General features: G+C 33.5%; 2 long non-coding RNA genes across 2 annotated transcripts; one reads left to right on the top strand and one right to left on the bottom strand.

Annotated features, from left to right (window-relative positions):
* The first annotated feature begins 107348 nt into the window (after positions 1-107348).
* Positions 107349-363894, top strand: LOC141491965 (uncharacterized). The gene is made up of 4 exons (XR_012469814.1): positions 107349-107504; positions 259308-259362; positions 348929-349046; positions 363775-363894. It is a non-coding gene; the product is annotated as an uncharacterized LOC141491965 (long non-coding RNA).
* Positions 363895-558467: 194573 nt separating this feature from the next.
* Positions 558468-567765, bottom strand: LOC141491964 (uncharacterized). The gene is made up of 3 exons (XR_012469813.1): positions 567534-567765; positions 561881-562066; positions 558468-558573 (listed from the first exon to the last, which is right to left on the bottom strand). It is a non-coding gene; the product is annotated as an uncharacterized LOC141491964 (long non-coding RNA).
* Between the last annotated feature and the right edge of the window lie 8951 nt (positions 567766-576716).

Here is a 576716-nt window from a genome sequence, read left to right as displayed (position 1 = left end):
AGGCTAATGTATTTCTTTTCCATTCAGTATCTTTACTCACTTTATTTGACTGGTAGTTGGTTGGATTTGCTTGTGGGTGAGCATTTCCCTGAGCTATCAAAGAACCCAGAATAAGACATTCCTCAACAATAGCTCTAGCTATTCACATGACCCTGGAAAACTAACTTATCCATTCTTCATTTATAAAGTGTTATACTAAGAGAATTGTGAGAATCAAGCGAACCACATAGATTATACCTTTTGACTCAATTCTCAATCAATCTTAATTTCCTTTTCAGTCCAATTTTGGTCATCTAGCAATATTTTATTCAATTATGGGACTTCTGAGAAAACTTTATTGTATTATTTAAACCTAGTCCTATGTAACTAGGAAGCTGGACCTGTTGTTTCTAGAGACCCTTAAACTAAAGACATAGGTTATGATTACCAAAAGTTCAGATCTGAAGACTGAGGTAAGGCTTTTTCTCTTAATCATTCTTTTCAAGGAACCTGTATGTCTTATCTGAAAATTGACCCCTTACTGGTCAAATAGTTACTATTTCCTTGGTCTTTTGAATATGGTCAATTGGAGGACACCTTTTTTCCGATTTCAGTAAATTGATTGTTCTTCTCCTCCCAATTTAGAAACCCCTTACTCTTTCCTCCAATTAAAATCAGATTACCTAATCTTGATCCTGGTTAACCTTTTGTGAATTTTTTTTAATGCATAAAATCTATCTCCTCTTGTATTTGGGATTTGGTGCCAAGCTGAGGAGGCATATCCTCTACATGTTTTGCAATTGGCATACATTGTTTAATAAATTGATATGCTCAGAAACTTGAACCTTTGTTTTCTTATTTATTTATATTTCCTCAGATTTCACCTGCCATAGTAATTGATGATCTCTGAATTATCTTCCAGCTCTAAATCTATAATCCTTTGTATAGTCTGAGTCAAATTCCTGTCAGCATTGATCCTTCCATTTATTGGGACATTCTGTATGGCATAAATCCTTGGACTAGGTGACATGTCAGCCTGCCTGGACAGATGTAGACATGTTGGAGAAATTCCTGGGAAAAAAGTAATACCTAATGAGATTTTTTGTGAAGTCATAGCCCAAGGCCTATTGAAGGAAGTAATGGAGGTTATGTTCTTCAAGTGGAGCTTCTGTGCTTCACACTCTGTTTCCCTATATTTCAGTAGTTAATACCAGTTACAATACTGCTCAAAGTTTCATGACAATGGATAAATCTGATTACATTTTTTCATTTCTCCTCCTAAACAATGAAGCTTTTTATCCTCTTTACCATTCCTACTTAGCTTCTATGATTACAACAATCATTCTACTTTTTTAAGGAATACTTAGCCTGCCTACTAAGTGTGAGTGTTCCCAAAGGCTAATTCTAACTCAGTCTTTTTTCCTTTTGTTTCCCATGCTGGGTTCATTATATAGGTCCTATGCCAAAGGAACTTAAACTCTTTTGTGTCATTGACTGATTTAACAGTCTGCTAAAGCCTACTGATTTGCACATTCTCAAAATAATATTTGCTACTGACATTCCTAATAAAAGGAAATGTCAAGTTTCATTTAGAACTTAAGAGTTCACTAGTGTGGATGAAGAGGGCAATAGAAGTGGCCATTAAGTGCATTTATCCAGAGGGAATGACAACTAAAAAATAATGTTGTCTCCTTCTAGATATTTAGTTTTTAGTAAGAGTTGACAAGCATTAAAGGAAGCTTTTTTAATATGTTGAAATTTCAATGTCCTTTTCCTTAGTACAAGTCTTTAAGCTAAGTGTCATTATCATAGAAATCTTTATTATCTTTCATTAACTCTCAAAGCCAAAAGTTGACCAAGATGACCATCATGACCATACAAGCATCTTCCCAGTACTAGAGATATTTCTGAGGGCTTTCTATTAATGAATGGATTATGTCGAGCTGAATTATGACTATTTAGGAAGACTGTCTTTATAGCTGGTACAATGAAAAGAGGTACCATGTCACTGGATAGAGAGACTAATTCAGTCATGTTTCACTTGCTGGTTTATGTGCTATCTCTGATGGATGTTAGTGGAATATGAACAATTCACAGAACCTCCTCTCCTACCATCAGTTCTACAAATATAAACTGAACAATTAGTCTATATTGCCAGACAAGAGAAATGCAGTTGCCAAATGCAGAAAGACACATGCAATTCCCTAGATAAGTGATATCACTGGTCTGTCTGGTACCTACCCATCCCAACTTCCTTCACAATGAAAATAATATTTATGTTTGACATCAAAGGGTCTAGATTCAAATTTCGTAATTGCTAATTACTAGCTCTGTGATTTCAAAGAATTTACTTCACCTTTATGGGTTCAGTCTAGTAAATTGAAGAAATTGAACTAAATTATCAGTAAGGATCCCTTCTAACTATAAATATTTAAACTTTATAACAGTTCACTTTGGAGAAAAGAGACAAGGAGAGCAAAAAATAATCATAGGATCTTGCAATTTCACAGTTGGAAGGGGACCTTCTCTCAGCCCTCTTGCCTTACCTCAAAAGAATTATTTCAAAAAAATTTTAAAAGTGGTTACATAGCTTTTGCTTAACATGTACTGAGGAAGAACACACTAGTCCTCCCAAGGAATTCTATTCCATTTATGTACAATTCTAATTGTTAGACTTTTTCTCCATAGGTCAAGGCTATATTTACATCTACAGTTTTCATAATTTTTGATTGTTCTTCTTTCTACAGCTAAACAAATCAAGTTGAATCTTTCCATTAAGTAGCTCACCAAATAATTAAAGAATACTATAATACTATAATACTAAAGAAAGTAAAGCTATATATAATAATATGAAAAAATACTCCAAATAATTATTGAATAGAGAAATGAAAATTAAAACAACTCTGAGATGTCACCTCTCAGATTATCTAAGATGAGAAAAAGGGGAAATGATCAATGTTGGAGAGGTTTTGGAAGGATTGGGACATTAATGCATTGCTGGTAGAGTTGTGAAGTGATCCAACCATTCTGGAGAGCAATATGGAACTATACTCAAAAAGCAATACAACTGTTCATATCCTTTGACCCAGCAATTCCAACTCTAGGCCTATAGTCATAAGAAATCATAAAAAATGGGAAAAGTCCCACATGTTCCAAAATATTCATAGCAACTTTTTGTAGTGGCAAAGAACTGGAAATTGAGGGAATGCCCATCAATTGGGGAATGGCTAAATAAGTTATGGTACATGAATACTGTGGAATATTATTGTTCTATAAGAAACCATAAATGGTTCAACTTTAGAGAAGCATGGAAAGAATTATAGAATCTGATGCTGAGTTAAGGGAGGTGAACTAAGAGAACAATGTGTACATCAACAACAACATTGTAAGATAATTAGTCCTGATGGATGTAACTGCTCTCAGCAGTTCAGAGAGTTAGGGCAACCCTATTAGACTGGCTATGGACAATGCTATCCACCTCCAGAATAAGAAAAAGAAAACAAGGTCAAAGAAAATAAAAATTCCTTCAGAATCTGAGGAACATTATATTCACTTTAAAAAAATCTCATATTTCTTTCCCTTAATCCTAATTCCTCATACCAAAAATGGCAAACCTGTAAACATGTTTAACACAAATGTCTAAGTACAATATTAACCTGACTGTTCTCTGCTGAGGGGATTGGGATGGGAAGGGAGGATGGAAGGAAATTTTGTAACATAGAAATATGCATAGACACATAGATGAATGTTTAAAAAAATTCATAACATGCATTTGGAAAAGTAAAACACCAATAAAATAAGAGAAAAGAAAACATAATGAAAGACAAAACATCATCAGATATGATATTAGGAAGAATGTGGAATTTATTTATTTTTTGTGAGGAATATATATCACTGAAGAGGTATAGACTAGGAAATAGAGGATGTATAGTCTAAGAACAGCCTTCATGAAGGAAGTAACATTGAAGGTAGTTTTTTAAGCAAATTAGGTTTCATGTTAGAAGAAAGGAATTCCAGGCTGAATATTTTATGAGCAAAACCATAGGGGTAGGCAAATGTAGGGTATCTTCAAGGAATAAGAGTAGGCCAATTTGACTTGAGTTAAGTGTATATGTAGTGATAGAAAGATTGGAATGATAGATTGAGGGAGTCACTACATTTTTCAGCATGTTATACAAGGTTAATGAAGATTAAAAAAACAGGAATGACATCAGAGTTATTTTTAGGATGATTAATATGAAGACTATACATGCTGATTCAGATGGTGAGGAAGACAGGTGGCAAACATCAGTTAAGAAGTAATAGCAAATAGGTTAGGCAAGAGGTAAAGAGGGCTTAAACTGTGCTCTTGTCTTTGGGAATGGAAAGAAAGAGATAGACAGAAGAGCTACTCTGCTGCCAGAATCAGCAGAATTTTAGTAATTTGTTTGACATATGAAGTAAGGGAGGAGGAGTAAAAAATGACTGCAATTTTTAGCCTGAGTGACTAAACAAATGATGGTGCTATTAAGGGAATGACCAGGAAGAGATTATTGGGGGGGGGCAAGGGAGGAAAGAAGGATAGGGTAATGAGTTTATTCCAAAGTTATCTGGGATATGTTGATGATAATATAGGTATTTTACCTGAGAGTTCTGTGACCCCTTTTTTTGAGGTTCTGTTAAATGAACTTAAATATATTGGCTTCCATTGTAATCCTATGGATTTTATTTTATGGATTTAAACACATTATGAGAAGGGAGTCATGGGTTCTCTAAAACCAAAGGGGAACTAAAGCACACACACACACACACACACACACACACACACACACACAGAGAGAGAGAGAGAGAGAGAGAGAGAGAGAGAGAGAGAGAGAATGACTAAGAATCTCTGTATTAAAGATGATGGCAGCAGATGTTGCTGGAAAAGCACAGAAAGAAATTGAAAATATGAGACAATTTGGGACTATAGTCATTAAATTATAGTTTGATAGAAAGGACCACCCCTGACTCATAAGGGTAGATTGCAGTGACCTTCCTCTTTTCATTATCTACAAATTCACAATCCTAGAAAATTCCCATTATCTGATTTATCCACTCTTATTCCAGGGTCTTTGAACTAGAAAATAAAAGAATAGGAAAAGTCACAATCACCTAGTACACGTTCTCAACTTTTAGGCAAACTCTTGGTTCTGTATTCCTTTTCTTTCTCATATCTCTTTAGCCACAATGATTGTTGAAATCATTTCTTTCTTTCCTCTTGTTAATCAAGTTTCCTCTTACATTGAGAATATTGAAGTCATTGGTAAAGAATACTCTTTATCAGCATCTTCTGTATTTAGCCTTCATTTAGTTCATAGGGTCCTTAGAAATCTTTTTCTGTATCACGAATCCATTTGGCAATATGGTAACAACTCTGGGTCCCTTCTCGAAAGAATGATCTTAAATGAAAAAAATCACAAAGGATACATTTTATATTGAAATATAGTTATCAGAGTTTTTTATTTGTAAAAAATCATGTAACATGGTTAAGAATCCTATACTACTTAAATAATAAAATTATATCCCTACCACTTCCCTAAGCCATTTTATTTGAACCATTGTCCTTATTCCCTCTTTTCTGTTCTGACTTTTCTCTACCATTTATTAAAGGTTCCTCATTCTCTCTCTCTAACCTGTCATATCCAATCAGTTAACTAGTCTTGTTAATGTTAATTCTACAATATCTCTTGAATCCAGTCCTTTCTTATCATGTAGCCACCACTATGGTTCAGACAATCATTACCTTTTCTATAAAGGATTGCTTATCAGCTTCTTAACTCAAGTCTTATCCTTCTCTCAACTTGCTTGTTTGTTGTTTTTCTACAGTACAAAAATGGCATTGTTAAAACATGGGAATAACCATAATGCTTACTTGTTCAATAAATAACCTTTTCCCTACTCTAGGAAAATGTAAAATATTTGTAAGACAATGATGTTAAATGTTTAACAAGTGACTCTGGGGGGTAAGTTATTTATGATATACTTACAAGTGTAATCAACATTGTTAACATTTTATCTGGCACTTTCTTAAAACTAGACAAGCAAGAAGATAATAAATAGGACCCTAATATGTAGCTTTTCCCCCCTGAAGTGTAAATTCTTGCCCTGAAAATATGACAATCCACAATCAAGAGTCAGTATATGAACTGACTTCAGGACACTATTGCTTATTTGGTGTCTAAAGTCCTTAATAATCTGGCTTTAGCCTACTTTTCTGAATATGTTAATAGGACTCCTTAATGTACTTTCTAGGATTGTACTGCTGCTATTCACATTGTAGTTCCACCTCTCACTGCTAGTAGTCCCTTGTCAGAAAGACCTGAATTTCAATTTGACCTCATATATACTACCAGCTGTCAGACCCCAGCACTAGGTCTGCTGCCTCTGTTTCCTCAATTGTAAAATGGGAATTAAAATAGCACCTACCTCCCATAATTATTGATGATGAGATATTATATGTAATGCACTTAGGAAGGTTCCTGGCAAATAGAAGGCAATTAATGAAAGCTTATTCCTTCCTATCTCCTTCATTTCTGTCTCCTAGAGTCCTTCAAAGCTCAGTTCAAACATTTCTTCCTATAGAAAGCATTTCTTTTTCTCTTCCTTCCACTTTTCATTTACATTTCATACATTTTACATTTACTGTGGAATATAAACTCTATGTGGGCAGGAGATATATGTATATACATATATATATATATATATATATATATATATATATATATATATATATTTAATCCAGGTTCCCAGCATAGAATAGGTACTAACAAATGCTTATTAATTGATTGATTTCTTTAAAACTTTATACCTCTTTTTGCCCCCTAATGTCACTGGTCACAGTATCTACTAGGTCTTTGAGAAATTTGTGCTCTCTCTCTAAATGGGCTTCCTTTTAGTAATGAAAAATATGTTTACTTTGATCCAATCCTAACTTATTTTTGGTCACTTCCTTGTCTGAAGTTTCATTTGTAAGCCAACAGGAACAGTAGGGTGAGTGAGAAGAACTTACCAAACCAGTCAGAGGCAACTTTATTTGTTTTAATAAATTCCCCCTAAATGAGACTGCTAGATGGAAATAGAAAATTGGGACTCCAGCAATAAGAACTGAGTTCAAATCCATTCTCAGCCACTTACTAGCTATGTGACTGGACAAGTCACTTAACCCTGTTTGCCTCAGTTTCCTTATCTGTAAAATAAAGATAATAATAATAACACTTACCTCCCAGGGTTGTTGTGATTTTGAAATGAGAAAAAATTATAAAGCCTGTTAAAAAAAACAGTGCTTGTTCCATAGCAAGTTATATATAAATGTTAGCTATTTATTTAAATGGATAAAGAGGATAAAGAATATCAATTAAGAATTTGACATGTATTAGGGAAAAGGAATTTTTCAACCTTCAAGTGAAATATTGAACCTATTTGTAATCTAGTCTTTTAATCACATTTCTATAGATTGCTCTTGAGCAAGGACAGATGACCTTACCATACAAACCCAAAGCCTGGTACTGTTGAAAACCCTTTAAGTTTATACTAGTCAATAAGTTGTTTTTGTGAACTTCAGTTACATTACTAATACTTGGCTGTTCTTTGAAGGTAAACAGCAATTTTCACCCCTTTCTCTGATGATTCTGCTCATAGAAACACAATTTGTTTTACAACCAAATTACTGTATTTTTCCAAGAGTTATAAAGTCTCAAAATAAATATTTCATTAAGCTGTGTGCATATCCTGACATATTCTTTGATCTCTTGATTTTCTCACTTTTATTTGGATGTAATTTCAGTAATTTTAGCACAAACAAACCTATTTAGCTTTGGTTCTTATCAAAGTCAGTGCCTTTCTTTTCAAACCCCTCGAATCAGCATTCCTGCCTCAGTGATTACAGATGCCCTCTGATAGGAAATGCTGTGACTGCTATTCCTGTGTGGGCATCTGATTTCCTGTGCCACTTATTTTTAAGCGCTGAATCAGAGGAAATAGCTGCCCTGAAACACACAGTTCAAATTTCATCCCAATTCTTTCCCCCTCCCTTAAGGCCATTTTATTAATCATAGAGGAAGAAGTCTTACTACTACTACTATATGAAAGGCAGGGCTAAATAAAATATAAGCTCAGAAAGTAGACACCAAGGACCTAAGGAACTGAATTTTCCTTATGTGTGGTCATTTTTGTGATTTCCCCTTATCTTTGAAGGAGCAAACTTTCATTCTCTTAGTGCTTGCTTTTGCATCTCAGTTCACTAGAGGAGGTGTGGAAAGACCTAGCTTTGGATTATTCTCATAAAATGAAGAAATATTGAAAAAACAGTCCCCTTAAGACCTCTGTTTCTCTGCCTCAGTATTACCTGAGTTATACAGAGGGTAATAGAAGGTTATTTACCCAAGTAAACTGAAGTAGAGATTTGATAAATCGATGTAATTATTTGGTTAATTCAAGCATAAAATTCAACATACTTCTGCCTCAATTATCAGTATTTTTCTGGGTAGAGTGGTTTATTGAAATAATGACTTTCATAATTCACCTTTTATTTTACCCACATGCACTGTTACTTTGCAATGATTACTCTTTAGGATAGTGCAATTTTAACCTATAGTTCGATACTGAAAATTTCCTACTTATCAATTAATTAACAACTCAATGAATTACAGGTGGAATACTTACTACTTAGCAGTTTGTTGTTTGTTTGTCCTTCATTATTGATGAGGACCATGACATCAGAAAGGTCATGGCAACTTACAAACGGATTGGATTTAAGTGAGGCAGAATTGTGCAAAGTCACCAGTCTCACTCTCTCCTCTAGATTCATCTGGGTCTGGGGGAAAGCTCTATAGCTCAGAATGACTAGAGATGATCCCAGAAGAAGTGGAAGATGTTGGGCTTTTTAAGTTTAGTTCTTTTCTCAGTTTGATTGAGGCTAAGTAAGAAATGAGACAAAGAATGACCTCTTACCTAGTCAAAATCAATCCAGGAGGGGAAGACCCTTAGGGTTTCTGGCTAAAGTGTAGCTTAGGCCTATTGTTGGCCAATCAATAAGGGTCAAAATGGGTTTAAGGATCATACCATCCTTATGCAAGAAATCTAGAAATCCTTCCTGATTTCATGGTTCTCTTTGAGAATGAAGGATAAATAATAATTTGTGAGTAGTAGAAGCTGCTCCACTTTGAACCCAATTGGTCAGCACTAGTTGGGTTACACAACTTCTTCCATCCTTCCTTTCTCCCTTTCTTCTTTCCTTCCTTCCTAGTTTTTTTGTTAAGTTCTAGCAGAAGACCAGGGAATATCATTTTAAAGTCAAATATAAGTTATTTGTCTCTTCTGACCTCAAGGGGCTCACAGTTTAGAAGGAGACACAAGTGTAGCATTTGTGAAATACCAAAAATGTCACTTATGATTTCTCTCGCTATCAGTAGGGAAGTAGAAAGGCAAAGTCATTATCAGATTAAAAAATACACTCATCAATTTAATTCAATGTTTATTATAAAATGTGACTACCAGGAATATTGAATGAGGTTAGGTAAAATAGTGTTTTGAAGACATGAATATGATTTACAGTTAAAGAATAGTAAAAACAAAATAGGAATAGTTGGGAATAAGGTCAAACTAGTTGTGATCTATGAAACATGAAGTCTTATGTATGTTTTCCCCTTCTAAAGCACTACTCAAAATGCAAGTGTGTCTGTAACCTTAGAGATTAAAAAAAACCTCTTTTTTTGATTGTTTGTTGTGGTTGCTTTTATTCAAGTGATGAAAATAGAACAAAGCAGTCTGTGTTCAAACAGCAGTTATTCAGTAGTCTTTACAGATATTGTCTGAATCTAATTGGATTTTAATGAAATGATATTTCCTCTGTGATAAGTACATAAAAATTATGTTTTTAATTAACATCACAAGGTATAAGCTATAGATACCAATACTCCACTGAAATAATATTACTTTAATGTCTGCTTCATTACAAAAAGGACAGAAGTAATAACAACATAGCAAGAAACATGTGTAAACTAAGTGGACAATGACTAAGGACCAAACCTTTTCATTCTAGGATTATAAGTCACATTCATATCCCTTCTTTTCCTGTTGCTCTAAGGCTTCTTTGCTTAGCTCAGTTTACTTGTGAAAGTTGCCTGTATTATATTATTATAAGGTTGGGCTGTATATTATGAGAGTTCTTTTCAAATGGAGAATTATAGTTCTAGTCTCAAAGAGAGGAGTTTAAATTGTGTATTTGATGCTGGCATCTTGGGCAAGAGACTTAACTTGGGCAAGTGATTTAACTTCATTTTTACAGAGAATCTGCAATGATATCTTGATGTTATTCATAAAGATAGTCAATGAATCAATAATCATGTATGAAGTGACTGCTTTGAGTCAGAGGTTGTGCTAAGCATATGGGATACAGGGAATTGCCAGAGAATCCAAGCTCTCAAGGAACTCATCATGTAATGTGGAAAATACCACATAAAATACTATGACCAGATAAACCATGTACATGATCAGTTGGAAATAATCAACAAAAAGATGTCAATAGCATTAAGGGAAGACTAGTGAGAAACTTTCTGTAGAATGTGAGATTTTACCTGGAACTTGAAGGAAGCCATGCAAGTCAGACAGCAGAAATGAGAAGGGAAAATGTTCCTCCCTGACTTGGAAGACAAAGTGTTTTGTACTGGTAATAACAAGGAGAGCAATGTTACTCGATCTTGGTGTACATAGTGAGGGATGTAGTGAGTGGTGTGTAAAGTGTAAGAAGATTTGAGAGGTTGGCCAGTAGATATTGTTCAGGTTGTGAAGGACTTTGAATGTCAAACAGAGGATTTTACAGTTTATCTTAGAGATGATAACTCCTGGGATTTATTGAATAATGGAGTAATATTGGCAGACCTGTACTTTAGGAAGACCAACTCGGGAACATCTCTTTGACAACAGAGTGGAGAATAAACTAGAGAAAGGAGAAATTTGCAGGAAGGAACCAATTAGTTAGTAGAACTATAGTACAAAAATGTGCAACATTGTACAAAAAGAATACAATTTGAGGTGACCAGGGACTGCACCAGGGTGATAATGTCAGAAGAGACAAGGACAATTTGTGAGAAATAGAGAGCTAAAAATTGATAGATCTTAGCAAGAGATTAAATATGGAAAGTAGGAGTGAAAAGTTGAAGCTGATACCTAGTTTGTGAACCTCAGTGATCAGGGGATTATGGCACCCTACACAGTAATAGGGAAGTAAGGAAAAGCAGAAGGTTTGAAGTATAAAATAATGAATTCAGTTTTGTGCATGTTGAATTTAAAATATCTATAGACTGGCCAGTTGAAGATGTCTGATAGACCATAGGAAATACAAGACTGGTAATCAGCAAAGGACTGTATGTTAGATTTGAAAATCATCAGCATAGAGATGAAAATTGAATGCATAGGAGCTGAAGTTTGTACTTCCTTCTCAAAGAAGACCACGACATCAGGGAGATGATGCCATGACAAGTACATGAATTAGATTTGAGTGAAGGGTGCTGTGCTAAGTACCCAGCCCCACTTTCTTCTCTAGAGTCCGCTGGGTCGATTGGCCAGATATGAATCAAGATGACTAGATATGGTCCTGGATGTGAAGCAATCAGGGTTAATTGACTTGCCCAAGACACACAATTTGCATCAGGTATCTGAAGCTGGACTCAAAATTACTCCAAGATCAGTGCTCTAACCACTGGACCACCTAGCTACCCCTAGCTGTTGATAAGTGAAATAGTTTAGAAGGAGAAGATATGAGGGCCAGCATTGACCATCTTATTACTAAGGTATAGGGACAGCTGATTCGCTGGATAGTTTTAGAAAATGGATATCCTTAACAAAGAAGAGAGACATTATAGAAAGTGAAGAATAAAAACCAAAAATGGATGAAAGGATGATTATTCTAATTGTAATTTCTTTGTTACTTCATTGATGAAATGAAAAACTTTTGTAGGGGCAGGAAGAGAAAGAAAGCAAAACTTTATAAAAACATATGCATTTTATTAGATTAATATGTGTTCTATTTCTATTGTGTCATATTTTAAATGATTTATGTAATATACTGAACATTATCTTTTAGTTTTGTTTCCCTTTTTAAATGATTAATTATTTCCATCTTGTTTTTGTCCTATTTTCCTCACAACATCTGTTGAATTATGTTTAAATATACATTTATTTTATCTGTTATAAATTTGTAATCAATAGATTAATTATAATACAGATTTCTAAGACCATTAGGTATAGAAAGTAGAAAATATTCTAAATATTTTTAAAAACACTTTCTCTTTCATAGGCACAAAAATTTTGTCTTTGCTTTACTCATTCCTGCTGGATCACAATTGCATCACAGAGAGGACTGGCAATCAGATTTTCATCAAATGCCTATATGTAGAATCTCTTGAATGTGGTAGGCATAGGAAAATATTATCTTTAGAAGCAAATGGAAAATCTTGATTCAATTAGGTTGGCCATCACCTTTTTTATTAGTTATAGTTCAAAAAAGATCATCTGTTTGAAGGTAAATCTATTAAATACTTATTATGTTATAGGAATTGTTTAAGTTCTTGAGATAAAAATAAATATTAAAACAGTCCCTGCCCTCAGGGAGCCTACTTTTCCAATCATGTAAAGTTAGTTTTCAACATTCATCCTTTTGCTAGTTTGCTAGTTTAGAGTATATGCCCAACAAGATCAAAGATTGGGACAGTTATTTGTATATTTTCTTGCATGATTCCAAATTGATATTCAGAATGATTTGTCAAATTCAAAGACCAACCGACAGTTATTAGTGTATGCATTTCATGACAATTTTCTCCCTACACTTGTCTCAAACCTTTAATGTCTAAGGAACCTAGATTCTTGTTACTTCAAATAAAACATTCTAAATAATGGGTTTTATAGTGTCACATAAACAGTGAAAAATTGCAGCTATAACATGAATTGATTACTTCAGAATCTACTAATATGTCAAGTATTGCAAAACTATGATCATATAAATCCATTTTGATATTAACTATATGAAATTGCAAGCCAAGATGTTCTTTCATATTTAGTAAAATCTAAGGTCGATCCTTCAGGTAAGATGGCATCTTTGATCAGGAGGTTCCAGACAAGAAGCCTGTATAAAATAGTGAAAATAATGGAAATGTTCGCTCTATTAAAAACTGATCTTCCCCTTTCATTTAAATGTAATGAGCATTTCTTGAACTATTAGGATGCTAAACTTTTGCCTTCAAAGAGTTTATATACTACTGAAGGAAGGGCTAATGATCTCTATACATAGAAAAAAGTTTCACTTTGAAAAATATTTTCTTATAATTTGAAATCTTCTTTTTCTTTTTTTAAATTTATTTAAGGCAATGGGGTTAAGTGACTTGCCCAAGGTCACACAGCTAGGTAATTAAGTCTCTGAGGCTGGATTTGAATTCCTGACTCCAGGGCTAATACCCTAATCACCAAGACACCTAGCTGCCCCTATAATTTGAATTCTTAAGAAATCCATAACAAGTTTCATTTCTACCTTGTATAAACACATCCTATATAATAATCAGTCACTAAAATACTTTGATTTCTATTTGAATAGTTTTGTGTTACCGTTAATTCCTCTATTGGATAATGACTTTGGAAACTGTTCTCTGGAATTTTTCTCAACTCACATCACTGGATTTCTGAAAAATAAAGATTTAGGAGGACATTATGGAAGTGGGAATAGAGATTCCTAGTATTGTTTGTTTTTTTTTAAACAAGATATTATAATATTGACTATGGTTAATTTAAGGCATTTTGATCAAATGAAGCTAATGCAAAAGGAAAGTAGTAATATATGTTCTCCTGTGTAAAAGTGGAGAACATGAGAAATTCCTCTAAACCAGTCTAATTGAGAGGAAGGATATGGCAGATATATACTATGTACCTTCAGAGAATATTTTGCTTAGAAGGCACTCAGAAATTGTCTGATACAAAAAAGAAAAAAAGAAAATGATGCTCACAAGTATGTCCATAAAAAATACTTGTTGTGTAGGGCAAGTGAAGTTTAAGAGGTGATGTATGCAGGGAAAACTTGGATTTTACTATATATATATATATATATATATATATATATATATATATATATATAAACATAATTTTAAAAATTTGATACTCAAATTGAGATATTTTTAGAGATATCTTTATTGAATTGGGAAAGTTTATCTCTTTAAGAATTCATCAAATTCCAGATAGCCACAAAAGTTTTTTGATATTTATTGTCTAAAAAAAGGAAATTCAACAGAAAAATCAGGTCTTAAAAATCAGTTTGAAACAAGGTTTTTTTTTTTAGTCAGTATAAGTAGATAGGCATTTATAAGGAAGCTAGAATAAGATAACTGCTTAAAGACTCTGAGCCAATCTGGCCAATGCTTTCACAAATTAAATTAAATAGCTGGAAGCCTCACTTTAATAACCCCTTAAGAGTCAAAAAGACAGAAGCCTAATTTTTATATAGCTGTTTTCTCCAATAAAATTTTAATCTATTATGAATACTCATTTCTTTCTTGACAACAATTTTTAGCAAGCAATTCCAACCAGCAATAGATACTCACAGTGTTTCCAAATAGAAATGGAGTTATAAAAAATGAAAAATAGCCATGGTCAATAAAGCTTTTCTAAAGCCCTGAAATATTATAAGTAAACCTATTCCCCAAAGTGCTCATAAACTATGGTGAATACACATAATTAGAACTGTGTGGTGAAATACCCAGCTTGTCTTCCTACTGTTGGGGAACTAGCACAAAAATACCTTTGCATAAGCAGATAGTCTAATTGGAAGATTGGGAAGATTGGCAAATTTAGTTCCAAATCAGGAAAACAAAACAAAAGAATGACTCTTTGGAGGTTAGGCAATGGGGGAAGTACATGTTGAAAGAAGCCATTTTTGGACAGATATTAGAGATACAGCCACCAACCTTTGCCAGAGAACAAGTTCAAAGAAAAATGATGAATGCAACAGCTGGACTTGAATAAAAGCACTAGTTTTATGCAAATGGAAATTTATATATAATCAATATCATTGTTCAAAGTTTGTGGGAAATATGAAGAGAAAGATATGTGAAGAATTACTATAATGGAATTGAATTTAAAGTATGACAATAAATTTAGATCTATTAGTTGGGTCCTGGATTATTTGATGACATCAAATCTCTTAAGAACTCATCTAAATATATCTTATAAGCATGTATGTAAACATGCATTTATATGTTGTAGTCATATGCACACACATGACACCAGAATGATATGCACATGTGTGCATGTGACTGCACACACACATGTGTTCATGTGTGTGCCATTACATATATACACATATGGCAAGTGCTATAGATAGATAACTCACTGGATCCAGATCTTGAAGCGCATTTACCAATCCCTGCTACAAAACCCAACTGATTCCAGGGCATCAGATCTTATAGCCCTTACAAGAATCTGAGTATAGTCCTGTCATCAGACTGCATGTGTCATTCAATGGAGTGATCTAAGTAAAGTCAGAGGGCACCAGCCTTAAATGGGATTGCAAGAAGATAGCTCCCAATTCTGTGGAGAGAGTACTCATCCTCTTAATGGTACTATATAACTATAAATCATGAAGCTCTTCATCAAAGGGGCAGGTGACTCAAAAAGCAATAAGAAGACCCATGTTAGGAGTAATTATAGTGTATCATACGATCAGTAATGTTCTGCAGGAGTGATGTGGTATCAAAGATCTTACCAAGAACATTTATTGACTAGACATGAAAATAGATTATTCATTATAGTAATATGAGAAATACAACAGAGAAATGGCCCAATTGATACCTATGAAATATTAAAGAATTAAAGATAACCTCTATGAACAATGCATTGTGTAAAACAGCTAAAAGGACATAGTGAATAGTGAAAAACACAGACAGGAATACACAAAATAAGGTGTGGAGTAGTCATGATAGTTACCAGTGGAGAAAGTCCTCATACTGGTATAATTATGGATTCCTCAAACTTTCTAAATATTAAAAATTTCCCTAGAAAGATACCCTATGTACAAGTTCCATCATATCTATGTAATCCTATTCTCACCATTTAGTTCTCCTGCACCCATTAGGCTTCCCAAATCCTGCTAACAAACGTTCTATTTTCATGTCCTATACCTCTGTCCCTACTGATCTCTGTAGTAATTACTCACATTTCTAAAAGTACATACTTCCTTAAAAAGCATTTGTGAGTTAGTTAGTGAAGGTTGTAAATATCATTTTTGAGATGAAGAAACAATAAAAAAAGAGTTAGATAACATGTCCATGATTATACAACCAAAAGATTCTTGAGTCAGGAGTTAGCTCCATTTCCTAACTCTTGGTGCAGCCATCTTTACAACAGGACATTATTATTTTGGCTAATATTTACCATTGGATGTAATACATAACTATCTTTTTGACTAATAATATGATATTTAAGTGGAAAAGACAGTGGATTTGAAGACGGAGGACCTGGATTTGAATCCTGACTTTGCTGAGTTTCAATATCCTAGGGATTTGAACTAGTTGAACTCTAAGATCCTTTCTAACTCTAAAGATATAATAGTTACTTCAATTCTTATGGTATTTCTAGAATCATAAATGAATGGGGGAAGAGTGTCAAGGATGTAGGCAGTGTAAAGGTATTTAGTGGGAAAAATATTTGAATAATATAGAAAAAGTTAAGCATGGTTGGAGCCTGTCTGAAATAGTGGATGATAGTGGTCTGGATGACAAAGCAGGTGGTAAGAAAATGCCCTGGAAGACAGCCAGGTGACAGAGTGAATAGGCCAAGAACTCTTGAGTCAGAAGGATCTGAGTAAGGAAATGCAGCCTCAGACATAAATTTTGTGATGCTGAGTAAGTCACTTTAACTCTTATTGCCTCAAAAAGAAAAAAAAGAAGGAAAGAAAATGACCAATGAGTGAGGAGTTAGGTAGAGGATTTAAGTACAAATATGAGATGATATTTCCCCAATACCTTTCATCTTCTATCATTGGTCTGGAGTTCTCTAACCTACAGTAGTCACAGGAGACCCAAAATATCATTTCCATCTTCCTCATCAATTGGTTCAAGGAGTTCAGCCACATCAATGTTTTCTTTTTCTTTTTTTAATGATTTTATTTATTTTGAGTTTTACAATCCCCCCCATTCTTGCTTCCCTCCCCCTACTCCCCACATTGTTTCCATGGTATACATTGATCTAAGTTAAATGTGATGAAAGAGAAATCTTATCCTTAAGGAAGAAAAATAAAGCATAAGAAATATCAAAATTACATAATAAGATAACAGGGTTTTTCCCCTAAATTAAAGGTAATAGTCTTTGGTCTTTGTTTAAGCTCCACAATACTTTCTCTGGATACAGATGGTATTCGCCATTGCAGAGAGCCCAACAATGTCCCTGATTGTGCCACTGATGGAATGAGCGAGTCCATCAAGGTTGATCATTGCCCCCATGTTGCTGTTAGGGTGTACAGTGTTTTTGTGCTTCTGCTCATCTCACTCAGCATCAGTTCATGCAAATCCTTCCATGTTTCTCTGAATTCCCATCCCTCCTGGTTTTTATTAGAACAATAGTGTTCCATGACATACACATACCAGTTTGTTAAGCCATTCCCCAATGGGAGGACATTAACTTAATTTCCAATTCTTTGCCACCACAAACAGGGCTGTTATGAATATTTTTGTACAAGTGATGTTTTTACCCTTTTTCATAATCTCTTCTGGTTATAGACCCAGTAGTGGTATTTCTGGATCAAAGGGTATGCACATTTTTGTTGCCCTTTGGGTGTAATTTCAACTTGCTCTCCAGAAAGGCTGGATGAGTCCACAGCTCCAACAATAATGTATTAGTGTCCTAGATTTCCCACATTCCTTCCAACATAGATCATTGTCCTTTCTGGTCATATTGGCCAGTCTGAGGGGTATGAGGTGGTATGCTTTAATTTGCACTTCTCTGATGAATAATGAGCATCAATGCTTTTGTAAGCTTATAGATCTATATCTGCCCTTTTCCTAAATATACCAGACTAATAGAAAAAGGAAAAACTATAGAGATAGTGCATCTAGATTTCAGCAAGTAATATATCATTCTTTATAATATTCATGCAAATCTTATAGAGAAATATAAACTGGATGATGATGTAGTTGAATGTGTAGCTGAACAATTATGCTCAAAGATTGTTTAATGGATCAGCCTCAAACTGACTAGGAGTCTTCTGTGATGCCAAAGTACTGTATTTTCATTCCTCTACTAGCCAGTGTTTCTATCAGTGACTTGGAAGAAGAGAAAAGGCATGCTTATCAGCTTTGTGGAAGACATAAAATTGGGAGTGATAGTTAATCTGATGAAAGAAGGAAGCAAGATATAAAATTATCACAAATCGAAGGAATAATGGGCCAAAACACAACACAACTAAAATATATAACTCAATATAACACTAGGCCTATGATTTCTTAAATGTATTCACCTTCTGCTAGAATAGCTGCAAACTCATAATTTTGTGAAACTATTGTTCATACCTTCCAATAAATCTACCACAGGGATTCATACAAATTGCCAAAAACTTTTGGCATGTAACATTATTAATACAGCAGTGTTAAAGAACTCATTTCTCAATATTTGTCGGGACTTCCTCCTTTTCTTGACAATAGGATGGTCACTACCTAGGCACTACCTAGGAATTCTGAATATCTAGAGATCTTTCAGATGAAAAATAGTTTGCCCAAGTCAGAAGAAAAGACAAGACATTCTTGCTATCTTTCCCAAATTTATGATTTTATTTTATTTTATTTTTTGAAATCATGGAAGTAACTTTATAATTTGCACTGACCTGGAGCAATCAAATCTACAAATATGTCCAGATCCACCAGGGATCCACTCACTTTTTTTTATCTTATATTTTTTATCAAAAATATAAACAATGGGGATTAAAAAATGATTCTCCAGATATCTAGCTTAAGAAATCATATAGCACTTCAAAGTTTGGAAAAAATCTTTACATATATTATATCTTTTGAGCTTCACAAAAACTCTTAATTAGGTGCTGTTTTATTTCCATTTTACAGATGAGGAAACTGAGACTGAAGATTAACTAATTCTATTTCCTGAATCTGACAATTTTTTACTGGATACCTTATATGGTTACAATGCTCTCCCTCCTCATCTCCACCTCTTGGCTTCCCTGACTTTCTGCAATTTCAGATTAGAATTCTACGTGAGTGGCACAGAGCCACTCACATACTTGTGAGTATCTGAGGTAGGATTTTAATTAAAGTATTTCTGACTCAAAGTCCTGCACTTTATTTTCTATGTCACCTAGTTGTCTCTGTGCATCTACAAGATGGTAATAAACTAGCAGATGTCAATTCATGGAAAAAGACATAAGAGAATCTGTTGTTGTTCAGTTGTTTTCAGTAGTATTTAACTCTTTATGATCATATTTGCTAGAGATATTGGAGTGGTTGCCATTCATTCCTTCTTAAGCTCATTTTACAGATGAGAAAACTGAGGTAAATGGAATTAATTGGCTTACCTAAAGTTGCACAGTGTCAAATCTAAAGCCAGATTTGAATTTAGGAAGATGAATCTTCTTGACTTCAGACCTGACATGATATCTACTGTGTCACCTATTTACCTTAAGGATGTGTAACCCATTTCCTATAATGGGTATAGTTGACCCCAAAATCAAAATGATTCAATAGAGAAGCAAATTAAATATGACTACCTAATAGAAATACCATAATCAATTCCAGGAATCACAATTTAAGAAAGACAATCAATTTAATAATCATTTATTATGTCTCATTTAGAACTTAAGTGATGACAAAGTTGCTTTGCAAAGGAATGAGCCTGACCTGACCCAATGATTATTTTTTTTTTCAGATGTTATAACAGCAAAAGATGTTGAGTGGATGGATGAATGTGGGGTTTCCATTAGAAATCCTTTAGGGTCCATTTTTTCCTTTAAGAGTCTTTGATCCTATAAATAGAGACATCAATGTTTAAAGTAACAAGTTCAGTTTTGCATGGATATCAGTCTCATATGATCACTATGAAGTATAATATTTAAAAATCATTGATAATTTCAGTTACCCTTTAAAATGCTCTGCCATTTGTTTCCATTAGATTCTTAATGTCTAGAGATCTTTAAGATGAAAAAAATCTGTTAGAAGATAAGACAAGACAGTCTTTCTATTTTTCCCAAATCCATGATTTTATTTTCTTTATTTCAAAATCATGGAAGTAATTTTATAATTTACAATGAACTGGAGCAATCAAAACTACAAAGCAAGTCTAGATCCACCTACCCGCTCACTTTTTTTTTAAATCCAAGATTTTTTAAATTGAAAATATTAACAATGGGAAGAAAAAATTGATCCTCCAGGTATCCAGATTTGTGTGTGTATGTGTTTTTTAGTGTTTATGGTACTTTTGGCCTACAGATAATATAGGAGGGTTCCTCATCCTTCATGGAAGTATTAGAAAGACTATTGTATCCTTTTGTTATTGTTCATGATATTTCTGGTTCCAGTGTGGAGTTAATGTCACAGTGATTTAAGTAAAACTCTCTGGGTCTCAGTTTCCTCAATTTTGAAATGAGGGATTTGGATTAAGTGATTTCTAAGGTCCCCTCCAGCTCAAGACCTAGCTTTCTATGATCCTCTCCATTTCAGAATTCTGTAGTGCAGAACAGAAGCTGAAATCAAATACAATAAGTTTTTCAGGTGGCTCTGTCTGGCATTATACATGAGACTTAGGAGAGTAAATGAATTACTGTTTGAACTTGTTATAAATGTTATTTGGAAACTTCATTTCTGTCTCCACATTGCTCATATGCATTCCCTTTCCATTCATGCACTCACTATCCTGGTTCAATTTCTAATTGCTCCCCTTGCCTTAAATGTCTGCCCAGTCTAACCCAGTCCCCACAAAATTGCCAATGTGATTTTTTCTAAAGTTTAGGTCTGCCAAGGGTACTTTTCTTCTTAATAAATTCTAGTAGTTCAGGCCACATAAATATTTTCTTATTTGATGTTCAAAATTCTTCACCACCTGGAGGCTGTCTACAGGTCTAGTCTTTTTACACATGACTCCTTTACAAACAATCCATTTATGCCTTACTTGCAACTTCATCTTTTGTCTTCTTTACCTTTATATTGTGATCCTCTATGCCAGGAACATCCTCCCTCCAAGTCTGAGTGTCCCAGGTTTCTTACAACACTCAGTTCAAAGGTGGTGGTTACTTATACCTTGCTCTCTAGGATTGTCTTACATCTGCTTAATATGTATCCATATTTAACACTGTTAGAATGTAAGGTCTTTGGACTCCCAGCTATTACATAGTGCCTATTATATAAAAGAAGTTGTATTGGTTTGTTAATCATTGATTAGAAATTTCATCATCCAATGGACCAATCTGCTGATGAGTTGCTGCAAACTCAACTAAGCAAATTTTGGGACAATGGATAAAAAGTCCATCTCTGGGCAAAATATTCAAACCACTTACAACTTGGTCTACCTGTCAGAATTTTTGCTTTAACATCAATTTGTTTTTTTTTGTTTTTTTTTAAAAGGTCTGTAAAGACACCTCCAAGTCAGATGGATGCTGTCAGTGGGCCTTACCTCCTTTGTATTGTAACATATTATCTAAGATTGTTTGAATTCTATATTTGTTCCAAGAGGAAGAGAAAAGACAAATATTGAAAGTGAATATCCATCTCAAAGTGAAAATAAAGTAAATAATTTTTTAAAAAGTACCTGGATTAAATAAATGGTATCTTTCTATTAGGAGTAACTATGAAAATGGAATAGGAAGGGGAAATCATGCCCTTTTTTTGAGAAAGTCGCTCAGGGCAGAAGAAGAGAAGTTAGGTTAGCATTCCTGGAGACATGGAGATACAAGTGCAGTCCCAGTCCTAGTTCTTGTGTTTACCAGCTGTCCTGTTACTGCACGGGGAGAATTGTTCATCACTTGTATCACACACATATTACTTGTATTTCATGGAAAGAACTAACCCTACGCAAGTGTAGGTCTAGGAAAATTCTCAGACTCAGACTCAGGTCAAGGACTGACTTGATTCAATTTCCTCTAATAGTCAGGCAGACAAGTGAATGAATGTGTCATCTCTCCTTTTAGGAATGGCAATACTGTGAATGAAGAGGTAACTTCAAATAATGATTGTGGCAAGAATGTTGACGATGAACTCTTAAGTTTGATCTCTCCAGGATTTTATGGACTGAACTATAAAATTCAGAGGAATAAACAACAGTTTTAAAAGAATTCTTTCATTTTATTTTCCTTCCATGTAAAAGTTGATCATGAAAGGAAAAAACTGGAGCTGCAGGGTAGAAAGTGGAATGAAGGTGAGGGGAGAGTGAGGGAGGAGAGAGAAATAGAAAACAACAAAGAGATAGAAACAGAGAAAGGGGGAGAGAGAGACAGAGAGAGAGACAGAGAGAAACAGAAACACAGAGACACAGAGAAAGAGACAGAGATAGAGAGACAGAGAGACAGAGACAGAGAGAGAGAGAGAGAGAGACAAATAATTCAGTCATAGAGATAGAGATAAAGAAGTAATGAGACAAACAAAAAGAGATAGGATGACACAAAGAGAAGCAATGAGAGAGATCAGAGAAACTGATCTAGAATAAGATAGTGAGGATAGAGAGAAAATTGGGGAAGCAAGTAAGAGAAAGAGGGATAGAGGAAAAAGACAAGTTAGGAAAGGAGAATGAAGAAAAATGCAAGATAGAGGGAAAAGGGAGGGATGAAGAATACAGATTAGAGAAAGGGGGAGATACAAAGTTAGAGAAGAGTGATAGAGAGAAGGGATTATGATGAGAATGACTTTGTACAATTTCATTTCTGAAAAGAAATCTTCCTAATTGACTGCAAAACCCTAAAAACAAAGTATTTAGGTTATTCCTGTAGGGAGAACAAAATGATTTGTAAAGTCTGCTAAGAATTCTGTAACTATAAAAGACCAGTTGAAATTCGTTGACTGATGGTGTCAGTTTTGGAGAAGAAATGCCTGATAGGTTAGAGGTCAATCTTTGCTCCTGGTAGGGTTAAAGGTAGCTGTTATCCAAACAGGTTTCAGAATGAAGCTATTCTCACTCCCCGAAGAACAGGATTTATATAGATACTTTTTTTATTAGCTTATTTATCCATATCTGAAATTTCTTTTAATGACAGAAAAACCTCAGAAGGTTTAAGAGCTATTTGCCTGGCTTCCAGGGCTTACTTTTTAGGCATAATAAGTCATTCGTTGGGAGAGAATGCAAAATGAGGAAAATCATTAAAGGACTGAAATGACATTGACAGGGAATGCTGTGAGGCTAGTAATCCAAACATTTCTTGTACTCAAGGATGTTTTAATAAACTGTAAAGGAGAGTCTGAAACATTCCCTAGAATGAAGGAAAATAAAAACCCAGCAGTTTAGTTTTCTCCACAAATGGGGAATTTGGCTGTCCAGCTTTCTGTGTGTACAATGATGTGTCACACAAAGGTCTTGCATTTTGCATATGAGAATACATGCATGCAGGCCTGGTTTCGTGTTATTTGACATTTAAATATCCAATTACTTGTGCAGACATACAGCCCAGCTGTAAATGGAAATAATGGCTCCATTTTCCAGAGTTCCTTTGTTTTCTGTGTCTGTGTGTGTCTATGGCAAATGTCCCAGGATCCTGGCCTTTCCTAAGAAAGCTTCACATTTATATTTAAAATATTAGGCAGTAATGGGTTTTGGCTTTCTTATAGTTGCAGTGAATTTTGGTGACATTTACGCTGAATCAGATGTCCAAGTCATATTTTATTAAAGTGAGTGTAATATACAAGGAAAGGTTTCAGGCAAAATATTATTCAACGGTGCAAGCATGTAATTCCCTATGTGTTGGCCATCATTGTTTCTCCTTCATGTGACTCTACATGTGAATTGATAGCAGTTGTGATGACTCTGCTCCTAATCCCCCACTGTTAATGTCCCAGATTGTATTGTGTACATGACCAACTGTGAGCTCTTATACCCTATTTGTTTTTTACTCTTTCATAGAAGTCAAAAGATCACAGAATCCAAGAGTTTTATATCCCAGCAGCCAGACTAGAGATGTTGCTAAGCCTTCCATCAGCCCTATATGTTAGTCAGTCCTCAAACAAAAGCCATCTTCCTTTTTTCTTACTGTGAAGGAACATGGAACTGGATATGGTTTATATATGCCTGGAGTAGTATTCTAACACTTGCATCAGGTTGATTCAACAAGTATTCAAGGAGCTGAGGTTGATTACATGGGAATATAATACCTGTCACTAGGTGTCAGAGTTTGTAGCTCTCTGCCGTGAACTGCCACAAGTATAGGGATAGACAGTTTTCATTCACAGCTGTCTATGTGTTTAAATCTGCTAATAAACAATTGTCAAGATTCTTTTTCTGTTCTTCCTAGAAAAAGTACATCCTTATTTATTCCTATTATTCCTATTTAACTTAAGACAAGGATGGATAATTATTTTTTTCTGACAAGAAAAGCTGGATCTATGAGGAAAAAATAACCTTTGAGTATCAATCAGGATGTTAAAAAATAACATTAAAAAAAAGGGCAGAAAATTTTCAAGAGAAAAGAGGCATGGAGAAAGACCTAAAGGGGAAGGAAAGAAAAGAGGAAAATGGAAATGAAATAAATGCATTGAAAGAAACACAGTGGTTAAAATAAAGGTATTGGATCCTGGTTCTGTTTGTTGTTTGTTTGTTTTCAGAAATGGGGCCTTGAGTAAGAGGGACAGTCAGGAAAATTTATAGCCAGAGCCAATAAAAGTGAAATTCTTAGACCAGTTCAAGACAGATCAGAGCAAAAGCATTTTCCAAGAATATTTTCATTAATCAAGAATGAAAGTGGGAGGTTTGAAGACATTCAGATTCCTTTGTAATTCCAAACCATGAATGATGACAATTATCAGTGCATCCATTGGTGACCTGTCAGATAGCTTCCAGAAAACCAAAGTCTTTGAGGTTAGGGAAAATATGGTTATAGAACTGATTAGTTGGTAGCAGGTTGCTTTGCCCTACTGTCAAAAGTTTGTCATCAAATATTACTATATTGATAATTAGAACATCATGAAACAGATTAGTTTCACTCTACTCTCAAAAGATTATCACCATAAAATTACTATACTGATGATTAGAACATCAAGAAACAGGTTATCTTTACCATGCTGTCATAAGTTTGTCACCAAAAAATACCATACTAGCACTCTACTCGGTATAACTTTAATGCTAAGAGTGCCTCAACATTAGCAAAAGACCTACATCTAAAAGGTCAAGGTCTCCCATTGTATTTAGACCAATGCCAGAAATCCTGATTCCTATGCTATCAGTTAAGATCATCCTCAAAGAGGCAGTGGGAAGCATATCTTTGCAGAATATTCTCTTCATTTTAATCAGCATAATGTGCATGTCAGGTCATCATTCACTTGATGTCATGATTTTCTTTGATTATGAAGGACAGCAATCAATCAGAAGTGGTCAAAAATGGCAATGGGATGAGGAAAGAGAGTGAAAGGGAAATGAGAAATGAAGAGAAATAGCATAGAGGAAAACTATGAGGATAAAAAGGCAGAAAGAGAGACAATCAGACAGAGAGAAACAGAGAGAAAAGTAAGGTGATAAAGAATAAAGAAAGGAGGAAGTTTTATAATAGTGTTGTAACTATAGGATTTGGGGGCAGAAAAAGAGCTTACTATCTAGTCTAATCTCTTTTATGAATGAGTGAACTGAGGTCAGAAAGGGTAAGTAAATTTTTGTGAAATCAAATAGATGGTTAAAGGAAAAAGTAGAACTAATACGCTGGTGTCCTAACTCTGAATATCTAATGTACTTTATTTCAGTGTCTTTTTTCAGGCTATTGTCAGCAATGTCCACCTGTTGAAATCTTTTTTTTTCTGTTTTTCTGATCTAGTTCAGATGGTTCTTTTTTCATGAAACTTCACTATTCTCTCCTGGTACAAGCATTGTTTCCTTTCCTCTGTCTCATCCATTTCTGTTTGGCTTCTCTGTGGACTTAATTGTATTCTCTCTCTCTCTCTCTCTCTCTCTCTCTCTCTCTCTCTCGTTATATATATATATGGGGATATATATATATATATATATATGGGGATATATATATATATATATATATCCCCATATATGTGTGCATGTACACATATATTTATGTGTGTGGTATCAGTACCTTACCCAGTGAAATAACATAATAAATGTTGCTTATTTTAATATATGGTTTATTATCACATTTATTTATTCACTCTGTGAACTACTAAGGAAGAAGAGATTGATTAATAGGGGAACCATTAGTAGTGGGAAATAAAAAAAAATAGTGGGGAATTTCTAGTAGTCATCTTGCTGGTTGATAATTTACAAATTGAATTATGAAAGGAGCAATCAAGATGATTCACACAGTGGCAGTTGTCTCCTTATATACTGTTTGTGTTTATAATGAACTGCATTGAAGAAAAAGGAAGAAAAGAGAAATAGAAGTATAAGAGAGAGACAAAAAAGATAGAAAAGTTAACAGAATAAAAAAATAAAGAACATGTGATCATAAATGTGGATTTGGAAAGGACCTTAGACATCATCTAGTCCAACTCCTCCATTTTACAGATGAAGAAATGAGATTTGGAAAACTTAGATGACTTTTCCATCATCATAAAGTGAGTTTTTGACAGAATCATGATAGTGAAATGTGTCAATATGAGAAAAACTGCTGATATTATACTGTTCTGTCTAGATTTGAAAGGGTCCTTAGAGTCAATTTATCACAACTTTCTCATTTTATAAAGAAACTTAATCCTAAAGTGACTAAGTCATTTGCCTGGATTAATAAGTATCATGGACAGAATTTGAACCTAGGTCCAAATTTTACTAAAAGAGTCACTGCTCTTTTTCTTCTACAGTGATGCTTCACATCAAATCACAAATTGGGTACCCCAACCCCCAACCCAATGTGAAATCTCTCACATAATTTTCCATATGAACTGTCCTTGTTATACATATTTTGTATGCCTTATTATTACGTATCTTATTTTGTACTTAAGTTGAATTTTTTAACCCAAGTGTACTTTTCACATATATTTTTATTAAATATAGTCATATTTGTTTTGGCCAATAATACTAGTCCATTAGAAGCTCTTTTTTGCTTCTGTCATCCAATGTGCTAGCTATATTCCCTACCTTCATGTCATCTGCACACATGAAAAGATTTTTTTATGTCTTCAACCAAAATATTGGTGAAAATGTCTAATAGGACAAGACCAAAGACAGATGCCTGGGGCATTCCCCTGAAGACATTATTACATTTTGACCACTTAATAAATAACTACTCTGAGGGAGAGGGAGGATGATAACAGATAAAGATGAAATGTTTTTGAAAAAATTAAAATAGTACAGTTTGACATGGAAGAGAAATAATTAACTGATTAAAAAAACACCTTTACCTAAAATTTATCCAAAAAAAGACTGATATGCAGATATACATTAGGAGTTGATGCAAATAGATAAAGACAGAATTCATCCTCCAATTGATAAATGTTCAAAGGATATAAATAGGTAGATTTTCAAATCTTATACCCATCAAATTGGTAAATTTGGGAAAAAGGGGGGGGGAACTGTTTTTTTTGAAAGGGCTGTGGGTCCCTGGGACTGGGCTAATGCACTATTGGTAGAACTATGAATTGATCCAAATCTTGAAAACTGATTGGAATTATATGCCCCCAATCTTTTTTTACTATGTATTCTCCTTGAACTAGTGATAGACTACTAAGCAAATAATCCAAAGAATTCAAAGTCATAGGAAAGGAATACATAGGTACAAAAATATTTATGGCATCACTTTCTGCTGTAGCTTATAAATGAAAATAAAATCATGCCACTAGAGAAGCAAAGTGAATTAAGAGCACTCAAGCAACAATATACAAAATAACTTCAATAGAGTAAAGGAAAATAATTTTGAAAAACTTAATAGCCCTGATCAGTGCAAACAATCATGCCTCCAGAATATTTATAATGTTGATCTCAAGCTTGGAAATTGGAGGGACCTATTACAATATGCATTTGCAGATATGGCCAATATGTGCATCTGTTTTAATTGGATATACTCATCTGTTATAAGGAAGAGCTTTTATTTAGGAAATGTATGCATATAAATTGGGGGGGGGAATATGCAATTAGTGATGGAAATAATAAGAGTATTTAATATAGCACCTTAATATTTACTTTTTATTATTTAATTTTCCAATTAAAATTAAAGATAAATTTCAACATTCATTTTTGTAAAGTCTTCTCCCTGCCAATCTTTCTTCCTTACAATCTAAGATAGCAAGTAATCTGATTGAGGTTTAAAGATGTATAACACATGTGTTATACAAATTTCCATATTAGTCATACTGTGAAAGAAAAATCAGAACAAAAAGAGGAAAACCATGAGAAGGAAAAAGCAAAAAAACAAATTTAAAAATGTGAAAGTAATATGATTTGATCTGAATGCAGATTCCATAGTTCTTTCTCTGGATGTGGGTAGTATTTTACATCACAGGTCTTTAAGAATTGTCTTTGATCACAATTTTGCTGAGAAGAGCTGTCTATCATAGTTGATTCTTACATAGCTGATCATTACAGTATTGATTTTAATATGTTACAGTATTCTCCTGGTTCTGTTCACTTCACTTAGCATCATTTCATATAAGTTCTTCCAGGCTTTTTTGAAGTTTGCTCCTTCACAATATTTTATAGAACAACAGTACTACATCACATTCAGATGCCACAATTTTTTCAGTTATTTCTCAATTGACAGGCCTCACCTTAATTTCCAATTTTTTGCAGGTATGGAAAATTTTGCCAGATTTGACTGCCACACATCTATCATCAATGCATTAGTGTCCCAGGTTTACCACATACCCTCAAAAATTGATCATTTCCCTTTCCTGTCATATTAGCCAATCAATGGATCAGTTATTTTAATATATATATTTCTGTAATTAATAGTGAAAGAGCATTTTTATTCAACTAATGGGAGCTTTAATTTTTTCATTTGAAACTTTGCCTATTTATATCCCTTGCTCTTTCATTAACTGGGGAATGCCTTATATTCTTATATAGTTAACTCAGTTCTTCATATATTTTAGAAATTAGTTCTTTATCAGAAACAATGGCAATAAAAATCTATTCCCAGCTTTCTGCTTTCCTTTAAATCTTGGTCATATTAGCTTTATTTATGCATTACCTTTAAAATTTGATGGAGTCAAAATTATTCATTTTGCATTTCATAATGTTCTCTATCTCTTCTTTGGTCATATATTCTCCTTCTCTCCACAGGTCTAATCAGAAAATGATTCCTTGCTCTTTTAATTGACTTATGGTATTGGTCCTTATTTCTAAATTACGTACCCATAATGATCTTATCTTTGTATAGGATGTGAGATGTTGGTCCGTGTCTAGTTTCTTCCATACTATTTTCTAGTTTTCCCAGCAGTTTTTGTCAAATAGTGATTTCTTGTCCAAAAAGATAGCCTTTTTGTCTATCCAACAATAGACTAATATAGTTACTTACTATTGTGTCTTGTGAAGCTAAATTATTCCACTGATTATGCCAATCTTAACCATTACCAAATAGTTATAACAACAGCTGTTTTATAAAATACTTTTGGATGTAGTGCAGTTAGGCCACCTTCTTTTGTACCTTTTTTAAAATCATTAATTTCCTTATATTCTTGATCTTTTGTCCTTCAATAAAATTTTTGCTATTATTTTTACAGTTTTTTTTAGGTTTTTGCAAGGCAAACAGGGTTAAGTGGCTTGCCCACACAGCTAGGTAATTATTGTCTTTGGTCGGATTTGAACTCCGGCACTCCTGACTCCAGGGCTGGTGTTCTATCCACTGCACCACCTAGCTGCCCCCTATTTTTCCAGTTCTTAAAAATAATTTTGGGTAGTTTGTTGTGTCACTGAATAAGAAGATTAATTTAGGAAAATTATTATTTTTATTAGTATTTATTATATTAGCTCAACCTACTTTAGAGAAACTGATATTTTCCCAGTTGTTTATATCTGACTTTATTTGCACAAAAAGTGTTTTGTGGTTGTGTTCATAAAGTTCCTATTTTTGTCTTGGCAGGTAGACTTCCAAATATTTTATGTTGTTTTAATGGAATTTTCCTTTTTATCTCCTGGTGTTGAAGTCTGTTGGTAATATTATAGAAATTTTTAATAATTTGTATGGATTTATTTTTATATCTTTAGCTTTGCTAAAGTTGTTAATTGCTTCAAGAAGCTTCTTAGTAGATGCTCTAGGATTCTCGATGTATATCAACATCTCATCTGCAAAGAGCATTAATTTTGTTTCCTCATAGACTATTCTAATTTCTTTACTTCCTTCTCTTTTGATAAAGCTAAAATTTCTAGTAAAATATTGAATAATGATGGTGGTGATGAACATCCTTATTTCACCCTTGATATTATTGGGAGGGCATCTAGCTTGTCTCTATTACATATGATATTTGATGATGATTTTAGTTAGATACTGCTTATAATTTTTAGGAAAAAAAACATTTATTTCTTTGCTTTTTTAAATAAAAATTGGTGCTGCATTTTGTCAAAAATTTTTTAAAGTATTTATTGAGATAATCATATTTTCTTAATATGATTGATAGTACTGATAGTTTTGCTGATACTGAAGCAGCTCTGCATTCCTGGTATAAATCCCAGTTGACTTTAGTGTATTTTCCTGATGATAACTTGCTGTAATCTCTTTACTAGTTAGTTATTTTACTTAAAATTTTTGCATCAATATTCATAAGGGAAAATGAGTTATACTTATATTTCTCTGTTTGAGGTCTTTGTGGTTTAGATATTAGCATCATATTAGTGTTGTAAGTGACTCCAGGGCTGGTGCTCTCTCCACTGGAATACCTAGCTACCTCCTTATATAGTATTATAAAAGGAATTTGGCAGGAGTCTTTCTTTGCCTATTTTTCCAAATAATTTATAATGTTCGAATTAATTGCTCTTTAAATTTTGTTAGAATTCACTTGTGAATCCATTTTGCCCTAGAGATTTTATCTTAGGTGACGTTAAATTTCTTTTTCTGAAATTGGATCATTGAAGCATTTTTACCCTCTTCCGATAATTTGGGCAATTTGTATATTTGTAAATATTCATCTACTTCACATAAATTGTCAGATTTATTGGTAAATAGCTGGGCAAAATAACACTGAATTATTATTTTAATTTCCTCCTCATTTTTTCTTTTTTCTGTATTTTTTTTTGTTTTGTTTTATTTTATTTTTTTAATTATCATTTTGTACATTTTTTTACATTAACAAAATATTCTTGTTTAAGAGTAAACAAAATACTGCTCCCCCCCCCCCCAAGAATATAGACTTGCTTGGGTGATAAACTAAAGGGGGAGAGAAAAAAAATTAAAATTTAAAAAATAATAGTAATAATTGTAGGTATGGCCAGGTGGCTCAATGGACGAAGCACCAGCCCTGGAGCCATGAGCACCCGAGCGCACATCCAGCCCCGTAGACCCAACAATCACCCAGCTGTATGACATGCAAGCCACCTGATCCCCACTGCCCTGCAAAAACCAAAAAGAATAAAACAAAAGACCCAAAATAAAATAAAATAGTAATCATAGTAGGGGTGGCTGGGTGGCAGACATAGCATTGGCCCTTGAACCAGGAGCAGCTGGGTCCAAATCCAGCCTCAGACACCCAAAGATCACCCTGCTATGTGGCCCCAGGCAGGCCACCCAGCCCCATTTGCCCTGCACCCTCCCCCAAAGAATAATAATAAAAAATGTGCTTCAGTCTTTGTTCCAACACCAACAACTCTGTCATGGGTGGATCACATTCTTTATGGTAAGTCCATCACAAAAGTTGCTTCTATATTTTTCCAACGTTGCCATTGCTGATCGCAACTCCTTCCTTTCTTATTTCTCCACTACCATGTACTATATTTTCTCTCTCCATTCACTCTGACTATGCTGTAGAGTTGCTGAGTGGCACAGCAGACAGATCTCTGGTCCTGGGGCCAAGAAGCCCTGAGCACCCATACCACCCCTTAGGCCCAGCATCCACCTGGCCCTATGGTCCTGGACAGGCCTTCCAATCCCAGCCCCTTGCAAGAAGTAGAAAAGAAAATGTGTTATATCTGACCACTCTTCCCCCATGGTCCATCCTCTCCTCCTTTATTCACATCCCCACCACTTCCTCCTGCTCCACCCTCCTTCTTACTTCAGATGTCTATACCCCATTGAGTATATATGCTGTTTCCTCTCCTAGCCACCTCTGATTAGATCAAAGATTCCCTCATTCCCCCTTGCCTCCCCCTTCCATATCATTGCAATAGCTCATTGTAATAAAGAAAAAACTTATATGAAATATCTTGGCCTATTTCCCCCTCTCCTTTTTCTTTCTCCCATTACATTTCCTTTTTTTCTACTGACTCCATTTTTACACCATATTTTATCTTCGAATTCAGCTTTCTCCTGTGCTTCAACTATAAAAGCTCCCTATACTTGCTCTATTAACTGAGAAGGTTCATATGAGTATTATCAGTGTCATTTTTCTATGCAGGAATACATGCAGTTCATCATCTTTAAGTCCCTCATATTTTCCCCTTCTCCTCCAATCTCCGTGCTTCACCTGAGTCCTGTATCTGAAGATCAAATCTTCTGTTCAGCTCTGGCCATTCCAAAAGGAACATTTGAAATTCCCCCTGGTTCACTGAAAGTCCATCTTTTTCCCTGGAAGAGGACATTCAGCCTTGCTGGGTAGTACATTCTTGGCTGCATTCTAAGCTCTTTTGCCTTCTGGTATATTATAGTCCAAGCCCTACGAGCTTCCAATGTAGTTGCTGCTAAGTCCTGTGTGATCCTGACTGCAGCTCCATGATTTGAACTGTGTCCTTCTGGCTGCTTGTAATATTTTCTCTTTGACTTGGGAGTTCTGGAACTTGGCTATAATATTCCTAGGGGTTGGCTTTTTTGGATCTCTTTCTCAGGGATCTGGATTCTCTCCATTTCTATTTTGTCCTCTGCTTCTAGGATATCAGGGCTATTTTCCTGTAGTAATTCTTTGAAAATGATGTCAGTGCTCTTTTCCTGATCATGACTTTCAGGTATTCCAATAATTTTTAAATTATCTTTCCTAAGTCTGTTTTCCATATCAGTTGTTTTTTCAATGAGATATTTCACATTTTCTTCTAATTTTTCATTTTTTTTTGTTTTGAAGTATTGATTCCTGATTTCTGGCAAATTCGTCAATCTCCCTGAATTCTATTCTTTGTCTGAAGGATTTGTTCTCCTCAGAGTTTTCTTGTCTCTTTTTCCATCTGGCCAGTTTTGCTTTTTAAAGCATTCTTCTCCTCAATAACTTTTTGAACTGTTTTATCCATTTGACCTAAGCTGTTTTTTAGCATGCTATTTTCTTCAGCATTTTTTTGTATTTCCTTGACTAAGCTGCTGACTTCATTTTCATGTTTTTCCTGTATCTCTCTCCTTTCTTTTCCCAGTTTTTCTTCCAACTCCCTCATTTGATTTTCAAAGTCTTTTCTGAGCTCTGTCATAGACTCATCCCAATTTCTGTTTTTCTTGGAGTCTTTAGATGCAGGAGCTTGTGCTTCCTCATCTTCAGACTGAGTATTTTGGTCCTTCTTGGGCTCATTTGCAAAATATTTCTCAATAGTCTTCTTTTTGTTTCTCTGCTTGCTCATTTTCCCAGCCTGGGCCTGGTTTGGGGTGTTTCCTGACCTTTTAGGACACTCCCACAAAGGTCTCAGTGTGTGAGGCTCTGTCCTCCCTCCTAGTCTGTGAATGACCATAAGCACCCCTCTCTGCCACAGGGCTGAGGTGGGGGGGGCCTGCTGTTCTATTGGTGGGGGCCTAGACTGCTATCAGGATCTGAATGTGGTCAGAGCCCCAGAGTCCTGTTCCGGGGCAGAGGACGGAGCTCGCAGTTTCTCTTCACTCCCCTCCCTCAGATCAATGGGCTCATGCTCTAGGGGCTCCTGCTTACCAGCTCTGCCTGCTTCTGTTTCTTGGTCTGGGCTGCAGAAAGACCAAGCTGCTCCCTGTGTGCCCTGAGGGCTGGGCTCCATGTGCTCTCTCCGGCAGAGGTCCCCCTCTGTTCCTTTGTGCCTGGTGCGCCTCGGGGTGCAGCTCTGGAGACTCCCCCGCTGCTGTGAGCCACCGCTCCCAGTGCCCTGGGGCTGCTGCCTCCAGGAGGCTGAAGTTCTTTGGCTCTGGCGGGCCACCCTTCCAGCGGGCCGCCTTTCCTATCTTGGGGAGCAGAGGCTTTCTGCTCTTTTACAGATTACCTTGAATAGGAGAACTGCATCACTGGGTCCCTTTGTGGGTTCTGTCTCTCGAAAGTTTAGTTAGAGTCCTTAGTTTCAAGTTTTATCAGAGAGTGCCTAAGACTCCATCCTTTCTTGTCACCATCTTGGCTCCGCCCCTAATTTCTTCTTCTTTGATGGCTAATACACCCTTTCTATTTTTGCTACTGGTAATTCAATTTTCTTTTTTTAAATCAAATTAACCAAAGATTTATCTATTTTACTGTTTTTTTATTAAACCAATTTTTAGTTTTATTTATTAGTTCAATAACTTTCTTTTAGTTTTATTAATCTCTCCTTTGATTTTCAGGACTTTTAATTTAGTATTTAATTGAAATTTTTATTTTTTCCCCTTTCAATTTTAGTGCATCTCAAGAGACTTGTATTTGAATATCAAAATTTCTGTTTAGTTCTGAACTTTTTTATCAGGTGAGTTTGAAAGTCCTCCATTTCATTGAAAATGCATTTTTTTCTCCTGAAAATGAATTTTGCAGGTTAATTGACTACTGGTTATAAGGCAAGCTCCTTTGCTCTCCAGAATATCATACTCCAAGCTCTCATTAATGTATATTAGAACAATTATCTATGATAATTTTGTGCAAGATATTATCCAGGCTGTTTTTCTGATCATGGCTTTCAAGCAGAGTAGACTAATAATTTTTAAATTATCTCTCTTGAATCTATTTTCCAAGTTGGTTGCTTTTCCTAAGAGATACTTTGTATTTTTAGCTATTTTTTCTAGCGTTTTGGCTTTTGCTTCATAGAATCTTGATGTCTCCTAGAGTCCTTAGTTTCCAATTGTCCAATTCTAATTTTTAGGGAATTATTTTCTTCAGTTAGCTTTTATGTTTCCTTTTACAATTGGGCAAGACTTTTTCAAAAGTTACATTCTTTTTACAATTAATCAATTTTATTTTTTGACGAGATATATTCCTTTTCCAGTTGATCATTTTTTACTTTTAAAGAATTAGTTCTCCTTTTCCATTTGGTCAAAATTCTCCAGTATGACTATCATTTCTTTCTTTCTTTTTTCTTCTTCTCTTCATTGTTTTTTTTTTTTTCCTTTTTGAGCTAAGCAAAGAGTTCTTTTTGGATTTGAGACCAATTCATAAATCTCTTTGAGGTTTCAAGTATAAATATTTTGTCCCTTTTCTCTTTTCTTTTCTCTTCTGAGCAGGCATTTTTATCATCCTTCTCAAAAGATTATCTAGCTATCATTAGCACTCTTCTTGTTTTGTTTTGTTTTTATTCATTTTGATAGTTGAGCTCTGCTCTTGGGACATAGGGAATAGACCCAAACTTTCTCCACTGGGGCTGGAGATCTGGTCCCTCATTTACTGTTTGCCTATGGCATTATCAGGGGTGTTTCAGGTGCTAGAGACTTGCTCCCTGCCTAAGGGTTACCTGACACAGTATTTGTTTCATTGTCCACTTGCATCCCTGGACTCAACTTGCCTTCTGAGCTGGAGATGGGATTTTTGCTGCTGGTCCACTATATCACTGGCTTGCTGAGCCATGACGTGAGCTACACTGTGGTTAAGAGCCTCCCACCACCTTATCAGCTCTCCCACTTATTATGTTGGTCCATACTCTCCTTTTACCCATTTGAAACTAGGACTTGTTCTGAAGTTCCTCCATGATAACTTGAGTTGTGAGTTTGCTTCACAGTGTTGTTTTGTGAGTTCTGTAACTTTTGGGTCTGTTTAGAGGCTTCATTAAAAGTTGTTTCAGGGAAAAATTCTGGGAGTTTCCTAGAAATCATCTTGACATTTGTTCTTTTTCCTAGTACTTTTTAGTTGTATGCATGTCCAATTCATTGATCTCCTCTTTCTCTATTTTATCCATGTTTGCATTTAGAGATGAAATTTTCCCTAAGAACTGCTTTGACTGTATCTCTTAAGTTTTAGTATGTTGTCTCTTGGATGAAATTATTGATTCTTTGTATGATTTGTTGTTGACCCACTCATACTTTAGGATTCTGTTATTTCAATTAATTTTTAGTTCATCTTTCCATGGTCTTGTATTACATGTTATTTTATTGCATCATGATCTGAGAAATATACATTTAATATTTCTTCCTTTTTTGCATTTAATTGTGAGGTTTTTATCCCCTAATAATATATGGTCAGCTTTTGAGTAAGTGCCACGTACCCCTGAGAAAAAGGCATATATATATATATATATATATATATATATATATATGCCTTTAAATTCAATCCAATTTTCTTCATGAGTAAATCACATCTAATTTTTGTTTTTGCAAGGCAAATGGGGTTAAGTGGCTTGCCCAAGTCCACACAGCTAGGTCATTATTAAGTGTCTGAGGCCAGATTTGTACTCAGGTACTCCTGACTCCAGGGCCGGTATTCTATCCACTGCGCCACCTAGCTGCCCGCACATCTAATTTTTTAAAGATACTGTTCTCCTTCACTTTTGTCTTTTTATTTGTGGCTAGATTTATCTAATTCTGAGGGAGATTAAGATACTTTTCTTAATAGAGTGTGATTTTGAATTTTTACCATCTATTTCTTTCTGTTCCTCAATTAACTTTTCTTCTATGAATTCAGATACTATACAGCTTGGTGCATATTATTTACTACTGATATTACTTCATTTTCTATGGTGACTGTAAGAAAGATGTAGTTTCCTTGCTTATGTCTTTTAATTATTTTTAATTTTAAATTAAATTTAATTGATTTTGCTCTTTCTGAGAGCAGGATTGCTACACTTACTTCTTCTTTTTAAATTTTAGCTGAGTCATATTATATTATGTTCCAGTTTTTTAACTTTACCCTGTGCATATCTCTCTGCTTCAGGTATATTTATTTTAAACAACGTATTACAGTTTTCTGATTTTTGATAAGTTCTGCTATCTGCTCTACCTTTTTCTGGAAGAGTTCATCCCACTTCCATTCACAGCTTCATATGATTACTAACTCTGTATTTCCCTTCATCCTATTTTTCCCATTTATACTTTCTCCTCTTATTTCACCCTTTCCTTCTTCAGTATTTTGCTTTTGACTAACAACTCCCTTAATCAACCCTCCCCTCTATTGATCCCCCCTTTACTTTTCCCCTTTTTCTCTAAAATCTATCAAAATTTTCTCTAAAATCTACCTTCCCCTTTCTTTCCTCTTTCCCCTCCTACTTTCCTGTAGGATAAGATAAATTTCTAAACCCAATTGGGAATGTATGTTAATCCTTCTTTGAGTTAATTTTTTGAGAGTAATATTCAATTAATGTTTATACCTTCCCTTCTTTCCCTATATTATAATAGGTCCATTGTTCCTCTTCATCTAATGTGCCTCTTCTGCTTCCTTCTCTTAGTATAATCCTATTTTACGATCTTAATTGTTTTTTTCACAATCAATTTATATCCCCACCCTCTTTCTAAGAATATACCTTTCAACTGTCCTAATTGAAATATAATTCTCAAGAGTTACAAGTGTTATCTTCCTATGAAGGAATGTAAGAAGTTTATTCTTATTGACTAATATTTTTTTTCTTTCCATTTGCTTTTTTATGCATTTCTTGGAATCTTGTATTTGATGTTTGAGTTTTTTGTTCAGTTCTGGTCTTTTTATTGAAATTCTCCTATTTTTTGAAAGTCCATCTTTTCCCCTAAAAGAATATGCTGAATTTTACAGAGAAGTTGATTCTTAGTTGTTATCCAAGTTCCTCTACTTTCCAATACATAATATTCCAGACCCTTGATCCTTTAATGTTGCAGCTGCTAAATCCTGCATAATCCTGACTGTGGTTCCTTGATATTTCAATTATTTCTTTTTGACTGCTTGCAATATTTTCTCCTTTAACTGATGATTTTTAAATTTCACTAAAATAATTTTTGGAGTTTTTATTTGGGGAATCTCTTTCAGGAGGTTATTTGGTGGATTCTTTCAAGTTCTATTTTACTCTCTTATTCTGCGATATTAGGACAGTTTTCCTTGACAATTCCCTAAAAGATATTGCCCAGGTTCTTTTCTTTTGACCATGGCTTTCAAGTGGTCCAGTAATTTGTAAATTATCTCTTTTGGATCTATTTTACAGATTGGCCATTTTTCCTAAGACATACTTTGCATTTTCTTCTATTTTTCTAATCTTTTAATTTTGTTTAATGGATTCTTGTATTATAGAGTCATTAGTTTCCACTTGATCTCTAATTTTTAAAGATTTATTTTCTTCAGTTTACTTGTTTAATCTGCTTTACCTTTTGCTCAAATCTACTTTTAAAGGTATTGTTTTATTCAGTAAATTTCTGTGATTCCAATTTTTCTTAATTCTAATTGTATAACTCTCATATCTTTTCCTAACTTCTCTTATTTGTTTTTTAAAAATTTTTTGACCTCTTACAAGAGGACATTTTGTATTTGACACCAATTCATATTTTTTTTTGAGACTGAGATGACTTTCTGATAATCCCTATCACCATGTAAGATTTCTGTGATTTTTTTAAACCAATTTTAAGAGTTGAACTCTACTTCTGGGGCAAAGGTCCCAAGCCTTTTGTGCTGGAGGATCAGGGTCTGTTCACTTCTTTTCAGCAATGGAACCTCACTTACTGGTGACTTTGCTCTTATGTTAGGGTAGTCCAACCCAGTACTCTCTATTGCACTGGCATTCCAGGGCTTGCAGTATGCCTTCTGTGCTGGGGCCGGGGTCCTCATTGCTGACCTGTTGTACCACTGGACTGCTTGGACCCAGGGGCTTTTGTTTCTTATCTGCTTTGTGGCTAAGAGGCTCCCACTGGCTTCCCCATTACCAGCTTGTGCTCCCCTTTTACCCAAGTGAGTCATATCTTTCCTAAAGTCCAACTAAGATAACTTGAGCTGAAAAGTTGTTTGACTCTATTTTTTTTGTGGGTTTTGTCCCTTCAGAGTCTCTTTAGAGACTTTATTTGAAATTGTTTGAGAGAAAATCTGGGAAACCTCTGGGAGTTTCCTAGCTTCTCTCCATCATCTTGGTTCTGCAACTTTAATATTTTCAAAGAATATAAATCTGTTAACTTCTTGGTATTCAGAATAATGCTGTGGGTAGGATGCTTTTATTATTTTCATTTCAGAGAGAATTAAGGAACTGAGTAGGAGAAAGATTAATTAATTTTCACAAGGGCACTCTGCTAGCAGATGCTTGAAGATCTGAACACAGATTTCCCTGAAACTAAGTCCAACAATCTATTTATGGTACCATCTAAGATTATATACAATAAAAGAAGAAAAAAAAAAGAATCTCAGTGAACTATTTAATAATTCACAGAAAGGCTCAGAATGAATTTCAAAAGGGGCTATATATATATATTTGTTTGTTTTTAAGGCAATGAAGTTATGTGACTTGCCCAAGATCACACAGCTAGGCAATTATTAAGTGTCTGAGACCAGATTTGAACTCAGGTTCTACTGACACCAGGGCTGTTGCTCTATCTACTGCACCACCTAGTGGCCCCTAATTCAATATATATTTTAAAAAGAAGTTGTACATAATAGGATTCCCAGTTTCATATAACATCTTTTTCTCTTCTTTGTTTAGGAAAATGTTCATGTTTGTTAAGTTGATAATTAAAAAAAAAGAAAAAGATCTAGCCCTCAATATTCTGCCTAGTCCAGGATGAGAATTTGAGAGATTCTGTTAAATGTATTGCTAGAGGAAATGTGATATAGTAGGTCCAGTGCATACACTGGAATCATGGGATATAGGTTCAAGATAGGGCTTTGTTATTTATTACTTCTTTAACCCAGGTCGAATCAAAACCTATTTATTTTTCTCCACCACAAAATTAGGGAGTTGTTTTAGATGACCTTCTACCTCTAAATTTATGAACTTAAGCATCCTTGAATATATTTCTCTAGCAATTTAGAAGCAATGTTTTCCCCCTTTGAGAAATAGCTTTTGTACTTTAATTTTTAAAACTTCAAGTTTATTTGGCAATTAAATTTCCTCATGAAATTCTAAATATTTTTTGGGTAGGTAAAAGACTACCTTAACCTTTATAAATTTGTGTTAGAAACTTCAAGGTGGTTTGAATGTATTAACATTAGGGGAAAGAGGTGTTGGTTTGGGATAGAGGGTGGGGAGTTAAGAAAACTTTGATATTTAAAATTTGATATTTAAATTTTTTTCAATGTGTATTATGTATACTTTCCAAGAAAAGATTAATATTTAACTACATCACAAAATCTGAAGATTATTTTCAACAATCAAAATTTGTTTCATTAGTTTGATAGTTTACTTTCTCTAGCCTAGGCTGAGTATAATAAGGAAAGCAATTCATCCTTAAAAGATATTTAAAGGATTAAAAAAGTGTCTTGTATTATTAAATACTTACCCCCTTCCTTTATTTTGGATAAATATCTATGAGCTATGTTATGCACTGACTTTTTTACTATCCAGCCTTTAGTCATGTGTATGCTTAGTCCTTGAACCAGCATGGGGTGGTAAAAAATCCCTATGTTAATGGAATGAAGTGGAACACATAAAAATAAAATCTAACAGTGGGGTAGGAATAAAAGTATGCCATCTATGGGAAAATGTGTTTGCTTAGAAGCTCAGTTGTGAATTAGTGTATCTTGGTCTTCTCAATGAAAGCAGCAACTTATAATCATGAGAGGTCTTCATAGGCAGTGAGTAAAAACCTCATACAGAGAACTAATGCATCTTGTGGCTATAAAAAGATGTAAAGAACTGTTAATGGCTCAGACTCACCAGGTGCTTTTAGGGAATTGATTTCAGCATGTTTTCAAGATCTTTTTCAAGGAAAATCAGAGCAGTATCTTCATTACGTAATTACAGCATCCAGTGATGCTGAAATATTTCTGAAGTTGCCATCTCTCTGCTTTAAGCTATTTAAAGTAATTCAGGTATTACACATTAGAAGGGATGTACTCTGGAAGTTGTATGATTTTAAGTTGGAAATGGTTTTAAAGACCACCTAGTCCATTCTCCTGAGTTTAAATAAGAGGGAAAAAAAGTTCCATGGAAATTTCCAAATGTCTATTAGTAGTCTCTCATTAGAGAATCATGGGATCCTAGCCCTAAAGCTAGACAGAAGTGCCCTCAAAGATCATCTTGTATAGCTCTCATTTGTTTCAGGAAACCAATATTAGGGAAAATTAAGAGATTTCTCCGAGGTCACAGAGGTAGCAAATATCCAGGTCCTCTGACTCCATTTCTAATACTTTTTCATCCCACCATATCCTTTTTGTGTTTGCCTGCTTGATATTTTGTGTAGTCAGTGACTTGCTCATAGATATGATCAGTCTGACCTAAATTTTCTTTTTTTGTCTTCCATAACTCAGATAAAGTTTTTTAATATTAAAATATTCATGTGGGAAAATAAAGCTTAAACTTATTAGAAGGAATAAAAGAGGGTAAAACTACCATAACCTCCCTAAGCTTTAAAAGGGGTAAATTTACTTCACTGACTATAATAGTTTGTTAATTTTGATTAACATTGCTGGAGCATCAGAGTTCTTCAGATTGTCATCTGACCTCAGTCTATGTTTCTTGCTAATATGTATCCTTGTATCTGTCTCCTTGGCATTTACTCTTTCTTTCCCCAAATACACTTTATTCTTAACTTTATTTGTTTTGTATTTTAGGTTAATATTCTAGTAAGTAATCCTCTACTAAAATAATGGATGGAAGAAGTGGTCCTGCAATTCTCATTCAGATCAAAGTATGTATATAGAAAGAAATTTGAATGTATTTTGAAAGCATATAATAAAGTAATACACCATGTAATATAGTAATATATGGATAATAGATGATACCTTTGGTTAAGTTGGACCATATCCCAGTATTAGGACAGATGAACAAATAGAAACCCTGCTAAATTAGAAGAAGCCTATAGGCCTCAAGAAAGATACCCTGCCACATTAGGTATGACCTACAGACCCAAGAGGAGACACTACTAAACTGACAGAAACCTACTTGGCTCAAATGGCAACTAGACCAAGACATGTGACCTGGAGAGTACAATAATGAAGCAAGCCTAATCTGACACCATGAGAGATATATCATTACTGGGACTGTTTCATTCAGAAGAGTATAACAGTATGTTCTGGGGCCCTAGCCTACTCTAGATACCTATATCCAGTCATTCAGCAACCAGTACTTCCTAAAGTAAACCCAATAAAATGTGCAAGCATTGCAATCTTGTATTTAGTAGCTGGCCAAGTTCTGCCTGACCAGAATCTGAAGGAACTAGGGTTGAATTTGCACTTCATCCCACCATCCCTCCTTGAGTCCCTTCTTGTAGCTTTTGAGCCAGACTTCTGGGCCTGTAATAGAGAGTGGCAGGTACAGTCATCATGGGAAAGCATGGTGATAAGCATCTACTGATAAAAAGTAAGGGCTGTGAACTCCATGTCCCTCTGGACTGGGATCTGCTGATGGTTGACAGCACATTAGTATACTATTAGAATGATGGCAAGTAACCTTCTGTTCATGTTACAATACAATATATTTTATAGAGATTTCTATGTTTGTGCATGTATATGTATATATACACATATATGAACAAAATTTATAAATATAAATGTATGTCTTCCTTTTTTTTCCCTTCCTTCTTTCCACCCTTTTTCTTTTCTTCTTCTTCTTTCTTCTTTTCTTTTTGGGTATTCTGTATAAAAGCCTGTTAAGATTTCCTGGGTTTCCAGGTCCCAGATCACTCTGACTCTCTTTGATTGGCCAACAATGAGTCTCAGTCTAAAGCCATTTGGCCATTTTTTGTGACCTCATTGCTTTAGAGTGAAATCAAACACCAATTGTTTCTGTTTTGTCCAGAAACTCTGAGGGTCTTCCCCTACCCCACTGCTTTTTTTTTAAGACTATTTAAAATGGACTTCTGGTTTAGAGCCAAGATGGAGTCAGGAAGTTAACATGTTCCTGGGACTTTCCCCTATGAAAGACAAATGAAGTCTCTGCTCAAGCATTCACATTAGAGATCCCACCAAGAAACAGGGAAGAGTCAAAGAAGTTTTCAACTGTAGACACTGTGGAGGATCTTCAGTGAAGGTCTGTCTCTTTGGGGGAGAAAAGGGGAAGTAAAGTCCTGGAAGCAGGAGAGCAAAAAAGCCAGCAGAAGGTTTTTAGCCACAGTGCAATCCAGGTCCAGACATTTAACAATAGCAGAGGTCCCAGCAACTGAGATAGCAAGCCAACAGGGAGGACTCCAGCCCCAAATAAAGTCTTAACCCTGAAAACACCAGGGTAAAGGACAGGACTGAGTCTAGTACAAACCACTGTTAAGTCAGAACCTGAACATAAAGGAGGATAAAAACTCTGAAAAGGCAAGGCCTAGACTGCATAGGCAACATCTTGGCCAACAACAAGCAAGGGATCAGACCACAACAAATAAAATCTTGGATCTATACTCCCTGCACCCTAGGAGCAGAACAAAAACAACAAAGATGAATGAAAAAGCTAAAAGATTGTCAATAAAAAAACTACTTTAAAGACAAAGATGACAACAATGCCATGTCTAAAGAAAAAAGCAGTGAAAAATCACTCATGGGAAGATATCAAAATCAATCTATAAATTGGATTCAAATACAAAAGCTCATCAAAGAGTTTAATTTAAAAACCAAAGAAGAGAGAAAGAAGAAAAATGGAGAAAAGAAATGAAAATCATGCAGGACAATTATGAAAAGTTTACCAAAGGAATCAACTCCATTAAAAGTAAAAAAAAAAAAAAAAAAAAAACCTCAAGTGGCAAAGGAAACAAAGAGGCTAGTTGAAGAAAATAAAACCCTAAAAATTAGAATTGAACAAATAGAAACCAATGAATCTACAAAATGGCAAGATTGCATCAAACAAAATAAAAAGGCTGAAAAAAATTGAAGAAAAATCCTTCTGGGGAAAATACATGGCCTGGAAAATAGATCCAGGAGAGACAATTAACGAATCATTGGATTAACAAAAAGCCTGGACCAATAAAAGAACCTGGAAAACACCATGTAGAAAATTATAAGGGAAAATTGCCCCAATCTACTAGAACAAGATGACAAAATAACTATTGAAAGAGTGGACAGAACCACTCCAGAAAGAAAGCCCAGGATAAAAGCTCCAAGGCCTGTAATAGTCAAATTTCAGAACCCTCAAATAAAGGAGAGAATATTGCAAGCAGCAAAAAGAAAACAATTCCAATATAAAAGAAAGAGTATCAGACTCACACAGGACCTATTAGCCTCAACACTGAAGGATCAGAAGAACTGTAATATTATATTTCAGAGAGCAAAAGACCTGGGATTATAACCAAGAATGTACTACCATGAAAAATTCAGCCTATAATGATAGGGAAAAAAGATGGATGTTCAACAAAATAAAGGACTTCCAGAATTTCCTAATACAAAGACTAGAACTGAATAGAAAATTCAATTGCCAAATACAAAATGCAAATAAAAAAGGAGGGGGGGAGGGAATGAAAAGGGGAAGGAAAAAACAAAACAAAAGTTGGTCCACTATCAAATTGTATACCTAAAAGGGAAGATATAGGACTTCTAATTATTTAGAACTTTACTGCTCTAAGGATCATTACAGGGTAGAATATAATTGAAGAGAATGAACCTAAAGGATATGGATATAATTGGATCTTATCTCTCCATTGTAGAGGTCCAAGATCACATCACTATGTTTGAGACAAAAAGCCCTGAAGAAATGCAGGCATGATTAGGTGTTTTATTATCTTTTGACTCACTTTAAACACACAGTGCTTAGCACCTTGTCTGATGAGGGCATCATAAACTTTCAGAACCAGAGTCATCATCTCTGTAACTTCCAATCCTTTGTGAAGTTCTCAGATAAGACCTCCAGAGTCTTCCAGGATTTAGAGATCTTTAAGATTCTTACAGTTAATTATATCAGGGTTGGACTTAACAGTTACTTCCCTTAAAAAGCACTTGAATACACTGGGTGGGGAGGGGGGGAGTAATTGGGAAAAAGAATAGGCCTTGCTTCACTTAACAAGGTGTTAAGTATACTGGGTGGGGAGGGAAGGAGATAAAGTGTGAAAGAAAATTGGCCTGGGGCGAGAGGCACAAATAGTTCAAGAAATGATATGGTTTTGGATGATACTTTGCTTTGTGAGGAGGATTATGTATACTTGCTTAAAAGATACTTCAGAAGGCATTAAGGTAAAAAATGATTATAATTATAATTTGATGTAATTTGCTTCAATATTGCTTATCAAGCAATCAAGCAAGCAATCTGTGATATATTGACAATAATAGCTTATTAAGCAATCAAATGATCAAACTGATTGATGATACCTGATTAATAATACTAGAGTGATAAATAAAACCAAGGGAAGAGGCACAAAGATCTTTAATTTTAGAGGGGGAAAAAAGTAAGAAAGTTAATGCTCAGTGAATTCTATTCAATAGATTTAGCCCAGTGAGGAAATAAGATAAATTCCCACTTGGGTTTAAACATCTAATTTAGTCTGGGGGGGGGGGGCTGGGAAAGGGAAAGATAAGGGAAGAAGGGACAGATAAAAGGGAAGGGAAGGGATAAGTGAAAATAAACTGAAACTTTAATTTTTTTAAAAAGAAAACTCAAAGGGGAAAGGTAGTAAAATTTTGGTGAGGAGGAATAAGACAAAGTGAAAGAGATAAATATAATTAGAGAAAGATAGCACAGAGGGAAATGCAGAACTAGTAATCTTAACTGTAAATGTGAATGGGATGAAATGTACCATAAAATGGAAGCAGATTGCAATATGGATTAAAAACCAGAATCCTACAATATGTTTTTACAGGAAACACATTTGAAGCAGACAAATACACACAGATAAAGGTAAAAGGTTGCAGCAAATTACATTGTGCCTCAGCTGAAGTAAAATTCTGAGATAGCAATCTTGAGCTCAAACAAAATAAAAGGAAAAATCAATCTCACTAAAAGGGATAAGGAAGGAAACTACATCTTCTTAAAAGGCACCTTAGGAGGCATTCAATATCATTGGTAATGAGGCTCTATCATTAATAAACATGTATGCACCTAGTAGTATAGCATCCAGATTCCTATAGGAAAAGCTGAGTGAATTACAAGAAGACAGACAACAAAACTTTAATAATGGGAGACCTCAATCTCTCTCTTGCAGAACTAGATAAATCTAAATCAAAATAAACAAAAAGGAAGTAAAGAAGGTGAATGAAATCATAGAAAACATAGATATGATAGATTTCTGGGGAAAACTTAATCAGGATATAAAAGGATATACCTTTTTCTCAGCAATATATGGCACCTTCACCAAAACTGATCTTTATAATAAAGTGCAGAAAGGTAGAAATAATAAACAGACACTCTTTGAACCATGATGCAATAAAAAATCACATGGAATAAAAGTCAGGGAAAGATAAACCAAGAACTAATTGAAAATTAAATAGCTTTATCTTAAATAGTGGGTGGATCAAACAGAAAATAATAGAAACAATCAATAATTATATCAAAGAACATGATAATAATGAGACATATTACCAAAATTTATGGGAAGCAGCCAAGGCAATTTTTTGGGGAAGCTTTATATCTCTAAATGCAAATATGAATAAAATAAAGAGGGAATCAATGAATTTGGCATGCAAATTAAAATGTTAGAAAAAGAACAAATTAAATACCCCCGATTAAATATCAAATTAGAAGCTCTGAAAATGAAGAAAGAGGCTAACAAAACTGAAAGCAAGAAAACCTTAGATCTCATAAATAAAACTAAGAGTTGGTTTTATGAAAAAGTCAATAAAATAGACAAACCTTTGGTTAATATGATTTAAAAAAAAGAAAGAAGATTTCCAAATCACCAGTATCAAAAATGAAAAGTGAGAACTAACCACCAAGGAGGAGGAAATTAAAGAGATAATTCAGAGTTACTTTGCAGAGCTGTATGCCAATAAATTGGATAATTTAAATGAAATGGATGAATATTTACAAAAATATAAATGCCCAGATTAACGTTAGAGGAAATAAATTACAGAAGTAACCCAATTTCAGAAAAAGAATTTGAAGAAACCATCAATAAACTCCCTAAACAAAAGGTCTCCAGTTCCAGATGGAATTACAAGTGAATTCTACCAAACATTTAGGGAACAATTAATTCCTATTCTACAAAAATGAGAGAGGAAAGAGTTCTGCCAAACTCCTTTTATGACAGCAACATGAGGCTAATACCTAAACCAGGAAGAACAAAAACAAAGAAAATTATAGACCGATCTCCCTAATGAATATTGATGCAAAAATCTTAAATAAAATTTTAGCAATGAGTCTACAGCAAGTTATTACCAAGATAATACAATCATGATCAGTTTGGATTCATGCCAGGCAGGCAGGGATGGTTCAACATTAGGAAAATACTCAACATAATTAAAAATAACAATAGCAAAACCAACAGAAATCATATGATTATCTTAATAGATACTGAAAAAGCCTTTGATAAAATATTAACTATTCCTTTTAAAAACACTAGAAAGTTTAGGAATAAATGGACTTTTCCTTAAAATAATAAATAGTATCTATATAAGGCACAACAAATATTATATTTAATGGCAATAAACTCAGACCATTTCTAATAAAACCAGGGGTGAAATAAGGATACCTATTATCACTATTACTATTCAATATAGTATTAGAAATGCTAGCAGTAGCAAGAAAAGAAAAAGAAATGGAAAGAATCAGAAGTTGCAACGAGGAAGCAAAACTTTTGCTCTTTGCAGATGATATGATGGTATACCTAGAGAACCCAAGAAAATCATCTTAAAAGCTCCCTTGAAACAATGAACAAATTCAACAAAGTAGCAGGATATAAAATAAACCCTCATAAATCATCAATATTTCTATATATGTACAACAAAGCCCAAGAGCAAGAAATAGAAAGAGAATTTCCATTTAAAATAAATGCAGACAACATTAAATACCTGGGAGTCTATCTCCCAAGACAAATTCAGAAACTGTGGGAACACAATTATAAAACACTCCTTACCCAAATAAATTCAGATGTAAATAATTGGAAATATGTCAAATGCTCCTGGCTAGGTCAAGGTAATAGAATGAAAATGCCAATTCTACCAAAATTAAATTACTTATTCAGTGCCATACCAATCAGTACCAAATAACTACTTAACCAAACTAGAAAAAAACAGTATTAAAATTCATCTGGAGCAACAAAAGGGCAAGAATGGAACTGATGAAAGGAAATGTAATGGAAGGTGGCCTAGCTCTACCAGATCTAAAACTATTCTATAAAGCAGCAGTCATCAAAACTGCGCAGTACTGGTTAAGGAATAGAGTAATTGACCTGTGGATTAGGATAGGTTAAAAAGAAACTGTAGTAAATGATTACAGTAATCACTATTTGACAAACCCAAAGACATCAACCTCCCTATTTGATAAAAATTGTTAGGAAAAACAGAAAAATAGTATGGCAAAAACTAGGCATAGATTCACATCTCACACCCTATAGCAAAATAAAGTCAAAATGGGTACAGGATTTAGATAGAAAGACTGATCCCATAGATATATTAATATACTAAAAAATAATCTATCTGTCTGATATATGGAAAATATATAAATTTGTGACTAAGCAAGAATTAGAGCAGATTATAAACTGCAAAATAAATGATTTTGACCATATTAGGTTAAAAAGTTTTTTCACTAATAAAAATCAATGCTACCAAATATAAAGGAAAGCAGAAAGCTGGGAAACCATCTTCACAACCAGGAGTGCTTATAAGGGTATCATTTCTAAAATATATAGAGAATTACAACAAATTTATAAGATCACAAGTCATTCTCCAATTGATAAATAGTCAAAGAATATGAACAGTTTTCAAATGAAGAAATTAAAGCTTTATATAATCAAGAGAAAAACTGATCCAAATAATTATTGATCAGAAAAATGCAAATTAAAACAGCAATGAGGTATCATCTCACACCTTTCAGATTAGTCAAGATGAGAAAAAGGGAAGATCATCATCGTTGGAGAGGTTGTGGGAGGATTGGGACATTGATGCATTGCTGGTGGAGTTGTGAATGGATCCAACCTTTCTGGAGAGCAATATGGTACTATACCCAAAGAGCAATGACACTATTCATATCCTTTGACCCAGCAATTCCAATTCTAGGACTAGGACTATATCTAGAACAAATTGAATAAACAGAAAAAGTTTTACATGGTCCAAAATATTCACAGCAGCCTTTTTTTGCAATGGAAAAGAATTGGAAATTGAGGGGATGTCCATAAATTGGGAAATGGCTAAGCAAGTTTTGGTACATGAATACTGTGGAATACTATTGTTCTATAAGAAACCATAAATGGTCAGACTCTAGAGAAGCATGGAATGACTATAGGATCTGATGCTGAGAAAAGGGAGTAGAACCAAAATAACAATGTACACATCAACAACAAATTTGTGAGATGAACCAACTTGATAGAAACAGCTCCTCTCAGCAGTTAAGAGAGCCAGGACAACTATATTATATCAGCTATGGACTATGTTATCCCAATGCATAGGAAGAAAAACACAACAACAACACACATACATATACACACACACAAACACACACACAAGCAACTCTTCAGAATCTGATGAACACTTTATAAAACTTTTCTCTCGGGGTGGCTAGGTGGCACAGTGGATAGAGCACCAGCCCTGAAGTCAGGAGTACCTGAGTCCAAATTCGGCTTCAGCCATTTAATAATTACCTAGCTGTGTGGTCTTAGGCAAGCCACTTAACCCCATTTGCCTTGAAAAAAAAATTTCTCTCTTGTATTTCTTTTCCTCAATCCTAATTCCTCATATCAAAAATAGCTATTACCAATCTGTAAACATGTTTATCAATATACACAATACTAACCTATCTGTTTCCCACTGAGGGGAGGAGAGTGAGAAGGGAGGGTGGAAGGAAATTTTTTAACTTAAAAGTATGCAAGTCCATTTAGCTGAAAATTAATTAATTAATTAATTTAAAAAACAATTAAAAATTCAGCAAAATAAGATACAAAATAAACCCACATAAATCATCAGCATTTCTATATTTGAACAACAAAGCTCAAGAGCAAGAGATAGAAAGAGAAATTCCTTTTAAAATAACTAGACATAAAGTACTTGGGAATCTACCTCCCAAGACAAACCCAGAAAAATGTATGAACACAATTATAAAACATTTCTCACCCAAATAAAGTCAAATATAAATAATTGAACAAAAGAAAAGAAAGTAATAGGCAGTCACTCAAGTTTACTGAATAGTGTTGGAGAAGATGTGAGAAAATTAAGACACTAATGCATTATTGGTGAAGTTGTGAACTGATGCAATATTTTATGAGAGGAATTCGGAAATATGCCCAAAAGACAGTAAAATTGTGCATGCCTTTGTTCCAGGTCTATAAAGAGGTCACAAAAAAGGGATCAGTACACACATTTGTACAAAAATATTGATAATAGCTCTTTTTTTGTGGTGAAAAAAACATTAAAAATCGAGAGGATATCCATCATTTGGGAGATGACTGAACAAATTGTGGTATAGGCATGTAATGGAGGATTATTGTTCTCTAAGTAATCATAAATGGATGGATTTCAGAAAAGTCTGAAAAGATTTGTATGAACTGATGCTTTTTGAAGTGAGTAGAACCAGAACATCATGCACAATAATAGCAATATTGTAAGATGATCAACTATGAAAGATAACTTTTCTTAGCAACACAGTGATCAAAGAGAATTTTTTTTCTGCAAGTCAATAGGATTAAGTGACTTGCTCACAGTTAGCAAATATCAAGTGTCTGAACCTGAATTTGAACCCAGCTCTTCCTGACTCAAGAGCTCATGTTCTATTCACTGTACCAATGACCTGTCCCTAAATTAATTCTTAAAGATTAAAGGGAAATAAAGCTGGCACAACCTTTAATCCAGTAATACCACTCCCAGATTTTTTTCTCAAACATAAAAAAGGGGAAAGGACATAAATGCACATAAATATTTTTAGCAGACTTTTTTGTGATGGCAACAATATTGGAAACTGAGATGGATTGTTTGGAATGGAATGGACTAATGGAATACTGTTGTCCAACAAGAAATTATGAGCCAAGTAGATTATAGAAAATCCAGGAAAGGATGAACTGATGAAAAGTAAAATGAACAGAACCAAGAGAATATTATGCACAATAACAGTAATATTGTGCAATGAAAAATGTTGTGATTTAGCTATTCCCAGCAATACTTTAATCTAAGGAAGCAACAGGATAAATATGGTGTATTTTTTCCATGATTGCATATACATACATATATATATATATATATATATATATATATATATATATATATATATATTTATATCAAATGACTACTATTTTAGCAAGGGGATGAGGATGGAGAGGGTAAGAAAAAATTTGGAACTCAAGTTTTTCTAAAAGTAGAATGTTAAATATTGTCTTTATATGTAATTTGAAAAAGTAAAATATTATGAAAAATAATTGATGTATGATATAGAATCCAAAGGAGATACTGAAAGCAATGTAGTCTTCATGACTCCGGTCTTTTTTAATTACATGATCCTGTGGGGTTTCTTTGACAACTTCCCCTTAAAAATGGTTTTGGTGCAAAAGATTGAAATAAAACTGTAAGCAGGAATTACAAGAAAATTTAAACCTATAGTAGGAACTATGTATATTTATATAATATATAATATATATTCAGTTGGTTTTTTGTAAGGTTTTTGCAAGGCAATGGAGTTCAGTGACTTGCTCAGGGTCACACATTTAGGTAATTATTAAGTATCTGAGGCTAAATTTGAACTCATGTCCTCCTGACTGTAGGATCAGTGCTCTATCCACTGAACCACCTAGCTTCCCCAGACTTATACAGTTTAAAAAGGTGCTTCATTTTAGGAAGAAGACATTCTTCCTATCTTATTTTAGCCTCTCTTTACCTAGATAAAGAAATGATTCAGTTTTGATTATAGAGATGTAAGCCTACCCTTCACTGGTGGTATGACAAAATATTAGACAGTGTTTTCCATGTGGTCTGGGGAAACCTTTTCTTATTATTAATTGTATTTGCTACCCTATTTTATTAAATACCTCTTATTTTAAAGATGCTATTAGGCTAATTAATAAAAAAGAAACACATCACTGAAGTCTTAGGAATTATATTTCTTAGTGTTGACCCATGGAATGCCTTCAATCTGGAATGGTTTTCTTATCAAGGCCATGTGTAAGAAGAGGTGCAACATAGACTTTATTACTACTACAGATTTCCTTGCCCCAACTGGCTTTGATTCATGAGCATAATACCTATGAAATATCAGTCAGTGCTTTGGATGACTAGTAGCAGAGCCCACAGGTGATCCTATTTCTGGTTTTAAACCCTAGTCAAGGGGAAATAGCAAAACCGTCTTCATTTTTTTTTTTAATTTATGCTTTCTAGAACATGAATTTCCTAACATATATATCTGAGATTAAAAGAGATGGACAGACCAGAATATGACTAGGTAAAGTGAATACTTTAAGTAAGGGAAGGAATTTTCAGTTCAGAGCAAAACTTTGTAGCAAATTAAGGTATTGCTATCAGATTATAAAAATGCTCCAATGAATCTTATTCTTAAACCCGATTAAGTAGAAAGTATACAATGTTTGAATTTGAATACTGAATTTGTCATATTGAAATGAATAATAGAGAACATTTCAATGAGTTTTTTCTTTTTAAATTTATTTTTTATTCTCATTTTGTACAAATGTTTTTTTACATTAATAAAATATACTTGTTTACAAGTAAACAAAATACCCCTCCTCCCCCATGAATATAGATAGACTTCCTTGGGCAAAAAAAGCAAAGAGGAGAGCAAAAAATTAAAATTAAAAAAATAATACTAATAATTGTAGGTATGGCCAGGTGGCGCAATGGATGAAGCACCAGCCCTGGAGCCATGAGCACCCAAGCCCATATCCAGCCTTGTAAACCCAACAATCACCCAGCCCTGTGACACGCAAGTCACCCGATCCCCACTGCCCTGCAAAAACCAAAAAAAAAGGAAAAAAAGAGAAAAAAAGACCCCAAATAAAATATAATAAAATAGTAATAATAGTAGGGGTCATTTCAATGAGTTATAAGGAATTAGTTATAGAAGGTCTTGTAGGATACTTTGAAAGAGTTTTTTATTAAAAAACAGAAAAAAGTTTAGGCAGTGAATTTATCAGTTCTTAAATTCTTAAAGTTCATTTCATAGATTATTTAAGTCAAATTAAGTTAGACACATAATTATCACTCACAAAATAATATTTAACCTTCATGTACAAGATGTTATTAATCTTAATTATATTAATTAAATTTTTAATTATTAATTTGTTTTGTTTTTATTAATTTTATATGATTTTATATTTTTATATAATTAATAATTTATATTTATATAACTAATTTTAATTTAATTTAAATGTAAATAGTAATTTAATTAATTAATTAAATTGGCAAGATATGCCTTGTCCTCAAGAGGCTTGCAGTTTAAAAGAAGGCAACATACATACACACACACACACACACACACACACACACACACACACACACACACATATATATCTTTTTTCTGATTTTTGCATAAATCCCCACATTTGCTTTTGCAATTTTAAAAATACTGTTGAAGTAGGAAGTCCTCTATTCTAAGTCTGTTTCCCCCTTCTCTACCTATTCCCATAGGTATATTCAGTTTTCTGGATCTAGTACCAAGGTATCAAGTTGGTCTGATCTCCTTTGTGGTGCCCTGTCTTTCTTTCAGTGGTTCCATTCCTTGTTTCTTTTCATACCAGCTAGAACAATCATTTTGCTTTAGGTACCAAATTTTTGTCATTGGTTCTGTCTTTCATTCAGGTTCAGATCTCTAGTTAGCATCATGTTGATCCATGGTGGGGCAGGGTGAGAGATAATGGAAGACATGTTTGATTCTGTTGGTGAGGGTACTCCCTTCACAGATGATCAATATATTTTTGCATTCATTATTTTAGAGAAGAGAATCATAACTTGGGGTCTGTGAATTTTTTTAATGTTTTGAAAATTATATTTAAGTATAATTGGTTTTCTTTGTAACCCTATGCATTTTATTTTATTCATAGTGGAGTTCTTAGGGTTTACAAGACTGAAAAGATCTATGAAACAAAAATGGTTAAGAACCATTATATATGCTAATAAATATGTGCAAATGGTTATAGCAACACTCTTTGAGTGGTGTGGCAAAGAACTCTTAATGAAATGGATTTCACTGAATGAGGAAATGCTGAACAAACTGTGGCACCTGAATGAATGTAATGTATATATATATATATATAATCATAAGATTACAGACTACAAGGAATTCATAGAAACATGGGAATATTTTTATGAACTAATACAAAGTGAAATAATGAGAATCAGGGAAAAATGTACTCAATAACAAGTATCATGTAAACAAAATCAATCAACTCCTAAGTTGCCCATGATCACTTGTGCTAGGATAGATATGCTTCCTGTTTGTAACTTCTTTCCTTTAGTATAATACCTTATGAGATTTTGAAAGAGTGAAAGAATTGCTAGAATGTCTAATAGGCAAATCTGGTAAGGATTTTCAGTCCTACAAAGAACTGGAAATTGAGGGGATGTCCATCAATTGGGGATTGGCTTAACAAATTATGGTATATAATATGATGGAGTACTATTGTTCTGTAAGAAATCATGAGCCTGGGGACCACTAGGTGGCACAGTTGACAGAGCATGGAGTCAAGAGTACCTAATTTCAAATGTGTCTTCAGACACTTAGTAATTGTCTAGCTGTGTGACCTTGAGCAAGTCATTTAACCCCATTACCTTAAATAAATAAAAAATTTTTTAAAAGAAATCATGAACCTACAGGACTTCAGAAAATCCTGGAAACACTTGTGTGATCTGATGCTGAGTGAAATGAGCAGAACCAGAAGATTGTATACATTAACAGCAACATTGTGCTATGATCAACTGTGATGGACTCAGTTCCTCTCAACAGTTCAGTGATCAAGCACAAAAGATTTGCTATGGAAAAGGCTATCCATAAATGGAGGAAAAAGTTATGGAATCTGAATGCAGAGCAAAGCATATTATATTCACTTTTTGAAACTTCTTTTGTTTTTTTGTTTTTTTCATGTTTTTTCCCTCTTTCTTCTGATTAATCTTCCATAACATGAGTAATATGGAAATATGTTAAACACAATGAACATGTACAACAATATCAGATTGTTCACTGTCATGGGGATGGGGGAGGGGAAGGAAGGGAGGTAGAAAAATTGGAACTCAAAACCTTGCAAAAGTAGAATATTGAAAACTGTCTTTACATGCATTTGGAAAAAAATAAAATAAAATAAAATAGCAGAAAATAAAGATTTCCAAATCTGATCAATAACCAATCTAATTCAGTCAAGAAATGAGTGTCTCTTCCATTGGCCAGATAGCATTTGAGTGTTAACCACATGGAACAAATGTTTTTAGCAATTTAAGTTTCAGTGACTGGGATGGCAGCAGACAAAGGGGCACTGTTTCAAGGAAAGTATACTTTGGTTCTAATTGTGGAATATTTCTTTTTAAAAAACTTATTAATGTTAACTTTTTATTGATGTAAATGAGAAGAAATCAACTAGTTCAATGATAATTGAGCTGGTCCAATCTAGGGAGATCCCTGATGACCCGATGGAGGTCTATCCTTATATTAAGAAACAGAAAAATGAGGCAGATTTTGTCTGTTAGCTTTTTATTAAGTCAAATTGAATCAATAAGGATTTATTTAGTGCTTGTTTTGTTCCAGGCAATATGCTAAGTATTGGAACTGCAGAGAAAGGCAAGTTCCTTTAAGGAACTCACATTCTAATGCGGATGGAAACATGCAAACAGTGTTATACAAGGATGATATATACTGGGTTAAGTGGAGGTGATTTCATAAGGAAGACACTAGCATTGTGGGGAATAAGGAAAAGCCTCATAGACTTTGAGAAAATGAATAAATTGGAAAAATAAGTAGGGACCAGAATGTGAAAAGATTTCAGTGTCAAACAGAAGATTTTAAATTTGATCCTGGAGATAATAGAGAAGCATTTGGTTTATTGAGTAAGAATAGGTATGGTCAGACCTGCACTTTAAGGAGACCATTTTTACAGATAGGCTGGAACTGGGAAATATTTGAGACAGATTGACCAGAAAGCTATTGGTTTCCAGTTTAAAGGGATTTACCTATACTAGGGTGTCAGCTATGTCAGAGAAGTGAAAGAGGTATCTGTGAATGATATTGCAAATTTTGATATTATAAAGCTTTATTTTGTTTCAGATATCTTAGTAGAGTGCAAGTGAGCACTTGAGAATTACACCTGGGTTGTGAACCTGGCTCATTGGAAGAATGGTGGTGTATTCCATAGTAGCAGATTAGAAAATGGGAAAGATTACTGGGGGGGAAATATGGAGTTCTATTTTGGATATGTGAACTTCTTGATGAATGTCCTCAATTTTTTCAGTGAAATATGAAAAAAGGTTTACAGAAATCAAGCCAACATGATGCCATGGTAAGTTTGAGGAGGAATCAAAAGTCATTTTAGTGGGTGGGATAATGAATTGATTAGGAAGGGATAAATGAATTTTTTTTTTTGCTATAGTCAGGGCTCAGTTGAGATTATATAGCAAAATTTTTAGTGGATTCAGTCAGCACAGTTTTCTGATTTTCTCTAATTTCATTAGCAGCATATGGATTCCTTTTCATGCAAATAGTGAGAAGAATTCAAGTGAGGCATTAAGAGGCATGGTTAATGGGTTAAGGAATCATTAAGGGAATGACTGTATCTGTATGTAGCGGACAAGGAGTAGCAATGAGTTAATTACATAGCATTTACACTGTCCTGAATTCTGCAGATAAAAATAGAAAATTAGAGACAATGAGATCTCAAACTTGCATTCTCATGGAAGAGACAACAAACATGAGACTTCACCTGTAAGTTAAATGGAAAGATAGTTGTAATGGCAAAGTTGATGACTAATATTTTTTCCACTGGAAAAAAAAATCAATACTCTTTCTGACACTAAACCATTTGCTAATGCTAAGGACTTTGGCATCAAGAACTTCTCTTTCTGGGTCTTCACTAGCTGTGAGAGATTATGATGATGAAACCTAGTTCTAGTTCAAAAAAAATAACCCTTTTGCTCCTTTAATATTGAATAACTACTTAGTCAGAAGTGTTGGGTAGAATATCTGCATTCTGGCTGCTGTATCAAAAATTTAGTTACTGCTCTAGCTCTGACTTCCTTGGAATAAATGTCAGAGTGTTTGGAATGGGGGTATTTGTATCTGATTAAGCATGCATCATATTGTGTTCTCTGATGCTGTGAATGGAGGAAAATTTCATCCTTATACAACTTGATGCAGGCATTGTTTCTCAGTGTTTTCCCCTTTTAACCTTTTTTTACAGAGTAGTAGTTGAGACTGCCACCATCAAAAGTGTAACCTCAATATAAAGAATCTCCTCTTATTTCAGCAACATTTTTCTCACAAATGAGGATCTGTGAATGTGCTTGGAATGGTGTCTTCTTGGTGTACCTTTGGAACCTGTGTTTTCTTTAACAATCCTCATTTGTCTTGGGTTAGGGATGTTATGGGGCTATGTAGTTTGATGAGCCAGTTAATGGAACAGCGATAAAATGAAGAGTGCCAATTGGAAAAGTCTTTAACTTCTTGGTGTTCCAGATAGCTCTCTTAGTCCATACATTTCAGAACAGTTGTTAAACTGCACTGGTAAAGGAAATTTCCTGTCTGAGAGTTCCCAAAATCAGTAAAGTCATGTGTCTGGACTATTTTTTAAAGTGTGCCATTATTTAATATTTGGGGTGCTCCATACATGTGTTCATTTACTATTTCATTTTTTCTGTTGCTCCATCTGCTGTTTCTCAATCTCTTGATCCCTTTTCAATCTAGATTAACCTGTTCATTTCTAAATGCCAGCAGCTCATATCATATTCCAGGAAGTAGGGACTGAAGTTCTAAGGGAACCAAAACAAACAGTATGTTATCCTATTATGGAATATTAGAGGAAGATAGATAAGAGCTGGGCAACTTTTCAGTCACATGTGTTCTGCTCAGTTAAGCTATCTCTATTTTTTGAACTCAGGTCCTCCTGACTCCAGGGTCAGTGCTCTATCCACTGTGCCACCTAGCTGCCCCTTATCTCTGATTTTTAATTATAAATTTAAGATATTGTACTTCAAAAATGTTAGCTATTTGGCATCTTTATTCTGAATTAATTTGAATATTATCTCAGATCATTATCATTCTTGCCTTTAAATATGTGATTTTTAAAGGCTTGTTAAATTCTTAAGTGTAAAATTATTACTTGTAGGACCAAAAGTTTTTCCTCAGATCACATCTCTGATTTTATTTTGAAAACTAGGGGGGTATGGAATTCAGGACATAGGATTTTAATCAACACGAATATTTTAGAGATAATTATAATTATAGTGCTTTATATATAATTTATATAGTTTTGTTAAAGTTTACAGAGTACTTCACATAGACTATTTCATTTCATCTCATAATAAGCCTGTGAGGTATTATTTGTTATATTAATTATATCAGGTATTAATTATATCAGTTTTTATAGTGGAAGAAATGAAAACTCACAGATATTAAGTGACTTGATGGTGGTCATGAAGTTCAGTAAATATCACGAGTTGGGTTTGGAACTCAAATCTCTCAGACTTCAATTCTAGAACTAACACCACATCAAGCTGCTTCTTGAATGCGAGAAATCAGTCAGGAAGATCTCATTAAATAGTCTCTTTTCCTGATATCTGACCAATATAAATATGGTTGGTTACATCCCTGCAATCTGCTGAAGGTAATGAAATCTACTGAAGAAAAATATGGTAAACATTTAGAAGTTTCACTGTAATTGATGGTTAAAAATAATAAATATGTTCTACAAAATATAAGAATGATGTACAGTCAATCAATACTATTCAATTTCACAAAAAAGGAACCTAACATGGCATATGAGATACTATGCTATGAACCATGAGTTATACAAAGATGAATAAGGCATGCCTACAACTTCTATCCAATATATACTCTTAGAAATGATATAACAACAAAAATGATTCATAGCAGCTAGCACAACACATCTTTTGCTTGATTATTACACCAGTTACCACATATATTTATATGCTATTTATATATTTAAGCTTGGCCTGCTAATCTCAGGTCAAATTCTGTTAAGTGTGGCAGGCATAATTTCAAATGGTAGGTGAAGGTGATCTTGAAGATACTGAATGACCTTGTTGATAAAATGTATCACTATGCAAATTCTTTTTAACATAACTGTGAAATTTTTGAGACTGCATGACCTTTATTGGGTACAAGCCTGCCAGCTCATATTTGGCATATGGGACATCTTTCTTGGCCACTATTACTCTCTACTTAAAAAAGGAGTTCAGTTAAGATAATTCAGTTGTGTTTTTTTTTGTCATCAATATCTTTGGAGGCTACTGCTGCTACTACAGATGGAATGGGGTGGGAAAGTCATTCTCATCTTATTTGATGGAGTTTGGATAGAAAAGTTTCTTTTCAGCTATATTGTTTTCTATTAACTGGTTTTTGGACCTTTTTTGTAATGGAATTAAATTATTGGGATGAAAACACATCTTCTATACACTCAACTTTAGGACAACTCCAGAGGCAAACAGGGTGAAGAAGATGAAACACAGATGATTATTCTCACCTGTGATTTTGATTTCTTCATTTAAGACTATGTTTTTAAAACTTCACTTTGGACAGTTGAAGATTTTATTTTCTTTTTTGGTGGATCAATTTTATGTTTTGGTAATTGTTGATAAGAATTCTATGATAAAGATCCAGTTCCAATTGAGTTAATTTGGTGAATTTGCAAGAATATTTTGGGATCTATATTTCTAGGATGAAATTTTGTCTTCTTTTTAATGAATGACAGAAAACTTCTGATATCTATCTCTCTGATAAATAGATCAGATTTTGCTAGACATTTGGTATATGATACATTTTGCAGTGATGTGGTGCCTGGTATCTATTATATCTATTATTTCCTTGTATAATGTGCAAATATTGTACAATAACCCATAATTGTTGACTCCTGAAAAATGACCTGCTTTATTTTTTATTTTTTTGATTGATATTAATTTTATTTTTCCAATTACATGTTTTGAAATTTTTATGTTATACATGTACATTTGTACTTAACATGTATAGAATTAGTCATTTGTGTATGAAGAAATAGGACAACCCTGGGAGACCTCTTATGGACAACACCATCCACATCCAGATAGAAAAAAAAACACAACGTTTTTTATTTTGTTTTTCATCTGAATATGGATGATGTTGTCCATAACAGGTCTCCTAGGGTTATTCTAGCCTTCTGAACTGCTGAGAGGACTGCATCCATCATATTAATGTAAAATGTTCTCTTGATTCTTCTCCCTTCTTTTAGCATCAGTTTATGTAATTCTTTCCATGTTTCTCTATAGTCTGAGTTTTCATGATTTCTTATAGAACCTTACTCCTCCATAACATTCATATACTATAATTTGTTCAGTCACTCCCCAATTGATAGGCAGCCCCTCCATTTCCAATTCTTTGCCACTTCAAAAGAGCTGTTACAAATATTTTTGAACATGTGGGACTTTTCCCATTTTTTTTATTTCATCTAAATATATACTTGGTATTTGTATTGTTGGGTCATTTCACTAATCAGCAATGATTTAGAGCATTTTTCATATGATTAAATATAACTTTAATTTCTTCATTTGAAAACTGCCTGTTCATATCCTTTAATCATTTATCAACTGGGGAATGACTTGTAACCTTATAAATTTGATTCAATTCTCTCTCTCTCTCCATATAACATATATATATATATATATATATATATGTATGTATATTAGAATTGAGATCTTTATCAGAACCCCTTATGTGAAAAATGTTTTCCAGCTTTCTGTTTTCAGTATAATCTTGGCAGCATTGGTTTTATTAGTGTAAAAACTTTTTAATTCAATATAATCAAAATCATCCTTTTTGCATTTTATAATGTATTCTATTTTTTGTTTGATCATAAAATTCTCTCCTTTCCATTGATCCAACAGAGTATTTTTTGATCTTTTATTTGATCTACAGTATCGTCCTTTATGTCTAAATCCTGTACCTATTTTGAGTTTGTTTTGGCATAGGGTGTGAAATGTGGGTCTATGTCTTGTTTTTGCAATATTATTTTCCAGTTTTGTCAACAGTTTTTGTCAAATAATGAGTTCTCTACTTTCTTTGGGCTTGTCAAACAATAGTCAATTACTATATGTCAAACTATAGGCACTTACCAGTGTTACTTCTGTGCCTATCTTAATCCAATACTCTATTTCTTAACCAGAACCAGACACTTTTGATGACTGCCTCTTTAGACTATAGTTTTTGATCTGATAAAGCTAAGCCACATCACTTTACATTGTTTTTTAATCAGGTCCCTTGATATTCTTGATCTTTTGCTGCTCCAGATGAATTTTGCTACTGTTTTTAGTAACTCAATAAAATAGTTATTTGATTGATATGGCACTGAATAATTAATTTAATTTGGGTATAATTATAATTTTTATTATATTCACTCAGCCTAACTGAGAAATAGCCATTTATCCAGTTGTTTAGATCTGGCTGAATTTGTGTGAAAAGAGTTTTGTAATTGTGTTCATACAGTTTCTGGGTTTGTGTTGGGATGTAGATTCTTGAGTATTTTATGTTGTCTGCAGTTACTTTGCCCTGGAGCTTTATTGTTGATGCTGATGATTTATGTGGGTTTATTTTATATCCTCCTACTTTGCTTAATTTGTTAATTGATTCAAGGAAGATTTAGATTATTTTCTAGGGATCTGTAAGTACAGCATCATATCATCTGCATACCATCTGCAAAGATCTGAAGTTTTGCTTCCTCATTGCCAAATTTTATTCCTTCAGTTTCTTTTTCTTCTCCTATTGCTACAGCTAAAATGTAGAAATTTTTGAATAGTAGTGGTTATGACAGATACTACTAATTATTTTAAGTAAAACTTCATTTATTACTACTCTCTAGTGTTTTTAATTATAATGTGTGTTAAATTTTGTCAAAGACTTTTTCAGTACCTATTAAGATAATTATAGGATTTCTGTTGGTTTTCTTACTGATATGTTCAATTATGTTGAATGTTATCCTAATACTGAACTATTTCTACCTAGAGTGGTATAAATCTTATGTGATCTGATATATTATTCTAGCAATAACTTTTTGTAATCTCCTAAAATTTCATTTTAAGATTTTTGCACCGATGTTTATTAGGGATTTTGGTCTATAGTTTTCTTGGTCTGTTTGAACTCTTCCCTCGTATAGTATCAGCACATTATTGGTGTCATAAAAGGAATTTAATCAAATTCCTTTTTCTATTTTAAGATAGCTTATGTAGAACTGTAATTAATTGTTTTTTAAATGTTTATTAGCATTCACTTGTAAAAAAAAGAATTCACTTGTAAATCCAGCTAGATTTAGAGGTTTTTTCTTGGGTAGTTTATTGTTTCTACTGTTTCTTTTTTATGAAATGAGGATATTTAAGTATTTTATTTTGTCTTCTGTTAATCTGGGTAGTTTGTATTTTTGTAAATATCCATCCATTTCACTTTGGTTGTCAAATTTATTGGCATGCAGTTGGGCAAAATAACTCTGAATTTTCTCTTTAATTTCCTGCTCATTGGTAGTGAGTCCATCCTTTTCATTTTTTGATACCAGTACTTTGATATTCTTCTTCTTTTAACCAAAGATTTATCTATTTTATTGGGGTTTTGTTCATAAAACCAAAACTTAGTATCATTTATTAGTTCAATGATTTTCTTGCTTTCAATTTTATTAATCTCTACTTTGATTTTCAGAATTTCTAATTTGGTATTTAATTGGGGATGTTTAATTTGTTCTTTTTTCTAGGTTTTTAAGAGCTTTTTTTAACCCAATTCAGTCATTGCCTCTTCCTCTATTTTTGTTATGATGCCTCATTGTTATCATTTTCTTGAATTAAATGGTTGGTCATTTCTATGATTTGTTGGTTGATCCATTCATTCTTTTTTTTTGAGTTTTATTGAAGATTTTATTTTACAAGTTTTCCCCAATCTTACTTCCCTCTTCCCACCACAGAAAGCAATCTGTCAGTCTTTATTTTGTTTCCAAGTTGTACATTGATCCAAATTGAGTGTAATGAGAGAGATCACATCCTCAAGGAAGAAACAAAAAGTATAAGAGATAAAAAGATCAGACAATAAGATATCTGTTTTTTTCTAAATTAAAGGGAATAATCCATGAACTTTGTTCAAACTCCACAGCTCTTTGTCTGGATACAGATGATATTCTCCATTGCAGACAGGCAAAAATTGTCCCTGGTTGTTGAACTGATGGAACGAGCAAGTCTGTCAAGGTTGAACATCACCCCCATGTTGCTGTTAATAGGTACAGTGGTTTTCTGGTTCTGCTCATCTCACTCAGCATCAATTCATGCAAATCCCTCCAGGCTTCCCTGAATTCCCATCCCCCCTGATTTCTAATAGAACAATAGTGTTCCAAGACATACATATACCAAAGTTTGCTAAGCCATTCCCCAATTGAAGGACATTTACTTGATTTCCAATTCTTTGCCAGCACAAACAGGGCTGCTATGAATACTTTTGTACAAGTGATGTTTTTACTCTTTTTCATAATCTCTTCAGGGTATAGACCTAGTAGTGGTATTGCTGGATCAAAGGGCATGCTCATTTTTGTTGCCCTTTGGGTATAGTTCCAAATTTCTCTCCAGAGAGGTTGGATGAGTTCACAGCTCTACCAACAGTGTAATAGTGTCCCAGATTTCCCACAACCCTTCCAACAATGATCATTATCCTTTCTGGTCATATTGGCCAGTCTGAGAGGTGTGAGGTGGTACCTCAGAGAAGCTTTAATTTGCATTTCTCTAATAATTAATGGTTTAGAGCAATTTTTCATATGGCTATGGATCACTTTGATCTCCTTATCTGTAAATTGCCTTTGCATATCATTTGACCATTTTTGAATTGGGGATTTTTTTTCAATATGACTCAGTTCTCTGTATATTTTAGTAATGAGTCTTTTGTCAGGAATCATTAGTTGAAAAGATTGTTTCCCAATTTATTACATTTCTTTTGATCTTGGTTACAGTGGTTTTATCTGTGCAAAAGCTTTTTAATTTAATGTAATTGAAATCATCTAGTTTGCTTTTGGTGATGTTCTCCATCTCTTCCTTAGTCATAAACTGCTCCCCTTTCCATAGATCTGACAGGTAAACTAGTCCTTGATCTTCTAATTTGCTTGTAGTATTTTTTATGAATAAATCCTGTAATCATTTGGATCTTATCTTGGTAAAGGGTGTGAGGTATTGGTATAATCTAAGTTTCTTCCATACTAACTTCCAATTTTCCCAGCAGTTTTTATCAGAGAGAGTTTTTATCCCAATAGTTGGACTCATTGGGTTTATCAAACAGCAGATTACTATAATCATTTCCTACTGTTGCTCCTAGTCTATTCCACTGGTGCACCCTCTATTTCTTAGTCAACACTAAACAATTTTGATGACTGATGCTTTATAATATAATTTTAGATCAGGTAGGGCTAAGCCCTGTTCTTTTGCACTTTTTTTCCATTAAATTCCTGGAAATTCTTGACTTTTTATTTCTCCATATGAATTTACTTACAACTTTTTCTAACTCATTAAAGTAATTTTTTGGAATTTTGATTGGTATAGCACTGAACAGGTAGTTTAGTTTTGGTAGAATTATCATTTTTATTATATTAGCTCTACTTATCCATGAGCAGTTGATATTTGCCAAGTTATTCAAATCTGACTTAATTTATATGATAAGTGTTTTATAATTGTTTTCAAAAAGTTTCTGAGTCTATCTTGACAAATTAATTTGCAGGTATTTTATATTGTCTGAGGTTACTTTGAATGGGATTTCTCTTTCTAACTCTTCGTGCTGTATCTTGCTAGACATATATAGAAAAGTTGTGGATTTATGAGGGTTTGTTTTATAACCTGAAACTTTGCTAAAATTGCTGATTTTTTTCAGTAGTTTTTGGGATGATTTCTTGGGATTTTCTAGGTAGACCATCATGTCATCTGCAAAGAGTGAGAGTTTTGTCTCTTCCTTCCCATTTCTAATTCCTTCAATTTCTTTTTCTTCTCTAATTGCTGAAGTTAACATTTCTAATACGATATTGAATAGTAGTGGTGATAATGGGCACCCTTGTTTCACCCCTGATCTTATTGGGAATGCCTCTAGCCTCTCCCCATTGAATGTAATGCTTGTTGATAGTTTCAGATAGATACTGATAATTATTCTAAGGAACAGTCCATTTATTCCTACACTCTAGTGTTTTTAGTAGGAATGGGTGCTGTATTTTGTCAAAAGAAGCTTTTTCAGCATCTATTGATATGATCATATAATTTCTGATAGGTTTGTTGTTGTTATGATTGATTATACTACCAGTTTTCCTAATGTTGAACCAACCCTGCATTCCTGGGATAAATCCTATTTGATCATAATGTATTATCCTAGTGATAACTTGTTGCAATCATTTTGCTAAGATTTTATTTAAGATTTTTGCATCTATATTCATTAGGGAGATAGGTCTATAATTTTCTTCTTCTGTTTTAACTCTTCCTGGTTTAGGTATCAGCACCATATTGGTTTCATAGAAAGAGTAAGGCAGAGCTCCATCTTTCCCTATTTTTCTAAAGAGTTTATATAGAATTGGAACCATTTGTTCCTTAAATGTTTGATAGAATTCACTTGTGAATCCATCAGGCCCTGGAGATTTTTTCTTAGGGAGTTCAATGATGACTTGTTGAATTTCTTTTTCTGAGATAGAGTCATTTAAGTATTTAATCTCCTCTTCATTTAACCTGGGCAACTTATATTTTTGTAAATATCCATCCAATTCACTTAGATTATCAAATTTATTGGCATAGAGTTGGGCAAAATAATTTTGAATTATTACTTTAATTTCCTCCTCATTGGTGGTGAGTTCACCTTTTTCATTTATTATACTAGCAATTTGGTATTCTTCTTGCTTTTTTTTAATCAAATTGACCAGAGGTTTATCAATTTTATTGGTTTTTTCATAAAGCCAACTTTTGGTTTTATTTATTAATTCAGTAGTTTTTGCTTTTGGCTTTATTAATTTCACCTTAAATTTTTAGAATTTCTAATTTGGTATTTAATTGGGGATGTTTAATTTGTTCCTTTTATACTTTTTTAAGAACTTTTTTTAACCCAATTCATTGATTGCCTCTTCCTTTATTTTATTTATATAAATAAAATTTATACAAAATTTTCCTAAAAATTACTTTGAGTGTATTCCCCAAATTTTGTTATGATGCATCATTTTTATCATTTTCTTGAATTAAATGGTTGGTAATTTCTATGATTTGTTGGTTGATCCATTCATTCTTTAAAACTGGTACTTAGTTTTCAATTAATTTTAGGTTTGCCTGATCTGAAAAGCGTGCATTTATCATTTCTGCCTTTCTGCATTTGATTATAAAGTTTTTATGCCCTAGTACATGGTTAATTTAAGATAGGTGGCTTTGTACTGATAGAAAAAAAGACTATTCTTTTCTATCCCCTTTCAGTTTTTTCCAGAGACCTAGCACATCTGAATTTTCTAAGATTTTCCACCTTCTTAACTTGCTTCTTATTTATTTTGTGGTTAGATTTATCTTGTTCTGAGAAAGGGAGTTCAAGTCCTCCATTATCATAGTGCTACTGTCTAAGTCTCTTTGTAATTCATTCAGCTTTTTCCTCTAAGAATTTGAATGCTATACCACTTGGTGCTTATATGCTTTATAATGATATAACTTCATTGCCCATGGTTAGTTTTATGAAGATATAGTTTGCTGTCATATCCCTTTTATTGAGATTTATTTTCACTTTTACTTTGTCTGAAATCAATATTGCTACCCCTGATTGTTTTACTTCTGCTGAAGCATAATAAATGTATTTTGCTCCAGTCTTACCTTAGCTGTGTATATCTCTCTGTTTCAAATTCTTGTAAGCAACATTTTGTAGGATTCTGATTTTTGATTTATTTTGCAATCTGCTTCTCTTTTATGGGAGAGTTCTCATTCACATTTGCAATTAAGGTTTTTAATTCTATACTTCCCTCCATGCTATCTTTCCCAGTTTATACTTTTCTCTTTTCTTTCCTCTTATTCCTCCTTACCAATGTTTTTCTCCCTTTCCTCTTTATCTTTTCTTTTAAATTTTAACTTTAACTTTACTTTTAGTTTTACCTTCATCTTCCCTTTTGTCAGTCCCTTCTTCCCCCTTTTTCCCCTGCTCCCCCTCCAAATCTCTGTATGATAGGAGAGATTTTTTAACCCCAATTGGGAATGTATGCTATTCCTTTCTGGGCCAAATCTATTGAGTAGATTTATTCATACTTCTTTCTCTCTACCATAATAGGAGTTTGATTCCTTGCCTGGTGTTATTTATCCACTAATGTCTAATCTCCTATTATAGTCCTTTTTATTTATTTTAAGTAAGTTAAATATTTTAAATAACTCTGTCTTGTTCTTATAACACCTTTGTCAAAATGTGCTACTTTTGCAGCTTTCTTATCTAAGGTATCTTTCTCATCTAAGGTAAAGTAAGGTCACTTCTGATTTAATTATGTATAGAGCCTCTAAATACTGTAAGTATGGGGACACCCTGATGGCCTATCTTAAGAACTTGAGTTGATTGTAAGGTATGGGAGATATTGGCACAGGACCACCCAGCATAGGGTACCCTTATCAGAGCTCCATGAGCAAGAAAGAGTTAGAGTACTCAAAGGAAATGTGAGATTTATAAGTATAGAGCAAACATCTCATGTGTTCACCTGGACTATTTGTGTCAACATGTAGTAGAGCTCATATTGGTCTGATCAGTCACAGTTGAACACACTATATATCGTCTAAAATGTAGTGATGTCATTTTATTCTTCTTCAATAATGAAAAACAAGAACCAATCATATCCATATTGTCTTAGTACAATCCAATCACTTAACCATCCTTAGAGAAATACAATTCTCAAAAGTTAAGAATTATCTTCCCTTTTAAGGATGAATACAATCTAATGTTGCTCACTATCAATTTTTTTCCCTTTCCATTTATTTTTTCATGCATCTCTTGAGTCTTGTATTTGAATATTGAATTTTCTGTTCAGTTTTGGTCTTTTTTATTAGAAAATATTTGAAGTCCTATATTTAATTGGAAATTCATCCTTTCCCCTGTCAAACTTATGGTTTTAATCCAAGGTCTTTTTCTCTCTGAAACATCATATTCCAGGCCTCTAATCTTTTAATGTTGATACTGATGAGTCCTGTGTAATTCTGATACTGCTTCCTTTGCATTTAAATTACTTCTTTTTGACTTATTAAAGTATTTTCTCCTTTATTTGAGAATTCTGAAATTTGGTCTTTGGAAGTTTTATCTAGAGGTCTCCTTCTGGAGGTATTTTGTGTATTCTTTCAAAGATTATTTCATCTTTTTGATGCAGTATATTAGGACAGTTTTTCATGATAATTTCTTTTTTTAATTTTTAAATTTTTATTAAAGATATTATTTGAGTTTTACAATTTTCCCTCAATCTTGCTTCCCTCCCTCCACCCCCACCCCACAGATAGCACTCTGTCAGTCTTTACTTTGGTTCCATGTTGTACCTTGATCCAAATTGGGTGTGATGAGAGAGAAATCATATCCTTAAAGAGAACAGAATTCTCAGAGGTAACCAGATCAAACAATAAGACAACTGGGTTTTTTTCTGAATTAAAGGGAATAGTCCTTGTACTTTGTTCAAACTCCACAGCTCCTTATCTGGATACAGATGGTACTCTCCTTTGCAGACAGCCAAAAATTGTTCCCAATTGTTGCGCTGATGGAATGAGCAAGTCCTTCAAGGTTGAACATCACTCCCATGTTGCTGTTAGGGTGTACAGTGTTTTTCTGGTTCTGCTCATCTCACTCATCATGAGTTCATGCAAATCCATCCAGGTTTCCCTGAAATCCCGTCCCTCCTGGTTTCTAATAGAACAATAGTGTTCTATAACATACATATACCACAGTTTGCTAAGCCATTCCCCAATTGAAGGAAATTTACTGGATTTCCAATTCTTTGCCACCACAAACAGAACTCCTATAAATATTTTTGTACAAGTAATGTTTTTACCCTTTTCCCTCATCTCTTCAGGGTATAGACCCAGTAGTGGTATTGCTGGGTCAAAGGGTATGCACGTTTTTGTTGCCCTTTGGGCATAGGTCCAAAGAGCTCTCCAGAAGGGTTGGATGAGTTCACAGCTCCACCAACAGTGTCATAGTGTCCCAGATTTCCCACATCCCTTCCAACAATGATCATTATCCTTCCTGGTCATACTGGCCAATCTGAGAGGTGTGAGGTGGTACCTCAGCAAAGCTTTAATTTGCATTTCTCTAATAATTAATGATTTAGAGCAACTTTTCATATGGCTATGGATTGCTTTGATCTCCTCATCTGTAAATTGCCTTTGCATATCCTTTGACCATTTGTCAATTGGGGAATGGCTTTTTGTTTTAAAAATATGACTCAGTTCTCTGTATATTTTAGAAATGAGTCCTTTGTCAGAGTCAATAGTTGTAAAGATTGTTTCCCAATTTACTACTTTTCTTTTGATCTTGATTACATGGGTTTTACCTGTGCAAAAGCTTTTTAATTTAATGTAATCAAAATGATCTAATTGGTTTTTAGTGATGTTCTCTAACTCTTCCTTAGTCATAAACTGTTCCCCTTTCCATAGATCTGACAGGTAGACTAGTCCTTGATCTTCTAATTTGCTTATAGTATTGTTTTTTTATGTCTATGTCCTGTAACCATTTGGATCTTAATCTTGGTAAAGGGTGTGAGGTGTTGGTCTAATCTAAGTTTCTTCCATACTAAGTTCCAATAATCCCAGCAGTTTTTATCAAAGAGGGAGTTTTTTTCCTGGTGGCCTGACTCTTTGGGTTTATCAAACAGCAGATTACTATAATCTTCTCCTGCTTTTACACCTAGTCTATTCCAATGGTCCACTACTCTATTTCTTAGCCAATACCAAACAGTTTTGATGACTAATGCTTTATAATATAATTTTAGATCGGGTAGTGCTAAGCCACCTTCGTTTGCATTTTTTTCAATAACTCCTGGCAATTCTTGACTTTTTATTTCTCCATATGAATTTTCTTACAATTTTTTCTAACTCATTGAAGTAATTTTTTGGAATTTTGATTGGTAGGGCACTAAACAGATAGTTTAGTTTTGGTAGAATTGTCATTTTTATTATATTAGCTGTCCCTATCCATGAGTTGTTGATATTTGTCCAGTTATTTAAATCTGATTTAATTTGTGTGAGAAGTGTTTTATAATTGTTTTCAAAAAGATTCTGAGTCTGTCTTGGCAAAAAGACTCCTGAGTATTTCACACTATCTGAGGTTACTTTCAATGGGATTTCTCTTTCTAGCTCTTCCTGCTGTTTCTTGCTACACATATATAGGAAAGTTGAGGATTTATGGGGGATTATTTTATAACCTGCAACTTTGCTAAAATTGCTAATTGTTTCCAGTAGTTTTTTAGATGATTTCTTGGGATTCTCTAGGTAGACCATGATGTCATCTGCAAAGAGTGAGAGTTTCGTCTCTTCCTTCCCAATTCTAATTCCTTCAATTTCTTTTTCTTCTCTAATTGCTGATGCTAACATTTCTAATACAATATTGAATAGTAGTGGTGATAATGGGCACCCTTGTTTCACCCCTGATCTTATTGGGAATGCCTCTAGCCTCTCCCCATTGAGTATAATGCTTGTTGATGGTTTCAGATAGATACTGCTAATTATTTTAAGGAACAGTCCATTTATTCCTACACTCTAGTGTTTTTAGTAGGAATGGGTGCTGTATTTTGTCAAAAGAAGCTTTTTCAGCACCTATTGATATGATCATATAATTTCTGATAGGATTGTTATTGATATAATTGAGTATACTAACAGTTTTCCTAATATTGAACCAACCCTGCATTCCTGGAATAAATCCTACTTGATCATAATGTATTATCCTAGTGATGACTTGTTGTAGTCATTTTGCTAAGATTTTATTTAGGATTTTTGCACCTATATTCATCAGGGAAATAGGTCTATAATTTTCTTTCTCTGTTTTAACTCTTCCAGGTTTAGGTAATAGTACCATATTGGTTTCATAGAAAGAGTTAGGCAGAGTTCCATTTTTCCCTATTTTTCCAAAGAGTTTATATAGGATTCCAAACAATTGTTCCTTAAATGTTTGGTAGAATTCACTTGTGAATCCATCAGGCCCTGGAGATTTTTTTTTTAGGGAGTTCAATAATGGCTTGTTGAATTTCTTTTTCTGACATAGGTTGTTTAGGTATTTAATCTCTTCTTCATTTATCCTGGGCAACTTATATTTTTGGAAATATTCATCCATTTCACTTAGATTATCAAATTTATTGGCATAAAGTTGGGCAAAATAATTTCGAAGTATTACTTTAATTTCCTCCTCATTGGTGGTGAGTTCACTTTTTTCATTTATAATACTAGCAATTTGGTTTTCTTCTTTCTTTTTTTAATCAAATTGACCAGAGGTTTATCAATTTTATTGGTTTATTCATAATAAAACTTGTGCTTTTATTTATTAATTCAATAGTTTTTTTGCTTTCAATGTTATTAATTTCTCCTTTAATTTTTAAAATTTCTAAATTGGTATTTGATTGGGGATTTTTGATTTGTTCTTTCTCTAATTTTTTTAGCTGCATGTTTAGTTCATTGATTTCCTCTTTCTCCAATTTATTCATATAAGCATTTAGAGCTATAATATATCCCCTGAGAGTTACTTTGAATGAATCCCATAATTTTGTTATGTTGTTTCATTATTATCATTATCTAGGATAAAATGGTTAATTCTTTCCATAATTTGTTTTTTAGTTAACTCATTTTTTAAGATGAGGTTATTCAGTTTCCAATTAGCTCTGGATCTATATCTCCTTGGTCCAGTATTGCATATGACTTTTATTGCCTTGTGATCTGAGAAAGATTTATTCACTATTTCTGCCTTTCTGCAATTGATTATTAGGTTTTTATGTCCTAGTACATGGTCAATTTTTGTATAAGTTCCATGTACTGCAGAGAAAAAGGTATATTCATTTCTATACCCATTCAGTTTCCTCCATAAGTCTACCATATCTAATTTTTCTAACAATCTATTTACCTCCCTAATTTCTTTCTTGTTTGTTTTATGATTTGATTTATCTAGATCTGATAGCGGGAGGTTGAGGTCTCCTACTAGTAGAATTTTGCTGTCTATGTCTTCCTGTAATTCTTTCAGCTTCTCCTCTAAGAATTTGGGTGCTGTCCCACTGGGTGCATATATATTCAATATTGAAATTACTTTATTGTCTATGGTACCTCTTAGGAGGATAAAGTTTCCTTCCTTATCTCTTTTAATGCTATTTTTGCTGCTGCTTTGTCTGAGATAAGGATTGCTACCCCTGCTTTTTTTACTTCAGCTGAAGCAAAATATATTTTGCTCCAACCTTTTACCTTTACTCTATATGTATCTCTCTGCTTCACATGAGTTTCTTGTAAGCAACATTTTGTAGGATTCTGGTTTTTAATCCACTCTGCTATTTGCTTACATTTTAAGGGAGACTTCATCCCATTCACATTCAAGGTTAGGATTACTAATTATTATTACTAATTATTTATTGCCCTCTGTGCTATCTTCCATCTGTTTGTATTTTTCCCCCTTTCCCCCCTTTTATCCATATTCCCCAGTATTTTGTTTTTGAATACCACCCCCACCTCACCCTCTTCAGTGTGTTTGCCCTCCTATATCACACCCTCCCCTTTCTTTCCCCTTTCCCTGTTCCCTTCCCTTCCTTTTGTTATTTCCCCTTATTTCCTCCACTCCCCTTCCCTTTCTCTGTCTCCCCTCCCCTTTCCCCCTTTTAATTCTTGAAAGGTTAAATATTTTATAAGTTAACTGAGTATGTGTAGGTTGACTTTAAGCCAAGTCTGACGAGAAGATTCAGGTGTTTCTCCTCTACTCCCTTCTTCCCCTCTATTACCATAGGTTTTTTGTAGCTCTTCGTGTAATGAGATTTGTCCCATTCAATCCCCTCCCTCCTCCTGTCTCTTTCCTGTCCCTCCTTTTAGGGAGGTAGCGTATTTTTTTAGATCATTCTATCTAAGTCATAGAAAATTCTGAGTGTCTGTCCCTTCTAGCTTAGTGTATTCTGTTGAATAGGGTCAAAATTCCTGAGAGTTATTAGAGTCTTTCTCCCCAGTGGAGTTAAAGCCAGTTACATCCCATTAGATATCAGTCTCATGGATAGGTCATGGATGTCCATCATTTCTGGCTAGGTATATTGAATTCTTTTGCCTTCAATCAATGGTGGGCTTTACCCTGGCCTGATGTGATTCCTCAGCTGAGCTGGTTCTTTTGCTCACACACCTGGGCCTGAGGCAGAAGTAATTTGAATTTGTTTGGGAGGAGGCCTCAGTGCAATGGAGGCATGGGCTCAGAGTTTCCAGGAGCCCAGGGATGGGGTCCACAGCTCTCCTGCACCTGACCTCTCCCAGCAGCCCCTTCCCCAAGCTCCAGGGGGACAGCACCAACAACAGCGCCTCTGCTTCCCCGTGGACCCAAGCCCCCTTCGTCCAGTCCCACCGCTGATCCAGCAGGTCCGGCTCTCAGGCCCTCAGACTCCCGGTTCCGATTCAGGTGTTGATCTGGCTGATCCCGGGCTGATCTTCCCTCGGAGCTCAGACTCACCTGCCGGTATTCAGCCAAGGCTGCTGCGGGAGACAAATCCTGAGGTAGATTTTCCTCTCCTGGATTTTCTTTCTGGGTTTCCTGGTTTGGATTTCTTTTAAGAGGTTTGTTTCATGTGATAGATGGGGAAGAGATCAGGAGACTTTAGAAGTGTGCCTCTCTTCTCTCCGCCATCTTGGCCGGAAGTTGATAATTCTTTTTTTTAAGAAAGATTTTTTTTAATTTATTTTGAGTTTTATAATTTTCCCCTATTTTTGCTTCCCTCCCCCTGCCCATCACAGAAGGTAGTCTGCTAGTTTTTACATTGTATCCATGTGATTAGAGAGAAATCATATCATATCCTTAAGGAAGAAGAATAAAGTATAAGAGACAGCAAAATTAAATAAGATAACAATATTTATTTCCTAAATTGAAGGTAATAGTCTTTGGTCTTTGTTCAAACTCCACAATTCTTTCTCTAGATATAGATGATCTTTTCCATCACAGATAGTCCAAAATTGTCCCTCATTGTTGCACTGATGTAATGAACAAATCCATCAAGGCTGATCATCACTCCCATGTTGCTGTTAGGGTATGCAATGTTTTTCTGGTTCTGCTCATCTCACTCAGCATCAGTTCAAGCAAATGCTTCCAGGCTTCTCTGAATTCCCATCCCTCCTGGTTTCTAACAGAACAGTAGTATTCTATGATATACATACACCACAATTTTTTAAGCCATTCCCCAATGAAAGGACATTCATTTAATTTCCAATTCTTTGCTACCACAAACAGGGCTGTTATGAATATTTTTGTACAAGTGATGTTTTTACCTTTTTCATAATCTCTTCAGGGTACAGGCCCAGTAGTGGTATTGCTGGATCAAAGGGTATGCACATTTTTGTTGCCCTTTGATATAATTCCAGATTGCTCTCCAGAAAGGTTGGATGAGTTCACAGCTCTACCAACAATGTATTAGTGTCCCAGATTTCCCACATCCCTTCTAACATTAATCATTTTCCTTTCTGGTCATATTGGCCAAACTGATAGGTGTGAGGTGGTACCTCAGAGATGCTTTAATTTGGATTTCTCTAATAAGTAGTGATTTAGAGCAGTTTTTCTTATGACAAAGGATCTCTTTGATTTCCTCATCTGTAAATTGCCTTTGTATATCCCTCAACCATTTGGCAATTGGGGAATGGCTTGTTGTTTTGAAAATTTGACTCATTCTCTGTATATTTTAAAAATGAGTCCTTTGTCAGAAATACTAGTTGGGGGGGGGGGACGGCTAGGTGGCATAGTAGATAAGCACCGGCCTTGGAGTCAGGAGTACCTGGGTTCAAATCCGGTCTCAGACACTTAATAATTACCTAGCTGTGTGGCCCTGGGCAAGCCACTTTACCCCATTTGCCTTGTAAAAACCTTAAAAAAATGAAATACTAGTTGGAAAAATTGTTTCCCAATTTGCTGCATTTCTTTTGATCTTGGTTACAGTGGTTTTGTCTATGCAAAAGCTTTAATCAAGATTATCTAGTTTATTTTTAAGATATTCTTTCTATAACTTGTTGCTTGATTCACTCATTCTTTAAAAAGATGTTATTTAATTTCTAGTTACTTCTGGGTCTATATCTCCCTGGCCCAATATTATATATGATTTTTATTGCATTATGATCTGAGAAAGATATATGTACTATTTCTGCCTTTCTGCAATTGATCATTAGGTTTTTATTCCCTAGTACGTGGTCAATTTTTGTGTAAGTGCCATGTACTACAGAAAAAAAGCATATGTCCATTGAATTTCTTCCATAAGTCTATCATATCTGGGTTTTCTAACAATCTATTTACATCCTTAACTGCCTTCTTGTTTATTTTATGGTTAGAGTTATCTAAATCTGAGAGTGGGAGGTTGAGGTCTCCCACTGGTAGAGCTTTACTGTCTATGTCTTCCTGTAGCTCTTTCAACTTCTCTATGAATCTAGATGCTATACCAGTGGGTGCATACATATTTAGTATTGAAATCACTTTATTGCCTATGGTAACTTTTAGGAGGATATAGTTTCTGTCCTTATCTCTTTTAATGAGATCTATTTTTGGAGCTGCTTTGCTGCCCCTGCTTTTTTCACTTCAGCAGAAATAAAATATATTTTGCTCCAACCTTTTACCTTTACTTATTATGTATCTCTCTACTTCAAATGAGTTTCTTGTAAATAGCATATTGTAGAATTCTATTTTTAATCAACTCTGCTATTCGCTTATGTTTTAAGGGAGAGTTCATTCCATTTATATTCAAAGTTACAATTACTAACTCTTTATTGCCTTCTGTGCTATCTTCCCCCAGTTTGTTTTTTTCACCTTTATCTATATTCCCCAGTGTTTTGTTTCTGAATACTACCACCTTCAGTGTGTTCATCCTCCTATATCAATCACCCTCCCCTTCCTTTAACCTTTCCCTTTTCCCCTTCTTCCTTCTTTTTTTTCTGTTAGTTCCCCCTTTTCTCCCCCCCGCCACATCCCCATCCCCCTTTCCCCTTTTAATACTTGAAAGATAAGTTTCTTAACTTAACTGAGTGTGTGTAAGTTAACTTGAAGCCAAGTCTGGTGAGATGAAGATTCAGGTGGTTCTAACCTCCTACCTTCTTCCTCTCTATTTCAATGGGTCTTTTGTACCTCTTAATGTAATGAGATTTACCCTATTCAATTTCCTTCATCCTCCTGTCTCCTTGCTGTACCACTTTTTAAGGAGGTATTGTTTTTAAATCATTCTGAGTCACATAAAAGTTATGAATGTCCATCACTTCTAGCTAAGCATATTCTCTCTAATAGAGTTACAGTTCTCATGAGTTATAAGAATTTTTCTCCCAAATGGGAACATAGCCAGTTTCATCTAATTGTATAGCAGTTTTTTTTACCCCTTTTAAAACCTTTTCATGGGTTTTTTGAGTCTCCTGTTTGATGACCAATTTTTCTATTTAGCTCTGCACTTTCCAACAGGAAATGTTGGAAGTCTCCCATTTCATTAAATGTCCAGCTTTTCCTCTGTAAGAGAAGGCTAAACTTTGCCGGACAGTGCATTCTTGACTGCATTCCAAGCTCCCATGCTCTTTGGAATATCTCATTCCAGGCTCCTCAGCTACTATCCCTGAACTGGCTCTCATGTCTACATTCCCAGTTGACCCATGGTCCCCTGAGACAGACCTTGTTGGTAGGTATTCTCCTAGCTTCTCTTTCTGGGTTTTGTTGATTTAATTTCTGTTAAGAGGTTTCTTTCAAATTATTTTTGAAAAGGAACCAGGAGCACTTAGCACAGTGCCTGTCTTCTATCTGCCATCCTAGCTGGAAGACCACAATAATTTCCTGAAAGTTATTTTCCAAGTATAATGTTCCTGGAGTACAAGGAGTCAAATCCCAAGCATGTGCTGGTGCTGGGGTCTGATCCCTGACTTATCACTTGCCAAGATGTTGTCTCTGCAGTCCAGGTATTGCCTATGTAGACATTTGTTTCTTCCTCTATGTCCAGCTCTGCCTAGTGGTTTATTCCCAATGCAATCCTGTCTGTTTTCCCAGTGTTCCCGGGGTTCAGACTTTGACTGGTAGGGGAACCTCCCTGCTGATGTGCTATCTACCTACCAGGTACTGCTGTCTAGCTGACCTGGTTCCCATTGTGGCTAGAAATCTCTGGTGGTTTCCCACTCTGCAGACAAACTGGGCTTTACTTCCCTTCCCCCTTCTCCTGCCCCCAAATGACAGACCTTCACTGAAGATCCTCCACAATGTCTATAATTGAATATGTGCTTCAATCTTTTTTTTATTTTTTGCATGGGGTCTGTAGCTTTAATGTCTGTGTAGAGGTTTTATTTAATGTTTTTTATGGAAAAGTTCTGGGAGCATGCTAACTTCATGCTGCCATCTTGATTCTGCCCCAGAGGTCCTCTGCTTTATTATTTCTACCCATAGTGATCTAACAGCAAACTGCCACCTTAAATTGTTCCTTTTATATTAACAAATATACATGACAGTTATTTTTAACTTTTATTTTTTTATAAAATATTACATTTACTTCTTTGGAGTACCTTTTCATTCCTCTCTTTTACCTTATCCATTTTATAGGTTCAATCTTGAAGTAAAACATATTTAGAGAACCCATTCAAAAAATAGACTTTGCTATTGCTACATGAAGTAATACCTACTTGTCCCAACAGTCCTTCCATAAGCTTTTAATCTGATTTTATGAACTCTGAGAATGTCAATCAATTACCTTCCACTTTTTAAATCAATATCTTAATTATCTGATACAGTTTTAGGGTAATGATCACATGTTCTGCTAATATAATATAGTTTTTTGTTAGAATATTTTCGTAGTTTTTTATAGCCCATTTTACAGTTCCAAAGTGTATGTAAAAAGTCATATTAGGGATCACTACTTGACCTGAGATTTGACTGGTACATGCAACTCCCAGTTGAGAAAACTCTCTTAATCAATACAAGTTGAAATGTTTTCTGCAACTTATGCTCTTAGTTGTTGTTTCAAGGACTGATGACTTAAGGGGCTCATCCAGGATCACATGTCCAACATGCATTAGAATCTTTTGAAGCTGGTTCTTTTTCTCCTATATCATCATCATGATGCTTTCATAGAATAGTTCATTGTTGAAACAGGGTCTCAACTTTTATTAAAGCAAGCTAGTTTCTAGCCACTGTGTATTGTGTATAGTGTGTGTAAGTTGCTTCTTCATAGTATTATACACTAGTCATAGTATTATGGTCTGTCTTGCTAAAGGAGAAACAAGGTATTCATAAATTTTATCTTCATTCATTTCTGTTCACACTAATACATAATCATCTTGTCAGCATCTTAAATCTAATTTATAAAAAATGCTAAGAATTCTTGATTAATTATAACAACTTTAAGTATATGTAAACCATAATGAGTTAGGCAATTATCATTTTTTTATTGAAGGGTTACCCCAATGTCTTATCATACTGTGCAAAGATAATTCAACATTATCTAAGGCCATGCTATTATAAATATTGTCAATAGAAACTTTAAAATATTGTTACTATGATTCACTGTCATTCTCTCTTTTTTGTAAGTATTCAATAAAAGTCTTTAAATGAATTAGATTTGCCATTAACAGTTATAGTTTGTGACAAATTTTTAAATTCTTTTTAAATATCAGTCATAAAATATTTCCTTCCTACCAGATTTTTTACATACATTTAAATGGTATTATACATGATGAATTCATGCAAAACATATTTCCATATTAGCCATATTATAAATTAATAAAAGAAGAAAAATAAAGTGAAAAATGTTTCAGTATGTTCTTAGAGATCATCAGTTTTCGCCTCAGAGATAGCATTTTTTATAATAATCCCTTTAAATTATTATGGATCATTAATTGATCAAAGTAACTCAGTCTTTCTCAATTGATTATAGTTAAATTATTGCTGTTATTTAATATAATGTTCTCTATTCTTCTTCTTACTTCACAACTTCTATCAGTTCCTATAACTCTTTCCAGGCTTTTCTGAAGCCATCCCCTTTGTCATTTCTTACAGCATTCTCCATCACAATTATATCCCATAACTAGTCTAGTCACTCCCAATTGAAGGACATTGCCTTAATTTCCAATTCCTTGCCATCACAGAAAGAGTTTTTGTTCATATAGTTCCTTTTTATTGATTCTTTTGTTCTCCAGAATGGTTGTCCCAGTTCACAGTTCCACTAACACTGATTTTGTGTGCCTATTTTTCCACATCCTCTCCAAAATTTGTCATTTTCCTGTTCTGTCATTTTAATCAGTTTGATATGTGTGAGGTGATACCCTGAGTTGTACTAATTTCCTATTTCTTTAATTATCAGTTGCTTAGAATATTTTTATATGACTTTACTTTATAAATACATTTTTTGGGGGGAAGAAAACCAGTCTTGTTAAATTAGGAAAAGATAACTTCTAAGTTGGTAACAAAGTGATTAGAACAATTCTAGAATACTATCTACTAAACCTTATAGGAAAGATACTCTAAGACTGATATAGGTACTATATGCAATGACGAAATCACCTTTGCTTAATGTAGTGGTATTATTATGACCATCATGTGAAAGTTTTACAATGATATCAATACTCTCATTGTTTCTAACCACTTCCCCATTCACAAGTACACAATGGTATAATTTTCCTCTGTCTTTCCGAAACTTATAATAGACTCTAGGGATAGGATAGAAGCATGCTTATCAAGTCTCAGACAATCTATTTCTCCTTTTATGTCATAATTTACATACCTCCCCAAGAATTTGTTCTAATGCCCATTCCTTGAAAGCTTTTTTTACAATTTTTTTTATTGTGCACAGTGATAGCCTTTAAACAGAAGTATTGAAAATGGAATTAAAATTTGGCTTAAAAATCTCTTCTTGCTTGAGAATGAGGATTTCACAATCCCTTTGTGTACTTTTAGGTATAAAACTCTGGAGTGCTTTCAACCTTTAATAGGCCAGACAAGTGAAAAGTAACTGATTGTCCCTAAACTCCAAGCCTGGGATCTAGGGAAAAGGCCTTGCCAGCCAGTCTTACTCTGGATTATAGAGTTGGCCTTCTTCCCTGCTTTCTGAAAAAAAATGTACAGTGGGAGTTGGCCTCTTGACCATTTCTGTAATACTCAAAAGACAGATATATCTGTGAGGGTTAGTACTCTAATAACATGTAGTTTTGCTACTTGCCAGACTTGAGGGCGGGAGGAATTCAATTATAGACCAGTAAAGCTCTAAAGAAAAACCATGTAGTGAGAAAACATATTATTCCAAGGCAGAACAAAATTCTTAGAAGAAATGCTTCTGATTTCATTAAGTAGAAATAGAAAGGAATCTTGAGATTCAAGGACAAATTACAGCAGTGATTCTTGATTAGAGGGTGCATGGTAAAGAAAGTACAATAGAGGTTGGGAGAAAGCCAACCAGGAAATGAATGAGTATGGAATTGAGGAACAGGGTGGGGGAAGGGGAAATCAGTAATATTGTTTATCTCATCTATTAGATTGAAATATAGTCACTGAATTAGTTGATTTTTGACAAATGCAATCATAGTTTACAGGTTCATTTCAGCTTATATTTTATTCTCCTGGGGTTTTATGAGCTGAGGATTCTAGATTCTTCATAAATTCACACCACCAAATAAAAGGGAGAATTCTCTTGGTCAATCTGTGTTTGGGTTTTAACTTCCTGAAAGTCAGGGATTATGTTTGTTTAATTGTCCTTTATAGTAACCTACATAGCATCCTCCATTATTGATATTTAAGAAAGGCTTTGATGATGAGAAAAGTGAAATAATTTACTCTGAAAATTTAATTACATGCTGGGCTACAAGGGAACATATTACACACTTAAGACCTTAAGTTTCTACCAAAATGAGAGGAAGAAAGTGGTTGTAGAGAAGTTTTAATATCCCAGTATAAACTGGGAAAGTGGGAATAAAAAGCATATTATAAAGAATCAAAAATGGGGATTATATGATGCCCAAAATCATACTTTATAAAATTACTTTATCTGCAATATGAACAAAGAATAAATTTTCTTTTATGAAGGGGCTGAGTTTCTAGGAAAATAAGTGGAGCTCTTAAGCATTTCTAAACCTTCTCCTAAATAGGAGAAAAGGAATAAAAAATCATTGATTTGAGAAAGTGGATGAGCTCCAGTTAAATTTCAGATGGCTCAATAATGTCGACATTCCAATTGTTTTTTTCTGAGCTCTGAAATGAACATTCATTGAGGTCAATGGAGTGGGTGGGTATGTAACTGATATTTTTACACCTCTGCTGTTTCTGATATTCTGCTAGAAACTATCAGAGTTAATTAAGGGGAAAGGCATATCAGTCTTCATGAGGAAGGCAGTAGCATCAAAATACTGGTATCCCTCATTATAAGTAAACCCAATTTAAAATTTTACACTACTGTAAAACTCAGACTTATGGAATAATTTTGTTATATTCTTGCATTTATAGGCTTTTATAAAAATTTCTGGGGTACATTGTTGCTGCTATTATTTCTGTTCCTGTTCAAAATGAAGATATATAATCACTGATAAGTCATTTGGACTTTCTGAGTCTCAGAGTACTCACTTGCAAGATATCAGTTATACTGATAAGTAACTACCTCTCAGGACTATTGTACAGATCAAATGGACTAAAATATTTAAGTGTTTTGTCAACCTTAGAAACCATATATTTTTGTTGCTCAGTTATTTAAGTTATGTCCAATTCTTTGTGATTCCATTTGGGGTTTTCTTGGCAAAAATACTGGAGAGGTTTACCATTTCCTTCTTTTTTAAAAAAAAAATTCTTTTTTTAAGCACTTTGATGAGCTTTTGTATTTGAGTCCAATTTATAGATGTTTTGATACTTACCCTGTGAGTTATTTTTCATGGCTTGCTTCTTCAGATGGGGCATTGCTGTTGTCTTTGTCTGTAAAGTAGTTTTATATAGTGAGTACTCTTTTAGCTCTTTTGCTCATCTTTGTTGTTTTAACTCTGCTCCTGGGGTATAGGGAGTATAGATTCAATATTTTATTTTTGCCAGGGCTGGGGTCTGATCCCTGGGTTGTCACTGACCAAGATGTTGCCTCTGCAAACCTTGCAGAAGTTTATTTCCTCCTTTATGTACAGGTTCTGACTTAGCAGTGGTTTGTTCCTGACCCAGTCCTGTCTTTTACCCCAAGGTTCTCAGGGTTCTGACTTTGTTTGGACTTGAAGTCTTCCCATAGGCTTGCTATCTAGCTGCTGGGACCTCTGCCATTGTTAAGTTGTCAGAACTCCAGATCTGACAATTGTCATGGGCTTCAGTATAGCCCTAGAAAGATAGGTAGGAGCTAATCTAACTGGTGTATAAGCAAACAGAAAAACCAATAAACCAGGGTTTCACAATATGCTTCAGCATAGCCCTAGGCAAAAAGATAAGTGCCAGTGATCACACTGCCACATGCTTCATTGCGTCCCTGAGAAAATGCAAAAATACACCACTAGCCTCAGCACATGCCAGTTATCATCACTAGATTTCTAGTGCTCTATGGACTCTAGCAGTGCCTAGTATACCCACCATACCACTTCAGAATAGTACTAGACATAAGGGATCCCCCGTAAGATTTCTAGACAACACCAACATGAAGCAAACATCCAAGGTCTGGCACAAGAAGACTGAAACAGTGCCCCTTTCACTCTAGAAGAAAAACCCAAATTTAAAAGAAAGAAAAAGATCAAAAAAATATATAATCAAAGAGAAGTAGAAGTAGAAGAAGTAGAAGTAGAAGAAGAAGAAGAAGAAGAAGGAGGAGGAGGAGGAGGAGGAGGAGGAGGAGGAGGAGGAGGAGGAAGAGGAGGAGGAGAAGAAGAAGTAGAAGAAGAATTTGATCATAGACTTTTATTTTGGTGAAGGGAAGATCAAGATACAAACTTAGAACAGGGCAACAATGTCAAAACACCCATGGGTGAAACCCAAGAAAATTGGGAAGTGATCTCAAACAGAAAACCTTATGTAAAAGTTCAAAAAGGAGTTTAAAAATAATATGAGGGGTAGAAGAAAAAAATTGGAAAAGAAATGAGTGACACAAAAGAATTGTGGAAAAAAGAGTCAAAGCTTGGAAAAAGAAAACAACTGCTTAAGAAGTAGAACTAGACAAATGATATACAAAAAACAAATCCAATTAAGAAAATTCTGGGGGCAGCTAGGTGGCACAGTGGTAGAGTACCAGCTCTGGAGTCAGGAGTACCTGAGTTCAAATCCGGCCTCAGACACTTAATAATTACCTAAGGAAAACTGTCCTGATGTACTGTAACTAGAGGGGAAAAATAGTCATTGAAAGAATTTACCAATCACCCTAAGAAAGCGATCCCATACTAATACATTGTTGGTGGTGCTGTGAACTCATCCAACCTTTCTGGACAGCAGTTTGGAATTATGCCCCAAAGGCAACAAAAATGTGCATACCCTTAGATCCAACAATACCACTACTGGGTCTATACCCTGAAGAGATTATGAAACAGGGTAAAACCATCACCTGCACAAATATGTTCATAGCAGCTCTGTTTGTGGTGCCAAAGAAATGGAAACTGAGGGAATAGTTTAAAAAACTGTGGCATATGTATGTGATGGAACACTATTGGTCTATTAGAAACCAGGAGGGATGGGAATTCAGGGAAGCCTGGAAGGATTTTCATGAACTGATGCTGAGCGAGATGAGCAGAACCAGAAGAACGTTGTACACCCTCACAGCAACATGGGAGTGATGATCAACTTTAATTAACTTGCTCATACCAACAGGGTGACAATCAGGCACAATCTTGTGATATCTGTGATAGAGAATGCCATCTGTATCCTGTGAAAGAATTGTGGAGTTTGAACAAAGACCAAAGATAATTTTTTAAAAATTTTATCTTAATATGTAATTCTTCCATATCACATACTATATGTTTCTTCCTTATGGATATGTTTTCTCTCTCATCGCATTCAACTTAGTATTTATCACAATCCCTACTATGGGAATGAAGTAAAGCCTAACAAACTGCCTTCTGTGGGGGGGGGTAGAGCAACACTGGGGGGAAAATTGTAAAACTCAAAATAAATAAAACCTTTCTAAAATTTAAAAATAAACCCAATGAATTAGGGGGACATATTGGACAAAGAAAAATTTTTATAGTTATTAATCTATACCCTTTGTACTGACCCATGGTGGGATTCAAATAAATTAACAACCAGTTTACTAAACTTAACATAAAATTAGGTATCCTTTCTTCCAAACCAGTAAAGACTGACTAAATCCCACCACTGGTGTTGACCATGTATCTTCCCTTCCAATCTGAGAGGGGGTGGGGGGAGGGCCCACATAGATCCTTACACCCCTTCCCTAAATTCATTTTCTCCTGTCTCCAACAAGACCTAAATTTAAATCCTACTTCTGACATTTAGCTTGGTGACCATGGAAAAGTTACTTAACCTTCATTAACCTCAGTTTCCCCATCTGAAAAAATGGGAATAATAATAGCTCTCACTTCACATTGTTTGTGAGGACCAAAGGAGATAACAAATAAAAAAAATTTTGCAATCCTTAAAGTTAAAAAAAAGAAAGAGATCCCAAAATAAAACTTCAGGAACATTGTAGTCAAATTTCAGAACCATCAAGCCAAGAAAAAAATATACTGCACGTGGACAGAAAGAACAAATCAAATATCTCGGTGCCATAGTCAGGATTACACAGGACATAGAAGCTGCAACATTAAAAGGATTTCAGGTCATGGCATATGATATTCCAGGTCCAGATCAAAAATCACTTAAGATGTGAAATGAAGCATAATTCATCAAGGGGAAAAAATGACCATTCAATGAAATAGAAAGATTTCAAATTTTCTTAAGGAGAAAATTATAATTAAATCAAAATTTGATCTTTAACATTAAGACTCAAAAGAAGCACAAGTAGATAAAAAAGCAAAAGAAAAGAAGATAGTGAATAGAATTAAAATATTTACAACCCTGTATGGAAAGATAATACTTGTAATTTTTAAAAATTGTATAGCTAGAATGAATATATTATATCATAAAATATATACACACATCTATATTTGAAAGGGAGAAAGGGAGGAAGGAAGGGGAAGAAAGAAAGAGAGAGAATGAGAGGCAGAAAGAGAGAGAGAATATGTATAAGGTAATTTGAGAAAGTGACAAAAATAATTAAAGGATGAGAAAAAAGAGTACACTGGATGAGGAAGGAAAGAAATGATAGAATGGGGATAAATTATATCACATGGAGAGGCTCAAAAGATCTATTGCAGCAGAGGAAATTGATGGGAGAATGGATGGCAGACATCACTTGACCCTTATTCTCATCAGTATTGATTCAAAGAGGGAATAATGTATATAATCACTTATATAAAGACATCTACCTTACTAAACAAGGAAGTAGAAGGGGAGGAGATAAAGGAAAGGTGGGGGCTGGGGGGATTGACAGAGGGGAGGTCAGATAGGTTGAGTGGTACAAAGAAGCAAAATATTGGTGAGGAGGAAAAGGATGAAAGGAGAGAGAAGACAGCCAAGAAGAAGAAAAGGGGAGAGACACTAAAAAGAAAAGCAGAATATTAGAAAGATGAAAAAGGATCAATATTTTGAGAAAATTGAAAGTAACACAAAGAAATATAATTTTTTCTCAGCAGCACATGATATTTACACCAATATTGACTATGTATAAGAGCATATAAACTTCAAAATCAAATGTAAAAAGGAAAAAATATTAAATATATTCTTTTAGTATGATTATGCAGTACAAATTATATACAGTAGTAGTGTACATTAAAAATTATGGGAAACTAAATAATCTTAAAGAAAAAGTGGATGAAAAGGCAGAGTCAAGATGGAGAACAGCTAGGAACTTCCTTGATCTCACCGTAGCTTCCCTCAGAAACCATATTAATCAAGCCTCTAAACAAAATCTGGAGTGACAGAAGTCACAAAAAAGACAGAGTAGACCATTTTTCAGTTTAAGATATCTTGGAAAATTTTCAGGAAAGGTCTAGTCCAGTTGAGTATAGGAGGAGTGTGACCTAGCAAAGGCAAGGCTGGGGAAGGCAGAAGCAATGTATCAGCCACAGCTCAAGTCCCTGAGTCCTATTTCATCTGGCCAGCAGGAAAACTAAGAGGCCTTCAGACCCAGAGTAGAAGATAAATTGCAAGCCCCAGAACCCCAGTGCAGACATAGTGCTCCTAAAACCACTATTATTTGAGGCCTCATTTCAGAGAAAGTTGGTAAACAGGCCTCTGACCTCCAGCATTGAAACAATGCTTTCTGTGGTTCAAGAGTAGACTTAAACTATAAAATCTAAAAATCTATAACCAGTCTAAATATGAATATGAAACAGAAGAAAACACTAATTATAGAAAGTTCCTATGACGAGAAGCAAAATCAAAACACCATTTTAGAAGAGAATTTGGGGAAAAGGACTATATGTAAAATCCCAGAGGGGAATGTGAATTTATAAGTTCTCTTGGAAGACATCAAAAAAAGGGTTTTAAAAATCAAGTGAAAAAATTGGAAAAAGAAATGATTAGGTCTACAAGGGAGTCAACATTTTGGAAAAAAATACAAAAATTGATTGAACAAAATCTTCAAAACTATGATTGGACAAATGGACTAAAGAAAACTCTTTAAAAACAGAATTGAGCTAAAGGGAAAAGAAAATAACTCCTTCAAAATACATTTGGGTAAATGGAAATGTAAAACACTTAAAAATAAAATTGATCAAATGGAAAAAAGAAAACAACTTTATTAACAATAGAATTGGCCAAATGGAAAAGGAGAGGCAAAAGCTAACCAAAGAAAATAATTTCTTGAAAGTTAGAATTGAGCAAGTAGAAGCTAATGTCTTTATGAGACATCAAAAATCAAACACCTATACCAAAATAAGGTCAAAAGGTACAGGATTTAGACATAATTGATAAATTAATAAATCAAGAAATTATCTATTAGATCTATAGAAAGAGAATAAATTTATGAAAAAAACAAGAATTAGAGTACATTATAAACTACAAAATGAATGTTTTTGACTATATTAAATTAAAAAACTTTTGCACTAATAAAATCAATGCTGCCAAAATTAGAAGGAAAGCAGAAAGTTGGGAAACAATCCTCACATCTAGGACTTCTGATAAAGGTCTCATTTCTAAAATATATAGAGAATTGCATCAAATTTATGTCATCCCCAATTGATAAATGGTCAAAGGATATGAACAGACAGTTTTCAAATGAGCTATCACCTCACACCTTTCAGACAGAAAAGGGGAAATGATCAATGTTAGAGAGGTTGTGAGAAGATTGGAACATTGATCATTGTTGATGGAGTTGTGAACAGATCCAACCATTCTGGAGAGCAATAAAAATGTTCATTTCCTTTGACTCAGTAATTCCAGTTTTAAGCCTATATTCAGAAGAAATCATAAAAAATGTGAAAAGTCCTACATGTTCCAAAATATTCATAGTATCCCTTTTTTGTAGTGTCAAAGAATAAGAAATTGAGGGGATTCCCATTAATGAGGAAATGGTTAAACAAGTTATGGTACATGAATACTATGGAATATTATTGCTCTATAAGAAACCATAAATAATCAGACTCTAGAGAAGCATGGAATGAATTATAGGATCTGATACTGAGCAAAGGGAGCAGAACCAAGAGAACAATGTACACATTAACAACATTATGAGTGGATCAACTTTGATAATAGCAGCTCCTCTCAGCAGTTCAGAGAGCTAGGACAACTGTTTTAGACCAACTATGACAATATGACTATATCCCCATGCAGAGGAAGAAAAGCATAACAAAACAAAACAAAACAAAAAAGTCCAACCCTTCAGAATCTGATGAACACTTCATAAAAAATGATCTCTTATGCATTGCTTTCCCTTAATCCTAATTCTTCATACCAAAGATGAATAATTTGTAAACATGTTTATCAAAAATATCTATGTATAATGTTAACTTCACTGTTCACCACTGAGGGCAAGGGGGTAGGAAGGGAGGATGGAAGGAAATTTTGTAATTTAAAAATATACTTGTGCATATGGATGAAAAAAAGATGCCACTAAAAAAAGAGAATCAAGCAAAATTTAAAAAATTAAAAAAAATAGAAGAAAGCATAAAATACCCCATTGTAAAAGCATCTATAAAATAGATCCAGTAGAGATAATTTAAGAAATATTGGACATCCTGAAAGCCATGATCCAAAAAAAAAAAAAAAAAAGAGTCTGGGCAACATCTTTCAAGAAATCAAGGGAAACTACCAATCAAAAGAATATACCAATCACTTCTTGAAAGTATTCCTGAAAGGATCCCACAATGAAAATGTCAAAGAATATTTTACCCAAATTCCAGAATTATCAGTTCAAGTTAAAAATACTGCAGGCAGCCAGAAAAAATCAAATACCAAGGAACCAGAATCAGGATTGCAAAGGACTTAGGAGATTCAACATTAAAGGATCGTAGGGCTTGGAAAATGATATCTGCAGGGCAAAGGAGCTTGGATTGCAACCAAGAATCAACTACCCTACCAAACTCAGCATATACTATCAGGGGAATAGATAGAATTTAATGAAGCAGGGAAATGTCAAACTCTCCTGATGAAAAGGCCAGAGCTGAACAGAAAATTTGATCTTCAAATACAAGACTCAAAAGTTGCATAATAGGAAAATAAAAAAAAATGTTATGCAATAAGATCAAAATGTTTATATTCCTAAATGCCAAGATGATACTTATAAATCTTGAGCACCATATCTCTATTAGAAGGAGAATGTTTAGACAGAGGGTGTAGGCATAAGTTTATTTTGATATGGTGATATATAAAACTAATTAAGGTATAAGAAAAAAGGGATTGTATTGGGAGAAGAGGAAAGGGAGAGGCAGAATAGGGGAAATCACATTACATGGGGTAGAGGGAAAGAAGGGAGTAGGTAAGAATTGTTTGAATCTCACTCTAATTGGTTTGGCTCACACACTGAATGGGACTTAGAAATCCATCTTACCCTATAGAGAATTAGCACAATAAAATGTGCTGATTGAAGGGAGAGCAGAAGAGAAGGTAAAAAAAAGTAGGAAGGGAAAGGAGATGGGAAAGTGATGAGGGATGCTTGAAGGGGAACAGATTGAGGGAAATGGTGGTCAGAAGCAAAATACTGGTGAGAAGGGATAGAGTGAAAGGAGAGAGAAAAGTATAAATGGGGAAAATAATATGGAAAGTAATGAAGAGTGAGCATCCTAATCATAAAAGTGAATGCAATAAAGTTTCCTATAAAATGGAAATGGATAGCAGAATGGATTAAAATCCAGAATCCTTCAATATGTTGTTTACAAGAAACATATTTGAAGTAGAGAGGAACACATAGAATAATAACAAAAGGCTAGAGCCGACTATATTATGCTTCAACTGAAGTTTTTAAAAAAAAGGAAAAAAGGGGGAGGTAACAATCCTGATATCAGATGAATCAAAAAGAAAAATAAATCTAACTAAAAAAGTAAGGAAGGAAACTTTATCTTCCTACATGGTACCATAGACAATGAAGTAATATCAAAAACATATATGCACCAAGTGGTATAGCATCCAAATTCTTAGAGAAATTAAATTAGCTACAAGAAGACATGGACAATAAAACCATTTTAAGGGGGGATCTCAATCCAACAAGTTCAATCCAACCACAAAATAAATAAGAAAGAAGGTATGGAGGTAAATTGAATATAAGAAAAGTTAGATATGATAAACCTCTGGAGGAAATAGACTAGAATATATCTTTTTTATTCATTTGTTCAGCAGTACATGGCACCTACACAAAAACAGATCATGTATTCATGCATAAAATGTCAAATGTCAAATGCTTTTCAGTGTCAAATGCTTTTCACATCAAGATGCAACAAAAATTATATGCTTTGAACAGTGATACAAAGATACACTAAAAATTAACTGAAAACTAAATAACCTAACTTTAAGAATGAGAGGATCAAACAATAAATTATAGAAAGGATCAGAAATTTCATCCAAGATAATGAAAATAAAGAGACAACATGCCAAAACTTGTTGATGCAGTTAAACAGTCATTAGAGGAAATTTTTTTTTTAGATTTTTGCAAGGCAAATGGGGTTAAGTGGCTTGCCCAAGGCCACAAAGCTACATAATTATTAAGTGTCTGAGCCCGGTTTTGAACTCAGGTACTCTTGACTCCAGGACCAGTGTTCTATCCACTGCACCACTTAGCTGCCCCTAGAAGAAATTGTATATCTCTAAATGCTAAGATTAATAAAACAGAGAAAGAGGGGATCAATTCAGTGGGCATGCTAGAAAAAGAACAAATTAAAAATTCCCATTTAAATACCAAATTTGAAATTCTGAAAAATCAAAGAACTTAATAAATTTAACATAAAGGAAAGTTGTTGAACTTTTAAATAAAACTAAGTTGATTTTATGAAAAAATACAGATAAATACTTGGTTAATTTATAAAAGATAGATCAAAACCAAATTACTATTATGAAAAATGAAAAGGGCAAATTCACCACCAAAGAGGAAGAAATAAAAGAAATAATTTGAAGCTATTTTTCCCACAATCTAATTGATATGAATGAATTGCCCAGATTACCAGAAGGGGAAATAAAATACTTAAATAATCCCATTTCACAAAAAAGAAATACAGACTATCTATGAACTCCCTAAGAAAAAAATGTCCAGAGCCAGTTGAATTAACAAATTATTTTTTTCAGTTAAAGAACAATTAATTAAAATCCTATTTAAAATAATTGGAAAAAATAGGTGAAGAAATTTTGTCAGATTCCTTGTATGACACTAATATGGTACTGATACGTAAACTAGGAAGAGCCATTACAGTGAAAGAAGAGTATAGATCAATTTCCCTAATGAATATTTATTCAAAAGTTTTAATAAAATATTAGCAAAGAGTTGACATTATTTTATTGATAGGATAATGTATCACAATCAGGTTTTATAGCAATAATACAGGAATGGTTCAATATTAAGAAAACAATCAGTATAATTGACAGTATGAATAAGAAAACTAGCAGAAATCATATAATTATTTCAAATACAGCACCCATTCCTATTAAAAACACTAGAGATCATAGGAATAAATGGTACTTTTCTTAAAATGATAAGCAGGATCTATCTAAAAACCACCAACCAACATTATATGTGAATATATTCCCTGGAAACATTTACAGTAAGATCAGTAGTGAAATATGAATGCCTATTATCACAACTATTATTCAATATTGTATTAGAAATGCTAGGTTTAGCAATAAGAGAAGAAAAACAAATTGAAGGGAATAGAACAGACAATGAGGAAGCAAAATTAAATCTTTGCAGATGATATGATGATATACTTAGAGAACCCTAGAATATCAATTAAGAGACTACTTGAAACAATGAACAACTTTGGCAAAATTTCAGAATATAAAATACTTCCATTTAAATCATCAGCATTTCTACATAATACCAACAAAACACATAAGTAAGAGATAGAGAAAATATATTTAAAGTAACTGAAGACATCATAAAATATTTGGAATTCTACCTGCCAAGACAAACTCCAAAATTATATGAAAACAGTTATAAAATACTTTTCCCACAAATGGTCATCTGTAAACAACTGGTAAAATGACAATTGCTAATGGGTAGGGGGGAGTCAATATAATAAAAATGACAATTTTACCTAAAATAAATCACTTATTCAGGGCCATTGCAAAGTACTAAAAATTATTTCATAGAGCTAGAAAAACATTAATAAAATGTCAAAAATATCAAGGGAATTAATGCTAAAAATATCAAGGAATATGGCCTAGATGTATCAGATCTAAAATTATATTATTAACCTGTTTTCAAAATTACCTGATACTGCCCAACATGTAGACTGGTAAGTCACACAGTAGTCAATGGTCATAATAATCTAGAAAAACCAGACAACTTTGGGTATAAGAATTCACTATTTGACAAAACCTGTTAAAAACTGGAATATGTACCATAGATAAATTAATTGACCAAAAAAATACTCATCTATCTAATCTATGGAAAAGGGATATATTTATGACCAAACAAGAATTAGAGCACATTATAAACTGCAAAATAAATGATTTTGACTCCATTAAATTAAAAATTTTTGCACTAATAAAAGCAATGCTGCCAAAATTAGATGGAAAGCAGAAAGCTGGGAAACAACTTTAATAACTAGGAGTTCTGATAAAGGTCTCCTTTCTAAAATATATAGAAAATTGCATCAAATTTATAAGATCACAAGTCATTCCCCAGTTGAAACTGGTCAAAGAATATGAACAGATAGCTTTCAAATGAAGAAATTAAAACTATATATAATCATATGAAAAAAATGCTACAAATCACTATTGAATAGAGAAATGTAAATTAAAACAACAATGAGGTATCAACTTACACCTATTAGATTAGTCAAAATGCGAAAAAGTGAAGATGTTCAATGTTGGAGATGTTGTCGGAGGATTGTGACATGATGCATTGCTGGTGGAATTGTGAACAGATACAACCTTTCTGGAAAGCAATATGGAACTATGCCCAAGCAGCAATAAAACTGTTCATTTCATTTGACCTAGCAATTCCAATTTTAAATCTATATCCAGAAGAAATTGTAAAAAAATGGAAAAAGTTCTATATGTTCCAAAATAATCATAGCAACATTTTTTGCAGTGGCAAATAATTGGAAATTGAGGGGATCAATCAGGGAATAGTTAAAAAGTTATAGTACATGAATACTATGGAATAATATCATTCTATAAGAAACTATGAATGGTCAGACTCTAGAGAAGCATGGAATGACTTACAGGATCTGATGCTGAAGGAAGGGAGTGAAACCAAGAGAACAATGTACACATCAATAACAACATTATGAGATGAACATCCTTGAAGGAAGCAGCTCCTCTGTATAGTCTAGAGAGCTAGGACAACTGTATTTGACTGACTATAGACTATATTATCCCCATTCAGAGGAAGAAAAACATAACATAACAGACAGAAGAAAACCCTTCCTAATATGATGAACACTTTATAAAAATTAATTCTTATATATCTCTTTCCCTTAATTCTAATTGCTCATGCCAAAAATTATTAATTTGTAAGCATGTTTAACAAAATATGTATGTAAAATGCTAACCTTACTGTTCACTGCTGAGGGGAGGGGAGTGAAGGTGGAGGGAATATTTGTAACTTGGAAATATGTGTATGTATATGGCTGAAAATCAATTAAGTAATTAATTAAAAACAGAAAAGTGGAATACAGTATGACATAAATTAGGTATAGGTCAACATCTCACAATATAAATGAGTGCATGAATTAGACATAAAGGGAGATATCAACAGCCAACTAAAAGAGCGTGGAATAATATGTCCCATTTATGGAGAAGGGATGAATTCATGAGCAGAGAGAATCACAAAATATAAAATAGATAATTTTAATCATATTAAAATAAATGCTCTAATAAAATCTATACAAACCAGATTAGGAGGAATGCAGAAATCTGGGAAATAATATTTATAGTGAGTATCTATGTTAAAGGAATCATATCTTAAACATATAGAGAAATAAGTTAAATTTATGAGAATACAAACCATTTCCCCATTGAGAAATAGTCAAAGATGTGACAGGCATTTTTCAGATAAAGAAATTAAAGTTATATATAATCATTTGAAAAAGTATCCCTAATCATTATTGATTAGAGAAATGTAAATCAAAACAACTATGTGGTACCATACCTTTCATATTTGGTAAAAGGCAAAAAAGAAAAATGATCAAGGTAAGAGCAGATGCAGGAAAATTGGGACATGAATACAATATTATTGGAGTTGTGAACTGATCAAACCATTCTGGAGAGTATATCCAAAGGGATATAAAACTTTGCCTACTCTTTGATCCAGAAATACCATACTAGGTCCATATCCCAAAGAGATCTTATAAAAGGAGAAAGCACCAATATGTGCAAAAAGATTCATAATAGCCCTTTCTCTAGTGGCAAAAAAATGGAAATTGAAGGAATAGCCATCAATTAGAGAATGACTAAATAAGCTGTAGTTTATGAAAATGAGGAGATACTATTGTGAAATAATATTGCACAATAGTATCCCCTTATATTGTGCAATAATATTGATGAATAGGCAGATTTCATAATAATCTGGAAAGACTTGTATGAACTGATACAAAATAAAATGAGTAGAACTAGGAAAACATTGTACACAGGATCAACAGCATTATGCAATGATCAACTATGAATAACTCAGCTATTCTTAGAAACATAATGCTCTAAGAAAAGTCCAAAGTCTCAAGCAGGAAAATACTATCCACACACAGTTAAAGAACTGAGGGATTCATTGTCAATTGAAGCATATTTTTTTACTTTATTCTTTTTTGCATATTTTTCTTTTTAACTCTTCCTTACTATCTGTGACTATTGTGGAAATATATTTTACATGAGAGTACATATTTAACCTATATCAAATTAATTACTACTTTTCAGGGAAGAGAGAGAGAGAGAGAGAGAGAGAGAGAGAGAGAGAGAGAGACAAAAATTTGGAACAATACAAACTATCGTATAAATAAATGCTAAAAGTTGACATGTAATTGGGAAAAATGAAATATTATTAAAGAATTTACACATTTTTTAAAGAACTTGAATGGTAAAATACCTTTTGCTAGGATCATACTTTCACCAGGAGATAAACATCATTATCCTTTACCTTTTACCAGTAAATAAGAATTATAATTCTTCACAATAAATATCACTAATAATTACTTGATACTAATAATAATGAAGATGATAATTATGATAATTTTATATGAGATACTTTGAGGTTTACCAAAGAATAACAAAGGGCTTGATATTTTAAAGAATTTGTAAGCCAAATAGATTTCAGTTAAACACCTCCATGAAATAAGTACAGTATAATATAGTATAGTATACCACTAAACCATGGTTGGATTTCTAATAAGGAAACAGAGACTTGAGAAGTTCAGTGGAGGCTTTGTTCTGCAGACAGAACCTCTGTCCTCATGGTAGAGTCAAGATGGCAGAGGGAAGGCAGGGATTCCCCTTCTGTCCCCAGTACCACTCATATACTTTTAAATAATGTCTCCAACCAAATTCTAGAGGGGCAGAACTCACAAAAATTGAGTGAAACAATGTTCCAGCCCAAGACAACTTGGAAGATCCATGGGAAGGATCTTGTTGTACCCAAGTTAGAAAGGACCTACAGTGCAGCCTGATTCTCACTGGAGAGCTTCCTGCACTAACAGATCAAGAACCATTGTCACATTTCCAGGGTAGAGAGAAGTGTTTGTGGACACACACAGACCAGAGCACAGGCCATAAGAGTAGTAATCTCTCATAAAACCTTGAAAGAATTGAAAACTTGCAGACCCTGGCGGTAACTCTGAAAACAGCTATAAGACCCCCTTAAAAGTATATCTTCCACCCTGGAAGCAGAGCCCCACCTTAATAAAGAGTTAAAATCAAGTCATGAGGAAACAACAGAAAAAAAAATAGCCAACCATAGATGATTACTATGCTTACCTGGAAGATCAAAATGCTCAGTTGGAAGAAGATAGCAAAGTCAAAGATTCTGCATCTAAAATCTCCAAGAAAAATTTGAATTTTTCTCAGGCCATGGAAAAGCTCAAAAAAGATTTTGAAAATCAAATATGGGAGATAGAGGAAAACTTGTAAAAGAAATGAGAGCAATGAAGGAAAATCATGAAAACTAAGTCAGCAGTTTGGTGAAGGAGATACAAAAAAAAAGTACCAAAGAAAATAACATCTTAAAAACCAGATTGGGACTAATGGAAAAAGTGGTTCATAAAGCCAATGAGGAGAAGAGTGCCTTAAAAAAGAAGAATTGGCCAAATGGAAAAGAAGATATGAAAGCTCATTGAAGAAAATAATTCCTTAATACAGAAAATGGAGGAAAGGGAAGCTGATGGCTTTGTGAGAAATCAAGAAGCAATTAAACAAACCAAAAGAATGAAAAACTAGAAGTAAATAAGAAATATCTCACTGTAAAAACAACTGACCTCAGTAACAGGTCCAGAAGAGTTAATTTAAAAATTATTGGACTACCTGAAAGCTATGACCAAAAAAAGAACCTAGACATCATTTTTCAAGAAATTACTAAGGCGCCAAGATGGCAGAGAGAAGACAAGCACAGTTCTAAAGTCTCCTGATCTTTCCCCACCTATCACATGAAACAAATCTCTTAAAAGAAATCCAACCCACAAAACCCAGAAAGCCAGGAGAAAGAACAACTACCTCAGGATTTGTCTCCTGCAGCAGCATTGCGAAATTCAGACTGGTGAGTCTGGGCTCAGAGGGAGGATTAGCCTCTGATCAACCAGATTAACAGCTGAATTGGAGCCAGGAGTCTGAGGGCCAGAGAGCCTGACCTGCTGAATCAGCAGTGGGGCTAGACGGCAGGGGCTTGAGTCAACTAGGGAGCAGAGGTGCCAGTGTTGGTGCTGTCCCCCTGGGAGCTTGCGGACAGGGCTGGGGGCAGAGTTCCCCAACAGGAGAGTTGGAAACACCATCCCTGGGCCCCTCTGGTCTGAGGAACTCAAGACTCCCATTACAGCTCAGACTTCTTTCCAGAGTAAACAAATGCAAACTACTTCTGCCTCAGGCTCAGGTGTGTGAGTAGAAAAATCAGCCCAGCTGAGGAATGACCTCAGGATAGGGTAAAGCCCACCATTGATTGAAGGCAAAAGAATTCAATAGCTCCAACCACCCCCTTCAAGCAAAGAGAGAAGCCCTTAGCCAAGGTCACAGACACTCCAGAGAAAGCAACCAACACCTCTTATTGGCCAGCCAGAGAAACTACACTCAGGGAGTAAAGTGGTTAGCAATCCCAAGCCCTGGTGAACCAGCTCTCCCCCCCCTGCATCTCAAGGTCTTAGCAAAACGAAGAAGGGTCAGTGGAAAGGTGGATCCATAGAAAAATTCTTGGAGGGGAAAGACCCTAACTCAGAAAGACCTGGAACCTCTGAGGAGAATACAATCTGGTCTTCAGCACAGAAAGACTACCTCGAAGAAATAAGGAGTTTAAAAATCAACTGGAAAATTTGGGGGAGACAATTAATACCTTGCAAGAAGAAAAGAAATACCTTAGAAAGTACAATTGGACAAATACAAAAGGAGAATAAATCTCTCAGATCCTCAATTGGACAATTACAAAATGAGAATAAATCTCTCACATCATCAATTGGACAAATATAAAATAAGAATAATGCTCTCAGATCCTCAATTGGGCAAATGCAAAAAGAAAATAATTCTCTCAAATCTTCAATTGGTCAAAGGGAAAGTTCTTTCAAAAGTAGAACTGACCAATTGGAAAAGGAGTTGCAAAAGGTTAATGAAGAAAACTCCTCCCCCGAAAAAAGAATGGAGTCTACAAAATCTAATGACTCCATGAGACAGCAAGAGTCAGTTAAACAATATCAAAAAATAGAAGAAAATGGAAAATACCTCATCAACAAAACCACTGACCTCGAGAATAGATTGAGGAGGGGCAACCTGAAAATATAGGACTGCCTGAAAACATTGAAGAGAAAAAAAGCCTGGACTTAATACTACAGTATCTAGTTATGGAAAACTGCCCTGATATCATGGAATTGTAGGGCAAAGTAGTTATTGAAAGAGTAGATTGATCCCCACCATAAAAAGATCCCAAAATGAAAACACCAAGGAATGTTGTGGCCAAATTCCAGAACTATCAAATAAAGGAGAAAATCCTGCAAGCAGCCAGAAATAAATAATTTAAATATCAAGGAGCCACAGTAAGGATCACGCAGGACCTGGCTGCATCAACTTTAAGGGATCGAAGGGCCTGGAATGAGATATTTCAAAGAGCAAGGGATCTAGGAGTGCAGCCAAGAATCTACTTTCCCACAAAGCTGAGCCTTCTCTTCCAGGGAAAAAGATGGACATTTAACGAAATGGAAGAATTCCAAAAATTTCTGATGAAAAGATCAGAGCTAAACAGAAAATTTGGACATTAAACAGGAGGTTCAAGAGACACATGAAAAGGTAAAAAAAAACCAAAAAACAAAAAACAAGGTGGGGGTGGTAAAAGGAAAAAAAATGCTATCCAGTAATTTGAAACTGGCTATATCCCAGCATGGGGAGAAAGATTTTTGTAAATCTTGAGAATTGTAACTCTAACAGAGAGAATATACCTAGCCAGAAATGAAGGACATTCCTGACCTAACCATGAGACTGCTATCTAAAGAGATGTAACTGGCTTTAATGCCACCTAGGAGAAAGACTCTAATAACTCTCAGGGATTTTGACTCTATTCAATAGAATATACTGAACTAGAAGGGACAAACACTCAGAATTTTCTATGACTTAGAATGATCTAAAAAACACTACCTTCTTAAAAAGGGGGACAGGAAAGAGATGGGAGGATGGAGGGGATTGAATGGGCTAAATCTCATTACACTAAGAGGTACAACAAACCTATGGTAATAGAGGGAAAGAAGGGAGCAGATGAGAAACACCTGAATCTTCTCATCAGACTTGCCTTAAAGTCAACCTATAAATACTCAGTTAACTTATAAAACATCTAACCTTTCAAGTATTAAAAGGGGAAATGGGGAGGGGGGGTGGAGAAAGGGAAGGGGAGTGGGGGGGGAAGGGGAAATAACAAAAGGAAGGGAAGGGAAAAGGGAGAAAGGGAAAGGGGAAAGAAAGGGGCAAGTGTGATATTGGAGGGCAAACACACTGAAGGGGGTGATATTCAGAAACAAAATCCTTGGGAATATGGATAAGGGGGGGGGGAAGGGGAAAATACAAACACAGGGAAGATAGCACAGAGGGCAATAAAGAATTAATAATCATAACTTTGAATGTGAATGGCATGAACTCTTCCTTAAAACATAAGCAAATAGCAGAGTGGATTAAAAACCAGGATCCTAAAATATGCTGCTTACAAGAAACTCATCTGAAGCAGAGAGATACATATAGAGCAAAGGTAAAAGGTTGGAGCAAAATATATTTTGCTTCAGCTGAAGTAAAATAAAAGCAGGGGTAGCAATCCTCATGTCAGACAAAGCAGCAGCAAAAATAGCGTTAAAAGAGATAAGGAAGGAAACTTTATGCTCCTAAAAGGTACCATAGACAATAACGTCATTTCAATACTGAATATATATGCACCCAGTGGGACAGCGCTCAGATTCTTAGAGGAGAAGCTGAAAGAACTACAGAAAGACATTGACAGCAAAACTCTACTAGTGGGAGACCTCAACATCCCACTATCATATCTAGATAAATGGAATCATAAAATAAACAATAAAGAAGTTAAGGAAGTAAACAGATTGTTAGAAAAATTAGATATGGTGGACTTGTGGAGGAAATTGAATGGGAATAGAAAGGAATATACCTTTTTTCTGTGCAGTACATGGAACTTATACAAAAATTGACCATGTGCTAGGACATTATATTATAAAGCATCAGTCATCAAAACTGTTTGGTATCAGCTAAGAAATAGATTGGTGGACCAGTGGAATAGACTAGGTGTAAAAGCAGGAGATGATTATAGTAATCCGCTGTTTGATAAACCCAAAGAATCCAGCCATTGGGATAAAAACTCCCTCTTTGATAAAAATCTGCTGGGATAATTGGAAGTTAGTATGGAAGAAACTTAGATTAGACCAACACCTCACAAGCTTTACCAAGATAAGATCTGAATGGTTACAGGACTTAGACATAAAAAAAACAATACTATAAGCAAATTAGAAGATCAAGGACTAGTTTACCTGTCAGATCTATGGAAAGGGGAGCAGTTTATGACTAAGAAAGATTTAGAGAACATCACCAAAAACCAATTAGATGATTACATTAAATTAAAAAGCTTTTGCACAGGTAAAACCACTGTAACTAAGATCAAAAGAAATGTAGTAAATTGGGAAACAATCTTTAAAACTACTGATTCTGACAAAGGACTCATTTCTAAAATATACAGAGAACTGAGTCATATTTTTAAAACAAAAAAGTCATTCCCCAATTGACAAATGGTCAAAGGATATGCAAAGGCAATTTACAGATGAGGAGATCAAAGCAATTCATAGCCATATGAAAAAAATACTCTAAATCATTAATTATTAGAGAAATGCAAATTAAAGCTTCTCTGAGGTACCAACTCATACCTCTCAGATTGGCCAATATGACCAGAAAGGATGATCATTGTTGGCAGGGTTTTGGGAAATCTGGGACACTATTACACTGTTCGTGGAGCTGTGAACTCATCCAACCCTTCTGGAGAGCTATTTGGTACTTTGCCCAAAGGGCAACAAAAATGTGCATACCCTTTGATCCAGCAATACCACTACTGGGTCTATATCCTGAAGAGATGAAGAAAAAGGGTAAAAACATTACTTATACAAAAATATTTATAGCAGCCCTGTTTGTGGTGGCAAAGAATTGGAAATCAAGTAAATGTCCTTCAATTGGGGAATGGCTTAGCAAACTGTGGTATATGTATGTCATGGAACACTACTGTTCTATTAGAAACCAGGAGGGATGGGATTTCAGGGAGGCCTGGAGGGATTTGCATGAATGGATGCTGAGTGAGATGAGCAGAACCAGAAAAACACTATATACACTAACAGCAACATGGGAGTGATGTTAGACCTTGAAGAACTTGCTCATTCCATCAGTGCAACAATTGGGAGCAATTTTGGGCTGTCTGCAAAGGAGAGTGCCATCTGTATCCAGATAAGGAGCTGTGGAGTTTGAACAAAGTTCAAGGACTATCCCATGCAATTTATCTCTAAGGATATGATTTCTCTCTCATCACACCCAATTTGGATCAAGGTACAACATGGAAACAAAGTAAAGACTGACAGATTGCTTTCTGTGGGGGAGTGGCGGGGAGGGAAGTTAGATTGGGGGGAAAATTGTAAAGCTCAAATAATATCTTTAATAAAAATTAATTTAAAAAAAGAAATTACTGAGGAAAACTACCCTGATATCCTAGACGTAAAGGGTATAGAAATTGAAAGAATCCACTGATCACTTCCTGAAAGAGATTGAAAAATGTAAACTGTCAGGAATATTATAGCCAAATTTCAGATCTCCCAGAAAATACTGTAAGCATCCAGAAAGAAACAGCTCAAATATTGTGGAGCCACAGTCAGGATAACAGAAGATCTAGCAGCTTCTACATTAAGAAATTGTTGGACTTGAAATATGATATTCTGGAAGGCAAAAGATTGGATTAGAACCAAGAATCAGCTACCCAGTAAAACTGAACATACTCTTTCTGGAGAAAATATGGATATTCAATGAAATAAGGAACTTGCAAACTTTCCTGATGAAAAGCCCAGAGCTGAACAGAAAAGTTGACCTTCATATACAGGATTCCAGTGAAGCATGAAAAAGGTAAATAGGAAAGGCAAATAATAGGAGAAGTCATGATGTTGAATTGTTTGTAGTCGTGCATGGGAAGCTAACACTGATAACTCTTATGGACTTTCTCTTTTATTAGGGAAGTTAAAAGGAGTATATGTAGACAAAGAACAGGTGGGAGTTGAATTTGAAAATATAACAAAAGATGGAGTCAATGGGCAAAAGAGGAATGTATTAGGAATAAAGGAAATGTGAGAAAGGAGTAAGTTATTTTATAAAAAAAAAAGAGGCAAGAAAAAGTTTTTCAATGGCTTGGAAGAGAGGGAAGGTGAAGGGGACTGAGTGAGTCTTACTCTCATTGTCATTGTCTCAGAGAGAGTGTAATATGCATATTCAGTTGGGTATAGAAATCCAACTTACCCTAGAGGAAAGTAGGAGAGGAAAAGGATGGAAGAAAGGAACTGGAGAGGGGGGGTTAGGTAAAAGAAGTGGGAAGATTGTTAGAGGGGGTAGTCAAATGGAAAAATACTCTTGAAGAGGGTTAGGGAGAAAGGAGAGAGAAATATAATAAATGGGGAAATAAGATGGAGCAGAATAGAGTTAGTAATAGTAACTTGGAAAACAATTGAAAAAAATTCTCTGATGAAGACTTTATTTCTCAAAATAAAAAAAAACTAAATCAGATTTATTAAAAATAAGTCATTTCCCAGTTAAGTGATCAAGAGATATGAATAGTTTTCAAATGAGAATATCAATGTAATCCATTTAAATCATTTTTTTAAAATGTTCTAACCCAAAATTGATAGGAGAAATGTGCTCTGGAACAATTCTGAGATACTACCTTATACATATTGGATTGACTAACAGAACAGAAGGAGAAAATGACAAATATTGGAAGAGATGTAGAGAAACTGAGACAATTCTGTAGTGCAATTTGGAAATATGCCCAAAGGACTATTAAGCCATGCCTACCTTTTGTCCTAGTGGTGCCATTAACTAGGTCTGTATTCTAGAAGAGATTAAATAAAAGAAGAAAAGAATCTATATGTATAGTGATATTTACAGTGGTTCTTCTCTGGTAGTGGGGAAATGGAAAAAGAGGGTGGGAAATGGCTGAACAAATTGTGATATATGATTGTGATGAAATGCTATTCTTTCATAAGAAATGGGTGAACAGGGTGCTCTTGATTAAAATCTTAGATGAATTGATGCAACAGAAAATGTATTGTATACAGAGTAACAGCAATATTGCATGATCAGCTGTGAATGACCTACTTTTCTCAACAATGCTGTGAGCCAAGAGAACTCTGAAGAACTTTAAGATCAAGAGTGCAATCAATAACAAAGATTGAAGTACATTTTTTTCACTTTATTTTTCTTGAGTTCTCTCTTTTTTGGGGGAAGGGTATATTTACTTTAACAACAGGACTGTTTTGGTAATATTTTTTATGATTACACATTTTTAACTTATGTCAAATACTGTATCAATGAGGGAGAGTGACGTGGAAAGGAGGAAGAGAATTTGAAACTCAAGATTTTGGAAGTAAATGTTGAAACTTTTTTTGCTTATAATTGGCGGGGGGAGTATATAACATCTGTTCTCTGTCTTCAAAATCCAGATAAAGTAGGCTGATTAGATTTTAAAAAAAGAACTTTTATCCTCAGTAGAATCCTGAAGAAGAGACTTTTGTGATCATTAGGTCTCTTAGAATGCCTATGATTTGGATATACCAAGAAGAGTTGTTCCCTGACCATTATTGCCATAATCATCAGTTCATTTACACTGAGATTTTTTATTTACTGTAGACAGATTCCGATGTGATTAATTTTTTAAACTATCAGTGATAGATAAAGACTTCCTCTCCTTCACTTTTTTATTTTTTAGTATTTATGTCACTTGTCTCTTTTTTACTAGGTTAGAGTAGTAACGTTTTAGGCTAAAAACTGTAAGGGGGAAACCAAAATCACACCAAGACTGAATTGAACAGACAACATCTTGCATTAAAAATTTTTTTCTACATACTTTCCAGGGGAATTCAATGAACCACCTAGGTTGTAGCTTGCTTTAAATTGTCTTTAATCCCAGTGCCAAGGTCAGCAAAGTTGCCTCACCCTAGGTTTCAAGGAGTTAGCAATTATAATTTCTTCCTGTATGAGATACTCCAACAAAAGAAAGGGAGGTCAATATTCTTCCTTTCCTTCTTACTAAAATAAAATGTGTTTGTGCCTCTAAACTACTGCATGGAGAGATTGAAAAATGTGCTATTTTGTGCAAAATGAAATCAGAAAACCTGTGTGGCAGTACTTCCACTGTAATTCAGAACTCAGCACCATTATTCATAGCTGGCCGAGTGATTTTATAAACTTCATTTAATGCAATATTTTGCAACCCCTGTATTTTCCAGAACTGAAGAAGTGTACTTAGATCACTTTGGCTGGCAGGCAACTACATTAGTTATCTTTAAGTCAATGTATTGATTTTTGAATTGCTTGTTTATAAGAGTGCAAAGGAATTATCTACAGACTACTAATTCAAGTTCATATCTTTATATGTCTCTCCCTGGTGGTCAGCAGTAATACTGAGATATGCCATTAGAAAAGTCTTTTCTACAACAGTTGAAGACCACTGATTGCCCCTGACATTTAAAACTTCCAATTAACCACTCTTTTCCAAAACTATCAAGGGGAACTGTTGCTTTTGGAAAAGATGAAATCTTTTCCAGGTGAACTTTTTAAAGTTCTGTATGACCTGCAACATATTTTATTTCTTGTTCAAGATATTTGATTTCTTACTGATGTAGTAGTGGGAAAGAATTGCTTATAAGGAGTGTGTTTTTTGACTAGCCAATATCTTGGACATTCAATTCTATTTTGCAATAAACATTTATTAAACACCTATTCTGGATCTTCTCTTCCCTTCCCTTCTATTACCTTCTCCTTTCCATATTCTCTCTTTCCTCTCCTTTTTCCCTTAGTCTCTTTTCTTTCTTCCCCTTTCTGTTTTTTTTAGGGTTTTTTTAGGTTTTTTTTTTTGCAAAATAAATGAGGTTAAGTGGCTTGCCAAAGGCCACACAGCTAGGTAATTATTAAGTGTCTGAGACCGGATTTGAACCCAGGTACTCCTGACTCCAGGGCCGGTGCTTTATCCACTGCGCCACCTAGCCACCCCTCTTCCCCTTTATTCTTATCATTCTTTATTCTCTTGCCTTTTCTTTCTTTTTTCCTCTATTTTTTCTTCCCTGTCTTTTCTTTCTTTTTTCCTTCCTTTCCTTTTGCCGCAGTCTTACTGTCCCCTAAAGTCCTGCAAAATTCTGTAGAACTTTCAAAAGTTGACTTGGAAAATGTTTCCTCTTTCCAAAAGCAAGAACTCCCCTTAATGAATTTGGAAAGGACCTGTGGGTAGTTTTAAGTGTCAGAGGCAATTTGTGACTTTTAATTGTTGTGGAAGACTTTTGTTCTGATATATCTCAGTTTCCCTTCCCTTCCCTGCTCTTCTTCTCCCTTCCCTTCTCTTCCCTTCCCCTACCTTTCCTTTCCTTTCCTTTCCTTCCCTTCCTCTCCCTCCTCTCTTCCCTTACCTTCCTCTTCTCACTCCCCTTCCCTCCCCTCCCTTCCCCTGCTCCTCCCCTCCTCTTCACTTGCCCTTCCCCTTCCCCTCCACTCCTTTTCTCCTCCTCCCCTTCCCTTCCCTTCCCCTTCCTCCCCTGCCCTTCCTTTCCCCTTACTCCCTTTCCCTTCCCTCCCTTTCCCCTCCCTCTCCTTCCCTTCCCTGCCCTTTTCTTTCTTTCTCCTCCCATCCCCTCCCCTTCCTTCCCCTCCTTTCCCCTCCTTTCCCCTCTCCTTCCCTCCCCTTCCTTTCTTTATAATCAGTAGATTATATAGAAAGCAAACCCTCTCATTTCATGTAACATTCAAGATCTTACAGCCATTTTCATCTGTTCTATTTTAGTATATGGTTTTTAAATCATTCCTGCAGCATATACATTTCAAATAAAAATCTGAATTTGGTACCTCATTTACATAGTCTATCTGTAGTTTCTCCATATTATATGTGGTTTGGGATAATTCTGGCCAAGGCTTTCTTCCCATCGTCTGCCACCATAATCGAGCATTTGCTGCACTAAAACAAAGCTCAAGCCAAAAAAGAAACTTTCTCTGCTTCTTCAGTTGTGGCTTGAAACTGAAGTCTCCATCATATTATCATATAAATTCATCATTTATGATCACATAAAGATATGTCCTGACAATGTTAGTACTTCTGGAAAATAGGCTCAGTTCCCTTATGCTGCTTTACTTTTGCTTTTGGCAAAAAAAGACTGAAAAGTTGTGTTCACCATTGTGTGCTTAACCTAGTTTATTATGGGTCAAGTTGGCACCATTTGGGAATATGGCTTGGATGCATGAAGGACCCTATAAGGGAAACCATTATTTCCAAATTTCAGACCTGAATGGTTCATTAAAATACTGTACTAAGTGACACAACTGAGTTCAGATTGCTTTTACTTAACTATTAGCTGCCCAAATTCCCCAATAAACACCTTGATGCTCGTCCCATAGCTGTACAATTAGCTGCATTTGTTAAACCCCCCCCACAATACTTCTCACTATGCAGAGAAGAATTCAAAGATTTTAATTTGCTAATCACCTCATTTTGATGGGGTGGGGGATGCTAATCATCTGCAGACATATGTAATGACCCTTGGACAAAACCCGGGAAAACTGAATCAAAGCTTTGACAAGGGAAGGAGAGCGGAAACCCAAGCCCTAATTGTGTCCGTGTGAAGTGCACTTTCCCCTTTTGAATCTTTTGTACTAGAATTTCATAATACTTCATAATGTAACTTTTATGGATGGTCCCCCAAAATAACTTTTCCCCCATCTTTCTCAACAAATGATCAGGCCAGATCTGTAAAATATTTCGAAGGAGATCGACATTATGGTGCAAATGTAGCAAACAAAAGGGTTAGGGAGAGCTTTTGCCAGTTAAATTTGGCTAACCTGAAGAAAGCCTATTATCAACACAGCTATGCTTCAGTGAACTCCCTTCTACTTTTGTTGTCATGTTTCCTTTTTATGGTTAAGTGAACCTCAAAACAATGACAAAGAAATATGCACTGACTCACATATTCCAAGAAATAGACTGTACTCTCATCAAATAGAAATAACGGTACTTTAATTCTTGGATTTTTCTACATTTTCTTTGTGTAAAGCTCCTATTTGTTTTTCTGAATCTGTTACAGTTCGTGCAGTTCTGCCAAGGAGGAAAGCTTTGCAGGACATTTCATCTTTAGCACTTGAAATATTAAGATCTACAGAGCATGGAAAAGGTAAGCTTGCCTCCTTGCAATATTCTGAGTGAATTTTTTTTTTTGCTTATACTGATTTAAGTTGTCTTAGCTAAAGAAGGTTTGCTTCTCATCTATACCATTTCACAGAAACTGTTCTTGTTGTTACTCTTTATGTCTGAATAGCAAGAGGGGAAGAAAAGAAAAAAAAATTTTGCTGCTCTAGCAATTTAAAAAAAAAGCAAAACAGTGGTGCTTCACTTAAATTAAAAAAAAAAAGACAATCTAATTGTTGGAGTGGTAACTTGCTTGGCTGGTTCCCAGAAAGAAATAATTAACTGAGAGAAATGTTGAAGATTTCACAAGATTTTCTCAGTTTCTGAGTGTAACTCCCCAGATCTTGTAGTAGGAATGCTTGGAGATGCAACTCTGTTACGTAATTCAAGAAGAAAAAAAAATTGCAAGTATATTCTGAGCACAAGAGAGAGCTGTCAAATGTATATGAATATTTACTAACTCTTCTGAGTTGTATTTACTCATGCTTAAAACAGCCTTTATCACTGGAAATATTTTTAGATCACCTCATCTCATCATGTCCCTGCAAGATGCATATTCTTTAAGAGAACTTGAACAAGTTTAAAAAGAGATTGACAAAGAGAGCCCAAAGAGGATGCCTGATGCTCAGGGTGGCCCCCACTAACTATCCTGATCACACATTGTGTCCTTGACTATGCAGATGGAATTCTTTCCTTGGGAGAATCTGGTGGCATGATGAATATTTTAACCCTTCTTTTCCAAATATGTTTTGTCTGGTTTTATTCTTCCAAATCCAAATAAAATGTTTCCTTTGCAACTAAAGGCAGAAATCTTACTTTCTCTGAGGCAGTTTTTGAAAGCTGTTGGTCAATATTTCAGAGCAATACAATGCTTCCTAGCTGAGCTTTACTTTTTCCCCACATTGCCCCTTAATGTTTTTCATTTTGGGTTTTCTCAATAAAAATCTATGAACAGAGGCCATGAAATTAGTGAATTCCCATGAATTTACAACTTACCATAGAAAATTCAGCATTCCATTGACTTTTCCACCTTTCCTTTCTTTATCTTCTCACAAATAAGATCTAGGAGCTATTGAGTTTGAAGACAACAATTCTACAGAGTTTTATATTTAAATACATAGTGATAGAGATCACAAATGAAAAGTGTTTCATAATCTATATCAAGAATGAGCACAGATGCATATCTATAGTTTATAGAAACATAGGACAACTTATGCAGGATAACTTGGCAATATAGCTTTTCAATAAAGGATACACATTATAAAAATGGGTAATACTTTGTGAACTGTTCAAAGAGTTCAGTTTCCAATAGTAAATCTCTGTCTACAGTTAGAACCTGGAAGAATGAATATCTGACTTCAACATTCAAAGTAACCATATAAATGGAGTAATGATAGATTCAGGTGATGACAGCAGATCCTCCTTTCCTTCTCTGATTCCTCTAAAGCAAAGGGAGGAGCACATTGAGGAAATTTGAAGTCCTGATGTTTTCATAATTCCCAGTTATGGGAATAGACAGTTTAAAAATGGCAACTTTATCAGACTAATACTGAAAGGAATAAAAAAATTGTATATGCTATTGAAATAGTAATTGTGTAGCTATTGTTAGATAATCATAGAATTATGAAAATCTGTTGTCTTCATTTAGTCATTGTCATGATTGCTCTTTTTTTTTGTCCAAGTTCAATAGATTCCTGGTCCTTAAATTGGGACAGAAGACAATTGAAGAAAGGTCATATTAAATTAGGAACAAGTGCTTATATCTAATTTTCTTTCCTTGACATTATATCACAATATAAATACATATTTTAGTCATGGGATATGGAACACAGAGCCTATAGAGGTATGGCTTTACTCATGAAAATTTAAATGCTGCTTAACTTAAATCTAAATTCTTTTTCTTGTTATTGGAATGAAGGAATGACTGAGTGTGGAGGAAGCATTCTACCCATTGTCTTTGATGAAGATGTTCACTCATTTATTCTGTAACTTGAAATTCTTTCATAATCTCTACTCTTCAGCCACCAAATTTAAAATATAGCAACAAAGGTAACAATATTTGGTAAAACTGTAAATGGTGATATCTTCACATTGCAGTAAAATGACCCATCATTAGTTTCTTCTTTATTTTTAGGGAAATAAATGTTTTATAATTTGTTTTTCTTTTCCATAATCTATCCAGTAAGGACTGTGTCTCTTCAATAGAAAAAAAAACCCAAAATGTGTGTGGTCAGGACTACTATGTGTATACCAGTAGGGTAAAGAGTGAAAGGGGACAAATAGATGTGTGTGTGTGTGTGTGTGTGTGTGTGTGTGTGTGTGTATGTGTGTGGGTGTGTGAAAGGATAATGTTGGGTAGGATGAAATAGGGTAACACAAAGGTAGACTCATTTCAAATTTAAAATGGCTTTAATGAGGATAAGTTCAAATGAGAGAAAATGGAAATTGTTCTTAGAATGTGGTAGAGTACTGTGAGGTCCCATTGTATAAGTAGTGAAGGATGCCCTTTAAGACTTCCCATAAATACATCCCATTTCTTGGCCTAGCCCACTGTGGTCTTTCTTGCAGCTTAATATCAAGCCACTAATCAATTTCAAAAAAAAGATATTTAGAAAGTGTTCAGACTTTGAAGGTTTTCATACTAAAATACTTTGGTTAATTTGACAAAACAGAATTTTTTTACCAGTGTTCCTTGCTTCAAACAAAAATGTGTTGCATAATCTGCATTTTTGCTCTTCTTAATGTTCATGCAAAAATAACAGAAGACAATTGACATTGTTTTATTTGGATAAGTCTCCCTTTATTCTCAGTATTTTGTTTTTCATTGAGAAGATGGCTGTTGGTAGTATCTCTTTGGGTTCTAAGGTTTCTTCCACAAGTTTCTTAATGTTTGAAGAATGGTAAAACATATGGTAAATGATTCAAATCACTCCTTAAATTGGTTAAAATGAACTCTTTTTAAAAACGCAAGCATTATATTTGAGGTTAGAATAAAACTAAATTTAATACAAGTTGATTTTCTAATTTTATTTTATGCAATTTTATAACTTTCCATAGAAGGTGTTAAACTTCCTACATTTGTTAACAGGATCTACATCAATTTCTCCCACTTTTTAAAGTCAAAGACATTTTAAACAATAAAGTATTTCATTTAATGTTATTTATACATCTATTTTATTAAAAATATGCTCACAAGCACAATACATAGTCTTTAATAATATATCTATTTATAACACAACTAGCAGACACCAGCTATATGTATACAAGTGGAAAAGTTAATAGTGCAATTAGGAATTTAACTTTTACAACTTAAAACTTCTATGTTGTTTGTGATGTTAATATTTCAATACTATCACAAGTTTAGATTTCTTATTATTCACTTGGATTCTTGAATATTAATTTGTTTTGGATATTTTCCTTAAAAAGCAATTAAACAAGGAGTTTGCTTGTACATGACCACATGATTTGCATCTGTACTTTCAGCAGGGTAGATAGGATACATTATTTTCTGTTTTAAACTACTGTGTGCTATTTGGTATTATATTGATAAAATATACTGAAAAGAAATTTTTGGTTTATAGGTTTTGAAGCAATTGATAATTATAAAAAAGTCTATGTGTACTATATTGTGTTCTTAATAGAGGTATCTTTATGGATGTATTGTTTAGGCATAATTATTCATGATCTTTTCACCTTTTAGTAGACTCCAAATCATTTGTGTGTGTATAAATCTATCACTGGACTTAAATGAAAGATGAATTTCAGTGTAATTATGAAAAGTTGCAGACTTTGAGAAGAATTTTAAGGAATATTATTAAAGAAAAAAGTTATTTTTATGGAAGGTTTTTGTTCTGTTATTAACTCTAGTCATTAGACGAATACCCTGAGTCAAATCTTGAATACATTTGAACATATATTTCCTCAAAATTAGTATGTGGTGAAGTTGATAATGTGTGACTGATTTTAGACCTGGAGAAACACATTTGAACTTAACTACTTCTTTAATACTGAATATCAAAGAGATTTTTAAAAAAAATCATATATATATATATATATATATATATATATATATATATATCCAATCTGTTTCATAGGCCTGCTTTTCTATTTTTTAATTCAAAATAAATTCTATTTTTGTCACATGTAAACATCAGGGTAGAAAAATTATAGAGTAGGGGAGAGAAAGACAAACATACAGAAAGTTAGAAAGAGACAGGCAGACAGACAGATAGACACATACATGGAAAGAAAGAAATAGACCTAAGACAGACAGACAAACAATGACAGAGACAGAGAGAAGAAGAAAGAGACAAGGATACTGAGATGGCAGTGATAACAAAAAAATGAACCAGAGGTATAAATTCAACATGTTTTTTAAATTGTTAATCAACTTTACTTGAAAAGAAGTCTGATTTTCAAACCTTAATTTCATGCTTGTTATTGTCTCTTGGGATACTTGGAGAAAGTATTGATTAAAAAGCAGAAAAGTTTTTTTTAAACAGATACTCTGATTCCATTCCACTCTTTCATTTCCATTTTAACATAAATTCATCTTTATTAATCAAAATAAAAATAGTTATGGACAAATTTTTTTCTGAAATTAGATAAAATTTCAATGGTTATTGGATAAGACATTACTAGCAAGATTAGCATAAGATTTAAAAATAGCAACATGAAAATGAAGACAAAATCAAATTTTATTGGTTTTAACATAGAAAAGGAATAATAACTATTTCCATTTATCATTACTTAGATTGAAAAATCAAAAAATTATTAGCTTGCTAATCATCTTCTAATGCCATAGGGAGATAAGATTACCTCATTTTAATTTAATGTAATAGAGTATTAAAATACCAGTGAGTATTGAAACAAGAAATGCCATTGTTTAAATTATATTGTGTGAAAGGCACATAAAGTTTGCCAAACTGGTGGATGAACAATATATCCAGCCCCCAACTCCTTAATCTGTGCCTAGCAATCACAGTGTAGATAGGTTGGGGGTATGTTAAAGGAGGAAAGTTCTGCTTCTCCTTCAAAGGTTGTGTATAGATATAGCATCTTAGTTTTCCTCAGGTAGCCATTATGGATTCAGCATCCCAAGTTTGGCTAAACCTTCATGAAGTTGATCTAATTTCGAACTCTATTTTCTTTTCAAGTAGTCAAAAATAAAGACATTTAGAAATATTGACTCTTTTTCTGTGAAGAGATATAGATATAAGATTTTTGAAATAAAAGCATTTGGATTTGGAAAATATGTCATTGACTAAGGTAGGAAAAACTTAACAGAATAACAAAACTCATTTCACTATGACTTTTGTTCATAAATTAGTATGTGAGTTTATTGATCATGAAACAAAAAAACTTATATTTTACAGTCAAAAGTTCCTATCTGTGTGCTACTTCTTTTTTCCATCAAAGCCAAAAGGATATTTTGCTTTGAGAGTGGGAGGTCAGAATGAGGAAAGGGAACATTATTCATCCTTTTACCTAGAATATATGAAGTCATTCACTTTGACATTTCAAAGGGTTTAATGTTATAATATCACCAACTGGGCTGCTGGAGGTTTTTCTTTTTAGTAAAATTAGGAAGAAAATGAATAAGGGTAATAAGGGTCTGAGATGTGGAAAAATATACAGCAAATAAAGTAATTTCCTTCTAAGTCTGTGATATTGCCACTTACCTTAGCAGCCTTGATTCTCCTTCATAATGGAAGTTGCTTAGGGCTTAGAGTACTAGAAAATATAAAATACCTATGGGACATATTCCAGTACTGTACATTAAATTTGAGGATTTTACATGTGATAAAGTATGTCAGTGTTGCTTACAGGGAATTCCAGTGATACCTCAGCTTTCTTGGACTTATTATAAATCCTTTGTTGGAATTATTGCGGCTGGTTCAATAATTCAGATTAGCCCTCATGTTTATTAATGCACTACATCTGTGCAAACAACATGTCAAGCAGAGAGTTTATTGTAATTGCCTGAGCAAACAGAACCTGAAAGAAGCAATTTCCAGTTACAATGCGCTATGACAAGTAATGAGGTAATTGGCATTCTGTCCTGATTACTTCCACCTTCTTTTTCATCAGGTCTATATTGTGTGTGATAGATAGTTTTATAAGAAATGAAGGTGTTTGATAATATGGTTCGCTGCTGCTTAAGGTTAGTGATTAAAGACAATCATCATTTTCTCTCTAAGATCTTATTAGCTTTAACATTATTTATTCATATGTGTAAGAATGTGCCCAGGACCTATCTCTTCAGTGCAATACATGCAGCTAAAATGTAAACTCAACTGCTAACTGAGTGAATGCAAAGCATGTTCTGGATTTCCAAGGATGACAGAACACAGCAACTTTTTTTTCCAAATGAAATCTATGCCATAACAGTGTGGATGAGAATAATAGCTTCAAACCTGCATCTGTAGAAAGCATTCACCTGCTTTGGAATAGGAGGAGCAGCATGATATTTAAGGAGAAATGGTAATTTGATGCTGAGTCCTCCTTTTTAGGATTTTAGCACTTTCCATAAACATTACCCTTTTGGGTGCAGAGGAGTGAGCATCATGTCTATTCCTATCCCCAAATAGATTGATTTTGGAAGTTTGGGAGTTGTGGAATTATGGGAATGGAAAAAAGGAGGGGAGGTAGTGAGGAGTCATTGTAAGGGAAGAGGAAGCTATCTTATTCTCACTTAAGGAAAATTGCTTGAATTTTCTAACTTTAACATATCAGATCTTAGAAATGGCATTGGAGGGAAGTGTAGAAAAATCGCTGTACTGAGAATCTGAAGAACTGGATATATATCATGGTGATGCCACTGATCAACTATGTAGTCCTGGGCAAATCAATAAAGAAAAAAAAAACATCTTTGGGCCTCATTCCCTTGTATGTAAAATGAAATGGTTACACTAGATAAATTCTAATATCTCTTTCAACTCTAAAGCAATTTGAGAAAACCTGAAACAAAGAAATAATTAAGAAGTTTGTTGAAATGAATCATTTGAGAATGAACGATGAGTTCATGGTCCTTACCTTGATAAATGCAAAGCATGAAGTGATGTAATAAAAATAAATATGGGGATGGGAAAATCTTTCTTCAACTTCTCTTGTTCCTGCTCCATTATAATTCTCCTCATTTAGTTGAAACATGGATAAGTGCCAATCTCTTCACTAAGACATTATCTTCAGAGCAGGTTAACTTTATATACAGGCAAGTAATATAGTTGAGAATGAAGAAAAACAACTGGCCAGGATTGGGTTTTCTCAAAGGGACACAAACAATGGACTTATGAAACTAAGAAGCAAGGAGAAAATTAGCAACCACACTTTAATCAATTTGGGAATTTGGTGAAATTCTAGATTTAGAGATATGGAAAAGTTTTCATGTGCAGTCAAATGAGATGCCTGATATTTTCTTACCACCATCTTTTGCAGGAAGATTGGGATCTGCGATTTTTACCATGACAAGTACTCCTCTTGAGCATTCTTTCCCATTTAAAGAGGTGCTGGTGAAGTTCAAACTTGAATAAATCACCTTCACCTAACTGATTTCAGAAGGACTCCAAAGTTTTCCCATATTTTTCTCTAGTACTTGAAAATCCACAATTAAATCCCCATTCTTTTATTCCAAGACTCATTACTATTCAGATGTAAATCTTTCTTACACTTGACATTTAAGCTAGTGGTCATTTATACTTTGGTGTGAATATCTAGTCCACAAGAAGTTCTGTTATTGGGAGGAGAGAAGCAATGGCATACTTAGAAAATGCAAATGAAATACAAAGAACTGAATACTTAAGAAGGGCATCCATGGAGGGGGGGAAAGAAATGCAGAAATGGCAAGTCTGGAAGACTGAAGAAAAATTTTGCTTAATTCAGAAATTTCTCGATGGCTAGCTCTGCTATTAGGGCACATAATATAAGTTAGATCTATTGTTATGAGAGAAAATTGAGAGATAGAGACAGAGAGAATAAGAGTTGATCAACTTCATCCCATTAAAATTCCATGTTTACAGCTGAAGGGTAAATAAGTAATAATTAACTAATTTTTCGTCCAGTTGGTTGAGGTTGTATCTTTCTACTCAAACTGTGAGAATGACTGAATGCATTGCTTCAAGAAACTGGAAACATTGACATCAAGATGTGCAATCAAGATGAGGGGAAAAATGAATAACTTTTAACTGCATAAATGTAGGAATTCCAATTGGCGGTGGGGGGGTGCAGGAATACATTGAATTTTTCTTTGATGCAGTTCAGGATATAACAACATTATGACATGCATTCTAAAGAAGCTAATGTGATCTTCAATTCAATTTAGACTCTGGATTCAGATACACAATTCAAGTTCCCAGTTTTGAGGATCAGTGGGAATACCTTGGGCTATATTTATAGATATATAGTACCAATAGATAATTTTTTAAACATTTTGTGCTTTCAACCTCACTGTTGAATTCAGAGACCTACTGACCTGAAATATAGTTCATTCATCAGTCTGTGACTGTAAATGCTTGCATACTACTCTGTAGCGTTCTGACCACATGTTCAGGTTTAGGGGAAATGTCATTTTCTTACATTATAAGAGGGACATTTAGCAAAGTAATGCATGTCCACAGAAGGTCAGTTAGCATAGCATGAAAATCATGTCATAGAAGGAATAATTAAGGAAACTAGGGATGTATAGTCAAGAGGAAAAAAGGTTGTTTAAGAACATGGTAACTTCACATTTTTGAAGGGCTATGATTTTATCCTAACACCACTCTTCTTGAGAATTAATACCCATTCATAGGATATAGGTGTGTGTGTGTGTGTGTGTGTGTGTGTGTGTGTGTGTGTGTGTGTGTGTGTATATATATATATGTGTGTGTATAAATACATCTATTTGTAATATATTTATTCTATATAAATCTATGTAAAGTAGATGGTTGGAAGGTTCAGGGAAGATAAGCATTATAAGGAAGAAAAATTAATAATTAGAACTAACTAATAATGCAAAAGATTGATGCTTTGTGAGATACTGTCTTACTCATTGTTTGATCTACTGAGGCAGAAACTTGCTTTAATCGGTATTCTAGCATTGAGTGGGAGGTTAGACTTTAAACTCTTGACATTCTAAAATTCCATGAAAATAGTTCAAAATGAGTATTCACTCTTCCCAAGATGGTTCTGAAATGTCTAATTACATAGCTTTTATGGTGACGAAGAAAATGCATAAGTACAGTTTGATCTAACTAAATTAGACAGAATGCAAAGGTCAGTTTTTTAATTGAAAAAAAAACTCTGAATGTAAGAAGTCCTTTTTCAGGAAATTTCCAGGAATAACAATATTACAGGAATAACCAAACAATGCTTCAATCAAAAGCAGTAGCAAATTACTATTAAGTAAAGTGAGGTGGACAAGGAGAACACAGAAGGAAAAGCAGGAATCTAGGATGAAGCATTTTGACATGTTATAAATTAAGAAAGACAGAAGGAAAAAAAACTATTTGGTAAAATTGCAAGGAATCACCAAACAGTAGGGCAAGAAAATGCCAAAACATAAGTTTTTAAAAGTTTGACCTTGTAATTTTCTTCTTCTAACAAAAGCCTGAGGCAGAACATACAGGAAAGAGCAATGATGGTTGAAGTGAGTGGCAGAAACATAGGAAGAAAGGATGTCTTGGTTAGCAATTGGTGAAACTGGCTTGATTTACCATTGCAGCTAAGCTGGAATCTGAGGACAGGAAGGCTGAAAGCCAAGATTCAGAGATAAAAATATAAAGAAGGTAGGATATCACCCAACCAAACTCTACAAGGAACAACATGAAATCTAGTTCACAGGGGTTGATATTGACCAGGATAAAGGTGGTGAACAGATGAATGGACTTCAGTTTTAACTCAGTAGGACTCCAGCTGAAGCAGTAAGGCTGAAAGCACACACACAAAGGTTGATTGTACTATAAGGAATGAACAGGGGGGTTCAAAGTTTTACAAACTTTGAATTCATGAAGGTTGAATTAATTTCAGTCAAAAAGTTATTTCATTTAAGAAAAGATATGGCAACTCATACCTAAGCATATGTATATTAAGCATATCTGTACAACTGCATATAGCATAAAAATAATACATAATAAAAGTGTGGTTTTCTTAAACTATCAGTATATATGTTTATATGTCAGTATACATGTCACACATGAAAATGTCAATTTCTAAGACAGAAATAAATAATTAGAAATATATGATTTAGGGTTGTGCTATATTTAGTCCTGTTTAAGCTTGTAAGCTGTCATGAATGCAAAAAGCTAGGTTAAAGTTTTAAACAATATTCTTTAATTTCCTGGGTTAAATTTTATAATATATACATATATGTGTATATGTGTGGTTTATGTATTTGTTCTCTATATATAACATATTAAATGTTATGCATCTCTCTCTCTTCATATATATATATATATATATATATATATATATATATATATATATATACATATAGTAGTTAGGTGGCAGTGTATGTGTATGGAGTGATGGTCCTGGACACCAAAGACTTGAGTTGTAATTTGATCTCAGGTATTTATTGACTTTATCACCCTGAAAAATCTATTTAAACCTGTTTGCTTTAGTTTTCCCATCTGTAAAATGAGCTGGAAACAGAAATGAGAAAACACTAGAATATCTCTGCCTCTCCCCCAAAACATCCAAATTGAGATCATGAAGAGTCATGCATGACTGAATTGACTGAACAACACACATATTATATACACATCTATGTATATACACATGCATGTATACATGTATAGATTTTTAGATGCATACAGTCCCTGACATATAAATTGTACTTAATAGATGCTTGTTGACTGATTGATTGACCAAAGGCTTAAACATATGCTTAAAATTGCAATTATAAAATTAGCCTTTTCAATAGAAGAATGATTTATTTATTTTTAATACCCAGAGCTATCAGTTTAATCAATCAATCAACAAGCATTTGTTATGCTTAACCTATGTCCCATGTACTTTGCTATGTAGTGGAGAGCTAAATATTTTTAAATAAAGAGCTCACATTTTAACATTGGAGAAAACAAGTACGTATTTAAGAATATTTAAGGACAAATAGAATAAATATAAATAAACATAAAGTAGTTAAATATGAGGAAATTGGGGAAGAAGACACTGGCAGTTAGTAGTATAAGGAAATATTTTTAACTTGAGGTCCATGAACTTGATTTTTAAAATCTTTTCATAACTTTTTCATTTTTTCATGATTCTATTTTACGCATTTAAAATATTCTTATGAGAAGTCTAAAAGCCTGGCCAGAAAATCAAAGGGGATTCAGGATGGGGAAAGAGGGAGAGTTAGTAACTCCTTATGTAAAAGGTAGTGTCTTGAAAGTAGAAATGGGTTTTATGAAGAAGAAACAAGGAATGTACTCCAGGGACTGAAGATGGTCAGGATAAACACAGAGACCAAGGATATGTAGCACCACATGTGAAGAACAGATCTAAGGCCAGGATGGCTAAACCCTAAAGTGTGGGGAGGGAGATTCAGAGATCAAGGAATACTTTAATGGAAAGAATTGGAATCAGGTTGTCAAGGGCTTAGAAATAGTGTAATTTACATTTTATCCTAGGTTTACAATTTGCCTAATTGTTCTGCCTTACCAAGGGCATTAATCAACGATAGCATGGTATATAGCAATTGTGAATATGCATATACATTTAAGTACAAAACAGGAGAATGAAATAATCAAGCAGATTTAGTTTAATACCAAGGCACATGTTAGCTTATTTTATAGAAGACCAAGATAAGTCATTAACACTGTATAGATAGATAGATACATGAGGCCAGAACAATTAACTTAAAAAAATGAAAACCTCATCAATGAATTAGATATTTTCTTCTTATTATTGCCAATTAATTTTATAGATTTTTCTTCTGTTGAATAAACTGATTCATCTGGTTGCTTTGGTAAATAGTCTTAATCTTAGTCTATGGGTGTTTTCTTGCTTTAGAATTCAACAGAAACTATGAGTGAAAGAAAGGGTCAAGTATGATCTTAGGTCTAAGGAAAAAAGGAAAATATATTTTCAGGATACATTAATCAGAAATTTTGCTTCTAATAGCTGACAAAGGTATTATTAATAGATGAATAAAAGTTATATCAAAAGTGACAAACTGAAAGATACCAATGAAAATATAGTGGACAGTGGTGGGGGGATACTGTGGTGTAATGTAGCGATTTTATATTCTTTGATCTCCTTAGTCCTTTGTATTGAGTTTTCACAGTTGTAGGGGACAATGAGTTCTACAAAAATTTCTGTAGTCACAAATATATCTATCTATCTATCTATCTATCTATCTATCTATCTATCTATCTATCTATAGTAATATGGAAAGATACTTTGTCCCTTTCCTTTTTTTGAGATCCCAAACTAATCTATTATGTTGATCAAAATGTGATCTCTTTAAAGTGAGTCAGCTTGTCCTTGTTGCTGCCCAGACAAGGAGCTATGCCCTAAAGGATTTAATCCTCCACCCCTGGCACTTCCCTATTCATGACTGATGGTTGTCTCAGTTACCTACTGTCTAGGCCTATGTATGCTTCAATAAACTCTATCATTGTTTCTTCAAAAATTATGATAAATTATCTGACCCCTTCCTGGTCAACTGCTCATTCATCTCTACCCCAATTTATTTTTTCCATTTATAAAATGTTGGAGCTGAACCACAGATCATTCTAAAGTCCTTTTGTGGTCTAAATTTTAAGAACTTGATATTAAAACCCACATCTTATGACATAAAATTCAGTTTTTTCCACTGTCAATCGCTCCCATGGAATTGAGCTTACCTTTTCTTAAAACAGATGTTGATGGCTTATAGAGGAACTTAACAGAAGTCAGTCATTATTCCAAGTTTTGCTGTAGAGAATGTAGCTTTCAATCAAAAATGAGATTTAGAACCTTAAGCATGCCACGCTTCTACTAGTCTATTCAATTATTATAAGCTCCTTAACCATCCATGCCTCACCTGAGACTTCTACATTCAGTAAATTTTGTGGAATTATTGAAAGTACATGTATCATACATTTTCTCCATCAATTACAACTCAGAGATTAACATTCTATAAATTTAATATACTATATTAACATTTTGTAAAGTGAATGTATGATGAGGATATTGCTTTGGTACAGAGACTGTATCATCTTTCTCAATACTTAAATTTTGAGGTTTTCTTTTCTTAGATGGGAAATTATAGAATTTCCTTGTATGAGGACTTATTTAAGATATAATTCTTTCAACAACATCCAAACCAAGTTTAACACATATGAGAATCATGATGCCCTAGGTAATTATCCTTCATTGGTACATGTCACAGAAATTAATGTAACAATAACATATTATAATATCAATTATATATGTTTGTATAGAGAGAGAAACAAGAGACAGGAGCAGCAGGAAGAGAAACAGAGTCAGAGTTAGAGATAAAGAAAAAAAGAGGAACAGAGAGAAATACAATCCATATTCACATATAAGCATACATATATAATATAACTATGTATATCTGTATTGATATTTATTATCTTTATCAAAGAGGGAGATATGCACACACAGACTTTACACAATTTCGTGTAAGTCTTTCTATGCCTTTCTATGGTCATTGAGCTCATTTTTTCTTATAGTATAGTAAGGGCTCCATCATAATCATACACCACAATTCATTCAATCATTCTCCAATAGATGGGGATCCCTGAAATTTTCAGTTCTTTGTCACCACAAAGAGAGCTGCTAAAATATCATGTTCACATTCAAAATTATAATTACTATTTGTGAATTCTCCTCCATCTTATTTTTTACTAACTATTGAAAAAAATCTTTCAAATAAGCTAATTTGAATAAATTCCACCTTTTCATAAAGTCAGTTCATACCAAAACATCCTCTGGCTATAGAAATATTTAATATGTTTCTCAAAAATTTAATAATGCTATTATTAATAAAGACTATGTGTTTTGAGAAGAAAAAAGGGACCACCATGAAAAAGTATAACTTTCAAAATCTATCAGAAGTACTTACTTAAGTGATCCTTAAGGGTTTTTGTTCAATTTCATTGTAATGATTAAGTAGAAATTTCTCTGTGAAGAAATCTTTACTGTACTTCTTCATTGTAATCTTGATGACAAGATAATACAAGCAGTACAACCCAACTTATACTACCAACATAAAAAATGGAAAGTGTCTTTCAAGATTTCTACAGTAAACTTATTTTGGGTTGGTGACCATATTAAGACCGTGATACTTTATTCCTTGACAGACTGAGTGAAAGAAATCCAATCCTAATAAAGAAAAGCCAGATAGAAGTAGCAACTGAATCAGACTAAGAATTTCAGAGAACTGCGGAGGTTTTATAATTTTATGGACATCGGGGAACCACGAGAATTATGAGGAAAAGTACAGATCCTTCCCCTCCTCAAAAAATAAAATCCCTAGGAAAAAAAAATCTCCCAATCATATATATGATTACTTCTTTTCTTTCTCTATAAAATAATCTAGATATTTATAGGGGGCATCCTAGATCAACTTCCATTTGACAAGCAGGTGAAGAATATAATATCCCATAGTGCATATTTTTGTCACATTCTTGTTTATAGCGTGCTGAATATAAAACATCTAGTAAAGCAAAACACCTCCTTATATGTTCTGACAATGTGTATTTCATGCACATGACAAGATTAAGCCCAATTATGTTAAAGAACTTGCACCAGGTGACACTGGGTGATACAATCTACAGAGGATAACCTCCCAGAACCTCAGGTTGTCCAACACTTTTGATGCATGAATACCTGAATGAACTACCATTGTCATCTCTTCCTATAAATATTTTCATTTTCCTGTCCAAAACAAATTATATGACATCTGGTATTTGTCTTTTCCCAAAATCAGGCAAGGATTATTTATTTTGCATATATTTTATATTTATTAATATTGCATTATGCATTTTTCTTCTGATAGAATATAAACTCCTAGAGGTAAGAGCCTGTTTCATTTTTGTCTGTTACTAAAAGAATGTCTGGCACATAGTAGGCACTTACAATTATTTCTGATTTATTGATTGAAGTTTTAACTTTTCATCTCTTCCACAAAAGGCACTATTGATTTCTGACATGTTTATTTCCTGGGAAAACTGTTCTTTAGTATTGGACACAGAAAAATGAAGACATTTTTCCAGAGCATCTAATAGTCATTGACTTTTGATTCAGTATTAGTACATAAAACACTGTTGTTTTACATTGTTGCCTTACCTTACACCTCTGAAGTTGTATTTTGCTTCAAAAATGACAAATTACACTGAGTACCTATTGATTAGTATTACAAAAGAAGTCTATCTATTATTTCAATCAATTAATCAACAAGCATTTACTAAATTTCCAAGTTAAAATCCAGTCTCAGCTATTTACTAACTGTATGACACTGGGCAAGACATTAAACTTTTGTTTCCCTGGTTTTCTCATCTGTAAACTGTGGATTAAAATCGCACTTACCTCCCAGATTTGCTGTGGAATAGATCTCAGGTATATTTTACTGTTCAATTAAATTTATTCTGGGGAAGAACTTCTCTTCCATGATTTATTGTACCAAATACTCTTATCCATTCTTTGTCCATTCAAAGAGAAATGGTTTCCTTTCTCACTATCCCTGGAAGCAATTCCAAACATTAGTCATACCAGTGTTTTGTTTTTTTTGTTTGTTTGTTTTAGGAGCAGGCTGGATGATACTTCAGTTAGTATTAGAAGGGATTTTTATTCAGTTATTAATTGAACTGAAATATCTTTCAATTCAGAAAATTTTGTGATTCTTTGATCCAAACTGAGGCAAAATGTGAAGGCCTCATTATCCTGGAAGATTGAACAGAATTTCTAGAAGAGAAGGAATGGATGAATGAATGAAATCTTACTAAGTTCAGAGAATACATGAAAGAATTCAGAGAAACCTAAAATTTCAGGTGTGCTTTGGAAATGGTAAAAAAAATTATCTGTAATGCAGCATTGAATATGCCAATAGCAACAGGAGTAGCAGAAATAGACTAAAAATAATTGTTAGAGCCAAGTTATGAAGAGGTTTGAATACCATACTGGAAAAAACTTGAGCATTCCACCATTCCATCATTAATTCCATTGTGTAGAGTTAGACTTTTTCATTGAAAACACCCATGATGGCACATTCTTTGGCAATACTTCGAGGAAGATACTTCTAAGAGTTTGTTGCATTTCATATGCTATCTTCATAAGATTAAACTAGGAAGACTAGGAACTGCATTGGATAGTTAATATTTAAAAGCATATGAAAACATTGAATCCTAGAGTGGTATTCTTATCTTCTCATTCCCATGAATTTTATTTGTATTTTAGTGACATGTCTCCTTTGCAAACTAATTCCAGGGATGTAATTTACAGACTCTACTCTTTTAAATTTCAACCCCTGAACAACTTCATTATAAGTAATAAAAGGAGGAATTGCTTATTTTAAAGCTTTTTCAAGCTTTTTTAAAGCTTTAAAACATTGGTGTAAAGGTAATGGAAATCAAATAATAAACCTAAATATTCATTTTAATGAATGTGAATCTTAGGTAAAGGAAAAATACCTAGGAATATGCTTTTGTAGTTGTATTGTTTCTGTCTCCTTCTTGGTTGAAAAATCATTGAATTTAAACTTTCAGACTCAGGCAATCCAAACGTTATTCCATCTTCAGATGCCAAAAATATATTTTATCATCATTGTCATCACCTTTATTATTTTTCTTCTTTGTAATCTTCTTCATCATCTTCTTCCTCTTTTTTCATCACCTTTATCTTCTTTGTCTTTTTCTTCTCTGTATTTTATCAATGTTTTAAAGCCAAGCAATCTGAAGTATCTAAAGATACTGTAGTGCAATTAAATAACTGAATTTTTGTGCTGAATTTAAAATCACAGGATGTACACTTGAATGGTAATTCTGCATTTAGTCCTTGTGTAACTTGGATGTGTCATTTAACCTCTATGACTTTCAGTTTTCTCATCTGTAAAATGGACTAGATGATCTTTAAAGTCTTTCCCAATGCTAGATCTTCCTCTGTTCTTATGATTTAAAATAGAAGGGAATTTAAAATAAAATATGGTATGGGAAACAGTACAAAAAGAAGAGCAGTAAGTAGATGCAATTCTGCTGAAAATATAAAAAGTGGAATTATGTTAGTTATTATTAGAAAATGTCCACTCATTTACATAAGTACTATTGAGAAAAATGAAATAGACTAGGAAAAAATCTCATCAATGAAAAGGGAAGAAAATTCTCAGACATTTATTTTCCTTCTCATATTAATGTACAGCTTGATGAGTGAGAGACGAAGGGAACAAATAGTCGTAGCAAAACCTTAGGAAGATGACCTGCAGATCTGTAAAGCCATATATGAACAAATTCTGAAGGAATCATGCATTCCTAATTTGTTAAAATTATCTTTTCAAGATACGGGGTCAAGAAATGGGGAATATGTGCCAGGACTTTTTGCCATTTCTAATAAAGAATTTCAAAAATTAGTGATTTTATTAAAGTAAATTTGAATAATGCTATTCTCAGATAGTATATGGTTTCAAATGATGGGTCATAACAATAGAATTAACAATATTTATATTTAAAATAGGTCTTATTTTTAGTATTTCCTCAATTTTACAACACATAATGTATACCAAATCCTTTAGCAATCATTGCCCTTTCTTCAAAATTTCCTACCACATGACTCTATTAAAATTAGGATGTGATCATCATAAGGCCTTATTGAGCACCCACCAGGTGCATGGTACTCTACTAAAGCAGAATTTATAACTATTTATAATGTAATATTGCATATAATATATTTTTAAAGTCCAAAGATAACTTGCTGCTTGCCTCTGTTGTCAGTGATAGAAGTTCATGACATTTGATTTCAGTCTTTTGTGAGGCAATGTTATTCTGATTTAATAGCAACCATCTGCTCCTCTTATTTTCATTGCTCCTTTTACAGTTTCCAAATTCCACCATTCCCCTCCAGGGAAATTTTCCCAAGCATTGATTCTTCTCATGTATGGACTTAAGGAGTGATCTTATGTCTCCTTATGGTTTTGCTTATTGATTACAATTTTTAGGTGACTTGTTGACATGCACGCAGTTGCCTTTCTATTTCTGATATTATATGGTGTTTGGGGGATACTCAGCTATCTTAACAAGTAAATAGAATTCTTTACTTTGGGAAGGTGACAACCCTTTTTCACTGCAGTGGCCCAGGAGTTACTCCCTGCCCCCCCTGAAAAAAAATAATGTAACTTGTAAGTAGCTACTCTAATGTTTTGTAATCTTGGTCAATAACTTTTAAATAAAGGAAAGAACTGACCTCTTGTCAGAAAATCTGCCTGTTTGAAATCAAACACACATTTGGATATCAATTTTGCATTATGAATTTTTATAAAAACATTAACTAACTCTTGACATGTTTCTTTGAAGTAATTTGAAAAGTTTCATAGGAGCTTTGAATACATGTAGCCTTGATTTCATTGATTTTATTCCTATTTTATACAGCTTCCTGACAAGAAGACTTAAAAATCTCATTTTATACAAATGACTTACTTAATATAATAAAAATTATAAGATTATAAATTTAAAGGAGTCATAGAGGGTATCCAGTCTTTATTACTTTACCACCTTAGTTTCACAGATGAGGAAACTGAGGCCAAAGGCTCCACAATAGTAAATCGTAGCGTAAGGATTTAAAGAAGGACCCTCTAGCTCAAAATCTGTCACACTTGCTATTATATCTCTTTGCCTTTAAGGACCTCAGATTTTGTTGATTTGAAAGCTCCTATCATTAATAATCCAAACTCTGCTATGACTTACTGTAAGAAACAATCATTTAATGACCTCAGAATATGTGATCCTAAAACCAACTTTTGGATGAGCCTCTTTGATGAGGCATTGGAAATATAGGTCCAGTGGTTTTCAAACATCTGATATACTGCATCAGCACATACACAATGCCTTTTAAGATTATTAGACATGCCTGAAACTAGTGCTTGAGAGATTGACAAAAGATGTGTTGCAATAGAAATTACTGTAATCCTCACTTACTGCTTTGGTAGAGTGTGAAATAATGACACATACCTATCTTTCATAAATTTATTTTCTTGTAAAGTCTTAACATTTAGATCAGAGGTATCAGACATACATGTCCCTGCCTTACATTATTCTGGAGTTCCTGGAAAAGGTTAAAATGTAAATGAGAAATATTTATTAAATAAAAAATATAGCACACAGCATAGATAATGTTAATCTGCAGTTTTAAAATCAATATCCTACCTAAAGTGATCTTTTTTTCTATTTGAAAGGATGTTCTTGATAATACTTCTAGACTCTCTCTCTCTCTCTCTCTCTCTCTCACATATATACACACACCCACACACATATAAATAAATATACACATGTATATAGAGGAACATCTAATATGTGTGTATTTATGAATCTATACATATACACAAATATACCACACACATATATGTATATATATTTATAGATCATATACAGATCCATATACACATAAACATGTATCACAGATATGTGTATATATATATATATATATATATATATATACATATGTGTGTGTTATATATGGATATAGATGTGGGTGTAGGTATATATGTGTGTAGGTATGTGTGTGTCTATTCTTAAAGTCAAGTAGCAAGGTGGTGCAGTGGATAGAGTACCACACTTGGAATCAGGAAGACCTGAGTTCAAATTTGATCTCAATTTCTTCTTAGTTATATGACCTTGGGCAAGTCACTTAATCTATCAACCTCAGTTTTCTCATCAGTAAAATGATCTGGAAAAGGAAATGACAAAACCACTCCATATGTTTATCGAAAAAGCTCCAAAAGGAAACTCAAATAATGACAGAATACTGAAAACACCTAAACAACAACAATATTCTTAAAGTCAATTAATTAAATATTCCAATTTTTAGCTTAGAATTCAGTCAATAAATTCAATATCCTTTTAGGTGCTTTGTTATTCCTTTACATTATCAAAAATGTTTAGCTATGTTTTGGTGATCATCATGTAGTTTGTAGAGCTTTAATCCACAATTCAGTGATGTAATCCTTCAAAACTATATTGCTACAAAGACTATATGACAAATACTTTTCCCCTCACAAATTGGAACCTTTTGTTGTTGTTATTCATTGTGTTTGTACAAAGTTTTCTCTGTACAATTCTTGAAATATTTTATCCTATTATTCAACCTCTCAGAAACTCTTTGGCTTAACCAAAAATAAATAGTAGATTCAACCATTATTTTTAAACTTGTTGCATTAAAGTAGGTGTATAGGCGTACATATATAAAATTTACATGTTATACACATATATGTATTCTGGAATAGTTTTATAATAACAACATAACTTTTAGGGAAGTAGGCTGTATGGTGTTCCTTAATACTTAAATTTTCAATTTAAGAATTCTATCAATGAAGTATATTTATGTAGAAATTAAAGGTAAAGCTACCTATGAAAAAAAATTTAAAATTCCAAGTAAAATAGCTTGAAATATGGAAATAACAAATACATTTTATGTGTCTGCCATGGATAAAGTATTCTGCTAATAGGTATTAAAAATCATTGCCCTCAAAGAAAGCTATGAGGAGAATTATTTTATTAATTGCCCATGCCTTTGTGGGAATAAATGAAATTAAAGGGGGGAGAAGTAAATGAATGGACAGAGCTGTGATATAATAGAGAACCAATTTTGGGTCAAAATACCTAGATTATTATTGTTTTTGATATTATTATTTCTACTACTACAATTTCCTATCTCTATTGTTTTCAAAAGTTCCATTTTCATTCATCTAGAAGTTATATATGTGTCTCTTATTTTGAGTTCCAATCTTACTTTTGTTGGTTATATGATCTTAAGCAAATCACTTAATCTCTCTAGATGTCACAAAATTTCAGAATGATTGTACTAGAGAAGATCATAGGGAACTAATCTAGAGTCCTCATATTCAATGTGACTCTAAAATGAAAAACTAGTTGAGTTGAACCCTTATATTTTTAATTTGCAATTTTATTACAATAAATTGGTCAAAACTCAGATTTTTAATTGTTTACAACTTAATATAATTTTAATATTTATATAACACTATAATTTGCAAATGATCTTTTTTCAATTGGTCTGAGGTAGATGTTACAATTGTTACTTGGATGCTTCAATAGATTTGGGATTTTACTGCTAAAAGTACTCCCTCCCCCACTCCTGATCTCGGTCCATTTTTTTTCCTTCTTGGCCTGTGGGATTTTTTGCCATTTTTTTCTAGTAACCTCCAACAGAATGTCTGTGTTACTCACTGAAGATCTCCTGGGTCTTTTGCCGTTTCATAGATATCAGCATACCTAGTCATGTTGTTCTCCTCATGTCCCTTCCTCCAGTTACATTAATAAGATGACTTGTAGTCAGAAGATCTCACTTAGAATTTTAACCTTAGCCCATGCTATCTCTCTGGTCTTTGGCAATTTCTTAGCCTCCTCTGACCTTTAGTTCTCTCATAAAATGAGGTTGGGTTATGTGACTACTAACATCCTTTGCAGTCCTAATCCTATTATTTTATGGTCCTATAACATTTTACCAGTCATATATATATATATATATATATATATATATATATATATATACATATATATATATTTGATGATACAGATAATACCATTTTATGTCTCTGAATTGCTATTCAAGTCATTTGTATTTTTTTGGTTTTTGAAGATGGCAGTGATCTATGATCCACAGGCTCTCTACATCACCGTGTTGTTAAAAAGATGGTCTATAGGTAGGGAAGAGCTTGGTATCTTTGAAACTGTTGAATAATTTTCCAAATGCCATACAGACAAGAGGCATCATGGTATAGAAGATAAGGAAAGAGAAAGTAATCTTTTATTTAGTGTCTAATGTCAGTCACAGTCCTAAACACTATACAATCTGATCCACAAAACAACCAGAGGAGATAGGTATTATTATTATTGTCTCCATTTTACAGTTAAGGAAATTTAGGAAGTGAGACCCTAAGCTTCCTGCTAAGGTTAAACAATTAGTAAGGAAATAAAGTAGATTTTAAACTCAGGTCATTCTGACTCCAGGCCCCAGTACTATCCACTGAGTCACATAACTGCCTTCAGGAGTCAGGAAGACATACTTTCAAGCTCCACCTCTGACCAAATTGACTGTGTAACCATGACTGGACAAGTGAATTCATTTCTCAGTTCTCCAGAAAACTAAGTCTATATTTTGGACTGATAGGTGGTGGAGTAGATAGAATTTGGAGTCAGGAAGACTCATCTTCCTAAGTTCAAATCAGCCTCAGATATTTACTACCTGTGTGACCCTGGGAAAATTTGCTTGCCTCAGGATCCTCATCTAAAAAATGAACTGGAGAAGGAAATGGCAAACTACTCCACTACTTTTGACAAGAAAACTCCAACTAGAGTTATAACTGAACAGCAACAAGTAGGGGCAGCAAGACAATGCAATGAATACAGCACTGGTCCTGGTGAGTTCAAATCATTCCATAGATGCTTACTAGCTGTGTGACCTTGGGAAAGACACTTAACCACAACTGCCTCCTCCTCCAAAAAAAATAGGCTATATATTGTACTTTAGGTATTGATGCATATTAGTATAGGATATTTCTTTAATGCAATTTCTCCATATCCATGAAAAAGAAATTCCAAAGACTCTTCCGATTTTCTATTCAAATGGTGAAATTAAGCTTCCAAGGTGGTAATTGAGTTAAAAATTGTAGCAGTTAGTAAGAATCACATTTGAACTTTTTTTCCTATCTTCAAATCTGGAATTACTTTGAATTATTCCTCTTTGTCATTCTCTATTTCTTTTTTTAAATTTCTTTAGTATTTCATTTTTAAACAGCTGCATGTAAAACCATTTTTTAACATTTGTTTTTAAATCTTTGAGCTCCAAATCCCATTTCCTCTTTCTCCCCACCTCCCCATTGAGAGGTCAAGCAATTCAATATAGGTTATACATGTATAGTCATGCAAAACCTTTATATTTTAGTTATGCTGAGAAAGAAATCAGAGACAAAAAAGTAACTCAAGAGAAATAAAGTGAGAAAAGTTTCAATCTATATTTAGATGCCCACTTTTTTTTTCTTTGATGATGGATATAATTTTCATCATAAGTCCTTCATCCTTCAGAATTTTTTTGCATCGTCTTATTGCTAAGGATAGATGTTATTCACAGTTAATCATCTTGTTATTTCACCCATTACATTTCACTTTGCATTTAAGTCTTTCCAGGTTTTTCTGAGAGCATACTGTTAATCATTTCTTATGGCATAATACTATTCTATTATGATCATGTACCATCAGTCACATTTCTATTCCCAATTCTTCCTCTACCTCTCTTACTTGATTTTCAAAATTCTTTTTGAGCTCTTCCATAACCTGAGATCAATTCCTATTTTTCTTGGAGTTTTTGATGAGGAACTTTGACTTTGTTATTTTCTTCTGAGTATGTCTTTTGATCTTCCTTGTCACCATAGTAACTTTTTATGGTCAGAATTTTTTCCTACTGTTTGCTTATTTTTCTGAGTCTATTACTTGGCTTTTAACTCTTTGTTAAGATAGGTCCCTGCTTTCAGGTCACACTGTCCCAAGCTTTGGGAGTTTTGTGCAACTGTTTTCAGAGATACTTTTAGGGATCTATAAGTTTTCAGTTTTGCCAGGGTAGTAGGATCTAAGAAGAAGTGTTGACTACTCTCCTGGCCTGTGCTTTGATCTATGAGTGACTGCAAGAACTTTTCTCTGCCCTCTGTTATGGTGGCAAGCTCTGGTGTGCTAATGCTTCTCTTTATCCTAGGACTGACACCTACACCTGCAACCCAGATCCAAATATGGGGTTGCATATAGAGTTCATATCTTGTATCTAGCAAAGAAACCCCCTATAATCTCCTTTTGACTAGCTGTTCTACTCCCTTATCATTAGTGGGCAGAGAATTCCAAAAGCAACAACTACTGATCTAGTCTTTGCTCTTGGTTTCCTGGGCCAAGATCTGTGCTAGTGAGGCCTGTGTTGGACTGTACCCCCCCCCCCTCTATTTCTCTGATGCATTCAGCCTTTCTTGTCATTGTCTTGCACTGGAAAATTTTTTCCAGTTTTTCTGGGTTCTGCTACTCTAGAAATTGTTTAGAGTTTTATTTTAAAGAGATTTTGAAGGGTCTGAGGGATAACTAAGGCAAATCCTTGCCTTAACTAAGCCCCCTTGGGTCTACCTCTGACAATCCCTACTCCTACTACTCATCCCAACAATAACAATAATAATAATAGAATATGGTGATTTCAAATTCTCAATATACGTTCACACAATTATCACTGGGTCCTTACATCTCATTGGAAGAGAGATAGTACAAAAGTATTAGGTGATGCAGTAGATGGAAGTATCTGACTTGGAGTCAGAAGACCTGTGTTTAAATCCTTCATCAGATATTTACTAACTATGCTGTCTTGGAAGGATAAAAATAGTAACTAACTTTTAGGGTTATTGTGCAGACTGAATAGGATAGTATTTACAAGATGCTTCCCAAAACTTTGAGGCTGCTCTTGTTATTATTGTTTTTGTTGTTTTCCTCATCAGACAGATGAAGAAACCGATATTTAGAACTTAAGCGATTTGCCAGGAACCCCCCCAACAGTATTAGAATTATATTAGCACCCAAATCCATGTGAATCCAATCTAGCATTCCATCTACTTTGTTACACTGCCTACCCTTAGAATTTTGCCTCTTGAGATGATGAATTTTATTATTTCATTGTCAAAACATAGTAGATTCTAGCTGAATAGATAAAAAATTTATAAAAAGTAAACCCATAAGATTAACGTAAATCATTTGAACCTTTCAATAATCTCAAGAGTTTAGTTTTAATTCCTCAGCTGCTAGATTTTTCCCTTATCTAGTTATTTCTAAAAAAATTCTTGAGATACGATGACAAGCTTCTCAAATTAATATAATTTACTAATTCTTTTATTCCACCAGCATCATGTTAAATGATTTCTCCTTTCTTCTTGTGTTTACTCCTTCAGTCATCACACAGGCAAAATTTAACTAAGAAGTTCCTTTCATCTTTCCCTTAAATCGACCTTTCTATTCCCCTAGACATTTCAATTGCTCTATATTGAGCATACTACTTACTTATTAATATACTTTTTTTCTTGGATGCACACATTCATTGCCAAGCTTTGTGCTAAAACTCCCCTCTATTCAAAAAAATAACCCCCCAAAATAAAATTTTCTTAAAATGCTTTACTTTCTTTCTATCACTAAAGGAATTAAGTGAAGCAACACATATCAAGTCTATAATAATAGACTTAATTACTACTTTTTGTTGACCATGATTCTCAGAGCTTCATTTTCTACGCTTATTCTGCCTAACCATTACCTTTTTTCCCCACATAATTTGTCTCCATGTACTTATATTTTCAGTGATTAAATATTGGTTATGCATATAACCACACACAATATATGTGTGCATATATATATATATATATATATATATATTTCAGATTTTTTCTTCTTGTTTATTTTTATCCTTGGCCCTTTTCAGTAAGGATAGTACGTCTAGTTAAAATTTTCAGAATGATGATGTTCCTACTTATTTGAATTATTTCTTGAATAAAACAATGACATACCAACTTCAATGACATAAGTCCTCAATTTTAGGCCTGATGTAGATATCTTTTCTGTTACAGTATATTTTAAAAAGTTCATTTCAGTGATATGATTGTTTTCCATCTTTTTTAGACTAAAGACCACTAGAGTCTGCTTTCACAAGAACAATTTGATGATCCATCTATTTTTCTCAATAACATTTTTTATTTCACTATTGATGTTAGACAAGTATTATAATTTTAATATATTTTTCTATATTGAAGGTGGCTACATTATCTCTTAAGCTTGAATTAAGGCCATATTCCTATCATATTTATAAAAATAATTACAGTTCAATTGGTATAGTCACTTTGAGATATCCTCACTGCTCCCAGCTTTCTTTTTTAATCTATTAAATTCAAGCACTTTGTTTTCTGAACCCTACCCTGCTTTTTCTCCCTCACTTCCACCCCAAGTAACCTTTCCCTGTAGCAAATTTCCTGTTTTTCTTTTCTTTTTTCCCCCTCTGTGCTTTTACCCTTTCAGACTGAGAGACTCCTGGAAATGAACTGATGGAATGGAAGTATTTGACCATCAGAGAATTTGCCAGATGCTAGCCAAGATTAATCACATAGTTTTGAAACAGTTTCCTAGAAAAAAGTTCCCTGTCTCCCTTCCCTCTTGTTTTAACTCCCAGACAGTTCTTTTCTATATTTCTCAATTATATTCTTTGAACAGAGGAGAAAAACAAACAAGAAATTAAAATTTGTTATAGAGGTACTTAGAATAAAAAAGAAGATTTTCATTTGTGTACAAATATTTTTAATTGTACCATAATATCAACAAACCACTTTTGCCAAATAATAATAATAATAGGATATATCCCTTTATCTTCTCAAATTGTGCTTTCCTGGGTATTCTCTTAGGGAAAATAAATAGGCCCCATGGTAAAAAAAAAAAGTCCCTGAACATGGGGTCAACCTAAGTTTTTATCAGCTCTGAGCAGCATAGTTCACTACTGATGTGAAATTAGACAAATCATTTAACTTCCCTGAGCTACATTTTCCTTTCCTATGAAATGATAATAATAGCACCTGTACTACCTGCTTCAAGATTGTCTCCTGGAAAATGTTTTTAACCTTAAAGTGATTATAGAAATGGGAATTAGTCAAAGAACTGTAAACAAATGCTTATCACTTGTGGAATGACTAAGCAAATCATAGTGTTATGGAATAAACAAATACACTTTTTTTGTTCATGATCAATATGGAAATTTGCTGTGTTTAACTATACATATTTGTTACAATTTTTTTCCTTCTTTTTGTTCCTTGTGGGTAGCTAAGGTGGGAAAGAAAGAGAATAAATGCTGATAATTTTAAAAAGTGTCTAGTGGAAGATATTTTTATTGATAAAAATTGATAAAAGTTTTGATAAAATTTAACATATATATGTGATGATTATGATTTTAAGGCTAGTCTCATAGAACTTTCCACTATAATATTGATAGTGGCATGGATAAATATCAATTAATAAATAAGGCTGAATACAAAAGTATAATCCAATTCATATTGAGAAACCTAGAAATAGCATTTTAAATATATAAAGATATTAAAACATTTTGCATATATAATATAAAAATAAATTGTGTAAAGATGAACATATGTTTTAACTGATGAGAAGCATATTCTTAAAATAAAAGTAGTAAAAATAATATATTAATAAAATAAGTATCACCCACTGAAATAATTACAGAAGCATTAGAATATTGTAACATTAGTAAATTGTTAGTCATGAAAGGAATTCTGCATTCACTTTATCTACAAACACTTATGAGGTGCTTACCATGTATCCGGAACTATGCTAGATGTTAATAATTTAAGTACATAAATGAAAGTCCACTGCACCATAAAGTTTATCTTCTATATGACTGAATAATCCATGAAAAGCAGACCTGTCAAATTCTCATAGTACGAGTTCTATAACAATTAGAATTCTGAGGTATTATCTATACAAGTTCCCATAAGAGAAAACGATTGTGTGCTATAGATCATGTTTAAATCCTATACATATATTTCCAAATAGACAGGTTTTCATATACTTAAAATCTGGAAGACATTACCATAATTAATTAAAATCAATCATTTATTAAAAAATTGGATGATGTTACAATAAAAATAAATCCAGAAAATTCAAGAATGTATGGAAGATGATAATAAAGTGCAATAACATTTGAAATAAATTAAGATTGCCTGAAAATTAGCATTTTAACATTTTTATTATTATTTTTCATAGAATTTTATATTCTATTGTAATATATTTTAATTTCTCTCTGTGTCTTTCTGTCACTCTGTCTCTCTGTCTTCAGTCTTTCCCTTTCCCCTTCCTTTCTCTCTTACTCTCTGCTGGAATTTATTTTTAAATATACTTTAGTGAGTTGGAGCTACCGCTTTTTATCTTTGTTACTATGTGATTCTCCTCCTTCCTACAGCCACAACCTCAGGCACTTCCTACTCAGGAATAACATTGGGCAAGCATATCAAAAACCTTTTAAAATTACTGCCAGACTTCAGTGACTTTCTTATAGCATATGGAGCACTGATGTCTTGAAAATACTATGGAAAACTACTTGATGCTTGCTCTTTCAGGAAAGACAAGCTGAATGAAGTATTCTGGTTCATATTTGCAACATATACAATTTTTTAATGGTTTTTAAAAAGCAACCAAATAAAAAGGTACTAAATTCACTTCCAAGTTATGCAGGACAATAATAAATTTTCCCTGAATATTTTCCCTCATTTGTAACAATTAATGGAAACAAAACTCATCATCAAACTTTGTCCTGGATTTGGGATGTGTGATTCTGTTCATCTTAAAATCTCTGAGTAGAATTCAAATATTTTCTTAAATATTTTACCAAATCTTGGGGAGAATTATGATTTGAGGGTGTATTCCACATTGAAATATGTAACTATTTTCATACTTAGAACATGAAATTTGAGGAAATTTTTTTTCTAACAGAAGGAAACAACTAATTTTGAAATTTCAATTGAAAATAATAGGATTTAATAAGCATGTATGCTAGGGACCTACAACTTATTTATTAACTAATGCTATTACATGTAGAATTTGCATAATTAGTGATGTTCTTATTATGTAACTTATTGCAAAAAAATTGTGGCATGAACAATTTCCTAGGATTATATTTTAGCCTTCTACAATTTTTCTGGGACATCAAAACATTTCACTCTTAGATGATATGAGTGTACCCAGTAACTCTGGGTCAAATGTTTAGTGCAGATAATTAATATAATTTAAAGTGTTTTGCAAATTCTAATTCATTATGTAAATGTCAGTGCCTTATATAAAAAATCTACTCCATTTTTGTTACTCATTATATAATAGAATCAGAGATTTAGAATGAGAAGACTGTTTGGAGGTTATCTATGCAAACACTTCATTTTCAGGTAAAGGAACCAAAGTTACACAATTCAAGTGACCCAAGGCCATGGAAGTGAAAGAGCCAGCATTCAGACCCTAGTATTCTGACTCCAAATCCAGGATTCTTTCTACAACATCACTCCAATGATCATTCATCCTGAAATTTATAAAAGCAAGATATGTGAATTCACTGAGAAATGTCTGATTTAACATTATTAATTATGTCTTCTATGAAGGTAAGAATGATAACTTTGGATGCCGAAGAAAGATTGTATTTGCTATAGTAGATCATGAAAGCAAGTAGACCAAGTGAAATAGTGGTGTAGCAAGTATGGAAAGAGTAGTATTGAGATAATATTAGAAAGGTAAGTGGAGCTATTTTGTAGGTGACTCATAGCTTGTCCTTGAGGCAGCAAACAATTCATCATGTCTAGTTCCTTCTGATTCTTTTTCTAAGGTCCATTTATGATCTTTAGATGTAAGATAATAGTGTACTCTATATAATTCTCTCACTCTTTATTCCTAGTCTGTATTTTCCATTATGCTTCTTGCCATGCTCAACTATGACTGAAAAGTTCTTGGGAGTGTTTCTGGGTAAGTAACAATAAATGTATTAATATGGCTAGCTGATAATAAAGAAATTGATGATTTTTCTTAGTAGACAAAATCAAAACCATGGAGATCATTTGAAAGGTCAAATAACTTTGGGAAAGGCATTACCCCTGGCAAGTAAATATCAATCCAGTTTGGTGAATAATTAATGAAGGAGCTGGTAATATTAATGATCAGGTGAATTAAAAGTCTTTATCTCCCCCTGCTAGGAACATTGATTTGATCATGAAACTCAACTGACTCCAGCAATTGGAAATTGGAATCCATCTCACTCCAAAGCACTTTAGTTGGTTTTCTCCTTCTTAAAGTTGAGTTATCCTAAACTCTAATGAGAGAGTACAAAGGCATAGATATGCTTTAGGGCTAGAATTCACCTAGATTGGATTCTGTTTACAATTTAAACAAAAATGAGGTCTTCTTGTTGAGTGAGGTGCTGCCCAAGATAATGGAGGTTGTTCTCAGAGGACTCCAGCAATCTCATTGATCATTTAGAGTTTGATTGGCTTACCATGCCTGGTCCCTGAATCAGGAAATAGAAAAAGTCTTAATTCTAATTTAATAATTTGTCATTGATAAAATAGATTATCACATTTTTTCAGTATTTTTGCATTGAAATCACTAAAGAGCAAAGTATAGGTTGATTATAAAGTTCTTCATGTAATTATGGTAACTCTTCATACTCTGCAAAAAAAAAGATGTATAAAATTATTCTTATGCTGATCTATTTTGCATGATACTCCACATAAATGCTCCATATTTTATCATAAGCTCTCCAAATATACAATAATCAAATGCTCCCCTATAAAATGTTGTTTTGTTTTAATTTAACTAGCCTTTGAAAGCATGATAAAGTCAACTTCACCAAATCATATATTTGCTTCTCCAAGGAGAATTTATGAGCCATTTTTTTCATTTATCAACAACTTCCTTCTAGTATATTGGAATTTTAAATAACAGGATTATCATGATTCAGCGACTTCAATATGTTGTTCACCTACTAATCATTGGACAAGGTTCTAGTATTCAGACCACCAAGAATCAAATTAAGTTTTATAGATAATCTAAAACCAATAACAATATATCCCACACTTAACTCTTCTAAACTTTTTATTACTCTTCTTTCCATATTTGCTAAAGCAGTCAAAATGGCTGGTAGCTATTCCTCATAAACAGAGTTCCATCTATCAGTTCTACTTTTGTTCAGGTAATTTTCTATCTGGAATACCAGCCCCATTCACCTCCATATCTTGAAATGCTTAGCTTACTACAAGACTCCTCTTTAGTGATAGGTCCTAAATGAGGCATTTTTCTATCTTCCATTAAGACTTTCTCCCCGTCTAAATTATTTTTCATTATTTTCTACATATTCCATAATTACTTAGGATCTAATTTAACTTACTACATTGTATATACCCAGATAAGTTCAATGATTATTTTTGTCTTAATAAGTCTAGTGCCCAGCACAATGCCTGGTATATAACAAATGTTTTAAAACTATTGCTGATTGCTTCATAACTATAACATTGATAGAGCTCCATGACAACAAGGACTATTTCTTTTTTGTCTTTGTATACCTTTCATCTACTACATTGCCTTATACATAACAAGAGCTCAATTAGCTATTGGGTAACTTGAAATACATTAATTGGAGCATTAGGAATAACCATAATAAACTCTTCAATCAACTCAAATAGAATTGCTCAGGCAAAATTTCTCCTCTGAGTTTCAAATCTATGTACTTGAACTCTTTTACTTCAAATATAACTTTAAGAACTTTATTTGGTTCTAAACATGAATGAAACATAGATAGTGATTTGAGAATTTGCAAATATAGGAATTTCTTTAACTGAACAGTTTATATTCATTGAAGAGACTAGAGAGCGAGTATTGAAATCCACTTCAAGGACTGAGTCTTAGCCATTTTTCTACTATTACTTAGAAGATGTGAGCCTTTGAAAAAACTGAGAAAATGATCAATTATTAATATCATTTTATTTTGAAATTCTGAGCATTGATTATTTGTACATTAACAGATGCAGACTCTCCCCAGCTGATACTTTTCCCAGAAATTTTGGTAATATAAGCTTTAGCTGTCAGATTTGGGACTATTTTAAGAAGCTACAAAAATATCTCAGGAGTGCCTTATTCTTTTGTTTATATATAGTTCTGCTACACCAAAAAAAGCTCACAATTATTTTTAAATTTTCACTTACATTAGGTCTTAAAAATAAAATTGAAGAAAAGAAGAAAATAAAAAATAGTATAGGAAATATTTATCTAAAGACATTTAAAAAAGCATGTATTAAGTAACTAGTACAAGTCAGCCAATATACTAGGGATAGGAATACAATAAAATATAGGAAAATTGCCTCAGTCTTCATGGAGCTTATATTCTAATGGTAAGATATTTATTTTCTCTTTTGAATACATGGGCATAGATATGTAGTTGTGTTTCATGCTTAATCATATAGAAAGTCCACCAAATGTCTACAAAAATGATTCCATAATCTCTATGATGTGCTTACTCTTGCCTCATTTATCTTTGGAAATTTATATTTATGCTTTATGTAATGTGGCATAAAGGAAAGAATTTTGTATTTGAAATCAGATAACCAGAGCCTAAGATTAGAAGTTATTTCATATATTATTTATACTTTGAACTTTCATTTCTTCATATACATATACATATATACATATATATATATATATATATATATATATACAGGTATTTTATTTAGACTTATGCTTTAACCTTGTCTAAAGGACACTGACAAGCTATGTGATGCTGGGCAAGCTACTTAATCTCTGTTTGCCTCAGTTTCCTCAACAGTAAAATAATACCTATCTTTCAAAACCGTGATGAAGATCAAATATAGTTGTAAAACTTTTCTAACAGTGCCTAATCTATAGTAGGTACACCCTAAATACATAGTCCCTTCCCTTCCTTTTCTTTAGCACAGAGATGACCTTGTGACCTGACTACTCAATCAATTCCATTGGTTTCCAATTGCCCTTAGGTTAAAATATAAACTGTGCTCTGATTTTAAATGTTCTATTGTATTTTTAAATCGGACAAGATAAATGTAGTATTTTCATAGGAATTCCAAATATCAAATAACACCCCAGAAAGTGATATTTAATTCTTTTTATGGATGTACTCAGTTTCATCAAGAAGCAATGTTCTTGCATATTTGGACAGAAAAACAGCACTTTATTTGTAAATAATGTTTTATTTAAATAGTCTTGGATTAAATCAAAAACTTTGACCCCACTAGTAATTAAACTGCAGTACATTCTATCAGGCTCATTCTCAACATGCAGATAGAGAACAACACCTTATGAATAAAAGTACATACAAGCTGCAGCACTTTAATTCCATTAGAGAGAATACCTGCAAATCTTTTAATCCCCCCATCTATGTGTTTTGGGTATTTTTTAGTGGCCTGAAGTGTTAGGATACTCTTATCGCCATTTGGAAACTAGACTTAGTCACAACTAAAGTAAGCTACCCGGATCTTCCCTGAGTAACCTGACTTAACTAGTATGTGAAAGAAGACTGAGAAGCACTTTAAACAACTGGCCACAAGAAGGCATGGAAAAGGAAAGGGCACACATAAGTCCAAATATGCTATACTGACTCTACAAAGGCCAACAGGTTGTGAGACTCCAGATTCACTATTAAGTGCTGTTTTATTGAATTTAAAACAGCTGATAGAAATGGCTAAGTATGCATGTCTGAGATCTCATGAAGCTCTGAACCCACTTATACCCTTGCCAGCTAAAATTTGGAAGATGATATTATAGGCCCTTCAAAGCATAGTCAAATGAAGATATGTTTTTCTTCATGTAATAAGTCATTTTTATTTTTCATCATCAGGCAAATAAAACCTGAGTATATAAAATTAGAGGAGGGAAAATACAAAAGACTTTCAAAATGGCATAGGCAAATGATACTTAACTTGTGTACCACAGAATCCTTAGAGGACCACAGAGGAATTACAAGAAGTCTGATACGCTATATCAGGATTAGCATACTGATACTTAATTCTTAACAATATACACTTAAAATAAGGTGTGCTTTAACCAATATAGATGCATTTCTTTTATTTTTGGTTTTTTTTGGGGGGGTAGATCTCTATTTAGGCAATTCAGGTGTGGAATTCACTTCTGTTTATAGAGATTCATAACTTTTATCTAACTTTTATAGTACTAAAAAGTGTCTATGACTGTGAGATTGTGACTTGTCATGATCACTATCATGATCTGTATATATTAGAGGCAGATGTGGAACTTCTCCTTTCTGACTCCAAGGTAAATCCTCTATCTTCTACACCTATGCTGTTTCTCATGCTGCTAGGATTAACAAAACAAAAATTCATTTATAATTGCTTCAAAATTCCTAGTAGTTTTTTACAATTATGTATTTTTTCAATTAATAATGCTTACTATGTGCCAGAGACTATTTTAAATGCTGGGGACTCTTGGAAATATTTTTTACAATAAAGAGAGACTTCTCACTTTTAGAAGGCTGGGGACTAGTGAATGGTCTATAGAGGAGGCTCTTAACATGTCCAAACAGGTTTAAGTGACTTACCCAGAGTCACACAACAACTGTTTGAGATCAGATTTGAATTCAGAAAGATAAATCTTTCTGACTCCAGGCCCAGCATTCTATCCACTACAACACTTAGCTCCTGAAAATAGTAATGTTATTTGTTAAACAATATAAATTAAATGGTAATTTATAAATGAATCACTAGAACTGATGACTTCCACCATGTCTTCTACTATGTTTCAACTTCATTTTATGGACATTGTGTAAGAGCTGTGTCATGGTGGAATATCCACTATAGTGGATTAGGCACCTAGAGTTCTACTTAATGTTCTTAACCCTCCCACTATTTGACCTTTGACAAATCACTTAATTTCCATAGTCATCAGTTGTCTCAATTGCAAAATGAAACAGTTAAAGTAGTTGACCTAGAAGGTATTTACATACAATCTTTCTACTTAGTTCTTTGATGATGAATTCTTGGAGTTAGATGAAAGTGGTTCAAAATTTCTTATTAATGACTTTTAAAGGAAATCAAGTCATATAAAATTATATTATATAACATAAGGAAAATATAAATATTATAACCAAAATTAATGCAGCACTTTGTTCTTTAATATATATTTTTCTTTACAACACTTCAATGAGGTGAGAATCACAGATATTATCCTGCCCATTCTATTGTTGAGTAAAACAAGACTCAGAGAAGTTAAATGATTTGTCCAATATCATATAGCTAGTATCATAACCAGTACTAAACCCCAAGTTCTCTGAGACTAGTACTCATTTAGTAATCCATGTTTGCATATTTGCAATTATGTATGGGGGAGGAGAGAGTGGAAAATGAATTGTTTGGATAGACAAGGAGAACATTTCCTAAATTGGTAGAGCAAATATTATTATTGCTACTCTACTTTTGGAAATGAGAAATGAAGCCTCACAGATTTTGTTATTGCTCAAATGACTAGATAGGAAGGAGGAAAACAAGGATTTATTAAGCACTTACAATTTGTCAGGAACTATTCTGAATTTTATTTAATATTTTCTTATTTAAGTCTCACAAAAATCCTGGAAGTTAAGTTCTCTTAAAGCATCCTATTTTAGAATTGAGAAAATTAACACAACCAAAAATTATCTGAGGTCATATTTCAACTCAGTTCTTCCTAACTCCAAGTTAAGCACTCTATCTACAGTCTAACTAATTGTACCCCTATATAGGGAAAGAAACTCAAACTTTGTCTTTTTTTATGGTACTAATTTTTCTACTGTACCATATGTGAGCATCCAGTTGATCAAAGTGCTATATTTGACTCTAAATGTAATAAACAACACATATGACTTCTATAAGCTTCCTCTAGATTGACTTGCATGGAAGAAAATATGTGCAATTGAATAAGATTTAAACAGTTCTGTCTTCTTTTGTTTTGTAGAATTTCAGTGTATGAAATTACCAGTAGATAAATTATCATCAGTAGTTTTAGGGGAGGGGAGCTTTGATAACCACTGTCTTAAATCTGTATACATAACATTTTTATCTTATTCCAAATAAAATTGGTTCTTCCAGTAATTAAGTCTAAAAGCAAAGCTAATGGTCCTCAATTACCTTATAGTTATAAATTAAGAAATGTCAGACTTCAAAGAATTAAAGTTTCATCTTATCCTGAGGGTAAAAGAGAATTCTGTATTAGGCATATGTAGGTTGTGACATAATATATCACCAATAACATATTACACAGAAGTGGCATCATCAAGATGTATGCCCTGAAAAAGATGGAGGTTCATCATATAGTAAAAGTAAGTGATAATCTGTGGGAATTCCTTGGCATTTATACCATGTCATGAGATCTATGGGAAAACCCTTTACACATTGAATAGGTGACCTCTGGAGAATTTACAAGAAAACACGGCCAAGAATCTGAGGATAAGATTCATAGATTTATAGCTGGAAAAGACTTTGAAGGCCACCTAGTTCAGTTTCCTGATTCAAAAGAAAAGGAACTTGAAGGACTAGAAAGGATAAAATGTCTTAGTCAAAGTCATATAAGTAGCAAAGATAAGAGATGAAATTTGGAAAAAGGTCTTTTGATTTCTAAAATGTGAATCTGTACTCCTAGAGGGTAAGGAGATTACAGATCCATCAAGTGTTGAACAAGAAATGTGTCTAAATATTTGTCATATTATGTAAAAAGTGGGAAGGGTGTGGCACAGTAAAGAAACATTATTTTGTTCCCTCACCTGGAAGATGAGAACCTTAAGTAGTGCTGATATATCATGATTTTGCAATAAAATTTTATGAATTAAATTTTATCATTCTTATTGAATGAAACAGAAATTCAGCTTAAACCAAAAAGGAAATCTCACACTTTAGCTGTTACTATCTCTTCTTTTCTGTCCTTTCCCTGAAAATCCCATTGGGTAGACCATCATGTGTTTCAATCATGTAAATGTCCTAGAAAACATTTAAAAGTGAGTCAGTTTTAGATATGAAATAATACTCTTGTAAAATTGATAATTTTTCACTAAAATTTCTATTTAGATTTTTTTATATATTGTACTATCTTAAAGCTCCTTGAATTATGGTGTGAAAGGGATTTATAGCAAATTTTAGTCAGGTGAATTCCAAATTTCTTCCAATTAATTTAGGAAGACTTCATAGGGAAGATAAGATTTTAGGTACTACTTTGAAAAGTAGGTGACTACCATATTCAAGTAGAAAGAAACAAATAGAAAAACAAAAAAAACAAAGAAAGAAGAAAAGATGAATAGCTGGTAGATAGATGGATAGATAGATCTAAATTGAGATGTATGGAGTATTCAAGGAGGACTAGCATCTCTTGTGTAGGGCATTGTTGAGCTCTTTTCAAAGCTGCTCATCCACCTTTGGTATCTACCTGGCACTCAGCTCTCATCTGTTACTCCAAGAAGCTGTAGAATTTAAAGCAACCACAGTCCTAGTAAATCAGTTCCACATCTGAGCTAAGACAGGTTGAGGGTAAGTTATTGACCTCAAAGCTGCCAGTGACTTAGGGGATGTCTACTCCATGCCTATATAGACTTCTCCAGGTGGAATGGACAGATGAAAATAATTTGTTTCAATGGTCATGAAGGCAACTTAAACAGATGCTGTGGAGAGCTTAGAGCTTAGTCAAATATTAAAGTTGCCAAGGTCATCCACTGCATTCTGAGTCATAATCAGTTATCCCAAATTTTGTCTTGACACTGAACTTCCATTACTCTGGAAGAGAGAGGGAGCCTGACTACTTAGTGCCATTCTGAAACACTTAAATTCAGTTCCCACCTGAGAGAAGACATTGGTCATATTCAGAAATGAAGGACAAACAACAATTTAATTGCACATACTTCTCATATATAAATATATATATGCATATATATACATGCCATATATATATACATATATATGAACTCATGGTTCTTCTAGAAGGAAAAAATTAAAATGAAAGAAAATCCTACCTTAGATAGCCTGGTAGAAGAGGAACTTGTATGTATGGAAAATACTATAATCCAATGAGTAGGAACTAATATGGGAAATATTTCAAATCTCATTTGTATTAGTAAAAATTCAACCTTAGCTCTCTGTAGTCAAATAAAGAGTTATGAAAAAAAACAAGTTGTTTATTTTAAGTAGGAAGATTATATAGGGAAAATCTGATCTCAGACTATTTGCAAATTAATAATTCAGGAAGCATGACTTGGCTTTTGAAGAGGCTCTATCTATGTGGAATAGCATTTGAGTATCTCTCAGGAAAACTCAATAGAGCAAGAAAGCTGGCTGCATACTGCCTACCTTTTACTCTAGGCTGACTGATGAAGGTGTAAGTTCCATATATAAAACAACCAAAATAAAGTCACCATAGAATCAAAGAGGAGACAGGTCTGGAAAACCAGTGATCAAATTTAGACTCAGACACAAGAGCTTTGTAACACTGGGGAAGTTGTTAAATGTATGCATGCCACCGTATCCCAAATTATAAAATGGGGATAATGGCAATATCTAACCCACAAGATTGTTATGGACATCAAACAAGATACTATGTGTAACATGATTAGTGCTGTGCCTGTCAGATATAAGGTGATATATAAATATCATATTCCCTTTATTCTTTGCACAAAAGTACTAAAGAACGTTTGTATACAGCAAAGAAATAAATTTTGTGGAGAGTGGAATTTAAGCTGCTATGTTGGAAAATTCTGAACTTTGATCTGATTATAAAAATAATCATTTAGGGGGCTCTACTAACCTTCTATCTATCAGAAAAATGAATCTAAAGTAAGCCAGGCCCAAATAAGTAACAGACAATTGAAAAGCAGAAACAAAATGAAAATTGTCTTAGATTTAAAATTCTCATTCTCTGATGGCTTCAATTTGTTCTCAATTGCCTAGTGTTTTCTATTAATAGGGAAATGTATATTCTTTCAAAATCAATTTGAAAGGAGTATAGCTCTGATCTATTCTCTGAATTGCCCTTTTCACTAAAAGAGACTTGAGTAGGGGCGGCTAGGTCGTGTAGTGGATAAAGCACCGACTTGGAGTCAGGAGTACCTGGGTTCAAATCCGGTCTCAGACACTTAATAATTAACTAGCTGTGTGGCCTTGGGCAAGCCACTTAACCCCATTTGCCTTGCCAAAAACCTTAAAAAAAAAAAAAGAGAGAGAGAGACTTGAGTACTATTTTGGCCAAACTGGTAGTATAAAGGAAGGTGGGGAGAGGAGACCCTAATTATGGCCTAAGCCACTTTTCATGTCCAAATGATTCCTTCTTTGGGTCTTGACTGAATGTTTTAGTTATGCCATCAGATACAAGAACCTTAGGTTCTGTTCTGGCTTGTTTTTTTTTTTTTTTAGGTAACATGCACAAGATGTGATTAAATTTATTCATTCTGAATATATAACAACATTCTTCTTTATCAAAAGACTTTCAAATTGATCAATTAAATTAATCAATTTAGTCTAAAACCTGGAACTGAAGCAAAAGAAAAATGTTTTCACCTGGGTAGGGAATCTATCAGATTATAGCATTTGACACTTACTTTAAGGCAGGGTGGGGTAAGTTGATTGATTGAATTAAAGGGCCCACATGCTTTAATATAAAGATTTTCTTTTTTTTAATAATTGCCATTGTCATAAAGAGACAAATGCTTTGAAATTTGAATGGGTAGAAAAAACTTAGGCATATAAAATTATTTTCCATCTATCTAACAGATGATGAAACAAGCTCTATTTTTATTTTAACAGTTTTTAAATATATTCTTAGGTACAATAAGGAAGCATTTTACCGAGGGGATTTCTTTTGTTTTTCTATACAGATGCCATTTTGACAAAAAAAAAAAAAAGACAAAATTTATAGGGGATGTGTATGTGTATGTGTATGAATTTTTATTTTAACATAACACTAAATTATTAAGATTGTAACATCTTTTCAGTGTCACAGTGGATAGAGTGCCATATCTGAATCAGAAAAATTTATCTTCCTGAGTTCAAATCTGACCTCCATAACTTATTACCTATGTGGCCCCAGATAAGTGACTTAAATTTGTTTTCTTCTATTCCTCGTCTATAGAATGAATTGGGGTAGAAAATGGAAAACCACTTCAGAATATTTGTTTAAAAAAAACTCCAAATGAAGTCACAAGGAGTCAGACATGACAGGAATGATTCAGCAGTCATAAAACCCTTTCACAAATACAAGACAAACACAGTTGATGCTCATAAATGGATACAAATGGAGCCCTAGGAAATTAGAGAACTAGTGTTGGAGCTAAATGGCAAAATTCATTTAGCTCAACTCCTTCATTTTAGAGGGGGAGGAAACTGAGCCTCAAAGCAAATACACCTTACATAAAATCTTATAGGTAGCTACTGGCACAGGTAGAATTTGAACCCTGGTTCTTGGATTCTGGAGAAAGAACTGGAGAAAAGGGACAGAAATAGATGACTCCATCTGAAGTCAGAAAATCCATTCTTTAACTTTGCCTCTGTCAATTATCCCCCATGTGATCTGATACAAGGAAGAAAAGCAAATAACATTTATTAAGCACAACATGTCAGGGACTAAATCCTTCCTAAAGTCACTTTCTGAAAAATGAGAGAAAATGGGCTTCAGGGAAAGTGGGCTTAAAGATCAATTTATGTGGGTTTGTTTTGTGAAGAACTCACCAATCTCAAAGGTTGCACAAATAGCTATAAGTTTCAACAAAAGTTCTCATGTGACTCCAAAAAAAAATTCACAGGTTAAGTCCATTGGAGAAGCAGTTATATGGTCAATTTCTTTTTTTTTTTGTTTTGTTTTTTGTTTTTGCAAGGCAAACGGGATTAAATGGCTTGCCCAAAGCCACACAGACCAGATTTGAACCCAGGTACTCCTGACTCCAGGACCAGTGCTTTATCCACTATGCCACCTAGCCGCCCTAGATGGTCAATTTCTTAAAGGACATAGTAATTTCTAAGGAGATGATAGTGTCTAAGAAGATAATGAAATTAAGCAAAAGAGCTGGTTGAGACTAGCAAAGGGGATGATTATTTTACAGAGATAGTTACAAACTGGGAAATGAGGTGTATAATAAAGATTTTAAAAAGGAAAAAGAAAAGGAGCAAAAATCAACATAGATCCAGTTGCAAGGAGATGGGGCCATATTTGTCCAATAGCATGAGCCAGAATATATCTTAGAGAGAGTTAAGAAGCTAGAGCAGCAGGTGACAGGCTGAGTCAGCAGGAAAAAAGAAGACCTGCCCTGGCCTGAGTGGAACCTTGCTCAAATACATTTTCGTGGTAGGTGGAACCACATGATGCTGAGCAGAGGCTTAGCACCTGGCTCCAGGCATTCTCCAATGCCCATGCCACCAAGGTGATCCCCAAGGAGTAGCTAAAACAGCAATCACTGTGCATGAGAGAGCATTCTATATACTTCCCATACTGCTAAATTATCTACTTATTTATATTACATATACCCTCAAACATACACATATTCCCATCTAAGCACACACATTCAAGGACATTTACATAAACTCTCAAGGAGACAGAAAAACAGAGTCCAAAGTAAAAGATATAATCAGTTCATCAGTCATTTGATGAAGTATAGTATAGTGGAGAGAATAGTTAGGAAAATTCTGACTTCTGGAATTTACTATTGTGACCCTGGACAAGTTTTCCTACTCAAGTGAGTCTCATGTCTAGCATCTTTTAAATTAGTCATTTTAGGCTCAAAATAATATTAATAACCTAATGGTATTGATATCATTTTAGGGTCTAGATAAAAGAAAGTGTGATATGATGTACTGAAAAATATAAAACTAGTTAAGAAAGGGGAAAATCCAGGGAAGATGTAGGATTAGAGCTATGTCTGTGTGTGTGTGTGTGTGTGTGTGTGTGTGTGTGTGTGTGTGTGTGTTTTGAGGAATATGGGGGTCTTTAGTTCCTTAGGAATGAGAAGGGAGAATTGTTAGTTTACATTGCAAAGACTGGGGTCTGCCTATATTGGTGCCTATGGGCAAGTATGTGAGTTAAGACAAAAGACTTGGCCTCAATCTGAAGAAAATTTGGGATTGTGTTGGATTTGACCCACCTAGTTCCTAATTAACCTAAAGTAACCTTTTCTTGCTCCTTAGTATAATGAGCAGGGCAGGGAAAAGGTATGAGGACTAAAGTATCAATTAGATTTGTGACTACAATCTATGATTGACACAAAAAGGATAGGAACAAAGCCTTTCAAAGTATATATAACACCTAGCAGTTCCAGATTTCAGGGCCCCTCTCCCCTTGAGAGAGGTGTGCCATTTATTAAGATGTCTTAATAAAAACTCATTTTAATCACTCTGGACTAAGTATTCAGGAGTTCTTTAAAACATATAAAGGGAGAGGAGGAACAATTAAGAACAGCATCAAAGAAGGGCCTGTGGCTTGATGGTGGAGAAAAATGATACATTGGTCAAAGGAAGAAGACAATGAGAATCAAATTAAAAAGTCCGTGCACTTAAGGAAATAGAAAAGAAATCTAAGGTTTAAAGAAGAAAAATTAGGGGCAGCTGGGTGGTGCAATGGATAAGAGCACTGGTCCTGGAGTCAGGAGGACCTGAGTTCACATTTGACCTCAGACACTTAATAATCACCTAGCTGTGTGACCTTGGGTAAGTCACTTAACTCCATTGCCCTACAAAAAAATGAAAAATTAGAGTTGGAAAAACTGTATTTCACAAATAAGAGTTAACTAAGCACTAAGAAATTATGATTCTGTAAAATGTTTTATGTAGACACCCTCTAGCTTTCGTTAAAGTATTTGAAAATAAAATGAAAGATTAAAATATCAGAAGAAAAAAGTTTATAACTTTGTGAAAAGACCAAATATTTAAAGGTTAAACCAGTCCTTTCTAGCTCTACCTTTTAATAATTCCACTTTGTCTTACATCCTAATTTTTGATATCAGTACATATAGATTTTTCAGTGAGTTGTCCTTGCTTTTAATAGTTGCATCAACGTTGTACTCATATTATTTTCTATTGGAAAAAAACAGTGATTCAAATTAAATTACACTTAGTTTAAGAACTTAATTTAATTTTATATGGTAAGTATAAAGTTTTAGTCAATTCTCTATATATGTTGGCATCAATGAATCTGTTTATTCACTTTTTTTATAATGTCCTTTCTCTGAAGAGATCAAGGCACTATACAAATAACTTTAAGATGTTTTGAATAGCTTCCATTTTAGAAATAACTTCATAGAGTATAAACAGATTTTGGATAATAACAAAGATGAACCTTTTCTCAAACTCCAGTTGAATTAGATCTCTTTTGAAGTTAGGAAATGTTAATCTAGTTTTTTTTCCTCCACCCTTTTTCTTACATTTCTCTGCATGGTTTTACTTTCAGTCAGAAATAAATGGATTGAAATAGCATTGGAAAATAGTATTCTCAGAAGATCTACATCAAATTTCTAAGATACAAGCAAGAGAGGAAGCATGGGATGAGGAGGAAGTGGGAAATCTCCCCTTGTTCCATGCCTAGTTAACTTTGACCAAGGAATTCAACTTTTGATTCTCTAGTATCTAAGGAAAAAAATAAAAATAAAAAGACATTTAAGAAGAATATACTATCTGATAGCTACAAGTTTGTATTATGTGCTCTAGACTGTATATTTTTGCTTGGTTAGTAAATAATGCTTAACACAAAAAGAAACCAAAACAAAAATTTTTATTTTTCAGATATTGTCATTAGTTTCTACTTTGCTTGTTTAATTATTTTATTAAGCAGAATAGACTTTTCTTTGATATTGCCAGGAATACATGATCATTTTGGTCTAGGGAATGCATGAATAAGAAAATAAATTACTTCCTTTTTCAGGGAAGGTATAACCAAAAAGGTTGAGAAAGAAGCCTGTTTTGCTCTATGTTTACCATGTACCAAGTTTTGTTGTTTCCCAGCAAGGAAAGTACATCAGAGGCAGGGGGAAAAGCACTGACCAAGAAAAGGTAGTTACAGATTATTTTCATTCAACCTTTTACAATTTTATTTTGATTATTGTTTTGATACAATTCTGATTCTGAAAACACATAGGTGTTCTTTTTAAAATTTATTGTTAATTTTGCCAATTACATGTAAAGATACTTTTCACAATTCAAATTTTAAAAGATTTTCTCCATCCCATCCTTTCCTTACCCTTCCTAGGATAGCAAATAATTTGACATAGGTTATCATGCACAATCATGTTAAACTTATTTCCATAGTAGTCATGCCGTGAAAGAAGGATCAGAACAAAAGGGGAAAACCATGAGAAAGAAAAAACAAAACAAAAAGAAAAACAAATATAAAAAGTGAAAATTGTATGTTTTGATCTATATTCAGTCTCCAAAGTTCTTTCTCTGAATGTGGTTGGCGTTTTCTATCACAAGTCCTTTACAATTGTCTTTGATTATTGTATCAGACAATGAAGTCCATCATAGTTGATTATCACACATTGTTGCTATTAATGTACACTGGGTTCTGTTAGATCTGCTCACTTTACTCAGTATCAGTCCCTATGAGTCTTTTCAGTCTTTTCTGAAGTCCTCCATTCATGATTACTTAGAGAACAATAGAATCCCATCACATTCATATCACACCTTGTTCAATCATTCCCCAACTGATGGGTATCCCCTCAATTTCCAATTCTTTGCTACTACAGAAAGAGCTGCTGTAAATATTTTTGTATAGAGATGTACTTTTCCTTTTTTTTTGAGTTCTCTTTGGGATACAGGCCTAGTAATGGTATTGCTTGGATTAAAGGGTATACATAATTTTATTGCCCTTTGGGTGTGGTTCTCCAGAATGATGGAATCACTTCCAAATTGTTCTCCAGAATGATTGAATCAGTTGACAACTCCACCACCAATGCATTAGTATGCCAGTTTTCCCACACTGATCATTTTTTTTTGTCATATTGGTCAATCTGATAGGTGTGAGATGATACTTCAGAACTGTTTTAATTTACATTTCTTTAATTAATAATGATTTAGAGCATTTTTTCATATGACTACAGATAGTTTTAGTTTCTTCAACTGAAATCTCCATGATCTTATCCTTTGATTATTAATCAACTGGAGAATGACTTGTATTCTTATAAATTTGTCTGTTATTATATATTTTTTAAAAATGAGTCTTTTTATTAGAAAGATTAGCTGTAAGAATGTTTCTTAACTTTCTAATTTCTTATAATCTTTGTTGAATTAGCTTTATTTGTGCAGAATTATCCATTTTTCATTTTATAATATTCTCTAATTCTTGTTTGGTCATAAACTGCTTTCTTTTCCATAGAATTGGCAGATATGCAATTTCTAATTTTCCCAATTAGCTTATGGTATCACCTTTTATGTCTAAGTCCTGTACTCACTTTGACCTTATCTTGGTATAAGATGTGAGATATTGGCCTATACCTATTTTCTCCCAAATTATTTTCTAGTTTTTCCAGGAATTTTTGTTATATAGTGCATTCTTTGTTGTTGTTTTTAGATTTTTGCAAGGCAAATGGGGTTAAGTGGCTTTCCCAAGGCCACCAGATTTGAACCCAGGTACTCCTGACTCCAAAGCCGGTGCTTTATCCACTACTCCACCTAGCAGCCCCTAAATAGTGCATTCTTAACCCAAAAGTTGGAGTCTTTGAGTTTATCAAACAGTAGATTATTATAATCATTTATTACTGTTTTTTTTTTGTACTTAGTCTATTCTACTTGTCCACCACTCTATTCCTTACACTACCAAAAAAGTACTGCATCATGATATAATTTTGATCTGGTGGGACTAGGTCACCTTCCTTTGCATTTTTTTCATTAATTCCCTTGATACATGACCTTTTTTCTCCATCTAAATTTTACTATTTTTTCTATGTCTATAAAATTTTTCTGGTACTTTGATTGATATTGCAAGTGAATAAGTAATTTAATTCAGGTAGAATTTTCATTTTTATTATATTAGCTTGATCAACCTATGAGCAAATGTCATTTTACTAATAATTTAGATCTGATTTTATTTGTGTGAAGAATGCTTTATAATTCTTTCCTTATAGTTTCTTGGTTTGTCTTGGAAGGTAGACACCCAAGTATTTTATGTTTCTACATTTACTTTAAATGGAATTTCTCCATCTGTCTCTTGATGCTAGTCTGTGTTGGTAATATATGGAAATGCTACAGATTTATATCCTGCAACTTTACTAGCAATGTTAAATTTTTCAAGTCTTTTTTTGGTTTATTCTCTAGAATTCTCTAAGTATCATTATATCATCTGCAAAGAGGGACTTTTGTTTTCTTATTGATTATTCTAATTCTTTCAATTTCTTTTTCTTCTCTTATTGTTGCAGCTAACAGTTCTAGTTCAATATTGAATAATAGTGTTGATAATGGGCATGCCAGTTTCACCTCTAAGCTCATGGGAATGCTTCTAGCTTACCCTTATTACATATAATGCTTGGTGATGGTTTTAGATATGGTTCATCATTTTAAAGAAAACTTCATTTATTTCTTTGCTCTCTAGTGTTTTTAATAGGAATGGGTCCTGTATTTTGCCAAAAGCTTTTTCAGTTTCTATTGATATAATCATATGATTTTTGTTGGGCAGCTAGGTGATGTAGTGGATAGACCACTAGTCTTGGAGTCAGGAGGATAGGATTTCAAATGCAGGCTCAGATATTTGCCACTTAGTAGCTGTGTGACCCTGGGCAAATCATTTAATCCTGATTGTCCCAAATCCAGGGCTATCTCTAGTCATGCTGATTCATATTTGGCCACTGGATCCAGATTACTTTGAAGGAAGAAATGAGCACAGCACACCCTCACTCAAATCCAGTTCATGGGTCTGTCATGGCATCACCTCCCTAATGTCATGATATTCTTCAAAAATGAAGGACAAACATCATCATCATCATGATTTCTGTCTTGTTATTGATATGGTCATTTATGCTGCTAGTTTTCCTAATGTTGAACCAATGCTACCTAATAATAGTGTAATATGCTAGTGATAACTTACTGTTGTAAATATTTTATTAAAAACTTTGGTATCCATATTCATTAGGGATATTGTTCTATAATTTTTTTTCTCTATTCTGACTCTTCCTGATTTAAGTATAAGCACCATATTTGTGTGATAGAAAGAACTTGGCAAACCTCCTTCATTTATTTTTTAAATAATTTATATAAAATTAGAATTGTTTTTTAAAATATTTACTAGATTTCAATTTTAAACTCATCTGGCCCTGGAGATTTTTTTCTTAAAACTTCATTGATCAATTTCTTTTTCTGAAATAGGGGTATTTAAGTATTTTATTTCCTCTTTTGTTAATCTGGTTAATTTATATTTTTATAAATATATAACCATTTCACTTTCCTTTTTTGCTATAACAATCCTATATTTCATACAAAATGAATTTTGATGACCACTAATCTACAATTACTTATTTCTCAGAATACCATGTCTTAATTCACATTGTAATTTGGTTCACCTACAATATTTGCAACAAATTTAAAGAGAAAAACAATCAAGAAGAGAATAGAACTGACCATCGAACATTTTATATAACAACCTACTAATTCCCCATAAGAATAATTAAGGCTAATATTTTATGAATAATTGGAAACTCTCTGAAAATATTTAAGGTTGGTTAGGAAAAATTAGCCTCATGAAGGCACATTGGTATCTGCATACTAGATTAACTGACATGCATGTTCACTTTTCAGAAATCATTTTTGTAGCAGTTCTCTACTGTTGTGCTTTTTTTAACCAGATATTTTAATATTCTCATAACCCTTTCTTTACTCTTAGATTCTCAACAGTTGACTAGTAACTATCATAAGAAAACCTGGGCATATGAATTCACCTGCATAGAAGTAACCATTTTATTCTTCTGCTGTCACCATGGTTATAACCATATTGAAATATTTGGTGATGCCTGGGTCCCAACTAGTTGGCTCCAGTCACTATTTATGTTTTTATGTGTTTTGTGCTTCTCTCTGAGGACTACTTAGTACTAGTATTGTTATATCCTTTCTCTCTCTTCATACACACACACACACACACACACACACACATACAGGCATATATAAATATATGTATGTATGCACACACACACACACACATACACACATATTTGTTAAAGAGAAGAAAACGAATTTATACCATTATATTTTTAAGTACCTAAGGCAAAAAGTTAAGAAAAAAACTGAGAATTTCTCCTTAGAAAAATGCAGAATTTTTCAGATATGTTACTTGAATTATATATGTATCATACTGTAGATGTTGTCTTATCATTTCCTCTTTATACAGATATTTAATTAAGTAATTATTAAACATTTCATTTCATGATCTATTGAGATCTTTATTCCAGATATTTTCTTTGAGTGATGAAAAAGAGATTTTTTTTTCATATGAAAGGAAAACTGAGAAAGCACAATGCAACTTCAGAATCCTGGGGATTGTTACCTGGAAAGTCAGGTTGCCATAGTGAATAAAATAACTTCTCCATGGTAAAAATCATTATTTTAAATCTAAAGATAAAGTAGAGTTTCAAATAATTAGGCTAAAACACCTGAATTTTCCTTATCCTGAAGTATCCATAGTTGTAAATATAATTGAAGTATCACATGCAATTCCTCTATTGTAGATTTTAAACTATTTTCAATTATTTTTTATTTTATCAAGATTTTTCATGGTTCTAGTACCATAAATGTAAGATTCAAGATGCTCTGCTACAATAAATCTAATTTATTGGTTAAAATTAAAAGGAAAATGCAGTCTTAAGTTTACTAAAAATGTGATTTAATATCATAATTGTTACAGTATAATTGAATGACTCCACTAAAATATTTTTATTTATTTTTTATTAATTTATTTATATTTTTTTTATTCTAATTTTGTACAAATGGTTTTTTTACATTAATAAAATATTCTTGTTTACAAGTAAACAAAATACCCCTCCTCCTCCCCCATGAATATAGATAGACTTGTTTGGGTGAAAAAAGTAAAGGGGAGAGGAAAAGAATTAAAATAAAAAAATAATAATAGTAATAATTGTAGGTATGGCCAGGTGGCGCAATGGACGAAGCAACAGCCCTGGAGCCACGAGCACCTGAGTCCACATCCAGCCTCGTAAACCCAACAATCACCCAGCTGTGTGACATGCAAGCCACCAGATCCCCACTGCCCTGCAAAAAACCAAAAAAAAAAAAAAAAAAGAAAGAAAAAAAAGACCCAAAATAAAATAAAATAGTAATAATATTAGGGGTGGCTGGGTGGCAGACAGAGCATTGGCCCTTGAGCCAGGAGCAGCTGGGTCCAAATCCAGCCCCAGACACCCAAAGATCACTCTGCTATGTGGCCCCAGGCAGGCCATCCAGCCCTACTTGCCCTGCACCCTCCCCCAAATAATCATAACAAAAAATGTGCTTGAGTCTTTGTTCCAACACCAACAACTCTGTCATGGGTGGATCTCATCCTTTATGATAAGTCCATCACAAAAGTTATTTCCATATTTTTCCACTGTTGCCATTGCTGATCTCAACTCCCTCCTTTCTTATTTCTCCATTACCATGTACTCTATTTTCTCTCTCCTTTCACTATGACTCTGCTGTAGGGTCACTGAGTGGCACAGCAGACAGATCCCTGGTCCCGGGGCCAAGAAGCCCTGAGCCCCCATACCACTCCTTAGGCCCAGAATCCACCTGGCCCTGTGGTCCTAGGCAGGCCTTCCATTCCCAGCCCCTTGCAAGAAGTAAGAAAGGAAATGTGTTATATCTGGACACTCTCCCCCCATGGTCCATCCTCTCCTCCTTTATTCACATCCCCACCCCTTCCCCCTGCTCCCCCCTCCTTCTTACTCCAGATGTCTATACCCCATTGAGTATATTTGCTGTTTCCTCTCCTAGCCATCTCTGATGAGAGCAAAGGTGCCCTCATTCCCCCTTGCCTCCCCCCTTCCATATCATTGCAATAGCTCATTGTAATAAAAAAAATCTTATGTGAAATATCTTGGACTATTCCCCCTCTCCTTTTTCTTGCTCCCATTCCATTTCCCTTTTTTTTCTATTGACTCCATTTTTACACCATATTTTATCTTCGAATTCAGCTTTCTCCTGTGCTTCAACTATAAAAGCTCTCTCTCTACCTGCTCTATTAACTGAGAAGGTTCATATGAGTATTATCAGTGTCATTTTTCTATGCAGGAATACATGCAGTTCATCCTCATTAAGTCCCTCATATTTCCCCCCTCTCCTCCAATCTCCATACTTCACCTGAGTCCTGTATCTGAAGATCAAACCTTCTGTTCAGCTCTGGCCATTCCAAAAGGAACCTTTGAAACTCCCCTGGTTCATTGAAAGTCCATCTTTTTCCCGGGAAGAGGACATTCAGCCTTGCTGGGTAGTTCATTCTTGGCTGCATTCTAAACTCTCTTGCCTTCCGGTATATTGTATTCCAAGCCCTATGAGCTTCCAATGTAGCTGCTGCTAAGTCCTGTGTGATCCTGACTGCAGCTCCACGATATTTGAATTGTGTCCTTCTGGCTGCTTGTAATATTTTCTCTTTGACTTGGGAGTTCTGGAACTTGGCTATAATATTCCTAGGGGTTGTTTTTTTGGGATCTCTTTCTCTGGGGGATCGGTGGATTCTCTCCATTTCTATTTTGCCTTCTGCTTCTAGATTATCAGGGCAATTTTCCTATAGTAATTCTCTGAAAATGATGTCAAGGCTCTTTTCCTGATCATGACTTTCAGGTATTCCAATAATTTTAAAATTATCTTTCCTAAGTCTGTTTTCCATATCAGTTGTTTTTTCAATGAGATATTTCACATTTTCTTCTAATTTTTCATTTTTTTGGTTTTGAAGTATTGTTTCCTGATTTCTGTTAAATTCATCAATCTCCCTGAATTCTATTCTTTGTCTGAAGGATTTGTTCTCCTCAGAGTTTTCTTATCTCTTTTTCCATCTGGCCAATTTTGCTTTTTAAAGCATTCTTCTCCTCAATAACTTTTTGAACTGTTCTATCAATTTGATTTGACCTAAGCTGGTTTTTAGCATGCTATTTTCTTCAGCATTTTTTTGGATTTCCTTGACTAAGCTGCTGACTTCATTTTCATGTTTTTCCTGCATCTCTCTCCTTTCTTTTCCCAGTTTTTCTTCCAACTCCCTCATTTGATTTTCAAAGTCTTTTTTGAGCTCTATCATAGCCTGAGCCCAATTTCTGTTTTTCCTGGAGTCTTTAGATGCAGGAGCTTGTGCTTCCTCATCTTCAGACTGAGTATTTTGGTCCTTCTTGGGCTCGTTTGCCAAAATATTTCTCAATAGTCTCCTTTTTTGTTTCTCTGCTTGCTCATTTTCCCAGCCTGGGCCTGGTTTGGGGTGCTTCTTTAGCTTTTGGGACACTCCCACAAGGGTCTCAGTGTGTGAGGTTCTGTCCTCCCTCCTGGTCTGTGACTGACCATAAGCGCCCCCCTCTGCCAAGGGGCTGATGTGAGGGGGGGGGGGCTGCTGTTCTATGGGGAGGCCTAGACTGTGGTCAAGATCTGAATGTGATCAGAGCCCCAGTCCTGTTTCAGGGGTAGAGGACAGAGCTAGGCAGTCTCTCTCTCTCTTCACTCCCCTCCCTCAGCTCAATGGGCTCATGCCCTGGGGACTCCTTTTTACTGGCTCCACCTGCTTCTGTTTCCTGGATCAGGGCTGGGGAAAGAAGATGCAGCTTGCTGTGTGCCCTGAGGGCTGGGCTCCATGTGCTCCCTCTGGCAGAGGTCCCCTGCTGTTCCCCCACTTTGTGCCTGGTGTTCCTCGGGGTGCAGCTCAGGAGACTCCCCCGCTGCTGTGAGCTGAGACCCCCAGCGCCCTGGGGCTGCCTCCCGGAGGCTGAGGTTCTTTGGCTCTGGCGGGCCACCCCTCTGGCGGGCTGCCTCTCCAACCCGGGGAGCAGAGCTTTTCTGCTCTTTTCCAGGTTACCTTGAGTAGGAGAACTGCCTCACTGGGTCCCTTTGTGGGTTCTGTCTCTCGAAAGTTTAGTTAGAGTCCTTAGCTGATGAATTTTATCAGAGAGCTCCTAAGACTGGATCCCTTCTTGTCGCCATCTTGGCTCCGCCCCCCTAAAACATTTTTATTGATAGTTGTTTCAGTTGTGTGCAATTCTTCATGATCCCATTTGAAATTTTCTTTAGAAAAATACAGGAACCCTTCAGAATTGTTGAACACTGTATGGAAATGATCTCTTATGTACCTTTTCCCCTTAATCTTAATTCCTCATACCAAAAGTTATTAATCTGTAAACATTTTATCAAAATATGTATGTACAATGCTAACTTGACTATTCACCACTGAGGGGAGGGGGGTTGGAAGGGAGGGTAGAAGGAAATTTTGTAACTTAAAAATAGACATGTGCATGTGGATGAAAATAAATAAAACATTTAAAAGAAAAAGAATGGAATGTGCCATTTCCTTCTTCAGCAATTTTACAGATAAGGAAATTTGTCAAGCAGGGTTAAATGCCTTTCCCAAGGTCACTCAGTTAGTGCCTGAATTCAAATTTGAATTAAAGAAGATGATTTCAGATCTGGTACTCTTTCCTCTGTGTCATATAGATGACCCCCCACTAAACATCATCTGACCCTCTTGTTTCTTTCTAAGATGTGTGATTTATGTTATGTTTGTCACTTGAATGAGCCTTAAGAAGATATAAGTTCAAAATGTATTCAAAATGAACACTCTCAGACTAAAATAGTACTAATTTTAACTTCACTGTGATTTATCAAATGATACAGGAATCATTAGAGAATGGGCTCTTCTTTACTGTCTCTGTCCCACCCAGTGAACTCATTCCAGGCTATTTTTAATGTGGGGTAAGAATATTTTTTTTTTTGGCCAGAGGAACACTAACTGCCATTATTTTTACCTTCAAGAGGAGAAGAAAATTTGAGGCAGGTTGATTGATCGATTAGAAAGCTATTTCAAGGGATGGATGGATTATGGGGTTCTGAACTAGGGTGGTGATTGAGTGGAGAAGAGATTGACTGATAAGAGTGATATGAATTTCTCTGATTAAGTCATATGCAACTCTCTATTAAAATCAATTGTATATGAGCTGTAACATGTTATAGTTGAAAAATTTTCAAACCAAGAAAATTATATTATACTCTGCTTATATAATAAATCTATACCTTAATCTGTAAGGATATCTTCTTTTATATTTACATTTGTTTACATTAATACACAAATCATATATAATCTTAGCTATTATATATATATATATGCTTATAAATGTGTATATATACACTTATATGTGTGATTACACATACACACAAATAATATTGGTTTTTTTCATGGACCTATGATTTCATCTGTATAGATAGCAACCTAACGAGCAAGGGCAGAGAATGTCTGGCCCACTAAGGATTTGTCCTGACACTGCCCGGGCAGCCACAAGTGGTATTCAAACTTCAATAAATCTAGCAGCTTTTCAGGAAGAATTAAACTTTTGACCAAATATAACTGGTGAATGATATTATAAATATCCAAATGACACTTGGAAGAACAAAGGTTCCCCATCTCTGCTGTAGAGTATTATAGACAAGTTTCCCTATAAGGAACTTCTTCTACCAATAGAAATCAGAGGTTTCCTTTCAACTTATAGACGGAGTAGCTTGGGGAACTAGTAGGCTAAGTGATTTATCACTTAGTAAATATCAGGAGACAGGATTCAGAACCAAGTCTTTCTGACTCTCAGGTCAACTCTCTATACTCTCTATCCTGATGTTTGATGTGTGCATGCTTATGCATAGGTATATGCTTGATAGTTGATAAAGGGAACTCAGGGTTAAATGAGAAGAGGAAAGCAGGCTGAATTGTTTTGGGAAATTGTTAAGTTCTTGTAATAACCCCAACATCTTCCTGAAATTAAGAGGCTTTATTTTAGTACTAGTATCCTCCTTATATTGTTGAATACCCACAAGTTGTATAATAGTAGAGTGATCAAAGAATTGATAATGAGGACCAAAACAGGATGAAAAGGTTCAGGGTGTGTTTGAACAAGTTTCAGCATATTGAAATCATGGTAAAAGGAGGAATTAAAAATAACAAAGATATGTGCAGAAATAATGTGTTGATCATGGAGTGAGAGTAAAGAATCAATGACACATAGCTCACGTATTCAACTAATATTCTTGAAATGTCAAGAAAAATTGAGGAATACCCTTACACACACACACACACACACACACACACACACACACACACACACACACATAACTTACTGATATCAGTTACATTTAATTATATACATGCATATTTGTGTAAGTGTGGTTATATCTATATATTTATAGTAGGAGAGACTTTTGATTTCAATGGTTTAAGAAATGATGATGAGGAAAATTCCTCCACTAATGTCCAGAAATTTGGTTCCACCAAGAAGATATCTACATCTAAATAATATACTGCATAGAAATATAAAGAATGACTCACCATATATCTATATCTAGCTATCTATATATCTGTTTCTCATTATCTATCCTTTTATTTACCCCAATCTCTTTTAATTTTACCTATATGAACCAATGATCAGACCACCATCTACCCATCTCCAATCTTAGTAAAATACAAAGGAAAGATTTGTGGACAAATCATAATGCCTGGGGAGGATAAATCTTAGAAATAAGGCATAAATCTTAAATTTAACTCTCCTCAACCTTCTATCCATAATTTGAAAAAATATTTGCTCCATTGGTGATAATTCCATGACAAAGAGTTGAAAACTAGTAAAATAGTGAGTTTGTGCATCATATCTTACTCAGAGAATTGAACTAGAATGATAAAAATTGGGGCATAGGAAATATTCTCTTTGAGCTTTGCCTTCTTTTTTGTTTGTCTGTTATAAATGTTCAGTTAATAATCTGTTGCTTTATAAAGTAAGTAAATCATGGGGAATTAGTTTTTTATTCTTTACTGTTATTTTACAGAACTATTGGTGTGTTGCATCACAAAGTTTACACCAGATCTAATGAGTAAATATTGAGTAGGTACTAGGTCATGTTACTATTACAAGACAGGGATAACTAGATTTCTCCTTCATACTTTACCTCCTTCCTTGAGTAACAATAAAACATAGAACCAGTTACGTACCAGATATCCACTGTATGACTTGGCTGAGGGGATTCTAAGAGTCTGAATAGAAAGAAATGGAGATCAGTCTCATATTAGACTTGCTCATTCATTAAGGGAATGCAGTTCCAAGACCTCACCAAAACCTGCTTTTGTCAGGAAGGATTAATAGCTAAGATATTCTGAATACTTAATCAAAACATCTCATGAGCAAAACTACTAGTTTTTTACATTGCAAGAAATGAGCACTACCTCTTCCAGTACTATAATGACATACTCTAATTTGTAAATAAATGTTTGCAAATTCATCTTAGTGGTGAATGTCCACTGATTAAGGAATGACAAAGCAAATTATGATACATGATCACAATCAAATATTACTGTGAAATAAAAAGTAATCAATATGATGAATTCAGAGAAGCCTAGAGACACTAACATGAAGTGAAATAACATAAAGAAAGCAGATCATACAAACTTGATACATAAAAACTACAATAAAGTAAGCATATATAATGTAGAATATTACAAATGATATATTGCACTCAACCCATGAAATATTTTTCATCTGTATATATATTATATATCTCTATACACGCATATAGTTAAATATGGTCAATATAACATTTATGTTTATATATGATATAATGCATACCTATATTGTTAATAATTTATATTCATATATTAATATATACTAAACAATATAACTTAATATATTTACATTATCGTAGCTAATTTGTATCAGGTATTCAAGGATCTTTTTTTATCTTTATTCTGTTTCAATTCATGTCAAACCTTCCAAGGCTTCTGTGAATTCATCATTTTGATTGCTTCTGATTTCAATTGTGTTCATGTATGATTACATATGTTTATGCATCTATATATACATACACATCTCACAAAGCTCTTCTCTGGGCCCATTGTGATCATTACACACTTTCATTTATTTACATTAACATTGTTGTAGGTTTTTGGTACTGTGCTTTCCATGATTTGTGTTCTTCATTTTATGTCAGTTCATTTCAGTCTTCCTAGATTTTTCTGAATTTGTCCAAAAATCATATTATTTATTTATCCATATAACCATTTAATTTATATATGTATATATATATATATATATATTTGCATATACATATGTTCATATATAGTTGATTTGTTTACTTTTGCTGAACTGTTTTCCCTCACTTTTTAAATATTTGCTGGGAAGAATAGTTCACTGATAGGAGAGGCTATATTTGGAAATGATTATGGGATAAAAGCAAAATGGATAATGGATAAATAAAAATAAGATTCCTTTTTGAAAAGAAAATTGATAGTAATTATTTAAGTTCTTTTGTGCATGAAATGTTAGCACTAGAAGGGCTCTTAGTTACTTGGTCTAATGCTTTTATTTTAAAGGTGAAAAATTATGACCTAAGGAATTAAAACCTAAACCTTGACCTTTGGGAAAGTATTAACTTTTCAGTCAATATAAATTGGGGGCTTGTTCTTGAAAGTTTCTATGGTCACTTCAAGTTCTAAAACTGTAATCCTATGAAGTCATTCCCATTCTACTCTGCTTTTTGCTACACAATGCTATATCTCATAGCACAGCAATTTGATGCTAATTTCTCTAAATTTGCAGAAGGCACATACTTCTTGAAGATCAGTTACTCATCTTGTTAAGCTTAATTACTCATGGGCTTTGGGCAATATGGTAAAAGTGCAAAAGACCAATAAGAGCAAATGAGTCAAACCCCCTGCCAGCTGTCTGTTTTCTCACTTTGTAGGTAAACAGATCACCCAATTTGCCATTCTACATCATATGCATGCATACAGACAGATATATATGCATGCACATGTATATACATATACATATCTACATATACATAGCCTACATTTATATTACATATGTGAATTTTATATATATATATATATATATATATATATATATATATATATATATATATATATATATCAAGAGAAAGAAAGAGCATACATTTCTATTGAAACCAGGAAATGTGAGTCCAGGTGTTTGATGTTAGGATAGTAACTTAATCTTTTGGTGACCAACTCTTTAATAATATAAATTACAGGGATTTCTTTGATGAAAGATGCATATGCTAATAAAAATCACTAGTATAGTCCTGACAAAGTAAAACTTTGCATAGTGTTTTAAGGTTCATAAAGAACTTTGTATACATTCTCTCATTTTAGGCTTTTAACAGCCTTATGAAAAACAAATAAACTCTGACTAATATTAATGTTATCCCCATTTTACATATGAAGAAACTAAATCTCTGAGAGGTAAAGGGACTTCTGAAGGTTGTCCCAATCATGAACACTCAACATTCATATTTTTCATTTGCCATATTGCATTCCTCACACTCTTGACAGGATAATATTCAATTCAACAATTCAATTAATGAAATTTCTATTAAAATATATTATATATGCCAGGTAGAGTGTTATATGCTGGAGAAACAACAATGAAAGTTAGAAATAAGGAAATAATTCTTCTCTTCTTAAGGAGTATTGCGTTCTACTTAAAAGATAAAAGATGAAAGCAAAAGGTAAAATCATATATGTGGAATTCCACAAAAAAAGTTGCTAAATTATCCATTGCTTTGATTCTGCTATATCATTGCTATGCCGATAAAAATGAAGGAGAAGAGAGAGGAAAAAATCTTCCATATACATAAATATTTATAGCAGTAATTTTTTAGTGGCCAAAAAATAATAATCCTAGAATGTGAAGGAATGCCAATCTAAAGAGGAACACCTGGATAAATTACAGCATATGAATATGATAGCATGTTGAAATGTTGTAAGAAGTGAATGATTTAGAAGAGACATGGAAATATTGATATAAATTGATACAGAGAAAAGTGAGTAGAACCAGAAAAAAATTCATATTGTAGTGCACATATTATAAAAATGAGCATTTTTGAAGACTTTTATAAATTTATCAAGAGTAACATATAAGCAGCATCAGGAGAACAATTTATGCAATTACATTTTATAGACCAACAACTCTGAAAGCTATATAAAAATAATGAACATATTAATCATTGATCATGACTACCAGTTGTGATTAGTAAGCATGATAGCTCCTTCCTGGAATTTAGGTGTAGAATGAAGCAACACGGCATATTGCAAAAAAAGTAATTATTTCAGTAACTTTGCCAAGAAAACCTTAAATGAGGTCATGTTACTTAAATGATTGCATAACAGCAAACAATAACTTTTTCTTCAATGAATATTCATACTCTTTTTTTTTACATTTGGCCAATTCAAATGCTTAAAGTTCTCTTCAATGACTTTTTGTGCTTCTTAACATTTTGTCAGTTCTAGGGATTTTTTGTGCTTTTTAACTCATTTTTTATTTTTTTTCATAATTTTCTTCATCAACTTCATTTATTATTGAAATTTTTACTCTTCTTCTTTTTATTGATTTTAAAAACCTCTTCTGAGTTTTTCCAAGGATTCCTTTGGGACTTTCATTCAATTTATATTTTTGAAACTTTGTATCTAATTGTTTTGACTTCATTGTCTTTTGAGATTTTGTCTTGGTTTTCCCTGTCATCATAGTAGCATTTATTGTCATTTATTGTTTCTTTGCTCATTTTTCAGCCTATTTCTTGATTTCTAATTTTATGTTAAATTTGAGCTCTGGTCCTAGAGTGGAGGGGGCATTGTCCTAGCTTTCAGTTTTCATGCTGCTTTTTCTGTGTTCATTCTAGAGGTCTGAAAGTTTTTAGTGTTTCCAAGGAGGTGCAATCCAGGGAGAGGTAAAGTCACTGCTCTCCTGGCCTGTGTTCTGGTCTAAGAGGAAACCATAATCTTTTCCATCCTGGAACTGTGGTAAGGTGCCCTCTTCCCCTAAGACTACAACTGCTCCCACTACTTATTACTCTGGAAATGTAGCAAAAATCTCTGATAACCTATTACCAAAATTAAGTGTTCTTTTCTTCCTTGGAACTGTGACCAAGGTCCCTAAGTCCCTACAATTATATGTGCTAATACTTTGGCTTTATGACCCACAGCTGTGTATTGGTGATGCAATAGGGTCTTCTACCTCTGGCCAGCAAAATATTCTCTTTTATCTCCTTCTGATCAGTTGTTCGATCTCCTTGGCCTCTGTGAAATGAGAACTCTTGAAACTGCTGTTCCTATAATATATGACTTCACTCTTCTGCATTTCAGGAATGATGACCACACCAGTGAGGCTAGCCTTTCTTGATGACTTCCTAGTTGACTTCTCTGTAAAATTATTTCACCCTGACTTTTTGTTGGCTCTACTGCTCCAGAATTCAATATGAGGAATTATTTTAAAGTTGTTTGGGAGAGTTTAGGCAAATTCCTGTCTTTATTCTGTCATCTTGACTCTATTCTCTAGAGATCAAGTCTTAGAGGACTATTGTAATAGACCATAGAAAAAGTAAAAATAAACAATAAAACTAGGATTAGATGATGGCTGAGGAAAGAAAGAGGTATGATTTTGTCCCCTGAATGGCAATTTGAATGCTTAAAGTAATGACAGTATAAGCACTATGTCATCAGGGATAATATTGAGGACTGCAGGGGAGGAGAAAGTAGAAATATTATAACTGAAATAATTATTCCCATGAGGGGTTGGTTATGTTTCCAGAAAACTCTAGTATAGGTTCTAGAATTTTATTTGAAAGAAAGTATTCTAAATTCTAAATCCAGACATGAAAGAATAAATATTGGATTCCAATTTTTAAGCAATTTTTGAGAAATTCAGGTAGCTAGAAAGAAGGGAGGTTGCTGGAGATACTAAGTCAAACACTAAAGAAGAAAAAACCCACATGACCTATACATTATATGCCCTAGTTTGTTTTAACAGTTGTTAAGTCTTCAATAGCTAGCCTTAAGATTCAGGTTTTGAGAGGCATGTAATAAAAAGAATAGAGAATTAGGATTCAGAAAATCTGGTTGCTTAGTACCTTTCATTTTCTTATAGGTTCACAACTGTTAACACAAACAAAGGCAAATCATTTACTCTTTTTGGGACAAACTTTCCTAATTCGTGAAATAATAGTCTTAGACTTAATCATCTCTAAGGTCCTTTTGAACTCTAAAATTCTATAACTCTAGTGAGATGAGGATTACTACCCCTGACTATTGTACAGTGAAACATGTTATTTTACTTCTGCCTGTTACCTTTACCCTATGTGTACCTCTCTACTTTAAATGTATTTCTTGTAAATAACAAATGTAGGTTTCTGGTTTTTAATCTATTCTGCTATCAGCTTGTTTTATAGGAGAGATCATCTCATTCACATTTACAGTTAAGACTTCTAATTCTGAACTTCCCTCCATGCTAATTTTCCTAGTTTATACTCTTTTCTTTCCTCTTATTCCTACTCATTAATGTTTTGCTCCCTTTCTTCTTTGACTGTCCTTAAAATTTTTACTTTTATTCTACTCTTATTTTTACTTTCATCTTCCCTTTTGCTGTTCCCTCCTTCCCCTTTCTTTCCCATTCTCTACATCCCCCACTTCCCTGTATGGTAGGAGAGATTTTTAAACATTTGGGAATATATGCTGCTCACTCTCTGGGCCAAATTTATTGAGAGTAGGATTTACTCAGTGTTCACATCTTCTCTTTCCCACTACTACAACAGGCTTTTGTGGCTTTTCACCTGGTGCTGTTTATGCACTAATGCTTAGCCATCTCTTGTATGGTCTTTCTTTTTATGTCTTTATTATTTTAACCCTGCTTTGTACCTACAACTCCTTTATCAAAATATACTCCTTTTATCTGTCCTGATAGAAATACCATTCTCAGAGTTTGATTGATTGATAAGCAATATTGCCTCATATTCACTAAGTACACTCCTCTCTTCTATGCCATTAGAAATAGACTTCTCAAGAGTCATAAATCACATCAAATTATAATTGATTTATACCACCTCCTCTTTTCAAGTACCCTCCATGGACACAGAACCCTTGTGAGTCAAAGCATTACACAAAAACAAATCATTTTATGAACCATTTATACCTCCTCCCCCCTCATGCACACTCCCTCCACTTATAGCTAAAGTATCAAGCAAAGCAAAATTCCTTCATAATCTTTTCATGTCCAGTACTTCCAAATATACTCTTTCCTTCCATCTCTAGAATACTCTAACCATAGCACCCAACCCTCCCTTGTCATTAACTCTTGATGTAGTTACGGCTTCCAATCAATGTAGATTTAGAGATCCTGCTAAGATACCTATGAGAAAGTCCACATTTTCTGCTACATCTCAGTAACACTACCTTGGTAGATAAAATTAAAAGGTTGAGTAATCCTCAGACCTCAAATTCAAAGCATTTGTAACCTTCCCCTCTTTGTATCAAGAAATGAGAATAAGTTGTTCCAAAAGTAATGAATGCACTTGAAGTAGGTGCTGTGGAATGTAGAGAGCTTGTTTGAAAATGCCAACAGCTCTTATTGCATCCCAGTCATTCACAAATTCTGACTTGTTTTGCCATCCAGTGGCAAAATTAGAAGAGTGATGCTGACTACAGCTCTGCCTCACTTAAATCTAATTCATTTGAGAGTGGATACCACTCAGTGATATCACTAGTCCCTTAAAAAAGAAAGACAAGCAAAAATTGACATGCTGATGATTTGTGTTGACTTACTTTATATCCAGCAACTTTGATAAAATTATTAATTTGTTTAAATCTTTTTTTTTAATTTAAATATCTAGGGTTCTCTAAAGTAAAATATCATGTCACATAAAAAAGTGATAGTCTTGTTTCCTCATATTTATTGATATTATTTCTTCAATTTCTTTTTCTTCTTTTATTGTTATGGCTAATATTTTTGCTAAAATATTGAATGATAATGGTGATAATGGACATCTTTATCCTGATCTTATTGAGAAGGCTTCTAGTTTATCCCCATTAGAAATAAAACTTGCTGATAGTGTTAGATGATTATTTTAAGGAAAGCTCCATTTATTCTTATTTTTATAGTATTTAAATAGAAATAAATGTATTTTATAAGAAAAACATTTTTCTACCTTTTGAGAAAATCATGTTTGTTTATTATTGATATGATCAATTATGTTGATAGTTTATATAATATTGTACAATCCCTGCATTTCTGCTGTAAAGACCACTTGATCATAATGGATGATACTTGTGATATACTGCTATAATTTTCTTGATAGTATTTTATTTAAATTTTTGCATCAATATTCATTAGAGAGTTTAGATATTTCTCTCCTAGTTTTTGTTGTCCTTGGTTTATAGATTAAAGACATATTTGCAATAAATAAGGAATTTAGTAGGACTCTTTAATTTTTAAAGTGATTCATAATGTATATATATATATATATATATATATTTCATTAAATATTAGTAAATTGACCTGGTAAATTCATCTAGTCCTGGGGATTCTTTTATTTAGGTAACTTATTAATGGTTTGTTCAATTGTTTTTTCTAGATACAGTTATTCAAATATTCTATTTCTTCTTAAATTAATCTGAAGAATTTATATTTTTATAAATATCGAATCCATTTTGTCATTTTACTGGCATATAATTGAGCAAAATAACTACTAATATTTGCTTTAATTTCATCTTCATTGGTGAAGCATTTGTCCTTTTAATTTTTATACTAATAATTTGATTTTTATCATTCTTTTCTAATCAAACTCATTGAATTCATTATAAAATTAAATCATAGTCTTATGTATTCAATTTTTTAACCTTAGTTTTTTTTTCTATTTACAGGATTTTCAATTTGATGTTTAATTGAGGATTTTGTATTTGTCCGTATTCTTTTTTTTTTAGTTGTCTGGGTAATTGGTCTGCTATTTTTCTCTTTTATTGCTGAATGTCTGTTCAACTTTGCATGCCACAAAATTTCTAATGCTGGCTTATTGTTTTCATTGTCTTTAATGCAATTGATTGTTTCTATGATTTGTTCATTTATTCTTTTTAAAAATATTTTACTTGATTTTTTCCCAACAACATGCAGCAATAGCTTTCACCAATCATTTTCTTGGCAAGGTTTTGAGTTTTACATTTTTCTCCCTCTCTCCCTTCCACCCCTCCTGCCCCTAACAAAAAGACTCTAGTTATGTAATTATGCTAAACATAGATTCATATTAATCTTGTTGTAAAAGAAGGATCAAATCCAAAGAGAAGGGGAAAAATGTAGAGAGAAAAAAATGACATAATGCATAAGACAACTTTTAAAAATTAAAGATAATAAATTTTTGTCTGCAATTAAACTCCACATTCCCTCTCTGTATATTAATTGTATTTTCCATCACATCTTTTAGAATTCTATTTGATTATTCTACTGCCAAAATGAACATGACCATCATAGTTGATCTTCCATCAATGTTGTTGCTAGTGAGCATAATGATTTTCTAGTTCTGCTCATTTCACTCAACATCAGTTCATGTATGTCCTTCCAGGTTTTTCTGAAATTCCTCATTGTTTTTTATAGAACAATAGTGTTCCATCACATTCATATATCACAATTTGTCCAGCCATACCCCAATTAATGTACATTCCCCAAATTTCAATTCTTTGCTACCACAGAAAGATTTCCCATGACTATTTTTGTATTTGTGAAAATTTTTACCCTTTTTTGTGATCTTTTTGGGATATAAATCTAGTAGAAGTATTGATGAATCAAAGGGTATCCACATTTTTGTTGCCCTTTGAACATAATTACAAATGGCTTTACAGAAAGAATGGATCAGTCCACAACTCTACCAACAATGCAGTTTTCCCATATCCCCTCCAACATTGATCATTTTTCTTTTTGGTCATATTGACCAATATGATAAATGTGAAATGGTACCTCAGAGTTGTTTTTAATTAGCATTTCCCTAATCAGTAATGATTTAGAACAATTTTTCATATGTCTATAGATAATTTTAATTTCTTCTCCTGAGAATTGACTTTCCATATCTTTTGACCATTTATCAATTATGGAATGGCAGAGTTTTCTTATAAATTTTACTCAGTACTCTATATATAGTTTAGAAAGGATTACTTATCAGAAACACTAGCTGTAAAAAAATCATTTCCCTATATAATGCATTTAATCATGTTTGTATTGGTTTTGTTTGTGCAAAAGCCTTTCAATTTGATGTAATCCGAATTATCCATTTTTCTCTTTTATAATGTTCTCTATCTCTTCTTTGACCATAAACAGCTCCCTTTTTCATAGATCTGACAGAAGAATTATTCCTTGTTCTCCCACCTTTCTTATGCATCACCTTTTATGGCTAAATCCTGTAGCCATTTCAAGCTTATCTTGGTATCAGGGTGTGTGATCTTGGTCTATGCCTAGTTTCTGCCATACTGTCTTCCAGTTTTCCCAAAAGGTTTTATTGAAGAATGAATTCTTATCTCAGATACTGGAATCTTTGGGTTTATCATATGCAGTTAACAATGTAATTTACTACTGTTTCTTTTGTACCTAGTCTATTCCATTGATCCACCACTCTATTTCTTAGCCAGTACCAAACAGTTTTGATGACTGATGCTTTATAATACAATTTTAGATCAGGTATGACTAGGCCTTCCTTTACATTTTTTTTTCATTAATTTTCTTGGGATTCTTGACATTTTGTTCTTCCATATAAATGTATTTACTATTTTTTCTATCTCAGAAAAGTTATTTTTGGAAGTTTGATTGGTATGCTACTGAAAAAGTAATTTAATTTAGATAGAATTGTCATTTTAATATATTAGCTAGACCCGTTCATAAGAAATTGTCATTTGACTAGTTATTTAGAATGGATTTTATTTGTGTGAATATGTTTTATAGTTGTTTTCATACAGTTTCTATTTTTTCCTTGGAAGGTAGACTCCCAAGTATTTTATGTTGTCCATCATTACTCTGAATTGAAATTTTATTTCTATTTATAGCTTCTTTGTCTTGCTAGTAATGTAATATATGTATATATATATATATATATATATATATAGAGAGAGAGAGAGAGAGAGAGAGAGAGACGTGTTTATATTATTTGAGATGATTTGCTAGAGGTTTCTAAGTATACTATCATATCATCAGAAAAGATGAGAGGTTTGTTTCTCTGATACCTATTCTAATTCTTTAATTTTTTTCTTCTCTTATTGCTAAGGCTAATATTTCTAATGCAATATCGAATAATAGAGGTGATAACAGACATCCTTATTTCACCTTCAATCTTATTGGAAAATGCTTTTGGCTTCTGCCCATTATATTTAATGCTTGTTGATTATTTGAGATATATACTGCTAATTGTTTCAAGGAACACTTCATTTTTTTCCATATGACTATAGATAGCTTTAATTTCTTCATCTGATAACTGCCTATTTATATCCTTTGCCATTTCATCAATTGAAGAATGATGTATATTTTTATAAATTTTACTAATTTCTCTAGATATTTTAGTAATCAATCTTTTATCTCAGAAGTGCTAGTTGAAAAATTTGATTCCCAATTATCTGCTTCCCTCCTAGTCTTAGTTACATTGTTATTGTTTGTACAAAACCTTTTTAATTTAATGTAATGAAAATTATTCATTTTGAACTCTAAATCATTTTTTGTCTCTTCTTGGTCACAAATTCTTCCCCTTATCTAACAGATAAACTCTTTCTTGCTCTCCTAATTTGCTTATGATATCACCCTTTATGGCTAAATCATGTATCCATTTCAAACTTAGAGTATTAAAGGTTGGTCCATACCTATTTTCTTCTTTGCTACTTTCCAGTTTGCCAGTAGTTTTCGTTGAATAGTGAGTTCTTAGCTCAGAAGCTGTAATCTTTGGTTTTATCAAACAGTACATTATTATAGTCATTTATAACTGCTTCTTTTGTAGCTAAGCTATTCCAATGACCTATCACTCTGTTTCTTAGGCACTATTAAGTAGCATGATGATTCCATGTTTGTAATATAGTTTTCCATCTGTTATAGCTAGACCTAATTGCTTTGCATTTGTCCATTAATTCCCTTGATATTCTCAAACTTTCTTCCCGACAAAATTTATTACTTTTTCTAGCTCTATAAAATAATTTTTGATAATTTGATTTTTATGGCATCAAATGAGTAGAATAATCATAGTAGAATTGCCATTTTATCATATTAATTCAGGCTATCGATAAACAACTGACATTTTTCAAATTGTTGAGAGCTGATTTATTTTTGTGAAAAATGTTTTGTAATTAGGTTCATATAATTCCTGAATTTGCATTAGCAGCTAGATTCTCAAATATTTTATATTATCTACAGTTATTCTGAATGAATTTTTTTCTTTTTTTTCTTTTGCTCTTGCACCCTGCCAGCAATTAATAGAAATGTTAATGATTAAAATGAGTTTATTTTATGTCCTACAACTTTGCTAAAGTTAATTACTTCACATAAGTGGGTGTTTATTTAATATGATTCTTTAAATATATCAGTATGTCATCTGTAAAAAGTGATAATTTGTTTCCTCATTTACTATTCTATTTCCTTCCATATCTTTTTTTCTCTTACTACTACAGCAATATTTCTAGTACAATATTGAATAGCAGTAGTGATAAAATGCATTTCTTGTTTTACCCCTGATCTTATTTGTAATGCTTCTAGTTTATTCCCACTACACATAGTGCTTAAAAATAGTTTTAGTTTGAAATCAGCTTGTCATTTGAGGAAAACCCCATTTATTACTATGCTCTCTAGTGGTTTTTTAAAATAGGAATGGTTACTCTATCTTGTCAAAAGAAAATTTAAGCTTGTATTGAGATAATCACATGATTTTTTTTAATTGATTTGTTCAATTATGCTGATAGTGTTCTTAATATTGAGTCATCCCTATCTTCCTGGTTTAAATCCCACATGGTCAAAGTATATTATCCAAGTGATAGAGTGCTGTAATCTCTTTGATAATATTTTATCTAATTTTTTGTAATATTCATTAGGGAAATTGGTCTATGGTTTTCTTTCTCTTTTTGGCTACTCTCTCTTTAGATGTCAGCACCATATTTTTGTCATAAAAGGATTTTGGTAGGACTCCTCTACTTATTTTTCTAAATAGTTTATATAGTATTGGAATTAATTACTCTTTAAATGTTTGGTAGAATTCATTTGTAAATCTATCTGACACTGGATATTTGTTATTGGAAATACATTGATGGCTTGCTTAATTTCTTTTTCTGAAATGGGGTTGTATAAGAATTTTATTTTCTATTCTGTCATTATGGGAAATTTATATTTTTTGTAAATATTCATATATTTCACTTACTTTGACAGATTTATTGGCATCCAATTGGGCAAAATAACTCTGACATGTTATTGTAATTTCCTAAACATTGGTGGTAAATTCATTTTTTTTATATTTGATACTGGTATTTAGGATTTTTTTTATCAAATTGATCAAAGTTGCATCTATTTTATTGTTTTTTTCATAAAACCAATTCAGTTTTATTTACAACAGTTTTCTTATCTTCAATTTTATTCATCTTTCCTTTAATTTTCAGAACTTTTAGACTTAGTTTTAGTATTTAATTGGGGATTTTAATTTTTTCTAACTTCTTATTGGTATACTCAATTCATTAATCTCTTCTTTATCTATTTTATTCAGGTATGCATTTAGTGGTATAAAATTTCCCTGAAGAATTGCTTCAGATATGTTTCTTGTAGAAAACATTGTAGGATACTGAATTATCCCCATTTTATGGGAGAGTTCATTCCAATCTCATTCACAATTATAATTACTAACTGTATTTCCCTATTATCTCCTTGTTACACTTTTCTCTCTTCTATTACCCTATGTCTTTTTAACCAAGATTTTGTTTCTGACTACCAGCTCCTTAAATCTGTCCTCATTTCCATCAGTCTCTAATTTTTTTCCTCTTTTTCCTCGAACTTATGTTTTCTCTTCTGTCCATCCTTTGTATCAACTCTTCCTTCCCTTTTCCTTTCCCCTTTACCTTCCTGGTTCACTCTTGAATATGATGCATTTTGATCCCAACTGTTATTACCTCTTTGAATCAAATCTGATGAAAATAATATTCAAGCCATGCTGACCACCTCCTTTCTTTTTTCTCTGTTATACTAGGTTTTTTCCCCTCTTCATATGATGAAATTTACCCCATTTTGCCTTTCCCTTTACTCTTCTCCAAATTCAATCCTTTCATGATGCATATTTTAATGTATCATCACTTCAGAATCAAACTTATTCCCACAACCTCTCTCTATGTATACTTCTTCTAACTGCCCTAACAGAGTTATAATTCTCAAAACTTAAAATATCATCTTCCCATGTAAGGATATAAATAGTTTAATTGTACTGAATAACATGTTTTTTTCTTGCATGTTTCTCTTTTTTATGTATCTCTTGGTACTCATATTTGAAGACTGAATTTTCTGTTCAGTTCTAGTACTTTCATCCTAGAAGTTTTAATGCCACCTTGTTCAGTGAACATCTATCTTTCCCCCTGGAAGATTATGCTCAATTTTGCTGAGTAGTTGATTCTTGGTTGTAATCCAAGCTCCTTTACCTTTCTGAGCATCATATTCTAGGCCTTCCTGAATGGGACTCCTTGGTATTTGAATTTTTTCTCTCTTACTTCTAGCAATATTTTCTTCTTGACCTGATTATTCTGAAATTTAGCTACAATAGTCCTTGGACTCTTCATTCTGAAGGCTTTTTCAGAATGTGAGCTGTAGATCAAGGACTATTTTACCCTCTCATTCTAGGATATCAGTTTCACTTTTAATTTCTTAAAAAATAATAATTTTCCCAAGGTCTTTTTTTGAACATGGCTTTCAGTTAATCCATTTATTCTTTTATGTCACTCTCTTATATCTATTTTCCAGGTTAATTATTTATGTAATGTTTTCACATTGTCTTCTAGTTGTTCATTTTTAAAAATTTTCTTTGACTGATTCTTCATGTCTTACCCAATTCTGACTTTAAGTATTTATTTTCTTTCAATAATGTTTGTATCTCCCTTCTATTTCATCAATTCTTTCTTTTTTGTTTTGTTTTTACTAGGCAATGAGGTTCAGTGACTTGCCCAAGGTCCAACAGCTAGGTAATTATTAAGTGTCTGAGGTGGAATTTGAACTCAGGTCCCCACAACTTCAGGGCTGGTACTTTATCCACTGTGCCACCTAGCTGCCCACCCACCACTTCTTTTTTTAAAGGAGTTATTTTCTTTTCTTTATTTGTCTTACTAGACTTCAAATCCTTTTAAAACTCTTTCAAGAGGACTATTTGGGCTTGAGACCAATTCATTTCACCTTTCTTTGATGGCATTTTGACATTTTCTTCTTCTGAGTTCATGTTTTGATCTTTCCTGTTACCCCATAGCTTTCTATCATTAAGGTTATTATTGTGTTTTTTTTTTAAAGTTGACCTTTTTCCTGGAACACAGTGTGCACTGTTCCAGCATTCTTGTGCTGTGGATCAAGGGTCTCATCATTGGCTTTCTATGATGTTAGGGCCTCAGGTACTAAGCTCTGGGGTTGTCTGACCTAGATGTGTCTGCTGGGCTAAGGTTCTGAGGCTTGCAATTTATCTTCTGCACTGAGGTTAGAGGTCTCAAATCTGGCCTCTTGTGTTGCTGGTCTGCTGAGCTGGGCTTGAGGGCCCATTGATCTGTGCTAGGGTTAGTAAACTTCTGCTAATTTGCCCTCACCCTGTCTGCACTTTGCTGCACTTCCCCTTTACTCAATTGAAACAGCCCTTTCCTAAAGTCCTTCCAAGATATCTTAAGCTGGAAAAATATTCTCTATTTTCTGTGTGTTCTGTCAGTTCAGAATCTATTCAGAAGTTTAATTGAATGTTATTTTAGAGAGAAACCAGAAAGATTCATCAATTTTGTTTTCAAGATTTTACTTTCTCAGTTTTGCTTGCATCTTTTACCAAACTGTTAATCACCTTTTCATGATGTTCATTTTTTTCATCTCTTTACATAAATTTTACTCTATGATTGTAATTTAATTTTAAACTATATTTTAAAGCTCTTCAATTATTTCTTGTTGGATTTTGTTTATAGCTTCTTTGACTTCATTATCTTCTTCTGAGTTTGAGTCTTCATCTTCTCTGTCAGAATAGTAGGGACTTCATTGAATACTGATCTTCAGGGTCCCTGTTCCCTTGCAATTGCAATTGATATTGTTCCTTAGGGTGTTGGATTTAAATCTTCTCAAGGTCTTTGATTCCTTGTGACCAAAACTGATACTGTTCCACAGTGTTCTCACTCCCTCTTAACAGAAAGGTGGTTTAAATAATCGAGTTTCCAATCAATATTTGGTCTTGGGTCCAGTACTAGCACAATCCCCCATAATCTCTTTCTGACCAGTTCTTAGGTTCCCTAAAAAAAGGTTCTCTGAAAGAGTTACAGTTGTTTCTGTCCCTAGTACTTAGTCCCACCACCTCTGTTGCATCCATGTAAGCTCCAGGTCAACTTCAATCCCTGTGTCACAGGATCTCTTTTTCCAAAATCCTAAATTGGTTTAGTCAGGAAGAATTTTAGTCTATGTACTTTCCACATCTGTTTCCAGGGGTAGAAGTAATAACAATAGCAGCAGTGACAACAATAACAACTTTATATGGTACTTAAAGATTTTTCAGTGTCTTAAAAATATTCCATCTTATTCTCATCACAATGCTGGAAATTGGAAGCTATTATTTTCCCCGTTTTATAGATAATGAACCTAAAGCAAGCACAGGTTTAATGACTTGCCAAGGGTCACATAGTTAGTATCTGAGCATGCATTTAGACACAAATCTTCCTGACTCCATCTTCAATCATATATTAAAAATCTTGACAGAACATTTACAATCTGAGTTTTGGTCTGCAATTTGATCTAGATCTAATCTTTTAAAAAAAATATTGTATTTATTTGCTTTTCCAACTACATGCAGCAATAGTTCTTACTGATCATTTTGGGGGGACAAGGTGTTGAATTTTACATTTTTCACTATCTTTCCCTTCCCTCCCTACTCCCCCTGACAGAAAGCAATCTTATATAGCCTCTACATTAATAACCTTGATAAGCAGAGATCCATATTGATTAAATTGTGAGAGAAGAATTGGATCTAAATGGAAGAAGGAAAACATTAGAGAGAAAAAAATAATGAATAATATATGACAACTTTAAAAACCTGAAGATAATAAGCTTTGGTTTTCATTTAAACTGCACAGTTCCTTCTCTGGATAGGGATGGTATTTTCCATCACAAATATTTTAGAATTGTCTTTGATTATTGTGCTGCTAAAATGAACAAGTCCATCAAAGTTGATCATCACCCCATGTTGTTAGTGTATATAATGTTCTTCTGGTTCTGCTCATTTCATGCCATAACAATTCATGCAAGTTTTTTCTAGGCTTTTTTGAAATCCTGTCTTTCATGATTTCTTATAGAACAATAGAGTTCCATCACATACATATACCACAATTTGTTCAACCATTTCCGAATTGATGGGCATCCTTTTATTTTTCCAATTCTTTGACATTTCAAATAGAACTGCTATGAATATTTTTGTACATGTAAGATTTTTACACTTTGTCATTATGTCTTTAGGATACACCCATTATTGGTATTGCTGGATGAAAGGGTATACACATTTTTATTGCCCTTTGGACATGGTTCCCAATTGCTCTCAGGAAAGGTTGTATCAATTCACAACTCCACCAACTATGCATTAGTGTACTAATTTTCCAACATCCCCGTCAATGTTGATTATTTTCAATTTGTTATATTGGCCAGTCTAAGAGGAATGAAATTTTAATGTTTTAATTTGTATTACTCTAAACAATAATGAATATAGCAATTTTTCTTTTTTCTTTTTTATATGAATATTATTTGTTTACCAGTTATATATAATGATAGTTTCTACCTATCATTTTTGTAAGGTTGGGAATTTTATAATTTTCCCCCTACTTTCTCTTCATCCCCCTTCCCCCCCCAAAAGACAATCTGATAATCTTTACATTGCTTCCATGCCATGCATTAATCAAAACTGAATGTGTTGAGAGAAAAAAAAACATATCCTTGAGGAAGAAATAAAATGTTAGAGCAAACTTATGTAGTACATAACATAAGACAACATTCTTTTTGAAATTGAAGGTAACAATCTTTGGTCTTTAGGACTCCATAGTTCTTGCTCTGGATACAGATGGTGTTCTCCAATACAAATACTCTAAAATTGTCCCCGATTGTTACACTGATGGAATGAGTCATTCTATTAAAGTTGATCATTACCCCCATGTTGCTGTTAGGGTATACAATGTTCATCTGGCTCTGCTCATCTCACTGAGCAAATCTTTCCAGGCTTCTCTGAAATCCCATCCCTCCTGATTTCTATTAGAACAATATTGCTCCATAACACATATATACCATAATTTCTTTAGCCATTCCTCAATTGTTGGGCATCCCCTCAATTTTCAATTCTTTGTTACCACAAACAGGGCTGCTATGAATACTTTTGTACAAGTGATGTTTTTACCCTTTGTCATGATCTCTTCAGGATATAGCCTCAGTAATGGTATTGCTGGATCAAAGGCTATGCACATTTTAATTGCCTTTTGGACATAATTCCAAATTGTAGAACAATTTTTCATATTACTATAGATAATTTTGACTTCTTTGTCTGAGAATTGCCTTTCTATATCCTTTGACCTTTTATCACTTGATGAATGAATTGTTTTTTATAAATTTGACTCAGTTCTCGCTATAGTTTAGAACTATATGTTTAGATAGATACATGCAAAGTGCTCTATATATTATTTTATATATTTAATTGTCAGAAACACTAGCTGTAAAAATTGTTTCCCAACTTACAACATTCCTTTTAATCTTGGTCGCAGTTTTGTTTGTGCAAAAGTTTTTTAATTTAATGTAATAAAAATTATCCAGTTTTGTAAAATAATATTCTCCATCTCTTCCTTGGTCATAAACTACTCCCCTTTCCATAGATCTGACAGGTAAACTATTCCTTTTTCTCTTGATTGTCTTATCTCATCAACTTTTATATCTAAATCCTACACATTTATTTTTTATTGATATTTTATTTTTCCAAATATATGTCATGAAAGTTTATCAACATTCATCCATATCCATATGTACATTTTTAAGTTACAAAATTTCCTTCCACCCTCCCATCCCACCCCTCCCCTCAGTGACACACAGTCAGCTTAATATTGTACATGCATATTTATGTTAAACATGCTTATAGATTAGTCATTTTCAGCATGAGCAATTAGAATTAAGGGAAAAATACATAGGAGATATTTTTTTTTAAACAGTGAATGTAGAGTTCATCAGATTTTGAACGGTTTTTTGGTTTTGTTTTGTTTTTCTTCCTCTGGATGGGTATAGCATTGTCCATAGTGAGGCTAAAAGCCCTCTGGTTCCAGGATATCAGAGCAATTCTTCTTACCTATATCCAGAAAAATGAAATACAGGCACTGTTATTGATTAAGGTTTTCAGGTATTCCTATGATTTTTAAATCATGTTTTCTGGATCTATTTTCCTTGTCAGTTCTATTACCAATGATATATTTTACATTTTTCTATTATTTTTTAATAGTGTTTATTAGATTATTGGTGTTTCATGAAGTCATTAGCTTCCAATAATCCAAAACACCTGGAGCTGTTTTTGTCTTTGTATTGGAGAACACAGACTCTTCACATGAATGATAGAGGCTCTTCTAGAAAGACCAGAAGCTTTCTATTGGGAACTTCTAGACCAGGCACCATGGCAAAATGGATATCCTGGGCACCCACATTGGAATTCTCCCAGTCTGCTCTCCACACCACAAAAGCTTCTCTCCCACCTCCCCAATTTTTAAGTTAGTCCCCTGCCTGCCACCTATAGGCTGGGAATCTGCTCTCTGGCCTGAGCATGCCCACACTCCTCCATGAAAGACTTGGCTCTAATATATTCCCCTCCCTTCTTTTTTTTAATTTTTATTAAAGATATTTGAGTTTTGCAGTTTTCCCCCAATCTTGCTTCCCTACCCCCACCCCTACCCCACAGATAGCACTCTGTCAGTCTTTACTTTGTTTCCATGTTGTACCTCCATCCAAATTGGGTGTGATGAGAGAGAAATCATATCCTTAAAGAGAACAGAATTCTCAGAGGTAACCAAATAAAACCATAAGACATCTGGTGTTTTTTTTTTTTCCGAATTAAAGGGAATAGTCCTTGTACTTTGTTCAAACTCTACAGCTCCTTATCTGGATACAGATGGTACTCTCCTTTGCAGACAGCCAAAAATTGTTCCCAATTGTTGCGCTGATAGAATGAGCAAGTCCTTCAAGGATGAACATCACTCCCATGTTGCTGTTAGGGTGTACAGTGTTTTTCTGGTTCTGCTCATCTCACTCAGCATCAGTTCATGCTAATCCCTCCAGGTTTCCCTGAAATCCCATCCCTCCTGGTTTCTAATAGAACAATAGTGTTCCATGACTTACATATACCACAGTTTGCTAAACCATTCCCCAATTGAAGGACATTTACTGGATTTCCAATTCTTTGCCACCACAAACAGGGCTGCTATAAATATTTTTGTAAAAGTAATGTTTTTACCCTTTTCCCTCATCTCTTCAGGGTATAGACCCAGTAGTGGTATTGCTGGGTCAAAGGGTATGCACACTTTTTTTGCCCTTTGGGCAAAGTTCCAAATAGCTCTCCAGAAGGGTTGGATGAGTTCACAGCTCCACTAACAGTGTAATAGTGTCCCAGATTTCCCACATCCCTTCCAACAATGATCATTATCCTTCCTGGTCATACTGGCCAATCTGAGAGGTGTGAGGTGGTACCTCAGCAAAGCTTTAATTTGCATTTCTCTAATAATTAATGATTTAGAGCATTTTTTCATATGGCTATGGATTGCTTTGATCTCCTCATCTGTAAATTGCCTTTGCATATCCTTTGACCATTTGTCAATTGGGGAATGGCTTTTTGTTCTAAAAATATGACTCAGTTCTCTGTATATTTTAGAAATGAGTCGTTCGTCAAAATCATTAGTTGTAAAGATTGTTTCCCAATTGACTACTTTTCTTTTGATCTTGATTACATTGGTTTTATCTGTGCAAAACCTTTTAATTTAATGTAATAGAAATCATCTAATTGGTTTTTAGTGATGTTCTCCAACTCTTCCTTAGTCATAAACTGTTCCCCTTTCCATAGATCTGACAGGTAGACTAGTCCTTGATCTTCTAATTTGCTTATAATATTGTTTTTTGCTTATATCTATGTCCTGTAACCATTTGGATCTTATCTTGGTAAAGGGTGTGAGGTGGTCTAATCTAAGTTTCTTCCATACTAACTTCCAATTATCCCAGCAGTTTTTATCGAAGAGGGAGTTTTTATCCTGGTGGCCTGACACTTTGGGTTTATCAAACAACAGATTACTATAATCCTCTCCTGCTTTTACACCTAATCTATTCCACTGGACTACCACTCTATTTCTTAGCCAATACCAAACAGTTTTGATGACTGATGCTTTATAATATAATTTTAGATCGGGTAGTGCTAAGCCACCTTCGTTTGCTCTTTTTTTCATTAAGCTCCTGGCAATTCTTGACTTTTTATTTCTCCATATGAATTTACTTATAATTTTTTCTAGCTTATTAAAGGAACTTTTTGGAATTTTGATTGGTAGGGCACTAAGCAGATAGTTTAGTTTTGGTAGAATTGTCATTTTTATTATATTAGCTCTACCTATCCATGAGCAGTTGATTTTTGCCCAGTTATTTAAATCTGACTTAATTTGTCTGAGAAGTGTTTTATAATTGTTTTCGAAAAGATTCTGAGTCTGTCTTGGCAAATAGACTCCCAAGTATTTTACACTGTCTGAGGTTGCTTTGAATGGAATTTTTCTTTCTAGCTCTTCCTGCTGTTTCTTGCTAGTCATATATAGGAAAGTTGAGGAATTATGGGGGTTTATTTTATAACCTGCAACTTTGCTAAAATTGCTAATTGTTTCCAGTAGTTTTTTGGATGGTTTCTTGGGATTCTCTAGGTAGAGCATCATGTCATCTGAGAATAGTGAGAGTTTTGTGTCTTCCTTCCCAATTCTAATTCCTTTAATTTCTTTTTCTTCTCTAATTGCTGATGCTAACATTTCTAATACAATATTGAATAGTAGTGTTGATAAAGGGCACCCTTGTTTAACCCCTGATCTTATTAGGAATTCCTCTATCCTCTTCCCATTGAGCATAATGCTTGTTGATGGTTTCAGATAGATACTGCTAAATATTTTAAGGAACAGTCCATTTATTCCTACACTCTCTAGTGTTTTTAATAGGAATGGATGCTGTATTTTGTCAAAAGCTTTTTCAGCATCTATTGATATGATCATATGGTTTCTGATAGGTTTGTTATTATAAAATTGAGTATACTAACAGTTTCCCTAATATTGAACCAACCCTGCATTCCTGGAATAAATCCTACTTGATCATAATATATTATCCTAGTGATGACTTGATGTAGTCGTTTTGCTAAGATTTTATTTAGGATTTTTGCATCTATATTCATCAGGGAAGTAGGTCTATAATTTTCTTTCTCTGTTTTAACTCTCCCTGGTTTAGGTAACAGTACCATATTGGTTTCACAGAAAGAGTTAGGCAGAGTTCCATCCTTCCCTATTTTTCCAAAGAGTTTATATAGGACTGGAACCAATTGTTCGTTAAATGTTCGGTAGAATTCACTTGTGAATCCATCAGGCCCTGGAGATTTTTTTTTTTAGGGAGTTCACTAATGGCTTGTTGAATTTCTTTTTCTGAGATAGGGTTGTTCAGATATTTAATCTCTTCTTCATTTAACGTGGGCAACTTATATTTTTGTAAATATTCATCCATTTCACTTAGATTATCAAATTTATTGGCATAAATTTGGGCAAAATAATTTCGAATTATTGCTTTAATTTCCTCCTCATTGGTGGTGAGTTCACCTTTTTCATTTATAATACTAGCAATTTGGTTTTCTTCTTTCTTTTTTTTAATCAAATTGTCCAGAGGTTTATCAATTTTATTGTTTTTTTTCATAATACCAACTTTTGGTTTTATTTATTAATTCAATAGTTTTTTTTTGTTTTCAATTTTATTAATTTCTCCTTTAATTTTTAAAATTTCTAATTTGGTATTTGATTGGGGATTTTTGATTTGTTCTTTCTCTAATTTTTTTAGTTGCATGTTTAGTTCATTAATTTCCTCTTTCTCCAATTTATTCATATAAGCATTTAGATCTATAATATATCCCCTGAGAATTGCTTTGAATGAATCCCATAGGTTTTGATATGTTGTTTCATCATTATCATTATCTAGGATAAAATGGTTAATTCTTTCTATAATTTGTTTTTTGGTCCACTCATTTGTTAAGATGAGGTTATTCAGTTTCCAATTAGCTCTGGATCTATATCTCCTTGGCCCAGTATTGCATATGACTTTTATTGCATTGTGATCTGAGAAAGATGTATTCTCTATTTCTGCCTTCCTGCAGTTGATCATTAGGTTTTTATGTCCTAGTACATGGTCAATTTTTGTATAAGTTCCATGTACTGCAGAGAAAAAGGTATATTCCTTTCTATCCCCATTCAGTTTCTTCCATAAGTCTACCATATCTAATTTTTCTAACAATCTATTTACCTCCCTAATTTCTTTCTTGTTTCTTTTATGATTTGGTTTATCTAGATCTGATAGCAGGAGGCTGAGGTCTCCTACTAGTACGAGACCTATGTCTATGTCTTCCTGTAATTCTTTCAGCTTCTCCTCTAAGAATTTGGGTGCTGTCCCACTGGGTGCATATATATTCAATATTGAAATTACTTTATTGTCTATGGTACCTTTTAGGAGGATAAAGTTTCCTTCCTTATCTCTTTTAACGCTATCTATTTTTGCTGCTGCTTTGTCTGAGATAAGGATTGCTACCCCTGCTTTTTTTTAGTTCAGCTGAAGCAAAATATATTTTGCTCCAACCTTTTACCTTTACTCTATATGTATCCCTCTGATTCAAATGAGTTTCTTGTAAGCAGCATATTGTAGGATTCTGGTTTTTAATCTACTCTGCTATTTGCTTACATTTTAAGGGAGAGTTCATCCCATTCACATTCAAGGTTATGATTACTAATTCTTTATTGCCCTCTGTGCTATCTTCCATCTGTTTGTATTTTCCCCCTTTTCCCCCCTTTTATCCATATTCCCCAGTATTTTGTTTTTGAATACCACCCCCTTCAGTGCATTTGCCCTCCTATATCACACCCTCCCCTTTCTTTCCCCTTTCCCTGTTCCCTTCCCTTCCTTTTGTTATTTCCCCTTATTTCCTCCACTCCCCTTCCCGTTCTCTGTCCTCCCTCCTCTTTTCTCCCTTTTACTTCTTGAAAGGTTAGATGTTTTATAAGTTAACTGACTATGTGTAGGTTTACTTTAAGCCAAGTCTGATGAGAAGAAGATTCAGGTGTTTCTCCTTTACTCCCTTCTTCCCCTCTATTACCATAGATTTTTTGTAGCTCTTAGTGTAATGAGATTTGTCCCATTCAATCCCCTCCCTCCTCCCATCTCTTTCCTGTCCCCCTTTTTAGGGAGGTAGTGTATTTTTTTTAGATCATTCTATCTAAGTCATAGAAAATTCTGATTGTCTGTCCCTTCTAGTTCACTATATTCTGCTGAATAGAGTCAAAATCCCTGAGAGTTATTAGAGTCTCCCAAGTGGGGTTAAAGCCAGTTACATCCCATTAGATATCAGTCTAATGGATAGGTCATGGATGTCCCTCATTTCTGGCTAGGTATATTCTCTCTGTTAGAGTTACATTTCTCAGGATTTATGAGAGTCTCTCCCCCACCCCCCATGCTGGGATACAGCCAGTTTCAACTTACTGGATTGCATTTTTTTCCTTTTACTGCCCCCTCCTTTTTTTTAATTTAATTTTTTTATTACCTTTTCATGTGTCTCTTGAACCTCCTCTTTGATATCCAAATTTTCTGTTTAGCTCTGGTCTTTTCATCAGAAATTTTTGGAATTCTTCCATTTCGTTAAATGTCCATCTTTTTCCCTGGAAGAGAAGGCTCAGCTTTGCAGGAAGGTAGATTCTTGGCTGCATTCCCAGCTCCCGTGCTCTTTGAAATATCTCGTTCCAGGCTCTTCGATCCCTTAAAGTTGCTGCAGTGAGGTCCTGCGTGATCCTTACTGTGGCTCCTTGATATTTAATTTGTTTCTTTCTGGCTGCTTGCAGGATTTTCTCTTTTATCTGATAGTTCTGGAGTTTAGCCACAACATTCCTTGGCGTTTTATTTTAGGATCTTTTTCTGGTGGGGATTGATGTATTCTTTCAATAGCTACTTTGCCCTCCGATTCAATGATGTCAGGGCAGTTTTCCATCACTAGATCCTGTAATATTAAGTCCAGGCTTTTTTTCTCTTCAATATTTTCAGGAAGTCCTATAATTTTCAGGTTGCCCCTCCTCGATCTATTCTCAAGGTCAGTGATCTTGTTGATGAGGTATTTCAGATTTGCTTCTATTTTTTCTATTTTTTGATTTTGCTTACCTGACTCTTGCTGTCTCGTGGAGTCATTAGTTTCTGTAGGCTCCATTATTTTTTGGGGGGAGGAGTTTTCTTCATTAACATTTTCCAATTGGTCTATTCTACTTTTGAAAGGGCTTTCCATTTGACCAATTGAGGTTTTGAGAGAATTAATTTCTTTTTGCATTTGCTCATTTGAGGATCTGAGAGAATTATTCTCATTTTGTAATTGTCCAATTGATTATCTGAGAGATTTATTGTCCTTTTGTGTTTGTCCAATTCTACTTTCTAAGGTTTTGTTTTCTTGTTGCAAGGTATTAATTGTCTCCCCCAAATTTTCCAGTTGATTTTTAAACTCCTTCCTTATTTCTTCAAGGAAGTCTTTCTGTGCTGGAGACCAGATTGTATTCTCCTCAGAGGTTCCAGGTCTCTCTGGGTTGGGGTCTTTCCCTTCCAGGAATTTTTCTATGGATCCATCTTTCTGCTGACCCTTCTTCATTATGCTAAGACCTTGAGTTGGGTGGGGCTGGTTCACCTGGGCTTGGGATCTCTAAAGGCTTTACTGAGTGCAGTTTCTCTGGCTGGCCAGTAGGAGGTGCTGGTTGCCCTCTCTGGGGTATCTGTGACCTTGGTTACGAGGCCTTCTCCCTTTGCCTGAGGGAGGGAATTGGAGCTATTGAATTCTTTTGCCTTCAATCAATGGTGGGCTTTACCCTGGCCTGAGGTGATTCCTGAGCTGGGCAGGTTCTTTTGCTCACACACCTGGGCCTGAGGCAGAAGTATTTTGCATTTGTTTGGGAGGAGGCCTCAGTGCAATGGAGACTGAGATGTGGGCTCAGAGTTTCTCAGACCTGAGGAGCCCAGGGATGGTGTCCACAGCTCTCCTGCACCAGACCTCTCCCTGCAGCCCCTTCCCCAAGCTCCAGGGGGACAGCACCAACACCAGTGCCTCTGCTTCCCCGCAGACCCAAGCCCCCTTCGTCCAGCCCCACCACTGATCCAGCAGGTCCGGCTCTTGAGCCCTCAGACTCCCGGTTCTGATTCAAGTGTTGATCTGGCTGATCCCGGGCTGATCTTCCCTTGGAGCTCAGACTCACCTGCTCGTATTCAGCCAAGGCTGCTGCGGGAGACAAATCCTGAGGTAGATTTTCCTCTCCAGGCTTTTCTTTCTGGGTTTCCTGGTTCAGAATTCTTTTAAGAGGTTTGTTTCATGTGATAGATGGGGAAGAGATCAGGAGACTTTAGAACTGTGCCTGTCTTCTCTCCGCCATCTTGGCCGGAAGTCCCCCATTCCCCTCCATTCTTTTGTGGGTTCTATGGCTTCAAAATCAGTTAAGTGGCTTGATTGTTGTTGGTTCTGGGGAAAATCCTGGAGAACTTCATACAGTACCTAGCTTTTCTCTACCATCTTGGCCAGAAATACAATCTAGGTCTAATCTGATAATGACCAAGCATTCCTCATTGGATGAAATGTATCAAGTCTTAGTTTCTTGTACCAATTTTTGTATTCACCAAATTTTTTTTAATATTAAATACAATGTCTTCTTGATAAATTCACATTTAACTTCATCATTCCTGTGATGTTTTGGTGTGACTACTAAATGTTTATCTTTTATTTGGGCAGTGCATATTCAAAAGTTCCCCATCCCTTTTCTGTGATATATTAATGATGAGTGCTAGATTGGCGTGGCCTGACTTTAAGTTCTTTATGCTTAAGTACCTTGAAAATTAACACATTAGCTTAGTAACATGAGGTTAAATTCTGGACCCTTTAGCAAAAATTTCAGAAAGAGTCCCATTAACCTTTGATAATGCAAATGTGGTATGTATAAAGAGAGTGAAAAGGAGTCTGAAAAAATTATTCGGCATTGGGAACCTCAAGAGCTCTGGTCCCTCAGGATCCCAGCTGTACTTGTCAATCACCTTCATCACTTAGTCTCCAGATGCAGTTACAGAGAAGCCAGTTGTCACAAATGATTTACAAAGCCAACTTTAGTAGAGTTTCACTTCTCCTTTTCTCTCTTCTTTTTCTTTTTCCTGACCATTCTTCTTTTATGCACACACCTTAATTTGGCCTTTCAAATATTATTTCTAAGTGTATATATAAGACTATAGGCATATGAACACATTATATTTGTTAATTTTTAAATTAACTAGGGGAAAGGCATTCTTGTGGTCTAGATTATATGACAGAATAGATATGAAGGAAAATTTATCTAAGATATTGTACCAGGAGAGAGAAAGGAGGAAAAGAAATGGTGTGTTGTCTCAAGCAGAAATCAAAACCCAGGCTATCAAGCAGACTGAGGGACCATCCAGTTCAAAACAGTTATGCCTTTCACTGGACTGTAGGAGTAAGAGAATTTAGGAAATATCAAATGGATATTTCATGGGATCAACTAAGGAAAAAATAATAGGAATATGGCATTATAAATTTAGATGTAGGAAAGATGGCATAGTATTTCAGAAAGTCAAAAGTCCTGATTTTCAAACAAGAAAAGTGTGTAGAGCCTGTAAACCATAGACCAAGGTTGATTTTAAATCCCAGAAAATTCTAAAGTAGATCATTGAAGAGATTATAAACATTTAGGACAAAGGTGATTACATCAAGGCAAAATGGCTTTAGCAAGAATTTGGCAATGTGAAAGTAAATAGAATGATAGAATGCAGTGGATTTAGTTTATCTAGATTTGATCAAGCATTTAATAAAATTGCTCTTGCTCTTTCTGTGGAGATATTGGATAAATGTGGAGTAATGAAACCATTAGATTGATTCAGGTAGATTTAGAACTGAATGAATTATCAGAATCAAAGAATAGTTGTTAATTTTCTGTGTGGCAGGATTCCTCTATGAGAGAACCACAGAGAATTATCCTTGCCCTGTGCTATTCTTCATTTTTGTTAATGACTTCAATAATAACCTAGATGACATAGTCAATGAATTTCAGGTGTTACAAAGCTGGGAGAAAGAGCTAAAAGAAAGAATGACCCAGTTAAACTCTAAAAGGATCAAAATAGGTTAAAGAACCAGGTTTACTCTAAAAAAGTGAAACAATAAAAATAAATGCATTCTTACATTTAGTTTCAAAAATCACCCTTAAAATTATAGTAAATATCATGAATAATTAGACAGAAGTTCTAAAATTATCTAGGTGTTTTGGTGGGTGGCAAGTTAAATATGAGTGAACAATATGGGATAACAGCTAAGAAAGGTAATAAACAATTTGGGCAACCCATTTTGGACCAATGGGCATAAATTCCAGGACTAAAAAGTCATAAATGTTCTCCAGTCTAGCCTAATCATACCACTACACCTAGATTATTCCAATGTTCAATTCTGAACACTAGAGTGTATAAAAGACAGTTTATACAGAGGAAAGCATACAGGAGTGATGAAGAGCTTTGAGTCCTAGTCATAGGAGAATCAATTGAATCAAGGCATCTTTAGTGGAGCAGAACAAAGATGGTGGAGCGAAGCCAGAAAGTTCCCTAAGTTTTCCCAAGTTTCCCCTCAAAAATAACATTAATCAGGCCTCTAAATGAATTCTGGAGGGACAGAACCCACAAAAGAACTGTTTAAAGAATTTTTCATCAATATTTATCTCTCTACGGTAGAGGGGGCGTATGACTGACTCAGCAGGCAGTATAGCCCAGAGTAGGAATCTAGGATCAGAAATATGAGGAGGCCACCCAGAGGTAATCAGTCCTAACAAAGAACTGACACAAAGGTCACTGGATTGAGCTCAGCAGGCCAATGGCACAGCAGGCTAGCTAGGAGGTCTCCGACATAGGTACCCCAAACCCCTGTTCAACTGTGTGACTGGGCTGTATCACCCAGTCCAGTAAACAAGCGTCTAGTATTCTCATTGCAGAAGATTTGCCATTAGACTGCCCTAATTCAATTAGCAAAATGCTAATATTCTCAATGCGATTCCCAGCCCAGAAAGGAAGGCCCTAGCAGTCTCAAAATGTAAGGTTCCAAACCCAAGGAGCATTCTTGATGTGAAAGGAACTAGGAAGTCCCCAGTCCAATAAGCAAGATGTTAATGATGTCAATGCAGAAGGTCTGTGAGCAAGCCCCCTCACCAACAAAAGAAGCTTGGGACAGTGCCCCTGTGGCCAGGAGCAAAACTAAAAATGAATAGGAAAAGTCAGAGAAAAGTTATGAGTATAGAAACTTATTATGGAGATAAGGAAGAATTAGAAGAGTATCTCAAAGGAGAACAGCAGAAAAAGTGCTACATAAGAAGTCCCAACATGAATTGGTTTCCAGTCAAAAAAGGCTTCATGGGGGCGGCTAGGTGGCGCAGTGGATAAAGCACCAGCCCTGGAGTCAGGAGTACCTGGGTTCAAATCTGGTCTCAGACACTTAATAATTACCTAGCTGTGTGGCCTTGGGCAGGCCACTTAACCCCATTTGCCTTGCAAAAACCTAAAAAAAAAAATAAGGCTTCATGGAAGAGCTCAAAAAGGATTTTAAAACTCAAGTAGAAAAAACAGGTAAAAAAATATAGAAAAATTCCATATCTTTGTGAAAGGAAGCACAAAGAGTGACTGAAGAAAACAAATCCTTTAAAAATTCAGTTGAGCAAATAGTCAAAGAAAAGAACTTATTAAAAGTAGGATAGGATAAATGGAAAAATAAAATAATTCCTTTAAAAAATACAGTTGGGCAATGAAAAAATAAAATAGTTCATTTGAAATAAAATTTCATCATTTGGAAAGGAAGATACAAAAGCTAACTGAAGAAAATAATTCCTTGAAAAATAGACTTGGGCAAATAGAAGTTGAGATATCAAGAATATTTTAGTTTTTAAAAAATGAAAAATATGAAGAGGAAAATGCAAAATATTCTACTGGAAAAACAACTGACTAGGAAACTAGAACCAAGATGAATATTTTAAGAATTATTTGGCTGCCTGAAAACCATAATCAAAATAATAGCCTGAAAAATATATTTCAATAAATCAATAAGGAAAACTTCCCTGATATTCTAGAACCAGAGATTAAAATGGCATTGGAAGAATTCTCTAATCACCTCCTGAAAGGGATATACAAATGAAAAGGTCACCAAATGAAAATTGCAACTGAATTCAAGAATTAGCAGGTCAAGGAGAAAATATTCCAGTAGTCAGAAAAAAAAAACTAATACTTAAGGACCAGAGTCCTTAGGACTTGGCAGCATCATCATTAAAGCATCAAGGGACCTGAATATGATATTCAAGAGGACAAAGGAGCTTAGATTGCAACCAAGAATCAAATACCCAGCAGTATTGAGCATATTCTTCTAGGAGAAAAGATGGACATTCAAGGAAATAGGTGACTTACAAATTTTCCTGATGAAAAGACCGAAGCTGAACAAAAAATTCAATCTTCAAACATGAGATTCAAGAGCTACATAAAAAGATATAGAGGGGGAAAAGAAAAGAATGTAACACAATAAGATTAAACTAGTTACATTCCTACATGGGAGGATGATTCTTGAGAAATATATCTCTATTAGAGGGAGTATACTTAGAAAGTTTGGGCATAAATTGATTTTGATGGGGCATTTTAAACAAATTAAGACATTAGAGAAAAGAGACTGTCCTAGGACAGGGGGAATGGGGGGTCAAAATGAGGTAAATTACATTACATGAAAAGGCACAATGTAACTATCCTAGTAGAGAGGAAAAGGGAGGAGATAAGAACTGCTTGAATCTTACTTGCATTGAATTTGACTCAAAAGGGGAATAACATACACAGTTAGAATTAGAAATGTATCTTGTTCTACAGAGAATTAGGAGGGGAAAGGGGGAGGAAGAAAAGGAAATAAGATAAAAGGGAGGGAAGAGAGGAGTAGACAAGTAAAAGGGCAAGGGGAATAAAGGAGGGGGCTGATAGAAGGAAGAACAGATTGAGGGAGATGACAGAAAGGAGAAAAACACTAGTTTAGAGGAATAGCATGAAAGAAGAGAGAAAAATACAAATGGAGGAAAGAAGGGATGGAAGGTAATAGTGAGTTAGTATTCATAACTGTTAATGTGAATGGGATGAACTCTATATAATAGAAGTGGAGAGCAGTTATTTATAAAGATAAAAGACTTGTACAGAATATATTATGCTTCAACTGAAATGAAAAAGGAGGGGAAGCAATCTTTATCTCAGATAAAACAAAAACAAAAGTAGATCTCATTAAAAGGGAGAAAGGGAGGAAATTCCATCTTCCTAAAAGGTACCATAGACAATGAAGTAATCTCAATACTAAATATCTATTAAATATACATATCAAATGCTATAACATCCAAATTCTTAGAGGAAAAGTTAAATGAGCTACAAGAAGATAGCAAAACTATACTAGTAGGGAACCTTAACTTCCCATAGTCATAATTGGATGTCTAATCTGAAAGCAATCAAGAAGGAAGTTAGGGAGGTGAACAGAATTTTAGAAAAGCTATCTGTGTTAGACCTCTGAAGAAAACTGAATGGGATAGAATAGAATATATCTTTCTTTAGTGATACATGACACTTAAAAAATGACTAAATTTTAGGGCATAAAAACTTCACAATCAAATAAAAGAAGCAGAAATATTAAATGCATCCTTTTCACATCATAATACAATAAAAATCAAACGTAATAAAGGTCCATGGAAAAATAAGGGGGTGGCTAGTTGACACAGTGGATAGAGCACTAGCCCTGGAGTCGGGAGGACCTAAGTTCAAATCTGGCCTCAGACACTTAATAATAACTTAGCTGTATGGCTTTGGGAAGCCACTTAACCCCATTGCTTTACAAAAAAAAAAGCCTTAAGAAGAAAAGAAAAGAGAATTAGAAAAAAATTAATTGAAAAACTAAATAAACTAATGTTAAAGAACGGGTGAATCAAACAACAAATCATAGAAATAATTAATAATTCCTTCCAAGAGAATGACAATAATGTCAATACAACATGCTGAAACTTTTAGGATACAACCAAGGAAGTTATGAGGCAAATTTTATATCACTAAATGTTTTCATGAATAAAAATAGAGAAAGATCAGTGAATTAGGCATGTAACTAAAAAAGTTATGGGGAAAAAACATTAAAAATGCTAAGTTAAATGACAAATTTGAAACTCTAAATATCGAAGGAGACATTAATAAAATTGAAATTAATTTAATAATTGATCTAATAACTAAAATAGTCAATTTTATGGGAAAAACAATAAGATAAATAAATATTTGGTTAATCTGTTTTTTAAAAAAAGAAAGAAGAAAACCAAATTACCAATACCAAAACTAAAAAAGGATGAATCTATTACCAATAATAATTCTGAGCTATACAAAACAATAATTCTGAACTATATTGCCCAACTGTAGTGCCAATAAATCTGACATTATGAGTGAAATGGTTGAATATATACAAAAATATAAATTGCCCAGATTAACAGAAGACGAAAAAATACTTAAATAACCCTGTGACAGCAAAAAAGAAATTGAACAAACCATCTTCGAATTTCCTAGGAAAAAAATCTTCAGGATTAAAAGATTTTACAGGTGAATTCTTCCAAACATTTAAAGAACAATTGATTCTAAATAAATGATTTGATAATTATAGGTGATGAAGGAGTTCTGCCCAATTCCTTTTATGACACCAATATCAGTGCTGATATTACATCAGGAAGAATCAAACCACAGAGAGAGGAAATTATAGACCAAACTCCCTAATGAATATTAAAGGAAATATCGTAAATAAAATATAAGCAAACAAATTATAGCAAGTTGTGACCAAGATAATACACTACAACAGGTAGTACTAGGAACATAAGATTGGTTGAATTTTAGGAAAACTAAAAGCATAAATGACCATATATGATAGAAAAGTTATTGGCAAAATTCAGCATATATTCCTATTAAAAACAATAGAAACTATATGAAATTAATTTAAAATACCTTTCATACAAATAAAAAAATGAGTTCCCAATAATTAGAAAAATGACAGCTGCTCATGGGTAAGCTAAGCTAATATAATAAAAATGACAATTTTATCAGAATCAATTTACTATACAGTGTCATACCAATCAAAATACCAAAAATTATTTTACAGAGCTCATTCATTTGGAGAAATACCAAAAATATTGAAGGAATTAATGAAAAATGGTGGCCTAACCAGCCATACCAAATCTAAAATTATATTATTAAACAACAGACATCAAAATTGTTTGATATTGGCTAAGAAATGAGTGGGAGACCAGTGGAAGAGATTAGTACAAATGATACAGTAGTAGATGACTGTAGTGATCTGCTGTTTGATAAACCAAAAGAATTCAACTTCTGGAATAAGAACTCACTTTTTACAAAAAGTGATGGGAAAATTAGAAAATATTATGGCAAAAACTAGGCATAGACTAACAGGTCAAAATGGGTAAAGGATTTAGATATAAAAGCTATAAACTATAGACGACATATTTCATCTGTTAGATTTATGGAAAGGGCAGCAGTTGATGACCAAACAACAGATTGAGAACATTATAAAATGCAAAATGAATAATTTACATTAAATTACATTAAAGTAAAATGTTTTGCACAAGTAAAAACCAATGCAACCAAAATTAAAATGATTGCAATGAATTGGGAAACAATTTGTATAGCAAAAAAACCTCATTTTGGAACAATATAGATTTTTGAAATTCAAATCAATGTGTTTTAGACTTCCTCTTTTTTAGAAAGATTTTATTTATTTTGAGTTTTACAATTATTCCCCTATTCTTGTTTCCCTCCTCCCACCCCCCACAGAAGGCAATATGTTAGTCTTTACATTGTTTCCATGGTATACATTTATCTCAGTTGAATGTGATGGGAGAGAAATCATATCCTTTAGGAAGAAAAATATAGTATGAGAGATAGCAAAATTACATAATAAGATAATGTTTTTTTGTTCAAACTCTACATTTCTTTCTCTGGATGCAGATGGTATTATCTATTGCAGATTGCCCAAAATTGTCCCTGGTTGTTGCACTGATGGAATGAGCAAGTCCATCAAGGTTGATCATCGCCCCCATGTTGGTGTTAGGGTGTACAATGTTTTTCTGGTTCTGCTCATCTCCTTCAGAGTCAGTTCATGCAAATCCTTCCAGGCTTCCTTGAATTCCAATCCCTCCTGGTTTCTAATAGAACAGTAGTCTTCCATGACATACATTTACCACAGTTTCTTAAGCCATTCCCCAATTGAAGGTTATTCACTTAATTTCCAATTCTTTGGCACCATAAACAGGACTGCTATAAATATTTTTGTACAAGTGATGTTTTTACCTTTTTTTTCATAATCTCTTCAGGGTGTAGACCCAGTAGTGGTATTGCTGGATCAAAAGTATACACATTTTTGTTGCCCTTTGAGCATAATTCCAAATTGCTCTCCAGAAAGGTTGAATGAGTTCACAGCTACACCAACAATGTATTAGTTAGTCTTGCTCTATTTGACTCTATAATGTGAAAAAAATAGGTAGAAGAAAAATTAAAAAAACATTCAAATATAGTGGTTCCTCCATTCATTCTGAAACTCTTGACAAGTGATTAAACTGATGAGTAGGGAAGATTTTTTCTGTGAGAAATAATGTAATTAGAAATAATTCCTGAAAGTTCATCAGAACTTTCACATTTTATTAGTCTAATATTAAGTAATGAGATTTTTTTATAATGCAGGAACTTAAAACAAAATATATATATCCATAAAAAAAAGCAATTACATAAAAATAAAATAAAATTTAACCATTTTATTTACTGAGTGGAGTTTCTGGCTAATGATTTTTGTTTGTATTTCACTCTGGAAGAGAATCACAAATTCAGGGAGGGGATGCTATAACATGCAATTGAATTGGATTTAATGAGTGGGTGCTTTACAAAGTCACCAGTCTCACTTTCCCTTCCACAGATATCTGGATTCAGATGCCAGATATGGATAAGGACAACTGAAGATGACCTTGGATGTAGTTGGAGATCTTGGCTTCCTCAAGCAAGGTCAATCCTAGATGACATTTGTTTGAGCCAAAGCACATTCAGTGATTAAGGCTAGGTAAAAGAGAGATTAGACAAAGAGGCCAAGAGTGCTCATATTTATTTAGTTCAAAAAGAAAATTAAACTTGGAGGGCAAGAATGCTCAGAGCTGGGGTGGCTAGGTGGTGTAGTGGATAGAGCACTGGCCTTGGAGTCAGGAGTACCTGGGTTCAAATCCAGTCTCAGACACTTAATAATTACCTAGTTGTGTGGCCTTGGGCGAGCCACTTAACCCCATTTGCCTTGCAAAAACCTAAAAAAAAAGAATGCTCAGGGCTTCTCAGTGATTAAGGCAGGTAAGTAAAAAATGAAGCAATGAATTGCCTCTTTCTCTTGGTCAAATTAAAAAAATATCAATCTAGGAGGGGAGTCCCTCAGGGTTTCTGACCTAAACAGAAACAAATATTATTTATATTCACTCTGAATCAATCAAGACCCAAACAATGAGAAAGCAACTTAGCTTGGAGATCTCATCTTAACTTGTAGTTCTGCACTCTTCATGAGATAGTGTGAGACTGACTTTTGACCTCTCCTCCATTGGGAGAAATAGGTACCCAGTAGAGAGCAAGTGACAAATGATGAAGTACCTCTGCTGGGGTAACATCATGACTCGTACTGTTGCCAGATGATTAATGTTGTCAAATTTAAGATTGAGAGTCCTTGAATGGTGAAAGAATTCACAGATTTCCTGGGATTTAAAACCGCTAAGGATTTATTATAGAAGAACCTTTTCTCCTCCAGAGAAGCAACCAGCATTTTGAAGACAGAAGTGAATAATAAAAGACTAAGTGAGGCTTGTTTTGGGAGACAGAGTCAGACAGAGAGGAGAGATAGAGAAAGAGAGAGACAGACAGGCAGGGAGAGCTGGCTGGGCCAAAGAATCTGTGTTCAATGTCCAAGAGGGGAATTTAGGCCAGGTTTTTATAGTCTTGCTCAGTCTCTGAGTACTGAAAGGTCTAGAGACTGAGATCAAACAGGAAATCCCTACCCCATTATGTGATTGAAACCCTGTAAAAGGTTGAAAGCTGGGGGTTTGGGAGAGAGGAAATAGTATAAATTTTACATTAAATAATGGAACAGTAACATGAGCAGATAATATTTTTTTCACAAAATTTGTTTCTAATTACAAATCTCCTATATTCATAATTCTCTGCATCAATACAAGTTCTAGCAAATGTGACTAGTCTTAAGCAACTGGATGAAACACTGGATGAAAATGCAGGTATCATATAGTGGACATTCCTAGCATTTATAAGTCATATTAAATAGCTCCTGAAGCTATTTGGGGAGGATAGTAATGCTTCAGCCAGTCACCTTAGTTGTTATAACACATACAGATGCTTTCCATTAATGCTACTATATATTTCTCATTTTTTCTTGAAGCTGCTTCAGTGAAATTCTGTAATTGTTAGGTCCAGACCATGATAAAAGTTCCTAATTTCATACCTTGTTGATAATAGATGCCCCTTTTTTCTGTTAAAAAAAAAGTTTTGCCTTTTTATTCTAGACAATTATGGTAAAGAATGTTATTCATCCCTGGAGAGAAAGCTGCTGGTATCTCAATACAGATTGTAATATACTTTGTTTTTAACTTTATGTTTCTTGGAAAATCTTTTTCTTCAGGTGGGGGTGTGTTTTCATTCACAAAATAATAATTATGGAAATATTTTGCATGATTACATATTGTAAGCCTACATCAAATTACTTGCTTTTTCAATGAGGGGTACTGGGGTAGAAAGAAGGGAGAGAACTTGGAACTCAAAGCTTTAAAAATGAATGTTACATTAGTTTTTTATGTAACCAGGGAAAATGAAATAAATTAAAGGATAAATAAATGCATAGAAAAAAAGAAGAAAAATTCTATATGTGACCTTTGACAAGTTTTTGTTGGGTAATACAAACAAGAAGAGTTAAGTGGTTGTTCTAGAGAAAATTTCACTCTTACATGCATTCTTCCAATAAGTTGTCTTCTTGAAAAATTCCCAGTTGGATAATAGAAATAGGTTTGTCCGTGGACTCTTTTGTCAGCAATACTAAGATAGTCATAAAACTTAAAAAAAAAGAAAGTTAAAGTTGAACATCACCATCATGGAGCAAGTATTGGCCTCATGGAAAATCCAAAATACTAATGAAAGGGAAATTTCTTGTGAATAATGAAGTTATTTCAGAATTGTCTGTCCTTAGATGACATTATTACTTCTAATAAATAAACTTTTCAAAGAGATCCATTGTCACCTATAACCATTGTGGAAATTCAAATAGGAAAATAAAGTCAATTTTCTCAGATAATGGTATTGAATTAGTATTTCATTTATTTAAAACCTTAGTACCTGTATTGCTGATATAAAGTGTAGATAAACAATGATCCAAAACCAAAAAATGAATAGAAGGAAGAGAGTAAAATATATTGCATAAAGTTCTGTGTTTTCACTCATAATTTCTCTCTCTCTCTCTCTTTCTCTCTCTCTCTCACACACACACACACACACACACAATAACAACAAACCCACATCTTTTTTAAACTGATATTTTCTGTTATATAATATTTTATAAATAATGGGATATCAGAAGAATAAAAAAATGCAGGTGACATAAATGGAAAGTTTAGAGAGGATATGCACTTAATGCCATTTTTTGTGTAGATGCCATGTGCCATTGAGGAAAAGATGTATTCCTTTCTATCCCCATTCAATTTTCTTTAGAGGTTTAACATATCTAACATTTCTCAAATTCTATTTACTTCCTTATTCTTTCTTGTTCATTTTCTGGTTAGATTTATCTAATTCTGAAAGAGGGTGATTAAACTCCTTGACTAGTATAATTTTGCTATCTATTGACTTCATGTAATTCATTTACTTCCTCCTATATGGAATTGGACACTATACCACTTGGTGTAAATATGTTTAGCATGTATATTGCTTTGTAGTTTCCTTCCTTATCCTTCTTAATGTGATCTATTTTTGTTTCTGCTTTCTTAGAGTTAAAAATTGCTACCCCTTCTTTTTTAAGTTGAAGGATAATATATTCTATTTCAGTTTTTTACTGTTACTCTCTGTGTATCTCTCTGCTTTTTTCTTGTAAATAGCATATAGTAAGCTTATTATTTTTAATCCACTCTACTATCTGAGTTTATCATAGCTGATCATCATACAAAATTGTTGTTAATGTATACAATGTGCTTTTGGTTCTGTTCACTTCACTCAGCATTAGTTCATTCAAATCTTTTATGGGAGAGATTATAAAATTACATTCAGTTATATTCTTAATTTTGTATTACCTATCCTATTCTTCTTCCCATTTCTCTTTTCCCCTGCCTATCCTTCCTCAGCAGTGTTTTCCTTCTGAATACCAGATCCTTCAGTCTCCCCTCTCTTCTATCACACCCTTTTCTTTCCCCTTTAGCCTCCCTTTTACCCTTCCTTCTATCAGTCCCTTCTTCCTTTGTCTCTTCCTTCCCCCACTAATTCCCTGTAGGGTAAGATAAATTTCTGACACAAACTGATTATATTTATTATTTCCTCTTCGAGTCAAATCTGATGAAAGTAAGACTCAAATAATTCTTACCCCCTTCCCTCTTTCCCTCTTCTACAACAATTCCTTTGTAACTCTTCATGTAATGTAATTTACCCCATTCTGTCCCCACTTCCTTCTATCCCATGACAGTCCCTTCTCTTTAATGACTTCACTTTTTTATGTCATATCATCAAAATCAACTTACGAATATAACTTGTATTTATGTATATTCCTGCTAATGGAGATCCAGCTCTCAAAAGTTATAAATGTCATCCCATGTAGGGATTTAACCAATTTAATCTTATTGTGTAACATTCTTTTTCTATTCTCTTGTTTACCTTTTACTGAGTCTCATGCTTGAAGATAAATTTTCTGAGCAGCTTCAGCCTTTTCATCAGGAAAATTGGAAGTCATCTATTTCCTTGTATGTTCATCTTTTTCCCTCACAGAGTATGCTCAATTTTGCTGAGTAGTTGATTCTTTTGGCTCCATTCAACTGAAACAAAGTCCCCTCTTTTTCCCTCTTGAATATCATATTCCAGGTCCCTGGATCCTTTAACATTTATACTTACAAGTCCTGTGTAATCCAATTGTTTCTTCCTGTCTGCCTGTAGTATTTTTCCTTGACCTAATAATTCTTGAAATTCACTGCAGTATTCCTTGACCTTTACATCTGGGCATACCTTTCAGAAGGTGAATGGTGAATTATTTCAATGACTCTTTTACTCTCTGGTACTAGGATATCAGGACAGTTTTCCTTGTTGATTTCTTGAAAGATGTTGTCCAGGCTCTTTTTTTATTATGGCTTTCAAATATTCCAATAATTCTTAAATTATCTCTGTTGGATCTATTTTCCCAGTCAGTTGTTTTTCCAATGAAGTATTTTATATTTTCTCCTTTTTTCATTTAAAAAAATTTATTTGGTTGATTCATGAGATCGCAACTTCTATTTACACAAGTCTATTTTTCAAGGAATTATTTTCTTCAGTTAGCTTTTGTAACTCCTTTTCCTATAGTCAATTCTTCTCTTAAATTGGTTAATTGAATTGGTCAATTCTTATTTATTTTGATTTCCAATTTTCCCAATTGTATTTTTTTTAGGGTTTTTGCAAGGTAAATGGGGTTAAGTGCCTTGCCCAAGGCCACACAGCTAAGTAATTATTAAGTGTCTGAGGTTGGATTTGAACTCAGGTACTCCTGACTCCAGGGCAGGTGCTCTATCCACTGCCCCACCTAGCCGCCCCTCCCAATTGTATTTTTGAAGGAATTTTTTTTTGGTTTTCCCAATCCTGTTTTTAAAGAGTGATTTTCTTTGACCATTTGTTCTTAAAGTATTTATCAAACATTGAAGGCAAAAACTACACAATTTGTTTTGTTTATAGTTGTAGTTTTTGTTGTTTTTGTATTTTGACCTTATTAGGAAATATTTAATACAGTTTTAGATTATCTTAAATCATATCAGTCTTCAGGAATTAATGAATAAATGTATTTCTAAACTACTTACTATCCACAAAGCACCATGCTAAGGACTAGATTAACAAACAGAAAAGAATATTTCCTTATCTCAAGGAGCTTCCATTCAGATGAGGAAGTTTCAGCTGCAAAACCAAATAGAAAGGTACTTTTTCTTAAGGTTTTTGCAAGGCAAATGGGGTTAAGTGGCTTGTCCAAGACCACACAGCTAGGTAACTCCCTTGAATTATAACTCTTTCAATCCAGACACTTAGCTAGTTTCAAATTCAAACATGAGTGTTATCACCTAGACCAGGACTGTCCAACCTTACTTTTAAATTTTTTTTATTCAAACAATTGACAATATATTTTGATTGGCCATTTCAGTGAGAGCTCTGTGGTAGTTCAGCTTCATTTACTAAATAATTTAGTAAACACACAGGCAGCTGCATAAAATTGCCCTGTGGGCAGCATTTTGTACAGTGCTGATCTAAACCATAGCTCTCTAAACAATCCACAAGGATAGGATGAAAAACTTTGTCAAGCATCAGGTTTAAATCCATATATAATATGTCCATCATTCAACTGACTTATTTGTCCAGTAAACCTATCATAAAATAAAATTAAGTGAGTCTGGCATGACCTGACGAACAGAGGTTGTGAGTTTTTCTTTCTGAATGCTCAAAAACAATCTCTTTAATAATACATTATAAAATTCTCAGGAATTGATGTCAACCTTTTTAGACTGTAGTTTGAAGAACCCACATTTCCTCTATTTTTTGAAAATTGGAAATTTGCTGTTTTCCAATTCTATAATACTTCTCCCATTTTGCTCTTTCCTTCTTAAAAGTAATCAAGAGCAATGATCTAACATTGTTCTAAAATACTCTTTCCTGTCCCATATATTAGACCATATTAGGTATTTATTTTTCCTTTCTTTAAACAAAATCAATGTATTTCTCCTACTACTCCCTGATAAACAAAACTTTCAACATATAGCTTTATAACCCCAAAAGACAAATTTTTACATTGACCAAGTCTAAAAATGCATGTTTTTTTTCTACACCTTAATTTCATCTCTTATCTGTCAGGAGGTGAGTGGTATATTTTATATTCATTCTTTATTTTTAGTCATGGCATTCATCAGAGTCCTATAGTCTTTCAATCATTTTTTTGCTATATAGTTTTGTTATCACTGTATTAATTGTTCTGGTTTTGCTCAATTCAAGTTGTATCAATTTTATGAGTGACGAAATGGACAAAATAGAAAAAAAATTGTCTATTTTATAATTCCTTATAGTACAGTGATATTTCATTACATTCATAGATCATAATTTGTTTAGCTTTTGTAAACTTTAAAATCATAACATAAATAAGAAATAGTAATTTTTAGAAAAAGGGAATTTTAAATCTGAAATTCTTTAGTAAGCAACTAATCAAATTATCTCTTTGTAACATAGACAAAATTGTGCTTTCTTAAAGTCTAAAACAGTGGAGTAAAGCACATATCTTCCACTACTATGTCTGTGATAAATTATTCCTTCGGCCTGATATGCTATCCCTTCCTTTCTTTAATCTCTTTTTTTTTGTTTCTCAGTTGACTGACTCATGTCACAACATCTTCCCTAATCTTCCTATTTTTTAGTTTTCTCTCCTTCAGTTTCTCAATTTCCCTTTTTACTATATGTATATACATTTTCTATGTGTCCTCCCTCAAACTCCTTCACAGTCAGCTCCCTGAAAGGGAAGGAACTGTTTCATTTGTTTGTTTACAATCTTTAGACCCCAACACAGTGCCTTGTCCATAGCAGTCCCTTAAAAATGCTTGTTGAATTGAATTGGACAAAGTTCAGGAATTTTTTTTTGTAAGAAAAACTGCCAGGTGACATAGCATGGATTTGCAAAAAGTGTAATTAAGGGATTTGTACTAAGTAAATTGGGTTCCTATACCACTCTTCTATTCTCATTGCATCTACTTGGAAAATAATAAAAAAAAAATAACACTCATATAACACTTTAATACTTAGAAAGTTCTTTGCACATGCTTTCAGTTGGTCCTTCTCAAAATTCTATGAGATAAGTACTGTAGATATTATTCATCCCATATTACAGGTAAGGAAACTAAATTTCATGGTTAAGCAAACTTACTAGCAATCACCCCAATAATAATTGCCTTTAGGATTCAAATTCAGATCTTTCCTAATGCCAAAGCCAGTGTACCCAATGATTTTAATTAGTTTAGTAAGGCTTCAGTTTCATCATTTGCAAAATAAGATGCTTAGACTAGTTGATGTCTGAGGCTTTCCCAAGCTCTAAAAGACTGTAATTCTGTTGAATACATTTGGCCACAGTAATTCATGGAATCAATGTAATAATGTATCTAGGATTGCAATTTGAATAGAAAAGAAAGTTGCCATACTAAGGAAATAATGTATCATTTTCAGTATTGAAAAAAGATAAACTATATCCTTCTATGAGGCATTTGGTAGCATTAAGACACATTATATGAACATAGAATAATTTCACTTGCTTTTTCTTAGATTTGGCAACTTGGAAAAGGAAAAGGATTCCTAAGGTTCCTGACTTATTGCCTCAATAATGGATATTCTAAAATTGTATTTGTTTTTGAAATAGATGACTATGATTCAGCCAATTCATTTCAATACTGTTATAGTTTCTGACTTTTAAATATTTAAATTTTCTTTGTTTGATAGACAAAACTTTAAAATTTAAAGAGTTACCCATGTTCAGAAGTCATTGGGAACTCAATAATGCTTTTAAAAATTAAAATAAATATTAGATTTTAAAGTGAAATTCAAAGACATTCTGAGTCCAATTCAATTATATTTATGGTAATCCTTAATCCATGATGATTCCCATAAAATCTACATGGGAAAAGGGAAATTTATTTGACTTACTGGCTACTTGGAAAGTAAAAAGCAAAAAAGAAGATAAACTCACTTCATTCCCCTTAATTGTTTTGAAATTTTTTTGTAATGTCAGAGAATATGAAAGTCAATACAACAATCTTCATACTCACCAAACTTTTTATAATGCTAAGATAAATGTTTTAGCTATATCAAGAAAGTTTTATGATGACAAAAATTATTTTTTGGCTTAAATATTAAATAAATAACATAAATGACCTAGAAATAGGGATTCCTATTAAAAATGTATTTTGCCCTTGGTCAATCCACATCTGAAGTATTATGTTCTACTTTGTGCCCAAAATATTAAGAAGGACATAAATAATAAGAAGAAACTACAAATAAAAGGTTAAGGATGTAAAGGAGAGTTATAGTCCAAAAAATTTTGAGTGAAGGGAACATTTAACCTTGAGAAGAGAAGACTTAAGAAATGTATAATAGCAGATCTTTAGATAGTTGAAAGGATGCAGGATTGGACTTTTTCTGTTTGGCATGGGAGGACAGAACTATGTTGAAACAATGAAAATTAAAGTGAAATAGATTTAACTTCAGTACAAGTAAAATATTTCTATTATTTTGAGCTTTTTGTAAAAGAAATTGACTTTTTGTAAAAGAAATTTCTTTAAGGAAGAATGTGAACTCTTTGTCACTAGAAATCTTTAAGTCATAGTTGAATGGACTGTTCTTAAAGATATTGTAAAGAGAATTTTTACTTTAGTGATGAGTTGGATGAGTTGACCTCTTATGTTTCTTTGGCTTTGAGCTTTCTTAACTTGTGGCCTTTTATTTAAATTTTGTCTATAATGGTTCCTTTTCTTTGTGCAATTTTATTTATATGTAAAAGTACATCAGAATGGGGAACAGTATTCTTGAAACTGATAAGATAGTACTTAATTTCCTCATCAAGGCATAGCTATGCTGTAAATTCTTCCAATGAAATGTGGTGTGCATGCTTGGACTCATAGAAGCATGTGTATTATTTATATCAAAACAGTCAAGAATTAAATTCAAAAAAATTCTCTGTGGGGAGAAGAAAATATTTGCATTTCCTTAATTTAAACCAGGTTCTATGTCTTAGTGGGTATTTTTTTCATCAGGAAAATGATATGTGATCAACTATTTGAAGTTAGAGAATGTTAGAGAAATGTAGGTGCCCTAAAAACCACATTATGATGATGAAAACAAAAACAGACTTTGTACTCATGTAACACTTTTCCATTAAAGCTTGGAAGCTTCAAAAAGGGGGAAAAAAAGCTAAAATCCACTGACTTCTAAGTCCTTTAGAATATTAAGCACCTATGTAATCCAGAAATATAAAGAGATCTTTATTTGGTTTGATTATCTTCCAAGGTTCTTCAGAATAATAACAAATTTTTATGATACCTTATAAAATATTTATTATACATTATTTTATTTCAATTGTATGGTAGAAATTATTCTTCTTTTTCAATGAAAGAAGAAACTAGAACTCAAAAATGTCAACTGATTTATGCAAGGCTGCACAAATACATCATGGTAGAGGTCAGACTCATTGCGAAGAACTTTAATTGATGTCCAATGCCAGTTCATTTTGCCATCCTGCTCCATCTATGCCATACTGCTATAGAAAGCACAGATTCTCATCAGGTAGAAAGGGGAATATCTTATATATTTTTATCTGTTTTCCCCCTTTACTTAAGATTTCTACTTTTTAGGATAACAGTAAATTTCTTGCACTTTACTTTACATTTGCTTGCCATTTGCAATCACCTTCAAAAATGCTTGGTAAATATCCCTATGGTTTTCTGTGAAATGATCCTTGAAAAGGAAACAGGTTCCTGAATAAGATGTTACTCAATGCTAACATGAGAATGGAATTAGCACAGATTAGGGTACCTGAGACTTACTGGATACCTTTAGTAATATATGGAAAGAATTAAAACATTTTAACACTGGGAAAACCTTAGTAAGGACCTTCTTAAGCCTTCCATCTAATTTTACAAATGAGGCAGATATTTCTGGAACAGATACTTAATCTAAAACTAAAAAAAAATTCTGATAATCATCTTCTTTGAGTTTATTCTTATGTTTATAACTCTAGTCTTTTCCATTCTCTTGAGTCCTATCTTTCATTTCTAGTTGTCTACTAGATGTTCCTACCTGGTGTCAATATCAATATATCCCAAACTAAAATTTTCACTAAAATTACTTTATTTTCCTAGATACCCCAATGTTTGCTGTTCTTGTAATTGATATTCTGGTAACACTGCCACTGCAGTCATGGAAACTCAAAATCCCATTTTTTTTTCTTTTTGAAACATTCATTTCCAGTCATTTCAAAGCACTTCATTTGAATTCAGTTCTTTAAATGGAAGAAAGGAACAAAGAAACAGAGAAAGAAAGAAGAGAGAGAAAAACAGAGAAAGAAAGGGAGAAAGAAACAGAAAGAAAAAACATAGAGAAAGAAATAAGAAAGAAAAGAGAGAAAGAAAGAAAAAGAAAGAAAGGATGGAAAAAAGAAAGAAGAAAGAAATTGAGAAAAGGAAAAAAGAAGGAAGAAATTCTGATTATAACAAATCATGTACATTTTTTTCCTTATCTAATTAATTTTATTTTCTCAAGCTTCTTAGACCTCATCTAATCCCAGGGGGAGCTACGTTATCACATCTATCTTATTTTAGTCCCAACTAAGATCAGATCTGGCCCCTGTACAAAACATTCTCAATGCAGATACCAGTAGCACATCAGATTTTCAAGCTACCTGCCTATGGAAATTTGAAGAATTGAAACTTGATCTTATTATAAAAAAATGCTTTATTTTCATTCTGTATGGCAAACTGCTTGAAAAGCACTGTGAAATGCCTCTGTTTTTAATAGGAATCAATGCCAAATGTTATGATGTTAAATAAAATTAGTGACATGAAAATATGACTATTGCCAAAGTTAACTTATTTTAAATCAATATGTGAAGATTTTCCCTTGATATAGGTATGAATGAAGACATTTTCATTTTTTAAAATTTAAAACTAAAACTATGAGACTCACTTTAGAATAATGAAGGAATCAAGCTAGATAAGGTTAGAAATATATATGTGTATGTATGTATATAAATGAATATTTATGTAAGCTGAAATTAAAAACACCTTATACATAATGAAGGATAGAACACAAACATATAGGTTCCTCATTCCCCATGGTACTCCAAAGTATTACAATGAAGTAAAGTATTGAAAGATGCATAAATCAAAGCTTAGTCTTTCTTCACAATCGTGTGCCCTAACTTCTTTAGCCATTCCCCACTGATGGGCATCTGATAAGCTCAATGATTTTAGGAAAAAGCACGTGGAAATACTTGCATGAAATAATAAAGAGTGAAACAAGAGCAAAATCAAGAGAATATCATGTAGAATAACAACAATATTGCTTTAAGAATGACTTTGAAAGAATGTTATTGATCTATTATAAATAGCCAAATTAACTTTAAATAACATATGGATGGCAGCTAGGTGGTGCAATGGATAGAGCACTAGCCCTGGAATCAGGAAGACCTGAGTTCAAATGTGACCTCAGATACTTAATAATTACCTAACTGTATAACCTTGGGCAAGCCACTTAACCTCATTGCCTTACCAAAAAAAAGGGATGTATGAAGAAATACACTATCTGTATCCAGAGTTAGAACTGATAAATAGATATATAGAATAATGTTGCATATGTAACATTATGTTAATATATGGGAACATGATGGGATTTCAGCAATATATGTTACACACACACACACACACACACACACACACACACACATATCTATTTGTGTCTAATGGCACCCATCTCTAGAGTAGAGGAAAGGGGAGGGAAGAAAAAAAACAAAAAAAGGAAATTTACTTTATAATTTTGTTGCTTTTAAAAAAAAGTAGCACTTAGTACATAGCAGATTTGCAGTTTCATATATAGTCATCTTTTATTATATTATTATGAAATGCTTATTTTATTTCATAAATTAAAAATAAAACAAATCTTTAAAAATGTAATCTTTCTTAGAAGAATATGAAATCAATTTTGTAAGGACTATTTCTTTGCTCATTGTATTGAACTTTGAATTTCTCTTCACCTTAAATTTATTGTTTTCAAAATTTTAACCTTATAATGATATCTCATAATTTTTAGGGAAGTATATATTCTTGGAATTGTACTAACCTTTTAAAATGATAATATCTTAAGGGGTCAAGATAATTCCTTCATTTATCACAATTCTATCCATTTTATATCTTAAAATGAAAATTCTGAAGTTTTAAAATGTTTTCTATTACATATATTTATATATACCATATGTGCATATGCATATACATTTATGGATATAAATATATGAGAGAGACAGAGAACCTGTAAGTCAAGAAGGCCTGGGTTCAAGTTTTGTCTTTGATGCATAGTGATGGTTTAAACATGGAGAAGTCATTTCTCAGTGTCCAGAAGACAAATCTCTAAAATGAAAAGTTGTAGAAATCTTGAGAATCTATATTCGTGGGGGACTTACTTCAGTTAGAATTCCCATAGTAATGAAAACACTGATTTAGAAACCTCATTCCCACTCCAATGTATACATAAACATATATTCTCTCTCTATATATAATGGATGTTTAAAGGTGGGGAAAAGTAAAGTGATAACTGTGACATAATGAATAAAAAACAAGTCTTGAAGCCAGGAAGATCTGGGTTCAAGTCCCATGTATGAATGGCCAATCTGTATTCTAATAGAGAGTACCTGAGAGAGTCCCTAAGTCATAGATACAACATCTCAGTCCCTATCTGTTGTGAAAAGAAACAATGGTGGGGGGAGAGGTAGGAAGGGAGAGACACAGAGACAGTGATTAATCAATCAATACATATTTATTAAGAATCCATTATGTGACAGTAACTGTCCTAAGCATGGGAGATAAACAAAAAAGACACAAAAAACAGAAACCCAGAGGGCAAGAGATATAGAAAGTGAGAGAGACAGAAAAAAAGGAATAAAGATACAGAGCAAAAAGACAGAGAGAGGAGAGGAGAGTGAGAGAGAGAGAGAGAGAGAGAGAGAGAATGAGAGAGGCAGACAGACATGGAGACATAAACATAGTCAGAAAGACAAAGAGCAGGGCGGGGGGGGGGGGGGGGGGGGGGGGAGAGAGACAGGCAGAGCCAGAGAGGTACAAAGAAAAGAAGAGAGAATGAGACTCCAGTGACTCTATACAGGATATTTGAACATTGCTTTTGTTGTTTTCTTATCATTTAATTGATTGAGACAGTAGATGAGAGTTGTCATTAAGCAGAGTTGCAGGCAATTCAATGATACAACCTGACTTTGTGGAGCTCTGATTCTCCTAGGGAAAGAAAGAATGGTGAACCAATTCTGGGGAAGCACTTAGAGCATGATGGGATTTCAGCAATTCTGTGCTTTCCATGTTCTTGCTAGATAGAATTTTAAATGGCAAGTTCAAAAAAAAGTCTCTTTTCCTCGTTGTGCATAGTCCTGTTGCACTAGTCAGTTCCTTTTAATAAATCAGATACAAGTTGTGACATGTTGTTAATTCGATCACTAATAACCTGCTCAAATTGCAAATCTGTGTCAGCAGGTTGGTGTTGATTAAGTTGTAGCCACCACTAGCATATTGTTTTAAATGACTGATAAATTTTATTTGCTTCTGTGATAGACTGCCTCATCTCTTTCTTTCTGGGAGCTTAGAAATAACACAAATGGTCCAGTGCAGCTCCATCATAGGCCTCCTTTCTGTGCTGCAAAGAGAGCTGGTAACCACTAGAGGGGAGGAGACTGCCGGCTTTTTTGAAAGCTTCACCATAGAGACTGAAGGTTCGTGGAGTTGTTGCCAGGCTAAAGGTTGGCCAAGGAAAGGGTTTAAATTGTATTATAAAGGTTAGTAAGGGGAAAGGAATACAGAGAGGATAGGAAAGCCTTTTAAAAATATATATATATATATTCCAGTTATTATATATAAACTGGAACCTAATGGGAAAGCAGATGTGTAGCAAGAGGGCTATATACAGGCTAACCTACTATCATAGGCATTAGCAAGATTATCTCTGAAAGCAGTATTAACCCTTAGGAAAACAAATCATTTTCTACTCAAGATTGAAGCAAATGAATGTACATGTTAAGTAGGGAGCAGCAGGGGAGAATGGTGGTTTGGTTTTTTCTAAGGGAAGGGAAACTGAGTCTCTTCCTTTTAAGAAATATTCAAACACCTACTCTGCTCTCTCTCCTTTCTTTTGTCCTTCTTGCCTTCCCTTTCCCCTACCCCAGGTCCCATCTTCCTGTGAGAAGTTAGAAGATAGGGACTGAAAAGAGAACACAACACACTTTGAGATAATAACTGAGATGATGGGAAAAAAAATAATTCCTTTTGCCCATTTACTTTCAAAACCTTTTTATACTGGGACATTCATAACATAAACTAAAATAGCATATTCAAGAGTCATAGTGGGCCAAATCCATGATTCATTTATAGTCCTTACAGGCCTCTCCCTTTTTTCCTGCTTGACCTTTTTCTTCTTCTTTTTCTTCCTCTTCTTTTTTTTTAAGAAAAAATCTTAGTATTGTTAAAGTGCTATAATGTAGAACTGTAGCTTGTTACATTTACTCTCCTGAGTGTAATTGCACTAAGATCATTCAGTTTCCATTTGGAAAGCCAGTGGCAATTACTGGAATACAATGTATCATGCATTTGCTCACTGGATATAAAACGTATATACTAATTCGCAATAAAATGTAACAGCTGTCAGTGCATTTTCTGCTCTGTTACTTCAATAAATTGGAACTCTGACTAGAAAATGGGAATATTGCATTTTTACACACTCTGTAATGTGTTTGCTTTTTGCAAATACAATTTATTTTTTTCATGACAAAAATTGTGGTTTGTTATTACTGCTAGTGGATAAATATTCTTATATCAGAATGAATTACATATGGTATCTGTAAAGAAGTAGTCATATTTTCTGCTTTTTATTGTAGGCTGTCTCCAGTAAACAAAATACACTTAACCTACTTCTGTCACATTTTGAGTGTTTTTCCCTATTGTAATGGTTGTGTATATGTGTATCTGTGTACAAGGGAGTGGGCTGGAGAAGGGAAGAAAATTTATTTTTACTATTTCTTCTCAGGTGTCTAGGTAGATGATTAACATTTTTTATCAAAACATCATGATTTCTGTAGTAGCTTAATTTTGTTTAAAAATTCAACATTTGAGTAAATTTCCTAGACAGGTTTCTTTAGATTGCAAAGTAGAGGCTCTGAGTTTTATTTAAAATAAAATGCCTGAACATTTGTGTAATTTTGTTACTTGAGGTCAGACTTTTCACAGATAATTAGCCTTTTACACACTGTGAAATCAACCTGCATTGGTTATTTGGCTAGACTCTTTGCTTCTGTTCTTTATTTCCCAGAAGGTTAACGTGCTGAAAATCTAGCTGCAAGCTCATAGTGCCGTCTCTTTGTGTTGCTAATTATCCCGTTGCATAATTATTAATATCAGGAGCAGGAAGAGGAAACAAGCACACCAAATAGTCGTGAATGCTAGTGTTCTGGCAGGAAGCTAGTCCTGCATTAATAAAATGTGCCTGTGCCAATATCACAGAAGATAGGAGCGTTCCTTGTTAAGGATCATTTATTAACTGAGATCATCTTTTAGTTCGCCTTGGGGTAATGACTAATGTCAATGGCAAATTTCACAGTTGTCTAGAGAAATGAATTAAATTTGTAATAAAAAGCCCTTCGGCTTGTTGTACATGTTCATTTATTGGAGTAGTTGAACTAGGAGAACTGTAAGGCAACCAAGAACATCGGCTTAATTTTCCTTACATATAATAGTGACCTTTAGCTCCATATTGAAAAAGTTACCTATTATAGACTGGTAAATTAAATGAGAGTTCCTCTAATGCAAAATAAACTAGGTGACTGAGCTAAGTTAAATGGCCCTTGAGCCTAAGAGTTTTTAGTAGAAAGGCAATTCTTTAAGTATACATACACATATACATAAGTATATGTATATGTTTATATCTATATCTATCTATCTATCTATCTATCTATATATATATATACATTCTCGCCATTCTATTTAAGTCATTGTATGATAAACGACTTAACATATACAGAGCAGAGTAAGATAATTCCAAGTGACATGTCATAAGTAATTCTGCCTATGGACCAGAGGTTACTGTGCCTGCTAGTTTTGTACCATGACGCTGAGTTTTTGAGAGTGCTGTGTCCTCTACTAGTTCTAAATATATATAGTATGTTATTTCATTGGCATGTTCTCACTGTACTTATTTATAGAAGGTTTTGTGCAGCTTCACGTAGTTGTGGTACAACATATTTCCCATGGGGAAGAACAATTACACCATTGTCTCTCTCCCAATTTCTCCCTCTCTCCCTTTTTTGCTTTTAAGAAAGACCATATCAGATCCCATTGCTAAGAGTCAACTGGACTTAAGAAAGTGATTTTATTTTTTAAAATAAGCTTAATGACTGTGCTTGATCTGCAAATTTGTTATTTAATCTAGCACATGAGAGACTCAGTTTGTCATTTGTGATGTATAGAGCAGTATGTTTGAACCAAATTATACTAATCAAGGCTCCAGCACAAGCTAATGAAGGGAAGTGAAAAAACGGACATTATTTTCTACCCATGAAGACAACTCCAATGTTTATGCTTATGTACATTGAAATATAACATTTCCTGGGAGAGGTAAAATTTAGCTTACTGCTTTTAAAGCTTGAAAATGATACTGATATTTTACTTTTAATTCATATACTTATTAAATACTTAAAACACGCTTATTTTCCAGTTTTTAAAAAAGATTGTTGCCACAATTTAAAATAGGGCATTCTGTCTAGACATGTGCTCATTTACTGTAAATTATGGGTTTCTTCTCTTTCTTTGACCTAGTATCCTGCATGTAGTCTCCTCACAAGTGAAACAGCATCAGTGGGTGGGAACTGTCCAAAAAATAATGACTCCTTTATCTTCTTGTATGTATACTAGGTTATAGTTGATACTTATTCATGATACAGAAGAATCTCAGTATTTATTATTATTATTATTATTATTATTTGCTTTTAATGCAAATGCTCACAGCATTTCTAATAAGGACAGGAAAAGAGTTTTCAGTCCCCTTTTAACCACTCTCTCACCTCAGCCCTTTTCAGCATGTAACCTTATTCTCTGTGGGATTACTTGGATGAAAACCAATTAGGGAACTGCTCACACAATATAAATGCATACAGATTACTACAGATTGAATACTGTTCATGCCAACTAATCACAGACTATATAATGCCCTAAATAGTATAAATATTAAAGAGCAGGGAGGAAATGGACACATATTGTTGAGAAAAGAGTCTGAGTGCCAAATCAAAACTAATAAAATATGTAAATAAAAATATGGATTTATTCCCACCCCCACCTCCTACTCCCCTACTGCTTTCTCCCCCCTCCCCTTCTTTGTGTTGATATGCCCACAGGCATCCTGAATTGTGTTCTGCTTTACTAATCCTACCACAATAGTCCACATGGGTTTCTGAAAGTCCCCTATGCCCTTCATTCTTATGACTGTCAATTTTTGTCCATTAAACTAACCTCCTTCCCTTCCCAGTCCAGAAGGCTTTATTCTCTTTTGGGGAATGGACAGCTTACTCAAAGGCCAGTGCTGCTCAATAGATAACAGAATGAGAAAAATCAGGTATTTAGTAATCAAGCTTTTCATCATGCTTAGTTAGTACAAATGTAGTATAGATCAAGGAGTGATAGAATTAACAAGTAAAAGACTTAAGGAGTCAGAACCTTTGGGGTATGGTAAGGAAGGTTAACAGGACTAGGAATTATGACCAAAGTTAATGATTAATGATGCAACTCTGACAATGAGGGTAGAATAGATCAATACAGTCTTTCTTGAGGGAAATAGTGAAATGTGGATCTCAGAGAGTCCCCACCTTTATTCAAGTATTATTGTTTTGGGTTCTCTCTATCTCCTTTTAAAATGGACCTTAATTCCACTCCCACTCTTGGCACAAATAGAACTTCTCCTTTGGGGAGATTTAGCTCAGAATGAGCACATGACTCTTCCAGCAATTAGAGAATGTAGATCATTCCTATTCAACACTAGGTAAATCTTATTTCTTGAACAATAAAACAAAGTACAATGAGAGAAATATCTGAGGAATGACTTCCCAGGTTTCTGGCAGAGGTGATGAATAAGTAACTTTAACCTTTTCCCTTTCTTTCCATTATAAAAGGGGTGAACTTGTTTCATTTTATTCTTCTCACTTTTTTTTCCCTCCAAGCCCAATAACAGCTTGTAACTGCTGCTTTGGCCATCTTTCTGAGTACATGTGGTACAAAAACAAATTCCAAATTGTGAATTACTTGTCTGAGTAAATAAAATAAAAAAGAAAAGAAAACGGGGGTAACCAGAAGTGATGACAATGTTATTTCTGTTTATGTAAGTTCTTATTAGTTTTAGTACTTGAATTCATTACTGTATATAGAATTATAGAGGCTGCTCCTGGTCTACAACCAACTAACATTGAGAGATACTTCTAAGGATTTATGCATAATATATCATATAATCTTCATAGGAGCCCATTTTACTGATTAAAAAAATGAAGTTAAGAAGAAATGAGGTGACTTGTTTTGGCAAACAAGATAGTAGGTATCAGAGACAGGATTCAGACCTAGTTCATTTTGATTTGGTTCCAGTAGCCTTTTCATGATATAATGCTTCTTCATGTAAGTGGTCCATGAAAACAAATGACTATTCTTGACATGCCTTATCATTGCAACATATGTCTCTTTTTATTCCATCCTTTACCCTGTTATCCTCACTGAAACTTGGAAGTCATATCATGGGAGCTATTTCAAAGTCCTTAGAGATTTGCAAAAACCTAGGGGTAGAAGCAGGTGAAGGAAAAAAAGACAAAAAAAAAAGAATGACTTAGATGTTGTTGTTATTGTTCTTCAGTTCTTTTACTTATGTCTGACTCTTTAAGATCCCAATTCAGGTTGTCTTAGCAAAGATACTAGAGAGATTTGCCATTTCCTTCTCTGGATCATTTGACAAAGTGAGGCAAACAGCTAAATTAAATCATACAACTAGTAAGTTTCTGATAGCATATTTGAAACCAGGAAGTAGTCTTCCTAACTTCAGGCCTAGAAGTCTATCCAAAGCATCATCTAAATGACCAAAGAGTCATCCAAAGAGGTGACCAAATTTGTAGGCAAAGATATTTGACAAAATAATTGTCTTTCCACCCAGTAATGTTTCTCACCACCCTCTTCAACTAAAGATTCATGTAAAAATAATAAGTATGAAGCTTCTTTTAAAACTATAAATTAACTCTGAGTTACCCCAATTCACAGAAATCCATGTCTTCTTGAGATTCTAAGTTATCAATTGTGCCAATTATTCTATTTCCCTTATCTCCTTCACACACATATCAGCTAGTAATTCTGAAGAAAACTATCAGATTAAATTCATCTATACTAATGGGGAATGCAGAGGGGAATGCAGGAGGATGATTTGAAAGATAAATTTCATTTATTTCTAAATTCTGGTAACAGTATAAGAAAGACAATCCTTTTTGTGAATGTACCTAGGACTCAGTAGATCTAATGGCTTTAAATGTCAGAAACCATTATGTGTGAAATAAGCATTGTTGACTAGTCTGGCAACCTAACCATCAGCATTATTTGTTATATAAGGGAAACTATTTTCCAAATTCTATATAACATACTTAAAACACTTATAGTACAATTCATTCTTAAACAGAGATAATACCTAGACTAGGATTCAGAGTGTACATATTCCACAAGGGAGTATAAATGTTATTCTCACAAGTATAGGGATCATCAGAATTTAAACAGTAAAACTCAAAGGAGTTGTAATTTTGTCAATTGGGGAAATGCTCAGTATGAAAACACTTTACCCCATTTCATATCATGACCCAAATATGACTTAGTATTTGAAGTCATGTAGAAATAAAGTGAGTTGCTCTGTGTTACACAGTTTAAATAGTGGAGCCAAATATATGTATGTACTTCTCTTCTTTTGCTATGCCACTTGTTTTCTTGTTAACCTGTGAAAGAATTCCCAAGTGGACTAGATATATCACATTCTTTTATACTCACATTATGATGAGCAGTAGAAAAATGGTGGAAACAGCAAAGAATCCAGGCATTTTTCAAACATGATTGGAGTTAACATACACTTGAAAGACCAAATAATGTTTTGACAGAGTTGATTTTTTTAAAGTTGTTAGATGATTAATTTACACAAGGAAACCTGACATGATTAAAAACTAAACTATTAAAAAATTCTAGTTTTTGCATAAAGAAGATATACCCCTGTCTTGCATTATTGGGGAGAGGATGAATTTTATGCTAGAAAGGACATATTGTCTCCATTTAGCACAGCTGTCACTAGCAGATCGGTGATGATCATTCATTGGATTTGGTGATAATATGGGAATACATGCTTCAGATTTCCTAATATCAAAGCTAATAGCAATAATTCACATTTATGAAGCATTTCCTTCTATTAATATTCTATTCAGATAGCTAATGGTGGCTTGGAGATGACTCTGTATTCTTGAAGGCTGTGCCAGGGAAGCATAATCTCTGGCAGGTCCTACCAAACTAGAAAGGCTTTGAGTGTAGGTCTAATGACAGAGGAATACCAGTTTGACTGAATTCAGGGAGATTAACAATAAGAATGACTGCGGAATGAGGAATTACACACAGATACAAATACATACACATGCACAGACACTTTCAAAGGCTTTTTTGTTTGTTTTTAGAGTGATGACTATATTAGTACAGGGAGTCTCAACATTGATGAGATCACTTATCATTGAAGTATATATAGCACCTTCCAGAAACCTCTTCTCTTGCTCTATGATGGAGACAACTCCAGTATTGTTATCCTCAGAAAATTCAAGAGGCCATGAGAGAGGGGAAGGCTCTGGTGAAGGTGTCCATGGTCATAAAGTCAGTGAGCAGCACTGACACTGGTATTTTGACTCCAAATGCAGTGTTCTTTCCACTACACCATAAGTTCAGCAACAAGATTGGCAATTAGGTGAGCTTTATAAACTTCAGTAATTCAAAATAAGTCAATAAATTGAAAATTAGGAGAAATGATGATTATTGCATAACAAGACCACAAAGAGTACTTCTCATGTCTCCTCTACACAAACAGAATTTTATTATTAGAAGCACATGCTCATTTCAGTCTGACCAGTTGAATTATTTCATTATTAATGCTGTTAAAAATTCAGTGATTTGGATTTTGACAATGACTCTTGGCCTTCTTACAATGAAATTGCTGAAAAAAGAAAAAAACCTAAAAGACAAGAAGTACCAGAAGGCAAGAGAGACAAAGGGTCCAAATAATCTTTTTTATCAATACAAAATTGATTTTTATCTACTAGTTCATTTAAAACTTTGTTCAAAACCAAATTCTTCTGTTGTCTTGCTACTCATAATTTCAATAGAATTGAAATTATGAAGTTTCATTAAGCTTTTGATTATTTGAATTATTCCCCGTTTAATGTAAGTGTTCTGGAATTACACATATTTCTTAATTCATCTTCCCTATAAATTTAAATGGGGCTATAATTATTTGACATTTTAAGAAAAACAAACTCTTTTTTAGTGCATAAAAATAGTATCAGAGACATTTGTTTGAGGTGCATTAGACATGTATGTTCTGAAAAACTTTTTTTATGAATACAATAATAAAAGATGAATAGATACAATATGGCAGAGATAAAATTATTCTAATATAAAATATCCTAGTCTTCTTTTGTTGGATATGGAGGAGGGCTAAAACATAACAAAGTCTTCCATTTAAAATGTATGTATGAGTTTGGTGGCAATATTTAACACCTGGTTTTCCTTTCAGAATTGAGGCAAAAGGCATATGCCAGTGACAGTTTTTATAAATGCTTTAAAAAAAGATTGGAGACTTTATTTCCACAAGCCATAGCATACTACATATAATTTACTGGTGTTCTCTCAGGAATCATCAGAAGTGTTTTGAGAATTAATGCAAAGCACCACGCTTTTGCCTAACATTTCAGAAGGCATCTTTCAAAGAAGGTACAAAATGTCTGTGAACCTCATGTAATTGCAGTGCATGACAAAATCAAACCAACCACTTGAATCAGTCTTACTCATGATCTAGTTCTGGATTTATATGAAAACAAGCTTCTTTTTTCTTTTAAATTAGGTTAGCCCAAAAGCCATCATATCATTTTTTTTGCAAATGCTTGATAAGCATAAAAATACTTACAGATGATGCATGCTATTTGACTATAAATTCATTCCCACCTCACCAAAAAAAAGAGGCTTTGCAGAAAGTTTAATCTCACTATATCTACAAAGAATTTAGGAGAGAACTGAGGTATTTAAAGAATATTAACAGGATTGACCAATCTTCAATCAATCAAAAGAAATTATTAAGAACCTACTATGTGCCAAGGAGGCTAGAAGTTATGGTGAATAGAATGCTGAACATGAAGTTAGACAAACTCATCTTCCTGAGTACAACTCAAGCTTCAAAGACTTATCAGCTGTGTGAATCTGGACAAGTCATTTAATCCTGTTTGCTTCAGTTTCTTCATCTACAAAATGGACTGGAAAAGGAAAATGGCAAACCACTCTAGTATTTTTGCCAACAAAACTTCAAATAGGGTCATAAAGAGTCAGACATAATTGAAAAATTGGAATGTGCCCAGGCCTGTGCTAAGAGGCTGGGAAACAAAAAGGGGCTAAACACAATCCCTGCCTTCAAATAGTTAGCAAGGACTAATCTAATAGGACTCACAATCTAATCAGGAATATAATTTTTCAGTCAAGTCTGTCTTTTACTGACCCTTTGTAGGGTTTTCTTGGCAAAAGATTCTAGAGTGATTTGCCATTTTCTTCTCCAGCTTATTTTACAGATGAGGAAAATAAGGCAAATTGTGTTAAGTGACTTGTTCACAGGTAGTCAAATATCTGAGACCATATTTCAATTCATTAAGAGATATCTGCCTGACTCCAGGGCACTCTATTCTCTGTGTCACCTAATTGCTCCCAATCAGTGATTATTTGTGAGTTTATCATCATCAGACAGAAAAATTTTTCTTTAATATGTCATGAAAACAGTATGAAAACAAAAAGAGAGGGGGAGACATTGAGTCCACTTCAATTTTCAACTCAATTCATGTGCCAGAAAATTTACTAGGCTCTGGTAATACAAACATAAAAATGAAATAGCTGCTTTCAGTATGTCTACATTCTAATCTCTAAGTCAAATATGACATAACTATCAATAAGTGTTGATATTTATTATATTACCAAAATAGTAACTTTTTAAATTAAGGTCATACAAATTATCCTAAATACACCAAACTTTCTTTGAGCATTTGCTCTATCTCCTGACTGAGCACATTCATTGGCTGTCCCTTCATGCCTAGATCTTTACCTCTGTATTCCCTAAACTTTGCCAAGTTTCAGTTTAAACATCAAGTTTTCCAAGAAATGTTTTTCACTCTTTAATCTTAGTCCATTTCCTCTGAGTCTAGTTCCATTATATGCTAACATAGCATATATATATATATATATATATATATATATATATATATATATATATATATATATAGTTGTTTCGTGTTGCCACCTTCATTTGTCTGTGAGATTTTTGAGAATAAGAATTAGGTTTTGGGGGGGTTCTTTTGCCTTTAATTGTATCTCTAACTCTTAAGCCCAATGCCTTGCACATAGAAGGGGTATAATCAATGCCACTTGACCAAATACTAAAATAAATTTTATCTTTAGAAGATTTAGAAGATTTCACCTTTTATTACAATCTGATGAAATAATCCTTATGTCATAAACTAGACTGAGCAGCACAATGAAAAATATGTGACACTTGCCTTATGAGTTCAAAATCTATAGTCAGCAGAATGACAAACCAGATTACTATTGGTAAAGTAGGAGAACACCTTCATGGTAATGAGAACATTGCTTTGGAAATAGGCATTAAGGGCATATGACACCACTGAGCCAATTGATTTCATTTCCTTCATCATTTTCTGATTATGTAGGACAGATTTTACCAAAGACATGAAATAAGATTTTAAGAAGGATAAATTCAGGAAGGAAAGGATAGAGTGCCTTCTGGTGTGAACAGTGTAAGGTTCACAAGTTTTTGAGGGATGGATAGAAAAACACAGCAATACAGAAAATGACATAAATATATGAAGAAAATAATTCCTTTTGTTTGAAGGAATATAATAGTAGAAAATGGAATGAAAGCACTGTAATCAAGGGAAGCATTATATCTCTGCTTCGAGGGATTTTCAGTTTTTATTCTCTATGATCAGTGAAGTCAACTGAGGAGTATGATATATGTTTGTGTGCTTATATATCCATATATCCTTTCAGGTCATTTCTTAAACTATGTGTGTATATGATATCTGGCCATATTGAGAGGTTAAATGCCTATCTCTGGGGTCAGAATATACTAATACTGGTAGAATATCTATTCTCTTTGGATTTTTCCTGTGGTTGAAGCATATGTCATGATCATGCAGGCCAGAGGCTGTGTAACTTACTGTTGGTGGTTATTGTGAAATATTATTCAGGTAGATAATTTATTTCTGTTTCTGGATGACCGTTTTTGTCCAGTTATACATCATCAAAAGCATATAGTTCCTCATGTTATATCATGCAAGTTTTGGTAAATAGAGGATCCTAGTCATTAAAGGCTTATATTCAAAGAAAACATAAAATAAAATATGTGGGTGTATTCACCTAATAGACTTTTTTTAAAAAAAAATCAGGAACAGGAAAGTTATTTTGTCTATTGTTCCCTGTTAAATCTTCTGCCTCCTTTTCTTTTTGCGAGAGAAGGGGGGAAGTGTAATAAAAACAGAAAATCATGAATTATGTTTTGTCTCATATATTAAAAGTAATAATAGTTTAAATTTTTCTAGTACTTTAAAACTTGCAAAGCATCTTTCCTTACAATAGCTCTATTTGTCAGGGAATACAAGTATTATTACGCTTATTTCATTGATAAGAAACCTGAAGCTCAAAGAAATCTCCTCAGAGTAAACCAAGTGTCAGCTCCAATGTTTGATTCCATAATTTTCAGTAAACCATGCTGCCCTACACATGACGGCTACCCCATCACCATCACTAAAATCCTGTGGTCTGCCTGTTATGATCTCAGTCTGTTTAAATCATCATAGAGTTTCTCTACCATACTTGTAGAGCATTGAGTTACCCCTTCTATGAAGAGGCATCTTTGCAATAGAAAACAAATAACCAATTGAAATCATAAAAGAAACACAATTTCTCTGAAGTGAAGGGAAAGAAATGGCCAAACTTGGCAGGGGGGAGGAGGCATATTTATACCAAAAAAAAAAAAAAAGCCTGAAACACCACCACTCTTAAGGAGTATACACTCTATCATTTTATCAGGAGATATAACATGGATGTATACATGTATGTGTGTATTTATATTATAAGGTTGTAAGGAAAGGAAGACAATAGCAATTGGAGGAATCAGGATGGTTAGAGGTTGTATTCTTTCAGGGTATCTTTATATTTGTCATAACATGTAAGCATAATATTGACAAATATGTAATTCTATACATAGTGGGCACTTACATATCTGTTGCTCCATTGTCAAAATGAATAAAATAGTATTAGCTATGAGGAATTCATATATGGATGTTCATTCACCTTTGCCTACTACATGTTCACACTTTTTCTTTTCCTAAAGCAAAAAATAATAAACTTCAAAGTAAAATAGGGTGTTATTGGGTTTAATCATACTTATCCCTACTAAACATAATGTTTCAATGAAAGGAAAATATCTAGTTCTATAATGTGCCCATTCTTTATCTAGTAAAAATGATATTCAAGTTATTTTTAGATCAGCAAACTCCTCCCTCATTCCACCCCACAGAAAAAGATATTCATGAATACTACAGATGAGATCATTTCATCTATCAATTTAGATAAAAAAGTTATCTATGCTTTTTCATCTCAAAGGAATACTCTATAGCTCTCCAATATGTGCTCCATACAAGGTCCAGTTAATACCCTGAGAAGGTTTTCCTCCAGTGCTATTTTTTAAAATTTCAAAGCCACCACTGTAAAATTTGGGCTATGCATTTATAGCTTTATTCTTGTTTACATTCCTGACTCTTGTTGTCATACATTGTATGATGTTGTCTTCATAATGACTTTTTTCAAGCATCTGTCTTCTTTGGTAAAGCACATACCAGGCAAGAATCTTCCTCTAGTGCTTTAGCTATAATCTACATTTTTGTTTTATTCTTTTGAAATTTCAGAGATCTATGATTAGTAGAAGAATATTGGTATTGAAAAGGTAGTGATACCCTTTTGCCAGAACAATTTGCTTAGTGTTATGTTGTTTCCCAAAAGCAACAAAAGTTAAAAACAAAATCATCATCAGCACACACACACACACACACACACACACACACACACACACACACACACAGACACACACGGACAAAACAAAAAGATGGAAGTTGTTATGCTGACTTTGATTGTTGTATTTCAGTGAAATTATTTAAGACAATCTATTAGATAGGTTCTGGGAGAGTTGATTGTCCCTAGCAGATAAACAGTTAAAAAATCCAAGTTCCTTCAGAGAAAAGCTTTTACTTACCTCAGGTTAGAATTTGGATGATACTACATTATTTATCCTTTAAATCTTAAAGTCATTCAGCACCAGCATCCAAAAGATTAAATCTCTCTATTTTTTCCTTTACTCATAATTTGGTATGATAGGGCTTATTTTCTCCCTTATCCTCTATTTGATAAGTAGCAATACAAAAGCATCTACAAAAGGAATTTTTTTTTATTAGCTATATGGGGACTTGACTCATGCTGTGGTTCATCTCTGCTGTTTTTAGTTAGTCATTTCTACCCTGTCTGACTCTTCATTATCTCTTTCAAATTTTGTTGGCAAAGACACTGAAGTGGCTTTCCATTTCCTTCTCTAGCTCATTTTATAGTTAAGGAAACTGAGGCAAACATGGCTAATCCTTTGCCTTGGCTAGATTTGAACACTTCTAAATTATACCAATTTCTTCTGATTTATTTTTATGAAACAAGATGAATTAACTTCAATAATATGCTTATGTTAACACTTTAAAGTTTGTAAAATGCTTTACAATCTTTATTTTTCATTCTCACAACTACAAGAGATAAAAAGATTATAGATGTCTCATATGTGCAGACAAGGAAACAGATTTATTGAGTTTAAGTGATTTGGACATAATAAAAACAACTATTAAGCATTTAAGTCAGAGTTCGAATCTCTGTAATCCTGTCTTCAGATTGCTTCTCTATAGTATCAAACAATTAATCAATCATCTATTTCTAAGTGTTTGTTTTCAGAATCAAATATAATGTTTATATACCATAATACAGTTATAATCTTTGTTACTTATGTAGTATGAACTTGAAGGGAAGTGCTGAAAGTTATTTTGTGTATTTTATTTTATATATTTATATATATATATATATCTGGCTAAGAAAATTTGAATAAAAAAAGAATTTGATTTTCTTAGCATATCTTTTGCTTGAGAATTCTGAATAATTTCAGTTGTTTAGACATATATCTGGCATAATTGAAAAGTTTCTTCTGTGGAAAGTGCAGAGTTTGAACATATTTACATGACATCATCAAAATTATGAAAATTCAGATTTCATCTCACCTAGATATACCATATTCTCTCCTCATAGGTTATTATAGGTCTCATTTTTACTTCCCACTTGACCAAAGTATTAGGTAAAGAAAAGAAAAAATGAACCACATAACCCATTCTGTTTAGCCCTTAATTTACCATTTCCAGAATCATTTATAAGTTTACAAGTAGCATACCATAGTCTGACAGGATTCCAAATAAGAACTAATAATTCATTAGCTCAAGATGTTTTTCCAATTCCTCCACCCCTAGGTGGTATAGCTTGTGCAATGAATAAATTAAACATTTTTCACTTTATTTTGGCATAAATCATTAATTTTCCAGTACCAATGGGTTAGAGACTATTTATAAGATTATTTTGAGATAAAAAAACAAAACTTGTAATCAATTAAGAGAAAGGATCCAGTTTCATTTTGATATTATACAAACAAATTTTCTTTTGGGAGATTTATTATCAATAGAGTAGATTAAACTATGCTACTTATATATTTGTTGAGGATGGTAAAGTAAGATCTATGAAATCAAATTATTATATTGTTTTAGATTTTTTCTTTTTCTTGCAATTATATATTTTACCTTTTACATAACATATTCAAAAAGGGTTTTCTGGGGGTTGTTATAATGATTCCAACAAATGGACTAAAGCTTACAAGCAACAATTTCTTCAGAAAGAAAAGTTATGCATGTATAAAATGTATCTTATTTTATAACAGGCCATTTCATATATTCCCAAGGAGACTGCCATTAGTGAAGAATATATTTCAGTGTCAAATCACTAAGTAAATGTTATAAAAGAAGGAAATTAAAACACTAGTCAAAGATGTGTATTTATGAATTATATTTTATAGCAAAATTACATTCTAATAAACTACAATAAATGCCATTTTTCCCTCTAAAACAGAGGTTTTAATAAAATGAAGATCATAGCCTTATCTATAGCCCTTTTCATGCCCCAGGCATTATGTGACATTTTTAAATCTGTACAGTGAACACTAGCAAGGCATTGATTGGGTATGCCATTAGATAAGTATTTTGCATAAAAGACCAGAAATTTACTTTCCCTTTAGTTTTATGAAACACAAATCTTTATTAGATAAGACAGAAGGGAATATCCCAAAGCATAGAATTTACCCAATAATAAAGGATGGAAAAAATCAAAATTGGCCACAGTTATTTTAGTGTTAAATTGAAAATGAATTCTTCCTAAGTATCAGGAAAATTTTCAAAGTCAATAATGTCCAGTTACCAAATGCTAAGCTCCCTACTTGAGTAATGATTTTGATCTTTAGTTCTTATCTCATTTTGCAGCCTCTACCCTGGAATTTTTAGATTCAATTGTAATGAGAGATATTGGACATGGAACTGATTATTAGGAAATAGAAACTAGCACATTACTTAAATAGAAGGAGTTGCTTTGGTACCTTATGTATTTATGGTAGAGAAAGACTATGAGGCTTAACTCAGAGAAATACATGGGGAACAATAAATCCAATAACATTTGATGTTTATCATCTAATTAATATTAAACATGTTTCTTTCTTTAGAATCAGAGAAGTTAGGAGATACCATTGAGTTCATATAGATCAATTCATAATTTTTATTTAATTTCATATGATTTGTAATGACTGAACAGATATTTTTTCCATCCTACAACTAATAAAAAAAAAATTAAAACAAAACAAAACAATGACCGGGGGCATCTATCTGGCACAGTGTATAGAGCACTTACCCTGGAGTTAGAACCTGAGTTCAAATCTCACCTCTTACACTTACTAATTACCTAGTTGTGGTGACCTTGGACAAGTCACTTAACCCTATTGCCTTGTAAAAAAAACAAAAAAGCAAGCAAAATTATTAAAACAAATAATTTAGTTGTTTAAAAAATCCCATTTTATTCATGTCCTCAAATGTACGACTCATTCTATTCATTCATTTTACAAATGAGAAAACTGAGGTATAATTTAACAATAGGTTTTGGTCACAGACATCATGATGCTAAATTCAGGTTCTTTCTATTACAACACACTGGAATATGTAATTTTGCTCTTGACTTGATTATTATGAGTTATTTATTTTTGTATGAATTCTTTTCCTCATGCGCCTCTTGAATGTGTAAGTACTTTTTCTTTTTTCTTTGCAATAATATTGTCAATTAATGTCAGTGCCTCTATATTACCTTGAGCTTTAGGGGTGGAAAATTACTTAGTAAATAAAATGCATTTGTTTTTATGCATTCAATAAGAAATAAGTATAATGATTTCATTTTGTGACAATTTTCTTTTCATTATTCAGTTATATTAATTGTGTGGCATTTCTAATATTCCTTAAAATGTTTTAAAGGTTTGGCTTTCTGAAAAAGTTGGAGTTTTTAAGTGCTATACTGTTATTAATCTTACATAGGAAGTAATCTGGAAATCCCCTTTGGGTCTTGTGGAAACATGCTATGTGGAATCCAAGTGGGAGAAGAACATCTTGAAATAAGAATGAAAGTCACATGATATAGAAATAGAATGGCAGCTTGTCTGAAGTCTGGAGCATTCAAATCAGTGGTCTCATGTTTCGAGTTGTATCCTAAATGGAGTCTTCAATTCTGTAGTGTATGGAGGAATGTGTTATTCCTCTACAAGACTGTTTTTCTTTCAGAGAAAAGGTTCTTATACACAGCTAATAAATATTTATGTGATTGCAATAAATAATACATCATACTGTATACTAAGACAGTCTTGCAAACAAATACAAATAATTTACCATTCTGCCTTTTTTTCCCCGATAGAAAGCATTTATTTGAAATAAGTGATAAGACCAAGTATATTTCTGTCTCTGAAACCTTCAAGCCAATGAACTTGCTTAAATGGGAGGGGAGGGAACTTAAAAAATAGTATTATTTTTTTTTCATCATGAGGGCGAAGTCAGGAGAAAAATTTTTGAGTCCCAAGGTAGTTGAAAGAAACCATCTTGTTATGTTTCAAGACAGGATATTTTTATCTGACAGACTTTAGACTGACTATAACCTTTCTTCCCCTTGATCCTCAAGTTAAGGTATATGACTTTGACTTGAGGAAGGATAGATTTGAGAAATGAATGGTGCATTTTCTGGATTGTCCCTTTAAATTTTTTTTTCATTTAGTATGAGTTGATTTGCTATGCTGGATGGAGTTCAGAAAATTGATGGTGAAACTAGTGCTGTACATCAAATAAACATTTATTAACAACATATAAGTCTAAGCTCAAGAAGTCTTACTTGATAAAAAAAAAACCATGATTATGGGGATTGGCAAGAATAATTTCCCCTGCTAATTCACAATTCAGTACAGAGAAAGCCTCTCTCTCTCCATCACACTTAATAGTAATTTTACTTCTACTATATCTCTTTCACTTAATAGGAAAAACCATTTTGGTGAGCTACCTGGAGGATCTGGATAGGGAGTTGCTCAGTATTAGGTGCCTTTTAATCATCTTTGTCATGGATATTGTTCTCTATAAAAATGCTACTGGGGCAAGAGTCTTCAATAGAGATGAAGGAGCTATTTGTATGCAGTATATGTCAAACAAAAGGCAGACCAGATGTGGCATAAAATACATTTAAGTCCTATCACAGCAGCACTAGTTACATTATGCATATGTATCTCTGTGCTTGAGGGGATTTTCTCACACAGTCTTAATATGGTGTGTTCAGTGAGCTCTAGAAGTAAAAAAATAAAATAAAATAAAAGTGTATTCTGCTTAAAAGGTCTTGGTTTTTCATCTTTGAAGTTGCTGATTGATGACCATTTGTGTCATACAATCAGGAAACTTTCTGAAAGAATCACACAATTTGTGATTTGAAAGGAACCATCAAGTCTAAACAAAACCCACAAGGTGTTTCTGTTGGAGCAGTCAACAATACTTTGCTTAAAGAGTGCCAAGGAGTGAGGTCTTGTCACTTCTCAAGGAAGCCTATTCTACTTTTGGACAGTTCTAATTGTCAAAGAATAGTTCCTGACATAAAGTTTAAATGCTTTTCTGTTCAGCATCTACCTATTGCTTTTAGTCTTGCCCTTTGGCTTTATTACAAACAAATCTAATTGATATTTCACCTGATAGCCTTTCAAATAATTGGAGACAGTTGTTCAAAGCTACTCCCCTAAAATCATCTTTTCTACAGTCTAATAATTCCTTCATCTTGTCCTTATGTGATTATGGACCCAAAGTCTTTCATTATCCTAGTTTTCATCCTCCAAAGACTTGACCACATTTGAATACATTATAACAAATGATGTCTGCTGAGGACAAAAGTGTAATGGAACTATCATCTCCTTATTTCTAGAAGCCATACCTCTTTTAATGTAATCTAAGAAAACATAAAGGTGTTTTTTGGAAAATGAGGAGGAGGGGTGGATACCACAAAACATGGATCACTAATATAGAGCCTAAAGTATGCTAACACCATCAAGGTTTTTTTTTTTTATTACCATTATTTGTTTAAGGCAATGAGATTAAACAACTTGCCCAAGGTCATCCAGCTAGGCAATTGTTAAGTGTTTGCGGCCAAATTTGAACTCAGATCCTCCTGACTCCAGGGCTGGTGTTCTATCCACTGTGCCACCTAACTGCTGCAAGTTTTGTTTTTTTAACAACTGCTCTCCTAACTATGATTCTTCCATCTTGAATTCACATATTTGATTTTAGTTATTTAAATGTATGCCTTTGAATTTATGCTTATTAAATTTCGTATTATTAGATTCAACACAATGCTTCAATTTGGCAAGATTTTGGGGGAGCCCAATTCTGTCACTCAGTGTGTCTCTGATGCTATTTATGCCTTCATCCAAATTATTGATAAAAATGTTAAACAATACAGATCCCTGTGGTTCCCCAAGATCTCTTGCCATATTAACTTTGAACCATTAACAATTTCTCCTTGAATCAATCAATTCAGCCATTTTTGAATCCAGCTATTGATACTTTCATGCAAAGCATACCTCTCCATCTTATTCATAAGAATAATGTTGTTGTTGTTGTTGTTCAGTCATTTCAGTTCTGTCCAACTCTTCTTGACCCATTTTTTTTATTGTTTTTGTTTGTTTTTTTGTCAAAGAGAATGGCAGAGTTTGTTGTTGCCTTCCATAGCTCATTGGGGCAAACAAAGTGATTTGCCCAGCATCACATTGCAGGTGTCTGGGGCCAGCATTGAACTCATGAAGAAGTGTCTTTCTGATTCCAGGACCAATGCTCTATCAATTGCCAGTTACTTTAGTAAAAAAAAAATCTTAACTGAAGTTGAAATAAATTTATTCCACTACATTCTCTTCACTTTCTAATAATAATCCAGTCTAAAAAAGAAATAGTTTACTATGACTGGTTCTTTATGTAGCCAATCTGGTTCTTTGTAATACTCACTATATTGACTAGGCATTTGTCAATCATGTTTTTAAGGATTCATTCTAGAATTTTTCCTTAAAATTGAAGTAAAGCTCAATGGTCTAGACTTTATCTACTCTTTTCTCCTCTGAGATACTACTCTCTTGTTTGATAACTCCCTTCACCTCACTTAAGCCTCAATTCACTTTCTTTTATTCCTTAGCAATTGCCATCCCACTCTGGGGAAGGTGACTTTTACCAAACCACCATGACAGAGACAGTAAGGTGACAGAGTAAAAAGAACTGAGCTTTGAGCCAGGAACATGAGTTCAAATCTTGTTTTAGACACTTATTTATTTTGTTACCCTGGGCAAGTTCTTTAAATTCTCAGTCTCAGCTTTTCTATCTTTAAGATAAAGAGAATGATAATGCCTATATCTCAGGGTTGATTTGAAAATCAAGAGAGACTGCCCATTTAAATCCCTTCAAAATCCCTAAAACACTATAAAAATAATAGCATTTGCTCCTGCCTCAATTCCCTCTTCATCCTCCTCAAATTGCCTCCTCTCATCTTTCAGTTTTTTTTAATATGCTCTCTTAATTGTTAGAATGTAAGATTCTTTCTTCTTTAAGGTTTTTGCAAGGCAAATGGGGTTAAGTGGCTTGCCCAAGGCCACACAACTAGGTAATTATTAAGTGTCTGAGGTCGGATTTGAACTCAGGTACTCCTGACTCCAAAGCCGGTGCTCTATCCACTGCACCACCTAGCTGCCCTAGAATGTAAGAATCTTAAGTGTAGGACTGTCTTTTTTTTTAAATTTGTATTTGTATCCTTAGAGTAAGAACTTAATATTCTCTGTTCCCCACCCCCATTCCCACCTTTTTTGAAATGAGACACTTCCCTTTCTGTGATCTTATAGTAATTCTCTCATTTTCCCTGACCATTTAGATACCACCGATAGTGAGTCAGCAATCATATCACGTTTTTAATAAAATAAAAAAAAACTTGAGTTCATCTAGGTCAGGTGGCTTGAATTCATCTAGGACAGCTAAAACCTATCTTGTTCTCTTCATTTAGCTTGTTATCAATTTTACCATTTTCATTACATTTTATTTCCAGTGCATATTTCCTTTTCTTTGGCAGAATGAATCACTTCTATCTTCTTTTTGTTGCTAGTTATTATCATACCACAGATCACAAGCAAAGATCTGGACCCTTCTTTGATCTTTCTTTTTTCTCCTATTTATAACTTAAACATTTTTTTTTTGTCCTTAGTTTCCCTATAGAGACTCACAAGTTGGTTACTCGAATGTGGTAAAAGCTGACCTTAAGAAGATTTAACTTCAAGTCATACTTCTGCCAATTGGGACTTTGAGGAAATCACTAAGTCCTCAGGGACATTAGAAAACTCTCTAAGGCTCTTAGTTACAGAGTAGGTAGTGACCTGTAATAGTAAAGGCAGATTTTTTTCACAAGAATTCCCTGTTTTACTGAAATCACAGGTATGCCCCAAAAGATGAACTTTAGGTGAGATCTACCTTGATATAAAGCAAATAATCAAATAATCAATTAGAGATAAATGTCAATGGATTGTCAGCATAAATCCATAAAACCTGAAAAAGGTAATAGAAATGTCATTTTTCTGTTTTGTTTGATTTCCTTTGATTTTGTTTTGTATGGGCTAAATGAAGAAGAAAGAAAGTTTGAAGCATAGGAGAAAAGAAAGAAGAACTAGTGGTGAAAGGCTTTTCAGGAAAAGGAATAAGAGTGAGTAAAGACATGTACATGGGAAACCATGGTTTTTATTATAATTGAAGACCAAGATGCATCAGAAGATGAATTCAGAAAAGTAACAAATTGTGAAAGAGATGCATTTCCATGCAAAAGAGTTTGGACCTATGCTTATAAGCACAGAAGAAACATTGAAAGATTTTGAACATGGAAGTATTCAAGAAATACTAATATAAAACTAATAAAAATATAAAAAATTTCACCCCCAATATTCTTTTCTACCTATTCTTTGTTTAGCCTTAGAATTATAAGCAAATCACTGAACTACCCCAATGTCCTCATCTGTAAAATTAGAAATTCCTCTCAGTTCTAAATTTAGAATACTTTGAACTGGTTCTTGATCAAGTCTTTAGTAACTGGTTGTCATTATTGCCCTAGTACCCTGCCTTCCATCATTCCCCCCACTCACTCCCAATTCTAAATAAGTGATTCAAAAATGAATAGCCAATGAGCCACATTAGGGGAATATAATAGATATTTGGTATCTCTCTTTCCTCATTGTTTAAGATGCTGAACCAAAGGCAGACACTCACAATATAAGACCAGGGTTGACTGAAATCAACACACTACAAGGACAGAGTTTATTGACTTCTGGAAAACCTCTCCACTGTGACCATTCCAAGAGAATGTTATAAAATAACTCTCAGGAAGAATTAATATAGGAGCACGCCCTGTAATATGTTATAAGTAATAATGGACTGATGTTCTAAATATTTGATTCACACTATGCAGGGTAAATATATACATACATATATATTCTGCCCCCTATTTGCATTACTGCATTCCAACTTCATGGTAACTTTTTGCTAAGAGGTTTAAATTAAATGGTTAAATTAAGCTTTAGTTAAATTTAGTTAAAAAGTTTAACAATCTAATATGAAAGGCAGGTGTGGGAAATAGGACAAGAGGAATGGAGATGATTTAGAAGGGTATTGTAAAAGTTCAAGTGAGAGCTCACATAGTCTTGATTGGGGTGGAAAAGAGCAAGAGAGGGGAACTTCAGTGTTAGTGACTGACTCTATGAAATAATAAATAGAAGAAAAAGAAAAATAAATTGATGAGTTTTCAAATCCAAGGTAGGGAGAATTATAGAGTAATTTAAAAGTAGGAAAGCAAGTCTGAAGCACAAGTAGATCTGGAGAAGGGTAATAGAAATGTCATTTCTCTCCCCACAGGGAGAGGCAATGGATTTGGTTTAAGACAAACTAAGTTCACAATATTAACAGGCACTCCAGATTTTTGTGAGTTATTTTGTCAAGCAATTCCTGTATAATAGAGTTTGAGAAGCATATTTAAAATCAATTATATATGTATATTATATATAAATATTATATACATGCACACATATGCACATACAGAAACACCAGAATTGAATGAAATGTCCCAGGGAGACAGTATAGAAAAGAAAAAAAAAGAGCCAAGAAGAAATGCTTGGAGAATGCCAGAAATTATAGAAAGAAAAAAATCTAGAGAATTATCATACCCTAAACTGCCTACTATGATAGGGTATGCTGTTTAACATAGGTATTGAGGAAAACAGGAAATGAACATAAAAACAGATACAAGAAGAATGTATTTCAGTATACCTTATCTGAAAGTAGAAGCCTAAAAGGCAAAGTCTGCATATACTTTGCATATTTTTTATAGGACATAGCATATTTTAGGTACCTGATCAAACCTTCAGTTAATCAAAATTAAATTATTTGATTGCTCAACAAAATCATTGACTCAGAATATTGAAATCCACTTTATACTGAAAGAGCAATGAACCTAAAATAGCAACTAATACAGGAAATTCCCAGGGCTTATAATGTCATTTGGGAATAAGGGAGGAAGAATTGAGTAAACATTAGTTAATAGTATATAGAGTTGCTTTTTATTGATGGACAAATTTAGAACTTTAGAATTTGAAGAAACCTTAAATGTCATGGTATTCAATAGTCTATTCAATTCAGAAATCCCTCTATATCATCCATAATAGATATTTATTCATTATCTGCTTTAACACACATAATAATAATAAGCTCATGTTTTTATAAGCTTACCAATGCCTTGCTGGACAGCTGTCATTGCAAAATATTCTTCCTTGTGTTAAAAGCTAAACCTGTCTTCTCAGCATCCCCAACATTCACTGATTCTAGTTCCAACCATACAATCAACTCACATATAGCAAAGCAAAGCAACATGCTCATATCTATGGGAGTCTATGGAAAGATGGCTTCAATATTCTACCCTGTCTTCTCTACTTCTCTTAAATAGGTCACATGTGACATATTTTTTCATATGACTAAATATTCTTGTGGATTTCCTTTCAGTAGCTTTTGGTTTGTCCATGCCTCTCTTAATTTCCTTTTTCTGAACATTATAATATAATCAATGTAGCTGTGACATCATTAGTTGTTTTTTTTTAAACCAGGGAACAGGTCTTTCCTTATATTGAGTTTATTCATCTGAATTATTTTCATATCATCATGGCTTATGAAAAATTATTGATCCTAAACATTTTATCTGTTAAATTTCATTTTGCCAACAAAAGCTGTATTTTGAATCCTCCTTCAAAATATTTACTATGTTGCTAAGCTTTGTTGTATTTAATATTTGTTTTTGATGTCTCCATTCATTCTTTCACTGGAGTTGGATTTTATCAATGCAATCAACATTGTACTTCCTCTAGCATTGTAACTCACACTCTTTTCATGCCTCTTCACCTGGTGAAATTTATTTTCTCATGCTTTTCCTTTCCTACTGTTGTTCTTTTGCTCTTCATTCTCTAAGAAGATCATGATATCAGGGAGGTGATGATAAGCTAGTGAATTGGATTTGAGTGAGGGGATGCTGTGCTAATTCACCAGACTCACTTTCTCCTCCAGAGCCATCTGGATCCAGTGACCAGATATGAATCAGGCTGACTGGAGATGGCCTCCTAGGCTATTAGGTTAAGTGACTTGCCTAAGGTCACACACCTAGTAAGTATCTGAGGCCAGATTTGAAATCAGGTCCTCCTTAGTCCAGGACTGGGTGCTTTATCCACTGCATACTACCTAGCTGTCCCTTCTATGGAAGAGATTTTTATAAAGGTCTTTTGATATTCCAGAATTACAAATGGAGCACTTAAATAGTACATCCTCCATTTAAACTTACTTTCAGAACATTATTGATCTTTTCTTACCATTTTTTGACATATTCTATGCCACTTATTGCATATAAGTCATCCTTGGGAATAGATTGCAACAAACTAAGAGAATAATTTACATAGTAACAACAATATTATGAAAAATCAACTCTGAAATATTTAATAACTGATCTACACAATGATTGATACAATAAGTCCAGTTTCAAAGGACTTATAAAGAAAGTTGCTATTTACCTCCTTATAGAGAATGGATGGATTTAGTGCGCAAATTAAGGCATGATTTCTTCTTTCCTCCCCTCCTCCTTTTTGGCCATAACTGATGTTAGAATATGTTGTCTATGCCTATACATATTTTTGGGTTTTCTTTTTCTTTCCTATTCAGTGAATGGGAGATATAGAGGAGAAAGGAAGTGGAGGGGATTTTGACCTGAAAATAAAATTGAATTTGAATTCTTTAAAAAAGTCTATATACTATCAATTATTGAGGTCTATCATATGTCACCAATGTTGGGTCACACACAATTTGGTTCTTTAGATACTTTTAGGATTTAGGATTTAAAAAAGTAAAGTTTTTAACATTGATCCACTAATTAAAACTTGAGTTATTATTTTTAGCACACTGTGAGAATTTTTACAAAATTGATTTGTGATAATGAATTAATGCCATGAATTTGTATTTCTTCATCTTTTCTAAAAGAATTGTTGGCAATAGTATCATACTAATTATCAAACAAATTTGTTTGCTTGTTTATTCCCTTGGACTTGAACTAGTTTTTTATTCATGGTCTTATGATATTTATGTGAGATTTTGTCAATTGTCATTTTGAAATCAAGATATACTGTCTCTTTCCCTCCCTTGATCTGGTATCCTATCAGAAGCCTATCAGAAATGCAAATAAGGTTAGTTTGGCATGACTCATAATGTCATTTGGGAAGAAGAAGGCAAAGGGAGTGGGGCCAACATTAGTTTCAGCATGTGAATAAACTGCTTTCATTTCAGTTAATATACTAGACTGAGGCTATATTAAGATTTTCCTGTAGCTTTTCTATCCCCATGGATTTAACTTGATTAAGAAGAAAATTTAGATAGCTTAGAGACTAAAATTTTGAGCCAAGATCTTGGGGATAAAGACATAAAATAATGAACTATATTTCTGCAGAGTAACAATAAGGTGGAGTTCAAAACCAAGATAATTAGAATGAGCAGCTACACTTTTTTCTGTTGCCTAATTGTTGCCATCATGGTATACTTGTTTCTGAGATGAAACTCTGCTGTATTTCCATAGTATGCCCACATGGCTGAAGCTCACATATGATGACATGAAGGAGCAGATCTATAAGTTGGCCAGTAAGGGCCTGCTGCCCTCTCAGATCATTGTGATCTTGAGGAATTCTCATAGCTTGGCACAAGTAGGATTTGTAACTGACCACAAAATTTTGAAAATTCTGAAATCAAAGGGACTTGCCCTTGATCTTCTTGAAGATCTTTATCATTTGATCAAGAAAACCATGGTTGTTCAAAAGCATTTTGAGTGAAACAGAAAAAAATAAGGTTTCTAAACTCCATCTGACTCTGAACAAGAATGAAATTCACAGACTGGCTCAGTACTAACAGACCAAGAGAGTGTTCTCACCCAAATAGAAATATGAATCATTCCAAGTCTCTACTCTGGGTACATAAATTTTGGTTTATATACTAAAATAATAAAATCACATCTAAATGGGGAAAAAAAGAGAATGAAATGAGCAACTAGATGTCACAGTTGATAAAGTGCCAAATATGGAGTCAGTAAGACACAACCTTCATATATGCAAATTCAGCCTCACATACTTGCTAGCTGTGTGAAGCTGGTCAAGTCACTTAACCTTGTTTGCCTTTGTTTAACTCATGTGTTAAATAAAGTTAAATAAACTACTTCAGTATCTGTACTCCCCAAATGGGGTAACAAAGAGTCGAGCATGATTGAACGGCATAACAAGAAAGAGAAAGGAAGTAAATAAGCAATTTAGATAGTTTTCAGCTCTATATTTGTTTTTAAGTGAAGAAGATGAAAATAAAATAACTGATCATTGATGAAGATGGAAATTGGATGAGATGGGATCATGAAGTCAGAAACACAGGATCATAGATTTAGAGCTGGAGGGGATCTTGGAGGATGAGTCAAACCCTCACTTTTGACAGAAGAAACTGTGCTTTTTTAGCATAGAGAAATTAAATGACTTGTTTAGGATCACATAGTAAATAAGGATCTAAGATAACATTTAAACCTAGTGTTTCTTGACTTCATGTTCAGTGACCTATTCACTAGACCATACTATATTATCAAAACGTGCCCATATTTGAAATTATATCTTCTTACATCAAATAAAGGGATTTTATCATTATTCCATGGAAAGGATGTGCTGTTTTGTAAAGTAATACAGAGAAGGGGATGCTCATCAGCCCTAATTCTTCAAAGATTCCTAATTGATTCATGTTCTTGTCCTTATAAATAGTCAGGAAGCATTATTCTCATGAATACAAAAGATTTGGAATGATTATATCCTGTCATTTACAAATATAGATTTCTAAGATTTCTCTGCATGGGTCTTGATTGTCATGTTATTCCTTATGAATTCTCAGGTTGACTTTAATTTTTCCCACTATAAAACTTTAAGATCTATATATCATTATGGACTTAATACATTTCTTTTATCTGTTTTGTCTTATTTTTCTATACAAATGTCAACTGTGATGTTTAACTGGTTAAGTTATAGTGGCTCTCATTCTTCTCTGTCCCCTCCCCCACATTTTTCCTGATGATTTTCTACTAAGAAGACTCTCTTGGAAAGTTTTATAAAGTTTTTAAAGTGGCATATCATGTCCACTTTCAAGGTGAGAAAACTGTAATACAGAAAGTCTCTCTATTTGCTGAAGATTAAATGGTAAGTAGATAATACAGTTGGTAGAAGAATGTGTAGTATGGATGTTCCTAGCTCTTTTTAGTTCCCTTAAACAGTCTACCTTTGTAATTGATAATCAAATGAGATGTATTGGATGCAAACTCTGCAAAGACATAATTTTATTTATTTAGATTATACCATATACATAATGAATGCAATTATCTACTGTCAGAAAATATAGACAATACTGAATAGACTTTCACAAATATTTTGGAGAGTTAATGCAGATTTATCTATTTAACAATGATGACTAGTCATTTTGCACATTGTTTTACACAGTGGAATTAGAGTATGGTGAATTCCCATAACCAATTAGCAAAAAGCAACTGTGGTTTTCCCTTTAGTATGGCTCATTGAGGGGAAAATATCAGGAGAAAGGATGTTGTTTTAGTAGAAACAGGACTACAGGTGACAGGCCAATGAAATACCTACTTTTGAGTTGCAAAAATCGGGAAATTTTGTCATGTTTTTGCTTAAGTATGATAACTAATATTTCTGAGAAATCTTTCCATTGCAGTTTACTATTCTTTATGGATGTGTTTTGCAATCCCTCACCTAGAAAGTGTGTATATGTTATTGTTTGATTGGAATCTTTCTAAAACTTGAGGCCTGGAAATTGAAGGCAGAAAATGAGAATGGAGTGGGGGAAGAAAGAAACATTGAATTTGGGATCCTGACAATTGACAATATAATCTTTGGCATGCTTCAATAATCAGCTAATTTATCTTTTCAAAAATGTGATAGGAATATAATTTTTTAATTAGGAGTGAATACAAAAAGGATTCTTTTTCAGATTTTTTATTGATCAGTGATATGATATTGACCAAGGTAATACTGAACCTTAGTAATTGGATCTAAAAAATAAAAGGTAGATTCTTTGGTACTTCTTTTATTTGCTGCTACTGTTTGATAAAGTATCCATCTGATTTTTAAGTAACAATCTTAGCTGTTGCTTATGGGTAACAGTAGAATGAAGGAGATCCAAAGAATTTTACCTATAAAAGTTTCCTATATAAAATTGTGGGTTACTACATTAATTCACAATAGGTACCCTCCATTTTCTGCTTCTAAAAAAAACCCAAAATTTTTAAAAATTCCCAAAAGGCTACTATAATTCATAAGAGAAATCTTATGTCTAGTAGACTGTGGACTTTTAACCTTAATCACATGATTTTATTTTTAAGAACTAAAAGACAGTCAAAAAAATTTTTTAAATCTTTTCTTCTGCTGCTTCTGTTGCTGCTGCTGCTGCTGATTCTACTACCGCAACTACTACTATTTCTTTCTTCTCATATCCCCTTTAGATTTCATTAGAAGTGTTAAAGATCAGAAACAAAGATATAAGATATTGATATTTAACATATTTATAGGATGTCTCAGTTGGATATCTTTATATATTTATAAATAATCATCATTTTCAGGTGTCATAAATGAATCAAAGAAGTTTATCACTAATTTAACTTACCCAGTTTGCTTATTGGGTGAAGAGCACCTGGAATGGTTATGTTATATTAGTCATACAGTCATTTCCTGAATCCCAAGATTCTTGTCTCTTTTTTATATAGTAGTAAGCATTTCCCTGATCAATTAAGTAATTCAGAAACTACCCAGTTTAAGCTTTATTTGCCTAACCTGCCTGGGGTCAAAAGGTTGGGGGGAGGAGAGTTTATTTATCATTAAACAGAAATCAATCCACAGGACCACATAATGATCCAATGAAGTATCAAACACTGCAACATGATCAATCATGAACAATCATTAACACTTGACAATGGAATTGACCACTATCTAGCAGGACACTTTGGTTATGGAAACATGAAAATAAGTAGGTAAGAAAAATTCAATCAATCAATCAAAAATCATTTATTAAATATTTATCAGATACCAGACACCATAAAAGGTCCTAGGGACACAATTCTATGAGTTTCTATTCTAGTGAAGAAAATAGAAAATTATATAAGAATATAAATACAATAAATATAAAGAAGTAGTTTGGATAGGATGGCCCACCAATCTGGAAGAATTAAGAAATTCTTCGAGTACAAGGTATTGCTTGAAAGAATAGAGGGACTCTCTAAGGCAGATCAGGGTATAAATGTAAAGAGATGGGACATGGAGTGTCAAACTTCAACCAAAGGTGTTTCTGATTCAGCTAATCATAAAAAATATTTTCTGTGTGACATCATTATTCTCTAGTAGCCAAAAAATCCAATAACTAAAAGCCTTATTATTCTGTGTAATTGACTAATGAATTATGTAATATAGCATCAAGTTTAAAACCTTGGTTGATTGATTGCTTCAATGATTCAGTAAACAGGACATTCTTGCCTGATTAAGGTATCTAGACAAAGAACATGTTTTTTTATATATATTAAAATTAAATTATGTTCTTTTATTGATTGATTCTTGTAAATACCTCCATTGAGGTATCTCAGCCTTTTTCGATTATATTAATTGAAGTAAGTGTGTGTGTGTGTGTGTGTGTGTGTGTGTGTGTGTGTGTGTGTGTGTGTGTGTGGTGAAACAGTTGCTTCTGGTTCTTGCAAATGAAACCTTTTCCTTAAATTTCTTCTTCCACTTTGATTAATTTTTTATATCCTAATAGCACTTTCCTTTGTATCATAGTTATTTATATACTTGTACCAGTCTCTTCTTTTTATAATGTAAGTTCCTTGAAGCCCTACTTTTGAATCAGTAAGACTAAGCAGAAGCTTGAATTTAAATATCTATCTAGATCAATATATAAACATTACACAAATACATGAATATCTGTAGTAAATGATATATAAATATATATGCATATGTGCATATCTAGACATGTTGGTTTCTTTCTATTTTTCCAGTGACAAAGAAGTCTCTGTATGTAATTCCCTTTAGCAATACAAATCAACAACTCTTATGCAACTGTTAGTCATAAAGAGTTGTTTGAGGCACTGAAATATTAGGTTGACTAGCCTATAATTTCAAACTTAGTGTGCACAAGAGACAACAATTGAACTCATCTCAGATTTGGAGTTTAGCTCCCCATTTACTACACCATAGTACTTAAAATAAATATTTGTTTAAAAGAATTGAATTCAAGTGTACTTGTGAAAATTATAAATAGGTAGATACATGAAGTTTCCTTCATAAAGTAAATATTAGTCTTGAAAATTTAAAGAAAAAAGCTTAGAAACAGAATACATATGTTAATTGCATAACATAGATTTTAGTCACCTTTAACAGTTTCCTGTGCTACCATTTTCAATAAATGTTACAAATAAAAAAGTGCAAAGGATTTTGGTGGATTGTTATTTAATAAGTTCTAGAGAAGACATTAAATCAGTGTTTTGTACTTTATTCACTACTATGAGAATGAATGATTACTTTGTCATTTTTTTTGTCATGGACTCTTTAGGCAGGAAGCCTATGGATTCTTTCTCAGAATAATATTTTAAATACAATAAATAAAATATCTAGAATTACCTAGGAAAGCCAATTACATTGAAACATTTTTCTCTCTCTCAAAGTTCCTTTGTTAGACTCTATTGCAATATGGAAACAGGAGGTGTCTATCCAAAATGTGGCATTATATTTTTGGTTTTGTTTCAGTTTTTTAATACTAAGAGGAGATGAGAGTTCAGAAACAGAACTCTAGCACTCTCCTATGATTGGGAAGATGAAATTGCAAGAAAACATTCTTAACTCAGGAAAATTAAAGAGATACATTTAAAATTCTTGGCATCCATGCATTTCCAGAGAACCACAAAATGTCAACGCTGGCTACTAGCCTAGCAAAATTTATATAAATATATATATATATATATGTATATATATATATATATATACATATATATATATATTTATATTTGTCTAGCTATATAAAATATTTTTGGTAGTTTGACTGATATGACAATTGGATAGCATTTCGTGATCTGTATCAGTAAAGCAAATCACACATAGGAATTTATCACTAGAATAAATATCCAAAATATCAAGATATTTATATATTATATAATATGCATTTGTCTAATGCTTAGGTAGAATTGTGATTTTTTTTATAATATTACCTTGGTCTAGCAAGGAGCAATTGATATTTTTGTAGCTGTTTATTGTAATTTCATTTGTATGAAAAATGTTTTTTGAATTGTGTTTCTAGAGTTCCTGGGTTTTTTCTTGGCAGGTAGACTCCCAAATATTTTATATATCTATGGTTATTTTGAATAGAATTTCTCATTCTATATCTTGCTTCTAGGCTTTGTTGGTCATATATAGAAATACTAATGATTTATGTAGATTTATTTTTTAACCTGTAGTGGTTATTACTTTTTCTTCTCTTATTGCTACAACTAACATTTTTAGGACAATATTGAATAATAATGGTGATAATGGGCATCCTTGTTTCAAACCTGATCTTACTGGGAATGCTTCTAGCTTCTTCCCATTAAAGATAATGCTTGCTGATGGTTTTAAATAGAAACTACCTATCATTTTAAAGAAAGTTTCATTTATTCCTATGTTCTTGTGTTTTTAGTAGGATTTTAATAGTGTAGTTTATCAAAAGTTTTTCTGTATCAATTGAGATAACCATATCTAATATCTAATATATCAAGACCCAAGAGAAGTCTAAAAAATGGGAAAAGGCAGTAGAAAACATATCTGTTTATATTCCTATATGAGAAGATGATACTTACAATTCTTAAAAATTAAACTATTTAATAATATAATTAGAAGGAATATATATATATGTATATATATATATATATATATATATATATATATATATATGGTAGTAATATAGCAGTGAGGATTCCAACCTCAGCTCAGAAGTTCAAGCCCAAGTAATGTTGGGGCCACAGGAAGGACTGGATTAGCTAGAACCTGAAAGTTCATAAGTAAACATTAAGTCAGGGACCAGTCCCCTGACCTAGAAACTACCTATCATTTTAAAGAAAGTTTCATTTATTCTAGAATATTTTAAAAATATACAAATTATATGAGAATAAAGTGAATTTGAGGGAATGTTATAAAATAATTTAGGGTTGAGCAACAAGAATACAATGAGTGCAAAAAGAAGAGAGAAGTAGAATGAAGTAAATTATTTCACATGATGATGATGCACTAAAAACACCTATAAAATGGAGGAAAGTATGGGAGGGTTGGCAATGAGTATCATTTGAATCTTACTTTCATCAATATTGGCTCAAAGAGGAAATAATATGCACAAGCAGTTGAAATTAGTAATCTATCTTACCCGGGAAGAAAGTAGGTGGAGTGAAGATTAAATAAAAGGAGGAGATTGACAGAAAGAAGGGCAGACTGAGTGATGTGATAGAAGTAAAATACTTTTGATGAGGGAAAAAGAGAAGGAGAGAAAGGATAGCCAGGAGAAAAAAACAGGATAGAGAGAAATACAGTAGTAATCCTAACTGTGAATTGAATGAACATGCATAAAATAAAGGCAGACAGTAGAGTGGATCAAAAAGCAGAATCTTACAAAATGTTTACAAGCAACACAGTTGAAGTAGAGAGACATACAGAGTAAAGGAAAGGAGCTAGAGCAGTATCTATTAGACTTTAACAACAATGACAAAAAAATCAGAGTTAGCAATTTCAAACATCACAAAAGCAGGAATAGACTCAATTAAAGGAGAAAAGGAAAGAAATACCTTGTGAAAAGGTGCCATAGATATTGATGTAATATCAGTACTTAACATATGCATCAAGTAGTATAGCATTTGAATTATTTTTGGGATGGGAGGTTGATTTTCTTTGGTTACTTTTTGTATTTCCTTTTTCAACTGGTTAATTTTACTTTTGGTGGAGTTGATTCTTTTTTTTTTATTTGACCAATTTTACTATTAATTGTCTTTTTTTCAATTTTTGATAATTCTCCTGCATGACTCTCACTCTTCTCCATTTTTCTTCTTCCTCTTTTCTTTGGTTTTTAAAATTTTTAAATTCTTTCTGTACTCTTCAAGTTGTTTTACTGTATTAATACCAATTCAAAAACCTCCTTGAGGCTTAAGATGTGGACATTTTGTTACTGTTCTCCTCTTCTGAGATGTCATCTTTATTGCCTTTTTCAGAATAATAACATTTTTATGATAAGCACTTGCTTGGGTATTTTTTTTCTCATTTTGATAGTTGGTTTCTGCTCCTGGAGCAAAAGGACACAGGACCAAGATTTTTTGCTGGTGTCAGGGAACTGGCCCCTGGCTTAATGCTTGCTTATGACCTTTCAGATTCTAGAAGTTAGCCTAACCCAGTTCTTCCTGTGACCCCATCATTACTTGAGCTTGAGAACTTCTGAGCTGGCCTAACCCAGTGCTTCCTATGGCCCCAACATTAGTTGGGCTTGAACTTCTGAGCTGAGATTGGAACTGTCACTGCTAGCCTGCCTCAGCTTGTTGAACCCAGACCTGAGCTGCACTGAGTCTAAGAGTGCTTTCCAGCTCTCTAGCTTATGCTGGATTATATTCCTTTTCTCCCCATGAGACAGACCTTTACTTATCTTGAGTTGAGAACTTGTTTCACATCTTGAGTTGAGAACGTGTTTCACTCTGAGTTTTTGAGTGTTAGGTCAGTTTAGGGTCTGTTTAGAGACTTCATTTAAAATTGTTTTGGAAAAAATGCATTTAAATTCTTAAAGAAGTTTAGTGAGTTATAGGTTTATAGGTAAAAAAAAACATAGAGAACAGTATGAAATGTAAAATAGATAATTTTTATTATATTTATCAGAGAATCTTTGCACAAACAAACCAACACAACCAAGATTAGAAGAAAAGCAGAAAGCTAGAAAAATGTTTTTGATTAAGGCATCATTTCTCAAACATGTACTGAAATGAGTCAAATTTAAAATGATACAAATCATTCCCTAAATGAAAAATGGTCAAGGACTATGAAAAGGCAGTTTTTAGATGAAGAAATCAATTTTTTTATAAATATAGGAAAAAAAGTGGTCCAAATCACTTTTGATTAGAAAAATATGATTTAAAACAATTCTGAAGTAGCACCTGACACCTACCGTTTTGGCCAATTTGATGGAAAAAAAAGAAAAATTATAAGCATTGAGGAGGATGTGGGAAAAATAGGATGCTAATTCACTGTGGTGAAGTTGTGAACTAAGCCAACCATTCTAAGGAGCAATTTGGGACTATGGTCAAAGGGCAACCAAATTGAGCATATTCTTGATCCACCAATATAGGTCTGTAACACAAAGAAATCATAAAAGGGGATTCTGGGGGTGCAGGGCTGAGTTAGCAACAGAAGAAGAGCCTCTCCTCCGTGTCTCCAAAATATTTCAAAAATCTTAAAATTATGACTCTAAATTTTCAAGAGACAGAACCCACAGAAAGATCCAGTGAGGCAATTCTCCAGCCCAAAGTAACCTGGAAAATAGTGTAAAAACTCTGTTCCAGTGGGTTAGAAGGGTGTTGCCACCAGAGTGAAGAAACTTCAGCCTCCCAGCAACAGTACCAGGGTGCCTGGGAGCCATGGCTTCTGGGAGCAGAAGCAGTTTCCTAACCTGCACCCCAGGGAGCACCAAGATTAGCAGGGACATCTCTGCTAGAGAGAGTGTGAAGCCCAGGCCCACAACGCAGTTCTGTAACTCAGCATGATCGTAGCACTCAAGCACTCAGCACAGCCACTGCACTCATTTATGGCCACAGCAGCCCAGATCCAGTAAACAGAAGCAGGCCCATGGAGCCAGCAAGCAGGAACCTCTAGGCAGCTCCACCCTGAGTGCTCAGAGCACTGAAGGAAAGGGATTGGAGAAAGGCTTCCAAAGTCTGTCTTCTGTCCCTGGAAAAGGCTCAGAGGCTCTGACCACATTCATATCCTGATGGCAGTCTAGGGCCCCCATAGAAAAGCTCCCCCCCACCTCAGTCCCATAGTACAGCAGTGTGTTTGTGGTCATTCACAGACCAGGAGAGCAATCAGAAGCTCACACACTGAGGTCCTTGTGGGGGTAAGCCAATAAAACTCCAAAGCTCAGGAAACACCCCAAAACCAGGCACAGGCTGGGGAAATGAATAAATAGGAAAAAAAGGAACCTGATCATTGACAAATACTTTGTCTATGATCCCAAGGTGGACCAAAATAATCAATCTGAAGATGAGGAAGTACAAGCTTCTGCATCTAAAGACTTCAAAAATAAATAGAAGTTGGACTCGGGCTACGACAGAGTTCAAAAAAAGATTTTGAAAATCAATTAAGGGAGATAGAAGAAAAATTGGGAAAAGAAATGAGAGAGATGTAGGAAAAACATGAAAATAATATCAGCAGCTAAGTTAAGGAAATCCAAAAAAATGCTGAAAAAAATAACTTGTTTAAAACCAGCTTAGGTCAAATGGATAAACAGTCCAAAAGTTATTGAGGAGGAGAGTGCTTTAAAAAGCAGAATTAGCCAGATGGAAAAAGAGATAAGAAAGCTCTTTGAGGAAAACAAATCTATCAGATATAGAATGGAGATAAAGGAAAGTGATGACTTTATGAGAAATCAGGACACAATACTTCAACACCAAAAAAAATGAAAAATTAGAAGAAAATGTAAAACATCTCACTGAAAAAACAACTTATCTGGAAAACAGATTTAGGGAAGATAATTTAAAAGTTATTGGGATACCTGAAAGTCATGATCTGGAAAAAAAGTCTTAATCTCATTTTTAAAGAATTCCTACAGGAAAATTGCCCTGATATTCTAGCAGCAGAGGGCAAAATAGAAGTTGAGAGAATCTACCAATCTCCCCTGGAAAAGGATCCAAAAAAAAGCCCCCCAAACTCAGGAATATTATAATCAAGCTCCAGAACTCCCAGATCAAAGAGAAATATTACAAGCAGCTAGAAGGACACAATTCAAATATTGTAGTCAGGGTAACACAGGACTTAGAAGCAACTACATTAAGGGCTCTTAGGACTTGGAATATAATATTCCACAAGGCAAAGGACCTTGGAATGTGACCTAGAATTAACTCACCAGCAAAACTGAACATCCTCTACCAGAAGAAAAGATGGACTTTTAAAGAAACATGGGAATTTCAAATGTTCCTGGTGAAATGAGCAGAGCTGAACAAAAAGTTTGACCTTCAAAGGACTCAGGCGAAGCATAGAGAGCAGAGGAGAAGGGTAAATTATGAGAGACTTAATGATGATGAACTGAATGTATTCCTGCATAGAAAAATGATACTGATAATACTCATATGAGCTTTCTCATTTAATAGAGCAGGTAGAAGGAGATTTTATAGATAAAGCACGGGAGAGAGCTGAATTGGAAGATATAAGTTATTATAAAAATCGAGCCAGTGGCTAAAAGGGAAATATACTGGGAGTAAGCCAAAGGAGTGATAGAATAGGCTAAGATATATCAAACAAATGATATTTTTTGCAACAATATGGAAGGGGGAAGGTGAGGCGGAATGAGGGAACCTTCACTCTTATCAGAAGTGACTCAGAGAGGAAACAGTATACACCCTCAATAGGGTATAGACATCTAGAATACAAAGGAGAGAAGGGGGACAGGGGTAAGGGGGTGATTTGGGTGATAGAGGTGAGGGTGCATCATAGGAGAGAATAGTCAGATATAACACATTTTCTCTTTTACTTTTTGCAAGGTGCTAGGATTTGATGGCCTGTCCAGGACCATGGTGCCTGGTGGTTGCTGGTTCTCTGAGGTTATATGTGGGCTTGGGTGCCTCATGGTCCCAGGGCCAGTGCTCTATCTGCTGTGTAACTCAGCTACCCTACAACACATTTTAGAAAAGGAATAGAGCGAAAGGAGAGAGAAAATGTAATTGATGGTAGTGGGAAGGAATGGATGAAGGGAATTACTATCAGCAACAGCAACTGTGGAAAAATATGGAAGTAACTTCTGTGATGGACTTATGATAAAGAATGTGATCCACCTGAGACAGAGCTGGTGGTATCAGTACACAGACTGAAACACATTTTTTTTCTCTTTCTTTTACTTTATTTCTCATGAGGTTCTACATTTTTGTGGGGGAGGGGGTATTATGTTAACTCTTAAACAAGAATATTTTAGTAGTGTACAAATAAAGTTATATTAATTTAAAAAAAAGAAACCAGGAGGGATGGTAATTCAGGGAAGCATGGAAGGATTTGCATGAACTGATGCTGAGTGAGATGAGCAGAACCAGAAAACATTGTATACCCTAATAGCAACATGGGGGTGATCATCATCCTTCATGGACTTGCTCATTACATCAACGCAACAATCAGGGACAATTTTGGGCTAACTGTAATGGAGAATACCATCTGTATCCGGAGAAAGAATTGTGGAGTTTGAACAAAAACCAAAGACTGTTACCTTCAATTTAGAAAACAAGTTATCTTATTATGTAATTTTGCTATCTCTTATACTTTATTTTTCTTTCTTAAGGATATGATTTCTCTCTCATCACATTCAGCTTAGATCAATGCATGCTATGGAAAAAATGTGAAGATCAACAGACTGTCTTCTGTGGGGGGTCGGGGGAGGGAAGCAAGAATAGGCTTAAATTTGTAAAATTAAAAATAAATAAAATATTTCATTAAAAAAATAGATCAAAAAAGAGGGGAAATTGCCTATACGTGCAAAAATATTTGTAGGAGCCCTTTATATTATGGAAAAATATTATAAATTGAGGACATATCCATCAGTTGGGGAAATGGTTATACTAATATATAAATATATTATTATATATAAATAATTATTGTAATTATTTTATAGAATTATAATTATTATATAACACTATTGTATAGAAATAATATTATTTGGAAATAATATTGTCTATAATAAGAAATTATGAATAAGTAGGCTTCAGAAAAAAACCTGGAAAGACTTGTATAAACTGATATGAGCAGGATCAGGAACACAATGTGCATAATATCAGCAACATTGTGTGGTGGTCGACTATAAATGCTTCCAGTCTTAGAAACGCAATGAAGCAAGGACTCATAAAGAAAAATGATATTCATGTTCAGATAAAAAAGTGATGCCTCTAAATGCACCTCAAAGCATATTATTCTCATTTACTTTAATTTTTGTTTTTTTCTTTTGATCCATTTCCTTTTTCACAACTGTGTCTACTATGAAAATGTTTAACATGTGAACACATATATAGCCTGTACCAAATTGCCTACTAGTTTTGCAAGAGGGAGTAGGTGGAGGGAAAGAGAAAAATTTAGAACTCAAAATCTTTTAAAAACAGAATGTTAAAATAATTTTGATATGTAATTGAGAAAAATAAAATACTATTAAAAATAAAAAACTTGCTTGCTGTCCTATTAGATCCATCACATGTATCTTGGATATTGGGATGTTAATGATTACAGGAAAATGATCTTTCTTTTTCTTTATAACTCCAGGCTTTAGAACTATGTTTGAGTCATGGTAAATGTTTAATAAATATTTATTGATTAATCAATCATTTGATTACTGAAATTGGGAATATTGCTTGAACAACTCAAGCTATCTTTTTAGTATCTGTGTACTTTCCCTTAACTGCTAAGCACCTGGTAATTCCCAGCAAAAATGAAAAATTCCCTTCTCTCTCCTTCCTTCCCTTCTTTCATCTTCCTTTGCCTTTCTCTGCTTCCTTGCCTTCCTTTACGTCATCATTGTTTCTCCACAAATTCTTCGCTTCCCCAATTCCATAGATAACTTCAACATAAGAAATGTTTTTTACTGGTAACCTCCAGTACTTTTAGAAATTCTGAAATTCTGCTTGTGTTCATGTTTAGAAACCTTTCATCTTCACTTGCATTTTCTTCTCAACTCATTTTAAATGAATTTGTTTTCTTTTGAAAAAACAAAATAGATGATACATAAATAGAAAGATTCCTATATTTATATACCTATATTTGTGTGTATATACATATATTTTATATACCTATATTTGAGTGTATATGTACACAAATGTATATATATATATATATATATAGAGAGAGAGAGAGAGAGAGACAGAGACAGACAGAGAGAGAGAGAGAGAGAGAAAGCAAATGATATACATATATATATATATATATATATATATATATATATATATATATATATATATATATATATATATACACACATATATATTTAGGTAAGTGGGTAAGTGTTACTTAGGTAGTGGACTAGTTATAGGTCAAAATCAATATGTCTCCAAATCCTTTGTGGTAACAATGGCTAGATAAAATGCTTTGAAATGAATTTTAAAAGCAAATACTATAATTAGCTTTTATATTGCAGTTTTTTTAAGACAATGATTTTCATTTCATATGGAAATGTTGGTTCCTTCAGAGTAATTTCGCATTCTTTTTGGTTTAAAGCAACTTTCTCTTTGATTACTGAAACATGTTCTCTCTAACATGCAATACCAAATCAACATAGTTTTCTTTTCTTTTTCTCCCCCTTTTCTGAGAACAGTCAGCAGAAAATGTGTTCCAAAATTCAATGAGAATAAGGACATTGATCCCCAGTTGGAGCTTTATGCCACCTTCTCCTTGTCACTCTCAGCTGTAATTTAAGATATCAGTTCTAAATTATTTAACAGTTTATAAGTATAAATAATTCACCAGTCAACAAATAAAGTGACAGCCCATTAATCAGCCTTAGAACATGTGTATAGGTGTCATGATGTAGTCTGTGCTGTGGCTGAGTCCTGCTGAGGTCGACATGCTAGTAGCCACAGATCTTTTGCCTTTCCCTTCATCAGATGTGAATCATCTTACTTGTGGATGGAATTAATTTGGACCCTAGCAAAAACAATTAAAATTCTGTATAGAGGAGGAAACAAATTTTCTTAAGTGTGCCCATTCTGTATAGGGTCCTGCACATGATGAAATTCAGGCCAAATATATTGGAAGGGTAGTTATCAAGGAGAAAATAACTACAAATAAGTATTTTATGAAGGAATTTTCATTTCTTATGAATAGAAAATTATGATTGATATATAATTTTATAATTTATATTTAAGACTATGTTTATACATTTTTATTTTTTAATTTCCCACTTAAATTGCTACTATACATAATGAATATCTTGAGAAATTCTTTTACTAAATAAGAATGATTATAATTATTCTTACATAATGCTGAAAATAGTTTTCTTCATCTCATTAACTCATGCCTTTCCTGGGCATTCCTTCAATAAAATAATTTTCTAACATTCTTTGTGGAATCTTAACAAAACATCTAGACTTTATCTTCTAATCATCTTCGTTACATAAACTAAAATTTCATTGGTAGTGAGAAGGTCCAGAACACATGTAGTGGATTTGTTTTCATAATTTTTCTTTTCCTTTATTTTTAGAAAAAAGACTCTGGTGAGTTGAAGACAACTATAATCCTTCCCTTTTTGTTCTTTGTTTTCAATAATAGGTTTATTTTGCTCTCGTGAAAATGGTATAAGGGTTTTTGAGGGGTGCTGGTTTCAATGTATTTTAATTTGTGAAATGATGGTGATTGCTATAATTCTATAATATATACACCATTATTCAAAAATATGGGCTATGAAATGAAACTATTGATTTATGAAAATATTTTATGTCAAACATATCTGATAAAGATCTGATATCCAAGATTTACAAGTAATTAATTTGAATATTTAAGACTGAATAGATAATAGTCAAAGATATGAATAAATAGTTAAAAATAAGGGCAAGTTACCAATAGCCATATGAAAAAAATACTCTGCTTCACTAAAAGAGAACTGCTAATTTAAATATCTCCAGTTTTACCTCACATCAAGAAAGTTGGCAAAGACAAAAATAAATACAATAATCTTTACAATTAGCAGCAATAGTAGTAAGATAATGCAGTCACATGGTTCTGTGAATAGAGCAGGAGCCCTGAAATCAGGAAAATTTACTTTCACGAGGTCAAATTTTGACTCAGATACTAAGGAAATTAATTTTTTAACTATGTGAAAAAATTTTAACCTAGAAATACTACAGCTAGGCATATACCAAATAAGGATAAATATATATATATATATATATATATATATATATATATATATGTATTTGTACATATATGGATGTGTATATTTACACATGCATGTCTTAGATGTATGTATAGATAGATAGATAGATGCCTATAAATACTTTTATATTGGTATATAGATATCTATTATATGCACATATTTATATGTAAATGTCCATATATTTGTATACCATTATTTGTTCACCCATTTCCAATAAATGTCATCCTACATACATATATTATACATAATTTATTATATGTATATAGTGTATATATATGTATATAGACAGATACATATATATGCACACACATACACATGCACACATACTTTGACTTTTATCCTCTGACCACACACCCATTAGGGAAACCTTATGAAATGGGGGGGATTATAAAATGGTTGAACAAATATTTAAATAGATACATGTAATGGTATAATTTTGTGCCATAGTAGTTGACAAATATAAACTTTTAAGAGAAAATTGAGATTTATTTCAATTGATGCAGTTATTAGCATTAACTTTATACTGAGTATAGTAATAAAAATGAAAATAACATTAAAATGATCTGGTGTAATTATAATGAAGAGATTTGACCCTTGAATTATGAAGGAGGAGGACATGTCATTTAACACAGGAAAATATCAGTTAAGGAAACTTCTTCTGCTAGTGAAAGTCATAATCTTCTTTGCTCTTCTTAGAAAGATTACTGAAATATTGAGCAGTTATGTCCCTGGATGACATGGCAAGATTTGAAGTCAGGTCATTAATTCTAATTCATATATATTTGAAAATATAGGTGAAGAAACAGTTCTGCCAATTCCTTTTATGACACCAATGCTATGCTGATATCTAAACCAAGAAGAGTCAAAACAGAGAAAGTTATAGACCAATTTCAAGAATATTAACTAAGAGATTACAGCAAATTATCATTAGAATGTAGGATTTATAACAGGAATGCAGGTCTGGTTTAATATTAGAAAACTATCAGCATAATTGACTATATCAATAATAAATCTAACAGAAATCTTATGATTACCTCAATAGATTATGAAAAAGTTTTCAACAAAATGCAGCACTCATTCTTATCAAAAACACTAGAAAGCATAAGAATAGATTGGGTTTTCCTTAAAATAATAAGCAGTATCTATCTAAAACCAACAACAAGGCATAACATGTAAGGATAAGCTCGAAGTTTTCCCAGTAAGATTATAGGTGAAACAGGTATTCCAATTGTCACCACCATTATTCAGTTTCATATTAGAAACGTTAGCTTTAGCAATGGAAGAAATGAAATTGAAGAACTTAGAATAAGTAAGAAGAAACAAAACTATCATTTTTTTTCAGATGATATGATGGAATCCTAGAAAATCAACTAAAACTACTTGAAAAAAATTAATAAATTTAGCAAAGTTAAAGAATGTAAATTAAACACACGCAAATCATTAGCATTTCTTTGCATAACCAACAAAGCACAGCAGCAAGAAATAAAAAGAAAAATTCCATTTAAAGTAACTGTAGTGAACATAAAATATTTGAGAGTCTTCTTCCAAAGACGAAACCCAGAAACTATATGAGCACAATTGCAAAACAATTTTGATAGAAATAAAATCTGATCCAAATAGCTGGAAAAATGTCCATGGGAGGGCTGAACTAATTTAATAAAAAATGACAACCAAAAATTTATTTTATAAAAATAGTAGCAAAATTCATCTGGAGAAACAAAAGGTCAAGAATATCAAGAGAATTAAGGTAAAAAAAAGTAAAGGATGGTGGCCTACCAATACTAGATTTAAAATTATAAAGCAGAAGTCATAAAATCTGGCTAAAAATTGGTGTAGACTAGATTGGGTTTAATAAGAAACAGTAGTAATCACAATAGCAAACTACTGGTTGATAAACTCAAAGTCTCTGGCTTTGGGGATAAGAACTCACTATTTAAAAAAAGAATTCACTTTTTTTTAAAGCTGTTTGGAAAACTGGATAAATAGTATGTCAGAAACTAGGCACAGACCAACAACTCTCCTCTATACCAAGATAAGATTGGATGGTTAGAAGGATTCAAACAAAAAAGGTGGTACCATAAGCAAATTAGGAGAACAACAAAACCTGTCTGATCTATGGAGAATAGATAATATTATAAAATGGAAAATGGCTAATTTTGATTATCTTAAATTAAAAAAGTTTTGCACAATTTTTACAGCTAGTGTTTCTGGTAAAGGACTCATTTCTAAAATAAATAGAAAATCTGAGTCAGATTTATAAAAATAATTCCATTTCTCAATTGATAAAGGTCAAATGAAACGAATAGATAATTTTTAGTCAGAAATTAAAACTATAGTCATATGAAAAATTTCTCTAAATCATTATTGATTAGAGAAATACAAATTGAAATAGCTCTGAGGTACTACCTCATACCTATTACATCTTCAATATGATAAAATAGGAAATGATAAATATTCAAAAGGATATGGGAAAACTGGGAAACAAATTCCTTGTTGGTGGTGTTGTGAACTACTCCACCTATTATGGAGAACAATTTGGAACTAAGCTAAAAAAGGATAAAACTGTGTATATCCTTTGATGTAGTAATTCCACTTCTTGGTCTGTATCCCAAAGAGATATCTAACAAAGGGGAAAGTTTCCACATGAACAAAAATATTTATAACAGCTCCTTTTGTAAAGGCAAAGAATTGGAATTTGAAGGGAAATCCAATAATTGGGGAATGGCTGAACAAATTGTGGTATGTAAATGTGATGGAATCCAATTGTTCAGTAAAAAATCATTAGTGGCCTGACCTGAGAAAAGCATGGAAAGATTTGCATAAACTAATGCTGAGTGAAGTGTTCAGGAAAACATAGTACATATTAACAGCAACATTTTATGATGATCAACTATGATAGACTTAGTAGTATTACAATGATCAAAGACAATTCTAAAGCATTTAGGATGGAAACCACCATCCATAGCCAGAGAAAGAACTTTGGAATCTGAATCCTAGAAAAAAAAGCATACTATTTTCCATTTAAAAAGTGTTTTATACTTTTTTCTCTCCATGTTTTTCCCTTTTGTTCTGATTCTTCTTTCACAAGAAATGTGCTTAACAAAGTTATTCATGTATAACCATACATAATCTATACCTATACTTACTGTCAAGGGGAAGGGGTGTGGAAGGGAGGGAGCGAGAAAAATTGTGGAAATCAAACTCTTACATAAAAATGAATGTTAAAATTTATATTTGTTGTAGTTGGAAAAATAAATAAATACATTTTGATTTAAAAATGATTTTTACCCATCTTCCTGTTTTTTTTTCTTTCCTGAATCTTCTGCTAATTTGTTCAGATATTGTAAATGAATAAAGTAAGGAGTCAGAAGTTCAGGTCCTTATTACCTCAAAACTCTATTATTTCAGTATTCTAATAATAACTGATCTTCCTTCTTATAATATTCCCCTTCTAATTTGCATAATCCCCAGTTTCCCCAAAACATCTCTTTTCTTCAAAAAAAAACTTCAGTAATTTTCACCTCTTCCCTCCCTTCCCCCCAAAACTTGTAAAGATATTATACCTCTTTACTAGCAGGTTTTAAATAGATGATTATTGTATTAAATTGGATTGCACTTCCACTTCTAAATACTCTTAGCTGAGAAATACTGTGTTACAATAACAAATCAAAATACTTATTTAGACTTTCAAAAAGTAAGATGTTATTTCAAAAATCATAATTATATGATAAGGTATTCAGTTTTGGAATATTGTATTAATGGTATATCTATTTTGCCATCCTATCTTTCAGAGTTAATTGAACATAATTTGGGAGTTGGACAACTAAGTGTTATAGTGGATAGAAGACTGTGCCTAGAAGACTCATCCCTTCAAGACAATTTCATAGTTGAGGAAACTGAGATTCAAAGAGTTTAAGTTAAATGTCATTTAGATAGTAAAACTCAAAATCAGGAATAAAACTCAGCTCCTCTGATTCCTGCAATCCTTCTAGTGCACCAAGTTGTTTCCTAATACTTGAAGATTTATAAAGCATTTTCCTTACAATACTTCAGTGAGGTGAATACTATGTTATTTGTTCTATTTTGCAGGTAAAGAAAAGGATCAAGAGAGGTTCTATAACTTATCCAAGCTTTTCTTTTCATTACCTCTTTCTATTACATAATATTTGATTTTGATATCATGAATTTCCTCAAATGTCAAATGAGATTGAACTAAATGATATCTATGACCATTCCCAATGTAGCTTATGATTTTATGTATACGGAAAAATATATGAAAGATCAAATATGAACATTTTTGTTACCTGAATTATTATTCAGTTTTCATATGCATATTGAATGTGGGGAAATGTAGAAATCCAAGGCTTAGTTGAAAGAAAAATCATATATGCTAGAGAAAAAGAAATTCAACTTTATTTGGTTACAATTTTATTAATATTGAATTATGCAAACACTAGCTGTTCAAAAAAAATGGAACTAAATCAATAAGATCACAGTGGTTCCAGACTGGTGATCACTTTTGTGATCACATTTGTGATCACTTACAAACTGTCATTCTAGGGATTGTGACCTTCCCTCAAAAAGAAAGATGATCAACAAAAATAAAAACAAAAAATACAAAAAAAACCCCAAACTTTTTCAACCTGAAAAATTTCTAGGCATTGATTCTGTAGTAATTCTTTTAAAATGGGGTCAAGGCTTTTTTTCCTGATCACAACTTTCAGGTATCCCAATAATTTCTAAATTATCTTTCCTGAATCTGTTTTCCAGATCAGTTGTTTTTCAGTGAGATGTTTTACATTTTCTTCTAATTTTTCATTCTTTTGGTGTTGAAGTATTGTATCTTGATTTCTCATAAAGTTATCAGCTTCCTTTAGCTACATTCTACATTTGAAGGATTTGTTTTCCTGAGAGAGCTTTCTTATCTCCTTTTCCATCTGGCCAACTCTACTTTTTATAGATTAACTTTTTGAACTGTTTTATCCATTTAACCTACGCTGGTTTTTAACATGCTATTTTCTTCAGCATCTTTTGGATCTCCTTGACTAAGGTGTTGACTTTGTTTTCATGTTTTTCCTGCATCTCTTTCATTTCTTTTCCCAATTTTTCTTCTATCTCTTTTAATTGATTTTCCAAATCTTTATTGAATTCTGTCATAGCCTGAGTCCAACTTCTATTTTTCTTGAAGTCTTTAGATACAGAAGCTTGTACTTCCTCATCTTCAGACTGAGTACTTTGATCCTCCTTGGGATCATAGACAAAGCATTTGTCAATAGTCTGGTTCTTCTTTATCTTTGTTTACTCATTTCCTCAGTCTGTGCCTGATTTTGGGGTGCTTCCTGAGCTTTTCAGTATTATTGGGACATCCCCACAAAAGGACCTCAGTGTGTGAGGCTTTGACTGCTCTCAGTGTCTGTGAATGACCACAAGCACAACCCTCTACCACAGGGCTGGGGGGATCCCTGTTTTATGGGGGGATCCTAGACTTCAACCAGGATCTGAATGTGGTCACAGTCCCAGAGTCCTGATCCAACCACAGAGGAAATACCTCGGAAGTCTCTCTCTGTGCCCCTACCTTCCGTGGGCTAAGCACTCAGGGTTTAGTTGTCTGGAGGCTCCTACTTCTTGCCTCCAGCTTCCATTTCCTGAATCTGGGCTCACTGACTGTGGCAACTGGCCTGAGGCCTGGGCTTCGGGCTTGCTCTAGCAGAGGTCTCCATGCTGATTCTCCAAGTTGTGTCGGGTGTTCCCCAGGGTGCAGATCAAGAAACTTCTGCTGCCAAGAGCTGCATCTCCCAGGTGCTCTGGAGCTGTTCTTTGGAGGTTGATGTTTCTTCACTCTGGTGGACCACCCCTCTAACCTATGAAAGGCTCTTGTGCTAACATCTTGACACCATCCTTTGAACTATTAATTTTCTCAGCAAAAACATACTTATAAATATTACAAATATATATACTTCAACTAGGCCAGTTTGTATGATTGCAAATTCTAGATTTTAGAGTTCCAATTTACTACTTTGCAATAATTGTGTTTTAAAAAAGACATTAAATAATATCCAAGTGTAAATTAACTCAGGGCAGCTAGAAAGTATAGTGGATAGAGTGATGGGGTTGGAGTCAAAGAGCTGTTGTTCAGTCATTTTCAGTTATATCTAACTCTTCCTGACCCCATTTGAGATTTTCTTTTCTTTCTTTTTTTTGATATTTTATATTATTTTATTTTCTCCCATTTATATGCAAAAACAAGTTCCAACATTCACTTTTAAAATCTTGAGTTCCTAATTCTCTCCCTTCCTCCCACCAGAACCCCCCACATTGAGAAAGTATGTTATTTGAAATAAGTTAAAAATGAAGACATGAAAAACATTGCCACCATAATCATGTTGTTTTTCTTTTTAAATTTTATAACTATTTCATTTGTTTTCCAATTAAATGCAATAGTTTCTTCCAATCATTTTTTGCAAGGTTTTGAATTTTTACAATTTTTCCCCCCTCTCCCTTTGCTCCATCTTCCCCTCAAACAGAAGATAATCTGATATGGTATTTACATATGTTTCCATTATATGCAAAGATCATAATTGAACATGTTGATAGAATATATCTTTAAGGAAGAAAGAAAATATTAGAAATAGCAAAATTATGTAATGCATAAGACAACTTTTTAATAATTGAAGATAATAATCATTGGTCTTTGTTTAAGCTCCACAGTTCCTTCTCTGGATACAGATGGTACTCTCTATTACCAATCTCCTAAAAGTGTCCCTGATCATTGTTCTGATGGAGTGAGCACGTCCATCAAGGTTGATCATCATCCCTTGTTGTCGTAAAGGTGTATGATGTTCTTCTGGTTCTGCTCATCTCACTCAGCATCAGTTCATACAAGTCTTTCCAGGTTTTTCTGAAATCCCATCCTTCTGGATTGAATAATATTGTTCCATAATATACATATACCACAATGTGTTCAGCCATTCCCAAACTGATGTACATCCCCTTGACTTCCATTTCCTTGCCACTACAGAGTTGTTATAAATATTTTTGTACGTGTGAGTTTTTTTACCTTTTTTCATGATCTCTTCAGGATACAGACCCAGTAGTGGTATTGCTGGATCAAAGAGTATGTATATCTTTATTTCCTGTTAGACATAAATCCAAATTGCTTTCCAGAAGGATTGGATCAATTCACAGCTCCACCAACATTGCATTAGTGTGCCAGGTTTCCCACATCCCTTCCAAAATTGATCATTATCCTTTCTGGTCATATTGACCAATCTGTGAGGTATGTGGTGGTACCTCAGAAATGCTTAAATTTGCATTTCTCTAATCAACAATGATTTAAAGCAATTTTTCATAGGGCTATGGCTAGCTTTGATTTCCATGTCTCAAAATGCCTTTGCTTATCTTTTGACCATTTGTCAATTGGGGAATGGCTAGTTTTTTATAAATTTGATTCAGTTCTCTATCTATTTTAGAAATGAGTGCTTTCTTAGCAATACTAGTTTTAAAAATTGTTTCCCAATTTACTACATTTCTTTTGTTCTTGGTTACAATGGTTTTGTTTGTGCCAAAGCTTTTTAATTTAATATAATCAAAATTATCCGGTTTATTTTTTTATAGCATTCTTTGACTCTTCCTTGGACATAAACTACTCCCCTTTCCATACATCTGACAGGTACGTTATTCCTTGTTCTCCTGTATTGTCTTTATGTCTAAATTCTGTACCCATTTTGATCTTATCTTGGTATAGGGTGCAAGATGTTTATCTAACCCTAGTTTCTGCCATACTATCTTCCAATTTTCCCAGAAGTTTTTAATCAAAGAATGAGTTCTTATCCCAGAAGCTGATGTCTTTGGGTTTGCCAAAAAGCAGATTACAGTATTCATTTACAAATGATATTTTGCACCTAATCTATTCCACTGATTTATCACTCTATTTCTTAACTAGCACCAGGCAGTTTTAATGACTGATGCTTTATAATATAATTTTAGATTTGGTAAAGCTAAGTTGCCTTCTTTTTCATTATTTTTTCCTATAAATCCCTTTGTATTCTTGACTTTTTTTCTCCACATGGATTTATTTATTATTTTTCTAGGTCACTAAAGTAATTTTTGGAAGTTTGATTGGAATGGCACTATGGAAGTAATTTGATATAGGCAGAATTGTCATTTTTATTATATTAGCTTGACCTTTCCATGGGTACTTGATATTTACAAATTTATTTAGATAAGATTTTACTTGTGTGAAAAGTGTTTTATAGTTGCTTTCATAATTTCTGACTCTGCCTTGGTAGGTAGACTCCCAAGTATTTGATGTTGTCTGAAGTTATTTTAAATGAAATTTCTCTTTCTAACCCTTGCTGCTGTAACTTGTTAGCAATATATAGAAATGCTTAGGATTTGTGAAGGTTCATTTTATATCCTACAACTTTGATAAAGTTGCTAATGGTTTCCAGTTTTTTTTAGATGATTTCTTAGGGTTCTCTAGGTATACCATTTGTTTCTTCCTTCCCAATTCTAATTCCTTTAATTTCTTCTTTTCTTCTTATTTCCAAAGCTAACATTTCTAATATAATATTGAATAAAGTACTAACATTTCTAACATAATATTGAATAGTAGTAGCAATAGCAGGCATCCTTGTTTCACTCCTTGTCTTATTGAGAATGCTCCTATCTAATAACCATTGCATCTGATGCTTGTTGATGGTTTCACATAGATGCTATTTATCATTTTAAAGAACAATTCATTTATTCATCGTCTCTCTAGTGTTTTTAGTAGGAATGGATGCTATATTTTGTCAAAGGGTTTTTCAGCATCCAATGAAATAACCATATGATTTCTGTTGGGTTTGTTATTGATAGAGTCAATTATGCTGACAGTTTTCTTAATATTGAACAGACATTTGCAGTCCTGGAATAAAATCTGCTTTGTATTATCCTAGTGATAATTTGCTATAATTGCTTTGCTAAAATTTTATTTAAGATTTTTACATACATAATCATTAGGGAAATTGGTCTATAATTTCCTTTCTCTGTTTTGACTCTTCCTTGTTTAGTTATAAGCACTATATTGCTGTCACAGAAGGAATTAGGCAGAGTTCAGTCTTCACCTACTTTTCCAAATAGTTTATATAGATTTGGATCCAATTGTTCCATGAATGTTTGGTTGAATTCACTTGTGAATGCATCTGGCCCTGGACATTTTTAGAATTTCATTTTATGAGATAGGGTTATTTAGGTATTTAATTTCCTTTTCTTTTTGCCTGGGCAGTCCATATTTTTGTAAATATTTATCAATTTCACTTAGGTTATCAAATTTATTGGCATACAGTTGAGCAAAATATTACAAAGTTATTATATTAATTTCTTTCCCATTGGTGGAGATTTCATCTTTTCACTTTTGATGCTAGTAATTTGGTTTTCTTCTTTCTTTTTTTTAAATCAAATTTGCCAAAGGTTTATCTATTTTATTGTTTTTTATAAAACCAACTCAGTTTTATTTATTAGTTCAATAGTTTTGTTGCTTTCAATTTTATTAATTTCTACTTTAATTTTTAGAATTTCTAATTTGCTATTTAATTGTGGATTTTAAATTTGTTTTTCTCTAATTTTAGTTGCAAACTCTGTTAATTGAATTATTCTTTCTCTATTTTATTCATGTAAGGATTTAGAGATATAACATACCCCTGAATAAATACTTTAGCTGTATTCCATAAGCTTTGGTATGTTGTCTCATTATTGTCATTGTCTTGGATGAAATCACTAATTTTTTGAGTGATTTTTTTGTTTGATCCACTTATTCTTTAAAATGAAGCTATTTAGTTTCCAATTAGTTTTGGGTCCATCTTTCCATAGCCTAATATTGCATGTGATATTTATTATATTATGGTCTAAAATATATATATTCAATATTCTGCTTTTCTTCATTTGATTATGAGGGTTTTATGGCCTAGTATATGGTCAGTTTTTGTATAGGTGCCATGTACTACAGAACAAAGTTATATATTCCTCTCTATTTTGGTTCATTGTTCTCCAAAGATCTTTCACGTCTAAGTTTCCTAACATTCTATTTACCTCCTTAACATCCTTCTTGTTTATTTTATGGTTAAATTTATCTAATTCTGAGAGAGGGAGGTTGAAGTCTCCCACTAATAGTGTTCTTCTGTCCATGTCTTCCTGTAACTCATTTGGCTCCTCCTCTAAAAATTTGGATGCTATACCACTTGGTACATACACATTTAGCATTGAAATTACTTCATTTTCTATGCCATTTGTCTCCTTTTAGGAGAATATAGTTTCCTTCCTTATCTCTTTAGATGAGATCTATTTTTACAGCTGTTTTTGTCTAAAATATGGATTGCTACCCTTGCCTTTTTCACTTCATCTGAAGCATAATATATTCTGCTCCAGCCTTTTACTTTTACTCTGTATGTATTTCTCTACTTCACATGTGTTTTTGTAAGCAGTATATTGTAGGATTCTGGTTTTTAATCCTCTATGCTATTCACCCCTGTTTTATGGGAGAGCTCATTCCATTCTCATGCAATGTTATAATTGCTAACTCTTTTGTGCTCTATTACCTTCTTCCATTTGTATTTTCCCTTTTTGTTTTAACCTTATCCCTATTCTCCATTATTTTGCTTCTGAATACCACCTCATTCTAGGTGCTAATCCCCTTCTATCCAACTCCCCTCCCCTTTCTTTATCCTTTCCATTTAGCCCTTCCTACCCTTCCTTATATCACTCCCCCCCCAACTTTCCCTTCTTAATACTTAAAAGATAAGATATATTTCTAAACTCAATTTGGTGTGTATGTTAATCCTTCTTTGAGCCAAATTTGATGAGAGTAAGATTCAGGAAGTTCTCATCTCCTCCCTTCTTGCCCTCTATTACAATAGTTCCTTTACACCTCTTCATGTGATGTAATTTACCCCCTTCAATCTCTTCCTTCCTCCGTCTCTTTACCAAAGGTTTATCTATTGTAAGATGATATCATTTTTAAGAAGATATTATTTTATATCATTCTATCACTCACTGACAAGTCATGAGTGTCCATTACTTCTGGCTAAGTATGTTGCTTCTAATAGAGTTACAATTCTCAAGAGTTATGAGAATCTTTCTCCCAGTTGGACATATAGCCAGGTTCATCTTATTGGATAATAGTATTTTTTTTCTTTTCCCCTAGTTACTGTTTACCTTTCCATGTATCTCTTGAGTTTAGCTATGTTCTTTTCATCAGGAAAATTTGAACAGTTTCTATTTAGTTAAATGTTCATCTTTGCACCTAGAAGAAAAGGCTCAGTTTACCTGGATAGTGATTCTTGACTGCTTTCCAAGCTCCCTTGCTCCCCAGAATATCAGATTCCAAGCCCTTTGATCCCTTAATGTTGCTGCATTCAGATCCTGCGTAATCCTTACTGTGACTCCTTGGTATTTTAATTTTTTCTTTCTAGCCATTTTCAGGATTTTCTCCTTGATCTGATAGTTCTGGAGTTTAGTCACAACATTCCTTGTGTTTTTATTTTTGGATCCCTTTCAGGTGGAGATCTATGTATTCTTGCAATGATTATTTTGCCCTTTGATTTTAGGATTTTAGGATATCAGGGCAGTTCTCCTTTAATATTTCCAGAGGTGCATGATTTTTAAGAAGTTCTATGACTCAATTGTCTCTCCTGGATCTATTTTCCAGTTCTTGTTTTGCCAATGAGGTATTTTACATTTTCTTTTCTTTTTTTTTTGTTTCTTTGATTTTGTTTAATAGATTATATGTGTCTCATGAAGTTTTTGGTTTCCACAGATTCCAATTTTTTTTTAGAGAAGAGTTTTCTTCATTTAAGTTTTGCACCACCTTTTCCAATTGGTCGATTTCATTTTGGAAGAAGTTGTCTTTTTCCATTTGCCTAATTTTGTTTTTGACAGAATTATTTTCTTTTTGTACTTGTCCAATTGTATTTTCATAGGATTTGTTTTCTTGTTGTAAGATGTTAATTTTCTTTTGAGTAATTTTAAATTTCTCTTGCATTTCTTTCCACAGTCTTCCCATTTGATTTTTAAACTCCTTTCCGATCTCTTCAAAGAAGTCTTTCAGGGTTGGAGACCAATTCACATTTTCTTCTGAAGCTCTAGTCCTCTCTGAGTTAGGAACAATGTCTTCAAGGAAACATTCAATGGACTTTGCTTTGCACTGGCCTTTCTTCATTTTAGGCCCTTTCCCCAGGGTCTTGTGTCAGGGAAGGTATTTGTTCACAGACCTTCTGTGTTGAAATCCCTAGAGGCTTTTCCTACTCCACAGGGTTAATCAGTGGGCCAGCTTTTAAAGGATGCCAGAAGCTTTCTCTGGATTGTCTGTGATGTTGATTAGTGGCCCCCTCCCCAGGCCTAAGGCAGGTGGGGTGGGCAGGATTTGGAATGTCCTGGGCTATCAACTTAATCAATCAAGTTAATTAGCAATCTCTGCTAAGGGAGACCACCTGTGTATTGGGGCAGGGTTTAAAACTTGGGGGGGGGCTATTACCATGTTTGTTCTAACACAGAAATGCATGGGGGGGGGACTCATCCCAAAACATGGGGTCTTGGCTGAAAACACACAGGCTCAAGACCAAGGACTTCCAGACCAAATATCCTGACCAGATAGGTGTCTGGGAGCTGTGCTGTCCCATCCACTTTCTGTACACATAGCACATCCTTCCACTGGTGCTCTGAGGTTAGTCCCCAAGCCTCACATGGTTTCTGTTCTCTGCTCCCCAGCTCACCCACACTCTCATTTGACAGACGTCTCTTCAGGATGCTCTCCTTGGTTCTTCTCTGGGTTCTGTCCAAAATCTTTTAAGAGGCTTAGTTCATGTTAGTTCAGAGGAAATGTCAGGAGAGCTCAAAACAGTGTCTAATTTACAAAAAGACAAACTTCCCAGGTTAACAGAAGAGGAAATAAATTACTTACAAAACCCCATTTCAGAAAAAGAAATGGAAGAAACTCTCAATAAATGCCCTAAGCAAAAGTCTCCAGGTCCAGATGAATTTACAACTGAACTCTACCAAACTTTTAAGGAAAAATTAATTTCTATTCTATATAAACTATTTAAAAATAGGAGAGGAAGGAGTTCTACCCTACATGGCGCTCAAACCTAAACCAGGAAGAACCAAAACAGTCAAAGAAAATTATAGACAATCTCCCTAATGAATATTGATGCAAAAATATTAAATATGATTTTAGCAATGAGTCTACAGCAAATTATTACTAGGATAATACAACATATTAAGTAGTATTTGTCCCAAATAGACAGGGATGGTGCAACATTGGGAAAAATTCAACATAATTAATCATATCACTAGCAAAACCAACAGAAATCATATGATTATCTCAATAGATGCTGAAAAATCCTTTAATAAAATACAATATCTATTCCTTTTAAAAAGACTAGAAAGTTTATGAATAAATGGGTTTTCCTTAAAAATAATAAATAGTATCTATATACAACCACCAACAAATATTATATGTAATGAGAATTTACTGAGAGCATTTCCAGTAAAAGCAGGGGTGAAACAAGGATGTCCGTTATCACCCTTGCTATTCAATATAGTATTAGTAATGCTAGCAGTATCAATAAGAGACGAAAAAGAGATTGTAGGAATTAGAATGGGCAATGAAGAAGCAAAACTTTCACTCTTTGTAGATGATATGATAGTTTACTTAGAGAACCTGAGAAAATCATCTATAAAACTTCTTGAAACAATGAACAAATTCAGCAAAGTAGTAAAACAAAATAAACCCACATAAGTCATCAGCAATTCTATATATGAACAACAAAGCCCAAGATATAGAAAGAGAAATTCCTTTTAAAATTACTGTGGGCAACATTAAATACTTGGGAATCTACCTTCCCAGACAAACCCAGAAACTGTATGGACACAATCATAAAGCACTTCTCACTCAAATAAAGTCAGATCTAAATAATTGGATAACTGTCAAATACCCATGGTTAAGTTGAGCTAATATAATAAAAATGACAATTCTACCCAAATTAAATTACTTTTTCAATATCTTACCAATCAAATTACTACTTTACTTACCAATCAAATAACTACTTTAACAATCTAGAAATATTAGTATCAAACTTCATCTGGAGCAACAAAAGGGCAAGAATAGTAAGAGAACTGATGAAAAAATGTAAAGAAGGTGGTCTAGCTGTACCAGTTCTAAAACAATACTATAAAGCAGTGGTCAAAACTGTCTGATATTGGTTAAGAAATGGATCAGTGGATTAGGATAGATTCTAAAGAAATTAGGTAAATGACTACAGCAATCTAATATTTGACAAACTCAAAGACATTAGATTCTGAGATAAGAACTCACTAGTGATAAAAATTGTTGAGAAAACTGGAAAATAGTGTGGCAAAACTAGGCATAGATCCACAAATCACATCCTATACCAAAATATGGTCAAAATGGGTACAGCATTTAGACACCATAGATAAATAGATACCATAGATAAATTAATAGATCAAGAAATTAGCTATCAGATTTTTGGAAAAGGGATAAATTTATGACCAACCAAGAATTAGAGATACTTATTAACTATAAAATGAATTATTTTGACTATAGTAATTTTAAAAGGTTTTGCACTAATAAAATTAATACTGTCAAAATTAGAAGGAAAGCAGAAATCTGGGAAAAATCTGCACAACTAGGAATTCTGATAAAGGTCTCATTTCTAAAATATATAGAAAATTTCATCAAATTTATAATGTCTCAAGTCATTCCCCAATTGGTAAATGGTCAAATGGACAGTTTTCAACTGAAGAAATTAAAGCTATACATACATATATATATATATATGTATATATGTATATATATATGTATATATGTATATAATGCTCCAAATCATTTTTGCTTAGATAAATGCAAATTAAAAAAAGCCATGAGGAATGATCTAACACCTATCAGATTGGCCAAGATGAGAAAAATAGAAAAATGATCAACGTTGGAGAGGTTGTGGGAGGATTGGGACAATGATGCATTGCTGATGGAGTTTTGAATGGATCTAACATTTCTGGAGAGCAATATTGACCATTTGCCAAAGAGCAATAAAATTGTTCATACCCTTTTACCCAGAAATTCCAATTATAGGTCTATATCCAGAAGAAATTATAGAAAAGGTAAATTCCCTACATGTTCCAAAATATTTATATTCATAGTTCTTTTTGTAGTGGCAAAGACTTGGAAATTGAGGGGATATCCATCAATTGGAAAATGGCTTAACAAGTTATGGTACATTAATAATATGGAATACTATTGTTCTATAAGAAACTATAAATGGTCAGACCCTAGGGAAGCATGGAATGATTTATGGGATCTGATGCTAAGCAAAGGGAGTAGAAGCAAGAGAATAATGTACACATCAACAACATTTGGCGATGAACAACCTTGATGGAAGCAGCTCCTCTCAGCATTCCATTGAACTAGAAAAAGTGTATTAGACTGATTATGGACAATTTTATCCCCATCCAGAGGAAGAAAAACAAAACAAAATGAAACTCACAAAAGACAACCCTTGAGAATCTGATGAACACTTTATAAAAATCATCTCTCTTATGTATCTCTTTCCCTTAATCCTAATTCCTCGTACCAAACATAACTAATCTGTAAATATGTTTATCAAAATATATATGTACAATGCTAATTTGACTGTTTGCAGCTGAGGGGAGGGGGTAGGAAGGGAGTATGGAAGGAAATTTTTTAACTTAAAAATATACATGTCCATATGCATGAAAAAAATAAATTAATTAAAATAACAGTTCCTGACTTCTCTCCACCATCTTGGCCAGAATTCTTCCCTGAGTCATGTTGTAAAAGTATACATAACCCCCCTCAAAAAAAAAAAAACTCAAGAAAAATAAAATAAAATAAAAAAGTATGCTTCAGTATGTATTCAGACACCATCAGCTCTATCTTTGGGAAGGTAGTGTTCTTTTATAAGTCCTTCTGAGTTGTCTGAGAAAAGAAAAAAAGTTTTGCCGAGAAAAACAATCATTCAGAGCTGATCATCAACATTGCTGTAAGTCAGTATATAATATATTTCCCATTGTATCTGTTCATGAAAGCATTTTACTGAGAACATCCTGTTCTTCATTTCCTATAACAGAATAGTATTTCATTTTAATCACTTAAAAATTTTTGTTCAGCTATTCCACAACTGATAGTCATCCCCTCAATTTTCATTTCCTTGCCACAAGAAAAGAGCTGCTATAAATATCCTTCTACATATATGTCCTTTTCCTTCCTGTCTTTCACCTCTTCTGGACTAAAGACTTGGTAGCGGCATTGCTAGGTCAAAGGGTAGCCATGGTTTTATAACCCTTTGGGCATAATTCCAAATTGCTCTACAGAATTGTTGAATCCTTTCACAACTTCTCCAACAGTACATTAATACTTCATTTTTCCTACATTTCATCCAACATCTCTCATTTTCTCGTTCTGTCCTATTGTCAATCAAATAGGTATAAAGTAGTACCTCAGAATTGTTCCAACTCTCATTTCTCCTGTCAATAGTAAATTAGGAGACTTTTAAAAAATATTTAAATCTATAGCATTGATAATTTCATTTGAAAATTGTTCATCTCTTTTAATCATTTATTAATTGTGGAATGGCTCTTATATTTTTTATAAATTTGACTAAGTTCCCTAAGTGTGAGAAATGAGGTCTTTATCAGAAAAATCTTGTTTCAAAACTTTTTCATACAATTGATATTGCTAACTATATTTCCTTCCATCCTATTCCTTCTCTCATCCATTTACTCTGTTTTCTCTTTCCTTTTTCCTGTTCCCTACTCAAAGGTGTTTTCCATCTGACTACCCCCTCCCACAATCTTGTCTCCCTTCTCTCAACTACCAGGGTGAAGGAGGTTGTCCTTTTTTTCTCATTCTTCTCCTTTCTAGGGTAAAATAGATTTCTATAACCACCTGAGTGTGTATATTTTTCCTTCTCTGAATTAATTCCAATGATTGTAAGGTTCATTCAGTTCCACTCACCACCACCACCACTCCACTGCAAGTTTTTTCTTGACTCTTTTCATATGTAATAACTTTTCCCATTCTACTTCCCCTTCTTCCTTTTTCTCAACCAGACTTTTCTGAATCATTAACTCCATCTTTAACATCCAACTTCAAATTCAATTGCCACTGTGTCTTGCCTATATATGTTCCTTCTAACTGCCTTAATAAAAGCAAAACTTCATTTGAATTGCCAATAATATCTTTCCAAGTAAGAAAATAAACAGTTCAACATCATTAAATCCCTTAACATTTGCCTTTCCTGTTTTCCTTTTTATGCTTCACTTGAGTCTTTTATTTGAAGATCTATTTTTTTTTTGTTCTTCTCTGGTTGTTTGAAAGTTCCCTATTTCTTTGAATATACATGTTTACCTCTTAAAGAATACGTTTAGTTTTACTAGGTAGTTGATTCTTGGATGTAATCCAAGCTCTTTTGCCTTCTGGAATATCATATTCCAAATCCTATGATCCCATAATGTAGAAGCTCCTGAATCTTGTGTAATCTAGACTATGGTACTACAATAATTAAATTGATTTTTTTCTTCTTTGCAATATTTTCTACTTGACTTAAGTGATTTGAATTTTAGCTATAATATTCTTGGCAGTTTTCATTTTGGGATCTCTTTCAGGAAATGATCAGGGAATCCCTTTAATTTCTATTTTACCCTTTGCTTCTAGAATATAAGGGAAGTCTTCCTGTATAATTTCTTGAAAAAACAATGTTTAGAAACTATTTTTTGCAAGGCAGTGAGTTAAGTGACTTGCCCAAAATCACACAGTTAATAAGCATCAAATGTCTCAGCTATATTTGAACTCAGGTCCTCCTGACTCCAGTGCAGGTGCTCTATCCATCATACTACCTAGCTGTCCTTTGGGTTTTGAATTTCTGCAAAACTGTAGTATCTATATAGTTTCCTTTCACTATAGAAGTTACTAGATAAAATATTTCATCTAGGCAAGATCTGCATATCTAGCATATAATAGTTTGTTCCATTAAGCAAGAACATGTCTTGAAAAAGAATATAATGTTGAAGTGTTTAGATAATATGACAAGCATGCAGGAAAATAAGAATTGAGAAGGATTATTTATAAATTAAATTTTGGTCTGTTGGGGATTGCTGAAATCCAAGGAGACCATTCATGTAACCAGAATGTTAATATATGTGTGTATAAATAGAGGCAGTAAGTAAAATATTGTACAAAGGAAGAAAACTGGAGTGGAGAGAGGCAAACAATATCAAAAATGTGTTTATAATGTTGAGGAGCTGCAGTTTCACAGTGAAGAGAGACGACATGTAAAAGAATCAAGGGAAAGATAGTCCTTGAAAAATCTTAGTATATATTTCTTACAGGTCAATGAGGATGGAAGAGGAGTGAATTAATCACTTTTAATGCAAATATTTTAAATTGCATAGCAATATACGTTCAACTATTTAGATGAATGTTGGATTAAAATCACAGTCAAACAGTCCACATTAATGAGATCCTAGAATTATGCAGAGAATGAGCATGAAAAGAAAGCAATAGCAAATTCCCCTAGAAGGATAATATTAGGACTGGAATCCTCAATATGGCTAACCACAAATTTCTGGACATCAAGATTTCACAGAAGGAGAAATAATTGTGAATATAGGAGTATTTTTCTCTGAAGGAATAAATTCTAGAAACTGGAGATAAAATGATGTCATCATGGAAAACTGGAAGTGGCTTAATAGACACCTTTGTACTAAAAAAATCATCTTTAAAAGACATAGCAGGGGCAGCTAGGTGGCATAGTGGATAAAGCACCGGCCTCGGAGTCAGTAGTACCTGGGTTCAAATCCGGTCTCAGACTCTTAATAATTACCTAGCTGTGTGGCCTTGGGCAAGCCACTTAACCCCGTTTGCCTTGCAATAAAGAAAGACATAGCTAACAATTTTTTTTTTTTTTGCATTTGATGCAAGCAACATGTACAAAAATCCCTAAATTCACTTTTACAACAATTCTTTTAGGGTAGTCTGAGTGATAAGGTAGGAAGGGGAGTCCCCTTTCTAATGGAGAAACAGAGCCTGGGATACCAGTTTTGAGAAACACACACACACACACAGAGTCATGAGGATAAGAAGAAATTCACCTGGAAAGTGACTGCCTTCTTACAGCTTTCAATTTTGACTGTTTTTTCTTGCTACCTTGATGCTAAAATTAGAGGGGTTTTTCCTTTTATCTGTGCTTCTAGAACCCTTTCAGTTTTGGAGCCCTGGTGGTAATTCTTATTTGCCTTATCTTAGTTATGACTTTATCACCTTGAACAAAGTTATTAGGAACAAATGTGGCCACCCTGAATTTGTAGAAACCTCTCTTAGTAAGAGATCAGAACTAACATCATTCTGGTAATCTTCTTCATATTTCTTTCAGTATGCTTTTCTTAGAATGGATGTTTATCCTGACTCCCTTGACCCTTCTACATATTGTCCCTTTTTATCATTCAATCAGGAAACATTTAGTTATTATGCGTAATCTGTCAGCCATGGGCAGATGCAAAGGCAAATATGAAACAATCCTTTTGCTACTGGAACATACATTATATTTAGGTTGCAAGCTAAAATTAGCAAATAACTACATAACTTAAGAATTCCTTTGTTACATCATAGTGCCGAGCAGAAATGTCAGAAAGAGAAATTAAACAGTTATTGAACCCTGGTCTTAAAAAAGTAGTCCTACATTATTCTTGCAGAAAGGCTTATTGTATTTTGGCGGATAAATACAAATAGCTTATCAGCATACCTCCCTTCCTATATGCAATTTTAGTATAGGGAAAATATGACCTCTTGAATTAAAGAGATTGATATTCATTAATTAAGTTTACTCTTTGACTAATGGAGCTTACATTAATTTAGGACAGAAGGTGATTTTTTTTTGTTAAGCATAGGATTACAAAAAATTCTAAAAGATATAGTGTTTAGTGGAAAAAAAATGCTAGATTTAGAATTAGAAAACCAGGTTTGAATCTGGGCTCAGACATCATTTAGTTATGTGACCACAAGTAAATAACTGAATCTTTATGAACCTTAGTTTCCTCATCTATAAAGTGGGAAGTGTCTGTGCTACTTCCCCACAAATAACAAAGGAGATAGAAGAAGTAGACCTAGAACAGGAAAACCTGACTTCAAATTTGACTTTTAACACTTAACTAGTTGTATTATTCCAGCAAAACACTTTCTACATGCATATGTGGTCTGAAGAATTGCTCTGCGAAGTCTCAATCAACTCCTTAATAGAACTTTTGCTGTACGGTGATCTTTTTTTTTTATTTTTGGCATAGAAACTTACAATAGGAATCTAATTTTAATTGTTGGCTCTTCATCTTGGTACTTGTGTGGCATGAAACAATTAAACTCACCCTTCTGAGCCTCAGTTTCCTCTTCTGTAAGATTAAATAGTTGGATGAAATGGATTCAAAGATTCCTTTTTTTCCCTCTAGATCCATGTTCATATGATCATGAAGTTCACAGAAATGTTGATTTTTACTGATAGGATCTAGAAATTCTGAAGAATCAAGTTTTTAAGCATTATAATTATTCATATTTATATAACATTTTAAATTTTCTCACAATTTCCTTAGGATAACTTGTGAGATAGGAATATCTGCAGATGTTAATAAATCTGTGGCCTCATTAATGCGTCTCTTTTCCTAGCAGCACATTTTTATCTTGAATGATTTTTGTCTCCCCCTCTCCTTTTTCCCCTCAGTGGATCAACTTAAATTGCTAGATTTTCCCTCCCTCTGAATCTGCATGTTTTTTGAAGGGTAATGATGAAACTGTCAGGCTTTTTTGTAAATCTGTTTTTGTTCACTTTTGCCATATTAATAATTGAGGCAGGAATATATCATTATTGTTTTTATTGTTGCTGTTGTTGCTACTGCTGCTATAGCTATTATTCTCCTTGTTTTACAGAGGATGAACCTGAGACTAAAAGGAAGGTGACTTGCCTATGACCATACATTAGAGTGTAAGAGCTAAGACTTAGAATTCAAAACTTCTGACCATAACCAGAACTCTTCACACTGTAGCAGGAAGGACTAGCAATGGGAAGGCATGTTGAACCCATTTCAAGCCTGTTCATTCACCTTTTGTGTCCACCATCTACCCAATTATCACATGTGTCTCCAAGAAACTGTAACATGTCTATAATATTTCATCATGCAGACTATACCGGGTTGGGGATAACCAATGGTCTACTCCAAGAATGTGAAGTCTTCTTCAACAAACTAGCCAGATGTGACCAATTTATTTCAATGTGTCATTTCAATGGCTGAAACAAGTGCTATGGAATGCTTAGCTATAATAGACATCAATGATGTCTTGACTTTTATTTTACCACTGGACTTTGATAACTCTGGAAGAGAGAGTGTGGCAACACTGCCTTTTTAAACAAGAGTCAAAAATTAGGATTTAATACTGACAGTTCTCAAGTAAAACTATATTTGTTTTGTTGATTCATGCATTTTTGTGAAGTCCTCCTCTGAGCTACTTTTTCAGAATGTATTTGCTACTCAAGGATTCAAGGGAATAAACCAGAGGAGTTGTATGATTAATATCATTGGAATCACAATACCCAGCTAATGTTCTTCTTGTTAAAAGTCAGTCAGTAGTCACCACTCTCAATAAGGCATTTAGTAGAAATTATAGACAACTTGGAACATCAACAGGGAGAGCTCTGCCACAGTAAGCATGAAGCCCAGGCCCTCAACGTGGCAGCCCAGATCCCAGAAAACAGAAGCAGGTCCATGGAGCTGTCTGGTAGGAGCCTCCGGGCAGCTGCACTCTGAGTGCTCAGCACAAGGAAGGTAAGGGAGTGCCAAGGTCTGTCTTCTGTCCCTGGAACTGGACTCTGGGGATATGACCACATTCAGACGCTAGTCACAGTCTAGGTCCACCATAGAGCAGGGACCCCCCCCCCCCACACACACACACACACAGTCTCCAGGGCAGAGGGATGAGCTTGTGGTCATTCACAGGTCAGGAGAGCAGTCAGAGCCTCACACACTGAATTCCTTGTGAGGGGTGTCCCAATAAAACTGAAAATTCAGGTAGCACCCCAAAACCAGGAACAGACTGTGGAAATGCATAAACAGAAAAAAGGGACCTGGCCATAGACAATTACTTTGGTCCCATGGAGGGTCAAAATACTCAATCTAAAGATGAGAAAATCCAAGCTTCTGCCCCTAAAGATTCCAAGAAATGTTGGGCTCAGGCTATGACAGAACTCAAAAAAAAGATTTTGAAAATCAAGTAAGGGAGATAAAATAAATTGGGAAAAGAAATGAAAGAGATGCAGGAAAAACATGAAAACAAAATCATCAGCTTAGTCAAGGAGATCCAAAAAAATACTGAAGAAAATAACATGTTAAAAACCATTATACCTTGTTTTATCCATTTCACATTACTAAAATATTCTTGTTTAAGAGTAAACATAATGCCCCTCCCCCACAAAAATACAAACCTCATGAGAAATAAAGTAAAAGAAAGAGACAAATGGACAAAACAATTCAAAAAGTTATTGAGGAGAAGAATGCTTTATAAAGCAGAATTGTCCAGATGGAAATGGAGATAAGAAAGCTCTCTGAGGAAAACAAATCCTTCAGATGTAGAATGGAGCTCAAGGAAGCTGTTGACTTTATGAGAAATCAAGCCACAATACTTCAACACCAAAAGAATGAAAAATTAGAAGAAAACATGAAATATCTCATTGAAAAAACAACTGATCTGGAAAACAGATACAGAAAAAGTTAATTTAAAAAATATTGGAATACCTGAAAGTCATGATCAGGAAAAGAGCCTTGACCTCATCTTTATAGAATTTCTACAGGAAATTTGTCATGATATCCTAGAAACAGAGGGCAAAATAGAAATTGAGAAAATCTGCCTATCTCCTCTGGAAAGAGATCACCTCCCCCAAAAAAACCCCAACCCCCCAGGAATATTGTAGCCAAGTTCTAGAACATCCAAGTCAAAGAGAAAATATTACAATCTTGTAATACAATTCAAATATCATAGAGCGGCAGTCAGCATCACACAGGACTTAGCATCAGTTCCATTAAGTGCTCATAGGGCTTGGAATATAATTTTCTGGAAGGCAAAAGAGCTTGGAATGCAACCAAGAGTTAACTACCCAACAAAACTGAACATGCTCTACCAGGGGGAAAGATGGACTTTCAATGAAACAGTGGAATTTCAAATGTTCCTATTGAATTGACCAGAGCTGAACAGAAAGTCTGACCTTCAAGTACAGAACTAAGGTGACACATAGAGAGTGGATGAGAAGGGTAAATTATTAGGGACTTTTTCTTTAGGTTTTTGCAAGGCAAATGGGGTTAAGTGGCTTTCCCAACGCCACACAGCTAGGTAATTATTAAGTGTCTGAGACTGGATATGAACCCAGGTACTCCAGACTCCAAGGCCGGTGCTTCATCCACTACACCACCTAGCCACCCATTTATGAGGGACTTAATGATGATGATGAACTGCACATATTCCTATATGGAAGGATAATACTGATAATACTCATATGAACCTTCTCTTTTAATAGAATACATAGAAGGAGCCTTTATAGATGAAGCACAGGAGAGAGCTGAATTTGAAGATATAATATGGTTAAAAAGGAGTCAATGGGTGAAAGGGAAATGTACTGGGAATAAGAGAAAGGAAAGGTAGAGCAGGATAAAATATTTCATGTAGCTTTTGCAATGGTATGGAAGGAGGAAAGGCGATGGGTAATGAAGGAGCCTTCATTTGCATTGGAAATGGCTCAGATTGGAAACAGCATACAGATTCAATAGGGTATAGACATCCAGGAGAAAAAGAGAAGAGGAATAGAGGGAGAGAATGAGGGGATGTAGGTTATAGTAGAGAGGGTAGATCATAGGAGAGGATAGTCAGATACATATTTTCTTTTGTTTTACTTTTTGCAAGGTGCTGGGATTGGATGGTCTATTCTGGAACCATGGGGCCAGGTAGTTGCTGGTTCTCTTGGGTGGTAAGTGAGCTTGGGTCCTCTTGACCCCATGGGGTCAGTGCTATGTCTATTGCACTACTCAGCATAGTTTTGAAGAGGGACAGAGCAAAAGGAAAGAGACAAAATAATAGATGGTAGTGGGGAGGAATGGATGGAGGGAATTACAACCAGCAACAACAACTATGGGAAAATATGTAAAAAACTACTATGATGGACTTATGGTAAAGAAAGTGCTCAAGGCAAGAAAGAGCTGATTATATCAGAACACGGACTTAAACACATTGTTTTCTCTTTCTTTTACTTTATTTCTCATGAGGTTTGTATTTTTGTGGGGGAGGGGCATTATGTTTACTCTTAAACAAGAATATTTTAGTAATGTGAAATGGATAAAACAAGGTATAAATAAATAAATAAAAATAAATAAATTAAATAATGGATCATGCAAGTGGCTGAAACAAGTGCTATGGAGTACTTAGAGCTTTATTAAACATCAATAACATCTTGATTTTTATTTTACCACTGGGCTTTGATAACTCTGGAAGAGAGACTGTGGCTTATGATGAGCAACTCTGCCTCTTTAAACAAAGAATTTAAATAAATTAAAGAAAAATTAAAAAATATGGAGAAAAAAGAAATTATAGATAAAAGTACACTCCTTTCCTCCAAAAAACCAGGGCACATTTTCATACAAATAAATATAGTGTCTTTGAGAAGAGTAGATTCTAATTTGGAGTAAAATAGTGATAAGACACATGTAGGACTAAGAGACTAGTGGCAAGGCAACCAACATTTTCTGGAACTTTAGGGCTAAATTCTTTCTCTCTTAGGAGAATTATAATGCAATTTCCTGTATTGGTATAGCTGGATAAGTTGCTCAGCTAATTTCCCTTTGTCTACTTGCTATCTAAAATATAGCATTCCATTGTTGGGGTTAACTTTTTCTTGAGGTCATAGCTGAGTTATTTTGTTTGTTTATTTTTTGCCAGAGTTAAGTGATTGCCTTTCTATATTCATGTCTGTAAGGAGTAGATGTATCTGAGCCTTCAATTGTGCTTCAAACTTGATTGAGCCAAAAACCTCTTGAATATTGAATGGGGAATCTCCCTTCAAGCAAGTTGTGGCAAGATGTCATGACGAATGAGAAGAAAGAAAAAAAAAAATTCTCCTCTTTCCCTTATGCACAATTGAAGTTGTTTCTCATTGAATAAAGGTCATGAACTTTGCCTATTCCCAATTTGGAATGTCTTGAAAGGCTTAGCTATTTAAAATATGCATAAGCATGCCCCAAACTTTCTCATTCAATGAGGTCTTTTCCTTTAATTCCATTAGAGAAAGATGAGTGTTTGATAATCTTTCTCTGACCTATCACTAATTCCATTTCTAGACATCATTCTCATCAATTTCATCATCATCATCATCATCATCATCTTCAGTATTATTATTAAAATAAGTTAAATTTAACCTAAATAAGAATATTATTATCTCTGAAAACTTATAGAAAGTTTCAGAAATAAGCATATGAAAAGCACTCATCTTTATTGAACAGTAAAAGTGATGACTTACCACTAATTCATTAACCCATTATTTTTAGTTCTTCTTAAGGTTGGGTTGCTTAGGAATTAAACTTCTATGGATCAGAGATTTTCTTTATAAAATATAGGCATTCATTTTGTAGAGGGGGGTTTCAAAATCAAGGTGGTTTTAGATGGTCTATGATATCCGAAGTTATAGATAGTTTTGATATAATAGATAATAATAATAGTGTTTATATAGTGCTTTATGTTTTACAAAATACTTTCCAAATATCTTATTTTGTCCTAGCAACAACTCTGGGGCTACTATTATGATGCCCACCTTATAAATTAGGTGACTTACACAGGGTCATATGGCCTCTAAGTATCTGAGATTAAATTTGATCTCGTCTTCTCTGTCCCTTACCTCAAGATATAGCATTGTATGCATTAGACATATTGTCAGAACAATCAGGGCTCAAATTCTGCCTAAAACATGTAGCAGTCATGTGAGCCTAGGTAAGTCATTTAACCCCTCTCAGATACAGCTTTCTCATCAGTAAAATAGGCATAATAATAGCACTGACTTCATAGGATTCTTGTCAGAATCAAATAATATATGTAAAGTGTTTTGCAAATGCTAAAGATTTCGATGAATGTTAACTGTTATTATTATGACCTTTCTTGTTGTTTAGTCATGGCATGATGTAAGTATAAGTTTTCAGTCTATCCTAGTAGAATGTAAGCTCTGGCGGGTTCTACTGAACTGGAAAAGATTAAACTATCAGCCTTCTGATGGATTGTATTTGGCAGCTAAGAATCAACCTACTTCTGATCAGAAAAGCTTATTGGCAATAACTCATTATATAATGGATATTTTTAGCAGAACCACTGAGGTATAAAGGGACTGCCATCGATGTAGCTAAGTGACCTTCACTATACAAACTGACAAAACTGTAAACTTTTTGACATGGTGGAGAAATCTTTAGGGTAGTCAGTTCTTGTAAGTGCAAATATAGAAGAAAATAAGTAGTTCTTTTTTTCAGATTATTTCCCCATTATTTCTAGTTTCCTGTTCATGGAAAGAGGACATTACTTTTGGCTTGACATTTAATTATCATTTATGATATAATCAGGAATTTCATATCAAATGGAAGTATAGGTTTGATGTTGGAGTGGACTTTTCAGAATGGGTAAAGGAGGGAGAATAACTTTAGTCTATCTATAAGCAAAGTAAATTCCCAGGGAGAAAACTGTTTTTGAACAAAAGTAATATACTACCTTTTCCCAGGTAAACTAATGGTCATAAAGTTAACATAATAATAGAAAGGGAAGTAGCAAACCAGATTATTGTTGTTCAGTCATTTCAATCATGTCCAATTCCTCATGATGCCACTTGGGATTATCTTGGCAAAGATACTGAAGTAGGGAAATACTTACCTTACCTAAATATTTTATCCTGCTCTACCTTTCCTTTCTCTTATTCCCAGTACATTCCCATTTCCTTCTCCAACTCATTTTACAGAAAAGGAACTTAGCCAAACAAGTTTAAGTGACTTACCTAAGGTCACATAACTAGTAAATATTTGAGACTAAATTTAAACTCATAAAGAGGAGTCTTCCTGATTCAAAGTACAGTGCTTTATCCACTGTACCACCTTGCTGCCCATACAAACAAAAGTTAAGTGAATTGTTCAGAGTCACAAAGCTTCTGAGGCTGGATTTGAACTCGTCTTCCTGACTCCAAGGCTCAATGATCTATTTACTGAGTCACTTATTGCCATACATGCACATTATTACCATAGGCATGAATTGAGTATTGGTCAAATTTGACAAAACAGAATGGATTTGAGTACTGTCATCGGCAAGTCTCCTGAGAGGAAGGGGAAGGAACAACAGTGATGCTTATTGCAGAATATAGCTCTGGTCAAATGGCACTCTATGAATTGCTGTGACTATAATTTTTCTGTGTTCTAGACTTAATGGTCTTTTTTCTTTTAGTTTTTTTGCAAGGCACACAGGGTTAAATGGCTTGCCCAAGGCCACACAGCTAGGTAATTATTAAGTGTCTGAGGCCCAATTTGAACTCAGGTCCTCCTGACTCCAGGGCTGCTGCTCTATCCACTGTGCCACCTAGCCATGCCTTGATGGTCTTTTATTTAAAAATTGTGAAATAACCCTTGAATTATCAGATGAGGTCATTGTATTTATTAATTTTACTTGGTTATTAAAAACTTCTCATAAAGTATCTATAAATGTTTTTATGGTCAAAATGAAGCATTTTGATAAAAACAATAATACATTTTAAAAATATGTCAAATTTTGGGGCAGCTAGAGAGCACAGTGGAACACCTGGAGTCAGTGGATAGAACACCTGAATTCAAGTCCAGTCTCAGATATTTGATGCTTATTAGTTGTGAGAGCTTGGACAAGTCATTTAATTCATTTGTTTGCCACACACACACACACACACACACACACACACACACACACACAGACAAACATATATTTTATATATATACTTACATATGATTTTATAATTATAATTAATACAAAGTGGGAATTCAGGGCATGAACTTTTACTTTACATATAACTTCTTCGAGTAACTATTCAACATCATCTCTCATGACCATTAAAGTATATACAGACATATATATATATGTATGTATATATATATACATATATTTATATATTTATATATATATATATATATATATATATGATAGTTGAGCCTGATAATTTTCCCCCTTACCTTAGGTGATGTATTTTGTGTGATTATTTGTTATGTTTTAGATTAAATACAATATTTTACAAGTTGAGATATTGAATTTTCAGGTTATACCTATGTACACACTTATCTATATACCTCATATTATCATCAAAAGCAGTTCTCATTTATTTCTGTACAGTATGACAAGGTGCCATTGCAATATAAGTCAAGCAGTATATTTTGCTCAGAAGTGAAGTTGAGGCTTATTTTAAGAGTGGATTGCTTATCCTTCAGTTGGCAACCTAGATGAATTCTGACTCTGACGCATCTATGTGTCTAGGGTAGATGGGCAGACAAGACATGTAGATGACCCTTTGGGATAGCTGCTTTGCCCTCCAGAGAATATCTGAGGGCAAAGATACCCCTTTGCACAGCCCATGGGAAAAAGAAGTCACGTAGAGTTGCTGCTTCTCTTCCCCACTGTTGCTTTTAGTATTCTCCCCCTCTCTTAATAAACCCATGGGGGGCTTCTATCCATAGATATTCTGACAGCCCACTCTCTGGATCAGAAAGTTGGGCAGAATATCTTTTACATTTTTTTATGCTTCAACATATCAGCATTATAGTTTATAACATGGCTTTTTGAAATCTATGTTTACTATGTACAAACTTTTCTATGTAACTGCTATTATTATCAAAAGCAGTTCTCACTTATTTCTATATAGTGGTAACTTTGCAATAAAAGGGTTTTTGTTTTTTTTTTTTTTGCTCAGAAGTAAAGTCGAGGCTTATTTCAAGACAGGAAGGTTTATCCTGCAGTTGGCATTGGAATGGAAAGATAATGTAATGTAATGGGAAAGGAGTTAGACTTGATTCTGAATCCCAGTTGTGACTATGGTCACACAAGTCCGTATCTTTTATATATGGAGAAGTCATTTGTTTTACAGATCAAAACTGGGAAAACAGGGAGATATAAAGTTTAAGACTACATACCATTTTTCATCACTTCTTTTGCCTTTTTTGTCCATGGTATCAACTCCCTGTCTTCTTGATATCTTCTCTTCCTTTTTTTATTTTTCCTTTGTCATTTCACAATGAATTTGAGAGGAGCTTCTGATTCATTTAAGCAAAAATTGTTATGATACTTTCAAGTCTTTTAATAAAGGCTTAACTCCCCTATACAATAAATACTTCATGCCGATTTTACCCATTGTGTTCCACATGGGGAATATTCCCTTTGTGGAAGCATAAAAAAAAAGACTAAGTCCTGATCCTCAAATTGCTTATAATATAACAGGATCATTGCTAGATATAGAAAAGAAAAGACTAACATACATACACAAAAACAAATACTCTAATATCAAGCAGATTATGATAATTGCTATAAGTGAGTGGTGCTGGGTATATGGAGAAATGCAGAAGAGAGAGAGATACTATTTTGTTGTGATGAAAAATGTTTCATAAAGAGAAATCATTTGATCTTGGTATCAAAGTACCTTATTAAGCCTAATAAAATGTTATATATTCTAGCAAAACTAAAAAAAAGTATTTTATTAAAATAAGCAAATGTAATGTTACATATAATATTATTTCTCTTCCAATATGACCATGTAGGACTTTCTGTTACTACAAATCTATAGGTGATAAAGTGATGGCCATTTATCAATTTAAGTTTTAAATAAGAACATATTTTTAATTGATTTTTTACACTTTAATAAAAGCTAAAAAGTTCTTAAATTAACCAAGCAGCATTCCTTTAGTTTCTTGAGGTTTACAAAATTATTGACCCACAGTAATTCTGTAAAGTCATTAATAAATGTTGTATATTCCAGTTTTACAGAGAAGGAAACTGAGGATTAAAGAGGTAGAAAGCACTGATCTTAGTCACAACTGGGATTCAAAATCAAGTCTAACTCATTTCCCACTACACTATCTTTCTATTCCATTGGTACTGTTGCTTTTTTCCTTTTTTGTTTCAGACACTGATCAGCTTTCCTTTCTCCATATCTTCAGATCAAACTTACTATCTGGGATTGTTATATGCAACCCAGATTGGGGCTATATATTGAACTATTGAGCCTCCATTAGTAAGGACTTGGTCTGCATGTTGTTCTTGATCAAAAAGTTGCACTGGTTGGATGTTTAGGAGGCAGCAAGGAAGCATTTGCTGACAAATGCAAAAAAAAAATCATAGAGAAGAAAAAAAGCTCATCATTTCCTCTACCCTGATTCTCTTTGGCTCAGACCTATAGTATATGCATGCATTGTTCTCACACCCAAGTGATGAATATATGTTGATGCTTTTTTTTCTCCTTTAAAAAAATCCATCTGAGTTGTGTTTGAAACAAATGTTTAGAGACACAGCTGTCTATCTACAGTGGTTCTGCATAAAATAATATGGCTCTTGTGTACTCAAGAATGCTTTCCATAAAATGTACTATAGCCAGACGGTACTGTCTGCCTCTTTGTTCTCAACTTTAGTCCTGGAATTATTGCTCTTGCATATGACCAATGATAAATGCCATTCTGGAGAGAGCCTGAAAATCACAACGCCTAAAGTTAAGAAACATTGTCATTCTTTAATACCCTCGAATTTGGAATACTGAGTGCTACTAGTTGTTATTGAAAGGACAGTCCTTCTGAATTGAATAATAAGAAAGAAGGCACAGATGTTCTGCAACAAAGGGGTGGAAAGAATAAAAGAGTATTAATGCACTTATGTGACTAGGCACAAATTCACAGAATCTGGGAAGTAAGCAAGATTAGCTCAGACTGGTGCTAAATAAGGATACAATATCCTATTGAGATCAGTGATACTCAGTGGGATGAGACTGAGTTAAAATGGGTGATAAATGCTTTAGACTGCAGTTGGAAGAAAAGAGGAAAAGATGGAAAAAAGGCTGCATTTTTAAATGTAGAGGAATTCTCTTAGATTGTAACAGTTTTACTAGGATAGTGTGTTTTAGTAAGGATGCAAATACTTAAAAAAGAGAACAATTTCTTCAACATCTTTTTCAGTTATCAAAGTCACAGTGTCCTTGGTTTATTATTAACTGGTCGAAAACTCACTCAAATGAAAATATCTATGACTTATCAAAGAGATGACAAGGGGAGACACTTCGAGATTCTAAAGAAGAGTTCAACAAAAACACCTGTAATAAAGAAGGTTAAAAATTAAAAATTCCTGCAAGAGTTATGACCATGACTGTTTCTACTACTTACAGTTTTAAATGATGGGGGAAATGGGCTCAAATTTCCCTTTATTTACAGGGTTTGGTGTAATGATGAAACTTGAAAGGATTAAGATCCGAGACTATGAAAGGCAGCTATAGCAATGTATAAATCCCCATAATTAAGGCTCAAGAGACTAAAATTCTTCTGCAAAGTAAAAATCAAGGGACTAGAAGCTTGAAAATGTAGCATCACAAAAGGTAGATCAAAGATCTAGGGAATCAATAACTTGTAATAGAGAAAAGGGGGGGATGGAGAGTAGAGTGGACTGTGTGTATCTATATCAAGTGTTTTTCAGAACATGCACACATATACACACATTCACAAAATATGGGGAGAAAGTATTCAAGACATGAATAAAAATCCACTTGCAATCTGAACATGGTTTGGTTTTCCATGACCTGAGTGAAGTGCATGAAAGTGTTTATGAAAAATTCTTCATTCCCTATTGGACTTCTTTAAAGAAAATTTTAAGAATTACATATAACTTTCAGAATCATCACATCATCATGAATAAATAAAAAATGTATGGGTGCTGTTTGAGGAACTTGAAAAGGAAAATACATAATGAAAAACACACCTCCTTTTATGATTTGGTAAAATAATGAAACTTGTTTTTGTTCAGACCTGTGGTTTCAATGCAAATCAGCAACTGTTTTGCAACTTATAACTTTGAATCAGGGGTGCTTAATATTTTTGTTTCTTGGATTCCTTTGAGAATATAATGAAGCCTATGAACCCCTTCCCAGAAAAGTATTTTTAAATTTTTAAAATAAATTTATAGCATTATAAAGAAAATCAATTATATTGAAATGCAATTAAAATAATGGTTAAAAAAAACACAGCAAACTTTACAGATTTGAGGTGAGATTTGCTTGGGATACTGAGAGGTTAAAGATTATCTGGATTCAAGCAATCAGTATATATTTAGTTCTTTCTCTCTCTCTCTCTCTCTCTATATATATATATATATATATACAAGCAATGGGACTTGTACCTTTACTGATTTGAGTCTGCCTCTTTCTCTAGTACTATGCTCTGTCTCACTATGAAGCACATATGAAGGATGAAGTGAACTATTTCTCTGAAAGGCAAGTTCAATAACTTTTGCCTGAAAAGAGAAACTTGGCCAAGCATGAAGGTGACAAAGCTTGATAGAAATCACCTTTTCAACAAAACCCATATTTAAAGAGATAATTACAGGCTGAATTTTCACAGAACAACATGAGAGATTTGAATTCATCCAGTATACTTAATATGAATTTTTCTCTAATTTATCTTCCTTTCTATGTTTGAGGGGCAATACATTTACAAAATCACCAAAGATCACCTTGATGCCAGGGCCAAGGACCTTCATTATTGCCTCATACTTCCATCTCTGGTCTTTCTCAACTCATAAACCTATTCTTCTATAATCTTTCTGAGAAAACCTTCCAAAATACTATCATCAGTCAGTTTGTCTTCTTTAAAACAAACCATTTCTAAAGCATCTTTTTACTATGGCTCTATATCAACCTCTCTCTAATCCTACAACTGGAGTTCCTTTGTTCTCTTGTACTTATAACCACATACTACTTGTCAATTCCATTGTTCTTAAAAGATTTTATTTCAAATTTATCAATGGTCCATAATTGTATTCCTTTTTTGTATTTTGCCTAAGGTGAATTCATCCATCCATTAATTGATTAGCAAAGTGTTGTGGAAAGAGCACAAGATACTGAACCAGTGAACCTGGGTTCCAATCCTGGATTCTTATTAGCAGGTTTGAGTTTGAATAAGACATAATCTTTCCTGCAGATATTTTATCATTTGCAAATGAGGACTAAATAATTTCTAAAAAATCTTTCAAACTTCAAACCTTGCTCCCTTCCAACCTATTATCTAGCTGTGTGTCTGTTTGTCTATCTATCTACTTATACATTTATTCAAATATTTCTTTGATTCTTAATATAGAGAATTATAAAAAGATCCCTAGAACATGTTACCTGCCTTTCCTCTCCCCTTCCCTAAATAATTTAGTTCTTCAAAGTAAAAAAATACATTATATGATGTAGTATCAAAATGCTGGAGACAATAAATACTTCAATTTACTATAAACATGAAAGAGATAGAAATAATCAGCCTCCCTCCATTGATGTTTCTTATCTCTTTGAAACTTCTGTCTCACAATCATTGGAACTAGTATATTTCCAATATATTTCTGGTGAGCTGGAAGCTCAATATGAATCAATAGTGTAAAATAGTGACTAAAATAGCTAATATTAGCTATTTTAGTCACTATTTTACACTACTGGAGGTGATACTTTCACTATTCCTTGCCCATGGAACATTCAGAGTTTGCTGCTCAGTTCTGGGCACTTTATTTTAAGGAGGATTTTTTAAAACCTTCAAAGAATCCAGAGGAGAGCAATGAACTAAAAGACCATGTCATCTACAGATGTTTTGAAGGAACTATGGATGTTTATGCCAGAGAAAAAGAGTTTTAGCAGATGTGTGATGATGTCTTTAATCAGAACAAAAAGGGAACTCAGGAAATGATTTAGAGAAACATGTTTATAAAACCTGAAGCTGTTTTTTTTTCTAATTTTACTCCCGATATATTCATTACTATATCTTATATCAGCCTTCTTGACTTTGTCAATTTGATCTATCGAATCTCTAGGATATTCTCTCACTACTTGACCTTATGACACTGCTCTCTTCTGTCTTTCCACTCACCTATGTGATGTTCCTTTTTATTCACATTTACCAGATTATCTTCTATATCTTATCCTTATCATGGGAGTGACTAAGTTCTGTCCTGGATCTTCTTTTCTTTTAGTAAACACATCAAATCAACCTTGTCATTTTAATACAGGTGACTAACTATCCAGTCCATTTCTTTCCAGAGCTCTGGTTCTACTTCACATTTCTTCCTAGGTATTCATCAAGCACCTCAAACAAACAATAAATGTCCAAAGAAGACTTTCTTATCTTTCCTAAATTTCTATAATTCTTTCAAACTTCCCTATTTCTTCTGAGGGTGGCACAAAATTTAAGTCATCCAGCTCAAACAACTGCTCTACTTTATATACATCATGCTCAACCAGTTTTACCTTTACTTTTACCTCCATAACATCTTTTTTATACTTTATTTTTTGCTGTTTTTTCCTTCCCATCCCCCTTCCCCTTGGTGACAAACAATAGGTGTTTATATATATATATATATACACACACACACACATATATATGTATATATGTGTGTGTGTTTACATGTTTAAACATGTTTATGGATTAGCCATTTTTGAAATGAGGAATTAGGATTAAGGTAAAGAGATAACATAAGATTTTTTTTTAAATGAATGCAGTGTTTATCAGATTCTGAAGGATTTTGTTTTTTTCCTTCTACTGGATGGGGATAGCATTGTCCATAACCAGTCTAATAGGGTTCTCCTAGCTTTCTGAAATGCTGAGAGCAACTTCATCCATTAGGGTTGATAATCTCACAATGTTGTTATTAATGAGTACATCGTTCTCTTGCTTCTGCTCCCTTCACTCAGCATGAGATCCTGTCATTCAATCCATGCCTCTTTAGAGTCCAACCATTTATGGTTTCTTATAGAATTGTAGTATTCCATAATATTCAAATATCATAATGTGTTTAACCATTCCCCAATTTATGGGCATCCCCTCAATTTCTAATTCTTTGCCACTACAAAAAGAGCTGCTATGAATATTTTTGGAACACATAGGACTTTTTCCATTTTTATGAGTTCTTCTGGATATAGGCCTAGAATTGGAATTGCTGGATCAAAGGAACAGTTTTATTGCTCTATGGGCATAGATCCATAATACTCTCCAGAATCATTGGATCAGTTCACATTTTTACACTTCTTGATAACTTGTACACATCTAGTCCTCAACATTTTGTGGAAAATATTTTTAGTTACCTGGCTATCTATATCTCTGCCTTCTAATGTATCTACCTCATAACTGCCAAAGTTATCATCCTAAAGCACAGGTTTTATCTTGCTTTTCTTAATCAAGAAACATCAATCCCTCTATATTTTTTTCGATTTGTCAGTGAAAACCATCCTTAATTTGACTTCTGCCTACTTTTCCAAACATTTTATTTTCCCCTCTTTTACCCACATGTTATTCAGTCCACTTGGTCTACTGGCTCAACTCACTTCCAACAGAAATGAATGAATGAATGAATAATTTTAAAAGATCATATATAAAGTGGTTTTTATGCCAATCACTGTGTGTTTTGGGTGCTAGAGATAAAAATAAAACAAAATTGAGATCATCCTATAGAAACTGCTTTCAAGAAGGGAATTAAAATTGGAATAGGAGACAACAATGGATAGCAGACAAAAAACTACTTATTCAGATATACAGATTTATACATAAATATAATTCATATTTATTTGCAATTATGCATATCAATAAGCATAATCATGCATATTAACATGTAAATAACCTACATAATATGCATAGCATACTAATATGTATATTAATATACATAATGTGCATAATTATGTATACACATATATACATAGGCAAGGATTCACATATGCATATATAGTCTCATATCCACAAATATAAATATATGGACAAACAGAGAGGCATGTATACATAGATATACAGATGTATAAATTCATATTTTTGTATATATGTGCATGGATATGAACACACACACATACACACATATATATATATATACAAACAGGAATATGTGCATGTGTAAATGAAGATATTTGCACACATATGTATATATAAATACATATAAATTCATATATTTACATATGTGTACATGAAGATTTTATATATATCAATATACTGGAAGATGTACATGTATAAGTATATATGTATACGTAAATGTATGTATATATATATATATATATATATATATATATATATATTTATGCTTATGTATATAGAAGTAATAGTCTAGGAAGAGTGTTTTAATCTACTGTGCCAAAGAAGTATTTAATGGAGTCATTAGACAATGGATTTAAATATCCTGACAGAGCAAAAAACATGATGGAGTGCCATGGGGTAGACCTGAAAATGCTTAGCTTTAGGTGATGATATTTTCTGTCAGTTTAAATTGTAATGTTTTGACTGATTTGTGTACATGGTTATTTTGGTACTAGAATTCCACTTTCTTGTAAACAGAGGCTGTTTCTCATTTTTTTCCCACTAACTTAATATAGCAGGCAATTAATATATTCTTGTTGAATTAAATTTACAAGAACAGACATATCCAAAGAGCTTTCACCTGGAAGAAGACATAGACTTGTTCTTATTAGCCTCACGGGTAGTCAAAAAAGTCTATCCATTATTTCTTTGAAATTCAACTCCTATATAGTCCTTCATCTTCATTCCCATTACATTATCCTTCTATGCTGAGATTAAAAATTTCATAGAATAATAGAATATTAATATTAGAAGGGCTTTCAAGGGATATTTAGAACAATTTGTCTCCAAAATAGGAATCATTTCAACAAAATTCCTTATGAATATCTAGCTTTTGCTGAGACATTCTCGATGACTGGGAATTTACCAGGTACTGAGAATTTGTGAGTTCATAAGGTAGCCCAATTTTCCCACATCTGTTACTACTCATGATCTGGTTTTGGAGGAAATTGTGAATTTACATTGAATTCACTAGGCTATCCTTATGCTATGAAACCTCTACTGAACTTTCTTACTTGATATTCCTTAAGAATCTTAAATTCAACACATACTCAAGTCAACATGTCTTCTTTAAGCACCAATATTTATGTTTTAGACATTTGGCTAAGCCCTGAAGATACAGAGAGACTAAACTTATTTTCCCCTTTAAAACTGTTCCTTACCTTATTTCTCTACTTTTATTGCTATCATCATCATTGTCATGGTCACTCAAGTTTGAAACCTTGGAATGGTCTTTGTTTTTTTATATCTCATTCACATCCCATATCTAATCAGTTAGCAGTTTCATTACTTTCTATTTCCACCCTTTTTCTTGCAAATGGTATAATCCTATTCTCATTTCCACTGTACCACCCTACTTCTTGCCCTCATTTTTTCTTTCCATTCAGTAATCTCACAATGCTCTGCCTTGGCCATCTGCCATTATTTTCAATGAATATGGTACATATTTGCCTGAGAAATCTATATAAGGTTCTTCTGTGATTATGTCACTTTACTCAAAAGCTTTCAGTGTTTCTATTTTTTTGTCTAGAATAATATAAAGTAAATTTGGATAAGCTTTTTTAAAAATACTTTTTCCTGGCTAATATTAACAAAAAAAGAAATATTGGAGAGTATGTGTGAAAACTGGGATACTAATGTATTATTGGTGGAATTATGAACTGATACAACTATTCTGGAGAGCAATTTGGAATTATGCCCAAAGGGCAACCAAAGTGTACATACCCTTTAATCCAGCAATTCTAGAACCAGGTCTATAACCCAAAGAAATCATAAAAAAGGGAAAAGGACAAACATGTATAAAATATCTATATCAGATCTTTTTGTGGAAGCAAAATATTAGAAATTGAAGGGATGTTCAACAATTGGGGAATAAAAAATGATGCATTTCTAATTGGGAAATAAGAAATGATGAATATATAGGTTTCAGAAAATCCTGGAAGGACTTGTACAAAATGATGCAAAGTGAAATGTATAGAACCAGAAAAACAATGTATATAACACTGGTAGCATTATCAATTATGAATGTCCCAGATTTTCTCATCAACAAATTATTCAAGACAAGTACAATGGACTCAAGAAGGAAATTGTTATCCACATCTAGATAGAGAATTGATGAATTCTAAATGCAGATCAAAGCAGGTGATTTTTTAATTATTTTATTCTTTCTAATGCTTATTTTTTCCTTTGATCGTTTTCTTCTTCCATAGTTTAGACTATAACTGTATTAACATGTATAAAGCTGTCTACCATTTTCAGAAAAGAGGAAAGGAGAGGAGAGGAGAGGAGAGAGAGAAAGAGAGAGAGAGAGAGAGAGAGAGAGAGAGAGAGAGAGAGAGAGAGAGAGAGAGAGAAATTTGGAGCTTTACAAAATATTGCAAAAATGAACTGCTACAATGTTCATGATATGTATTGGGGGAAAATAAACTGCTATTTAAAATATTTTTTATCCAACAGTTCTGTAGAATATTATGGTATTATGCCCAAAGAGTAATAAAACTGTTCATACTCCTTGATCCAACAATTTTAATTCGAGGCCTACATCCAGAAGAAATCACAAAAAAATGGAAAAGTCCCACATGTTCCAAAATATTCATAACAACTTTTTTTTGTGGCAAAGAATTAGAAATTGATGGACCTCCCATCAATTGAGGAATGGTTAAACAAGTTATCATATATGAATGTCATAGAATATTATTGTTCTATAAGAAACCATGAATGGCCAGATTCTAGAGAAGCATGAAATGAATTCTAGTATCTGATGCTGGGCAAAAGGAGCAGAACCAAGAAAATATTCTACACATTAACAACAGCTTTGTGAGTTGATCAACCTTGCCCTTAGTCTTAATTCCTCGTACAGAAAATGACGATTCTGCAAACATGTTTAACACAAATGTGTATATACAAAATTCATCTGATTGTTTGCTGCTGAGGGAAGAGGGGTTGTGAAGGAAATGGAAGGATATCATGTAACTTAAAATATACATATGTATAGGGTACATGTTTAAAAAGTTTCATAACATGTACCTGGAAGAATAAAATATTTAAAAATAAGAAAATTATGGCAACAAAAAACATTTTTTAAAAAAATTAACATAATTAATGTTATCAAAAGCTCCAGAGAAGTCTAGCAGAATAAGAATTTAGAAAAAGTCATTGAATTTGGCAACTAAAGAGATCACTGATAACTTTGAAGGTGAATAGTTTGGGTATAATGATCTGATTAGAAACCAGATCATAAGGGATAATGAAGAGAATGAGAAGAAAGAAAGTAGGAGTTATAGATGTTCTAAACAAATGTAGGCACAAATGGCAGTAGAAATTAAGATCGTCATTTGCTAGGATGAAAATTCAAGATTTTTTCAGGATAGAGGAATTATGTTATATTTGAAGGTAGTGAGCGGGAGGGATACCAATAGACAATGGCAGATTGAAAATGTGTTGGTAGAGTGGAGATGATGGAAGGGGCAATCTGTTGGAGGAGATAGGTTGGAATAGGTTAGTTTGAGCAAGTTAGTCATGGCAAGTAATTTCAGTAACAAATCAGAAAGTTCTCATGAGACCTGGGATCTGCCACACTACAAATTTTACACATAGGTGTTCATTCTGCCAATTGAGTACTACAACACACCTATGTGACAACTCTTCAAATCAAATCTTTTCTTCTCCAGAGTAACATTCATCCTCCCATTCCTCAATCATTCCTTATTAAATGACTTCTGCCATTTTTGTCACTCTCTTCTGGGGTCTCTTTTATTTTTCACTACTATTAGTAAAGTCTGAAAATTGATATGTCTGATTAGCCCAGAATACAATTCCACTATTACCTCCCTTATCCTTATCCTTGCATTGGCTCAGACTAAGTTTGCATAAATGTGTTTGGTTGCTTTCAGTATAGAAGTATACTGTTGGTTTATATCAAACTTGTGTTCAATGATCCCCCCCCCCCCGATTTTTATCTCCTGAACTATTTGTTAAACCAAGTCACTTTTGATCTATACTTAAGTAATTTAATTTTTTGGAACTAAAAAGAGGCAATTCTTTTTTGATTTTTTCTTACTAGTTTAAGTCCATTACCATTACCAATGAAACTTCCTTCAAAGGCCATTTATTTCATGCAGTATTTTAACTCCCTCATTTTAGTATTATTTTTTAAATGAGCATTTTCCAATATCTGAATTATCAGTTAATTACCAGCTAAGTGTAAGGGCAATAACAAAGCCCTGTGGCATATCACTAGGTAAAAATCTCCCTCCAGATGACTACCAGTCATCATTCACATGCATAAAAATCTTCAACTACTTATTTACTCATCAGATAATACAATTTTCCAGGTTGTATTTTTCCTATGGTCATAATGATATCATAAGAAATAAATATATTGCACAAATTAAACCATAATTAAAAGCATAATTAACATTATCATATTGTGGATGAAGAACAGTGATTGGATCTGAAAACAAGAAAACTTAATTCAAGCACAGTCTACTATAAACTCCAGGAGTGTAAGGATTATTTTATTTTTCTTTTGTAATCCCGGGACCTAGGAAAGTACTTCACATTTAGCATCCATGCATGTCTGCTTCCAGAGAACCAACTCTGCTATGCCAACAAGAGTAGTATTTAAAAGAAGTGTGATTAGGGAATGTAAAGGATAGTCAGACAGAGAAAGGTTCATGTTTCTATAATCTCAAATCCAAACATTCCTAAATAACAAATATTATCAAAACACATAGAAGGGCAAAGTAGAAGGATAGACATTCTCACTTTGGTAAACATAGAGAAAATGCCTGTTAGCACTTTTTCAGCATGAAGGGGTGGAAAATCTGCCAGGTAAGTACTTATCAAAGTCACATGTGGGTTAAAGGCACGTACTTATTTTTATATCTGGGCAACTAGGTAGAAGGATAGATAGACCTCTGGACTTGGAATCAAGAAGTCTGAGTTCAACCCTGACATTAGACATTCACTATCATGTGAATCTGGGGAAATTATTTAATAACTGTCCAACTCAGTTTCCCTAAATATAATAGCACCTACCTCCTAGGGCGTTTGTGAAAATCAAGTGAGATATCTGTAAATAATTTAGCAGGATGTCTGATGCACAGTAAGTATTTTATAACTACTTTTTTCCTTTCTTCTTTCTTGGGTACATATTGTTTTCCTGTTGTAGAATATAAATAGGATGATTTCATTTTGTTTTTTGTATTACCAGTACCAAACACAGTTCAAGGTACATAATAGGAACTCCATGTATATTTTAAAAACTGAATTATATTAAATGATTCAAAATGAAATCATGTCCTTATATCACAGATTGATAAAAGAAAATAATATGCTTACTAATATTAACAAGATAAACATCCATTATACTTAGATTTTGCTGCTACTTTAGTTTCCCTTACAACATGCATGTACACAATATATTCATATAGTACTAAAATATACATATATACATTGATACAATGAGTCTATATCTGTAATATATGCACACACATATATAAACATGTGTATTTTTAGCTTTATTTTCCTTGTTCATCAGTAATATTCTTATAACATTATTTTTCATTTGTCATTCATCATAGATACATTTTACTCTTTCCCTACTTTATATGGTCTTGTTCTAGGATATGATATGAATTATTTAACCCCTATTTCCCCTTACTCTTCTCCTGATTACCTTCATCACTGCTTTAAAAATGTCATTGTGAAATGACATCTCTCCTTAAGGTCAAACGGTACCTCCCATCATTTAATGAACAAGTCTCCCATCACATCTCAAAGTCCAAAGTTCAACACTACCGCAGTCTTCTTTCTGAGGCCACTTTTACAGTTCCTCTCAGACATAAATATTTAACTCTCACTTTTGCATGTGTCCAACTCAAGGCTTAGAGGCATCTCCAAACTACCACATGATTTCTATTTCATCTTTCTCTAACTCTCCCTCTGCTTTCTCCTAATCCCAAAACCCTCTCTCCAAAGGCATTAAATGGCAAACTTTAATTGAATTCAAGAGTTTCAGAAATTTTCACCTGATGATTTTGAAAGGAAAAACTTTTCTAATTTTACATTCAAATTTTAAAAGTTACTATCAGTGAGAATTTTAACTTTTTCTCTTATTAATTTTGTTTATACATGCACATTTTCTGAAAGACCTAATGGGTCTATTTTTAAACAAATCAAATGGAATAAATGGTAAAAGGAAATTTTAAAATATTTAAATGATAATTTATTCAAATCTTTAATTTTTGTATAACCCCAATGTCCCTAAAAGCCCCACAAAAATAAGTTAAATGATTAATAAATAGGTATGATGACATCCTTGATGTTTAGAATTTCACTTTCTTTCAAATGTAAAAGTTAAAATAGTGACTTCTGTGTCATGGTTGTGTGATTTTTATTCTTGCATCAAGAGATTGTGTAAAATTGGAGAACAACTGATGTTTGCTGAGTGCAAGTAGTGTTCAGCAGGGCGGGGGGGGCAGAATGGAGTCAGCATATTTCCTGAAATTGAGTTACGTATTAAACATAGAAAGCTCCTGCATCTCTGAAATAAGCTGAAAAAGACAGGAGAAAGAAAGAGATGCGGAAAGACACTGACTTTACACGAGATGAACAGATTCTTGCTTTAAGGAATGGTCAAAATGTGAGATTAACAAAGAAATTTAGATTCCTTTATTTCTGTTTGTAATTTTGCCATTAGTTTTCAGGATACTTTTTTATTTTGCAAACATACTGTATCAACTCTCCCCCATATATGTTCATTTCCACATAGGCAATATTAAATATAATAAATTTTCCATGCTAAATGAAGTTTTGAATGTGTTAAGGAAAGTAGCTTTCATGGTGCATTTTTAATATATTTATTTTCCTTCATATTGTCCTGTTATATTATCTCTCATTGCTACTCATTTATGCACACGTTTTGTGCCATATTCATTTGCATTTCTTTGAACATTGTTTTAAAGTGTTCTAATATCTCTTCTTTCTTTTTTTTCCAATTATTTTGTCCCCTTTTTCATCATAATGATCTTGTCTTATAGGATAATATGTGATGCTGGGGAATATATCTTCACTAGTCATGGCTCTCAACTTCATTGCAACTTTGATAGATGCCTCTAACCCATCTAAACAAATGAAAGGAAATTTCACTTATAACTAATGATACAAATGTCACCACATTTAAAAGACTGAGGGCTATGACATTAAAAGCACCAATGTTTCTCTTACCTCCATGTCCTTGCCAGTATTGTTCCTTGTGCCTAAGAGTTTCTTCATCCAATTTCTATATTTATTATATATTATTATATTAATATATGATAATATATAAAATAATATATAATATATATTTATTACTTCCATGTGTATTTTCAAAACTCAAGTTCAAACACCTTCACAATCAGACAGACAGTACTCTTTAGTGGAAAGAAAGCTCAAATTGATGTCAAGAAGACATCAATTCACACCCTACTTCCTGATAATTTCTATCTATTATTGAAATGGAAAGGACAGTTACAAAAATAAGTTAGTTTGAATGGGTGTGGTAATCAAGTAACCTTAGAAGTCAACTGCTTTAGCAATAATTTCCTCATCTGTTATGTAGCACATACCCTGAGATTTCTCTGTCCTAATCTATCAGAAGTTTGAATTCTCAAAGCTTTGCTGTTGTATAATGTGTAGGGGTGTTCCTGAGCTTTTGCTGGGATATTCTTATTAGGTAATAGCTCATAAACCTCCAGTGGTGTGCTCTCCCTCATCATCATGGTGATAAATTAATATCAGAAAACCAGATCTAATGATCTTTTTCATTCTTTTTTTGTGATGGCTTCTTCTGTTTAAAAAAGAAATAGATAATAACTATTTGTTTGATTTATATTGTACAAAAGTCTGAATAAAACTGACCCACAGGTACTTAAAGTGTCCAGTACTCGAGCACATATATTATACAAGAATAGATGGAGATATCTTTTCTATAGCATCCTTGGGTGTGTTGTATCTTTCTGCTTATACTTTTATAGCACCTTCTTGAAAACTCTTCCTCAGAGTCTGATTTGTTCTTGCTTATGATGCAGATGGTTCTGATGGCCACTGATTGCATTGAAAACATTAAGGATGTTTATGAGAAAAAATCCTTCAGACTAATGAAATTTTAGCCAAAAGAATCAAATGAGATGACACTTATAAAGAATATATATTGTTCCTTTTTCCCTGAATATATTACCTGTACAATGTCACTTTAGTGTATCTGGTGGCATTCAAAAATCTCTATTTATCTATGTCTTTTCTCCTCTTGTTCTACAGTCTATGATTTATTGATTCAAAGGAGAAATATGTTTACCTGGTCAAGACATCAAGGTTTAGCAAGGTGATTCTTTGAGTGAGATAATCATCTTGACTATTATTATTCCTTATACTCTCCTCTCAGTTTTAATTTTCACAAATATCAGAAAAACCAACTGCAATACGTTTGTCAAATTACATAGTCCCAAATCTTGTATAGTCCTTCTGCTATTTGGGAAAGATTCTGCATTGTCTTTTTTAAAAAGACATTCTCTAGTAGCTTGTACTAAAGCATATCATGAAAAATTGATGTGGCACAGTTGATAATAAAAATCTATTGTCATATTATTGCTACTTTTTGTGTCATTCAGTTATTTCTAACTTTTCATGATCTCACTGACCATGGCATACCAATACTGTCCATGGAGTTTTCTTGACAAGAATGCTGTATTGTCCTTCTCCAGTGGATTAAAACAAACAGAACTTAAGTCACTTGCTTGGCATCATGGTTAATGAGTGTCTGAACTCAGGATTTTTTTTTGACTCTAAGTGCTACTGGGTGGCTAAATGGATATATAGTGCCAGTTCTGGAATTGGGAGAAATTGAATTTAAGTCTAGCATTGGATGCTTAGTAACTATGTGACCTTAAGCAAGTCCCTTTTCCATAACTTGCCTCAGTTTCCTCATCTGTAAAAGAAGTTGAAAAGAAATGACAAATCACTAGTAGCTTTGCCAAGGAAATCCCAAATAGGGTCATGAAGTATTAGACATAATTGCAAAACAACTAAATAACAACAGTAATCATATAGAGCTTTAAGGTTTACCAAGTACTTTTAAATATTTTGGAGTTAGCCAGTTTTTTCAATGGATAGAGTACAAGATCTGGAGGCAGGAAGACTTGAGTCCAAATCCAGCTTCAAACACTTACTAGCTCTATGTCATTGGAAAACTCACTTTAACCCTGTTTGACTTAGTTTCTACATCTTTAAAATGAACTAGAGAAGAAAATGACAAACCACTATAATGTCTTTGCCAGAAAACTCCAGTTGGGATCAACAAGAGTCATAATAGACTAAACAACAACAATTCTCTGACTCCAAGCCCAGTATGCTTGTCACCAAGCAAATGGAATTTGGTTAAGAACAAACAGGAAGAAATATGTTGGGGTATATAAAGCTGCAGTATAAAAGGGTATATAAAATTTAATGATAATACTATGTAATTGTATTACTCTGTAGAAAAATAGTTAAATATGAATCTAAAAAGATTCCTTTGTTCTATTTAGTTTGTGGAAATTTATAAATTCAATAGACTAGGTTTTCAATATTAAGAGCTACCACAATGCCCAAATGACATCCTGCTTCATTTTGGAGTAAAAAGTATTAAGTCATTTACTATTAAACTGAAAAAAAAATTACTGGATCTTATGTTGAGAAGGCTTGAGTTCAAATATGGGCTCAATTATTTCTTAGCTTTGTGAACACGGATAAGTCACTTAAACACTCCAACCCTAATTCATCCTTTGTAAAATAGAAATAATAATAGAACTTATATTCTAGGCTATTCTGAGGAAAAATGAGATCATCGTTATAAGAAGATTTGCAAACCTTTAAGCATTATATAAATAATAGGTATTATTATTATTATTAATAGTTTCTCTGTCATTTATTATTGTTATAATTGTTATTATCTTAGTCATTTTCATTATCATGATATTAGTAAATATAATCAATGGATCCCACTAAAATCTATTTGTAAAAGTCCTTAAATAGCATTTAGTCCCATCTCCTAATTTTTTCACATGGAAACTGAAACATAAAGTGGCATATCCCTGAATTTGCCAATATTATGATATAGTTGTGCTAAACTCATGTAAAATGTTTCCCTGTCAATCACAAATTGCCATAGAAAAACACTAATTAATATTATTTATGTTTTATTTTATTTTTACTTATTGTATACACCTTTCCCAATTTCCCAATTACATTTGAATCTGGTTCAGGTCTCACTCAAGAGTTTTGCCATGCAAGTCAGCAAGTTTCATACCTCTACCCTAATGGATTAAGTACATAGCTCTTTCTTCCCAGTATACAAATTGCAAAAATTTGTGAATGTATGTATGAGTGCTTATGCACATCACTAACAAAATGTTTGATTGTTATCCATGTAACACCTGTCCAGGGCTATGGACATACCAGTGAAGCATGTCCATTATCTTTGATATAATCATAGCACAAGACCATTTTCTTCACAAAGGTAATAAACAGTATGTTCAGACTTCATACACAGTGTTTCTACCTCCAAATTTGGTTCTTCAAACTCTGCTACATTGCCACATTCTAAAATTATATTCAAGTTTCCTACACAATATGAGCTTCATCCCATAGACAGTAGAAAATCAGTGAGAGATTTTTCAGAAAGGTGGTAACTTAATAAATATAGAGAATTAATCACAGAAGGTTGTATGAAGGGTGAATTGGAGAGAAAGGAAGCAGGAAAGCCATTCAAAAGAGTAATATAATAAAAGGTATGTGACAGCACTTTCTACATTGAAAGAAGAAAATTTGACCAATAAAATGATCAAAAATCAAGCAGCTAGAAGGAGAAAAATGAAGGAAAAACAGAGTAAGATATTTGAATAAGTTATAAATTGAAAAATCAGTCCCTTAGTAATGAGAGTTCAGGCCTAGTATAAGTAATTTAGATTAGAATTTTTAGAATGACAGAAAAATATTTAGAATGACAGAAAACCGTATGAAAAAAATTTGGACTATGTGTGTGTTTGTGTGTGTGTATGCACATATGTGTGCAGGCATATTCATATATATGTATATATACATATATTATATATATATGTGAGTGTATGTATACTGTCAGATGGTATGTCATTCCTTCATATGTCCAGGTTCAAAAGAAGGAGCCTAAAATTAACTCTAGTTATTATTTTCTTTGTTATAACACTTCTAAGGTGAATGAAATAACGATGTGAACCAGACCTTGTAGGAAATCCCAGTAACATATACCTCAAATTGCAAAGGTCACAAATTTCTGATAAAATAAATTATACAAAGTAATCTTGAACACAACCAGCTTGTAGTTATCACCATTCTCACTGGTAATAGAGAATAGAAGTGGTGTAAGAGTTTGCTTGACATTCTTGCAGAAATGAAACAGTTAAAGGCCTAGAGTATTTGGATCATCAGTAAAAAGGCCTGTCCACTAGCTTATAGTTAGTATGGCTATTTTATCACCCATTTGGGCCTTTTTCCAACTGTGAAAAAAGGTATACGGCATTTCATTATGTTAATGGGGCATGAGAGACACAAATAAAAAAGCACTTGGTTCATACTGGGTACCCGTGAGAGGTGAATATTTTTAAATATCTGTAGGTGGTTCACTAACACAGGTAATTGAGTTCCGACATATTTCTCCTTTGAGCATTTCCACAGGGGTGTTCAGGAGTCTTGTAGGAGTGGGGTATGAATAAGAGAAGAATCCTTTTAAGGAAATATTGCATCCTAAGCTTGATCCTTCAAGGAATATTTTCTTAAGCTTTAATACTGCCTTTTATGGCAATACATTTTCCTCAGAAAGGAGCAGTCCCCATTTTTAGAGACACTGCCAGCAAAGGTTTGAGCTGTTGTTTGAGCTAGGTGTGGAACAGAGGTATTTTTCAAAGGAAGAGAAGACTACTTACAGATGGAGCAAACCAGGATAGTGTGGGTATTGCCATTGTATACATTGTGAGGAAAAATAGCTCCCTTGGTAATTCTAAACATGGATGAATTATTAACCTTCCATTCAGAGGAAGATTTTCTTCTATCTCTTTTTTTTGAGCTTCATGTCCAGCCATGCAAGATTATTTTATTTGTTCTATAGTAAGTATAGATTTCATTGAGAGAAGAAATCACACTCTATTTTTTTAAAGAAAGATTTTATTAATCTTGAATTTTATGATTTTTCCCCTATTTTTGCTTCCCTCCTCCCACTCCCCCCCAAGGCAGTCTGTTAGTCTTTACATTGTTTCCATGGTATACAATGATCTCAGTTGAATGTGATGAGAGAGAAATCATATGCTTAAGGAAGAAAAATAAAGTATAAGTATAAAAATACATAATAAGATAATGGTTTTTTCCCCTAAATTAAAGATAATAGTTTTTGGTCTTTGGTCAAACTCCACAATTCTTTCTCTGGATATAGATGGTATTCTCCTTCACAGATAGCCCCAAATTGTCCCTGTTTGTTGCACTGATGGAATGAGCAAGTCCATAAAAGTTGATCATCACTCCCATGTTGCTGTTAGGGTGCAAAATGTTTTTGTGGTTCTGCTCATCTCACTCAGCATCAGTTCATGAAAATTCTTCCAGGGCTCCCTAAATTCCCATCCCTCCTGCTTTCTAATAGAACAATCGTGTTCTATGACTTACATATGCCATAATTTGCTAAGCCATTTCCCAACTGAAGGACATTAACTTAATTTCCATTTTTTTGCCACCACAAACAAGACTGATATTAATATTTTTGTGCCTTTTTTTACCCTTTTTCATAATCTCTTCAGATTATAGACCCAGTAGTGGTATTGCTGGACCAAAGGGTATGCACATTTTTGTTGCCCTTTGGGCATAATTCCAAATTGCTCTCCAGAAAGGTTGGATGAGTTCACAGCTCCACCAACAATACATTAGTGTCCCAGATTTCCCACATCCAATCCAACATTTATCATTGTCTTTTCTGGTCATATTGGCCAGTCTGAGAGGTGTGAGGTGGTACCTCAGAGTTGCTTTAATTTGCATTTCTCTAATAAGTAGTGATTTAGAGCAATTTTTCATTTGACTATGGATCACTTTGATTTCATCTGTAAATTACCTTTGCATATCCTTTGACCATTTGTCAATTGGGAAATGGCTTATTTTTTTGAAAATTTGACTGAGTTCTCTATATTTTAGAAATAAGTCCTTTGTCAGAAATACTAATTGTAAAAATTGTTTCCCAATTTACTATATTTCTTTTGATCTAGTTTACAATGATTTTGTCTGTGCAAAACCTTGTTAATTTAATGTAATCATAATTATCTACTTTGTTTGTAGTGCTGTTCTTCATCTCTTCCTTGGTCATTAATTGCTTCCCTTTCCATACATCTGACATGTATAGTACTCCTTGAGCTTCTATTTTTTATAATTTTGTGTTTTATGTCTAAATCTTTTATCCATTTTGATAAAATCCAAGTTTCTTCCATACTAACTTCCAATTTTCCCAACAGTTTTTACAGAACAGAGTACTTATCCAAATAGTTGAACTCTTTGGGTTTATCAAAGAGCAGATTACTATAATCATTTCTTGCTATTACACCTAGTCTATTTCACTGATCTACCACTCTATTTCTTAGCCAATACTAGACAGCTTTGATGACTGATACTTTATAATTAATTTTAGATCTGGTAAGGCTAAGCTACCTTCTTCTGCATTTTTTTTTCATTGAATCCCTGGAAATTCTTGACTTTTTATTTCTCCACATGAATTTACTTCCAATTTTTTCTAAATCATTAAAGTAATTTTTTGGAATTATGATTGGTAGGGCACTAAACAAGTAGTTTAGTTTAGTTTTGGTAGAATTGTCATTTTTATTATATCAATTTGACCTATCCATGAGCAGTTCATATTTGTCCAGTTATTTAAATCTGATTTTATTTGTGTGAGAAGTGTTTTGTAATTGTTTTCACCTACGTTTAACACCCTATTTTAAAAAAAAAATTAATACTTTTCTTTGTTTCTTGCATTATTTTTTTTACAAAATTTCCCCTTTTCATGGTTAGGATGTACATATGTAACATCAATATACACATCCATGTACATAATAATCAGATATATCATAAACATATAGACACAAAGTAACTGAAGAATTAAAAATTAGGGGGCAGCTAGGTGGCACAGTGGATAAAGCACCAGTCCTGGAATCAGGAGTACCTGGTTTCAAATCCGGTCTCAGACACTTAATAATTACCTAGCTGTGTGGCCTTGGGCAAGGCACTTAACCCTATTTGCCTTGCAAAAAAAAATCTAAGAATTGAAAATTAGTATCATCCAGAGAAAAATGGATATTTTGTAGATATTGTATATTTGTTTGTATTTGAATATATTTTGGTAAAAGAGCATCCATATCTTTGATGTTTTTGGATTTGAGGATCTTCCAGTGTGGAAATTGCCTCTTCTGATATAGATCCAGAATTTTATGTGACATAGAGCTTTAGAGAAACTTACCTGGAATATTAAGACATTAGCTGATTTGTTCATGTCCAAAGAAGTAGTCTGTCAAAAGTAGATTTTAAATTGAGTTCTTCCTGAATCAGACTGATTCTTCTTCATTTGTCCCCAATTATCACAAACACACACACACACACACACACACACACACACACACACACACACACACATATATAAACATATATCTTTGTATCTGTATATATATATATGTAATATGAACTTAGATACTTCATAAATCTGTGATATTATAATGCAGTTCTTGCACCACCACAGAGTAAACCCCATCTCAAAGAAATGATAGAGAAAGTGATCTTGTGCTATGTAAATGACTATTGTCAATAGACAATCAAAATCATGAGACTTATTGGAAGTGAAATGAGCATGTATTTGGTACCCAATGGGTTCATAGTCCTTACAGAAATTTGTGTATTTATGGAAGTACCAAAAAAGGAGGAAGAGGAAAGAAGAAAGGGCATAGCATGAGAGGGGAAAGTTGTAGCAAACCCTCCTGAAACAGGAGGAGCAAGACAATGGCAAAAGCTACATCCTTTTTCTTTGGAAGTTACTAGACTATAAAGACTATAAAAATAGGAGGGTCCTCTTATCTACAAAGAACCCCAGCTGCACAGACATTATCCCAACCTTGCACAGACTGGCTGTGCCTGTCTTGACTGCCAAGGACTCACAGGGTATCCAGCTTGGTGGGCAACAACAAATTATGTCAACTCCTAAGAAGTTCTGTGCTTGACACATCAGGACCTCCTGCAAGCTCCAGGTCCCATGTTTCTGGGAAATATAACAACTCAAAATACCCCTTAACAGCCCTTAACACTGTTGATGAAAAGTGTCTTGCCTTTTAGCCATACTAAGATATCACAGAAATTAGTTTGATCCTTAGACAATAGTCTGTCACTGGGTATATACTTGAAATCATTTCATCTTGGTGGAATTCTCCAAATGTCATACTCTATGTTAATTATCACAAATATACTTATAATTTTCAGCAGTGTAGGTATTTTCTCCAGTAGGATAGGTGGAAATGGATGGATAGCTATATCTTACATGGTAAAAAAGGGGAAAGGAAGCACCTAATGTGATGAGAATGTTTCTTCCTTTTCTTGATAATATAAGAATACTAGCTATCTCCTATTTATTCTTTTTCATACGTTCCTCTGGTGATATCATTCACTCTTTGTAATTCTTTTGTTTGTTATGTTCTAAAATCTAGATTTAACCATAGTCTTTCTCCCTTGCCCTCTGGGTTATATGTATTTTTAACTTTTCAAGGCCTAATGTTCAATTACTCAAAGTCATATAAAAACTCAATGTAGAATATTTTCTATTGTCTTAACATTTGAGCATTCAAGTTCTGCACATATGTTTATACAGGCTATTTTCCCATGTATGATGGCATTCAATCCTGAGCATCACATTTTTTATCTAGGGAGATTGAGATTTTTGTCCTTCAAATGAGTGACCTTCAGGCTTTGCTGCTGTGATTGTAAAGACAAGAATGAAACAAGGTGGGTCATGATCTGTTTGGCTTGCATTTTGTTGTCTTTCAAATTCATTTTCATGCTAAACCAGAGAGAAACTTGGAAATATCTGATCTCAATTTCAATATTTTTTTCTTTGTAATGGAGATTTGGTCTGTTCCTGAGTCATAGGCCTTCCCTAAATTTAATCTTTTTCTTTTAGGTTTTTTTTTTGTAAGGCAAATTGGGTTAAGTGGCTTGCCCAAGGCCACACAGCTAGGTAATTAAGTGTCTGAGACTGGATTTGAATCCAGGTACTCCTGACTCCAGGGCCGTTGCTTTATCCACTGTGCCACCTAGCCACCCCACTAAATTTAATCTTAACCCAAAAGCACTTGCCCTTTTGTTAATTGGGACTAAAGAACTGTTACTCTGCATTATTGGGGGAAAGACTCTCACCAGACTGAGATATCCTGAATAGTCCAAAAAGAATGAGCTCCTATGTCAGGAGTAAGGAACAGCACCCAACAGAGTCTCCTAAGTGACATAACCAGAAATAATTCAGAAATGTGAGATAGGAGTTGCTTTTGGCCACACATTCCCTTTTTGTATGTTGACCATGACTGTATACATTCTCCTCATGTTGTCTATATTTGTGAGATAGTGTCATTTAGACTTGGGGGGGTGCTCTGTGTAATTTTTTTTCTTTCCATGTTATTCATTAGATGTATTTTCTTTATGACGTCTTTCTGAAAAGGAAAAAAAAATGTCACAGGGCTTGTAAACTGACTATGGAATAGATATTCTGGGGCCCTTACAAGGGATTAGGGGATAGGGAGCCCAGGTGCTATAGGAATTGAGAATCTTTAGAATAGGGTGAATAACATGCTTAAAGTTCTGGAAATCTGGAAATCTGGAAATTACATTATATGGAGAATTGTTTAAAGCATCTATGGATTTTTAGTTTGGGAAAAAAAGACAGGATTAATATAATAGTTTGTTATTTGGTCATTTTTAAGTCATGTCTGACTATGACTCCCATTGGGGTTTTCTTGGCAAAGATGCTGGATTTGCCATTTCATTCTCCAGCTTATTTTAAAGATGAGACAAATTAACTTAAGTGACTGGCCCAGGGTCACTGGAAGATGTCTTTCTATTTCCAGACCAAGTGTTCTATCCACTGTAACATTTTGCTGCTCCAATAGCATAGTTATCTTCAGGCATTTTATAGTATCATAAAATTAAGAGATAGAAATAACCCTAAAAATAATCTAGATCAATCCATTTATGCTATGGATGCAGGAACTAAAGCCTAGAGAAATGAAATTGCTTTCCTCAGGTGAATATCAGAGGCAGGTTTGGAACCTCTGTCTTTTATTATCAAATTCATAGTTCCCTCATCTATATCATAATCCTGTTTCAAGAGCTGCCATTTGGAAGAAGGAAAAAAATATTAATTTTATGAGTTTTATTCCACTCCACTGAGTAGAGGTGGGAGTCATGGATGCTAATTGAAGAGGTAGATTTCAGTTTAAGATTAAAAAGTTACTAAAATTAAAGACATCTGGTAGTGGAATAAGCTGCATCCTGACAGAGTGAGATTCCTATTACTGGAGGTATTCAAGCAAAGACTGGATGACAATTTGTAGGAAATATGTTAATATGAATAAGAATTAGTGCAATTGATTACCTTGAGTTCTTTTCCACTTTTAAGATTCTACAGTCTATATATAAAAGAATAAGAGGTTTTAAGGACAGTTTTGTTTTTCATTTTGGGTTTCTTTTGGTTTTGTTTTGTCCTTGAAAAACAGCACAATGTTTATATGAGGTTTAATTGCATTTGAAAAAAAGAGCACAGGGAGGTTTTATTTTAATTTATATTATTTTTATATGAACACAGTGTTATTCTCTATGTTCAAGCCACCTCAACTACCAAAGTGTGCTTATTGCTGTAACTCTGGTCTACATATTTGAGCAAAATATTTCATTTAACTGCATGGGGGAGAGAGAGACGTTTTAAAAATAAATTGTCAATTCAGATCAATATTCAGAGATTAAAACTATAAAACTTCTAGACCCTTAGCTCTCCCTCTTCCTTTCCCTTTTTAAAAACATCATAAGGAATTGAAAATTATGCGCTAATATACCCAGGAAAGAAAAGGATAATTCATTGCTTTATTTCTTTCTCCTTTATTTAGAACAAAACCCAAACCAAACCAAAAAGAAATATGAATCTTTGCCAAAACCCTTGATTCTGCTGCTCCTGATTCATTCCTATAAGGGATGATATCAAGGGCATCATGGCTCTTGCCTCTTGGACTTCAGTTTCAATATGTCTCTAAGGTCTTGGATCATGAAACAAGAAGCCCATGCTCTAAGGTTCATCATCTTAGCACATGAAAAAATTATCTCAGTCTCTCCAAAACAGAAGGTTACATTCAATATGTTTGTGCAAAGGAAGCCACGAACAAAAAGACATCTGTTTAGACTGAGCACAATAAGGAAGTAGCTCAAGAGCTGCTGAATTATCTTTCTCATTACAGGGCATGTTCACGTAAATTTCCTTGCCAGGTAGTTTGCAAAAAAGTTGATAAATCCCAATGGGCGAATACCAATTTTGTGTGACTTAGCTGGGGGAGCCACAGCCTTGCACTTTCCATATGCTGAAAAATCACACTGGCATGAAGACGACATCTTAAAAAAATAGTGCACTTTGGATACCTTGGAGCAATGAAATGAATTGTATATCTTTAGGAAGCCTACTCTGAACCAAATGGTTTCCTCCTTTACCTGAATTTTCTCATCCCTCTGTGATCCTATTCCTTCATTTATACATGAGAAAAGCTAGGATTTTTGAAAGGGTTAATGTATTCTTTAATCCACTAGTGTTGGGTTGCTGCATTTGTTTTTGTGTGCGTTTTAAGGAAACAGGAAAATAGCTAGCATATCCAACCAATTCATTGGAGAATACTTTTTTTTTAGAGCTGTGGGATCCTAATTTAGGTACAGAAGCACATGTTCTCACCCCCTAGCCTCTCGTTTTCTCCATTGTGAGAGATGATGTTCTTTGATAGACTAATTGTGCTCAGGACCCTCAGTAGGTGTTGAGAGAGCAGCTGTTCTCTGTTCTCTCTGGTGATGGCAATGGCCCACCAGCATACTGAGGGTGCTGCTGGGGCTGCTGTTGTTGATCGAGTCACTTCCTGAAGCAGTTGGCAAGCAGTGCCCAGTCAGCAGGGAGTGGTGAGGGTGGAAGGGGAACCAATCAGGCAGGCTGCAATTTCTATCTGATTGATGAATACATGAGAGTGGAAACAACCCATAAAAGTGGGCCTGTAACAAAGAAGAAAAACACCTGCCTTTTCTGCTCTTCTACTTACCTCTCTAGTATGACTATCAGAGTTTGAAAATTATTTTTGAAAAAGAGAGGAATAAGTATTTTTTAAGAAATGTATCCGTTGGAAAGAAAAATACAAATATAGTGGATTTTTAATTCAAGGAGAGTATATAAAAAGAAGGGGAAATTTAAATTCTCTTCACAAAATGAATTGGGAATCTTCAATTAGATTGAAAATTTTAACAGTGTGAAATTTATCTCCACACACCCTGAACCCTGAACTTCTTGCATGTAGAGTAAAAATGATGCTATCTACTCAAAATTTAGTTGGAAAAAGTGGTTAAAAGTGGTTAAAAAGTAACAGACTAAAATATTTCTTCTCAATTATAGTAGCAGTTTCATTTTTAATTCAATGCAAATAATAATTTAATATATCCTTTTCGTTACTGAATTCTTACACCTTATTTGACTATGACAAAATATACTCCTTTGATCATCATCTTAAAATCCACACATAGCCAATTTTATTTTTGTATTTATTTAATTTTGGTTTAGACTATAGCAAATGTTTGAAATTTGCTTTTACAAATTTCACCTTCCCAACAGAATATTTGGTATCATTTATCTCTGGATAGAAGAATCCATCCTGATATTGATTATACTGCATTAGATATTTAGATTCCTCTGTAAACGTGTAAAGCCTTTAAACATCGACAATTCCCAGCGGCTTAACAGAATCATCCCTTCTCTGACCACATAATTGTTAAATTGTGCATGTAAAATGGCTCCAGGATATTCTGTCCCCTTTCCAGCAGGTTATCAGGGAAAACTGGCCAGGGAACATTGTGTTGTTTGTCTATCCTTTAGGTTAGGAACTCAGAGGTCAATAGTTGCCAAAAGCATTTTCACTGAGTAACTACTTCTTTTCCCAAGCTCTGTAACCTGCCTTGCCAGTGATCCTTATCGTTTATTACTAAATGTATATATTTAGCTCCTAGTCCAAAGCTACCTTTTACACCAAAACCAAGTTATATTAGATTACTGAAAATTTCAGTTCATTTCTCAGTACAATTAATCATAGTGATTATTTAGATATATAAGCATGTATTACATGCCTATACACAAGGCTTACTAAGGTAACATTATTGCTTTCTGTGATATTTCATCTCATAACTATCTTTGCAAAGGCATGTGGTTTGTTTTTGTTATTATCTGGGAAAAAATAAATTGACTTATTGCAATGATGGCCTTCAGTAAAACAATAATTAAATATTTAGTGAACGATGATTTTTAGAGCTGCATTATTTGTGGTAAGCATTAAAACCTTTCTTCTTAATGAGAATGTTTTTGTCTTTAATTTGAATGCTAACTTTGGAGTAAAATGGTTCTATTAATATACCGTGAGTAATGTTAGAATTGAGCTGTTAGAATCTATTCAGTGTGCAGTTCATAATTTCTGCCCCTCATGAGTGTTTTGTATGAGTCACACTCCTGAGTGGTTGCCATTGGTTGCTCCATTGGTTAAAATTGCTACTGTTAGATTAATTTTTAGTTCTAGCAGTTAAAACAGTTGTACCAATTAATTGCCAGGAAAAAAAAAAACTATCCCAAAAGTATGGACCACAAAAACATGTTCATAAATATGCTGCAATCCTTAGATGTTTTCCTAAAAGTATAACCTAAGATATTTTCGAGATGACAAGTTCTAAAACTTGCAAATTGCATATTCTTGGAAGTTAAAGCACTGAAGAAGTACTTGATTTTTAAAATGAGATGTGAAAACATATTTGACATTCATATTAGTTCAGAATCTCATGCTTACTCTGAAGGCATAAAATTCACTTGCAACCCTCTCTTTATTTTCTTTTATTTAATTGTGGTGATATCATCAGCACAAGGAATATAATTAATGAATGTAAATCCAGAAAGAACAAAAGAAAACAAATGAGAAGCATGATGGTAAAGTAACATTAAAATATAGACAAGGCATCTAAACAGCAGATGAAATATCATGCGGCATCTGAAAGAAATGAAATGAAAACAGATTGTCATCAGATCTTCGGTTTTTTTCAAAAGTTTGATACATATTTCTTTGGGGAATAGTTTGCAAATGATATATAGAATATGTGAAATACAATTGTAAACAGACATGCAATTTACCTAGCTTACAATCTGTTTCATGATCTTTGTTCATGCTTTAGAAAAAAAGACAGGGTATACAACTTGGAACAGAAGTATATAAAAATATAGCTGATTGAATTATTAGAACTGACATTATTAATATTTTTTAATATTCCATGGCTTTCTCATGATTCTTCACATGCCACATCTTTTGCTAACTCTGGAACCTTAATCATTTTAAGATTTGCTGTGTTCTCAAATAGCTGTTTGCTAGTATGTGAACACAATCTTTTTGAATGGTAATAATAAATATGCGTGATTAAAAAGAAAACTATAGTCGGAAAATCGTATGTCTGAAGTATTAACTGCTATATTCAGTGTTTCTTACACCCTCTGTCACTGAACACATGTTGCCCTCAGGTCTGTAACTGAGCTGCTCTTGGCCTTTTATGGCAGTTACTAAGTTCACTAAAAGGCAGGGCATGATGAGGGTGAAGGAGCGGGGAGGAAATGGGGAGGGCAGGTTGATGAGGGATGGAAGAGTCCTTGAGCCACTTGCTGTCAGACCATGAGAAAACAAAATCCCATGGCTTCTGTGGCCCTTGTTCCACTCCACTTCACCCGCACACCAACCGTGCCTGGGCACTTGTCACTGACCCCTGCCTTGTCCCATTTTATTTCCTCCTTTGAGGTTGCACATGTGCGATGGAGCTGAGCAGCACTACATTTGAAAGCTGATTGTATGACAATGTCCAGCACAAACCATGCAGAAACTTTAGCTGGCAGTGAGCAGAGCTGGTGTTCTTGAGATGAGAACATTTCTTTCTAGGTGGTCAGCACTGACACAAGTTTTTTGACAAATATTATTGTATATTCATCAAGTATTGAGTCACTGAAGTAGAAAAACAGGATATAAGACTTGGTAGGATATAAAAACACTAATGATGTAGATAGACAGACATAGATAGATAGATGAAAGATAAAGAAAGAAAGGAAAAAAGCAAGACAAACAGACAGAAAGAGGAGACAGAAAGAAAGAAAAAGAGAAAGAGAAAAAGATAGCAAGAAAGAGAAAGAGTTAGATAAATAGGAAAATAGGTAATTATAAAAATAGACAGAATGCATAGATTTTATACTATGGGCCTTGCTCTGCAGGTATCATTTCAGAAGACATTGGTGTAAAAAATGGAATTTTTTTCAGGCCTATTCAGTACTAGTGCTCCTTAATGTTCTAACAAGTCAGTTTTTATGGTAGTTATTAAAAGGTACAGTTTGGAGAGGCCATATGCTGATCTAACTTAAATGGAAAAGAGTTTTGAGGAAAAATAAGGAATTGCAGCTGGTATCTACGTTAGTTTACTATTTTTGAATGGCTGTTTAGTGTATGGTATTTTAATTCATAGCACAGATTCAAATTGGACTTTGGCTATGCATACTGGGATCTACTGTATGGTGTTATGAGTAATGCTGGCTTGCTAAAATTATAAAGTAGATGGATGTTAAAAAGGCAGCCTTGCCATTTCTAAAATCTTCTTGAGTACTTTCTACAAAACGGAAATGCAGACAGGCTATCTATCTTCTTACATATGGGTCCATAAGCACAGAAACCATAGATTGAATTCTTATATAATATATGCTTTGACTATGCCATGTAGTATTTACCGCATGTGGTGTGTGACTAAAGATGAGATGGGCCTTGCCATTGTACAAAGAATGATGATTTTACCTCCAAAGATTTACTTGTCATAACCAAGTACTATAGGTTAAAAATTGGTGTGCCAGATACTGTCCACGGGGAATTATTTTTTAATTAATTATTTTCATTTTTAAGTTTTTTCTTTTTTATTCTACCTTAGCTTTCTATTAGAAAAGAAAAAGAAAAACAGTAGCGAAACCTTATGGCATATATATTATGTGTGTGGTCAAACAAAGCAAATTCATGTTTTAATCTGCATCTTGGGTTCATCACCTTTCTGTCAGGTGATGGGTTATATTCTTTATTATAAATCCTCTGGAATCAGGACTAATATTTGTAGTAATCAGCACTCTTAAGTGTTTCAAAGTTCAAGGATATGGGTATAGCATAACTTGTTCTCCTGGTTATATTCACTTTATTCATCAGTTCATACAAGTCTTCCTAAACTGTTTATTTAATTGAATAACATATTAAAATAAATCGACATAGACAACATTAAGTTCTGGCTCTGACCTGATGTCAGAGTTGTCTGAATTTAGATGAATTTCATATGCATCTCAAGCCAATGGTTCACTCTGTACTTGAGCAAGACCTTACTACCCACAAAGGGTTAAATTTTAAGCTTGAAGTTGAAGTCAAGTGAGGGTAAAATAATCCTACTCTCCATGTATCACTTTATCTCATTTTGTTTTGGCTTTTCCATTGGGCATTTGTATGTGGTTGACTGCCAGAATTTTTTGGTCTCTTTATTAGTGGTCACGTCGCATAGTGTTTCTCTTTTAATACTCTGCTAAGCCAAGGAAAACCTTACTTAGACTTCTCCACCACTGAAGGCAATTAACCTGTAACATGAGCTCTAACATCATTGTGTATTGCAAAGAACCAAAAATATTTGCTGTTTAAGGGTGAGGTTGTATTTTAATCCTCTCCCATGAAATCTCTAAGGAGGATTTCCAGCATTTGGACTTTACTGTACAGACTTGCTTCATCTGCCCTGGTATAATGCACTGGATATTCTCCAAATTTAAAAATCTCCAAATAAGATTGAGCATAACATAGCCAACTGCCTATAAAGAAGTCATTATACTTTCCAAAGTTCATTGCCATAAATAGGTCTCTAAAAAGCCACTAAACAACAAATTAATATTTGACTAAATATGAACAATAATTATATTTTTCTGTGCCTTTCATGATCCTAGTAATTACTCTAGGGACTAAGAAAATGAGAATGCCTAATAAACTTCTCTTATTTGAAGGTGATTAATTTCATAACTTGACTGCCCCAACAATGGTCTTTGAGGTTCCAAATTGAGATGAGCTAGTAGTACCAAGCAAAATTTTATATGTATTTTAATTTATATTTTCATAGAAGATTTCAATCTTCTAGAAGTCTCTTTGCTTTTGGAATTCCATAACTGCATTTCATATGCATTTTAAAGTTTCAGAGGATAAACTCCATTTGTACTATAAAACCAGTCCTTTCCAGTAGAGACACAATGGAATTGATCCATATGTTTCATGTTATATTATGAGATACAAGTTAATGCAGTTTCCCCTCAATGTAGAAACATTTTTTGAAGTATTTTAAATGAGTTCACATCAATAATAAAGCAAAACCAAGCTATAGGTAAGTGCAATTCTTATGTGTATGCATCTCATTCTACCAGTTTGTGGAGATGTAATACTTCCTTTCTCCTTCCCTTTCCTATTCAATTATATCCCAGCACCTCAAAATAAGAGATCCCTCACTCAAAGGATTCCTTTATTTGTTCACCATTCCTGATTCACACAGAAAAAAGGGAGCATTTTTTCTTCCCCAAATATACGTGGGCTGTAAGTTCAACTTTGGACTTTTTTGTCTTATGTTTTCACTCTGAAATCTTTAATCAATCTATCTGGATGATTCCTAAGTGAGGTTGTTTTAATGGTGCAGGGGCTCTTTTTAGGGTTAGAATGTATGTACTCCAAGGACGAATTACAGTGGGCAAGGATGATAGCATTATTAAATTGGATTTGGATGAGACCATTTTGTCTTAAGGGCCATTTTGTCTATCCCCTATTTTTTTATGGATGAAGAAACAGAACCCTGTGGAAATTAAGCAACATTCCTATGATAAGACAGTTAATAAATATAAAGAAAACCTGAACTGAGGTTTTCTGATCTGAAATCCAGCTCTCTTACTACCATAGCATGTTCCCCTCCCACCTCTAGTCATTCCTCTAATTGTGTAACTTTTTGATAAATTAATTTATTAAAGGTCTACTCTGATATTCTGAAAGGGGTTCTTGCCTAATTGAAGTTCTTGATAACATTTGAGGAATACTAGAACGTTAAAAATAGAGAGTACCTTAAAATTTTCTCTCATTTGACCCCTTCATTTCCCAAATTAGGTAACACTAATGTAGATAATTTGCATAATTTGCCCAAGTTCAAACATTCCAGAATCATTTGTTAACACCTACTAGGATGCCAGCCACCATGGATAAGAAAAGTAAATGTAAGAAAATCTCTCTCTTTAGACAATTTAACTAAGATAGAACTTGGATCCAGGTCTCCTGACTTATGCAAACTGATGATATATAATGAAAGTACAGTCTAAATTCAAACACCCAGCATGCTAGAGATAACCTAAAAAATAATATTTTTAAAGAAAGAAGGCCTATAATTGTGATATATAAATAGCCAAAGAGGATGATACCTATGGTAGTGTCAATATCTTCTCCCCCTCAAAAATGATGACTTTTTAAAGTGTTGGCTTCAAAGATAGTCTAAATTCCACACCCTAAAACATAATTTACACAAACAAAAGAAAAAATCCACTGCTTTTTTGCTTAAGAGTAGAGGTCATTTATAAAAGCTGAACAGAGCCAAGTACATTGTTGACACTAATAAATGTTTTACTAGTAACAATAATAGTACTTTAAAGTTTAAAAAATTGTTTATTAATATTATCTTATTTGATTCTCACAACTACACTGGAAGGTAGGGACTATTGTACATAATTGTACAACTGAGGAACCTGAGACAGAGTTTAAGTGATAAGCACAGAGTTACACAGATCAAAAGTTTCTGCTTTGAATTTAGGTCTATTCCCTGTATCACCTACATTGAGGCTTCTTATAGCATCATAAGAAAAAACTTGGTTTATAATGAAAAGTTTTAACTATCAATGGATCAAACCAGTTCATTGATAATAATCATGTTTGTACTGAATACTCCATCCCTTTGTTTTAAATAAAAAAAAAGATAAATTAAGGAATATATCAACATTTTGCTCTGGGGAAGAATAGCTTGGGTGTTCAGGCTTAGACATGATGAATCAAAAAACAACAACACTTTCCTCTCTTGTCCTTCTAGGCAGTGTGATTTAGTGTTTGACACTCAAGGAATCGGGGTCATGCTGTTTCCGTTTTCTCTGTGATTACCAGGATGTGTTCTGGGCTATAGCTGGGGATGTTTAAATGCTACTCCAAAAGCAACCAGACCAAAAAAAAAAAAGTTTCACATCTCTCATGTTTTGAACAGCAGTTGCTGAAGATACTGTGACTTGCATGAAATGGGAAGTAAGAAAGCCAGTTCTGTGGAACCAGTTTCCTGATTTCTCTGGCATATTTTGCCATGGAAAAGGCAGAATCAATGTATGTTGTATCAACATTAGCTTCAGAAGGGGAAAAAAATGATACTTAGCCATTAGAATTTTGATGGGAATGTGCCCTGAAAAGATATTTGTTTTGGGAATTGGGGTGGGGTGGGGGGAGGTGTGCTATGTTTTTGTAAATTAAGGTTATTTGCATTTGAAAAAAAGCAACTTCCATTAGAAAGTAGATGATTTGCAATATAGAGAAGCATCAAACATTTGGCAAAATGATTTTTAAGCTTGACATTAAACTGAACAAAATGCTTCATGTTAGAGTTAAGAAAACTGTTTTATCTAGAAACCAATTAACATTTCCTTCACTAATCCATCAACAGTAGAGTATCCTAAGGAACATAGGACATATAGATTGTCACCTGAGATATTATTATTATTACATCATTCTATTTCAGAGAAACCATATACTTTTGATCTTATTACTTATAAGCAGAGACATTATTTCAGATGCACATACCTCTTTTTGTATAGATGTAAGTAGAAGTTTTTGTATCTTCTGCCAATTTGATTGATTCAAAAAACACTGTATTATTTTATTTTTGTATCTGCTTATTTCAGTCTTACTTTCTTCCTTCTTATTTTTTCTTAAACTCACTCTCCCTTTCTTTTTCCTTTGTTTTCCTATTTCACCCAGACTGTAGATTTAGTGGTCATTCACAGACCAATCTAACTACTATTGGAATGGGAGCTTTGGCTTACTCCATTTTTGACCTGGCCTAGATTCATCTCTCCTTAGGAAGCCTGGGTAACTTCATCTCCATATCAGTGCCAGATTTAGTGCAAATGTGAGAACAGATTTAGTTCAGAACTCCTGAGTTCATGACCTATCACCCTCTGCTTCTCTAGTAGCAGGTGTTGTAGGCATGTATTATTCTACTTATCTAAATACTCTGCCATGTGCTAGGTGGACATTTTAACTTTTTCATGTTTTAGTCATCTATTTTCCATTTAACCTCAAAATATTTGGGGATTTAGAAGTGACTCATTTGATCATCATTATCCAAAAATAGTTAGAAATTTAATTTCTCCTCACATTTGAAGCCCGTGATATTAAGAAATGGAAGCTACCATAAAGGATGAATCCATTTCCTCCCTGATTTTTTTGGATGAAAAGATCAAGGCATGGATTTACCCAGGATCCTTAGCTTGTGATTGAATCAAATTTGAAACCTATTGATTTACAAGTGCATTTCTGGATCCGTTATGTCATGTTGCCCCAAGGAATTCAGAGTAAGACCCTTAGTTATAATCTGTATCAAAATCTTACTTAATTTTCGTATTTTTACATTGCTCTTATAAAAAAGATTAAGGACCCTTTTTCCTCTTCAAACAATCAGGAAAAAATTGAAAATATCACAGAGTTTTATGTGTGTGTGTGTATGTGTGTGTGTGTGTGTGTGTGTGTGTGTGAGAGAGAGAGAGAGAGAGAGAGACAAGAGAGAGAGAGAGAGAGAGAGAGAGAGAGAGAGAGAGAGAGAGAGAGAGAGAGATGAGGTTTTCTCCATTAGACTGTAAGATCCTTCAGAGCAGGGACTTTTTTCTTTTTTTTCTTTTTTTTGGCTTTTCTTTGTATTCCCAGAACATACTAAGTACTTATCATACATAAACACATAATAAATGTCTATTGACTTGACTTATAAGTCATGCAAATTTAGTTTTAAGGTTAGTCAACCCCAGTTCTCACAACAACCCTAAGAGATATGTAATAAAGTCTTGTCACTCTCCATTTTACAGATGTTGAAAACCAGAATCAGTGATTAAGCAACTTGACAATGGTTACACAACTAATCAGAGGTAGAGTTTGAAGGTGACTTCAAATCTAATGATTTTTTTTTGTTTTTGTTTTTGTTTTTTTAACATAAGCAAAAGAGATCTGAGATCCAGGTTGCCTATGACTGTGCTAAGGATTGATTTTAAGTAAGGAGATTATTTTGTTAAATACTTTTAACTTTCTTTCTTCTTCCAAAGCCACATGATGTTCTTTATTCAGTGTCTGTGCTTGGGTACTTTAAATCCCTGGTAAAGCTCAAGAATTAAACAAAAATATATTACAATAAAGACCAGAGATCTAGAGCTAAAGGAAAACTCACAGGCCATCTGGTTGGTGTTTAAAATTTGTGTCTGTTTTTACCCTTCATACCTTCCCAAGAAGGTTACCATTTCCAGAAGAACCTGAAGGAATTCTGATTAACCCTTAATATATTGACTACATTTCTAGCACACATCAGAATGCTTAGATTACCAATTTTTGAGGATAGGGTTTGGTTATCATCCATTTTGAAAACCAAAATAAATCATTCATTGGTAATCCCAGTCATTCCATTTCTTACTTCAATTGATTCATACCTTAATGTAAAACAACCTCATGTAAAAACTGAGAAAAATGGTAGTTTTGAACTACACCAAATTATTGACCTATACATTACTTTAAAATAACCAAATGTTTATAAATACAACCCCTTTTTCCTTCTGTTTGGGGGGGGGTCAATATATGTTCTTCAGCCATGCACAGGAATGAAAATTATCTACAGATGATCTCTGTTATAGGTTATAAGGAACTGATCCCATAGAATAAAATTTGCATTAAAGAGCAAAAGGCATCAGTATTGTGCTCTCCACAATGAAATAAACAGATATACTTCTCAGTTTAAATATTTGGAAAGGAGATCTACCACATATGTTTTCTTTGTTCAAAGTTCCAAAATCTGGTAGTTTGTTTAAAGTATTGTTTGTCATAATTCTAGGAAATTTGGTTCTCAGAAAGCAGCAGATGTATAACATGCTCTATTAAAATATAATAAAACAGTGCCCAGGGTGTTTTATTAAAAGTAACATTCAAAATAATTTCCTTTTGGGTTCCAAAGAATAGTTTTCTTAGAAGTTGGTTTAGTAAAAGTAATTGGAAGCAATGGGTTAATTGTTTTAAAAGCGCTTATAAGCAAATATTATTAGCAAAGCATTTTAATTACTGTACTTTATGTGGCCTAAATGTAAGCATTTATTAATACAAACCAAGCGCTCATTACAAATTTGCACAGAAAATGATAAAATATTATGTATGAAATGAATCATTAGCATGGACCATTAAGTCCTCTATTTTCATTTAATTGAATTTGTCAGTAGTACCCTCTTTAACTGAAAACCAGTCATAACCACAAAATTAAATAATAATTAAAGAAACAACTATTCAAAGAGTTGCTTGGAAGCTAAGGTGCCATTTAACCAAAACATAGCAATTTAATGTAAATTGCAGACCATGTAGACACAGTTCTGAAAATTATGCATCCTGTGGTTCCGTATATATTTGATTTAACAAGTCCTCTCTAGCACAGCAGAGTTTTTGTCCTAGTTTAAGGAATTAGTCTGGCAACTGAAAGAAAAGCAGGATGCTCAATGGGTAAAAACATCACAAAATTTAAGTCTGTTAACAGATAATCCTACCCCTCCAAAATTCCAATGATTATTAGATTTTTTTTCTTTCTATTGTATAAGGTAGGATTTGTATATATATATATATATATATATATATATATATATATATATATATATATATATAAATATATCTTTTCATTTTTTCTTTGGGCAAGTTGCATAGAAACAGTACATATCTTATGGTACCTTAGAGTGAATCTTCATAAAAATATATAGCACATTGATGATTTGTGAGGATATGAGAATTAGCTTTATATCCTCTTTGTTGAAAATTGTACTGTGTCACTACTCTTAAAATTAGGTTCTTTCTAGTTCTTTTAGTTCCTAATAAACCTTTCCAGGACAACACATTTTTAAAAATTGTCTCTAGTTTTCTCATTTGTTTTTTTGTCTTCTTTTAATAGTGCCCTTTTTTACTTGAAATCAGCTTCCTACATACTATTTCACTATTTCTGCTATACCTACACACATTCCATATTGCACAGCCAGCAGGGGGAGGTAGGATTTAAGGAAATAGAGAGGTTCAATTTCATGGCAGTATGTATTTTCACAAGCAAACAAACAAACAGAAATGAAACCTCTGTAGGTCAGGCGAATATAGGTGTGGGCAAAGTATTAACAATTCTTTGCATCAGCCTCAAATATGCAAACTTCTAGGTAAATTCATTTTCTTACACCCTGGAATAAGCCAAAAGAACTCAAAAACAGAAAATAAATGCTAATATAAACTTGGAGAAAAAAGCCTTGCCTAAATAGTTCCCCAAATTATTTGAGCTCTCATATTTGACATATAGGGTCAGAAATTTGCAGTTATTTGAAGAATCACAAATTTCGTTCTTTTTTTAAAACCACATTGAATTTTTGTTTTTCTCCTTACATTGCTTTCATTATATTCAAGTACAATTTAAAAATGGTTCAGTCCTACCTAGGAAAGAATATTCTAGAAGGAAATATAGATATAACAAGCAAACAAACAAATTAATGTAGCACTAACTTCCTGGATTTTATAGGTATAATTATCTTGCTTTTTCTCACTAGGAAAAATGTTTTAATTTCATATTTCATAAATCCCATCTTCAAAATTCACTTCTCCCAGATGATTGTTAATTTTAAAGTACTTATATGGTGTTTACATTTATAGTATATATATATATTACATCCCACTGACATTCTATTTAAGGATTGATTATGATTTTAAAAACCAGTCAGTAGTATCCTACTTCCCTTAGTTAGTAAAAGATAATGACCTGGGAAGCACAGTTGATCATAATAATAATTATTTTAAATTTAAATTTTATTTTTATTTTAAGTTCCACAATCTCTCCTTTTCCTTTAGACCTCCCTCACCCTAGAGGGAGAAATCCATTAAAAAACTTTTAGTAGGGAAAACAGATATGTTAAACCTTAGGGCTGAAAGAAATTCTATTTTTTAAATGATTATATTTTATGAAGTATATAAATTTTATTTTCTTAAGTGCTATAATATAGATCCAGGAAATCTAATTCTTTGAAAGAAAAAATAAAAATAGCATTTGTTCTTTTTAAATTGCTTTAACTCTTTTTGAAAGAGTAACTTAAAGCTCATATATATATATTTTTTTCTGTCAAGTTTGCAGATATATAAAACTAAGTCATCAGATGTTGAAATTTATGTAAGATCAGGTAATAGTTCATGTTGGGAATACTATTCCAAAAAACAAATCAGATCTTAAGTAGTCTTAATTATCTGTACAACACCTCTTGCATGTTTTATTAATCTGATATTCAGAAGATATTTTAGGCAAAATAAGAATTGAAGTTTGAAGAAACTCATTCCCAAACTCAAACATACTGATGTTTTCCTCTACTCTATAGAAATCATGTGTCTGAGAGCAATGGGAAAACTCTGCAATTGTTAGGAATTTCTCTATTTGGGGATTTTTGCAGATTTCAGAAATATGCAGCAAAAACCATGACTTATAAATAATCTTGCCTTATGAGGATGTTATTTTATGGAGGCCTATTGTAGGTATCACTGCTATCAATTTGTAATATATATCAGCATGCACTTAAAAACAATTAATGAAACTTTTCTTCAACAGATCTTTCTTACCTAAGAAATTTCGTCCTCTTTTTTTTCCAACTAGCTTTTAAGTTCCACAGGAAATAGGCTTTGTTGTTGTATTCTTCTCTTTATACTCTATATAATTTAAGAGGTCATAAATTCAGAACTATAGGGAACCTTCAATAATCTAGCCCATGGTACCCCACTTAACAGATGACATTATTGAAACCCAGAAATGTGAATTAATTTGTTTTGAGGAGAGTAAGTTTTTGAACCCAAGTCCCATGACTCAAATTGTGGTACTCTTTTCAGGACAATATGCCACTTCAAGGTATTTATTAGGTAAAAAGGTTTTTGAAAAAAATGAGTTAATTTCTTTAAAGTGTCATCATAGTAGTTACATTCCTATAGAGGTTGGCATTACATAGATTTTAAAGCATACAATTTTTGATATTTATGATCTATTTGATTTTGAGTGTTAGGTATGTGGACTTTGATCTGTTATATTAAAGAAAGTTCATGTAAATTCAGTCAAATAGTCTTCCAGGACAGTGCATGTTCTTTGATTATACACTGCCAATCTTCCTCCAGCTCTCCTTTTATTTTGAAGGAATTACTTTCATAATAGTTCTGACATGCTCTTTAGTTAAACCTAAGGTACTACCAAATTAAAAAAAATAAACATATAGATGAAAACCCTCTAGAGATTATTCAAAACCTTGTTCCACTTTGGTCACTTTACTCCACTTTGGTTTGACCACATTCACTCACAATGTAATAATTTATCTTTTAAAAATTATTTAAAGTGGAATAAAAATAAAAAGTATCCTGCTTATTCCTATATCAGTCTAATGGTTTGTGAACACACACACACACACACACACACACACACACACAACCACATATAAGTTCATCTGTGGTCAGATCCTAGGAGTGAGATTCCTTTAATATTATTAAACCTGATATTAAAAATATAGGAGATAAATGTGTAATTGCAAAAGTACCAGGATTGATAGAAAGAAACACAGATTTTGGAGAGAAAAGATGAAATCTCTCATCATAAAAGGGAGAGTGAATATTCAATAATGAAAGAGTAGAAAGTGGACAAAAGGAAAGTAAAAAAGAAGGTTGCAATTGGACTTTTAAAATTTGGGGGTAACGTTATCTAAACAAGATAACTAGATTCTTTTTTAAAGGATTAATGATAAACTCTGCTGCAGTTAAAAAAAAACTCTCCTAAAGACCATAGGATGAGTATTTAGATTTGTAACATCTTTTAGGAAAGTATTCAGGACCTAGTTTTCATAGGACTTCATTTCCATATCTCATATAATAGATGAAATGATTATTTCATGTGCATATCACATGATCACATTACTTTACCACTATGTCAGACCACAGCAAAACAGTTTCTAGTAAAAAAAAATTACTAAATACAAATTCTTTACTTCATGTCACAAATTAGGCCTGTCTGTCCCTGCATAACCCATGAGTCATGTGAAATCTTTGAGTCATTTAATCCCTTTGAGAGCTTGACAGATTCTGAGCCTGGTGTTGATCCTTCTTCACAGCTGCCTCTTTCCTCCAAAAGCAGAATCCCTGTTGACATCAGAAGTACTTCTGTGATCAGATGAGATACCGTAGTCACTATGTGCAAAAGGGATCAGAGCTTGGGCCTTTAAGAAGACTTACTGCCTCTCCATGCAAACAACTGCCACCCCTTAGGGGGACCACACAAGATATTTCAGTCATATTTTATGTTAATTTAGATTAAAGTTGGAGGAGGCAGAAAAATAGGGAATGGGAAAGAACAGATGAAGACTGGACTATGGAGTGGTTTTTGGAAATCCCAAATGTCCAAATGCCCCATGGTCAAGAATCCTACATGATGCTGCTATGCCACACACACACACACACTCACACACACACACTCACACACACACACATACACACAGACACACAAACACACACACAAACACACATGCATGCAAGAACGTATCCGTATATCTAACAGGAAAGGACCTATGATTTCATTAAAAAGGGAATTTTCTTAGGAAGATCTTTACTAATATAGAACAGAATCTTTTCTGTAACTTATTCTCTTAAAATGTAGTCGGGGGGCACTCAGAATTTAAGTGATTTGTGCAGAGTCTTATAGCCATCATCTATCAGAGGGAGATTTTCAATTCATCTTCTTTTGTATGAGACCAACTCTTTATCTACCTGTGCCACACAGCCATCTTTTGTCTTTCTCATTTCTGTCTGTCTCTCTTGTTCTCTCTTCAAATCTATTAATAATAAATACATATTACATATTCATTTATATTTGGATGCAGAGATAGAGACATAGTAATAGATTATTTTGTAATATGGACCAGAATTGAAAGAATGAAACTTTGTGCTTCTACTTTTTTAGTCCTTCCATTTTTCTGAGGGATTTATCTGCTCCTATTCCTGTTATTTACTAAAAATGTGATTAGACATAGACACAAATATATATATATATATATATATGTATATATATATGCTTACACATATATAAACACCTATGTAAACATATACATAAATGTATATAGTTTAGTTTGTATATATATTATATATCTATTATGAATTCACAACATATTTAAATGATCAGTTATAAACAGGATGAAGAACATTCCACTTTTATAACATTTGAAATTAGTATCAAGTAATATATAGTACAGTGACCTCTAAAGTCAAATTAGTTTTCTTAATGTCTTTGATAAGGGTCTCACCACAACTGTAACATAGAGCATTCCTGCTAAAATATGGCATGATAAATATGTGTATAAAATTTATATTTTAATCCCAGAGTGTCCACAAAGAAAATTATTAAAATTAAAAAGCAATTGCAAATTGATTTAGTTATAAAGTGGACAAAACAACTTTGACTTTGCACTTCACAGATATGCTCGTTATATAGCTCATGGTTCCCCCAAATCATTTGGCTTTTATTTGGGCTTATTAAAATACTCCATAAAACCTATTTGACCTCAAAAAGAATTGTGGTTTATATTAAGAGGGATATTTTCCAGTGTCCTCTGTGTAATATGGAAACTAGTACTTTATTACAGATGTTGTGGTTGTGTCCCAAATTCCCAAATTAATGTCCTTTTGATTAGAAGTGGTCAATAATATTCACACAATAAAATAACTCATCTGATTATTCCCACTAATACTGTCTTTGGTATGTTATGACCAGATTCTGTTCTCAAATAAAAGTCCTTTGACTTTAATAACTTTAAACTGAGTAGAGTTTGCTTTAATGGGATGGGGTACATGTATAAAATTTGATTTTTAAATTGATTGAATTTATTTTTTTCAGGAAGTTTGGGGTAAAGAAAATATTTCAATATCACTTTTCACTGCTAAGACATATTTCTTCACTAAATGGAAATTTGGTCAAACCCCATTTCTAAAACCCTGAAAATTCAAAAGGACTTTAATCATTAAGAGAGACTTTCTTAGTGATTTTTAAGGAACTAGAAGCAGATCCTTATGAATCAGGCCTCTCGGGTTTATCACTAAATTTTTGACCACTTTTTCTAGGTTTTGGTGGGGTTTTTTTTTTAAAGTCCAGGAAGAACCTTCTTCAATATAGTGGGATTTTGTCTGTCTTGAAAAATGATCATTGGAAAGAGGGACTATTCCAGAAAAATGGACATGTAAAATGAAAAGATGGGGTAAGTCACCCCCAGTATTCATTCTAGCAATGAAACTATATGATTTTTGTGTTTCCCTTCACTGGCCTAGAGACAAAAGGAAATCACATAGCTATTATAAAAGCCCTTCTGCTTGACATGAAAATATGCTAATATTCCCAACTTTGATTTGTTGATATAGCCACACTGAACAAAAGGAAGGGGCTGATTTTTTTTAAGAAGAATGGAATATTGGTTTAAAATGCCCAACAAGTACCAAATTAAATATTTTTACCCTTTATCATTTGTGATATGTAACTTATTTTATAAGGTCTCTAATATCCAATTCATTCCCTTCTATTTTTGTGAGCAATTTGGTGCTTAATTAATGGTTGTTAAATGAATTCCTATCACGCCTATTAAATGTTATGCTGATTTTCTCAAACTAGAAAAAATGTTCATTTAAAAGATAACATTTTTCATACTTTTGCTTTGACTATAAGAATGTAAAAATGAGCTAAAATGAGAAACAAAATCACTAATCACCAAAAATCATTGTTGACCAAAGTCAGACAATTAAAGGTTATTGATTCTAAGACTCTTGGATAAGGCTAAAAGGTAATGCTGTCATTTAAAGATTCTCAAATGTTTATCAACACTAGCCATATTCCTCATCAGAGAAGATCCATAGTTTATCTAACACTTCACTAAATGAAAATGCATTTAAAACCTCTCATGAAAAAAACCTATTGTCCCTATCCTTTTAAGGGAAAATAAAATATTCTTGGGACAATTAGGTTATGCCATGGATAGAGCATTAATCCTTGACTCAAAAAGATCTGTATTCAAACATGGTCTAAGTCATTTATTAGTTGTATGGCCCTAGACAAATCACCTAACCATTTTGCCCCAGTTTCCTCATCTGTAAAATGATTTGGAGAAGAGAATGGCAAACCACTCCAATGGCTTTGCCAAGAAAATCAAATAGGATATGAACATAAATCTGATAAATCTGAGTCAACTGAACAACAAAATCTTATTTTCTTTATTGAGCCTTCTTAGCTTGAATAATATTTAGATATTCCTTCATCATCACTACTCCTTCAGGCTCTCTCTCTCTCTCTCTCTCTCTCTCTCTCTCTCTCTCTCTCTCTCTTTCTCTCTCTCTCTCTCTCTCCCCCACCCCCCATCTCTCTCACTCACTCACTCCACTGTCCTCTGGCTTAATTTTGTTTGCATTTACGTGTATACATGCATTTAAATTATATATGTATATATAGATATATATATGTAATATACATATATATGTGTGTGTAAGTATGCGGGGCAGGCTATGTCAGGGAAACTGTGGGTGAGAGGCCGATCCAATTGCTATTTTATATGAATCTTGTTGCAGAAGCTGAATGACAAATAATACTTAATACCAAATCTTTGGGTCTCTCTTAGATTCTTTTGGCCACCTTAAAAAGTTTGTTATATATTCCTGTGCCTGAGAAAAGATTAACTAAAGTAAAAAAGGTTATCTAAGGTCTTGTTCAGAAAAATTATTAAGCTTGGAAGATCCTGATGAGTCTCTACTGCAATATAGCACAGGGTATATTTATTGATGGCTTATTCATGAGAAGGGCAAGTAAGTGTTGCTATTGAAGATATGATGTTATATCCTTAAGCACATTTGTAAAGTGTGCATTCTTTTTCAGGGAGGTGAATAATATAACAGGATTTTAGTAGAGTAACATTGTTATAGTTTTATACCACTAAAATATGCACAAATAATGCATTTTGTTCAGTTCAGTTATGCTTCACTCTTTTTGACTCCATTTTAGGTTTTCTTGGCAAAGGTCCTGGAATGCTTTGCCATTTCCTTCTCTGGCTCATTTTCAGATGAGGAAACTGAGGCCAGTAGAATTACAGACTGGTTTAGTATCACATAGCTGTTAAGTATCTGAGAACAGATTTGAATACAGGAAGATTAATCTTCTTAGCTCTAGGTCTAGAACTATATTCATTACACCAATTAGTTTCCCTACTATAAATAGTAAATAGATAATAAATGCTATTCCCCTTCCCCATTCTTTAGTCTCTCAGAAACTATTACTAAGAATGCAGGGAATAAATAAACAATAAGTACATATTAATTACTTATTACATACAGGGAACTACCTTGGAGAACGGAGATACAAAAAAATGCAAAACAACCCTTCGAAAAATATTCCCTGCCTTCAAGGTGCTTACATTCTATCAGAAAAAAAGTAATACTTCCTTATTGTACAGAAATGCTGAATGACTGACACACTCAGTGATATAGTAGAATCAACTAGCTCTCACAATGTCCTCCTGAGTATAATTCATTCACACAAACCAAGAACTTCAAGGAATAGTCTCTAACAGCTAGGAGTATCATTTCTGTTGATGGCAATCAGTGATTGCACCTGGCACATTTCTAGCAATAAAGTGAAAATGAAGTGTCTAGAAAGACCCAGTTTATAGCAGGTCATTATTCTGCCATACATGCAAACCCAACTTCTTCCTTGTGCATTTGACTAGCTTTGCTTTCATGATATGTGCTTGTGGTTTCCATTCCTTCTTAGACTGTAAGCTGCTAAGGATTTAATGATCATATCTTCTGTACTCTCTAAAAGCTTCTACAGCACCTAGTGTACCCTCTGTAACCCAGTGAATGGATTTTGTATTTCCTGATATTGATCAAAAAAGCTTTTTAAGTATCTTTTGTTCTTATATCACTTCTGTTCCTAAAAATACCTCTTTTTCTCCCTTACCATGCTAGCCTTCAATGCTGAGAGGTTTAAAGAAAAACTTAGCAAACACATTGAGCATATGTGATATTCTATTCCCACAGTCCTCTGCTTCTACAAGGGAGGAATATGATCTATTTTATGACCTGGCCTTCTTTTTGCTAATATTTAATATTCCAAATTAAGTATTATTGACTTTTTATGAATTCACATAACCCATTATCAAAGCATTTTGTGATTAAGTAGACTGACTGAATAAAAGATCTAGCCTACTGAAGTCTATTCTAGTCTGGGAACCTTAAAAACAGACTCTTGGCATGGCTAGGTTGAGCAATGGATAGAGCTCCACCCGGGAGTCAGGAGTACCGGAGTTCAAATGTGAGCTCAGACATTTAATAATTACCTACCTGTGTGACTTTGGGTAAGCCACTTAACTCCATCACATTGCAAAAAAAAAAAAACCCTAAAAAAAACCAAACAAGCAAACAAAAACAAAACAGACTTGCTTTCCTGCCTTAGGGTTATTCCATCTCTAATTAAGCTTATTGCTTTCCTATAGCATATATTTTACCAAATTCAGTATTATGGAAACTACAAAATCTCATTTGTATTAGTTAAAAGTAAAAATATATGCTACAAATAAAATAATGACATATATTGTTAGCTTTCCTTTTGTCTCCTCAAATGTCTAGACCAAGTCTCCCCAGTGTTGGCATCGTTTTCTCATTTGATGAGACAACATGATAGGAGGTAGAGGGAGAGGATGTGAAGGAAGGTTGGTATCTCTGTTTAGCATTGCCTTCCTTAGAATGTTTTAAGCTGGGGCAGCTAGGTGGCGTGGTAGATAGAGCACTGGCCTTGGAGTAAGGAGTATCTGAGTTCAAATCCAGTCTCAGACACTTAATAATTACCTAGCTGTTTGGCCTTAGGCAAGACAATTAACCCCATTCACTTTGGGGAAAAAAAAGATGTTTTAAGCTTAATTTTGAGAACACTTAGCCCAATAATTAGCACAAAGTTGGTGCTTAATAAATTATAGTTGAATGATTTATTGACTGAAGCAGTTGCTGGAATAGTGAATAGATTATTGGTCCTGGAGAAAGGAAGATTTGAGTTTAAGTACGACCTTAGACCTTATATGTCATTTAGCCTCTGCTTCAGTTTCCTCATATATATAAATACTATATATTGTTGTTGTTGTTGTTGTTGTTATTTACTATCAATAGTACTATCATTATTATAATAATGATTATTATTATTAATGGCCTATTAAGAGTAGTATATATGTATAGGAATATGCTGGGGTCAGCTCCAGGGAAAGCAAGAGGTTTGTGTGTCTGTTTGTCTGTGTGTCTGCGTGTGTGTGAGTGTGTATGTATGTGACAGATGCAGAGACAGAGAGAGAGAGAGAGAGAGAGAGAGAGAGAGAGAGAGAGAGAAAGAGAGAGAGAGAAGTGTGATATACTTACGAATGAAAAGATTTCTTTAGTGATCAGAGGCATTTGAAATAAGATCATACTAGAACCAGTTAAATTTTCTTTGTGAGGATTTACATCTCTGAAATCAGCAAACCCTAGAAATTAGGGTTTGATTTATCTGGACAAGAAAATAATGGAAAGAGTCTAACAATGTAGATTAAGCTTAAAAGTATATTTTTTGAGAGTTGTTTTTTTAAATATTTACCAGGACACCCCTGTTTAAGTATATCCTCTATGTGCAAGAGAAGTATTCGTATCTTTAACACAGTATCATTTTCCATTTTCAAACTCTATTGGTTTGAAGAAATTACTATAAATTCCATCTTTTCCTTTTTTCAATATTCCAGAAACCATAATAAATAGATATGATAAAATAGGAGTCAAATTTTCTCTATTATTCAACATCTACAGACTGATTCTATAGAAGGGAAGAGTATAAGCAAATAAACATAAAATATGTACTTTATATTGTTCTATAAATACTTTACAAATATTATTTCATTTGATTTTCACAAGAGCCTCAGGAGGCAAGTACTATTATGATCCAATAATTGGGATTTAGGACAATGAGGCAGGCAGAGTTTAGGTAATTTGCCAGGAACTCACATCTAGTAAGTATATGAGGCAGAGTTCTATCCACTGTGCCACCGAGCTGCCTTGGAATCATCATCATAATAGAACTCATTTAGCTTTAAGATTCACAAAGTATTTTGCATATATTATCTCACTGAATTCTCACAAGAATCCTCCAAGTAGATTACTGTGAATATTATTATCCCCTTTTTAATGATGATGGGGGAGAAACTCTTTGAGACATGCCAAAGGTCACAAAACAACTAAAAAATGAAATTTGGGTCAAAAATCAGGCTTTCTCTATATCCAAAGTTAAATATATATATATATATATATATATATATATATATATATACACATATACATATACATATACATATATATACATATACATATAGATATATATATACATATACATATAGATATACACAAACATATAAAACCTTAACTCCCTACTAGTCACGTGCTACTCATTATTATTGTGATCTTCAACATGCTCTGTGTGCACAAAATGTTTTCATCTTATTTTAATATTCCTGTGCCTTTTTTACATTCTATTTAGAAGAACTTTAACGTATAGTGTCCATGTTATATTGTGATTTTTCATTTGGTACAAATATGAATGAGTCATGTCTTTTATCAAAATTATAGTACTGTCTTTCTATGTGTTGTGGTGAAGATGAAACCCAGGTTCATGTTTGGAAATGAAAAAAAATTGAGGGGAAGCATGATAAGATCACAGTAGGTTTATACTGGAATTTAGGAACTCTGGATTTTTGTCTTGCCTTTTTTATTTGCATTCTTGGGCAAATCTTGTGACTTCACTGCTTTTCAGCTTTGGCATCTGTAGAATGAGCAGTTTAATACAATTAAATGTCATAAGTAGTGCTTTCTGTGCCATGTTCTCATTGATTCCAATTTTTGGAATGTCCTTCTGTACTGTTCTGATGCTCTAAGTCCTGTTTCTTTAAGAATCAATTGCAAGTCATGTTGCCTGAAAGAAACCTTCCCAGAGTGTTCCAGGACATGAAGATCCTTCCTGCCCTAAAATTCGATTAACATGTATTCTCTAAACCACTCATTGGACATTAATCATTCATTATTTTTGTTTTCTAATGTGTATATATGCAATGCTATTATTGCTGTTCTTGGTGTGGGTGTGTCCTCTCTCCCATATTAAACTTTAGAATATGCAAAAGACCTTGGTTTATGATTGTTATCATTCATTGACTTGGCACAGATTACTAAATAGTATTGGAGTTTAATTAATATTCACTTTCAAAGTGACTCCTGTACAACTTTAGGGTGAGAACTTTTCTTAATTTTAATGCAATTTACACACTAAATATATCTAAGTATTCTTATTAATTTATTCTTTAAATTATATAAAAACCAGAATGCAAAGAAAACTTATTGGATAATTTAAGCAAAAAATCAAAACAATACCAGATGTATTTCTAACAAACCTAGAAGTTTAATTGGAGACAGATCAAAGTTTTTTAAATTGTTTATTTATAAGGATTCATTCTTTTCTGAAAGATAGTTTCACGTTCAAACTTTTTTGTTTCCTGAAAATTTGAGTATTGGTGAAAAATTAGTCACAGAACCTGACATTGACAGCTTGACACTTAATATCTAGCACAGTATCTGTGACATAAAAAAACATTGAATAAATTTGTTGCCTGATTAGTTTTAAAGCATATATTTCAAGAATTGTTTTTAGGGTTTTGCAAGGCAAATGGGGTTAATTTGCTTGCCCAAGGCCACACAGCTAGGTAATTATTATTAAGTGTCTGAGGCCTGATTTGAATTCAGGTACTCCTAACTCCAGAGCCAGTGCTCTATCCACTGTGCTACCTAGACACCCCAAGAATATTTTTAAAAGGGTATACTAATTCAGATGTTTTTGTTCTTGAAAAAAATAAATTTAGAAAACATTTGAATTAGCTAACTCTCACTTTCACCTTGAATATATTCACAAGCAAAGTTGCCCACAAAATTAAAATGTGATTTTATTTATAGGCCACTTTCAGGAGTACAGCTAATTTCGTCATCTGTAATTGTACAAAATAAAGTTGTGGAGAAAATACTAAAACAAAAAGCATCTTCAAAATTATGATGCTTATGCAATGAGACACATAATTTTGAAGTTATCCTTAATTTAATTAAGTCACATAGTCTTGTCCCTTTCAAGTTACCTTTAACTTCTTACTTACCTTAACTTCTTACTTACTTTAACTTCTTAATTACTATGGTAATTTTTCTTATTATATCTTCTCTTTCACTTCATCTGAAACCCATGGAAGAAATTAATGGTATGTCAGAAAAGCTGTGTTTGGTTCTTGCATCTACTACTTATTAACTATTTGATCCTGGGTAATTGATTTTATAATTTTCATTGGCAATGAATGACTAGTTGGTTCTTTGGACTTTTGGATATTGATAAAATCCTGTTTTGACTTAGTTTAATTGGCAGAAAAGCTAAGGACTAAGCAATCCTTCTCTAACAGAAATAGAAGAATGGTTGTGCTGTATATTGCTAGGTTTATTACAGATACAAAAGTGGATTATCTTGCTTTCTGAGCAGCTCAAAAAATTATAGTTTAATAGATACATTATTTCTTCATAGTACATATTTCCTTCATTATTGTAGGTCACAACCTATTCCCACGCTCTCCTTTGTCAATTCCTTTAAGGGAATCTTCCATTGAAGAGCTACTAATTCCTTTGAATAAACATCTTTTCGTAAAAATAAAAAAAAAAACAAGACTGCATCAGAAAACCAACTCTATGATTTCTCCTAATCAGTCTCAACTCCTTTTCTACCTACAGTCATGAATATACTATATCTAGAGTCCCAGTTTCTCTTATATGCTCACTTTGGTCACTACCTTGAAAGGCAGTTTTCCTTAGCTTGTTTGCATTGGTTTGTGTGTTGGACAATATTATGCTTGAATCCACAAAATCTGTTTTATATGAAACAAAGTCTTTATGGAAACATTTAAAAACTGCATTTCTTAGAGCATAGGTAATATAAAGAATAATAGCAAGTGCTGAGTTTTTTGCAGAGAAAGAAAAATTTGTATCTTTCACAAAGTGGTCACAACATTTATCAGATAAACTATGAACTCCTAAACAAACTCCTAAAAAGCAGAAAACAGTGCAAAGATATGGAGACATGTATGCATATGTATATATGTATATTGATCATTTCATATATATATATATATATATATACATATATACATACACATGTATATAGAGGTATGTAAATACATATATCTATAAGTATAATTAGAAAAATGTTATGCTTGTCTTTTTCATTTCTGTTTATGGAAACATTGACTTTTAAGTTAGCTACTTGATTTTTTTTTCTTTTTCCTTTATATATATTTAACCTAATCATTCCATCAAACTATATTATGAAGCCTTGCTGGATGGGGACATGTTATAGAGTAAGGAACTTGGAAAATATTTATGTGAAAAATATATACATATAAAATCCAGGAAATTAAAAAAAACTAAACTTAAGCAAATATTAACTTACTCACATTGTAATTCTGCATCTGAAATATGAACTTAAGAGTCCAGCCACTATTTTTAAAATGCCACACCTGTTCAGTGTGAATTCATGCTGTAGACATCACATTTTTGCATATCCTGAATTTTATATGTTTACATTTCAAACATAAAAGCTACATTATAAGAAAGGCATTTTATTTGTTTTTACTTTTGTACCTTTAAGTTTCTATGGGTAGAAAAAGTTTAAAGTCATCAAATTTATATTTGCACCAAAATAGCAAAATTTCTGAATAAGTCTAGAATTAGTTAACTATTCACCTGTTACTAGATTCCTTTAAGCCAAAAGTGATAGAAAATAATATAACTGAATAAATTGAGAATTTCATCAGATTGAAATGCAAGAATGGAAGTTTAGCTATCTTACCATTTAACTTCAAAAAATTAGGAAAGAATTTTCCAATTAATATTGATCTTTCAACATTTTCAACCTCTTAAATTCAAACATTCACACTTGAATCCCAAAATATCTTAATTTGCTTTGAAAGAGGAAGTGTTGTTTTTCTTCATTCATACAATTAAAAACAGCCAAACAGATTTTGCAACAATTCAAAATGATTCACATGCAAGTGAGAACAAATATGGAAAATTCAAGTCCCAAACAAAATTACAGAAACCTAAATTATAATGATAATTTAAAATGTGTGTAATTTAATTATAGTATAGGGTCTGCTATAATGAGCCCAGTGCTACTCTATCTATATGAAATGTGATAGTACAGTAATATTAGATATGTTTTTCTCTGAGCACTTTTTACACATTTCTGAAATTGTGATACCTGTGCCAGAATCCATCTACAGTATCAAAGCTTTCTTTTTTGGATGGGAAAGTGAATTTAACAAATTGTCAAAACATGATAGTGCAAACTTTCATTTCCACATAGGCTGATATAAAATATGGATATTGACTAGCTATGTGAATTGTAAATGTATAAAGTTAGCAATGTGGTAATTTCAAGAAGGGATATCTCTAGAAGAAAGTTTCAAATATGCAAATTATGAATTCAAATTAAATACTTCATTTTATTTAAAGCTAACTTTATATTATATTTTAACCACAACTCTCCTTTTATATTTACCATTTCCTGATGGTATAAATGCTTGAACCAAAGATGAACATGAGTATAAAAGCAAACTGCATTAAAGTCCCTTCATATTCGAATATATGAGAAGGCAGTACATTTACAAAATGAGAGCCTCTATTGCTAATTAAAACAGTAATATGATGAGTTAAAACACAAAAGCCTTATTTCAAGTTCTAGTTGTTTTCCTTACATAGCCAAGCAGTTGGATTTCCAGAATATTGCCAAAGTAAAATCCTCCTATAATATCTACATAAACATTTTTGAAATAGATGGCAAAAATGGTGCTTTGAAAAGAATCAAACAATCCACAGCATATTACAGGGGACATTGAAGACAAAAAATAGGTGTATTGGTAAATTGTGGGAGATGGAATAAGGTAGTATGATCTGTCTTGAGAAAGACTGAATTGTATTAATCAGTATAATGTTTAAGCCCTGAATTATCAATCAACAAATTTTTGTACTAGATCAGTTCATAGATATAAGAGTCTTAAAAGTATATGCATTTAAGTGTATAATGTAGATCTCATAAATTACAAAATATAGTGATCTATATCAATTAGCCACCTGTCTTTCTGTCTGTTATTTAGCTAGGCTAGTTCTCCATCCATCCACCTAACTGCCTACCTGTCTTCAAACTCCTTAATCTCCCAATATGCCATCTCTTCTTTCTCTTTTCATCTGCCAAAATGGGTACTGCTTCTTCATTCTCACCACTCCATCATTCATCATTTAAGATTATCTAAATTCTGCTTTCACTACTCCATTTACACAAATCATTTGAAGATTAATAAGGCCCTCTTGCCTTTCAAGTTTAGTAACCCATTACCAGACCTGCACAATGAAATATGTAACAATTGACACTAAGGACCCATTAACACTTCTTGAAATTTTCTCCTTGACCATTGTCATGCATTTCCTCCTGCATCCCTTTTACTTATCTGCTTATTATTCAAATTCCTTCTCCCCATTTTTACAGTAAACATAGGTTCTGATCACAACTATCTTGACCCTAAATTCTCCTACTTTACAGTCTCATCTACCCCAAAAGCTAAAGCTAGAACTTCCCTGTAATTCACTTCCAAGTCATTACCTCCAGTTTGACCTCTTTTTTAAGTATTTTGATTAGGAGATGAACAACAGGGAAAGTCCAAATTTGTCAGTTTGCTATTCAAGGAGACAGGATACATGAAGACTTCATCACATCAACATTCTGTTTAGAATTTCAGATTTGACTTCTTCTGATTTATAAATCTTTCCCCTCAAAGTCTATCTACTTTAAAGTTAGTCACCAGGTCTTCTACTTCTTTTATTTAGAATCACTGATCTACCTAGGTGGCAATCCTTTTTTCTTCTCCTGTCTCTTCCTATAACTTGATCCATATTCATGGGTCCTCAAAATTTAGATGCCTACAATGAATTTAAGTACTCAAGTCCAAATGAACCATGGTCATGAAACAAACTAAATGTTCTTGCCATGTCTCTATTGGTTATTAATTAAGGATCATGAGAAAAGACCTACAGTATTGGAGAAGGCCAAATGTCTTAATTTTCATAAAAGGATGAGGTTGATATCTTCAAGATATATAGGTCAGTTTCATGGCAAATTTTTAGAATCTATTATTAAAGAGATAATTAAGAAAGAATCAGAGACAGAAACATATATATTTGTATATATACATAGATAGATAGATGATAGATAGATAGATAGATAGATAGATAGATAGATAGATGATAGATAGATTGATGAAAACACAGATACAAAGTGAGAGTAGGAGGTGAGGGTAAAGACACAGACACATACAGACACACAGAATTCCTGACCATTATAGAAAGATATTATCACTATAATTCTTTAAGAATTAGTCAGAGCACGCCAGCCCTTTTTTAAAACTTTATTACCAGGGATACTGGAATGCAAAGTGAGGGAATGCCATAGGCAAATATAATTGTATTTCTGTAAATCACTTAAATTTCTCATGTTTTTCTTGTGATCAAGATAAAGAGAGGTAGGGTAAATAATACCACCTTAATGTAGATTAGAAATTGACTAAATAACTGGACCGAAAACATAGTTATTAATGTATTGGTGTAATTTGGAGAATGCTGTCATGTGAAATTCTCTAGAAAGTAGTCCTTATTCTGTGCTGTGTAATAATTTTATCAACAATATGAATGAAGGTATAGATATTCTTCTCAATCCTAATTTTGTATAAAATATAAATCAGAAAGGGATAACTAATGCATTGAATGATCACAGGATTCAAAAATACCTTCATAACCTGAAATCAAGGCCTTAAATATAAAAGGTAAAATTTAATAAATTGTTAAGTATAATCCCAAACTGAACAATTATTGGATAACGTAAGAGCACAATAATTGCTTCAAATATTTGCAAAACTATCATGTACAAGATTTTGCTTTTATTCCTAGGGGAGTCAGAGCAGTGGGTGGAAGTTGTAAAGAGGGAGATTTGAGCTCAATATAATGGCAAACTCTTTAACAGACCAAATGGATGCTACCTTGAGACAGTGCTTCTTTACTAGCGGTCCTAAAGTAAAACCTAGATGACCACTCAGAATGTGTAATGGAGACTTCTGAAGAGGCTCAGATTGAACTGAATAATGACTTCTGAGGACAATTAACCAAAATATCTTAATCTAGAGGTTTCTGAACTTATTTAGAAAAGATAATTTATTTCAATATTATTTTCCTTTTGTAATCTTAAATTTATTATATTATGTATCAAAAATGTAAAATCCTTATGTATTTTATTTTATATTTCTAAAAACTTTTTTTTCTGGGAAGGGACCAATGGTAGATTGCCAGTAGAGTGTGTTAAGGGTTAAAAACTTCTCATACTATTAGATGTTTTTTTTTATTTTTTTAATATTTATTCTCTTTTTGTACAAATAATGTTTTTTTATACATTAATAAAATATTCTTGTTTAAGAGTAAACAGAATACCCCCTCCCCCCACAAAATATAGACTCACTTGAGTGATAAAGTAAAGGGGAGAGAAAAAATTAAAATTAAAAAAAATTATACTATTAGATTTTATGATTCTAAAAGAGGCATGAAGCTATATCAGTTTTTTGACTACTATGTTATATATTTGCTTCATACTGAGCTTCAGTCCACTAAAATTTCCTATTTTTCTCTTTAACAAATACTACTATTTACTACTATCTACTATTTCAAGCTTTATCTCAAGCTCTTCCCTCCATCCCTCAATTCTTCTTTTTCTCCATCCCATGCTTTCAATCTAATGCAATTGATTTTTTGAACAAGTGTAGTAATTAATTTTTCCTATTAAATTTAATCTTTTTAACATAGCCCATTATTCTACCATGAACAAAATAAATTTCAATCTTAATTTTGGCATTCAACATTCTTATTTTTCTTCTCAGTTTTATGATATCTTCAAATGTAACCATTTATACCTTTACCTTGGTAATTAATAAAAATGCTGAATAGAAGAGATTTAAGATCATACGTCTATGAAATTCCATTAGACAATTATTTATCAATTCATATTTCTTAAAGAAATTCAATCATCTGGTTATTTTTCTTTGATAGATCCATATTTATTTCCATATCCCTATTTGTACCTATATCAAGTACCACTATATCTATGTGCATCTAGGTACTCTAGAGAAATGGAAATGTGACTATCAATCTCCATCTGTTTATATACAAATTATTGAGAAACATCCTTCTTCTAGCTCCCAAAAGGCAGTATGGTGTATAGTTAATTTTTGATTCAAGGAGACCATGCTCTGCCTCTGCCTCTGCCAAATTCTGCTTAAATGGGGTATTTCAACAGTGGACTTGAGTTTTGTACTTATGTGATGAGATAAATCATTTCATTGAGTTCTTGGATCAGTTTTCTTGTCTTTAAAATGAGGTCATTGGACTAGATGTCCTATGAGGTGACTTCAAGTTCTCGAACCGTGAATTACTCCAATTTTTGTGCATAATTTCTCAGTGCACCAAAGCACACTTTAAACTACACTATAGATCAGTTGTAGTAGTGCAAGGTGTTCACGCTATCAATAGATTTAAAGATCTGAATGAGCAAACAAAAGCAAAGGAAAAAAAATATAAAATGGCACTCAGGCCAGTGTCTTATAGTTTAAAATATTTCTTTCATCAAACTTAATTCAAGCTATGACCTTAACCTCATATTCCCAGCATTATTCCTTCTTCATGTAACCAGTGTTTTGGCCAAACTATAATTTTCCAGCTAATAAACATGCTTGTGATTTCCATTGTATAAGATGGATAAATGTTCATTCAACTGAATTGAATTTCCTTTCTCCATGCCCTTATTCAATCTAGTCCCTCTTTCTGAAATAATACTACAGAGTTCTGCCAAGTCCATATTTATAGAATCTTAGAGTTAAAAGTTTTCAAAGGCCATTATATTTACTTAATTATATTATATTATTAATTATATTATGTCATTTCTATTAAAGGCCATTTTATTTACTTATTTATTTACTTAAGCTCCATAGAAGTCTTCTATTCCACATAACAACCTTGTAGTCTTCCAAGCTTTTCTTAAATTTCTTTAGTAAGGTGAAGCCTTACTAAATCGCTACATTCAACTTTTGGATAGACCTATTTATTCGCAAATTTGTTTTGTTCTCTATAAAAAATGTCAAAATTTTTCTTCTCTTTTAATTTCTCCTGACATTTCTCCTTTTGTCCCCCGAGACAGACATGTTACTCCTCTACATGACTTTTTTTTTCAAATTCTTAAGTCATCAGTTTCTGCTTAAAATGTTTTGAACTTCTCTTTACTTTGTAGGGAATAAAAAGGGTCTATCCCACTCCCTTATTTTACAGATAAGGAAAATGAGACTCCATGATGGTCAAGATGATATGGATGTTATATGTTAAATAAGGATTTGAACCCTGCATCACTGAATCTAATTAAAGCATTCTTTACACTTGAAATACATTGCATTCCTCAACCTGCTCAATAATTTGATTCCATTCAACTATTTCCTAAAACATCTTTTTCCACTTTTAGACAGCTCTAATTTTTACTAAGATTTTTCCCCCAGACAATGTCTTATAGTTCTCTCTCTCTGTCTCTGTTTCTGTCTGACTGTAACTCTGTTTTTATCTCTCTGTCTCTTTGTCTATGTTTCTATCTCTGTCTTTCTATCTCTGTCTTTGTCTGAGAGTTTATCTCTGTGTCTTTGACTCTGTGTCTCTGTCTCCCTCTCTTTCTCTTGTGTCTATCTCTGTCCCTCTCTCTCTGTGTCTGTCTTTGTGAACATGTCTCTGTCTCCCTGATTTTGTTTCTCTCTGTCTGTCTTTTTGTCTCCATCTTTATCTCTGTCTCTGTGACTCTGTCTCCCTGTCTTTTTTGTATCTGTCTTTCTATGTCTCTATCTCTGTCTCTGTGTGTATATATCTCTGTGTTCCTGTCTTTCTCTGTCTCTGTCTCAGTGTCTATATTTGTCTCTGCCTCTCTATTTGTCTGTGTCTGTCTCTGTCTCTATATCATTGTCTCTGTGTCTCTGTCTGACTGCCTCTCTCTTTCTCTCACATACACACACACACACACACACACACACACACACACACACACACAGACACACAAACAAACACAATCATTTATCTTGTCCTGTCTTCTGGGGCCAAGCTCCATGCTATTCCCTTGAACTTTCTCTTCTTTAGCTCAAATGTTCCCAAGTTCCTTCAGTTGATCCCCATTTTAATAAGGGCTCAAGGTCCTCCATGTCCTCCATTATCCTAATTGCCCTCCTATGGTCACTCTCTAACTAAATGATGTGTTTTCTACAATATGTTGCATACATGATGTTTTGAACAAGGTGAATAAAGAAATGCTAGATATCTTATCCTGGAAAATATTCTGTTCCTAGTAAACCTCAAGATTAAGTTGGTTTTTGGTTTTTCTTTTTGACTGCCACACCACACCGTTAACTCATATTGAACATAAAATTAAATCTTTTTGTTGTTTTAATTCATTCTTCATATAATTTGCTTTGTTGTCATGCCTCATTCATCATCCTGTTTGCCAGAGGTAGACAGAGAAGTTGTGCCTTGTGGGTGAGTACACTCTTGGGAAAATAACTCCATTGGTTCTTCATCCCCTTCAGTAGATAGGAGAGATACAATGTAGTGTTAAAAAAAAAGGAGTGAAATTATGTCCATGAACAAAGATTTTATAGAAATGTACTACATACAGATTAATGATGTATTGCATTTTTGTTAATATCCAGTTGTGTTAACTTTTATTTGAATATGCAGAATTCCCATCCCCTCAGGAGAAAGGTTAATGATAGTACTAGCTGTGTGGCCCTGGGCTAGTTATTCAACCTCTCTGCTTCATCTTCTTCATCTGTAAATGAAAATATCTATCTCAGAGATTTGTCATGAGCATTAAATGAGATAACTTATAAAGTGCTTAAAATTTAAATAATATACAAATACTAGCAATTATTATTTCTATTATCATTAATAACAGCATCATTACTATTAGAAAGCTACTTCCTGAATTCACCTCTGTCTTTACAGACATGACATATCCTGATCAAATTTTAGAACCAATTTTCTTCCCTGTCAAGATCTGTTTATATCCCAACTGTAATCTCATGTGTTAATAATTCTGCTCTAACATTATATTATTTGCAAATTTGATGTATGCTATCTATGCCTTTAGAGAAATCATTAATAAAAATTTTAACTGGCACAGAATGTTTGAAAGAGGAGAAAATTATTTGCATTTAACAAATTTGACTTGATAGAGATGAGTCTTTCTGACCCAGGGAATCTATCCACTGCACCCCCAGTTGTCCTTCAACAAATTTTAAGTCCATTTATTAAGATGATCAGTTTAGATAACCTTCTAATGCATAGTTCCTCATCTAGTTCACAATATTGGCACACTCTGTTACTATTCTCCAGGAATTATGCATATTCAGATGACAGTATAACTAAATCTTTATACAAAACACAACTCATCTAAATATGGCAGGATTTCAGGATTTCTTCTCTGCAAAATATTTCATCCTTTTTTGAGTATTTTGGGAACTCTGTTCCTCAAGTATGCAATTTATACAATAGCTAGATGACCCTATTGAATAATGCACCAGGCCCAGAGTCAGGAAGACCTAAGTTCAAATCCAGCCTCATACAACAGGTATGACCCCAGGACAAGTCACTTAATTCTGTTTGACTCAGTTTCCTCTTCTATAAAATAAGGTGAAAGGGCAGGTGTGTTGCATAGTGGATCAAACCCTAGACCTGGAGTCAGGAGGACCTGAGTTCAGATCCTGTCTCAGACATTTAATGATTACCTAGCTGTGTTACCTTGGAAAGTCACTTAACTCCATTGCCTTGCAAAAACAACAACAAAATGAGCTAAAGTGGGAAATGTCAAAACACTGCAATTTCCTTACCAAAAAAATGCTAAATGTAATCAAGAAGAATACATTCTATCTTTGGTCATAATTCTTCTGTCCATGGTTTACCACCTCCATGGATAGTACCAAAATGACCTATATTTCTCCATTTTTTCATTGATAAGGTTAAAAAAATTTCTTGCTGTATACTATCTTATTATGAGTAATTATGATTACACCATAATTTCTAATAGTACCCAGAATAATGGCTTGCACATTTTGATGAATGAGTGATAAATGATATAAAAATTAACAAAACTGTCTTACAGTTTTTTTTTTATTTTAAATATCTTTACAATATGACTCAGACTCTTTTTGTAGACTATTTTCTCATTATCACCCCCTCTAACCAAACTAATCTACAGGGTGTTCCCTATAACCAATATCCCATTTCCTTCTTTAGCATAGCTTGTTGTCCTTCATGCCTGAAATACTTTCTTTCTTCATTTCTACCTTATGGAACATTGAGTTTCCTTCAAAGCTCAGCATAATTCTGACCTCCATTCCTGATCCCACAAGTTATTAATTCTCTTTCTACTCCCAAATTAGTTTGTAAGTACTTTGTAAATATTCTATATTAAATGTATGTGAATACAGGTTCTCCCCTCTCCCCACCTTATGGATTCCATTAAAAAAATATATATATGTATTCCCAGTTTCTAGCACAATACTGGTGAGCTAACTTTTTTTTTATTAAAAGTGACTCATTTTTTTTATATTTTTAAAATAATCTCAAAGAATCCTAAGAAAAAAAAAATTGCAGCCTGTACCCTAGTAGTCCTGGGCTCTCATTTGAGATTACCATCATACTTGATAAATAATACATACATAATGAATGATTGTTGACTATTGACCCAGACCACAATCCTCCTTTACTTTATGAAAACCTGATTTCCTTCATAAAGAGGAAAATCACAATGACCTGCCATGTATATGTGAATAGTTATTGATTTTTTGGATTCTGGTATGTTAATTTTTCTTTGAATAATCATAATTCCAAGAATAATATATAGCATAACTGATGTTTTACCTCTTGTACCACCTTTAATATAGTTATTCTGGGTAGGAAACTTGGAAATGAAATATTAAAAATGTGCCTCAATGGTTAATTGACTCATTAATCACATTTAAAAGTTCCATCCACCTATATAATCAACTTCTGTCTTTTGCTTATATAAAATGTTTCTGTGAAAGAAGTGTTTTCAGAAGTAAATTTACTATCTTTCAGAAATTAACAGAATATTTGCTTTAGTCACTATCACTAATGGACAAAAAAGATCTTTCATATTAAGTAGACCTATCATTAATGAACAGAAGTATCTTTCATAAAAGTAGGACTTCTTAGTCACAACTTTTTTTTTCAAAATTAAGTCTAGGGTTTTGCAGGAATTTAGTAATTTTCCAGCCTGAATATGCTTTTTTTGGTAAATATCAGTTTCTGTTGTCAACATTGTCTTTAAATGTAAAATGGCTCTTGTTGTTTTTTGGAAATATTGAAAGCAAGATTTCCATGTGAAACTGTCACTTGCATCTCAGGGAATAATCAAGAAAAAAAATTAAGTAAGGGAGGACACTACCATCTCCACCGTCTTACTAGTTCTTTTGGATTCCAAGTCATAAATGACTTTCTTGAAAAATGGTACTGTTATATTCTGAAATATACTGATGCCAAATAAAATATATGCAACAGGATTTATAGCAAGAGCTTAAGGAAGGGGCCGGAGAGTCTCCTTTTTCTTAATACCATATGTGTGTGCTTGGTTCCATTTTTTTCCTTTTTTTTCCTCTTTTTTTTATACTTTACAGCTGGTGCCCCTAGCATCAGTCTGGACTCATTCTGGTTCTACAAACATAGACTCTGCCATACGCTGTTCTGGAGTTGTCTTTTTTCAGCCATGGTTTGTGAGAAATGATGACAAACAGAGGAAAAGACAGTGGTGAAAGAGGGTTGAGATATTTCAATCTACCCTTCTGTTCAAAGATGCTGTTTTATTTTGTTTTTCAGTCTTTGTTGTACATCATAGGCTGCCACATGTATCTGCCTCATTCTATCATGTAGATGGGTATAGGTAGGGTTTAAACAAGCAAGCGGGTTTGGTTCTGCTCTTGGGAGATGGTGAAAAGCTGATTGGGGAGATCTAAGGGACTTGCAGAGGGTGAAAACATACTAAGAGCATCATAGACAGGCTACGAAGGTCTTCCGAATTATATATTACTCCTATGATGAGATCCAAAATGCCAACAGGTGTCAATCAATCCTAGATGAGACTGGTAGTGCCTATTTAATTCTTCTTTAGTTTTGACCATCTTTTTCCTTGAGCAAGGTCTAGTTGAAACTGATGAGACCTTGACTTTCATAATTGATATATCTGGCTTCACACACATCTCCCAGAGTTGCCTGCCTGAACTTCTTTCTCCAAGCCTGAAAGTGTTTGAATAATTGTACAAATGCTTCTTATTGTAGCCATGGGTACATCTGTGAACCAGTGCACAGCTAAAGCACCCTGGCTTTTGACTCATGTAGACAAATTCACAATATTGTTAGACTGTGATTTATGATTGTTTAGGGAGTTGAAAAATCACTTTGATGTGAACTGTTGCTCTTCGAACATATTCCAGATGCATTAAGACCCCAGATGTTAACAGAAAATAACAACAACAACAATAATAACAAACTAGGTGAATATTAGAAGTGAAGAAGCCATCCATATTTGGAGTTTGGCAGAATCTTGAACTCTCTTACACATATTTTGGGTTCAACAATATTTGTTTGGCCAAGCCCTTTTCCCTTAATTTTTAAACCCCTGAGTATTCCACAGAAAATTTAATCCATATGTTCTTGATTCACTAGCTCTTAAATCATCAAAATGTTGTTTTGCAAGAGCTTTTGGGAGCTCAAGAAGGTTTATCAGACACTATACAAGTTCTCTAAAATGTTTCTTACCTTGACTCACATATCCCATTGGGCTTAAACCCAGACTCCTGCAGTTTGACTCTAAATTTTAAATCAACAAAGTTTGAAGGTGTTCCAAAACTTTCCTTATTATACTCACTACAACCTATTAGAGAGAGGGACTATGATCATTGAAAGTGTAGGTGCTATATATAGTATCTAAATCAATGTAAGAAAAAGTCAGGAATTGATAACAGGTCTTTGCAGGGAAGAATTAATAGGTGAATATATCTTTTTGAACATTTTGTCTCTCCACTGCCTTCAAACAAATTGTATACTGCTTCATTTTACTTCAATATATATAAGAAAATATAATTTTAATGACTATTCTGATAACCTTGTCTGACCAAAATGGATGGGACAAAGGATTTGGGAATAGATTTTTTAGCATGCATCTTGTGATTTCTACAATCATCTAAGAAGAGTCATTCTTTCCAATTTTTGTGATTTGACATTGTCCAAAGTATAAGGTTATGTGGAATAAATAACTAATTGGGTTAATTTAATAGTAGGTTAAAACTTTCTTTTATTTTGTCTAAAAGGCACATTAAAACTGTGCAATTTTCAAGTGGTCTTAGAAATCTAAAGTAGATTTACTTGAAAAAAATATATAGCATTCCTACTGCTGAGTTTATGGTGGGAGTTGCTGGCATGCTTCCAGTTCACCGCATGAAAAACTAAGCTGCCTGTATAAGTGCAGAATTTAGTGTTGGGTCTTAAGGTTTTGTTTGGCATCTTGCCAATGATGTTATGCATTTAGCTGGGAAAATTGCCTAGAAGTTAATTGAGAGGAAAACACTAATATACAACACCCCCCCCCCCTTTAAAAAAAGCCATGGATATGCATATGGTGCTGTTCATTGATAAGATTTGTAAGTCTGTAGTAAAGAACTATTGTAGAATTGATTCTAAGATTACTTAGTTAAGTTATTACACATACTCCCACTGTTTTAATCTTGGACATATAAATGTTGCATGGGGAAAATTTAACTAGAAACACTATTTTCTTCCAAAGTCCTTGTACCAATGAAGATCTTCTTAGAGACATATCTGATGAAAGCTCAGACATTGATCCAGAAATTCAACATGAGGTAGGACTTATTCATCCTCTACTTTCCGCATTTCAAAAAAGGGAACTTTCTATTCAGTACTTCTTCCTGTCTCTTTCTAGAAGTGTCTGGGAACCTTATTGGGTTTTGACCTTTTGTACAAGAAATGTTTTTGACTCTCAATTGTACCCATCCCCTCTCCCCAACCACTACTCTCCTACTTCCAGTAGTCTCACCAGTACCTTAAAGAAGTGAAAGTAATTTTATGTTTTTAATATTGTTTGTCATTTTCCTCCATAAGAGTAATATCCTAATGATGCTGGGAAATGATGCAGAGAATTGTAAATGTAGCCAAAACAAAAACCGTCATCTTAAATGCTATTAAATCTTGTAAAATGGATGGAGGTTCCCACTCTTGAGACATAAACTAATCCCCTGTTGATTGTATCCTGTCTCCCCTTGATATTGTTGTCTGTATCTTGTCCCCCATTTTTCCTTTCACCTAACTCCCTAAGTGCCACCCTCTGTTTAACCTACCATAGAAGAGTATATCACAGGAAATTCTGCCCTTTCCAACTCTTCCTTATATCCAAGATAGGACTTTCTCATGCTCTTTCTTAACCCACATGGAGCACTGTGGGTCTCACCATGTGGCCAGGTTAAGCCAATTCTCATGGCTGCCTCTGCCTCTCTCTCTCTCTCTCTCTCTCTCTCTCTCTCTCTCTCTCTCTCTCTCTCTCTTTCTCTCTGACTTCACTTGGCCTGTCCTCAGGGTGCTTACTGTGTTTCTTACTAATTTTGGCCTGTGTATTTTTTAACAATATTTTGCTATAATAAAATCCTGAGCATTATTAACATCCCAGAGACCTATGAATTCCTTCACCTTTTCAGTGACCTTTAATCTTCTGTCTTCAATCTCTAAAGCTTCATTAATCAGCAACATTTAGGTAGGGGTTAGGGAACAGGTATTTATACAGGATCTCATATCCTAGTCATTGGTCAAACACTTAATAATTATTTCATTTGATATTCACAACCCTGGGAGATAGGTGCTACTATTATTTCCATTTTATAGTTGAGGCATGCAGAGTGGAAGTGATTTGACCAGATTCACCCAGTTAGTTCTGAAGGTGGCCGAGACTGAATTTGAACTCAGACCTCTGCTGCCAGGAGAACTGACCTTGTAGTCAGGAACACTGAGGTTCATCTTCCACCTCTGATACACACTGACTGTGTCTCTTAAATTCAACAATCCAGAGAATAAGTTGTAGAGAAGGTGATGAGAGAGGAAGGAAATTCTCTTACCACCAAAATCACAAGTCTGATACAACTAATGCTCAATCCACTTCTTTAATTCAAAATCATGGATCCAGATTCATGGAAAGGAATGCAGAGGACTTGCAGCCCATTCCTCTGGTTTATAGCCCTTGAAGTTAATTTACCCTGGGACATGCAAAGCAAAAGTCTACCAGGTAAAATTTGAACCCAGGATCCTCTTTCTCCATAGATAGTACATCTTCCACTACATTTGTTTCATTAACTCTTTCAAGTACAGGTAGATTCCCCCTCTAACCGCCCCCCCCCCCGGCTTTTATTTCCTCTTGCTTTTGTAGGTAACCTTCCTAGGAGAGCTCAAGGTAGTTGATTACTTATTTTTTGATGTGATCATTTACATCTCAGAAATCTAAAACCATTAGACCAAACAGACATGAAGCAAGAAATAAGCAAGCATGGCTTGATTGATCATTGATGATCGAGACTTAAAAATTTGATGGAGAAAATGTTAATAATAATAATAAGAAAACAGTGTTATGAATACATATTTTGGTGGGGAGAGGGCTTCTCTAACTCTTCCCTGCCTACCCCCAATTCCCCATTAGTATTTTTTACTTTAAGGCTATCATTTATCTATTCTATATGTATTTTGTGATAGATACATAAGTTGACTCACCAATTTGATTGTAAGTTCCTTGAGAAAAGGGATTGTTTTTGTTTTTATTCATCTCCCCAGCACTTTGCAAAATTTCTGGTACCTAAGAAGTACTTAATAAATGTGTACTGATAGCTTTTTTTGTATTATATGTAGTTTATTGGTGTTTGCTTTTATTATTTCCCTACCTCCTGATAATTAACAACCTTCATAAATTCATCCTATTTTCTTTTACTCTTTTCTGCTTTACCCCTCCCTTCTTGTCTCTGCTGCTTTGCCTTCTCCTCCAAAATCTCCTTGATTGCCCTAAGCTGCAAAGGAGTACTGGAGGTCCCAGGGAGTCATTTAAGGAGATGTCAGCTTATTTCAGTTCTGTCTTTAGTCTTGCAAGAAAAGGAGGTTGGGATTTTGCTTTCTTTTGTTTTTCTTTCTAGTGTGCCCTGAAACTAAATCTTACCTGTGGGAACCCAGTAACATAGTATAATGTCACACTGGGAACTGAATGATAGTTTCTGGTTGGTATCCTCCTGTCCCTTCCTTCATACCCATCCCAAATCAACCCACCCTTTTTTTTTTTAGATTTTCTTTTTTGTTTTTCTGCTTTGTCAGAGAGACTATCAAACTTTTGTATTTTTTAAAAGTGAGTTTCTAAGAAATGTAGTTCAGCCTGAAATTACTACGCCTTACTGCCTAATCACAGAACACATCAATGAGCTGGCTATTGGTCATTTCTAAAGAGTTACTATGCTCCCACTCCCTGCTAAAAGACTTGATGGGGAGGGGGAAGGTAGAGGGACATTGAAAGACAGGGATAAACAAAATGGGGGGAAGTTGCATTTGAGCTAGAAAGGAAAAACAGTTATCCTCTTCCAATTATGGCTCCTGTCCTTTTGTACCTGCCCTGTAGCCTCATGATGTGCTGAAGCTGAGAAGACTTGAGCAAAGGAAAAACAATGATATTTGGCTACTGTATGAACTCCCTCTCCTTACACTTAATCCTGTTCTTATTGGGACCTTGTGCTGAAAGCTGATAATTTTGGTGGGCCCTGAAAGAAAGCCAGTGGGTTGAATTCCTGCCACCAGCCCCTTGATAATGAATAGGCTTAATGAATGCTAGTAAGTGGTAGGAATCTGTGGCCAGCTGCATCAGGGCAGGTAATACGGCTCAGATTTAATTGGGAGCAGGTATTGGAAGGCTGTATTACTTTAATTGGTGAGGGGTTTTCTAAATGGAAAGGACAAAGTATAATGGACAAATTGTGCTGTACAATAGCACTTAAGCTGGGATTGTATGCATTCGTTAATCTGCTGAGGAATGAGGCAATTCTAAACAATTTTCTCAGTGAAACCAACTCCAGAAAGCTTGTCCCTTTTGTTCTCTCTTGGGAAAATGCAAGATTGAAACAGAAAATACCTTTACCAAGGCAATCATTTGCCACGTGTGGAAAGCGGATACAGCTGTAAACTATGAAAAAGGGATCTTTGTAGTACAATAAAGGATGGAAAAAGAGATAAAGCTGGGGATAAGAGTGGGCCTGTCACTGCATCCAAAGGAGAAATAAAGTGATGACATTTACAGTGACAGATGAGACTGTAAAGAGAACTCAGAACAATTTATAGAGGGAAATTTGATATTTAAAAGAAAGGGCTGTGATAATTAAAAGTAGCATTACATTAAACTGTTACGCATGTCATTAATGACAGAAGGGAACTGCTGCCTTTTGAAAAGCTAATGATTCCTACAGATCTGCTCTTGAAACTCTGTCTCTTCTCTAGGTTCTGTCACTATGGGTTGCATTTAGGGATAGATCATTTGATTGTTTCACTGATTTTTAATACTAACAACCATTTAATTGGAATTATCTTCCACAAAAACTTTCAGGATATCAAAATAGCATTTGCCCATATATGTGACATCTTCATGTGTCTAGGATTGAATTGACTGTGACTTGTGTGCATAACCAAAGGCCAATGTTATCATGACCTTGGTTTAAAATGAGCCCAAATCCTATTTCTGTTCTTGAAACTCATCTTTGTTTGTTCATTAGTTCATATTTGTATGATGATAGTAAATATTATTTTTATGCAGTGGTATTTATGAGAAAAAAATGACTTCCAGATCTACACTTCACATAAGTAGATTTGAGAAGACTGGTTAGTCATTTTTTAAAAAAAACAGTATAAGTGTAATGAGTTAAGAGCAATTGTAACTGAGCTGTATTAACGAAACTTTTGCTCTTATATATTTCATTACAGGTGGGAAAAGTAGACGGATTGTATGTCCTTTGGACATTCATGTAGATCTGGCAATGGGAGGAGCAAAACACAAGGAAGCATAGTTTGAAGCTTGAACAGGCTTTCCCAGGATCCCCAGGTGGGTTTCATGTATTGCTTAATGTTGAAAATGAGACAGATTCAGCTTTCTACACTGGTTGTAAAGGCTGAATTATCTTTCCTTGGCTATTGTTCCTGGCTAGAACTAAATGCACAAAGCTACAGTTGATTTAGCAAATTCTCTGAGAGGAAAACTAGCTTTCAACACATTTGGCTCCCTATTGATCAGCCTGGATTTCAGACTTGGGCTCACCAACTATTTTTTTAATTGAACATGAAAAAGAACATGAATATAATATTAAGACAAACCCTCACTGACTTTTATACAATTTGAAAAGCATAGAGTATAATGAATACTTCCTATCTGTGGGAAAAATCACTGTAGGTTAGAAGCAAAGAATAAAATTGAGGAAAGACAAGCAGATCACAAAAACCAAAGTCTGTCAGAAGTTGAGTAAGGGATGGTAGACACAAATGCCCAGGTACTGAAAGAGCAGCAAAATTTCAAAATATAAACAGCCAATGGACTCCATTTTCCTAACAATTTAAAGAAGATGAAGCAAAGAAGACAAAAAAATCCAAAAGGGCTAAGCCATTAAAATTTAAAACGCTGAATTACTGAGAAATATGTAGATATAGGGGAAAGGAAATATGCAGACATATTTGATCACAAATTATTTTTGTTTTAGAAATTGTGGAGAATGATCATGTATGGATTCTTTGTAATATTACACTCCAACATGATGCTTTTCAATTGATTTGTTTGTTTTGTTGTGTGTGTGTATTTGTGTGGAGAGAAATGGGCATAATATATAACTACAATACACACAATCATCATGAAAGCATGACATGGAAGAAATTTTAGGAAATCATTTTGGCAAAAAAATGTCAAAGAATTGTTCGTGACCATTCCATTTCTTCCCAACCCCTTCACCACAACCTGTCAGAAAAGAGAAAAAAAAACAAATAAACCCAAAATTCCAATACATGCTACAACCACATAAACAGGAATTAGCAACACCAGACCATAGAAAGATTTGTTGTTCCAAAAAAAGATCATTTCTATTGGTTCTAGAGAGACAATTTATGAATACTGATTGTTGGGAAAAGTAGCTAATCTGATGGAATAACCTTTGATGGACTGAACTCCCCCTGTCTCTTTGTCTCTGTGTCTCACTCTCACTCTGTCTGTGACTCTATGCCTCGGATTCTGTGTTTGTCTGTCTCTTTGTCACTCTCATTTTCTCCTATAATTTCCCTACCCATAGATAAAAAACATAGCCACCAAATAGCTAAAATGAGATTTAGTGACTGGGAAGAAGGAAATCCCATATCCTGCATCTATAAGGCACAATTGGCTATAGTCAGGAATCCTTAACTATATATATTTTAGGGATCAAATGACCAATTGCAAGATATATTTTGATTTCAAGGTTCTTCTATAACATTACGTATTAGAATCAATTGTGATGTGGATACTAGCAACTGCTAGTTAAATTATGAGAATAATTTCTGACTGTGCCAAAATCTCAATCCAAATGGAGGATAACTTAGAAGAGAAATTTATTTTAAAAATGTGGTTTTGATATAGAGTATCATGAATGTAGAAGAAACAACATCTGTAAATTTTTTAATACTATTAAAATCTGGAAATCTTGTTAAGGCTGTGGAAAGGTCTTTGCTCTTAAGATATAAATTGACTCCTAAAGTTTCATTGTTTAATGTAAAATTTATATCCTGTCTCCTCATTTCTGACAGCCAGTCTTCAACCCTCAACCTGGTTCCTGTCATGTAAGGGAAGAGCGTTTTCCCCTTTTGCCCTCAGTGTCCAGATAAGGGGCAAGGCTATAAAACCTAAGCTGTACCTCTTCTTGAGACTGCATTTCTCTGTTGACCCATTCAGCTCTCTGTCTTTATCCTTACTTTTCATCTCCCTCTTGCTGTCTCTTTCTCAGTCTCTACCAAGCAACCATGCTTAGCCTTTTGTTATTCATTTGGTCTTAAGTTTTTGTTGACCTTTCAGGAGGAGGAAAAGTTTCTTTAACCTATTTACTTTGCTATATTTCATAATAAAATCCTGAGAAGTTTATAAATCCAAGAGAGAGCTGTGAATTCATTCATCTTTCAGTGGCCCCCAAATTCTCATACTTACCTGGTTACCCCAGATACCATCAGCACCAGTTTCAAGTCTTGCATATGATACTCTCTTTGTGACCGTGAGCAAATCACACTTTCTCTTACTTCAATTTCTTCATTTATAAAATGAAGATTTGGTCTACATAGGCTCTGAGGTGCCCTCCAGGTTCAAAGACCTAGATGCATGATATGCTGTTGTCCTATAGCTTTTATAATGAACTCTGTCTTTGCTTGCAAGACATTATTACTTAAAATGTCTGTCATAGTATTATAAATACATGAGCCCTTTTGTGGTATGAATCAGGTTAGAGGCAGCACAGGGAGACTTGTCCTATAAATTCATGGATATGGTCAACCACTGGTGGAGAAATTCATTTTCCCAATATAGATCACAATATAAAACTTTCAATTTTAAGAAGCTACATAGAAATATATTGAGAAATGGCATAAATTTCCCATAGTCATTCAGCTGGTAGATATCAAAATGGAACTTGAAGCCAGGTGTACTGAACTCCAAAGTCAGACCTCCTCTGCTCTACTCTCATAGTGATTTTATTTATAAAAATTAATATAAGAGATATCTATAAAACCTCATTATAATGATATGATTGTAAAGTTGGGATTGCTTCACTAAGAGATAGTAATTGAGCAAACAGTTTTAACCTACATCTCCATTTATATCAAGAGCAGTGGAACTTATGGTACGATGGGGAGTCATGATTGGAATAAATGGCTAGGGGCAAGACAAGTTCAAGTTCAAAAGAAATTGTCTAAACAAGCCAGGTTTCAGCTCAACATCATCTACGATTCCACTGTGTTCCATTAGGATCTTATAATCATATTTGTTTCAATAACCTACCAATTATGCCAATACAATGGAGATCACAATAAGGTTCCCACATGCACCTCTAAAACTTTATATTATGATTAGACTTAAGAAACAGCCAGGAGCTCTTTTTGAATAGCCAGAAGTAAAGGATTCATTTAAAGGAATTCAGTATTATGTTGTAAATGATAAACCCTTAATGGTTGATCCACAGTTCATTGGTGATGTAGAAAGTACTACTAAAAATGTTGTAATTAAGTTCAAATTATTTCCCCCCTATTTTCAGTAACTAGGATCCAGGCAATGTGGTGAAAATCCATTTATAAGTTCAAAAAGAAAATCATAGTGACATAGTGATCTTTGGTAAAAATCAAATAAAAAAATGGAATTTCATATGAAGTCTCTTTTTTATTTTATTACTTCTATAAAATTTTATATTCTGTTTTTTTTAGGTTTTTGCAAGGCAAATGGGGTTAAGTAGCTTTCCCAAGGCCACATAACTAGGTAATTATTAAGTGTCTGAGGCCAGATTTGAACTCAGGTACTCCTGATTCCAGGGTCGGGGCTCTATCTACTGCACAACCTTGCCACCCCAAAATTTTATATTCTAATGAAATTACTTTTAAAAATCAATGACCATGGTCAGTTTAAGTACTGAAGTTAATAATCCTAATTCCTCATACTGAAAATAGGTAATCTATAAACATTTTTAGAACAAATGTGTATGTACAATATTAACCTGACTGTTCACCACTGAGAGCAAGGGAGTTAGAAGGGAGAGTGGAAGGAAATTTTGTAACTTAAAAATATACATTTGTTTATGGATGAATGTTAAAAAAATCCATAACATGTACTTGGAAAAATAAAATATCAATAAAAGGTATGAAAATAATTTTACAATGCTTAAAATAATAGATGTGTTCTAACTCTCATTGGCAAGAGTCTTATCTCTGCTTATGAAACAAAAAACAAAATAAAACAAAATGAAAATATGATCTCTTTTTCCTTTATTGAATGCCTTTGAAAGCTTATGAAATGAATTTGAGCTGTGTGTTACATTTCAAAATCATTCAACTAAATCTCAGATGTATACAAATTTGGTACATTTGTCAGAATGTAATTAATCAATGAAAGGGAGAAATCCTCCCAAGGGAAATGCCCTTTTATCAAGTCACAGTAGACAATGAAACATGAAGAAAGAAAAGAGAAAGTGAAAGGAAATGAAAGTCTTTCATAGTGAAAAACTTTGAGAAAATAGGACCCTTAATATACAAATAAAGCTTTCAAGCAGCCAAACCTCACTAGGGTCCAAGACCTGAGGAATAGTAATAGGGTAACCTGTAACCTGGATTGGGCAAAAGGTGTAGATGGATCAGAAAATAAAGACTTTTAGCCCTAAAACCATTTAACATTATATAGGTTACTGATAGACAAAAAAATACCTTATTTTCCTTTCACTAAAGATGCAGAGAAGGCTTTTACAGAGATTGTCTCAGGATTTGTAACCCCTTGCAACTAAAATGGTTCTAAATGCATATTTATGAAATCATTTGAGAAAAGAGTAACCATATTATTTTCCTTTAGTTCCAGAAATACAGAGGCCATGAAATGTTGAGGATATCCTATGGATAATGTTCTCCAAGGAACGTATACTATTAGATAACAATGGGGTCAATGCTTATTTTAGCCTTATTAACTAATTATTCTTTAGGGATATGGGATTCACAGATTCACATAGAAAAATTTAACTTTTCTAAGATTTTTCTAAAATTATAGGATCATAAATCTCTAATTAAAAAAAACTAAGGTATCTAGTCCAACCTCTTCATTAGGTCAGAGTGATTAGATGCTTTGTCAAGGATCACAAAGATCATAAGAGTCAGAGTTAAGATTTGAACTTAGATAATCTGACTTCAAATAAAGGAGGGACTTTTCTCTATATATCAAAAGGACTTAATGGTTTGGGGTTTTTTTGTTTTCTATTTTTGGTTTCTTTTTTGTGTAAACACATTTGGTAGTGTGGCGAAACTTGGATCCCATCTCAATAACATTATAAATTTATAAGATAAAATACACAGAATTACAAAGGAAACCAAACTTATAAACAAAGCATTTTTAAAAAAGTTAATGGATGCTCTAGTTAAGAATCCCTACTCTATATTATTTTGACAGTAAGCATACATTTTTATCCTCCAATAACTTTTTATTTATCTGTTTATTCATTTAGAATATTACAATTTTCCCCTAATCTTGCTTCCCTCCCCCCATCCCCCACAGCAAGCAGTCTGTTAGTCTTTATATTGCTTCCATGGTCTACAGTAATATAGCTTGAAAGTGATGAGAGAGAAATATTCTTAAGGACAAACAATAAAGTATAAAAGAGAGAACAAAATTATATAATAAGATAACAGGTTTTTTAATGAAAGGTAAGAGTCTTTGTGGTCTTTGTTGGCACTCCACAATTATTTCTCTGGATACCGATAGTATTCTCCATCACAGATTCCCTAAAATTGTCTGTAATTGATGCACTGATGGAATGAGCCAGTCTATTAAGGTTGATCATCACCCCTATGTTGGTGTTAGCAAATACAGTGTTCTGGTTCTGCTCATCTCACTGAGCATCAGTTCATGCAGATCCTTCCAGGTGTTCCCGAATTCCCATTCCTCCTGGTTCTAATACATACATACATACACATACAAACACACACACACACACAAATATATATATATATATATATATATATATATATATATATATATATATATATATATATATATATGCCAAAATTTATTCAGCCATACCATTCCCCAATTGATGGATATTCACTCAATTTCCGATTCTTTGCCACCACAAACAAGGCAGCTATGACTATTTTTATACAAGTGATTTTTTCACCCTTTTTCATGATCTCTTCAGGGTATAGACCCAGTAGTGCTATTGCAGGATCAAAGGGTATACACATTTTTATTGCCTTTTGGGCATAATTTCAAGTTTCTCTCCAGAAAATTTGGATGAGTTCACAGCTCCAGCAACAATGTTTTAATGTCCCAGATGTCCCCTATCCCTTCCAACATTGATAATGGTCCTTTCTGGTTGTATTGGACAGCCTGAGATGTGTGAGGTGGTACCTCAGAAATGCTTTAATTTACATTTCTCTAATGAGTAGGGATTTAGAGCAATTTTTCATAGGATTATGGATCGCTTTGATTTCCTCAGCTGTAAATTGCCTTTGCATATACATTGACCATTTGTCCATTGGGGAATTGCTTGTTTTCTAAATAAAAATGACTCAGTTCTCTGTACATTTTAGAAATGAATCATTTGTCAGATATACTAGCTGTAAAAATTGTTTCCAAATTTGCTACATTTCTTTTGATCTTGGTTACAGTGATTTTTTCTTTTGCAAAAGCTTTTTAATATGATGTAATCAAAACTATCTAGTTTTGGTTTTTTTTTTTTTAGTTTTTGCAAGCCAAATGGGGTTAAATGGCTTGCCCAAGGCCACACAGCTAGGTAATCATTAAGTGTCTGAGGCTGGATTCTAGTTTTGATGTTCTCCATCTCTTCTTGGTCATAAATTGCTTCACATTCCATAAATCTGAGAGTTAAACTATTCCTTGATCTCCTAGTTTACTTATAATATTGGGTTTTTTCCTAACTCTAAATCCCCTCTCCATTTTTATCTTATCTTAGTTTAGGGTGTGAAATGTTAGTCTAATCCAGAATAACTTCCAATTTTCCCCAACACTTTTTATCAAAGAGAAAGTTTTTAATCCCAAAGCTGTACTCTTTGGGTTTATCAAACAACAGATTACTAATAATCATTTCCTATGATTGCACCTAATCTATTCCATTGATCCACCTCTCTATTTCTTAGCCAGTACCAGACAGTTTTGATTACTGATGCTTTATAGTATAATTTTTAGATCTGGTAGGGCTGAGCCACATTCTTTTTTACTTTTTTTTCATTAAATCCCTGTAAATTCTTGATTTTTTAATTTCTCCACATGAATTTAGTTACATATTTTTCTAAATTATTAAAGTAATTTTTTTGGAATTTTGATTAGCTTAATTTAGGTAAAATTGTCATTTTTTATTATATTAGCTTTGCCTATTCATGAGAAGTTGGTAATTGTCCAATCATTTAAATCTGATTTTATTAGGTGTGAGACATGTTTGGTAAATGTTTCCAAAAAGTTTCTGTGTCTGCCTTGGCAGGTTGAATCCCAAATATTTTATATTGTCTGAAGTTATTTGAGTGGGTTTTCTCTTTCTAGCTCTTGCTGCTCTGTCTTGCTAGTAATATATAGAAATACTGAGGACTTATGAGGGTTTCTTTTATATCCTACCAGTTTTCTAAAGTTGCTAATTGTTTCTAATATTTTAGATGATTTATTAGGATTCTATAAGTATACCATCATGTCATCTGCAAACAATGAGAGTTTTATTTCTTCCTTCCACATTCTAATTCCTTCATTTTCTTTTTCTTCTCTTATTGCTGAAGCTAACATTTGTAACACAATATTGAATAGTATTGGTGATAAAGATCATCCTTCTTTTATCCCTGATCTTATTGGGAAAGCTTATAGCTTATCCCCATTGCATATAATGCTTGTTGATGGTTTCAGATAGATACTGCTTATTATTCTAAGGAACAATTGAGTAATTCCTATGTGCTCTAGTGTTGTTAGTAGAAATGGGTGTTGTATTTTGTCAAAAGCTTTTTCAGCATCTATTGACATAATCATATGATTTCTGATAGGTTTGTTATTCATATGAATAATTATACTAATACTTTTCTTAATACTGAACCAACCCTGCATTCCTGAGATAAATCATACTTGATCATAGTGTATTATCCTAGTGATAACTAGCTGTAATCATTTTGCTAAGGCTTTATTTGCATCTATATTCATCAGGGTGATAGGTCTATAATTTTCTTTCCTTGTTTTAACTATTCCTGGTTTAGGTATCAACATCATATTTGTGTCATGGATAAAGTTAGGCAGAGTTCTGTCTTCACCTATATTTCCAAAGGGTTTATATAAAATTGGAACCTACTACTGTTCCTTAAATGTTTTATAGAATTCACTTGTGAAACCATCTGGCCCTGGAGATGTTTTCTTGGGGAATTCAATAATGGCTTGTTGAATTTCTTTTTCTTAGACAGGGTTATTTACTCATTGAATTTCCTAGTCATTTAACCTGGGCAAATAATATTTTTGTCAATATTCATCTATTTCATTTAGATTATCAAATTTATTGGCACGGAGTTGGACAAAATAATTCTGAATTATTACTTTAATTTCCTCCTCATTGGTGGTGAGTTCACCTTTTTCATTTATGATAATAGCAATATGGGTTTTTTCTTTCTTTTTTAATTCAAATTAACCAGAGTTTTCTCAATTATATTGGGTTTTTTTTTTCATAAAACCAACTCTTGGTTTTATTTGTTAATTCAATAGTTTGCTTGCTTTTCATTTTATTAATTTATCCTTTAATTTTTAGAATTTCTAATTTGATATTTAATTGGAATTTTTAATTTGTTACTTCAGTAATTTTTTAGTTTCATGTTTAGTTCATTGATTTCCTCTTTTTCTAATGTATTCATATAAGCATTTAAAGATATAATATATCCCCTGACAGCTGTCTTGGATGTATCCCATAAGTTTTGGTATATTGTTTCATTATTGTCATTATATAGGATGAAATCACTCATTCTTTACATATTTTGTAGATTGACCCACTTATTCTTTAAAAGGAGGTTATTTATTTTCCAAGTAGTTTTAGGTCTATTTCACCCTGGCCTATTATTGCACTATTTCTGCCTTTCTCTAATTGATTATAAGGTTTATAGTCCCTAGTACATCCTCAATTTTTATGTAAGTGCCATGTCCTGCAGAGAAAAAAATGTATATTCTTTTCTGTCCTCATTCAATTTCCTCCTTAGTTCTATCATGTCTATGTTTTCTAACAAGCTATTTCCCTTCTTAACTTCCATCTTGTTTATTTTATGATTAGATTTAACTAAATCTGAGAGTGGGAGGTTGAAATCTCCAAGCAATAGAGTTTTGCTGTTTCTGTCTTCCTGTAACTCCTTCAAATTCTTCTCTAGGAATTTGGATGCTATTCCATTTGTCGCATATATATTTACTTTAGCAATTACACTTTGTTGTTTATAGTACCTTTTAGGAGGATATAGTTTCCTTCCTTTTCTCTTTTAAAGAGATTATTTTTGCAGCTGATTTATCTGAGATAAGGATTGCTAATCCTCATTTTTTCACTGCATTTGAAGCAAAATATATTTTACTCCAACCTTTACTGTATATGTATCTCTCTTCTTCAAATGAGTTTCTTGTAAGCAGTATATTATAGGATTCTGGTTTGAAACCACTCTGCTATTTGCTTATATTTTTGTTTTGTAAAAAAAATTTTACATGAAATATCTTAGGCTATTCCACCTCTCCTTTCTCTTACTCCATGTACATTTCCCTTTTAGCAATTGACTCCATTTTTACAATATATTATAACTTTAAATTCAGTTCTTTCCTGTGCTTCATCTATAAAAGCTCCTTCTACCTTCTCTATTAAATGTGAAGGTTCATATGAATATTATCAGTATGATTTTTTCAATGCAGGAATACATGCAGTTGATGATCATTAAGTCATTCATAATTTACCCTTCTCCTCTGCTGTCTATGCTTTGGTTGAGTCCTGTACTTGAAGGTCAAACTTTCTATTCAGCTCTGGTCATTTTAACAGGAACATTTGAAATTCCCATTTTATTGAAAGTTCATCTTTTCCTCTGGAACAATATGTTCAGTTTTGCTGGGTAGTTGATTCTCGGTTGCATTCCAAGCTCTTTTGCCTTTGGGAATATCATATTCCAAGCCCTATGAGCCCTTAATGTGGTTGCTGCTAAGTCCTTTCTGATCCTGACTGCAGCTCCATGATATTTGAATTGTGGCCTTCTGGCTACTTATAATATTTTCTCTTTGACTTGGGAGTTCTATAACTTGGTTATAATATTCCTGGGGGTTGATTTTTTGGATCTCTTTCTGGTGTAGATCAGTGGATTCTTTCAATTTCTATTTTACCCTCTGCTTCTAGCATATCAGGGCAATTCTCCTGTAGGAATTCTTTAAAAGTGAGGTCAAGACTCTTTTCCTGATCACCACTTTCAGGTAACCCACTAATTTTTAAATTATCTTTTCTGAATCTGTTTTCCGGATCAGTTGTTTTTTCAATGAGATATTTCACATTTTCTTCTAATTTTTTATTCTTTGGGTATTGAACTATTGTGTCTTGATTTCTTACAAAGTCATCAACTTCCTTGAGCTCCATTCTACATCTGAAGGATTTGTTTTCCTCAGAGAGCTTTCTTATCTTCTTTTCCATCTGGCCAATTCTGCTTTTTAAAGCATTCTTTTCCCCAATAACTTTTTTGAATTGTCTTATCTATTTGACCTAAGCTGGTTTTTAAAATGTTATTTTCTTTAGCATTTTTTTTTTTGGATGTCCTTGACTAAGCTGCTGACATCATTTTCACGTTTTTCCTGCATCTCTTTCGTTTCTTTTCCCAATTTCTTCTATCTCTCTTACTTGGTTTTCAAAATCTTTCTTAAGCCCTGTCATAGCCTGAGCCTAACATTTCTTGGTGTCTTTAGAGGTAAAAGCTTGGACTTTCTCATCTGAAGATTGAGTATTTTGATCCTCCTTGGGATAGTAAACAAAGTTTTTGTCAATGGTCAGGTTCCTTTTTTTTTCTGTTTACTTATTTCCCCAGGATGTGCCTGGTTTTGGGGTGCTTCCTGAGCTTTTGAGTTTTATTGAGACACCCCCACAAGGACCTCAGTATGTGAGGTCTGACTTTGAATTACCACAAGCACACCCCTCTGCCACAGGGCTGAGAGGGGGTGGTCCCTCTTATATGGGGGGCCTAGACTGTGATCAGGATCTGAATTTGGTCAGAGGCCCAGAGTCCTGATCCAGGGAAAGAGGACAGAACTTGGAAGTCTTCCTGTGGGCTGAGCACTCAGGGTGCAGCTGCCTTGAGGCTCCTGCTTGCTGGCTCCACAAGCCTGCTTCTGTTTCCTGGATCTGGGTGCAATGAGTGCCATGACAAGCTGAGTGTTGTGACTGGCTGAGGGCCTGGGCTTTGAGCTCGCTCTGGCAGAGGTCTCCCTGCTGATCTTCTAAGTTGTGCTTTGTGCTCCCTGGGGTGCTTATCAGTAAACTGTTTCTGCTGCTGGGAACCATGGCTCCCAGGCACATTGGTGCTGTTCCTGGGAGCCTGAAGTTTCTTCATTCTTGCAGGGCCAACACTCTAACCCCATAAAACAGAGTTTACCCACTATTTTCCAGGTTACCTTGAACTGGAGAGTTGCCTCACTGGATCTTTCTGTGGGTTCTGTCTCTCCAAAATTTGGTTAGAATCATAATTTTAAGATTTTTGAAATATTTTGGAGAGAGCACCTAGGAGAGGCTCTACTCCTGCTGACATATTGGTTTTGCCCCTACTCCCCCCCCATTCACTTACATTTGAAGGGAGAGTTTATTCCATTCCCATTCAAAGTTATAATTAAGTCTTTACGACCCTCAATGCTTCCCTCTGTTTACATTTTTCCTTTTTCCCACTTTATTCATATTCCCCAGGATTTTGTTTCTGAATATCACCACTTGCAGTGTGTTTGCCCCCTATATATATAGCCCTCCTCTCCTTTCTTTCCCCTTTCCCTTTGCCCCTTCTTCCTTCCCTTCCTTCTGTTTGTTCCCATTTTCCTCCCTTTGCCCTTTCCCCCTTTTAATACTTGAAAGGTAAGATAATTTTCTTAACTTAGTGTATGTATGTTAACTTTAAACCAAATCTGATGAGAATAATATTCAGGTGGTTCCCACCTCCTCCCTTCTTCCCCTCCATTGCTCTAGTTCATTTGTACCTCCTTATGTAATGAGATTTACTCCTTTCAATCTCCTCCATCTTCCTGTCTCTTTATTGCCCCCCTTTAAAGGAGGTATTGTTTTTAAATCATTCTATCTGAGGCAAAGAGAAGTCATGAGTTTCCATCAATTCTGACTAAGGAAATTGTCTCTAATAGAGTTACAATTCTCAAGAGTTATGTGCGTTTCTCCAAGGTAGGGGCATAGCCAGTTTCATCTTACTGGATAACAGGTTTCTTTTATTCTTTTTCTTTTTTTAACCTTTTCACATATTTCTTGAGTCCCAGGTTTGAAGTCCAAATTTTCTATTAAACACTGTGCTTTTCACCAGAAAAAGTTGTAAGTCTCCTATTTTGTTAAATGTCCATCTTTTCCCCTGAAAGAGAAGGCTCAGTTTTCTGGACAGCGAATTCTTGTCTGCATTCCCAGCTCCCTTGCTTTTAGGGATATCTAGGCTCTTCATTCCTTTAATGTTGATCACACCAGGTCCTGTGTACTCCTTACTGTAGTTCATTGGTATCTAAATTATTTCTTTCTGGTTACTTGCAGGATTTTCTCTTTTATCTGATAATTCTGGAATTTGGCCCCAATATTCCTTGGTGTTTTCATTTGGGGATCCCTTTTTGGAGGGGATCAATGTATTCTTTCAAAAAATATTTTGCCCTCTAGTTCCATGATCTCAGGGCAATTTTTCATCACTAAATCCCATAATATTAAGTCTAGGCTTTTTTTCTCTTCAATATTTTCAGTGTGTCCAATGATTCTTAAGTTGTCTCTTCTTGTTCTATTTTTGAAGCCAATGGTTTTGCCATTGAGGAATTTTATACTTATTTCTATTTATTCGATTTTTTGGTTTTGAACATATTCTTGCTGACTCATAAAGTCATTAGTTTCCACAGACTCCATTGTCTTTTTAGAGAAGTATTTTCTTCATTTACCTTTTGCAACTCCTTTTCCAATTGGTCAATTCTATTTTTGAAGGAGTTATCCATTTGCCCAATTGAGGTTTTGAGAGAATTATATTATTTTTGCATTTGTCCAATTCTATTTTCCAAGAATTTTTTTCCTTGTTGCAAGGTGTTAATTTTCTCTCCCAAATTTTCCAATTGATTTTTAAACTGTTTCCTGATTTCTTCAATGAAGTGTTTCTGGGCTGTATATCATATCATATTCTCCTCAGAGGTTCTAGATCTCTCTGACTTAGGGTCTTTACCTTCTAGGTAGTTTTCTATGGATGCCAACCCCTTTCTGTTGTCCTTTCTTCATTTTTCTAAGATCTTGTGTTAGGGGAGGGGCTAGTTCACAGAGGTTTGGTGTTGAGGTTGATAGCAGCTTTGTTCACTGGGTTAAATAGTTCCAAGTAGGCCAGCCAGTAGGGAGTGCTGTTTGCTTTCTCTGGAGTGTTTGTGGCCTTGATTTGAGGCCCTCTCCCTAGGCCTGGAGGGTATGGGCTATGCTACTGGATACTTTTATCCTTGAACAACAAGGATTGAGTCCTGGGGCAAGGTAATTACTTGCCCTATTCATAGCAGAAGGTAGCTCTGCTGCCCACACCTGAGCCTGGGGGTGGGAAGGGGGGAAGTTGTTACTGTGTTTGTTCTCAGAAAAGGGTTCAGTTGAAATGAAGGTATGGAGTCTGAGATCCTCCAGACCAGGGCAGTCCAGGGGATGACTGCAACTCTCCATGCTAGACCTCTCCCTCCAGCCCTGCTGGAGTGCCCCAGACCATCAATCCCACAACTAAAGCTTCCGTGCCTTAGCTGGCTCTTGGACCACGGCTCCTACAGTCAATGCCTCCATGGCTGATCTTAGTTTAGTCCCATTCTCACCCTGCCCCTGCTAGCTCTCTGCTTTCTGCTCTCAACTCACCCAGAATCCTCGGGACAGACCTTGTTGGTAGATGTTCTTCTCCTTGCTTCTTTTACTGGGCTTTGTCAATTGAATTTCTGTTGAGAGGTTTGTTTCTTATATATGAGGGAAGATCAGGAGACCTTAGCACAATGAGTGTCTTCTCTCTGCCATCTTAGCCAGAAGTCCAATCACTTTCTCTATTTCTGTGTCTCTGTTTCTTTGTCTCTGGCTCTCTCTCTCTCTCTCTCTCTCTCTCTCTCTCTCTCTCTCTCTACCTGTCCAATCAGTCTGTCCATCTGTCTCTCTGTATCTGTCTCAGTTTCTGTCTCTGTCTCTAAGTCTCTCTATCATTGTCTCTGTCTCACTTTCTTTTCATCTTTTTCTCCCCACCACTTCCTCCTGTTAAGTTTCCTTCAGACCTCCCCTGATGCAAAAACTTGACAATGAAGGTTGATTTCTTACATACCATTTCTTGCTTCTTTTTTCCTTGACTCTACTTATAATGCCAGCACCTTATTTAAGGCCCCATCATGGCTTGCCTAGATAATAGCATTAGCATTATAGGATCATATTTGTTTCAATAATCTACTGTCTTCTCATTTTTTCTGAACTGGTCATGAAAGGCCAGGCCTTGAGTAGTTTAGGCAAAATGCTGTAATAAAGGAGATACTTATAGATCATTCAATACTTAATAAAAGGAGATTTATTTAGTCATTTTAGGAAAATGCTATTCAAAAATGATATGCATGATGACATTTTGAGTTGAATCAGGTGAATGAAACTTCCTTGTTTGAATCCATAGTGATAAGGTAGTGTCTGGAAATTCTTTCGACTCCTTTGTCCTCTGGTGAACAATCTGGGGAGTCATCAGCTTGATGCCTCAGCACTCTGATTCACTTAGGTTTTAAGGATGTTAACCTATTCTAATTTGAATGTTAGGGGTTAAGGTTTTGCTCTATCTGACTTTAATGCTGACTTTCCCCCTCTGTCATTGTTTCTTTTGTATTCTTTCAGAATCTATAACCTCAGGAAGAAGATTGCCTTTACTTGGAGAACATGAAAAGTACCTGAGTATTTTGGAAAGTACAGTACTCAAAATTCAGAAGATCTGAGGTGGAATTATTAAGTGTGGGATCACAGGCAAGTCTTTTCTTTTTCTCATCTAAACTTCAGTTACTTTATCTATAAAATGTAGATCAAAATGCCTATAAAACCTACTCAAGGTATTGTATTTTAAAACTCAAATAAAATTATATTTGTATGATGCTTTGTTAAGTTTAAAATTATATATATATATATATAACATTAATAATTATTCTTTTGATAATAGTATATGGATTCCCCTATTTTTCTATAAATTCTCAATTCATGAGTTATAATTAGTTATAATAATAAACCAAAGACTATCAAAATCAGAAGGGATTTCAAGTATTCAATAAAAATTTCAAACAGGAATACAAATGATAATATTTTCTACAAATATTCAATCATTTTCTTGAAGAGCTATGGAAATGGAAAATAGGGCAGCTAGATGTTTCAGTGGATAGAGTATTAGCCTTGGAGTCAGGACAGGAATTTGAATCCAATCTCAGACACTTGATTCTTATTAGCTATGTGACCTTAGGCAAATCACTTAACCCTGATTGCTTTGAATCTAAGGCCATCTCCAATTGCTCTGATTCTTATCTGATCACAGGATTCAGATGGTTCTGGAGGAGAAAATGAGACTGATAATAGCACAACCTCCCTCAGTCAAATCCAAATCATGTATTTGATATGGTATCACTTCCCTCATAGTGTGTTCTTCTTTAAAAAAGAAGAATTAAATATTAAAGGAAAAGTTTTATATCACCCAAGAGGGCCCATTTTACTTTTCAAACTTACTAAGAGATCAATAGTTTTTCTTTGTATCAATTCCCATTTCAAAATTCCATAATTCTCAACCATTCCTATTTTTGTCCTCTGGAAGCAAGTCTTCTCAGTCTTCCAATTGATAGATTATAAAATATTTCACACTGGTTTCTTCTCCTGGTTAAGCATTCTTATTCTCTTCAAGTTATCTTCACATGGCAGTTTTCAGGGCCTTCATCTTATTTGAGGAATAAGACTAAATAATATTCCTGAACTTATTCATGTCTTTTGTAAAACAGAGAATTTAGAAATGAAGACATTTCTCAGTATGAGATCTGATCAGAACCAAGAGCAATTAGATTATTACTATTGCCACTCTGAACATACCTCTTGAGATGTAATTGAAGAACACTTTAGGTCTTTTAGGTGCCATGACACACTGATGACTCATATTTAGTAAAATAATATCCTAGGCTATTTTTTCACAAATTATTGTCTAATCAGTTCATCCTTATATATATACCTGAGACATGATTTTTTAATTAGTCTCATAATTTAAATTTATTCTTATTATATTTTGAATGCTATACTCAGCTCATTATTCTCAAATGTTGAGGTCTTTTTTTGCATAATTGAATTTTATGAATATGAAATTTTTACAAAACAGTTGACAAAATTCCTTTATTTTATCTTGTAGAAAAAAATTAGTGAATGGGACAGTACTTGAAACCTAATATTCTGAATTCAAGATACATGGTTCAGTATTAGGCTTAGGGTTAGAAGGCCTGGGTTCAAATTTGAACTCACTTACTAGCCATGTGATCCTGCCAAATCACTTAACCTTGTTTTGCTCAGTTTTCTCATTTCCAAAATGAGCTAGAGAAGGAAATGGCAAAATATTTTAATATCTTTGCCAAGAAAACCCAAAATGGAACCACAAAGAGTCAGACATGACTAAACAATGAAACAACAGAAAAATCCTTTCCACTATACCGTGATGCCTACCCCAAAATATTTTCTATTTTTCAATGAAATTACATGAAGGTAACTACTTAATATTACTTGAATATCAAAGATGATCTAAGCAAAAATGGTTGTCACTCAATCCACAAACATCTCTTATATCCCTCTTTATGTATTTGGTACTATAAGTAATGATGTTCCCTCCCCTCAAGTGGAGTCTATTTGGAGAAAATAACTAGCATACATGAAACAACAGAAACAGTACAAAGCAGTATTATTATAAATGATTTGGAACCACTTATGTATTATGTGAGTTTAGAGGAAAATATGATTTATGAGAGTAATCAAGAAGTGCTTCTTAGAGGAAATACCCTTTGAATTGGAACTTGATAGGGTAGGAGAAGAATGGGAAGGGAATGGAAGGGAAAGAAAGGGAGTAATATGAACATTACAGATTTATGAAATGAATAGAGCTAAAAATGCTTGTTTATGTGTACAATGAATTTTACATTAACAAATATCCTTGGAGTACTAATCATTTCAGTATAATATATCTAGATGTAGGTGAAGAGGGAAGGAGGAGAAATTGTTGTAGAGGGGGAAGTGTTCATATACTTGGTCCAAGTTTCTTGATATTAATGGATAGGGAAAAGAAGTCAATGGCTCTGTTTCAATTTTTGTTTTCAGAGGTGGTATATGAGGAGAAAACTACACTCTAGGAGATCTCACAATTGCCTTATCTGTATTTGGCAGAGGTACTGTCATCATTGCCAGGTATAATTGTATGGAGGCTCATCTTGTGCAGGAAATAAGAGGATTGAAAAACAGTAGATCTGTTTCCTCTAGAAAGATAGTCCCAATGAGGCAATTCATGGAGAAAATCCAGATAATTTAACATACCTGTTTTCATTATTTCTCTGCATTATTTATTTTTTTACATAGTCTGCATTCTGTTTTTTAGAAAGATTTCATTTATTTTGAGTTTTACAATTTTTCCCCTATTCTTGCTTCCCATGCCCCACCCCCACAGATGGCATTCTGTTAGACTTTACATTGGTTCCATGTTATACATTGATCTCAGTTGAATGTGATGACAGAGAAATCATATCCTTAAGGAAGAAAAATAAAGTATGAGATAGTAAAATTACATAATAATGGTTTTTTTTTCTAATTTGAAGGTAATAGTTTTTGGTTTTTGTTGAAAGTCCATAATTCTTTGTATACAGATGGTATTCTTCATTGCACATAGTCCCAAATTGTTTCTGGTTGTTGTACTGATGGCATAAGCAAGTGCATCAAGATTGATCATCACCCCAATGTTGCTGTTAGAGTATACATTTTTCTGGTTCTGCTCATCCCGCTCAGGATCATTTCATCTGCATTATTTATGTTCAAATGAAATTTGTTATTGTAAATCACTGTTTATTTGTTTTTTAATAAAATCATTACTAAATGGTTATAAGCATTTTTACTTCATTCAAGCAACAAGTATTAATTATGTACCTATAAAGAAAAAGAAGCTGTGCTAAATGTTGAAGATAAAAAGACAAAAGTAAAATATCTCCTACTTTTAAAGGGCTCACATTTCTTCAGGGTAGACAACATTTTATATGTGATTATATACATAATAAACAAAAACAGATACAAGATGATATGGGGAGGAGAGGAGCTGGAATGTGGGAAAAGGGGAACAAGGATAGCTTCATGTGGAAGGTGGAAATAAAATTGTCTTATAGGATATTAGACTTTTAAGATTTAGAAGTGAAGGAAAAATGGGTTCCAGGCATAGGACATGGCCAGCACAAAAGCACAGAGGTAAAGAGCAGCTAAGAGGCACAGTGGAAAGAGTATCAGCCCTGGAGTCAGGAGTATCTGAGTTCAAATTCAGCATGAGACACTTAATAATTACGCAGCTTTGTGACTTTGGGCCAAGCATTTAACCCCAATATCTTGCAAAATAAGAAAATAAAACAAAAAAGTACAGAAGTAAGAAATGAAAATTCATGTTTGTGAAATAATGAGGACATATTGAAAAGTATCTGTAATATCTGTAAAGTAGCTGAAGAAACACAGTAAGTTTGAAAAGGTTTTTAGATAGTTGGGATTGTTCCATAAAAGGAGTTCTTAAAAATTCAGGCAGAATTAAATTTGATATATTAAAAGACAGGGAACCAGTAAAGATTTTAGAGCAAGGGAAGGTGCTCTAAATGATGTGGGATGTCTGTGTGTATGTATGTATGTGTGTGTGTGTGTGTGTGTGTGTGTGTGTGTATGTATATGCATGTGTCTTGTTTTTGACCAGACCTGTGATTTCATGATTGGGAGATATCTTAGAAATTTTTTTCAACAATAAAACTAATACAAATCCTATGTGGTATTCTATAAATTATACTCTAAGATAATTATCACTAGGCATCTCAATTTTAGTATGTTCTCTCTAATAATAATCACAGTGATTAGTGTCTCTGAATTATGTAACTAATTGTAATCAATTAACTTCTAGAAATGGGGTATTTACAAAGGTGATATATGAATATTTGGTACAAAACATTTTACTCAAATGTCTGAAACACCCCCCCTAACAATACACTAAAAGTCCAGGGAAAATTGGAACCAAACTTAGGATACATATGACAGAGATAATTCACAATTCCCAGAAATCCGTTTGTTGGAGATTTTAGGCATGTACAAATTTCTAGTTGAGCTCTTAAGTCTAGATTGAGGATGACTTGAAATTTGTTAAAAGCAATAAAGTCAACTGTTTTGAGTAATTACTAGGATACTGATAGGAAGATTAAAAAGTCTTTTTGATCACTCAAATATAGGAGATACTCCTCTATTATAGGAAACCAAGACTTAAACTGAACCCTCAGTCTCAGTTACCTCACTCCTGCTCAGTTCATTTCTTCTCAAGGCTTTAGTTAGAATATTTTTTGCTCTCTGCTTCCTTAAATCTTTGGGGTGCTGAAATAAGCTTTTGTCCCAAAGGACTGTTTTGTGGTTTAGTTTTTTGTTTGTTTGTTTTCAACTAAAGTGAACAGTCTTCCTCTTCAGTGTTACTCCACTTCATCAAGGACTTTTCCTGACATTAGTCTAAAGTCTATAATTGATTGATAAATGTTCTTCCCTGGTAAATACATTAGAGTATGGAATTCTATCATTCAAAATGGGATGTAATGATTTAATAAATTTACTCAATCACCATCCACCTGTACACTGCAAAATTAGAGTATTAATCTAGATAGCCTAAAAGACTACTTGCAGGTCTAAATATATAATCTGTTATGACAACAAACAATATATACATAGATGATGACCAATCAAATTATTAAATATGATTAGTGAAAAACCCTTGTATTTTATCTTTCATAGATAAACTAAATTGTCTGATCTTTGTGTGCTGTAGATTAAAGAAAAATATAATCTGTGTAGAATAGACTTATCAATCATAGAATCATAGATTTATAGTTGCAGTAGTTTGTCTAATCTATGTCCCTCATTTTAAAGATGAAGCTTAGAGAAATTGAGTGATTTTCCCAGTCACACAGTTAATAAGTATTTAATGTAGGATTTGAACTGATGTTTACTGAATTTGGGGCCTGTTTTCTATCCATTCTAGGAACATCCAACTCACCAGGCCTACTTTACTTCACATCTATGGACAAATTGATATAAAAATTGGTTAATTAGAGTGATTTTTTTAAACTAAAATATTCAATCATTTGTCTCTCTCTCTTTGCATCTTTCTGAGAATTTCCAGTGTCTCAGTGATGAGACTTTTCTCCTCATGCACATGGCTGGTAGGAGAGAGCTTGGTTTTTAATTGTCCTCTAAATGCCTTAAACATTGTACCCATGTGACTACCTAGTCATGCTGTCCTTTTATCCTTCTACAGTGATAATTGGAAATTAGTTTTTAGCTTTTATAATTTGCCTCTATAGAAACTCAATTGGAGTAAACACCATGAGGAGTAGCAGAGAGGATGCTAACTATAGATGACCACATCCCATTATTTACTGGTTTTCCTTCTGCATAATTATTGAAAGAGGTTCATTGCTTTCATATGGAGTACATATATATATATGTATGTATATACACATATATCCATATTTATATATGAATATACATATATGCTTGTGTGCGTGTGTTCTATATGCACACAAATACTTATATACACATTTTTGCATGTGTTATCTAATAATAAAATGCTGTTCATTATTCCTTAATTTCTAAACAGAGTCCAGGCTAGATCTTGGTAGTCTTTTCATTTATTTCTTTCCTCATTAATGTCATAATCTCTCTGTCTCTGTTTTCTCTCAATCTCTATCTATCTCTCTTCCTCTTCATCTTAATCACTCATTCTCTGTCACTGTCTCTGGTTCTGTCTCTGTCTCTCTCTCCCTCCAAAGGATTTGGAAGTACAAGTGTTTCATCGTCTCTGAAATGTAATCATTGTTGCATAGGTAAATCTACAAAGCAGCAACAATGAGCTCTCTACATGGACTTAATCCTATGTTTGAGGGTGGCAGATTTAAAGGTTAAGGAAACAACAATAATCCTTTGGTGGATTTGAAGATTTCTGTTTTATGTTAGGTTAGTAAATTCTAAAGAAGGAATGGATTGTTTTTGTTTGTTTCTTTTTTTACTGTGTTTGGTCTTGTGTTCAGCATAAGCACTGACCTGGTTACAGTGATACAGATATAGTCCACTAACTTTATATTGAAATCATGTGTTAAGTCTGCTCTTCTGAGCTCTTTTGACAGGGCTTTCTAATTAATGCTTTTGAAAAATGTGAGGTGTTTCATAGAGGGAATCTCAGGTTGTTTAAAAATGCAACCTTTTTTTAGGGGAATCTGTTGGGTTTCTAGTAAATAAGACAGAATTAGACCTCCAGAAGCCTGGATTGGCTGAAAAGCAAATGGATTTCTTTTTTTTTTTTAAATACATAATCTGTGTGCTATAATATAGTTAATTTTGAGATAGTGATTGAGTTAGTTACTAAGGTCTAAGAAAATGAATGTAGAAAATTAGTCTGTTGAAAAGCAAGATGTTTATTAATTTGCTTCCTTTTCCTCAAAGTGATGCCAATTTAACTCATCAGTAGAGTTATGATTTGAAGTAGTTAATGGGCATATTGCAAGACTAAAATGTAGCATAAATAATGTCATTAATGTTTCTTTTTATTTCTCCTACTCATCTTATCTTCCATTTTCCTTTCTCCTTCTGTTGTACTATCTCCTTCCTTCCATTTTTCAATACCCTATATTCTCTCTTTTTTCTTCCATCCTTCTCTCCTTTCTTTTCCTTATTTCCTTCCCTCTGTCCCTCTTGCCTTTATTCCTTCCGATCTTCATTTTTTCCCCCTTTAAAATTTACTAAAGGGATTTTAACAAGTTAAAAGCACTGGCAATTTCAATTTTTAGATAGCAGGGAATAATTTATATGTATTACATTCATTTAGAAAATGTCCTCATATGTCCATTTGGCTAAACGAAGTTCACACAAAATACAGACAATGCCATTTATTAACTGTTAGCATATCATCTCTAAATGGAGCTCACTGCTGTCTGAAATGTGCCCTGCAAGGAGCTAATGAGCAAACTCCTGCCTAATATTGACAATTAATCAGGCATAAAAGCATTTAGGATCAGGACCCATTGCCAAGCATAGAAAGCTCATACATACTTCAGTGAAACATGATATGTGCACACATTTGTCTAATTGTATATCAGGTTTTCGAACAAATTCCCACCAAAACACTTAATTATCTACAGAGGCACTGCACCCCCCTTGGAATCTGTTATGAACTTCTTGGTTGTTGTAATCCTGCATAGTGCACTGAACTAGGTATTGTTATGCTTTGTTATCAGTATACCTATTTTAATTGCTCTAGTATTCTGAAGCCAAAGTTGACTCATTGGGCAGAGCTCAATTAAAGAAAAGTATCATTATGCCTAAGACAAATTAACATTGGCCCTTAATATTAAAGAAAAGCTTTCAAAAATTTAGGAGAAGGGGGTTAAAGGGTAAGAATAAAAGAAACAATAAGCTATTTTCCACAGTTTGAAATGGGAAATTATCCATAAACATCAATAAAATATCTTCACTTGCTGCTATCTTAAATATATTGTGTAAGCAATTTTCACAATTTTGATGTCAGCATTGACAAAATGAATTGAGTGATACTATACCCTACCCCTAATAGATCACATGCTTTCACTATGATATATGCTCCAAACCATATTGTATAGTTTTGTTCTTTAAAGTAAACAGAAAATGTCCCTGATTGACTTATGGAACTGATATTCAATAATTCTAGATTATTTGTATTATATTTGGTAGATAGACATGTAAAAGTGGAATGTATTTTCTTTCCTCCCTTACTCTATTCCTAAATATCCTACTTGGATATCCCCCTATTCTAAGTAAAATTGCTAAATCTCTCCAAAGCTAAAATGGGAAAAAAGATTGAAATTTAAATATTATACAAGGTACAACTTTGGTAACATCTATTATAATCAAAATGGATATATAGATTTTTTAATCAATTTAGAGATCTTTCCTTGAGATCTACCATATAATATTTTATTTTTATGACCTTTCTTATAAAAAGTTCATGTTTCCTTCAGAAAGTTGACAGAGTTCATTTGAAGTTGAATTCCCTAGATGTGACATTTGATTCTACTATTTATTTTCTGTGAGACTTTGGGCAAGTTATTTTATTTATTTGGATTTTCTTGTGTAGCTTTGTAAGATATGTTTTTTTTTAAATATATGACCATCTAAAAGATGTTTTTCCATTCCATATAAGGAAAAACTTCAAGAATTCAAACTGAACAAGAGGATAAAGGGACATAGATAAACCCCAAATTCAAATGTTAAATATATATATATATATATATGCATATGTATGTATGTATTAATGAGAGAAGATGAAATCAGTACCAAGTCATATAGGAGGTAGATAAAGAAAATGACTATAGCAAAATAGAAACCACAGGGAAATAAGTTCTAAAACAATCTAAGAAGAAAAAAATGATTTAGACAAAAGGCATCTATTAGAAAACATAGTCATTTGTAAAGAAAGATTCTTTATTTAATGTGATTAATGTGTTAAAATGTGATTCTTTTGTTTGTCAAATTTCATTTAAAAGATGATTCTATTTGCACAACTTACTTTATACATAACTTTTAGTGCAGAACATTGAATGAATAAAGGGCCACATTAAGATTAACTAGGCCTTCTCTTAAAGAAAAAAGTTTTCATAAGAAAGCAGACTTCCACTCTAACAAATAGAGCTATTAACTTTAGTTTTCTATTAGACTCAAATAAGGCAAAAAAAGATGGCTGGGAGCTCCTCTTATAGGACCCATCTTTTAAAGTCAAGAAACTTCAAATGATGGAAAGTAAGTAGGAATATGTTTATATTTATTTTGAAAAGCCAAACCTTCTTGTGCTAACATTTTCTCTGCAGAATTGAAATGACAGTAATAATTGATTTTGGATAAGATTATAAATTATAATCAGAATAAATAAAAAATTCAATGCATAGATCTTTACTTAAGACTATTTATCTGTTGACACAGTTCATTAGTATATTGGTAAACCCGAAGTAATAGACTTATGAATTCTCCATTTTGGGGGTAAAATCCCACAGATCAGTACAACAGATTATATGGCTTATAATCCAAACTTCTCAAAGAATACATTTCAGGGTTTTTCATTTGTTTGAAAATTTAGCAAAAAAAGGTGTGGCTTGGTGGTGCAGTGGATAGAGCCGCGACCCTAGAGTCCAGAGTACCTGAGTTCAAATCCTGCCTTAGACACTTAATAATTTCCTATGTGTCCTTGTGCAAGCCACTTAACCCCATTGCCTTTCAAAAACCTAAAAAAAAGAAAGAAAATTTAGGATAAAAATATGGATAGGAGGTAAGTAAGGCAATCTGTCAAAGGCTTGACATCACTTGGTCTGGATCCTGGGTGCCTGAGCTCTGCCAATTTGTATTTGTGTGATTTTAAACAATATCATTAAAGGAATGTTATAAACTCTAAGAGCAATTAAAGGACAAACTCATGTAAATTGATGAATTTTTAGTCACCTACCCTGAAAAGTGATGAATCAACTTAAATGGGGGCCACCTAGGTGATTCAGTGCATATCTGGAGTCAGGAAGACCAGAGTGCAAATCCTGTTTCACACACTTACTGTGTCACTAAACCCTGTTTTCCTCAGTTTTCTCATTCATAAAATGAGCTATAGAGGAACACATCATATCTGATAACACATTATTCTGGATTTAGACTCATCCAATATTTAGGAATTTTTTTCATTATATTGAGACAGAATTAGTCTCCCTGCAAGTTCAAAGGATCATAGATTTAGAGATGGAATGGATCACAGAGGTCATTTTTCATCTTCTTCTTGTTCTTCCCTCTATGTCCAACCAGAAATAGTTTAATGCTTCTTCCATGCAAGAGTTTTTCAAATATATGAAGATAGTTATATCATTTCTCCCAAGTCTTCTCTCTTTCAGGTAAAATGTTAATACTTCTTTTGACCAAAGCTCAAATTAAAAAAGATCTTTAATCTTTTTACCATGCTTCCTTCTGAGCATGCTCCAATTTCTTAATGTCCTTTCAGTATTTATCCAGAATTAAATACAATAACATCTACATAAAGTTCATATCATTTACCAATAATTTGCTTTTTCCCTCCTTCTGTACCACTAGAATATTGGTAGCCTAATATTATTGGGCTAATCCACTAACAAGATCTCGAGGTTGACATCTATCACTAATTTTTAGTGACTCAAATAATTCTGAATGACCTCATCACTCTCATCATTCAAACAATGAGCAATAAAATGTTCAACATAAAATAATGTATCAACATTTATGAAGTATTTTTAGCAAATAAGACTATTGAAAAAAGTAACAGTATCCATGTATTCATATCTATACATACTGAAAATATGACTTGCATGAGTTTTTGATTTATGAGAGTAGGGCATAACTTCAAATGAATGAGAGAAAAGTTCCTGGTACATTGTTCTAGATCTGTTTTTAATATTTTAAGAATCCAGTATTGCCTTTGTTTCATAATTCAAAAAAAGTAATATTTGTTTCAAAGTTACCTGATGATATAACTGTAGTATACTATAGTTATGAAAATGACTTTTTACATTTTCATCTCTTCTCTAGGGAATATACAAACTGCTGAATCAAGTGGTGATCTTAAATAGAACCACACATATTATGCCTTTCCAAGTAAATGAAAACCAAAAACATGGTTGTGCTTTTCACCATGGTATAACTTACATAAACTATATCAGAGTATAACTCAAAATCTCTTTAATAAAATATTTCTGCTGGCCCCTTTCAAAGTGTGGATGGTACAGATAGTAATGAAAATAACATGTTGTTTTTACTGTTATATCACCAAAATTTCTTCATCTACTTCAAGGGATATCAGGAGTTTTATTAATAACATATTCTTTCATAGTCAACCTAGTATTTCCAATGCAGGATTATGTTGTAGTTGTTGTAAACCTAGGTATTAACACTGATATTTCTGAGTATTTTCTGAAATATATAGTAACCTTAGTGGAAGTTTCAACAGTTTTCAAAAGGAGGAATGTTAATTAAAATGTAGTTTGCTCTTTTGGATATTTAATTGAATATACCTTTAACAATATATTATTGCTCTTCAGATAGCTGAGTGATGGAGTTTGCATGTAAACAAAACACATTTAATGTTTATAGTATTTGTATTGTTTAATATCACCTATTTAAACAAACTTCTACATTTCAACCAAGAAAAACAAATCATCTGAAAATTTCATTAATATCTTACAAGAAACAATTTTATTTTATAAATATTTTATATTTTATAAAACTCAACAAAATGAGTATACAACTATCTCACCCCAAGTGTAAAAATAATCAACAGAATTAGATTCACTTTAATGCTGAAAACAAGATTTTTTAAAATATGGTGTCACTGGGAGGATCAAATTCAGAGGCACACAAATTATATTCATGAAAATTAATTAAAAATATACATTGTTACAAAGTTAGATATTGAAAATTCCTACTTTTCAGATAAGTAGGGCTGGGAATCTCATTTCATTTGCCAACACAGAAATGCATGTGCTTTATTTTGATATATTTCTGGGAATATTCTTCAGAGGCAACTAGGAAGTTCATTGCACAGAAATCTGCATCTTCAGATACATAACTGACTGTGTGATCCTAGAAAAGTAAATTAACCTCTGTCTGACTCAGTTTCTTCAGCTTTATAATTAGAGTAATAATAACATCTGTCTCCCAGATTTATTGTGAGGATCAAATAAGACTATTTGTAAGGCACTTAGCAAAATGTCTAGTAATACTAAATGCTTCCTAAAAATAAATACTTCCTTCTCTTTCCCCCGCTGTCTCTCTGCCTCTCTCTCTGTCTCTGTCTCTCTCTGTTTGTTTTGATCTCTCTCTTTTTCTGTCTAAGGATAAAGAAAGAATATAAAAAGGCAAAGAGGAATTCTCTTTATATTTGAAGGAAGACATTATGTTTGTACTTCAAAGACTAGAACAAAGATGTTTAGCAGGAGTTGATACCCAAGGTAAAGTGGAGACAGATAGACTGCATCTTGCAGCCTTCGCAAAGTTAAGCCCTCTAGTCCAGATGAACTACATTCTTGGGGACTGACAGAATTGGCAGATATGAATAATGAGACACTTTCCATTATCTTTGTATGATTTTGAAAATGAGGAAGTTGTTTCTAGACTTCAGAAGGGAAAATTTCCAAATTAAAAAAAAAAAACAGTACACATTCTATAAACTAAAGACCATTGAATTTGATTTTTATTCATGGCAATGTTATCACAAACATTCTTCAGGGAGTGATTTGTGAGTGTCTATAAAGAATAATAATTCTTAAAAACCCAACATGGAGTCCTCATCAATAGATCACATTAAACTAATCTAATTTTTTTTCAAAAAATGCTATAGAAATTGTACATTTTGAAGCATTGAAAAAACTACCTCTTTACAATAAAGATTCTAAGGGGATGAGTTGTTTTCAACTTTGGGGATGAAAAAGTCCAGCAATTTTCAGGCTTCAAGAAGGGGAGAGGAAGCACATGTATAATTGCATCAGTGGCCAGTCACTTTGTGAGTGAAGGATACTGATGGCCTAAATTAAAAACAGTTTTGATCAACTAACCTTGTCTAGTTCAATAGCCTATATAAAAAAATGAGTGGCCAGAATAGAATTTTGTTTCCCTTACTGTCACTGCTACTGAGATCTATTGAATTTAACATTTTCCACAGCTTTCTCACACTGCTTCATCATGACCTAGTGGACTGACATCACTTTGTCTTTTTTTCTTTGCTCTCTATAATTTCATAATATTTTTGTTTCCAAATAAAGAGAACTGATTTTATAGCATTCTGATTTAGTTTTTTCCATAACACAATTGACCACACAATTATGGAAAATCAGTCAACCCAAAGTAATAAATTAATGCTCAAGACTTCATTGATTCTTTGTTTCCATGTGTCTCTCTGTCACTACATCTCTCTCTTTTTTTCTTGTCTCTGATTTTTTTGTTTCTCTTTTTCTATGGCCTTCTATTCTTTCTCCTTTTATCCTTGCCATTATACCTTCCTTTATCCTCTTCTTTGCAACAGTCCTTCCTTTCTCATCTGGTTAACTTACCAAGTTTAATGATACTCATTAATGGAAAATTGCTAATATAATATTGCAAGGATATTCTTTTCCACAATCATGTCAGTGTTCTAAATTAAAACTTAAATGGAAATATAAAGAGCAACCCATCATCAAGTTTTTAATTATTGAAAGTGACAACCAAAACTTCCACAGCATTTATACCATCTTTCTTGATTATCACACAGCCTTTACCTCTATCCTGTACTCATGGCTTAGTTATATAATACATGAATTACAAGAACCCTGTAGTATGTAATATCCTTGTGGAAAACTATCCTCTATTTAAAACAAATCATCAGCTGACTTCTTGGATGGAGTAAAGATGATGGGAAAAGCTAGGAAGTTCCCTGAACTTTAACTGGATTCCCTCTGAAACAACTTTAGATGAAGCTTCTAAACAGACTCTGGAGTGACAAAATCCACACAAAAAAAAAAAATAAAAACTGGAATGAAACAACTTTTCAGCTCAAGATATATTGGAGGGACTTCAACATATGCTTCACTTGGGTAAAAGTAGAGAACAGGGAAACCAGTGGGAGGTTTTTGAAGACAGGAAAGATCAGTAACTGAGGAACCTGGCTTGCAAATCAGTGGGCTAATGGTACAGCAAACCAACAGTGTATATCCCTGGCCCAGCATAGAAGGCATACTGCAAATCCCACAATGCCAATGAAATAGACTGAACTTGGTTGGACTTCCCTAACAAAGGGAGCAAGCCACCAGAACCTGAGACCCCAGTGTAGAAAACTGATCCCAGGGACAAAAAGTTTGGGAATATGCCCCTTGTACCTGGGAAACAGAGTTCAAATTTGAAAAATGAGCAAAAAATTATAAAGAAGCCTAGCCACAGAAAATTACTCTTGCAAAGTGGAAAAACAAAATGCTATCTCTGAAAAGGAAAGCAATGGCAAAAAAGTCAGCATGTAAAGCCTCAAAAGGGATTATGAATTGGTCTCAAATCCAAAAAGTTCTGAGCCATTCAGGAGAATCATGAATAATTTGAAAAATTGACTGAAGAAAAAGAATATTTTTAAAAACAGAATTGACCAAATAGAAAAGAAAATAACTCCTTTAAAGTAGAATTGTCCAAATGAAAAAAGAGAAACAAAAGCTAATTTAAGATAATAAATCCTTAAGAAATTAGAATTTTGCAAGTAGAAACTAATGACTCTATAATACAAGAATCTATCAGACAAAATCCAAAGACAGGAAAAAGTGAAAAAATGTGAAGTACATCTTAGGAAAAAATGGCCAACTTGGAAAATAAATCCAGAAGAAATAAATGAAAAATTATTAGATGACTTGAAAGCCATAATAACAAAGAGCCCAGGTGATATCTTTTTGTAAATGACTAAGGAAAATTACCATAATATTCTAGAATGGGAGGGTAAAATAGTGCTTGAAAGAATCCTTCTGAAACAGAACTGAATACAATTCCAAGGAATTTTATAGCCAAAATTTCAGAATTACCAACTAAAGGAGAAAATATTTCAAATAGACAAAAAGAAAACATTAAAAAAATCAAAGAATCACAATCAGGATTATGCAGAACTTTGCAACCTTCTTGAAGGATCAGTTGAAGTTGACATAGTATATGATATTTTGGAAAGCAAAGGAACTTGGATTGCAACCAAGAATCAACCACAATACAAAATTAAGCATATTCTTTCAGATGAAAAAATTCAACAAAATAGGGAGACTTTCAAATTTCCCTGATAAAAGATACATAAAAGATAAACACAAAGAAAAATAATGTTAGTCAATACTACTAAACTGTTTACATCTCTTTATGGCAAGATGATACTTGTATCTCTTAAGAATTGTATTTGCATTAGGACACTTGGAAGGAGTATACTTAGAGAGTATGGGAATAAGTTCTTTATAATGTCATGATATGTCATGATATAAAAAAGCAATTAAGATGCAAAAAGAAGATTATAGTAGAAGAAGAAGGAAGAGGCAGAAAAGGATAAATCACATCACATAAAGAGGGACAAAGGTCATATAAGAGAAAGAAGTGAGAGGAGGAGCATTGATTGACTCTTACTCAACAGATTTGACTCAAAAGGAATAACATATCATCCCATTTGTATTTAGAAATTTATCTTATCCTACAGGAAAGCAGAAGGAAAGGGGTAAAGAAAGGGCTGTTAAAGAGTCTACCAAAAGAGGTGGTGGTCAAAGCAAAAATACTATTAAGGAGAGTAAAGGGTAAAAGGAGAAAAATTATAAATTGGGAATAGGATGGAAGTAAATATAGAGTTAGTAATCATAACTGTGAATATGAATGGTGTGAGTTCTCCCCCCCAAAATGGAAGTGGATAGAAGAATAAATTAAAATTGAGAATCCTACAAAATTCTGTTTCTAAGAAACATATCTAAAATATAGAGATACACACAGAGAAGATGTAAAAGACCTCAGCAGAATCCATTATGTTTTGGCTGAAGTTTAAAAAAAAAACAGGAGTAGAAATCCAGTAGAAATCTCAGACAACGCAAAACCAAAAATAAACCTAATTAAAAGAGATGAGGAAAAAAATTACATCTTGTTAAAAGACACCATAGACAATAAAGTAATATTAATACCAAATATATGTGTGTATTCGTATATATACATATATATATATATACATATATATATATATGTATGCATATATACATATGCACCAAGTGGTGCAAGTTATTGGAGAAGTTAAATAAGTTACAGGAAGAAATAGGCAGTAAAACTACACCTATCAGAAGAAAACCTCAATCTCTCTCTCTCAGAAAAATAAGCAAGAAAGAAGTGAAGGAGAACAAAATCTTGTAAAATTTAAATATGATAGACTTCTTTAGAAAATTGGAAAAAAGATAGAAATGAATATACTTTTGTCTCATAAATACATGGGACTTATACAAAAATTAACCATGTACTACAGCATTTAAAAACCTCACAATCAAATGAGGAAAGGCAGACATATTAAATACATCTTTCTCAGAGCATGATGCAATAAAATTAAATACTATAATCCTAAAGAATGAATGCACCAAGCAACAAATCATAGAAAGAATTAATAACATAATTCAAGGAGTTTCTGGGCGAAGCCAAGATGAAGACAAAGTTAACATGCTCCCAGAGCTTTTCCCTTCCAAAGAAGTCTCTTCATGACATTCAAGCTACACATCTCACAAAGAAAAAGAGAAGATTCAAAGAAGTTTTCAATGATAGGCATTGTGGAGGATCATCAGTGAAGGTCTGTTTCTTATGGGGAGAAAGGGAAGTAAGACCACAGTGCAATATAATATAATATAGAATTAGTAATCTTAACTGTAAATGGAAATGGAATGAACTGTCCCACAAAATGGAAGCATACAGAAGAATGGATTAAAATCTAGACACCTATAATATGTTTATTACAAGAAAAACATTGGAAGCAGAGAGATATACATAGGATAAAGGAAAAAGGACAGAGCAAAATATGTCATACCTCAGCTAATGTACAAAAAAATTAAGGGTGCTGATCCTGATCACAGATAAAGTAAAAGCCAAAAACTCATCTCGTTAAAAGAGATGAGGAAGGAAACTACATCTTCTTAAAAGGCACATTGGTAATGAAGCTATATCATTACTAAATATGTATGAACCTAGTGATGTATAGCATCCATATTCCTAGAGGAAAAGTTGAATGAATTACCAGGAGACATAGACGGCAAAACTTTAATAATGGGGGGACTCAACCTCCCCTCTCTCAGAACTAGATAAGTTTAACCACAAAATAAACGAGAAAGAAGTTAAGAAGGTGAATGAGATCTTAGAAAGCTTAGCTATGATAGCCCTCTGGAGAAAACTTAATGGGTAGTATATGGTATCTGTACGAAAACTGACCATGTACTAGGGCAGAAAATCCTTATCGAATGCAAAAAGGTAGGAATAATGAATCAGACCATGATACAATAAAACTAAATGTAATAAAGGGTCATGGAAACATAATCTAAAAACTAATTGGAAATAAAATCTTTAAAAATTGGTGCCTCAAACAGCAAATAATAGAAATAATCAATAATTATATCTCAGAAAATTATACTTATGAGACATCATAGCAAAATTTAAGGCCTGCAGCCAAGGCAATTTTGATGGGAAACTTCATATATTAAATGCCTATATTAATAAAATAGAGAAAGAGGAGATCAATGAAATGAGGATGCAATTAAAATAGCTAGAAAAAAGAACAAATTAAAGATCCCTAATTAAATATCAAATTGGAAATTCTGAAAAGCAAGGGAGAGATTAATAAAACTGAAAGCAAGAAAACTATTGATCTCATAATTCAAAGTAAGAGAGGGTTTTATGAAAAAACAAGAACAAACTTTTTGTTAATCTGATTTAAAAAACTTTATTAACTTTAAAACTTTAAAAAACTTTATTAACTTTAAAAAAAACTTTATTAACTTTAAAACTTTAAAAAACTTTTGGTTAATCTGATTTAAAAAAGGCAAATAGCCAAATTACTAGTATCAAAAACAAAAAGTGTGAACTCACCACCAATGAGTAGGAAATTAAAGAGATAATTCAGAGCTATTTTGTTGAATTTTATGTCAATAAATTGGATAACCTGAGTGAAATTGAGGAATATTTACAAAAATTCAACCTTTGCAGATTAACAGAAAAGGAAATAAAATACTTAAATTCCCCCATTTCAGAAAAAGAAATTGAAGAAACCATCAATAAATTCCCTAAGAAAAAGTTTTCAGGTCCACATTCCTATTCTATATAAACTATTTTTAAAAATAAGAAAAGAAGGAATTCTGCTAAATTCCATTTATGACACCAAGATAGTGCTGCTACCTAAACCAGGAAGAGCAAAAATGAAGAAAATATAGCCCAATCTCTCTAATGAATATTGATGTAAAAAATCTTACATAAAATTTTAGCAATGAGACTACAGCAAATTATTACTAAGACAATATACCATGATCAGGAAGAATTTATACTAAGTGGGCTGGGATGGTTCAATATTAGAAAAACACTCAAAATAATTGAACATATCAGTGGCAAAACTAAGAGAAATCATATGATTATCTCCCTAGATGCTGAAAAAAAGCCTTTGATAAAATACAATACCAGTCCTTTCAAAAACACTAGAAAATTTAGGAATAAATGGAGTTTTCCTATAATAATAAAAAATACTATCTATATAAAACCATCAATAAATATTATATGTAATGGGAATAAAATTGGAGCTTTCCAGTAAAATCAGGGGTGAAGCAAGGGTGCCCATTATCACATTACTATTCAATATAATATTAGAAATGCTAGCTTTAGCAATAAGAGAAGAAAAGGAAACTGAACGAATCAGAATTGGCAATGTGGAAGCAAAGTTTTCACTCTTTGTGGATGGCATGATGATATACTTAGAGAACATGAAAAGATTATCTTAAAATTTTTTTAAACAATTAACAAATTCAACAAAGTAGCAGGATATAAAAGAAATCTACAAAAATGATCAGCATTTCTATATATAAAGAAAAAAGCCCAATAACAAGAGAAATGACATTTAAAATAGTTATATTTTGAGTTTAACAATTTCCCCCAATTTTTCTTTCCTCCCCCCACTTCCCACAGAAGGTAGTTTGTTAGTCTTTACATCATTCGCATACTATGTATTGATCTAATTTGAATGTGATGGGAAAGAAATCATATCTTTTTTTATTAAAGATATTATTTGAGTTTTACAAATTTCCCCCCAATCTTACTTACCTCCTACCACCTCCCCCATGGAAAGCAATCTGTCAATCTACTTTATTTCCATGTTGTACATTAATCCAAATTGAGTGTGGTGAGAGAGAAATCATAACCTTAAGGAAGAGACTAAAGGTCTAAGACATAACAAGATCAGACAATAAGATATCTGGTTTTTTTTTCCTTGAACTTTGTTCAAACTCCATGGTTGTTTATCTGGCTACCCATTGCACTCTCCATTGCAGACAGCCCAAAATTGTCCCCGATTGTTGCACTAATGGAATGAGCAAGTACTTCAACGTTGAACATCACCCCCCTTGTAGCTATTAGGGTATACAATGGTTTTTTGGTTCTGCTCATCTCACTCAACGTCAGTTCATGCAAATCCCTCCAGGCTTCCCTGAAATCCCGTCCCTCCTGGTTTCTAATAGAACAATAGTGTTCCATGACATACATATACCACAGTTTGCTAAGCCATTCCCCAATTGAAGGACATTTACTTGATTTCCAATTCTTTGCCACCACAAACAGGGCTGCTATGATTATTTTGTACAAGTGATGTTTTTACCCTTTTTCATCATCTCTTCAGGGTATAGACACAGTAGTGGTATTGCTGGGTCAAAGGATATGCTCATTTTTGTTTCCCTTTGGGTGTAGTTCCAAATATTTCTCCAGAAATGTTGGATGAGTTTACAGCTCCACCAACAGTATAATAGTGTCCCAGATTTCCCACAACCCTTCCAACAGTGATCATTACCCTTTCTGGTCATATTGACCAGTCTGAGAGGTGTGAGGTGGTACCTCAGAGAAGCTTTAATTTGCATTTATCTAATAATTAATGATTTAGAGCAATTTTTCATATGGCTATGTATTGCTTTGATCTCCTCATCTGTAAATTGTCTTTGAATATCCTTTGACCATTTGTCAATTGGGGAATGATTTTTTAAAAAATATATGACTCAGTTCTCTGTATATTTTAGAAATGAGTCCTTTGTCAGAATCATTAGATGTAAAGGTTGTTTCCCAATTTACTACATTTCTTTTTATCTTTGTTAGAGTGGTTTTATCTGTGCAAGGAATTCATATCCCTAAGGAAGAAAAATATAGTATGAGATATAGCAGAATCACATAAGAAGACAACTTTCTTTTTTTTAAATTAAAGGTAATAGTCTTTGATCTTTGTTCAAACTCCACAATTCTTTCTCAGGATACAGAAGGCATTCTCCAACATAGATATTCCAAAATTGTGCCTGATTGTTGTCCTGTTGGTATGAGCAAGACCATTAAGGTTGATCATCACTCCCATGTTGCTATTAGGGTGTACTCAAAATAAATAAAACCTTTCTAAAATTAAAAAAATTAATTAACTATAGACAACATTAAATACTTGGGAATCTAGCTCCCAAGACAAACCCAGAAACTACAAACACAATTATAAAGCACTTCTCATCTAAATAAAGTCAGATCTAAATGATTGGGAAAATGTCAATTGCTCATGGTTAAGTAAGGCTAATATCATAAAAATGGCAATTCTATCCAAATTAAATTACTTATTCCATGCCAAACCAATCAAATTACCAAAAAATGTACTAGAAAAAATAGTAACAAAAGTCATCTGGACCAACAAAAGGCCAAGAATACCATGGAAACTGATCATTAAAATGTAAAGGAAGGTGGCATAGCTCTACCAGAGTTATAACTATATTATAAAGCAGCAGTCATCAAAACTGCCTGTTACTGGATAAAAAATAGAGTAGATCAGTGGAAAAGGATAGGTTCAAAAGAAATCACAGTAAATGATTACAATATTCTACTGTTTGAAAAACCAAAGATATCAGCATCTTGGATAAGAACTCACTGTTTGATAAAAATGGGAAAACTGGAAAATAGCATGGCAAAATCCAGGCATAGACTCACATTACACATTCTATACAAAAATAAGGTCAAAGTGGGTATAGGATTTAGATATAAAGTGTGACACTATAGGTAAATTAATACATCAAGAAATACTCTCTTATCAAATTCATGGAAAGGGGCCAAATTTATGACCAAAAAAAGAAATAGAATATATTATAAACTGCAAGACAAATAATTTGGTCTATATTAAAATAAAACTTTTTTGCCTTAATAAAATCAATGCTGCCAAAATTACAACAAAAGCAGAAAGCCGAGAAACAATTTTCACAACTCGGAGGGCTGATAAATGTCACATTTCTAAAATATATAGAGAATTGCATCAAATTTATAAGGTTACACATCATTCCTCAATTGAAAAATGGTAAAAGGATATGAATAGACAGTTTACAAGTGAAGAAAGTAAAGCTACATATAATCTTATGAAAAAATGCTCCAAATCATTATTGATTAGAGAAATGTAGATAAAAAACAACTATAAGGTATCACTTCACACCTATCAGATTGGCTAAGATGAGAAAATCGGAAAATGATTAATGTTGGAGAGGACTGGAACACTGATACATTGCTGGTAGAGTTGTGAAGAGATCAACCTTTCTGGAGAGCAGTATGGAACTAGACCCAAAGAGCAATAAAGCTGTTCATTCTCTTTGACCCAGCAATTCCAATTCTAGGCCTATATCCAGAAGAAATAATAAAAAATGGGAAAAATTCCATATGTTCCAAAATATTCATAGCAGCTCTTTTTTGTAGTGGCAAAGAATTGGAAATCAAGGAACTCATCATTTCAAGTTATGGTACACAAATACTATGGAATATTATTGTTCTATAAGAAATCAAAAATGGTTGGTCTCTAGAGAAGCATGTAATGAGTTACAGGATCTGATGGTGAGGGAAGGGAGCAGAACCAATAGAAGAATATATATATTGACATTGTGAGATGATCAATCTTGATGTAAGTTGCTCCTCTCAGCAGTTCAGAATGTTAGGACAATGATATTAGACAGGCTATGGAAAATACCATCCCTATTCAGAGGAAGAAAAACAAAGCAAAACAAAATAAAAAAACACCTTTCAGAATCTGATAAAAACTTTATAAAAATTATCTCCTATGGATTGTTTTCTCTTAATCCTAATTCCTCACACCAAAAATGAATAAATGTTTTTATCAAAAATATGTATGTACAATGCTAACCTGACTTTGCTGCTGGGGGGGGGGGGTGGGAAGGAAGGGTGGAAGGAAATTTTGTAACTTAAAAATATACATATACATATACATATGGGTGAATGTTGAAAAAACTTTCATAAACATGTATTTGGAAAAATAAATTGTCAATTAAAATAATTTATTTCAAGAGGATGACAATAATGAGAAATATAAAAATACTTGTAGGGTGTAGCCTAAGAGTTCTTAAGGAAAATTTTGTATCTCCAAAAACATACATCCATGAATTAGAGAAAAAGATCCAGAATTGGGCAAGCAACTAAAAAGATAGAAAAAGAACAAATTAAAATTAATTAAATATGAAATGAAAAATCATGATAATCAAAGGAGAAATTTTAAAAAATTGGAAGCAAGCCAATTATTATATTAACAAATAAAACTAAGAGTTTCAGGGGGAAAGAATCCACATAGATAGACTACTAGTTAATTTGATTTTAAAAAGCAAAATGAAAACCAAATTACCAATATCAAAAAGGAAATGGGTGAATTTATCACCAATGAAGAAAAAAATTAAAGCAATAATTCAGAGCTATTATATGCCAATATATCTGAAAAGCTAAATGAAATGGATGAATGTTTACAAAAATATAAATTACCTAGATTAGCAGGAGGAAATAAAACTAGAAATAGAAAAAAAGAAGAAAATGTAAAATACCTCAACAGCAAAACCACTGACCTCGAGAACAGATCAAAAAGGGACAACCTGAGAATTTCAGGTCTTCCTGAAAACATTGAAGAGGGAAAAAAAAGGATGGACTTAATGTTACAAGATTTAGTGATGGAAAATTTCCCTAATATCACAGACATAGAGGGCAAAAAAGTTATTAAAAGAATACATCAAGGTTGTGTCTAGGTGGTATAGTAGACAGAGCACTGGCCCTGGAGTCAGGAGTACCTGAGTTCAAATCCAGCCTCAGACACTTAATAATTACCTAGCTTTGTGGCCTTGGGCAAGTCACTTAACCCCATTGCCTTGCAAAAAAAAAATCTTACCAAAAAAAGACTACATCCATCCCCTAAGGGAAAAAATATCCTAAAATGAAAACACCAATAAATGTTGTGGCCAAATTCCAGAACTATCAGATAAAAGAGAAAATACTGCAAGGAGTCAGAAAGAAACAAATTAAATACCAAGTAACCACAGTAAGGATTATGCAAGGACCTGACTGCATCAAGATTAAGGGATCAAAGGGCCTGGAACCATATTCCAAAGAGCAAGGGAGCTTGGAATGCATCCAAGAGTCCACTATCTTTTCAGGGGGAAAGATGGACATTTAATGAAATGGAAGAATTACAAGAATTCCTGATGAAAAGACCAGAGCTAAGTAGAAAATTTAGACAGCAAGCAGGAGGTTCAAGAGACATATGAAAAGGTAAAAAAAACTGCTATCCAATAAAATAAAACTGGCTATATCCCAGCATGGGTACAAGACTTTCTTAACTCTTGAGAATTATAACTCTAACAGAGAGAATATACCAAGCCAGAAGTGATGGACACTCATGATTTATCCATGAGACTGCTATCCAATGGGATGAAACTGGCTATAACCCTACTTGGGAGAAAAACTTTAATAAATGTCAAGAATTGTAACTCTATGAGAGAATATACTTAGCCAGAAGTGATGGATACTCAGGATTTACTATAACTCAGATAGAATGATTTAAAAACACTTCCTCCTTAAAAAGGGGCGATAGGAAGGAGATGGGAGGAAGGAAGGGATTGAAGAGGTAAATCTCATTACAAAAAGAGGTACAAAAGACCTATTATAATAGAGGGGAAGAAGGGAAGATATGAGGAACATCTGAATCTTCCTCTCAGCAGATTTGGTTTAAAGTTAACTTACACACACACTCAGTTACCTTAAGAAACATTTTACCTTTCAAGTATTAAAAGGGGAAAAGGGGAGCAGGGATGGAAACATAGTAGGGGAGGAAAAGGGAAACTAACAGAATGAAGGGAAGGATAAAAGGGAAAAAGAGAAAGGGAAAGAAGGGGGAGGGGAGGACATAAGAGGGCAAATACACTGAAGATGGCGATATTTAGAAACAAAATACTGGGAAATATGGATTAAGGGGAAAAAAGCAAAAAATACAAACAGAGGGAAAATAGCATGGAGGGCAATAAAGTTAGTAATTTTAACTTTGAATGTGAATCAAATGAATTCTCCCTTAAACATAAGTGAAAAGCAGACTGGATTAAAAGCCAGAATCCTACAATATGCTGCTTACAAGAAATTCTTTTGAAGGAGAGAGATACATATAGAGTAAAGGTAAAAGGTAGAAGTAAATATATATTTTGCTTCAGCTGAAGTGTAAAAAGCAAGTGTAGCAATCCTTCTCTCAGACAAAGCAGCTGCAAAAATAGACAGCATTAAAAGAGATAAGGAAAGAAACTATATCATCCTAAAAGGTACCATAGACAATAACACAATTTCAATAATGAATATGTATGCACCCAATGGGATACCATCCAAATTCTTAGAGTAGAAGCTGAAAGAACTACAGGAAGACATAGATAGTAAAATGCTATTAGTGGGAGAACTCAACCTCCTGCTCTTAGATTTAGATAAATTGCACCTAAATATGATAGACTTATGGAGGAAATTGAATGGGGACAGAAAGGAATATACCTTTTTTTTCTGCAGTACATGTTACTTACACAAATATTGACCATGTGCTAGGGCATAAAAACTTAATGGTCAATAGCACAAAGGCAGAAATATTGAATACATCTTTTTTTAGATTATAATGCAATAAAAATCATATGAAATATTGGGGCAGGGAGATATAGAACCAAAACTAACTGAAAACTGAATAGCCTCATTTTAAACAATAAATGGTTCAAACAACAAATTATAGAAAGAAGTATTTTTTTTCCTAGATGACAATAATTAAACAACGTATCAAAACCTATGGGATTCACTCAAAGTGGTTGTCTGGGATATATTATATCTTTAAATGCTTACATGAATAAATTAGAGAATGAGGAAATCAATGAACTTAATATGTACCTAAAAATTAGAGAAAGAGAAAATTAAAAACCCCAAATTAAATACTAAACAGAAATTCTAAAAATTAAAGGAGAAATTAATAAAAATCAAAAGTAAAAAAAAATATTGAATTAATAAAGAAAACCAGGAGTTGGTTTTAGGCAAAAACCCAATAAAATTGGTCAAATTTTATTTCAAAAAATCAAGAAGAAAACCAAATTGCTAGTATCATAAATGAAAAAAGGTGAACTCACCACCAATGGGAGGAAATTAAAGTAATAATTCAGAATTATTTTGCCCTACTCTATGCCAGTAAATGTGACAATCTAAGTAAAATAGATGAATATTTACAAAAATAAAAGTTGCCCAAGTTAAATGATGAGGAGATTAAATACCTAAACAACCCTATCTCAGATAAAGAAATTCAACAAGACATCATTGAACTCCCTAAGAAAAAAAATCTACAGGGTCTAATGGATTCACAAATGAATTCTACCAAACATTTAAGGAACATTTGTTTCTAATTCTACATAAACTCTTTGGAAAACTAGGTGAAGTTTGCGGTGGCTAGGTGGTGCAGTGGATAAAGCACCAGCCCTGGAGTCAGGAGTACCTAGGTTAAAATCCAATCTCAGACATTTGATAATTACCTAGCTTTGTGGCCTTGGGCAAGCCACTTAACCCCATTGCCTTGCAAAAAAACCTAAAAAAAAAATAGGTGAAGATGGAATTCTGCCTAACTCTTTCTATGGCACCAATATGGTGCTGTAACCTAAACCAGGAATAGCTAAAACAGAAAAAAAAGTATAGAACTATATCCTTGATGAATATAGATGCAAAAAATTTTAAATAAAATCTTAGCAAAACAATTACAACAAGTTATCACTAGTATAATACATTATGGACAAGTAGGATTTATCCCAACAATGTAGGGTTGGTTCAATATTAGGAAAATTGTTAGTATAATTAATTATATCAATAACAAACCTATCAGAAATCATATTCATCATTATATTAATAGATGCTGAAAAAGCTTTTGACAAAATACAACACCCATTCCTACCAAAAACACTAGAGAGTGTAGGAATAAATGGGCTGTTCCTTAGAATAATAAGCAATAACTATCTGAAACTATCAACAAGCATTATATTCAACAGGGAGTGGCTAGAGGCATTCCCAATAAGATCAGGGGAGAAACAAGGATGCCCATTATCACCACTACTATTCAATATTGTATTCGAAATGTTAGCATCAGGAATAAGAGAAGAAAAATAATTGAAGAAATTAGTATTGTGAAGGAAGAGACAAAACTCTCACTCTTTGCAGATGACATGATAGTATACCTAGAGAATACCAAGAAATCATCTAAAAAACTACTGGAAACAATTAACTTTAGCAAAGTTGCATGATATAAAATAAATGCTCATAAATCCTCAACTTTTCTATATATGACTAGCAAGATACAGCAGGAAGAGCTTGAAAGAGAAATCCCATTCAAAGCAATTTCAGACAATATAAAATATTTGGGATTCTACCTGCAAAGACAGACTCAGAATCTTTTTGAAAACAATTATAAAAAACTTCTCACACAAATTAAATCAGATTTAAAGAACTGGGCAAATATCAACTGCTCATGGATAGGTAGAGCCAATATAATAAAAATGACAATTCTACCAAAATAAAACTATCTGTTTAGTGCCCTACTAATCCAAATTCCAAAAAATTACTTTAATGAGTTAGAAAAAGTTGTAAGTAAATTCATATGGAAAAATAAAAAATAAAAATAAAAAATAAAAAAATAAAAAGAATTTCCAGGAATTTAATGAAAAAATGCAAAAGAAAGTGGCTTAGCCCTACCTGATGTAAAATTATATTATACAGCATCAGTCATCAAAACTGTCTGATATTGGCTAAGAAATAGAGTGGTAGACCAATGGAATAGGTTAGGTACAATAGCAGGAAATGATTACAGTAATATGCTGTTTGATAAACCCAGAGTGAAGCTATTGGGATAAAACCTTCTCCAATAAAAACTGCTGGGAAAATTGGAAGTTAGTATGGGAGAAATTTAGATTGGACCAACACCCCACACCCCATATACCAAGATAAGATCAAAATGGATACAGCATTTAGACATAAAAACATTTTTATAAACAAACCAGAAGATCAAGGAGTTGTTCACCTGTCAGATCTATGGAAAGAGAAGCAGTATATGAGTAAGAAAGAGATGAAAGTAGATGATTTTGATTACATTAAATTAAAAAGCTTTTGCACAGACAAAGTCACTGTAACCAAGATCAAAAGAAATGTAGTAAACTGGGAAACAATCTTTACAACTGGTATTTCTGAAAAAGCACTCAATTGCTAAAATATACAGAGATTTGAGTCAATTTTTTTTAAAAAAGACATTCCCCGATTGACAAATGGTCAAAGAATTTGGAAAGGCAATTTACAGATGAGGAAATCAAAGTGATCCATAGTCATATGAAAAATTGCTCTAAATCATTATTTATTAGAGAAATGCAACTTAAAGCATCTCTGAGTATCAACTCACACTTCTCAGACTAGTCAATATGACCAGAAAGGATAATGATTATTGTTGGAAGGGTTGTGGGAAATGTGGGACATTCATACATTGTTGGTGGAGTTGTGAACTCATCCAAACTTTCTGGAGCGTATTCTGGAAATACACGCAAAGGACAAAAATGTTGTCAAACCCTTCGATTCATCAATACCACTACTGGGTCTATACCCTGAAGAGATGTTTAAAAAGGGTACAAACATCACTTGTACAAAGATATTTATAGCAGCCTTGTTTGTGGTGGCAAAAAATTTGAAATTAAGTGAATGTCCTTCAATTGAGGAATGTATTAACAAACTGTGGTATATGTATGTCATGGAACACTATCATTCTATTAGAAACCAGGAGGGATGGGAATTCAGCAAAGCCTGGAGGGATTTGTTTGAACTGAATTTGAGCGAGATGAGCAGAACCAGGAAAACATTGTACACAATAACAGCAACATGGGGGGGTAATGATCAACCTTGAGGGACTTGCTCATTCCATCAGTGCAACAATCAGGGTCAATTTGGGGTTATATGCAATGGAGAATAACATCTGTATCCAGAGAAAGAACTGTGGCATTTGAACAAAAACCCAGGACTATTGCCATTAATTTAGAAAAAACTGATATCTTATTGTCTGATCTTGCTATCTCTTATACTTTATGTTTCTTGCTTAAGGATATGATTTCTCTCTCATCGCATTCAATGTGGATCAATGTATACCATGGAAATAATGTAAAGACTGGCAAATTGCCTTCTGTGTGGGATAGGGAGAGGGAAGTAAGATTAGGGGGAAAATTGTAAAACTCAAAAATAGATAAAACCTTTTTTTTAAAGAAAGGAAACCAGGAGGAAGGGGAATTCCAGGAAGCTGGAAGGATTTGCATGAACTGAGCTAGAATAATATTGTATACCATAAAAGCAACATGGGGGTTATGATCAACCTTGATGGACTTGCTCATTCCATCAGTTTAACAATCTGGGAGAATTTTGGCCTATCTGCAATGGAGAATATCATCTGTATCCAGAGAAAAAATTGTGGCTATTACCTTTAATTTGGAAAAAAATTATCTTATTATGTAATTTTGATATCTCACTCTTAAGGATATGATTTCTCTGTCATCACATTCAACTTAGATCATTGTATATCATGGAAACAATAAAAAAGACTAAGACTGCCTTCTGTGGGGGTGCGGGGAGGGAAGAAAGATTAGGGGAAGAATTATAAAACTCAAAATAAATAAAATCTTTCCAAAACAGCAAAACATACTATTTGATATTGACTAAGAAATAAAGTAGTGGACCAGTGTAACAGGTTAGTTTGACAAGACACAGTAATAAATAACTATACTAATCTACTGTTTGATAAATTCAAAATGTAGCATTGGGGATGATTAATCAATTCTACAAAACCTGCAAAGAAAATTAGAAAATAGTTATGTCAGAAACTAAGCATAAATCAACATTACCACAAAGACAAGATTAAAATGAGAACATGATTTAGACATAAAATTTGATAACATAAGTCAATTATAAAAGCAAGCAATTGTTTACCTGTCACATCAATGGAGAGGAGAATATATGACCAATGATAAAATATAAAACTTATTAATTACAAAAGAGATAATTTTGATTATATTAAATTGAAAAGGTTTTGTATAAGAAAACTAATACAACCAAAATTATAAGGAAAAGAGAAATCTGGAAAAAAATTTTACAGTCAGTATTTCTGATGAATCCATCATTTCTAAAATATATAGAGAAGTGCATAAAATTGATCAGAATACCAGGATCCAAATGATTAACAAATATCAACAGTTTTCAAATAAAGGAAAAAACACCTATAATTAGAGAAATAAAAATTAAAGCAATTCTAAGGTACCACCTCACATATCCTATTAGACGATATGATAGCAAAGGAAAATGATAAATGCTATAGGGAATGTGGGAAAACTGTTTCACCAATGTATTGTTGATTTGTGTACTGAGACCACCATTCTGTAGAGCGATTTGGAACTCTGCCCAAAGAGCATTAGAATTGCGCATACACTTTGACTCAGCAATATCACTGCTAGGTCTCTTTTCCAAAGAGTACCCCCCAAAAATGATAAAGACTCACATGGACAAGAATATTCATAGCACTTCTTTTTGTAGTATGATTGAACAAGTTGTACTATATATGGATATAATTGATGATCGGGTAAATTTCTGGAAAGATTTACATGAACTAATGTTGAATGAAGTGAGCAAAAATAGATTATTTGTCTTAAAAGCAACATTATGAGATGATCAACTATGATAGACTTAGCTCTTCTCAGCAATATCATGATCAAAGACAATTCTAAAATTTATTTAATGGAAAATTGCATCTACATTCAAAGAACAATGGAATCTGAATGCAGATTAAAGCATAATAATTTCAACTTTTTTGTTTTTATGCTTTTTCCCTTTTTTCTGACTCTTCTAACACAAAGTGACTAACATGAACTAACTAGTTGGTGAAGTGGCTAGAGCACTGGCCTTGAAAGCAGGAAGACCTGAGTTCAAATCCAATCTCTGATACTTATTATCTCTGTGAAATTGGGCAAGTCAATTAATTCTGATTCTTTTGCATCTAGAATTATTTCCAGTCATTCTGATTGATATCTGACCACTGGACCCAGATGACTCCAGAGGTTGGTGACTTTGCACAGTGTTCTTCTTGCTCAAATACAATTCAAATGTATGTAATGGCATTACCTCCTTGATGTCATGACCTACATCAAATGTAAAGGACAAACATCATCATCATCATCACCATCATTGACTAACTTGGAAATATGTATAACACCATTGTATAAACTATATCATATTGCTTGCTGTCCTATTGGCCAGGGGGAAGTTGGGAGGGAGAAAACTTTACAAAAATTTAATGTTGAAAATAATCTTCATATCAAATTAGAAAAAATAAATAATAAACAGTAAAACAAATCATCACTGTATTAATGTTCACAACACTTTATATATGGTATGGCATTTTTAAGAGTGATTGTTGAAGCTTTCCATAAATCTGCCTAGCTTTATATACATCATAGTTACTCAAAAATAGATTTGAGTATGGATTTCAATGCAAATGGTGACTTGCAATAAAACATTTCATTGATCCCTTTATGCATATAGAAGAAATTAAGTAATATGGCTCCACTAAAAGCAAATTAAAGAGCTACTTCTTGTTTTGGAAATGTTCTCCACTTATATCAAAATGACATTTGTATTTCATGAGCATACAAACATTAATGTACATCAAGGAATAATATAAACAGAAATCTTCACGTTTAAATTTGCATGTCAGATTGAATCAATGAGTGATAGTAATACAAATATTTTGGTTTTCTTCAGAAAAGACACATTAAGTATAAGGCTGTCAAGAAGAATTTTGGAGCTATATATCAATCAAATAATAAATCAAAACTTATTAAACACCTACTTTGAACAAAACCCAAATAATCCCTATTTTCAAGAAGTTTACATTATAAAAGATATTTCAATGTTAAGGAACCAAATATATTCTGCAATAAAAGACGTATGGAAAGAAAATTCTTAAAATAATTCATAACTACAGAATACCAATCCTAGCATTCTTTTGGAATGGTAAAATGGATAACAAAAGGACTAAAAGGTGACCAACAAAAGCTGATACAGTGTTAGCAAAACACATTAATCATTCAAAAATAGCATACATATAAAAACCCAGGTGTTTGTAAATGTGAATATTTCTTCATCAAAAATGAGGAAGAATTATAACAAATGTTTTCAGATCAAGTGAAGAATAGATTGAAAGCATATTCAAATACTTTTTGAATAAATAGGCATCACACCAAAAAACTTTAATAAAAGATTGTAACATATATATATATATATATATATATATATATATATATATATCATACCCCAAAATAATCTTGAACATTGAACAGATAAGAGAATGATTACCTCTAGAATTCTTGTCCACAACTATCCATATGAAAAATTTATTCACAAAAAAATAAACATTTTTAGTAATTTGTGTAACCAGTTACTGATAGAAAATGTAGTGCTGTTATTGTGTTAAGACATGACTAGTTGGCATTTTCTTTTCCCCACCAAAATACATTTAAATGATTATTTTTATAATATTAGCCCAAATATTAGCCCTAATATCTATTTAAGTTTATAAGGAAGCTCAATGCAAAAATCTCTTCATTTCTCACTTGGCTGTACTGCTTTCAGCTTCCTTTGATTTATTTTCCATATCCCAGAAAGTTCATTGTTGGCAAAATGTCATTATCTTCTATTTTCCCATCTGTCTTAATATTTTGCCTAATCACTTCCCTCTCCCTCTCTATCAGAAGGCTGGGGCCATGAACTTGAAAGACTCTATTCAAAAAGGAAGCATAACTCAGACACCTCATTGCTCATCTGTGACTTTCCAAAATTCAACATGTACCTTTATTCTGAATTCCCTTTCCACTCTTCCAATATTCAGTATTCTATGTTGTCTTTTCCCACTAAACTGCACAGTCATTGAATTTAAGAGCTATCTTTCTTTTATTCATATTGGTATCCTCAGCATTTAGCCCAGGGCCTGACCATAGTAGGTACATATCAAATGCTTATTGACTAATACAATAATAATGATACAAGTAACAACCAGAATATGCATAATAATTTTAAGTTTGCAAAGTGTTGTTCATTAGATTCTTCCTTTGATCTTTGCACCAGGCTTGAAAACTAGAAACTATTATATGCTTTTTGTATATGAGGACACCAAGGCAAACAAAAGTTAAATGACTTGTTCAGGGTCACATAACTAGTAAGAGTCTAATGCTGAATTTAAATTCAGGTCTTCTTGATTCCAACTATAGTATGTTGCTAAGTTACAAGGAATGGAAAGCTTTTAAAATATGGTGATATAAAGAAGAAATTGAAATAAGATACATGGCATCTCTCTCATGTTCTCTGCCACTGAACTTTACTGAAAGATGAATTCAATGAGTCTTCAAAAGATAAACTTATTCCCCAGTTCTCTTATTTGTTTACAATAATCCTGCATACAATGGACAATAGGACATTCACCCAGAGTTATGATACATTAGAAGTTTGCTCTTTTTAATAAACAGAGCATAATTCCTATGTTTCAAGTTAACACCATTTCCCTCCACTCCCAATTTGGAAGAATCCTAATTTCCAGTATATGTTTATTATGAAACTCTATTGCTGTATTAGAAACTAGGAGGGATGGGAATTCAGGGAAGCCTATAAGGATTTGCATGAACTGATGCTGAGCAAGACGAGCAGAACTGGAAGAACATTGTATACCATAAAAGCAACAGGGGGTTGATGAACAATCTTAATGGACTTGCTCATTCCATCAGTGTAACAATCAGGGACAATTTGGGGGTATCTGTGATGGAGGATACCATCTGTTTCCAGAGAAAGAATGTATGTCGCTAAGTTACAAGGAATGAAGTTTGGAGTTTGAACAAAGAGCAAAGACCTTTAATTTTTTAGAAAACACTTATTTTTATGTAATTTTTCTATCTCTTATATTTTATTTTTTCATTAAGGATATGATTTCTCTCTCAACACATTCAATTTAGATCAATATAGAGCATGGAAACAATGTAAAATTAACAGACTGCTTTCTGTGGGGGATGGGGGAGAGGGAAGCTAGATTAGGGGGAAATTGTAAAATTCAAAAATAAATAAATAAAATTTTAAAAAGTCAATTCTTTTAAAAGGCACATCAAAGAGACTCCACAACCCTCTCAAAGCATGACCTTAATCTAAAAGCATCTAGGGATACTCTACTGTATTTACCATTAAAATCTGACTAAATATAACACATGGACATAGAAATTATCAAATGGGTTTTGCAAATACACTTACCAATAAAGTGGTAATGTTTACCACATTACTATTAGAAGCTGCAATTTAATATGAATATTTGTTGTTTCTTCCCCTTTTCCCATATAATTAGTTCAGTTTGTATATATATATATATATATATATATATATGTAAATATATATAAAATGTAAATACCAATTTATATAGCATCCTTGTTCTAACAACCTGAATGTCAACAAGTGAATGGTTTTCTTGCTTGTTGAATTTACTTAATTCAAGGCCCAACAAAGACTGAAGTATAAATTTGTATTATTGAAATTTCTTGCTGCCTTTCCATATTATAATATAATATTATAAAAGTAATACCACTCCACAGCCTTGAGTTTATAAGAGACAATGCTTTAAGTAAAATTAGTAATAACAACAATAAATTTTAAAAGAAATTGTACAATGCCTCAAATTTCCTATTCTTACCTTTCCAGCTTTTTTATTCAGGTAAAGCATGAGAAACTCTTTATCTTTTTTATTCAGCTTCAAAATGAGGATAACCAACAGAGATAGAAAAGTTGATATGCTTCAAATACCCTATAATGTGAGCTTTTGTTATTACAGTTAAAAATCTCATTTTAAACATTTGTCTTTACACATTAAGATGTACATATTTTTTTTCTGTAGATTCAAAGACTCATTCTCAATATGAGCTATTTGATCAAACTTACCAACTTGTATTCATATCCAAGAGTAATTAAGAAGCTGTTCAGCTTGATATTGAAAAAAGGTCTAAAATACTTAATAAGTAACTAGTCAAGGTGAGACAAGAAGAAATTAAGAAAAAATAATTGGAAAACATTTTTGCATTGCTTCTTTGCCATGAGTGTGGAATGAGTGTCTTCCTTTGGTGCAATTTCATGAAATGGAAGAATTTCATTAAAAATTCTTAGAAAATGCTTTATGGTACAAGAGCTTTTTAACATACATTTAAAAGACCCTTAAAATCATACAAACCACACGAGAAAATCTTACTTCTTGTATTTTCCATCCTTTTTACCTGTAGCTATTTCTGTATCCTTTGCTGTCCGTGTCTTTATGAAAGAAAATGTATCACTTCATATGGCTATGTTTGTTTCTCAAGAGGTTTCTCTTTTGAGATGTAGACAAGGGCATATAAGAAGATTAGATATCAATGGAACAAGTAACTGAATAGAGACCTCTTTTGAATGTTGAATATAAAATATGGTGAAAACTTGTTATGAGCAAAAAGTTTCTCAAAAGCAGGATTAAGGAAACTATAGCCAAATTCAAGGTAATATTCTCATGGGGAATATAGGAAGAGATGTACATAAGATAATCCTGAGATGTTTTAGAGGACTATAGACTGATATATATCTTTTGTCAAAAAGTCATTGAAGAGAGTCTTTGATATAAGAACTAAGAAATATCCAATTAGTGCCATGTTAGTTTGAATTTCTTTCTAGATTTTAGAAGGAATATGAAGTTAATGAGGTGATTAATTGAATAGAGGTGGTAAAGATGAAATATCTTGCAATTATTTAATCTGAGCAATCATTTAATCAACATGAATCGATTAAATATATCTTCTGCACCAAGCACTATTCTCAGTGCAGCATATAAACAATGAAAACAACAGAAAAAAATTCCTACTTGGAAGAAACTTATCTTTCAACAAGGAAGTATGTAAGGAACATAGAGAAATCCAATTTGCTGTAATACTACTGAGTGTGAAAGTATCTGGAAGTTACGTTACATTTTAATGAGACTGAAAATTGACTGGAAAAGAAGTTTCAATAGGTAAACAGACGTTTGTTTGTGTTTGTTTTGCTTTATTTTGACCCTAGAGGCACCAGGGAGACATCAAAGTATTTTTAGTAGTAAAGCGACATGATAAAGGTTAAGCAGAAACAGAATTATCTCTGTCTATTATGGAAAATATTATCCATTTTATTGGCCAATTTCCCCTATTCAACTCTGTTTTATGGAAGGAGAAATATTGCTTCAGTTCAAACTACAATCACACAATGTTTTTAATTACAAAATTATAACATTTTGTAATTTAAAAAAAACTTCATCCAATTACATGTGGGTCATAATGTAAGTTTAAACATTGAATCAAACTTTGAGCTCTCTGTAATTGCCAGATTCTTAACACTGTCCTCTAATAAGAAGGTTTGCTTTGTGGAAGAGATTTTTCTTTTTTACATTTCCTATGCTTTGCACAGAAGTCAGAATAAAGAGTGATGGGTAGACTTTTATTATCCATCCGTTGAAATGTTCTTCATCAGATACAAAGTAAAGCCTTTTGGAAGGAGCATGATATGTAGTCAGTCAGAGATTTGTAGAGGGGATTCATGTTTCACAAAATAAAGAGAATGAATGCCTACTATGTGTCAGACACTATACTAAATATTTTACAAACATATTTTTTTCCTCACAACAATTTTGCAAGATAGGTGCTGCAATGATCCCCATTTTGAGGAAAGGAAACTGAGGCTAGAAAAAGTTAAATGACTTGCTCAAAGTCAAATAATTACTAATTATCTGCAGCTGAATTTGAGCTCATCTTTCTTAATACTAGTATATTACTTTATGCACTTGCTGCTACAAAATCATAGATATAAAGTTATACATTTAATACTTTCAAGAACTTCAAAATTCCTTCAGTTTACAGCTAAGGAAATTTAGAAAAAGGGAATTCAACTGATTTCCCCAAAGTTATGTTGGCAATAAAAAACAGAAGCAGCATTTGAATTCAGATCATCTGCTTCTAAAATTAGTGTTTTTCTTGACTGTACAAACAGATAGCAATGTACTAGATAATCATTAAGATTTCTCCGTGAAAATCTGTGATCTGGGGACGGAGCCAAGATGGCAACAAGAAGGGATCAAGTCTGAGGAGCTCTCTGATAAAACTCATAAGCTAAGGACTCTAACTAAACTTTCGAGAGACAGAACCCATAAAGGGACCCAGTAAGGCAGTTCTCCTACTCAAGGTAACCTGGAAAAGAGCAGAAAGGCTCTGCTCCCCAGGGTCGGAGGGGCAGCCCGCCAGAGCGAAACAACTTCAGCCTCCTGGAGGCAGCCCCAGGGCGCTGGGAGCCACAGCTCACAGCAGCAGGGGAGTCTCCTGAGCTGCACCCCGGGGAACACCGGGCACAAAGTGGGGGAACAGCAGGGGACCTCTGCCAGAGTGAGCACGTGGAACCCAGCCCTCAGGGCACACAGCCAGCAGCTTGGTCTTTCAACAGTCCACACCTGGAAACAGAAGCAGGTAGAGCTGGTAAGCAGGAGCCACCAGTGCATGAGCCCATTGAACCTAGGGAGGGGAGTGAAGAGAGACTGCAGAGCTCAGTCCTCTGCCTCTGGAACAAGACTCTGGGGCTCTGACCACATTCAGATCCTGATAGCAGTCTAGGCCCCCCATAGAACAGCAGCCCCCCCCCCCCCACCTCAGCCCTGTGGCAGAGGAGGGCGCTTATGGTCATTCACAGACCAGGAGGGAGGACAGAGCCTCACACACTGAAACCCTTTGTTTGAGTGTCCCAAAAGTTCAGGAAGCACCCCAAAACCAGGCCCAGGCTGGGAAAATGAGAAAGCAGAGAAGACTAATGAGAAATATTTTGCAAATGAGCCCAAGAAGGATCAAAATACTCAGTCTGAAGATGAGGAAGCACAAACCCCTGCATGTAAAGACTGCAAGAAAAACAGAAATTGGCCTCAGGCTATGACAGAGCTCAAAAAAGACTTTGAAAATCAAATGAGGGAGTTGGAAGAAAAACTGGGAAAAGAAAGGAGAGAGATGCAGGAAAAACATGAAAATGAAGTCAGCAGCTTAGTCAAGGAAATCCAAAAAAATGCTGAAGAAAATAGCATGCTAAAAACCAGCTTAGGTCAAATGGATAAAACAGTTCAAAAAGTTATTGAGGAGAATAATGCTTTAAAAAGCAAAATTGGCCAGATGAAAAAAGAGATAAGAAAACTCTCTGAGGAGAACAAATCCTTCAGACAAAGAATAGAATTCAGGGAGATTGATGAATTTACCAGAAATCAGGAATCAATACTTGAAAACCAAAAAAATGAAAAATTAGAAGAAAATGTGAAATATCTCATTGAAAAAACAACTGATATGGAAAACAGACTTAGGAAAGATAATTTAAAAATTACTGGAATACCTGAAAGTCATGATCAGGAAAAGAGCCTTGGCATCATTTTCAAAGAATTACCACAAGAAAATTGCGCTCATATTCTAGAAGCAGAGGTCAAAATAGAAATGGAGAGAATCCACCGATTCCCCCCAAGAAAGAGATCCCAAAAATCCAACCCCTAGGAATATTATAGCCAAGTTCCAGAACTCCCAAGTCAAAGAGAAAATATTACAAGCAGCCAGAAGGACACAGTTCAAATATCATGGAGCGGCAGTCAGGATCACACAGGACTTAGCAGCAGCTACATTGGAAGCTCATAGGGCTTGGAATACAATATACCGGAAGGCAAGAGAGCTTAGAATGCAGCCAAGAATGAACTACCCAGCAAGGCTGAATGTCCTCTTACAGGGAAAAAGATGGATTTCCAATGAACCAGGGGAATTTCAAATGTTCCTTTTGGAATGGCCAGAGCTGAACAGAAGGTTTGATCTTCAGATACAGGACTCAGGTGAAGCATGGAGATTGGAGGAGAGGGGGGAAATATGAGGGACTTAATGAGGATGAACTGCACGTATAGAAAAATGGTATTGATAATATTCATATGAACCTTCTCAGTTAATGGAGCAGGTAGAGGGAGCTTTTATAGTTGAAGCACAGGAGAAAGCTGAATTTGAAGATAAAATATGGTGTAAAAAATGGAGTCAATAGAAAAAAAGGAAATAGAATGGTAGAAAGAAAAAGGAGAGGGGGAATAGTCCAATATATTTCACATAATAAGATTTTTTTTATTACAATGAGCTATTGCAATGATATGCAAGGGGGGAGGCAAGGGGGGGAATGAGGGAACCTTTGCTCTCATCAGAGATGGGTAGGAGAGGAAACAGAAAATATACTCAATGGGGTATAGACATTTAGAGTAAGAAGAAGGGGGGAACAGGGGAAAGGGGTGGGGATGTGAATAAGGAGAGGATGGACCATGGGGGGAGAGTGGTCAGATATAACACATTTTCTTTTTTACTTCTTGCAAGGGGCTGGGATTGGAAGGCCTGCCCAGGACCATAGGGCCAGGTGGATTCTGGGCCTAAGGGGTGGTATGGGGGCTCAGGGCTTCTTGGCCCTGGGAACAGGGATCTGTCTGCTGTGCCACTCAGCAACCCTACAGTAGAGTCAGAGTGAAAGGAGAGAGAAAATATAGTACATGGTAGTGGAGAAACAAGAAAGGAGGGAGTTGCAATCAGCAATGGCAACCTTGGAAAAATATGGAAGTAACTTTTGTGATGGACTTTTCATTAAGAATGTGATCCACCCATGACAGAGTTGTTGGTGTTGGAACAAAGACTGAAGCACATTTTTTGTTATGATTATTTGGGGGAGGGTGCAGGGCAAGTGGGGCTGGGTGGCCTGCCTGGGGCCACATAGCATGGTGATCTTTGGGTGTCTTGGGATGGATTTGGACCCAGGTGCTCCTGGCTCAAGGGCCAATGCTCTCTCTGCCACCCAGCCACCCCTGCTATTATTACTATTTTATTTTATTTGGGGTCGTTTTTTTTTCTTCTTTTTGGTTTTTGCAGGGCAGTGGGGAGCAGTTGGCTTGCATGTCACATGGCTGGGTGATTGTTGGGTTTACGAGGCTGGATATGGACTCGGGTGCTTGTGGCTCCAGGGCTGATGCTTTGTCCATTGCACCACCTGGCCATACCTACAATTATTACTATTATTTTTTTTTTAATTTTAATTTTTTTCTCTCCCCTTTTCTTTTTTCGCCCAAGCAAGGCTATCTATATTCATGGGGGGGAGGGGTATTTTGTTTACTTGTAAACAAGAATATTTTATTAATGTAAAAAAAAACATTTGTACAAAATGAGAATAAAAAATAAATTAAAAAAATAATTATACAACTTCCAACAACAAAAAAAAAACCTGTGATCTGGGATGACTTTGAAGTATGTCGCTCTTCCTGAAACCCCCCAATTTGTTCACAGTATTTAATGAATATTTCTTATTCTTAAATCTCTTAGTAGCAACTTGGCTACTGGAGAACTTAATATTTTAGACCTAAAGCATTCATTCACCTTTCTATTTTTGGCCTCTAGAAAAGATACTGGAATAGGGAGGCTTAAGGAACACTCCATCTAAATGCCCTACATATGGACCACATTGTGATATCTTGTAAAAATCACAGCTACTACAGAGAGTCATTTGCAGAAATAGATGTCTCAGAAAGGAGTATGAAAAATCTTCATGATTCCTTGAAAAACATGAATATAATAGATTCAAAGATTGTACTCCTTTTCCTGATGAGAAAAATGAGTCTGAGAAAAGATAAGTGACTTCTCAAGGTAGAAATAGCTACTTGATTTCTGAGGTAACATTTGATCTTAGACTTTCCTGCTTTCACTCCCAGCATTTTTATAAATCTTTGAATATATTTATCTTTAATCATATTTTCATAAAGGTCCCTTTTAATATATCACTTTACTTTGTCCAATTGACCCAAACCTGATGGTTTACTACTAAGTTATTGAACAAATGCTTTCTTTGTTGTCATTGTCATCATTCAGTTGTGTCCAACTCTTCATGACCTCCTTTAGAATTTTCTTTCAGAGATAATGGAGTGGTTTGCCATTTCCTTTTCCAGCTCATTTTGTGGATGAGGAAAGTGAGGAAAACAGGGTTTTAAGTGCCTTGACTGGTGTCACAATGTTATTAAGTGTCTGAGGTCAAATTTGAACTTAGGTTTTCCTGACACCATTAGTGTTCTATTCATTAGTTGCCCCAAATAACACAATACCCTTTAACAAAAACATTTTTTAAGAAAAAAAATTGTAAATGTAATAGGTAAAGCAGGAAAATTGGTTGGTACATTAAAATATTGATAATAGATATAATATATTTTGCATTCCCCTAGAAATACAAACAAACACCCTTCTGCAAATGAGTAGGAAGAGTTATCTTCTCAGATCTCTTTGAGGACAATCTTAGCAATATTCATTTTTATTATGTTGTAATTCTTTCCACTTATACTGCTTTAGTATTTATAGATTATTCTCTTGCTGCTGCTCCTTTCACTTTTCTGAAGTATTTTCTATGTGTCAAGCATTGTACTATGAACTTTACCAAATCTTACTCATTTGTTTCACATAATACCAATTAATAACCAGTTAATCTAGTCAGTTAGAATAATATCAATAAATTTTATAACACATTAACCAATTTTGCTGGAAAATATTGTTTTATTTTTTAAGCTAATTTTAGTGAATTATTATTTAGCAATTTAATTATGCTTTCATTCTTTTCCATTCACACAAACATACAGAGATGCACTTATATATTGTAAGACCCAATGGGAGAATAAAAATAAAACAAAGATACTGTATTTGGAGTAGAAAAGCATAGTACAACTTTTTGAACTTGGGTAACTAATCTATAAAAGGAGGGGACTGAACTAGATGGTCTCTAAGATTATTTCCAGTTATAAATATTTGAACTTATGATCTTATATCTGTCCTTTGTAAATTCAAAGGTAGTGTGATTGAAAAATATTGCTTACCTCTTGGTTCTAGTTAAGAGTCCTGTCAAGCAGTCACTTCTTACCAACACATGTGTGAAGAATGTTCTTTGATTTTCAGTTGTCAAGTAGTTTGTGAATTTTTCTTTTCAACCTTTGGTCTGACTAAAACTTTGCTCATGAGGGTTGCTTTCATGTAGTTAGAAGTACATTAGGTCTGGGATCCAAAGACTAAGTTCTACCATATATTGGCCCTTTGACTTTGGGCAAATATTTTAACTTCTGAGCCTCAATTTTCTCCTCTACAAGATATGAGTGGTAACTTCTACCTTGCCTAGGCAGACAATCTGAGCATTAAATGAATGAAATAAACAATGTGACAGTCCCTTATAAACTTAAAGTTGTAAGCAGCTATAACTGAAAAATATAAAGTTATTAAATTAAATTCCATTCCAATAGTCCATAATTAGACTGACTGCATTGCTGGGACTATTCTTTTGGGTATCCTTTATTAAAACATTATTAGAAGAATTTGGGTGACTGTGCTGTTTTTATTATTTTTACATTTTTGCCTAATATATCTTTTTTAGTGCCAGATGACTAGTTATAGGTAGTTATGCTGTGGTGATATAACATCATGATAAAAACTTTATATATGACAGTGTGATATTAATATAACATGCATTATTTTAGATGTATTTTTGTTTTTCTTTCTAAAATTTATTAACTACTAAGATAAGTTTTGGAATAGTGAAACAAGAGATTTTCTTCATCAAGATAAATTGGTTCCATATTTTTTCATAGTTAAATACTAAAATACAAAAGGTGATTAGAATTCATTGTTCATTAAACTGTTGGTAGTGTTTCATAATACATGGATGGTCTATTTAAAACTATTTCTCTATCTCTGTCTTTTCTCTGTCTCTCTATAAATACATACATACATACATACATATATATATGTATATATATATATATATATATAGATGCATACACATTAACCATACATACACATATACATCTTTATATTGGCAATATTTAAAATGATAGGTATAACTGTGTATTATACTCGCAGTACTATGTGTTGCTGAAGAAAGACTCTTGAAACATGCTATTTAAATAAAATTTATTTTCACTAACCTTATAGAGATAAAAATGTTTCAAAACACCAAACAATATGGCATTCAAAATCTAGAGCTACTAGTTTAATGCAGATTAATTTTTTAACAAGAATTCCTATGCAGTAAGCAGATAGTTCCCACATTCCATTGTGATTGACAAGCCTGACATATGGAATAGTTCACAAATTCCCAGGTGACTGACAGATGGAGAATAGAAAGGCGGATAAAGTTGCCTAGAGAGCTGAGGACGATTTCATATTCAGCGGTTTTGATCAAAAGGATTCCAGATCTCACACTAAATTTAGCACCGCTGGCAATTAGTGCATGATTTATTCAGTCCTTTCATTTGCTGGTTGACAAATGGAAAACAAGCACAAAATTAAAAATAAGTTTATTTCCAGCATTTCAGATATTTAAAATGTGTGTGTCTTTGTTTGCACATAAATTAACATGAGATGAATTTATAGTGAGATTAAATCTGAAATGGAGATGCAAGCAATAAATAAGAGCTTTTTTATGTATCACTCGGGCTGAACAGGTGTTTGAATTAAGAAATACTAATATGTTTAGCAGCATGGCTCCACCTTTAGCATTAGGGAGTTGATGCTTTCCTAAATTTAGAATAATCTTTCCACAATTTAGTATTCTTTCATAAGCTTCCAACATAGGTGACCATCTGTATGACAATACTAATGTTTTTCAGGTAATAATAATAATAATAATAATAATAATAATAATAATAATATCAAATTATTATCATTCTGCATTGAAACAAAAACAAGGTAAGTGCTATATATTTTTTTTCTTTCCCCTCAAGTCCTTTTTTACTCTCTCTATTTTTTTCCCTTTGCCATGGATGAGAAGCTATACACCTCTAAATCTGTAATATCTGATTCATTTATAAATGTAGGCATAAGATCCCAACCTTTTTGCACTATCCTTCAAACCCAGACCAAATAAAGCTGTTTCCAATTTCTCTTCCCATTTTTAGATGGAGAACAATGAGATGAGAGAAATGTGCTGATGTAAACCTTCTGTTGTGTTACTCAGAGGCAGAATATGACAATATCTCATTCAAAATTGGAGGATAGCATAACCATATAATAGCCACTCCTAAGGGACCTGGAATTTTTTTTTAAAGGATACATATTGAAGGTATAGAAAATGAATTGAATACTAGTCCTATTCTCAGTTTGGTGCAAGGCAACAATCATTGTGTCTAAAAGACCCAGTGATTTCAGAGTAGGTGGTTCTGTCTGTCTCCTTAGACACACTGTATGGTACAGAATTTCTTCTTTGGAACATGAATGAATTTCTGAAGGGAAAAGCAACTGCAAACTTAAAGACAGAGAGATATTTAGTTTTTCAGGATATATGTAATTCTTAATAACTCTAAAGGGTTCAATTCAAGCTGTCCTATAACAAACACAGCAACAACAACAACAACAGCAACAAATAAATGTTCTAGGGTCAGAATTATCAGAATGACAAGCATTAAGCTATAGAACCTAAGCTTAGTGGGTAAGGGGGCAAATGTTTGGGATATTTATGAGTCTTCCTGTTTGGTTTGTATTCTAGACTAAGACATTCAACTTTATTTGTATTCATTATTCACAGTGGGAACTGAAATGGTTTTTAAAATAGCAAAAAAATCCACTTAAATTATAATGAGAAAGAATAGTGTGCAATATGATGCTTTAATTACTGTTAAGCTAACCCTGGGATATGGGAAATGTCAATTTTTGTTGGCCACATTAAGGCTGAGCCCAAGTTTTAGCCCACAGATATACACAGTCAGTGGGTGTGAAACATGCCAACACAGTCCTGCTTGAGGAGCACCCTGTAGTGCTCCAAATGTACTTTCACCCTTTCTCCAATACCCTGTGGCCTTTTTATTATGATTTTCTCCCTTCCTTAAAATACCCTATCTGCCTCTCAGCAGCTACCCAAAGACATTCCCCAGGCAAGGGGCTTCAGGTTAGCCTCTTGCCTTTACTTTCACAAGAAATATGTTCATTTTTCCCACAGAGTAAAAGAAGAAGGTAAAATAATGCTTTAATAGTGATCTTTTGATTTCTCTTCCAAATGTCAGTAGATTCATTCATAGTCACCCCTTGCTCTGTCAGAGGATTTTTCTTTTTTTTTCTTTTAAACAGTCACATTTCAATAACCATTTTATTTTCAAAACTAGCATTATGATTTCAGGAATCTCAGACCCCAGTCATGCAGATATTTAAATGGGTAGGAAAGTTTGAATTTCTTGCCATTAACAAATTTACTATACTTTCCTTATATCACATGACGTAGTTGCAGTTGTGTATCTCTGAAATTATGTAATTGTCTACAGTTGCATATCTATTATGTATCTCTGTTATTCCTTGAGAATAAATTTAAATATAATTCAAGACTGAAGAATTGATTAATTTGTTTTGTCACATATGCTTAGAAATTTGATCACTTAAGATTAAATTTTTAAAAAGTATGCAAAGTTAAGGATTAACAGAAAAAAATAAATTCTTAATATTTTGTCTGATAAAGTAAAAATTAGTATATTTCTTTGAAGCATAAACTGTTAAATGAGGAATGACAAGGGTGAATTCTACTTTACTATGCTTTTGCCCATTAAAAACCAGTTTTCAAGCATAAGCAGTAATATTAGGGAATGAAGTATTTTGTATTTTTAAATACTTTTCTTTATTAACTCTCCTTAATAAGGGTGAATGAATTGTCTACATATAAAGTAACAGTCTCATTTTGTTACATGGCCCACTTAAATAGGGAAGCCTGAACTTCCCTTGGCTTTTGAGACTACACTCAAATTCATTGAGGACCAACATAATGCAGTGGAAAGAATATTGGGTATAACATCAAATTCTTGCTCTGCCCCAATGACCTCTTTGACATTAGGCAAATAACTTAGCCTTATAGGTTCTCAATTTCGTCACCTTTAAAATGAGGAGGTTAAATTAGATAGTTTCTATGTTATGATCTTAAATACTAAATCTGTTTTTATATGAATCAGGATAATTTTAGACCTTGATCAGAGAATGTTTAGAAATTTGAACCACACAAGATTATCATATATTTTGTTCTAAAAATGGACACAGTGGGATCACAAAAATATAGACTGTGGGCTATTCAATCAAATAACCAATCAATAGTCACTTGTAAGCATCTTCTTCATTCGAGACAATATTCTAGGCAAAGGGGAAGTTAAAAGTAAAACTGAAGCAATTATTGTCCACAGAGAGCTTTGATCTACATATATTGTTGTTGTTCATTCACTTAAATCATGTCTGATTTCTTATGACTCCATTTTGGAATTTTCTTGGGAAAGATACTGGAGTGGTTATTCATTATCTTCTCCAATTTATTTTACAGCTGAGTAAACTGAGGCAAACAGGGTTAAGTGAGTGGCCCAAGGACACACAGTTAGTAAGTATCTGAGATTAGATTTGCAATTAAAAAGATGAGTGGTCCTGACTTCAGATCCAGTGCTTTATCCATTTTGCAACCTAGTTATTCACATTCAACAAAAGATAGACACTTATTTAAAGATCATTATCTTTCCTCTGCCTCACAAGAAAAAAGTGAAATAAAGGAAATAGGAAGAAAATGTGGTAGAAAGGATCAAGACTGACCATCAACTCATTCATTGAGAAAGGAACATAAAGGGGAAGAAAAAACTCTTCTCTTCTGTTTAGTTATCTAGAAAAGAAAGATGGGAACAGGTTCTATGAGAAGGGAAGAAGTAACAGTGGGGTACTTATTAAAAGTCACAAGCCTAGAACTCCTCTTGTCCCTCAGCTCAAGTATGGGACAAAACCAAAAAGAGAGGTTCAGGATCAAAATCCAGGAAATTCTGCCAGCTCTTTTCAGTCAAACTGAATCACATACTTCTAATTTGTTTTAGGACTCAAATTACCCAATTCTATGGCAAGTAGGACATTCCTTTCTACTACATGGTCTGCTAGAGGAAGAAAAATGAGAATGAAAGGAATCTGACCCCATTCATATATAGGAAGCTACCTCCCTGATTCTAGTACACAAGATTCATTTGGGATCACATCTCTGGTTCAAGGAGGAATGCTGTTATTGATAAGGAGCTACAGATTCAACTCTCTCATACCTTGGAAAGTCTGACTTACAATTTTCTTGAGCTCACTGGGAAGAAGTCAGTTATTCCAAGGTCCCTTCCTTTTTACAGTTAGAACATCAGTTGTAAAACCTGGTAAGAACAAGAAATTAAAGTCAGGATTTCTTTGTAATAATACTAAAAATTGGACAGGTAAAAAATGGTGTTAACTCTTTATGATTGGGATAATTGAGATAGGAAATAGGCAATTTTTTGGCCTAAATTCTTATTGATCATGCAGGCCATTGATAAAAATGGCAGTGTTTTAACACTTGCATATTCTTTCAACAGTTCTAAATAGAAAAGTAATCTAATTTTTTCCTATTATACTCCAATACTATTGAATAAATCACGTACTATTGCATAATATCAAAAACAGTTATATTGAAAGAAGATTCAGTAGTATATACTTTAAAATAAGTTATAAGTTATTTATATAAATATATCTTTTGGAACATATCTCAGTCAGATTACAGAGAGCTAGCCCCATTAAATCTCTGGCAAGCTGGTTATTCATGTCTATTTTCAATCTTTTATCACTTTTAGTGACTAGTTAGTAAAATGACATGTTTCTAAAAACATTCTTTATAAAAGATTAAGTGATAACTTATTCGTTGACAACATTTTAGCAAGAAATATTTAATAAACAAGAAAATGCAAAAAAGAGGGCTTCCTCCTTCAGTGTGCATATATGCAAATTGGTAACATTGTATCAGACTGCTGTTCTTCCAATTCTACTGAAATTTGTGTTCCAGAACTATTTTTTTTCCTCCTAAAACCCAAATCTTGCAAAACCAAAACAAATCTGTTTAGGTTATGGAAGTAAGGAGAAAAAAAACTCTTGCTTAAATAGAAAAGTATTTATTCTGCAAGATGACTGTTTTTAAAGGAAAGGAAAGGAAATTGATCTGTCACAGATTAAATAATGTGCTTCTTTCAAAGATATGAATATTGATACATTAAATACAAATAATCTAGAAATGTATTATTGTTAGGAAAGTTGAGGGCATTTAGATGTTGGGGTCCTATGTAGGACACCAAAAAGGATGTTAATAGCAGAAATTTCATAACCCTGCTATAATTAATGATAAAAGAAGATATGAAAATAGGTCACTGACATGAAGGTGCCTATGGGTTCACTTCATAATAATAGTTATCCAGTATCCAATTAGGCTATATCATGATTGGTGGCATGACTTGCACAATTATGATTATTTTAATGAGGGGTAAGCTGTGCAAGGCATGCTTCTCACTTGCCTTTTTCCATCACCATTCTACCCATATCCTGATTTGATAGGAAGCAGGACATTTGGGGGTAGTCTAGATGCAGTGGGAGTTTCTTGGACTTTTAACTGATTTCTCTTCCTCCCTTTTCAGGGAATCATATCAGTACACCATCAATGCTGGGCAAGCACTGGCCTATGATTTCTAGCAATAGAATGACATAATCCAGTATATCTAAACCTGGCTCAGATCTAACTTGATCTGACTAATCATCAGTATGGTCTTTTTTTCTCAGACATTCCACCTTTAACCAAATGCTAAACCAAAGACTTTAGTTTCCTGGAAGCTGCTTGGCAGGTCATGGAAATAATGCTGCCAGATCACTAGTCAGTAGTGTTTCTGGTCAGAATTACAATGGTATCTGATCAGCCTCTAACTTCCAACTTTTGCTCTTGATTAATGAACATTCTTGGCAAATATTTTCACTTTGATCCATCTTGTACTGGTCCAAGAATTTCACTTTTAGTGACACAATAGGAATATTACCAGGCATGCTTCTTAATCATGGCCTCAGTTCTGAAAAACAAAATAGAACTGAGTCCTATTCTATTACTCCTCCCTGGGGTATCCAAGTGAATCAGACCTCCTCTGAATACTCTGATTTTTCTCAAAGTTAATGCTTCAGACATAGCTATAAGCATCAAGCGAGCTCTGAGAAGCAAAATCTATGATAGACAGTAGGTAGCCTTGTGGTGGACCACAAGCTTGATGCTAAGATCCAACCAGCTTTTTAACTGCAGTAACTTTAATATACACTATTGAAAATGGAATTACTGTGGCTATTGGCACCAGATTTGCCCTCCAATGGATCCTCATTAAAGGATTTAAACTCTACTCATTCCATTTACAGGACCATGAAAGAATCTTGTTATGTTATTTTACAGCACTACCTTCCTGGGTCAGAAGTGTGTAATTTTCATGTCTGCTGCCTTCCCTTGGATATGGTAGCTTTTTCTCAGGCTCTCTTTCCAGAATTGAAGCCTGATTATCCTCAAATATCTGAATTCACAAAAATGATGCTAATGGAACAAAGGATTTTAATACACTTAACACTTGTGGTTTATAGGGTTATGAATTTGAGGGACATAGCAACTCTTCAATGTCATCAGGTAATCACAGAGAATTTAAAAAGTTGTAGGATCCCCCCCCCAGTGTAGTATCTCATATGCCAATGAAATTCAAGAAGCTAGAACAAACAAACAAAAATATACTTAAATTACCATAATGATAAAGACATGGAGACAGACTCTGGAGAATGAGATTCTTCATCTTCTTACATACTGTAAAATTTTAAACTGTTCCTAACCTTGGATCACAAGTCCAAATCTGTATAATCTATATTAACTTTTCATTTAGATTTCATATTTCATTTCCTGTTGAACATTTCTATCTCATTTCCTTCATTATTCCAGTTTCTCATTCTCTGTTCATTTCAAATATCACTGATCACTTTTTCAAACCTCAATGGATCAATCACTGTGGTAACAATGTTTCAATGTTCAAGTTTATTTGTTTTCAGTGATTACTTTTTGCTCCATTTGCATTGCTGTAAAAATTGTGTAGATTTTTTTACTCACTTCACTTTTTATCATAATTAATTAGAATATTAAGCAGTAAAGAGATAGATCTTCCTTTCACACAATGATATTAGAGCTAAAATCTTACAACCATTTACAACTCCAAAATGTCATTAGAGTGGTCATAACCACACCCTTGTAAAATCAAATGATGTTTCCACCTTGTCTCATATATATGTATATATGTGTATATATATATATATATATGTATATATATATATAATTACCTATTTCTCTGAGATTTTCTTAATAGCCTCTGCATATTATAAACCACTCAAAAATTTTCTTTTCTGCAACTACTCACTATTTCAGTCTTTTGCTCAAGAAGCAGAGCAAAGATGGTGAAAGGAAATCAAGAACTTCCTTAAGTTCTACCCAGTTTTCCTCAGAAACAACATTAATCATGCCTCTAAATGGATTCTGGAGTGACTGAACCCACAAAAAAGACAGAGAAAAGCATTTTTTCAGCTTAACATATCTTGGAAGGGCTTTAAGAAAGATGTATCTCCCTAAAGTGAAAGAACAGAACTCAGCACCAGGAGCAGCAACTAACTTCGATGGGATGCAGAGGAATCCAATGGGCAGCTGTCAGCCACCCAGACAACTGACCTTGGCTCAATAGGCTATCTGTGAGGGTTCCAACACCAAGGTGAGCAGCAATCCCTGAGCATCCAGTGTAACTAGCTCCAGAAAACCCCAACACAATGAGCAAATCTCTACCATTGTCTCAATGCAGAAAGTCTGTGAGCAGACTCCCCCCCCCCAAAAAAAAAGAAGCTTGGGACAATGCTCCTTGTGATTCTGGAACAGAGTTCAAAATGAATAAGAAAAGTCAGAGAAAAGCCCCAATCATATAAAGCTACTATATTGATAAGGAAGATCATAACACCATCTTAGAAGAGAATAGCAAGGAAAAAGATACCACATGTGAAAGTCTAGAAGGGAATATAAATTGGTCTCAAATCCAAAAAGATCTGTTAGAAGAGCTCAAGAAGGATATCAAAATTCAAATGGAAAAACTGGGAAAAGAAATGCATGAGAAATTAAATACCTTGAAAAATAAGCACAAAAATAAACATAAGAAAACAATTCCTTTAAAAATGAAGTTGGGATGGGAGTTAGGTGGTGCAGCTCTGTAGTCGGGGGTGGGGGCTGATTTCAATTCTGGCCCCAGACATTTAATAATTACCTTGCTGGTGATGTTGGGTAAGTCACTCTTAACCCCATTGCCTTAAATAAATAAAATTCAAAACAATAATGTTGGCTGGATGAAAAAAGGAGATACAGAAGCTAACTGAAGAAAATAATTCCTTAAAAACTAGAATTGCACAAGTGAATGTTAATGACTATAAGACATCAAGAATCAGTCAAGCACAATTTTTAAAAATGAAAGGCTATAACAAAATGCAAAATACGTCATTAAAAAATAACTAACCTGGAAAGTAGATCCATGGGAAACAATTTAAGAATTATTGGACTATCTGAAATTGATATTCAAAAAAATAGCCTGGACAACATCTTTCAAGAAATCATCAAGGAAAATTGAGCGGTGAATGGTCTTTGAAAGCGTCCTCCAAACATCTCCTGACAGAAATTCCAAAATGAAAACTCCAATGAATATCATATCTAAGTTCCAGAGTTATCAGGTGAAGAAGAAAATACTGCAGACAAAGAGAAATAAACAATTCAAATACCAATGAGTTACAGTCAATATTACACAAGAATTGGCAGCATCAACATTAAAGGATAGAAGGACCTAGAATATGATATTCTGGAGGACAAAGGAGCTTGGATTACAACCTGGAATTAACTACCCAGAAAAATGAATGTACTCTTTTAGGGGAACAGATAGACATTCAACAAAATAGGTGACTTGAAAATTTTCTGGAAGAAAAGACCAGAGTTACCAAAAAAAATAGTAATTTTCAAATATGAGACTTGAGATAAATTAAAAGATAGAGGAAAGGAAAAAGAGTATTGTTCTAAAAGATTAAATTGTTTGCATCCCTACACAGGAGGATGATACTTGAATTCTTGATAATTCTATGAATATTACAAGGAATATATGTACAGAGTGTGGACATAAATTGATTTGATTGGATGATATAAGAAAAATTAGAACTATTTATAAGCTCTTCTCTTTGCTTACCTTTTCTCTGCATTTATTTTCTTCTAATCTCCATTTACACATTCACATCTCCATTGCATCACTTTCTCATTTTGCCTCAATGGTATCATATGGGCATGGGCCAATGTGAAAACATTAAGTTCTAGAAGGACCAAGAGAGGCTCCATGTATAAAAGATACTCTCTGAGAGGAGACTTGAATAAAGGACAAGAACTGAAAAAGTGGAGCCATTCCAGGTATGTCAGACAACATTTCTAAAAACAGAGAGTGAAATGGAATGCTGTATTTAAGAAATGGCAAGTAGGGGCTGCTAGGTGGCGTAGTGGATAAAGTACCAGCCTTGGAGTCAGGAGTACCTGGGTTCAAATCTGGTCCCAGGCACTTGATAATTACCTAACTGTGGGGCCTTGGGCAACCCACTTAACCCGATTTGCCTTGCAAAAAAAAAAAAACAACAAAAAAAGAAAGAAATGGCAAGTAACTATTTTTTCTGTAATGTAAAAAAGAAAAATAGAATGAATTATTGGTCACTGTTAGGCAGAGTAACAGGAGCAAAACAGTGAAATGAAATGTAAAATTGAGAAAAGTTATCTCCGTCTAGGTTTGGATAATTCAGTTTCTTAGAATCCTCAAATCAACTCAAGATGAAGACCTATCATATTTTTTCTGCCCAACAATTAACAATAGTCTTCACTTTTCAATCATTCCTCTAACTGGTAAATTAGATAGAACACTTGACTTGAAATCAAGAAGACATCAGAAGTTCAAATATGGTCAATTATGTGACCCTGGGCAAATAGCTTAACCCTGTTTGCCTCCATTCCTCCTCTGTAATATAGGTTGGAGAAGGAAGTGATTGATTAACCACTTTAGCACCCTTTCCAAAATATTCCAAATGGGGTCATGGAATCAAGCATAACTGAAATAACAACAAAAATTAGTATTCATTCAAACTGATGAATGAGAATCAAGCATCTAAATTAAATTATAACATATGGTGAAGGTATATTTCTTCAGTGAAAACAATTATTTAGAATAAAATCTTGAATTTTCCCCAACCCTTCTTATATATAATATATATATGTGTGTATATGTACATATATATTATATATTTCCATACAAGTAAGGACAACACATTTTGCAACATCCCCTCTCTAATTTAAATGGGATAATACAAAATAATTTTCAAAGAGATTTTTTTCATTCCATTAGCATGGCTAAATAACTCAATAAACTGCTATTGAGATCTAAATATCAATGTTCTGCCTTAATTTTCTATATTATGAGAATTGTAAAATGAGCATAAGAAGTACCTTAGTACATGCCTGTCAGTCAACAGAAATGTTTTTTGTAACATCATTTGTATATTCCCCAGCCTAGTATTATTTCACTGTCAAAAAGCATTTGTTAAACAAAAAATTGCATGTGATCCTATATTAGGTGGAGCAATGAATAAGAGTTTTACACTTGGAATCCAGAAGACTCATCTTCCTTAGTTCAAATATGACCTCAGATACTTACTAGCTAACTATATTACTTTGGGCAGGTCACTCATAACCAGAAAGGAGGCCTTGGTTTTCTCATCTATAAAATGAACTGAGGAAAGAAACAGCAAATCACAATTGAAATTACTGAACAAGAACATCAAAGCCCTATTCTAGATGCTGAACAAAGAAAGATATACATATCTGTCTTCTTAGAACTTATTAATGAGACTATCTAGCATGATTGTAGATACAAATGTATAAGACAGAAAGCAACACATTGTTATTAAATGAGTACATGAATTTATGATAAGGGGAATAACCTAAAGTTCAAATTGCTTTCCTTAAGGATAGGGAGAAAGGCAAAGGACAAAACTGGGAAAAATCAAGGTGAATATATTTGAGGGAACTGTCCAACCAGAAGGAAATGATTGAAATGAAGGTAAGACTGAAAGAAAGCCCTGAGCACTTTTCCTATTAATATAAGAAGGTTTCATATAGCTATACTTTTCAGAATGTCAAACTGCTTCCTGACATAAATGTTTATATTTTTAATACCAGTCTTCTTCCATTAATACTATATGGCTACAACCATGTAAGACACTACAGTCTACAAAGAAATAAAGTTATAGCAATAAATACCCAAAGGGCAATTGAGAGATTCCTTTCAACCTAAATTGGCTGTAGCCAATAGAAGTCTGTTATGACTTCTGCCCTAGTAGTTGTATAAGGGATATCTTTGCCCAGATATACATAATTATAAGGGTAAGTAGGCTGCTTAAGTATGGAAAGTGAGAAATAACAAATGCACAAAAGTCCTGAGTCCTGCTCTGATGCCCATAAAATATAAAAAAGATTTAGTGAAAGACTTACAGCTCGTTGGAGTTAGATATTTTGTGACAGTTGTATGGGAATACATGGACACAAAATGAGAAGACATGGGTGGGTTCCAATCTGTTCCAATATAAGAAAATGTACATCATTGTCATCTAAGAATAAAGACCTGTAATATGAGAAACTCTATTGTGGAAGAAAATATTTCAGAAATTTTATGTTCAAAGTGAGAGAGGAGGATGAGGAGGGGTAGAGAAAGGATGAAGTTTTGTTTTCTATCTTGTTTATACATAACTTTTTGTTTTGTTTGTTTTTGTTTTACCTGCTTCTTCATTATTGGATAATTAATTCCTAAAGATCAGTGAATTGCTTTTTGTTGTTGTTCCCCAGTACATAGCACATAGTTGGATCTCATTAAATGTTTGTTGACTTGTTCTGATTTGACTTCAGAGAACTCTCAGGATTATTCTAGCTTTTGTCACTTAAAACATTTCCTCTATACCTATTCATGCCATTATATTTCGTATTCATGCACAATCCTAGCAGGCATATGTGGGGAGTCTATACAGAAACCTGAATAGAAGAAGGAATAACTAAAATAAACAGATGGGTGGGCAGGAAGGAAATAATATTAATTAGAGAAACAGATAGTTTATCCAGAGAGACAACTTAAAGAGTTTAGGGCAAACATAAATGTTAATAGATGAAAACTTCTGAAAGATTGTAGTTTCATGAATAAATATTCTTGAATCATAATCATCATCATCATCAAAGCAACAACAATAATGAACTAGCATTTATGAACATTTACCATGAGCCAGGAACTGTGCTAAGTATTTACAAATAATGTTTCATTTTATCATCTTATTACAGAGTGTGTGAGAAAATTAAAAGGAACATGGCAGTCTTCTGAATAAATGGACCATTTGGCCTGAAAAGTGCACTTCTTCAGGACAAAAATACCTACAAAAAAGAGAACTCACAAATATGAATTACAGTGGTTGGAATGAATGGAAAAGAAATGGTAGAAACTACAGGAGAAAAGTCTGTTGTATTTGACTAATCTGAGCACTATCAAAGTGAGAAATTTACCAGCAATCATGAATAGTTGTTCTTGTCAGCCTCCTGATGACCTTTTAAGTAAAAAAAGGAAACTTGCTTTCTGAGGAAACATGCACTCCTTTAGGAATTGCTTTAAAGCAGGTAGAGAAGTCCAAAAGGTATCTCTTAAAATGAATGATCCTAAATCTTTAAAATCCTTTACAAATATCAACTTCTTGTTTATAAAATACAAATTCAGAGAGTAGACTTAAAAATAAGAATTGAAGAAATATTCAATAATCCTGTCCATATATGACTTGATAAAAATTAAACATGCTGTATATATTCACACAAATTTATTCTTCTTAAAAAACACAAGATGTAAGAATTGAGTTCTCACAGGAATTCATCTGATCCCCATTACCCATATGTGAGAGTTTATGTTACTAAGTGGTGTGAATTTCACTGTTACATACATGGTATGTGTGTACTATGTCTATTCAAAAATAATTGCATATTTAACATGACTGAATTCCAACTATGTGCTTGATGGAATTTAGAACAATGTGTAACAATCCCTAGACCAAAATATAAAACTGAAATGCTTATTTCATCTGGAAGAACATTTTTTTTCTAAATTCTATGCTTGAAGCTTAAACATTTTAAGAAAAAAAAAAGCTTTTAAAACCATAAAACATAAGGTGCTATTTGAAGTATTGTGAAGATTAAATGATCATACATCCAGATATGTAAGCAACCTTAAAGACAATCTTACTTTTTCCTCTCCATCCCCCCCATACGTATACCCCCCCCCCCAGTTTTCTCCTTTATAGATGAAACAACTTCTACATTAAAATTCAATATTAAAACAAGAAAAGTCAGACCACATTATTGTCTGGCTCAAAAAAATTTAGTAGCTCATTATTGTCTCTTGAGGGCAGAGAGGTGGAAAAATGGATAGAGCTCTAGGCTTGGAATCATGAATGCTCCATTTTCATAAGTTGAAATTTCATCTCAGACACATACTATCTATGTGATCCTGGGTGAGTATTTAACCCAGTTTATCTAGGTTGCCTCATCTATAAAATGAGCTGAAGAAGGAAATGGCCAACCATGTCAATATCCTTGCCAAGAAGACCCCAAATAGACTTCTGGGGAAGAGCCAAGATGGCAGCACAAAGCTAGGAAGTTTCCAAAAACAACTTTAAATGAAGTTTCTATACATACCTTAAAAGTTCAGATCATAACAAAAAAAAAGATTGAAACAAGTTCTCAAAACAACATATTGTGGAGGAACTTCAGTAAAGGTCTTACTCTTTTCAGGAAGAGAAAATTATAGCCCAGAATAGAAGGAGAGAAGGAAAGCCAGAAAGAGTCTTTTAGCCACAGCACAGCTCAGGTCAAGATTCAGCAAGCCAACAAAATATATTATGCTTCAGCATAAGTGGAAAAAAAGTAGTTGTAGTAATCCTGATCTCAGATAATATAAAAACAAAAGTAGATCTCATTAACAGAGATAAGGAAGGAAACTACATCTTTTTAAAAAATGCCATAAGCAATGAAATAAAATCACTATTAAACATATATCCACCTAGATGTCTAGAGGAGAAACTAAATGAATTCCAAGGAGATATAGACAGCAAAATGATAATAGTAGGGAAACTCAAGCTCCCTCTTTCAGAGTTAGATAAATCTAACTTCACAAAAAATAAGAAGGAAGATAAGAAGGTGAATAGAATGTTAGAAAACTAAGCTATGATAGACCTGTAGAGAAAATTTAATGGAGTTGGAAAGGAATATGACTTGTCTTTTGCAGTAAATGGCACCTTCACAAATGGACCATATACTAGGGCATAAAAATCTCACAACCAAATGCAGAAAGAAAACAAAACAATTCAGTGCATCCTTTTCAAATCATGATGTAATAAAAATTAAATGGAAATTGAACAATGTAATTATAAAGAATGAGTGGATTAAACAACAAATCATGAGAATAATCAAAAGCTTCATCCAATACAATGACAATGATGAGATACTGTGGTATGTAGCCAAAGCAATTTTTAGGAGAAATTTTATATCACTAAATGCTTATATGAATAAAACAGAGAAAGAGAAAAACCAATGAATTGGCATGCATTTTAAAAAGCTGGAAAAAAATTTAAATTCCCAATAAAATTAAATTCCCAAATTAAGTGTTAAAAATCAAAAAAATTAATAAAAATGAAAGTATGAAAGTCATTGAAGTAATAAATGAGTTGATTTTTTGAAAAACAATGAAATAGAAAAAAATAGTTAATATGATTAAAAGGGGAAAAAAGAAGAAAAAACAAATTACCAATATGACAAATGAAAAGAGTGAATTCATCACCAATGAGGAGAAAATAAACATAATAACTCAGAGCTATATCATCTAACTGTATGGCAACAAATTTATCCAGATTAAGAGAAGAGGAAATAAATATACTTAAATAGTCCAATTTCTGAAAAAAATAAATTGAAGAAACCATCAATAAACTCTCTAAGAAAAAGTCTTTAGGACCAGATGGATTCTGCTGAATACTACCAGAGGTTTAAGAAATAATTAATTTCAGTTCTAGGGCAGCTAGGTGGCACAGGGAGATAGACCACTAATCTGACAGTCAGGAGGATGTGAGTTTAAATCTGGCCCGAAACACTAGACATTTACTAGCTGGCTGATCTTGGAGAAGGCACAATCCTGCTTGCCTCATAAACCAGGGATATCTCCATTTGTCCTGATTCATATCTGACCATTGGACCCAGGTGGTTCTGGGGGAGAAAATAAGGTTGGTGACTTAGCATAGCACCCCATTGCTCAAATCGACCTCATATTCTTGTCATGGCATCACTTCTCTTGATGTCATGCTCTTCTTCAGTAATGAAGAACAACTTCTGTTCAAGATGGCAAAGAGAATGTGCTAAGATCTTCTGGCTTTCCCTCAGAAATAATATGAAAGAATCCTCTTAACAGAAATTCAAATGACAAAACCCAGAAAAAGAATCAAGGAGAAGAACATCTACCAAAAATTTCTATCTCAGGCGAGCTTGGGTGAGCCGAGGACAAAGAGTAGAGAGTCAGCCCAGGGAAGGCTGGTTGAAGCTCAAGGACCAACTTAAGCCTGGGATGCTTTGGCAGTAGGAGGGTTCATCTGGGAAGTCCAGCTGGGTTGGAGGGCAAGTTCCAGCACAGATAAGGCAGTGAGCCTTCATGGGATCACATGGGCTTCAAGGATCCATGAGTTCCATACTTTCAGCATGACACTCTTCCTAGAACACAGTAATAGCCCTCTCATCTGAAACCCACAGGCTCAGGTGTGGGCAGTAGAGCTCCTTCAGCTGAATAGGGAGATTAACTACCTCATCCCAGGGCCCAGCCCCCATTGTTCAAGGAAAACAATATCTGGCTGTGCCCCCACCCCCTCTAGCCCTACAGAGAGGGCCTTAAATCAAGGTCACATATACTCCAGAGAAAGCAACCACACCCCCTACTGATTGGCCCACATGGAATTATTAAACCCAGTGATCAAAGCCTCTAGGAATTTCAAGACCAAAGTTCTGTGAACCAGCCCCTCCACCATCACAAGATCTTAGGAAAATGAAGAAATGCCATTTAAAAGGGCGGTCCATTGAAAACTAACTTGAAGGCAAAGGTCCTAAATCAGAGAGATCTAGAACTTCTGAGGAGAAAATGAATTGATCTTCATCCCAGAAAGACTTCCTAGAAGATATCTGGAAGGAGTTTAAAAATCAATTGGGAAAATTGGGAAAAGAAACTCAAGAGAAAATCAACAACTTGCAAAAGAAAATTAGCATCTCACAACATGAAAACAAATCCTTGGAAAATACAGTTGGACAAATGCAAAAATAAAGTAATTCTCTCAAATCCTCAATTGGCAAAATGGAAAACTTTTCCAAAAATAGCATTGACCAATTGGAAAAGGAATTGCAAAAAGGTAAATGAAGAAAATTCATCTCTAAGAAGAAGAATGGAATCTGTGGACACTAATGACTTATTTTTTTAAATTTATTTTTATTAAAAGATATCATTTGAGTTTTACAATTTTCCCCCCAATCTTGCTTCCCTCCCCCCAAAACCTGCACAGAAAGCACTCTGTCAGTTTTTACTTTGTTTCCATGTTGTACCTTAATCTAAACTGGGTGTGATGAAGAGAGAAATCATATCCTTAAAGAAGAGAAGTCTCCGAGGTAGCAAGATGAGACAATAAGATATCTGTTTTTTTTCTAAATTAAAGGGAATAGTCTTTGCACTTTGTTCAAATTCCACAGCTCCTTATCTGGATACAGATGGCACTCTCCTTTGCAGACAGCCCAATATAGTTCCCGATTGTTGCACTGATGGAATGGGCAAGTCCTTCAAGTTTGAACATCACTCCCATGTTGCTGTTAGGATGTACAGTGTTTTTCTGGTTCTGCTCATCTCACTCAGCATCAGTTCATGCAAATCCCTCCAGGTTTCCCTGAAATCCAATTCCTTCTGGTTTCTAATAGAACAATAGTGTTCCATGACATACATATACCACAGTTTGCTAAGCCATTCCCCAATTGAAGGACGTTTACTTGATTTCCAATTCTTTGCCACCACAAACAGGGCTGATATAAATATTTTTGTACAAGTAATGTTTTTACCTTTTTCATCATCTCTTCAGGGTATAGATCCAGTAGTGGTATTGCTGGGTCAAAGGGTATGCACAATTTTTGTTGTCCTTTGGGCATAGTTCCAAATAGCTCTCCAGAAGGGTTGTATGAGTTCACAGCTCCACCAACAGTGTAGTGGTGTCCCAGATTTCCCACAACCCCTCCAAAAATGAACATTATCTTTCCTGATCATACTGGCCAATCTGAGAGGTGTGAGGTGGTACCTCAGAGAAACTTAAATTTGCATTTCTCTAATAATTAATGATTTAGAGCATTTTTTCATATGGCTATGAATTGCTTTGATCTTGTCATCTGTAAATTGCCTTTGCATATCCTTTGACCATTTGGCAATTGGGGAATGGCTTTTTATTTTAAAAATATGACTCAGTTCTCTGTATATTTTAGAAATGAGTCCTTTGTCACAATCATTAGTTGTAAAGATTGTTTCCAAATTTTCTACATTTCCTTTGATCTTGGTTATATTGGTTTTATCTGTGCAAAAGCTTTTTAATTTAATGTAATCAAAATCATCTAATTGGTTTTGGTGATGTTCTCCAAGTCTTCCTTAGTCATAAACTGCTCCCCTTTGCATAAATCCAGCAGGTAGACTAGTCCTTGATCTTCTAATTTGCTTATAGTATTGTTTTTTATATCTATGTCCTGTAACCATTTGGATCTTATCTTGGTAAAGGGTATGAGGTGTTGGTCTAATATAAGTTTCTTCCATACTAACTTCCAATTATCCCAACAATTTTTATCAAAGAAGGAGTTTTTATCCCAATGGCCGGACTCTTTGGGTTTATCAACCAGCAGATTACTATAATCATCTCATGCTTTTGCACGTAGTCTATTCCACTGGTCCGCCACTCTATTTCTTAGCCAATACCAAACAGATTTGATGACTGATGCTTTATAATATAATTTTAGATCAGGCAGGGCTAAGGCACCTTCTTTTGCACTTTTTTTTCATTAAGCTCCTGGTAATTCTTGACTTTTTATTTCTCCATATGTATTTACTTACAATTTTTTCTAACTCATTAAAGTTATTTTTTGGAATTTTGATTGGTAGGGCACTAAACAGATAGTTTAGTTTTGGTAGAATTGTCATTTTTATTATATTAGCTCTACCTATCCATGAGCCGTTGATATTTGCCCAGTTCTTTAAATCTGATTTAATTTGTGTGAGAAGTGTTTTATAATTGTTTTCAAAAAAGATTCTGAGTCTGTCTTGGCAAATACACTCCCAAATATTTTATATTGTCTGAAGTTACTTTGAATGGGATTTTTCTTTCTAAATCTTCCTGCTGTTTCTTGCTAGACATATACAGAAAAGTTGAGGATTTATGAGGGTTTATTTTATAACCTGCAACTTTGCTAAAATTGCTAATTGTTTCCAGTAGATTTTTGGATGATTTCTGGGGATTCTCTAGGTAGACCATTATGTCATCTGCAAAGAGTGAGAGTTTTGTCTCTTTCTTCCCAATTCTAATTCCTTCAATTTCTTTTTCTTCTCTAATTGCTGATGCTAACATTTCTAATACAATATTGAATAGTAGTGGTGATAGTGGGCACCCTTGTTTCACCTCTGATCTTATTGGGAATGCCTCTAGGCTCTCCCCATTGAATATAATACTTGTTGATGGTTTCAAATAGATACTGCTAATTATTTTAAGGAACAGTTCATTTATTCCTACACTCTCTCATGTTTTTAATAGGAATGGATGCTGTATTTTGTCAAAAGCTTTTTCAGCATCTATTGATATGATCATATGGTTTCTGATAGGTTTGTGGTTGATATAATTTAGTACATTAACAGTGTTCCTTATATTGAGCCAACCCTGCATTCCTGGAATAAATCCTACTTGATCATGATGTATTATCCTAGTGATGACTTGTTGTAATCATTTTGCTAAGATTTTATTTAGGTTTTTTGCATCTATGTTCATCAGGGAAATAGTTATATAATTTTCCTTCTCTGTTTTAACTCTTCCTGGTTTAGGTAACAGTACAATATTGGTTTCATAGAAAGAGTTAGGCAGAGTTCCATCTTCCCCTATTTTTCTAAAGAGTTTATATAGGATTGGAACCAATCGTTCCTTAAATGTTTGGTAGAATTCACTTGTGAATCTATCAGGCCCTGGAGATTTTATTTTTAGGGAGGTCAATAATGGCTTGTTGAATTTCTTTTTCTGAGGTTGTCTAGGTATTTAATCTCATCTTCATTTAACCTGGGCAACTTATATTTTTGTAAATATTCATCCATTTCACTTAGATTATCAAATTTATTGGCATAGAGTTGGGCAAAATAATTTTGAATTATTACTTTAATTTCCTCTTCATTGTTGGTAAGTTCACCTTTTTCATTTATGATACTAGCAATTTTGTTTTCTTCTTTCTTTTTCTAATCAAATTGACCAGAGGTTTATCAATTTTATTGTTTTTTTCATAATACCAACTTTTGGTTTCATTTATTAATTCTATAGTTTTTTGCTTTTGATTTTATTAATTTCTCCTTTAATTTTTAGAATTTCTAATTTGGTATTTAATTGGGGATTTTTGATTTGTTCTTTCTCCAACTTTTTAGTTGCATGTTTAGTTCATTGATTTCCTCTTTCTCCAATTTATTCATGTAAGCATTTAGAGCTATAATATATCCCCTGAGAGTTGCTTTGAATGAATCCCATAGGTTTTGGTATTTTGTTTCATTATTATCATTATCTAGGATAAAATGGTTAATACTTTCTATAATTTGTTTTTTGGTCCACTCATTTTTTAAAATGAGGATATTTAGTTTCCAATTTGTTCTGGGTCCATATCTCCTTGGCCCAGTATTGCATATGACTTTTATTGCCTTGTGATCTGAGAAAGATGTATTCACTATTTCTGCCTTTCTGCAGTTGATTATTAGGTTTTTATGTCCTAGTACATGGTCAATTTTTGTATAAGTTCCATGTACTGCAGAGAAAAAAGTATATTCCTTTCTATCCTCATTCAGTTTCCTCCATAAGTCTACCATATCTAATTTTTCTAACAATATATTTACCTCCCTAATTTCTTTCTTGTTTGTTTTATGAGTCGGTTTATCTAGATCTGATAGGGGGAGGTTGAGGTCTCCCACTAGTAGAGTTTTTCTGTCTATGTCTTCCTGTAATTCTTTCAGCTTCTCCGCTAAGAATTTGCATGCTGTCCCACTGGGTGCATATATATTCAATATTGAAATGACTTTATGTCTGGTACCTTTTGGGAGGATAAAGTTTCCTTCCTTATCTCTTTTAATGCTACCTATTTTTGCTGCTGCTTTGAGACAAGGATTGCTACCCCTGCTTTTTTTTTTTTTTTTTTTGCTTCAGCTGAAACTAAATATATTTTGCTCCAACCTTTTGCCTTTACTCTGTATGTATCTCTCTGCTTCAAATGAGTTTCTTGTAAGCAGCATATTGTAGGGTCCTGGTTTTTAATCCACTCTGCTATTTGTTCATCCAATTCATATTCAAAGTTATGATTACTAATTCTTTATTGCCCTCCATGCTATCTTCGCTCTGCTTGTATTTTTCCCCCTTTACCCCATTTTATCCATATTCCCCAGTATTTTTTTCTGAATACCACCCCCTTCAGTGTGTTTGCCCTCCTATTTCACACCCTCCCCTTTCTTTCCCCTTTCCCTTTTTCCCTTCCCTTCCTTTTGTTATTTCCCCTTTTTTCCCCACTCCCCTTCCCTTTCTCCATCCCCCTCCCCTTTTCCCCTTTTAATACTTGAAAAGTTAGATGTTTTATGAGTTAACTGAGTATGTGTAGATTGACCTTAAGCCAAGTCTGATGAGAAGAAGATTCAGGTGTTTCTCCTCTGCTCCCTTCTTCCCCTCTATTACCATGGGTCTTTTGTACCTCTTAGTGTAATGAGATTTACCCCATTCAAACCCCTCCCTCTTCCAGTCTCTTTCCTGTCCCCCTTTTTAAGGAGGTAGTGTTTTGTTAGGTCATTCTAAGTCATAGAAAATTCTGAGTGTCTGTCCCTTCTAGTTCAGTATATTCTATCAAATAGAGTCAAAATTCCTGAGAGTTATTAGAGTCTTTCTCCCAAGTGGGGTTAAAGCAAGTTACAACCCCATTAGATAGCAGTCTCATGGATAGGTCATAAATATCCATCATTTCTGGCTAGGTGTATTTTCTCTGTTAGAGTTACAATTTTCAAGATTTATGAGAATCTTCTCCCCCCATGCTGGGATATAACCAGTTTCAACTTACTGGATTGCATTTTTTTCCTTTTACAGACCCCCCCTTTTTAACCTTTTCGTGTGTCTCTTGAACCTCCTGTTTGATGTCCAAATTTTCTGTTTAGCTTTGGTCTTTTCATCAGAAATTTTTGGAATTCTTCCAATTCGTTAAATGTCCATCTTTTTCCCTGGAAGAGAAGGCTCAACTTTGAAGGAAAGTATATTCTTGGCTTCATTCCAAGCTCCCTTGCTCTTCGAAATATCTTGTTCCAGGCACTTCGATCCCTTAATTTTGATGCAGCCAGGTCCTGAGTGATCCTTACTGTGGCTCCTTCATATTTAAATTCTTTCTTTCTGGCTGCTTGCAGGATTTTCACTTTTATCTGATCGTTCTGGAGTTTGGCCACAACATTCCTTGGTGTTTTCATTTTAGGATTTTTTTCTGGCGGGGATCGATGTACTCTTTCAATAACTACTTTGCCCTCCGGTTCCATGATATCAGGGCAGTTTTCCATCACTAGATCCTGTAATATTAAGACCAGGCTTTTTTTTCTCTTCAATGTTTTCAGGAAGTCCTATAATTTTCAGGTTGCCCCTCCTCGATGTATTCTCGAGGTCAGTGGTTTTGTTGATGAGGTATTTTACATTTGCTTCTATTTTTTTCTATTTTTTGATTTTGTTTAAATGACTCTTGCTGTCTCATGGAGTCATTAGTTTCTGTAGACTCCATTCTTGTTTTTGTGGAGGAGTTTCCTTCATTAACCTTTTGCAACTCCTTTTCCAATTGGTCAATTCTACTTTTGAAAGAGCTTTCCATTTGACCAATTGAGGTTTTGAGAGAATTAATTTCTTTTTTTGTATTTGCCCATTTGAGGATCTGAGAGAATTATTCTCTTTTTGTATTTGTCCAATTGATGCTGTGAGAGATTTATTCTCATTTTTAATTGTCCAATTGATGATCTGAGAGACTTATTCTCCTTTTGTATTTGTCTATTTGGTGCTGTGAGAGATTTATTCTCATTTTGTAATTGTCCAATTGATGATCTGAGAGACTTATTCTCCTTTTGTATTTGTCTAATTGTACTTTCTAAGGTTTTGTTTTCTTTTTGCAAGGTATTAATTTTCTCTCCCAATTTTTAAGCTCCTTCCTTATTTCTTCAAGGAAGTCTTTCTGTGCCGGAGAACAGATTGTATTCTCCTCAGAGGTTCCAGGTCTCTCTGAGTTAGGGTTTTTCCCTTCCAGGAATTTTTCTATGGATCCACCTTTCCACTGACCCTTCTTCATTTTGCTAAGACCTTGAGATGCAGGGGTGGGGGGAGGCGGAGCTGGTTCACCAGGGCTTGGGATTGCTAACCACTTTACTGCCTGAGTGTAGTTTCTCTGGCTGGCCAATAAGAGGTGTTGGTTGCTTTCTCTGGAGTGTCTGTGACCGTGGCTAAGGGTTTCTCTCTTTGCTTGAAGGGGGTGGTTGGAGCTATTGAATTCTTTTGCCTTCAATCAATGGTGGGCTTTACCCTGGCCTGAGGTCATTCCTCAGCTGGGCTGGTTCTTCTGCTCACACACCTGGACCTGAGGCAGAAGTAGTTTGCATTTGTTTGTTTGGGAGGAGGTCTGAGTTGTAATGGGCCCAGAGGAGCCCAAGATGGTGTCCTCAGCTCTTCTGCACCAGAACTCTTCCCCCATGCCCTGCCCCTAAGCTCCAGGGGGACAGCACCAACACCAGTGCCTCTGCTCCCCCATGGACCCAAGCCCTTGTTGTCCAACCCCACCTCTGATGCAGCAGGTTGGGCTCTAGGGCCCTCAGACTCCTGGTTCCAATTCAGCTGTTAATCTGGCTGATCTGGGGCTGATCCTCCCTCTGAGCCCAGACTCACCCGCCCAAATTCGGCCACAGCTGCAGCCGGAGACAAATTCTGAGGTAGATGTTCATTCTCCTGGCTGTTCTTTCTGGGTTTTGTGGGTTGGATTTCTTTTAAGAGGTTTGTTTCATGTGATAGATGGGGTAGATTTCAGGAGACATTAGAACTGTGCCTGTCTTCTCTCCACCATCTTGGCCAGTGAAACTAATGACTTTATAAGACAAGAAGAATCAACTAAACAAAACCAAAAAATAGAGTAAAATTTAAAATACATCACTGGCAAAACCACTGACCTCCAGAATAGATCCAGGAGACACATCTTAAGAATCATTGCACTTCCTGAAAACCTTGAAGAGAAAAAAAGCCTGGACTCAATATTACAAGATTTAGTGATGGAAAACTTCCCTTGTATGATGGAACCATAAGGAAGAAGAGTTATTGAAAGATTACATTGATCCCCTCTGTCAAGGGATCCCAAAATGTAAACACCAAGGAATATTGTGACCAAGTTCCAGAACTATCAGATAAAAGAGAAAATCCTGCAAGCAGTCAGAAAGAAACAATTTAGATACCAAGGAATCACAGTAAGAATTACATAAGACCTGGTTTCATTAACATTAAGGGATTGAAGGACCTAGAAAGTGATATTCTGAAGATCAAGGGAGCTTGGAATGTTGTCAAGAGTTCACTAGTTGGCAAAACTGAGCCTTCTCTTCCAGGGGAAAAGATAGACGTTCAACAAAATAAAAGACTTCATACTTTTTCCTGATGAAAAGACCAGAGCTAAATAGAAAAATTTGGAATTCAAATAGGAGACTCAAGAGACACATGAAAATATGAAATAAAAGTGTAAAGAGAAAAAGCTGCTATCCAATAAGATGAAACTGGTTGTATCCCAATCTGGGAAAAAGATTCTCATTGCTGTTGAGAATTGTAATTCTATTAGGAAGAATATACTTAGCCAAAAGGGGCACTAATGACTTACCCATGACTCTGATAGAATTATTTAAAACCAATATCTCCTTAAAAAGAAGGGACAGTGAAGCGATGGGAGGATGGAGTCAATTAAATGGAGTAAATCACATTACATAAAGAGGTACAAAGAATCTATTACAAGAATGGGGGAAAAGGGAAGAAGTAAGAATTGCCTGAATCTTTCTCTCATCAGATAAGGCCTAAACTTAACATACAGACAATTTTCTTACCTTTCAAGTACTGAATGGGGAAAGGGGAAGGGGGGAGGAAAAGAAGTACTAGCAGAAGCAAGAAGGGGAAAAGGGAAAGGGGAAAGACACGGTAGGGCTTGGATAAAAGGGGGCAAACACAATGAAAGTGGTGGTATTCAGAAACAAAATACTGGGGAATATAGATAAAAGGGAAAAGATGAAAAATATGAACAGAGAGAACACAGCATGGAGGGCAATAAAGAGTTAATAATAAAAACTTTGAATATGAGTGGGATGAACTCTCCAATAAAATTTAAGCGAATAGCAGAGTTAATTAAAAACAAGAATCCTATAATATGCTGCTTACAAGAAACTCATTGGAAGCAGAGTGATACGTATAAAGGTAAAAGGTTGGAGCAAAATAAATTTTGCTTTAGTTGAAGTGTAAAAAATTAGGGCAGCAATCCTTATCTCAAATTAGCTGTAAAACTAGGTCTCATCAAAAAAGATAAAGAAGGAAATTATATCCTCCTTAAAAGTACAATAGATAATGAAGCAATTTTAATACTAAGTATGTATGCACCAAGTGGTACAGCATTCAAATTCTTAGAGAAGTTGAAAGAGTTACAGGAAGACACCCTGCTCTCAGATTTAGATGAGTCTAACCATAAAATAAACAATAAGGAACTTAAGTAGGTAAATAGAATGTTAGAAAACCTAGACATGATAGACCTTTGGAGAAAGTTGAATATGGATAGAAAGGAATATGCTTTTGTTTTCTGTAGTACATGGAACTTACAAAAGGATTGACCATGTACTAGGGCATAAAAACCTAATAATCAAATGCAGAAAGGCAGAAATATTGAATACATACTTCTCAGATCATAATGTAATAAAAATCACATGCAATAATGGGGCAGGAAGATATAGAACTGAAACTGGAAACTAAATAACTTCATTTTAAAGTATGAGTAAATCAAACAAAAAGTTACAGAAAAAATTAATGATTTCATCCTAGATAATGAAGGTAAAGGGACAACATACCAAAATTTATGTGATACAGCCAAGGCAGCTGTCAGGGGATATATTATATCTTTAAAAACTTACTTGATTAAATTATAGAAATAGGAAATCAATGAGCTAAACATGCAACTAAAAAATGAGAGAAAGAATAAATTAAAAACGCCCAATTAAAGTACCAAATGAGAAATTCTAAAAATTAAAGGAGAAATTAATATAATCAAAAGCAAGAAAACTGTTGAACTAATAAATAAAACCAAGTGTTGGTTTTATGAAAAAAACAATCAAATTGGCAAACCTCTGGTTATTTTGATTATAAAAAGAAAGTACAAAACGAAATTGTTAGTTTCATAAATGAAAAAGGAGAACTCACCACCAATGAGGAGGAAATTAAATAACAATCTTTCAATGTTTTGCCCAACTATATGCCAATAAATTTGATAATCTAAGTGAAAGGGATAAATACATACAAAATATAAGTTGCCAAGGTTAAATGAAGAGAAAACTTAATACATAAATAACACTTCCTCAGAAAAAGAAATTGAACAAGCCACTATTGAAATCCCTAAGAAAAAATCGGCAGGGCCAGATGGATTCACAAGTGAATTCTATCAAACATTTAAGGGACAATTGGTTCCAAATCTATATAAACTCTTTGGCAAAATAGGTGAAGACAGTACTCTGCCCAACTCTTTCTATAACACCAATATGGTATTGATACCTAAACCAGGAAGAGTCAAAGCAGAGAAAGAAAACTATAGACCTATCTCCTTAATGAATATAGATGCAAAAGTCTTAAATAAAATCTTAGCAAAATGACTACAGCAAATTATTTCTAGTATAATGCACTATGAACAAGCAATATTTATCCCAGTATTGTAGGGTTGGTTCAATATTAGGAAAACTGTTAGTATAGTTGACTATATAAACCTAACAGATTCATAAGATTATCTCAATAGATGCTGAAAAACCCTTTGACATATTACAGCACCCATTTCTACTAAAAAGACTAGAGAGCATAGACATAAATGGATTGTTCATTAGAATGATAAGCAGTATCTATCTGAAACCATCAACAGACATTATATGCAATGGGGATAAGTTAGAAGCAGTCTCAGTAAGATCAGGGGTAAAACACAGATGGCAATTATCACCACTACCATTCAATATTGTGTTAGAAATGTTAGCTTCAGCAATAAGGGAAGAAAAAGAAATTGAAGGAATCAGAATTAGAAAGGAAGAAACAAAACTCTTATTCTTTGCAGATGAGATGATGGTATAACAAGGGGATCCTGAAAAAATCATCTAAAAAGTACTAGAAACAATTAGCAACTTTAGCAAAGTAGCAGGATGTAAAATAAACCGTCATAAATCCTCAGTATTTTTATATATTACTAGCAAGATCCAGCAGCAAAAGTTTGAAAGAGAAATCTCATTCAAAGTAACTTCAGACCATATAAAATACTCGGGAGTCTTCCTGATGACAAAGACTCAAAAACTCTTTGCAAACAACTTCAACACACTTCTAACACAAATAAAATCAGATTTAAACAACTGGGCAAATATCAACTACTTATGGACAGGCTGAACTCATATAATAAAAATGACAATTCTACCAAAAGCAAACTACTTGTTTAGTGCCCTACTATTCAAAATTCCAAAAAATTACTTTAATGTGTTAGAAAAAATTGTAATTAAATTCATATGGAAAAATAAAAAATCAAGAATTTCAAGTGATTTAAAAAAAAGGTGAAAAATTTTTGGCTTTAGTCCTACCAGATCTAAAATTATATTATAAACCTTCATTCATCAAAACTATCTGGTACTGGCTAAGAAAAAGAGTGATATGTCAGTGGAATGGACTAAGGGCAACAGTGATAGCAGGAAATAGTTATAGTAATCTGCTGTTTGATAAACCCAAAGAGTCCAGCTTCTGGGATAAGAACTCTCTCTTTGATTAAAAACTACAAGGAAAATTTGAAGTTGAAAATTTGAAGTTGAAGTTGGAATAGCAGAAACTTGGATTAGACCAACATCTTTCACCCTGTAACAAGATTTAAACATAAAATACAATAGAACAAGCAAACTAGGAGATCAAGAAATAGTTTACCTGTCAGATCCATGTAAAGGGAGCAGTTTATGACCAAGGAAGAGATGGAGAACATCATTAAAAACAATGTAGATAATTTTGATTGCATTAAATTAAAAAGGTTTTGCACAAACAATACCACTGTAACCAAGAACAAGAAAAGTAGTAAATTGGGAAACAATTTTTACAATTCGTATTTCGTATTTCTGACAAAGGACTCATTTCTAAAATATATAGAGAACTGAGTCAAATTTATAACAAAACAAATCATTCCTCAATTGACAAATGGTCAAAGGATATGCAGAGGCAATTTACAGATGAGGAAATCAAAATGATCCATAATCATATGAAAAATTGCTCTAAACCATTACTTATTAGAGAAATGCAAATTAAAGTGTCTATGAGATACCACCTTATACCTCTCATACTGGCCAATATGATCAGAAAAGACTATGATCAGTGTTGAAAGGAATGTGGGAAATCTGGGACACTAATGCATTGTTGATGGAACTGTGAACTCATCTAAACTTTCTGGAGATAAATTTGGAATTATGCCCAAATGGCAATAAAAATGTGCATATCCTTTGATCCAGCAATAACACTACTGGGTCTATACCCTGAAGAGATCATGAAAGAGGGTAAAAGCATCACTTGTTCAAAAGTACTCATAGCAGCCCTATTTATGTTGGCAAACAGTTGGAAATTGAGTGAATGTCCATCAATTGGGGAATGACTGAGCAAATTGTGGCATATGCATCTTATAGAACACTATTGTTCTATTAGAAACCAGGAGGGGTGGAAGTTCAGAAATGACTGGAAGGATTTGTATGAATTGATGTTGAGTGAGATGAGCAGAACCAGAAGAACACTGTACACCCTAACAGCAACATGGGGGTGTTGATCAACTTTAATGGACTTGCTCATTCTGTCAGGTGCAATGATCAAGGACAATTTTAGGGTATCTGCAATTGAGAATACAATCTGTATCCAAAGAAAGAATTGAAGAGTTTAAACAAAGACCAAACGCTATTACCTTTAATTTATTTTAGAAAATTTATCTTATTATGTAATTTGCTATTTCGTATACTTTATTTTTTCCTTAACAGTTCCTTAACACATTTCTTGACACATTCAAATTTGATCAATGTGTAACATGGAAACCATGTAAAGACTATCAGATTACTGTCTGTGGGGGCTGGTGGGAAGGAAGCAAGATGGGGGAAATTGAAAAACTCAAAAAATAATAAAAAGAATGAAGTACAAACATCATCATCATCATCATCATCATCATCATCATCATCAATTACAATTATATGTAACTTATTTTTAAAAATAGTTTTACCAAATTCCTTCTATGCCATCAATATGATGCTGAAACCTAAACCAGGAAGAGTCAAAACAAATGAAATTTTAGACTAATCCCCCCTAAAGAATATTGATGCAAACAAGTTATAATTAGCTGAATAAACCATGATCAGCAAAGATTTATGCCAAGTTAATTTACCAGTTATAGACAATTCAATATTTGGAAACTATAAGCAAATTGACCATATCAATAACAAAATTGTAAGAAATCACATGATTATCTCAATAGATGCTTAAAAATTGAGAAAAATATACATTCCTATTAAAAACACTGGAGAGTATGCAAGTTTTACTTAAAATAATAAGCAGGATTTATCTAAAACCATAAGCAAACATTATATATAATATAGATAACCTCACAGCATTTCAAATAAGATCCAGCATGAAGAAACAATGTCCATAATTACCACTACAGTTCAGTATTGTATTAGAAAGGGAATTTTCATTTAAAGTTACTGTACAAAATATAAAATATTTGAGAATCTGACTCCCAACAAAATCCCAGAAACTATCTGAATACAATTAGATAATACTTTATTTTTCCCCCTCTAAATCCAACCTATTCAACTATATCCAACCTTTTAACTACTGTTAAAAGAAATACAATTTTCAAGAGTTACAAATATTATATCTTACCTTATAGGGTTGTTTAAAATTTGATATTCTTGACTAACATTTGTTTGTTTCCCCCTTCTTGTTCATCTTTTTATGTATCTCTATTCTTATGGTTCTTGTGTATTTATTTATTTATTTATTTATTTGTTTGTTTGTTTGTTTATTTATTTATTTATTTTAAATTTGACAATTTTCCCCCTAATCTCATTTCTTTCCCCCACCCCCAACAGAAGGCAGTCTGATGATCTCTATATTGTTTCCATGATGTACACTGATCTAATCTGAATGTGATGAGAGAGAAGTCATAGCTTTAAGGAAGAAAAATAAAGAGACAGCAAAATTACATAATAAAATATCGTTTTATTTATAATTAAAAGTCATAGTCAGGGGCAACCAGGTGGCCCAGTGGATAAAGCACCGGCCCTGGAGTCAGGAATACCTAAGTTCATATCCAGACTCAAATACTTAAAATGTACCTAGTTTTGTGGCCTTGGGCAAGACACTTAACCCCATTTGCCTTGCAAAAATCCAAAAAAAATGTAATAGTCATCCGTCTTTATTCAACGTCCACAATTCTTTCTCTGGATACAGATGGTATTCTCCATCACAGATATCCCAATATTGTTCCTGATTGTTGCACTGATGGAATGAGCAAGTCCATTAAGCTTGATCATTACTCCCATGTTGCTGTTAGGATCTACAGTGTTTCTTCTGGTTCTGTTCATCTCACTCAATGTCAGTTCATGCAAATCCTTCCAGGCTTCCCTGAGATCCCATCCCTTCTGGTTTCTAATAGAACAATAGTGTTCCATAACATACATATTCTACAATTTATTAAGCCATTACTCAATTGTTGGACATTCAATCGATTTCCAATTCTTTGCCACTACAAACAGGGATGCTATGAATAATTTTGTACAAGTGATGTTTTTACCCTTTATCATGATTTCTTCAGGGTATTCACCCAATAGTGGTATTGCTGGATCAAAGCGTATGCACATTTTTGTTGCCCTTTGGTATACATCTCTTGAGACTTGTATTTGGAGATTAAATTCTCTGTTCAGTTCTAGTCCTTTTATCAGGAAATCTCCTACATTAGACATCCATCTTTTCCTTGGACAAAAATATACTGAATTTTGCAGGGTAGTAAATTTTGGTTGTAAAGGTCTTTTGCCCTCTGAAAGATGGTATTCAAAGTCTTCCATTCCTTCAATGTTGAATATGCTAAGTCCTGTTTAAGTCTTATTATATTTCCTTTGGATTTAAATTATTTCTTTTTTGCTGCATATAGTATTTTCTCCCTTATTTGAGAATTCTGGAATTTATGTATGATAGTCCTGGGAGGTTTTTTTTCCTGGGGTCTCTTTTTGGAGGAGCTTTGTGAATTTCTTCATATAATTTTATTTATATATTTTTTAAAAAATTTTGTTCCGATGGTAGTTTCTACCTATCATTTTTGTAAGGTTTTGTATTTTACAATTTGTCTCCACCCTCCCTTCCTTTCCCCCAACCCCCATATAAGGCAGTCTGATAATCTTTACATTGTTTCCATGCTGTACACTGGTCTAATTTGAATGTGTTTAGAGAGAAATCAGATTCTTGATGAGAAAAAAAAGTATTAGAGATAGCAAATTTATGTAGTAAATAAGACTCTTGAAAAAATTGAAGGTAATAGACTTTGATCTTTGTTCAAACTCCACAGTTCCTTCTCTGGATACAGATACTATTCTCCATTGCAGGTACACCTAAATTGTCCCTAATTATCGCATTAATGGAATGACCATGTCCATCACCCCCAAGTTGCTGTTAGTGCATACAATGTTCTTCTGATTCTGCTCATCGTGTTCAGCATTAATTCATGCAAATCTTTTGGCTTCTCTGAATTTCCACCCCATCCTAGTTACTAATAGAATAGTAATGTCACATAACATACATATACCACAATTTGTTCAGCCACTTCCCAACTGATGGACATTCACTCAATTTCCAATCCTTTGCCAACACAAACAGGGCTGCTACGAAAATTTTTATGCAAGTGATGTATTTATCCTTTTACATGATCTTTTCATGATCCAGTAATGGTATTGCTGCATCCAAAGGTATGTATATTTTTGTTGCCTTTTAGGCATAATTCCAAATTGCTCTACAGAAAAGTTGGATGAGTTCACAACTCCACCAACAATGTATTAATGTCCCAGATTTCCCACATCCCTTCTAACACTGATCATTTTCTTTTCTGATCATATTAGTCAGTCTAAGAGGTGTGAAGTAATTAAATTTTCATTTCTCTAACTCATAATGATTTAGAGCAATTTTTTAGATGACTGTGGATCTCTTTGATTTCCTCATCTGTAAATTGCCTTTGCTTATCCTTTGACTATTTATCAGTTGGGGAATGGCTTGGGTTTTTATAAATTTGATTCAGTTCTCTATATATTTTAGCAATGTCATAAATACTAGTTGTAAAAATTGTTTCCCAATTTATTACTTTACTTTTGATCTTAGTTATAATGGTTTTGTCTGTGTAAAAGCTTTTTAATTTAATGTAATCAAAATTATCTACTTTGTTTTTACTAATGTTCTCCATCTCTTCCCTGGTCTAAACTGCTTCCCTTTCCATAGATCTGACAAGTAAATTATTGCTTGATCTCCTAGTTTGCTTATAATATTGTCTTTTATGTCTAAATCCTGTATCCATTTTGATCTTATCTTGGTATATAGTGTGTAAGATATTTATGCCATACCAACTTCCAATTTTTCCAACAGTTTTTATTGATTTTAGCCAAGAAGCTAAAGTCATTGGGTTTATCAAAGAGAGGATTGCTATAATCATTTCCTTGCTATCTTTTTTGCACCTAGTCTATTCCATTGATCCTCCACTCTATTTCTTAGGCAATACCACATAGTTTTGATGACTGTTGGTTTATAGTACAATTTTAGACCTGGCTGGTAAGGCTAAGCCACCTTCTTTTTCATTTTTTATTAAATTCCTGGATATTCCTGACTTTTTATTTCTCCATGTGAATATAGTTACAATTTTTTCTAGCTCATTACAGTAAATTTTTAGAAGTTTGACTGATAAGGCACTAAATATGTAGTTTCACTTAGGTAAAATTGTCATTTTTATCATATTTGCTTGGTATATCCATGAGCAGTTGATATTTGCCCAGTTATTTAAATCTGATTTTATCTGAGTGAGAAGTGTTTTATCATTTTCTTCATGGAGTTTCTGAGTCTGTCTTAGTCAGATTTTATATTGTCTGAAATTACTTTGTGTTTTTTTTTCATTTAAGGCAATTGAGTTAATTGACTTGCCCAAGGTCACACAGTTAGGAAATTATTAAGTGTCTGAGGTTGGATTTGATTTCTAGTACTCCAGACTCCAGAGCTGGTGCTCTATGCACAGCACCACCTAGCTGCCCCCTGAAGTTATTTTAAATGGAATTTTTCTTTCTAGTTCTTGCTGCTGTATCTTCCTAGGAATATATAAAAATGCTGAGGATTTATATGGGTTTATTTTATGTTCTGTAACTCTGCTAAAGTTGCTTATTGTTTCTAGCAGTTTTTTAGATGACTTTTTAGGATTTTCTAGGTATACCATCATGTCATCTTCAAAGAGTGAGACTTTTGTTTTTTCCTTCCCAATTCTAATTCCTTCAATTTCTTTTTCTTCTTTTATTCCTGAAGCTAACATTTCTACTACAATATCGAATAGTAGTGGTGATAATGTGCATCCTTGTTTCACCCCTGATCTTATTGGGAATGCTTCTAGATCATTGTCTTTGCATATAATGCTTGTGGGTAGTTTCAGAAAGATACCTCTTATTATTATAAGGAAAAATTCATTTATTTCAACATTCTCTAGTGTTTTTAGTAGGAATAGGTGCTCTATTTTAGCAAAGGCTTTTTCAACATCTATTGAGATAATCTTTTGATTTCTCTTAGGTTTGTTATTGATGTAGTCAATTATACCAACAGTTTTCCAAATATTGAACAAATCCTGCATTCTGGGGTAAATCCTGCTTGGTCATAGTGTGTTGTCCTAGTGATAACTTGCTATAATCATGTTGCTAAGATTTCATGTAAGATTTTTACATCCATATTCATTAGGGAAATTGGAATATAATTTTCTTTCTCTGTTTTGACTCTATTTTGTTAGGTATAAGCACCATAATGGTGTTATAGAAGGAGTTAAGCACAGTTCTGTCTTCAACTATTTTTCCAGAGTTCATATAGAATTGGAACTAATTGTTCCTTAAAAACTTTATAGAATTAAATTATGAATCCATTTGGCCATGGAGATCTTTACTTAGGGAGTTCAATGATAGCTTGTTGAATTGCTTTTTTTCTGAAATAGGGTTATTTGGGTATTTAATCTCCTCTTCACTTAAATTGGATGACTTTAATTTTGTAAATATTCATCTATTTCACTTAGATAATCAAATTTATTAACTTGCATTTGGGCAAAACAATTCTGAATTCTTTTTTTAATTTCCTCCTCCTTGGTGGTGAGTTCTCCTTTTTCATTTATGATACTAGCAATTTAGTTTCCTTCTTTCTTTTTTAAATCAAATTGAACAAACGTTTACCAATTTAATTGTTTTTTCATAAATCCAACTCTTGTTTTATTTATTAGCTCAATAATTTTCTTGCTTTTGATTTTATTAAATTCTCCTTTAATTTTTTCCAATTTGGTATTTAACTGAGGGTTTTTGATTTATTCTTTCTCTAAATTTTTAGTTGCATACTTAGTTCATTGATTTCTTCTGTCTTTCATGTAAGTAGTTAAAGATATAATATATCACCTAATAAGTGTCTTGTTTGTATCCCATAAGTTTTGGTATATTGTCTCTTTATTGTTATTAACTAAGATGAAATCATTAATTCATTATTTGTTTAACCCACTCATTCTTTAAAATGAGGTTATTTTGTTTCCAATTGCTTTTGGGTCTATCTCTCCATGGCCCATTATTGCACATGATTTTTATTGCACTATGACTTGAGAAGGAAGTATTCACTATTTCTGCCTTTCTGCATTTGAGTATAAGATTTTTATGCTCTAGTACATCTTCAATTTTTGTATAAGTGCCATGTACTGAAGGAAAAAAAAATGTTCCTTTCTATCCACATTAAATTTCCTCCAAATATCTATCATGTCTACATTTTCTAACATTCTTTTACCTCCTTAACTTCCTTATTGCTTATTTTATGATTAAATTTATCTAAATCTGAGAGAGGGAGGTTGATATCTCCCACCAGTTTAGTTTTGCTTTCTATATCTTGCTGTAAATTATTTACCTTCTCCTGGAAGAATGGGTATGCTAATCCCACTTGGTGCATACACATTTATTATTGAAATGGCTTCATTGTCTATGATACCTTTTAAGAGGATTTAGTTTCCTTCCTTGTCTCTTTTAATGAGATCTATCTTACCAGCTGCTTTGTCTGAGATAAGAATTACTACCCCTGCCTTTTTCACTTTGACTGAAACAAAATATATTCTGCTCCAACCTTTTACCTTTACTCTATATGTGTCTCTCTGCTTCAAATGAGTTTCTTCTAAGAAGCATATTGAAGGATTCTGCTTTTTAATATACTTTGCTATTTGCTTATGTTTCATGGGACAGTGTCTCCCATTCACATTCAAAGTTATAATTGCTAACTCCTTATTGTCTCCATGCTATCTTCCCATGTTTTCATTTCCCCCTTTTTTCCACTTTATCCATATTGCCCAGTATTTTTCTTCTGAATACCACCTCCTTCATTGTCTTTGTCCCCTTATATCCACCCCTCCCCTACCTTTCCCCCTTCCCTTTGCCTCTTCTTCCTTCCCTTCCTTCTGTTAGTTACTCTCCCCCCTTAACCCTTTTAATATTTGAAAGGTAAGATAAGTTTCTTAATTTAACTGATTGTATGTATGTCAATCCTTCCTTGAGCCAAATCTGATGAGAGTTAAGATTTAGGTAGATCCAACCTCCTCCTTTCTTGCCCTCTATTGCAATAAGTCCTTTGTCCCTCTTCATGTAATGTGATTTACCCCATTCAATCTGCTCCAGCCTCGTGTCTATTTACTGTCCCTCCTTTTTAAGGAGATATTGGTTTTAAACAATTCTATCAGAGTCACAGACAAATCATTAGTGTCCATTTCTTCTGGCTAAGTATATTCTCTATAATAAAGTTATAATTCTCAAGAGTAATGAGAATCTTTCTCCTAGGTGGGGATATAGCCAGTTTCATCTTATTAGATAGCAATTTTTTTTCTTTTCCCCCTTTTGCCTTTTCATGTGTCCCTTGAGTTTCCTGTTTGAAGTCCAACTTTTCTATTTAGCTCTAGTCTTTTCATCATTAAAAGTTGAAAGTCTCCTATTTCATTAAATGTCCATCTTTTCCTCTGGAAGAAAAGGCTTGGTTTTGCAAAAGAGTGAATTCTTGGCTGCATTCCAAGCTCCCTTGCTCTTTGGAATATTACATTCCAGGCCCTTGGATCCCTTAATGTTGTTGCAGCCAGGTCCGTCCTATGTAATCTTATTGTAGTTCCTTGGTATCTAAATTGTTTCCCTCTGGCTGCTTACAGGATTTTCTCTATTATTTGATAGTTCTGGAATTTGGCCATAATATTCCATTTTGTGTTTCCATTTTGGGATCCCTTTCAGAAGGGGATTGATGTATTCTTCCAATAAGTATTTTTCCCTCTGGTTCTATCATAGCAGGCAATTTTCTTTCAATAGATCCAGATATATTGAGTCCAGTCTTTTTTTTAAATCCTAAATGTGTTTAGGAAGCTCAATGATTCTTAAGTTGTCTCTCCTTGATCGATTATCTGGGTCAGTAGTTTTGCAAATGAGGTATTTTATGTTTCCTTCATTTTTTTTATCTTTTTGGATTTGTTTAACAGACTCTTTTTGTCTCATGTAATCAATAGTTTCCAGAGTTTCCATTCTTTTTTTTTAGAGGATATTCTTCATTTATCTTTGTGCAACTGCTTTTGCAATTGGTCATTTCTATTGTTGAAGGTGTTTTCCTTTTGCCCAGTTGTGGTTTAGAGAGAATTATTTTCTTTTTTCCCCTTGTCCAATTGTATTTTAAAAGATTTGTGCTCTTGTAGCTATATGTTAATTTTCTCTTGCAAAGTGTCAATTTTCTCTTGGGCTTCTTTTCCCAATTTTTCCAATTGGTTTTTAAACTCCTTCCTGATTTCTTCTAGAAGTATTTCTGGACTGGAGACCAATTCATATTCCCCTCAGAAGTTCTAGCTCTCTCTGAATTAGGGATTTTGTCTTTGAGGTAGCTCTCAATAATCCCCTCTACTGGCCTTTCTTCATTTTCCTAAGATCTTGTTTTGGGGGCAGGAATGGTTCCCACATTTTTGGAGTTGAACTCCCTAGGCTTAGCTCACTGGGCTTAGTAACTCCAAGTGGGCTGGCCAGTAGTGGGTGCTAGATACTTTTGTCTTTTTTTAGTTTTTGCAAGGCAATAGGGTTAAGTGGCTTGCCCAAGGCCACACAGCTAAGTAATTATTAAGTGTCTGAGGCCAGATTTGAACTCAGGTACTCCTGACTCCAGGGCCGGTGCTTTATCTATTTACTGTGTCACCTGGCCGCCCCCAAACCTTTCTCTGGAATATCTGTGACCTTGATTTGTGGTCTACTTCCTGGACCTGGGGGAATGGGGGGAGCAACTGGGTCTGAATTATGCTTGAACAAGGTCTGCTGGACCTTTGGGCTATATAGTCAATCTCATTAATTACTCAGTACTGAGAGAGATCTGCTGTACACACCTGAGTCTGGGGTGGGGGAGGGGATGGGGGGAGTTGTTCCTATGTTTGTTCTGGGAAAAGTCCCTTTCTCACACAGGGATGGGGGGAAGAGCTTCAACTGGAAACAGGGGTCTCCACTGAAAATAAGGGGATTATGGCCCTGTTCTTCTAGGCCAGCAGAGATGACAGGATTGATGTCTAGCTGCTGTGCTGGAGTTCTCCTACTCACTGCACTGGAACTCCTCCTCCAAACTCACTAGAGCCCTCCTGTGTGGTCACCAAGCAAGAGCTTCTGCAGCTATTCTCCGGTTAGACCTATGTCTTACACTGCCACCCCTGTGCTGGCTCTCTGCTCTTTGCCCCTGGTTCACCCAGGTTCCCCTGAGATAGGCCTTGATGACAGATGTTCTTCTCTCAGCTTCTTTTTCTGGGTTTTAATCAAAATTATGTTAAGTTGCTTGATTAATATAAGTTTTAATAGAAAGGTAGGTTGTCTTAGCACAGTGTCTGGCTTCTCTCTGCCATCTTTGCTATAACTCTGGTGTATTCTTTCTTTTTTAATTATTAAAGGTTTTATTTGAGTTTTTAATTTTACAATTTTTCTGACAAAATTACTTCCCTCCCCACACCCCTCACCCACTAAAAGCAATCTGTCAGTCTTTATTTTGTTTGTTTCCATGTTGTACATTCATCCAAATTGAGTGTGATGAGAAAGAAATTACATCCTTAAGGAAGAAACAAAAAGTATAAGAGATAACAAGATTAGACAATAAGATATCTGTTTTTTTTCCCTAAATTAAAGGGAATAGTCCTTGAAATTTGTTCAAACTCCCTGGCTCAGTATTTGGATACAGATGATATTCTCCATTGGAGACAGCCCAAAATTGTCCCTGGTTGTTGCACTGATGGAACGAACAAGTCCATCAAGGTTGAACATCACCCCCCATGTTGCTGATAGAGTGTACAGTGTTTTTCTGGTTCTGTTCATCTCACTCAGCATCAGTTCATGCAAATCTCTCCAGGCTTCCCTGAATGCCTGTCCCTCTTTGTTTCTAATAGAACAATAGTGTTCCATGGCATACATATATCACAGTTTGCTATGCAATTCCCCATTTGAAGGACATGTACTTGATTTCCAATTCTTTTGCCACCACAAACAGGGCTGCTTTGAACATTTTTGAACAAGTGATGTTTTTACCCTTCTTCTATCATCTCTTCAAGGTATAGACTCAGTAGTGGTATTAAGGGAACAAATGGTATGCACATTTTTGTTGCCCTTTGGCCATAGCTCCAAAAGTCTCTCCAAAAAGGTTGGATGAGTTCACAGCTTCACCAACAGTGTAATAGTGACCCACATTTCCCACAACCTTTCCAACAATGATCATTATCCTTCCTGATCATATTAGCCAATCTGAGAGGTGTGAGGTGGTACCTCAGAGAAGCTTTGATTTCCATTTCTCTAATAATTAATGATTTACAGCAATTTTTCATATGGCTTTGGATTGCTTTAATTTCCTCATCTGTAAATTGCCTTTGCATATCCTTTGACCATTTGTCAATTGGAGAATGGCTTTTTCTTTTAAAAATATGACTCAGTTCTCTGTATTTTTTAGAAATCAGTCTTTTGTCAGAATCATTATTTGTAAAGATTGTTTCCCTATTTACTATTTTGATCTTGGTTACAGTGATTTTGTCTGTGCAAAAGCTTTTTTATTTAATGTAATCTAAATCATCTAGTCTGTTTTTGGTGATGTTCTCCATCTCTTTCTTTGTCATAAACTGCTCCCCTTTCCATAGATCTGACAGGTAAACTAGTCCTTGGTCTTCTAATTTGCTTATAGTATTGTTTTTTATGTCTACATCCAGTAAACATTTGAATCTTATCTTGGTAAAGGGTGTTAGGTGTTGGTCTAATCCAAGGTTCTTCCATACAAACTTCCAATTTTCTCAGTAGTTTTTATCAAAGAGAGAGTTTTTATCCCAATAGCTGGACTCTTTGGGTTTATCAAACAGCAGAATACTACAATCATTTCCTGTTGTTGCTGGAAAGTCTTCATTTTTATTTCTCCATATGAATTTACTTACAATTTTTTCTAACTCATTTAAGTAAGATTTTTGGAATTTTGATTGGTAGGACACTAAATAGGTTGTTTAGTTTTGGCAGAATTGCCATGTTTATTATGTTAGCTCTACCTATCCATGAGCAGTTGATATTTGCCCTATTATTTAAATCTGATTTAATTTGTGTGAGAAGGGTTTTATAGTTGTTTTCACAAAGTTTCTGAGTCTGTTTTGGTGAATAGACTCCCAGTTATTATTGTCTGAGGTTACTTTGAATGGGCTTTCTCTTTCAAGCTCTTCCTGCTGTATCTTACTAGACATGTATAGAAATTTGAGGATTTATGAGGGTTTATTTTGTAATCTGCAACTTTGCTAAAATTGCTAATTGTTGAATTATTTTTTCTGAGATAGGGTTGTTTAGATATTTAATCTCTTCATTTAACCAGGGCAACTTATATTTTTGTAAATATTCATTCATTTCACTTAGATTATCATATTTATTGGCATAGAGTTGGGCAAAATAATTTTGAATTATGGCTTTAATTTCTTCCTCATTGGTGGGGAGTTTACCTTTTTCATTTATGATACTAGCAATTTGGTTTTCTTCTTTCTTCTTTTAATGAAATTGATGAGGTTTATCAATTATATTGGTTTATTCATAAAACCAACTTTTGTTTTCATTTATTAATTCAATAGTTTTTTTGCTTTCAATTTTATTAATTTCTCCTTTAAGTTTTAGAATTTCCAATTTGGCATTTAATTGGGATTATTAATTTGTTCTTTCTCTAATTTTTTTTAGTTGCATGCTTCGTTCATTGATTTCCACTTTCTCTAATTTATTCATGTAAGCATTTAAATATATATAATATGTGCCTTGAGAGCTGCTTTGAGTGAATCTCATAGGTTTTGGTATGCTGTTTCATTATTGTCACTGTCTAGGATAAAATGGTTAATTCTTTCTATAATTTGTTTTTTTGGTCCACTCATTCTTTAAAATGAGGTTATTCAGTTTCCAGTTGGGTCTATGTCTCCTTGGGCCAACATTGAATATGACTTTTATTACACTGTCATCTGAGAAAGATGTATTCACTATTTCTGCCTTTTTGCAGCTGATCATTAGGCTTTTATGTCCTAGTACATGGTCAATTTTTGTATAATTTCCATGTACTGCCTAGAAAAAGGTATATTCCTTATTATCCTCATTCAATTTCCTCCATACGTCTACCATATCTAGTTTTCCTTTTTTTTTTTAGGGGTTTTTTTTGCAAGGCAAATGTGGTTAAGTGGCTTGCCCAAGGCCACACAGCTAGGTAATTATTAAGTGTCTGAGACCGGATTTGAACCCAGGTACTCCTGACTCCAGGGCCAGTGCTTTATCCACTGAGCAACCAATCCACCCTTCATATCTAGTTTTTCTAATAATGTTTTTACCTCCTTAACTTCTTTTTTGTTTATTTTATGTTTTAATTTATCTAGATCTGATAGTGGGAGGTTGAGGTCTCCTACTAGTAGAGTTTTGCCATCTATGTCTTCCTGTAGTTCTTTCAGCTTCTCCTCAAAGAATTTGCATGGTATCCCATTGGGTGCATATATACTCAGTATTGAAATAGCTTTATTGTCTCTGGTACCTTTTAGGAGAATAAAGTTTCCTTCCTTATCTCTTTTAATGCTATCTATTTTTACCGCTGCTTTGTCTGAGACAATGATTGCCACTCCTGCTTTTTTCATGTCAGCTGAAACAAAATATATTTTTCTCAAACCTTTTACCTTTACTCTATATGTAACTGTCTGCTTCAAATGAGTTTCTTTTAAGCAGCATATTGTAGGATTCTGGTTTTTAATCCACTCTAATATTTGCTTAAATTTTAAGGGAGAGTTCATCCCATTCACATTCAAAGTTATGATTACTAATTCTTTCTTGCCCTCCATGCTATCTTCCCTGTATTTGTATTTCCCCCCTTTTGCCCCCTTTATCCATATTCCCCAGTATTTTGTTTCTGAATATCACCCCCTTTAGTATGTTTGCTCTCCTATATCACCAGCTCCCCTTTCTTTCACCTTTCCCTTTTTCACTTTTCCTTTCCCTTATTTTTTAAGTTCCCCTTTTTCCCCACTTCCTGTCCCTTTCTTCATCCCCCCTCCCCCTTTCCCCTTTTAATACTTGAAAGGTTACATGGTTTTTGAGTTAGCTGAGTATGTGTAAATTGACTTTAAGCAAAGTCTGATGAGAAGAAGATTCAGATGTTTCTCATCTCCCTTCTTCCCCTCTATTACCATAAGTATTTTGTACCTCTTAGTGTAATCAGATTTACCCCATTCAATCCCCTCCCTCTTCCTGTCTCCTTCCTGTCCCCCTTTTTAAGGAGGTAGTGTTTTTTAAATCATTCTATCTGAGTCATAGAAAATTATTAGTATCCATCACTTCTAGCTAAGTACATTCTGTCTAACAGAGTTAAAATTCTTGTGAGTTATTAGATTCTTTCTCCCAAGTGGGGTTAAAGCCAGTTACATCTCATTGGATAGCAGTCTCCTGGATCCTTCATGAATGTCCATCCTTTCTGGCTAGGTATGTTCTCTCTGTTAGAGTTACAATTCTCAAGATTTATGAGAATCTTTTCCCCCTATGCTGAGATATAGCCAGTTTCAACTTACTGGGTAGCAGCTTTTTTTTTCCTCTACTGCCTCCCCTTTTTTTTTACCTTTTCATGTGTCTCTTGAACCTCCTGTTTGATGTCCATATTTTCTATTTAGTGATGGTCTTTCCACCAAGAATTTTTGGAATTCTTCCATTTTTTTAAATGCACATCTTTTTCCCTAGAAGAGAAGGCTCAGGTCAGCTTTGTGGGATAGTGGATTCTTGGCTGCACTGCAAGCTCACTTGCTCTTTGAAATATCTCGTTCCAGGCCCTTAGATCCCTTAATGTTGATGCAGCCAGGTCCTGCATAATCCTTAGTGTGGCTCCTTGATATTTAAATTGTTCCTTTCTGGCTGCTTGCAGGATTTTCTCTTTTTTTCTGATAGCTCTGGAATTTGGCCACAGCAGTTCTTAGTGCTTTCATTTTAGGATCTTTTTCTGGAGGGGATTGATGTATTCTTTCATTGAGTACTTTGCCCTCTGGTTCCATGATATCAGGGCAATTTTCCATCACTAGATCCTGTAATATTAAGTCCAGGTTTTTTTTTCTCTTTTCAATGTTTTCAGGAAGGCCAATAATTATCAGGTTGCCCCCTCCTTGACCTATTCTTGAGGTCAGTGGTTTTGCTGATGAGGTATTTTACATTTTCTTCTATTTTTTGATTTTGTTTAACTGGCTCTTGCTGTCTCATGAAGTCATTAGTTTCTACAGACTCCATTCTTTTTTTTAGGGAGGAGTTTTATTCAATAACCTTTTGCAACTCCTTTTCCAATTGGTAAATTCTACTTTTGAGAGAGCTTTACAAGTGAGGGTTTAAGAGAATTATTTTCTTTTTGCATTTTCCCAATTGAGGATCTGAGAGATTTATTATCATGTTGTATTTGTCCAATTGTATTTTCTAAGGATTTTTTTTTTGTTGCAAGGTATTAATCGTCTCTCCCAAATTTTCCAGTTGATTTTTAAACTCATTCCTTATTTCTTCAAGTAAGTCTTTCTGTGCTGAAGACCAGATCATATTCTCCTCAGAGGTTCCAAGTCTCTCTGAGGTGGATCTTTTCCTTCTAAGAATTTTTCTATGGATCCACCTTTCCACTGACTCTTCTTCATTTTGCTAAGACCTTGAGTTGGGGTGGGGCTGGTTTGCAGGGGCTTGGGATAGCTAGAGGCTTTACTCACTGAGTACAATTTCTCTGCCTGCCCAGTAGGAGGTGCTGGTTGCTTTCTCTGGTGTGTCTGTGACTTTGATTGAGGCCTTCTCCCTTAGCTTGAAGGGAGAGATTGGAGCTATTGAATCCTTTTGCCTTCAATCAATGGTGGGCTTGACCCTGGGTTGAGGTCATTCCTCTCCCTATTGTCAGCTAGACTGGTTCTTCTGGTCACACACCTGTGCCTGAGGCAGAAGTAGTCTGCTATTGTTTGTTCTGGGATGAGGCCTCAGCCATAATGGAGGCTTAGACTCAGAACTCTTCCCCCAGCCCTGTCGGCAAGCTCCAGAGGGTCAGCACCAACATCAGTGCCTCTGCTCCGGAGCTGACTCAAGCTCCACTGGCCTAGCCCCACCACTGATCCAGCAGGTCCATCCCTCAGGCCCTCAGACTCACCAGCTCCAAGTCAGTCACTAATGTGGCTGATCTGGGGCTGATCTGCCCTCTGAGCTCAGACTCACCTGCTTGGATTTGCCCAGGGTTGCTGCGGGAGACAAATCCTGAGGTAGTTATTCTTTCTCCTGGCTTTTCTTTCTGGGTTTTGTGGGTTGGATTCCTGTCAAGAGGTTTGTTTCATATGATAGATGGGGAAAGATCAGGAGACTTTACAACTGTGTCTGTCTTCTCTCCTCCATCTCGGCCAGAAGTCTTGTGTATTCTTTCAATGGCTATTTTATCATTTTCTCTAGCAGATTTCGATAGTTTTCCCTGGCAGTTTGCTGAAAGATATTTTCCAGATTCTTATTTTGATCTATGTTTTCTAGTAATTCAATTATTGTAAATTATCTTTTCTGGATCTGTTTTCCAGGTCATTTGTTTTTCCTAAAAAGTATTTTACATTGTATTCAACTTTTTTAACCTTTTTACTGTGTTTGACAAAGCATTGTAATCTCATAGATTCTTTGGTTTCTGTTTGTCCAATTATAATTTTTAGGGTTTTGTTTTCTTTAGTTAGCTTTTGTATTTCCTTTTCTAGTTGGTTACTTTTAGTCTTTGCTGAGTTGCATTCCTTTTCTAGTTGATTATTTTTACTTTTAAAGGAGTTGATTTCTTTGGTCAGTTTTTCATAATTCTCATGCATGACTCTAAGTTCTTCTTTTATTATCTTCTTTGATTATTTTTTTTAGGTTTTTTTCAAGGCAAATGGGGTTAAGTGGCTTGCCCAACGCCACACAACTAGGTAATTATTAAGTGTCTGAGACCGCCTTTGAACACAGGTACTCCTGACTCCAGGGCCAGTGCTTTATCCACTATACAACCTAGCTGCCCTCTCTCTCCTTTGATTATTAAATTCTTTTTAAGCTCTTCTGTGAGCTTTTGAATTTGAATCCAGTTCATATACTCATTTGAGACTTAGCCTGTAGGTAATGTTCCACTGCTTTCTTCTGAGGTGGCATTGTTTTTATCTTTATCTACCATAGCAGCTTTCTATAGTAAGCAATATTTTAGCTTTAGCTTTTTTTTTACTCATCTTTATTGTTTTACCTCTAATCCTGGGTTTAGATCCAAGCTTTTTATGCAGGGTCTGGCGTCTGATCCCTGGCTTGTTGTTGGTCAAGATATTGCCTATGCAGTCCAGACCTTACCTTTGCAGAGGTTTGTTTCCTCCTTTATGTCCAGGTTCTGACTTAGCAGTGGTTTGTTTCCAACCCATTCTCATCTTTTACCCCAGTCTTGTCAAGGTTCAGACTTTGGGGCTGTAACTCTCTCTCTGCTGGCTTACTATATAACTTCCAGGACCCATGCTGTTGTCAAGCTTTCAGGACCTGGACCTGACTGCACTGTGGCTAAAGGCCTCCTATTGACTTTCTTTCTCTTCTGCCTTGCTGGGCCTTGCTTCTCCTCCCCCCCCCCCCAAAGAAACAGACCTCCATTGAAGATCCTCCAAAATGTCTACCATTGAAAACTTATTGCAATCCACTGACCAATTCAGTTCAGGAGAAAACAGAAATATGCATATACTCAGGTGGGGAATGTCAGCAGGACATGTGACAGAGCCAGTTTATTGAAAACATCAACTAGCTCTTGTTGAAGAAAACCACAAAATTAGCACGCAGGATAAAAACAAGGATGTAACTTTGCTATGGGCAGGAATTTACACAGCAGGACATGACCCAGGTCAAGATGTTCAGAAATGGGACTTATCAGATAGTGAGGCCATGAATGACACAGTTGTGTTATCAAATCAGGGTTTCGTGGAAGCTTTCAGCTCAAGGATCACCAGAGCTTAGGTTTTCCAGCCATAACTGGCCTCTTGATTGCAAACTCACTTGAGCAGCCTCTATACTTCCCTCTTTTTCTGTTTATACCACAAGCTCACGATTGCCCAACCTGATGCTCAACCAGGGTAACACGATCCTGAATTCTATTGAAAGCATATATAGTCACTTTGGTTACAGAAAAAAGTACTTTGAAAAAAAACTTGGTAAACAACAAAAGGGGAGCATAAAGAGAATCAGTATGACAGTTTTACAATACTCTGGGCCCAGTGCCCAAACAGGGTGGGATGATGAAACCACTCAATTGTCTTATTGGCTGGAATCAAGTCTCACTGGGAGGCTTCGTCTATGACTTTAGCCAACTTATACAAATCATCAATACTAAAAGATAGTTTTTAAAATAAGGGACAAACAACAAATGATTAATACCATAATTACAACAAAGTTAAAATTATTATTTCTATTTCTATGTCTATAATACCATGAAACTATGTACCAATTACAGGTGGAGAATACAAGCAATCATACAATTTCTTGCTCAGATCTATATATTCTTCCCTAACACAAATTGTTTATTACAGAAGTTTGTAATGCATTAATCAAATGAGAACGATTTCTGAACCTTAAAGTTCTATTAACATTTTCTTACAATTCTTGAGCATATTTTGCTTCTTTCTTTAAATTATTCACCTCTTCCTTACATACAGATGCTCATATAATGCAATTGTTACAATTAATATTATTTCCCCTCTTTTACTCAGCAATGATTATAAATTCATCTGTATGGGTTTTGATACTATTTAAGTCAGAAAAATTATACCTAACTTCTCAGCATCTCTTCTTTGATATTTCCATAAGTAACTTTGTTATATCCCAAATACATTTTCAGCTTCCCCTATCAAAATAACTTCAGTCATACTTTCTTCTCCATAGTGTAGTTGTTACCCATGGAGGGTTTTGCACATAAGTCCAGTATTCAGGTCCTTTTGCAGTTCCCAAACTTATCATGATTAATATAAGCATCAAAAGTTTTCTTTGTTGTGCTTTCCTTTCATGTGGGCTGTCCTTCGTTCTCCTCTTATGCTTTTTTTCAGTTTCTTAAATGTAAATTGTTCATTTTTTGTATTACTTAATTCATCTGGTCTGCACTGATTGATGTTTCTTTCTGACATCCAGACAGCTTCTCCATCTGTGGACAAAGTAAAATCATAACCTCAGCCCCAGGTTACTAACTGATTAAGTCTTTTCCAGTATCCATCCTTTTTATCCTTATGTTATCTATGGTAATTTTGTAACAAAAGTGTTTTTCTGCCAAGGTTTTATTTTTATCATGCAAAGTCAAGTAATTAATGAATACAAAGATTTATTAAGGCATGATCTGGTACCTACTTCCTCACATTCCCTCTTTTCTGTTTATGTGGAAACATTTTTAACGACCTATATTTCCTCTCAACTATAGACTAGACCCATGGGATAATAATGAATGCCTGTAATATGTTTTATATTTTAATATACACAGAATTGTTTAAATGCCATAGAAGTATATCCAAGGCCATTATCTGTTTTTATAGATTGTGGTATCCCTGCAAAACAATAGAATAAATGATCAATCACACCTAGATTAGCTGCTGAACTTTGTGCTGTTGCCATTGTATATGAACTACATGTATCTACAGTAACATGAATAGATCTCATTTTTTCCAATAGTTGTATAATGAGCCACATTCATCTGCCATAACTCGTTAAAAGTCTGGCCTCTAGAATTCTTAAAATCATTTGGAGGGGTAGGTAAATACCCCTTGGTAGACAGGTTTTATTATATTCCTAGATTGCTCTCTGGTAATTTTAAATTCTTTCCTTAGTAAAGAGACACTATGATCACTTTCATAAATAGAGATCCAGGCAATCCAGGGTGGGATTTTATATGTTCAATAAAAAAGGAATTGTATCCATTTCTAATGACTTCTAATAATTCTTTAAAGAGTTGATATAATACTTCATCAGTGCTGTGATTAATAAAGACTGATTATATGCCTCTGATGATGTGATAATCATACTTACTATCTGTAAAAATATTAAAGAATTGTGGCCAATCTCTTAATACCAATAATATAGCATATAATTTCCTTTTGTATAGATGCAAAAGGAGGATATAATTTCTTTTCTATTATTTCAATATGCCTGAAACTACAGGTTTAGAATAAGGTCCCTTAGGATTGTTTAAAAATTTTAGGGAACCCAGAGGGTCATAACTTCTGATATTGTCCCTCATTATCTCTACAAAGAAATTCAATTATTAATTTTAGGCTTAGATATTAACAACTCTTAATCTACATGAAACATAAGATTCTCAGGCTGACATTTCATTCTCTTAAAGTAAAAACAAAACAAGTTCTCTTAAAGTTATTCTTAGATCTGAATATCTTTTGCACACAAATTTCTTATCTCTGCATTATAAGCTTATTGTCTTTTTATTCCAAATGTACTATTATTTTCAAAAAGAAAATAAGATTCTCTATGAATTTAGTTTTAAAAACCCAATGCAAAGTTTTTTTTTACCAAAACCAGTGTTACAAGATACATATGTACATAATTTCTTAAAAGATATAATTTCATAAACATGAGATGGAAAAACAATGCTTTTCACAAATTCTCTGGGCCAAAAACACCTTGAAAGACATACTCTATTGGCAAGGATTTCTCTAATTTTCTTATAACAAATCTTTACAAATGTGATGATGACACTTTAATTCATTCATATGTTGTTATTGTAACAGAATTTAAAATTTTCAAATAAAAAATTATCTGAATCTATTCATATACAGTTTACTAATTATACATAATCCCATTTTCGATTTAAAGTATATTCCCTTTACTCTAAAACTTTGAAATAAAAAAAATTCTTAAGACCAGATGTTTTTAAAAATTTTCTTTATAGAGCTCTTAATAATCTTATAAATTCTAAAATTCATATTCAACATTACTTTAAATCATTTTTTTTCAAAAAAAGTTTGCAAATCCTTTGATCAGTTATAAAACCTGATTAAAAACACATAAGTCAAGATTCTGTGTTAAAGGTTTTGGCAGACTCCCAGCCTCTATCAAGACCATTCTGACCTTATGTATTTTAATATTGCCATTAGTTCTTTTCCCTCCTATGACTCTGGAGCCCAAAAATATAACCAAAAAAATTATTTTTTTACAAGCCCCTTAATTCAGTTACATGTATTTTCAGATAACTTTGTTCACTTGATTACACATTATAGATTTAACCAATTTGAAGAAACAGTTAATATTCACTTAGCAATTGCTTTCATATCAAAACTTTTCACTTGGGGTGACTAGGTGGCACAGTAGATAGAGCACAGGCCCTGGAGTCAAGAGTACCTGAATTCAAATCCAGCGTCAGACACTTAAAAATTACCTAGCTGTGTGACCTTGGGCAAGCCACTTAACCCCATTGCCTTGCAAAAAAAGAAGAACTTGTCACTTTATGGGGATTATTACTTTTCCAGTCAATTTACTGCCACATATTGTGAAAGTGGAGGTTTAACACAATTTTCTCATTTAAACACATATCTTCATTTCCTTTCCCCCTCTTCCTATTTTATTTTCAAATAATTTCCCCAAATTTCCCCAAATCCCAAAATCAATCCCTTTATACAACATGAAACCTGCTCAGACCTTCTTTCTTCACACTTGAACCAACTTCCATATTTCACAAATGGTTAAAATAAACCAAATATCTATTTGCCTTTTCATATTTCCTTGCAACCCTATTTTCTCTATCCAAATCTTTTCAGAACCCATTACTCAAACTGAACTACCTACATATTCCCTTAATATACTGTTCCATTATTCTCTTCCATAAATTCTTTTATTAGTTCAGAAAAATAATTTTAAGGACAATTTCAATTTCTACTGGACCCCTTATAAGTATAATTTGACAAATGAGTAAGTAAAACTCTGTTAGAGTTTTACTTAAATATGATGAATATATATTCAGATCAGAAAACAAACAATAGAAAATAAGACAAATTAATAGGACCCCTTCTTTCCCAAAAACACCACGATTCTCAAGAAAATCTCCTGTGGTGTCAAAAATGAGATTTTTCAAAAAAATAAAAATAAAAAAGATCCAATTTTGAAAAGAGAGAAAGGAAAGACCAATCAGAACACAAAGACATGACAGCAAGTCTGACTATGCAGAGAGAGCTAAGACTTTTCCTCTGCCTGTATTTTAAAACAAATACAGAAAACACATAAACAGAATCAGAGCACATTGAACCAGAGAGACCCCCAAACTCCCGGGGAAAACCTCACCTAGTTCTCACAGTAGAGAAAATACATAGAACATTTAATATATCACAATATACACAATACATTTTTTCCATGAAAAGATATTAACATTTAACACTTCTGGATTTTAACTAGTATAACTTTTGAGAAAGCAAACAGTCATTTAAAAATTTCTCAGCCTAGTTGGAATATCCCTGTCCCCCCTTCTCATTTTAGAGTAAACCAAATAACTTTTTTCTAAGGGTACAAGTCTTAAGTCTTTTCTGTGTGTGGTGGTGTGTGGAATCTTCTGTTCTTAAATCCTCACTTGACTCATAATTTTCTTTAATAACTAACATTATCAGAATCTATATTGATAAAGTCCTGAAGCTATAATGTGATGTTATCATCTTGGTAAAAGATTAACTATTTAGTTTCCCCTTATTTCTTTTATTCATTGATTTTTTTATATTACTAGTACCCAAATTATATACTTTACAATTAACCTGACTCTCTTGTCTTTTTGGAATATACTTCAACAATCTTTTAAAAATAGCCTTTCTTTTTATGATTTATTTATATAACATATTTGGTAATAGACACTGTCTTTCCTGATTCTTTTAACTCCAAATAAATTTTCTTTTTTAACACTTGTTTATCCAAATCTTCATGAAGTAATTCTCTCTATCTCTCTGGCTAGTAACTCCAAGGCCAAAAGAGCCAGATTGCAAAAATGGAGAAGCAAAAGAGGGGGAAGGTGGATATTGACAAAATTACAATGAAGAAGTGGGGAAGAGAAAAATTCAATAGCACTTTATCATATTAATATTCATTTTTCTGTTCGATTCAAAGTACCTTCTAAGCTCAATTCTCCTTTCCTTGGGAACCATGGAGAACATCATAAACAGTCTGTAAACACTTATCTTATTTGTTTTTTGATAATTTCTAAGCTTGAGATATTTATATCCCGTCCTGGTTTTGTTTTTTTTTTAGTTCTTTGGAGATTACTTTCCCCATTACATCCACTAATGCCCACATGGAAAAGAGAAAAAGCTACTACTGCAAAATGACTCTACCCAAAGCCTTCCCCTCTACCTGATCCTGGGATTCCTCATAGCTTTGCCAGGGGAGTTTTCTTCTCCTGAAGGACTATCTCAGCTTCTGGAGAGCTTCAAGTCTTGTGCCTGCCCCACGTTAAGGGCACCAAATGTTCCAGTCTCCTGACCAGCAGATCAATTCAGTTTAGGAGAGAACAGAAGCATACATACACTCAGGTGGGGAATCTGACACCTGACGGAGCCAGTTTATTGAAAACATCAAATAGTTCTTATAGAAGAAAACCAAAAAATTAGCATACGGGATAAAAACAATGATAGAATTGTGTTATGAGTAGGAATTAACCCATCAGGATGTGACCCAGATCAAGAAGTTTGGAAACAGGGATTATTGAATAGTGAGGCCATGAATGATGCAGTTGTGTTATCAAATCAGAGCTCTGTGGAAACATTCAGCTCATGGGTCACCAGAACTTAGGTTTTCTGACCATAACTGGCCTCTTGACCCCAAACTCACTTGAGTGGCCTCTACAAAAATTTCTTTGTGTCTTATCTTTCTTTAGGTGGGATCTGTAGCTTTAATGCCTGCACAGAGGCTTCATTTAACTTTGTGTAGGGAAAAGCCCCACAAGCATGCTAGGTTCACACTGTCATCTTGGCTCCACCCCAGAAGTCACAAAATACTTTCACATATATATAAAATCAGATCTAAATAATTGTAAAAATGTCAATTGCTCATAGTTAGGCTGAGCTAATACGAAAAAATTGACAATACTATCAAAGTAAATTACTTATTCACTGCTATATCGATCAAACTACAAAAAAACTATTCTTTAGAATTAGAAAAAATAGTAATAAAATTCATCTAAAACAACAAAAGATGAACAAATGGTATTTAAAAAAAAGGAATTGAAGAAAAAAATACAAAGGAAGGTGGCCTAGCTTTACCAGATCTAAATCTGTAAAACATCAGTCATCAAAACTGGCTGGCTAAGCAATAAAGGAAGGTATTACATTAGTTAAAAAAGAAACAATGAATGACTACAGAAATGTACTGTTTGATAAACTCAAAGACACTAGTTTCTAGGATAAGAACTCACTATTTGACAAAAACTGCTAGGAAAATTGCAAAATAGTATGACAAAAACTAGGCATAGATCCATAACTCGCACCTTATACCAAAACAAGGTTGAAATGGGTACATTTTGAAATGAATACATTTATACAAAAAGGGTGATACCATAGACCAAATTAAGAGAATAAAAAATTCTCTATTTGTTGAATCTATGGAGAAGGGAGAAGTTTATGACCAAATAAGAAATACAGAACTTTATCAATTGCAAAATGGATGATTTTGACTATATTTTATCAATGCTTTTGCACAAATAAAATCAATGCTTCCAAAATTGAAAAAGAATGCAGAAAGCTGGGAAACAATCTGATAAAGGACTTATTTCTAAAGAATATGGAGACCTGATTCAAATTTATAAGATTCCAAATTAATATTGACAAGCGAAATGCAAATTAAAACAATTGTGAGATTCCACCTAACACCTGCTGAGTGAAGTGAGCATCATTCTAAGAGAACTACATCATTGTGAGACAATCAACTATGATAGATGTAGCTGCTCTCAGAAGGTAGTCAGCAAGGACAACCCTGAATGACATGTGAAGGAAAAGGACATTCACATCCAGACAATAAACTGTGGAGTCTGAATGCAGATCAAAGCATGCTATGGTCACTTTTTAATAAAATACTTTTATGTTTTTCCTTTCTTTCTCATGTGTTTTCCCCCTTAGTTCTAATTCCTCCTTCACAGCATGACTAATATGGGATTCTGTTAAAAACGATTGCACATATATAACTTTTATCATATTGTTTGCTGACAAGGGGAGGAGGAAAAGAAGGGAGGATGGCAGAAAAAATGTTGCAAATTACTTTTTCAGGTAAGGAAAAAAATCAAATTTCAATTAAAAAAGATATATGTATAAAGAAACCACTAGCAGGGGAAATGAAAAGATATCTTTGGAATCTGGTTCATATTTCCTCAGGGAAGCCTGAAATATCCACCTAGAGGGTATCAAAAGAAAAGCCAAGGCAGGGAGCTTTCATATTCCCTTTCTTATCACCAAAAAAAGTTATCAGTCTAGAAGTGTATCTATCCTTCCCTCATTAAAATATATCTGATTTAGGGGCATAAGACTGATGTAGAAGTAAAGCCACTTAGCTAGTCACTCTGAAGGAGAAAGGAAACCATTTATATTCACCAGCTTTGCTACTTTGTCATCAATGCTGGTTTCATAAAAGAACATCACAAATAGTAAATAGAAAGTAAAACCATTTATCAAAGCAAATAGAAATAAGAGAAATCACACAAATTAGAATGTACCAAAGAAGAAAAAAGTATGAATAGCTATTTATGTGGGAGCAAGATTCATTCTTAGCTCATAGAGTGGGCTCAAATCTCACCCAAATTTCATTCTTGTAGGAAATTAGGAATATGCTGTTTTCTCTTCTACATTTGTAGCTCATTCTTTGGAGATTTTTCTCTGCCAAAAAGTGATTAGAATCATTCATGAATCTCCAATTTCATCAGTGTCACCTCCATTTAAGAGTTACATTTTCTTTTATCTACATGTTGTTCATGCATTTTAGTTATGTCTGACATTTTGTGCACTCATTTGGTGTTTTCTTGGCAAAAACACTGGAGTACTTTGTTATTTCCTTCTTCAGCTCATTTTACAGATGAGGATACAAGGCAAACCAAGTTAAATGACCTGCCTGGATTCAGCTACTAAGTGTCTGAGACTGGATTGACCTCAGGAAGATGAGATTTTCTGACTTCAGACTTGGTACTCGATCCTTTGCATCACCTTGCTGCCTAAATACATAGAAGCAAACAAACTACCATAAGATCATTCAGAAACTTAGTTTCACAAACTTCATCTAGATATTTCCAAGGGTGATACAGAACAGTGTTTTAGAGTCACTCATAAACATAATTTCTGTGACTCTCTCCCTCACTACAGTATAATTTGAACTCTTTTAAGGCATTTTTTATTTTTATATCTCTCATGTCACACCATCACTCTCAAAAAAGAATATTTAATACCTGTTAAATGAATTGAAATGTTCTTTTTGATTTGCACTGATTTTCTATGTGACTCATGATCACATAGATTCATAGATTTTTGGACATGAGAGAGATCTTAAAGATAATTTAATCCAACCCTTAAATTTTATACATGATATAAGAAAGATCCAGAGAAGTATTTGTTGCACTAAACTTACATTCTTATGCATAATTTTAATTTTAATTTAGATTTAGCCTTGGGTTTTCAAAGACTAGGCTACCAGAGTCCAAGATTTAATGGGTCCTATCAAGATAGAAAGGTTTTAAGTCTAGGACCAGGCCTAGACTTCATGCCTGTTGTCCAATGAATAGACTAAGTTATGAAAGGCTCATAACCAGATAACTGTCCACAAAGTGGTGAATATTTTGGTGTTACAACTCATGAAACCATTTAAGGAATGATGATATTGTCATCTGTACTCTCAGCAGGAGCATCCAAATGGATGAAATGACTGGGCTTTTTTTGAGTATTACAGCTGTTAACCTTTTTGCTACACCTTCCCAGTAATAACTTCTTAGTCAGAATACAGAATTATGACATCTTTGTTGTTTAGATTTTTACATTCATTTTCTTTGACATTATTTAACACGCTCTTTGAACATATATATATATATATATATATATATATATTAAGTTGTTTATAGTAGGTTAAAATGTTGCTCTGACACTTTTATCTCACAATTCTAATCTCAAGTGTTTGCTACTTTTATTTAAAAAATTAGTATTTCTGTTAAAATTTCCTTTATTTAGTATTTTAAATGCTATATGGGGATATTTTAAAGAAAGTTAGCTCAGCTATTCTTGGTATGCTGAATTTTTTTCTGATGCTTTCCCCATATTTGGGGATTTACAATTCTAAGCCTCTGGCCAAATTATTTTCCACCTCCACTTGTTAAAATTATCCTAGAACTCTTCCTTCTCTTAAAAAAATTCCTTAAATATTGCTTACTTCAAGAAGCCATATCTAACTGCCTGAAGATAAGGTGGTGATTTTTCACCACCATGTACAGAACACATAGGTGGTCATAGTTTTTCATAGACTTAGTTTGGAAAAAAGTATTGTTTCCCCTTTCAGTGAAAAAGAAATATGGCAAATGGTTTTGCTTAGCATGTTAGCAAGTACTAAAAGAGAAGTGCTGTCAACTATTTAGCTTGTTTCATTTGTTAAAAAAGAATGATTTCCATGCCACTTAACAAAGTCTCCTTACTTTTTAAAAGCAAGTGGGAGAATTTATACAGTACCCAGTACCTATCAAGCACTATGCTAAGTATCTTGCAAATATTATCTCAGTTGACCCTCAAAACTATGGGAGGTAGAAGCTATTCTTATCCCCATTTTGCACTTGAGGAAACTGAATCAAACTGAAGTCAAATGATAGACTCAAAATTGATAATAAATGTCTATCCATTGTTCCTTCTAGATGTCTCTAAGCAGTCTTTTGCAAGTTTTATAGAAGAACCTTTTGCAAGGTTATAATAGAAAGAGACATGAATTTGCAATCAGAGGAGTTAGATTCTAATGCTGACATTAATTACTTTGTTTTATATTATATTTATTTATTCAATGGAACTCAACAAGTATTTATTATTTTCTATTTTACAAGCACTATAATGGAGTAACAAAGAGAAAAAAAAGAGAATTAGTTCCTTACTTCAAAAATTGTGTGATCTACTGCAGAAAGCAACATATAGGCATATGGATAAGTATAAATGTAGGAAAACAGTAGTGGTTTTTTGTTGGTCAAAATATTACTAAAACAAAAGGGGTTTGGGCGTGAAAGCAATGAATAATAAAATTAGGAATGTGTCCTAGATGGTGGAAAACAATGTTTTTATTTAAGACAACTAAAATCAAAACAGGGTAATTGTATAAGCACATTCTGAAAAACAATTTGAAATTATTTCTAAAAGTCAGCACACTGTGACCCAGTAACATTGCTACTTGATATATGGACAAAAGGATATATACATATATATATATATGTATATGTATATATGTATATATATATACATATATATATATAGAAAGAGAGAGAGAGAAATAGACCAAAATATTCATTTTTGTCATAATAAAGAATAAAAATGGTCTTATATATGGGATGAGGACTAATTTTGATATGATAATGTATCATGTACCATAAGAAATAACAAGGGCAATTCAGAAAACTGACAAGACTTATATATTCTTCATTAGATATCCATTCAGTTAAGTTAGGAGAAAATTTACAAGATGACCCCAGTAATAAAAGATACAATGAAGCCTTTCAGAATACCGATCAGTTCAGGGATCTACCATTACATCAGGCATCCATTGGGTCATGTTATTATAGCTTGGAGATGGACAAATTCTTAAAGCAATCTAAGCATTTTATGACTGAGGAAACTAAAGTTCAGATATATTATTTGATTTAACAGAAGTCACAAAGTCAGAAAGTGTCAAAGCTAGGCCTAAGATGAAACACAACTCCCATGATAAATACGTTGAATCTGAATGAACACTGTGTTCACATTTTAAAATTTTCTCTTGTTTTTCTCCCTATCCATAGTTTTTTGTTCTTTTTACCTTAGTTCCCTTAGTTTTCATAGGCAAAATGACTAATAAGTAGAAATGCTAAATGCAAATGTTTGTGTACAATGTTCACTAGATTGATCACCAATGAAAGGAGGGAGAATAAAGGATGGGTAGAAGAAAAATGTACAACTTATGAATAAGCAAGTGCAAGAATGTTGAAAAAATTTCATAACATGTAATTGGAAAAATAAAATAAAAAATCAATCCCCTCAAAAAGAGATTTTAGACCAATCTTCCTAATGAGCATTGATAAAAGCTTAAATAAAATTTTAACAAAGAGTTCACAACAATTATTGTTAGATTAATATGCAATGATCAAATAAAATTTATACCCAGTAGGATGGTTCATTATTAGGAAAACAATCAAAATAATTGACTATATAAATATATATATATATATATACATACATATATATGAAACAACAGAAATTATATAATTACTTCAAAATATTTGATAATATACTACTCCCATTCCAATTACAAATATTAGAGTACAATAATAATTACAAATTTCCTTAAAATAATATGCAGTATCTATCTTAAAACATCAGCTAACATTATATGTATTGGAATAAACTAGAAACACTTCCAATAAGATGCCCATTATCATCACTACTCTTGAATATAGTCATAGAAATGTTGGCAATAAGAGAAGAAAAAGAAATTGAATGAATTAGAATAGGCTAGAGGAAACAAAACTTTTGCTCTTTGTAGATGATCTGAAGGTATACTTAGAGAACCATCGAAAATCACTAACAATTTCAGCAAGGTAGTAGAATACAAAATAAATTCACATAAATAATCAAAAGTTCTATAAATGAACAATAAAGCTCAAGGGCAAGAGATTAGTAAAATACTTAAATTCCATTTAAAGTAACTGTTAACAGCATAAAACACTTGGGATTCTACCTCCAAAACAAACCAGAAATTGCATGAACACAATCACAAAATACTTCTTTTTCTTTCTTTCTTTCTTTCTTTCTTTCTTTCTTTCTTTCTTTCTTTCTTTCTTTCTTTCTTTCTTTCTTTCTTTTCATATACCCATGTATATTTTTAAGTTAGAAAATTTCCTTCCACCCTCCCTTCCCACTCCCCTCAGTGGTGAACAATCAGGTTAGCATTGTACATACATATTTTTTGATAAACATGTTTACAGATTAATTATATTTGTAATGAGGAATTAGGATTAAAGGAAAGAAATGCATAAGAGATAATTTTTGTAGTGTTCCTCAGATTCTGGAGGGTTGATTTTGGGGTGTGTGGGGAGGGGTTTGGGCTTTTTCCCCTCTGGATAGGGATATTATTGTCCATAACTGGTCTAATATAGTTGTCCTAACTCTCTGCACTACTGAGAGGAGCATTGAGGTTGTTCATCTCAAATGCTGTTCTTAATGTGTACATTGTTCTCTTGGTTCTACTCCTTTCACTCAGCATCAGATCCCCTAAGTCATTGCATGCAGTCCAACCATTATGGTTTCTATAGAACAATAGTATTCCATAGTATTCATGTACCATAACTTATTTAGACATTTCTCACGTGATGAGCAACCTCTCAATTTCCAATTCCTTGCCACTACAAAAAAACAGCTTCTATGAATATTTTGGAACATGTAGGACTTTTCCCTTTTTATATAATTTTTTTCTAAAAATAGACATAGAATTGAAATTGATGGGTCAAGAGGTATGAACAGTTTTATGGCTCTTTGGGCATATTTCCATATTGTTTTCCAGAAAGGTTGGATCTGTTCACAATTCTACCAGCAATTCATCAATGGCTAAGTTCTCCCTCAACCTATTCAACATTGATCATTTTCCCTTTTTCTCATCTTAGCCAAACTGATAGGTGTGAGAAGTTACTTCATCATTGTTTTAATTTACATTTCTCTAATCAAAAATGATTTAGAACATTTTTTGTATAATTATATATAGCTTTAATTTCTTAATTTGAAAACTATTCATAACCTTTCACCATTTATCAATTGGGAAATGACTTGTGACATTATAAATATGAGGCAATTCTCTATATATTTTAAAAAATGAGACCTTTACCAGAACTACTAGTTGTGAAGATTGTTTCTCAGCTTTCTGTTTTCCTTCTATTTGTGGCAGCATTGACTTTATTCATGCAAAAGCTTTTTTTTAATTTAATATAGTCAAAATCATTCATTTTGCATTTTATAATGTGGTCTAATTCATGTTTGGTCACAAAGTTATCCCCCTTCCATAGATCTGCTAGATAGAGTATTTCTTGACCTATTAGTTCATCTATGGTATCACCCTTTTTTGTCTAAATTCTATAAAAATTTTGACCTAATTTTGGTATAGGGTGTGAGATATGAGTAAATGCCCAGTTTTTGCCATATTATTTTCTAGTTTTCCCAACAATTTTTTGTCAAATACTGATTCTTGTCCCAGAAGTTGGTATCTGGATTTGTCAAATAGTAGATTGTTTAGTCATGTACTGCAGTTTCCTTTGAACCTATCCTAATCCATTGATCCATTACTCTATTTCTTTACCAGTACCAGGCAGTTTTTGATGACTGTCACTTTATAGCATAGTTACAGATCTGGTAGAGTAAGACCACCTTCCTTTAAATTTTTTCCCCCTTAGTTTCCTTGCTATTCTTGACCAATTTTGCTCCAGATCAATTTTGTTTCTTTTTTTCCTAGTTCAGTAAAGTAGTTATTTGGTAGCTTGATTGGTATAGCACTGAATAATAATTAATTTTGTGTCATATTAACATTTTTATTATATTAACTTGATCAAATCATATGCATTTGACATTTTTGACTTTATTTAGGTGAGAAGTATTTTTAAATTGTGTTCTTACAATTTCTGGGTTTGTCTTGGGAAATAGATTGCCAAGTGTTTAATGTTGTCTATAGTTATTTTAAATGGCATTTTTCTCTTTCTATCTCTTGCTCTTGGGCTTTGTTGTTCATATATATAGAAATGCTGATGATTTATGTGGGTTTATTTTATATACTGCAAACTTGCTGAATTTGTTAATTGTTTCAAGGAGATTTTTAGATGATTTTCTCATTTCTCCAAGTATACCATTATATCATCTGCAGAGTGAAAATTGTGCTTCCTCATTGCCAATTCTGACTCCTTCAATTTCCATTTCTTCTCTTGTTATTACAACTCACATTTCTAATAATATATTGAATAGTAATGATGACAATAGACAACCTTGTTTCATCCCTGATTTTATTGGAAATATTCCAAGTTCATTCCCATTACATATATTATTTATTAATATTTTAGATAGATATCATTTATTTTTTAAGGAAAACTCATTTATTCCTAAACTTTCTAGTGGTTTTTATTATGGATGGATGTTGTATTTTATCAAAGGCTTTTTCAGCATCTATTGTGATAATTATATGATTTCTTTTGGTTTGGCTATGTATAGAATTAATTTTGTTTGTTTTCCTATTGCTGAACCATTCCTGCCTACATGGTATGAATCTTATCTAATCATGGTGTATTATCCTAGTAATAACTTGCCGTAGTCTCATTGTTATAATTTTATTTAAGATTTTTTGCATCAATATTCATCAGGGATATTGGTGTATAATTTTCTATCTTTGTTTTGGTTCTTCCTGGTTTTAGGTACCAGGACAAGGTTGGTGTCATAAAAGGAATTTGGCAGAACTCCTTTTCTCCTATTTTTAAAAATAGTTTAGTTAGAAAAGGAAATAATTGTTCCTTAAATGTTTAGTAGAATTCCCTTGTAAATCCATCTGGTCCTGGAGATATTTTCTTAGGAAATTTATTGACAGTTTCTTCAATTTCTTTTTATGAAATGGGCTTAAGTAACTTATTTGCTCTTCGGTTAATCTGGGCAATTTGTAATTTTGCCAATATTTATCCATTTCACTAGAGTTATCCAATTTATTGGCATACAGTTCAGGAAATATAGCTCTAAATTATCTCTTTTATTTCCTCCTCATTGGTGATTAGTTCACCCTTTTCATTTTTGATACTGGTAATTTGGTTAACTTTTGTCTACTTTTTAATCAGATGAACCAAATGTTCATCTATTGGGCATTTTCATAAAACCAACTCTTAGTTTCATTTATGAGACCAATGGTTTTCTTGATTACAATTTTATTAATCTCTCCCCCCTTGATTTTCAGAATTTCTAATTTGGTATTTAATGTGAATGTTAATTTGTTCCTTTTTTAGTTTTTTTTAGCTGCAAACCCAATTCATTGATCTCCTTTCCTTATTTTATTCATATAGGCATTTAGAGATATAAGGTTTTCCCTCAAACCTTCCTTGGTTGCATCCTATAAATTTTGGTATGATGTCTCATTATGATCATTATTTGAATATAATTATTGACTATTTTTATTATTTGCTGTTTGATCCACCCATTATTTTAGTTATTTAATTTCTAATTAATTCTTGGTTTATCTTTTCCTGACCCTTTATTACCTGTAATTTTTATTGCATCATGATCTGAGAAGTATGTATTTATTATTTTTCCCTTTCCGCATTTTATTATAAGGTTTTTGTGCCAGAGTACATGTTCTATTTTGGAATAGGTGCCATATAATTCCAAGAAAAAGGTATATTCTTTTCTATCCCCATTAAATTTTCTCCATAGCTCTATCATATCTAAGTATTCTAAGATATCATTCATTTTCTTAACTTCATTCTTGTTTATTTTTTGTTAGATTTACCTAGTTCTGAGAGAGGGAGATTAAGGTCTCCCACTGTCAAAATTTTGCTGTCTATATCTCATAATTCACTCAGTTTTGCCTCAAGGGATTTGGATGCTATGCTATCAGGTGTATACATGTTTAGACATTATATAGCTTGCTCTAACCTTTTACTTTTACCCTTTGTGTTTCTATCTGCTTCAAATGTGTTTCTTATAAACAAAATATTGTAGGATGGAAGATTTTAATCCATTCTGCTACCCATAGTCATTTTATGGGATAGTTCATTCCATTTACATTTACAGTTAAGATCACTAATTCTGTATTTCCCTGTGTGCTATCTTTCTCTTTTTTTGTTTTATTTTCAGGGTTATGAGGTTATGTGACTTGTCCAAGGTCATACCACTAGGTACTTATTAAGTGTCTGAGGTTGTATTTGAACACAGGTCCTCTGGACTACAGGGCCAGTGCTCTATCTACTGCCCCACCAGCTGTCCTATGCTATCTTTTTCCATTAATATTTCTCTCCTTCTCTCTCATGCCTTGTCACCAAAATTTTACTACCTTTCCCCTTTGACTTTTCTTTTAAAAATTTAACTTTCAGTTTATTTTCAATTATACCTTTACCTTCCCTTTTATCAGTCCTTTCTTCCTTGATCTTTCCTTTTCCCAATACCCCCATTCTCTGTAATTTAGGGTAGATTTTCAAACTGAAGTGGGAATGTAACTTATTTCCTCTCTGGGCTAAATCTATTGAATAGAATTTTCTCAGTTTTCACATTCTCCCTTCTTTTCCTCTAAAGTTATAACTCTGTGCCTCTTCCCTTGGTGTTATTTATTGCCCTAAATACTATTAATCAGGCTTCATCAATCACAGTTTGATTATTTGATTGCTTGATAAGCTCATATTGTTATCAAATTATCACAGATATCAAGGTATCAGTCACAGATTGCTTAAATGCTTGATAAGCAAAATTGTCTCAAATTATGTCAAATCATAATTATAATCATTTTTAATCTTATGCCCTCTTCAAGTACCTTTCAAGTACACAGAATCCTTCTCATGAGCTAAAGTATCACCCAAAGCTATATCATTTCTTGAACTATTTGTGCCCCTCCCCCCAGGCCTATTTTTCTCTCACACTTTACTTCCTACCCCCCAGGATATTCACCCCCTTGTTAAGTGAAGTAAGGCCTATTCTCTCTCCTACCTTAGCCTCCTCTTCCGCTCACTCAAGGTACTTAACTCCTTGTTAAGTAAAACATGGCCTATTTTCTCTCCCATTTTACTCCCCCTCTCCCCACCCAGAGTACTTAGCCCCTTGTTAAGTGATTAATTACCTGCAAGAATCCTAAAGATATGTAAGCACTGTGGAGTCTCTGAGTGTCTCACTTGAGAACTTTACAAAAGATTGCAAGTTATAGTCACTGACTCAGGACCTTGCTGTTTATGATGCCCCCATTAGACAAGGTACTAAGTGTAGTAAAATTAAGATGGGTCAAAGAGGGGGTGCAGCTAGGTGGCACAATGGATAGAGCACTGGCCCTGAAGTCAGGAGTACCTGAGTTCAAATCTGGCCTCAGACACTTAATAATTACCTAGCTGTGTGTGGCCTAGGGCAAGCCCTTAACCCCATTGCCTTGCAAAAAAAAAAGATGGATCAAAGGGTGATGTAACACTTAAGTGTAAAGTTAACACCTCTGTTTTTTCTTCAGGTTTTTTTGTCTCAAAGATAGTGATGTCATCTTGGGTCTTTTCAATGGAGAGATAAGACCTATATCCTTTAAGTCCATTTTCTTCAATTATATTCAATCATTTAATTATCCTAAATTAAGTAAGGCTGTAAAGAATTAGAAGTATTATATCTTTCCTTTTAGGGTTGTAAACAATTTGATCATCTTGACCAACATTTCCTTTGTTTGATTTTTCTTCACCTTTTAATTTCTCTTTTTTAATGTGACTCTTGAGTCATCATGTATTTGGCAATTGAATTGTTTATTCAGTTCTGATCTTTGAGTCAGTAAACTCTGGAAGACCTCTATTTCCTTAAAATTCATCTTTCTCCCTGATAGTATGTGATTAATTTTTCAGGGCAGTACATTCTGGATTGCAATCCCAGGTCTTTTGATCTCTGATATATGCTATTTCAGGTCTTCCTATCCTTTAACATTGAGGCTGATAGGTCTTGTGTGAGTCCAGTTGTCTTTCCTTTGAATTTGAATTGGGTTTTTTTTTCTGCTTGCAATATTCTTGGCTTTATTTGAGAGTTCTGCAATTTGTCTAAAACATCACTTGGATATTTTATTCTGGGGTCTCTTTCTGGAGAGGTTCTGTGGATTCTTTCAATGGGTATATTGGTTATCTTGATCTAGTAGATTTGGAAAGTTTTACCTTATAATTCCCTGCATGTTTTCCAGATTTTTTTTGACCTAGGTTTTCTAGTAGTACAATGATTCATAGATTGTCTCTCCTAAAGCTATTTTTCAGTTCATTCATTTTCTCTAAAATTAATTTTACATTTCATTTTTTTCTGCCTTTTTATTTTGTTTGATGTCACCTTGTAGTCTTGTAGATTCCTTGGTTTATATTTATGCAATTCCAATTTTTAAGGTTTTATTTTTCTTATATTTACTCTGTGTTTGCTTTCCCAGATGGATATTTTTACTTTTAATGGAGTGGATTTCTTTGGTTAATTTTCCATAATTTACTTGCATAACTCTCATTTCTTTTTTCCATTTTTCTTCTCCCTCTCTTCTTTGATTTTTAAATTCTTTTTTAAGCTCTTCAATTAGCTTTTGTATTTGAGTCCAATTTATAAACTGTTTTGATACTTCCCTGTGAGTGATTTTTCACTGCTTTCTTCTTCAGACATGGCATTGTTATTATCTTAGTATGTAAAGTAGTTTTCTTTTAGCTTTTTTTGATCCTCTTTGTTGTTTTAGCTCTGCTCCTGGGGTATAGGGAGTATAGATTAAAGCATTTTTTTCCTGTGCTGGGATCTAATCCCTAGCTAATCATTGGCCAAGATGTTGCCTATGCAGTCCAGGCTTTGTCTTTGCAAAAGTTTTTTTTTTTTCTCCTTTATGTCCAGGTTCTGACTTAGCAGTGGTTTCTTCCCAGCCCAATACTATATTTTACTCCAGTGTTCTCAGAATTCAGACTTTTTTGGGGATTGGTTTCTTGCCTACTGGCTTGCAATATAAATACCAGGACCTATGCTCTTGTTAAGCTGGCAGGACCTGGATTGCACTGTGGCTAAAAGTCTCCTGCTGGATTTACTGCTCTCCTGCCTCCTGGATTTTCCTTTCCCCCTTCCCTCAAAGAGACAGACCTTCACTATTGATCTTCCATGATTTCTATAGTTGAGAACTTCTTTGAATCTTCTCCTTTCATTGGTGGGATCTGTAGTTTGAATGTCAGAGTAGAGACTTCATTTATCTTTTGTAGGGAAAAACTCTGGGAGAACATTAACTTCAAAGCACTATCTTGGCTCCCCCCATTTACTTTTCACACAAATAAAATCAGATCTAATTAATTGAAAAAATGGTCATGGTTAGATTGACTGAAAATAAAATGACAATTCTACGCAATTTAAATTACTTATTTAGTGCCATGTCAATCAAACTATCAAAAATACAAACTTTTACAGAGCTAGGAAAAAATAGTAACAAAATCCATCTTGAGCAATAGAAGGTTAAGAATATCTAGTGTTGATGAAAGAAGTGTAAAGGAAGATGACTATGACACAACTATACAATATCTAGAACTATATTATGAAACTTCACTCATAAAATTCCCTGATATTGGTTAATAAACAGATTAATAGACCATTTGATTAAAACTTGTAAAAAAAGAAACAATAGGAAACAACTTATAGTAATCTCCAGTTTGACAAATTCAACAATATTAACTTCTGGAACAAGAATTAGACTAAAACTGCTGGAAAAACTACAAAAATCGTTTGTCAAAAATTAGGCATAGACTCACATCTCATACCCTATACAAAAATAAAGTCAAAATAGTTACAGGATTTAGATATAAAAGGTTATACCATAGATCAATTAAGAGAACAAGAAATACTCTATCTGTAAGATCTATGGAAAGGGGAGAAATTTATGATCAAAACAGAAATACAGAACATTATAATTATAAAATGGATGATTTTTAATATATATAGTAAAATCAAAAAGGTTTTTCATTACTAAAACCAATGCAATCAGGAGAAGAAGAAAAACAGAAAGCTGGGAAACAAGTTTCATGGTTAGTTTTTCTGATAATGGACTCATTTCTAAGATATAGAAAGAACTGAATCAAATAAATAAGGTTCTAAGTCATTCCCCAATTGATGAATGGTCAAAGGTTATCAACAACCAGTTTTCAGATGAAGAAATTAAAGCTATATGAAGGCATGTGAAAAAAATGCTCCAAATCATCATTGATTAGAGAAATGCAAATTAAAACAACTATGACCAAATTACATTTATTGGATTGGCCAAATTAACAAAGAAAATGATCAATGTTGGAGAGATTGTGGGGAAAATTGGGACATTAATGCACTGTTGTTAGAGTTGTGAACTGATACAGCCATTCTGGAGAACAATATGGAACTTTGCTCAAAGCACAATAAAAATGATCATAACTTTTAACAGGAATACCACTACTGGCCTATATCAAAAAAGAAATCATAAAAAAGCTAGAAGAGTCTTACAAAATAGCAGCTATTTTTGTAGTGAAAGAATTGGGAATCAAGGGAATGCTCATCAAATGACTGAACAAGCTATGGTATATAACTGTTACAGAGTAGTATCATTCTCTAAGAAACCATGAGACTTTAGAAAAGCATGAAAAGTATTACACAAACTGATGCTGAGTGAAGGCAGCAGAGAATGAGAACATGTTATACATTAACAACATTATGAGACAATAAACTATGATCAAAGCAGCTGCTCTCAGCAATTCAGAGATCACACACCACTCTGATAAACCTGTAATGGACAATGTCATCCACATCCAGAAAATACCATAGGATCATACTATGATCACTTTAAAAAAAAAAACAAACTTCTATTATGTTTTTCTTTCCTATCTCCTGGTTTTCTTTCTTTCCCCTTAGTTCTAATTCCTCTTACACAAAATGAATAATATGTAGATATTTTAAATACAAATTTACAACTTTTACCAGCCTGTACCACCATGAGGCGGGACAAGGAAAGGGAGGGTGTAGAAAAATGTGTAACTCATAAATTTGCAAATTAGGGAATGTTGAAAAAATATAATAGCATATAAGTAGAAAAATAAAATTTCAATTAAAAATAAATTATCAAAGAAAATTTCCCTGATATCCTAGAACCAGAGGGAGAAATAGTCACTGAAAGAATGCATTGATCACTTCCTGAAAGGGATCTTAAGAGAAAAACAAGGAATATTCTGACTGCAGGCAGTCAGAAAGAAACAATTCAAATATCAAGGAGCTATAGTGAAGATTACATAGGACTAGCAGCTTCAAAATTAAAAGAGCAGAGGGCCTGGCATATGATATTAGGAAAGGCAAGGAAGCTTGGATTACAACCAAGAATCAAGTACCCTTCAAATTTTGGCATATTCTTTCAGAGGAAAAGATGGATATTCAAAGAAATGAGACTTTCAAATTTTCCTGATGAAAAGACCAGAACTGAGCAGAAAATCGAATATTTCAAATGCGAGACTCCAGAAATGCATAAAAGGTAAATAGGAGAGGTGAAAAAATTATTCAATAATGTTAGTTTACCCTGCTACATGGGAAGGTGATGCTTGTAACACCTTAGAACTGTATGTCTATTAAAAGTATACTTAAGTGATCAGGTAGGTGATGCACTGAATAGAGAACTGGGTTCAAATCCAGACTCAGATACTTGATACTAGCTGTGTGACCTTGGAGGAGTCACTTGACCCCATTGCCTTATAAACCCCCCCAAAAAAGGAGGAGGATACTTAGAGGACTTAGGCTTAAGTTGATTTTACTGTAATAATATATTAAAAAAATTAAGCCATGATTGTATTGAGGAAAAAAAAGGGAAAAGGAGGCAGGGAAATAAAGTCACATGAAGAGATGAAAGGAATCTTTTACAATAGATGGAAAAGAAGGGTGGGAGAATTATGTTGAAATTTGCTCTCATTGGATTTAGCTCAAAGAGGATTATTGCATACACTCATTTGCATATAGAATTTTATTTTTCCCTATGGGAAAAGGGAGTGAAAGGGTAGAAGAAAAGAGGAAGGACTGATAGAAGAGAGGGAAGAAGAGAAAGTAGAAGTTAGAGGGGAAAGAGGAAAGGAAAGGAAAAGGGAGAGGGGTTTATAAAAGAGAGGACAAATTAAAACAACTATTAAGTATCACCTCATACCTGTCAGATTGGTTAAGATGTGGAAAAGGAAAAATGGGGAGGTTGTGGGAGGATTGGGATATTAATGCATTGCTTGAGGAGTTGTGAATTGATCTAACCATTCTGGAGAGCAATGTGGAACCATGTGCAAAGAACAATTACAATTCTAGGCCTATATCGTGAAGAAATCATAAAAAATGGGAAAAGTCCCACATGTTCCAAAATATTCATAACAGTTCTTTTTGTAGTATCAAAGAAATGGAAATTCAGGGGATGCCCATAGATTGCAGAATGGTTAAACAAGTTATGGTACATGAATATTATGAATTACTATTGTTCTATAAGAAACCATAAATGGTCAGACTCTAGAAAAGCATGGAATGAATTACAGGATCTGAGGCTAAGTAAAGGGAACAGAGCCAAGAGAACAATGTACACACTAACAACATTGTGAGATGATCTACCCTGATGCATGCAACTCCTCTCATCAGTTTAGAGAGCCAGGGCAACCCTACTAGACTGGTTATGGCAATGCTATCCCCAATCATACGAAGCAAAACAAAACAAAACTCTTTCAGAATCTGATGAATACTACATTCACATTTTTTCAAAAGATCTCTTACGTATTTCTTTCCTTAATCCTAATTGCTCATACCAAAAATGACTAATCTGTAAACATGTTTAAAAAAATATGTATGTACAATATTAACTTGACTGCTTCCACTAAGGAGAAGGGGGTAGGAAGGGAGGGTGGATGGAAACTTTGTAACTTAAAAATGAACATAGGTTCATGGATGAATGTTGAAAAACTTTCACAACATGTATTTGGAAAAATAAAATGCCAATAAAAATAATAAAGAGAAAAAATACATGAAGGACCTCTGCCAAATTCCTTTTTAAGACAACAACTTGCTACTGAAACCTAAACCAGAAAGAATCAAAACAGAAAAAGAAAACTGTAAATCAATTTCCCTGATGAATATCAATGCAAAAATTTCAAATAAAATCTTCACAAAATGATTATAGCAATTTATCACTAGATTTCTACACCATGATGAGATAGGAATTATACCAGGAATTTAGAGATGGTACAATATTTTAAAAACAGTCAGGATAATAGTTCATATCAATAGCAAAACTAACAAAATTACGTGATTATTTCAATAGAAGCTAAAAAATATTTTGACAAAAGAAAACACTCATTCCCCTGAAAAAACATAAGGGAGCTTAAGAATAAATGGAGTTTTCCTTATAAGCGCATCCTATCTAAAATCATTTACAACATCATGTGTAGTGGGCATAAGCTAGAAGCATGCCCAATAAGATGGGGGGGGAGAGAAACAAGAATGCTTGTCATCACTACTATTAATAATTATTGTACTAGAAATATTAGTAATAGCTATAAGAGAAGAAATAGAAACTTAAGGAGTTAGAATAGGCAATGAGGAAATAAAACTCACACTCTTTACAGATAGAGAATCCTATAGAATAAACCTAAAAGTTACTTGAAACAATTAACGTTATTAAAGTAGGAGGATATAAAATTAACCTACATAAACCATTTGTCTTTGTACATATTACCAAAATAATTCCAGCAAGAAGTGATAGAAAAAGAAATTCCATTTAAATTAACTGCAGACAGCATAAAATCTTGGTAGTCTACCTGCTAAAACAAATCCAGAAACTATATGAACACAATTGTAAAATACTTTTCACACAAATAAAATCAGATCTAAACAAATGGAAAATATCAGTTGTCCATAGGTAGATATCCATAATATAATGAAAATGACAATTCTATCTAAATTAAATTGCTTATTCAGTCCCATTACAAAGTACCAAAAATGTATTTTTATAGCTAGAAAAAATAGTAATAAAATACATCTGCAGGAGCAAAAGGTCAAAAACATCAATGGAAACATACAAAGGAAGGCATACCGGATGTAAAACTTTATTAAACAGAGGCAGCCATAAAGCCGTTTGGGATGACCTAAGAAATAGTTTTGGAACAGTGAAAAATAGATTAGTTTCAAAAGATTCAGTAGTAAATGACTATAGTATTTACTGTTTAATAACACAAAAATTCCAGAGACAATTGGATAATAGGATGGCAGAAATTAGGCATGGACCAACATCTCACACCAAGATACAGTCAAAATGGGTATAGGATTAGACATGAAGGGTGATACCATATGGTTTACTTGTCAAATCTATGGAGAGGGTAGGAGTTTATGACCAAACAAGAGATATAGAACATTATAAAAATTCATAATGGATAATTTTGATTACATTACATTGAAAAGTTAATCCACAAACAAAGCCAGTGCAACCAAGATTTAGAAGTCATGAAGAAAGTTGGGTAATACTTTTTACAATATGTTTCTAACATAATTCTACATAATTTTCTTTCCTTTCTTTGTATTTCTAAAATATAAAGAGAACTGAGTCAAACCTTTCCACAATTAATAAATGCCCAAATGATATGAACAGGTAAATAGCAGATGAATAAAGTAAAGATGTCTATAGAAATAGAAAAACTGATAAGAGAAATTCAAATTAAAACAACTCTTAGGTACCACTCCACCCCTATCATATTGGCTGAGACAAAAATGGAAAAATGACAAATGTTGGAGGGGATGGAGATAACTGATGCACTGTTAGAAGAGTGAACTAATCTCAGCATTCTGGATAACAATTTAGAACTATGCTCAAAGGGTAATAAAATTGTCTTTTGACCTAGCTATGCCACTACTGAGTCTCTATCCCAAAGGGGGGGAGAGACCCACATGTACAAAAATATATATAGCAGTTCTTTTTGTATTAGCAAGGAATTGGAAAATAATGGGATACACATCATTTGGAGAATGATTGAATAAAATTGTGATATATGAATGTAATGGAATATTATTTATTGCTCTATAAGAAATCATGAGCAGGTGAATTTTAGAAAAATCTGGAAAGAATTGCACCAACTGATGTTTATTGAAGTGAGCAGAAACAGAACATTGTACATATTAACAGCAACATTGTGTGATGATCAGCCATGATAGACTTAATTCTTCTTAGTAGGACAAAGATCAAAGAAATTTTAAATGATTTGTAATGGAAAATACCATTCACTTTCAGAGAAAGAATTATGGAGTCTGAAAGCAAAACAACACATACTATTTCATTTTTTTAAATTGATTTTTTTCTTTTTCATGGTCTTTCCCTTTTGTTCTGCTTCTTCTTTCACAATGTGAAAACATGATTGAAACATGATTATATATATATAATATATATATATATATATATATATATATATATATATATATATATATAATTTATATTAGATTGCTCATACCCTATGGTGGGGGAGGGAAATGAGAGGTAGAAAAATGTGGAACTCAAAATCTTAACAAAAATGAATGTTGATAACTATCTTTGCATGAAACTGGAAAAAATTTAAATTTAAATTAAGAACAAAGAAAATCAGGCAAGGCAATGTGATTGTTATCGGCATCCAGGGAGAACTCCCTATAGTGGTTTTGTCAACATATACATTTGATGTGACATGATTCCTTATGACAGAGTAAGGGAAAAAGGTTTTAGATTTATTGGTGGATATGGATAAGTACACTTCAAAGTAGGGATGGGGTAGTGTTGTACGTAAGAGAACCTGACTCTGTGTTGTAGGACTATTTCAAGGAAAGAATATTTTTTTAGGAGAAAGAGATATCACTTGATCTCAAGCCTGAAGAAATATAAAGCTTCTGAAAGATAGAGATGAAAGGGATTAGAGGCATAGCAAGGATAAACAAATGGAGGCATGACATGGTAGGGTATGAGGAAAGATAGTAGTTCAGTTTGGCTGGAATGTAGAGATAACAAAGGAGTAAAAATGAATAAGTCACCATATTTCTTTTAGTTTAGATCAGATGACTTCTAAGGTTGCTTCCACCTCTAAAAGTCTGCCATTATATAATCCCAGAGTGAACTTTCCTCTATAATATAAGTTTCTGTCTCTAGAGAATATGGATGTAGAAATGGGTTTTGCGTGGTATAGAGTTCAACTCATAGTTCAGTAATCCTGATCACATACCTGGAATTCACTCTATTTCCTTTAACTAACAACAAAGTGACACTAAACAAATAAACTGTTCAGCTGTGTATCCAAATGGTGCATAATAAGGATACTGGATTTAGAAAGAAACTTTTGAAGCAATATGATAAGGAATGGGAACAGGCCAATGGAAGAAAATAATGGAATTCTACAAAGGCAGGAAATGGAAAATGCTCAATGACAAAATAATGTATGCTCATGGGTTATGAATGTCACATAGCCATAAATATACTCCAAGTGAAAAAAGGTCCATGTGGATAAATAAGAATGTGAAAAAAGTAATCAAGGGCAAGAGAGAAGCATAGATGAAATATAAAACATTATGTAGTGAAAAAAACTAGAGAAATTATAGAATGAATTAAGGTATAAAAACATACAAGGAAAGCATAGGTGAAAATGAAAGAAAGGTTGTGGGAAAGTTTAGATAAATATCAGAACATTTTCCAAAGAAATGAGGGAAAAGACATCAGAGATGGAGACAGTAGAATGTTAAAAGAAAGAGAAGCGCAATTCATTGACAAAATTATAGATACTGAAAAATTAAATGTATTCTTTGATTTATTGCTCACAAAAGGATAAGGGAGTGGGTAGAAGCAGGAGCCAGAAGCAGGTGGCATTAATAAAATGTTGATCGGCTTAGAAGAGATGATCAAGGAATTTGAAAATGAAAAATTTGTACACATTCTTTATTCCCCCATAAAAAAAAAACCTGTGGACAATTAAACTCTTAGAAATGACAACAATCATCAACATATTGTTAGGCTCTTAAAGACTAGAAAAATGAACAAACATATAACCTTTAAAATAGGGGAAGCTCTTATCTAATATTTTAAAATTTTTTTTATTTCCATCTATCAATACTAATTGGCATCTGCATTTTCAGAGTATAGGGTAAAAGGAAGAGAGTATTTACAAGGAAATAAGACTAGTATTAATCCAAGTCATTAGGAAGTCATTAGCTGCTTATCCCTTCTATCCCTGCTTCCTATATGGACTAATTGTCAATACTATTTTTTCCTATAGTTTTTTTGTCTCCTATAACTACTAATGTAGACCTAACACCAACTGTGAACTTTATTGCATAAATAATTGACCACCCCTTCAAATGATTGTATATTACAACTGATCTATTTATCTACTATGGACTCAGTCTTGAAGTGGAATATTGCATTCTAAAGTACAGATAGAGAATAATATAAGACTGTGACAATGTCAATGCAGAAATTCTATGCTATTATTTTTTAAAATTTTACTGTACTGCAGAAATTATCTCTTGCATTGCAAATTCCATGAAAATTAGTGGAAAACAGAACTATAAAAACTGTAAAATAATTTTTAAGTAAAATCATAATTAATTACTCAGCTAAACATGCATTTGTAAGGTGATGACTATGTGCTAATGATGAGAATATAAAGATAAAAATGATAGACTTTTACTATCAAAGTACTTACATTCTTTCTGATGATGCCATGTGTAATGTGTTTATATATTATAGAAATTTATATGCATATATGTGAACACATCAATTGATATGCACATATATAGGTATGCTGCAGGGGTCCAGCCTCCGCAGGGTCCTTGGAACCTGATAGGAGGTATAGAGTCAGCGAAATGAGTTGAGTCAACAAGTGGGTAAAGGCAGAAGCAGGTTGACTGACTGTCAGCTGCTTGGATTTATTTTTATAGTCTCAGAATCATGTATGTTTCAAGCAAGCAAGCAAGCTGAAATCATGTCCTTGGTTACAAGAGTGTACAATTTTCATCATGAATCATATAGTTCATATGGTTACAAGTTTTAATCATGTGATTGCAAGTTTAAGTAATAATCATATAGTTAATTGATTTCTTATCCCTACTCAGATCATAATGACCTTAGCCTGTCTGTTACCTTATTCATTACTACATGTATAATTGTTAATTCATTTAAAGTTTTTAATTAAGCAATTATTTTAATGGAAAGTTTTTTATATGTTTTTGTGTAACGTTTTTAGATACACTTCCTTAACAATCTATAGTGAGCGTCTTTATGCTTGTCCACCCATCCATTAACTCTTATAATAACCAATTTTTTTAGGCTTTTTGCAAGGCAGATGGGTTTAAGTGGCTTGCCCAAGGCCACACAGCTTGGTAATTATTAAATGGCTGAAGGCCAGATTTGAACTCAGGTACTCCTGACTTCAGGGCTGGTGTTCTTATCAACTGTGCCACCTAGCTGCTCCCAATACTAAATTTTTTAAAGCAGTTTACATAAGAACAGATATATTAAGCTTTGAAGATAGATATTTTAACTCTGTTTAGCCAAGAAGGCAGTGATGTGGCTCATTGTATAGAACTCTGTGGATGGAATCAAGAAGACCAGAATTTAGATCCAGTCTCAACCATGTACTAGGCATGTGACCCTGAGCAAATCACTTAACCTCTGATTGACTTAATCCCCTGGAAAGGAATAGCAAATTACTCCAGAATCTTTGCCAAGAAAACGCCATGGATAGCGTGGAGGGTATCATGAAGAGTGATAAAGTACTGGACAACCATAAATTAAGCCCATATGAAAAGTCATATAGATATATATATATGCATCTATCTATTTATCTATATGCATATATAAGCACCCCCACCCATATATATGGAGAGAGAGAGAGAGAGAGAGAGAGAGAGAGAGAGAGAGATGGAAAAAGTGTATTATAGACAGGAAATATCCTTTGCATCTTTTATTAAACAATTTTCCATGCCAAGGTCCAAAAAACAACTTCCATAAACAAGGCCAAAATTAATAAATAAAAATTTTGCATCTCTCTATCGTCTTTTTATTTCTTTTTTTAAATTTTAATTCTATTTTTCCCCATTTTATATAAAACAACTTTTAAACATTCATTTTTAAAACTTGGTTCTGAATTCTTTGCCTTTTTCCATCCCATTTCCTCTCATTGAGAAAGCAAATAATTTTATATAGGTTAAAACAATGTGTAGCCAAGGAAATAATTACCACAATAGCCATGTTGTGAAAGAAAACTTCTCTTCCTCTATTGACAGGTGTGCATGGGTAAGAAGCTATCAGTGTGCAAAAAATGGGGGGATGTTTTCCAGGAAGTCAGTTCAAATTACTAGCAATTGAATGGATGAATCTTGCCTCAGGGTCCTCCAAGTTCTATCAGACCATACCTACCCCACGTTTTGTGAAGATTTTTCAGCATAGCTACTTTTGTGATAAATGATTCTGGAACTTTGAAAGTTCTTTTGGAGGTCTACAGTATAAAGTTTTAAATATTTTAAATTATAATTACTAATTTTACTAATTCTTCAAGAGAATTTGGAAATGCTTTAATTAAATTGTATTACTTTCTGAATTCAATTACTTATAAGTAATTGGTTTGATTGTATTATGGAACTGCCTGAAATTAAGAGGAAATCATATATACAACTATTTGATTATGTACAACACATGAAAATCTAAGTAATCTGAAGTTACTGTAATGGTGTTGAAACCTGAGGTTGCTAATTAATTATTCTGTGGGATAAGGAATGGGGAGTGTCAAAGATAGAGGTCAATTCTCTTTATTTTTAATAGTATAATAATTTCTAATATTTGGTCCTTGTATCAGGACAAATTCAAACTGAAAAAAAAGGCAAAAATTTATTTTTTTCGGCCAATCTCTTTGTACCATTTTAGGAAATAAAATAGATTCAATCTCTGAAGAATACTTTACAAGGTTAAAATTAAGGACCTCCTCTTGATTCTATTTAGACTATTCTATTTAGACAAGATGTAAGATTTCAGCATAGAAATGTTATATTCCTGGAGAGGTCTGTTTCATATGTCACATTTTTTGGAAATCTGATTTTTCTTTTTAATAGAAATATTTTATTTATTTTCCAGTAGTTTCTACCTATCATTTTTGTAATGTTTTGAATTTTACAATTTTCCCCAAATTCCTTTCCCCTCCTCCAACCTCCCCCACAGAAGGCAATCTGATTAACTTTACATTGTTTCCATGCTATACGTTGATCAAAATTGAATGTGTTGAGAGAGAAATCATATGTTTGAGGAAAAGATAAAATACAAGAGATAGCAAAATTACACAGAACATAAGAATTTTTTTTTAATTTAATGTAATAGTCTTTGGTCTTTGTTTAAACTTCTCAGTTCTTTCTTTGGATACAGATGATATTCTCTATTGCAAATATCCTAAAATTTTCCCAGATTATGGCACTGACTAAACGAGCAAGTCCATTAAGCTTGATCAACACCCCCATGTTGCTTTTAAAGTATACAATGTTCTTCTGGTTCTGCTCATCTTGGTCAGCATCATTTCATGCAAGTCCTTCCAGGATTCTCTGAATACCCCTTCCTCCTTTTTTCTAATAGTGTTCCATGACACACATATACCACAATTTTTTCAGCCATTCCTCAATTGATGGATATTCACTCGACTTCCAGTTCTTTGCTACCACCAAGAGATGTGCTATGAATATTTTCATACAAGTGATGTTTTTATCATTTTTCATGATCTCTTCAGGGTATAGACCAAGTAGTGGGATTACTGTATCAAAAGGTATGCACATTTTTATTGCCTTTGGGCATAATTCCAAATGTTCTCCAGAAAGGCTGGATCTTTTCAAAGTTCCACTAACAATGTATTAGTGTCCCAGATTTTCCTCCTTCCTTCCAAAATTGATCATTCTCCATTCTGGTTACATTGGCCAAAATGAGAGGTGAGAGGTAGCACCTCAGAGGTGCTTTAATTTGCATATCTCTAATAAGTAATGATTTAGAGCAATTTTTCTTATGACTATATATAGCTTTGATTTCCTCAGCAATTTGCCTTTGCATATACATTGACCATTTAACAATTCAGAAATAGTTTCATTTTTATAAATTTGACTTAGTTCTCTACATATTTTAGAAATGAGTCTTTTGTCAGAAATAGTAGTTGTAAAAATTGTTTCCCAATTAACTACATTTCTTTTGATCTTGGTTACAGTGGTTTCATTTGTGCAAAAGCTTTTTAATTTAATGTAATTAAAATTATCTAATTTGTTTTTAATGATGTTCTCCATCTCTTCCATGGTCATAAACTGTTTCCCTTTCCATGTATCTTCCAGGCAAACTATTCCTTTATCTCCTAATTTGCTTATACTATTTTTATGTCTATATCCTGTAGCTATGTTGATCTTATATTGTTATAGGATGTGAGATGTTGTTCTAATTCAAATTTCTGCCACACTAACTTCCAATTTTCCCAACAATTTTTATGAAAGAGAAAATTTGTATACTAGAAGCTGAATTCTTTGGCTTTATCCAACATCTGATTACTATAATCATTTTCTGCTATCTCATTTGCACTTAGTCTATTCCACTGATTCACCAGTCTATTTCTTAACCAGTACCAGACAATTTATAATATAATTTTAGAAATGGTAAGGTTAAGCCACCTTCTTTTGTATCTTTTTAAATTAAATCCCAGGATATTCTTGACTTTTTGCTTCTCCATATGAATTTAATTATGTTTTTTCCCTAGCTCATTAAAGTAATTTTTGGGAAGTTTGATTGGTAAGGCACTAAATAAGTAGTTTAATTTAGGTAGAATTGTCATTTTTATTATATTAGCTTGGCCTGTCTATGAGCAGTTGATATTTGCCAGTTTTTTAAATCTGATTTTATTTGTGTGAGAAGTATTTTATAGTGCTTTTCATAGATTTTCTGAGGCTGCCTTGGCAGGTAGACACCCAAGTATTTTAAATTATCTAAAGTTACTATAAATAGGACTTCTCTTTCTAGCATTTGCTGCTGTAACTTGCTAGTAACAAATATATATATATATATATATATATATATATATATATATAAAATCTAAATATTGAGATTTGTGTGGGTTTATTTTATGTCCTGCAACTTTGCTAAAGTTGCTAACTGTTTCTAGTAGTTTTATAGATGATTTGTTAGTATTCTCTAAGTATCCCATTGTGTCATCTGCAAAGAGTGAGTTTTGTTTATTCCTTCCCAATTCTACTTCCTTCAAATTCTTTTTCTTCTCTTATTACTAAAGCTAACATTTCTAATACAATATTGAATAGAAATGGTGATAATGGGAATCCTTGTTTCACTGAGATCTTATTGGGAATGCCTCTGGCTTATCCCCATTGCATATAATGTTTGTTGATCGTTTCAGATAGATACTGCTTATCATTCTAAGAAATAATCCATATATTACTACACTCTCTCTCTATTGTTTTTAGTAGGAATGGATGCTGTATTTTGTAAAAAGCTCTTTCAGCAGCTATTGATTAATTTGTTCTTTATCTAATTTTTTAATTGCATGTTTAGTTTATTGATTTCTTATTTCTTTAATTTATTCATGTAAGCATTTAAAGATATAATATATCCCCTGACAGCTGCCTTGTTTTTATCACATAAGTTTTGGTATGTTGTCTCCTTATTGTCATTATCTAGGATGAAATCATTCATTCTATCTATGATATGTTGTTTTATCCACTCATTCTTCAAAATTAGGTAATTTAGTTTTCAATTAATTTTAGGTCTATCTCTTCATGGCCCATTTTTATTGCACTATGATCTTAGAAGGAATTATTCACTATTTCTTCACTTCTGCATTTGATTATAAGGTTTTTGTGCCCTATTACATCATCAATTTTTGTGTAAATGAAATGACTACAAAAAAAAAGTATATTCCCTTCTTTTTTTCATTTGGTTTTCTCCAAAGGTCTATCATGTCCAGGTTTTCTAACATTCTATTTACCCGTCTTAACAATCTTCTTGTTTATTCTATGGTTAGATTTATCTAAATCTGAGAGAGGGATGTCAATATCTCACACTACTAGCATTAGTTCTCTATATCTTCCTGTAACTCATTCAGCTTCTCCTCTAAGAATCTGGATGCTTTACCACTTGGTACATACATATTTAGTATTGAAATTATCTATGGTATCTTTGAGGATGATATAGTTTCCTTCTTTATCTCTTTTAATGAGATCTATTTTTGCAGCTACTTTGTCTGAGATAAGGATTGCTGCCCCTACCTTTTTTCATTTCAGCTGAAACAAAATATATTTTGCCCCAACATTTTACCTTTATATGTATCATTCTGCTTCAAATGAGGTTGTAAGCAGCACATAGTAGGATTCTATTTTTTAATCTACTCTGCTATTTGCTTATGTTTTATGGGAGAGTTCATCTAATTCACATTCAAAGTTATAATTATGATCTCTTTATTGCCCTGCATGCTATCTTCCCTCGGTTTCTAATTTTATCATTTTTTTCACTTTATCCATATTCCCCATATTCTGAATACCACCTCTTTCATTGTTTGCCCCCTTATATCCAACACCTCTCCCCTTTCTTTCCCCTTTCCCTTTGCCCCTTCTTCCTTCCCTTCCTTCAATTAGTTTCTCTTTACTTTTCCCCTCCCCTTTTCCCCTTTTACTACTTGAAAGGTAAGATAATTTTCTTAACTTAACTGAGAGGTTGCATGTTCATCCTTCTTTGAGCCAAATCTGATGAGGTTAAAGATTCATGCTGTTTTCCCTTCCTCCTTTCTTCCCCTCTATTGCAATAGGTCCTTCACATTTCTTTATGTAATGTGATTTTATCCCATTCAGTCTCCTCCATCCTCCCATCTCTCTATTGTCCCCTATTTTAAGTAGATAATAATTTTTAAATCATTTTATCAGTCATAGACAAGTCAATGCATGTCCATTTCTTCTGGCTAAGTATATTCTCTCTAATACAATTACAATTCTCAAGAGTTCTGAGAATCTTTCTCCCTAGTGTGGATATACTAGTTTCATCTTATTGGATAGCAGTTTTTTTTCCTTTTACCATTTTTACCTTTTCATTTGTCTCTTTAGTATACTATTTGAAGTCCAAATTTTCTATTTAGCTCTGGTCTTTTTATCAGGAAAAGTTGGTAGTCTTCTATTTTATTAAATGTCCATCTTTTCCCTGGAAGAGAACGTGCAGTTTTGTAGGATGGTGAATTCTTGGCTACATTCCACCTCCTTTTCTCTTTGGAATACCATATTCTAGGCCCTTCAGTCCCTTAATGTTAATGCAGCCAGGTTCTGTGTAATCCTTGTTGTGGCTCCTAGGTATCTAAATTATTTCTTTCTGGCTGCTTGCAGGATTTTCTCCTTTATCTGATAGTTCTAGAATTTGGCCACAAAATTCCTTGGTGTTTTCATTTTGAGATCGCTTTCAGGAGGGGATAGATGTATTCTTTCAATAATTATGTTAGTGGATAGAGCACCGGCCCTGGAGTCAGGAGTTCCTGAGTTCAAATCAGACCTCAGACACTTAATAATTACCTAGCTGTGTGGCCTTGGGCAAGCCACTTAACCCCATTGCCTTGAAAAGACCTAAAAAATTAATTAAGTTGCCTCTGGTTCCATGATATTAGGGCAATTTTCCATAGCAAAATCCTGATATATGGAGTCCAGGATTTTTAAATCCTCAATGTTTTCAGGAAGCCCTTTGATTCTTAACTTGTCTCTGATGCATCTGTTCTCTAGATCAGTGGTTTTGCTGATGAGGCATTTTTCATTTTCTTCTATTTTTTGATTTTTTGATTTTGTTTAACAGGTTCTTGTTGTCTCATTAAGTCATTAGTTTCCACAGATTCCAATCTTTTTTTCAAAGAATTTTCTTCATTTATCTTGTGTAATACCATTTTTGAAGGAATTTTCCATTTGCCCTATTGTGGTTTTGAGAAAATTATTTTCTTTCTGCAACTTGTCCAATTGTATTTTCAAAAGAGTTGTGTTCTTGTTGCTAGATGTTAATTTTCTCTTGAGCTTCTTTTCCCACTTTTTCCAATTGACTGTTAAACTCCTTTCTGTTCTCTTCTATGATGTCTTTCTGGGCTGGAGACCAATTTATATTCTCCTCAGAAGTTCTAGATATCTCTTAGGATATTTATTCAAGGTAGTTTTTGATAGACTCCCTTTCTACTGGCTTTTCATTCTCCTAGAAACTTGCAGTGGGGAAGGGGTTGGTTCACAGATCTTTGGTGTTGAAATTCCTAAAGGCTTTGTTCACCAGGCTTAGTAACTCCAAGTGGACTGGCCAGGGGATGCTAGACAATCTTTCTGGAGTGTCTGTGATCTTGATTTAAGGCCCTCTCCCTAGTCCTGGGCTGGGGTAGGGTAGCAAGGTCTGGATTATCCCCTCAGGATGTGGAATGGGCCTTTGGGTTATATAGTTAATCTCCTCAATCTACTGAGAGATATCTGCTGCTCACACCTGAGCCTGTGAGGTTGGAGTGGGGGGCTGTTACTGTGCTTATTCTGGGAAGTGTCACTTTCTCCCATAGGATAGATGGAAGGGATTCATGGAAACATGGGATCTCTGCTAAAAATTGAGGGCTCAGGGCCCTGGACTCTCAGACCAGCCAAGCTGACTGGACTGCTGTCTAGCCTCACTTTGCAACTCTTTTGTGCACTGGAACTATCCCTCCAGCCCTGCTGGAGCCCTCCTTTTCATGCTCACACAGCCAAAGCCTCCATGGCTATTCTCATGTTAGTCCTCGGGCCTCACCCCCTACATTCCTGTGCTGGCTCTCTGCTCTCTGCCTCCAACTTACACATGCTCCCTTAGACAGAACTTGTTAGTAGATGTTCTTGTCCTAGCTTCTTTTTCTGTCCTTTTTCAATCAAAATTTTGTTTAGGGGTTTGATTCATATCAGTTCTGAAGGAAAGCCAGGAGACAGTGCCTGGCTTTTCTCTGCCATCTTGACCAGAAGTTCCTGGTTGTCCAATTTGATTTTTCTTATGACTGTTTTAATTCATTTGTAATTAGAAGTACCTCTTGAAATTATTTTAAAGTCACCTAGGATGTTCTTATTATAAAGAGATTCTGAAAGCAATGGCTTGTGTTTATCTATTTTAAACATGGTTAATAGCTGAACATATTTACTATAAACAATTTGTTTTTATGAAAAAAAATTCTGCTTCTACTTGCAATTTGGGATTATTGTGATTTTACAACCCAAGTTTTTGTTTATTATATCTCATTTAAAGCATAGTCCTTATGTGCAACAATTGAAAAATGAGTTGTAATTTTTCCGTGGATCTCTTGACAATTATAATCACCATATGGCACATTTTGATCTTTTAGAACTGAATCCACCTGACGTTCAGAGTACAGGAAATTGCTATGAAGGTCTACTGACTAATTTGGTCTGAGTCTGATATCAAGCATGTAAATCAAAGAGATACCACAGTGCTAGTAAACTATGCGGTTTGACATATATAACTGTAGGTAGAGTTCCGTTAAGGAAATTCCATTGAGGGAATGACTATCAGAACAGGTGAGGTAGATTTCTCTTAAATGGATAAAACATCTCACTTGGCAGACCTGAAGAATGGCTCATTGCAATGATCTATTTATGTGATCACTGCCTATTACATACTTCTAAATGCATAAGGGCACATATCCTTTTATGTCCCTACTAGGATTTTATAGCAAAGTTCTATAATCATGTCAGGTTATGAGAATTAATTTTTTTTAAATCCTGTATTAGAATGTGAGTCATTTGACCTACAATTCTCTGAATTGTTACAATCAGTTAAGCAGTGTTTAACCTTGGTATTTGTTACTATATTCCTGTGTTGAGGTCCTTTAACTTTTCACAATGCAACAGGGATACTTATGCAAATGATAAAAACTTTTTTTAAAGGAAAGATATATCAGCACTAGTTACTTTTTGCTTTTTTTTTGTTGTTTTGGCTTGGCAATAGAGTTAAGTGACTTGTCCAAGGTCACACAGCTAGGTAATTATTAAATGTCTGAGGTCAAATTTGAACTCAGGTCCTCCTGACTCCAGGACCCCTGCTCTATTCACCACGCCACCTAGCTCACCAGCACTAGTTATTTTTAAATTGTTTAAAAAGACAAAAATATTTCAACTAGTGATTTTTAGGTTCTGGGCATGTGCTGTTCTGAAATGATTATCTAAAGTATATATTTATACCATGCCTGAGCTTTGGTTACAATTCAAGTTGATCTGGCAATTTTTAATGAATTCACTTTTGTATTAGAATCCACATTCTTATGAAAGTATTTTGATATTAGTTTATTACTGGAAACATCCTTCAAGTAGAAACTGGGTTTTAATTGAATAATACCAAATATAAATAACTGAGTTTGCTATGTATATCAGCCAACCAGAATTGTGGATTCCCTAGTTTGGGAGATTTCAAATTTCTTTTTTTCTAATAATGCACTTATAAGTTCTGACCTGATTATTTCTCAAGGAAAATTTGTGTTAAGATATCCTTTTATTATGTTAATCACAAAAGTACTAGGACAACTTTTTTTCCAAACTGTTTGCTGCCAAGGGGAGAGGAATGGAAAGGGAGAGTGGTAAGAAAATATATAACTTAAATAAGCAAGTGAATGAATGTTGCATACATATAGATAGATATAGATATAGATATACAAGTAATATTTTCTAGAAACCAAAGAGCTGATGGAAATCTCTCTCAGATCAAATCTGTGTTGGACATTTTAGGTACACTGATTCAATTACCAAATGCCCCAATCTTTATTGCAATCAAGGAATATAATTTTTAAATTTTATTAAATAAAATAAAGATTTTGTTTATTTTGAATTTTACAATTTCCCCCCCTAATCTTGCTTCTTTCCCCCTACCCCCAGAAGGCAGTCTGTTAGTCTTTACATGGTTAAGGAATATGCTTTTTATTCTGTTTCATTGCATTGCTATTTTCCCAGGTCTCTCTTTCTGGAGCTCCTGGCTTTTCTCCTTACTGGACCTTATACAGACCTGGGAGCCAGTGCTTGATCTTTCTTCTGAATTTTGTTTCCTTCAAATGACATGTGATGCATCTTAATCTAGTGACTCAAGCTGAACATCATCCTGTACCCAAAACCTCAGTACTTAGTATCCTGTCTCAGTTCCTTGGATCCTGCCTTGCTTGCTATCTCAGTGCATCTTGCTTGCTATCTCATTCAACTCTTGCATGTACCTCCCACTCCCCTTCTAATGGAACCTGTTAGACAGGGTCAGTTCTATATTTCCTTTCCATGTAGAAGTGGTTTCACAAGAAAAGAGACCTTGTTAACTCCCAAATAAATTTGTTCCTAATCTATTTGAGTGAGGAAAAAAGGGGGGGGATGATGGACAAAGACATTTGTTTTATAATTAATACAATCCCTTTGTACCCATCACTTTATTAAAGTTGTTGAGATGAGGTCAATGAACTTTTAGTAATGTTCATTGTCCCTCCCTAAAATCCAATAGAGAAAACAATGGATCCCTGCCCTAATCAGAAAGGATTGTCTACTTATTAATTACTGTCTCTCATCAATATATCTCTCATTATCTCATCTCTGCTCTCTGAGTTACCTGCCTTCCCAACTACATCTCCCTATGTTTCCCCACTTATTCCTTAAAAGCTCACCTTCTACTCAATCAAGTTGCTTGACTTTTGGTGCAACTAAATTGTTCTTGATGTGATTCCTCCAGGTAACCTCAAAAACTCCTATAATTTTCCTTATTATTAATCCTTTCATGCTGACTTATATCATTGATGCAACCGCTACTGTTGTTAAACTACCTTGGAAGAATCAGTAGCTTTCAAATTCCCTGTATTCTTTCTTTCCCTTAGTTCCCTCTATACTATGTATAATATATATCTATTTAGATATTCCTCCCCCAAATTAAGGAAAATAAAGTAATAAAAAGCATGCTGTGATATATGTTCAGACACTATTATATCTCTTTCTCTCTCTCTCTCTCTCCCTCTCTCTCTCTGTAAGTCCTTCAGAGTTGTCTTGGGTCACAGCTCTACTAAGAAAACATAAGTCATTCACAGCTGATCGGACTACAGTATTGTTGTTATTTTATATAATGTGCATTTTACATTACATCTATCCATGTAAGTATTTCCAGGTTTTACTGAGATAATCTTTCTTGTCATTTTTTATAACACAATAACATTTCTTCATAATCACATAACACAGTTTGTTCAGTCATTAGGTATAAGGTGGTACATCAGAAGTGTTCTAATTTGGATTTCTTCAATCAATAGTGAGTTAGAATATTTTTTAATTTGGCCAAGATAGTACTGATAGTACAATAGTACTAATAACCTCATCTGAAAACTGCTCATTTTTTAGTCATTTTTCAATTATTAATTATAAATTTGACTAATTTCCTTATGTTTGAGAAATGGGACCTTTATTAGAGAAATTTGTTTCAGCATTTTATTCCCAGTTATTATTGCTAACAATATATCCCTCCATTCTATTATCCCCACACCCATTTATTCTATTCTTTTTCTTGATACACCCTTCCCCTCCTCAAAAGTGCTCTATTCCTGACTGCCCTTTCTCCTGATCTACCCTCCCATTCTCTCATCCTAATCCACTCCTACTTCCCTTTAAAACAAGATAGATTTCTATACTCAGTTGAGTATGTATGTTATTCCTTTTCTGTGCTAATTCTGAAAAAATTATTTTCAGTCACTCCCCCTTCACCTCTCCCCTCTTCTAATCTATTGAAAAAGTTTTTATGTGAATTAACTCACCCTATTCTACCCCCTTCTTTCACTTTCTCCCAGTCCATTCCACTCTTACCACTTAAATGCATTTTTAATATATTAACCCTTCATATTCAACTCTCACCTGTGCTCTGGCTAGATATGTAATATATTTCTTCTAATTGCTCTAAAATGAGAAAATTCATATGAAATATCAATACAATGTTCCCATGTAGGAATATGAACAGTTCAAACTCATTAAGTCTCTCATGGTTTCTTTTTCCTATTTACCCTTTAATGTTTTACTTGAGTCTTATACTTGTGGATGAAATTTTCTGGTCTATTCAACAGGAAAGTTTGAAAATCCATTTCACTGTGTCCATCTTTTTTCCTTGAAAGAATATGCTCAGTTTTGCTGAGTAGTTAATTTTTGGTTATAATCCAAACTCTTTTGCCTTATGGAATATCCCATTCTAAGGCTTATGTAGACACTGCTAAATATTGTGCAATCCTGACTATGAATCCATAAGAAGTGAATTGTCTCTTTCTGGCTTTTTGCCGTATTTTGTCCTTGACCTGGGAACTCTAAAAATTTAATATATTATGCTTGGCTGTGTTCATTTTGGGTTCTCTTTCAGGAGGCAATCAGTAAATTCTTTCCATTTCTAGTTTATCTTCTGGTTCAACAATATCAAGGCAGTTTTCTTTTTCTTTTTTTTTTTTCTTTATTTAAGGCAATGGGGTTAAGTGGCTTGCCCAAGGCCACACAGCTAAGCAATTATCAAGTGTCTGAGGCCAGATTTGAACTCAGGTGCTCCTGACCCCAGGACCAGTGCTCTATCCATTACACCACCTAGCTGCCCCCTCAGGGCAGTTTTCTTAATAATTTCTTCAAAGATGGTCTCTAGGCTATTTTTTGATCATGACTTTCAGGTAGGTTCAATAATTTTTAAATTATCTCTCCTGAATTTATTTTTAATTTATATCTTATTTTTGAGTTATAAGTTATGAAAGATTTTCAGCATTCATTCTCTAGAATATTTAAAATTTCCACATTTTTTCCTCCTTCCCTTCCCACCTGACTCCCTTTAGCAGCAGTCTAGTGAACATTGTGCATGCATATTTGCATTTGACAAATTTATATTTTAGTTATTTTGTTTATGACGAATTAGAACTAAGGGAAAAGAAAAAAACATGGGAGGGGAGGGAAAAACAAGAGAATTTTTTTTAAAAAATGGACATGAGGGGCGGGGGCAAGATGGCAGCATTAAGGCAGGAATTCCCAGAAACTCGTTCCCCAAAAACTCCAAAAAATGTCAAATTATTACTATACTCAAAATTGTGGGCAGAACACACAAAAACATTGAGTGACACAATTTCCCAGTCCAAGACAACTTAGAAATTCTGCAGGAAAGGTCTGTTTCACTGAAACTAGTGGTTGGAAAAAAGCCACAGCACACCATCAGTGCAGTGGAGCCAGGCCAGGAGTGTGGGTCCATGGCAGAGGGAGTGGATCTCTTGGCCCAGGTAACAACAGGGACAACTGGAAGGGATGGTGAGAGAACTCTGCTGCACCAGAGTGAGTGTGAAGCGAGCACTGGACTCAGAGCAACCCTGTTTTGAGAACCTGCAGAGGGAGCCAGCTGAGCCACCCAGCATGTCCAGAGCTCTCAGCCCATAGAGGGTGAGGGGGTTGGGGGAGACTGCAGAAATCTCTCTACTCTCACTGGAGTGGGACTCATCTGTTTGCCAACGCTCAGATCCATGTTGCAGTCTGGGCCCCCACAACACCACCATAGCTGAACAGGGACCATCTTCACAGTTCCAGTGCATAGGGGAGGGCCTGAACACAAACAAGAGAACAGTCAAACCCTCTCATAAGACCTTGGAGGAATTAAGGTTCCTGTGGGGATTGAACCCCCCCCCACAAAGCCTTGGAAGTGAGATAAATCAATCATAGACTGAAGAAATGAGCAAACAACAGAAAAAGAAGAATCTGACAATAGAAACTTATTTTGGTCCCTGAAGGATCAACATATACAATAAGAAGATGAAAAAATCAAAATTTCTGTAACCAAAACCTCCAAGAGAAAAAGAAAATGGGCTCAGGCTATGGATGAGCTCAAAAAAGGCTTTGAAAAGCAATTAAAGGATGTAAAGGAAATATTGGGAGGAAAAATGAGTGCAATGCAGATAAATCATGCAACTTGGTGAAAGAAATACAAAAAAAAAAAACCTGAATACAATAACATATTAAAAACCAGTTTAGGCCAAATGGCAAAAACAACAAAAAAAGCAACTGAGAAGAATGCTTTAAAAACCAGAATCAGACAGCTGAAAAAGGAGATACAAAAAGCTCTCTAAAGAAAATAAGTCCTTCAAAATCAGAATGGAACTAAAGGAAGCTGATGACTTTGTGAGAACACAAGAAGAAATGAATCTATACTAAACCAAAAATTAGAAGAAATGTGAAATATCTAATTGGAAAGAGAACTGATATTGAAAACACATTCTGGAGAAATCATTTAAAATTATTGGGCTATTTGAAAGTCACAATGAGGAAAAGAGTCTAGACTTCATTTTTCAAGACATAATACAGCAAAATTGCCCTGAGATCCTAGAAACAGAGGATAAAATACAAATTGAGGGAATTCACTGATCATCTCCTGAAAGAAATCCCCAAAGACTAGTGTCTATGAATATTATAGCCAAACTCCAAAGCTCTGAAGTCAAAGAGAAACTACTAAAAACTGTGAGAAAGAAGAAATTCAACTACTGTGGCTCTATAGTTAAGATTACACAGGGTCTGGCAGCATCTACATTAAGAGCTCGTAGGAATTGGAATATGTTATTCTGGATGGCAAAAAAACTTGGTTTACAACAGAGAATCAAATACCCAGAAAAACTAAATACCCTCTTTCAGGGGAAAATATGCATTTTCAATGAAACAGGGGACTTTCAAACTTTCCTATTGAAACAACCAGAGCTGAACAGAAAGTTTGATCTCTAAGAACAGGACGTGGGGGAATCATAGAGGGGATGGACTAGAAGGACCAATTATGAGGAACTTAATGATATTGAACTGTTTCTATTCCTGCATGGGAGGAAGATACTGATAACTCATATGAACTTTCTCATTTATAAGAGCAGTTAGAAGGACCATATATAGACAAGGAATTAGAAAGAGTTGAATATAAGGGTATAATATAGTATAAAAGATGGTCAATAGATGATAAAGTACCAGTAGGAAGAGAAAGGAGAGGAAGAAAGGGCTAGGATATTTCACATAAGAGTCAATAAAAAGCTCTTACAATGGAGTGGAACAGGGGAAGGTGAGGAGGGAATGAGTGAGCCTTCATTCTCATCAGAAATGGCTCAAAGAGGAAATAACATACACAATAAGGTATAGAAATCTATCTTACCTGAAGAAAAATGAAAGAAAAGGGATGGGGATAAGGGGGAATGGGGGAAGGGAAGGGGGGAGAAGGTGATAGAAGAGAGGGAAGATCTTAGGAGAAGGTACTGAGATACAACACACTTCTCTACCTGTACAGGATGAAAGGAGAGAGAGAGAGAGAAAGAGAGAGAGAGAGAGAGAGAGAGAGAGAGAGAGAGAGAGAGAGAGAGAGAGAGAGAGAGAGAATAGATGAGAGTGGGGAGGAATAGAGTGAAGGGAAATATATCTAGTGATAGCAACTGTGGGAAAAATATTTATGCAACTTCTCTGGTGGCTATGATGGGGAAGGCAACTCACGCAAGAAACAAAGTCATTGGAATCTGAACACAGATTGAGGTACACTTTTTTTCTCTCACTATTCTTGAGTTTTCTCATATTTTTTTGGGGGGGAAGGGGTATATGATTACTTTCACAAGAAGATTATTGTAATAATAAAAAATCACTAAAAAAGTGGACATAGTATTCATTTAGATTCTGTGGTTTGTTTTTTGAATTTTGTTTTGTTTTTTTTAAATCTGGATGTACATGGTACTGTTGATAAAAGGTCTTCCAGGGTGTCCTTGATCTATGAACTGCTGAGAGGAGCTGTATCTATCATAATTGATAAACTCACAATATTGTTGTACAATGATCGCTTGGTCCTCTTTCTTTCACTCGGCATCAGTTCATGTATCTCTAGAGTCTGATCATTCATGGTTTCTTAAAGAACAATAGCATTCCATAACTTTCATGTACCAAAGCTTATTCATTCATTCCCAAATTCATGGATATCCCCTCATTTTCCAGTTATTTGTCATTTCAAAAAGAGCTACTAAAAATGTTTTGGAAAAAGTGGGACTTTTTCCCCATTTTCTATGATTTCTTCTGGATATAGGGCTGGTATTGGTATGGTTGGGTCAAAGTGTATGATCAAATTTTTGCTCTTTGAGTCTAGTTCCATATTGCACTCCACAATAATGTTGAAGCAGTTCACAACTCTGCCAACAATGCATTACTGTCCCAAATTTCCCACATGCTTTCTATCATTGACTTTTTCCCCTTTTTGCCACCTTAGGCAATCCAATATGTATGAGGTAGTACCCCATAGCTGTTTTAATTTTAATTTCTCTATTTAATACTGATTTGTAGCATTTTTTCATATGATTTGATATATATATATACATATATATATATATATAAAGAGAGAGAGAGAGAGAATTAATTTCCTTGAAAACTGCCTGTTTATATCCTTTGAGTGCTTATCAATTGAAGAATGACTTCTAACTTTAAAAATTAATTCAATTATTTAAATATTTAGAAATGAGTTCTTTATCAGAATCTCTAGCTGTGAAAATTGTTTCCCAACTTTTTGTTTTCTTTCTAATCTTGACAGTACCAATTTAGGTCATATTTTGGTATATGGTATTAGATGTGGGTCTATTAGGGGTTTTTTGTGCTACTTTTTTCCAGTTTTCCCAGAAGTTTCAGCAAATAGTGCATTCTTATCCCAGAAGTTAGTGTTTTTGATTTTGTCTAACAATAGATTACTGTAGTTGTTTACTACTGTTTCTTTTGTAGCTATTCTGATTGACTGGTCCATTAGTCTATTTCTTAACCAGTACCAGGCAGTTTTGATCACTGTCACTTTACAGTTTTAGATAGCACATCTAGGTCACCTTTCTTTCTATTTTTTTCATCAGTTTATCTTGTTGCTGCAGATGAATTTTGGTATTTTTAACACCATTAAATAACTATTTGGTAGTTTGATTGTATGGCACTGATTGAGTAATTTAATTTAGGTAGAATTTTCATTTTTATTATTTTAGGTTGGCTTATCCATGAGAGATTCACATTATTCTAATTCTTGCTTTTCACCCTCTCAGTTTTATTTTTTAAATTTTTAAATATTTTTATTCAAAACCACAGAAGTATATTTTATTTCCCTTTTTCCTTCAGTTTCCCACACACATCATCAGTTGCTAAACCCTGTCAATTTTCCCTGCATGACATCTCTTACATCAAACCCCAACTTTCCTCTACCATTTTTTTCTTTTATTTTGCTGTTGTATTTTAAAATTTATTTATTTTCATCCATAAGTATATGTATATTTTTAAGTTACAAAATTTTCTTCCATCCTCCCTTCCCACCCACACCTCCCCTCTGTAGGAAACAGTTAAGTTAGCATTCTGCATACATATTTTGATAAAAAGTATTCACAAATTAGTAATTTTCAGTAAGAGGAATTAAGGAGAAAGAGGTAAGAGATAATTTTTATAAAGTGTTCAAATTCTAAAGGGTTGGTTTGCATGTGTTTGTGTGTGTGTGTGTTTTATATTATTTTATTTCTTTTTATTTTATTTTTCTTCCTCTGGATGGGAATAATACAGTCTATAGCCAGTCAAATACAGCTATCCTAACTCTCTGGGCTGCTGGGAGGAGCTGCTTCCATCAAGGTTGTTCATCTCACACTGTTGTTGATGTGTAGATTGTTTTTTTGGTTCTACTCCATTCATTCAGTATCAAATCCTGTAAATTATTTCATGCTTCTCTACAGTCCAACCAGTTATGGTTTCTTATAGAAGAATAGTATTCTATAGTATTTGTGTAAGATAACTTGTATAAAAATCCCCAAATTGATAGGCATCTCCTCAATTTCCAATTCTTTGACACTACAAAAAGAGCTGCCATGAACATTTTGGAACATGTAGAACTTTTCCCCTTTTTCTTCAGGATATAGACATAGAATTGGGGTTGCTGGGTCAATGGGTATGAACAATTTTGTTTCTCTTTGGGCATAGTTCCATATTGCTCTCCAGAAAGTTTGGATCCATTCACAACTCCACCAATGTCCCAATTATCCCATAGCCTCTCCAACATAAATCATTTTTCTCATCTTGGCCAATCTAATAGGTATGAGATGATGCCTTATCGTTTTTTTAATTTTCAGTTCTCTAATCAATACATACTGATTTGGAGTATTTTTTTCCATATGATTATATATAAATTTAATTTCTTCATTTGAAAACTGTCTGTTCATATCCTTTGACCATTTATCAATCAGGGAATGACTTGGGACCTTATACATTTGATGCAATTCTCTATATATTTTCAATATAAGACCTTTATCAGAACTCCTGGCTGTGAAGACTGTTTCCCAGCTTTCTACATTTCTTCTAATTTTGGCAGCATTGATTTTATTTGTGCAAAATTTTTTTAATTTAATATAATCAAAACCATTCATTTTTCAGTTTATAATGTGCTCTAATTCTTGTTTATTCATTAATTTATCCCCTTTTGGATAGAGTATTTTTTGTCTATTAATATAACTATGGTATCACTAACATCTAAATCTCGTACCCATTTTTATCTTATTTTGGTAAATGGTGTGAGATGTGGATCTATGCCTAGTTTTTAACCATACTATTTTCCAGTTTTCCCCAAAGTTTTGTTGACTAGTGAGTTCTTAAGCCAGTTCTTAATCCCTGATATCAAATTGTGTATTTACTGCATTTACTTCATTTCTACATTTACTGCAACTTATTTTGAACCCATCCTAATCCACTGATGCATTACTCTGTTTCTTAATCAGTACTAAGTAGCTTTGATGACCGTTGCTTTATACTATAGTTTTAAATCTGGTAGGAAAAAGGTAAAAATACAATATGACTCTATGTTTTTGAACAAATATGGTAGGCCACCTTCCTTTACTTTTTTTCCCATCACTTCCCTTGCTATTCTTGGCCTTTGATGCTCCAAATGGATTTCGTTACTATTTTTTCCTAACTCAGTAAAGTAGTGATTTGGTTGTTTGATTTGAATGACACTGAATAACTAATTTAATTTGGGTATAATTTTCATTTTTGTTATATTAGTTCAACTTACCCAGGAGATTTTAGATGATTTTCTCATCTTCTCTAGGTATACCATCATATCATCTGCAAAGAGTGAAAGCACTGCTTACTCATGCCAATTCTGATTCCTTCAATTTCTTTCTCTTCTTTTATTACTACTGCTAGCATTTCTAATAGTATATTGAATAGTAATGGTGATAATGTGCATCCTTGTTTCACCCCTGATTTTATTGGAAATGCTCTGAGTTTATACCCTTTTAATATAATATTTGTCGATGGTTTTATATATACATAATATTTATTATTATAGAAAACTCCATTTATTTATAAACTTTCTAGTGTTTTTAATAGAAATGGATGCTGTATTTTATCAAAGACTTTTTCAGCATCTATTGAGATAATTATATGATTTCTGTTGGTTTTGCTATTGATATGTTTAATCATGATGAGTGTTTTCCTTTTGTTGGACCATTCCTGCCTACCTGGTATAAATCCTACCTGATCATGGTGTATTATCCTGGTAATGACTTGCTGTGGTCTCATTGCTAAAATTTTAAGATATTTGCAGCGATATTCATTAGGGAGATTGGTTCATAATTTTTTTTGTTTTGGTTCTTCCTGGTTTAAGTACCAGCAGCATGTTGGTGTCATAAAAGGAATTTGACAGCACCTCCTCTCCTATTTTTTAAAAAATTTATGTAGAATAGGAATTAATTGTTCCTTAAATGTTTGGTAGAATTCACTTGTAAATCCATCTGGCCCTGGAGACTTTTTCTAAGGAGTTATTGATGGTTTCTTCAATTTTTCTTTCTGAAATGGGGTTATTTAAGTAATTTATTTCCTCTTCTGTTAATCTGGGCAGTTTGTATTTTTGTAAATATTCATCCATTTCATTTCACTCAAGTTACCCAATTTATTGGCATATAGTTTGGGAAAGTAGCTCTGAATTGTCTCTTTAATTTCCTCCTCATTGGTGGTTAGTTCACCTTTTTTTTCATTTTTGATTATGGTAACTTGATTATTTTTCTTTTTTTTAATCAGATTTACCAAAGGTTTGTCTATTTTTATTGTTTTTTTTCATAAAAACCAATTCTTAGTTTTATTCATGAGATCATTGATTTTCTTGCTTTCAGTTTTATTAATCTCTCTCTTCATTTTCAGAATTTTTAATTTGTCATTTAATTAGGGTTTAACTTGTTTTTTTCTAACTTTTTAAGTTACATGCCAAATTCATTGACTTCTTCTCTCTCTATTTATTCATTTAGGCATTTAGAGATATCAGGTTTCCCCTTAAAATTGCCTTGGCTGCATCCCATAAATTTTGGTATGATGTCTAATTATTATCATTTTCTTGAATATAATTATTGATTATTTCTATTATTTACTGTTTGATCCACCCATTATATAAGATTGAGTTATTTAATTTCCAATTAGTTCTTAGGTTATCTTTCCATGACCCTTCATTACATGTAATTTTTATTGCATCATGGTCTGAGAAATGTGTATTTATTATTTCTGCTTTTCTACATTTGATTATAATATTTTTGTGCCCTAGTACATGGTCAATTTTGGTGTAGTGCATTTTTCCAGTTCTTTAGATCTGACTTCATTTGTGTGAAAAGTATTTTGCAATTGTATTCATACAATTGTATTCATGGGTTTGTCTTAGGAGGTAGAATCCCAAACATTTTATGTTGTCTGCATACATATTTTTCTTTTTTCTTTAATATTTATTCATTCTCATTTTGTATAAATAGTGTTTTTATACATTAATAAAATATTCTTGTTTAAGAGTAAACAAAATACCCCCTCCCCCAAAAAATATAGACTCCCTTGAGTGATAAAGTAAAAGGGAGAGAAAAAAATTAAAATTAAAATTAAAAAAATAATAGTAATAATTGTAGGTATGGCCAGGTGGTACAGTGGACATAGTACCAGCCCTAGAGACAGAAGTACCTGAGCCCAAATCCAGCCCCATACACCCAACAATCACCCAGCTGTGTGACATGCAAGCCACCCTAACCCCACTGCCCTGAAAAAAACAACAAAAGAAGGAAGACACAAAATAAAATAAAATAGTAATAATAGTATGGGTGGCCAGGTGGCAGACAGAGCATTGGCCTTTGATCCAGAAGCACTGGGTCCAAAACTGGCCTCAGACACCCAATGATCACCCTGCTATGCAGCCCCAGGCAGGCCACCCAGCCCCATTTGCCCTGCCTCCCCCAAATAACAATAATAAAAAATGTGCTTCAGTCTGTGTTCCAACACCACCAACTCTGTCATGGGTGGATTACATTCTTTAGGATAAGTCCATCACAAAAGTTATTTCCATATTTTTACACCATTGCCATTGCTGATCGCAACTCCCTCCTTTTGTATTTGTCCACTACCATGTACTATATTTTCTCACTCTGCTGTAGGGTAGCTGAGTGGCAAAAAAGACAGATTCCTGGCCCTGGGGCCAAGAGGCCCCAAGCCCCACTACTACCCCTTAGGCCCAGCATCCACCTGGCCCTATTGTCCTGGACAGGCCATCCAATCCCAGCCCCTTGCAAAAAGTTAAAAAGAAAATGTGTTATATATGACCACTCCCCCGCCATGGTCCATCCTCACCTCCATCATTGACATCCCCACCCCTTCCCCCTGTCCCCCCTTCTTACTCCAGATGTCTATACCCCACTGAGTTTATATGCTGCTTCCTCTCCTAGCCACCTCTGATGTGAGCGAAGATTCCCTCATTCCCCCTTCCCTTCCCCCTTTCCATATCATTGCAATAGCTCATTGTAATAAAGAAAAATCTTATTATATGAAATATCTTGACCTATTCCCCCTCTCCTTTTTCTTTCTCCCATTACATTGTCATTTTTTTTTCTATTGACTCCATTTTTACACCATGTTTTATCTTCAAATTCAGTTTTCTCCTGTGCTTCATCTATAAAAGCTCCTTCTACCTGCTCTGTTAATTGAGAAGGTTCATATGAGTATTATCAGTGTCATTTTTCTAAACAGGAATACATGCAGTTCATCATCATTAAGTCCCTCATATTTTCCCCTTCTCCTCCACTCTCTATGCTTCACCTTAGTCCTGTATTTGAAGATCAAACCTTGTGTTCAGCTCTGGCCATTCCGACAGGAACATTTGAAATTCCCCTGGTTCATTGAAAGTCCATCTTTTTCCCCTGGAAGAGCACATTCAGTTTTGATGGGTAGTTGATTCTTGGTTGAATTCTAAGCTCTTTTGCCTTCCGGTATATTATATTTCAAGCCCCATGAGCTTTTAATGTAGTTGCTGCTAAGTCCTGTGAGATCCTGATTGAGGCTCCATGGTATCTGAATTGTGTCCTTCTGGCTGCTTGTAATATTTTCTCTTTGACTTGGGAGTTCTGGAACTTGACTATAATATTCATAATATTCCAGGGGGTTGTTTATTTGGATGTCTTTCTTGGGGAGATAGGTTGGTTCTCTCCATTTCTATTTTGCCCTCTGCTTCTAGGATATCAGGGCAATTTTAGTAATTAGTGATTAGTAATTCTTTGAAAATGATGTCAAGACTCTTTTCCTGATCATAACTTTCAGGTATTCCAATAATTTTTAAATTATCTTTCCTTAATTTGTTTTCCATATCAGTTGTTTTTTCAATGAGATGTTTCACATTTTCTTCTAATTTTTCATTCTTTTGGTTTTGAAGTATTGAGTCCTGATTTCTCATAAATTCTGCAATCTCCCTGAGTTCTATTCTTTGTCTAAAGGATTTGTTTTCCTCAGAGAGCATTCTTATCTCTTTTTCCATCTGGCCAATTTTGCTTTTTAAAGCACTCTTCTCCTCAATAACTTTTTGAACTGTTTTATCCATTTGACCTAAGCTGGTTTTTAGTATTCTATTTTCTTCAGCATTTTTTTGGATTACCTTGACCTGGCTGCTGACTTCTTTTTCATATTTTTCCTGCATCTCTCCCATTTCTTTTCCCAGTTTTTCCTTCTATCTCCCTCATTTGATTTTCAAAGTCTTTTTTGAGCTCTGTCATAGCTGAGCCCAATTTCTGTTTTTTCTTGGAGTCTTTAGATGCAGGAGTTTGTGCTTCCTCATCTTCAGACTGAGTGTTTTGATCCTTCTTGGGCTCACAGGCAAAGTATCTCTCAGTAATGTTCCTCTTTTTTCTTGGCTTGCTCATTTTCCCAGCTTGAGCCTTTGTTTTGGGTGCTTCCTGAGCTTTTGGGACACTCCCACAAGGATCTCTGTGTATGAGGCTCTGTCCTCCTTCCTGGTCTCTGAATGACCATAAGCGCCCCCTGCCCTGCCATGGGGCTGAGGTGGCGGTAGCTTGCTGTTCTGTGGGGGGGCCTAGACTCTGATCAGGATCTCAATGTGGTCAGAACCCCAGCGTCCTGTTCCAGGGACAGAGGACAGAACTGTACTGCCTCTCTCCACCTCCCTCCCTAGGCTCAGGGTGCTCATTCCCTGAGGGCTCCTGCTTACTGACTCTGCCTGATTCTGGTTCCTGGATCTGGGCTGCGGTAGCCATGCTGCTCGCTGTGTGGCCTGGAGGTTGGGCTTCACGTGCTCGCTCTGGCAGAGGTCCCCCACTGTTCCCCCAAGTTGTGCGTGGTGTTCCCCTGAGGTGGAGGTCAGGAAACTCCCCTGCTGCTGTGAGCCGCAGTTCCCAGCACTCTGGGGCTGCCTCTGGGAGGCTGAAGTTCTTTTGCTTTGGGGGGCCACCCCTCTGGTGGGCTGCTCCTCCAACCCTGCGGAGCAGAGCCTTTCTGCTCTTTTCCAGTTTACCTTGAGTAGCAGAACTGCCTCACTGGGTGCCTCTGTGGGTTCTGTCTCTTGAAAATTTAGTTAGAGTCCTTAGTTTAGAAATTTCATGATAGAGTGCCCAAGATAGGATCCACTCTTGTCTCCATTTTGGCTCTGCCCCCCTTCATTAACTTTTAATGTTATTTCTCTTGCTATTTCTTGAACTTGGTTTCTGGTGTTTCATATATGTGAAAATGAATATGTAGATATAGATGATATAGATATAGATATAGATATAGATATAGATGTAGATGTAGATGTAGATGTAGATGTAGATGTAGAGATAGAGATAGAGATAGATATAGATGATATAGATGTAGATGTAGATGTAGATGTAGATGTAGATGTAGATGTAGATGTAGATGTAGATGTAGAGATAGAGATAGAGATAGATGTAGATATAAATATAGATATAGAAAGAGATAGAGACAGAGACAGAGACAGAGACAGAGACAGAGACAGATACAGATACAGATATAGATACAGATATACATACAGATATAGATATAGATATAGATATAGATATAGATATAGATAAACACACAGATATATATTTAATTGCTGATAGTTTATATGACTTTATTTTATACTTTGCTACTTTAATGATGTTAATTAATTGTTAATTCTCTAGGGCTCTCTAAACACACTATTATATCATCTGCAAAGATTGAAAGTTTCACTTCCTCACTGACAATTCTAATTCCTTTAATTTCTTTTTTTCTCTTCCTTATTGTTAAAGCTAATATTTCTAATAGAATAACAATGATGATAGTATAATAATGGTGATAACAGGTATCCTTGTTTTGCTCCGGATCTTATTGGAACTATTTCTAATTTGTTCCCATTATATATTATATTTGTTTATGGTTTAGAAAGATATTGCTAATAATCTTAAGGAAAACTCTATTCCTGTTCTCTCTAATATTTGTATTAACAGTGGAACTGGCATTTGTCAAAGGGTTTTTCAACACCTATTGAGATAATCATGTGATTTCTCATATGATTTCTCTTGGTTTTATTATTGATATGTTCAATTATGTTGAGTATTTTCCTAATATTGAATCATCCCTGCCTATCTGATAAAAATTCTGCCTCATCATAGTAGATTATCCAAATAATTACTTGTAATCTCCTTGTTAAATTTTTATTTAAGGTTTTTGCATCAAAGTTCAGGAGTTTAAGAGATTGGTATATAATTTTCTTTATTTTGAATCTTTCTGGTTTAGATATCAGCATCACATTGAAATAATGAAAGGAATTTGGTAGATTCCTTCTGTTGTTTTTTAAAATAGTTTATAGAGAAATGGAATTAATTGTTCCTTAAATTTTTAGTAGATTTCACTTTTATATCCATCTGGAACTGGAGACTTTCCTCTTAGGAAGTTTGTTGATAATTTCTTCTATTTCTTTTTCTGAAATAGGGTTATTTAAGTATTTTTTTCCTCTTCTGTAGATCTGTTTACTTTGCATTTTTGTAAATAGTCACCGATTTTACTCAAGCTGCTAAATTTGTTCTCATACAGTAGGGCAAAATAGTTCCAAATTATTTCTTTAATTTCTTTCTCATTGGCAGTGAATTCACACTTTTCATTTTCATATGGGTAATTTGGTTTTTCTTTTATTTTTTAATAATATTAACCAAAGGTTTATTTATTTTATTGGACTTTTCAGAAAACCAAATCTTAGTTTGGTTACATCAGTGGTTTTTCTTGCTTTAAATTTTATTAATCTTATTTTTGACTTTCAGAATTTCTGAAATGGCATTAAATTGGGGATCTTAAATTTGTTCTTTTACTACCTTTTGAGTTGCATTCCCAATTAATTAATTAATTTCTTTCTCTATTTTTAAACATATAAGCATTTAGAGATATAAAAATTTCCCTAAAATTTGCTTTGCCTGCATCCCATAAATATCGGTATGTTTTCTCATTGTTGGCATTTTTGGAATTAATGATTGATTCTTTCTATGGTTTTGTGTTTTATCCACTCATTTTAAAATTAAATTCTTTAGTTTCCAATTAATTTTTTGTTTATGATTCCATGGCCCTCTATTACATGAATTTTTATTGCATCTTGATCTGAAAAGCATGCATTTATATTTTATGCCCTTCTGCATTTGATTATAAGGTTTTTTGCCCTAGTATATGATTAGTTTTGATATAGGTACCACACACTGTAGTGGAAAAGATATATTCTTTCTTATTCCCATTCAGTTTTCTCCAGAGGTCAATTTTATCTAAATTTTCTTTTTGTTTATTTTCTATTTAGATTTAGCTAATTCTGAAAGAGGAAGGTTGAGGTCCTCTATTGTCATAGTTTTGCTGTCTATATCTGTTTGTAATTCATTCAGCTTCTCTTCTAAGAATTTAGATGCTGTATTACTTGGTGCATATATGTTGAATATTGATTTAACTTCCTTGTCTATGGTACATTTTAAGAGGATGTAGTTTCCTTCCTTATACCTTTTAATGAGATCTTTTGTTTTTGTTTGGTCTGAGATCAGGATTGCCACCCCTGATTTCTTTACTTCTGTTGAAAAATAATATATTTTACTTGGGCCCTTTTACCTTCCACTTTGTTTATCTCTCTGCTTCAAATGTCTTTCTGGTAAACAACAGATTTTAGGATTCTGTTTATTAATTTATTCTGCTATCCGATTCTGTGTTATGAGTGTGTTCATCCCATTCATATGTACAGTTAAGATTACTTAGTTCTGTATTTTCCTCCATTTTATCGTTCCCCATTTATACTTTATTCTTTCCTCACACTACTCCTCACCAATGTTTTGCTGCCTTTTCCCTTTAATTTTTCTTTTAAATTTTAACTTTTATTTTCCTTTTATCAGTCCCTTTTCCCCTCCACTTCCCTGTAGAGTAGGAAAGATTTCTATATCTAGTTGGGGATGAATGTTTTTCCCTCTCTGGGACAAATCTATTGAGAGTAAAATTTATTCACTGTTCACATCCTCCCTACTTTTCATCAACTGTAATACTTCTTTGTGCCTCTTCACCTGATGTTATTTATCTACTAATGCCTAGCCTTATCCTAGAATAGTGATTCTTTTTGTGTCTTTATTATTTTAACCCTATATTGTACCTGTAACCCCCTTTGTCAAAATAGCCTCCTTTCATCTGTCTTAATGAAAATATCATTCTTAAAGTTTGATTGATTGATTAGCATCATTGCCTCATTTTCATTAAGTACACACTTCACTATTGTCTCATTAGAAATACACTTCTCAAGAGTCATAAAGCACATCAAATGATAATTGATTTGTACTATCCCTGTTTTCAAATACCCTCCATGGACACAAAATCCCATGAGCCAAATCATTTCATGAACAGGTTATACCCCACCCCTCAAACACTCTCTCCAATTTTAGCCAAAGAATCAAGTAACTCAAAATTGCTTCATGATCTTTTCATGTCTAGTACCTCTAAGTACACACTTTCCCTCTGTCTCTATAGTACTCCAGCCATAGACCTACAACTCTCCTCAAAGTAGCAAATAGTCTCTCCCTCTGTGCCTTTAGATCTCCAACCATAGAACTGTAACCTTGTTTACTAAAGTATGTACCAAGACAAGAGCCCTTCTAAGTATGCTTCCATCTTCTTTTCCAATTATATTCTAGTCCTCTTCAGCTCTAGTATCTAGTGAAGTCACTAGTCTATTAAAGTTGTTCTCCCTCCCTCTGTCTCTAAAGGAAATGCCACTCTCATAATCAACATTACCTTTCTGTCTCATTTATATCCATATTCTCTAATACAATCCCTTCAAGTATATTCAATTCTTTAACTATTCTAAGAACAATTCTGCAGTAACAAATGTTATTTTCTCTTGTCAAGACATATGCACTTTATTGTTTTTGACTAGTGTTTTCCCCCCATTTCCATTTACCATTTTATGCATCACTTGAGTCTTATTTAAAGATTGAATTTTCTATTCAATTTTGGACTTTTTATTAGAAAATTTTGGAAGTCCTCTATTGATATTGAAAAATTTATCTTTTCCCCTTACAGAATATACTGAATTTTGCAGGGTAGTAAATTCTTGGTTGTAATGCAAGTTCCTTTGTCCTACAAAATATCATATTCCAAGTCCTCTAATACTTTAATGTTAAAGCTAATATTCTAATTGTGCTTCCTTTGTATTTAAATTGCTTCTTTTCTGTTGTTTGTAGTATTTTCTCCTTTAATTAAATATTCTGCAATTTTGGCTATGCTATTGCTTGGATTTTTTTTATTCTGGGATCGCTAGGTGTTCTGTGGATTCATCCAATGACTATTTTATCTTCTTGATGTAGTATATTAGGGCAGTTTTTAATAATAATTTCAGGAAAACTATTTTCCAGGCTCTTTTTTTAATCTAGGCTTTCAAGGAGACCAATAATTCCCAAATTATCTATCCTGGATCTATTTTCAGGGTCATTTGTTTTCCTCAAAGGAAACTTAGATTTTCTTCATTTTTTTCAGATTTTCATTTTGTTTATTGGAATCTTAGTATCTCATAGATTCATTAGTTTCTATTTGTTCAATTCTAATTCTTAGGGTTTTATTTTCTTCATTGAGTTTTTGTTTACTTTTCCAGTTGTTTAGTTTTACTTTTCAATTATTTATTTTCCTTTTCTATTTGGTTAATTTTACATTTTGCTGGGTGCATTTGCTTTCCATTTGATCAGTCTGACTTTTACATGAATTGCATTCCTTTCCAATTGGTTGATTTTTATTTTTTTGATGAGTTACAATCTTTTTACTGTTGCTTATTTTTACCTTTAAAATAGTTGATTTCTTTTCATAATGTTCCTGCATGGCTCTCATTGCTTTTTCCGTTTTTCTTCTTACTTTCTTCTTTGGTTTTTAAAATCTTTTTTAAGCTCTTCTGTGAGGTTTTGAATTTGAGTCCAATTCATAAACTCCTTTGAGATTTCCCATGTAATTTATCAGGTCTTTCTTCTTCTGAAATGACATTTTTATCATCTCTATCTGAATAGTAGCTTTCTATACTTAGCACTCTTTTGGGGGGGGTTTCCTCATTTTGATAGCTGAGCTCTATTGCTGGAGTATAGGGATTATAGTCCTGAGTTTTCTGTGCTGTGGCTGGGGTCTGATTTCTGACTTGTGGCTTGCAAAGTTGCTGCCAATGAAGCCCAGGCATTGCCTATGCAGAGTTTTATTTCCTCCTTTATGTCCAGGATCTGCCTATGCAGTGGTTTGTTCCCAACCCAGTCCTGTCTGTTGTTCCAGGGATCAGACTTTGTCTAGGGCTACAGCCCTCCCTTCTGGTCTGCTATCAAGCTGCTGAAACATGGAATGTACTATGGCTAGAAGCCTTCTGATGGCTTTCCCCATTCCTCTGCCTAATTGAGTATTACTTCCCCTTTCCCCCCACAGAGACAGACCTTCACTAAAAAGCCTCCATGATGTTTACAGTTAAATACTTGTTTTGTTCAGTTTTTTGGTGGGATCTGTAGCTTTAATATCTGTGAATAGGCTATATTTAACATTGTATAGGGAAAAGTTCAGGGAGTAAGCTAGCTTCATATCACAATCTTGGCTCTTCCCTTTGGATCTATTTTCTAGGTCAGTTGTTTTTCCAATGATATATTTACTATTGTCAACAGATTTTTCATTCTTTTGGTTTTATGTTGTTGTTTATTGATTTCTCACAAAGTCACCATTTGTCCTTGGTTCAATTATATATTTTAAAGAATTATTTTCTTCACTGAGATTTTGAACCACTTTTTTCCATGTGGCCAATTCTGTTTTATAAGACAATCTTCTCCTTATTGACTTTTTGTACTTCTTTTTCCATTTGGTACAGTTTGGTTTTTAATATATTATTTTTCCTCAGTATTTTTTTGTCTCTCGTTCACCAAGCTCCTGACTTATGTTCCATGACTTTCCTTTATCACTCTGATTTCTCTTCCCAATTTTTCTTCTATCTCCCTTCCTTGATTCAAAATCCTTTTTGAGTTCTTCCATGACCTGAGACCAATTCATATTTTTCTTGGAGGCTTTGAATGTAGTAGATTTGATTTTGAGATCTTCTGAATGCATTTTTTAATCATCCTTCTTGCCAAAGAAACTTTCTGTGATCAGATTTTTTTCTTCTTTTGTTTGCTTATTTCCCCAAGCTATGAGTTGATTTTAACTCTTTGTTAAGGTAGTACTCTGCTTCCAGGATGATGGGCAAACTGCTTCTTGTATTTGGAGTTTTTGCAACTGCTTTCAGAAATACTTCTAGTGAGCTGCAATTTTTCAGTTCTTCTGATGTGGTATAATCTAAGAGAGTGTTTGTACTACTCCCCTAGCCTGGACTCTGGTCTGCAGCTGACCACAAACTCTTACTTCTGCCCTGGCAATCTTCTCATATTTTCAGGGCCAAAGATTCAGGGACTCCCAAGGACTGCTTCTGGTCTGCTAGGGATGGGTCTGAGTTGATGAGGCCTGCCTTGAGCTCTACATCCTGGAGAGACAGACTTTCCCTGCTAACCTTCCAAGTTGTCCTTGATAGTCTGTAGGCTGTAATTTCTGTAAACTGCCACCATTGCCATGATTCAGTTCTCCCTATTGCCTGTTCCTATATTTCTGGGGTTCACTACACTACACTACACTCTTCTCTCACTAGAGCAACAGACCTTTCCTTATGTGGTTTCTACTACACTAGAATTTGTTTATAGTAATTATTTAAAGTTATTTCGAGTGGTTTGTGGGAGAGCATGGCTGAGTCCCTACCTTTGCCCTACCATCTTGGCTCTATTATCAATCATCTTAATTAATCCTTTGACCAATTTGTGCAAAAAGAGATATATTCAAGTTTGAAGATAAATATTTGAGAAATATTTAGCCTATTCATATATATGCATATGTAAGCATATATCATACATATATGCATATGTGTGTCTATATATATTCACATACATGAACAAAATGTCAATACCTCACTGAAAAATATTTTCTGATTAGATAATTTAAATTTAATATTCTACTACTATTATTCTAAATAAAAACAGTAATCTTGATATTTCCAAATATGTTATCCTTTCATACATTTACTTAGAATTTTTTAAATGGTTTCAATTCAATCTTACTATGCTGTCATTGCTTAAATTTTTTTTGGCAAATTACTCTTCAATGGTTGTATGTAAGGGCAATGTATTGCTTTTGATTGTATTATAGGAAACCATTTAAACCTCCAGAGTAGCAGAGATACTAGGTTAATCAGGACCAGAACAGTGAAGCAAATTTAGAATTTAATTTAAAATAGTCAACATGGACACACAAATGGGAGATTTAACCTAACAAATATGATGTCCTGATTGTGCATTTTAAGAAAATAAAAAATATTTGACAAGGTAAATTCATGGACATAGTTTATCTTGAATTTAGAAAGCCTTTTTTATATGCTACATATATATATATATATATATATAGATATATATATATATATATATATATATATATATATATATATCTATATATATATATATATATATAGATATATATATGGCATTAAGGATGAGCCAACAGAATACATAAAGAACTACTCTTGAAAGCAACAGTAAAGTAGGGGAAAGAAAAATGAGAACCCCTGCAGCCATTCTATGAAGAACATATAATTTCACAAGTTAAGCAGTAAGGATGAGTTGAGATCATCAAATATCTGGGGCAAAGCTTTGTCTAGTAGCTAGGGTTCAAGTGATAGAAATGGCACCATTATGCAAATCAAGTGATTGTGAAATTTATGCTGATGAAGCATGAGGTTGATGTCTTCTGATTCTATTGCCTTAAAGCATTAGATATTGGCTTTAAATTCTGTGAGTCACAAACAATAAGCTATTGATTATCTCATGATCATTTTTATGGTACTTAAAATGGAGAAAACTCAGAAAGTATATAACCCCTTCATAAAAACAATGCACTCACATTCCCTTCTCCAGGATATACTATGATTTGCACACAAGTTAATAATAATAAACATGTATTATAAACTACTACCATTGTATAATATGTATTCTAAACAAACTACCATTTGGAACTTCTTGGTATGGTCAGTTGGGCATTTATGGGTAGGAATATGTTAATGGGTGAGTGCCCACCATCAATGCTGCTGTCAGCAAGTGTACCCAGAGGTGTGTGACTGCCCCATTAAAGGTGCTATCCCTCATTGACTCAGGTTTCTAATGCCAGCAAACTATCCATGTAACCATATATAGAATAGCCAGAACCTAATAATTGTTCAGTAAAAAGCAGAAATCATAAATCTTCAGAATGGTGATAGAAGTGGTATATTATGGGGGTCTCCAGTGATATGAAATTTTATATAGTCCAAACATTGTGTGATTCTTCATATTCTAAGTATTATTTCTTTAGGCATAGTAGTAGAAACTATGATTTCATTGTTAAGATAATTGTTGGATAAGCAAACTCCTATCAACAATTTAGCATTTTCTTGTCTATTTAATTTTAGAGGTATTATTTTTATGATCTTCCTAAATTATTACTTTGTAGGGGCTATGACTTAAAGAAATATTTTTTGGCAAAAATTCCTGAGTTAACTTGGAATGCATGCAAATTTTAAGCATAAATTTCTTTTTGAATTTATGAGGCATCCTTAGATCTTGTTTTATACTGAGGGACCAAGGTAGCTTTTAGAAGGTAAAATTGTGTTGAAATCAGGTTATTTTCAGGCTTTACTACATTTTTCCAGTTCAATTTGAAGATAATGTCTCACTGAATTTTTCTTCTTCTTTATGGTTTATGACACTGATTGATATCAGCACTGTGTCTCTTCCTATTTCTAAGCATCATAAATGCACCTTGTCTTTTTTTTCAAGGAGAAAATTATTTCAGATGTTTCTGTTTTTAACTTTACTTTTTAATGACTTAAACAGATAAATAATGTTAATAATTGCCTTTTAATGTAGCATATTTTAATATTACCTTTGATAAAGTATCTATTAAACTTTCAGTATAATTTTTATCTAGCAACAGTTCTTCTCAACCTTTTCCTATTGAAGAGCACTAGATTGACACAAGTGGTGGCTTGGGAGCCCTACCATTACCCAACCCTTTTTCATATAATTTGCATAATGATTTGCTTGATTATTTGCAGAAACCTTTATAGCATCTATATTAATCTTGCTGTTTAAAATTAGGAAAGTAATTTTGCTATCTTTAAAGTCCCTATTTTTTCCTCTATGCCTTTTTACTGTGTTCCTTCCTGTTTATTTTATGAGCTTTTACCATTCTCCACCCCCATACATATTCTCCTTTTCTCCCACACAAGAGAAATATGCATATTTTCTTCCATCACATACCTGAGTGAGTCCCATAGACAGTATCTCCCACCTCTACTCCTTTATATTTTCTCCCTCTGCCTCACCTTCTTCCATACAAGTCATATTCAACTTAGCAGAATGTTATTTCTTTGAGGACTGCAGTTGTTTTTGCTTTTGTATTTGTTTCTCCATTGCCTGAGAATATAGTTATTATGGTTTTGGATTGAACCATGAAAGTAAATAATTTGATTTTAGTATGTTGGCTGGTGAGTAGGAGACAACTGAATATCATGATAGAAGGAATTGGCAATGTCTTGGTGGAATACACACATTTCTAATTCCCCTTTCTTTATCCAGCTAACTTTAATTTACCTCTTTGATACATGATTTTTTTCATCTATAGAAAGGTGTTTTTCTCATATCTCTTCATGTCTCTTGACTCCTGAAATATAAGAAAGAAATTCTGCTTTTGTACATTCGTCCAAGATTTCTGTGGTTTTAAAAAGCATGTGGTTCTCTTTTGTCTAGAGTATGCTGGGACTCCAAACTTCTTCCTGAAACTGGTTGTTTTATGTGGTAGAAAAGGCTTAAAAGCTGGATCTCCTTGCATTTATTAGGACTTTCCTTGATTTCATATGCAAGCCTGGCTCAAATAAAAACTTTATGTCTTTACTTCTAAACAAGTGTACATGAAAGAGTACCCAGTAATAAGAGATATGATCAACATTTGTTCATGGTTGAAAAAATAGTTGCATTCAGGCTATTACATGGTCTCCCAGTTCTCCCATCCTTTAGTCTTATTCAATGTAATATAAAGAGAGTTACCTTTGGGCTAGAGGGACTGGGTTCTAATTTTGATTAGTGCTTATTCAAAAGCTATGAATGACTTTGAATGACTTTGGGCAAGAAGATGAACCAGTAACTCCATGCATCAACACCACTGACTTCAATCTTTGGCTACAACTCTCCTATATAAATTGCTTCCCTATTTTATTATATAAGTTTCTTGATGATGGGTACTACTTCTCCTTTGTATTTGAATCCCCAGTGCTTTTGGAGAAGTCACACAAGGGAAAAACTTCTATGGTGGTCAGAAGAGGCAATACAAGGACAAACTGAGTCTCCATTTTGGAATAGATTACATGATGTGAGAGACACTGGCACAGGACTACACAGTACAGCATAATTTCATAAAAGAGGGTGCTATGCTTTACGAACAAAGTAGAACTGAAGTAACAAAAGAAATGTGAGATGTACAAATTAAGAAAAATCACCTCAAATGTTCACATGCATCATTTGTGCCAAAATTGTGATAGATCATTCTGAACTCGTACTGGTCTGATCACCTACAGATGAACACACTGCAACATAGTGATGATATTTTGGTTCTCTTTGAGAATAAAGGACAACCAAACCACCCCAGGTTTTTACATAGTTTTGGATACATAGAACTTAATAAGTTCTAAATTATTCTTTACGTTATTCACAATCATTTATTCACCTGGAATCTCCATCTCTTCATCTAGAAAAAGAGGTATACAGATTCATTGACATTTATGGGCTCTTCTAGGTCTAACTTCAACAAGCTGCTTAACTTGCCATATCTTTCCACTTCCTTCCATGTACTCTGTCTCCAGGCACACTAGACTACTTTTAGTCCCCTCTTCACCACAACACCACAACATATACCTTCTGCTACAAAATGCTATATATAATAGATGTTTAAGCAATGTTTGTTCATGTAAATAATTTGTTCATATAGATAATGCTTACCCTCAGAGGTCTTGTATAACCTAAAATGTTTGGGGCATTTTTTTCTCACATGGTACTGACTCAAAATTCGACTGGTTATGACTAAAGTTACAATTTCATTTAAAAATTTAACTTCAATTATATTTTGCACAGGATTATTTTATTTGAATATAGAGCAAAAACAAATAAAAGCATATCTCCCCAACATTTAGGGAACATACTCTTAACTGTTTCATAAAACATGGATAACACCAAGTTGTTATCAAAATTTGAAATGATAGCCGGATGAATCCTCATTGTGGCTACTGTTAGACAGTATTCTAAGGTCCTTGATCATCAGAAAACCTATGGTGAGCTGCCTAAAATATCTTGAATCTAGTATGCCCAGATGTCAGGGTACCCTCTTGACTTTTTGAAACTCATAAGACCAGAAGGGAAATGACAACATGCAGAGTCCATATCTTGAGGTTTACTTCTTTTTTAATTATTTTATTTTTTTGTAAGGCAATGGGGTTAAGTGACTTGCGAAGGTCACATAACTAGGTAATTATTAAGTGTTTGAGGCTGGATTTGAACTCAGGTACTCCTGATTCCAGGGCTGGTCCTCTATCTTTTGTGCGACCTAACTGCCCTGAGATTTATTTCTTAAGACCCTCTCACCTTACAGAACTATATCTGATTAGATGCCATAAGCTCTACTCAAAATATAGCCAAAGATAAAATAAACAAAAACAACAACAGAAAACGAAAAAAAAAAAAACTTAAGTGCTGGTTAAATGAGACATTTTTGAAGATGTCCCCAGTTCTGGTTATGTAGCTAATTAAAATAGACTTCTAATAATATGGTTAGTAGACCTAGGTAATAGTCTCTCTAAAGCATTTCTATTCTACTTCATCACAACTCTCTCCTTAACAGTCTCATGATATCTCCTCATAGAGAGATACCATCAGAAATACTCTGTCTAAACCAGATACTTCTTACATTAAATTAAGTTTGCAATTAATGCTTATATTTTCCTTCTCCCTTATATGTCCGAGTTATTATTTTATCTTACAGCCTTATGTGATGACAATTTTAGGACAAATATAGAGAAGACTAGGAGAGAGTACTGATGATAACTTCCATGACTTTCCCCTTCCTAACAAGGAATTGGGGAACATATGTAGGACAAGAAGCTTCTCTATAGGAGGAAAGTAAAATCTGGGTGTGTAGGTACAGAACTGGTATTTTTCCTCCTTTCATTTTTTGCCCTTAGAAGTTACTTCCTAATGCATTTTATTCAGTGGTTGTAGCAAAATAGGCAGCTATACGTTGATTAGATAGGTAGATAGAATTAGATTGATAGATAGATATGCAGACAGCCATATGCCCTGAAACATAGAATTTAAAAGGGGGTCAGGATGAAGGTACTCAGTGCTTGATGAGATGCAAAAAGAGGAATCATCAAGTGTAAAATCAGATAAGTCTTTAAAGTACTCAGAGGTTAATATGGAGACTAGGAAACCATTCCAACCCCAGGACTCTGCTCATTTCCCCACCTTCATTTTTACTTTTCTAGTCCAGCATTCACAGTATATCTTAGGTACAAGCAACACAGGACCCTCTAGATTCAGAACCTATAGATTTAGAATTAAGTCATGGGATATGGTTGTTGAGGGCTCTATGTATGACATCTTACTCTTTCCCATTTTCTTCTATATTAAACAAAGCATATATAGAATATTGCTTGAGGGTAGTGACTGAGGTCATAGCAGTACAGATTGGGCTGTTTTGATAATTATGAGCAACATTTTTTCAATAAAAATCTTTTAGTCTAAAGTCAAGATACTTTTGAGGTTCCCACCCAATCAACACTTGAGGGTTTTTTTAATTATCACATAATTTTAAGAAGGAATAAAGGAAGGCATGGAAGACAGCGATGAAGAAAGGGATGGAAGACAGGAATGAAGGAAGAGAGAGATAAATGAGGAATAAATGAGGAAATACTAGAGGGATGAAATAAAGGTGGAAGGAAGGGAGGAAGGGAGAGAGAAAAATAGAAGGAAGGAGAGTGAAGGAAAGAAATAAACATTTATTAAGTGTCTTCTGTGTGCCAGATACATAGTACCTTGAATTTTTTATCTCATTTTATCTTTGCAGCAACCATGGGAGGTAGGTATTATTATCTTCATTTCATATTTGATGAAACTGAGGCAGGCAGACATTAAGTGATCTGTTCAGGGTCACATAATTTGATTTAAACTCAGTTTTTTTCTTTCCTCCAGGTCAGAAATCCTCTCCTAGTGGTCTATTCATTATGATATCTAGCTACCTGAACATGTAGAGATGACATATAGTAGGGGAAAAAAGTGACCTGCTTGTGCTGGCATACAGAAAGTATCATCTGCATATGTATCAGAGAGAACTTAATGAGTCTACTGAACTGCTGACTTGAATTTGGTTGCACATGATTGTTGAATTGTACACTATATTCCCTCAATGGTTAACTATTTGTGAAATTAATCTTTCCCTGGCATTTAACAGAAGATATTGTGACCCACTAATTATCAGCAGCTATATTATAACATGACATTATTTTTCTCAAAGACAGGGACTTATGTCTTATTTCAACTTTGCTTTACACAATAAATGTCCATCATATTTTTAAGACTGAATCATAGCATTTCTTTTCCACTCTACCTGTATAAATGATCAGAAAACCGTCATCATTAACAAGAGATGTAGGATCAATTCCAACATATGCATGTGTCAAATAAATAATTTTTAAATGCTTACTATTTGAGAAGAATTGTGCTAGACCTAGTGATTTGGTATATGAAAGTGAGGCAGTCTTTTTTCTCAAGGCAGTTACATTGCATTATGGAAATACTTGTAGGGGGAAGAGAGAAAGAGACAGAGATAGAGATGAAGGAAAGAATATATTTCAGTATTTCAGTTATGGGATAGAACTCATAAAGGTACAGAGTTAAGGGATAGATAATAATTTATAGGAAACAGAGTTTGACTAGGTGATGTGTCAAAGGTAGAGTAATGTAAAAGAAGTCTTTAAAGAAAATTCGGAGTCACACTCTGAAGGGTTTTAATTGCCCCAAAAAAGGAGTTTTATTTTATCCTATGGTAAATCACCATGGCTTCTTCAGGATGAGAGTGGCATACACAGACTTGTGCTTTAAGCATTTCAATTTGTTAACAGTATGGAGGATGAATTAAGATAAGGAATAAACTTCATGTAGGGAGATGAATTATAGGTTTTAAAAATGGGGAAAGAAATTATGGAGTCCTGGACTAATGAGTGTAATTGTGTATTGAGTAGAGAAAGAGGAATAAGTGCAAAATATATATACAGGAGTGGGATTGACAAACCTTGGGTATTGATTGGATGTAGGGAATGGAAAATGAATGAAGAGAAGAGGATGATTTTATGGTGGCAAGCCTGGATGAAAGAACAACAGTGCCTTTGATTAAAATGGGCAGATTTGAGGCAGTGTGTTTAGGGGAAATGATAGAGTAGTGTTTTGCAGGAGCTAAATTTGATATGACAATGAGGAATCTAGGCTGGTGGATAAGAGTTCAAGAGATAGAAATAATAGACTACAATGTCATCTTAGTAAAATGATGGAATTGCCAAACCCTCTGTTATCTCAATTTGAATTTTTTCCAATAATCTGTGGGAATTTTCATTTACCAAGAGAAATAAATACAAAATCAAAGCCACAAGAATTAAATTACAAATCTGAGGTCTTTCCCTTCTCATTCACCTACCTCAGAAATTTGAGTTTTAAAATGCTTTATCTGCAAAACTAGAAATATAGTACATGTCTCTTTGTAGTCTGTAAGAAGAGTTGATGTATAAATTATGGCATATGAATATAATGCATTTTATTGTACAGTGATAAATGACAAATATGAAGAATTCTAAGGGAAAAAAAACTTGGGATTATTATGAATGGGAATAAACCCAACATCAAAGGTTAAAAAGTCATAAAGGGAGTAATAGGGTAATTTAGGGGAAAAAGTCTAAAAATTCCAAAATTCCCCAAGACAAAAAAAATTCAGTTAAAAACATAAAAAACCAAATAGATAAATCAATAGGGAATCTTATAAAATTAGAATAGAATATGAGTATCTAAACACTGAAGACATTAAAAAACCTCTTTAAATAAATTGCAAGACCAAGGGAATTAAATTAACAATTGATTAAACACAGAACTCTCTAGATTCCCAAGAGAGCATAGAACTGCAGTAACAAGTTTCACGATGATCCTTCCATGCCTTAAATTCTCTCACTCTTCAAGTGTGCCTTATGACTTCCCTAACTTCTTTCAAGCAACTCAAATCCAACTTTCCCTCTCTCAGCCCCTCACTACTAAAGCTTTCCCTTTCATAAGCTCTGTGTGTACTTTGTATGTAAATAGTTGTTTGTCTGATTATTAGAGTGTTCTTGAGGACAGAAACTAGAGGTTTTTTGCCTTCATTTCTATATTTTTTTAATTTTATTTAAGGCAATGGGGTTAAGTGACTTGCCCAAGGTCACATAGCTAGGCAATCATTGAGTGTCTGAGGTAAGATTTGAACTTGGGTCCTCCTGACTCCAGGGCTGATACTCTATCCACTGTGCCACCTAGCTGCAGCTTCATTTCTGTCTTTGATAATACGGTACTTGACACATGGGGAAAACTTAAAATATGCATTTTTGCTTGGATTGACTTGAATATGTATCCATTTAACATTGCTTCTCTTTGCCTTTGTTGATCCAGATTGACCTTGATTTCAATGTTGTGTATTTTTAATTGATTGTTCTTTTTCTTTCTTCTTCTTTTGAAAGACTCAGTGCCATAAATTCAAGGCTGCTTTTTATTATTTTATTAATTATTTCTTCTATGCCAGCCATAAATACTGTCATTTATTTCTTTTTCAGTTCTTTTCTCAAGGTTCTAATAAGAAATCAGTAAACAATGCCATAAAATTATATTTTAAATGGTAATATTTGGTTACACTAATTTGTATATTTGTGCTTCTCTCTTGACTTCTAAGTTACTATGTAAATTTTAAATTGAAAGAAGACTCAAGCTTTGAAAAAGTTATTATCAACATGAATTTTATATTGTTAGTTGAGTTTGCTTTTATTTACTGTATAAACTTATTTTACTTACTTTTTAATAAAATGTAAAATACTTCATGGAATTCGATGGTTCACATCAAATTCTCATAACAATGCAGTCTCTTAAAAATTTTCACATGTTTATCTGGAATTTTGTTTTATCAAATAATACTTGAAATAAGCAAGTAAATATGCCTTGAAATCATTTTGTTTTTGTTCAAAACCATTGCCTTAATGTGAAAGAATTTAATCAGCATACTTCAATGCCTATCAATATTATAATTCAAATAACAGCACTGCTGTTATGCTTCTGATTCATAGAGCCAGTATGGTCAAAAAATGATCATTTTTCATAGACGTCATCTATAAAAAAATAAACTTTTTGAGGGATGGTGGAGCAAAAGACAATATGTACATAATTTAAGAGACAATGTAATGTTAGCCAAGTTTCGCTAGTTCTCCCCTGTGAATTATTTGGCATATTCTCCAAGTTTAAATTAGATCCCAAATTTACATGTGCCTGAAGTCTAAAGTTAATTAAGCAGATATTAAATAATTTAATCTAAGAACATCAAGTGATGGGCATAAGAGAAGTTTAGCATAGTTCTAGACCTGAAATCAGGAAGACCTATGTCCAAATCTGATCTCTAACACTAGCTAGAGAGAAATCATTCAATGTCTCTAAACTTCAGTTTCTTCACATGTAAGATGAAATAATAATAACAATTATGCCTAGTTCATAAGGTTATTTTATTATAATGTTTCAACTTGAAATGTTAAAATATCGATTATTAATAGTATCAATAGTCATGCCTTTTTAATCAGCTTAATCTTGGTTTGTGAAATAACATTGCATTTGCCTACTTATGGTTATCTGTGTTCTTCAAAAAAAATCATGGTCCAGAATATTCTGGGTTCAGATAAATTGTACCAATGCTTGAGTTCGCAAATATTGGAGAATAACTTTCTTTGGCTCATTTCTTCCCCTGAATTACTCTACAATGATCTCTAAAATACTCAGAGTATATCTTGTGTCTGTTTTCCCCAAATACAAATAAAAATGATCCCTCATTCTCTTACAGATACTTCTATTGGTAAATGCTTGCAAATCAAGTATGTGACAACTTTCTTGTACTCCACAAAAATCCAAAAGAAATAAAGGGTTCACAGTACCCCACAAACAGCTGCAAAAAACACAGAAATCATTCAAATGATTTATCAAGTCAGACCTCAAAAGGGAACTAGATTTCTTATTCATCTCAGATATACCTTTTATTCCCTGCGGCAGCTAGGTGGCCCAGTAGATAGAGCAGTGGTCTTGGAGTCAGCCAGACAGGAGTTTGAATTCCATCTCAGATACTTGACATTAACTGTGAAATCTTGGGCAAGCCATTTAACCCTGTTTGCCCCAAAGCCAGGGTCATCTCCTGATCCATATTTGGCTACTAAACCCAAATGACTCTGGAGGAGAAAGTGAGACTGGTGACTTAGCACAACACCCCCTCACTCAAATCCAATTCATTTGCTATGACATCACCTCCATAATGTCATAGTCTTCTTTGAGAACAAAGGACAAACATCATCAGCATCACTTTTTACTCTAGTGAGCTCCCCTTCCCCCAGATCCATGTATAATTTCCCCAGGTCCTTCAGTATCACCCAATATTTCTACAATATTTACCCCAGAAAGAAAACACATTTTTGGAATTGTTGAATAGGCAGCTTCCTTCCTATTCTAAAGTATCCCATGTTAAGAGTAGTGGACAGAAAGGACCACATTTTTATCTCCCTCACTTTCTTTCAATGTAACTTTGTTGTTGCTGCTGTTCATCCTTCATTCTTGAAGAGGACCAATGACATCAATGTCAATTGTATTTAAATAAACTGCTAAAATCATCTACCTTACTTTCTCTTCCAGAGTCATCAAAGTCCAGTGGCAAGAAAACAGTCAAGATGATTGTCCAGTAATGACCTAGAATGCAGTGGGTAACACTTTCTAAATTAAGATCTTTTCCAGGTCACAGCAATATAGCTTTAGTCTTATAGCTAAAGATTCATTGGTAATCCTCATTTTTTCCTAGTAGCAAATTGTTGAAGGTTTCCATCTCTAGAAAGGAGGGAGAATAAAATCTCAAACTTGGGAACTATCAAAAATAAACTCAGAGGGCATAAACATATTGGTCTCTGAAATATACTTCTGCAGGGAATCTCAGCATCTCAGTTGACCTGCTACCAACTCTGTCAATAATAAAATTCACTGTTTGGATGATTCTTGGTAGCAAGATGAGGGTAATACTAGCATTGTATCCATGAGTTAATATGAAGATAAAATGAAACAATATGATGTGTTCCAAAATTCTTACTGGCCTGTAGTGTCAAATGGATTTTTGGTATACACTACATACATACATACATACATACATATATATATATATATATATATATATATATATATATATATATATATATACATATATACATATACATATACATATATATCTACAAAGAGTTTTGCAAACTTTGGTATACACTACAAATATATATATATATATACATATACATATATATACATATACATATATATCTACAAAGAGTTTTGTAAACTTCAAAATTACATCTAAGTCATTATTAGTAAAAGTTCTAGTTGCTTATTATCATAACCATCAATTTTTATTGTTATGATATCTCTTCCCAGGTAAAGTGTAAGTACATTCAAGTCAGTTATGAATTTCTTATAAAACCCTATCAACAAGTATACTATTTTAGATATGGAAAATATGTAGTCTTGGTCAACTAGTTCTCAAAAGTTTTGCAAAGTCTGTGAAATTATATCATTAATCCACATGTCCCCTCCAATGCATCTTACAAATAAGCAACTGAAGCAGAGTTGTTTCTTGCCCAGGGTCACAGAACAGTAAATGAAGTCAGATTTGAACTTAGGAAGATGATTCCAAGCCCAATAATCTATTCACTGCACTACCTAACTACATAAGCATATATTTATGCTGTATATATGTGTATATCTATATTTTTATCCATATCTATCTATACCTATTTCTATAAAACCACAAGTTCATGAAGCAACCCCCAAGTAAGGAACTCCTAATCTAGTTCAATTTCTTCATTTTTTTGATAAGAAAATTTGGACCCACAGATGCTAGGGGACTTAGGCAAGTTCTCCCACACAAAATTAAGCACAAGGGGTGGGAGTTAACCTCAGGTTTTCAGATTGAACCACAGACATACAGATGAATATTGTCTGTGTTGTTAGAGACAATTTTATTATAAGTATTTCATAGAGTTTGAGAACCAGTAAAATTAGAGTAGCATAAATGTATTTTGGCAGGTGTTTTTTATGCAGAAAGGAGGGAGGATCCATTCTTCCAGTTGAAAAAGAGGGAGGATCATCTTTTATTTTTAGATTCAAATAAAATTGAAATCTCAGGTAGGGTAGGGAAATGAAGGATGAAGCACTGAAGAATCATTGTTATAGAGATTTGAATTTAGGGCTTATAAGCACTCCAATAATCATCCCTAGGTGACAGAGACCATGTAAAGGCCAAGAAGAAGAAGAAGAAGTATTTTCCTTATTGTCTTGCTGTCAGCTTAATGGAAGCTATAATTTCTCAGAATCTATAATTCACAGTAAAAATGAGAGGGAGGTCCTCCTTGTGTCCTATATGGAAGGTCCTTAATTGGTAGCTTCTTTCACACAAGGAGGGAATGGTATCCACTTTCATGAGATATTTTGCTCAAGTTGTAGCAGGATTCAAATATTTTTACAGACTGAAAGAAGTGCTTATAAGTATGCCCCCATAAACTCTTATCATTCTACCCTTTATAATTCATAATGAAAATCCCAATTTTTAGCATGCTTTCTATTTTTTTCATGGCATCTGATTTTTCTTTATTCAAACAGGCTACAATCATGGAGTTCTAAAAGTGGTATTGATTTAGTTTGGGTCTGCTGATCTGGGACTAATCATCAGTATACTCCATACTTCCCTCCCCCCGCTAGAACCCAAACTTTGGTTTTTTGGAAGCTGCCTGGCAGTCATGGGAATAAAGTCGCCAGATCATTAGTTGGCATTGTTTATGTTCAGAACTATGACAGAATCTGATCTTCTTCGAATCTTCAACTTTTGTTCTTGATTAATGGAAACATTCTTGGTAAATGCTTTTGTTCTGGTCTAGATTAGGCAGGTCCAAGAATTTCACCTTTAACAATACAATATGATTGCCCCCAGCCATTCTTAATCATGGCCCCAGTTCAGAAAACCAACAAAACAGAACTGGGGTCCTATTCCATTATTCCTAGCTGGGGTATCCAGGCTACTCAGGTTTAGCTCATAGTGATGATTAGTTCATCAAAAGACAGTTTTGGATGTGTCATTTTGTCACCAATTTGTCACCAGAATTTCACATCTTGGTACTTTTGCCTGGCACTTCTGGAATCCCGTGGTACCTCACTGATATGGAAGGGAAGCCATAACCATAAGGTCAAGGACTCCCACTGCATCTGGACCTTCACCAGTTCTGTTTCCTATTAAATCTGGCCATGGGGTGAAACAGTTCTGGAAAAGGATGTCTTTGCACAGTCGTGCCATCATGTATATAATGACACAACCCTCTTCGATTATGAAGGATAACTTATTTATTTGATATGGGGGAGTGATTGCCAAGCTCCTTGTATTTAGGGATATAAATTGGCATTTACATTCTGGAAAATAAAGAAGTTCTCTAGTGATTTATTTATTTGTTTGTTCATTCAATAGCTCATTCTAGTAAGGCTCTTTGTACTTTTTATGCATTCACTCATCCTTTCCAAGTTCAGGATGCATATCCAACATCTCTGGCAACTTTATAGAAAGTATCAAGGTTGCAATAAATAGAAGTATTCTGTGGATACAGGATACAGGAGATGGGGGGTGGGAAAGAATCCTCTTCAAGCTGAAAATGTTAAAAACTAAAACCATTAATCAGTTAAACTTGTTCTTTTATCTTTTCTTCCTGCTCCTCCCCCAGTCAAAATCCGGTATTTATTCCATCTCTAACATGATTCCTGAGATCACTTGTTGTTAGCAAAAATACAAAAAATTTTCTCTGTCATCTACTCTATGAACTTTGAATTAAACCATTTGAACAGAAGATATGTTAGGTCTGGTTCCATAGGGTTTATTAAAGTAAATTGTCTTAGCAAATATGTCTGTTTCATTTGATTCTCAGGAATAATTGGTTAATGAGAGAATGATTACTTTGTTCAGACATGATTACTGAAGAAATGTTTCGTCCATATGTTACTGAATAATGGGGAATTCTCTAGTGAAAGGGGGACAATGATTAGAAGAAATAAGATAGCTAGAGATATATTCCCCAAAGTGTTACTCTACTTTTTGTTAACAAGCCAGCTCTAAGGATAGTGTTTCCCTGAACAGGCATGGAAGTTCAAAATACCTAATCAGTTTAAGCTATTTGTTGAAAAAACACTAGATAGGTTTCTTTGTTTTTTTAGATCAAAGAACTGTTGCTTCATTTGATAAATACTGTGACTATAACAGCTGTTTGCTATCTTACTTTTGTCTAAGCTAATGTTGATTATATTATCTTGATAGAACAAAGACATATATATATATATAATATTCATATATACTTGTACGCATGTATTATTTCTGTATGCATGTATGTATATACAAATTAACCTTTTCCCTACCTTGTCAGCGTGATTTTTTCCATAGGAATGGAAGCATGCATACATATAGGACTGTATCTATAGGATAGCCCTGCTAGGAGGTAAGAGGATACATAAGACTTTTCAAGGATTCTTTCAACCCTTTGATTCTCTTTTTGCCATTATGCTTTTAATTTTAAAAGATCCCCAATGCCAAAGAGGGAGATTTGGCAATTGTCCAGTATTCAAACTGATGCAGCCAAATGGGAGAGTTAGTTAAATTGTCCCAATTATTGTCAGACTGTTTATTTCTTTAGAGTTCAGCTCCTCTATGCCAGAGTATGTCTCTCTAAAGAAAGAGATGTTGCCTTGTTTCCTGAAGATAACCAAAAGAGCAAGCAAATACAAAGTTTAATGGCATCAATGGGGAAAGGAATTGGCAAAGTTTAAGTTATCAGTTCCTACTAATCCAAACTTAGATTTTTATATCAATTAATTTTGCAGAAATGAAACCTTTAACTCTTCTGTATGTAAAATAAAGAAATATGGTTTAACCTGTATAAAAAAAGGTTGGTGTTGCTCACACAGACTATATTTCTTGAGGAAAAGATTTGTATTAAACTTCTTTTGCTATGCCTAATGCAGTTCTTGGAACATAATAGGTGCTTAATAAATGCACTTAAATTCATGAAAAAGTTAGATAGATGTCCAATGATATTCACAAATATTATGCCTAAACTTAAAATAGTTCACATTAAAAACTATAATTAATTCTAATTTTATGAAGATAAAGGAAAGACTTTTTAATTCTCTTCTTGACTTTTTGCTTCTTCAGTATCTGTAAGCAACTTAAGATAAACAATTTTCCTTAAATGTTTAATTCTCACTATATGTGTGTGTATGTGTGTGTGGGGGGGGTATGTACACATGTATCTCTCTCTAATTATGTGTGTGTGTGTGTATGGAGAGGGAGAGAGAGAGAGAGAGAGAGAGAGAGAGAGAGAGAGAGAGAGGAATGTATATGGATCTGATTCCTCATTTATCAAATTTGCTACATCTTTACCCTCTACCAAGAAATCCAGAGATGAAGCTCTTTTTCATTTGCATTCATTATTACATAATATTAGAAGTCATAGACCTATTCCTGTTGCTTTTTTCTTGCTTTGATAGGAAAAAGATGGTTAGAGAATCAAAGAGTAAAATCAGGCGTGTGGTACTTCCAAGGTAAAAGAATTCAGAATGGGAAGGAAGGGAGTATTGAAGACAAATTTGTTCCACTTCAATTTTCCTGGAGTCCTCTCTATTTACCATCATATGTGGAAAGACAAAAAGAAAATGCATAGAGGACCTTTGTCTTAAATAACTGCTCATGAAGAGCTTAAGGGAACATTATCATTAATAGTTACCTAGAAATTTTACTTTTATTATTGGAAGAAAGTCAAAAAACCCACAGAAGCTTTCAAGTGCTATACCATTGAAAGATAATTGTTATGAATGTTCAGTAATAATTTGGTTGGGGAATTTTCAGATTGTATTTATTTGTTGATTATTTATTTTAAATACCATATTGCAAAGTACAACACAAGAAGAGTTCAACACAATTTCCCTAAATGATTAATAGCCAAAGATAGTATAATAGCAACAGCACCAGCAAAAGTAGTAGTAATACTACTACTAATAATAGTATTAGTAATAATACCCATGATACAAATGTCTAGCTCTTTAAGATTTGCAACACAGTTTACATAAAAAATTCCACTTTGGCTTCAAAAAAATCCTGTGAGCTACATGTTATAGGAATGTCCATTTTATAGATGAGAAAACTGAGACTCAAAGAAATTAATTGACTTATGGGGGATCATGAAGGTAATTTCAACTCCACACCTAAGAGGCAATTTTTCCTAGTTAGTGGCAAACAGATGGCACAAAAGATGCTGAACCTGGAGTACCTATTTTACTGTTCACATTTCTGATCCTTATCAAAGAGACAACATGACATATTAGAATGTGCATAGAGCTTGAGTCAGAAAATGCAAGTTCAGATGCTATGTTTTGATGTGACCTTGGTCAATTTGTTGGATCTTTTGGACTTCCTCTTCCTCACTGAAATGAAAATAGTGGACTTGCTATTTTTATCATTCTTCTCTTTCTAACTCTAGATAATTGCATCCAGAGTGGTCTCTCCATCTTTCTTATTAAAATATTTCTTCACCTGTTAAACTCCTATGCTCTCCTTCCAAGATGTCTATTACTGGAAAAGACTTCTTTTGCTTCTCAGGTAACTCATTTTTGTGTATACCTTAAAATGTATACTATAGTTATTTATGTATATGTCTTAATTCCTTTTCTAGACTATAAGCTCCTTGAAGATAGAGACTGTTAGATTTTTCATTTTAGTTTTACCAGAGATGGCACAAAGCAAGTAAGAAATTAACCAATTTGGTTAAATTCAATTGAATCTGTGATACTTCCAGCTATGACAATGAATGGTTGTGATATTTTATCAAATTAATATAGGAGAATTCATTTGTGACCTTAGAGCTAATCTATAATCAATAATAGCAATATCTTTAATTTAAAAAAAATATTAGAAGTCTCCAGGATGTCTTAACAAGTTTTGGAGACAAGAATGATATTTTTTGTCATATTTTACTTAGAGAAACCCTATATGCCTGTATTCTCAGCAATCAAGTTTGTTAGTTAACAAGCATTAATTGTTAACTCAGTATATGTGCTAAGTACTGAGGATATGATGAAAAAAAAAGTCTTTCCCTTCAAGGAAGATGTTTCCATTTCTTTTTTAGACTTACTCTCTATCTTGCTCAGGATTAAAATTTGGCAGCTATTTGTATACTATCATCACTGTTATTATTATTAATCTCAATGCTAATTGTCATAGGAATTCTGAACTCCTTGCTTCCTACCTAGGCCGATTCACACTTTCTTACAAAATTCACCATATTGGTGCTACAGTTAATGTGGTTCCCCCAATACATCCAACACCACGCAGATCTCCCATTTATTAGAGATCCATCAGATCTCAACTTTCCCAACAGCAGGAATAACAGATATGTGTCCCTACACCTGGTCTGGCTAGGAATTCACATCCAAATGGGGGAAACAGTGTACAAAAAAAACTGATCCAATTTTTTGTTGATATCAGAAGGCAGACACTCACATGAAGATCAATAGTAAAAAAAAAAAAGAATTTCAAAAGGTTTACCTGCAGGATCTGTAATTTAGTGTACTCGCAACTGAACTTAAGATGAATTAATCACACAAGAATCAAGCTTGTGGATAAAACTCAAAGCAGTTTTGAGTGACCTCATCCCAGATGGGGCTACATTGGTCCCAAACAGAAGTTACAAAACTTACAATCACATCAATTCAGATAAGAATGGTGGGTTTCCATATATATTGGATCTACTAAGAGAAAAGACAAGAAAAGTTAGAAAACAAACAAATAAGAGAATCAGATAAATGCTGTAAGATTTTAATGTTTATCTCAGCTGTGTTCAAAACTATAGTGGGATCAATGGAGATTAGAAGAAAGAAATGGGGGTTGAATTTGAACCCACACCCATTTTCCTAATATTCCTAATTCCCTGGACAGCTAAAGATCCTTTAAGAGACTAGCAAAATGATTTTGGTTTTAAGTTCTGGTTAAAAACTTATGTCAGTCTTTATTTTATCCAAATTCACTCCCCCTACTCCATCCTCACAGTATGACAGACATATTTCTTTTATTGGAACAGTTTTTCTTGGTATGGCAATATGCTTAATGTTCTGTTTGAAGAAAAAAATAAAAAGATCTAAAGTGCTATTTTTCTTCTCTTCATTTAGAAGCAATCAGTCTTCTTCTCACTGAGCTCTTACTATAGGCAATCAATATCCCGAATTATACCACATCAGCTGTGCAGGAAAATGCATGTATTGTTTCTTTTTGTAAGCAAAGTCGTATTTGCCAGATAAATCCCCAGGTAGTTAGCTTTCAAACAGTCAGATATAAAATTAGCAAATGAAACATCTGTTCCTCACTATTATTTTATAATAACATTAATTGGCAGATGTCTTTAGGACAGAGTAAGGTATATTAGTCTTTACTTTTATTTCCGTTAAGTTATGTTTTTGGTCACCAAATATTATTTACCTGAAAGACCAGGTCAGAGAGAAGCAACAGTGCACCGGGCTCAGGGAAAACAGTGAGATTTTGCTTTCAGAACCTCTTTGACACCGGAGCCATCTGTCCAACTATAACTGTAAATATGATGCCCCAAAACATGCCATTGTGCAGAACCTTACCCTCCCTACTGCCAGGTTTGGTATTTCAATTTTCATGTAGTTTGCACAAAAAGCACTGTGCCAATTCAATTACTGCCTGATTAATGAAGTGTTGCAGGTTTATTTCAGGGGTCTAGCTAGCTATTAATTAGCATATTGGGGCCTATACTCTACTGTTTTGCCCTGATATGCTTTGAAAAGTCCCAGTGCAATTAAAAAACTCTAATATGCTTTAAATAGTTATTTGAGAAAACACTTCCAGACTTTTTTAAACTCCTCTGGGATTGTTTAAGCACATCCAGATTTATTATAAGGCATCTAAAATTCCTTTAAAAATACTCTCTAGTTTTCCTCAGAAAGCTTCTGAAAATTATCTCTACCAGCCTAACAGCTCTTTGCCAGGCAGAATAGTTATTTTCTTTTTCCTAATCACTTATTCTGCCTGAGATCCAGAGAAAGAAGGATCCACAGAAGGAATCAAGGGTGAATCAAGCTGTTTTCATCCCAGAACCTCTATTTCAGTTTCAGTTCAGATTCAAACTTGCATGAGGGACACATGAACATAGTAGTCCATTTAAGAAAGTATGGAAGAGATGGGGATGGAGATCAAATGAATAAAATGATAAAGTTCATCTGTAAGCTTAACCATGAACTATCAAGCCTTTCCTCAGTGTTTAATTTATTGTTTACAAATGTATATACCCTTGAGTCAATTACTAGCTGCGAGTTAGGAGCTACTATGTCTATGTTCTACTCTCATTATAAATGAGTTTAGATGAAGTAAGGAAAAATACTTAAAACTGATTGAAAAAAATAGGTTGAGAGAGAGAGAGAGAGAGAGAGAGAGAGAGAGAGAGAGAGAGAGAGAAATTTTAAATTTTATAGACAGGGTCAACCTATTATTATATATGGTTTTCTCATTTGGAAGTTCCATGTATCGGTGAAATAGAAGGCCTAACATTTATCCCTAATAATTGATAAGTATATATTCACATCAGTTCTCTGATTTTATGAAAATTAAGAAGTTATTTGAAAATGAAAACTATCCTGTTTGAGGAAGGAGAAGAAAATAGAATTTGGAGTTTTAGTTTTATTTCAATGAGATAGGGCTGGCCTGAGAGTAAAAAGAAACTTATGTTCTAATACCAGTTTACCATTCCTTTAAAGGTTTTTTTAAAATACATTCCCTCTTAATTTTGAATATTTATTTTACTTATCTAAGATGATTGTCTAGGTCTTAAGAAAAGGTCTTTCCAATTTTCTATTTCTATGTTCTTCATTTTATGAATCATACAGTATGATAGTGAATATAATTATCCGTAATGGTTTGAAATTATTTAGTGTTAAGGCCCCCTTATAGTAAAACAAGAACACATACATCCTAATGGGAAACAAGGGGACTAAGAGACTGTTAAAGATGGAAAAACCTAGAGATAGAGGACTGCAATGTGCTAGAAAGGATAAGAGAATAGCTAAATTGGGCACAAATAATATCCTTGAGCAAAGGAGAAAGTAACATAAGAATAAAAAGTTAGCACAATTTTTAGTGTTCATAGCCTAGGCATTTAATAATTACTTATTGCATTGCTGAATGAGCTCCTGAGGGCAGAGATTATCATTTGCCTTTTCCTTGTATCTCCTGTGCTTAGCTAAGTGCTTAGAACTAATTGGTTTTTAATAAATATTTAGGTACCTACTGAGTGAATAGAATGGAAAAAATGGAACAAATATTACAAATGACACTAGTTTCAACTATATGAATATTTACTTCTTTTTTTAATCACCATATCAGAGCCACATCACTGAGATCTGAAGTCAGGAAGGACAATGTGAACCCCTAAGTCCTATACTACTATATATATATACATATATATATATACATATATATATGTATATACATATATATATATATATATATATATAAATTAATATATAATATATAGTATATAATATATAATATATATTTGTGTAGCAGTATTTGAAAAATTATTCCATTGTCCCATGTGTTTCCAGTCAATTTGATAAGAAAAATCCTTAGAGAAAAGAATGGCTATATTAGTATATTATGTATATAGTATAAGTAAGGACAGTTGTTAAGGAATGAGAGCTCTTTGTGGACTGTTATGGCTTGGAAAAAAATTCATTAATTTGGGCCATGGGCTGGTCCTTAAAATATTTTTTAAATTTATTTTTGTCTTTTTATCCTCAGTGCTTACCAAAGTACCTAGCATATAGTAGATGTTTAATAAATGGTTGTTGATTGGAGAAGAGGAAAATATTAGTGTCAAGAAGAATGTTTTGTAACTGAAAATTTTCTCCAAGTTACTAATTAAAATAACACAAATCAAAACAATTACATAAAGACCACTTCACCCATAGACAATTGACAAAAAAGCAAAAAGTTGGTGTTGGAGAGGTTGTGGAATGATGCTCATACTAATATACAGTTGGTAGAACTATGAATTGGTCCAAACATTGTAAGGGAAAAAAAGTGACTAATATCCAAAAATATTCAAAAAATATATGAGGTCAGTAGCTGAAATTAAGGTTCCATAGATCTTAAAATATTTATCTATACACTTTTGTATTATAGCAATGAACTGTAAATAAAAGGGTCAGCCATAATTTCGGGAATAGTTAAATAAACTGATATAGGAATATATTGTAAGGAAATGTTATTTCACTGTTAAGAATTATTTTATGTTCATAGATGTAAAGTAAACAGAAAAACAATATATTCAATGACTACAAAAATAAATGAAAAGACCCATTAAAAAAACTGAAAACCATATAATTATCATGATCTGGTTTAGGGCATTGAAGGAAGATTGAACATACCTTATTACTTTCTTTGCAGAGTTCAAGTAGTGGAGAATTATTGTGGGTTTAGACTATGGCATATGTTTTTACATATAGTTGATATCATGATTGACTTTTCAAGATTTCTCTTTTTATTTTTTAAATGTTAGAATAGATTATTCATCAAGATAGTGAGGAGATATATTAAGAGATAAAGCTGATATGAAAATAAATGGGCATAGAAGCTCAATCTAAGATTTTATTAATTTAAAGGCTTCCTAAATGTGGGAACTCTAGATTAATAAAAACTTGGACTTTTTCTATAATTCATATTCTTAATTCTTAGAGATTACTTAAAGTAGAGATGTCAACCACATAGGGATTGCTATAAAAATAATTGGGAAATGTTTAACAAAATAAATAAAAATACAATAAAATTTATAATATCTTGTAATATGTGGTTTTCTAAATAAATACATAGCCTGTAGTGATATTTATGTATTTTTTAATGTACTTCATTTCTATTTGAGTTTGACACCATAGAGAGGGTAAGATTTCAATATGATTCTTCCAAGCTTGAGACCTTATTTCTATCTACTACTTACAAGCAATACCATGGTCAGACTGCAATTGCAAATGGTAGTAAGAGTTCACTTTTTAAATTTGCTTTAAGCCTCAACATTCTCTGCTTCTGTAACCAAAAAGTACCTAATTCCAATAGAATTGGATTTAGAATACCTGTCTAGTCCTAGCTTTAATGCTTAAAAACTATGTGACTACTTATTTACTAATAACCTTAGTTTCCTCTCATCCATAAATGAGGTCATTGCAGTATATAATCTTTAAATCCCTGCTAATGTAAAATACTCTAATTCTCTACTTGTATCATAGCTATTTGTATTTAAGTAAGTACTCAAAATGGCTATGCCATTCTTGGCAATTAAATTAAATTTTTCAGTCCCCTAACAACTTACTCTAAGTTGAAGACAATTTGCCAGCATGCAATGGCAACATGAGCCTAGTACCTACTAAATGGTTAATAACTACTTGTTCACTGACTAATATATAGACTTATATCAACACTAACAGCTTATGTACATGAACAACCCAGAATTTTCATTCTCATGTTACCGAAAGTTTTATTAATGTTAAGGTATTTGGAAGTTAACATAACCATTTCCCTCACATCAACTTAAATACTGTAGTTCATTTAATTATTTCATATTTGTAGAAATGATTATAGTTTGTGAACTGTGGAATGTATCATACTTTTTATACAATTCATGGCTTCTTAATAAGGAGAGATTTTATCTTGTCTTTTGGTATCTCTCTGTCCTTTCATTTTCTTTTAGAAGCCTGGTTCTGATCTTCCTGTCATGTGAGCAAAGAGTTCAGCTAGATGATACAGATGTATTCATCACTTGACATTGGAGAAATATTTCCCTAAACTTGTGAGTAAATTTAAGTTGTTTTTTTTTTAAATAAAATCACTTGAAAACATTTAGAGTGAACTTCTGGGAACTAAGATAGTAGAATAAGCAGTAAATCCCCTTTATTTTCCCATGTTCACCTCCAAACGACAAAAAAAGTGCCCCCAAATAAATGCTGAAACAGTAGAATCAGGAAAAAGGGGGTGAAGCAATCTTTGAGATGAAATAACTTGGAAGATAGGTTAAGAAAGGTCTGTCTCACTTGGATTAAGTGGAGCGGGGCGGGGGACTCAGTTCAGGGCAGAAGGTTTCCTAGCCAGTGAACAGCAAGGTCTACCTCAGCAGGTAAATGATAAATCCTGAGATCCAGTGTGGTGGTGCAGCAGGCAAATGCTATTTATTACTCAGATCCTCCACATGCTTCAGCATAGCCAGGAGAACCTAGCTTTGAAAACCATCATGGGAAAAAAGGCAACATCCCATATTTTAGCATATCTCTGTGGGTAAACAAAAGTACCCCCCACTATCATCAGCACCTCCCAGACTTTGCCACTAGGACCTGGTTCAACACCAGAAAAATTGCCAGACTCCTATGACCTCCAGCAGCCAAAGACATCTCCCCCAACCTCAGTGCTTCAATGTCACACAAGATATGAGGGTCCCCATGGACCTCATATTTACAGCAACAGGCAAATTGATAAAGCCTACAACCCCTCAATACTAGAAGCAGAGACAAATTCAAAAGAAAGAGGAAAAGATGCCAAAAGAATCTGCCCATGGAAAGTTGTTACAGTTACAGAAAGGATCAATAAACAAACCCAGAAGAGGACAATGATGACAAAACAATTATGGGCAAAGACCCAAAGTAAAAATGGGAAGTAGTCTCAAATAAAGAAAGAACTCATGGAAGAATTCAAAAAGGAACTTAAAAATCATATGGGTGGTAGAAGAAAAACGGGATAAAGAAAAAAGTGATGTAAGAGAATTATGAAGAAAAGTGTCAACAACTTGGCAAAAAGAAAACAGCTGCTTAAAAAGTAGAATTACTAGGAGGCTAGGTGGTGCAGTGGATAGAGTACCAACTCTGGAGTCAGGAGTACCTGAGTTCAAATCTGGTTTCAGACACTTAGTAATTACCTAACTGTGTGGCCTTGGGCAAGCCACTTAACCCCCATTGCCTAGCAAAGACCTAAAAAAAGTAGAATTACTAATGGAAGCCTAATGGAAAAGGAGAAACAAAAAAACCCCGAAGAAAACAACTCCTTAAAAAAGAACAACTAAACAAATAGAAAAGTACAAAAGAAAATAGAGGAAAACAATTCATTAAAAGTTAGAATTGTGTATGTGCTAGCTAATGAAAATCAATCAAACAAAAGTAAAAACAAATAAAAAAATAGAAATGAAAAATACCTCATGAGAAAACCAACTGACCTGCAAAATAGATCCAGGAGAGATGATAACAGACTCATTGGACTAGTCATGATCAAAAGGAGGACCTGGCCAACATCAAGGAAAAGAGCCCTGATATCTTGGAACTAAATGGCAAAACAGGCATTGAAAGTATCCACCAATCACCTTAAGAAAGAGATCGATAATAAAAATTCTAAAAAATATTATAGTCAGATTTCAGTACTATTAGGTCAATACATAAAAAAAGCTTCAACTGTACAGAAAGGAAAAAAAATCAAATGTTGGGGAACCACAATCAGGATTACACAGGACTGAACAGCTACAACATTAAAACACTGGGTTTCAAGGAATATGATATTCTTAAAAGCAAAGAAGTTAGGATTATAACCAAAAATCATTTATCTTCCAAAATTAATAATAATACATCAATGGAAACAAGTAGTCATTCAATGATATAGAATAATTTCAAGCTTTCATAAGGATAAAACCAGAATTAAATCAAGAATTTGATTTCCAATAGAAGAGAAGTATAGACAGGTAAAAAGGGAAAAGAAAATATAAAGAATTTAATAGTTAAACTACTTACTTCCCTACATGAGAAGATAATACTCATCATTTTTAAAAACTATCACTAATAATATAGCTAGAAGAAATATACATAGAGAATATATGTATAAGGAGAATTTGAGAGAATGAAATAAAAATAATTAAGGATGAAAATGTTACTGGGTTGATAAGGAGAGGTAGAATGGGGTAAGCTATTTCTAATGAAGAGGTACAAAAATACATAATACAGTGGAAGGGAATATTGGAGGGTGGATGATGATCAATGTTAGAATTTTATACTCATCAATATTGGCTCAAAGAAGGAATAATGTTGAATATAGAAATCTATCTTACATGACAGGTAAATTTGAGGGAAATAGACTAAATACAGGGTGGACTGACATAAGGAGGGTAAATCAGGGGAGGCAGCAGACAGAAGCAAAATGCTGGTGAAGAGAAAAAGGGTGAAAGAGAACAAATGGTAGGGAAAATAGGATGGAGGGAAATAGTCATAACTCTGGACATGAAAGGAATGAACTCTAAATTAAAATGGAAGTGAAAGGCAGAATGGTAAAAAAAAAAAAAAAACAGAATCATACAATATGCTGTCCACAAGAAACACCCTTGAAGCAGAGAAACATACATAGTGTAAAAAGTAAGAGGTAGGAGCAGTATCTATTATGTTTCAACTGAAGTGAACAAAATGAGTAGGGTAACAATCCTGATCCCCAAAAAGCAAAAACAAAACTAAACTAATTAAGGAAATAAGGACAGAAACTGCTTTTTCCTAAATTATACAATATCAATACTAAATATATATGCATCCAAATTCTTAAAGGAGAAGTTAAATGAGTTTTTGGAAGAGATAGAGTGCAAGGGGTGGGGGGGAGTGTGGTGGTGCAGTGGATAGAGCACCGGCCCTGGAGTCAGAAGGACCTAAGTTCAAATCCACCTCAGACACTTAACAATTACCTAGCTGTGTGACCTTGGACAAGTCACTTGACCCCATTGCCTTGCCAAAAAAAGAAAGAACAAAATTATAACTCAGTTGTCCCGGTTAGAATATGATAAATCCAACCAAAAAGGAAGCAAGAAAGAAACTAAGAAAGTAAATGGAATGTTTAAAAAGTTCAAAATGACAGAATTTTGGAGAAAACCAAATGAGAACAGAAAACCATTTTCTCAGCAGCAAATGGCACCTACACAAAAATGACCATGTATTAGAACATAAAATCAAAAACAACTGTGGAAGGGCAGAAATGCTAAACATCTCAGATCATTATACAATAAAAATCACATTCAACAAAGGGCAGTGGAAAGATTGATTCAAAATTAATTGGAAACTAATAATCTTATCCTAAAAATAAGTGAGTCAAAGAACAAATCATAAAAACAGCAATAATTTCATTAAAGATATCCCACAATCTATAGGATGCAGCCAAAGGAGGACTTAGGAGAAGTCTATTTAATTTGTTTCCATCAACAAAATGGGAAAAGAAAAAGAAAAATTAATGAACTGGGCATGCAAACTAAAATTTAAAAAAAAACTAAATTAAACTAAAGAACAAATTTAAAATCTTTAACTGAACACCAAATTGTAAATCCTGTAAATCAAAAGTGAGGAAAGTTTTAAAAAGCTATTGAGTTAATAAATAAGTTTTGGAACTGGTTTTATGAAAAATAAACAAGTCATTAGTTAATTTGATGAAAATAAAAGAAGACCAAATATGCAGTATCAAAAATTTTCCTAATGAATATTGATGGAGAAATCAAAATACTAGCAAGGTTATTACAGCAATAATTGTTACCACTTATATCACATGTCAAAGATTACAAAGCACTTTGCAAATAACTATATCAATTGATTCCCAAAATAATCCTGGGAGATGCTGCTATTAAAATCCCCATGTTTCAGATGAAATGTACCAGATAGAGGGTAAATACAATGTCCAGAATCCTACAGTTAATGAAATATTTTAGACAGGATTTGAATTCAGATCTTCCTGATTCCATGATCAGTGCTCTATGCATTCCTCTACTAAACTTACTCTCCTTACCTTAAAGGAAGATAGGAAAAAAAAAATGCATTTGAAGCACATCATTTACAATGATTAAATTATCAATAATTCCTTTTAAAATTTTTTCTTTTCTGAAATTCATATTTATTTCAGTAAAAGAGAACTTTCAGCAACCAACATACTTCTTTTGCTGATCACTTCATGATTTCAGTGTGCCAAGTTTGTACTCATTTGCATTTATAGCTTGCTAGCCTGGAGGTAATAAAAAGGCAGGTTGTGTGTGCTTAAAAAAAGTAAAACTATTAAAAATATATTTCTTAGGTCACCAAATATGGTCTAGTTTCACAGTAGTGAATATTTCACATCAATATCCTGCATTATATTTTTCCCCCCTGAATCAAACCTATCCCTAGCTTTGCCTCTTGAATGGTGAGTGATTTATCCTGATTGAATCCACAGGGGAATAGTGACATGAAGCAATTGGTACTGTGCTGTAAAGTAGTAGCAAGTCCAAATGCTTAATGTGGTGCAGACACCCAAACAAGAATGTGGAGTTTACAAAATCATACACACTGTAAGCTTCAGGGCAGCAGAGCCAGTGTAGCACTCACAATTCCCAAGAGTCTGCAGCCACAGAGTTTAGGAAAAAAATAAACAGAGCCCTTAGGGATGAGTGCATAGCTCAGGAGTACTGAAGTAATAAGCCACAAGCCAGTATTGCAAACTCTTGAAAATAGCTTGTTTATTTCATCTTTTCTGCCCTGGTATGTTACACACGTATTCATAATGCGTACTAAGCACCCTCGGAACTGGCCACATTCAGGGTCAATGAATATCCTGACCCATTTTTCAAATTCTGTATTCAAACTCAAAACATATTTTTGCCGTGTATTTCCTAACCTGAGTCTTTTAAAGAAATATACCTTAGGATAAATTTAGTCTACATGTCTCACATTTAATTATGTCTAAACCTATCACCTCCCCCACTCACTACCAAACAAAAAGCAATTTAAAAATATTTTTTTTTCCTTGAGCACAATGTAAAAATGGGGAAGAGTTTGGTGGGAAATGAGTGAAAGGTATTGTTAAAATTTAACATTATTTTTAGAATTCTTAGTCTGTAAAAGACCTTTGTAAGGTTCACAAAACATTTTTCTTTAATTTAACCCATTGTTTTTAAAGGGAAATTTAATTTAAAAAACATGTTTTTCTAATAAATGGAAGCATGTGCTTGAAAGTAATCAGTACTCAGTTTCAAGAAATAAAAGAATAATAACTTTAAAATACTGTTTCTATGCTTCTCTTCTCTTTCTCCCCTTCCGTGCTCCCCCAAAAAAAGAAGAAAGAAAAAGAAAAGAACAAAAGTCATTTAAGGCTTTTAATTTTTATTCCAAACATTAAGATTGACATGACTTTTTTTTTAGTCTCACAACAATAAATTGACTTTTTTCTTCCGATAAATCTTCTCTATACCTTTAATAAAATGAATTATTTTTCTCTTAAATAATCATGTCGGGGAAAATTAAATTGCAGAATTATATTTGACTTATTTTCATTTCTTTGACAAAGTTCAGACATATATATTATATATATATATGTGTGTGTGTATGTATACACACATGATTTTATATAGAGATTTATAGATATATGGTACATAGATATATTATGCATTGAAAGATTAAGTAAAATTATCACTATTGATTTCTATAATCCATGAGTTAATTTGAAATACCACATGTTAACTACGATTTCCCTAAAAGCAGTCACATTTTTATGTATGTGTCTGCATTTGTACATATATGTAAGATGGGAACCAATGAAATTTAAATTCCTTTTTAAGATGGGGAAATGAATTTAAAAATAAAAATATTTTTAGTTGATTAGCTTAAGTATTTTTGAAAAGGTGGGTTTGGAATACTGAATTACATTATCTACAAAACAAAATATTTTTAATTATACAAATTGAAGAGAATGTTAAAAATCTTAATATTTCTGTGAATTTTTTTGGTTTTTAATATAAAAATTAACACGGACCTAGTTTTCTGCTGTGTGCCAAGTTTCAAGCCAGTGAGAATGTTTATGGCTCAGTTATAAAAACCCCAGAATATAAATGCAAAGACAACCTTAACTACAGTGTTGAAAATGCAATGTTGTAATTTTATATGTTAATCTATCAATACACAGCATGTGCAAACATATGTTTATAGACAGAGAGACAAGCATATATAAATGAAAGGATAAAATCCTTGGATCTCATTTGGTGCCATGTAATTTCTATCATTTTATGAATTCTTTGTTTTTGTATTATGATTTCATTGGAGGTTGACATGCAGCAAGTTGAGCTTATTTGTTGAGGTCTCTTCACTAACTCATTCAGATAGCACAGCTAGTTTGCTACTAATGTGACAACTAAACTTCTCCAGCAAGCACCAATGGCAGGAGATCCACCAATTTCACCCGGGATTGTAAATTTTTTTTGCTTAGATTTTTCTTTCTTTCTTTCTTTCTTTCTTTCTTTCTTTCTTTCTTTCTTTCTCTCTCTCTCTCTCTCTCTCTCTCTCTCTCTCTCTCTCTCTCTCTCTCTCTCTCTCTCTCTCTCTCTCCCTCCCTCTCTCTCTCTCTCTCTTTCTCTTTCTTTCTTTCTTTCTTTCTTTCTTTCTTTCTTTCTTTCTTTCTTTCTTTCTTTCTTTCTTTCTTTCTTCCCTCCCTTGCTTCTTTATTTTCTTCCTTTTTTCTTTCATGCTTTCCCTCCTTCCTTCCCTCCCTTCCTTCTTTTCCTTTTTCCTTTGTTTCTTTTTCTCCTTTCTTCCAGCCTCCCTTCATTCCTTTCTTTTTTCTTTTTATTATTTTCTTTCTTTCTTGAAAGAACAGGTATGCATTCAATTTTGTGAGCACATCTGGTCTATCTGCATTTCCAAATCCAGCCCTTAGGGTTCATCCCACAACTTACAGTAAAAAAAAAAGTTAAAACAGTATTTTAATAATCTTTCACTGACCTTGCAAAGGGCTATGTTGAGTTGCTAAAAATGATGGAATTAAAATCAAATTCAGTAATAAATAAGACAATTTACTTGCTTAAGAAGCATACCATCAAAAAGATATCTCTTGGTTGATGACACATTACTGAATACATGATTCTCAGAGCAAAGATTAAAGAAACCTTGAAGCTATTCTGCCCCCTTTTTTCTGTTTTTTACTCAAGTTACAAGAATATTTTGGAAAACATTTAGGTGAGGTATCCAAAGGAATTGGCAGATGGCTTTAATTTTCATTTGGACTAGCAAGTCCTGTTTTCATTTCCTTTAATATTGTGATGGATGAGTTTTAGGAAGATTAGGTATACTAAATTTGATTTCAATAATTCCGGAAAATAAGTAAAATTTTATCTTAAGAAAGTCAATCAACTTAAAGAAATATATCTATCTTCATTCTTATAGCTATTCTAATAGAAGTAAGGAAATGTGGATTATTATTTCTAAATTTACTATTTTGTAATACCTTCATTAAATCTTGAATTGTATTTCTTAAATATTGTCATTCATCTTCTAAGACAAGAAGAAATGAACTCTCCATCTTATTCACTGTACTATGGTGTCAACTGTCACTTTTTTCCTATGCATTTATTAACCATGGTAGGAAATGTAATAGAAAGATTTTGTCACTGCTTTGTTTTCTTATTAGGGGTTTATTACAATTCAGTCCTCAATTTTGACAGTTTATTGGGTTTTTTCTAAAAGAATTAAAGTAATACTCACTTATATGAAGTAGATGATTACGCACTTATTATTCTTTGAACACTACTTTCAAGATTACCTGTAGATTCTATAAATGCATGTTAAGGTGCTCACACCTGTGAATTCTCCTGTTATTCTTTAATCTCATATTAGTGATGCACCCTGCCAAAGTGAAGATTTCAGACCACTCCTGACTACATATCCTTTGCAACTATCATTCATATTTAACCAAAAATTTCTGACCCTGAGTACACTAAACCAATTAAATACCAGTCTTCTTTTTCTTATTTTGACATCTCAGATATTCAAATCCTGCATGCTGACTGTTCTTTGTGAATCCCTTACTCTTACTATGTGAGCACCCTATCCTTTTCTATTCCAGTCATGTTTTTCTGATGACATTCCTTATTCTGATTCTCCTTTTAAAATGTCTTGCATCCTATGTATACCCAGCATGCTCCTCTCCATTGTCTTTTGAGTAATTGTCAACTTTACTTCTTCAGAGATTATTGAATTCTGTACCTCATAGATGGAAATCAATGAGAAAAAATTGTTGCTTTTAAAAAGTAGGCCTTTGCTTCAGAGAGAATCTTGGGAATATTAAAAGATTATGCAATTTCCCTTAATTAAGGATTCATTTCCCATTATAATCATCTACTAAAAGTCCCCCCCCCCCCCAAGAGATATGTTCCAATGAATCAGTTCTATAGATTTTTTGGTCTAACCACATTCACTATCAATTTCATTCAATTCACTTGGATAATAGGGTCATCTATTTAGAGGGATTCCTTAACTACTCCAAAACATAAAATGAGTTTTGTATTTTCCATTCATCTTTGTCACTACCCTAGCCATCTTTATTTTCTTTTTTGGACCATTTTTGGCTGATTTAGAGGATTTAAAATTTTCAAGTTGCTTATAAATTTACCATCTAATTTGACACATTTCACTTAAAATTTTATAATTTCAAAGACTTAATAACAAATTTAAAATTAACAATTAACAAATAATTACCTACAACTAATCTGGGATTATGCATTATGTATAAGTTGAGACTTCTAGAAACCAGCTTTGTATTTACCATAATGAATGATCTTTAAAAATATAGATATTATCATACTTTGAATGCTGACAAAAAAGATTCTTTAAATAGTTGTCCATACCTCTATTCCATGGGGTTTTTGTGATAACTTGCATTTTTCATTCCCCTCCTACTTTTCTAACCATTATTTTATTTTCCTTTCTATATACTTCTCCCAAAGACTAAATGACTAGGGCTCTGTACTGAGTCTTCTTTCCTCTCTTTTATTCCTCTGTATTCTTGTTCTTGATATTTTAGTTAAGATGAATGGATTAAATTATCATATTTAAGGAAGATTCCCAAATCTGCAAGTACATCCTAAATTATTCTCCTTAACTGCAATCCCATATTGCCTATTGCTAGATGGACAATCATTATGCCTTGTAAGTATCTCAAACCCAATATATCTAAATGAATTTACTATATGCAACCTCAAATTCATACTTAATTCAAATATTCCTATTTTTTGATGAGAGTATCAAAAACGTTTCCAGCACTTAAGTTTGCAATCTCAGCATCATCTTCAACATGTAAATCATCAAATCTATAACTAGTTAATGTTCAAGTCTAATCAATATTATTTCCACTACAACTCTTAATATCTTCCTCCTCTACACTCAGAAAATCTTATGCTACTTGAAGCTCTTTATTGCTTCTTATGTGCATTCTATTGACTAACATACTATACTCCCAATTTTATTCTCTCTGCAATCTATCTTTTGCACACCTGTGAACCTGATATCCCTAAAATGTTGATCAGAAGATGTTACATCTTACTCAGTCATCTTCAATAGTCCTTTACTGCTTCTAGGGTAAAATATAAACTCCTCAATCTAACATATAAAGTCTTTTATAATCTGATTGTCAACCATATTCCAGCCTTATTTCATATTACTATCCTCAGATACTCCAAACCAAATAGAATAGTAGCAATTCTCCAATTCTGATGTTCCATTTCACGTCTCTTTCCTTATAAGTTTTCCTTCTTTCCTTCATATATATGTGTGTGTGTGTGTGTGTGTGTGTGTATGTGTGTGTGTGCTTATTTATGTATATATGTATATCATATATATATATATATATATATATATATATATATATATATATATATATATAAATGTATAGTTGGATGGATGGGTGGATTCCACACTATAGTCCCCATTAATTGATCGACTACCTAACTTCTTTCAAAATATGGTTCAGGTACTACTCTTTTATGAGTTTCCATATTAGTTCTTCCCCAAAGTCCCTCCTTCTTGAAATTATTTTGCATATACTTAATACTAGTTTATATTCTACCATTTCCACTACACCCTAGTGAATCTAAGTTCTTTTGAATAAGGGAGTGTTTTTGCTTTGTTTTTGTCCTTATATACTTAAAACTTTGTATAGAGCTTTCCACATAGTAATGACTAAATAAGTTTGATAAATTTAGTTTAGAATTATATGATTCCTAGCACAGACTTCTTTGGTGTCTATGTGTCCTTGTTTAGTTGCTTTGCTCATCTTTGTTTTCTTTAGTGCTATTTCTTCTTTCTCAAGCAGCATCTACAAAATTGTTGTTATAATACAAACCTTATCTAACTATAATCTTTGACTATTCAGAGTTTTTAAGAAATTTTCATATTTTTATCTATTTATATTCTTCTAGTTACATCCTTGTATCTTCAAACTCACTTTTGTTTAGTTGGGTCATATTGTCTTCATTAGTAAACCAGCCTCTACATCCAGTCTGCCCAAGATCCCAATACATATTTAACATCCCATCTGAGTGCCCATATGAATATTCTCCTCCATACTACCCCACACTTTCCTGCTTCTTTCATCTCTTGCTATGAAAAACCACAATTAAATCAATACTGGTCAGATTGCTTCTGGCAGGGACATGTCAATTGATTCCCTTGTGGTTCAACTCATCATCTCTGTTACTTCCAGAGCCAAAATACCATTCCCTGCCCATGACTTTCTGGTTTGTATCTTTCCTTCTTACATGAACATAGGCTTATTGTAACTAAAGGATATCATACTTTTGTATTATATCATATTGTATTATATTTGTATAATTATTTCACATATGTAATTTTATTTCATGTATTTTTCATTCATTCCTTCATTGAGTCTCTTGTCAATATTCCTTAAATGTTATTGCCATTATTATTTGTCTGTTTTATGAAGCAGTACTATTAATAATCTTCCACCTACATTCTCCATAATATTTTATAGAAGCTCTTACTTTTTAAATTGGCATAATCCTTGGATTCTATCACTTTAGTTGGCAAAGAGATCAAGTGTTTTAATGACTGAAGCAGCATTTATACTCATAGTATTTTCATCTTATAGCAATTGATTTTCATTGGGTAAATTTCTCTAGAAATTGTTTTAATTTGTTTTCATGTATGTTTCTCCCTCTATTCTCTAATTTTCCATAAACGGCTCATTTAGATAACCCCTTTTGGAACTGTTTAATAGCATGCCCTATAATTTTCTGTTTTATTCTTTCTTCAAGTTAGTGGCTTTTTTATTGATTTTGATCTCCTCTATAACAAGTTGATCTTAAGAATATTAAAATCATCCACTTTTAGAATGATGCTCACATAGGTATTAAGTTGGTTACTATTTCTAAAAACATAATCAATTTTTTTCTGATAATATTGGGTTCTTGTTTTGTCCAGCACCTTCTCATTCTTTCTTGTAGAAAGTATCATATATTAGATTGAGGTTTTTGTAGTCTACATATGCCATTGTCACACTTTTCTTCCATGTAAATAATAGTATCTATAGAATGTTTCAATACTTTCTCTATATTCACATTTGCATCAAACTACACATAATTATAACAACTTGTGGTATATACAAAAATGAAATGAATTATTAATTTTAAATAATGTTAAGTAGCCACAAAATGAAAATTATGAACAGAAAGGAATGCTGCTTTTCCATGGTCTTTAATTCTTATCTTGAACATTGGTTGTCATCTTAACACTCTTGCTACTACCACTATAACCAGAGCCAGCAGTACTGGACAAAGTAGTTTTGCATTAGCCATAAACCAGTATGAAGCAGAATTAAGGGAAAAGAGATGAAAAACCATGAAGTCAATTACTTTCTGTCACTTTCCCAGAGAATTCTTCAGTTTTAGTAAAATCTAGCCAAGACTACACCAGTCCAAATGTCTGAAATCAGTCCAAAATTTCTGAAAGAAATTTGTCTGAAACATAAAATAATTACAGTTCAAAGGATTCTACCCCTGGAGCAGAGGCCAATCCAAAAATTCAGATTAGATTGGGGAAAGACACAATAATGTCAGGGGACACAGACTGAATTTACCTTGATTATAGACTCTAGAATAAAAGAATTTACTCAATCCAAACAATCCTCTATTTGACCATCATTTGTTCCATTATGAAGTGACAATGATTTCATTTCCACCCAAACTGTCCCAATTTCTTAATCTAAGAAATTTTACAACCTAAGAAATGCCATACAATCCCCTAAAATACATCATAAAAAGATTCAAGAGGCAAAAATAAAAATGATTATAGTTCCTTTTGTTATTGTTCAGCCGCGTCTGACTCTTCATGAACCCATTTGGGGTTTTCTTGGCAAAGATACTTGAGAGTTTTGCTATTTTCATCTCTAGTTCATTTTTTTTTAGATTTTTTTTTGCAAGGCAAATGGGGTTAAGTGGCTTGCCCAAGGCCACACAGCTAGGTAATTATTAAGTGTCTGAGGCTGGATTTGAACTCAGGTACTCCTGACTCCAGGGCCCCGTGCTCTTTCCACTGCACCACATAGCCATACCTCTAGTTCATTTGTATAGATAAAGAAATTAAGGCAAACAATGTTAAATGACTAGTCTGGTGTTACATAGCTAGTAAGTATGTGAGAACAGATTTGATATTATGAAGTGTTCCTGACTCCTGGTCTGGCACTTTATCCATTGCACCATCTATCAGTTATATATCTCCTCCTAGAAGAATTAAAGCAAACAAACAAAAGCATTTTGTGATCTAATATAGTATCATTTCTTTGGTAGGTTCTTAATTTACAAAAATGGAATAAGCATTTAACAAAAGGAGTTAGTGTCATTCAATCCATTCCTAACCCTTTACCTACCAACTAAATTCAAGAAAACTTTGCTAATTTATCACATTAAAACCTTTTTAATTCATCTCCCTAGTCCTAGGAACAGCTAGGTTGTCATGAAATTTGAGTTCAAATCCATCCACAAAGCTATCCATTTCAGACTGGGAAAGCCATTTAACCATTATGCCTCAACTTCCACAACTATAAAATAGAAATAATGATAGCATTTACCTCAAAAGATTGTTGTGATGATCAAATGAGTTAATATTTATAAAATATTTAGCCCAGAACCTGACACTTATTAGGTACTTAATAATTATTTTCTTGTTTTTCTGCCCATGTTTTACAGAAGAGGATATTTTAATTTCAAATATTTTAATCTGAGGCATTATTTTGTCATGCATATAGAATAGAACTTAGAGATGCCTGAAACTTGGCTATAAATCTCATCTCCAGCATTTAAACATATCACCAAGGACAGGTAATTTAACATGTATAAATCTTTGTCTTTCCCTTCTTCAAATCATCTCAAATCTCTATTTACATATACTTATGTACCATATTTCTCCATGTATAAGACACACCTAGTTTTGAAAAGTTTAGGATCTAAAAACTGGGAGCATCTTATGTAGTAGTAGTAGATTTTTTAACTTGTATTTGCTGCTTTTTTCATTTATTCTCTTTGCACTTATTATTTGACATTTGTTACATGTATATTAGGTTATGTTTTGCCAAGTTCTGCCCAGAAATGGCTCAGAAAAGGTTTTTGTACAGTGCTGAATTCAAATTAAAAGTGATTCAGTGTGCAAAAGTAAATGGAAATCATGCTGCTGACCATCAGTTTGGTCCTCCTTCAACTGAGAAAACAATCCAAGACTGGCTACAGGAAGAAGAAAGTCTAGTGAAAACATCACAGCAGAAGAAGGCATGAGAGGAAAGTCAACAAAATGACCTGAACTATAGAAGGAATTGAAGATATGGATTGAAGAGCAAAGGGTAAATCTAATTCTGTGTCCATAAGATGGTTCAGCATGAGGCAAGATGAATTGCTGATGAAAAAGAAATTATTGATTTCAAAGGAGGACATAGTTTGTGCTTCAGGTTCATGAAACAGGATAGACTAGACATGTGTACATGCACCAGACTTTTGCAAAAGGTGCCTGAAAGCTATGAGCATAAGAGCCTTGAATTTCACATCGAATAAAACTTGAGTTCAATAACTTTATGTAATACTTTTTTTTCAAATTTTGGGCCCCCCAAAAATCCTTCTTATACACGCGGGTGTCTTATACTTGGGATATATATATATATATATATATATATATATATATATATATATATATCTGTTTTATCCCCTGACTAGAATATAAACTCCTTGAAAATACTCTATTTACCTTTTGTCTTTATAACTCTAACTCCTAGACATTTGATAAATACTTGTTGATTTGATTAATTTTAACACAGGCAGTTAGGTGGTACACTGGAGAGAGAGCAGAGCCATAAATTAGAAAGACTCATATTTCTGACTTCAAAACCAAATTCAAACAATGTGTGACCCTGGGCAATTTGTTTAACCCTATTTGCCTCATTTTTTCATCTGTAAAATGAGTTGGAGAAACAAATGGCAAAGCATTACAGTAACTTTGTCAATAAAAACCCCAAAGGGGTCATGAAGAATCAGCCATTACTCAAAAATAACTAAACAACACCACCAAATTTGTATACGGTTCATAAGAAAACTAATTAAAATAGTACCTGGAATTTAGTAAGAGTTAATTAATACTTGTTGAATCAATAAATGGATATATAGCACACATGATTATATTTAAACAAAATCTAGACATTTATTTCAGATGTATTATTGTGTAGAAAAGAATCAGGAGATTCTTTGGATTTTATTCTTCTTGTATTTGAATATCACCTCAAACACAGTCTAGTTCTATGACCTTGGACAACCTCTATAACCTTTCATAGTTTCAATTTCTTCAGGTTTTTTTTCTCTTTCCCTTTCTCTTTCTACTTATTCTGCAAGGTTATCATTCCATTCCCTTTCCACTGCTAAGCATTTGCCAATAAAAATCTACACTTACTGCTTTCAGGTCTTCACCATATAATTACTCAGTACTTATGCCTCTCATAATCTGATTTCTGTCTTCATTATTTCACTGAATCTACTTTCACCAAGATCACTAATAGATCACTTAATGAGAAAATCCCATGAATGTTTTGACTAATTTTATTTCCATGTTATATTTGAAATCATAACAACTAATTCCTCCTTCTCTATCCCTTGATATTTAGCCATGGTCCTTTCCTTCTTCTTTTGCCTTTTTTTTTATTATACCTCCTCCTTTGCTATTTCATCTTCTTCCTCTTATATCTTAACTGAATCATGATGGAGCTTTAGAAACCATCTCATCTAAATGAATAGAAATGTCTCCTAAAACATCACTGACAATTATGCTTGAAGCTTCCATTGGACCACCTTTAGGGATGATGAATTCATTATTTCACAAAAGAAGTCCATTAAAAATTTGCACTACTTAGAAAGGCTAATTTTTTTTCCCTTAGAGTGAGCTTCCCCTTACAGCTTCTACTCATTGCTCCTAGTTCTGCCTTCTGCGAGAAAACAGAACAAGTCTAATGCCTTTCAATTGTAATTCCTTCATATATTTAGAATCATAGAATGCAATATTTGGAAAGGACTCAGAGAATTCATTTTATGTTTAAGAAAACTGGGATCATATACATTAAGTGGTATGCAAAGTCATTGAATTTTTAAGGTACTCCACCTACTGGTATAAATCAGAATTCTTTTATTATTTAGAGTTACTGTGAACAAAACAATCACCCTTAGTCCAATCTTGCTATGAGCTTCTCAAAAACTTGCTTGGTTGGTTTACTATGGTCATGCAATCTCTCCCCAAAGTATCACATTTTTCCATATTGGTAACATTTCAAAAGCTTTTACTCCACCAGAAAAACTTTGGAGAAATCAATATCGGTTCTATACCACAAAGACATCACTTTCACAAGAATTGCTATAGAGTTCAATCTTCTTTCCTATATTTGAACCAAGTATATTATGCAAAGATTTTGTGAACATACATATTGCATTTCATTTTGTTGGATTTAGTACATCACTCTAGATAAGTCTAGATCTCTTGTATCTTTGATATATAATCTAATATATTAATTATTCCATAATAATATTTATTTGCATATCTATTCTTTATTCAATATGTAATTATTAAACAAATTATTAAGTGGTTGTCTTCATAACATCTATTAATTTGCTAAATACACCATATATTGTTGTTTTGAAATGAATGACAAAAAGCAGAGTTAAGAATAGGTCATTAAGATATTTCATCAAAACCTTCCTCTAAGTAGACATGAATCCCTAATTCACTACTTCTTTTCCTATTACTAGTGACAAGTTTTCTTGACTACTATCATCTTTGTGGGTAGCAAAAATTATATCTACATCCAGTTAATATTAGTAGTTCAGTCAAGCTACAGAAGTCCACATAACATGAGCCTTATCTTATTCAAATACTATGGCCATGACATTCCCTTGATTTGCCTATTTAATAACCTTGACCAGAAAGGAAATAAGGCAAATTTTGTATGACCTACTCTTTTTCTTAATTAAAATTTTTTAAAGCAATAGGGTTAAGGGACTTGCCCAGGGTCACATAGCTAGGCAATTATTTAATGTCTGAGGCTGGATTTGAACTCAGGCGCTCCTAACTCCAGGGCTAGTTCTCTATCTACTGTGCCACTGAGCTGCCCCGGTATAATCTACTCTTGATAAATCCATGTGAGCTCTTTAGTTACTTTTCTTTTTCTTTCTACATATGATCCTGCCAAAATTCTGTCCAAAATATCCTTTGCTTTTCTACCTGCATTCTTTGAATGTCAATCATATGCACTCTCTAAATTTCAATTACTTTCTCTTTCAATATGAATTTCAAATCACTTATGGGAATGACTTCCTAACCTAAGAATCCAGTCTTGATTTCTTCCTGACTCTATTCTCATATCTCCAAAAACCTCCTAAATAGTTTTACTTGATTGTTCCTCTAACATTTTAAATTGAAATAACCAATTTATTCTTTCTCCCAATTTTTCTAATTGTATAGATTCTCTTCCTATCCTTTCAAATAATCCACAATATAAATCTTAGAATCGTCTTTGATTTTCTCCTTTTTAGCACCTTCCATGTTCTCAACCAACCTCTAAACTATGATTTTATTATTTTTTTTCTACTTGCACAAATGCCATTTGCCTCTTATCTGGATTAATGCTAGTGGTTTCTCTGCTTGCTTCTCTCTCTCCTCTCCAATCTGCCTTTCATAAATCTATCAAAATAAGTTCCTCTATTCATAAGTCTGATCATTTCACTTCCTGCTGAAAAGTCTTCAGCATTTCATCATTCTCTGGATACAGCATTTGCATTGGAGTCAGGACCTGAGTTCAAATTTTCTCTTGTATACTTGTTAACTGTGTGTTTCTGGGCGAGAAACTCAATCACCTCTAAAAATATAAACGCAATATTCAGACACTTACAAACCTTCCTGGTCTGGTCGTAGCATACTTTGTCAGACTTAGTTCAGTACACTCTATTTCACACACACACACACACACACACACACACACACACACACACACACACACACAAACACACAAACATATGCTCATGCACTTGCCTTAGATTCCAGTCAAACCAAACTACTAGCAATTTCTTGATTTTGTTCTCTTATATATTCTACTTCTATAAGTTTATTCTTTCAAGTCATTTTTTGTACCTGAAATATATTTTTTCACATTTCTACCTATTGAAATCCTTTCTTCTTTCAAATTTTAAGTACCATTTTTCTTTAATGAAATTGAAACATTTTGCTTTTGTAATACTCTACCTATTTATTGGTTTTGGGTCCCTATATTATTAGATTCCTTTGAAGGCAAGAATTAAATTCACCCATGACCTACTGCAGTGCCTTAGGCATATTAGGCAAGTATTTTTTTTAACTTGAATTGTAAAACAAGAATAATTACGTCTTCCTCAAAGAAACATTATAAGGATCAAACAAAAATGTTTTGTAAACGTAAAAGTGCCATGTAAGGCACCTTATGTGTTACCGTAAGTGGAATATCTTATCTTAGTGGAAGGGAATGGTATTGAATTTAGAAGTCTGGAACTAAAAAGCATGTTTTAACACCGATTATAGGCTATAAAATATGTGATATGGGCAATATATTGCATCTTTCTGACCTTCTGTAAAATAAGTTTAATCAGGGCAGCTAGGTAGTGCAATGGATAGAGCACCAGCCTTGGAGTCAGGAGTACCTGGGTTCAAATCCAACCTCAGACACTTAATAATTACCTAGCCGTGTGGTCTTGAGCAAGCCACTTAACCCCATTGCCTTGAAAAATCTAAAAAAAATAAGTTTAATCCTTCTATATCAAAATCTTATGATTCTCTAGCCTAGAATAAAGTCAAATATCAAAGGCAACTGATTTATTCATCTTCTTCTTGAACTATTTTCACTTGTGTCCAACTTTTCCTGATCTCTTACAGCATTTTCTTGGTAAAGATACTGGAGTGATTTGCCATTTCCTTCTCCATTTCATTTTATAAATAAGGAACATGGAATAAACAGTATTTAGTGAATTCCCAGAGTCACATAGCTATTAAATACCTAAGGCTGGATTTGAACTCAGGTCTTTCCGATTTCAGGGCTAGTGTTCTTTCCATTGCATCACCTAGTTGCCATTACTTTATTATGCTAGTTTTTTTCATATACTTTCTGAGTTAAGAACTTACTGTATGCATAAGTAATCTGCTAAAGAACAAAGTGTCATAGATTTGGAACTAGAATGGAAAATACAAAGTATAGCTGAATTATAGTCCCTTTCTAATTTCTTAACAACTAGGAAAGAATTATCACCTTGCTGGTCAGGTTTCTTTGATTGAGTGATTAACATATTAGACCATGAATGAGAGTGGGTCATAGAAATAAGCTGAGAAATCAAAAATTGGAGAGCCAAGCTAGGTCTGGGAATAAATGGTCAGGATAGAGTAAAGAAGATCCCTGAAACTAGAGAGGAGTTATTAGGGATAACATGTTAACATCTGGTCAAAGATAAGAAAACACAGAATCCAGAAACAATGACAAGTCAATAAAACTGAAAAGAAGAGGAAACATTAGGCAGAGGATGGTAAGGTGACCTTGAAGAAAAGGGAAATCTTGCTTATTCTCTTAAAAATAGAATGTTGAAAAGAAAAAAAAAAATGTTGAAATCCAGGGCCAGAATGTGAGAAGTGAGAGCTTCACCACTGTTCCTAGCACCCCATAAATCCCTTAACTTGAAATTCTCTGACTTTCTTTTGGCTACAGTTAATATTTAGTAGTCCAGGGCCATTCATACCTAGCAGGGAGTATAAACTAGTCTTAAATAGGACAGAGAGCACATAGCCTCTGCCCTAGGAATAGAGCTCATCTGGACAACTCTGGCTCATTAATGCCATTCTTTCCAACTCCTGTAACTATGGACTTGACCTTCCTGACCTTTTTTGAATTAACTTATTTTTCTGTTACTGAGCCTTTTAATTGCCTGACCTATGGGACCTGAAGGAACCTTCTTACCTAACTGTACTGCTGATCTTGTCCCCCTCCCTTCCAACCCTACACTGAGGTTCAGCAATAGCAGAGGAATGTCCACCATGACAAGGAAATTACAATTAGGTTAACAATGTTAGAAGTGTGAAATAATAATAATTAGTAATAATAAAAGAATTTATGTCATAGTTTAAGATTTGCAAAGTAATTTATATAATATTCCACTTTATCATTCCAGTAACTTATGAGTTCTATTATTATCCCCATTTTTTCCAAATGATCTTCAGAGAGGATAAATGAATTTCCTGATAGTATACAATTAGTTAAGGTAGGAATGTAACTATATTTTTTCTGAATCCAAGTCCTAGACAAATAGCCATCCGCAAATTAAAGAAACATTCTGGCTCATACAGGAAAAAATTGTCACAAATTAGAAATTAAAAAATGCTTTGGAGTATTGTGAAGAAGTCCTCCAGGAATCAGCAATATAAGGAGAAGTTAGCATAGAATAGTATGACCAAAAATTCTGATATCTATATCTATAATATACATATTTTGGTCATTCTGATACACAATTACTTTGTATCAGAGATTGTATCCAAAGACTGCTGATATACTTTGGAAAATTTTCCCATCGTATTTAGCTTTCATGAAATCAGTAACTATATATAAGGTAATATTTCCAATACATTAAGAGAAACTGTGCATCAACAGAAGCATAAATCTGTGACTTAAAGAGGGAAAGATTTGCTACAAGTAAAAATAAAAGTTCCTGCAAGAGAAATACATTTCCATGACAAAATCTTTTCCAAAAGTCTGAATTTCCCAGGAACCCATTCCCACACCAATTGTGGGTTCCTTCTATTCCTCTGGAGTAAGGTTTGTTCTCTACCCTGGTTCATCCTGCAGTTCCCAACAGGAGACAATCATTTCTCACAGTTATGGATCATCTTCCACAAAGTCACAGAAAGTGACATTTTGCTAATACACAGTAAAAAAGCAAATTCTTCTGCCATAGAAAGCAGTCTTTAGTACTCCAATTAGCTTCTCTAATAGAACATACTATTCTCTGGGTTGCACCTGTGCTATACCTAGAACCGAATCATGGACAACTGTTTAATTAATTTTCTCCCTCCAATCACATCCAGTGTCAAAAAAGTTAGCCTGAGAAATTGGACAACTTGCTTTCCATTTTCAAAAGCTTAGTAGCCAACTTAAGGGCACTGTTAGTTTAAATGGTGTGATCATGGTTACACAGCCAGTATTTATTGGATATGGGATTTATCTCATATTTTCATGGCTTGGGGTTTTCCACTAAAACAGATTCTACCAATCTGCTTCTCATCAATTTCATCTATATTGTTATACAAATTTGTGTATATGGGATATTTAGGGATATGCTGGAGCCAGCCCATTCTAGCTTATGAGAATCAATTGTTAAATTATCACTAGCATTTATGCTTCACAAATCAGCATCTATTACAAATCAGGATTTTATTTATTGTTTTGTTGATTGTCTAGACAATAAAAATGATGGATAAATTGTTACAAATGTGACACATGTAATTTTTTTTTTCTTGGAGAACCAGTCTTTAAACATTAACAACACTAGTATACTGCTGCACACAAATCCATATTGATGTAGAGATAAAAGAATGTATTATTCATGTTAAAAGGGTTGGCTTCTGTTTAGTCTATCTATGTTTCCTGGAAGCAATGGGACTAAATATATTGCTAAGGGCAAAACTGGTGTAGAAGAATAAGAAGAGAATTCTAAGCAATAGCTAAAATTTATATAGCACTTTTAGCTTTGCAAAGCAATTTCATAGGATTTTTCTCATTTGCTTTTTCAAATAGTCTTGAGAGATAGGTACACTTTATATTGTTGTTCCCATTTTACAGGTTAGGAAACTCTGACTTTGGGTAAATATGCAGTCTGTCTATGATATTGGAGGTGTGATCAAAGGCCAGCATTTCTATTCTAAATCATCTCTACTAAATTATCTCAACATGTAATCTTCTACCTTTTTATTTAGCTAAAGCCACATTTTCATTAAGAAGCTGACTTTTATCCTGTGTGATATTACTGCAGAAAATGGTGATAATATCTGACTTCTGCAGTGGAACATAATTAATTTACCATGATAAGATAAACATCAGCATTTCAAGGAAAACTCCACTATGTTCTAAGAAGAATTAACTTTGATGGATGACTTTTCCCCCAAGGGAAGGGGAGGTTCTAACACCAAAAATACAGATATTTAAAAATTTTGATTTACTCTTGATATATGTAGATGATCATATATACAGCTCCTATTTGTATTCCCTTAGGTTAGGTATTAGGGAACTTCATCTTCCTTGGCATTATAAACTAGCTTCAACTTAGATAATAGATAAAATGGATTAGATATTTGATTTGTTCATAATCTAAGAAATTATTTCAGGTCACCATTACCACCAATTAATAATATGTTTCTGGCTGTCCACTGAATCGCTTATTTACTCTCCATGTATTTTCTCAGAGCTTGAGAAGTCAAATCTTCAACTCTTAACAAAGCTTAAGTTTTATCTGGGTAAGTGTGGGGATTTTTGCATGGAGGTGGGTGAGGAAATTATTTAAGAGGCTTGATGAAAATAGTTCATTTAGGGAGAGTCAAGAATACTGATTATAATATGTACCAGTTACCATTTTCCACAGAGATGCACTTAGATTCCAATCTTGAATGTTGATATGAATTGTATTTCTGACATTGGCAAGAGATTATCTAAATCTTGGCAATAGACAAATTATTTCTTTAAATGGACAGACTAACACTGGCACTTTATTCCAATTTCCTGTTCCCAGGAGGCAGAATAATCAGTAAAGTTAGCTTGTCTGTGTTCTTCATGACAATTTGGGACCAGACATTAATTGTGTTCTGTTTTTGCAAACATGAATACATTGGTTGGGGTGGGGCTAGTCTTCATTTAAAGGTAAATATTAATTGCTATTTTTTCAATTCAGCATGATTGGTATTATACTATTAATGATAACCTAACTTAAAGCAAAGATTGAGCATTCTCCAAGCAGTAACCACCTGTCAAAGAAAAATAGAATACCTTAGTAAATGTATCTCTGGTATCTGATGGAAATGTATTGGATAAAGCACAATAAAAACATGAATCTAATACCAGTATTATTCAACAGCTTTATAAAAAGGCTCACCCAGTTCAAATACCAGGATTACCTAGATATTAATATTACATTAGCCCATATAATTTATTCATCATCACTTTTCATTCCATTTTTGGAATCAACTTTGGCAGGATTTCTAATAAGAAATACATGTAAGAAATACATGTATTGACCCCACAAGCATAAGTAGGTTTGATCTAACCATGGATCTCACTATTTTCCCCAAGTATACAACTTCATGATTACAGATCTAGATGTACATCCTGAACTTTTTTCCTGAACTTTATATAGAATAGATGGGACATACCAAACTGGAAATCTGAGGATCATTTCAAATTCAACAAGTCCAAAAATTAATTCTTTTTTTTTAAGGTTTTAGGCAAATGGGATTAAGTGGCTTGCCCAAGGCCACACAGCTAAGTAATTATTAAGTGTCTGAGAGCAGATTTGAACCCAGATACTCCTGACTCCAGGGCCAGTGCTTTATCCACTATGCCACCTAGCCACCCCTCAAAAATTAATTCTTTATATAGAAATTCTGTCCTCTAACAACCCTATTTCGTTTTACATTCTTCTAGATTCGTATTTACAACCTCAGTATAATCTTTGACTTCTCATGCTCTCACTCCACCTAATCCAATCAGTTGCCAAATTTTGCTCTTCTCACCTTCCTAACATTCACATTGCCACTTTACTCATATGGTCAACACTAGCTCAGGGCTATTCTTTCCTGCTTAACTTTTATATCTTTACTATTGGTCTCCCTGAATTAAGTATCTCCAGTTGGGTACCTATGCTTCACATTGTTGCCAAATATATTCTCCTTAATTTAGAAGTGACCATGTTGCATGATAACCTTCAGTGGCTTCCTACTGCCTCTAGAACTGAGTATGAAATTCTTGTTTTGCTTTAAAATCTTTTACAACCTTGCCTCAATCTACTTTTGAGATATCTTTGAAGCCAGGTACTCCTGACTCCAGGACTGGTGCTTTATCCACTGCTCCACCTAGCTGCCCCCTTGAGATATCTTTCTAGACTAAACAAGCCACCCAAACTAGAAATATCTCTGTCACTCACAATTTTCTGTGCCTCTTGAAAGGGTCATGTCTTATGCCTAGAATATACTTCTATTTCACAGCTGCCTCAAAGAAATTTTAATGCCATTTAAGAAACAACTCGAGCTCCCCTTTTAAACAAGTCTGTTCCATATCCCTCTATATGCTAGTTACTACCTTAACTTGTATTTAAGTAACATATTAATTTTTATTTATATATACCTACAGAGAAATAATTATCTTGTGAATATGAGGTGCTTCAGAAGTAGAAGTGACTTCAATGATAATGACATCTAATAAATTCATTTTATAAGCATGGAAACTGAGACCCAGTAAGGTTATATAATTCCCCACCATAAAAAAAAATTAGAACAAAATAGAAAAGTCAGAATTTGAACTCACATCTTTAGAAATCAATATATATATATATATATATATATATATATATATATATATATATACATATATATATATATATACTTTATACTTTATACTACCTCATGCTGCCTGTTTCAAGGGATTCACCCCTTGGGTCAATTTTAAAGGGACTAATTGTTTCAGGGATTTCAAAGCACTAAGTTATACTTGGAACTCAAGAGGTGAATGGGATATATTGACCAAACTCAAATGACTAAAAAAAACTGAAAGCATTAAGAGTAACTAACTCAAGGTTCACCCAAGGTCACTGAATAGTGCATGAGACTGGTACCTAATCTGCAATATAAACCAATAGCCCCATCTTTCTTATCTCTCTCTGATCTGCTTAATGAGCAGCTGTAGAGCATTAAGCTAAATCATCTCATTCCTTTCCTGCTAAAAATATGCTGTATATGCCAACTTTCAAAAAGGAAGCAAAGGAGATGATGTATAGTTTTCTGTGTCCAGGTGCTTTATTCAGTTCCTATTCTTTATTTAGTTCTTTACACATTCCAGTAGTCATCACGTTTGTCAACACTGTAGGACTGCAACAGAAATCGGAAATGTGCGGAGGGGTTGATGGAGATTGTTCTTCTGTAAGGATAGGATGCAATGAGTTATTTCCATAGGAGCAGAAAGCATTTTCAGGGCATAAACTTGCACATCACAAGGTACTGATTCATGGGGAAAAGAGTGGATTCTACTTGTCTCCACTTTTGCAGTCAGAGTTTTTCTTCATAAACACCTAACAATGACATTGTAGAGAAATGTGATTCTCTTTTCATAACATAGATTGATTCACCCCCTTTTAATTCACTTTCATCACATTCTTGGGTTAGCACCCAATCCAGAAAAAAATCCCTCCACAAAAATATGTCCTTACAAGTGGAAAAATTATTTATCAAAATATATTTTGACTATAGAATCAAAATAGTTCAACTAATAATTACAATAATCAGTTCCTACACTTATATAGTATACTTCCTTAATTCTGTCAAAGCACTCTACAGATATATAACTATAAATTTAAAAGGACAAATGGGAGCCTAGAAATTCCATGTTTATATATATATATATATATATATATATATATAATATGTGTGTATTTATGCATATATAATATATGTATATTTATATAATCATTTATCAAATGCTTTGGATTTTGACCATAAGTTATTTTTTTCTATTAAAATATTTATTTATTCTTGAATTGAAAATACCTAGCCGCAAAAATCTGTGATTTTAGGTGCATTCCAATTCTTTTTTTTGGTAAATTGTGTTTTTTTTCCCAATTTTCATGTAAAGAAAATTTTCAACATTCATTTTTTTTAAGATTTGGGATTTCAAATTTTTTCTTGCATTCTTCCTCTCATCCTTCTTCAACCATGATGGAAAGCATTCAGGCATGTCATAAATCTGCAGTTATGTAAACTTATTTCCCATTAGTCATGTTGTGAAAGAAAGAAAATAAAAAAGAAAGCCAAAAAAAACCAAAAAGTAAAAGTAATATGCTTTACTCTGTATTCGTAGTTCTTTCTCTGAATGTGAATGGCATTTTCTATCCATGAGGCTTTAGGAATTGTCTTAGATTAATCATTGTAGTGCTTGGAAGAACTAAGTTGATCATAGTTGACACTGCCCAATGTTGCTATTCCTGTGCACAATATTCTCTTGGTTTTGCTCATTTCACTTTAGATCAGGTCATATAAGTCTTTCCTGGATTTTTTGAAATCTACCAGTCCATAATTTTTTAGAGCACAGTAGTATTTCATCACATTCATATACCACAACTTATTTAGCTATTCTTCAGTTAATGGGCATTCCCTCAATTGCTAGTTCTTTGTCTCCACAAAAAGAACTGCTCTATTTTTTATGAGAGTACTTTTCCCTTTGTTATGAACTCTTTGATATAATAGTGATATTCCTGACAAAGGATATTCAAAGTTTGATTGGCCTTTAGTTATAATTCCAAATTGCTCTCCAAAATAGTAGGATCAGTTTCCAACTCCACCAAGTAGTGTCTCAATTTTCCAACATATACTCCTACATATTTAATTTTCCTTTTCCTTCATATTATTCAATCTTGGCACCTCAGAGCTGCTCTTCTCTAATCAATAATGATTTAGAGCATTTTCATATAACTATAGATTGTTTTAACTTTTTCATCTGCCAACTGCTTGTTCATATCATTTAACTATTTACCAATTGGGGAATGGCTTGTATTCCTATGAATTTGACTCACTTTTCTATACATTCAGGCAATGAGACTTTTATCAGAAACACTTGCTGTAGAAATTATTTTCCATCTTTCTGCTTTCCTTCTAATCTGTTTAATTCTTTCAATGGTAAATGCCCAATATAAAGATTATTTTGAATTTATGTTACATGCCAGTGTATCATCAAAATTGCAAGTGGAGAGAGAGAGATTAAGAAGTGGTTGGCTAAGTGAGCACAGAGATAGAGTCATGAACTGGCAGATGCTGTATAACTGTGGTAATTAGAAAGGCTAAATGAGGTAGAGACACTTAACAGTTCAGCAGGAAAACATACAAAAAGGATAAAAGAGCCGAGATACTTGGCCAGGATAGCTGGAAGAAAAAGGGCCTCAATTGTCAATAGATGTACAAGGAAAAAAAATGAGAAAACCTATTAGTAAAGGATAATCATTGGAAGAAGGAATGTGTGAGAACAAAATTATAAATTGTTTTAGTGTTGCTTTATTATAATTGGCATATGATTCTATCTCAAAAACTTGAACATTAACCACTGACAAAAATACATAAAAATGATTTTAAGTTTTTTGTAATTTTCAAATGCATTAAGATTTGTTTTATTAATTTTATATGACTCCAAGGTGTTCAATGATTCTAGGGCTCCTTGTAAATGATAAATCTTTTCAGATGAATGTGGAGTCAATAAAATCTCCAAACTTAAAACGTGCTCTATCATTGACTGACACTGACTGAGAGAATATGTGTTTCAATGTGTAGTGGCCATAGATTACATTCTGTACCCTTTGACTCAGAGAGATACCCAAGATGATAGCAAAGAGCTTAAAAAGTGCTATCAAGAATAAATACTTTCTGATCTTATCAAAATGAACTATTGTTGCTCAGTCTTTTGCTTTAATCTATGCTGAAGTAGTGAGGAAAATACTGACATTGGATCAGAAAACCTGGTGTAAAGACTTTATTCCTTTGTGATCCCTGAACCTGTTTCTTGATCAATAAAATATATATCTATCAATATGTATCAATAAATGTGTATAATAAATATGTACCAATAGATATGTATCAATAAAATATGTAAAATATGTACAGTATGACTGTAAAATAACACAATTATTTTACCTTGGTAGCAAAAATAAAATTCCAGAAATACAAATGTCATGAAATGAACTAAATAGGTCTGTGTAGGGAGGCATTTGAGCAGATAAATCAAAGAATCTTTGGAATCAAAGAAAATGGGTTCAAATTTTGGTTCAGCCTCTATTTATTACCTATGTAGTAAATTTAATCTCAACTATAAAATGAAGGATTAGCTTGTGTTAAAGGCTCCTTTCGGTTCTAGATCTATGTTCCTATGCACAATCAAATTCATAATGCTTTCCCCACTGACATATTAAATTCTGGGAAATACACATATAGCTATCTCACTCTATGAAGTCTCCTAAGTAATCTAATTCCATAGAGTTGGATTATTCTGTCAAAAGGAAATCTCACTAAAGACCTTTATTATCATTATCTCTTCATGCTAAAATACAGTTCAATCACCAGGATATAACACCGAGAAGTAACACCAATTCAGAATTTAAGGTATTTCCTAATTTCATGTTACCTTTAGGGAACCTCACAGTGATCTCAGTGGAACTGATCCCCCTCCATGTGACTGCTGATCATACCTTCCATGTTCTTGTGCCACAGAGCCATTATACAGACAACTGATTATTCATAGCCATAAATACTGATTCTTCAAATTTCAATGAATCATGAATCAGTGGTAATTCAGATAATAATCCATTCCTGTAGTGCCATATGTTGTGATTCTCATCCATAACCTTCCATATTTACCAAACTTCATTGAGAGTCTGCAAAACATACCAAGGACCCCATCTTTGAATATTTCTTCACTAAATCATTCAGGCTATTCACATATTTTCCCTTGTTCTTGCTAGACTCCCCTACTTTTTTGATCATAGATCTCCTTCCTATCTGATCCCTTTCTGTGCCATTTACTGAACACAAATCATGCCCATTACATATAATCCACAGTTCTAATTCTTGTGGATAGTACATAATTAATATCCACAAGCCATCAATGGGAAATTTTGCTTGAAAACTTCATTTTAATTTTAATGAGGATCTTAGTATGATTGGAAGTACTGTGAAGGTTCCCCAAAACATGTACTTGATTTTATTCAAGATGAGGCCAAGTTCATTATCCATCAACTGTATTAGATAGATTTACAAATCGGTTCATTAATACAAGAGAAATTTTTCATGAACTTATTTTTATATGAGTACTATTAAGAAGGTCTAGTCTTCCAGAGTTTACTATAATCAGTGCAATAGCAACAGCAAAACATATATATGGAGGACTCCTCTATCACCAGTGGGCATACTCTGTGATGATGAAAACACTTTTTCATGAGCATATTTTGACTTTGATAATCAGAGAATTAATGAGAATTGTTAAAACTATTTTGGCTTTGCTCAAGAAATCTTGTACAATTCTGACATGCTTCTTTGTTGGGGCAGAGCCTTTAAGGCAGTATTTTGTATAGCTTTTCTTTTCTTTTTTCTTCTACAATCAACAAAAAAATCTGCATCATCAATCAGTCATGATATTCTTCTGTGCAGTATATTTTCCAAAAACCTGGTTGTTTTCTTCTCTTATTGTCATCATGGATTCTCTCACTTCTTGAAGAAAATTTTCATAGAATTTGACACTTTAGCAATAAGATAAGAAAGTAGATTTAATGATATAAAAATCAGTAAAGAGGAAAAAATATGTCTTTTTTGCAGAAAGCATGTTGGTTTACTTAGAAAACCCCAGATAAAAATTACAAGTAATTGAAATAATTAATAGTTTTATTAAAGTACTGTTAACAAATAAAATAATAATATCAACATTTCAATGCAGTGCTAAAAAATCAAAAGGAAGCAGTAAAAAGAAAAAAAAATTCAGAATTGCTACAGAATGTATGCATTACTAGAATTAGTATATCAGCTTGAGGTCTAGTTGAAAGAATATTAGATTTGCCATCAGCAGATCTGGCTTCAAACCTTGGCCTACCATTTACTCCCTATATGACCTATATGAAGTATCCACAATCTACATCTGGGTCTCAGTTGCCCCATCTGTATAATTAAGACTGGTAATAAATGGCCTTTAAGATCCCTTTCATCTCCGAATCCATGATCCCATACTAAAATGATACAGGACTTAAAAGCAAACACAAACTACTTTAAAAAACACAAATAATTGTAGAGATATCCTGCTTGGGTTATGCCAGCACAATACAACTATCAATATAACCTAAATTAATATAACCTATATTCATCAAACAACAAAAGGTAAAGTTTATAGATACAGTCCCAATGTGTTTGGAGAAAACACCTCTATATCCCCTGGAGAAATCAAGGGATGGGGAAGAAATTAAGGGGACATAATATCAGACCTGAAATTATATTATAAAGCATTGATCATCAAAATTATATGGTACTAGTTTTTAAAAAGTGAATAGTAGAAAAAACTAGAAAGAAGCATAAACAATTTAAACTGCACTCAAGTATTTTACAAAACCAAGATAAATTCCTAAAAGACAGAGAAATTTAAAACAATATACAAAATTCTTAGAAGGACTGAAAACCAATTTGGCAAAAACTAGTCCAGTATATTGTGCAAAATCCCACTTAACACCAAGCACCATACCATGTCATAAGATGTAGTAAGGGTTACAGATGATTTTAGCTAGTCTCATTATCACAGGTGCGATATTTTAAAAAAAAAAATTTCTATCTTTCCTTGTTTGTTAAACTGTTAATAAATTATTTAATTAGATACTCTGATGTTTCTTTAAACTTTTATGATAGGGGAATTCAAAAGAAAAATGAACAAAAACTTATGGAAAAGAAAAAAATAATATTCATAAGCTTTTTTTCTTACAAAAGCTAAAAGGTTAATGAAATGAATCAAAAGTTACTATAATTTTAGCCAGTAAATTTTGAAAATTTTGTTTGACTACTTAAGCAGCTCAGATGAGAATTGATAAGTAAAATGACTTAGTAGTGGGTGGAATAATCATACCAAATGTTCTATGTGAGATTATAGAAGGTAAATATAATTAACAAGATAAAATGAATAAGTAAAAAATAATTAATAAGCTAAGTAAGAGGCCAAAATAGGGGGGGACGTGTCACACTCAGGAGAAGGGCTAGAAATTGAAGGTGGAAGGGAAAAATTCTGAGAAATTTTGGATTGAACTAAAGAACAAATAAAAATAACTAGTAGTAAAATAGTGTCTATATAATAGATAGAGAAACAATAAAGTCATATTTCAGAAAAAAACTAAAATGGAATTAAAATAAACTGAGTTATTGAGACCTTAAATTAAAATGCATGAAGTAATACAATAAAAATGAGAATGATAGATTGAATACAAAATCATATATTCTGTTGCTAATAAGACATACACAGAATAAAAATGGACTAAAATAAAATTTACTATGAATCAGGTAAATACAAAAAAGGGACTAAAATTATGGTATTAGATAAAGAAAATAAAAAATTGACAACAAAAAGTGAATAATGAGGAAGTTGCAATTTGTTGAAAGATTAAACAATAATACAGCTTTACCATAGTGTATATATATATATATTATATATATATGCAAATATATGTATATCTGTGTGTTTAAAATTCTTTAGCATCACAAAGAAAAAAATAATTGAATTAAAAGAATAATCAGTAATAAAATAATAGTGGGAGATATTAAAGGCCTTCACCCAGTTTTGGATAAATATAATAGAAGGATAAACCAAAGAAAATAGATAAACTTGAGCACACACCAGAATAAAATTGAATATAAAGCTTTATAGAATCATTGAAATAAAACTGCTGAAGAATATACATATTTCTTAGCACTAGTATCATATGAAATGTATAAAAAACTGACTATGTATATTGAAAATAAATGAAAAAAGGCAGAAAAGATGAACATAAACTGTGACTATCATAACATAAATGTATATGAAACATACATAAAATCCATTAGCTGAGTAAGGACACACACAAACATCCACAGACTCCAATATTCAGCTCTGAAATTCTAAGAAATGTGCGAGCCAAACATAGAAACAGTTCATTGTGTGAAAGAAAATGATAATGAAGAAACAATATTAAAAAAAAATTCTGGGATACTACTAAACAATTTCTCTAGGGGAAAATAGAAAATCTGGGGCAGCTAGGCAGCAGAGTGGATAAGAGCACCAGCCCTGGAGTCAGGAGTACCTGAGTTCAAATCCGGGCTCAGATATTTAATAATTATCTAGCTGTGTAGCCACGGGCAAGCCACTTAACCCCATTTGCATTGCAAAAACCTAAAAAAATAGAAAATCTAAAATGTGCATTTTTTAAAATAAAGAGAAATTAATTTTAAAATTCTATCAGCATTTTTAAAATTTGAATTTTAAAGTAGAAAGAACTTAAAACTAGATAAATATTCATTTATAATATGAAAAGGAAATTATAAAACTAAAAAACGATTCTTTGAAAGGATAAAATTGATAAATCTGTAGCTATATTGATTTTAAAAGGGGTACAGAAAATCATAACAGCAAAATGATAAAAAAACAATGCAGTATCACAATAAAACTAGAAGAAATAAAAAGCATTATCAAAACCCATGACTCATTGCTAAAACTGAAAACATTAAAGAAATGTAGGAATATCTTAATATGTAAAGAAATTAACATAATTCAACTTGTAGAGACCTTAAATAATCCATACAATAATACCATAACAGGAATTAAAGTTAGCTGTAAAGAATCACCAAACAAAATTTATTTGCTTTGATAAATTAACAAGAAAATTCTAACCAGATTTTTATTGATTTTTTTCCTTTTTAAAAAATTTATTTAGTATTTATTTTCCCCAGTTACATGTAAAAGCAATATTAACATTTAAAAAAAAATGAGCACCAAATTATCTTCCTTCTTTCCCTCCCACATCCTCACATCATTGAAAAGACAAATAATTTGATATAGGTTATATATGTGTAATCATATGAGATTTCCATAAGATTAATATTGTAAAAAAATACAGATCCCTCCCCCACCAAAAAACTCAAGAAAAGTAAAGTTTAAAAAAGTATAGGTCTTACTGTGTTTTTAGAAAGCATCAGTTCTTTCTTTGGAAATAGCATTTTCATCATAATTACTTTAAAGTCTTCTTGGAACATTACATTGCTGAGAATAGCTAAGTCATTCAAAGCTGATCATCTTATGATATTGTTTTTACTTTGTACCTAGTACATTTTGCTTTACATCAGTTCATGTAAGTCTTTCCAGGTTTTTTTTTTTAAAACCATCCTGGTCATCATTTCTTATAATAGAATAGTATCCCTTTAATTTCAATTCTTTGCCACCAGAAAAAAATACTATAAATATTTTTGTACATTTTTATGTCTCTTTTGGGATAGAGACCTAGTTAGTGATATTGCTAGGAAAAAGCATGTGCATATTTATACAGACATTTGGGCATAATTCTAAATTGCTCTCTACAATATGGCTGAATCAATTCACAACTCCAGCAATGCATTAATGTTTCATTTTCCTCACATCCCCTCCAACATTTAGAATTTCCTTTTTCTATTCTATTAATAAGTCTAATAAGTATGAGGTTAATGCCTCAGATTTAATTTGAATTTCTCCAATCAGTAGTGATTTAGGACATTTTTTCATATGATTATGAATAGCTCTGATTATTTCAGATGATGGCTTTGCATATCTTTTGATTGTTTATCAATTGGTGAATTATATTTATAAATCTGTCTCATTTCTGTATATGTTTGAGAAATGAGATCTTTATAAGAGGAACTTACATCAAAATTTTCCTTTACAATATTTCCCTCACAGTATTTCCCTCTATTCTATTTCTCCCTGTTTATTCTACTTTCTCTCCTTTCACCCTATTCTTCTTCAAAAGTCTTTTGCTTTCCCAATACAGGAATATAATCAGTTTAATCTTAAAAATTCCCATGATTTATTTTTCCTGTTTTCCTTTTTATGCTTCTCTTGTGTCTTATATTTGAAAGTCAAATTTTCTATTCAATTCTGCTCTTTTGACCAGGAAAGTTTGAAACTCTCCTATTTCATTTGATTTCAATCTTTTCCCCTGAAAGAGTATGCTCAGTTTTACTGGGTAGCTGATTCCTGCATGTAATCCAAGTTCTTTTGCATTCCAGAATATCATTTCAAACCAGGTTTATTTCAGACCAATTCTACTTTTAAAGGCATTCTTCACCTCTTCGATTTTTTTGTACCTCTTTTACCTATTATATTATTTAAGGAGTTATTTTCTTCAGAATTGTGTGTGTCTTTCTGTCTCTCTCCTTCATCAAGCTCTTGAATTTTTTTCATGATTTTCTTGCATTACTGATTTCTCTCTCCAATTTCTCCTCTGCCTCTATTACTTGATTTTCAGATTTCCATTTGAGTTTTTCCATGGCCTGAAACTAATTCATATTTTTCTTGGAGGCTTAGAATATAGGAGGGTTGAGTTTGTTATCTTCTTCTATGTTTGTATTTTGATCATCCTTATCACCATGGTGATTGAAGAATTGTTGAACAAATAATGGTATATGAATGTAATGGAATACTATGGTTCTGTAAGAAATCCTGAGTGGAGTTAACTTCAGAAAAACCTTGAAAAACTTCTATGAACCTATATTGAGTGAAGTGAGCAGAACCAGGATAACATTATAACCATTAACAGCAAAATTATTTGATGAACAGCTATGATAAACTTGGTTCTTTGCATAGCAATACAATGATCTAAGACAATTAAATAGGAAAATACCATACACATCCAGAGTCAAAATGCAGATAAAAATAGAATTTTTAATTTTTTAAATATTTTATGTTTTTTCCGTCTCATAGTTTTTTCTCCTTTTATTCTGATTCTTTTTTCACAATGTGTCTAATATGGAAATTTGCTTAACATAGTTAAACATACATAATCTATTTCAGATTGCTCAATGTAATGAATTCATATTAGGAAAGCAATAAACATAACAATTGTATTAAAATTGAACACATGAAAAACCAGATCACTAACTCAATAGATACAAAAAAATTCTTTGACAATATATAACACTCTTTTATTCTAAAACTCCAGGGGCGGCTAGGTGGTGTAGTGGATAAAGCACCAGCCCTGGAGTCAGGAGTACCTAAGTTCAAATCCAGTCTCAGACACTAATTACCTAGCTGTGTGGCCTTGGGCAAGCCACTTAACCCCATTTGACTTGCAAAAACCTAAAACAAAAGAAAAACAAACAAATGAAACTCCCCACAAATTATAAACAGAAACGGACTTTCTAAAACCAAAAGTAGGCATTAAATGTAATGGAGATATATTAGGATTTTCCCCAATAAATACAGGATGATAGAAAGGGTGCCTAATCTCTTCTTTATTCTTTATTATTTCATACACTTCTAACAATGTTAGTGATAGCCATAAGGCAAAGAAAAATTAAAACTATAGTTATTGGAAAAGAGGATTATAAATCTTTCCTTATTTGTTACCAACATGAAAGCTCACTTGAAAATCTTCAGGAATGAATTAGTTGTAACAATTAGCAAAGTTATGAACCAAAAAATAAACCAGTACTTCTAAATGTATAGTATAATTCATAAGAGGAAATTAAAAAAGTGGAAATTATTTTCCAAACAACTACAAAATGAATAATATATTTGTGAGTCAAATCTAACAAAATTCAGGAAATAGTTATATAAATTACATTACAAATTGCTCCTTAAACAAACAATGACTATAATAGTTGAAATATTGACTGTTCTTAGTCTAAAAGATATGAGCATCAGTTATAAAACTCAAACAAAAAATAAATTCCTATAATCTATATATTCATTTAGAAAATACAAATTAGCATATCTACCATGGAAACTATGGCATATACAATTTGTACAATATAGTTCTGGGATAGGAGAAATTTTGTGGAGAAATACTATTAATTTAAAATATAAATAATTGTGATAAAGATGAAATTGATGATGTGATGATGATGATGATAGTGATTATTTTAAAGAAAATAATTCACATAAACCTCTAATATCGTTCAGATACCCTTGGTAGTCATTTTTTAGTTCACCAATCTATTTTAGCAATAAAGATGGTTAATAATTCCTTGCCTATACTATCTTGTCTTGGTGTCTGAAGACAATTTTATTCTTTTTAGTAGATTTTGTCACTCTCATCAGATGATCAGAGAATGGGGCACAAGGCAAAATAATTGGTATAGAATTGAATATATTCAAAAGCCTTCTTTCTCTGTCAGCACATTTTTGATTTACTAAGAGATATGTCCAGCTGTATGCCATATGGATTTTTTCAAACTTTCTTTGACTGCCCAAAACATTATAGAGTAAACTCAAACTGACTTATCAGAGCTTTATGTGATTATAGCTAATTGCTTTTTGACCTACAAAATGAAAAAAAAGTTGAAGAGCAATATGCGTTCTGATCCCTTGCTATCTAGCACATCTATTTTCATGAAAGCTAGATTTCTAGAGAAACAACTTAGTATACTTTGTCCTTATATTTATTTATTATACAGCACATAGATACCCTTACTGTAATTATCTATAAGGTTGATTAAGTTGAATATGTAATGTGTGACAAGCTCTTATTTTACTTAAGAAGGCCTGGTCAATCTAGATATTTTGTTTTAATATAAAATCAAGATGTTTGTACCCCTTACCTACAGAATAGTTGTTGAAATTATACTGGTCTGCCCTTGTTCTCTCTATTATAATGAACTGCCCCATTCCCTTCAAACAGACTAGATAATTTTTCATTAAGAGATCGAGAGATCTAGGGCATTCTCCTTTGTTATCAAGATGGGATGTTTGTATTACAACTTTCCCCAACTTATGATATATTCCTCATTTGATTCTAAAAGGACAAATAAAGTTTCAGCTCATTCTGTCTTTCTGCTGAACAGGCAGTCTGGGGTGCTACAGAGGAAAATGAACTATATTAGACATCAAAAGTGCTCACAGGTTCTTTGCTATTTATCATTAATAATAATGTATTGGACTGAGATTTCTGTTTTTAAAAAAGGCACTATTAGAGAATATGACATCTCAGTAACATTCTGTTCTAGACCTCTGATCCTAGAAAGATACAGTAGTATCCTTGAATTGAGAAAGGAAGTTCCAGGCATTGTGCTAATCCCTGGAAGTATAGTGAAAGGTAAAATATAATCCCTGTTCTCAAGAAACTCAAAGTCTAGTTGGGCACTAGACTTTATATAGAATAAACTGCAGATTGTCAAGAGGGGGAAGCCGTTAAAATTAAGGAAGATTGGGAAAGGCTTCTTGAAGAAAGTGATATTTTGGCTAAGACTTGTTGGAAACAAATGAAGCCAAGAGACATAGATGAGTAGGGAAAGACTTCCAGGCATAGGGCATAGTTAGACCCTAGAAATTGAAAGATGAAGTGATAAATAATATTTAAAATAAGACTAGAAAAGTGGTAAAATAGCAAGTTATGAAAGGTTTGAAAAGCAAAGTCATTCTAGAGATGATAGGGATTCAGTGGCAGAGTGGGAGGGATTTAACATGGTTAGATCTCAGCTTTAGGAAGATCACTTTGACAGCTGAGTCCAGGATGACCTGTAGCGGAGAGAAATTAATATAAAGGAAACCAGAAATGACATAAGGAAGGTCTACATTAGATTGGGCAATTTTATAGAAGATAAAGGAATTATATGTATGAATATATGTACATATAAATATGCATTCATACATAAATGATAGATATTATAAAAGTAAATGTCTACAGAACCTTGAAATATTTAAGTTATAGTGAGTGAGAGTGAGGAATCAAGGATGACACCTAGGATGTGCAGTTGTATGGGTGGAGGAATGATGATGCTCTCAACAGTAATAAGGAATTTAAGAAGAAGAAAGGCTTTTTGAAGAAATATAATTATCTCTGTTTGGAACATGTTGAAATTGAGATGTCTATGGTACATTCAGTTTGAGAAGTACAAAAACCAGTTGGAAATGTGAGATTAGGGGTTAGCAGAATGGTTGATGAGAGAAACATCAGCACAAAGATGCTAATGGGAGTTGATGGATAATGAAGTAAAATAATATAGAGGATGAAGTAAAGAAAACCCAGAACAGAGCCTTATGGGATATTCATGGTTAGCAGGCAATGATCTGGGCAAAGATCTTGCAAAGGTGATTGAGGAAATAGGTATAGAAGGCTAGCTAGGGGATTGAATACCATAAATAATACCTATGGAGAAGTGAGTATCAAGTTGAAGAAGGCAATTGGCACAATCAGAAGCTGCAGAGTTCAAGAAAAGTGAAGATTTAGAAAAGACCATTGGATTTGATGATTAAGAAATCATTGGTAAATTTGGAAAGCATAGATTCAGTTGAGTGATGAAATAGGAAGCTAGATGTCCAGGAAATAAGAAGAGATTGAGAGTAAGAAGAATGTTTCTATTTCTACATAATATACCATATCTACAACTAAGTATTTGTGTATAGTCTAAACTGATGATTTCATCAGATTGGGGAGTGCCCTCTCCTAAGGATATTTTTAAAGGCTGCTACTAACACTTTCTAGTTTTCTTACCTTGGACAAGTTTCTTAACTTCTGTCTGTCTCAGCTCCTGTAATAATGGCATGGTAAAATTGAATCACAACAGCATCTAATTTCTATGGTTGTTAGAAAGATCAAATGAGATAATAATTGCAAAGTACTTCAAATAGTTTCTGCATATAGTAGGCACAAAATAAATTTTACTTGTTGTTACTATCACCCCTACCACCACTTACAACTACTTCTACTACTACTACTACTACTACTACTACTACTACTACTACTACTACTACTACTACTACTAATAATAATAATAATAATAATAATACTAATACTTTGTATTATATTTGTCAGTTGTTCAGTCATCTCAACTGTACCTGATTTTTCATGACCCAATTTGTGATTTTCTTGGCAAATTTACTGGAGTAGTTTGCCTTTTCCTTCCTCAGCTCATTTATTTTACAAATGAGGAAACTAGAAAATCAGAATAAAATGTATTACCCTGTATTACACAATTAGTGTCTACTACTATTCAACCTTCTTGATCTTTTAGTAACACGTAACATTGATGAGCCCTTCCTTCTCATGTAACATTCACAAGAATATATTTTCCTGCTTCTGTTACTCTAAAGCTTCCATTACATTTTCCCTCTTATCTTCCTCTAGATTTGGAATTCCACAGTTGTATGCTGGACCAGCTCTAATCAGTTTATAAAAGTCAATTGTTAAATTGTCAATGAGAGCATTTTCATCTTGGAAATAGACAAACAGTATAAAACAGGGCTTGACATTTATTTTTGTTGTTTAGACCCAAGACAATAATGGAGAAAAAATTAATGCCGTTTGTGGGCATATGTTTTCCCCCAGTGGAAAGTCAGTTACTAAACATTCACCACCATACCCCTTGGCTCCCATTTCTCTGTCCTATCCTCATCTATTATACACTTTCCTATAGTAATCTTTAACCATTGTCATGGTTTTCACTTTCATGTCTCTGAACTCATCACTTCCTCCCTTAAAGCTGTTTGTGGGGCAGCTAGGTGGTACAGTGGATAGAGCACCAACCATGGAGTCAGGAGGACCTGCGTTCAAATTTGACCTCAGACACATAATATTTACCTAGCTGTGTGACCTTGGGCAAGTCACTTAACCCCATTGCCTTGCAAAAAACAAAGAAACCTCTTATTTCTCCTAACTCTGGTATTTCTGTAATGATGCTACCATTGATTCTGTCATCACAAAATCCCAGAGTAGAGAGAAGCCATCTAAACCACTGTTAAGTGATCATTCAGTCTTTGTTTTATTACTTCCAGTGAGAAGCTAAAGAAAGTTCTTTCAACTTTTGGATAACTATAATTTTTACGATGATTGCTTTTATATCACACTTAAATCTTCTTCCTTGCAACTTATACCCATTGCTTTTTTTATACTTTCTAAGGCCAATTAGGACAAGTCTCTGTCATCATTCCACTCAATAGGAACAGGAGACAGAAAAAAATATCTGTGAATTCAATAGTGTAGGGAAATTCCTCTACCCTGGGAGATTGTCATCTTCTGAACAATTTCCAAACTTAAAAAGGTCCCAAAAGCATTGATAGGTGAAATGTTTTATCCAAGGCCATACAACCAATATGTATCAGAGACAAGACTTGAATCCATTATCTTCCTGCTTTCAACTCTATTAATTATACCACATGGGTCTCTCATAATTTCCCTGAAAATATTTCAAGACAACTATCATGTCCTCTAAAAAATCTTTTTTTTCAAGTTCATCTTCTCATTTTTCTGACGCCTATGTAATATTATTTTGAGAAGCCTAAATATTCTTATTGTATGGTCTTGATCATACAATGGTGCATCAATTTTCCTTCTAAAATATGTCAGATCATAGAATGGTTCACTTGCATGTATTAGCACCACCTTCTTGATGTCATGGTCCTTGTAAGAATAAAAAACAAAAAACAATCTATGTAAGTAGTCAGATCTGCCCAACTGTTGGTCAGTTGGACAACACAGTTCTTTTTTTCTCTTTCTATTTTTGTTTCGTTTCTCTTTTTTCCTGTTAACATTAGAGTATCACATCCTCACCTGTGGGTGCTCTGACCCAAGGAATGTAAATTTTAATCACTGAAATCTTGAAAGATATCTTGGGGTTTACCAGTCCCAAATCACTCTGGTTCTTGATTGACCAAGAATAGGTCTCAGTCCAGTTCCACTGGTCATTGTTCATACCCTGACTGGCTCAGACTAAATGTAAATAGAAATTCTTTCTCTTTTGCCCTGAAACCCTGAGGGTCTTTCCCTCCTGTATTGATTATTTTTGACAATGCAGAAGAGGTCATTCTTTACTTCATTTCTTTTTTACTTGCCTTAATCACTGGATGGGTATTGAGACCAGTTAAAAATCATAGCCAAGGTCTCTCTTTGTGTTCAGGACCATTTTCAATCATCCTGATCCATATCTGGCTCCTGCTGACTCCAAAATAGTAAGTGAAGCTTTCTCTTCCCTCATTTAAATCCAGTTCATTTGCATGCCATGACATCACGTCCCTGATGTCATGGTCTCCTTCAAGAACGATGGACAAGCAAAAGCAATATATATTTATGCAAATGTGATATGATATTATATGAAGTGATATGATTTAATATGATATGATATGGTATGGTATAGTAAGGTAGTGTATAGTATGATATATGTTATATGATATGACAATGTAATTTAATATGAAATAATATATGACATAATATGCCACATAACATAATATAAAATAACATAACATAACATAATATAGTATAATATAATATACTATAATGCAATACAATACAATACAATACAATATAACATAAACTCATATGTATGTCTTTATATGATAAATATAATGGAGTAAAAATTTCATTGTCCATAGCTAAAATGTAATACATAATCATAGTGCCCCAGACTCAGACTCTCTGACTGATCTGATATGGAAGAAAGGAAGAAACTATTTACATTAGAAGACCAAAAGTTAATTCAAAAAGTTCCCCTAGGGCATCACTATCTGCACAATGGAATGCTATGCACAATGTCAAAAGGATTATATTTTTCTTATGATGATTATTTATAAAAATAGCCAACAGCAAAAAAGTCATATTTGTTCATTCTGTATATACAGAAAAGAAGAAAAGAAGCAAATATAAGTTCATGTGTTTTGTTTGTTTTGTAGGGGTGGCATTTGTTTGTCTAAAACAATATAGTTTGAATCCAACACTGTTTTCTTTAGCTTCAATTGGTCTCCCAAGAGAGCACTGATCACCTTTAATCACAGAAATATTTTATGTAGAATCATATATCAAAAATTGCATTTAGAATTGGATGATTGCATTGCATGTCTTACTCCAAAATATGCAACAGTCTTAATGAGTTTTGTGTGACTACTGTTTAGCAGTAACTAATATAACAAAGAAAATTTAACATTATAAAATATAAAAATGAAACAATATGTAAAATATAACAAATAAAATGTAGGAGTAATAGAAAAATGGGAGAACAAAAATCATAGGATGTTAAGACCTTAGGGTCACAGATATATAGCAGAAAATATAGCTCAAAGGCAATCTAGTCCAACCCCTTTAGATTATAAAAAACAAGAATCGGAGCCTTAGAAAGATTAAGTAACTTGGATATATAGGTGTTAAGTGGGAGGGCTAGGATTCATACCCAGGTGTCCTATCACAAATCCAGTTGTCTTTCTACCTCATCATTCTGTCTTCCATGCATCAAAGAACTCAGCCCTTAAGGAGAGCAAGTTCTGTTACCAGTACAGGGACTTCAATACAATGACAAAATAATTTCTTATAAGAAGAACTTTGGGAGAAAAGTTTTAGGGGAAAAAAAGTGTTTTCAAGGAAAAGTTCATCATAACTGTGGTGATGAAAGATTAAATGATTCTTTTGTTCCTCTTTTATTTACATATCTTTGTATGACTAGCTTTCTAAGAAAGGTGACCAGGAGTTTTATACATACATATATATGTGTATATATATATATATATATATATATATATATATATATATACACATACATATATATATAAATATATAAATATATATTTATATATTTATATATATATATATATATTTATATATATGTATACATATATATACACATATATGTCACTAATCATGTTTCTATTTTTTCTAACATTTTTTTATTTCTTTTTGACTTTTATAAATTAGACACATAGTTGTATTATCCTGATTGCAGCTCCATGATATTTGAATCATTTCCTTTTTGGCTGCTTGCAATATTTTCTGCTTGACTTGGGAGTTCTGAAATTTGACAATAGTATTCCTGGAAGATTTCATTTTAGAATCTCAGGAGACAGAATCTGTGGATTCCCTAATTTCTCTTTTACCCTCTCTTATAGATTATCAGAGCAGTTTTCCTGGATAATTTCTTGAAAAATGACATCTAGGTGCTTTTTTTTTGGTCATGACTCTCAGGTAATCCAAAAATTTTTAAATTACCTCTTCTGGATCTGTTTTCCAGGTCAATTGTTTTTCCAAAAAGATGGTTTACATTTTCTTCTAGTTTTTCATTATTTTAATTTTGTTTTATTGTTTCATTCTTTCTTGATTTCTCACAAAGATATTAGTTTCCTTTAGTTCCATTCTACATTTTAAGGAATTATTTTTTTTCAAAGAGTTTTCCATTTGGCCTAGTCTGCTTTTTAAGACATTCTTCTCCTCATTGACCTTGTGGGCTGCTTTTTCCATTTGATCCAAACTTGTTTTATAAGATACTATTTTCTTCAGTATTTTTTTTGTATCTCTTCACAAAGTTGATGACTCAGTTTTATGATTTTACCATATTGCTTTCATTTCCCTTTCTAATTTTTCC

Source organism: Macrotis lagotis, chromosome 6, assembly GCF_037893015.1.
Source record: "Macrotis lagotis isolate mMagLag1 chromosome 6, bilby.v1.9.chrom.fasta, whole genome shotgun sequence".
Classification (NCBI taxonomy): Eukaryota; Metazoa; Chordata; class Mammalia; order Peramelemorphia; family Peramelidae; genus Macrotis; species Macrotis lagotis.
Note: the sequence above shows the minus strand (reverse complement) of the source record. Positions and strands in the feature narration are given on the sequence as shown.